This window comes from Mus caroli, unplaced genomic scaffold (genome assembly GCF_978045245.1).
Source record: "Mus caroli unplaced genomic scaffold, Mus_caroli_1 scaffold_13, whole genome shotgun sequence".
NCBI lineage: Eukaryota > Metazoa > Chordata > Mammalia > Rodentia > Muridae > Mus > Mus caroli.
In genome coordinates, this window is record NW_028227268.1 from 92,088,733 (window position 1) to 92,633,503 (window position 544,771).

Here is a 544,771-nt window from a genome sequence, read left to right on the forward strand (position 1 = left end):
CACATTAGCACAGGGGAAACTTTTCCTAAACAGAACACCAATGGCTCATAGTCTAAGATCAACAATTGACTAATGGGACCTCATAAAATATATATATATATATATATATATATATATATATATATAGTTTAAAAAGTGTTTTCTATCAGTTTTTTTTTGCTCATCCACATGTGTTTTTAAGAGGTCTTTTTTCACAATATGTATTGTTTTTTATGTTGAAAGTGCATTTATTAATCTCTACAATTTATGTAGCTTAGTTTTCCTAATAGGAGACTTTGTTAGTTTCCCTTGCCTTGGCATGTTTATTTTAATGAAGGCACTATGAGTTCCCTATTTCCTACAAGTTCTCCATTATCACATAGATATACTTACTATTTGGTCTAACCTCTCCAACAGACAAAAAAATGCCCACATGTGTATAGGGAAGTTAGGTCTTTTTCTGGTAAGAGTTAGGATTAGTGCTCAGGTTAGGGATGATTTTAGTATTAGGGTTAGGGGTAGCATAAGGGTAAAGATTAGGTTTAGGCTTAGGGTTAGTGTTAGTCTTAGGGTTAGGCTTAGGGTTAAGGTAAGGATAAGGTAAGGTGTCTTAGAGATTTGCTGCTATGAACAGACAACATGACCAAAGCAACTCTTATAAGGACAGCATTTAATTGGAACTGAGTTACAGTTTCAGAGGTTCAGTCCATTATCATCAAGGCAAGAGCATCTTAACATTGTGGAGTCTCTAAGTCAAATACAGCTCCACAACTTCCTTTTCCAAGATCTAGGGGGAAAGACAGCATATTTAACAAATGCTGCTGGCTTAAGTGGTGAATGTAGAAGAATGCAAATTGACCCGTTTTCATCATCTTGTACAAAGCTCAAATCCAAGTGGATCAAAGACCTCCAAATAAAACCAGATAGACTGAATTTATTAGAAAAGAAATTGGGGAAAAGCCTTGAACACATTGGCACAGGGGAAAACTTGAATAAAACACCAATGGCTCAGGCTCTCAGATCAACTATTGACAAATGGGATCTCTTAAAATTGAAAAGCTTCTGTAAGGCAAAGGACACTGTTAATAGGACAAAGCAGAAACCTACAGAATGAGAAAAGATCTTTACCAACACTGTATGCAATAGAGGGCTGATATCCAATATATACAACATACTCAAGAAGTTAGACTTCAGAGAACTACTAAAAAGTGGGGTATAGAGCTAAATGAAGAATTCTCAACTGAGGAAACTCCAATGACTGAGAAGCACCTAAAGAAATGTTCAACATCTTTAGTCATCAGAGAAATGCAAATCAAAACAACCCTGAGATTCTACCTCACACCAGTCTGAATAGCTAAGATCAAAAGCTCAGGTAACAGCAGATACTGACAAGGATGTGGAGAAAGAGGAACACTCCTCCATTGCTGGTGGGATTTCAAGCTGGTACAACCACTCTGGAAATCCATAATACTACACAAGGACTTAGCTATACAGCTCCTGGGTATACTGAAAAGATGCTCCAACATATAACAAGGACGCATGCTCCACTATGCTCATAGCAGCCTTATTTATAATAGCCAGAAGCTGGAAACAACCCAGATGTCTCTCAACAGAGGAATGGATACAAAAAATGTACATTTACAAAATGGAATACTACGCAGCTATTAAAACCAATGAATTTCTGAAATTCACGGGCAATGGATGGGACTAGAAAATATCATCGTACGTGACATAATATAGTCACAAAGAACACATACTCTATGTACTCACTGATAAGTGGATATTAGGAAAGAAGCTCAGAATACCCATGATGCAACTTACAGACCGTATGAAGCTCAAGAAGAAGGAAAACCAAAATGTGGATGCTTCAGTCCTACTTAGAAGGGGGACCAAAGTAATCATGGCAGGTACAGAGTGGTGGGGACTTGGGAGGAAGAGAGGAGGGGGAGAGGAAAAGGGGGGGGGCAGGATAAGGTGTGGGAGGATATGAGAGGGATGTAAAGAGGGTCAGGAAATTCAACAGAGATGTGTAGCAATGAGGACAGGGAACTGGGCATGGCCAACAGAATGTCTCAGATGCCAGGAAAGCAAGAGTATTCCAGGACCCAAGGGGATGACATTAGCTGAAATACCCAACAAAGGGGAGAAAGAATAATTGCTAAGGGATGGGGCCACCCACCATTCTTAAAATTTTACTCAGAATTTCTCCTGTCTAAAGGAAATAGAGGGACAAAGAGTAAAACAGAGATTGAAGGAAAGGCCATCCAGAGACTGCTCCACTTGAGGATGCATCCTATATGAAACCACTAAACCCAGTTACTACTGTTGATGCCAAGAAGTGCTTGCTGACAGAAGTCTCATATGGATATTTCCTAAGAGGATCTGCCAGATCCTTGCAGGTACATGTGTGGATGCTTGCACCCAACCATCTGAATGAGCATAGGGACCCCAATGGAGCAGTTAGGAGAAGAACTGAAGGAGCTGAAGGGGTTTGCAACCCCATAGGAAGAACAACAATATCAACCAAGACTCCCCAGAGCTTTCAGGGACTAAACTACCAACCAAACAATACACATGGAGGGATCCATGGCTCCAGCTACATATGTAGCAGAAGATGGCCTTATGTGGCATCAATGGGAGGGGAGGCCCTTGGTCCTGTGAAGGCTTGATGCCCCAACATAGGGGGATGCTAGTGTAATAACACCAGAGTTGGTGGGTGGATGGAGAAGCACCTGCATACAGGCAGGGGGGAGGGAAAACCAGGGAATAACACTGGAAATGTAAATAAATAAAATAAACAATACAAAATTAAAAAAAAAAAAACTGTTCCACCAGTTGGCCACTTTTTCTTTTTATCTAAGGAGAGAAGATCATCTGGTTCTTTTTTTGGTTTTCTTTAGTCTCTGATTAAATTATAAGGGTGTTGACCAGGTATCCCTCTCTTAATCAACGGAATCAATTGTACCAATGAGTGTTAGAGTAAGACAGGCCAGTTTTAATTTTTATAGTCATTATTTTCTTATTACAATAAAAAGTAGTCAAAAAGTAGATCTTCTCTCTCTCTCTCTCTCTCTCTCTCTCTCTCTCTCTCTCTCTCTCTCTCTCTCTCTCTTTCTCTTCTCTCTCTTTGGTGGGTTTTTTTTTTCCATTTTTTTAATATCCGAAGAGAAGACTAAAAGATTTGGCTAGGTTTTCTTTGTTTCATTTCACCTTTTCTTTTGATTTTGCCTTTGATAAACATAAGGAGGTTGATCACTCCCTCCAGTCTTCCTTGTTTTTGAGGGGCCATTATGGGCCTTTATTAGCCTTCTGTGATCTCCTTTTCCTCCCTACTTTATCTGTCTGTCTATTTGTTTCTATATGTCTGTCTATTGATCTATCTATCTATCCATCTATCTATCATCTATCTGCATTTTAGTATTTTTATTATATAACCCTAGGTCTCTCGGTTGATTTTACTTAATTCTCCTATGAGGGTTATGCTGTGAATCACATACAATTTTTTATTTTGATTATTATAATAAAAGGAGATTGACAAGCATCGTTTTTTATTGTTGTTGTTGGTGGTGGTGATGGTGGTAATGGTGGTGGTGGTGGATGTTGCTGCAGTGACAGCTGTCAGGAGCCATAATGGGACAAGCTAATAACTGGCATGTGATCATCCTGAAATGGCCTGTTTCAGATTATTATAGAATCTGGAACAGGTGATCTCTTATTAAGCAAGGCTGTAAAGGATTCATTTTAGGAAAGATCCCTGCTATTAATATGCTTTTCCTGTTATTATTAAACATATATAATAATCGCTAAGTAATAGCACACCCCTTTGAAGCAGATCTCGGCAGATCCACGAAGATGTACTGTCTTGTAGTGATTCTATATAGACAAATAGATGACTTAAATTTTAATAATGATCCTATAAGAATTCCTAAAATTATATCTGTGGTTATTAAGCTCCTTTATAGACTTTTTTTTTTTTTTGGTTTTTTTTTGAGACAGGGTTTCTCTGTGTAGCCCTGGCTGTCCTGGCACTCACTTTGTAGACCAGGCTGGCCTTGAACTCAGAAATCTGCCTGCCTCTGCCTCCCGAGTGCTGGGATTAAAGGCGTGCGCCACCACGCCCGGCTCCTTTATAGACTTTTATAGACTGCTATTAGGTTCTTTTCTGGTAGTCAAAACTGCAATGAGGACTCTGCCAGTCTCGGAAGTGTTACCAGTTAATTTCTCTTAGATAGTAAACAGACTTTCTCCTACTCAGAGCACATTCCAAGAGGTTGTAAAACAATTAACCAAAGGTCATAAAAAGGGGAGTAACATATATTATAGATGCTAGGACAGAAGATAAAATATTGACTGGGATAATCTATACAAAACTTCACTTATAACTTAGTTATGGTCTTCCGGTCAGAAAAGCACCGGGGCAGCTGGGGCGCAGGGTCAGCTGACACTCGCCAGCTACCCACAACACCCGCCACAGGATCTTAAGACTTCTGGTGAGTGGAGCACAGCTTCTGCTCCAATCCAATTGCGCGCGGGACCTGAGACTGCATTAGTTAGGGAAGCAGAAACCGGCCTGAGTAGGGCCACAGGCCACTTCCGGCCGGATCAGCGCCGGGGTTGCTGGAGCGCAGGGTTGCCTGACACCCGCCAGCTACCCACGACCCCCGCCGCAGGATTTTGAGACTGCTGGTGAGTGGAACACAGCTTCTGCTCCAATCTTTAAACAGTGACAACGATAACAACTAACCCCAGAGATTACCAGATGGCGAAAGGTAAACATAATAATCTTACTAACAGAAACCAAGACCACTCACCATCATCAGAACCCAGCACCCCCACTTCGCCCAGTCCAGGGCACCCCAAAACACCGGAAAAGCTAGACACAGATCTAAAAGCATATCTCCTGATGATGGTAGAGGACTTCAAGAAGGACTTTAATAACACACTTAAAGAATACAGGAGAACACTGCTAAACAGGTAGAAGACATTAAAGAGGAAGCACAAAAATCCCTTAAAGAATTGCAGGAGAACACTGCTAAAGAGTTACAAATCCTTAAAGAAAAACAGGATAACATAATCAAACAGGGAGAAGTCCTTACAGAAAAACAGGAAAACACATCCAAACAGATGATGGAAATGAACAAAACCATACTAGACCTAAAAAGGGAAGTAGACACAATAAAGAAAACCCAAAATGAGGCAACACTGGAGATAGAAACCCTAGGAAAGAAATCTGGAACCATAGATACCAGCATCAGCAACAGAATACAAGAGATGGAAGAGAGAATCTCAGGTGCAGAAGATTCCATAGAGAACATCGGCACAACAATCAAGGAAAATGTAAAATGCAAAAAGATCCTAACTCAAAACATCCAAGAAATACAGGACACAATGAGAAGACCAAACCTACGGATAATAGGAGTGGATGAGAATGAAGATTTTCAACTCAAAGGACCAGCAAACGTCTTCAACAAAATTATAGAAGAAAACTTCCCAAATCTAAAGAAAGAGATGCCCATGAACATACAAGAAGCCTACAGAACTCCAAATAGACTGGACCAGAAAAGAAATACCTCCCGACACATAATAATCAGAACAACAAATGCTCTAAATAAAGATAGAATACTAAAAGCAGTAAGAGAAAAAGGCCAAGTAACATATAAAGGCAAGCCTATCAGAATTACACCAGATTTTTCACCAGAGACTATGAAAGCCAGAAGATCCTGGACGGATGTTATACAGACACTAAAAGAACACAAATTCCAGCCCAGGCTACTATACCCAGCCAAACTCTCAATTAACATAGATGGAGAAACCAAAGTATTCCACGACAAAAACAAATTCACACATTATCTCTCCACGAATCCAGCCCTTCAAAGGATAATAACAGAAAAAAAACAATACAAGGACAGGAACCACGCCCTAGAAACAACAAGAAGGTAATCCCTCAACAAACCTAAAAGAAGACAGCCACAAGAACAAAATGCCAACTTTAACAACAAAAATAACAGGAAACAACAATTACTTTTCCTTAATATCTCTTAATATCAATGGAGTCAACTCCCCGATAAAAAGATATAGACTAACAAACTGGCTACACAAACAAGACCCAACATTTTGCTGCTTACAGGAAACTCATCTCAGAGAAAAGGATAGACACTACCTCAGAATGAAAGGCTGGAAAACAATTTTCCAAGCAAATGGCATGAAGAAACAAGCTGGAGTAGCCATTCTAATATCTGATAAGATTGACTTCCAACCCAAAGTCATTAAAAAAGACAGGGAGGGACACTTCATACTCATCAAAGGTAAAATCCTCCAAGAGGAACTATCAATCCTGAATATCTATGCTCCAAATACAAAGGCAGCCACATTCATTAAAGAAACTTTAGTAAATCTCAAAGCACACATTGCACCTCATACAATAATAGTGGGAGACTTCAACACACCACTTTCACCAATGGACAGATCATGGAAACAGAAACTAAACAGGGACACAGAGAAACTAAGAGAAATTATGAATCAAATGGATCTGGCAGATATCTACAGAACATTCTATCCTAAAACAAAAGGATATACCTTCTTCTCAGCACCTCATGGTACCTTCTCCAAAATTGACCACATAATTGGTCACAAAACAGGCCTCAACAGTTACAAAAATATTGAAATTGTCCCATGCATCCTATCAGATCACCATGGACTAAGGCTGATCTTCAATAACAATATAAATAATAGAAAGCCAACCTTCACGTGGAAACTGAACAACACTCTTCTCAATGATACCTTGGTCAAGGAAGGAATAAAGAAAGAAATTAAGGACTTTTTAGAGTTCAATGAAAATTAAGCCACAACATACCCAAACTTATGGGACGCAATGAAAGCATTTCTAAGAGGAAAACTCATAGCTCTGAGTGCCTCCAAAAGGAAACTAGAGAGAGCACACATTAGCAGCTTGACAACACACCTAAAAGCACTAGAACAAAAGGAAGCAAATTCACCCAAGAGGAGTAGAAGGCAGGAAATAATCAAACTCAGGGGTGAAATCAACCAAGTAGAAACAAGAAAAACTATTCAAAGAATCAACCAATCAAGGAGCTGGTTCTTTGAGAAAATCAACTAGATAGATAAACCCTTAGCCAGACTCACTAGAGGGCACAGGGAAAGCATCCTAATTAACAAAATCAGAAATGAAAAAGGAGACATAACAACAGATCCTGAAGACATCCAAAACACCATCAGATCCTTCTACCAAAGGCTATACTCAACAAAACTGGAGAACCTGGATGAAATGGAGAAGTTCCTAGACAGATACCAGGTACCAAAGTTGAATCAAGATCAGGTCAATGATCTAAACAGCCCTATATCCCCCAAAGAAGTAGAAGCAGTCATTAATAGTCTCCCAACTAAAAAAAGCCCAGGACCAGATGGGTTTAGTGCAGAGTTCTATCAGACCTTCAAAGAAGATCTAATCCCAGTTCTTCACAAACTATTCCACAAAATAGAAACAGAAGGTACTCTACCCAACTCATTCTATGAAGCCACAATTACTCTGATACCTAAACCACAAAAAGACCCAACAAAGATAGAAAACTTCAGACCAATATCCCTTATGAATATTGATGCAAAAATCCTCAATAAAGTTCTTGCTAACCGAATCCAAGAACACATCAAAACAATCATCCAACCTGACCAAGTAGGTTTCATCCCAGGGATGCAGGGATGGTTCAATATACGGAAATCCATCAACGTAATCCAGTATATAAACAAACTCAAAGACAAAAACCACATGGTCATCTCGTTAGATGCGGAAAAAGCATTTGACAAGATCCAACACCCATTCATGATAAAAGTCTTGGAAAGATCAGGAATTCAAGGCCCATACCTAAACATGATAAAAGCAATCTACAGCAAACCAGTAGCCAACATCAAAGTAAATGGTGAGAAGCTTGAAGCAATCCCTCTAAAATCAGGGACTAGACAAGGCTGTCCACTTTCTCCATACCTATTCAACATTGTACTGGAAGTCCTAGCCAGAGCAATTCGACAACAAAAGGAGATCAAGGGGATACAAATTGGAAAAGATGAAGTCAAAATATCACTTTTTGCAGATGATATGATAGTATATATAAGTGACCCTAAAAATTCCACCAGAGAACTCCTAAGCCTGATAAACAGCTTCGGTGAAGTAGCTGGATATAAAATTAACTCAAACAAATCAATGGCCTTTCTCTACACAAAGAATAAACAGGCTGAGAAAGAAATTAGGGAAACAACACCCTTCTCAATAGTCACAAATAATATAAAATATCTTGGCGTGAATCTAACTAAGGAAGTGAAAGATCTGTATAATAAAAACTTCAAGTCTCTGAAGAAAGAAATTATAGAAGATCTCAGAAGATGGAAAGATCTCCCATGCTCATGGATTGGCAGGATCAACATTGTAAAAATGGCTATCTTGCCAAAAGCAATCTACAGATTCAATGCAATCCCCATCAAAATTCCAAATCAATTCTTCAACGAATTAGAAAGAGCAATCTGCAAATTCATCTGGAATAACAAAAAACCTAGGATAGCAAAAACTCGTCTCAAGGATAAAAGAACCTCTGGTGGAATCACCATGCTGGACCTAAAGCTCTACTACAGAGCAATTGTGATAAAAACTGCATGGTACTGGTATAGTGACAGACAAATAGACCAATGGAATAGAATTGAAGACCCAGAAATGAACCCACACACCTATGGTCACTTGATCTTCGACAAGGGAGCTAAAAACATCCAGTGGAAGAAAGACAGCATTTTCAACAAATGGTGCTGGCACAACTGGTTGTTAACATGTAGAATAATGCGAATCGATCCATTCCTATCTCCTTGTACTAAGGTCAAGTCTAAGTGGATCAAGGAACTTCACATAAAACCAGAGACACTGAAATTTATAGAGGAGAAAGTGGGGAAAAGCCTTGAAGATATGGGCACAGGGGAAAAATTCCTGAATAGAACAGTAATGGCTTGTGCTGTAAGATCGAGAATTGACAAGTGGGACCTCATGAAACTACAAAGCTTCTGCAAGGCTAAAGACACCATCAATAAGACAAAAAAACCACCAACAGATTGGGAAAGGATCTTCACCTATCCTAAATCAGATAAGGGACTAATATCCAATATATATAAAGAACTCAAGAAGGTGGACTCCAGAAAATCAAATAACCCCATTAAAAATGGGGCTCAGAGCTAAACAAAGAATTCTCACCTGAGGAATACCAAATGGCTGAGAAGCACCTGAAAAAATGTTCAACATCCTTAATCATCAGGGAAATGCAAATCAAAACAACCCTGAGATTCCACCTCACACCAGTCAGAATGGCTAAGATCAAAAATTCAGGTGACAGCAGATGCTGGCGAGGATGTGGAGAAAGAGGAACACTCCTCCATTGTTGGTGGGATTGCAAGCTTGTACAACCACTCTGGAAATCAGTCTGGCGGTTCCTCAGAAAATTGGACATAGTACTACCGGAGGATCCAGCAATACCTCTCCTGGGCATATATCCAGAAGATGTCCCAACCGGTAAAAAGGACACATGCTCCACTATGTTCATAGCAGCCCTATTTATAATAGCCAGAAGCTGGAAAGAACCCAGATGTCCCTCAACAGAGGAATGGATACAGAAATTATGGTACATTTACACAATGGAGTACTACTCAGCTATTAAAAAGAATGAATTTATGAAATTCCTAGCCAAATGGATGGACCTGGAGGGCATCATCTTGAGTGAAGTAACACAATCACAAAAGAACTCACACAATATGTATTCACTGATAAGTAGATATTAGCCCAAAACTTAAGATACCCAAGATATAAGATACAATTTGCTAAAGGCATGAAACTCAAGAAGAATGAAGACCAAAGTGTGGACACTGTGCACCTTCTTAGAATTGGGAACAAAACACCCAGGGAAGGAGTTACAGAGACAAAGTTCGTAGCTGTGATGAAAGGATGGACCATTTAGAGACTGCCGTATCCAGGGATCCATCCCATAATCAGCTTCTAAACGCTGACACCATTGCATACACTAGCAAGATTTTGCTGAAAGGACCCAAATATAGCTGTCTCTTATGAGACGATGCCGGGGCCTAGCAAACACAGGAGTGGATGTTCACAGTCAGCTATTGGATGTATCACAGGGCTCCCAATGGAGAAGCTAGAGAAAGTACCCAAGGAGCTAAAGGGATTTGCAACCCTATTGTTGGAACAACATGATGTACTAACCAGAACCCCGGAGCTCTTGTCTCTAGCTGCATATGTATGGAAAGATGGCCTAGTCGGCCATCAATGGAAAGAGAGTCCCATTGGACTTGCAAACTTTATATGCCCCAATATAGGGGAATGCCAGGGCCAAAAGAATGGGAATGGGTGGGTAGGGAAGTGGGGGGCGCTATGGGGGACTTTTGGGATAGCATTGGAAATGTAATTGAGGAAAATATGTAATAAAAATATTAAAAATCAAAAAAAAAGTTATGGTTTTAAACCTTTGGTGAACATGTGGAGCTGAGACAGGTGATGGGTGTTTAGCTAGATAACTCCTAATGGATATGCATGTAAACATTCTCTGCTGTAAATGTTTATTTAAATTTATGATTTGGTTTTGTGTGTGAACTTTTGATGAACTTTTTAATATGTGATCATGTATTCTGAAAGATGTTTAAGGGCTGAGGACCAAGAGAGGGGTTAGAACTGAGGGGTTGGAACTGAGAGGAACAGAGATGAGAAGAACTGAGATGAGGAGACATTTTTAAGATAGAACACTTTTTAGATTGGAAGGAGAATGTAGAGTGGAATAACTTAGAAACTATAAGTAACATAAAATACTAAGAGACCAATGTGCAGAATGCAGAGAGAAAGAGGAAAAAAGAAGATGATGCAGAGAACACAAGGAGCAGGCATGCATCTCCTTACTATGGAATAGAACAGGTCCCATGGTAAGGACAAGACAGGTTTAGTCTTATTAGAAGAAACAAAGCTTTTTTCTTACAAACATGGGTTTAATTCATTTAGCATTAAAAGGGTCGAAGCCTTTCTCTGTATAATAAAGTTTGAAGCTCATTTTTCATCCAGAATGAGTGAGTTCTTTCTGCACCAGTGCTTGGTCTTTTGCTCCATATGCATATGTAAGTATGGATGTGTGTGTACATATGTATTTGTAAGAATGTATATATAGGAGTGTGTAAGTATGTAATTGTGAGAATGCATGCAAGCTGGACCCAACTGGGTTTGAATGGAAATGTATAAATGAATAAATGAGCATGTGTGAGTCTGTATATGAACTTATGTGACATGCATATTCACTTATGTAAAAGTTTTTCTTTCTGTGAATGTTATTTTCTTCTCCTGCTTCAATAAAAGTTTACTGCTCCAAACTTCCCCCTAGCCAGACAAGCAAGAGGCATCTAGGCAATAGGGAAAAGTCTCTAGCAATTAATCCTTTACTTAATCTTCTGCTGTTTCAGGATGAGGTGCTAGGTGCCAGAGACTGTAGTCTCTGGCCTCAGAGGAACACAGAAGGCAAGTCAGCTACAATAGCACAGAAGCTTACACTTAGGTAAGAAAACTTTTTATTACACAGCAACCCTAAGTTTCTCGTAAGACAAAGTCTTACCCTCTGCCTATGCTCTTCCCCCTCTACAGCCTCAAAAAAGAACCAACAAGAAAGAAGAAACTCCCCACCAGGGCTGGGGGACAGCCTGCTTTTTTCCTTTATCTCTTCTATGAAAAGAAAGAAAATATTTGGCTATGTCTATGGTTCTTCCAGCTTTCCTGTCTTGTTTGTTTATATTTAATCCTCCGGTGATGGTAGCCCTGTGAATAACAGGTGGGCACACACACATTCACCACACCACCCCCAGGAGTGGGGGGGGGGGGCAATCATGGAGAAGGAGGCAGTCGTTAGAAAGCATTGGCTTAGCTATGTGAGGATGGTGATAGTGAACCAGAGATTTTGAATGTCAAGCTGTTATGTTCCTTAAAACTTATAACTGTTCTAACAAAGCAGTATTGAGTTTATTTTCTCCATCTATTTCTTTTCAGTCCAGAGGTCATGCTGACCTAGAAAGTGGAGATCTGATTGCTGAGATTAAAGGCTTGCGCTGCCAAAAAAAAAGGCTTGCGCTGCCATAATTATCTGGAAAAAAGTGAGGCTCCAGAGGCTGTGGCCTAATGAAATGAACATTGGGACTGGGTGACTGTGGACTCTGAGATGACTGACTCTGCATGTTTTCTACATTTATTTCTCTTCTTCCAGCCAGGGATGAGACTTAGGCTCAAAGATTTGTGGAATGTTAGCCTGCTTTGATATACCCAAGTTAAGAGACATTTTTTGCTTTTGGTTTTTGCTGCATGCTGGCTTGCTTGATGTGGTTTCCGTTTCTATCTGTGCTGGCTTCCCAACCTGCCCTGAGGAATCAAAGTCTTTTTGATAAAGAATTGGAATACATACCAGCACAACTGGGCTGACTACCCTCCTTCCCAAGGGACAGATCAATTCCAAAGAAGATGGTCCTTCCTCTTGACCCACAGGTAGTATCCTAAGTACAGTGCAGCCCATTTTCCCTATTGTACTGCATACTCAATAAAATGAAGTAAATAAATGAATGAATTTTCTAGTTATATATTTGTTCAAGCTAGCTAAATTCTCCCTCAACCCCTAGACCCTCCCCACTCACTCAGCTACATCTTCCTGTATGTATGAGGGGGCTTGCATGTCTGTTAGTCTGTGAAGTATTTGAGAAAGTCTGGTGGCCATAGAGGCCATGAGAAGGGTATCAGTTGCCCTGGGACTGGAAGAGCAGCCAGTGCTCTTAAATTCTGAGCTACATCTTTTCAGATGCCAGTTTTCTTTAGGAAATCAGTCATAATTTTAGTGTGAATGTTTTACAATTCACTGTCCTTTGTGATTGTTGTATTGTGACCCACACACCCTTCACGCTGCTCCAACTCAGGATATTCCTGCCTGGCAGCAAATTACTGAACAAAACAATGCACTTATACCTAGATCTCCGGAAATGATAAAGGAATTTATTATAGAAAGTACACTCTACTCACACAGTCTCACCCAGCCTTCTGCCAGCTCAGCAATTTCAGTGATAAAACCCGGACAACATTTATATGGTTTTAATATGAAATATTCAGGTAAATAAAGATTTTACAGAAATCAAGCATCTTAAAGTTGTAGGCATATTTATCCCCTCCTTTTAATTTTATTTTGATACCAACCAACACTTTGGTTTCAATGAAGCACACACACCCTGAAGGACTAATAAATTTGTAAGTCTTAGATACTATCTTAGTCAAGGTTTCTATTCCTGCACAAACATCATGACCAAGAAGCAAGTTGGGGAGGAAAGGGTTTATTCAGCTTATACTTCCACATTGCTGTTCATCATCAAGGAAGTCAGGACTGGAACTCAAGCAGGTCAGGAAGCAGGAAGCAGGAGCTGATGCAGAGGCCATGGAGGGATGTTTCTAACTGGCTTGCTTCCCCTGGCTTGATCAGCCTGCTCTCTTATAGAACCAAGACTACCAGCCCAGAGATGGCACCACCCACAAGGGGACCTCCCCCCTTGATCACTAATTGAGAAAATGCTTTGCAGCTGTATCTCATGGAGGCATTTCCCCAACTGAAGCTCCTTTCTCTGTGAGAACTCCAGCCTATGTCAAGTTGACACAAAACTAGCCAGTATACATACAGAGTTTATCTGACACTTAAAGGACTGAATGTCAACTGTGTTCTGGGAGCAAATATATGTACACACACACACACACACACACACTGGTAAGACTACATAGTATTGATGATGGCTTCACACAAGCAAATAGGTCGCTCCCCTTTTGTTACCCTCAATAGTCCAGCTAGGGCACACTACCTAGCTATCAGGGAGTGGTTAGATATGTAGAAAAGGAACACGTCCAGTCAGTAAAGTGTTGCTGATGTTTTATTGGGGGGGGATTAATAATACAAATTGTATTTTTCCATATATTATATTATAAAACAAGTCCTTATTTTGATTCTCATTTTATTTCAAGATTAGTAAAGCCTGCTTACAAGCCACCATACATAAATTGGACTTACATCCCTAACATCTAAAGAATAGTAAGCACAGAAAACAACAAAAAATACAAAAGAAAGGGCAAAGAACTCAGAGGGTGATGCATTGATCACTTTGGGTCATTTTTTCCTTGTTTTACCTTGACTCTGAATTCTAACAAAAAGAGAACATCATGGAAAAGAAAATGAAACAAACAAACCACTTTGGAGTTCTGGTGTTGCTATCAAGTCTGATTTTTAAGAGACAGAGGTGTCATGATAATCACGGTGCTCAGTGGAAGTCTCTGTTATACGGTTAGTGCCATTATGCTTTACCTTACAGAAAGTTAATCACGGCCAGTGGCCAACCACACAGTTAGTGAAGAAATTGAAATGTAACCCACAATTCTCTCTCTTTATCTCTCTCAGACATGAATAACATTTGAAATTAAACTACCTGTTCAATGAAAGAAAGTCAGGTGTGGTGCTGCATGTCTTTAATCACATCACACCTGCTCTGAGCTGGAGGCATTCCTGATCTAGGTACTGATCTCGATGGCTATTTGTGCTCAACTAAAGAAATGAAGAGAAAGATAAGTAGATATAAGTAACTTCAAATTAAGGAAACAAATGAAGAAAAAAACAAAGGCAGTACTGGGTGGCCCAGTTTAAAGAGGAGGGCCAGAAACTAGCCTACAATTGCCTCTCAGTTAAACAGACAGTCATGTTGCCAACATCTGCACAGCCAGCCTTCTTCCTTTTGTCTTCCCAAGAGTCAAACAGGCATCAGATGCAGTCAGGGCAAAATTGGGCACCTCATGGAGGCCTGGACCCTTGGAGCAAAGCAAACAGGTAGATAGTCTAGAGGTGTGTAAGAAGGATCTGGGATGTCCCTGGTGGTGGGAGTATATACATTTTTCTCCCCTTATAGACCCTTTGTTCCTGGCTTGGGGAGATCCATGTGCAGGGGAGCAGTAAGTAAGAAGAAGAAGAAAGACCCTAAAATGATTCTGAGAGCTCAGAAGTGTCAGGCAAATAGCTTAGAGCCTATGAGACAGTATACTGCTCTAGTGGTCAGGGCTCTGGTTTCTCTGCTCACCACCCAGTGTCATCTTGGTTTCCTGTACTCTCAAGACAGGAGGATCAAGCATCTGGAATGGAAGGGGTGGGGGAGAGAACATGAGAGAGAAATAGACAGAAACAGACAGAAACAGGAAGACAGACAGCAAAATGAGATGCTAATTAAATGCATGAACCAGTGTTGCCCCAGGCCATAAGGCAGGAGACCAGAGAGCAACAGTGACTAATCCCAAGACATGTATTGAAACTGAAAAAGTAAGACCTAGCCCACCTGGTGCTACTAGGTAGTTTGCAAATATAATCATCTGGTAGGCAAGTACACAATTTCATCACAAATTCACACATCAAGTATCTCACAGAAGCAGCCATCTGTCAAGACCATTCCAAATAAGTTCTGTCATTTAGAAAACAAGCTCAGATTTTCATTTGTAGGAAGCTGAATACTGTATTCCCTATCATACTGTTGCCCAAACTTCAGGTTTACCTCTCCTCTGAGACGCATTAACAAACAAGAGGATACACAAAGGGACACAGCTGCAAGGTGCAGCTTCCTACAACTCAAGATCTTAAAAGGATAAGATGACCTTGACAGTACAGACCCAAGACTGACTCCATGGTATAGGAAACAATGTATACATAATGTCTCAAGAATTCTTCAGTGATGAAGATCAGGAGATTTCACAGGTTATTTCTCGTACTGGTCACCAGCTGAAGTTCTGTAGTTTTTCCATTCCCTTCTTCACGTGATTATGGTTAAGAAGAACAGCAAAAGATGATGGCTGTCTACAACATCGGTAGGTATAAGAACACAAGAGAGATCCCATAATTAGAAGACATACAGACTGGAGAGAGCACCATGACTTCCAAAGAGCAGATAGCATGCATGGCACCCATTGACACACCGAAGAATTTTGTCCAGGACTGAGATGCTTGCTCTGAGGATCTTACCTCCAATCTCTGTGGGGGAAATGGAGGTACAAGCAGCCAGGTGTTTCCTCTGCTTCCATACTTGTGCTTCAAGTGACCACAGAAAATGCCATTTTTTGGCTTATCCTCAGACACCTCCTGCCCATGGTTTCTAAAGCCAGGAGAAAAATGGCACAGTTCACATGGTCTTCAGGTGCTGTGAAGATGCCCATGTCTCCTTCCTTGTCACTCTAAGCCTAGGACTAAATTAAAATTTCATTCTGGGGGAAACACGATCAATTCAACACACACACACACACACACACACACACACACACACACACAACACCACTGAGTTTGCAACAAGGATCCAGTTTCTGTCTTCATCCAGTGCTTCTGACAGGTGTTTGGCTGCACTAGAGAAATGTCCCCCACCTATAGCAGTATCCAATTAATGCTACTCAATTTAATCCCAGGGTGGCAGAGCATTTTCCTCTATACCTGTCTCAATGTTCAGGGTTTCCAAACTAAAGACACATACACACAGCTTTTATGTTTATATGTACCTTATACAGCTCAATAATTGGGCTACTTCCTAACCTCCATATGGCTAGTCTACATCCCTCCAATATTCCCAAGTTATTACTTACTAAAATCTATATTCCATCTTAGCTGCCCTAGATCCAGGTGAGTGGTCCTCTCAGGGCCTCTCTTCCCAGACTCCTTCATGGAGGTTATGCTCACTGTCCTGCACCTACTCAGGAATGGCATCTTCCTTCCTCTTCTTCTGTCATGGCAGATCTCTTTCTACCTTCTCTTCATTCTTTGGCCCCTTCTCTGGAAATTCTTAAAGGGACTCTGTCTCCCAGCCCAGCAATTAGCTGCTAGCAACATTATTTACAAACCAAAACCAACTAGGGGCAAGGTTTGTTAAGTGTCTTACATATGGACTTGATGAATCTCCTGCAATTTGGGGGATCCAAATAAATATCAACAAAGCAGAATTAGAGAAAACCCACAACAGTCACCCACAACAGCTTAATCATTAGCCTACGTACCCCTCTATGGGTACAGCATGAATGCTTGTGAGTTCCTGTCTGTGCTAATAACCAGAAGACTGTTCCTTTTAGTATAGACATGTACTGATAGTTTAAACACATTAGGCTTTAAAGGCTTCTTTGTAAAAAGAAAACAAGAACATTTCCTACAAAACACACCATGTACTAAATGCAATAGGTAAGTTCTTAATCGTATGTGATTTTCTTTAGTCTGCAACACGATGTCATTGCTTAACTGTACTTCCATATGCGCATTTCACAGAAGACTGTACAATACCTTATAGCTGGAAGAAAAGCACTGTAAAAAAGATATTACACAAAACACAGTACAAGGTGAATGCATGAATGCGTATGCTTTCATCTATGTGCTAATAACCAGAAGAAGTTTGTTGTTTTTTTTTTTTTGGGGGGGGGGGGAGTCACATGTACTGTTAGTTTAAACACATTGAGTAATAAAGGTGTCTTTGTAAGAACATAAGAACTATTCTCACAACAGATGTCACATTCGTAACACATTAAGAAACTTCTTATTTGTAATTAATTTATCTTAGGACAGGGCACTGTACAACATTACTTTGTGGGAAATGTGTATTTGCACACAGTACAGTGCAATGCATTATAGCTGAGAACAGTACTTTAACATAGACTGCACAAATCACCATACAACCTCAATGTTTGCATGCTCCTAACGCAGAAAGTCACTTCTTATTGGTGAGTGGACAGGGCATGTACTACATTACTTTCACGAATATTCACACACCCATTTCACACAATACAATGCAATGCATTTTAGGTGAAAGAACAGGATTTTAACATAGATGCTACACAAAACACCTTACAACATGAATGCCTACATGTTCCTCTCTGTGCTAATAACCAGAAGAGTGTTTCTTTTAGTGTTCACATGCAATTGAAACACATTAGGTGGTGAAGGTGTGTTTTTACAAAGAAAACAAGAACTCTTCTCACAATAGGCATCACCTTTGTAACTTCTTATTCGTAATTGATTTCCCTTAGGACAGGACACGGTACAACATTACTTTCATGTATATTCACATGATGAGCACAAGGACAAGCAGAATGAAACTCCATAACAGCAGAAAGTCCTTAAGACACAGTTGTATGCATCATGTGTCTCTCTAAGGCACACTCATCATGGTTGTGCTAACCAGTGGGCGATACTCCATGAGTTCTAAAGCTCTTTACTATTCCTCTCACATGGCTCTTAACAGAAGATAGCCTCAGAACTCCTGAACTTGGAATGGTGGATAGTTGTAAGCCCGTGTAAGTAACTGCAAGATCAGCAGGTGCTCTTAACTGTTGAGCATTCTCTCCTGCCCTGGGTTGCTTATTTATGATCAATACTTACATTGCTAATATTCTCATCTGTCCATTTGTAACTGTTTAAACACGTAAGATCTCATTAATCTTACAGTTTAAACTGGTGTACTTCAGGTTTCTGCAAGATCAATACAGAACTAGAGTGAATATATAATTCCTTGTAGGAACTTCTGTAAAGACCTCCGAGTTCTATCTTGTTTGTTTGTCTGATTTTTGCAAAGGAGTTGGGGTCTTTTTTAAAATATTTATTTATTTACATCCCAACCATTACCTCTCTCCCAGCTGCCCCCCACCAGAGACCCTTCTCTCACTTCCCCTCCCTTTCTCTTCTGAGAGTTAGGGCCTCACCTGGGTATGTCCCTACCCCAGCTCATCTTAGACTAGACTCCACTAGACTAGGCACATCCTCTCCCACAAAGTAGCCCTGCTGGAGAAAGGAGAGCCTCTGCTTCACTTCTTGGGGGTACCACATGGAAACTGAGCTGCACATGTGCTATATATGTTCTGGGGGGAGGGGGGGTTCTTTGGTTGGTGGCTCAGTCTCTGTGAGTTCCCTCAGGTCCAGGTTAGGTGACTATGTTGGTCCTCTTGTGGGGTTCCTATCCCCATTCGGAGCCTTCAATCCTTCCCCCAACTCTTCCATAAGATTCTCCTACCACCATCCAATGTTTGACTGTGGGTATCTGGGTCTGTTTCAGTCAGCTGTTGGCTAGAGCAGTTATCCTAGGCTCCTGTCTGCAAGCAAAACAGAGTATCATTAATAAGGTCAGGGATTGGTGTTTGCCCATGGGATCAGTTTCAAGTTAGGCTGGTTATTGGTTAGTCATTCCTTCAGTATCTGCTCCATTTTTGTCCCTGCATTTTTTTTTAGACAGGACACATTTTCCGTCAAAAGTTTTGGAGGTGGGTTGGTGTCCTTATCCCTCAGGGGTCCTGCCTGGCTACAGGAGGTGGCCTCTTCACATTCCTTGTCCCATTGCTATGTATTTCAGCTAAGGTCACCTGAATTGGTTCCTGGGATCCTCCCTAATCTCAGGTCTCTAGGACTTCCTAAAGATTCTCCCAACCCTACCACCCCCTGCAGCTGCAGATTTCTATTCATTCTCCTAGCCCTGGGTCTCCTAGCTCTGGGTCTCCTTCTCATCTATAAGCATACCTGATCCTGAACACCATTCCCTCCTCCTCCCCTCTCCCATCCACTTCCCTCCCTTCCTCTGCCTCCTATGACTATTTTGTTCCCCCTTCTAAGTGAGATTCAAGCATTCTCACTTCGGCCCTCCTTGTTTAACCTGTGGAGTGTATCTTGGGTATCCTGTTTCCACTTATCAGTGATTATATACCATGCATGTCCTTTTGGATCTAGTTTACCTCACTCAGGATGATATTTTCTAGTTCCATCCATTTGTTTGCAGAATTCATGATGTCCTCATTTTTAATAGCTGAGTAGTATTCCATTGTGAAAAATAAACCACATTTTCTGTATCCATTCTTTGGCTGAGGAACATATAGGTTGTTTCCAGTTTCTGGCTATTGTGAATAAAACTGCTATGAGCATAATCTTTGTGGTATGGTGGAGCTTCTTTTGGGTATATACCCAGGATGGGTATAGCTGAGTCTTCAGGTAGAATTATTTCCAGTTTTCTGAGAAATTGCCAGATTGATTTCAAGAGTGGTTGTGCATTTGCAATCCCACCAGGAATGGAGGATTGTTCTCCTTGCTCCACATTCTTGCCAGCATGTGCTGCCACTTGAGTTTTTTATGTGAGCCATTCTGATGGGTGTAAGGTGGAATCTCAAGGTTGTTTTGATTTGCCTTTCCCTGATGACTATGGATGTTGAGCATATCTTTAATGGTTCTTGGCCATTTGAGATTCCTTTGTTGAGAATTCTGTTTAGCTCTGTACCCAATTTTTTAATTGGGTTATTTGGTTTGTTGGTGTTTAACTTTTTTAGTTCTTTCTAACTTTTAGATATATTTTCTATATTATTGAACCTCTTTCAAATGTATGGTTAGTGAAGATCTTTTCCCAATCTGTAAGCTTCCATTTTGTCCTACTGACAGTGTTCGTTGCCTTATAGAAACTTTCAGTTTCATGAGGTCCCATTATCCTAGAACCTAAGCCACTGGTGTTCTCTTTAAGAATTTGTCTCCTCTACCAAGGTATTCAAGACTATTTCCCTCTTTCTTTTCTATGAGATTTAGTGTATCTAGTTTTATGTTGAGGTCCTTGATCCACTTGGACTTGAGTTTTCTGCAGGGTGGTAAATATGGACCTGCCATGGACCACCCCAGTTGGGTATGGGGGTCCTTGGAATGAGGGTCCTTGAAGCTAGGTGGGTAAGGATTTGGTGATGACAAACAGAAACAAACACAGAGGCACTTTAAATCTGAGTGTATTTTGCAGCTCTCAAGCAGGGGATTTAATACATTAAAAAACCAAACAGTACATCTCTTAGAAACTATATCCAGTGAGACAATCACAAATACCAACAAAATTCATTTGGCACAGTAAAGCACAAAAATCATCCAAGCATCACAATTCTGAAACTATGTATTCAGTGAATCACAAACAGAACAGGTAACATCATTATAAATCATCAAAAATATAACAATTCTAAAAGAATGTATTCAATGGGGGCCATTGTCCAAAGCTAGTGGCAGATTTCCAGGAGCAGGTTAATACATCTTTAATGTCAGTGTTCTTAACCACTGAACTAACTTTCCAGCCTCATGGTCAATTATTATTTAACATCTATTGCCTGATATTTTATAATCTTCAATGTATAAATTTAAACTATTTTAATTCTTTCTAATTAAGGCTTTCTTTACCATATACCAAAATCCACCTTCGATGACACACGTATAGCCATATGAAATTTTATTGTTGGAAAAGTTTTTATCATAATAGTTTTGTAAATGATTTAGAAAGCAAAGTGTTGGTTTCCCTGGGGATAAAGTCATGTAAGTGGCCCCCTTTCTAGGGATGGTTTCTTACCCAGTATTCTCACTTAAGATCTTGGCCTAGTGTACTGGCTAGTTTTGTGTCAACTTGACACAGCTGGAGTTATCACAGAGAAAGGCACTTCAGTTGAGTAAATGCCTCTGTGAGATCCAACTGTAAGGCATTTTCTCAATTAGTGATCAAGGGGGAAAGGCCCCTTGTGGGTGGGACCATCTCTGGGCAGGTAATCTTGGTTCTATAAGAGAGGAGGCTGAGCAAGCCAGGGGAAGCAAGCCAGTAAGGAACATCCCTCCATGGCCTCTGCATCAGCTCCTGCTTCCTGACCTGCTTGAGTTCCAGTCCTGACTTCCTTGGTGATAAACAGCAGTATGGAAGTGTAAGCCGAATAAACCCTTTCCTCCCCAACTTGTTTCTTGGCCATGATGTTTGTGCAGGAATAGAAACCCTGACTAAGACAACCTAGGCTACCAGGAACATGTAAATAAAAGGAATAAGAGAAAATAAAAAAGATAGATTGCCATGAGTACTACGGCTCAATATTTTTTTCCGGAGAAGAGTTCTACAACCAGTTTCAGGAGGCCTCCCACTTTTGAGATCAATCGCCTCAGTCTGTGGAACTTGTCACACAGATCCTAGTGGAGCTGGTGTGGCATGGACATATTTGCATTCTTCTACATGCAGATATCTAGTTAGACCAGCACCATTTGTTGAAGATGCTCTCCCTTTTCCATTATATGGTTTGGCTTTTTTTTTTTTTTTTTTTTTTTTTTTGGTCAAAAGTCAAGTATTCATATGTGTATGGATTTATTTCTAGGTCTTCAATTTTATTTCATTGATTAATCTACTTGTTTCAGTACCAATATCATGCAGTTTTTATGACTATTGCTCCATAGTACAGCTTGAAGTCAAGGATGGTGATTTTCTCAGACATTCTTTTATTGTTTAGGATTGTTTTAGCTGTTTTTTATTTTTCCATAGAGAATTGCTCTTTCAAGGTTGATAAAACCTTCCAAATTCTGTTGGGATTTTGATGGGTATTGCATTCAATCTATTGCTTTTGGTGAGATGGCCATTTTCACTACCATCCATGAACATGGGAGAAATAGAACTCTTTCCATTTTCTGCTATCTTTTTCAATTTTTTCCTCAGGAACTTGAAGTTCTTGTCATACAGATCTTTCACTTGCTTGGTTAGTGTTACACCAAGATATTTTATATTATTTGTGGCTGTTGTGAATGGTGTTGTTTCTCTAATTTCTTTCTCTGCGCCTTTATCATTTTTATAAATGAAGGCTACTGATTTCTTTGAGTTAATTTTGTTGCCAGCCACTTTGCTAAAGGTGTTTATCTGTTGTAGGGGTTCCCAGGTAGAATTTTGGCAGTCATTTATGTATACTATCATATTATCCATGAATAGTGATACCTTGACTTATTCCTTTCCAATTTGTATCCTCTTGATCTCCTTTTGTTGTCTTATTGCTCTAGTTAGAACTTCAAGTAATATATTGAATAGAGAGGGAGAGAATGGGTAGCCTTGTGTTGTCCTTGATTTTAGTGGGATTGCTTCAAGTTTCTTTCCATTTAATTTGATGTTGGCTATTGGCTTTCTGTATATTGTTTTTATTATGTTTAGGTATGTGTCTTGCATCCCTTATCTCTCCAAGACTTTTAACATGAAGGGGTGCTATATTTTGTCAAAGGCTTTTTCAGCATCTAATGAAATGATTATGTGATTTTCTTCCTTTTCAGTTTGTTTATATGGTGGATTACATTGATGGATTTCCATATATTGAACCATCTCTGCATCCCTGGGATGAAGCCTACTTGAGCATGGTGAATGATGTTTTCAATGTGTCCCTAGGTTAACTTGTGAGAATTTTATTGAGTGTTTTTGCATCAATGTTCATAAGTAAAATTTATCTGAAATTCTCTTACTCTGTTGAGTCTTTGTGTAGTTTAGGCATTAGAGTCACTGTGGCTTTACAGAATGAATTTGGCAACAGTTCTTCTGTTTCTATTTTGTAGAATAAATAGTTTGAGTATTGGTATTAGCTCAATTTTGGTTGGGAGGGTTTTAGTGACTGCATCTATTTTTCTTAGGTGTTATGGGACTGTTTATATAGTTTACCTGTCTTGATTTAACTTTAGTACATGGTATCTGTCTAGAAAATCATCCATTTCATTTATATTTTCCAGTTTTGTGGAGTACAGAGTTTTGAAGTATGACCTAATGGTTTTTTTAATTTCTTAAGTTTCTGTTGTGATACCTCCTTTTTCACTTCTGACTTCATTAATTTGGATACTATCTCTGTGCCTTTTAGTTAGTTTAGCTAAGGGTTTGTCTATTTTGTTGATTTTTTCTCAAAGAATCAGCTCTTGATTTTGCTGATTCTTTGTATAGTTTTCTTTGTTTCTAATTGATTTTTAACCTGGGTTTTATTTTTTCCTGCTGTATACCCCTCTTGGGCTTGTTCACTTCCTAGTATGAGATTTCTCCAATTTCTTTATGAAGGAACTTAAAGGTATGAATTTTTCCTCTTAGTACTGCTTTCAGCATGTCCAATAAGTTTTGGTATGTTGTGCCTTCATTTTCATTGAATTCTATAGTCTTTAATTTTTTTATTTATTTCTTGCCTGACCAAGTAATCATTGAGTGGATAGTTATTCATTTTCTATGACTATGTGGGCTTTCTGTTGTTTCTGTTGTTGTTGAAGTCCAGCCTTAATCCACGGTGATCTGATAGAATGCATGAAGTTATTTCAATCTTCTTGTATCTGTTGAGGCTTGATTATATGGTCAATTTTAGAGAGGGTTCTGTGAGGTGCTGAGAAGAAGTCATATTCCTTTGTTTTTGGATGAAGGATTCTGTAGATATCTGTTAAATACATGTGGTTCATAACTTAATTCTTTCTCTGTTTAGTTTCTGTTTTGATGGCCTGCCCACTGGTGAAAGTGGGGTGTTGAAGTCCTCCACTATTATTGTGTTGGTTTAATGTATGATTTGAGCTTTAGTAATGTTTCTTTTACAAATGTGGGTGCCCTTGCATTTGTGGCATAGATGTTCAGAACTGAGATATCATCTTGGTGGACTTTTACTTTCATGAGTATGAAGTGTCCATCCTCATTTCTTTTGATAATTTTTAGTTGAAAGTCTATTTTTATTAGATATTAGAATAGGTATTCCACTTGTTTCTTGGGTCTGTTTGCTCAGAAAACAGTTTTCCAGCCTGTTATACTGAGGTAGTGTCCAACTTTGTTGTTGAGGTAGTATCCAACTTTGTTGTTGAAAAAAAACATGGTTTTTTGCATGTGGCAGAATGATGGACCCTGTCTATGTATCCAGTCTGTTAGCCTGTGTCTTTTTATTGAGGAATTGAGTACATTAATGTTGAGATATCAATAACCAATGCTTGTTAGTTACTATTATTTTGCTATTGGAGGTGGTATGTGTGTTTGTGTGTGATTCTCTTCTTTTGGTTTTTCTGTGAGATGATTAATCTCTTGTGTTTTCTTGGGTGTAGTTACCCACTTTGTGTTGGTGTTCTCCATCTTGTACCTTCTGTAGAGCTGGATTAGTAGAAAGATATTGACTAAATTTGGTTTTATCAGGGAATATCTTGGTTTCTCCATCTATGGAGATTGAAAGTTTTGCTGGTTATAGTAGGCTGGGCTGGCATCTGTGGTCTCTCAGGGACTGCAAGACATCTGTCTAGGATCTCCTGGCTTTTAGAGTATTTGTTGAGAAGTCAGGTGTAATTCTGATAGGTTTGCCTTTAGCTTTTTTCCCTCCAGTTTTTAATATTCTTTCTTTGCTCTGTACATTAACTGTTTTGATTATTATGTAGTCAAAAGATTTTCTTTGGTGTTCTGTAAGTTTCTTTTTAGGTTAGGCATTTCTTTAGGTTAAGGAAATTTTCTTCTATGATTGTGTTGAAGATGTTTTCTGGCCTTCTGAATGAGGGAATTCTCACCCTCTTCTATTCCTATTATTCTTAAGTTTGCTCTTTTCATAGTCCCAGATTTCCTAGATGTTTTGAGTTAGGAACGTTTCACATTTGACATTTTCTTTAATTTCTTCTATGGTATCATGTATGCATGAGATTCTCTCTTTCATCTCTTGTATTCTGTTGGTGATGCTTGCATCTGTCATTCCTGTACTCTTTCCTAGGTTTTCCATCTCCAGAATTGCCTCTGTTTGCATTTTGTTTATTTCTATTTTCATTTTAGGTCTTGGACCATTTTATTCAAATCTGTTGCCTGTTTGATTATATTTTCTTGTATTTCTTTAATGGGTTTATTTGTTTCCACTTTAAGTGCTTCTACCTGTTTGATTATGTTTTCCCATATTAATTTAAGAGAATTATTTTCTTTAAAAGCCTCTATCATCTTCATGAGATGGGGTTTAAGATCATAGTCTTGCTCTTCAGATGTGTTAGGATATCCAGGGCTTGCTGTAGGATCAGAGCTGGGTTCTGATGGTGCCATATTACATTGGCTTCTCTTGATTATGTTCTTGTTCTTGCCTTTAGCATAAGTGTTTTCACTGATGTTGGCTGGCCTGGTTATCTGGGTTGGAGCAGGCCTCCTGGGAGGTAGATGGAGCCATGTGTCCAGGGTCTGAGCAAGCCTACTGGGAGGCAGGCAGAGCCATAGGGTGGGGTGCAGTGCAGTGCACCAATCCTCACTGCTGGTGTAGGTGCAGACCAGAAGCAGGATGGAGCTCCCATAGAGTAAGGCAGAGCCCGTGACTAGTGAGCTTGCTAGGGTTCCAGCAGGTGGTAGTGGGGGGATGTTCCATGTGTGTGTCTCAGGTTAGAGGCAGGTTAGTCACAGTGCCCCAATCCATGACTGTCAAGTCAGGTTTTAATATATGTACTGACTGTCCTGAAATTCATTGCACAGACCAATACACCCAGATTACCCATCATTTTTTTTTTGTAATCAGTAATTGTTCCTACAATTTCCCTGATGTGTGCTTAGTACTGTTGATCTGTTTGTTTGTCTCTCTCTTTATGTCTATTAGTTGGCATTTCTTTTGCAAGAGCAAATACATGACAGAGGTGACCCTCATTTAGTTTTCTTCTAAAATGACTTGGTTTACATAAAAATTCTGCTTAGGAAATAAGTGGAGACTACATCAGAATTAAATGACAATATTGTCAATGAAGTATACACTTATTGTGTTGTCATTATCGTGCTTTCTCTTCTACACATGCATGGGATGTTTTAGAATGCAATGGCCTGAGTATGTGCATGTGAACTTCACTCAGGAAGAGTGAGCTTTGCTGGATCCTTCACAGAAGAGTATCAACAAGTATGTGATTTTGGAGACCTACAGGAACCTCAATGCAGTATGTAAGACTGAATTTTCTTTCACTTTTTAAAATAATGGAACAACTGTTGCTTAGTTATTGATGCTTTTCTGTAATTTCAACTGAGATTGAGGAAGAATTAGGTGAATAACTCAATCATGTTTACTAAAGATAGTAACTTAAATTTACCTAATTTTCAATAATATATCATACATCTTCTGGTACTATATTTTCGGCTACAATTGGGAAGACCATAATATTGAAGAACATTGTCAAAGTCCCAGAAGACGTGGAAGGTAATTTTCATGTGCAAGTTGACATGAATATGCCTCTGAAGAAATTTTAATGTTTTCTGGAAGTTTAAAAGTAAAGCAACAGTGTAAAAAGTAATGTTTTAAGTCTATCAGTGATAACTAAGTTTCACAAAACCTGGTATCTCAATGTCAGGTATCTGATTTGTGTTTGCAAGGAATTCTTTTATGAAAGAAACAGTGCATTAACAGATATAACCATTTGTATCATAGTCCCATTAAAGCTATGCTGAAGAACTGCCAGTCTGTTTAGTCTCATACTACTCAGATTGCAAAAGGTTAGTCGCACTGGCTAGGTGATAACTATATGTCCAAAATCTTATATAGCTAAGTAATCCATAGTAAAGCTAGGGTTACTCATATACTTGTAGTAACACTGCTAAGTTTATGAGAATGTTGTTGTGAGCTGGGCAGTGGTGGCTCACACCTTTAATCCCAGCACTTGGGAGGCAGAGGCAGGCAGATTTCTGAGTTCAAGGCCACCCTGGTCTACAGAGTGAGTTCCAGGACAGCCAGAGCTATACAGAGAAACCCTGTCTCAAAAAAAAAAAAAAAAAAAAAAAAAAAAAAAAAAAAAAAAAAAACTAAAAGAAAAGAAAAGAAAAAAAGGAATGTTGTTGTGGAGAAACCTTAATCCTGATATCACATGTCTGTGAGGAACATAGTCTGAATGCAATGGTTTCCCATTTGCTATTTTATTTGTTACTCTTTTATTAAATAGATAACATAAGTTCACAATGGATTCAAGCCATGTGAGCATAGGGATATTGAAAGAAGCAAAGTACCCCCTCTCTCTCCCAGAACAGTTAGAAAATACATAGTAGTCCCCACTTTTAGTAGACTTTCTGAATATGATACAAATTTACAATTGGTTGGTTTTCCAACTTCATTGAGAGTACATCCATAAAGTCACATTGCAGAAAATCCCTGTGAGTACTAGAAATGTGGAAATTCTTCTGTTTGTCCTTGTCCATTTTCCAAATGTAGTATGATTCATATTAAAGGAAAATTTATTAATGCAACCAGTGTGGTAAAGCTCTGAGTTTTTCCTGCTTTCTTCAAATATGTGAAAACTTCATAGAAAAAGGATGCTATAAATGTGAGCCATGTAATAAATGCTTTTACCATCACAGATATCTTCAAACACACATACACACACAAAACAAACAAACAGAAAAAAAATCAAAATTTAGGGGAAATCATGAATGTAAACAAAGTAATAAAACATTAAGATCTGATTGCTCTTTACCATTAAACCAAATTGTAAAACTCATACAGATAAAAAGATTTATCAGTGTAACAAATGTGATAAAGCTTTCACTTGTGCCAATTATCTTTGCAGGTATGAAATAAATCTTACTGGAAAGAAAAATCTCTGAATATACTTCATGATGTAAAGCCTTTGCATATATATCACAGTCACCTTCAAAGGAATAAAAAATTCATACTGGAGAGAAACCCTATGAATGTAACCAATATGATAAAGCTTTTTTCATATTACAACAGTCTCCAAGTACATAAGAGAACACATACTGGAGAGAAGCCTTATGAATGTCACCAATGTGGTAAAGCATTTGTATGTTACAGCCATCTCCAAATACATAAAAGAATGCATACTGGAGAGAAACCCTACAAATGTAATCAATGTGATAACGCCTTCTCATATCACAATAGTCTCCAAATGCATAAGAGGACACATACATACTGAAGAGAAACCTTATGGATGTAATCAATGCGGTTATCTTAGTTAGGGTTTACTGCTGGGAACAGGCACCATGACCAAGGCAAGTCTTAAAAAGACAACACTGCAGCTGGCTTACATGTTCAGAAGTTCAGTCTATCACATCAAGGCAGGAACATGATAGCATCCATGCAGGCATGGTGCAGGAGGAACTGAGAGTTCTATATCTTAATCTGAAGACTGTTAACAGAGTACTGACTTCCAGGCAGCTAGGACAGGAGTCTCAAAACCCACACCCACAGTGTCACACCTACTCCAACAAGGCTACACCTTCTAACAGTGCCACTCCCTGGGCCGAGCATATACAAACCATCACATTCCATTCCCTGGCCCCCATAGGCTTGTTCAAACATATGAGTCTATGGAGGCCATAGATAAACATAGCATAATGCAAAATATATTTAGTCGAACTTCAAACATTCCTATAGCAGTCTCAACAATGTTAAATGTTCAAGGTAAGACAAGAAAGCAGCTGTGCAAACTCCAAACTCTGCATTTCCATAGCTGATATCAAAGCAATCTTCAGATCTCCAACTCCTTTTTCATCTTTGTTGATCTGCAACAAACTTCTTTCTCCTTTTTCCACTCCCTCTTAGAAGCTTTCCACAGCAGATATCCCACAGATCTGACATCTTTTATATCATTAACTCTCCAAGGCACTTTCAACTTCACAGCTTGTTCCAATATCTAGAATCTACACATAATCTTCCAAGCTCTTCCAAAGGTTTGGCATCACTTTTCCAGTTCTGCCCTCTGTAGAGTTGATCCACTAAGCTCAGGTTGATCCACTGCTGTTGCTGTTCTTGGTGATCATTCCCATGGTACTGGCATCTCCAATATATTGGGGTCTGGCCGGGCAGTGGTGGTGCATGCCTTTAATCCCAGCACTTGGGAGGCAGAGGCAGGCAGATTTCTGAGTTTGAGGACAGCCTGGTCTACAGAGTGAGATCCAGGACAGGAAGGGCTATACAGAGAAACTCTGTCTCCAAAAAAAACCAATAAATAAATAAATATTACATATTTTCCTCAATTACATTTCCAATGCTATCCCAAAAGTCCCCCATAGCGCCCCCCACTTCCCTACCCACCCATTCCCATTCTTTTGGCCCTGGCATTCCCCTATATTGGGGCATATAAAGTTTGCAAGTCCAATGGGCCTCTCTTTCCATTGATGGCCGACTAGGCCATCTTTCGATACATATGCAGCTAGAGACAAGAGCTCCGGGGTACTGGTTAGTTCATCATGTTGTTCCAACTATAGGGTTGCAGATCCCTTTAGCTCCTTGGGTACTTTCTCTAGCTTCTCCATTGGGAGCCCTGTGATACATCCGATAGCTGACTGTGAGCATCCACTCCTGTGTTTGCTAGGCCCCTGCATAGTCTCACAAGAGACAGCTATATTTGGGTCCTTTCAGCAAAATCTTGCTAGTGTATGCAATGGTGTCTGCGTTTAGAAGCTGATTATGGGATGGATCCCTGGATACGGCAGTCTCTAAATGGTCCATCCTTTCATCACAGCTATGAACTTTGTCTCTGTAACTCCTTCCCTGGGTGTTTTGTTCCCAATTCTAAGAAGGGGCACAGTGTCCACACTTTGGTCTTCATTCTTCTTGAGTTTCATGCGTTTAGCAAATTGTATCTTATATCTTGGGTATCCTAAGTTTTGGGCTAATATCCACTTATCAGTGAATACATATTGTGTGAGTTCTTTGTGATTGTGTTACTTCACTCAAGATGATATGCCCTCCAGGTCCATCCATTTGGCTAGGAATTTCATAAATTCATTCTTTTTAATAGCTGAGTAGTACTCCATTGTGTAAATGTACCATAATTTCTGTATCCATTCCTCTGTTGAGGGACATCTGGGTTCTTTCCAGCTTCTGGCTATTATAAATAGGGCTGCTATGAACATAGTGGAGCATGTGTCCTTCTTACCGGTTGGGACATCTTCTGGATATATGCCCAGGAGAGGTATTGCTGGATCCTCCGGTAGTACTATGTCCAATTTTCTGAGGAACCGCCAGACTGATTTCCAGAGTGGTTGTACAAGCTTGCAATCCCACCAACAATGGAGGAGTGTTCCTCTTTCTCCACATCCTCGCCAGCATCTGCTGTCACCTGAATTTTTGATCTTAGCCATTCTGACTGGTGTGAGGTGGAATCTCAGGGTTGTTTTGATTTGCATTTCCCTGATGATTAAGGATGTTGAACATTTTTTCAGGTGCTTCTCTGCCATTCGGTATTCTTCAGGTGAGAATTCTTTGTTCAGTTCTGAGCCCCATTTTTTTAATGGGGTTATTTGACTTTCTGGAGTCCACCTTCTTGAGTTCTTTATATATATTGGATATTAGTCCCTTATCTGATTTAGGATAGGTAAAGATCCTTTCCCAATCTGTTGGTGGTTTTTTTGTCTTATTGATGGTGTCTTTTGCCTTGCAGAAGCTTTGCAGTTTCGTGAGGTCCCACTTGTCAATTCTCGATCTTACAGCACAAGCCATTGCTGTTCTATTCAAGAATTTTTCCCCTGTGCCCATATCTTCAAGGCTTTTCCCCATTTTCTCCTCTATAAGTTTCAGTGTCTCTGGTTTTATGTGAAGTTCCTTGATCCACTTAGACTTGACCTTAGTACAAGGAGATAGGAATGGATCGATTCGCATTCTTCTACATGTTAACAACCAGTTGTGCCAGCACCATTTGTTGAAAATGCTGTCTTTCTTCCACTGGATGTTTTTAGCTCCCTTGTCGAAGATCAAGTGACCGTAGGTGTGTGGGTTCATTTCTGGGTCTTCAATTCTATTCCATTGGTCTATTTGTCTGTCACTATACCAGTACCACGCAGTTTTTATCACAATTGCTCTGTAGTAAAGCTTTAGGTCCGGCATGGTGATTCCACCAGAGGTTCTTTTATCCTTGAGAAGAGTTTTTGCTATCCTAGGTTTATTAAAAATTAAAAAAAACAATAATAACAATAGTTATAAAGGAAGTCAAAGCGGAAAAAAATAAATAAATATTAAAATTAAAATTAAAAAAAATTCACTGGGGTTTTCTGCTGCAACTAGGCTTCACCAATAGCCTCTCAAAGTCTCTCTTCATGGTGCCAAGCCTCAACTCCTTTTTATAACCCTTCAGTCATAGACCATCAAGAGCAACTGAGGCTACACCTTCACCAATGGTCTCTCACATTGCCAAGTCTCAGCTGCTCTTCATCACCCTCATGCCTTCAAAACCAATACCACTTGGATGACTCTTACATATTACTAAGAACAGCTGCAGCATGAGGAAGAACCTTGGCTATCTGTGGAACACAGCTTCTTTGTGCTCTCAGAAAACACTTCTGAGATTTCACCAGAATGATATTGAAACACTGCTACATTCTTAGCTCCAGCTAACCATCATCAATTGTCCCAGTAACCCCTTCTATTTTTCACTCTAAAGCCAGAGCTACATGGCCAAAGCTGATGAATTCTGCTGCTTTCTAGGGCTGGAATATGCCCCACCCCCTTATTCCATTACAAGCTTTCTGTGTTCCCGACTCCCTCTCTGCCTAAGCTTGGCTATCCTGGAACTTGCTCTCCAGATTGACTTTGAACTCAGAGATCTGCATGGCTCTGTCTCCTGTAATGCTGTGATTAAAGGCATTTACCACCATGCCTGAATTTAAGCTTTTCTTCACCTAGAACCTGCTTTGTCCCAAGCTGGCCTTGAATTTAGAGATCTGTTTGGCTTTGTCTCCCAGGATTAAAGGTGTATACCACCATGCCTGGATCTAAACTTAGCTGGGTAGGATCTTGCTTCCAAATCCCTTAATCTGTTATCTCCTAGAACATAGGGTTCAGTTCCATTTCACTTCTGTGTGCTTCTTTAATACTTGAGCCACATATTTTATATTTTTCTTTCTAAGCTTGCTACACTTGTTCAGAACACTCTTCATGATACTTAGCCAGAGAACAAAGTCTTTGCTGGGCTTTTTTGAGACTTCATTTGTCAATGCAATTAATATAAATCTCTCTCCCTTAGACTCAGGTAGACTCTTCAGACAAGGGCAAAAGGCAGCCACATTCTTCACCAAAATGCCACAAAAACAGTCTCATTCTGAAATTCTTCTCTACTGAAACATCTTGGGCCAGGTCTGCACAGGTCAAACCATACTCAGCGACAAAGTCTTTCATAATCCTACTAGGATAGCCCATTAAGCCCAACTTAAAGCATTCCACTGCTTTCCAAAGTCCCAAAATCTACATTCCTCTCAACAAAAGCATGGTCAGGCCGATTACAACAATACCCCACTCCCAGTACCAACTTCTGTATTAGTCAGGGTTCTCTAGAGTCACAGAACATATGAGTAGTCTCTATATAGTAAAGGAATTTGTTGATGATTTACAGTCTGCAGTCCAACTCCCAACAATGGTCAGCAGCAGCTGTGAATGGAAGTCCAAGAATCTAGCAGTTGCTCAGTCCCACACAGCAAGCAGGCAAAGGAGAGAGAGTCTTTCTTCTTCCAATGTCCTTATGTAGGTCCCCAGCAATAGACACAGTCCCCATAAGTGAAGTTATTCAGAGACCACCGCTGTTTCCAGAGAGTGGTTAGAACCACAAGGGACCTCACAGGTGGCCACAACTCACCAGTTTCCCACCCCAGGGAGGACCCTACACACCAGCTCCCCATGCCCAGCTGGCCCTGTTCTTCCCAAATGTGGACAGTGACTGTGTGCTAACCACTTCCCGATTTCAGAGCTTGCCTGAACTTCCCTCACATCACCTACCATCAGTGTTCAGGGGATCTCTTGCAGTACCATTCAAACCTACGCATCCACAGGACTGAACCTGCAACATGGCACCCAGAAGAACACCCTGCCTACTCTGACTGTCAGGTCTGCTTGGAGGCCTTGACTAGACAGTGAGTCTTGAGTGACAGGAGCAACTCCCTTAAGAATAGAAAAAGCACAGCATATTGGCTCCAGGCCCAGGCTTCCAGTCCAGGTCCAGACCTTTTCCATATCTGCAGAGATCTGCATTTCCATACTACTTATGCCTATCCTCCAAATAGCCTGCCCACCTGTCTTCCCACCCAGTCCTGGGGGAACCCACTACTCAAGCTTCCTCTGCCTGTACCTCCTATGTGTATGCAGTGACCCTATGCTCACTATGTCTCAAAGACTGCCTGAGCTCTCCTCACAACATCCAGCAGCAGCACTTAGAGCACACAAGGAACCATCCAAGCCTGCTCAGTGACTAAGCTGAACTTGCAGCATTGCAACAGGAAAATCTAGCCTCCTCCTCTGACTAGGAGCTCAGCCTGGAGACTCTGATCTGCCAATGAGCCTTGAGTGCCTCGAGCACCTCCCTTAGGGTTAGAGTGTGCTGAAGGGACACACCGTAGTGTTTCCTGGCTCATACTTCCAGTCCAGAGCCAGACCCTTTCTATATATACAGAAGTTTGCATTTCAGTAGCTCTTGTGACAGTCCTCCAATAGTCTATCCATCTGTCTTTCTACCCAGCCCCAGGGAGGACTCACCACTTGCTTCTACTGCTCAGTCACCTGTTCCTGCCCTTTGAGGGAAGTGGCCCTGTGTTCACCAGGTGGGGACTTCAGATATTGCCTGAGCTCCCCTCACAGCACTCAATAGACACTTCTTCTTCCTCTTGGAATCAAGGTAGACAGCTTGCATAGTCCATTACTCAAGTTGTAATTAATGTGTTATTAATCTGTACCACAGAAGAAGGGTGCTCAGAATATTAACTATTACACAGGGTTTTTAGAAAACAGGAGTTTTATTTTGTGCCTTCATGCTGGGTTCAGGTAAACTGTAGCTACTTCTCACCTGGTAGGTATGAGACAAGCGTAGGAGAAAAGTGGGAAACAGATGACAAACACTGTGGAGCACTACTGTTAGTGCACATCTTCCTCAGTGGAAAGGTGGGAAAACAAAAACCGAATGTACACACACAGCTATATTATTAAAGATTCTCTTGATAAGCATAACTGATAGAATGAATGTTGCATATTGAAAGTGAATTTATTAGAATGTCTCACAGTCTAACAATGGCTGTCTACCAATGGGGAGTTGAAGAATCCAGTGTGGTTCAGTCCGTGTGGCTGGATGTCTCAGTTAGTCTTCAGTATATACCAGAGTTTCAAAGAAGTAGGCTCTTTAATGCTGGGGGGGGGGGGAGGGGGGAAGAAAAGAAAGAACTTGCTAGCCAAGGTAAGTAAGTAGAAAAAGAGAATGAGCTGCCATCTTCCATGTCCTTTATATATGTAGGCTGCCACCAGAAGCTTTGGCCTAGAGTAAAGGTGGATCTTAACACCTCAAAAACTCCAGATCAAAGAAGGGTTTCCACAGTTCAAAAGCTATAGTTAAGAAAAATCTCCCTTGGGCTGGTGAGATGGCTCTTCCGAAGGTCCAGAGTTCTAATCCCAGCAACCACATGGTGGCTCACAACCATCTGTAACAAGATCTGGCGCCCTCTTCTGGAGTGTCTGAAGACAGCTACAGTGTACTTACATATAATAAATAAATAAATCTAAAAAAAAAAAAGAAAAATCTCCCACAGTACCCAAACTCTTTCAGTTTTAGTTAACTCCATATGTAGTCCGTTACTACCAGGAATAGCCATCATGTAAAACAAGACAGAAGAACTGGATTCCCGCCTGTGGCTGGCAAGGAGAGCATAAGAGTCATTTCCAAGGCAATGATTGCCTTCAAGAAAGGAAGCACTGGTATTTTACTGAGGGAGTCTGGATACGTTCACCGCTAGGTTTTCCTACTCCTACACCTGCTAAGTTAGTCATTGTTGGACTGGTTGAACCACAGCCGGTGAAATATCCTAATAAATCCACTTTCTACAGACGTAGATTCATCCCACCAGGTCTGTTCATCTAGAGAACCTTTACTATTACAGCTCTGTGTATGAATGTGTGTTTACCTTCCGACTGAGGAAGGTGTGCTGGCTAACAACAGTGCTCCACAGGGTTTGTCATCTGGTTCCTGTTTGTCCTCCAGTGTTCTCACACCTACCAGCTGCAGTTTACCTAAGCCCAGCATGAAGGACTCAATCAGAGTGAAATTAGAGTATTTGTGGGTTTATTGGGGGGCAGCTCTCTAATGGATTCACTGATCCCCAGGAGGTCAGAGAAGTCATTATGGGATGGGAGAATAAGGGGCAGAGGTGGGGAGAAAGAGCGAGCAAGGCAAGCAGGAAGAGAAAAAATGCAGGAGTTGGGGAGTGATTGAGAGGGAAAGTGGAGAGAGAAGGGGGATGAGAAAGAGAGAAGAGGGGGAGAAAGAGAGGGGAGGGGGGAGGGAGAGAGAGCGAGACAGAGAAACAGAGAGACAAAGAGTACAAAATGTCTGGATTATGTAGGGAGAGCTTCTGGGAAGGGAAAGCCTGGCCCCTGGGCTGGAAAGTTCAAGGTACAAGGTGGGGTCTGCCAACCTTGCCCTGTAACAGGTGGGGACTGAGGAGTGCTGGGAGAACCTGGAGGCCCCGCTGTAACCTTCCCAGCCTTAAGCAGACTAAGCAGATTCGCCAAGACAGGCCTTATCAACCTGGACAGAGACATCTGTCTTGGCTGCAGCTGCAGGTTCCCATGGAAACTTAGCTGTTTTGGCTGCCTGCACTGACCTTGCTCTACAACACACTCCAGCTGAAGAAGGGGATGGATGGGTTTTGTGCTTTTTCCCTTTATAAATGCAACGCTTATTATTAAACTTTGAGCCTTGATCAGAACCTTTGTCTTGGCTTCATTCTTCTCTCACCTCCCTACCTTTTCATTCCCAGTCACCCTTTCAGGTAAACCCAGGTCGCCTGTGGCTGCTGGACAGCTCCACCCAGCCAGCTTTGGTGTGTTAAATATAAGCATGTCACCGCTGGTCCCTGGTCTGAATCCCAACAGCAATGAAACAAAACTATTGTTTCCCAAAATCTCTCTTTAATTGTTAATATCTTAGGCACCCTTCCACTTGTGGGACAGATTGATAACTCCACTGCAAATTGAGTAATGGGCTTTGCAAGCTACCTACCTTGATTTGAGGAGGAAGAAGGCAAACAGCCTGAGTGAGAGAAGCTCAGGCTGAAGTCAGGACGTGGTGAGGACAGGGTCGCTGCCCACGTAAGGGAGGAGCAAGCAGCGGAGCAGTGGTAGGTGAAGTGGTTGGGTCCTCCTTGGGGCTGGTCGGGGAGACAGATGGGTAGGCTATTAGAGGACAGGCACAAGTACTACAGAAATGCAAATCCCTGTAGATCTGGAAAAGGGTCGTCCCTGGACTTGAAGCTTGGGCTGAGAACCTCTACACTGCATACCTTAAGCACACTCTAAGGGAGGTGTTCAAATCACTCAAGACTTACTGGCCAATCAGAGCCTTTAGGCGGACCTGCTAGTCAGAAAGGAAGGCGAGTTTTTCCGGGTGCCTTGGCGGGGATTTTGGTTAGTAAAAGATCAGGCTTGAATGGTTCTGTGTGCTGTGCTCTCTGCCCTGCCACTGGATGCTGTGGATCGTGCTCAGGCAAGCTCCGAAGTTGGGACTTGGTGAGCACAGGGTTACTGCTAATAACAGGGAGAAGCAGGGATCTGAGCAGCAGGAGCTGGAGTGGTGGATCTTTTCCGGACTGAGTGGGAATCGGCGGTCACCTGTGAGGTCCCCTGAGATCCTAGCCACTCTCGGGACCCAGTTGTAGCCTCTGAATAACGTCACTGTGGGAACTGCATCTGTGCAGAGCATTTGGGTTTTGTGTAGAAAGATCCTTGGCATGATTTCAAACTCAGAGAGTCCTAGTTTTTACAAGTTCTGTCCTTAGCATTTGCCATTAAGTTGTACAATCCATTTGGAGTTAATTTTGTGGAGGTTGCTAAAGGCATCTCATTCTGGGTAGCAATCCAATATCAAGCTGTGATGTAAAAGAGCAGAACTGATGATTTAAAGGATTTACTAAAGCTTAGGAAATAGTAAGGCACTCCAAGTAGAATTTATCTGAGGAAGGACTGCTTGTAAAACACCCCACGGATAAGTAATATTCTAACCAGGGCAGTTAAAGATTAGGAAGCTAGGATACACATGTTAAATCACCAGGATTGTCCAGAAGTATGGCTCCAAACCATAACAAAGGAAACAAACTTGATTTACAACCAGCCACTAGACCCATCTCTGTATCAAAGAGCAGGCCTCTAACTGAAAGATCCTGAGAGAGAGTGAAAAATTATTTAAGCCCCTATGTGGAGAGCTGTGCGTGCCACGAGCAATCTCCATTATAAGATGGTGCTGGCCTCCGCTGTGCCTAACAAGCCTTGTACGCAGGTGCAAGAGTGAACTCACTCCTAGTCACTGCCCATTCTCGGGGCATAATAGTGGGGTGATGGGCGAGCAACAAATCAGGAGCTGACATGCCATATCAGGTGCTGAAACGCCATGGCTCAGGGCTATATAAGCGACTCCATTTTCTGGGGTCGGGGCCTTCCCTCCTGAAGAAGCAATAAAGCTTTTGCCACAGAAGATTCCGGTTGTCCCGAGTGTGTTCTTGCCTGCAGGGACAAAAGCTCGGGATACACCTAGACTTGAGTCCAAAATAGACCTCATTAATGACAGGGAGTAAAAGTTTAGCTTGCCCCATTGTAGAAGGATGTACTAACCACAAAGTAGAAGTTTAACTTGCCCCATTGTTTCAGGAAATGTTCGTACAGAATACTCTAACCATTCCTTGAACCCATTATGCTTGCCAAATGCTATAGCCCAATGCCAGGTGTTTGCGGTTTCTGCCTTTATAAACCCCTTACCCCTTGAGCTCGGGGTTGACTCATCTACCCCTGCGTGGGATACGAGTCAACCCCAGTGCACTGGTCTTTCCCGAATAAACCTCTTGCTGTTTGCATCAAGATTGGTCTTTTGTGAGTTCTTGGGCATCGCAGCAACCTGAGACTTGAGTGAGTGCCCCCCCTCCCCACTTCGGGGATCTTTCACTAACAAGTTGCTCAGTGGGGCATTACAGGATCACAACCAACAGTACGGCCTTGTGTGCCATAAAGGTTCAGTTTTCTTCTTGAGAAAAGCATAGTTCTGCCACAAGGGCAAGATGACACCTAGCAACAACCATGTGAAGAGGTAAAAAACAGAACAGAACAAAACAACAACAACAACAACAAAACCACTTGTATTGAGTGCTGAGTTTCCCTGAGGTACCCATGTATAGAGAATGATATAGCTCCTTCTGAAACCCAAGAACAGGCTTGGCAGAGCCAGTAACAGCCTGGGGCCTAGGCCTTGGGAGCTTTCCCTGAGCCCCTGGGTATAGAGATAAAACAGAGCTCCTTTTCTAAAGCCAGGAATGTGTTTGGGAGAGCTGGTAATGGTCTGGGTTCAGAGCCGTGGGGAGGGGTTGCTTCAGATTCTGAGAACACGTCTCTTCCTACTATATGGGGCTGTGGTTAAGAGTTCCAAGGCCACTAGAGGCTTAGTAAGAAATTTTTTGAGATACACTGAGTTCTCCTTGTGTAGCACTGTTTGATAGACTTCTCCTGAGTGTGTAGCATTGTATGATGCTTCTGCTGACTTCATAGATGTCTCCCATCTCCTTCCTTTTCCCTCATGTAAATCTTATACAAGATGGTATTCATAAGAAGCTTACTTAGCATAAGGAATAGCTTGTGTAATACCTCCCCACCCTAGCTTTTGTTTGTTTGTTTGTTTGTTTGTTTGTTTGTTTGTTTGTTTTTCAAGACACGGTTTCTCTGTGTAGGCCTGGCTGTCCTGGAACTCACTCTGTAGACCTGGCTGGCCTTGAACTCAGAAATCTGCCTGCCTCTGCCTCCCAAGTGCTGGAATTAAAGGTGTGTGCCACCACTGTCTGGCCCCACTTTAGCTTTTATACTTTCTACCTTCCCCTTTTCCGATATTTTCCATCATCTGGGACCTCCCACTTAGGACACTGTCACTAACCTTCTGTACTTAAGAATTGATCCTGGGAATATGTTTGCTGTGTAAATTTCCCATCTGTCTAAGTGGCTAGACTTGCAGTCTCCAGTCTGTATTTAAATTGTTCAAAACTTAACCTGGAACCTGAACCCAAAAGAGACTTAAGGGTGGCAGCATACGTAGAATGCAAAACCCATCCTAGTCTGGCTCCTCTTTTAACATTAACCAGTGCAGCTGGTCTTTGCTACTTTATGGTTTCTTCTATCTCTATGTGTTCTACAATTCTCTTTTCAAAGGTTTAATGAAAATAACAATTTAAATGTCTAGCCAAAAGCCCTTATAATTTTTGGTACTATAATTGTGTTAATTACTTTTTACTACTATTTCATGTAAAAATTTCCCCTTTTCATGATTTCTTAAAAAAAAATTTCCAAATAACAGTAAATCAGCACAATGCTTTCTTTAATGCATTATTTATGTAGTATATTAACAATCCTATGGCATATGTATGTCTAATCCCAACACTTGAAAGGAAGAGACAGGCAAATCTTATTTCCAGGACAGCCTGGTCTACACAGACAGTTCCAGTCCAGCTATGGCTGCACAGAAAGCCCCTGTCTCAAAAAACATTTTTTTTTTCTAGTTCGCTGCTTAGTTTTTAATATTATATGTACTTGATTGACATTTAAGTTGTACATTTTTATTGTGTCAAGTATATTCCTTTTTATTCTTAGAAAGTATCTGTCACAATATTAAAAATCCATATAACCTATGTTATAGTTTATACTCTTTGTTTTTAACATTTTGATTCATTTAGAAACCATTGGATTATAAAACGTGACTTTACTGTTTGTTGTCTCTTATTTTCCTATGGTTTCCCAACACAGTATAAAACCAAGCCAGCCTTCTTGTCTTGTCTGTGCAAATCTTCTCTTGGATCTTACTGGTATTGGAAGATGACTGTCATCTCACATCTGTGAGTCCACTTGAAAGAAAATAAAAACTTGAGACCTGTGATTCATGTAATGTATGTCAAATAGCCCAAAGAGTTGTTTGTGAGCTTTGAAACCTGGGGCTGAGAACATAGCAGAACAGGCCAGGGCATGACGGGGCAGGCCCGTTGTTAAGACATTCCTGAGGCTGCTTGGCCATAAAGATAAAGAGAATGACATGCCAGACTGGCCTGGGGCCTCCCTATCTCCTGCCTTTCTGACCTAAGTTAAAAGTTAAACAGGCTGCTGATGTTTAAATGGACCAATCATGTGAAACCGCGCCAATTCCTTCCCCAGTCCCAGCCCCTTTTCTATAAAAACCCGTAGGTTCCAAGCCTCATGGTTGAAACCACTGTCTCCTGCACGTGATACGTTTTGACCCGGAGCTCCGCCATTAAACTACCTCGTGTTTTTACATCAAGGCGTTCTGTTCTGTTTGTGATTCTTGGGTGCACGCTGAATCAGGAATTGAGTGGGGGTTTCCCCACTAGGTTCTTTCACACTGTTCTCAGGATGCCATTGCAGAGCTTCTGAAGACCATTGTTCTCTGGAGTCACAAAACTTACAGAATGAATCTATATATAGGAAGGGAATTTATTAGATGGCTTACTGTGGTCCAGCTAATCCAACAATGGCTGGAAAGTCCTGGAATCCTCCTTGGAAGGAGGCTCAAATACCATTGAAAGAATGGACTTGCTAGCAAGGTGAGTACAAGCAGGCCAGGGCAAAAGCAAAAACTCCTCCTTCCAGGACCATTTATAGGCTTCCAGCAGAAACTGTGGCCCAGATTAGCTTAGATGTGAATTAAAGGTATGTCTACCCACCTCAAGATCCAGATTAAAGGTATGCCTCTCTCTTCCCAACTGAAAGGGTAAAGGCTTGTTTTCCTACCTCAAAAATCTGAAGATTACATGTAGTCAACTGACAGCCAAGAATAGCCTTGGCTATTAATTAACACACACACACACACACACACACACACACACACACACACAAAGCCAGTGTGCTAGATAAACCAAAACTATATCCTGCTAGCACTACTTCCTTCCTTAAAATCTGTTCTTTCCAGCCCTTATGCCAATGATGGGTTTTGTTTTGTTTTGTGTTTGCCTTTTTGTTATTGTTTAAACCAGGGATGCTTAAACTTTTTCCATTTGTGACTCCATTTTCTCTAAAAAAATTTACATAACTGGGTAAAACTGATAAAGTCATAAATTTGTTTTGAAATAAGTTTTGAGTATAATTTTACCATTAAATTCAGATAAAAAATCACATTTACATACTAATGAGATAGAGGTACCACTGCTTGTGTGTGCGTGCGTGCATGTGTGTGTGTTTGAATACAGGGTCTCAGGTAGCCTAGGCTGATCTTAAACTTGCTTATAACTGAGGCTGTCCTGGAACTACTGCTTCTGCCTGCCAAGCATTGGAGTACAGGCATGAGACATCACAGCCAGCTCTTTTTTATTTTTACACAAAGAATTTAATATTGACTGAATATTTGATACTGTAAAGTGTAAAACATCTCTGGCTTTTTTCAGAGTTGGTCAGCATTTGATTTTATAAGTGTCAGTGTTTAGAATCACTCTACATAAATGCATTATATGAAATGCCAAAAGTTTGTTTGGGGCCATTTTAGGAACTATGGAAACTCTGTCCTAATCATCTAAGGTTAGAAATCTTTTGACAATATTTTTCTTATAAAACAAGTCAGCAACATAAACAGTGATTCATAAAATTAAACATTAAAACAATACAATCTAAAAATCCAAAGATAAGTTTGATATTAATGTACTGGAGAAGGTAGGAAAATAATAAATATTTGTTTTCTGTAGTTAATTCATATTTCTATGAGAACATAAAATTGTACAATAGAAACATTGTTTAATATACAATAATATGATTGCCTGAGGCATTTTAAAGCCTATATCTTGTGTTGCATAGGTTAACATAATGGACTGTGCAAAATGAATGTGTGTTTAGAACCAAGGCTGCAGAAATGTCATTTCAGAAATGTCTCTAAACTGATTTTATGTTATATATATATATATATATATATATATATATATATACACACACACATAGTGATAGATAGATAGATAGATAGATAGATAGATAGATAGATAGATAGATAGATGTGCCATATATGGTATATTTGACTAGCTATTAACCTCAGGTAAAGAATGAAGTATTCATGAATAATTAGGAATAATTAGGAATTGAGAAATGCTAAGAAGAGGAAATGAAACAAAAAAATCTAGAAACAGTGTATAAAAATTAGCAGTAGAATGAACCCCAGACCTTCATGAAGCATCTACTATTTCCTCCTCAGTTATCGCAAATCTTCCCTTAAAATGAGTACACATCTATCTATGCCTTTCTGTGCTTGCCAGTGTCTCAGTGTATATGTGTGTGTGTGTGTGGGGGGTGTCTCTGTGTGTGTGTCTGTGTGCAAGTGCTTGTCTGGGTCCTACTTCATCCCAGACACTGCTCCAATGCCTCCTGCTCTGAAAGGTCAAAGCATCCATCCCCTCCATCCACCCCATCAGCTCCTGCTCATAACTATGTTTTCACACCACCACCTGCCACTGCCTGACATCACACTCTCTCCATTTATTTATACTCCTGTTAGCTATTTCCCCAGTTTAGCCTAACCATAGTTTAGTGTCTGTTAGGAGGTTCATGAAAACACACACTGAATATTCATGATTGCTCTTTCAGAAGAAAGTAGTGTTGCCCTGTTAGTAGCCTTTGAGTTGGCTTCCAAGAGGTTACCTCAGTGAGTAGCAGAGCTGCAAGGGATTCTGTTTAGTAAGGACAGAACACTCTCCAGCTTTTTCTGTTATGCAAAAGGAAACCCAAAGGAGCTACAGCTCAGATGGCTGCTTTAAAGGATGCCCAGGGGCTTTGCTGTCCCCAAGCAGCAGGCCTTGCCTGAAGCAGCCATAAAAGTCTTCAGAGCCAAGGCACACACACAAATAAAACAAAATGCCACACTCAGCAGGGGCCCCTGAGTCTGGCAAGCTGTGCTGTGCCAGGAATATGCTTTGGCTTTACCAAGTTACAACTTCATCTGAAAAATTGCAAGGTAGCTAGAACCAGTGCATCTCTGTGGCCCTGTCAAGGCTGGGTATTGTTCACCTGCTGGGGTGGGGAGCAGCCACCGAGAGGGGTTCTTCTTTCTAATTTCTTCTTGAGGCAGTGGAAGGGGAAGAGTGTTGGTGGGGGTAAGACTTTGTCTTAGGAGATATTTAGGGTTGCTGTATAATAAAAAGTTTACTTATCTAAATTCTAAGTTACTATGCTATTGTAGCTGACCTGCCTTCTGTGATCCTCTGAGGCCAGAAACTGCAGTCTCTGGCACTTAGCACCTCATCCTAAAACAGCAGGAGATTAAGTAAAGGATTAATTGCTAGAGCCTTTTGCCTATTGTCCAGACACCTCTTTGTGTCAGAGACCATCCCGTGAGAAAGTGATCCCCTCTCAAATCTCTTTAACAAATCAAATGGCCTTGTGCTAAGAGCTGGTTGCCACCCCCTTTCCTCCCTATTCCCTTCCTAACACCTAAGGCTGTAAAGTTGAATAATGGTCCCCTCTTCCTTATCTCTTCCTGAGTTCCCATGACATCCAAGGACATGAGTTACGCCTGAGCCCAGCCTGACACCCAAGGCTGTCAAGGAGGATCTATGTTCCAGAGATAAGATGCAGAGTGCCCGCAAGTTTGGCGCCTGACCTCAGCCCCCATGTCAGCAGATGCCCACTTCTTTGTTCTTTGTATAATTCTCCCTTGACCCCTCCCATATTCTCCTCGATGTATGCTTTAAAAAGAAGGCACCTCAGCATAATAAACGAGACCTTGATAGGTACAATCTACTTGGTCTCCACCTCTCTTTCTTTTCCTCCCATTTCCTTCCAGGTTCACGGTCCCCCTAGCACCCACGAATAACTGAATCCCGCGGGACGGGATATCTTTGCTTGTTGGGCTAGGGGGAAGTTTGTAGCAAAAATCTTCTATTGAACCAGGAGAAGAGAATAACACTGGCAGAAGGAAAAACTTTTACATAAGTGAATATGCATAATCTCACATAAATGCATATACAGATTCATGCATACTCATTTATTCATTTACACATTTCCATTCAAACACAGTTGGGCCCAACTTCCATGCATTCTCACAACTACATAGTTACACAGACACACACACACACACGCATACATGCTCACAATTACATACTTACACACACATCTATACTGGCATGCCTATGGAGCAAAAGACCAAGCACTGGTGCAGAAGAACTCACTCATTCTGGATGAAAAATGAGCTCCAATCTTTATTGCATAGGGAGAAAAAAGCCTTCCATCCTTTTAATGCTAACTGAATTAAATCCATGTTTGTAAGAAAAATGCTTTGTTCCTTTTAATAAGTCTAAGCCTGCCTTGTCCTTACCATGGGGCCTGTTCTGTCCCGTGGTAAGGAGAAGCTTGCTTGTTCCTTCTGCTCTCTGCAGCATCTTTTTCCCTCTTTCCCTCTACATTCTGCACATTGCTTTCTTAGTGTTTTGTGTTTCCACGTTATTCCACTCTGCATTCTCCTTGTAATCTTGTTCTCTTCTGCTCTGAAGTCACAACAATGTTCTTACTCTCAATGCCTTTTCTTCCAAAGCTGTGTCTATACTTCTAAGTTCTTCTTGAGTTTAGTTGCCTATAAAGTGTTCTGTCTAAAAACTTCTCCTCAGCTCAGTTCCCTCTCACAGCTCATTTCCTCTCATTTCCGTTCCTCTCACCACAGTTCTGATTCTTCTCTTTGTCCTCAGCACTTCAACATCTTTCAGAATACATGATCACATTACAAAGTTACTCATAAGTTCACACAAAAAATCAAATCATAAATTGAAATAGACATTTACAACAGGGGATGTTTACATGCATATCCATAGGATTAATTATCTAGGTAAACATTCATCACCTGTCTCAGGTCCACAGGTTCACTGAAGGTTTAAAACCATAACTAAGTTATAAGTGAAGTTTTGTATAGATAAACCCAGACAATATTTTATCTTCTGTCCTAGCACCTATAATAAATCCTTAGTTCCCTTTTTATGACCTTTGGTTCGTTGTTTTATGCCTCTTGGAATGTGCTCTGAGCAGGAGAAAGTCTGGTTATTATCTAAGAGCAATTAACTGGTGACACTTGGGAGACTGGCAGAGTTCTCATTGAAGTCATGACTATCAAAAAAGGACCTAATAGCAATCCCATAATGAGTTGATATAATTTTAGGAATTCTTATATGATCACCATAGAGACTTACGTCATTTATTTATCTATATAGCATCACTATAAGACAGTATATCTTCATGGACCTGCAGAGATCCACACCAAAGGGGTGTGCTATTACTTAGTGATTATTATATGTGTTTAATAATAACAGGAAAAGCATATTAATAGCAGGAATCTTTTCTAAAGTGAATCCCTTACAGCCTTGTTTAATAAGGGTGCACCTGTCGCAGATTACATAATAATCTGAAGCAGGCCATTTCAGGATGATCACCTGCTAGTTATTAGCTTGTCCCATTATGGCTCCTGACACCCAGACAAGCTGAGAATTGAGGCTACTTACCCAATTGTGCTGGAAGATGTTATCAGTGGGCGCTTTAAGGGAGGGAAGGAAAAGGCCCTGGAACTCAGACATTTTTGAAACTCTTACTCTTCCATGCCCTGGTCATGATGCAAAAGGTCTGAAAAATAATTTGATCTCCTTTGAGACTTGCCAAGGTTTATAATGCAGATTCCTATGCTGAGGACCCATAGTGAGACCACATGCTAAAGTTTCAAAGAAAGCAGGGTGCAGGTTGGAATAGGGCCCAGGACTGGAGCCCTGGACTGGTGCAGGAGTCTGTCCGCCCTACCGGAGGGCGCTCCCTTTCTGGCCATTCATGTAGAATAGCAGCTGTGGGGGCTCCATGACACTAAGGAGGTCCCTAGCAGCACCAGTCCTTGGAGAGACTAAATTGCCTGAGGCCACAGGGATGGGGCTTGCCTGTGCCTCTAGATCTCCACCCTCCCAGAAAGTTCTGCAAGAGCCAATGCTGCTGAGATCCTAAAGGGAAAACCATCCTGACACTATGGAGAGTGTCAGTGCGGGAGACACACTGAAATCTTTGGTTTGGGGCATCACATCCATGGGACAGAGAAGTAGCTCTGCAGACAGCCTCAGGAAGTCCTGAGTCATTGCTCTAAGTATCCTGTGCCAATGCTTGTTTGTTGGATGTGGTTTCCAGAATCCTATCCATTTGTTTATGGGGATGGCAGTCTGGCTGTACTGCTGAGTCACTTCCCAAGAGTCCTGTCCCCTTAACTTTACTCTTTGGCTTTCATTACATTTTAGAATCCGCTTTATAAAACCTGGCAAGTCTCAAATGAGACCAAATTAGTTTTCAGATCTCAATTCACTTAGTATATCTGCCTAGATTATTTTATTCATGCAAAACAACATCCGCAGTCCCATACTCCTCCCTGCCTCCCCAATTACACAGGGTTTCTCTGGGTAATAACCCTGGCTGTCTTGTAACTCTCTTTGTAGACCAGGCTGGTCTTGAACCTGCCTCTGCCTCCTGAGTGCTGGGGTTAAAGGTATGTACCACTATACAACATTTTTATTGTGGAAACTTCCCAAGTTTGTATATAAAGAAGAATAAACCACATTTCAGCAATTCCAGGAGTGGTTAACAGTAAGTCTCTCTTGGCTTCCTGAGTATCATAAGCACATTTCAGATGTAGTGTTTTACCCCTAAATGCATCAGTAGACAGAAAACATGTGCATGCATACAATCTTTTCTTTCTTCTCCCCCTCCCCTCCCCCCACTCTGTGTGTGTGTGTGTGTGTGTGTGTGTGTGTGTGTGTGTGTGTGTGTGTGTGTGTAAGCATCACTACATAGCTATGGCAAGTTTGAAATTTACTGGCTTTGAATTGTCAGCTTCTATTAGCTTCTGCCTCCTCCTGAGTGCTGGAATCAAAGGTGTGTGTGAGCTTCCAGACCTGTCAAATATTTTCTTTTTTTGAAAAATACTTTTTGTTTGACAATGGTTCAGAGGTTAAGAGCTTCCAGAACCCAGGACTAGAATAAACCTGTTTTCTTTATAAAGTATCCAGTTTTGGACATTCTGCTCCAGCAATAGTGAATAGATTAAGAGCCAGAATCCTTTTATTCACCTGATGCCAATAATCTGGATTCTAAAATCTTAAAATCTCAGTGGCTCAGAACATTTGTTTCTAACAGGTTTAATTCCTAACATTCATGGTCTTCCACAACTCCAGTTCCAGGGAATCTGATTTCCTTCTTCTAATGACCCCAGGTATACACACTCACACACACACACATACACACATGCCTATACATATATATATATATATATATATATATATATATGTATATATATATATATACATATGTATACATATATATACACATACATATGTACACATACATATACATGCATTTACATGTACTTACACATATGTGCAGAGATATACACAAGCATACAGACACACAAACATGCAAAACACTCAAACACATAAAATAAGTATTAAAAAAATTAAGCTATTTTCTTTATTGTGTCCATAAATCTATTTAAGAACAGTATTACAGTACCAGTAAAACTGGTGGACATTTAAGATGTCTTTACAAGTCTTTTTACCCATGTAGCACATGCTGCTGAAGATGCAAATGGAACATTCTTGCAGTGGGCAACTGTGGTAACAAATGTAAGTGGCTGGATTAATTACAACCTAGATATATCTGGGAAACCTCTGAGGGGGGCACTGCTCAGTCTTTGCCAATAACTCAGGGCTTTCAAGACCTAGACTTGAGATTTCTAAAGAGACATGCAAGGGATGAGTCTTGTGCAAAGACAGGCTGTGGCCTCTGACAGAGATGCCCAACTGTAAACGTGAGCATTAGGCAGATTCTGGGAGTGCTGAAGCTAGCTGGCAACTACAACCAAGTGGCACTGTTGGGCAAAATGCAGTTACTAAGGTGAAACCCACAGAAAGCGTAAGCAGTAAGAGGAGGCCCTTTCTTTCTCTGTACTTCTCTCCTCTAGTGTCCTCTAGACAGTAGTTCAGCTAGCAAGGAACAGAAATTTTCAGTCTTGGTATCATACAGGCAAGTGTCAAGTGACTGTTGAGGCAATGGCTGCCAGGCATTAAAAAGTGGGCTTTAGCCAGATGTGCTGGCTCACATTTGTAATTCCATCTTCTGGAAGCCAAGATAGGGATATTATGTGTTTGAAGTCTGCTGAATTCAAATCACCCTAGGTACACGGTGATAGCCTCTTTCAAAGCAAAAGGCTAAAACACCACAAGGTTTCAGGATTGATAGCTATTTTCTTATCAGTGCACTGACAAATATCCCTAGACCATTGTGTGTGTGTGTGTGTGTGTGTGTGTGTGTGTGTGTGTGTGCTCACACACGCTCATGCTCTTAGTGTTACTCAGACTCCCACCCATACTTCTCTACTCTGCCTTAAGGCCAGGATTTTGCAAATCATCTTTCTCTCTTGGCCAGGCCCCTTTAATCTTCATCAATGCAGGGTCTTAGAAGTACAGAAGGAAATGAGGAAAATGTGCCATATTGTTCTGGGCACAGAGCCACCACCCTGGCACCACCGGACTCCAGCAGCAACTGTTAGCTCCAGAGTAGCAGTGTCCTCACATCCCTTCATGGACACCAGCAACAAGAGAGGCCTGAGGTTCACCCTTTTTAATTCCATCTTTTCACTTCCTGGAGAATGCAAAGCAGCATTTGACAAAGTCCAATTGACCAACTGACTTTTCAAAAACCACTCAAATAATAATAGTTTATGCTGCAATGCGATTATAGTACAGGTTTTCTGGACATAAAAACCACCATCCTTTTCAGGAGAGGCATTCTCATAGAACTAAGAAACGAGATACAGATGCTGTTTCCAGCACTAACAAACATTTTCAGGAAACAGATATGACTAAGATAAGAAAAGTCAGGAAAGCCTGAAGAATTGTAATCAAGGAAAATAAAACTCCCCCCAGCTTCACCTGCTTTGACTTCCTATGGCTTAGCTGTAGATGAAGCTGCCTGGTGTTTTAAAATTATGTCTTTTCTTATTTCTCCCAGTTCTCCAGGAAAAGATATTTTTGTTAATGGCTAACTGCAGGCTAACTTCTTAGGAAAAGGATCGCAAACTCACTAAGCAGTAACTTTTCTCTAGATTTAAAGAGTCCAAGTTATCCGGTCTTCAGTCTTGTCAAACTGAGGGCCAACCATTTGACATTCTTGTGAATTACAGGTGAAATGGTTAACTTGCAGTGAAAAGTGTTTATGTGTAATCATTCGGATATGAATGCTCCCCATGGGCATGTCTTCAATATTTGGTTTCCCCAGCTGGTGGCCCTATTTTGGCAGGTAGGCCTAGCTGGACAAAGTGGGTCACAGGACCCTAATCTGCCTGCTTCCTTTTCCAGATGAACTAACTTTCTCTGCCATGTGTCCCAGCACTCATACCCATCTGCCTGGCAGGGACAAGCCACCACAGATCAATACTCTTTCCACTTTTTTTTTTTCATTTTCTTTTTTTTTTTTTTTAAAGATTTATTTATTTATTCTATGTAAGTACACTGTAGCTGTCTTCAGACATACCAGAAGAGGGAGTCAGATCTTGTTATGGATGGTTGTGAGCCACCATGTGGTTGCTGGGATTTGAACTCTGGACCTTTGGAAGAGCAGTCGGGTGCTCTTACCTGCTGAGCCATCTCACCAGCCCTTTTTTTTCATTTTCAAAGAAAAAAAATTTAATCTGCAAAATGAAAAGATAAAACTCATTGGTAACATTAATTACATATACTTTTTTAAAAGTAGGTATTTTCTTCATTTACATTTCCAATGCTATCCCAAAAGTCCCCCATAGCCTCCCCCTGAATCCCCTACACACCCACTCCCACTTCTTGGCCCTGGCATTCCCCTGTACTGAGGCAGATAAAGTTTGTAAGACCAATGGGCCTCTCTTTCCACTGATGGCCAACTAGGCCATCTTCTGCTACATATGCAGCTAGAGACACGAGCTCCGGGGTACTGGTTAGTTCATATTGTTGTTCCACCTATAGAGCTGCAGACCCCTTTAGCTCCTTGGGTACTTTCTCTAGCTCCTCCATTGGGGGCCCTATGTTCCATCCAATAGCTGACTGTGAGCATCCACTTCTGTGTTTGCTAGGCCCTGTCATAGCCTCACAAGAAACAGCTATATCTGGGTTCTTTCAGCAAAATCTTGCTAGTGTATGCAATGGTGTCAGCGTTTGGAGGCTGATTATGGGATGGATCCCCGGGTATGGCAGTCTCTAGATGGTCCATCCTTTTGTCTCAGCTCTACTCTTTCCACTTTTAAGGTGTTCTACAGGTATTTGGCTATTAATGGTGAAAAAGAAAACATTTCTTTTGTTTAAAGAATATAGGGACTGGCCTAAGAGATGAAACTTAACTGCTTTATTCAGATCTTCTGGCAAAGAGAAAACATAATCAGGATGAAGACTGTCCAGAATATAAGACTCCCCCTGCCTCCTCTGCTCCCATCCCTTCCTTTCCACCCTGCCTTCTTGCCCCTCCTATAAAGTTGAGTTCCCAAAGAGGATCTTTGTCTTAGGAGATGAATGCTTTTGTTCTATCACTTTCCAAAGTTTCTGACCTTGAGCAAACTTCTTTCTCACCAACTCATGGCATTTGAACAAAGAACTTCTATTAGTCATAGAATCACAAATATAGGGTCAGGGTCAGATAGCTTGGCTCAAGAAGTATGACTAGAAAATACTGTTATAAGCCATAACACGTGAAGACCCAGAAATGAACCCACACACCTATGGTCACTTGATCTTCGACAAGGGAGCTAAAACCATCCAGTGGAAGAAAGATACCATTTTCAACAAATGGTGCTGGCACAACTGGTTGTTATTATGTAGAAGAATGCGAATTGATCCATTCCTATCTCCTTGTACTAAGGTCAAATCTAAGTGGATCAAGGAACTCCACATAAAACCAGAGATACTGAAACTTATAGAGGAGAAAGTGGGGAAAAGCCTCAAAGATGTGGGCACAGGGGAAAAATTCCTGAATAGAACAGCAATGGCTTGTGCTGTAAGATCGAGAATTGACAAATGGGACCTCATGAAACTGCAAAGCTTCTGCAAGGCAAAAGACACCGTCAATAAGACAAAAAGGCCACCAACAGATTGGGAAAGGATCTTTACCTTTACCTAAATCAGATAGGGGACTAATATCCAGTATATATAAAGAACTCAAGAGGGTGGACTCCAGAAAATCAAATAACCCCATTAAGAAATGGGCTCAGAGCTAAACAAAGAATTCTCACCTGAGGAATACCAAATGGTTGAGAAGCACCTGAAAAAATGTTCAACATCCTTAATCATCAGAGAAATGCAAATCAAAACAACCCTGAGATTCCAGTCAGAATGGCTAAGATAAAAAATTCAGGTGACAGCAGATGCTGGCGAGGATGTGGAGAAAGAGGAACACTCCTCCATTGTTGGTGGAATTGCAAGCTTGTACAACCACTCTGGAAATCAGTCTGGCGGTTCCTCAGAAAATTGGAAATAGTACTACCAGAGGATCCCGCAATACCTTTCCTGGGCATATATCCAGAAGATGTTCCAACCGGTAAGAAGGACACATGCTCCACTATGTTCATAGCAGCCTTATTTATAATAGCCAGAAGCTGGAAAGAACCCAGATGCCCCTCAACAGAGGAATGGATACAAAAAATGTGGTACATTTACACAATGGAGTACTACTCAGCTATTAAAAGGAATGAATTTATGAAATTCCTAGGCAAATGATTGGACCTGGAGGGCATCATCCTGAGTGAGATAACACAATCACAAAAGAACTCAAATGATATGTACTCACTGATAAGTGGATATTAGCCCAGAAACTTAGTATTCCCGAGATATAAGATACAATTTGCAAAACACATGAAACTGAAGAAGAACAAAGACCAAAGTGTGGACACTTTGCCCCTTCTTAGAATTGGAAACAATCACCCATGGAAGGAGTTACAGAGACAAAGTTTGGAGCTGAGACAAAAGGATGGACCATTTAGAGACTGCCATATCCAGGGATCCATCCCATAATTAGCCTCCAAACAATGACACCATTGCATACACTAGCAAACGTTTGCTGAAAGGTCCCTGATATAGCTGTCTCTTGTGAGACTAGGCTGGGGCTAGCAAACACATAAGTGGATGCTCACAGTCAGCTATTGGATGGATCACAGGGCCCCCAATGGAGGAGCTAGAGAAAGTATCCAAGGAGCTAAAGAGATCTGCAACCCTGTAGGTGCAACAACATTATGAACTAACCAGTACCCCAGAGCTCTTGACTCTAGCTGCATATGTATCAAAAGATGGCCTAGTCAGCCATCACTGGAAAGAGAGGCCCATTGGACATGCAAACTTTATATGCCCCAGTACAGGGGAACGCCAGGGCCAATAAGTGGGAATGGGTGGGTAGGGAAGTGGGGGGGAGGGTATGGGGGACTTTTGGGATAGCATTGGAAATGTATTTGAGGAAAATATGTAATAAAAAATTATTAAAAAAATAAGCCATAACACAGTTTATTAACATACAAATTCAGTAATCTTCATATATGCAAATTACGAGAACTGAAGAGAAAGCCTTGCTTGTGTCAACCCCACAGAAGGACATTATGCCTAATTAAAATTTATTAAAAGATTTGTAAAACCTATGAGAAAAACACTGACATTCTAAAGAGAATTAGTCATAAAATGATATATAAGTGAATAGAAGACAGGAAACTCAACAATTGACACACATGGAAACAACACTAAAACCTTCAAATTAGTAAACAGATATGAGCTCTTAAGTCACTAAATCACAAGAAATAGTAAAATATTCAGGTATACTTCACACCATGCAATAAACTCTGTATTAGTCTGAAATTTAAATGTAGGGCTCACAAAGATGCCTCAATGGACAAAATGCAAAGCAGATGATTTGAGTTCCATTCTGGAATTGTCATGAGGAAAGGAGATAGCAGACCCTCCACATGTTCTGTAGTATGTAGGCGTGCATGCACACAATTTAAACATTTTTAAAAAGTGAAACCAAGGGTACTTTTATAACCTGGAAACTTTGTGGTGTGTGTGTGTGTGTGTGTGTGTGATCAAACTCTACCAATAGTAAAAAAAAAAAAAAAAAAAAAAAAAAAGGACTGGCTATAAAATATGAAGTAATTTTCATGGGAGAAAGAAACAAAGGAAAATCTCTAAAGGGTAGGGGAAAAAAGGAACAAAAAAATATACTGTCATAGGAACCAGGGCATCAGAAGTTCTTAAACAGTGTTTCTGGAGCGGCAACCCTCCCACAGTGTAAATGCTCCTTTAATAAGGCCTCCAACCTCCATTGCACAGGCAGTGTGGTGTGTTCCTGTGTTTTAGCAGTAAAGATGGAATCCTCAATGTTAGGAAGAATTCTGTGTCTTGTTCTCCTGCAATAAACAGGTCTCAAACCTGTCATCTTAGGACATCTCAAGGACTACTTCAAGTGCTCACGAACAGATTAGTGGGTCTATCCCTTTATTAGCCAGAAGTTATCTCAGAAAGTGTTTATACCTCCATCAGCTAAAGTTTGCCTAACTGTGAGACTATGACAAACTATGTAGTGGGCTCAGACACAAGGAGGACTATCACTACTACTACTAAAGTAATAATAATAATAAAATAATAATAATAAATGAAAATAAGATAGACAGATCAGTTCATGGTCTTACAGAGAACCCAAGTTCAGTTCCTAGCAACCATGCAGATGGCTCATAACCTCTTATAACTCCAGCGCTAGAGGACTCAATGCATTCTTCTGGACTCGTCAGGCTCCTCCACTTACCTTACCTATCTGGGAGTGAGAGCTCAGTGGTTAAGAGCATTTGCTGCTCTTCTAGTCAACCTGAGTTTGATTCCAACCACTCACACTGGCCTGTAACTCAAGCTCCTCCTCTTACGTACACAGGCAGTATCCCCTCTACACCCAAGGCATTCATTCACATAGACATGTGTATATTTATGTATATATATATATATGTATATATACACACACATATGCATGTTTATGTGAATATATATGTATATATATAATCACACAATCAATATATATATACACACCACACTAAACACACACACATACATATATGTATATATATTCATACATACATATATATGTATATTTAAATAATATATATTAAATAATGATGATGATAATAATAATACTATTTAAATGTGTAGAAAGCTAGGGTATTAGCTACTTTTCTGGTTTCAGGGACAAATATCTCATGAAAAGAAATCTAAGGGAGTAAGTTTACAGTTTGAAGGGATAAAATCCATCATGGTGAAGGTATGGCAGTAGGAATGTGAGGTGACCAATCACATTTCACCAGGTTAGAAATCAACATTGGTGACCAGCTGTCTTCTGTTTACTTCTTTTATGGCCCCAGTCTGTGGGACAGTGCTGTTCTCCCACATTCATTAATCTGGAAAGCTACTCTCAACATGCCTAGAGTGTATCTCCTATGTGACCCTAAATTCTGTAGAGATGCTATTAACCAAGACAGCTACCTCTGCCCCAGTCATCCCCATCACCTTGTAACTGAGAGAGGCTGCTGTCTAACAAAGTGTTTCTAACACGGGCAGAACGGAGAGAACAAGACCAGGCTCAGACAGGGGATGATTTTTCAAATCCTCTATGATCTTCATGCAACTGAATGGCTCAAAGGCAAAAGACAAGACAGTCTGAAATACAAGGTAACCAAAGCAGAGCTATCTATTGATACATTTTCCTTGGCTCTAAGAATAGTTGCAGGCTGGAGACAAGGCTCAGCGGTTAGGAGCACTGACTGCTCTTCCAGAGGTCCTAAGTTCAAATCCCAGCAACCACATGGTGGCTCTCAACCATCTGTAATGGGATCTGATGCCCTCTTCTGGTGTGTTTGAACACACCTACAGTGTACTCATATACATTAAATGAATAAATAAATAAATCTTTTAAAAAAAAAGAATAGTTGCTTGGTTAAATGATTTTTATAGAAATTTAAATCAACAAGTTAAGTGATGACCAATTTTTAAAAAAAAGTTTATTATCTAAAATAATAAAAATATAATGATAATAATAATAAATTAATAATAATAATGATAATGATAAGGCCAAAAAAACCAAAAACAAAACAGAACACTTCTTCATGTACAAACTCAAACAACTGACTTCATCTTCTCATCTTCCTGCAAAACAGAAGAAACAGCAAAACTAGCAATAATAATCCTAAGCTAATTTTTTCCCATGCAAAGAAAATTTCTAGTAATGAGTTTCCTTAGACACAGCTTTGTCATGTGGGTGAGGCCTGAGCATCCGAGCTTTTCTCTACACTATTCAGGACCCACTATTGCATATCTAGTACTTGGTTTATCTACAGCAAGCATATTTATCTCAGTGAAGTCACACTGTGTGTGCTTTTCTGGGACTCACTGTTTTCCTTCACCATCATAGGCATCCTTAAGCCTCTCCTTCATAGGCACTCACTGCATACTCTAGATGCTGCTGTAGCTGTTTCTGCTGGAACCACAAGTATCGCACGTGGGCCGAGGGTTGTTTTGTGTTTTCTGTGAACTAGCTACTCGTTGCCCTCAGAACTCCTGTGGGAAATGCATGAGCCGGAGATGAAGGTGTTCTTACAACAAAAGAAAAACTATAATTTATGGGTTTCTTATATTCCATTCTCAACTCAAGTCTTTATACTTTCCCGATATTACAGATTCCAGCTGAAATCTGAATAAAGGCTTGGTTTTAATTACACATTCTAGAATATTTGTTTTGTCTCCCAAGTTCAGGACTACAGTTATTTCCAGGGGCTGAAGTCAGTAGGAACTTATTTTTAGGTTATGGCTCTATTGAGAGAGTAGCTTAACTTTATTGAAAGGATCTGCACTAAACTTCATTCCATCCAAGCCCTAGGCTATCCATTCTGACCCTTGACTGAGAATGTTAAGTCAAGCTTCCCTAACTAGACAAGCACCTCAGGCAAGCTTACCTTTTTGGGTTCCTGTTCACTTCTCTCTGGGCTGAGCCCCTTTTTACATTCATATTAGTCAAGAAGTATATTAAGTTTACTTTGTTTTTTAGTATTTCATCAGGCATTCTTATTTCTCAGTAAGAGGACTGTTTCAGTCTCCTAGTACCCAGTGCTACAGGTGGCACTGGACCTCTTCTCTACACTGTGCGTGCATGCATATGCACACGTGTAGGAGGTTATAGTTTTTGGTTGAAATGTATACACATAGTCCCAAAATGAAAAGGCAGAAAGGCTAGCTGGGAAGCAGGGTCCCTTCTCTGCTGGAACACATCTCCAGAGTCAATGACAGTACCATTTTGAGTAACTGAACTTGAGAAAAAAAAATGTTAAACAAAAAACACAATACACTTTTAGTACAAATTATGAATGATGACAACCCAGCTGTCATGTTGGAAACAGAATACTTCAGGAGTGTCTATTTTAAGCAGAGTTCCCACACCTGAGGGCTGGAATACAGGAATTATAGGAATTTTTAAAAGGTATTTTCAAAAACCTTTATCTTTTAAGTTGCAAAGCACTGAATATGAAAAGAAGACAATTTAATAGTAAAATCCATAATCTGTAATGAATATATAGTCATGTTTTTACTTTAAATCACAGAGCTATTATCTTTCTGAAATAAATACTAGATAGAACTCATATGAGCACTCAGCAACACACAGATTTCACTGCAGCACAGTTAGGATAAGAAAGACCAGGCACGGAAAAATAAGAGATGAAGATAGAGTGAACCTAGGGATAGTACCACCAGAACTGCCAATGCAACAGTGCCCAGATAGCATTTCTCACCCACCACTAGCACAAATTAAAAGTATGGCAATACTCTGTGTTTTGGGGTATGTGTGCTCCACCACAGTGTGGATGGGGATGGCATCACTACAATGAAGAGAAGCAATAATGCCTGGAACTCAGTGGATTATGAAACCAACTAATCCACAGCAGAAATAATTATATATAAACCCAGTTGGTAAAATGGTTTTAACATGAATATGGGATAATAATTCTGAAATTATATAATACAATTAAACAAACAGGTAATTATTATTTTCAGATAATGAGAACTAGGCTTCTTACTGACTGAGAAATTACATATTAAGCAAAGGGCAATGTTAAACGAACCCTTCATTATTCGATTAATGTAAATTAAGGTAAACAGTCATAGGAGTGATTTTATGGCAATTAAGAAAATTTAAATAGATTAGTCATTAAAGGACAATAAGAATTTATTGATAGTTTTGTGAACTAGAGCCTCATGCATATAGGGCAAACTACACCTTGATAATCCCAGTCCTGCCTAACCCTAATGTGGTAAACCTTGTTAAGAAATGTGTGTGTGTGTGTGTGTGTGTGTGTGTGTAGAGTAGAGGTGTGTTCAGTTGATTCTCTTTCAGATAGGGTCTCTCACTGAATGGAACTTTCAGATCTGACTAGACTGACTGACCAGCGAGCTCCAGGGACGCCGCTGTCTCTCCCTGCCCAGTGCTGGTGTGCCTGACTTTTACATGACTTATGGGTCTGCACTCAGGGCCTCATGCTTGTTCAACTGTTTAACTGATGAAGCTATCTCTCCAGCATCAGAAAAATCTTGTTCTTTATTTATCAATGAAATCACTCAGAGATATGCTTTAAAAGTACAACATCTGAATCAAATAGAGCACAATGCTGGTAATTATACAACCTGAGGAGTGGGTAAATGGGGAGAGGGCTAGAAGTCTTTCTTCACTACATTTTATATATATATATATAATGCAGTTTGTTGGGAGCTGACTCTTAGCAGAAAGCAGCTATCATCTCTACAGCCATCTTGGGCTACTGACTTACAGGTGGCACTTTTCCACCCTGATGAGAGACTTATTTTCCTAGCATGATGTTTTTTGCAAGAAGCCCACCACAGCTGAACACACTCTGAAAACATGTTTTTCTCCTACACATCCTGGACTTATGGTTGAGTGTCTCCAGCTGCACTCCCCAGCATGTGCATATATACCCGTAGTTGCCTTCCAATAAACAAGACTTGAGACTTGATCAGATAGCCTGTCCTGTCTCCATTCTTTGAGATTCTTGCCCCTTAGTCCCCACTCTCTCCCTCTTCAAGACCCCGTTAACTGATCCGCGGACTGGGTCAGCAGTTAAAAAAAATTGTTTTTTTTAAATTGTTAGTCTTTAGAACCAAAGGAAATATAGAGCACACTGACATCTAGGGAGCAACACAGGAAATAATTGTATGTGATAGGTATAGTATGATAGGTTGGCAAATTATATTCAACAAATTAAAAAAATATAGCTACCAATTAAAGTTTTTAAAATGACAGTAGTAAGATAGAAATTAAATGAAACTAAATTAATTTAAAACTAGAGGAAAAAAGCAGAAAAGGGTTCATTTTGATTTAATCTCTATCAGGTTCACACTGTGTAGCAGATTCATCTGAGTCAGTGATATTCAGGAGTGTTCAAATACTAATCCAGGCAAAATGTTCCTCAAAAGCACATTAACAACGCTGCAACACTTGCCTTTTAAGGCTTGGCTCTGTCAGGTTGAGAGGGGAACACTGTCCTTTCCTTCTCATCAGGTGTGAAGGCTGCCCTCCTGACTCATTCTCAGGGTTAGCAGTGTTATTCAAAAGAACTGGCATCCACCAAGACCAGGGACATTCTGCTACCTAAAAAGAATATTTTCACAAATATTTGTACAAGCATATGGAAATAAGTATGGGACCAGCCGCCAAAGGATGGCTCCACTCAGAATGGGCTGGGCCCTTCCACATCAATCACTAATCTGGAAAATGCTTTACAGAATTTGCCTATAAGAGGCGTTTCTCAACAGAAAGTCCTTCACCGCAATTGACTCTACCTTGTGTCAGGCTGGCATTAAACTATCTAGGACACCAATAAAAAGGCCCACCTTTTTGCATGGCCTAAGATGGGTGAGCTCTGGGAGGCCGGGTCCCAGAATACTTTATCCCAGGATTGCTTATTGCTACTGATATGCCTCTCCTGTCACTATTACATCACCTAAGGATCCCTGGACATTAGTCCACCCAGTTGAGCAGATTTCCTGAAGATTAACATAAAGATGAACTTTCATGAATTAATACTGTTCAGATGAATTATCTTATATAATTACTGACTGATTCAAATAATTTTAGGAAGAAAGTTTTAAGAAATGGTTTAGTTGTTTTGCTAGAAAGATATAGTAAAATTAGAATCAAGAATAGAATGTGCCCACTCCTCATAAAATAGTAGTAAACCCTGCACTATAAGGAATACAATGAGCTTTCATGATTACACTAAAAAGAGAAATAGGCCTGGGACAAATTTGTGTTCAAGGAAAAGCATTCATTCTAGGTCAGATCTAAGGATGAAGCCACAGGTGAGCACTATGATAAAGTGAAACTTTTGAACTTACAAGCTTACAGAATGAACACTGATTTGAATTTAATATCAACAGCCTTTTGTAACTCCCCTTTTGTGTATCATTTTAACCAAGAGGTAATTTTCTAAGAATTTTTGTCTATAAAAAGGCCAGAGAATAGAAATAAGGTGATGGCTTGGGGGACTCTGCCCCATCCATCCATCCATCCATTCAAAAGTATGTGTATGGCAGTTGGGGCTCAGCTCCATCCATCAAATGAACGTGTGTGTGTGTGTGTGTGTGTGTGTGTGTGTGTGTGTGTTTGTCTGTGTGTAGGCATGCATGAATACTTGTGGAATAGATGAAACAGGTGGTCAGACCCAAGCAGAATGTGTGTGTATGAATGTGTATATATGAATGTGTATACATCTGTGCATATTTGCCTGGGTAAAGGATTTTAATTCTTTTCCTTTCTTTGTAACATTTTATCTATGAAATAATTCTTTCTTACACAGAGAACATTTTGTATAAAAGCTATAAAAAGCTGTAAGTAGTTTAAAAATAAGGTGGTGTAGCCATTTCCAGCTTCATCTGGTGTGTGTGTTGTCTGTGTAAGTGACTTCTTTCTTTCCTTTTCTTTTCTCTCTGGTTCAATAAGAGTTAATGAGCCCTAAACCTCTTCCCTGGACAATGAGAGGCTCCTGGCTGGCTTGCCAGAGAAAGGAACACTAGCAATTAATCCTTTACTTAATTTCTGCTGCTCAATAGCATGTGCTATTCACAAGCAATCAGCATTTATATTTAAGCACAAATAATAAGAAAGCAGTGCTCTTTAAAGCACAACTAATAAGAAAGCTAGAGTGTAAGCGACCAGAGCTTATTAAAGCAAAACTAATAAGATTATGGGGCCAGAGGTCATTCAGTTGTTTAGCCTTCATCCAACTCTCTGTTCCACCCCAGAACTCTTCCTCTAAGGCTGGGACAGACCTCTGGCAAGTGTCTGTGCACTTTAAGTTATTTAAAATGTCAGTGTTTAAAAAATTATTTTAAAAAATGTGTCATGTATCATCTAGGCTTTTCTCAAGGAATGGCCTTTTGGTGTACTGATAGCATCAGCTTGGGAGTCTGTCATTTGTTGAAAAAACAACAAAGTCTCTTTCCCCAAGAAAGGTGACCTGAGAGGACTGCACTACTACATTTTGTAGTTGCATTAGTAAGAATAAATTACTATGTACAGTAGATCAAACACAACCCTGCAAGAAGAAATGGGACTGCTAGAGACATTTCTCTAGGATAAAAGAAAAGTGGCAGGAAGCTCTAAGAGAAGCAAAGAGCCTTTGAAGGAATCTTGGAGAAGGTGGTTATGAGCAGCATGCCCCGGCTAGGGAGAAATAAAGAATTCAATCCTTTATTCCAACTCTAAGGCATTGCAATTTAGGTAGTATTCTAATTTATACTAACTACCATAGTGTGATAGGTTGGAAATGACACAGATCTGTAGAAACATAGCCATTTTATTAGTATATGTTAAGCTTACATCACTGTGTTTCATAGTAATTTTTGTTCATATCAAAAATGACAATGTACATTGTATTAGTCAGGGTTCTCTTGAGTCACAGAACTTATGGATAGTCACTATATAGTAAGGGAATTTGTTGTGATGACTTTAGTCTTTAGTCCAGCTCCCCAACATGGTTAGCTGTGAATGGGAAGTCAAAGAATCTAGTAGTTGCTCAGTCCCACAAGGCTAGTTGCTTCAGATGGTCTGTAGAAGTAGCTCCCAACAGATGTGCTGACAAGTAAATGCAAACAGGTGAAGAAGAGCGAATCTTCCTTCTTCCAATGTCTATATGTATGTCTTCAGCAGAAGGTATGACCCAGATAAAGGTATGCACCACCACACCTGGATCTGGGACTTATTTTGTCTCAGGCTGACATTGAACTCAGAAATCTCCTTGCCAAGATTGAGGTCCAGAAACTTGTGTCTTCCAGCCTCAAGATCTGGATCAAAGGTGAGCTCTACAATTCTGGATTGCAGTTCATTCCAGATATAGTCAAGTGATTACATACACTAATAATAATTGCCTAGCTACTACCTCTCTTGCCTTCCTCCACACATAGGTCCTTCTACTTCTATGCCTTTCTGTTGAAATATAAATTAGACATAGAGGAGAAAAATGCAATATTTGTATTTCTGAGTCTGACTTATTTTATTTAACATGATCTCAATTTGGCCCCATTTTCCTGAAAAGATCTGTCACGATTTCACTCTCTTTATGGCTGGATAAACTTCCATTATGTATATGAAGCATAGTTTCTCTATCTATTCATCTGTTGAGCATCTAGGCTGGCTCCACTTCCTAACTATTGTGAACAGTGTAGCAATAAACACAGACATGCAAAAATCTTTGTGGTGTCTGATTTAGCCTTCTGGGTATATAATAAATCCAGGGGTGTTATAGCTATAGTACAGTTACATGGTAGTTTCTTTGGGGTATATTCCATGCTAATGTCCATAAGGCCCAAATAATTTACATTTGGTGATTTGCATTTAATGCTTTGTTACTAGGAGAGGTTGGGCTGTGAAGGTTTTAGGTTTTTGACAATTTACATGTAGTACCCTCATAGGCAGTGTACAAAACAGTCTATGAGATGTCCCATAGAAACAGAGTAAAGCTGTATGGTATCCAGCTAGGGGATGCTGCCCTCCTCAATTTGTAATCCCCATACTTTACCTTCTGAACAAGGAAAGTTCCGACTCTGACAGGAAAGAGGGATTGTATTGGAGTGTTAACTAAGAGGGCTATTTACAGAAGTGTGAGCTGGATGACAGCAAGGGAGCAAGGAAGAAACCACAGGCCAAGGACAAGAGGAAGCTATTTTGCACAGTAACTTAAAGCAGGGCAGAAACTGATTTTCATAATCATCTTGGTTGGACAATTTCACAAGCACAAGCTAGAGAGATTTTCATACATGCCCATTAGTGGACATTATCCTAAAAATGAAAACCTTGATTTGATAAACTGGTCAAATGATAGATGTGAGCATCCCCTAGTAGGAAGTTGTACCTTCCCTAAATAGGATGCCTCCCCAAGATTGAAAGGGGGAATACCAAAAGTTATACCTATGGATAGTCTGAAAAAGTGTAACATAAAAACAAAAAGACTAGGCCTTTTGGCCCAGGCTTGAGAATGTGACCTTTGTGACTCAATGCTCCAAGGCATGCTAATCATAAAACAGATAGCAACATTCCTCCACCCACTCTCTTCCTGGGTTCAGGGATTGTTTGTTCAAAAAAGGTCACCCTGACCATTGCTGGAACCCACTATGCAAATGTGCTATTGTTAGAGGCTCTTAGAAACTGTCTTGAGAAATAACCACACAATTATCAGGTATTTTTCCTTGTGACTTTGCACTTCCTCGAGACTCTTAACTGGTAATTTTGGTATTTTCCAACAACACCCTCCCCACCCCCTTGAGTTGTGGTTTCTTCCTTTAAATACCCTCTTTCCCAGCTACTCGGGGTCCACACGGTCAGAAGACAAATGGAGGAGTGACATACCAGAATCAGAGGAGCCTACAGAAGAACCTGAGTACCACCTGTTGATGGTCCAGAGAAGAAGAGGCTATCAACATAAGAGATGGGTAGCAGAGATAGTTGGCACCCAATGGACAGGAAGTGAGGGCTGCAGAAGCTCAGAGAAGAGAAGTGGGACCAAGGTAGATGTGGAAGACAACCTGAGCAATGTAGGTGTTCCCTGAAAAGCTGCCTGAGACCCTTACCATGACTAGCTTAGAAACAGAAAAGCCCTAAGCTGTGTGTGTGTGTGTGTGTGTGTGTGTGTGGTGTGCTGTCTTTCTTGGTCTCTCCTAAGATGTAAACAATCTCTTTGTCCTGTATCCAGTCTGTATATGTCACCCACCCATGTGTTGCTCTATCACTGTCTCTGTCACAAATCTACTGTCACTGCAGCTCTGTGTTCAGATAACCCTTCTATAGAAGCCCATTGCTGCCACAGTGCTTGTGTTTTCTGTATACTTTTATCTTACTATGGAGTGACAAAGCCATCTCACATCATCACAGTAAGAATAGTGCATGTAATATTTTAAGGGAAAAACAGCCAGTTTATATTACCTTTACTGTAGAATACAGTTAAACATTGCTGTTAACCTGTTATTTTGTTTAATTTATAGGCTAAAGTTTATCATCAACATTCATGTACAGAAAAACAGCATGAATGAGGCTTGGTGATACTCCACTGGAGTTTCATCATACACTTCCCATGGATAAGGGATAACTAGTACTACTGAAGGACAGAGTACAGTACAAAAATACGTTTTGAACACACTCTCCAGACTTAATATGTTTGTGCACAAACACAGTCCAAAAGGAGAACATAGACGCCATTATTTAATCAAAGCCTCCTTGGTAAATGTGTTTTCCATATATGTACAATTTTCAGCCAACTAAAGCTTAAGTATCAAAATATTTTTAGTTAAAGCTGTTTCATATGGGAATGTTTCTACAATATAAAGCATGGATCACAAGTCCTGGCACATAAAGTTCAATAAGTGTTAGTAATTTTTTATGTTAATTAAGTGTATTATGTAAGTGCCTGCCTTAGGAATCAGAATAAACAGTATAATTACTCCTCTCAATGGTCCAAGATCATCGTAAATATTAATTACTTAATGAGGCTATGAGCACAAGGACATCTTGGAAGTTACCAGGAATTCTGGAGTTGTTGGCTCCTGCACAAAACAGCTCCTTGTGAGGGGTGGCTAATGGTGGGATTGGCAGTCAGCTAACTACTACTCGCTCCATCAAGCTGTCAGTTCTTATGGCTGTCAATGTGCCTGCATTGGATATTTCTTACCTATGCCCTTCCCCCAGCCCTGAGGGGGCTAATCAGACCTTAATTGTTTGCCACAGTTGGTGCCGCTGACTTGGGTGGAGTCTTCTGACCTAGGTGGAATTCTCCTGCCTTGCCCACCTGCAGTGTCCCGCAGAAGCAGACTGCCCACTGAAATGTTGAGTTTGTTTTGCAACAGAATCCAGCTGAAACAAAGCAACAGCACCCAGCCAAAACAAAGGATGGATCTTTGGGTTTTTCCTCTATATATTTGCTAAGCTGAAAATTAAACTTTGAGCCTTGATCAGAGATCCTTTGTCTTGGCTTCATTCTTCTTTCGACCACCTGTCCTATTTCATTCCCAGCCTCCTTTTCAGGTATGCCCAGTTCTTTGTGGCCACTGGATGGCTACACTCACCTCACAGTTTCCGACCACTAAGCATCTTTCAGGTGAGACACTGAGCCAATCAAATATTGGAGATACATACAAACAAGGACGGATCTATTTAACCTACCTCAATTTATTTCCTATTTGTTCCAAAACCCTGAAGTCTCCAGAGTGAAGTCTCTGGGTCTATCCAGGTGCAATGCTGCATATCTATAATAACAGCAATCAAGAGGCTGAGGCAGGAGGATTGCAAGCTTGAGGCCAGCCTGAGCTATATGGTGATATTCTGTCTTAATAATAATAATAATAATAATAATAATAATAATAATAAAGGAACAGGTAAGAGGCCCACTTGCCCTCAGTTTGGATCCCAGGAAAACCTAACTAAGAAGGTCCCCAAAATCAAATGGGTAGTATCTTAATTGGGGATTTCTACTGTCATGAAGAGAAGCCATGGCCATAACAACTTATAAAAGAAAACATTTAGTTAGGGATGGCTTACAGTTCATAGGTTTAACTCATTATCATCATGGTGGGAAGCATGGTGGCATGCAGGCAGACATGGTGCTGGAGAGGTAGCTGAGAGTTCTACATCTGGATTAGCAGGCCTCAAGAAGAGAAAGGGAGCAATTAGGCCTGGCTTGAGCATCTGAAATCTCAAAACCCACCCCACAGTGACAAACTTCCTCCAAAAAGGCCACACCTTCTAATAGTGCCACTCCTTATGGGCCTGTGAGGGCCATTTTCATCCAGACTGTCACAAGTAGGAAGAAACTGCACAGTTTTAAAATATGTATGTGATTGTTAGTCACTGTCTAGGTAAGGGTTTGGAGAGAGGCATGGCGTGGAGGATAATGTGAAGACTGAAGGCTTCTGGGTAGGAATGACTTCCAAGAGTAGAAATACTTTCTTAAGTAGTTTGCTCAAATGTTCACATGTCTCTTCCTTTGTCCTTATCCTTTAGAATTCAGAGTCGATATTTAATCAAGATTCTAGAGAAATTAAAGCCCCCATGCTGCCATGTTGGACTTGTGGTAGATTCTTGCCTAGCCTAGCTTTTTCTCTTATTCTTTCAGCCACATCCTTTAATCACATCTTCTGAAAAAAGACTTATGCATTTGATTCTTCAGATACCACACGGGCGCAGGCAGGAAGGAGGAAGGGCCATGGTGACTGCCAGTAGAGAACAGGCCCATTATTGATGGTAGTAGTGGTGTAGGGTCTGGTCATTTCTGTTCCTCCTGGGGGTGCTATTTTAAAGAAAACTCTTCTTCATGACTGAAGGAGATTTTCACACTTAAGACATAGACCAGCAGCCAGTGTATCAGTGACATGTCATGGTGTCACTCTACACAGAGGTTTAGGGGAAGTAGCAGATTGTGGATATGGTTGAGACTGTTGGTGGGTAGTAGGTGTGAGAATCAGTCTTTTGTTTCCACCAGGATCTCTATTTCTATTTTTCTTCCACAGTACTGAATGACTCATTCCCACTGTTTCATTTTCTCTTTGTTAAAGTTTATGTTTTTCATGTTGAACATGTCTAATTGGGTGCAGCATTTCTAGAGAAGTCTATTTTCTAGTGTCACCTTGTGTCCAGGACACCTTAAGTAGAACACAAGTGGAAGAGAGTGCTGAACATAACCCTTGGTGGCTTCTACTGAACTGATTTCATATAATGATATAATGATTAAAGACTAATTCTGAGAACGGTGCTACCCTGTGTACAGTAAATTTCCTTTAAACAAATGTTTAAGTGTGATGCTTATTTTATTAGAACAATTTTATAATAGTTTTAGAAAATAATTTCAATTTGATAGTTATATTATATATTATATACAAATACATTTTAAAATAAAAGATTAAAAATAAAAATTAAATTTAAAAATGTTTTCATGGTCTTTAATTTTAAAGGAAAAATTATTTCCGGGTGAATCTTTGAAGCACTCCCAATGTGATCATTACTCTAGCTGAAGGACAGGATGTGGAAACTTGCTCAGCTACATGTATTTGAAATGACTGTCCTCCCACACAAAAGGGAATATTCTGATCTGTAGTTTAGGTGCTAATTAAAGCATCTAGGAAACACACCATCTTCTTCAAATAGCCATAGAGCCTTTTGCCTTCTCAAATAAATTTCATCTACCTTCTTAGGAAGGGGAGACAAGAATTCTTCTCCCTTTTTTTGGCAAGGGTTTTGTATTTATATTCTTAATACAATTTCCCAGTATCACTATGTTGTGTCCGGCCAGCAGATCACAGCCTGGGTTCTAGCCTGGAAAGGCATTTTGGAAACCTGGAAGAGAAGAGGGGCTAGGCGGCGAGAGAAAGAAATGTAGCTAAGACAGCATTCTGATCAAAGCTCCATTTTACTTTTTCAGACACTCAGTTATAAAGGAAGGGGGAGGGAACCCGATTTCCCACCAAACAATCTTGGGATCCAGTAGCAGGATGAACACGTGTGTGGCTCCAAGCAGCAAAGCGACAGGGTCCAGCAGTAGGCGTGGCAGGAAACTCCACCCTTGAGCAAGCAGGTTCCAGGCTGGGGAAAGGGAGACCACATCACTATATCCATAATTTAGTTAATGTACTTAAATTTAATTTTCTGATAATGAACAAATTTATAGTAGATCAAGATGAGTGAGTAGATGGAAGAAATAGGCATTGCACTTGACAACAGTTTTCAAAAGCAGACTTTACTAACTGTGAATATGTGCATCTGAAAGCTGTTCTCTTAATTTGCTGATACAAAATTAATTGCTGAGCACACTCCAGAGAAATAATACTTTTTAATTTAATGTTTGCAAGTGAAATTTCATGAAATATCAAATTGAAAAGATGGTTTTCCTGTATAAGGTGTTTCCTGTGAGTTAGATGGTCAAGAAGTGATACGGAGCAGCCACAATAATGTAGTTGAGTAACTACACTCAATGCTTGTGAAATTGTGTAATAATAGCATAGAACCTAGACAATTCCTCCTTACACTGTAAATCAGCTTAGATGTTTTACAATATTTAATATAATGTTACATCTAAAAAGAAAACCACATTGAATTATTAGGAAATTGTGATCTCTGCATTACCATTAAAGACCAGAATTCATTACCTGTTCATCAGACAACATTGCCAAGGAGAAATGATGCAAGACCTCAGAGACCAATCACAGTTCATGCTTTCCATAATGTAGAAAAACACAGGAGGGAAATTTTTAAGGAAAACCCACAGGACTTTTCTTTCCCTGCCCATCACTAATATACACACAACGGCACTCTGGTCATTGTGTGTTCTTCCTATGAACCGTCCAAATTCTGAAGACGCTTTGAATTAAACATTTCAAAAACTAATAGTCATATAACAGCGATCCTTCTGCAACTGCTGCAATGTGGCAATAGCAGATCCCATGTTCTGATGCTCTCTGGACATGGAGGATGATCTAGAAAGACTGCCATGTGAATCTTAAAGAGACTCACCTCTACCCTACCCAATATATGTCTGTGTTTAAATAAACACTAGGGTTTAAATAAAATAAACACTATCAGAAACTAGAGGGGAACACCTTGGAACCCTCTCTTATCTCTCATAACACAATGGGGTTGGTTCTCTTTGGCCAAGGATCATTAAATGTGTTAGAGCATCTCCTGGAGTCCTTGTCTGGCTTGAGAAAGCCTTTATGTGCTTTAAGCTCTAGTCCCTCTTGGTCATTTTTGGTGCCTCTTACTGTCTAAGTGAAACAGAGTGCTTTAGAAGTAATGACTAGGCTTACTCCTTATCCCTATAGTAATGGGCTTCCAGGAGCTAACAGAAGTGGAGGGATGGCTGTACTCTCTAAGTCTACTCTTCAATATTGTCATTACCTTAGCAATTTCCCAAAGATTAGACAGTTCATTTGTAGCTCAGGGATCCATATCCATGGATTTCCTTTTTGAAAAACTGGGGCATTATATACACACCTATAATCTCAGCCTTCAAGAGGTAGAGATAGGAGGATTTTCAATTCAAGACTACCCTGGGCTACATGTGAGGTTCTATCTTAATACATCACTGTCCTCATGGGAAAAAAAATAAATGGGAAGGAAAAGGAGATGTAGAAAGACAGATGAGAAAAAAATGGAATGAGAGAGGAAGAGAATGAAGAAGAGACTATTTAAAAGATGTTATTTCTGTACCAAACATGCAGTTGTTTATCTGCTTGTCATGATTTCCTATAATTCAATGTGTTTTGTTAGAATCAACACTGTATTGAATATTGTAAAACATCTATGTTGATTTACAATATAAGGAGGATGTGTCTATGGTCTATGCTATTACTACACAATTTTACATAGAAGACCTGGCCATCCCTAGATGTGATGTTGATGAGGGGGCCTGGAACAAAATTCCCATGTATACAGAGAACTGACTGTATGATGACTGTTAACTATACCTTACCGAAATTGCCAAGGTAATAATCAGAATCTAGGGAAAGATTCATTAATACAGATGAGTCTGGCCCATGACTGGTCAGTGTGATGGTGGTGGCATAGAGTCAAACAGTGATCACCAAGAGCCATCTTGTCTCTTAACTAGTCTTTTCTATAACAAGAGTTATCTAGAGGAAAAAGAAGGCAAAACCCAGAGATAATACCCTTCGTTGCTTTCTGCTTTTTAACATCTTTCTGAAGGTATCTTTTGGGAGGCCATCTACAGGAGGTATATTAAATAGCATCTAACATAAACCTGACGAATCTCTCCCATTCTGTGAACAGCAAGTACCCCTTCTGTTCAGAAACACTGTAACCCTGAACTTTAAAAGAAAAAAAAAAACCTGCAGTAAAACTTTGCCATTGGTAAGCCACTGAGCTGATGTTCAGCATGGCAGGGTAGAATATGATAGGGGTGAATGGAATTTCCCCTGTGCCCTCTGAAGATTTGCCGGAATAAAATGTCTAAGGTAAAATAAATGGGAGAAAATTGTGTAAATGCATTATTGTCCTTAAGTACAGCCCAACATGATTCAGAAGCTTTTGAGTCCCACTCTTTCTAGGGGAAGTGAAATACAGGAAATGTCAGAAAACAGCATGCTGGGTTTTTCTCTTGTTGTTGTTGAACTTTTTTGTTTTTTGTTTTGTTCTGTTTTGTTTTCTTTTTTTAAGTGAATTTTTTAATTAGGTATTTTCTTCATTTATATTTCCAATGCTATCCCAAAAGTCCCCCACACAATCCCCCATCCACTCCCCGACCCACCCACTCCCACTTCTTGGCCCTGGCGTTCCCCTGTACTGAGGCAGATAAAGTTTGCACGACCAATGGGCCTCTCTTTCCACTGATGGCCGACTAGGCCATCTTCTGATACATATGCAGCTAGAGACACGAGCTCCGGGGGGGGGGGGGTGTACTGATTAGTTCATATTGTTGTTCCACCTATAGAGTTGCAGATTGCCCCAGCTCCTTGGGTACTTTCTCTAGCTCCTCCATTGGGGGCCCTATGATCCTATTCAATAGCTTACTGTGAGCATCCACTTCTGTGTTTGCTAGGCCCCGGCATACTCTCACAAGAAACAGCTATATCAGGGTCCTTTCAGCAAAATCTTGCTACTATATGCAAAGGTGTCAGCGTTTGGAAGGTGATTATGGGATGGATCCCCGGATAGGGTAGTTTCTACATGATCCATCCTTTCGTCTCAGCTCCAAACTTTGTCTCTGTAACTCCTTCCGTGGCCCAATTTTAACAAGGGCCAAAGTGTCCACACTTTGGTCTTCGTTATTCTCGAGTTTCATGAGTATCGAAAATTGTATCTTATATCTTGGGTATTCTAAGTTTCTGGGCTAATATCCACTTATCAGTGAGTACATATCCTGTGAGTTCTTTTGGGATTGGGTTACCTCACTCAGGATGATACCCTCAAGGTCCATCCACTTGCCTAGGAATTTCATAAATTCATTCTTTTTAATAACTGAGTAGTACTCCATTGTGTAAATGTACCACAATTTCTGTATCCATTCCTCTGTTGAGGGGCATCTGGGTTCTTTCTAGCTTCTGGCTGTTATAAATAAGGCTGCTATGAACATAGTGGAGCATATGTCCTTACCGGTTGGAACATCTGGATCAGGAGAGGTATTGCGGGATCCTCCGGTAGTACTATATCCAGTTTTCTGAGAAACCGCCAGACTGATTTCCAGAGTGGTTGTACAAGCTAGCAATCCCACCAATAATGGAGGAGTGTTCCTCTTTCTCCACATCCTCGCCAGCATCTGCTGTCACTTGAATTTTTCATCTTACCTATTCTGACTGGTATGAAGTGGAATCTCAGGGTTGCTTTGATTTGCATTTCCCTGATGATTAAGGATGCTGGACATTTTTTCAGGTGCTTCTCAGCCATTTGGTATTCCTCAGGTGAGAATTCTTTGTTTAGCTCTGAGCCCCATTTTTTAATGGGGTTGTTTGATTTTCTGGAGTCTACCTTCTTGAGTTCTTTATATATATTGGATATTAGTTCCTTATCTGATTTAGGATAGGTAAAGATCCTTTCCTAATCTGTTGGTGGTCTTTTTGTCTTATTGACAGTATCTTTTGCCTTACAGAAGCTGTGCAATTTTATGAGGTCCCATTTGTCGATTCTTGATCTTACAGCACAAGCCATGCTATTCTATTCAGGAAATTTTCCCCTGTGCCCATATCTTCGAGGATTTCCCCCACTTTCTACTCTATGAATTTCAGTGTCTCTGGTTTTACACAGAGTTCCTTAATCCACTTAGATTTGACCTTAGTACAAGGAGATAGGAATGGATCGATTCGCATTCTTCTACATGATAACCACCAGTTGTGCCAGCACCATTTGTTGAAAATGCTGTCTTTTTTCCACTGGATGGTTTTAGCTCCCTTGTCAAAGATCAAGTGACCATAGGTGTGTGGGTTCATTTCTGGGTCTTCAGTTCTATTCAATTGATCTACCTGTCTGTCCTTGTACCAGTACGATGTAGTTTTTTTTTTTGTTTTTTGTTTTTTGTTTTTTTTATCACAATTGCTCTGTAGTAAAGCTTTAGGTCAGGCATGGTGATTCCACCAGAGGTTCTTTTATTGTTGAGAGGAGTTTTTGCTATCCTAGGTTTTTTGATATTCCAGATGAATTTGCAAATTTTCCTTTCTAACACAGTGAAGAATTGAGTTGGAATTTTGATGGGGAGTGCATTGAATCTGTAGATTGCTTTCGGGAAGATAGCCATTTTGACTACAATAATCCTGCCAATCCATGAGCATGGGAGATCTTTCCATCTTCTGAGATCTTCTTTAATTTCTTTCTTCAGAGACTTGAAGTTCTTATCATACTGATCTTTCACTTCCTTAGTTAGAGTCATGCAAAGGTATTTTATATTATTTGTGACTATTGAGAAGGGTGTTGTTTCCCTAATTCTTTCTCTGTTTGTCCTTTGTGTAGAGAAAGGTCATTGACTTGTTTGAGTTAATTTTATATCCAGCTACTTCACCGAAGCTGTTTATCAGGTTTAGGAGTTCTCTGGTGGAATTTTTAAGGTCACTTATATATACTATCATATCATCTGCAAAAAGTGATATTTTGACTTCTTCCTTTCCAATTTGTATCCCCTTGATCTCCTTTTGTTGTCGAATTGCTCTGGCTAGGACTTCAAGTACTATGTTGAATAGGTAGGGAGAAAGTGGTCAGCCTTGTCTAGTCCCTGATTTTAGTGGGATTGCTTCCAGCTTCTCACCATTTAGTTTGATGTTGGCTACTGGTTTGCTGTAGATTGCTTTTATCATGTTTAGATATGGGCCTTGAATTACTGATCTTTCCATGATTTTATCATGAATGGGTGTTGGATTTTGTCAAATGCTTTCTCTGCATCTAACGAGATGATCATGTGGTTTTTGTCTTTGAGTTTGTTTATATAATGGATTATGTTGATGGATTTCCATATATTAAACCATCACTGCATCCCTGGAATGAAACCTACTTGGTCAGTATGGATGATTTTTTTTTATTTGTTCTAGGATTCGGTTAGCGAGAATTTTATTGAGTATTTTTGCACCGATATTGGTTTGAAGTTCTCTATCTTTGTTGAGTCTTTCTGTGGTTAAGTATCAGAGTTATTGTGGCTTCATGGAATGAATTGGGTAGAGTACCTTCTGCTTCTATTTTGTGGAAGAGTTTGTGAAGAACTGGAATTAGATCTTTGAAGGTCTGGTAGAACTCTGCACTAAACCCATCTGGTCCTGGGCATTTTTTGGTTGGGAGACTATTAATGACTGCTTCTATTTCTTTAGGGGATATAGGACTGTTTAGATCATTAACCTGATCCCGATTTAACTTTGGTAACTGGCATCTGTCTAGAAATTTGTCCATTTTAATACAGGTTTTCCAGTTTTGTTGAGTACAGCCTGTTGTAGAAGGATCTGATGGTGTTTTGGATTTCTTCAGGATCTGTTGTTATCTCTCCCCTTTCAGTTCTGATTTTGTTAATTAGATTTCTGTCCCTGTGCCTCTAGTGAGTCTGGCTTAGGGTTTATCTACCTTGTTGATTTTCTCAAAGAATCAGCTCCTCATTTAGTTGATTCTTTGAATAGTTCTTCTTGTTTCCACTTGGTTAATTTCACCCCTGAGTTTGATTGTATCCTGCAGTCTACTCTTCTTGGGTGAATTTGCTTCCTTTTGTTCTAGAGCTTTTAGGTGTATTGTCAAGCTGCTAGTGTGTGCTCTCTCTAGTTTCTTTTTGGAGGCACTCAGAGCTATGAGTTTTCCTCTTAGAAATGCTTTCATTGTGTCTCATAAGTTTGGGTATGCTGTGGCTTCATTTTCATTAAACTCTAAAAAGTCCTTAATTCCTTTCTTTATTCCTTCCTTGATCAAGGTATCATTGAGAAGAGTGTTGTTCAGTTTCCACGTGAATGTTGGCTTTCTATTATTTATATTGTTATTGAAGATCAGCCTTAGTCCATGGTGATCTGATAGGATACATGGGACAATTTCAATATTTTTGTTTCTGTTGAGACCTGTTTTGTGACCAATTATATGGACAATTTTGGAGAAGGTACCATGAGGTGTTGAGAAGAAGATATATTCTTTTGTTTTAGGATAAAATGTTCTGTAGATATCTGTTAGATCCATTTGTTTCATTACTTCTGTTACTTTCACTGTGTCCCTGTTTAATTTCTGTTTCCATGATCTGTCCATTGATGAAAGTGGTTTGTTTTCGTCTCCCACTATTATTGTGTGAGCTGCAATGTGTGCTTTGAGATTTACTAAAGTTTCTTTAATGAATGTGGCTGCCCTTGCATTTGGAGCATATTCAGAATTGAGAGGTCCTCTTGGAAGATTTTACCTTTGAGGAGTATGAAGTATCTCTCCTTGTCTTTTTTGATAAGTTTGGGTTGGAAGTCGATTTTATTCAATATTAGAATGGCTACTCCATCTTGTTTCTTCAGACCATTTGCTTGGAAAGTTGTTTTCAAGCCTTTCACTCTGAGGTAGTGTCTGCCTTTTTCCCTGAGTTGGGTTTCCTGTAAGCAGCAAAATGTTGGGTCCTGTCTGTGTGGCCAGTCTGTTAGTCTATGTCTTTTTATTGGGGAGTTGAGTCCATTGACATTAAAAGATATTAAGGAAAAATAATTGTTGCTTCCTATTATTTTTGTTGTTAAAGTTGGCATTCTGTTCTTGTGGCTGTCTTTTAGGTTTGTTGAAGGATTACTTTCTTGCTTTTTCTAGGACGTGGTTTCTGTCCTTGTATTGCTTTTTTTTGTTTGTTTGTTTTTTCTCCTTTTTCTGTTATTATCCTTTGAAGGGCTGGATTCGTGAAACGATAATGTGTGAATTTGGTTTTGTCGTGGAATACTTTGGTTTCTCCATCTATGGTAATTGAAAGTTTGGCTGGGTATAGCAGCCTGGGCTTGCATTTATATAACAGCTGTCCAGGATCTTCTGGCTTTCATAGTCTCTGGTGAAAGATCTGGTGTAATTCTGATAGGCCTGCCTTTATATGTTACTTGACCTTTTTTCCTTACTGCTTTTAATATTCTATCTTTATTTAGTGCATTTGTTGTTCTGATTATTATGTGTCAGGAGGAATTTTTTTCTGGTCCAGCCTATTTGGAGTTCTGTAGGCTTCTTGTATGTTTATGAGCATCTCTTTCTTTAAGTTTGGGAAGTTTTCTTCTATAATTTTGTTGAAGATATTTGCTGGCCCTTTAAGTTGAAAATCTTCATTCTCATCTACTCCTATTAACTGTAGGTGTGGTCTTCTCATTGTGTCCTGGATTTCCTGGATGTTTTGAGTTAGGATCTTTTTGCATTTTGCATTTTCTTTGATTGTTGTGCTGATTTTCTCTATGGAATCTTCTGCACCTGAGATTTTCTCTTCCATCTCTTGTATTCTGTTGCTGATGTTCACACCTATGGTTCCAGATTTCTTTTCTAGGGTTTCTATCTCCAGCATTGCCTCACTTTGTGTTTTCTTTATTGTGTCTACTTCTTTTTAGGTCTAGTATGGTTTTGTTCATTTCCATCACCTTTTTGGATGTGTTTTCCTGTTTTTCTTTAAGAACTTCTACCTGTTTGGTTGTGTTTTCCAGTTTTTCTTTAAGGACTTGTAACTCTTTAGCAGTGTTCTCCTGTATTTCTTTAAGTGAGTTATTAAAGTCCTTCTTGATGTCCTCTACTATCATTATGAGATATGCTTTTAAATCCGGGTCTAGCTTTTCGGGTGGGTTGGGTTGCCCAGGACTGGGCGAGTTGGGAGTGCTGCATTCTGATGATGGGGAGTGGTCTTGGTTTCTGTTAATAAGATTCTTGCATTTGCCTTTCGCCATCTGGTAATCTCTGGAGTTAGTTGTTATAGTTGTCTCTGGTTAGAGCTTGTTCCTCTCGTGATTCTGTTAGCCTCTATCAGCAGACCTGGGAGACTAGTTCTCTCCTCTGAGTTTCAGTGGTCAGAGCACTCTCTGCAGGCAAGCTCTCCTCTTACAGGGAAGGTGCACAGATATCTGGCGTTCAGACCTCCCTCCTGACCAAAGATGAAGGCCCAAAACAGGACCTGTCCCAGAAGCCTTGTTGTTTTGGCCTGTCACAGAAGCTGTTAGCTTCTGTAGTCCACACTCTCACCTGTGCAGACTACTTTCGGCGGAGTCCTGGAACCAAGATGTCTCCCTCTGATGCTGAGGCAAAGCCCTCCCGGCCGGGCGGACACCTATCCTCTGGCTGTGAAGGTGCCCGGATGTCTGGAGCCCGAAAAGCGGGCTGCCTCAGAAGCTCTGTGGCTCCTGCCTGCCCCAGAAGCTGTTAGCTTTTGTAGTCCATACTCTTACCTGTGCAGACTACTTTTGACGGAGTCCTAGAACCGATATATTTTATTTAAAATGTATAAAAATACATTTTACAGGGGAAAAATTCCTGAATAGAACAGCAATGGATTGTGATGTAAGATCGAGAATCGATAAATGGGACCTCATAAAGTTGCAAAGCTTCTGCAAGGCAAAAGACACCATCAATAAGACAAAAAGACCACCAACAGATTGGGAAAGGATCTTTACCTATCCTAAATCAGATAGGGAACTAATATCCAATATATATAAAGAACTCAAGAAGGTGGACTCCAGAAAATCAAATAACCCCATTAAAAAATGGGGCTCAGAGCTAAACAAAGAATTCTCACCTGAGGAATACCAAATGGCTGAGAAGCACCTGAAAAAAATGACCAGCATCCTTAATCATCAGGGAAATGCAAATCAAAACAACCCTGAGATTCCATCTCACACCAGTCAGAATGGCTAAGATCAAAAATTCAGGTGACAGCAGATGCTGGCGAGGATGTGGAGAAAGAGGAACACTCCTCCATTATTGGTGGGATTGCTAGCTTGTACAACCACTCTGGAAGTCAGTCTGGCAGTTCCTCAGAAAATTGGACATAGTACTACTGGAGGAATCCGCAATACCTCTCCTGGGCATATATCCAGAAGATGTTCCAACCGGTAAGAAGGACACAAGCTCCATTATGTTCATAGCAGCCTTATTTATAATAGCCAGAAGCTGGAAAGAACACAGATGCCCCTCAACAGAGGAATGGATACAGAAAATGTGATACATTTACACAATGGAGTGCTACTCAGCTATTAAAAAGAATGTATTTATGAAATTCCTAGGCAAATGGATGGACCTTGAGGGCATTATCCTGAGTGAGGTAACCCAATCACAAAGGAACTCACACAATATGTACTCACTGATAAGTGGATATTAGCCCAGAAACTTAGGATACCCAAGATATAAGATACAATTTGCTAAACGCATGAAACTCAAGAAGAACGAAGACCAAAGTGTGCACACTTTGCCCCTTGTTAGAATTGGGAACAAAACACCCATGGAAGGAGTTACAGAGACAAAGTTTGGAGCTGTGACGAAAGGATGGACCATCTAGAGACTGCCATACCCGGCGATCCATCCTATAATCATCTTCCAAACGCTGACACCATTGCATACACTAGCAAGATTTTGCTGAAAGGACCCAGATATAGCTGTCTCTTGTGAGACTATGCTGGGGCCTAGCAAACACAGAAGTGGATTCTCACAGTCAGCTATTGGATGGAACACAGGGCCCCCAATGGAGGAGCTAGAGAAAGTACCCAAGGAGCTAAAGGGATCTGCAATCCTACAGGTGGAACAACAATATGAACTAACCAGTACCCCCCCCCACCCCCTGCCAGCTCATGTCTCTAGCTGCATATGAATCAGAAGATGGCCTAGTCGGCCATCAGTGGAAAGAGAATCCTATTAGTCGTGCAAACTTTATATGCCTCAGTACAGGGAATGACAGGGCCAAGAAGTGGGAGCGGGTTGGTGGGGGAGTGGGTGGGGGAGCATGTGGGGGACTTTTGGGATAACATTGGAAATGTAAATGTAATAAATACCCAATAAAAAAATTTAAAAAAAAAGAAAAAAAATACATTTTAAGTAAAAAAGTGACATCTTTTAAATCTACCTTTTCTATAATTACGATGTAGAAGGTAAATTTGCAAGTCTCCATCTGCCTCAGTGGGTAGATTTGCAGTCTCCTGGTCCTATTTAAACTGTCCCTGGAGCCTGAATCTAAAAGAAACGTAAGGATGACAGCATATGTGGAATGCAACACCTGTTCTTAGGTGGCTCCTCTTTCAGCATTAAGCAGAACTGAATGCATATGATCTGCTAAGGACCAGTCTCAGCTAGCTTCCTGAGAGAAGGGGTGTCTGGGATCAGCAAAAGCAAACAACTTGAAGTCAAATAATGAGTCTAAGCTGGCAGCCTGGGTTCTGTTCGAGATGGTTCTTTGTAGATAGCTCTTGGCTCTATAGTCTGCTAGAGATTGTGCTCTCTCGCTCTCTCTCTCTCTCTCTCTCTCTCTCTCTCTCTCTCTCTCTGTGTGTGTGTGTGTGTTCGGCTGCTCTGCTCTAGACATCTTTTTCTTGCTATTGTAAAAACAAACAAACAAACAAACAAACAAAAGCCTTTCTGATTGAGACAGCTACCTTTCTGCTCAAGACAGGTCTCCTGTTGAGACAGTGCTCTCTCTATTAATAAAAATTCTAAAAGCTCTCTTGATAGCTCATAGGCTTTCTGACCAAAGTCAGAAAATCTGCTCTAAAAAAATTATTAGATCTTCCAAAAAAAGTCAGAAATCCTGTTAAAAAAATTCTAAAAGCAACTTTTGGGTTTTCCGATTAAAATCAGAAAGCTAGAAAAAAATTCTAAAAGTGCGGTTTTGAATCTTCAGATAGCCTTCTCTAGATCACTGCTAAAAACCCATTCTAAAAGAGCTGTGTTAACTCTCTAAGTAATCATGAGATTTCTGGAAAAAAAAATCTAAATGAGATTTGTTTGCTTTCCATTAATTTTCTGAATGAAATCAGAAATCCTGTTAGAAAAATTTCTGGAAGAGCTGTGCTCACTTTCCAGAGATATCCAGACACCTCAGCAGGAAATTATAAGCAAGAATTACAATCACTCTCTGCTAGCTCACCTCATGGATATCAAAAGCCCAGGTTTTAATTTGCATGTCAGTTAAGTTATTTATTCCAGGTTCCCTCTTGACATTCCATGGTCTTAGCACCTTGATTCTTAGGAAGAAATAGCAAGCAAAAGCAGAGACAAGAAAATAGCTGGGTTAAGGTTTGCGGGTTAGTGATAGGGTTATGACTGTTAGGGTTAGGGTTAGGGTTAGGGATACAATTAGGGTTAGAGGGTTAGAGTTAGGGGGTTAGGGTTGGGGGAAAAGAGAAAGAAAGAAAGAAAGAAAGAAAGAAAGAAAGAAAGAAAGAAAGAAAGAAAGAAAGAAAGAAAGAAAGAAAGAAAGAAAGGAAGGAAGGAAGGAAGGAAGGAAGAAAGAAAGAAAGAAAGAAAAAAGAAAGAAAGAAAGAAAGAAAGAAAGAAAGAAAGAAAGAAAGAAAGAAAGAAAGAAAGAAAAAAAGAAAGAAAGAAAGAAAGAAAGAAAGAAAGAAAGAGAGAAAAAGGATCCATGAACTTGAGTTTGAAAATGGGGGGAGGTTGATTGGGATGAAAAGGAGGGATGAAAGTGATATAAATACAGTATTCACATATAAAATTCTCAAAACAATTTAATACCAAAAAAAGCAAGGTGAAAAGTCTCAAAGTAAATAAACTGGAGTGTAAGGAGTGCTATTACCACACACATTAATGAAATTCAGAAAAATTGTTAGGTCTAACCTTAAAAATTATATATTCTAATGAATTGAAACTCTAAAATAAAATACATAGCTTTCTAGATGTATATGACCTGCTAAAAGTAAATCATGAAGATATAAAAAAAAGAGCAGCTTTATAGAAAGCAATAAAAGTGAATCAGTAATCAAATACCTACCAATTAAAAAATTTATTTCACCTTTAATGAAATACTAACAAAAATGCTTCTCAAACTATTCTATTAAAAAGCAAAGGAAGGGTGCATTACCAAACTCTTTATGGAGGTAGTATTAGCCTGATACTAAAACCAGATAAAAAAAACAAAATAAAAAACTACTGACCAGTCTCCAATATATATGCAAATTTTCTTTAAAAATACTTGCAAACTCGATTCAATAATATATCCAAAAATCACTCACTATGATCAATATGGTTTATTCCAGAGATGTAGTGCTGGTTCAATATGCCAATCAATAAATTTTATAAATTTCAGAAATGATCTCTTATTTTTGATAGAATAGAAATCAGATGACAGCTTGATAGACCTGAAAGGCTTTTGACAAAACCAACAGCAATCATGTCAAACATTCCAAAGAAACTTGGAATATAAGAAACATATCTCACCATAAAAATATATATGCCTATTGCTGACATTATATTAAATGGCGAAAATAAGGGTTCCTACTTTTCTGACTCTTATTCAAGATGGTACTGAAAAAATCTTAGCTAGGACAATATAAAGCAAATAAAAGGAATATAATAGGAAATGGAAGAAGTCAAAATATCTCTATTTGCAGATAATATAACTCTAGATAACAAAGACTGTAAAGACTCCTCCAGAAAACCTAAATACATTCTCATGGGATGACCATACTTCCAAAATCAATCTACAGATTCAATTCAGCACCAAGAGAAGAAATTAAGGGGGTTGGGGAATACTGTCAAAATCCATTACATCCATGCATGAAAACACTATAATAAATCCCATTATTCTGTAGAATAAATATTTATTAAAACATTTTTGAAAACTTTACTATAGATTCAAGCTGTTTTTTGAAACACACAGACACACACACATGTAACCTCCTTCCAGCCTAGCCAGGCTGGTTCAGATCATCGGCTACTGAGGTGGAGCCACCTGCTGTGCTGCTTCTCCTCACTCTCCTTTGATGTTACACTGCCTGCTACCTGCCTGAGGTGAACCGGTTCTCCAAGATCTTCAGAGTTAGCTGGGAACTGTGATTTTCGAGGTGCTGCTAAAAGGTACTCTAACAACTTCACAAGGAACTTGGCATGACTGGGGATGGGCTTCCCTCTTTATAAAGTACAGATTATCATTGAACATTTGAGTCTTGATCAGAATACGGTCTTGACTCCATTTCTCTCTCTTCCCGCCTAGATTCCCTCTTTTCTTTCAGTTCCAAGATGCCTCCCAGGCTCAAACCCAGACATGAGAGCTGCAGGCCGGACCCAACACACACACACACACACACACACACACACACACACCCCAAAGCTCCAAAACACCAGTCAGGCATATGATTTTCTGCCAGTAATCCCAGCTCTGGTGAGGTGGAGACAGCTGGATACACTCTGAATGGAGACAGAAGACATTTTTAGGATAAAAGCTGAAGGAATCAAGTTACTCTCCGAAAGGTAAGTATCACTTTCTCTTTTATTTGTAGTTTCGAGCTTTTTTATATAGATACATAAAATCATGTTTGTGTATGTAACATGATGTAGGAACAAAACTACTGAGGAGCACAAGGCGACTAACAGGAAGAAAAAGAGAGAAGTAGAGTGTAAGAGTTTGTGCTGGAAGTACAGTATATGCTTGTCCAAATGCCATAAGGATTTGAGTATTTTATTGTCTTAACAGTAAGTAACAGTTTGTAAGAAACACAAAACTTAAACCTCACATTACTAACTGATGTATATATTTATGAGAATGCTAGCGTTGGGAACTGATCTCTTGGCTCCTTTCATTTGATCTAACAACTCAATAACGTTTGAAATATCCTCTCTTTTCAACTGTTCAGTTCAAACCCATTGACAGCTGAACTTTCATGATTTCATTATGTTAGATAAAGAGTGTAAATTAGTACCTTATAATGACTTCAGATAAATTTTTATTGTCTACACAGTAAAGCAGTGAAGAAGATATACAAACCATTTGATGATAAAAGGGGCATAAGCAGATATCTTCGAGGTCTTGGTAATGGCAATTCCCACCTGCTCTGTTTCATCAGTTCGTGCTGAGCAGTAAAAATCAGCCAAGACATAAAGAAATCACACCAGTATTCATTAGTTGTACCAATTTAAGTTACTTTATAAACCCAGATGCCATGACTCACATCTGTAATCCCAGCTTGCAGGGAATGTAGGTGGACTACAATGAGTTCCAGGCCAACCAGAGCTATAGAGTTCCAGAGCAGCGTCAGCTACAGTAAGACCATTTCAAAACAGTCCCCGCCCCCTTAAGAAAAAGCCATCACAAATGCACATATACTGGAGTGGTGCACAAAACATGCAGTTGCGTGGTAACCCTGGACAGAGACCACATGGCTAGAGAACGTCCATCAGGTATTACCTACAATTCCATATTCTTTATATAAATAGGAGGCTGTTTTTTTTTTTTTTTTTTTTTTTTTTCCTTTCTTCAGGTAACCTTAGACAAAGAATTAGCAGACACAGTTTTTTTTTTGTTGTTTTTTTTTTTGTTTGTTTTTTTTTCTTTTCTTTCTCTCATTCTTACTGATTCAGAAGTCTATAAGCACTTGACTTGACTTTAGCTTGGCTGAAGTTTTCACTGCAATGATTAAAAAAAAAGAATGGATCAAGAAAAAAATGTGAAATTGGTTAATTTTAACTATACATATTTTTAAGTTCCTTAACCCTCTGCATAGATTGAAACCATAAAAACCTCAAAGACAAACTAATGGACCTAGAGGGGAGGACAAGTTACATCTTCCTTTCTTTCTTCTGTATAGGGGGGTCAGTGTATTTATGTATGTATGTATGTATGTATGTATGTATGTATGTATGTATGCATGTATGTATGCACGTGTGTGTGTGTAAAGATTCTCTCTTACAGACACAGACACACATTTTTTTTTTTTTTGAGGACTCACCCATATCCTAGGCTAGCCTCTAACTGGCTATGTACTTGAGCATAGCCTCGAATTTATGATCCTCCTGCCTTCACCTTTAATTTTTTTTAATATCCTATATTTTCTTTTCAAATCAAATACTTAAATATCATTACCCTTATTTCCAGGAGAATTTGTTAAAAGATTAGCATAGTAACCAGTTAATAAAAGTTCTTCAATTAACAAATTATTCACCAAAGCAACTCCACAATATCATTTAAAATCTACACACAACTTATTCAAAGTAATTCTTCATTAAAAATATAAACATATGCTGACCTCATTGTGATGTTAATTCAGTTGAGGCTGTACCCATATGTTATAGAAAAAAAAAAAGCACACACAGTTCCATCTAATTAAAACGGCAGGATTTCATTGGACAAAATAATTGTTTATTTGCTGCAAGGCATTATGCACCAACAATCATTTGTCATTTAATAAAGGAGTAAAAATGATAAATAGATTAAAAACAAAAACCCAGCAATTGGACCTTGAAGGTGAGAACAAAAGAGAGAAAACAAAACAAAAAACAAAACAAAAAAACAAACCTATAAAGTCAGAGTTACTAAGTTTTCCTTGTGGTTGTTTGTTTTGTTTGTTTGTTTAGAAATTTCTTTTTAAAAGGCAAGGAAAATGGAAATAGCGTGGTTATAAAATTATTATGTTAGTGTGTGCAAGTTGTCAAATATGACCATATTTAACGAAGAAACACTGCCTCCTCCCAAAGGGAATGTGTTCCCGAGATGCCTGAGGCCCCCATCGGCTCTCATCAGAATGCAGGAATTTTCAAATAACTGCCTCAAGTCCCATGAAGACCTAGTAATGGACCTCCTGGTATCAGTTTTACCCACATGTAACTCCTGACACAATTACACGTGCCTGGAAAAACAGGTATACACATCCACCCACTGAAGAGATAAGCCAATGTGTTTAACTTTCTTGGTTTCTCCAGTACTTATCTATGAGTACTAACGCCCTCTACAGTCACCCTCCTGTACACAACATGGCTGGCCAGGTGTCACAGCTCACTATCAGTGCTCAGCATCATCAGAATCCAAGAGAATCTCATACTATGTATTGCTACTTTAGGAGAAGATCAAGCTTCAAAGTGCAGTTTCTATGTGATGCTGGTCACCTTTCTACTACTATAAAGTCAAAAACTCATCAGCCAGGGGCTATCTGTATTGACTTTCAGGGTTTCAAAAATAAAACCACAATAATAACTTATGGGAAATCAGGGTGTTATAATACATTTGGACATGAACAAAATACATTAAAAGATAAACTCTTTTTTAAAGCACTCTATATACACTTGGCCATAAGCAAAAACAAAACCCGACACAGAGTTTGAAAAATAAAAGTCACATTATTTTAAAAATAAAAATGTAAAAGTTTGGAATATCTTTATTAACTAGAACTATCAGAATTTCTGCCTAGTTTTCAATACCTAACTTTATATCCTCACCAAACAAGACTTGAATGTAAAGATGAGCTTGTCTTCCCAATCAGTTATCAGTAAGACATTATGCTTCTTTCAAGGGCTTATCAAAATCCGCCCAGCTGATCTACCCAGTCACAGGTTGCTGGCAAGAGATGAAGGCTTGCCTCCTTTAGAAACCAGCCTGTGCTGTCTATATTGACAGCAACACTCTAGTACCTTCTTCTTAAGGCTAGTTTCTAATTCCCTAAATAACTGATTTGATCATGTTTGATTTTTCTTGACTTGAGATTTAAATAAAACAGTTGTAAAAATTCACAAGGCAGTTGTATTCTGAGGTCCATATTTCATCCATGATCTGAAAATACATCCAGACATTAAGAAAAACATTATATTGATGTGATATAATTGACTATTGGTGACTAACAGGAACAAAGCTGCTCTCTTATTCTGGAGCTGAATGACGCCTGGCTATTATATTTAGCATTAAATTAATAAAGTGTGCATTCTTTCCCTATAGATAGTGCTGTATGAATGTCCTTTTCAGGTTTCTTTATTAATATTCTAAGTGCAGTAAAATACTTCTAAAGATGACATAAAATAGTTTATGCTGTGTATGACTTTTGAGTTTAGATGTGTTCTTGTCTTTGCAAACTAAAAATGAGGTATCTTTTGTCAAAAGTATAAAGAAAGAATGAACCTAGGGGGTGAGAGATCAACAATATGACTGACTTTTTATGTTTTTCTTTTTTTTTTTTTTTTTTAAAAAAAGGTACTCCTGATTTTACATGTGAAAATGCAAGAGTATCAACACCTCACAAAAATGTTTGAATTAAGGAATGAGAACAGATTATAACACGGAGGAAAGTTTCCTCTTAATAAACATTGAAGATATTCATCCCTAAGTAAAATAATAACTGATACATAATTCAAAAGGACGGATGTTATAAATTCTTCTGGGGAAGTTTATGGATTCTATCCTTAGATTCTAGCACAGGCGAACATGAATCCTAAGTAGAAAGAAGTCACATCCAGCACAACATGAAAATTACAGTTTATTAGCAGAATCAAGTAAAAAATGGTCAGATAAACAAATAATACACAACAAAGTGCACTAGAAATAAAACTGAGTAAGGCAAGATGAATAAGGTTCACAATATTGGAAAAGAGACAAACTGGGAAAAACAGCTGTAAACATGGACATTTGATATTATCACCAAATCCAAACAATCACACAAGCCATCTTTTATGACTAAACAGAATTAAAGGACCTGTGTCAGGTGGTCTTGTTGGTTTCTCCATCCTGATTAGCTGCTGGTTCTAGAATCTCATTCATTCTTAAAACCTCTTCATAGAGCAAATAGTTCTGCAGACTTCTGGGAAGTGGCAACTGATGGATGAAAATGTCAGAATGAAGGTGCTCTGCTTTTAGACTGGCCCGAATTTCCAAACGACAAAGATGGGTTAGGCTTGGAACAGAGGCTGGAGAAACAAACAAACATAATTTTCACTAACAGTGGACTGAATAAATGGTTGGGAAAGAAATAGCTCTTATTGTGAAAGCATGATGACCTGAGTTTGAACTTCAGAAACCATGGAAAAGCCACAGTGGCAGCCAGCACCTCTCACCCAAACAAAAACAGGAGCATCAGTGTAGCTTGCTGGCTACCAATCTACCTCCAGATCCAGTGAGAGACCCTGTATTAAGGCAAGTGATGTACTAACATCCTCCTGTGGCCCCCAACATGTACACACTATCATGAATACTTACAAAACATACACATACACACAAGCAATACATTAAGATAAGTATCCAACCCATGTCTATACAATAAAAGAGAAACACTATGTTGCTTAGTCTCGTTTTGAAAGAAGACTACTGGGTCAGCATGACTACATGAGACGCGTATGTACTTTTTCCACTTGGTTGATCTCACTTCAATTGGTCACAAACTCAAGACAGCATCCAGAGCCAGAAAAAAGTAAGTCTTTAAATTTTAATAATCTAACAACAAGCTAACACTTAAGAAAACCCTAAATAGAAATTGCTATTTCCCTCTTAGTCTGTTTTACTACCAAAGGTTCTGAACGTAACACATCAAACCAAGGGATGTGCAGCCTGACCATTTCCTCTTTGCATCTATGACATAAAATAAAGTTTCAAGGTCTGTGAAGATGGCTCAGAAGTTAATAACATTAGCTGTTCTTCCAAAGGACCCAGGCTCAAATTGTAGCACCTACATGGTGGTTCACAACTGCCTATAATTCCAGTTTCAGGGGATCCAATGCCCTCTTCTGACTTCAATAGGCACCAAGCATGCATGTGGTACACAGAAATACATGCATAAAAAAATCCAGAAAATTAAAAAAAATACTTTTTTTAAGAAAGAAATTTCAAAATCGGCACAGAAACAGAACATTCACTGAGTGTTCTCTATGCTACACACCCACCACATATTCTAGTTTTGTATTATTTATTCCAGGCTACACATACATATACGATTTTTGTTTGTTTCTTTGGGCTTCCTAAAGTTATGTTGTACCACTGATCTGCCCCAGACTCTGGGATTTATTATCATACTTTAATAATATGGGAAAATGGAGGTTTAAAAAGAAATTTCAGGTGCACCATTCCTGCCAGGGGAGAGCTTGTCTCCAGGGAAGGCTCTGACTCTGGGACTCACGGGAGATTGCCATTTTCTCTCCGGTGACAAGCTAAGGCCGGACTAGCCAGGAGCACACAGGCCTAAGAAGCAGAAGAGGAGATGGCTCAGGGTCATTCCTTCTTCCATCTGTACCCAGGAGGTAGGGTTTTTCCACAGTCCTCTGTGCACTGGTCTTGCCAGGAGAGAGCTGGTCTCCCAGGATTGCTGACACAGGCTTACAGACCCACAGGAGGAACAAGCTCCAGCCAGAGACAGCAAGAACATTTAACACCAGAGATTACTAGATGGCAAAAGGCAAACACAAGAATCTTACAAACAGAAACCAAGACTACTTGGCATCATCAGAACCCAGTACTCCCACCACAGCAAGTGCTGGATACCCCAACACACAGGAAAAGCAAGATTCAGATCTAAAATGACTTCTCATGATGATGGTAGAGGACTTTAAGGAGGACATAAATAACTCCCTTAAAGAATTACAGGAGAACACGGGTAAACAGCTAGAAGCTTTAAAGAGGAAATTCAAAAATCCCTTGAAGAATTACAGGAAAAAATATCCAAACAGATGAAGGAATTGAACAAAACCATTCAGGATCTAAAAATGGAACTAGAAACACTAAAGAAATCACAAAGGGAGACAATCTAGGATAGAAAACCTAGGAAAGAAGTCAGGAGCCATAGATGCAAGCATCACCAACAGAATACAAGAGGTCGAAGAAAGAATCTCAGGTACAGATGATACCATAGAAAACATTGACAGAACAATCAAAGAAAATGCAAAAAGATCCTAATCCAAAACATCCAGGAAATCCAGGACACAATAAAAAGACAAAACCAAAGGATAACAGGTATAGAAGAGAGTGAAGATTTCCAACTTAAATGACCAGTAAATATCTTAAAATTATCGAGGAAAACTTCCCTAACCTAAATAAAGGCATGCCCACGAACATTCAAGAAGCCTATAGAACTCCAAATAGTTTGGACCAGAAAAGAAATTCCCACCATCACATAGTAATCAAACACCAAATGTACAAAACAAAGAAAGAATATTAAAAGCAGTAAAAGAAACAAGCTGTAGTAGTAATTCTAATATCAAATAAAATCGACTTTCAACGTAAAGGTATCAAAAAAGGTAAGGAAGGACACTTAATACTCATCAAAGGTAAAATCTACCAAGATGAACTCTCAATTCTGAATCTATGCTCCAAATGCAAGGGAATCCACATTCATGAAAGCTTTGCTAGAGCTCAAAGCACACATTGCACCTCACACAATAATAGTGGAAGACTTCAACACTCCACTCTCAGCAATGGACAGATCATGAAACTGAACAGAGACACAGTGAAACTAACAAAAGTTTGAAACAAATGGATTTAACAGATATCTATAGAACATTTTATCCTAAAACAAAAGGATATACCTTCTTCTCAGCACTTCATGGTACCTTCTCCAAATTTGACTATACAGTTGGTCACAAAACAGGCCTTAACAGATACAAGAAGATTCAAACAATCCCATGTACCCTATCAGAACATCATGGACTAAGGCTGATCTTCAATAACAATATAAACAATAGAAAGCACACATACATGTGGAAGCTGAAGAACACAAGCTGAAGAACACTCTACTCAATGATAACTTGGTCAAGAAAGAAATGAAGAAAGAAATTAAAGACTTTTTAGAGTTTAATAAAAATGAAGCCACAGCATACACAAACTTATGGGGCACAATGAAAGCAGTGCTAAGAGGAAAACTCATAGCTCTGAGTGCCTCCAAAAGAAACTGGAGAGAGCGTACACTAGCAGCTTGACAGCACAACTCAAAGCTCAAGAAAAAAAAAAAAAGAAGCAAATATACCCAAGAGGAGTAGAAGGCAGGAAATAATCAAACTCAGGACTGAAATCAACCAAGTAGAAACTAAAAGAACTACACAAAGAATCAACCAAACCAGGAGCTGGTTCTTTGAGAAAATCAACAAGATAGATAAACCCTTAGCCAGACTAACTAGAGGGCACAGAGACAGTATCCAAATCAACAAAATCAGAAATGAAAAGGGAGACATAACAACAGAATCTGAGGAAACCCAAAAAATTATCAGATACTACTACAAAAGCCTATACTCAACAAAACTGGAAAATCTGACTGAAATGGACAATTTTCTAGACAGATTCTAGGTACCAAAGTTAAATCAGGATTAGATAAATAATCGAAACAGTCCCAAACCCCCTAAAGAAATAGAAGGAGTCATAAATAGTCTCCCAACCAAAAAAAAAAAAAAAACCTCCAGGACCAGATGGGTTTAGTGCAGAATTCTGTAAGACCTTCAAAGAACACCTAATACCAATACTCTTCAAACTATTCCACAACATAGAAACAGAAGAACCACTACCCAATTCGTTCTATGAAGCACAATTACTCTGACACCTAAACCACACAAAGACCCAACAAAGAAAGAGAACTTCAGACCCATTTGCCTTATGAATATCAATGCAAAAATACTCAATAAAGCTCTCGCAAACTGAATTTAACACATCAAAACAATCATCCATCATGATCATCTAGGTTTCATCCCAGGGATGCAGGGATGGTTCAATATATGGAGATCCATCAATGTAATCCACTATATAAGCAAACACAAAGACAAAACCGCATGATCATCTCATTAGATGCTGAGAAAGCATTTGACAAAATCAAACACCCCTTCATGATAAAAGTCTTGGAAAGATCAGTAATTCAAGGCTCATACCGAAACATAGTAAAAGCAGTATAAACAAACGAGTAGCCAACATCAAACTAAATGGAGAGAAACTTGAAGCAAACCCACTAAAATCAGGGACTAGACAAGGCTGCCCACTCTCTCCCTACCTATTCCATATAGCACTTGAAGTCCTAGCCAGAGCAACTAGACAACATAAGGAGATCAATTGGATACAAATTGGAAAGGAAGAAGTCAAAATATCATTATTTGCAGATGATATGCTAGTATGATAGTATACTTAAGTTACCAAAAAAATTCCAGCAGAGAACTCCTAATCCTGATGAACAACTTCAGCAAAGTAGCTGGATATAAAATTAACTCAAACAAATCAGTGGTCTTCTTCTACACAAAGGATAAACAGGCTGAGAAAGAAATTAGGGAAAGAACACCTTTTACCATAGTCACAAATAATATAAAATATCTTGGTGTGACTCTAACTAAGCAAGGGAAAGCTCTGTATGACAAGAACATAAAGTCTCTGAAGAAAGAAATCAAAGATCTCAGAAGATGGAAAGATCTCCTATGATCATGGATTGGTAGGATTGATATAATAAAAATGGCCATCTTGCCAAAAGCAACCTACAGATTCAATGCAATCCCCATCAAAATACCAACTCAATTCTTCATAGACTTAGAAAGAGCAATTTCTAAATTAATCTCGAAAGGCAAAAACCCAGAATATCGAAAACCATTGTCAACAATAAAAGAACTTCTGGGGGACTCACCATCCCTGACCTCAAGCTGTATTACAGAGCAATAGTGATAAAAACTATATGGTATTGGTACAGTGACAGGCAGGTATGGAATAGAATTGAAGACCCAAAAATAAACCCACACACCTATGGTCACTTGATCTTTGACACAGGAGCTAAAACCATCCAGTGGAAAAGAAGACAGCATTTTCAACAAATGGTGCTGGTTCAACTGGTGGTTAGCATGTAGAATAATGCAAATCGATTCATTCTGATCTCCTTGTACAAAGCTTAAGTCCAAATGGATCCAGGACCTCCACATAAAACCAGATACACTAAAACTAATAGAAAAGAAAGTGGGAAAGAGACTCGAGCACATAGGCACAGGGGAAATTTTCCTGAATAGAACACAAATAGCTTATGCTCTAAGACCAAGAATTGATAAATGGGACTTCATAAGATTGCAAAGCTCCTGTAAGGCAAAGGGCATTGTCAATAGGACAAAAAGGCAACCAACATATTGGGAAAAGATTTTTACCAACCCCACCCACATCCTATGGAGGGATAATATCTAATATATATAAAGAACTCTAGAAGTTAGACTCCAGAAAATCAAATAACCCTATTGAAAATGGGGTACAGAGTTAAACAAAGAATTCTCAACCAAGGAATATCGAATGACTGAGAAGCACCCAAAGAAATGTTCAACATCCTTAATCATCAGAGAAATGCAAATCATAACAACCCTGAGATTCCACCTCACACCGTCAGAATGGCTAAGATCAAAAATTCAGGTGACAGCAGATGCTGGCGAGGATCTGGACAAAGAGGAACATTCATCCATTGCTGGTGGGATTGCAAGCTGGTACAACCACTCTGGAAATCTGTTTGTCAGTTCCTCAGCAAATTGGACATAGTACTACTTGAGGACCCAGCTATTCCCTCCTGGGCATACACCCAGAAAACGATCCAACATGTAATAAGTACACATGCTCCATTATGTTCATAGCAGCCTTATTTATAATATCCAGGAGCTGGAAAGAACCCAGATGTCCTTCAACAGAGGAATGGATACAGAAAATGTGGTGCATTTACACAATGCAGCACTACTCAGCTATTAAAAATGATGAATTCATGAAGTTCTTAGGGAAATGGATGGAACTAGAAAATATTACCCAGATTGAGGTAACCCAATCACAAAAGAATACACAAGGTACATACTCACTGATAAGTAGGTATTAGGCCAGAAGTTCGGAATACCAAAGCTACAATGAACAGACAACCTGAAGCTCAAGAAGAAGGAAGACCACAGTGTGGATACTTCAGTCCTTCTTAGAACGGAGAACAAAATACCCATTGGAGGAAATACAGAGATAAAGTTTAGGGCAGAAACTGAAGGGAAGGCCATCCAGTGACTGTCCCACCTGGGGTTCCTTCCCCTATAAAGTTACCAAACTTAGACATTATTATGGATGCCAACAATCACTTACTGACAGGAGCCTGATATGGCTGTCTCCTGAGAGACTCTGCCAGTGCCTGACAAATACAGAAGTGGATGCTCACAGCCATCCAATGGACTGAGCATAGGGTCCCCAATGGAGGAGCTAAAGAAAGAACCCAATGAGCTGAAGGGGTTTATAGCCTCAGTACTCCCAGAGCTCTCAGGAACTAAACCACCAGCCAAAGGGTACACATGGAGGGACCCATGTCTCCAGGCACATATGTAGCAGAGTATGGCATAGTGGGACATCAATGAGAGGAAAGGCCCTTGATCTTGTGAAGTGTAGGGAAGTGGGAGTGTGTGGGTTAGTGAGCAAGGGGAGGAGGGTTGGGATAGGAGGTTTTTCAGAAGGGAAATGAGGAAAGGGGATATAATTTGCAATCTAAATAAAGGAAACATCTAATTTTTTAAAACAACGAAGTTTCAGTAACATTTCAAACATCACAAAACCATCTAAACTGCAGAGCCATTCAGATCCATTTGATCCCAACACCTCTAAGCATTGATGAGTATCTGCTGTAGCCACAGGAGGATGCAAATTCTCAAATAATCCATGTACATGTAACTGAGAAACACCAGATGACAGCAGCATCGATTTCTAAGATGAGAGTGCTAACTGAAGAAGATAATGTCCACAAAAAACAAAACAGCTAATGCTTTTATGTGACTCGATTTTTTGTTAGTAGAGAAATCTTGAAATCCATGACAAAGGAGCTAGGGCAGGGCATCAACTCAAGTACCAAGGAGAGCATATCTGAGGACAACTAATATTGTTTTCTACACCCCCAGCTCAACGGGGTTAAAGCAAGCTCATTTCCTAACATTCCAAATGCACCATATCAAAACAACTCAAGTTATCTCCATATCTTATGTTTTAGTTTCTGTTTAGTTTACGAAGAGTTTTAAAAACAACTGTCATTAGGAAAAAGTGAGAACAAAAGAACGGAGAGTAATCTGAAGCACAGTAGATTAATGATGTGAGTATAAACAGTGGTAAAGACTCAGATGAATACTACCAATGCATGAAGGTTATACAAAGAGCCAAAGAAATACCACTGAATACAATCTTGAAACTTGGTTTGAGGATAGTGTGTTTGTAGAATTGTGGAAATTATACTGAAAGTATATGACATACATGTGACTTTGTAAGAACTGGTATCCATAAGTATAATGTAACATCTAGATAAGAATAGTGAGGGTTTTGAAAACAAAATTAAAGTTTAAATGCTTTTGCTTATCTAACAATATTTATCATTTAGCATATGGAACATATGATTGATAATACTGGGCAAAACTAGTTATCTAACACTGTTGAAGATGTAATGAAAAGAAAACACCTAAAGTCAATAACTAACTGGAATTAATTACATTGTCAATATATTTGGTATTAAAAAATCTATAGGAAATAAATTGAAATAAAACACTATGTCATCTCAAATACATGATTTTGTTTTCCTTCCTTCCTTAAGTGTATTTTTTCTATTCAGACAATCTACCTTTTATATAATGATTATTTTACATAACTGTATAATATGTAACATTAGGTAAGTAAATAAATATGTATGGGTGTTTGAGTGTGTGTGTTTATGTGTGTATGCACGTGGAAGTCACCATTTGGATCTAGCTAACAACAGTTATATTGCTGCAATGTGGTAGGCAAATCATTTAAGCCTCTCTTAACAAATGTAGACTAGTCAAATTTATTTTAATAACAAGTGGATGTGCATAAACATGTTTAGATATGCTGTGAAGACAGGGCTCTAATGTTATAATCTGATAAGGCTGTTGACACTTAAAGAAACTTTAAAGCAGGAGTTTATTTGGGTTACTTGTAGGAATTTGGGTGCTCAAAGGCAGCTAAATTCCCTGGAAGTTTTTTGATCAAATTACACATCTATACCAGTGCAGTTTTATTGGAGTTAATGATTCACCCTTTATGTAACTTTTATGAGGGGAGGGAGGGGACTTGGGAGGAGTTACTGAAGGGTAGTGAGCCCTGTGAGCCTTAGGAACTTCTCCTTCCCTCTAGGAGGGGATGGTAATAGACCCAGTTTCATGACAGTCACACATGGGTGATCACAGCTGCTCTAATTAAAGAAGGTAATTTTCACATCAACACTGAAGGGAACAAAGACACAAGAATATAGTCCATGATGCAAATCCAAGAGAAAATATTCCATGATAACATCACTAACTTTTCTTCATCAGCTCAAAACTGCAATTGTTTTACATTCCAATTTCCTTTCCATTTCTTCTTTTAACAAGATACTCAGCAAATTAGTCAGGGCAGGATACAGGCATTCTGGTGATGTGGATGGCAAAGCCTGCCTAAGAGTAAATTGGAATTCATACAGTAGGAAGCCAGAATGTTGATGGTTGAGGTTCATCTTTACAGAGAATGTAGCAATATTAGTGATGAGAGATCTCTTACATAAAACAACTTGAACAACTAAACGGTTATAATCAGAGCAGTAGGAACCACATTTATGTTGAAGAAATGGGCTCCACTATAAAAAAGGGCTAGGATGAGTTTCATAGTTTAGGCTAAATTGATACATATTTGTATGAACTTATAACTTTGAATATTATCAGTTCTGTTTTGACATATGCCTTATTTAAAAACTATTATGTTGTAAAAAATTGAGAGTTATGGAAGAACAAAGCTAGAATGTAAAACTTAAATATCTCAACAGGTTCAATAAGGACACACACACACACACACACATCTTAGATAGGTACCTAAGAAACATATAGTATAGTTTACACATTAAATAGATTACAGATTGAAGAGTTAGCAAACATGGGTATTTACCTTGAAAAGGACCTAAAGTTTTCTTGTATAAATACGCATCAATAGAACTACAACTTTGGTGTTATTTTGAGGTGGGACTCACACCTCATCAATGGGAGGAGAGGCCCTTGGTCCTGTGAAGGCTCTATGCGCCAGTGTAGGGGAATGCTAGGGCCAGAAATGGGAGTGGGTGGGTTGGGGAGTAGGGGGAAGAGGGAGGCAATAGGGGCAGGGGGTTTTCAGAGGGGAAACCAGGAAAGAGGATAACAATCAAAATGTAAATAAAGAAAATATCTAATAAAAAAATGAAAAAAAAACCCAAATTTTTTTCAGTTAAATTAAATTAAAATTTGTTGTATGTGCTAGTTTAATTACACAATGCCCATCTGGCACAATAAGTTGTTTTGCTTTTGTTTTTGTTTTTGTTTTCCAACAGGGTCTCATTATGACGTGGAACTCATTACATAGTCCAGGTAGGCCTCAAATTCCCAAACCCACTATATTATGCACAGAATAATATCACCAAGCTATAAACCCTACAACTTAAAACACTGCTTGCCTGCAGGATATACGGGTACAATAGTGTTGGTGTTATTTTTTTGTGTTGTTGATTGTTTTGATTTTCACCTTTTGAATTTTTGGAGAGAAAGGAAGAAGTTATGAAGGAGGAAAGAGAATGAATCTGAAGTTGAGTACATAGAGGGATGGAAACATCTGGAAAGAAATCAAGAAGAAAAACATGATCAAAATATATTACATGAAAATCTTTAGATAAACAGGGGAAAAAAACCTCCTATATGATGCTGAGGACTGGCCATTATTTATTACCTGTATACCCTCCAAAAGATTCCAGAGACTGGAATACAGTATTTTTATTAAAACACACACACACACACACAGACACACACACACACAGAGACACACACAGACACACAGACACACAGACACACAGACACACACACACACACAGCTTGTCTTCATGTTCAAGAACTCAGCTATTTGGGTTTTGTAGGTTATTTTGTGGTACTGGCAATTCAAGCTAGGACTGTAAACATGGCAGTTAACAGCACTGTCACTGATACCCACGAGCTCCTTCCCCCCTTCCCTCCATTTTTGAGACAGGGTTTTCATAACCAAACCTTGATGCCTTAGCTACTGTGATAGGCAATGCATTATAGGCATTCATAATGTATTCTTGCTGGAGCTATTTTAGGTTTAACTGAAATTTGATCTCCTTGATGGAAAATCCCATAGAAAATTACCTAACTCTATTCTAGAAACTCAAAGCCAATGCTTGACTGTAGAGCAGTGAGCTGTGCACAGACAGCCTGGTCCCCAGTCCAGCACAAGCCTGGAACCCTGGTTACCCTAAGGGACAGCAGGTGTTTGGCCATGCCTCCTATGCCCCTACAGCTACAGTCTCCCACAGCCAAGTCCCCACCCCCATCCACCCCCCACAGAGAGTTATGTGGCCTTCAGTCAAGTAGACAATGCCCCAAGCTCCTGGTATTCTGTCTGAACTCCACCCCCATAATTACCTGACAACAGACAGGTATTCTTCTCCCCACAGTTACCTGGCAACAGCAAGGATGACCCAGCACCCTATAAAAGGAGTTGCTTGCCCCCTCCTCTCCCTCTCTCTCTCTCTCCCTCTCATGTTCTCTCTCTTACCTATCTTACTCTCACCTCTCACCCTCCTTCTCTGAACCCTCCTTCCCCCCCACCCCCCCTCCACGTGGCCTCCGTTGGCCTCTGCTTCTCTACTTTCTCCCTCTCGCTGTCTTTCTACAATGAATGCCTTAAAACCATGGACTGCCTCTTCTCATCCAGATCCACAGTGCTGGAGCAGGTTTCCCTCTACAGAACTGCCAGTCTAACCTCCCGCCAGAAGGCCTCCAGCCACAGCTTCTGCCAACCCAAGCCACTGACTGAGCAAGCCAGACTCTCTCCCTTCGGCCCCGGGCCAGAGTCCACCGAGGGTCCCCACTCTGTTCTCAGCTCTTACGTGACATCCAGCAGGTCTGCGGTCCATGCAGCCCAGGGACCCCAGAGCCAGCTTTTCTGCGGTACCCAGCGGCTTCTGTGGTATCCCTACTCTGGATACCACACCCACAGATCAGGGTCCTGCGGCTTCCTCACCCACAGATCAGGGTCCTGCAGCTTCCCACAGCCCAATGCCTGCCTGGAGGTGCCATTGGGTGCATGTAGTCAAACTCCCAGCGTCCCCCTCGCCCAGTGGCCCAAGACTGGGCCGGACATGGGACACCATTTTTGACTTGACTGCTCAGAACCCCCACACACAGCTAATAGCTTCTAGTAAACTGCTAGGAAATACCAGGATTTGTGTTTGCTATAAAAGCCTCTTGGTCTAAATGCTGGGGAGGTCGAGAATACCTGAGTGTAGTCCCAGCTGGCTAGAATGAAGACTTTCAGTTGACTATCAACTGTCTCTAATTGATAATCTCTGGTAAGCTCCCCAAAGTACTTTGGAGACCCTAGCAAGATCCCTAGACTAGACTCAGACAATTAGAGGCTTCAGAATCCCCAGGAGCAGGCAAGAGTGCACTAGCTAGAGAGTACACACCCCGACATGATCAGGGTCCCAAGAAAATCCTCTCTAATGGATTCTTGCCAAACGTTCCAGGGGCACCCAAAAGATTAATCAAATGTCATCTGGTCTAAACACCCCTGGAGGTAGGTTTGGTCTGTAAGAGGTTCTATCTGGTTAAGACACAAGAAGAGAGGTTGGACACAATGTAGATCCTGTGTCTAAGGATCTTTGTGAGACATCACTAGATTCCCCTAGTCGGTTCAGGTGTATGAATGTGTGGAAACCACCCGAGGTTTTTACTATGTGTCTCTCTGAATGAATGTGTCACTTTCTGTGCCTTTCTGTGAGTTCTGCTGGTTGGAGAAAATCTTGGACGTGTGGAGTGAGCTGTCCTGGAGTATTCAATTCAATAACTCATTGCCCCCAAGCCAGTGCTCATTTCCCTCAGGCTCATGGGCCACAACAGGTAATGTACTTCCAGAGGCTATGATTAGAGAAAACGTGAAAGAAAGGGAAAAAAAGGAGTTAGATGAAACAATTGGTATTAGTTTCCAACTACCTGGTCCTCATGGCCAACTAACTTATTATAAGCATCGTTATTACTGTTGAGGCTTACTCTGATCTAGCTAATGCTGGGACCCTGTATCCTCAACTGCATGACGAACTAAGGTACTGGCCAACTATGATTTGTTAGAACAGAATGAGTCACTGATTTGCCTCATGCCCACAGAAACATAGGGGAACATGACAGTGCAAGAGAGTGCAGAGGTTCCTCCATCTTGTGTTCTTGCTGTTGTTATTTCAGGCTTAACTGGAATTTGATGTACTTGATGGAGAATCCACGGAAAATTACCCAACTCTATTCTAGAAACCAAAGCTAACTTAGCTTCAGTGAAGTTGCTTGTTTGTGCAAACATCCCCCTGCAGCTACTGTGCAAGATACCAGGATGTGATTTTGTCCTTTAAAAGTCCTTTGGTCTAAAAGCTTTGGGATATGCTTAGGTCTGGAATACCTGAGTGTAGTGCAAGTCAGTTGTAATAAAGACTTTCAAATGGCTATAAACTATGTCTGAATAGTCATCTCTAGTGTGATGACCTGAAAGCTGGGATTTGAGACATGTCCAGCTCAAATATTTCTTTTCCTTTCCTTTTCTCCTTCCTTCCCTTCCTTCCTTCCTTCCTTCCTTCCTTCCTTCCTTCCTTCCTTCCTTCCTTCCTTCCTTTCCTCCTCCTCCTCCTCCTCCTCCTCCTCCTCCTCCTCCTCCTCCTCCTCCTCCTCCTTCTTCTTCTTCTCTCTCTCTGTCTCTCTCTCTTTTTTGAGACAGGGTTTCTCTGTGTAGCCCTGGCTATCCTCAAACTTTCTCTGTAGTCCAGGCTGGTCTCAAACTCAGAGATCCACCTACATCTGCCTCCTGAGTGCTGGGATTTAAAGGTATTATGCCACCATATCCCAGCATATATTTCTTTTTCATGCATAAAATTAACAATGTTTGTTTTTACCTCATTATAAAGTAACATGAGAACTCTTATATAGGTAATATCTTATTTGTTGATTTTAAAACTATCTCACTATGTAGACACAGGCTAGCCTCGCTATAAAGTTCAAGTTAGCCTTGACATTGTGATTTTCTTGTCTCAGCTATCTGAATGGAGAGATTCCAGGTATAAACCAGTGTAACTGGCCTTGGAATTGTATATATTACCACATAGATAACAATCAAAACCTGTGTGCAAACAGAGGCAAAATCTATACACACCCACATGGCAGCCCACATCAGCTGTCTATAACTCCATGATCTGACACCCCCACACAGACAGATATACAGACAAAACACAAAAGCACATAAAATAAAAATAAATAATCCGGGGCCTAGCAAACACAGAAGTGGATGCTCACAGTCAGCTATTGGATGGATCACAGGGCCCCCAATGGAGGAGCTAGAGAAAGTACCCAAGGAGCTAAAGGGATCTGCAACCCTATAGGTGGAACAACATTATGAACTAACCAGTACCCCAGAGCTCTTGACTCTAGCTGCATATGTATCAAAAGATGGCCTAGTCGGCCATCACTGGAAAGAGAGGCCTATTGGACTTGCAAACTTTATATGCCACAGTACAGGGGAACCCCAGAGCCAAAAAGTGGGAGTGGGTGGGTAGGGGGTGGGGGGACTTTTGGGATAGCATTGGAAATGTAAATGAGGAAAATACCTAATAAAAATATTAAAAAAAATAAAGTTTAAATAAAAAAGATAGAAAGGTGTGGTAGGACAGGCTTTAAAACGAAGCAAAACAAAACAAAAATACACATCACTGAAACACGACCACTGTCAATGAAATGAATAGCAAACAGCTAAACAGCTTTAAGTCATTCTCTTGGAAAATAATATTCTCCAAAGCTCTCAGACCTAAGGAACTAGAAAACAGAAAGAACACAAGAATTTGTAAGTAAAATGGCATGTTCAATTATGGATACATCATAATGTAAGTTATGAAATAGTAATATCCAAATGGCTACTAGATATATAGAGCTGGAACCAAGAAAAGAGGTTGTAGCTAGAGAAAAGAACAAGAAGCACAAGCTACTAGGAAATATCTGATACACAGCACATCCAATTTGTGACCTCAAAGGGGTCATGACCCACAGGTTGAGAATCACTAATCTAGACACCTGCCATGTGCTATGGCCTTAATGTATTGCAATAATTTTCCCATTTGGCATATGTGCCCTTTTGGTTTTCTGTTCTCAAATTCAATCTCCCACATTCTATCTATTCTGAATAAATATATATCTGTTTTCTGATTATGCAAATACATAATCAGAAAAGTATCTGCAAATACTTTGAGAATTACATACAAGAGAACTTTTCACATTATCATTAAAGAAACTCTAAACTGGAGTGCCTGGAGACTCCAAATAGAAAACTTCTCCAACAGAAACTTTCCTCACAGTCTGAGCATGGCTAAGTTCAAGAGCACTTAAGATTGAGAAAATTAACTAAAATGTAATTTTTAAAGAAATTACAAAACATTTCTACATAGGTATAGATAGATTGATTTGTTAAAAACCTATTCAAACTGCTTTTGGAAAAGTTTCACATTACATAAAAATAGACACAAAACAAAAATTTTCTCAACTTAAAACTCATAATCTCCTAACATATAATAAAAATTAAATAAATCAGAGCAAATATATAAGAATACTTTGGATATAGTATATTTAAACTAGGTTTCTTACATAAAATAAAATTTATCCTGTTAACAAGAAATATAGGCATGGGGGAGGGAAAAAGAGACTGAATGAATGGCCAACTTTGAGATCCATCCCATGGGCAAGCACCAGTCTCCAACACTATTAATGGCACTCTATTATGCTTGCAGAACATGTCCTCTGAGAGGCTCCACCCAGCAGCTGACTCAGACAGACACAGACACCAAACACAGTCAAACAGTGGTTGGAGCCTGGGATCTCTTATGGAAGACTAGAAGGAAGGATTGAGGGCCCGGAAGGAAATAGAAACTCCACAGGAAGACCAACAGAATCAAGTAACCTAGAGCCTTGGGGCTCTGAGAGACTAAACCATCAACCAAAAAACATACATGGACTGAACTTAAGCCTCCCCACTAATATAAGGCAGATGTGTAGCTAGACTTTCATGTGGGGTCTGAACAACTGGAATGGGGCTATCCCAAAAGCTGTTGCCTGTATGTGGGATATGTTCTTATAGTTGGGCTGCCTTGTGTGGCCTCAGTGGGAGAGGAAGGACCTAGTCTTGCAGACTTGAAGTACAAGGGTTGCGGGTGGACACCCAGGCCCCCCCACCCAAAGGAGAAGGGAGGGCTATGGGGAAAGAATTGTGGGATGGGTAATGGAGAGGGAGGCAATGAGTGGGATGTAAAGTGAATAAAAAAATTAAATTAAAAATAACTCACTGAGTATTTCTTAATTTTTTGCCTAATAAAATTTTAATAAGTAAAGTTTGAAAGATCTGTTTTACAATAGTCATTTAAATATCAATCACCAGGTAACATATACTTGTAACCTCAACACACAAGAAGTAAAGGCAGGAGTACCAAGAGTTTTAGGCTAGCCTGGACTACAAGAAAGACCACCAACAACAAGATAATCAATTCACAGAATTTTCACCCAGTTCACTGGGTATATAAACAGGTTAATATATTATCAGTAGAGACAGGTACACATAAAATAAGTTAACATTTCCTTTCAGAGATGATAACTTTACAGACAGAACATGAATCTATAAAAATTTCTAAAGAAATATTAAGTTTAATATTCTTTTGAATATAAACTAAGTATTTTCCTTATGTATCTTTACAACAGCAAAAGATTCTTACTGAGTAAAAATAGTCAATTGCTGCTCTCTGTAAGATCTGTACGCTAAACTTATGAACAGATATAATTCAGAGGAAAATACTACCCTTTCCCCCATGCTTTCCAAATATGAGGAAATCCAGATTATGCCTAATTTACTGTGCCCTCCCCCCAGCCTTGAGCAGGCTGCTCAGACCTTGTTTGCCACAGTTGCCAGCTCAGCGAGTAGAGTCTTCTGACCTAGGTAAAGTCTTTTGTCTGACACATATGCAGCTTCATGCAAGAAGCTACCTGCTGAGCAGCTGAGCTTGTTTTCCTGATAAAGCAAACAGGAGATCCTGGCATAGTGGGGGATGGGTTCCCCCCTTTAAATATCAGACTCTAAAATTAAAGTTGGGCCTTGATCAGAGAGCTTTGTCTTGGCTTGTTACTTCTCTTGCTGCCTTTTCCATCCAACCCCATCTTTCCTTTCAGGAAAACTCAGTAACCCGTGGCTGCCAGTGGCTACAATTTACTATGTTCTCTAAAAAAATCCACAAAAATTCCAACATAACTAGAGAAGCAAGAGAAGAAAGAGAAGCAGTGTGTTTAAAGCTGTGCCTTCTTACCCAAATGTTGTTGAAGAGCCCAAGAGGAGTTTGCACGAACAGAGAGCATCTTTTCAACAGCTGAAGGAAGTCTCTTCCAATTAGAAAATTCCAAAGTAAAGATAAGGATGTCATCACTGACTGAATCAACCCTGTGTGAACAACATATTAACAGGCCATCAGAAAACAAATGTGTGTGTGTGTGTGTGTGTGTGTTTGCTTCTAGTACTAACCACATACATATAAGTAAATACCACACTCTTATTTTTAAAGAACTTAATGATGAAAGGAAAACCACAGCAAAACCACGCAGTATTCAAACAACTAAGGCAACCTCACTAGACTCCTGGAAGGGGAATGATGCTGTGTGCAGTAACCCAAGGGGCCTCGAGAGCAATTTCCACATTCCTGAAAAACAGGCACTTTCTTTTTCCATTGGAAGAAGATCCAGTGTCTTGGCTGAACTTGCCATTACCTTCTCACAACTGAGCTGTTTTGCCAAATGTAGTCTGGCTATCCCTATAGACACAGGATGATCTAGAAAGGATAAAGCTCAAATATTTCCACTCATCCCAAAGCTGAGTATAAAAAGGGCCATCTCTTCCACCACCATTAGCCTTCACCTCCTTAACTATTCCTAGAAGTTAAGCAGCTGTTCTAAGAGCCTTCCTCATTATAGACTCAGCCATAAAGAGTGATCTAACATTACATTCAGCATTAAGAACAAAAAATATGAGGTCCACACTAATATATATTCCTCTCTCTCTTTTTTTCAAAACAACACAGGATTCCCTATCAATCCAACTAAAAGAGGCTTCCCCAAATGTTAGAAATGGAATCTAGTGAAAAATTTAAAAAATGGCTGAAATGCCTAAATTCTTTAAGCCCCTAGCTCTCTTATATAATGCGTAACCTAACTATTTCTTCAGAATTTATAAAAATATATAAAGTATAATAAACACACTTTTTTTTTTGTTGTTTTTTTTTTGAGACAAGGTTTCCCTGTATAGTCCTGGCTGTCCTGGAACTCACTCTGTAGACCAGGCTGGCCTCGAACTCAGAAATCCGCCTGCCTCTGCCTCCCAAGTGCTGGGATTAAAGGCGTGCGCCACCACCGCCCGGCAACACACTTTTAAAGTATATAATGTGTATACATATATTACTAGAATATGAAAACTTCAGTATTATATTTTCCAGGAGATCTCACATCATTATACACATGAAATACAGTCAGTACTTTAAGAAAACTTAAAATCCTAGCAAATTACCCATCCAAGTTCAACTACACAGCCTCACGTTGTTTGAAAAACAAACAAACAAACAAACAAATGAACAAACAAACAGAACAACTATATAACTGTGGTGTCAGACCCCAGACAAATGGCTAAGGTGTTTACTTAACAGACACTGCCCATCAGCCTCTTTCAGCATTGTCAGTACCCATTAAGGAGACATCCTGTTTGGCAGATCCCACCACCTACCATAAACTCTCCAGGCCAGAGTAACAGGGCTGGGCTTCTTCCCTAGCTTCTCTCCCATACATAACCTAGCCATATGACAGTCAAGAGACTGTCCCTGGTTCCCCTCTCTTCCTCTCCACCCCCCGCCCCCTCTCCTCACATGTTTCTGTTCAGTGTGAAGGTCATGTTCACTCTGGAATCACCCAGATGCTTTGTCTGTGCTCTCTCTTCTATCTATAATAAAAACTTCAACTCCTTAAAACAGTTATGTCTTTTTTAAAAAAAATTTCTTTATCTCATTCAATTAATATAAAACAGTTTCTTTTTATGTTCAGTTTCTGCAGACATTCCAAGAGAACTACTGAAGAAAGGAAAGAAACAGAAAGGGCAGTTTAGTTGTTGGTTCCTCAGAGATAGGCATCACTAGGGTTCAGGAAAGGAGAACAGACTGTCCGAACTGTCTATAGCTATTTGAGGTGGTTAGTCAAATCTAAAGCACAGTCAGGAGATGACTCCTAGACAGTGAAAGGTTATCTTTTGCTAGCTAGCCCTAGAGAAGAGCTAATCATGAAATTCACTAAGACATTAGCATCACCTTACATAACTGTGTTAATTACTAGATATAACTGGCACTTGAAAGTATACTATAGCACAATAGAATGCATATAGAGAGGCAGAACTGTTATGACAGACATATGCAAGTTTCTAAATTAGAGATGTCTCATTGTACTGTCAGTAATCTTCCTGTTTCATTCAATTACCTTAAAAATAGTTTTACACAAATTAATATAGAAGAATAGAGAGTGGACACTGAGCATTTGATAGGCAGCTATAAATGTTTAAATCATCTGTTGAGAGAGTACAATCAGGGGTTCAGTATGTTATTAGGAAAGTGGAAGGAAAGTAGATTCCACAGAAATAAAAATCAACTTTAAAGGTAGGGAGATCTTGCTCAGAGATGCTCAGCATGTGAAAATGCTTGCTGCTGAGCCTGATGACCTCAGTTCAATTCCTGAAACTGACTGTTGCAAGGCTAACATATTTCACTCAGGGTCTGTAAAGTAACACATTCTCTATTAGACTGAAGGCTTTGGTTCTATTTTTTTCATTTGACTAATCAAACCTGTTGTTCACATACCATACTACAGGTACCTATCTGAGATAACAACTTTTGCTAAATCTGGAAGTGTGTAGAAACAATCTTGTCACCACAGAATCCCGACTCAACATTCATATACTCTCTTATAAAGGGCTGACATGATAAACAACCAGAACTAAGTAAGCTCTATCCTCAGAAACCCTGAAAGCTACACTTTCCTGATCACTTGCATGCAGACACTTCTTACAGAACTCTGTGCTTTAATATCCTCTTCACTGTTTTCAGCCCCCAACTCTTTCAAACCAGCACAGCTACAATGGTCAATACTCTCACACAATGCAAATATGGTGGTCAACACACACACACACACACACACACACACACACACACAGATCCTAGACCAGACATCTCAAGAACTGATTAGAAAGATTTCTTACCAAGAGCTGCTGCACAGCAGAATCAAAGGGTCAAATCCAGCAAGCAGGAGGTGTGGCAACCATGCCTTGTATTTTGTTTGTGCTTTAACTGCATAACTTATGAATTCAGATGTATGATTCCAAGGTACCATCAGGGAACCTTTCTTCAAAAAAGAGCAAAACATTGAAAACTTCTCATACTTGAGGCAGTATGCCAAGTGAAGTTCATTTAACTGGGCTCCATACTTCAAAAGAATATTCACAATTCCAGAAAACTCACAGCTTCACCAAAAAATAAAAATAAAAAAGAAAGAAACAAAATGAGAAACAAGGAAAAAAGAAAGACAAAGAAGTTTAAAAGACTGCATTACAACAAATACTTTTATTAACAAATTTTTAATAGTAGTAACAACTGGAAATGAAAATGGTACTTGGTGTAACCAATGGCTTTTGCATGCAATAAGTTTGGATAGAGTAATGATAAAGAAAACTTTTTGTTTCAATCGCTCTGCATTGTTTGTGCTTTCAACGCTAAGATTTTTAAAATATCTTTCACACAGAAACCCTTTTTCAAGCTATAATGTTTTCTACAATTAAGAATTTCTGCTATATATTTTTTTAAAGAGCTAATGAAGAACATGGTAAGTCCCTGAAGATTAATTCATTCTACAATGCTCCATGTTATGTATCCTTAGCCAATTTCCACTCTTTTATATTCAGCAAATAGGTAGGAAGGTAGGTACAGATATCACACTTATCACACAGGAAAGTTTTTCTTTTCTTTTCTTTCTTTCTTTTTTTTTTTTTTTTTTTTTTTTTTTTTTTTGAGACATGGTTTCTCTGTATAGCCCTGGCTGTCCTGGAACTCATTCTGTAGACCAGGCTGGCCTCGAACTCAGAAATCCATCTGCCTCTGCCTCCCAAATGCTGGGATTAAAGGCGTCCGCCATCACCGCCCGGCCAGGAAAGTTTTTCTAATGAACAAATTTTAACTTAAAACTCTGTGTTATAAAGTTAATCTTAATTTTAAGCACTTCTGTGAAATAAACATTTACCATTTTAGCCTATTAAATTAATTGCTTAAAAACAGATCATCAAATATGGATAGTGTCTTAGTCAGTGTTTCTATTCCTGCACAAACATTATGACCAAGAAGCAAACTGGGGAGAAAAGGGTTTATTCAGTTTACATTTCCACATTGCTGTTCATCACTAAAGGAAGTCAGAACTGGAACTCAAGCCGGTCAGAAAAACAGTAGCTGATGCAGAGGCCATGGAGGGATGTTCTTTACTGGCTTGCTTCCCCTGGCTTGCTCAGCCTGCTTTCTTATAGAACCCAAGACTACCAGCCCAGAGATGGTCCCACCCTCAAGGGGCCCTCCCCTTGATCACTAATTGAGGAAATGCCTTACAGCTGGATCTCATAACAGCACTTCCCCAACTGAAGCTCCTATCTCTGTGATAACTCCAGCCTGTGTCAAGTTGACACACAAAACCAGCCAGTGCAGATAGTTACATGGAAAAAAAAGTGTAATTCCCATTTGAAAAAGTCACAGGAGACCAGGGCACCTCCCAGTTTCCAGTGTGCCAGACTGGAACAGAGATCCTGCTCTAGACCCAATCCCTCAAAGCATACACCCCCACTGCAGTTCGATCTGCAACCCATCTCCCCTGCACCAGCAATTCAGACACATGGAGCTTCTTAAACTCTGCCCAGAGACACAGCATACCAAGATCCCTTCGACCCAAGAAAGCAGATTTCCTCCCAGGTGGATACCAGGGCACCTTCCAGCTCCTACCTGTGCTACCAAGAAGATACCTGATACCACACAGCACATACAACAGTGGCAGCTCGACACCACAGCTCGTATTCCCAGGCTCACAGCTTCACAGGAAGGACAGGCTCCAGTCAAAGACAGGGAGGTGATAAAACCAGAGATAACCAGATGGCAAGAGACAAGCATAAGAACATAAGCAACAGAAACCAATTTGACTTGGCAACTTCAGAACCCAGTTCTCCCACCACAGCAAGTCCTGGATATCCCAACACACCTATAAAGCAAGATTTAGATCTAAACTCTCATTTCATGAAGATGAAAGAGGACTTTAAGAAGGACATAAATAACTCTCTTAAAGAAATACAGGAGAACACAAGTAAACAATTAGAAGCCCTTCAAGAGGAAACACATAAGTCCCTTAAAGAAGTACAGGAGAACACAGTCAAAGGTGAAGGAATTGAATGAAACTGTCCAGGATCTAAAAATGGAAATAGAACCATTAAAGAAAACTCAAAAGGAGACAGGCCTAGAGATGGAAAACCTAGGAAAGAGAACGGGAGTCACAGATGAAAGCATCACCAACAGAATACAAGAGATAGAAGAGAGAATCTCAGAAGCAGAAGATACAATAGAAGACAGACACAACAGTCAAGGGAAATACAAAACCCAAAAAGCTCCTAACTCAAAACATTCAAGAAATCCAGGACACAATCAAAAGACCTAACCTGAGAATAATAGGTATAGAAGAGAGTGAAGATTCCCAACTCAAAGAGCCGTAAACATCTTCAACAAAATTATTGAAGAAAACTTTCCTAATGTAAAGAAAGAAATGACCACAAACATACAAGAAGTCTACAGAACACTAAACAGATGAGACCAGAAAAGAAATTCCTCTTGTCACATAATAATTAAAACATCAAATGCACAGAACAAAGAAAGTATATTGAAAGCAGTAAGGGGAAAAAGGTCAAGTAACATATAAAGACAGACCTTTCAGAATTACACCAGATTTCTCAAAAGAGACTCTGGAAGGCAGAAGATCCTGTATAGATGTCATACAGACCCTAAAAGAACAAAAATGAAAGTCCAAGCTGTTATACCCAACAAAAATCACATTTACCATAGATGGAGAAACCAAAGTTTTCCAAGACAAAACCAAATTTAAATAGTATCTTTCCACATATCCAGCCCTACAGAGGATAACTGAAGGAAAAGTCCTCCAACACATGGAGGGAAACAACACCCAAGAAAAAGCAATAAATTAATCTTTTCACAACAAACCCAAAAGAAGAGAAAGACACAAATGTAATTCCAACCTTAACAACAAAAATAACAGGAAGCAATGATCATTGGTCCCTAATCTCTCTCAACATCAATGAACTCAATTCCCCAATAAAAAGACATAGGCTAACAGACTGGATATATAAACAGGAGCCAACATTTTTCTGCATACAGGAAACACATCTGAGAGTCAAAGATAGACATTACCTCACAGTAAAAGGATGGAAAAATTTTTTTCCAAGCAAATGGCCCCAAGAAACAAGCTGAAGTAGCCATCCTAATATCCAACAAAATAGACTTTCAACCAAAAGTTATCAAAAAAGATGAGGAAGGACACTACATATTCATCAAAGGAAAAATCCATCAGGATGAACTCTCAGTTCTGGAAGCCAATGCCTCAAATTCAAGGGCACCCACATTTGTAAAGGAAACACTACTAAAGCTCGAAACCAACACTAAACCTCATACAATAATAGTAGGAGATTTCAACATCCCATTCTCACCAATGAAACTAAATCAGAAACTAAAGGAAACAGAAACCAAATAGAGACACAGGGAAACTAAACGAAGTAATGATACAAATGAATTTAACAGATATCTACAGAACATTTCACCCTAAAACAAGAGTATACATTCTTCTCAGCACCTCATGGTACCTTCTCCAAAACTGACCATACACTTGGACACAAAACAAACCTTAACAGATAGAAGAACATTGAATTAATCCCATGTATTCTATTGGGCCACCACGAATTAAAGCTGGTCTTCAATAGCAACAAAAATGACAGAAAGCCCACATACACATCAAAGCCAAACAACTATCTACTCAATGATAATCCTTGCAAACTGAATCTAAGAACACATCCAGAAGATCATCACATGTGATCAAGTAGGCTTCATCCCTGGGATGCAGGGATGATTCAATATATGGAAATCCATTCTTATAATCCAGTATATAAACAAACTCAAAGAAAAAAAAAACAACACATGATCCACTAACTCATTAGATGTGGAAAAAGCCTTAGACAAAATACAACACCAATTCATGTTAAAAGTATTGGAGAGCCTGGAGGGCTCAGCCAGAGGAGGTAAGGGAGCCATATTGGGTCCTAGATCCCTCAGAGACTAGTCTGTGCAGGTGAGAGTGTGGGCTACAGAAGCGACACAGTTTCTGGGACAGGCAGAAGCAACACAGCTTCTGGGACAGACCCGTTTCCGGCTCCAGACATCCGGGCATTTTCCCCGCCAGAGGAGAGATGTCTGGCCGGGAGGGCTCTAACCACCAGAACACGTGAGAGAGCCACCCTGTGTCCCCTGTCCCTTGGAGACCAGTCTGTACAGGTGAGTGTGCAGACTGCAGAGGCAACACATCTTCTGGGATAGGCCCTGTTTCCAGCCTTCATCTTCAGCCAGAAGGCAGGTCTGAATGCCAGATATCTGTGCACTTTCCCTGCAAGAGGAGAGCTTGCCTGCAGAGAGTACTCTGACCACTAAGACTCAGGAAAGAGCTAGACTCCCAGATCAGCTGACAGAGGCTAACAGGATCACAGGAGGAACAAGCTCCAACCAGAGACAACTATAACAACTAACTTCAGAGATTACCAGACGGCGAAAGGCAAATGTAAGAATCTTACTAACAGAAATCAAGACCACTCACCATCATCAGAACCAGCACTCCCACCTCAGTCAGTCCTGGACACCCCGACACACCCAAAAAGCAAGACTCGGATTTAAAATCATATCTCATGATGCTGGTAGAGGACATCAAGAAGGGCTTTAATAACTCACTTAAAGAAATACAGAACACTGCTAAAGAGGTAGAAGTCCTTAAGAAATATAGGAAAACACAACCAAACAGGTGATGAAATTGAACAAAACCATCCAAGACCTAAAAAGGGAAGTAGAAACAATAAAGAAAACCCAAAGTGAGACAACGCTGGAGATAGAAACTCTAGAAAAGAAATCTGGAACCACACGAGCATCAGCAACAGAATACAAGAGATGGAAGAGAAAATCTCAGGTGCAGAAGATACCACAGAGAACATGGGCACAACAATCAAGGAAAATGCAAAATGCAAAAAGATCCTAATTCAAAGCATCCAGGAAATCCAGGACACAATGAGAAGAGCAAACCTACAGATAATAGGAGTAGATCAGAATGAAGATTTTCAACTTAAAGAGCCAGCAAATATCTTCAACAAAATTATAGAAGAAAACTTCCCAAGCCTAAAGAAAGAGATGCCTGTGAACATACAAGAAGCCTACAGAACTCCAAATAGGCTGGACCAGAAAAGAAATTCCTCCCGACACATAATAATCAGAACAACAAATGCACTAAATAAAGATAGAATATTAAAAGCAGTAAGGGAAAGAGATCAAGTAACATATAAAGGCAGGCCTATTAGAATTACACCAGACTTCTCACCAGAGATTATGAAAGCCAGAAGATCCTGGACAGATGGTATATAGACCCTAAGAGAACACAAATGCCAGCCCAAGACTCTATACCCAGCAAAACTCTCAATTACCATAGATGGAGAAACCAAAGTATTCCATGATAAAACCAAATTCACACAGTATCTTTCCACGAATCCAGCTCTTCAAAGGATAATAAAGGGAAAACACTAACACAAGGACCAAAAAACTACACCCTAGAAAAAGCAAGAAAGTAATTGTTCAACACACCTAAAAGAAGACAGCCACAAGAACAGAATCCCAACTTTAACAACAAAAATAATAGGAAGCAACAATTACTTTTCTCTAATTTCTCTTAACATCAATGGACTCAACTCCCCAATAAAAAGACATAGACTAATAGACTGGCTACACAAATAGGACCCTACATTTTGTTGCTTACAGGAAACCCACCTCAGGGAAAAGGATAGACACTACCTCAGAGTGAAAGGCTGGAAAACAATTTTCCAAGCAAATGGTCCAAAGAAACAAGCTGGTGTAGCCATTCTAATATCGAATAAAATTTACTTCCAACCCAAAGTTATCAAAAAAGACAAGGAGGGGCATTTCATACTCTGCAAAGGTAAAAATCTACCAAGCTGACCTCTCAATTCTGAATATCTATGCTCCAAATACAAGGGCACCCACATTCATTAAAGAAACTTTAGTAAAGCTCAAAGCACACATTGCACCTCACACAATAATAGTGGGAGATTTCAACACCCCACTCTCACCAATGGAGAGATCCTGGAAACCGAAACTAAACAGAGATACATGGACACTAACAGAAGTTATTAAACAAATGGATTTAATAGATATCTACAGAACATTTTATCCTAAAACAAAAGGATATACCTTCTTCTCAGCACTACATGGTACCTCCTCCAAAATTGACCAAAAAATTGGTCACAAAACAGGCCTCCACAGATACAAAAATATTGAAATTGTCCCATGCATCCTATCTGATCACCACGGACTAAGGCTGATCTTCAATAACAACATAAATAATAGAAAGCTAACATTCATGTGGAAACTGAACAACACTCTACTCAATGATTCCTTGGTCAAGGATGAAATAAAGAAATTAAAGACTTTTTAGGGTTTAATGAAAATTAAGCCACAACATACCCAAACTTATGGGACACAATGAAGGCAGTCCTAAGAGGAAAACTCATAGCCCTGAGTGCCTCCAAATAGAAACTAGAGAGCACACACTAGCAGCCTGACAGCACACCTAGAAGTTCTAGAACAAAAGGAAGAAAATATACCCAAAAGGAGTAGACAGCAGGAAATAATCAAAGTCAGGTCTGAAATCAACGCAGTGGAAACAAAAAGAACTATTCAAAGAATCAACCAAACCAGGAGCTGGTTCTTTGAGAAAATCAACAAGATAGATAAACCCTTAGCCAGACTAACTAGAGGACACAGGGACAGTATCCTAATTAACAAAATCAAAAATGAAAACGGAGACATAATAACAAAACCCGAGGAAGCCCAAAACATCATCAGATCCTACTACAAAAGGCTATACTCGACAAAACTAGAAAAACCTGGATGAAATGGAAAACTTCCTAGACAGATACCAGGTACCAAAGTTAAATCAGGATCAGATTAACAATCTAAACAGTCCCATTTCCCCTAAAGAAATAGAAACAGTCATCAATAGTCTCCCATCCAAAAACAAAAAAACAAAAAACCAAAAAAATTCCAGGACCAGATGGGTTTAGTGCACAGTTCTATCAGACCTTCAAAGAAAACCTAATTCCAACTGTCCTCAAAATAAATGGACAGAAACTCGAAGCAATCCCACTAAAATCAGAGACTAGACAAGGCTGCCCACTTTCTCCCTACCTATTCAATATAGTACTTGAAGTTCTAGCCAGAGCAATTCGACAACAAAAGGACATCAAGGGAATACAATTTGAAAGGAAGAAGTCAAAATATCACTTTTTGCAGATGATATGATAGTATATATAAGTGACCCCAAAAATTGCACCTGAGAACTCCTAAACCCGATAAACAGTTTCAGTGCAGTAGCTGGATATAAAATTAACTGAAACAAATCAATGGCCTTTCTTTACACAAAGGATAAATGGACTGAGAAAGAAATTAGGGAAACAACACCCTTCACAATAGTAACAAATAATATAAAATACCTTAGTGTGACTCTAACTAAGGAAGTGAAAGATCTGCATGATAAGAACTTGAAGTCTCTGAAGAAAGAAATTGAAGAAGATCTCAGAAGATGGAAAGATCTCCTATGCTCATGGATTGGCAAGATTAATATAGTAAATATGGCTATCCTGCCGAAAGCAATCTACAGATTCAATGCAATCCCCATCAAAATTCCAACTCAATTCTTCACTGAGACAGAAAAGGCAATTTGCAAATTCATCTGGAATAATAAAAAAACCTAGGATAGGAAAAACTGTTCTCAACAATAAAAGAACCTCTGGTAGAATCACCATGCCTGACATTAAGCTGTACTACAGAACAATTGTGATAAAAACTGCATCGTACTGGTACAGTGACAGACAGGTAGATTAATGGAATAGAATCAAAGACCCAGAAATGAATCCACACACCTATGGTCACTTGATCTTTGACAAGGGAGCTAAAACCATCCAGTGTGAAAAAGACAGCATTTTCAATACAATTGAGTACTATGCAGTGATTAAAAATGGTGACTTCATGGAATTTGCAGGCAAATGGATGGAAGTAGGAAACATCATCCTGAGTGAGGTAACACAGACACAAAAGAACACACATAGTGTATGCTCACTAATAAGTGGATATTAGCTCAAAAGCTCAGTGCCCATGATACAACCCACAGAGCATATGGAAGATGGAAGGAAGACTAGGGTATGGATGCATCAGTCCTGCTTGCATTCAGAGGGGAACAGGACAATTGTGAGAGATGGAATGAGAGGGGGACAAGGGAGGGAGAAAGGAGGAGAAAATAAGGGTGGCAGTATCAGAATCTGGAGGAGATGTGAGAGAGATACACAGGGTCTGGAAAGTGAATAAAAATAGGTACCAGGAGGGATGAAGAACTTGGGACAGCCACTGGAGTGTCCCAGACACCAGAGAAATGTGAGGCTCCGAGGACCCAGTGGGATTGACTTTAGCTGTAATGCACAGAGAAGGAGGAGCTAGAACCTGTGGAGACCACCTCTTTAGAATGGCAAGGCCCCTGATCAAGGGATGGAGCCACCCACCCATCAAAGGTTTGTTTTGTTTTGTTTTGTTTTGTTTTCCCAGAAATGTTCCTGTCCAAAGAAAGAAGGGGGAAGGGTGGGGGGAGGAATAAAAACTGAAGGGCCAACTGAGGATGGCCCCACCTGAGGATACATCATGTCTGCAGACACCAAATCCAACACTGTTGCCATCCATGGTCAAGAGGTGCTTGCTGAGAAGAACCTAGTAAGGCATTTCCTGGGGAGATATGGTCATCAACTGACTAATGCAGAGGTGGATGCTTGGGGCCAACCATCTGGCTGAACTCGGGGAACCTGGTGGGGGAGCTGGCAGAAGGACTGGACAGTGATTGCAGCCCCATTGGAAGAAAAACATAGGCTGGCCTGATCACCCAGTTTTCCCAGAGACTAGACCACCAACCAAAGAATGTACCTAAAGGGATCTTTGGCTCCAGATACATATGTAGCAGAGGATAGCCTTGTCTGATAGCAATGAGAGGGGTTGCCCTTGGTCCAGAAGAAGTTTGATACCCCAGCGTAGGGGGATGCTGGAATGGTGGGGCAGGAAAGTGTGGGTTGGTGGCAGAGCACTCTCATACAGGCAAAAGGGAGCAGGGAGGGCAGATATGAGATGGGAGGGTGGCAGAGAGGTAATGGGAAGTGAGGTATCATGGGATGGGGGAATTGGTGGAGGGGGTAATCAGGAAGCATTTGAGATGTGAACAAATAAATGTATAGCATTTGAGATGTGAACAAATGGAATAATTAATAACAATTTAAAAAATAAAAAATTCAATATGTATTATACATTATAGTATAAGTGGTAAGTCAAAGTCAGATGAGGTTCTTGTGAGATCCTATTTCAATCAAAGGAAACAAATAAAAATTATATTCACTTTAAAAGAAAAAAGAAAAAGAAAATGAAAAAGTCACTGGACAGTTAGGTAGGGCTGTAAGTTAGAGAGCGCAACCCAAGGAACCAAGTTGTGCAACTCTAAGTGAATTACATTACTTTTCTAGTACTTCATAACTATTTATGAAAACAAATAAATAAGTGAGATACTGTATATGTGTTAAATACATTCCTTTAGGTAAATATATTTATAGACATTTAAATATGTTTATGTAAATAAATGTAAAGTGTACATATTAAAATTTTCAGATTTCTTATTTACTAATATGATCTTTGAAACTTTGTTCAAAAGATAAAATTCAAAATAAATTATAAACCCCTTGTGGAAATATATTATTAACAGTATTATCTGTAGCAGAGATTAGAAAGAAACACTCAACAACAAAGAATCAGGTAAATAAGCATTACATAGTACAGTCGTCAAAACTTCAACTTTGACAGTTACATGCTCATATTTTAGCCCTGTTCATTAATGTCTATGTTCACTTTGCACACAACTGAGAGAGGGAGTTACAAAGGAAAACAAATCCCTTTGAAATTGGCATTACGTGGGCTGCACCAAGCCCAGCAAGTAGCTGCTGAAATGATACAAGTGACTTGTGTGCTACAAACAGAGGCAAAACTGGAGACATGAAGGAAGTTGCTATTCCTGCTCCTTGAGAAATGGTGGATTATACTGTCCATCAGTCGAGCCAGTAACAAATGCAAGTGCCAGTAGGGCTATGCCTCTTCCTTTGAGGTAACTGACTACTGTGTCAGTCACTGTGATTCCCAGAACTGCATCCTAGCCCACAAAGAAGAGCAGGACCTGCAGAGAGGAACCCCAAACCAACTCAACATGTCCTGCTTTGTTTACTTATTATGGTGGTGATTTAACAATGAAACTGGACAACTATATGTTAAATTACAGTTTTTCTATGCCATGAATAACTTTGGCCAGGGATTTATTTCCTTTGGAATCTTAGCTTTGGACAAACTTTTTTTTTTTTGTTTGTTTGTTTGTATTTTCAAAGTATAGCCCTGGCTGTCCTGGAACTCACTTTGTAGACCAGGCTGGCCTCAAACTCAGAAATCCACCTGCCTCTGCCTCCAGAGTGCTGGGATTAAAGGCATGCGCCACCACGCCTAGCTTTGGACAAACTTTTAACTAGCCTTGAAAAGAAAATGTTATTACTGATACGGGGGTCCACAGCCCTGCAATAGCATAGGTCTGATGTGTTGATTTCCTTGGCCCATGTTACCACCAAAGGCCTGAGGCTATGTTGATATTAAGGGGTTGAGAGAACTGGCCCTGGTCCTCACCTAGGCAGCCTTGGAGAGCTGCCCCCACCTCCACCTCTTGCTACAGCTCTTAGGACAGTGGGCCCCACATCTTGCCTGTGTAGCACAGTAGAGCTGGCTCTGGTAGAGAGGGATACTGGTGAGCCAGTGGGTAGACCAACTCAGCTACCACACCATCATCTTATGAATTGCTGGAGTACATGAAGGGGTCAGTCCTGCAGATCCAAATCTACAGAGTCTTCAAGACACAGGGCACAACAGGATATCTGAGAGGATAGCATCAGCAAGAGAATATAAGTAATTGAAGAAAGAATCTCAGGCATAGAAGATATGATAGAAGAAATTGATACATCAATCAAAGTAAATGCCAAATAAAACAAGTTTCTAACATAAAACATTCAAGAAATTTGGGAAACTATAAAAAGACCAAACATAAGAATGATAGGAATAGAAGAAGATTCCCAGCTCAGAGGGCAAGAAAACATCTTAAAGGTGGCCTAGTAGGCCATCATTGGGAAGAGAGGCCCCTTGGTCTTGCAAACTTTGTATGTCCCAGTACAGGGGAACGCCAGGGCCAAGAAGTGGGAGTGAGTGGGTAGGGGAGCAGGGCAGGGGGAAGGTATAGGGGACTTTGGGGATAGCATTTGAAATGTAAATAAAGAAAATATCGAAGAAAAAAAAACTGAAGAGAAAAAGAAGAAAACATCTTAAACAGAGTCATAGAAGAAAATTCCATAACCTAAAGAAAGAGAAGCCTACAAACATAGGTTTGCAAAAACAACAAATAGATCAGACCAGAAAAGAAAATCCTTCTGTCAAATAATAATAATAATAAAATATCAAAAGATATAAGGGAAAAAAAGCCAAGTAACATATAAAGGTGAACCTATCAGAATTACACCTAACTTCTCATATATATAAATGATAATGGGCTTAGAAAGAGGTCATGGAAACAATACCCTACACAATAGCCACAAATAATATAAAATATCTTGGTGTTACTATAATGAGGCAAGTGAAAGATCTGTATGACCAGACTTCAAGTCTCTTGAGAAAAATTGAAGATATCAAAAGGTGGGGAGATCTCAGATGCTCATAGATTGACAGAACTAACACAGTAAATATGGCCATCATGCCAAAAGCAATCTATATATTCAATTAAATTCCTATCAAATTTCCAACACAATTCTTTATATACATTGAAAAAAATCTCAACTGCATATAGAAAAACAAATATCTAGGATAGCTGAAGCAATCCTGTACAACAAAAGGACATATGGAGGTTTCACCATCCCTGATTTCAAGCTGAACTACAGAGCAATAGTAATAAAAACTGCATGGTATTGATATAGAAACAGACAGGATCGACAGTGGAATATAATCAAAGACCCAGAAATAAGCCCATATACTTATGGACACTTGATTTTTGACAAAGTCAAAACCATCTTCAACAAATGGTACTAGTCTAGTTGGATTTCTGTATGTAGAAGAATGCAAATAAATCCAGATTTATCACCCTGTACAAACCTCAATTTCAAGTAGATCGAAGACCTCAACATAAAACCAGATACACTAAATCCAACAGAAGAAAAAACTGGAGAATAATACTGATACCATTGGTATCGGAGACAACTTCCTAACAGAACACCAACAGATTAACACTAAGATCAACAATTAACAAGTGGCACCTCATGAAACTGAACATCAGTAAAGCAATGGATACTGTAAATAGGACAAAATGGCAGCTTATATAATGGGGAAAAATCTGCACCAATCTACACCTGAGAGGACTAATATCCAAAATATACAAAAAACTCACAGGACTAGTATCCAAAATATACAAAGAACTCAAGAAGTTAGACACCAACAAACCAAATAACCAAATTAAAAATGGGGTACAGAGTGGAAGACTGACTTCCAGGCAGATAGGACAAGGGTATTAAGGCCACACCCACAGTGATACATCTACTGCAGCAAGGCCACACCTCCTACTAGTGCCACTCCCTGGCCCAAGTATATTCAAACCATCACACAGATATAAAATTAACTCAAATAAGTCAATAGCCTTCCTTTATACAAATGATAAACAGGCTTTGAAAGAAACTGGGGAAACAATACCATTCATAATAGTCACAAGTAATATAAAATATGGTTGGATAACTCTAACCAAGCAAATGAAAAATCTCTATGACAATGACTTCAAGTCTCCCAAGAAAGAACTCAAAGAAGACCTCAGAACATGGAAAGCTCTTGAATGCTCATGGATTGGTAGAATTAACACAGAAAAAAAAATGGCCATGCTATCAAAAGCAATCTACAGATTCAATGCAATCCCCAGAAAAATTCCAACATAATTCTTCAAAGACAAGGAAAGAGCAATTTTCAATTTCATATGGAAAAACAAAAACCCAGGCTAGCCAAAAAAATTCTCAATCAAAAAAAAATTTCTGGAGGAATAACCATCCCTGACCTCAAGCCATACTACAGAGCAATAATGATAAAAAAAACAACATGGTATTGTTACAGAGACAGACAGGTCAATCAGTGGCATAGAATTAAAGACCCAAAAATAAAACCACACACTTACATATGCTTGATCTTTGAGAAAGAAGCCAAAGATATACAATGGAAAAAAAAGAAAACATCTTCAATAAATGGTGCTAGACTAACTTGCAGTTGCTATGTAGAAAAATGAAAATAGATCCATATTTGTCACCTTGCATAAAGCTCAAGTCCAAGTAGATCAAGGACCTCAACATAAAATCAGATACACTGAATCTAACAGAAGATAAAGTGGAAAAGAGTCTTGAACTTACTGGCACTGGGGGAAATTTCCTAAACAGAACTCCAATGGCTCAGGCTCAAAGATCAACAATTGATAAATAGGACCTCATAAATCTGGAAAGCTCTGTAAAGCAAAGGACATAGGCAGTAGGACAAATCAGCAACCTACAGATTGTGAAAAAAACTTCACTAATCCCACATCTGGTTGAGGGCTAATATCCAAAATATATAAAGAACTAAAGAAGCTAATATCAGAAAAACAAAACAAACAAAACAAAACAAAAAAACCCAAATAACCCAATCAAAAAATGGGGGACAGAACTAAACAGAGAATTTACAACAAAGGAATCTCGAATGGCCAAGAAGCAGTTGAAGAAATGTTCAAAGTCTTTAGTGATCAGGGAAATATAAATCATAACAACCCTAAGTTCTACCTTAGACTAATCAGAATGGCTAAGATCAAAAACTCAGGTGATAGCACATGTTGGCGAGAATGTGGAGAAAGAGGAACACTCCTCCATTGCTTGTGGGATTGCAAACTGGTACAACCACTTTGGAAACCAATCTGGAGGTTCGTGAGAAAATTGGACATAGATCTACCTGAAGATCCAGCTATACCAGTCTTGGGAATATACCCCAAAGATGCCCCACCATGCCACAGGAACACTATGTTCATAACAGCCTTATTTGTGATAGCCAGAAGCTGGAAACAACCCAGATGTCCCATGGCAGATGAATGGATACAGAAAATGTGGTTCATTTACATAATGGAATACTACTACTCAGCTATTAAGAACGAGGACATCCTGACTTTTGCAGGCAAATGGATGGAACTAGAAAATATGCTGAGCAAGGTAACTCAGACCCAAAATGACATGCATGGTATATACTCACTAATAAGTGGATATTAGCCAAAAAGAAAAAAAAAAGTACAGAATTTCCCAGATACAGTCCACAGAATTCCAAAAGGTCAACAAGCTGAAGGGCCCAAGTGAGGACACCCCAGTCCCATTTGGGAGAGATAAAAAAGCAATCACAAGTGGGGAGGAAAGGAGAGACCTGGGAGGGAAAGTGGATGGGGAAGATGGGAACCTGATATGGTATTGGGTGTGAGAAAAGGACTGAAGTCCTGAGAGCTAACAGAAAGAATGGAAACAGGCAACCTCAGGAAATAGGAGGTTGGGGGGACCCTCTAGAATGCACCAGAGACCTGGGAGGTGAGAGCCTCTCAGGAGTCGGAGGGAAGGACATTAGATGAAATACCACACAGTAGGGAGAGAGAACTTATAGAGCCCACCTCCAGCAGGAAGACAGGACATCAAGTGAGGGGGGTTGCCATCCCACAGTCACCTCTGACCCATAACTGTTCCTGTATGAAAGAATTACTGGGATGGAAATGGAGAGGAACCTGATGAAAAGAAAGTCCAGAGACAGGTCCAAAGTGGGATCCAGCTCAAGGGAAGGTCCCACGGCCTGACACTATCACTGAAGCTATGGAGCGCTCACAAAAAGTGACCTAGCATGACTGCCCTCTGAAAGACCCAACAGGCAGCTGAAAGAGTCAGATGCAGATATTTGCACTGGACAGAAGCAGCCGACCCCTGTTTTTTAATTAGAGAAAGCTGAAAGTAGCTGAGAAGAGCAACCCTGTAGGAGGACCAGCAGTCTCAATTAATCTGGACCCCCGAGATCTTTCAAACACTGGACCACCAAGCAGGCAGCATACATCAGCTGATATGAGGCCCCAAACACACATATAGTAGAGGACTGCTGGGTCTATGTTCAATCAGAGATGATGCACCTAACCCTCAAGAGACTGGAGGCCTCAGGGAGTTTAGAGGTCAGGTGGGGTGTGGGTGCAGTAGGGACATCCACGTGTAGTCAGGGGGTGGGGAAGAGGTATGGGATGTGGAACAGTCAGACGGTGGACGGGGGAGTAGGAATAAAATATGGAGTGTAAAAAAGTAAATTAAGGGCTGGTGAGATGGCTCAGTGGGTAAGAGCACCCGACTGCTCTTCCGAAGGTCCGAAGTTCAAATCCCAGCAACCACATGGTGGCTCACAACCACCTGTAATGAGATCTGATGCCCTCTTCTGGTGTGTCTGAAGACAGCTATAGTGTACTTACATATAATAAATAAATAAATCTTTAAAAAAAAAAGTAAATTAAATGTTTGAGCCATCCCTTTAAACAAACCAAAGTCGATTTCATGCAGAGTATGAAAATTAATATTTGACTTTTAAAATATAATTATTAAGAACTACATTAGGAAATGCTACATATCAAATATGTTAAATACAATAATATCTGAAAACCACAGTTTGTTCTAAGGCTTTTAAACTTAAAAAAGGCGGAAGGGTGAGTTAAAGGTAAATAACCTGAAGCAGTCAGTACCTTACTTGATGAAGTTTCATTTCTGATTCTTGGATCATTTTAAAGACATTAGAGTAGGCTTGCATTTACACTAATACATTTAAAGTATTCACTAATACATTAAAGTATTTAAAGTATAAAATGTAAAGTGTAATCCAGGTCCAAAAGGAAAAGACAAACCATCTGGCATTACCAACCTCACTTCTGCTAAACTGAACAACAGACACTGCAGCAGACCTCTTCTAAGTTAGCAACTTAGTACTAACAGAGATACCGAGTTTCCACTCTGAAGAAAAGTTACTTGGGAATTAAAAACAAGTAAAATGTAACAAATGTACATACTCCTTTTGGAAAGCCATGCATAGAGGGGAACTGAATCCAAATACCAAGCACATTTGTGCATCTGGGCTATAGCCATTCTGCAGTAACATTTCCAGGCACTCTTCCCGTCCTCCAAACACTGCAGAATAAACAGGGCTCACTTTGTCTGGTCCCGTGTCACAAGCCCGGTTAGTACGTGGTATTAACAAGTCCAAGGTCCTTCAAATACACAAATGGAAGAATATTTAATATTCCAGGTGCATGTAACATCATTCCCATACATATTTTAAGAATCATCCACTGACTGGGACGATTTAAAGATATCTTTGTCTTTCCTACACTTTCTAACTCCAGTAAATGTCTACATGCTTCATAGCTACTACAAAATATTACCCGTACTATTGCTTAGTGCAAAGTTTAAATAGACCTGAAAATGAATTGAGTAATATATAGTACCTGTTCTCCTCATTAACTGTTATTTGCCTTACCACATGACCTATGCCAATTTTATGTTTGGTATTTCAGGACCTAATAAATTATTTAAAATTTTAGTACAATAAATATAAACTAGTTGAGAAAATGAGGGGCTAGGGCTATTGCCCAGAGGTAGAGTGTTTGTATATTATGCTGGAGGGCCCGGGTTCAATTCCCAGCACTGGGGATTGTATAATGGACAGATGTGCTGACATATCCCTATAAGTTAGCAGTCAGAGACTGAAGCAGAAGAGTCATGACTTCAAGGCCTACCACAGCTGAATAACAAATTCCAGAAGCCAGGGCTCCTCAGCAAGGCTCTGTTTCACATACAAACAAATTATAACAGAAAATAAAATGAAGTATTTTTTCTTAAATATTAATCATTTGGTTTCCCATTCGTACGAATTTTTAAATATGGCAAGTGACATGAAATAAGAAATTACAATTTAATCAGAAGAAACTATAACTTATAGTAAAATATTACAATCTCAGAAAAAATATAATCATTAATATCTGAGGTACATTTATAAAGAAGCAACTGCTAGACAGATGGTTAAAATATAGTTCTTATATTGTCTGTAACCTTGTCTCAGCAATTAGCTGCAGAGAAGACTATTCAGCTCTGAAGACAAAACTATAAGGACTAAGCAGCCAGAAAATTCCCCTCCTTTCTAGGACTGTTTCTCTTGGCTGATTTTCCTTCCATAAAACAGACCTAAAATAACACTGAAGAAGAACTGAAATCATAGAAGTAGGCTACAGATGAAATCAGTGCAACAGAATTCTCGAAATTGAACATAAGACCAAATTCCTATGAGAGTTTTGGTTATTAATTTAAAACTGAGTACAACTGTTTAAAGATTTGTTTATCAACAATTAGAAGAAATGGACTTAATTTTTTTGTAAAGGACACAAATTGAGTGAAAAGGGGGTATGAGCTAGGAAAAGGTTAGAAAGGGTGAAAGTGTTCAAAACATGGGATAAAAGTCTTAAAGAATAATAAATTTTAAAAAGCATTTAGAGGAAATACCAAATATTGAAAACAAGTATTTTATTAAAACTAAGAATCTGTTTGACAACTTGTAAATAAACATGTCTGAGTTTTAGAGATGGGCTAGAAAAGTGCAGTGCCCCAAGGCAAACATGCTTACCTTTGAGAATATGCTGCCTAGTGACAAAATAGTCAGCTTGTTGGCTTTGTTTACCTACTGTCTAAACATAATGATCATTTTATTATTTTTAATTAAACATTAATGGTATGTATTGGAAACACTATTGTAGAATTATAACCCTAAAGACTGCAAACATGATTCTGAAACCTGTCCATACTGACTTATGAGACTGAACCTTATTCTTATTACTATAACCAGGTTACTAACTCTAAAATTCCCCTACTCACCAATACTTTCTCCAAAATACACTAATAATTTCCTAGGGACTTCTAGCAAAGAAAGAGTAACAGAAGCATGGAAAAATACCAGACTAGACATGAGATTAGATAAAAAGTTTAGTCACAGGGTTTAAGATAGGAAGACTTCATTCCAAAGAGATCACATACTCTTTTTGCAAATACGGAGATAATGCAAATTCGTGAATAAGGCCATCAGATTGCTAGTTAAAGATGTTTGAAATAAAACTAGCAAGAAAGGGAAAGAACAGCCATCAGTTAAAGAAATCCCTTTGTTCCGATATCTATACTGCCTACATACAGTCATTCTTCCTTAGAGTGAGAAAATCAAAGATGTAGAGGACCAGACCAAAAAAAAAAGAAAAAAAAAGTATGGGGAAGATGAGGAGTAAATTTAAGCATCCCAAAAACTGGTTTCAGAAAGGAATGACCAAGCATTTTACCCAGAGGTAAAGAGTCTGACTCATATCTATTCCTTATTAGCTTTTAATTCCAAGACCATTTTTATTCCATTTTGAGCACTTACTCTGTATGGCCCATTTGTGCAGCAGCATGAATAGGTAATTGCCAATTGTCTTCATTACAATAAAGGTCAGGATCTGCCCCACTGGACAGCAAAAGTTCCACACATTTTTTATGACCCTCTTGTGCAGCAATAAACAAAGGAGTAGCTTTATCCAAGGCTTGGCAATTGACATTTGCACCTAACACAAAATAAAATACTTAACCAATAATGAACATAGATGTTTTTAAAAAGAAGAAAGAAAGCTGAAAACATAAATTTCAAGCTGCCATAAAATGTTTTCATAGTACAAACACTTTCACCCTTACTGGATGCTATTGAAAAATATACTTATTTTACTAACCTGTTGAAAATCATTTTAATAGTTTTTGTTCTGTATTAGTAAGAACATAAAGAGTATTTTAGAATTCACTGGTACATGCCTTTAATCCCAGCACTTGGGAGGCAGAGGCAGGTGGATTTCTGAGTTTGAGGCCAGCCTGGTCTACAGAGTGAGTTCCAGGACAGCCAGGGTTACACAGAGAAACCCTGTCTTGAAAAACCAAAACCAAAACCAAAAAAAAAAAAAATTCTCCTATTCAATGAAAGCTACTTATTCCTCTCCCTGGCCAAACAAGCACTGTGGGTTCCAAGTACAAATATTTTTTAAAGATGTATTTTATATGTATTTATGAGTTATGTGTGTATGTGCACACATATCTGTGCACATGAATTCTAGTATCCATGAAGTGGGCATCAGATTCCCTTAGAGCTGGAGTCCATAAGTAGTGAGCCTATCTAACATGGGTGCTAGATCTGAACTCCATCTTTCTGCAAGAATTCTTAGCCACTAAGACACCTCTCAAGCCCCAAAGTATATTTTAGAAGAAAAGGATGTAGTGACCTATAATTCCAGTCCTTGGAAGTCTGAGAAAAGAATATCACAAGTTTGAGGCTAACCTGTTTAAAAAAAAAAAAATGGAAAAAATACAATGGAAAATCATTGATGGTAATTCCCAACAAAGTATAAGTTGTGAGACTTGTGTGTTTTATTGATGTATTATTGGGACTTATGACTTTATTGATGTTGACAGAACCTAGTAGGGAAACCCCCACTCTATTCCCGATTCGGCATGCACCCAAAAAAAAAAAATCACGAAGGACCATCTTGATGTAATTACACGAGGTAGTTTAATGACAGAGCTCCGGACCGACATGCATCCCACACAGGAGATAACGGATGTTGGCCACGAGGCTTGAAAGCTAGGGGTTTTTATGGGGTAAGGGGCTCAGGGGTGTGGAATTCAGCATAGCGACACACTATTGGCTTATTCAAACATCAGCAGAAAAATTACATGTACGTGCAGGGTGTCAGAGTTCTGTGAGTTGTTGACTCAGTTCAGATAGCCCTGTTATGTCTTCACATTCCTCTTTATCTTTAAGGTTAAGCTGTTCCTAGGAATGTTTTAACTACGGGACATACCCAGGTTTGTTTTTCTTTTTTCTCAGCCCCAGGCAGCCTCTAGGCTCACAAACAACCAGCAATTTCTGAGTATTTTATATGATTTACAGGTTTTGAAATTTCATCTTTCTTTCAATGTCACTAACTAATTTTAGACTAAGATTTATGAGGAAAACATTACCAATAAATGACTGATATACATGGGATCTACTATTAAAAACCATATTAATTAGTCTTACAGTTACACTTCTTCTGTCATGAGTATTGCATAGTAAAGGCAACAATAAATAGGAATGATATGTTTTAATGGAGCTGAATGATTTTAAAATAAAAACTGTTATTTTACTACTACTATAAACAATTTGAAAAGGTAGCCAGGCAGAGTAAAGCAGTTCTCTGTGAGTTTGAGACCAGCCTGGCCAACAGAGTGAGTTCCAGAATAGCCAAAACTATATACTGAGATCCTATTTCCACAAACAAAACCAAACAAAAAGATTTAAAAAGGCTGATAATGGCCTTAATTGTTGAGAAACTTTTGAAATTGTTAAAAAAAATAGCATATTTCCCTAAGCACCTCACCAGCAAATAACATTATTAGATATGTTAAGTCTCACACTATCACATGATTGTGTCAATTTTTAAATTTCTCAAATATATCTCATTAGAAAAAACACCATCAAAAATCGGGAAGACTGACTATCTTTTATTCAGTACATCTTGAACAAGATACACAAAGTAAATTAAAGACTGTGTGGAACCTTTCTGAATTATAAAAATGCTAGGCAACTAGAATCTTCTTGACTTGGGTGCCTCATCTTGCTGTCAGCTTCAGAGAGAAAAATACAATCAATGAGAAAAGCTAAAGTTAACAGTAGGGCCTGCTTAAAAAAAAAAAAAAGCCAAACTTCTAGTTTGATTGACAACTTCAAAGTATCAGAAATAATAAGGAACCGGTTCTTCTAAGACTACAACTGAAACATTTTAAAAGTAAGACACTGAAGGTAAAGCCATTTTACATGATTACATTAGAAACAGACCTTCATACCCCCTAAATAATGATATTTTAAAAGTTTAGAGAAGAAAAAAAAGTGAAAAAAGAAATACGGGAATCACTATGCCCAGATTGTGCTAGCACTTAACACCCATACAGTGGGTGTCTTAACATAAAAAGAATAATTTTAGGAAGTTATTTGGGAGTCCTCATGTTTAAAGTACAGTGTCATAATTTCTCAGATACCTTCTTCTTGAACATCATGAAGGTTCATTCTTTTTCACTTTCTACCTTGACTTAAATACGTAGAGATTTGGGGGGGGGGGTTGGTTTGGTTTGGCTTTTTGTTGTTGTTTGGTTGTTAGGCTAGTTTGGTTTTTGTATTTTTGTTTTTTGGCTTTGGTTTTAGGATTTTTTTCCTTTGTTTGTTTTTGTTTTTTGAGACTCTCTATGAAGTCCTGGCTGTCCTGAAATCCACTATGTAGACCACTCAGCAAATCTGTTGGAATGTGTCTCCCTCTAAGGATCCCTGATTTCCTAGCTCTGTCAGAGCACACACCCTAAGACTTTAAAAGCCCTTCTTTGATGAACCCTTCAGGTCAGACAATGTTATAAAAAAAGACATAGTCACACAATCTTTCTGGGAAATGCTACATCTGTAATCATAGTCACAAGGACACTTTTACCTGGTAACATACTGCCATCAACTATGTACACTTTTAGTTGCTACTTATATCAATTTCATCACCTGATTCAAGAATCATTCTTCTCTAAGAACACAGTTAAAAAGCATGATAGCACAAAGGTTATCCTTCTTACCAGATGAAATAAGTATGCTCATGTTCTCTAACTTCCCATACTGAGCAGCCACAAACAGAGGTGTGATTCCAAAGTCATCTTGGCATTCTCTGTCTGCTCCTTGTTTAAGAAGCAATTTTATAGTCTCAGCATTTCCCTAAAACACAGACACATATTTTTAAGTGAGTAAAAACTCTTTCTCATTGAGTTTTACTTTTCTTATTTTCTCAGTAAAGAAAAACTTCAAAAAAATGTAATGTCCTGTTACTTTAGATGAAAACTATATGACATCAAATTACTCTATACTTCTACATAACCTATTAAATGTAAACAAATTAAATACTGGCTTTTAGCAATTATAATCATTAGTCCTGCAAAGTCAGTTTGCTAACTCAAGCAGAAGGGGCTATCATATTCTCTAAACATATACTTACAATAAAATATACCATTTCACCTTGTCAGTTTGTATCCCACATATTCTGATAGTTACTTATATAATCCCTATAATCCAAAGTTGCTCCAGCCACTATAACAGCTGACTTATTTAGAATAATCATTAGCATTTAGCCTGCCTTTTTTATACTGCACTTGCCATTATAAATCAGATAAAACAGAAGGCAAAAAACTGTATAGAAAAGGGTAAGAAATACAATTTACACAGAAATGAAATAATAAATTCAGAGACTACCTGGAAAGAAGCCTGGTGCAAGGAATTCCATCCACTCATAGAATGGGATCCATTGACATTTGCTCCATGTTGAAGCAACAGCTTTAATACATCTATCCGTCCACTTTCAACAGCTGCAATACAGTAGTCAGAGAAATTACTGTCACCAAAAAGATGTTTGTAAAGCTGGACACTTCCATGATGTTCTCATCATTTTATATACCTTGTAATGCACATTATTATAATAATGCTATGATTATTCCTAAACATTTATCAACTATCTTAATCCAGTTTCACTTATATATGTATAGGCCTCCATGTGCATGAAATTTTTTTCCAAATGAAACATGAAAAGAGATTGATGAAAAAAGAGCAAGAACCAAATATTTATTCTGTCTGATAAAGGTGAAAATGTAGCTCTAGATTTTTATAAATGCAGCTGAGTGTGCAACAAGGTATACAGTCCAGAAGAACTAATCTGGAAAAGCAGTTTCAATAAAGGACAGAAAGGGTTGCTATCATTACTATCTTATCACAATAGATAAGAATAATTATTGTTAAGACCTTATAGCTAGTTCCCAACTAGAAACTTCACCTCTATTGACTAATATTCATGGCAATAGAAGGTACTCAGTGTACAAAGAGAGGAGAAAGATAATCAAAAATATGACTCAGCCACAAACCCTGCTGTTACCTACAACAGTAACCTGCCTGGAAGATATACTGGTGCAATAGTGACACAATGTTACTGCAGCAATCAACCACTTTTTAAATGGATTCCATCCCACCTCATGAGATGGAACCCATACCTGACACTGCTGAGGTGACCAAGAATCTGAGACTAGATAAGTACAGGTCTAGGGAAAGTCTAATACTCATCCTGCAAAAGGAGTGTAGCAATAAGATGACTCCATAGATCAGTGCCTTAGTCAACCCGTATCAGAGAAAATTCTTCTTGCTCTAGATAAGAATTAACACAGAAACTCAAACTGGACAATATGCAGAGTGAGAGACATTTGGAGCACTGAGTCCTAAATAGGATGTTTTCATCAAAGCCTTCCCACCAGAGTTCAGGAACCTATATGGAAGAAGAGGTGGGAAGATTCTAAGAGTCAGAGGTTATAGATGACTCCAAGGAAATAGCATCTTCTTGAAGTGGAAACTTAAGGGTTCTTTGGAAAGTCAGAGTGTTTTCCTGAAGTAGACACAAGTGTAAGTATGTTTTGCTAAAGCAGACATGTGAAGGAATGTTCTGCTGAAGGGGACACAGGTGAAAGGATGTTTCACTAAGGCAGGATGCTAAAAGGACACACAATGAAGGATTCTTCACTAATGACACACATGTATTGGTTCCCCTTACAGTGCATAGTTGAGCTCCATTTTGTCATGACTCTATAGAGAGAAAGGCACCAAAAAACTTCTGGTGGTGTGCTGGCAGCTACTTGCCATTTCTGCAGACTCAAGTCAATTGGCAGAGTGATTGACATCAGCTGATATAGACTCATGTGGAGTTTCGTTAAGACAGATTCAAATGCTGAGTCAAGACCTGTGGAGGACACATGATGTTTGGAGGGAGTACAAATAGGACTCAACAAACTGTGAGAGGGGCTTGCTTGTAGAGCTAGCTCTGCAACACTTCTTGATCTGTTGTCTTCAATGATTTTCACTTGGGGAGAGAACTTCTCCTGGTGTTCCCACTGGTCCTAATCATTTCTGCTGACTCATGTTGAGGCCTAGAAGTTCCTAGTAGATCTTACTATTACTGCTGCTATCCCGATACGACGAAACTGGACTGCTGGTATATCCATGAAGTGTAATTTTTACTATGACATAAGTTTTTAATTTATATAGCAGAATTCTATTTACAGGAACCAACTTCATAAATAGTGATCCTTATTATGATTTATTGAAATAAATCATTAACCTGAGATCCTTATCAGGAAAATATGTACATACCCTAGAATTATCTTTAATTCCAAAGACTCCTGCTGGTGAAGGAGCATAATTTCTCTTTTAGTCAAAAGAGCAAGTAATAATCATATATAGTGGAACTGACTGCAATGATAACCATGAAGAAAGAAGGATAATTGCATAATTATGTAATCATCCAGTTTGACATTCACAGTCACGCTATACAGCAGCTCTAATATCACTCATTAACTGCTGTTAATCTGTAAACTGCTTCTCATAAGTCCACACAAGGAGACATTTTTTTCCAAGATATAAAACAACTTTATCTCTAAGCATTATCTTTAGCTGAAATTTTTCTCGAGTCAAGACTTCAATGATGAAGTAGTGTGCTGGCTACATCCTGGCACAAGTTTGTTTCATGGACAGTCTGACACTCTGCATAGCAGTTACTGATCAATGGCATCAAAGTAGAACTGTGTCGGAAGAAGAATATCAAAAGAAACTTGTCCAGTTCAAGTCATTTCTAACATAAATTAGACTACCTGTCTTAATTACTTTCTATTTCTATTAAGAGACACTGATTGTCTTAGTTAGGGGTTCTATTGCTGTAATGAATACAATGACAAAAAAGCAAGTTGGTTGGGAGAAAAGGGTTTATCTGGCTTACATTACCATAATGCTGTTCCAAGGAAGTCAGGAAAGAAATTCAAACAGGGCAGGATCCTGGAGGCAGGATGCAGAAGCCATGGAGAAATGAGGCTTACTGGCTTGCTCAGCCTGTTTTCTTATAAAACCCTGGGCTATGATCCCAGGGATAGCACCACCCACCTAGCTAGGCCCTCCGGCACTGATCACTGATTGACAAAAAGTCTTACAATTGGATCTCATAGAGGCATTTCCTCAATGAGGGCTCCTTCTCTGATGACTCTACCTTAGGTCAAGTCCACACATTAAATTAGCTAGTACAATCATAAGATAACTCATAAAAGAATGTTTATTGGAACTTATGGTTCAGAGAGTTAGCATCTGTGATAATCATGACAGGGAGCTTGACAGCAGCACGGAGCTAGAGCAGTAGCTAAGAGCATACATTGTAAATTAAAAGTTGGATGCAGAGAGCGCTAACTTGAAACATATAGGCCCAGTGCCTCCTCCAAGGCTATTCCTCCCAATCCTTTTCAGACTGTCCCACCAACTAGGGACCACACATTTAAATATATGAGCCTATGGGGGTCAGCCTCAATCAAGCTACTACACTCTATTCCCAGACCACAAAATGCTTGTGGCCATATCATAACACAAAATATATTTAGTTTTACTTCAAAAGTCTCTATGGTCTTTTACAGCCTCAATACAGTTTAAAATTCCAAAGCCTTTTCTGAGATTCAAGGCACTCTTCATGTAACCTCTTGTAAAAAACAACGTTACTACTTCCAACATACAATGGCACAGAATACATACTGTCATTCCCAAAGGGAGGAATGGGAGCACAGTGAGGAAATACTGGAACTCAGCAGGGGGAACTCCAAACCCTGTATCTCCATGTCTGATGTAAAAGGGCTTAGATAGATCTGCCCTTCCAGTTTGCTGACTCTCACATACTTCTCTCTCTTGGGCTGGTTCTACTCCCTTTCTGTAGCTTGCCTTGGCAGATATCCCACAGCTCCAACACTTGGGGTCTCCAACATAGTAGGGCTTCACTTTCAGAGATTTACTGGACCTTTTGAGTCCATCAAGAAGGGACTACCCTGCTACATGTATAACCACAGCAGATTCTTTTTTTTTTTTAATTAGGTATATTCCTCGTTTACATTTTCAATGCTATCCCAAAAGTCCCCCATACTCACCCCCACAATCCCCTACACACCCACTCCCCCTTTTTGGCCCTGGAGTTCCCCTGTACTGGGACATATAAAGTTTGCAAGTCCATTGGGCCTCTCTTTGCAGTGATGGCCGACTAGGCCAACTTTTGATACATATGCAGCTAGAGACAAGAGCTCCGGGGTACTGGTTAGTTCATATTGTTGTTTCACCTATAGGGCTGCAGTTCCCTTCAGCTCCTTGGGTACTTTCTCTAGCTCCTCCATTGGGGGCCGTGTGATCCATCCAATAGCTGACTGTGAGCATCCACTTCTGTGTTTGCTAGGCCCTGGCATAGTCTCACAAGAGACAGCTATATCTGGGTCCTTTCAGCAAAATCTTGCTCGTGTATGCAATGGTGTCAGCGTTTGGAAGCTGATTATGGGATGGATCCCTGCATATGGCGATCACTAGATGGTCCATCCTTTTGTCACAGTTCCAAATTTTGTCTCTGTAACTCCTTCCATGGGTGTTTTGTTCCCATTTCTAAGAAGGGGCAAAGTGTCCACACTTTGGTCTTCGTTCTTCTTGAATTTCATGTGTTTAGCAAATTGTATCTTATATCTTGGGTATCCTAAGTTTCTGGGCTAATATCCACTTATCAGTGAGTACATATTGTGTGAGTTCCTTTGTGATTGGGTTACCTCACTCGGGATGATGCCCTCCAGGTCCATCCATTTGCCTAGGAATTTCTTTTTTTTTTTAATTTTTAATATTTTTATTACATATTTTCCTCAATTACATTTCCAATGCTATCCCAAAAGTCCCCCATAGCACCCCCCACTTCCCTACCCACCCATTCCCATTCTTTTGGCCCTGGCATTCCCCTATATTGGGGCATATAAAGTTTGCAAGTCCAATGGGCCTCTCTTTCCATTGATGGCCGACTAGGTCATCTTTCGATACATATGCAGCTAGAGACAAGAGCTCCGGGGTTCTGGTTAGTACATCATGTTGTTCCAACAATAGGGTTGCAGATCCCTTTAGCTCCTTGGGTACTTTCTCTAGCTTCTCCATTGGGAGCCCTGTGATACATCCAATAGCTGACTGTGAACATCCACTCCTGTGTTTGCTAGGCCCTGGCATCGTCTCACAAGAGACAGCTATATTTGGGTCCTTTCAGCAAAATCTTGCTAGTGTATGCAATGGTGTCAGCGTTTAGAAGCTGATTATGGGATGGATCCCTGGATACGGCAGTCTCTAAATGGTCCATCCTTTCATCACAGCTACGAACTTTGTCTCTGTAACTCCTTCCCTGGGTGTTTTGTTCCCAATTCTAAGAAGGTGCACAGTGTCCACACTTTGGTCTTCATTCTTCTTGAGTTTCATGCGTTTAGCAAATTGTATCTTATATCTTGGGTATCCTAAGTTTTGGGCTAATATCCACTTATCAGTGAATACATATTGTGTGAGTTCTTTTGTGATTGTGTTACTTCACTCAAGATGATGCCCTCCAGGTCCATCCCTTTGGCTAGGAATTTCATAAATTCATTCTTTTTAATAGCTGAGTAGTACTCCATTGTGTAAATGTACCATAATTTCTGTATCCATTCCTCTGTTGAGGGACATCTGGGTTCTTTCCAGCTTCTGGCTATTATAAATAGGGCTGCTATGAACATAGTGGAGCATGTGTCCTTTTTACCGGTTGGGACATCTTCTGGATATATGCCCAGGAGAGGTATTGCTGGATCCTCCGGTAGTACTATGTCCAATTTTCTGAGGAACCGCCAGACTGATTTCCAGAGTGGTTGTACAAGCTTGCAATCCCACCAACAATGGAGGAGTGTTCCTCTTTCTCCACATCCTCACCAGCATCTGCTGTCACCTGAATTTTTGATCTTAGCCATTCTGACTGGAGTGAAGTGGAATCTCAGGGTTGTTTTGATTTGCATTTCCCTGATGATTAAGGATGTTGAACATTTTTTCAGGTGCTTCTCAGCCATTCGGAATTCCTCAGGTGAGAATTCTTTGTTCAGCTCTGAGCCCCATTTTTTAATGGGGTTATTTGATTTTCCCACAGCAGATTCTTAAACCTCAGAGGAAAATTCTACAATCTCTTTACTCCTTCATTGCTCTAATGCTAGAAACACATGGCCAAAGCTGCTAAGTTCTGTTGCTTACTAGAGGTGGAATCTGGCCCTCCCTTGAATTATACTTGTATAAGCTTTGGTTTGTTGTTGCTCTTTGGGAAAAGATAATTCCTTAAGTCTTTTCATTTCACAAATTGAAGAATTAGCTGGCCACTCCCTGTATTCAATTCTCCCTATCTCTTTCAGCACAAACAAAGGTTTTGATATTAAATTTCCTGGTGGTTTTTCTCCTCAAATTTTACATTTTTTTATTTCTTTCTGGCCTATGTGCTCTTTTTAATTGTAGATAAATATGAGAATGATCACTAATAACCAAGTAAAAGCACCAATATTAAGCTGTCTTGAAATCTTTTCTGACAATGAAACTAGTTCAAAAGACATCAATTTCGCCTTAGGCTCAGTCATAGGAAAGGTCAATAAACAGCCACATTAGTGCTAAATTATCACAAGAATGGTGTCTAGCCCAGCTGCTAATATTGTTTTCTCATATAACCTCTTGAGACAGGCCTCCACAGTCCATATTGGTCTCAGTGCTACTATTTTCCAAGGTCTTAATAAGATGGTATACTAAGCATTCAAACATTTTCCTAGTCCAAAGTCCAAAAGTCTTCCACATTCTGCCAAATAATAACTTGGCTGGGGATGTCAGAGCAATATGTTACCACCTGGTACTACCAATTTCTTTCTTAGTTACTTTTATATTGCTGTGAAGATACTCTATTTGGTTACCTTACAGTGTGCAACTTAAAAAAAAGTGAATTGGGGCTTACAATTCCAGACAGAGTCAATGATCATCATAACAGGGAACATAGCATCAGGCAGGCAGGCATAGCACTACATCAGTAAGATTTTAGATTCTTATTCAAAGTTGTAGGCAGAAAGATACCTTTATTAGGATGGAAGGAGTCTTGAAATCTCAAAGTCCAGTGACATATCTCCTCCAACAAAGTCATACCTTATAATCTGTCCCAAAAGTTCAGTCAACTTAGGGGCAAACATTCAAATATGAACATATTCATAGCACCCATTTAATGTAAACCAAATACTAAACTCAAGAATGAATAAAGAATGCAACTATTGTAAAACAAATAAATGCAATGATCAAGAATACTATGCAATAAACCACACAAAGACCCAACAAAGAGAACTTCAGACCAATTTCCCTTATGAATATCAATGTGAAAATAATCAATAAAATTCGTGAAAACCGTATCCAAGAACACATCAAAACAATCATCCATTATGATCAAGTAGGCTTCATCCCAGGGATGCAGGAATGGTTTAATTAATATATGGAAATCCATCAATGTAATCCACTATATAAACAAACTCAAAGACAAAAACCACATGATCATCTCATTAGATGATGAGAAAGCATTTGAAAAAACCCAACACCCATTCATAATAAAAGTCTTGGAAAAATCAGGAATTCAAGGCCCATACCTAAACATAATAAAAGCAATATACAGCAAACCAGTAGCCAACATCAAACTAAATAAATGGACAGAAACTTTTCTCAACTGAGGAATACTGAATGGCTGAGAAGCACCTGAAAAAATGTTCAATATCCTTAATCATCAGAGAAATGCAAATCAAAACAACCCTGAGATTCTATCTCACACCAATCAGAATGGCTAAGATCAAAAATTCAGGTGACCGCAGATGCTGGCAAGGATGTGGAGAAAGAGGAACACTCCTCCATTGCTGGTGGGATTGCAAGCTGGTACAACCACTCTGGAAATCAGTTTAGCGGTTCTTCAGAAAATTGGACAGTACTACCAGAAGATCCAGCAGTACCTCTCCTGGGCATACACCCAGAAGATGCTCCAACTTGTAATAAGGACACATGCTCCACTATGTTCATAATAGCCAGAAGCTGGAAAGAATGTCCCTCAACAGAAGAATGGATACGGAAAATGTGGTACATTTACACAGTGGAGTACTACTCGGCTATTAAAAACAATGAATTTATGAAATTCTTAGGCAAATGGATATATCTGGAGGATATCATCCTGAGTGAGGTAACCCAATCACAAAAGAACACACATGATATGCACTCACTGATAAGTGGGTATTAGCCCAGAAAAATACCCAAGATACAATTTGTAAAACACATGAAACTGAAGAAGAAGGAAGGTCAAAGTGTGGATACTTTGTTCCTTCTTAAGATGGGGAACAAAATACCCATGGAAGGAGTTACAGAGACAAAGTTCTGAGCAGAGACTGAAGGAAGGACCATCCACAGACTACCCCACTTGGGGATCCACCACATAAACAACCACCAAACCCAGTCACTAGGCAGATGCCAGCAAGAACCTGCTGACAAGAGCCTGATACAGCTTTCTCCTGTGAGGCTCTGCCAATGCCTGGCAAATACAGAAGTGGATGCTCACAGTCATCCATTGGACAGTACACAAGGTCCCCAATGAAGGAGCCAGAGAAAGTATCCAGGGAGCAGAAGGGGTCTGAAGCCCCATAGAAGGAACATCAATATGAACTAACCTGTACCCTCAGAGATCCTTGGAACTGTACCACCAATCAAAGAAAACACATGGTTGGAACTTGTGGTTCTAGCTATATATGTAGCAGAGGATGACCTAGTCGGTCATAAATGGGAGGAGAGGTCCTTGGTCCTGTGAAGGCTCTATGCCCAGTATAGGGGAATGCCAGGACCAGGAATGGGAGTGGGTGGGTTGGGGAGCGGGGGGGGGGGGGGAGACGGACAGGGGATTTTCTGAGGGGAAACTAGGAAAGGGGATAACATTTGAAATGTAAATAAAGAAAATATCTAATAATAATAAAAAAAAGAATACTATGCAGAGTGGTTCACTCCTTTGGCCAGAACTGGGGAGACAGAGGCAAGAGAATCACTGAATTTGAGGCCAACCTGGTCTACAGAGAGAGTTTTATGACAGCCAGGGCTACACAGAGAAACCCTGTCTAAAAAAAAAAAAAAAAAAAAGGTAGTTTTTCAGTTAATAAGGGTTCACAGAAGTACAATGTAAATACTTCCATTTACTCTTCTTAACTATCATTTAAAAGCATTTAATTCAAAAATCAGAAATGAAAATATAAACAAAATACATAGTGTTAAATTTTTTTAACACCAGATTAAAAAATACTTGAGAAAGAGCATCTAAAGGATAATGATCAATCCTGGCTATTCAATTAGGGACAGAGCAAAGTTACTCTTATCTCTAGCCCTCCTTCTCTCTCTCCCTTCCCCCATCTCTCCACGTGGCCATGGCCCGCCTCTCTCTCTTTCTACCTTCTCTCTTTCTCCCTGCCTTTCTACAATAAAGCTCTAAAACCATAGATGGTCTCTGCTCATCAAGACGGGCTGTGCTTGAACAATGGGATAGGCTTTCCCCTAACCTTAGCAGAGTCTAACCTCCCGCCAGAAGGCCTTCCTGCACTCCAGCCACTGACCGGACCAAGGACTCTCGCCCAAGTGGGAACCACACAGTGCCCCCTCTCCCCCTGCCCTCTCCTCCCTTCAGTCCCATGACTGACCAAGCCGCCCCAGGGGGGGCCCATTCTGTTCTCAGCTCTTCTGCAGTGTCCAGTGGTGTCTGGGATGCCTGAGGCTGAGGACCTGTTACCTAGGACTGCACCTTGTCCACCACCTGCTGATCTGGGGTCTGTGGCTACCCACAGCCAGACGCCCACCAGGGGTCATGTGGAAAGTATGCGGCAGTCCTTCCCTGTCCACCTGACCAGAACACGGGAACTCTGGCAGGATGCAGGTTTTCTCCCACTCCCTTTATTCCCCCAGGCTCCTTGTCCCAAAAGGGAGGAAGGGAGGCAAGGAGGGAGGGAGGCAAGTAAAGTCACCTGTATTAAAACATTGACAAGTTCTGTCCAAGAAAGGCAATTCCATTCCATACAGTATCAAAGGTCTGGCTCTCTACACTTGGCCTTGTGTTCAGTCATAATCATATTCAACAAATCACAGATGCTGAATTTTCCAGTCAACCACCTTGGATGATTCCGTAACTCTATATGCTGCCCCACAACCTACTTGATCGGGATTTATCCTTACTGGCTTCTAGCAACAGACCCAGTAGTAACTGGGAATTCATAACAAGTCCTACAACATCCAAGAAAGGATAACATCTTTGAAAATGGAACAAGAGACCCTAAACAGCATTCCTGAAAACACAAAGATGTAAAATGCCATAAGAGACTGAAAAGTGGCTCAGAACTACAGGAGGCTCAGGAGAAATGACACATAAAGGGTAGCAGGTAATGCTGGCCCCATTGTGTGTTCAGAATCACAGGAACCCAAAGAGACAACACATGAATGTTAACAACTAATACTTAGCCAAATGGCCTTTTTTTCTATTATTATAAAGAGCACTGACAATCAAAGGAGATGGTGATATACACCTTTAATCCCAACACTTGGGAAGTAGAGGAGGGTGGATCTCTGAGCTTGAGGCTAGCCTGGTTCAGAGAAGTTCCAAAACAGCCAAGTCTATATAGGGAAATCTGGTCTCAAAAAAAAAAAAAAAAAAAAAAAAAAGAAAAAGTAATAAAAAACACTGACAATCGACTTTAACAACTGAAAAAGAGATATGAAAATTAAATAATAGCACTTGGTGATGGAGAAATGGCTCAGTGGTTAAGTAAGAACACTGTCTGTTTTTCTCAGCACCCTATGGCAGCTCATAACCATCTGTAACATCAGCTCTAACGCCCTCTTCTGAACTCCACAGGTGCCAGGCATGCACATGGTATATATATGTGTGTGTGTGTGTATAAAGGCAAAACACCTATAAACATAAAATCATAATTTTTTAAAAGTAGAAGATACAAATCATAGTTCTTTATCAACACTAACTTCCTAATTTTTATCATCATATGGAATTACCTAAATAGGGGAATTGTCATTGCTTTTAAGAAGTTCACACTAAAGAACTGAAATACCCAGGGTCAATCATTATCTCTACAACTTAATCTCAAAAGGATTTAGAAAAATAATAATACAGAAAAATACAAAGAAAAAATAAAATGCTCAAACAAAGTAGTAAAACAGCAAATCTGAGTGAAAAATATGAGAATTACTTGTATCAGAATTATTTCCATAATCTAATTAGGAAAATAGCACAAATAATTATATGAGAAACTACTATCACTGGTTATTTAAAAATACAAATTAAAACTACAATGAGACACGATTAAACCCCCACAAAGAATCACCTAACTGAAAGTTATAGATACCAAGTATTGAGGATATAAAGCTACTGGAAATCTAAAATACTAATCAAAGGAGTGGAAAAGGGCACAGCAGCTTATACAATTCTCCAGAATATTTTCAAGAGGTTAGCATATACTCAGCACAGCTAGAAATGAAAACATAATCACACAAAACTGAATGCAAATATTCATGCCCGATTTATATATTTACCAAACACTAAAGGCAATCCAAATGGGTAAAGAATGGTATATCTATAAAATGAAATACAGTACTATCCATTGTAAATGTCACTTTTATTTTCTCAGATGAAGTGATAAGAGTCATACCCAAGCTGTGCAAATACACAGCTTAGGCTGAAACCAGAGCATTTCCTTCTCTGTTCTAACTATCCCTAGGCCTAGGCCTAGAAGCTTCAAGCCTCTGCACAATCTAATCTTTTTAAACTGACTGGCTCAATCTAGCTTTTCTTGGTTTCTCAGAGTATGAGGCTCTGCTTGGTCTCAAGCTAACTCTGGACTCATGCTAACTCTGGCTCGTTCCGTCTTCACCTGTGTCTAGCTTGTTCTATCTGCAACTTGTCCCTGTAAAATTGTCCTGGTAAAACTGCCATACACACACATAATACCAACACCTCTCCCCCTTCCTCACTTACTCCTTCCCTCCCTCTTGCCTTCTCACACTATCTCTGCTCTTAAGTATCCTCTCTTCCCTGTCTGTTCTCCTTAGAGTTAAGTATATCCTATCTGTGACTCATTTTGTCAAAATTTCCTGATTCATCACTTTGTCTGCTCCTCAATCAGACATTATTAGGGATTAAAGGGGTGTGTGTCTACATTCCAGTTGTATCACAGAGACTGGAAGTTCTTCTCATATGTGATCCCTTGCCTGGGTAGCCATATTGTTGGATTAAAATTCCTCTATATCCACCAATAAAAAGAGATAGAGCATCAATATACAACAATATAATGTTGTATACAACATTATATACAACAACAATATAGATGAATTCTAAAAGCATTATGCTATTTTGTTTTGTTTTGTTTTAAAAGAGTAATCTCATATATTGTTCCACATATCCATGACATTCTGTGAAAAGTTAACTACAGATAACAGATTAAAATTAAAACTGGAACAAAGACTGGTAAGGTAGCCACATACCTCTAACCCTAACACTTGGGAGGCAGACACAGGATGATCACCTTTAGTTCAAGGCCACATCATGAACTATATAGGGAGACCCTGTCACAGAACAAATACAAAAATCAGGAAGATGGAATTTGTAGGTGGCGACTTGATGTTGTAGCCTCATTGACTCTCAAGTCTTAGAAAGTGGAGCTGAGGGGACGGCTCAGCAGCTAAGAGTGCTTGCTACAAGTGTTAGACCCTAAGTTCAAATTTTAAGCACCTACATAAAACCACAGGCATGGCTGTGCACCAGTGACCTTAGGGGTATGGTAGCAGAGACACAGAATGACTAAGGTTCACTAAGATAAATCTGTGTCAAATAAATAATGTAAAAAATGATAGAGTAGGATGGCTTATGAATTCCTCTCTATATATGCACAGGCTCTTACATGCAGGTATAAGACACATGCAGGCAGACACATACACACACACACACACACACACACACACATCCCTTTAAACTGAACTTTACCATACATGAAATTTTTAAATAAATATTTTATATTCACAGAAAAGTATTTCTACAGATATTTTATTCTCATGTGAATAACAAAATCTAGATAGACAGAATACTTTCATTTTATAAATGAAGCAGCAGGCATACAGTAAATGAGTGATCATACAAATTATATGTGGTAGGACCAAAACTGGAGAATAGATATACTAATTCTACTTCAAAGGCATCCTATGAATTTCCTCGTGTCTCAGTCAATCTTATGGGGAAAATATGTCCCTAAAATCTAAAGAGAACCATATATAAGACAGAATAAAAAGTAAAAATATTGTTATTGGAATATGACAACTTAGGATTTGGTTATGATCCTTAAGGAATTAAAAGTTCCTCACTGTAGAAATCTGACTTGTGATCCACAGGCAACAAATAATGATTCCTTCCATGGAACCTTAATCTTTTAATACTAAGACAAGACCTTAGCAGATAACCTTGCAATGACTGCTCCAATAAAACATCATTGGTCTTCAGCACTGCCCTGGACAACAGGACAGTTTAGTGCACAATGGGTTTTGCAGCTTTAAATAAACATTTTCAAGTCCCAAATACTACTGCCATTGGAAGGTAGAAAAACAAGAGAAAAATCTTTAAAATTAGCTTTTCAGTTTCAAAAATCAAAGGAAGAAGAAACATCCTGTAACAGTTTCTCTAACAAAAACATTTTAAAAGTACTGAAAGAAGAAAATTACTGACCACCAGAACTTCTCACCCCAGAGTACATTCTGAACTCTCACACCAGAGTCAGACCCCCTCTCAAATGAAAACTGTTCCGGGGACATTTCTGAGATAAGGGTTTCCTGGAACGAACCCAGTCCTACCCCTCCCAACTAAGGACTGTGCCAGGGACATCTTTGAGATAAGGGTGTGAGTAAAAACCTCAGTTCTAATGAATCAAGTACATGACCAAAGTGTGGGACGCGGTTGCAAAAGCACTTTGGAAAAACCCTTGTTTGAATCACTTAGTGACGTAAAACCTGTATTTTCCCTGCCCTGCTCCCCCCTTACCTCCTACCTATAAAAGCTGGTGAAAAGTTTGGGCTAATCGCCGGATCTCCTCTGCACCCACCTTGCAGGCTGCATGAGGTCCGGCCCCAGATATCTGGTATATATGTGCTTTTTGTTTGTTTTGTCTGCTTTCTTGTTGTTGCTGAATTAAATCTTACTCTATACATCTTAAGTACCGGTCTCAGTGTCTTCTTGGGTGCGCGGCTGACCCGAGGCTTGAGTAAGTGCCTCCCTTTGGGAGTTTTGGAGTCTTTCATTTGGTGCATTGGCCGGGAATCAGCGCGACTACCCAGAAGTCCTGGACCCACTCAGAAGTAAGATTTACTGTTCTGCTTTGGTCTAGTGTCTGTGTTCTGTTTACTGTGGGCCTGGGAGAGGCCATCTGAATCTGTATCTGGTGCGATCGCTGTTTTGGGTTTGCGTGACGCTCTGTGCTCAGTACGAGCACCAGAGACCGTGCTCCGGGACTGTGGGCCTGGGAGAGGCCATCTGACTGGAGACCAAGCAGGTCTCAATAGAGAGCACGGGGTGGGTAGAGATAGACGTATCTGGTGCCCACCGTCCGATCGCCCTGGGGGACGCCCCAGGAAGACAAGGGGAGGGTCAAGGACGCTTGACGGACCCCTCTGAAGGCCGAGAGACCATCACTTAGGTGGAAGGTCTAAGCTGGCCGGCCTTGGAAAGGCCATCTGAATCTGTGAGTTGCCTGTGGGCGACGGGAAGTCGCCGCTGTTTTTGGTTTCTTTTGTCTAAGTCTTGTGTCTGCTTTTGTCGTGTCTGCTATTATTCTAGAAATGGGACAATCTGCTGGGTGTGTAAGTGTGGAACTGCTGCATTTGTGTATTCTGAGATTGTGGGTTTATTCTGGCAGTGGCTGTGAGAGGACGACTGTCTATGGCCTCACAGTCTGCACCCCAAAGAAGTGTTCCAAGGGAGACCCTGGAAGGAGTGCCCAGGGTACAGAACAGTCAAAAAGACCTGGCTGTTGCCTGGCAGAGTGAAAGAGAGAGAGAGTTCTCTCTGCCAGGGCGGGGGTGGATGTGGAGTTCCGCCCCCGTCAGAAAAAGGGAGTCAATGTGGAATCCGACCCCGTCAGAAAATAGTGTTTGGCTGGTTGTGTTTGTGTCACGTGACAAGACTGTGTGTGTGTGTGTGTGTGTGTGTGTGTTAACCCTTTGTCGACTGTAGACTTGGACTGACGTCAGGACAGAATTTGTCAGCAATAGTTTTAAAAAAGGAAAAAAAGGGAAAAAAACTCAGTGCTGGTGAGTCCCAGACTGCTCAAAAGAGCTCTGAGATTGCAGAGCTGGGCTAAGAATTTCCGGCTTTGGCAGCGCGGGTAGGGCTTTGATAGCAGCAGTGGTGCTGAGGTTCTGAGTTCTGCAGACACAGCAGCAACGGAGGCTGTCTGTGCCTTGCGAGTGAGTTGTAAAATGCTGATAGTGAGTGCAGCGGCCTGCCGGCCCCCGCCTGCCAGTCCCGGAGTGGCCGTGAAGCCTGCCACAGCTGGGGAGGGGCCGACTACAGCGTCCCTCTTTTGGCCCCCCCCCCCCCAGAGTCTACCCGCACTCCCCTGTGCCTGCCTGGCTGCCTGCGCGCCTCCCTCACCAAGGTCAGTGCAGGGAGCACGGGGGTGTCTCCCGGGTGCATGCCCACACTCCTTTGTGCTCACCCCCTCGCTGCCGCTGCCACCAAGGGCTCAAGCCGTGTGGAAAGACAGTGCAGAGAGCACCAGGCACCGCCCTGAGCTGCTGGCAGTGAGTGAGAGAGACATCCACTCACTTGGGGCTTCTTCTGTCCAAGGTAAGGAGCACCTATGGGTCTAACTGCCAGGCTCTGATGAGGTCTCGTCTCTGTGGGACTGAAAGTGTCCCATCAATCTGACCTAGGTAATAGGTAATAAAAAGTTACAAAAGTTAAGAGAAAGATAGAGGTCTGCAAAGAAAAATTGAGAGCAAAAGCTTCAGCAGACTCAAAAGAAATAGGTTAACAGTAAAAAGAGGTAGACTATGAAAAAAGTTAAGTGACAGAATATAGATGTAATAATTAGATAACATTCAAAGGAAAGAGAACAAAAAGATATATTTATAGATAGAGAGGGAGACAGTTATGTGATCTAGTGAAAGAGGCAGAGAAAGTGTGTGTGAGAGAGAGAGAGGCGGAAGGCAGAAGAAAGAAAAAATAGGAGCAAAGAGAGATAAATGACAAAGACTAGAACCTAGCAAAGTGACACTTGCTAATAATACTAGCACTTAGAGATGATCTGTAAGAAATAGGGAGCCAGAAAATTTTCAAAAAATGATAAGAGAAATGAAATGCTGGTCACAAAAGTCAGGGAGACTAGAAAACTTAGTACCCGGCAACAAAAGCAAGCTTTTGGCTGAAGATCAAAGTGTTTACTGTTATCTGTTAAAGAAAAAGAGCACTGGGTGAGAGACTGTCCTAACAAGAAAAAAAGAGGAGCCCCCCCTCATGACCAAACCCTTCACCTGTTTGTGGCTGAAAGTAAAGAAAAAGCAGAAGGGGTGCTAACACAGAAGCTGAGTCCTTAAAAGAGACCGGTGGCCTACCTGTTAAAAGCAGCTAAAAAGAGACTGTGTTTCATATTCCTCCACTGACGAGTGCAAAGCAAGTTTAAAAGGTTCCTGGACACTGCGGGCCTTTGCAAACTGTGGATTCCAGGTTTTGCTGAATTAAAAAGATAAACAGCCCTTCGTATAAAAAATAAAAAGAACAACCTTGGATGGCCTTAGATGCTATTGAGACTGCCCTAATGTTGTCCCTAACTTTGGGACTCCTAGATGTGACTGAGAACAAAAGTATTGCCAAAGAGGTTCTTACTCAGAGATTGGGACCCTGAAAAAGACCGGTGGCATACTTGTGAAAATTAGACCTGGTGACTGTAAGATGACCTGCTTGTCTGCACATAGTAGCTTCTGGTCAAGGACGCAGATAAAAGTGTGGTTCAGCCCCCTGACCGATGGCTGACTAATGCTCTGGAAAACATGAACTCCTGGCACTAACCCAAGCCCTGCGGTTGGCTAAAGGCAGAGACCGAGGTGCCGAGACGACGAAAAGCGGTGGCTCACCGAGGCCAGAAAAAAGACTGTGATGCTGATCCCAACCCCCACCACCCCGCGCCAAGTACGTGAGTTTCTGGGGACGGCGGGCTTTTGCAGAAAGAAAAAGCCCCATTCACCTGGACTGAGGAACACCAAAAAGCCTTTGACAGCATAAAGGCAGCCCTGCTTGTTAAAGACGCTGACAAGCTTACTCTGGGTCAGCATGTGACTATACCCACTACCAGAGTTTACTGCTCCTTGGCAGATGACTCCACTCCTGTACATCAATGTGCTGATGTCCTGGCTGAGGAAACTGGAACAAGAAGAGATCTGACTGATCAGCCTTGGCCAGGTGTGCCTGCCTGGTACACAGATGGCAGCAGCTTTGTCACAGGAGCAACAGTAGTAGATGAAAAGCAGCTCATATCCATGGGGCCATCTACCAACAGAGGGGGCTACTTACCTCGGCAAGTAAAGATCAGATCAGCCTTGGCCTGAGAGTTTGAGCTGGTACACGGACAGCAGTAGCCTCATGATTGAAGGTAAAAAAATTTTTCCAAGGTTCAGAGTGCCAAAAGCAATAGTGTCAGATAATAGCCCTGCTTTGTTGCCCAGGTAAGTCAGGGTGTGGCCAAGCATTTAGAGGTCAAATAAAAATTACATTGTGTGTATAGACCTCAGAGCTCAGGATAGATAAAAATTAGTTTAAAACTCTATGACAGACCTTGACAAAATTAATCGTGGAGACTGGCATGGACTTGGTGTTCCTTCCCTATGCCCTATTTCTTGATTCAGTTTTACTCTGTTTAAGATCTTTTATGAAACTCCTATGCCCATCATAGTCTCAAATGATGTGTTTAAACCTATGATGTTGTTATAATAATGATCTGTATGCTAAGTTAAAAGGCTTGCAGGTGGTCTGGTCACAACTGGGAAAAATTGGACTGAGTACGCGGACGACATTGCTCCAGGGATCCCAACAGCTGAGACAGTGAACGAGCTGGGTATCCCAAGGACATCTCACCAGTTCCAGCCAGAGATCTGATCTACGTGCACCTGCATCATGCCCAGACCCTCAAGCCTCGCTAAAAGGGCCCCTGCCTAGTTTTGTTTGCTAATGCTTCTTGTTCTGTTTTTGTTCCCATGTTAAAATAGAGTCTTTCATTTGGTGCATTATGCAGTATCTGAAATTCTAAGATTAGAATTATTTACTAAAAGAAGGGGGGAATGAAAGAAGAAAATTACTGACCACCAGAACTTCTCACCCCAGAGTACATTCTGAACTCTCACACCAGAGTCAGACCCCCTCTCAAATGAAAACTGTTCCGGGGACATTTCTGAGATAAGGGTTTCCTGGAACGAACCCAGTCCTACCCCTCCCAACTAAGGACTGTGCCAGGGACATCTTTGAGATAAGGGTGTGAGTAAAAACCTCAGTTCTAATGAATCAAGTACATGACCAAAGTGTGGGACGCGGTTGCAAAAGCACTTTGGAAAAACCCTTGTTTGAATCACTTAGTGACGTAAAACCTGTATTTTCCCTGCCCTGCTCCCCCCTTACCTCCTACCTATAAAAGCTGGTGAAAAGTTTGGGCTAATCGCCGGATCTCCTCTGCACCCACCTTGCAGGCTGCATGAGGTCCGGCCCCAGATATCTGGTATATATGTGCTTTTTGTTTGTTTTGTCTGCTTTCTTGTTGTTGCTGAATTAAATCTTACTCTATACATCTTAAGTACCGGTCTCAGTGTCTTCTTGGGTGCGCGGCTGACCCGAGGCTTGAGTAAGTGCCTCCCTTTGGGAGTTTTGGAGTCTTTCAGTACATCTGTACCAAAAATAGTATACATCACCTAAAAACAATGGTGTGGTTTCTTCTAAAGTGGTTTCATTAGGATCAGCTCCAGCTTCCAAAAGAATCTGTGTGATTTTCCAATGTCCTTGACTCACAGCAAGATGCAATGCACAGAAGCCCTCAAAAGTCTTTGCCTTAATGTAGTTTTCAGATGAATCTGTTGAGGAAGGGAAACCCATTAGCCAAAAGATTATCAGTCCTACTTCTTGGGCATGAAAAACAAAGACTATATGTGAAGTTGAATGAAACAGGAAAGTACCAGTGAGTCAAGGGACAGCTGTATAAGGAAGGACTCCAGTGTGAACAGCCCTTTGGTATTCTTGCTACAGAAACTATGCTCAAGTACTGTTACCACTCTAGAGGCCATGGGACCAAGGAGAAAGAGGCTGATAAATAAGGAGGACTAGAGTCTCATGCAATACCAACTTCATTCATAGCATCAGAAAATCAGACGTCTTATGAAGAGCCACGTTAGTGTACAATTACAAGACAAGCCACACATGGCAAAACTTACTTTCCCATAGGGGCAATAAACAGTTGTAATAAATAATCTTAAGTAAATTCACTCCTATCCATTAAACCTGGGAAGAGCAAGGAACATAATTCCATGTTCTAAAGAAACTGACATCACAGGACTCTTGTCTTGTTTCCTTGGAGTTTTCTCACTACCACTCAGAACTCTCACACAACTTCAGGTTTTACAACTCTTACTAGCTGTGGAGCAGACGAGGGGAGTGGCAAGAGCTGAAAGGTAAGATTTAATATAGATACACTGTCAAAGATTTGCTTAAGGAAGACCTAGTGAAATATTAATGAATGTGATTTTATTTCCAAATTTATTTACAATTTTCAATGAGGAAAATCTCTAGTATTACTTCCTTCTATTCAGTTTTTAATACTTTTTTATTCAAGTTCACATGTGCACATGTATAAAGAAAAGGGAGTGAATACAGATTTGTTAACATCGTTCAGCAGCCAAATGTCAACCTCAAATATTGTTCTCAGGATCACCATTTATTTTCTCTGAGAAAGGAAATTCACAAAAGGGAGCTCATCTGTAAGGTGCAAATCACAGCATAGCCTGCTTTATGCTCCATTCTCAGGAGGAATCTTGACTGTAAGATTAAAGTGTTCTCAATTTAATAGCTCATAAAACAAACTGAGAGGTTACAATGCACCATCCCCTATCAAACAGAAGATTCAGTGGTGGGAAGAATTTGAAACAGACCTTGTTTGATCCTAAAATCTATGTGGGAGCCTAGCTTTGTCCCTATGTGAACCCCAAATAAAAATTTAAATCTTTATTCTGCTAGTAATGGGGGTTTTTATCTGCTGAATATGATAGCTGTCTTTTCTCTGTCAAGGGAAGGATGGAGCAGGAGATAGATGATAGAAGTTGGCTTTTAGTTGAGGATATGGTCGCTGCCATTGTGTCTCAGGTACATTCTCAGTTGCCACCCCCGCTGCTGCTGCTCTCTTCTTCTTGCTGCTGCTTCTTCTTCTTCTTCTTCTTCTTCTTCTTCTTCTTCTTCTTCTTCTTCTTCTTCTTCTTCTTCTTCTTCTTCTTCTTCTTCTTCTTCTCCTCCTCCTCCTCTTCCTCTTCCTCTTCCTCTTCCTCCTCCTCCTCCTCCTCCTCTTCCTCTTCTTCCTCTTCCTCCTCCTCTTCCTCCTCCTCCTCTTCTTCTTCTTCTTCCTCTTCCTCTTCTTCTTCCTCTTTTCTTCTTCTTCCTCTTCCTCTTCCTCTTCCTCTTCCCCTTCCTCTTCCCCCTCTCTTCCTCCTCCCCCTCCCCCTCCTCCTTCCTCATGCTCCTCATGGGTCTTGCCTCAGAACTCAAGCCCAGGAATCTTCGTCTTCTTCCAATCCCAGGCTATAGGCATCTTTATTAACCAATCAGGGATAACTTGGGTATAACAAGGTTTACATAACATTATTTGGTGTACGTGAGGATCTCCTCATCGGGGCAACGCAATCTCATGAGCCAGAAGTTAGCATTTGAATACATAGTTATACCAGACCAACCTCCTACATTTCCCTCTTTTTGTCTAAATAAAAAGGCTCTTTCTCTTACAATAATGAACAACATACAGCAGGAACAATTGTAACATAATTATGAAATCTATGTATAATATTTATATTCACAAAAGTCCAGTCTACTTATATTTGACAACATAGAAGAAAGTATTCTATTATCTATCCTATCTTGGTTAGTTTAGAGTTCTATACATAAATCATTTTCTCATTATAATCTTAAGTATTTAAATCCTCTTTTATAACTTACAACTACATCCTTAAAACACCATTTATAATTCCTCTCCAACCTTCATTAAAACCTCTTCTAGAGCCCTCTAACCTTTATTTGTCTTCCTTAAAATAACTTCTTAAGACTCCAAAATATTTTCTTAGACCTTTTATAATTAAAGTTTAATTTTGAGACTATCACTATCTGGTTTCAATCAGAGACCTGAGAAGGAATAAATATTACCTGAGTAAGTAGAAAATACAAACAAGCAGCTTCCAAGGCTATAGAAAAGGCAGAGAAATGGCTGCCTGAACAGTTCTCCAGAATTGTCTCTAACACTGGTGCATCCATCTTTAGCCTTCTGGCCTAGTGCATCTGACAGACATTTTTGTGAAGCAGGAAATACGAAAGATTTGCTTACCCTGTCTTGGCAGAGTTCAGCAGTAGACTTTGACTGTGTTTTTTTTTTTTTTTTTTTTTTTTTTTGCCCATTTTGGACAGCATTCTGTCTGCAGAGGGAATAAGGCATTTTTCTCTGCCCAGTGGCAGCTTGTGACATTAGAAACCATCTCCTAATTCTTCAATAATCATGTTTTGTTTGTTTCTCCAAAGTCAAATAGGGTGCTGCTAGGAGCTGACATATTTCAATGTCTACTCATGGTATATCTGAACAAGCAAATGTTGCTTGTTTCTAGATATTTATTATCTGTTCAACCATGTGATACTCTAGACTAGTATCTGACATGACCATGAATTTGACTGTCTGACGACTATTAACTTGTATTTTTTAACCATCCCTAACAGTTTACAATAGCAGCTGTCAAAAGGACTAGGACTACTCCTCATATTTTTAAACAAGTTGCACAGGCATAATAGCTACACAACTGTTGAAACATACATAAGTTATGATATACCAAAATCAACCTTAAACATTGTATCAAAATCCAAAGATTTATACCAATGAAAACCTTACACCTGTATCAATATACAATAATCCATATTAATGTAAACAAAAATGACATTATTTGAGAATAGTAATAGCTAAGTTGAAGAGTAGATTAAATAATCTACCCTTTTATACTATTCTTCCTATATGATATCTCTATACCCGTGTTTTCTTCTCAACTTTTTATCTACGAAAAACGTTAGAGAAAAGGAAAGAAAGAAAAAGAGAGAATCCCTGGGTCTAAGCTACCTATTGAATCCTCCCTTCCCAAGACCATAACTATTTTGTAACCATTCTTTTAAATGACAATATATCCATAACTCATAAAATGACCAAAACTATCCACCCCAAACTAAGGGATTCAGACGATGGTCTTTTTGAAATTGCTTCCTGCTGATTTGGAGCATAATATTTCTTTTTGGGGGCCCAAGAAAATTGGAAAAATCTTTAAGTCTTAAGAAAGCCAGCTGCAACATTTCTTTTCTACTCTCTGAGTGCTATGAAAGTTTAGATATTTGTAAAGTCTTAGATGGATCAGTCTGTCAGGCTAGACAAGGTCGGATGGTGGAACAAGTATGTCAGAATCTCACCATCCTCCAGGATGAATCTTAATAGATCCTGTTCCAGCTTATTGGTATTTGGTCCTTTTGTTCTGAAAATATATAAGCTATTAAATGTAACATGCATTTTTGTAATAACAATGTAGGGAATGTAAAATGCACATAGATCATATAAAGATCAAATTTTTGTTCTTTGAACAGGTGAAAGACATCTTTCTTGAGCTAGTAACCAAAACTGCAATATAAAATTTTATCTATGCTATATGAAAGGATGGCATGATGAGTCTTGAGGACTATGTAGCCAACAAAATTCATTGGCTATGTAGAGCTGCAGTTCCTCCTGGACGCATATACACATCCCACTCAGTTTCAGAGTAGTTTCAATAGAGTGTTGGTATTACACATTACCTGTTTAGACCTTTTGATTTTTCTTTTCCTCCTGTCTGTAGTAATGATCTTCTAGAGGTATCCCTCTATCAAAACTGATCCTTAATAGTTTGGATTTGATCCCCAAAGCCTTTTCCCCCTTTTCTGTTGACACAAACATAAAGCCTCTCTCTCAACATAATATACCTTTATCCAGAAGTTTAAAGTATAACTGATCCAATCTGGCAGCCCCTTTCATGCAGGTCTGTTCCATTTTGACTTTTTTCAAGAATATATACAATATCACTATAATCATTGAACATATAATCATGTTTATTCTGACAAATCAAAACAAGACTGTACAAAGTCCAAATAGCCTTCTCTACAGTAATACATATTTGTGGGTCTGCATTTTCACTTGGCTGCTGGGGTGTTCAAACCCCACAAATGTGCAGCTCCCGGAGGCAAAATGCAGAGTGTTAGGCTGTGCTTTTTCCTAGCCATTGGGGTGCCAACATGCCACTCAGGGAAGGCAAAAAACAGTCTAAGATAGGGGTTCCAACCCATATTTCTCCAGCTGAGAAACAGCAGGGGCTGTGATGGATGAGGTAGTTCTCAAACTCCTGGGCACCCAGACACCACTGAGAACCTCATGGAGTTGAGAACAGTGGTTTCCATCCTCCAGTGTACCCCCACTGGGAAGCTCGAGGAGTTGGGAATGGAGTCTGCAGGACAGGGCAGAATCCGGTTTAGCACCAAGTGAGTGCCAAGAGGCATAGGCATGACTCTTGTATGAGGAGGGCCTCCCCCATGGTGGTCCTTGATGAAAGAGACAGTACTTGCTTGTCCCAACTTTTTTATTCATGGTAGATGAAGATGCATACATCTTACTCAGTGTGGACCAGAGATTAAATACCTTTTGTAGGAAGGAATGCCCATGAAGGAAAGCTCATTGGTTAAACACTTGAGGCCTATCTAGACACCTCATTAGCATGGAGAAGTCCAAGTGCTATGCTACATGACTGGTTGTCATGGTTCTCTTAGTATGGTATTATGCACCACCTGGTTGGGACCTAGTTTGAACTCCTGCCATTCTCAATTATGAGACTTATTGGGGTTCTGAACTTTCTACTACCTTACCAGTCCTTCTATATGGTAGCACAGTCCACTGCCCCACATATATTTATTATTTATTGAGACAGGGATTTTCTGTGTATCCCAGGCTATCTTGAATTTGCTCTGTAGATCAGTCCAGCATGATTCACAAGGAACATATCTGTCTCTGTCTTTGTTTCCTTTAGCAAATCTTACCAGCAAGTGCCACCACAACCAGCTCAAGCATATTTTTAAGTATACTATACCTGCTTAGATGTCTGAGTTCTGTATTTTGTGCTAGGCTGAGCTGTCATTAGTTCTACTATAGGAGCCCCACATCTTAATGAAACTGGTTGGCAGTTCAGAGCAGCATGACACCCTATTTCATGAGCTCTTAACTATGGAAAGTACACAGCTTGCATGTTCATGTCCAAGCCTTTAAAGAAGAATTCTGATCCTGGTTGTCAACCCTCAGCTCTAGAAGGCATGAAGAGAGCTCCATGACCTCGGCAGCCTCTGCTAGTCCTGTGTTTCCTTGGCTCAGGGGCTAAGTGTGCCAGCTCTGGGTAAAAACATAGCAAGGCTTGGATTACAGTCAGCCAGGGGTACAGCTGTACGCTAATTTGACCTCTGACCCTCTTGAAACCACTCATGCCAAACTAGCAAGTATTTTGACACTATCTGGAACATTGCAAGGCTTGGGGGAAAAAAAAACATTTCAAAGAAAATGTTGCCCATCTCCCATCCTCCACCCAGTGCCATTGTGGCTTCTATCTTAAAGGAACAAGATGCCTTTTACCTAGGATATATAAAATTTTAACTTGGATTATAAGTAATTTCTTGCCCCACATTAGGCACCAATTTGTTGTAGTTATTATTATTATGAGGGTTTGCTTCACCTCCTTGTTGCCTTATCTATTTATTAGGAGTTTCTAGCCAACTTAGACCATATAATTCCTAAACAAAAGACACAAAAACTGTTAGATTTATAATAAGCTTAAAAGAATTAGAGCGGCAGCCAGCCCCACAACAACCAGAGGCAGCTCCACTCCCAGGTGCTCCAATGTGCCCAGGATCAGAGGATCAGAGCTGAAGAGGACACAACATCTGTATCCCAACACTGGGAGTAACTGGGACTGGCAGGACCCAGGCATGCAGGAACTCCCCAGACCAGTGGCATGGGTTCCTCCCGATCTGTCTGGGCTGGCACCCTGAGTAGACCTTGGTTGCTAACTCTGCAGCCAGCTCCATAACACCCAGAGGCAGCTCTACTCCCAGGTGCTCCAATGCTCCCAGGATCAGAGGATCACAGGATCACAGGAGCTCGGACATACCCAGGATCTTAGGATTGCAGGATCCCAGAGTCATCTTGACTTGGAAGAGTTCTGCCACAACCAGGATTACAGGGAGGACAGGCTCTAGTCAGACATACCCAGGGCAAGTAGCACTAGAGATAACCAGATAGCAAGAGGCAAGTGTAAAAACATAAGCAACAGAAACCAAGGTTACTTGGCATTATCAGAACCCAATCCTCCCACCAATTCTCCCACCATTGCAAGTCCTAGATACCCCAACACACTGGAAAAGCAAGATTCAGATCTACAATCACTTCTCATGTTGATGATAGAGGACATTCAGAAGGACATAAATAACTCCCTTAAAGAAATACAGGAGAACACAGGTAAACAGGTAGAAGCCCTTAAAGAGGAAACACAAAAATCCCTTAAAGAGTTACAGGAAAACACAATCAAACAGGCTAAGGAAATGAACAAATCCATCCAGGATCTAAAAATAGAAATAGAAACAATAAAGAAATCACAAAGGGAAACAACCCTGGAGTTAGAAAACCTAGGAAAGAGACCAGGAGTCATAGATGCAAGCTCACCAACAGAATACAAGAGATAGAAGAGAGAATCTGAGGTGCAGAAGATACCATAGAAAACATTTACACAACAGTAAAAGAAAATGCAAAAAGCAAAAAGCTGCTAACCCAAAACATCCAGGAAATCCAAGACACAATGAGAAGAGAAAACCTAAGGGTAATAGGTATAGAAGAGAGAGAAATTCCCAATTTAAAGAGCCAGTAATATCTTCAACAAAATTATAGAAGAAAACTTCCCCAACCTAAAAAAAGAGATGCTCATGAGCATACAAGAAGCCTACAGAACTCCCAATAGATGGGGCCAGAAAAGAAATTCCTCCTGTCACATAATAATCAAAACACTGAATGCACTAAACAAAGAAAGAATTTTAAAAGCAGTAAGGGAAAAAGGTCAAGTAACATAAAGGCAGACCTATCAGAATTACACCAGATTTCTCATCAGAGACTATGCAAGCTAAAAGATCCTGGGCAGATGTCATACAGACCCTAAGAGAACACAAATGCCAGTCCAGGCTACTATACCCAGCAAAACTCTCAATCACTATAGATGGAGAAAACAAGATATTCCATAACAAAACCAAATTTACACAATATCTTTCCACAAATCCAGCCCTACAAAGGATAGTAGATGGAAAACACCAACACAAAGAGTGAAACTACACCCTAGAAGAAGCAAGAAAGTAATCTTTCAATAAGCCTACACAAACTTAATTCCACCTCTCACAAGAAAATCAGCAGGAAGTAACAATCACTTTTCCTTAATGTCTCTTAATATGAAAATTAATATTACCAACATATCCAAATTGATTGAGATTCAAAAATATGAGGAATTAGAAGTTTGTTGGCTGTCATCCAGCCATATGTCTAATTTGGTTAATTGGAGAAATAGGTTCAATACTATACAATGCATATACACTTTCTGCTTATTTATACATGAACCTCTCCTCTAGTCCATCCATCATCCATCAGAGGTATTGGAAAAGAAGTTATTTGGACGTGGGGGAAGTAGATCTGTTTATAAATATTTCTTAGGGGGTATTTCAATCTTCTTCCTTGTCAGGCTATCAGCAGTTCAATCCAGTAGCAAACACCACGCATGAATCAACAGCTGCAGTCCAGTCCACTTGGCAAACACTACACACAAACCATCAGCTACAATCTAGTCCACTCAATAGACACAATACATAAATTAGCAAGGGCAGTTCAATACAAAAGATATTGTAAGGCTCCCCAACCAGTCAAGTCCACAGAAGTGAGAAGAAGCCACACAGGAACCTCACAAGAAGTTCTTTGGCAAGTTTCTCTCTATGAAGTCACCATAAACAGAGCTCAGCAATGCAATGTAAGCCAAACCAATTCATGTGTGTCATCAGCAAAGACTAATGAGGTGGAACAAGGCAAACCCTCTACCTCGAACTGTCTGTGGGATCATATTAATATTCCTTCGAAACATTATGTATCCTTTCACCTGTTTGCTATAGGAAAGCATTCCTTCATGTGTCTGCTTAAGCAAAACATCCTTTCACCTGTGTACCCCAAACTGATTTTTCAAAGAAATGAGAAGTTTCCATTTCACAGTCCAGACATTGGCACAAAACCATTTAAAAGTACTAAGTTAACAAACAGAAATGACTATAATTATGCACATATACACATATGAGTTATAATCCATCATTTCATTTTCTAATTCCAGAAATGGCTTAAAACCAATTACACACCAGTGGTATTCAGATCTTGGTTTAGAATATCATTCTCCAATAGAAGAAACCAAGTCTCATAAAAATAGCTGATTCCAGCACTGGATCTAAGAATATATAAAATGAACCTGAAGCATATTTATAGAGTCACAAAGTTAAAAAAAAAACTCAGAAAAGAAAAAATCAAGTATTTTGAAAGGACAATGAAGCCTATCTAGCCAAGAGTTTTTAAGACAATAATAATAATATTGTACAAAGCAATAACCCAAAGTACAAAACCAATATCCCTGAGTCCCTATATATACAAATGGATGAATGAATAAATGAATGAATGATGAGAAGGAAGAGATAAATCACCCAAACAACAATAGCAAGAAAAATTCCAGGGATGGAGATTTAATTAAGTTGTTAGAGCACTGGCCTAGCATGTATAAGGTCCAAGTTTCAATCCCCAGCACTAGGGAGGGAAGAAATAATAATTTATGTAGAGATTCATCCCATAAAACTAAAGATTTATTACCACCCCTTAAGTATAAACCACTGGTACAATTTGAATGCACACACATTATACTAAAGGAAACAAGACTTCTGACATGGGGCTAGGGATACAGTTCAGTAAAAGAACACCATCTGACTAGTGTGTGGTCCTGGGATTTGGTCCCTAGCATAAAACAAACAAACAAAAAAACCTCTGATGTACAAATCTATGTATCTATGATGTAAGGAAAAAGGAAAAAAAAAAAAGGCTTATGTATGTGTATGGAGGTCAGAGAACAATTTGAAGGAATCAGTTCTCTCCTTTCATTATGTGGGTACCTGAGATAAAATTCAGAACAAAAGGCTTGGTGGCACCTGCCTAATCCACTGAGCTATCTAATCACCTCTTCCCCTTTACTTCTTAGCATTCTCAAAGTAGGAAATTCAAATGACTGAGAAACACAAAGGAATGTTCATCAGGGAAATGTAAATAAAAACTACTTTGAGATTCCACCTTACACCCATCAGAATAGGTAATATTAATAAAACAAGTGACACCTCATGTTGGGGACCATGTGCAGTAAAGGATTTCCATGTAGAGTATCATGGATTTCTGGTTGGAGTACAAACTTGTACAGCCACTATGAAAATCAGTTTAGTGGTTCCTCAGTAAGATGGGAATCAATCTACCTCAAGATTCAGCAATACCACTCTTTAGTCATACACCAAAGGACATTTCATCCTATCACAAAAACACTTGCTCAACCATGTTCTATTCATAATAGCCAGAAATTGGAAACAATCTAGATGTTCCCCAACAGAAGAATAGATGAAGAAAATGTGGTATATTTACACAATGGAGTATTATTCAGCCATTTTTTTAAAAATGAAATCATGAAATTTTCAAGTAAATGATGGAACTAGAAAAATAATTCTGAGTGAGGCATCTCAAACTTAGAAAGAGAAACATGGTATGTATTTGCTTGTATAGGGACATCAGCTGTTAAATCAACGATAAGCAAGCTACAATCCAAGAACCACAAAGGTGACTTACAGGGACTAGGGGGAACAGATCTTGTCAGAAAAGGTAAATAGAATATATAGATATGGATGGGTACGAGGGTTGGAATAAGAAGATAAAATGTGAAGGAGGAGGGGTATATTAATCAGGGAACTAATTCTAGAGTCACAGAACATATGAAATGTCTTTCTATATTAAGGGAATTTATTATGATGAGTTACAGTCTGTAGTCCAACTCCCCAACAATGGTCAGCTGTGAATGGAAAGTCCAAGAATCTAGTAGTTGCTCAGTTCCACAAGGCTATTTGATTGATCTGATCAAGTCTGTAAAAGTAGGTTCCACCAGACGTGCTGGCAAGTAAATGAAAGCAAGCAAAAAAAAAAAAAAAAAAAAAAAGTGAATCTTCTTTATGTAGGTTTCCAGCAGAAGCTGTGGCCCAGATTAAAGGTGTATACCACGATGCCTGGATCTGGGACTTGCTTTGTCCCAGGCTGACCTTGAACTCAAAGATCTCCTTGCCTTAGTCTCCTGGGATTAAAGGCATGTACTACCTTGCCTAGACCTAAGCTTTTCATGGCCACTATGCCTCAAGATCTATATCCCAAGATCCAGGTCAGAAACATGTGTCTTCCATCTTCAAGAACAGGATCACAGGTGAGCCCTCCAATTCTGGATTGTAGTTCATTCCAGATATAGTCAAGTTGACAACCAGAAATAAACATTACAATCCACCCTTTGTCAATTTGATACAAATAATATCTCACGTCCACATGAAACAATAACTAGCTCATGAATATGCCTAACATGATATAACTATTCCTCAGACAATCAAAAAAGAATTTGTAAATTTACAAATTTACAAATCCCTTGGGAACACTCCTTTACTATCTCAACTTAAATGCAGATTGATGTTAAAGATATTGGAGGGAAACACAAATAGCTATACAAATGTGTTCTTAACAAAATAAAACAGAAACATTCATATTAATTTATAATCTTCATTTCTGTAACTGGTCACATAGCCTTAGACAGTATTTATAACTACCTTCCTCTACTATGCATTCTGTATTTCCTCCACCCTCTGTAAGCACCTAGGCAGATTTTGGCTCTTTTCCTGGAGGAGTGATCCATACCTTCATTCCTGATGGGTCTGTGTCCTTTGTCATCCTACTTGGATTAGGCTGTTATAGTTTCCCATTGACTTTAATGTGATATGGTAGTACTAAGAGACGCCCTAAGGGATCTCCTGCACTCCAGACATAATCTTTCTTACCTCGCTGTAGAGAGGCAATCCAATTTACCCATGGTAATCTGGATCTATCACCCCTCCTAACGCTGTTACTGCTTTCTTAGCCTGTTGGTTTAAGGACATTAAAAGCCCAAAATGACCAGGGGGATTTCTGAGCTTCCAGTTCAATGGAATGTTTGTTGTGGCTCCTAGTAAGAGAACTGCCCCCCTCTGGAACCAAAACTTCTAGGTCACCAGAATCTAGGGTTGTGGGGACAGGAAGCAAAAAATTTTCTAGAGGGTAACTAGGAGTGATAGTGAATGGAACTATTCCCTTTTCCAACCCTTGATTCCTGGACCATGTATCCTGGAAGAAACTGTACCATATATTGGATGCTGATTTGAAGCATATACTGCCTTCTGAATACCTCTACTCCAGCCCTCCATGCTGCTGTCACCTAATTGTCACTATAATGGTCTTCAAAAGGCCATTCCAACTTTCTATTAGACCAGCTGCTTCAGGATGGTGGGGAACATAGTAAGACCAGTGGATTCCATGATTGTGGGCCCACTGTCACACTTCTCTGACTGTGAAATGAGTTCTTTGGTCAGAAACAATACTATGTGGAATTCCATAACAATAGATAAAGCATTCTGTGAGTCCACAGATGGTGGTTTTGGCAGAAGCATTACATGCAGGAAAGGTAAATCCATAACCAGAATAAGTATCTACTCCAGTAAGAACAAATGTCCTTTCCATGGAGGAAGTGGTCCACTGTAGTCAAACTGCCACCAGGTTGCTGGCTGGTCACCTCAAGGAATGGTGCCATACCTGGGGCTCAGTGTTGGTCTCTGCTGTTGGCAGATTTGGCATTCAGCAGCAGCTGTAGTCAGGTAAGCTTTGGTGAGTGGAAGTTCATGTTGTTGAGCCCAAGCATAACTTCCATCTTGGCCACTATGGCCACTTAGTTCATGTGCCCATTGAGCAATGGCAGGGATGCTTGGGGAAAGAGGTTGACTGTCCACAGAACGAGTCATCTTATCCACTTGATTATTCAACTCTTCCTCAGCTGGTCATCTTTTGGTGAGCATTTACACGGGACACAAATATTGTCACATCCTTTGCCGACTTGGAGAGATCTATCCACATACTTCTTCGCCAGATGTCTTTCTCACCAATTTTCCAACCATGATCTTTCAAAGTCCCTGACCATCCATCCAATCCATTGGCTATAGCCTATGAGTCAGTGAACAATCATACATCTGGCCATTTCTTCTTCCAAACAAACTGTAATACCATGTGTAATGCCAGAAGTTCTGCCCACTGTGAAGATTTTCCTTCACCTGTATATTTCATGTTGTCTCAGAAAGGGGTTGTAATGCTGCAGCTGTCCACTTCTAGATGGTGCCTGCATAATGTGCAGAATCGTCAGTAAACCAGGACCCAGTCTTCTCTTCTTCAGTCAGCTGATCATAGTGAACACCCCATGAGGCTATAGGTGCATGCTTGGCAGCAGATGGCATTGTGACAGGAGTAGAAACCATAGGCATTTGAGCAACTTCTTCATGTAACTTGCTTGTGCCTTCAGGACCTGCTCTGGCCCAATCACATATATATCACTTCAATTTGATAATAGACTGCTGCTGTACACATCCTACTTTATGACTTGGAGGGTCTGATAACAACCATCTCATGATGGGCAGGCAGTTCAGGTTGCATGGTAACTATTGCCAAATGTTCAGTTTCCATTAAGGCCCAGAGCTGTTTTTCAAAGAGAATAGTTGTCTGCAGATGATGATAGAGCTTTATTCCCAAATCCCAAAGGTCTCTTCTGTTATTCACCTACAGAGGCCTGCCAGAGGCTCCAAACAGCAACCCTACCTGCCACTGACATCTCAAGTACCATCAAGTCTGTTGGATGATATGGTCAGAGTGGTAGAGCAGCCTGGACAGCAGCCTAGATTTGTTGAAGAGCCTTCTCCTGTTCCAGGTCCCTCAAAGCTAGCAGCTTTCTGAGTCACTTGGTAAATGGGCCTGAGTAACACGCCCAAGAGAAGAATGTGCTATCTCCAGAATCCAAATAGACCACTAAATGTTGTGCTTCTTTCTTGGTGGTGGAAGGGGCCACCTTAGAAAGAATATCTCTGCATGCCCCACACCACTGGACTCCTAAGAATTTCACTGAGGTAGACAGTCCTTGAATTTTGGATAGATTTATTTCCCATCCTCTGATATGAATATGTGTTACCAATTAGTCCAAAGTGGTTGCAACTTCCTGCTCACTTGGTCCAATCAGCATAATATCATCAATATAGTGCACTAATGAATAATTTTGTAGGAGTGACAGATGAACAAGATCCCTTCTAACTAAGTTATGACACAGGGCAGAAGAGTTAATATATCCTTGAGGCAAAACTGTAAAGGTATACTGCTGGCCTTGCCAACTGAAAGGAAAATTGCTTCTGGTGGTCCTTATAGACAGACACTGAGAAGAAGGCATTTGCTAGATCAACAGCTGCATACCAAGTACCAGGAGATGTGTTAATTTGCTCGAGTAACAAAACTACATCTGGTATAGCAGCTGAAATCAGAGTAACTACCTGATTTAGTTTTTGATAGTCAACTGTCATTCTCCACTGCACTGGCCAGATAGGTGAGTTAAAGGGAGATGTGGTGGAAACCACCACCCCTGCATCTTTCAAGTCCTTTGTGGTGGCAGTAACGTCTGCAATTTCTCCAGGAATACAATACTGTTTTTGATTCACTATTTTCTTTGGCAGAGGCAACTCTAAAGGCTTCCATTTAGCCTTTCCAACTACAATAGCCCTCACTCTACAGGTCAGGGAACCAATGTGAGAATTCTGCCAACTTGTAAGTATATCTATCCCAAGGATACATTCTAGAACTGGGGAAATGACCATAGAATGTGTTCGGGGACTTAATGGACCTACTGTGAGTCGGACATCACTCAAACTCCATTAATCACCTGCCCTCCATAAGCACCTACTTTAACTGGAGGGCCAGAATGTTTCTTGGGATCTTCTGAGATCAGTGTCCCTTCTGAACCATCCAATAGACCCCAGAAAGTCTGATTATTTCCTTCTCCCTGGTGTACAGTTACCCTTGTTACCCTCTGGGGAAGAACTGGAGAAAGGCTAACAGCAAAACTTTTAGATGTCTTATCAAGATCCTTCCTCAGGTGACCCTGGCCACCCCTTCATTCAAGGGGTCTTGGGTCTGCAAACTGGCTCAAAGCTGGAAACTGATTGACTGGCCGAGATTGCCTTTTGCCACTATCTAATGTAGACTTTCTTTCATTTGTTTGAGAATTTTCCTGCTTATACAGGTCAAACAGATATGCAATAGGCTTCCTATCTATTTCACGCCTGAAAACAGACTTGGAGGGTATCTTGAGACTGTATCTAAAAGTAAAGATGAATCAAAGTACTTTTATAGACATTATTATATTTAAGGTGTGTCTTGATGGCACACCTGGACAGATTACGATATTCACCTGGTCAGCTTCTGGGACAAACATTACTGAGGCTCTGACACCCTCACTTTCAACAGTGTTTACCTACTTAATGGATATATCACAAAATACAAACCCAGTAGTCTTTATGTTCAATATGCTTTATGCATACAGAATCTTACTTATATAAAACTAAACTGGCTCTCATTGCAGTCATGAACAAAGTGTCTCTGCTGTAGAGGGTACAGTTTCTATGAACTCTGTGTGCAAATCACTAATGCTGCAGAAAGTTATGAGGAAATATCATCCTGAATATGAACATTTGAAGTACTCACTGGCAAATGCACAGAGTGAACAGCAGAAAGAGTAACTAGTACGCCCTTAGAAAGGGCTCTTGTAGACTTGGACTGGAGACTACCAAATACACTAGGTCCTGTGCTAGGACCTTCAAACTTGATATTTACTCAAGAAACTGGATGAAAAAGATGAAGAAGCTGACAGTGACATTCCTAACACTGATCACAAAGTTACAAAGGAAAGCCATGAAGAACCAACATTTCAGAATTTCACAAGGATCAATGGCACAAAACTAAAAGAGAAACAACTGGATAGCTTCCATTTCCTTTGGGAAATCTCACTTGTTCTAGAAATCTGAAATCCTGTATCTCTATACAAAGAAACTCCTCAATGTGATTCTAGTTTTCTTCTGCACAGTAGCTTCTCTTGTGAGAGCAATCAAAAATGAAGTCAGAGTTAGAAGATGTGGAGCTGGTAGGCAAATTCCAAGGCTCTGCCTTGTGTGTATGCAAGGAAGGATGCTCACTGCTCTGGAACCTGATCACTGTGCAGCCTAAGTTGTGTCACTTGAGCTCACTTCCTGTGAATAGAAAAAAAACTTATCATCCTAATAATGAATTTGGATCTCTACTAAGCTGGACTCATAGACCCAGCTACCCTAGCATTGTGTACTTCAATCCAAACCTTACATTATTGACTGTCCTTTTAGCAGAAGGAAAGGGCGAAACAAGCCTGCACAAAGTTGCCCTTGCAACCAGTTAGTGTCACTGTGTGATGTTCCCTGTACTAACTTGCTAGAATATTATAAAGAATTCTGTTTGGACAGTGAATTGAATAAAGGTTCTAATGAAAAACAAAACAGAAAACAAAAACACTAGTTTAGGAAGGTAACATTCAGAGTTAGAAGATTTGGAATTAGAAGAGTTAGGCTACAATCCAGGCTTTTCCAGTTATAATTTGGATTACACTTTAGGCAGGATACTTAAATTCTCTATGGCTCAGATTCAATAACTATGAAATAATAGATGGCCTAATCTTCAGTGGGTCTCAATGGAATTATGAGTATAATTTGAATTTTAAGAAACAATAAATACAGGTAGATATACAATCACTTTGCTAGCTATGTACTAAAAAGTTGCTATAAATTTAGTAAAGTCACCAAAGTATCATTCTAAGGTTTTCAGTGAGCTGGCTGACTGGTTAAAAACACTAGACACGTAAGCCTGATCACCTGAGTTCTATCCTAGGAACCCATGAAAAGGTGGAAATAGAGAAACAACTCCACAAAGTTGTCTACTGCCATGCATGCACCATTGTACACTCACCCTCTCAAACATATATCATGCATACACATGTCAACACATCAATATACAAACAGATTCAACAATAACTTAAGAAAGGGTTCAGCCAGGCAGAAGGCTTCCATAAACCTTGTGAGTTCTTGATTACACCTGAGAGCTGGGACCATGTGAGCTGGACTTGCATCAGCCACCTGTGCAGGCGTGACAAGAGTAGAGCCAAACACTCCAATAACACCATGCCCTATATCTGCTGACACAAAGTATAGTTTCACTTTTGAATAATAGGTTATCTCATTACTAATTACAGTGATAGGTAGCAAACTGTTATTTTGAGTTTTACTGACCACTACGAGGAAAACCAAAACTGCATAGTTCATGGTAGAAGACAGATTAAAAATTAAGAACAGAACCACATCTCAGTAAATTGAGCTAAGTTTGGTGAGGCCAGATCTCAAAAGAGTGGATCATAAGTGTCAGAAAAGCCTGTGTCAAGCAGATTACATTATCAAGCTTTATCAATGCAAAACACAGACCTTACATCAATGGGAAAAAGATATTTTGAGCCAAATATGAATTACCATGGTCTGGAAACATGGATTAAGGTTACTTTGTTCAAGTATGGAAACAGTCATATGATCTTTTATATTCACAGACCAAATGCTGCATATCATACATGAAGATATTTTCCAAATACATTGGGAAAATATCAGGTATTTGGATTGCAGAAAGACAGAAAATGCTCACTAAAAGTTTTATATGTTAACTGATGACATTCTTAACTATGGGTTGCTGGAAGCTAATAGTCTATTTCATTAGTAGACTCCAAAACTTTTACTCAATAGCTAAAAGGATGTTAGCCCAGATACAGATGTGTGTGTGTTTGGGGGGTGGGGGGCGTTGATAAATGTATAGTATTTTAAAAAACTAAGATAATCCTAGATAAATTTGTCTCTCTATCTGCAACATTCCAGCATGCTACAATCACAATGTTTAAGCAGTCCATCAACCTCACAGAATCAATAATCTTATCAAGAAACTACTTCCACATAGAAACATGTTACAGAGTACAATTTAAATCCATATCCCTGGGCCTCAGCCACCCATATTCAATGGGCTATCTTGACACTGAAACAAAGCTCAGTTAAGTAAAAGTGTTTGCTACACTAGCATGAGGATCAAGTTTGGAATGCCAGCCCTGGTGTCTCCCTGTCCACCATAGCATGAGCTCTAAAACTCACTGGCCAAATAGCCTAGCCCAATCAATAAGCTCCAAGTTCATTGACAGACTTTGCCTTAAAATCTAAGGTGCAGAGTCTGAAGAGATAGCTTTAACCTTCAACAGGTCAACTTTGCTGACCTGTCAGTGTGCTTTAACTTCACTGAGTTTTGGTCTTCTCAATCAAAACAAAATATGTTTTAAGTTTTAATACTGTTCTTAAGAGATCCACTACACAAAAATGTCTCTAATCTGTAAGCTCCAAATAAGACAGATTATTTAAAAATGATGTCAGTCAATGACCACACACACACACACACACACACACACACACACACACACGTAGTTCTTTTGTGAAGGCTAAAGTTATATTTTGAATTTTAAATACTATGCTTAAGAAATCTATAAAACCAAAATGCTTCTAATCTGCAAGCCCCAAGGACAGAAAACGTCCTGAAATGTAGGGAGCCGTTGTTCGTGTAAGATAACAAGTCACATATTTTCACTTCTGTAAATAAGGTTGGCTGCCCCAGTTGTACAGGATGTACTTGGTCACATGCAGGCAGGAGGTACTTAGACAAGAAGTACATGAGAATGTATGCTAGCCCACATGGGACAAAGGCAGGAGGTATGTGGCCTTGTGGGTTTTGCCCTTATAAGCATCTGACTAACATAATTCACAGCCTTTGTCTGGGTCTCTCCTGGATATAGACCTGGCCAGTGTCCATGGTCCTGTCCAGTATTTAATAAAGCTTGCTTCAAACCTGGCTCCAAAAAATGTGGTAGTGGACTTATTTTTACCTGATGAGATAATGAGATGTAACATGATCTGTAAGAGCAGATTAATTATATAAATCAAGCATCTGACACATAAAACAGATCACAGTGCTCAACCTTCATCCCCCTTTCTGCAATGCAGACCTTTTTTACTCAGTAAAATACTAGTTACACTTCACAAGCTGTCCTTGGAGGAAGAAGCTAGCCAGGTTGACAGCACTGCTGACTCCTTTGGTGCAAATAGTGCTGCTAAGTATAGGTCAATCTTTGAGCATTCAGTATGCAAAGTTGTGAAAATATGTTCAATACCACATGAGCTTTATTTTCTCAAAAGTGAAATAATCCTGCTTAATGTTTTTTTTTTTTTTTTATGTATTCATTATCTATCTTTCCTCAGGACATTATAAGCACTATAAAGAGAGGTACTCTGGTCCATGCTGTACTGCAAATATAAAGTCCAAGTAATTAGAAAATTTCTCAAAGATAAAGATACTAAGAAGTGTGTTGCTTTTGTTTTGTTTTTAAAGCTTAGGGCTAGAGAGATGGCTCAGTGGATAAGAGAACTTGCTGTCCATGAAGAGAAGCCAGGTTTCATTCCCACCGTCAATCAACACAATGGCTTATAACTCTCTGTGTCTCTATTTCCATGGGATACAACGTTCTCTTCTGACCACCGAGAGCACCAGGCGTGCACATGGTATGCATACATATATGTAAGCTAAGAACTCATATACATAAATGCAAATTTTAACTTTTAAAAAGATTAATCCAAATAAAACACAGTACCACTGTCCCTGTTGTTTATTTCCTTTTCCATGCCAAAAGAGGGAGAGGGAAGGAGAAGGAATATATATCATGAGTAATTTCCAAATACAGTTAAAACAGCAGGCTACTCTGACATATCACCTAGAATGATTTATAAAAATAAACAAAGAGGCTCGGCATGGTGGTGCATGTCTTTAATCCTAGCACTCAGATGAAACAGGCAAGCAAATCTCTGAGTTCCAGACTACCCAGAGCTACAGTAAAATTCTGTCTCTAAATAAATAAATAAATAAATAGGCCAGTGAGATACCTTAGTGGGTAAGGATCCTAGCTGCTGAGCCTGATAAGCTAAATCTAATCCCCAGAACCTACATGATGAAAGGGGAGAACTGGCTCCCTCCCTCTGAACTCCATAGGCATATGATAGTATATGCTTGCCTCATACACACAAATTAAATAACTGTAATAAATAAACGTGAAATAAGTAAAGTACAAATACGTCCAGAAAGAATAAAGGGTAATATTTATATATGTCTAGATGGAATACCATCCAAGGCAGAAATCTTAGCATCCTTAATAGGAGAGGTACTTATTTTAGGATTACCGAAAACAAATCACTTATTACCATCTTCCTATTTTCCTATTTTAGTTTATACATACAGCCTCCCATACCTTACATTTACTTTACCTGTATGAATTAGCATCTGTAAACATTCTACAGCATTGTGATAAGCTGCTTCATGAATTGGCATCCATCCCCTGTTATCAGCGACATCCACACTTCGGCCTTTTTTGAGCAATTTCCTTAGAATTTTAACATTGCCTTCTCTGGCAGCAAGTCCAACAGTAGAACACGTGTCTGAGTAAGCCTCTGTAAAATCCATCCTTTTGATCAGTCTATAAAACAAGGCAGAAAGGCAATGCCACAGTCAGTAAAATAACACTGAACTAGATATCAATCCACCACAGTGGACCTGTCTTGTATTTCTCACATGAGAAAATTAGAAAAACTCTTAGGTTTCACAGCCTCTGATACAGTATAACTGGTATGTCTCTGACATCAGTTCCTAGCAATTTTATTTAAAATATCAAGGGAGTTTTTACTGTTCTATCTTTTTCCCTCTGAAAATGTCTGTCAGTTCTTTCCAGCAGGCTACACATTGACATCACACCAAAGCACAAAGTCTACTGCTACGAGCAGACCACCACTTGTGAATCCCATCTTACTACTCTTTGTAGGAAACAACTAAATCCCAAAAAGTCTTTTAAAATAAAAAGGAAGGGTGGAATGGTGTTGAAGGAAAACAAGGATAACAAGGGATGTTTTCCTACTATTGTTAGTCCTTTCCAGAAGAGGATAAACACTCAGGAGTTCCATCCTTGAAAATGTCTCACTGAATGAAATCAGCAAAGCCAACAGACAGCAACCTTCATATGTAAGTATCAGTGTGTCATCATAATCACCTCCCTTCAGAGCTCATTTCATGTTCTCTAACAATCAAAGCCCAACACAGATCTCAGTATAAGACTCGCAAACTAGTCACATATGTTGGGCTGAGATTCAGGCTTCTTGGGGAATCCTGATGTCCCAAGGAGTAAACTTCTCAGTCCTAGTTCCATCCTAGTTTTCCTAATGTCCTCTGGGGGAGGAGGGTTGTCAGAAAATGCCAGCATATCTAGCCCAATACTGATAAAAAATTTTCTAGATCCATATTCTAAGCAATCTATTAAAAAAAGTTTTAAGGAAAGACATTAAAAGTAAGCATAAAATAGATTCAATAGTAAATTTAAACTTTAATAAATTTAAACATACATGGTCACCTTTAAAATGAAACTTAAAACTGTAAATATAGAAGTTCATTTTATAGCAAGCAAATTTCTTATGTCAGCTATGAATAAATTAATCTCATCAGGTCAAATGCTCCTTTAGATTAGGTGAAGATATTTATTACCAAACACACATTAAATTTTTCAATTAACAGTTATTTTTTAAGCACCAGTTATGTGACCAGCAACGAGGACTATACAATCACACAGATACTATGTCAAGTTGTTTACAGCCTCATAGGAAGGATAAATATAGTGATCCAACACAGTAAATGTACATTATGATATAAAGTAAAATGAAAATCATATAAATTAAAGAAGAATCTAATTCTACTTGGTGAGGGATGTGAGTTGTCCCATACATAACAAGGAACATTTCAAATGACACAATAGGAAGAAGAGCATTCTGAAACAAAAGGAAATTCATAAACAAAAAGGAGGTGAGTAAGCAAGGCACAATGAGTAAGCAAAACAGCTCACTTTGGAAGAAGGATCAGATAAACAAACAGCAGTAGCAAAATAAGACTATAGAGAGAAGCCGGGCATGGTGGCCTTTAATCCCAGCACTCGGGAGGCAGAGGCAGGCGGATTTCTGAGTTCGAGGCCAGCCTGGTCTACAAAGTGAGTGCCAGGACAGCCAGGGCTACACAGAGAAACTCTGTCTCAAAAAACCGAAAAAAAAAAAAAAAAAAAAAAAGACTATAGAGAGAGCTTAAGGCCATACTGAAGGATACTGAAATGCTACCCTATGCTGAACCTTGCTAGCTTCTTCCCAAAATAATTATATGTATAAAAGAAAACAAATATCATACTGATAATGTATTAAGTGTGTTTGTTTAACAAAGGAAAATATATTTCTATCCTGAAGACACACATAAAGGTACAACTATAAAAATATTTGAAGAACACCACTTGGGCAAAATATGTAGATATGATTATTTTTCCTACTGGCTTCTCTCTTGGTTACAAATAACATTAGCGGATTCAAACAATATATAATACCCTGAAAAAATAAGAGAACTTAGTAATATCTCTGGCTTTGTAAAAGGAAATCAAGTCCAGAAAAAAATATGCTGTAAGAACAGCGGCATTCCTTTCCATCTCTAACACTGACTAGTCAACATAAGCTGTTTGTAAGATATCACCTTTTATAACACCTACCTATTCTCTAGTGACTCCAGAACAATTTTAAGATAATTAAGGAAATTTGGATATGATAGATATTTGATAATACAATTTAAATAATTTTCTTATATTTTAAAAGATATGTGTAAAAGTATTTAGAAAAGTATTTAATATTAAAAAGTTATAACACATGCACCTTACTCCAAATGCATTAACTGTTGGTAAATATTCCTAACAAGTTTATGATGGAAGGTATATGAACAGTAGCTACAGTTTCATAATTTACCTATGTATCTTAATTTTTCCAAATGAGGAAAATATTTAAGAAAAATGACAGCAGCTTCTGGTCTGCACCAGTACCGGGCCAACTTGGGCCCGAACTTGGCGGGCAATACCATGGTCTCCAGAGGACTCTCCACCCCACAGGTGCCCTACCATGCCAAGGATCTTAGGATCACTGGTGAGTGGAACACAACATCTGTTTGAACAGAACCAGGGGTGCCTGGGGCCAGCTAGAGCACAGACACAGGAATCCAGCTCAACGACTGGCTCAGGTTCCTTCCAGTTGGCACCGGTCTACCTTGGTTAAGAACTCAGCAGACAGCCCCACAGTCCCCAGAGGAGGTACCACTTTCAGGCACTCTAACATGCCCAGGATCTTGGAATCCCAGGATCCCAGGAGCTTGGTCATACCAGGATCTCAGAGTCTCAAAGGAAGCTTGACTGACAAGAACTCTGGCATACCCAGAATCTCAGCATCACATGACCCCAGAATCACAGAATCACAAAGAAAGCTGGACTCTGAGAAGTTCTAACTCAACTGGGATTACAGGAAAGACAGGCTCCAATCAGATATATTGAAGGAAGGGAGCACTTGAGATAATCAGACGGCGGGAGGCAAGCATAAGAACAGAAGCAACAGAAAGCAAGGTTACTTGGCATCATCAGAACCCAACTCTCCCACCATAGCAAATCCGGGATACACCATCACACCAGAAAAGCAAGATATGGATCTAAAGTCATTTCTCATGATGATGATGGAGGACTATAAGAAGGAGATAAATAACTCCTTTAAAGAAATACAAGAGAACACAAAGAAACAGGTGAAAGAATTGAACAAAACCATCCAGGATCTAAAAATGGAAGTAGAAACAATAAAGAAATCACAAAGGGAGACAACTCTGAAAATAGAAAACCCAGGAAAGAAGTCAGGAGCCATAAATGCAAGCATAACAAACAGAATACAAGAGATAGAAGAGAGAATCTGAGGTGCAGAAGATACCATAAAAACATTGACACAACAAAAAAGAAAATACGAAATGAAAAAATATACTAACCCAAACATCCAGGAAACCCAGGACATAATGAGAAGACCAAACTAAGGATAATAGGTATAGAAGGGGCCAGTAAATATCTTCAACAAAATTATAGAGGAAAACTTCCCCAACCTAAAGAAAGAGATGCCCATGAACATACAAGAAGCCTACAGAACTCCAAATAGTTTGGACCAGAAAAGAAATTCCTCCCATCACATAATAATCAAAACACCAAATGTACTCAACAAAGATAGAATAAGGTCAAGTAACATATAAAGGCAGACCCATCATAATTACACCTGACTTCTCCCCAGAGACTATGAAAGCCAGAAGATCCTGGGCAGAAGTCATATGAAACATAAGAGAGCACAAATGCCAGCCCAGACTACTATACCCAGCAAAACTCTCAATTACCATAGACAGAGATACCAAGGTATTCCACGACCAAACCCAATTTACACAATATCTTTCCACAAATCCAGCCCTTCAAAGGATAATAAAGCGAAAATTCCAACACAAAGAGGGAAACTACGCTCTACAAAAAGCAAGAAAGCAATTTTTCAACAAACCTAAAAGAAGATTGCCACATGAACAAAATTTCAACTCTAGCAATAAAAATAACAGGAAGCAACAACGTCTTTTCCTTAATATCTCTTAATATCAATGACTCAATTTCCCAATAAAAAGACATTGAATAACAGACTGGTTACATATACAGGGCCCAACATTTTCCTGTATACAAGACAAAGACAAAGACAGAAACTACCTCAGAGTAAAAGGCTAGAAAACAATTTTCCAAGCAAATGGCAGCAAGAAACAAGCTACAGTAGCCATTTGATTATCAAATAAAATCGACTTTCAATCTAAAGATATCAAAAAAGATAAGGAGGGACACTTCATACTCATCAAAAGTAAAATCTACCAACATGAACTCTCAATTCTGAACATCTATGCTCCAAATGCAAGGTCATCCACATTCATTAAAGAAATTTTAATAGAGCTCAAAACACACATTGCACCACACACAATAATAGTGGGAGACTTCAACAACACTCTCTCATCAATGAACAGATCCTGGAAACAGAAACTAAACAGAGCCAGGTGTGGTGGCACACGCCTTTAATCTCAGCACTCGGGAGGCAGAGGTAGGCGGATTTCTGAGTTCGAGGCCAGCCTGGTCTAAAAAGTGAGTTCCAGGACAGCCAGGGCTATACAGAGAAACCCTGTCCAGGGGAAAAAAAAAAAAAACCAACACTAAAATATTAAATAAAACTAGGAAAAAAAAAAAGAAACTAAACAGAGACACAGTGAAGGAAACAGAAGTTATGAGACAAATGGATTTAACTGATATCTATAGAACGTTTTATCCTAAAAGGATATACCTTCTTCTGAGCACCACATGGTATTTTGTCCAAATTGAACACAAAAATTGTCACAAAACAGGCCTCAACAGATACAAAATTATTGAAATAATCCCATGCAGCCTATCAGATCACCACAGACTAAGGCTCATCTTCAATAACAACATAAATGATAGAAAACCCACATACACATGAAAGCTGAACAACACTCTACTCAATGATAACTCAGTCAAGAAAGGAAGAAAGAAAGAAATTAAAGACTTTTTAGAGTTTAATGAAAATGAAGCCAGAACATATCCAAACTTATGAGACACAATGAAAGCAGTCTTAGAGGTGAACTCATACCTATGAGTGCCTCCAAAAGGAAACTGGAGAGAGCATACACTAGCAGCTTGACAGCACACCTGAAAGCTCTATAACAAAAGGAAGCAAATTTACCCAAGAGGAGTAGACAGCAGGAAATAATCAAACTCAGGGCTGAAATCAACCAAGTAGAAACAAAAACAACTCTATAAAGAATCAACCACACCAGGAGCTAGTTCTTTGAGAAAATCAACATGATAGGTAAACCCTTAGCCCTACTAACTGGAGGGCACAGGGACAGGATGCTAATTAACAAAATCAGAAATGAAAAGAGAGACATAACAACAGAATCTGAGAAAATCCAAAAAATTATCAGATCCTACTACAAAAGCCTATACTCAACAAAACTGGAAAACCTGGACGAAATGCACAATTTTCTAGACAGATAACAGGTATCAAAGTTAAATCAGGATCAAATTAACGAGTTCAAGGCCAGCCTGGTCTACAAAGTGAGTTCCAGGACAGCCAGGGCTAAACAGAGAAACCCTGTCTCGAAAAACCAAAAACATCAACAACAACAACAACCAGATGATCATCTAATTAGATGCTGAGAAAGCACTTTACAAAATCCAACACCCATTCATGATAAAAGTCTTGGAAAGATCAGGAATTCAAGGCCCATACCTAAACATAATAAAAGCAATATACAGCAAACCAGTAGCCAACAACAAAGGAAATGGAGAAAGACTTAAATTAAAGCAATCCCACTAAAATCATGGAGTAGACAAGGCTGCCCACTGTCTCCCTACCTATTTAATATCGTACTTGAAGTCCTAGCCAGAGCAATTAGACAACAAAAGAAGATCAAAGGAATACAAATTGGAGAGGAAGAAGTCAAAATATCACTCTTTGCAGATGATATGTAGTATATATAAGTGACCACAAAAATTCCACCAGAGAACTCCTAAACCTGATAAATAACTCAGCAAAGTAGCTGGATATAAAATTAACTGAAACAAATCAGTGGCCTTTCTCTACACAAAGGGTAAACAGGGTGAAAAAGAAATTAGGGAAAAAAATATTTCACAATTGTCACAAATAATATAAAATACTTTGCTGTGACTCTTATCTAAGCAAGTGAAAGTTCTGTATGATAAGAACTTCAAGTCTCTGAAGAAAGAAATTGAAGAAGATCTCAGAAGATGGAAAGATCTCCCATGCTCATGGACTGGTAGGATTAATATAGTAAAAATGGCTATCTTGCTGAAAGGTATCTACCTATTCAATGCAATCCCCATTAAAATTTCAATTCAATTTTTCATCTGGAATAACAAAAAACCCAGGATAGGAAAAACTATTCTCAACAATAAAAGAACTTCTGGTGGAATCACCATCCCTGAACTCCAGCTGTTCTAAAGAGCAATTGTCATAAAAACTGCATAGTACTGGTACAAAGACAGACAAGTAGATCAGTGGAATAGAACTGAATACACAGAAGTGAACTCACACACCTATGGTCATTTGATCTTTGACAAAGGAGCTAAAACAATCCAGAAGAAAAAAGACAGCATCTTCAACAAATGGTGCTGGCTCAACTGATAGTCAGCATGTAGAAGAATGTAAATTGATCCATTCTTATCTCCTTGTACAAAGCTCAAGTCTAAATGGATCAAGGAACTCCACATAAAACCAGAGACACTGAAACTTATAGAGGATACAGTAGGGAAGAGCCTTGAAGATATGGGCACAGGGGAAAAATTCCTGAAGAGAACACCAATGGCTTGTGCTGTAAGATCAACAATCAACAAAGGGGACCTTATAAAATTGCAAAGCTTCTGTAAGGCAAAGGACACTGTCAATAAGACAAAAAGGCAACCAACAGATTGGGAAAAGATCTTACCAATTCTAAATCTGATAGAGGGCTAATATCCAATATATACAAAGAACTCAAGAAGTTAAGACTCCAGAAAACCAAATAATCCTATTTTAAAATGGGGTACAGAGTTAAACAAAGAATTCTCACCTGAGGAATACCAAATGAGATCCCATCTCACAACAGTCAGAATTGCTAAGATCAAAAACTCAGGTGACAGTAGATGCTGGTTAGGATTTGGAGAAAGAGGAACACTCCTCCATTGCTGGTGGGATTGCAAGCTTGTACAACCACTCTGGAAATCAGTTTGGTGGTTCCTCAGAAAATTGACATAATACCACCTGAGGACCCAGCTATACCACTCCTGGGCATATACCCAGAAGATGTTCCAACTTTTAATAAGGACAGATCCTCCACTATGTTCATAGCCTTATTTATAATAGCCAGAAGCTGGAAAGAACCCAGATGTCCCTCAACAGAGGAATGGATACAGAATGTGGTACTACTCAGCTATTAAAAACAATGAATTTATGAAATTCTTAGACAAATAGGTGGATCTGAAGGATATCATCCTAAGTGAGGTAACCCAATCACAATAGAACACATATGATATGCACTCTCTGATAAATGGATATTAGCCCAGAAGCTCAGAATAACCAAGATACAATTTGCAAAACACATGAAACTCAAGAAGAAGGAAGACAAAAGTGTGGACACTTCAATCCTTCTTAGACGGGGAAACAAAATTCCAATGGAAGGAGTTACAGAGACAAGTTTCAGAGTACAGACTGAAGGCATGACCATCCAGAAACTGCCCTACCTGGGGATCCACCCCATAAACAACCACCAAACACAGATGCTATTGCAGATGCCAACAAGAGCTTGCTGAAAGAAGACTGATATAGCAGTGTCCTGAGAGGCTCTGCCAGTGACTGACTAATACAGAAGTGGATGCTCACAGCCATCCATTAGATGGAGCACAGTGTCCCCAATGAAGGAGCTAGAAAAAGTACCCAAGGAGCTGAAGGGGTTTGCAGCCCCTTGGGAGGAACAACAATATGAACTAACCAGTAACCCCAGACCTCTTGGGACTAAACCACCAATCAAAGAAAACACACGGAGAGACTCATGGCTCTAGCTGCATATGTAGCAGAGGATGGCCTAGTTGGCCATCAGTGGGAGGAGAGGGCCTTGGTCCTGTGAAGGATCTATGCCCCAGTATAGGGGAATGCCTGGACCAGGAAGAGGGAGTGGGTGGGTTGGGGAGCAGGGGAAGAGGGGAGAGGATAGGGGATTTTCAGAGGGGAAACTAGGAAAGGGGCTAAGTATTGAAATGTAAATAAAGAAAATATCTAATAGAAAAAAAAGAAAGAAAAATGACAGCAAAGAGTTTAACAGAAATAATTATGCCAAGCATTGTGAAACCACAACTTATTTTATGGGGCCTCATGCCCTCTTCTGGGCATGAGAGAGAGCAATGGTGGTGTACTCATATGCATAAAATAAATAAATAAATCTAATATATACGTTTTTTTTTTCATTCTCTGAAGTTAGCATTCTTCTCTAGTATTGCTGAAGATCAAAAACAGAAATCATCATAAATGGGCAATCAAATCGCCCAACATTTCTAGTCTTATACCTCCATAAAGAATCAGAATGGTTGAAGTGAGAAATAGCACTAACTCAACAGATGGTAGTATTTCTTGGAATGTTTGACCTCTTGGAGAGATGCATCAAACAAGTTTCTCCCCAGAAAAATGCAAATCCAAGCCAAATTTTCTACAATTTATGTAGTTACTGCTTCAACACTTTCAAAAGTCTGTATTTGAGTTCACTGTTTGGAACCTTTATCTAGAGTGTGTATTTTAAAAATCCCTATAACTTAAGAGGATTTTTTTGCTTCCTTACTATTTATATCACTATAGCAACATTTAGGACATCAGCTTGCTTTTCAGTGGGGTGCCAATCAAAGACAAAAAACAAAACTCTGGTCTTTTGGGGGGGTGAGGAGTGTGTATATATCACTTAATTTTCAATTTTTGAGAAATTCAAATACATAATATATTATAATCTTAAGAATACAAAGAACTCGGCCCAAAGGAAGACTAAGAAAATATGTTTCCCAATAGTCACCAGTGGTTCTACATATTTTCCCACTAGTGTTTTTATCTAAAATTTAAGATGTCCTGTCATAGTTCTGCAAGAATAGAACTGTCTGATGGGGAGGCAATGAAAATACTTAAGAGTTAAGAAGGAAATCCAGGAAAAATAATACATTTTAAACTAAATATAAGAATTCTCCTCAACCATCCAAATTAAGTGTTCAGTAAAGAATATTCATTATCCTCAAAGTTTCGTATTAAACAAAACAGCAGCCATTCATCTGAGAAAATGATTCTATATACAGCATTGTAAAAACCACTGGTGAAGTATATGTATGGGAGAGCGCACCTGCTCTTCTCTGAGCCACAGAGATTAAGAATGAACAAGGCAGTTCTTTGAAGTTTAAATAAGTGGTAGGTTTCAAAAGTGGGAAGAATGGCTGAGGTGCCTATAACATCATAATAAGACACTGACCGCAAAGTTCTTCCTGCATCCTTCAGTTCTGATCTATTTCAGGACCCTCCTGCTGGCATACTCCACCCCCTACTCTAAACTTTTCCATCCCTAGGCTGGGCTGACCTTCTACCAGCAGCCCTTTCCTATATAATCCAACCAAATCCCCTTTGGGCCTCCAGGCTGCGGCACCTGGTTCCTCTCTCTCTCATCTTTCTTCCCCTCCCTCTTCTCACATGGCACAGCTCAGTTTGGTCCTGTCCACTGTGAACTGTTCCAGATGTCTCTGACTGTATTAAAAAACTCTCTCCTTCATCATGCCTAGGCAGTCCCGTTCTTCCTCCCCGCCACCCACCATCTGATAGACAACTTCCATTAGAATCCAGTTGCTTTTTCACACACATAAAACTACTGTTGTAAAATTTTTGCTTCTATTTGAAAAGCAAAGGACAAAGGATTTGGTCATAGAGATATTATACTTCCGGGATCTGCCACTCTGGCTGCTGTTTCATGTGGGCAGCTAGCCAATTTTCAAAGCACAACAAAATGACTACGTGCTAATTGTGGTGCCCTAAAAGACAGGAGTCCTGCGTTTTCTCCTCTTTCAATTCTCACTAGAAAAAAAGGTGGGAGGGGTGCTGCTCTAACTCGAGAGTCATAAATCTCTAAAGAATTGTGGGTAATGTAGTCCCCTGCCTCCCATTCCCTACCCCCACCCCTCCCGCACCATAGAAGCTCTGAAAACCCAGTGTGCTTTGCGCCGCACAGCAGGCGAAGCCAGCGCGCCTGGCACTGCCCCAGCAGCCGGTTACTCCCCTCGGTAGCAGTCTCGTTCTGAAGTCCGAGTGCCGGTCAGGGTCCAGAAAGATGTGGGTGTTTGGTTATGGGTCCCTCATCTGGAAGGTGGACTTCCCCTACCAGGACAAGCTGGTTGGTTACATCACAAACTACAGTCGGCGCTTCTGGCAAGGTAGCACGGACCACCGCGGGGTCCCAGGCAAGGTAAGGAGCCAGCGCCTCATGCCCACCTACCCAGCAGAACACTGGAACAGGATAAAGCTCTCAACTTCATTGGCCACCTGCCCTTGCCTCTCTCCAGAAGTGGACATCCTTAGGCCGCTTCAGAAGCCTAATGTAATTAGTTTCTAAAGCAGAAGGCATGGGCACAGGGAGCTCGCCCAAGGCTGAAGTGGCCAGGACCAGCACCCTTGTCTTGGCAATCTTTGCCACCCCACAAAATAAATAAAGTTGAATTTTCATGTCACCACATGGTCAATGTGTAAATTCGTTGATATGTCTATATTATGCCAGGTTTTTACTGGTCTGAATTTATATGTGCCTGTAAATTTCCAATTTATGTTTCCAATGTTTTAGTTTTAAAATGCCTAAGATCATGAAAGAACTAGTTTCCAGTCATTCCAATTTTTATGTCCATGGTGATTTTTTGATTGAGAGGTATAAGCAAAGTTATGTGAGGTTTGCAGTTCGTTCTGAGTAATGAAGTGAAAATCTCCATTATTTGAATGTTCCTTCTCCATAGTTCTCTTGAATTATTAATGTAAATACAAATCATTTGATCTGTTTTTCAGTCTGGTCATATAAAGCATTCAGCTCTCTAGGGGTTCAGAGTGTTAGAAGCAGCTCACTATTTGCCTTGGCTGCAAAAAAAATCTGTGGAAAAAAAAAGTTAAACAAGTATGAAGTAACTAGTAACTTGTTTGGTTAATATCTAACCTTTGGTTTTGAATGTTCGTGTGTTCTCCAACATACTCTTAAAATTAGCCTAGTCTGCTGGTACAAAATTGTAATCCAAAAGAATATCACAAGTTCAATACCAGCCTGGACCTCAAGCTCAGAAACAAGTTTGGGAATATTAGCTTAGTAGTAGAGTTCTTACCTAGTGCATGTAAGGCACTGAGTTCAATTCCCAGCACCATTTTAAAAAAATACTCTAAAGCTTAATATTCTGAAATACTGGAAACCAAGTATCAGAGGAGATTTTAGGAAAGGGAAAGATCACAGTTTGTACCTGCTCAAAAGATACAGGCTTTAAATCAGGAAGAGCATCTGAGGTAGAACCATTCTAACTACAGTTTGTCAATTTAGAATTAAGGTAGACTTTCCTGGCCTAGTGGAACCCAAACAGAGGGCCAATGTTTATTTACATCAACAGAAACACCATAACCAAAGAATTACCAAGACTACTATAAAACAATATTTAAAATATTAAAGAATTAAAATAAATAAACTAGGTTTTCATTTTAATAACCAAACATTAAGCAGGCAGGTATGTGGTTATGACTGCATATTTTACAACATAGGCTCAATCAGAGGATATCTTTGTTACATAGCACATTAAGATATGTGTACTGTCACGCAGACTGCTGGTAAAAAAAAAAAAAAAGTCCATGGTTTGTTTTCAGATTTTGTTGTTGTGATGGTTTTGTTTTGTGGTGGTGCTGTTTGTATATATCATTTTTAAAAAGTAGGGCCAGAGACCCCAGCATAACCGTACATGCCTTTAATGCCAGCACTTGGGAGGCAGAGGCATGTGGATCTCTGAGTTGAGGCCAGAGCTACATAGTTAAGACCCTGTCTTTGGGAAGATGGGATCAATGGTTCTTTAAAAGGAAAAGATAACTTTTTTAAATTACATTTTTAATAAGGCCAGAGATGTAGCTCACCAAGTAAAGGACAAAACTGACTCCTACAAGGTACCCTCTGACCTCAACACACAAGCCATGGCACAGGTGTGTACATAGAAAGTAAATAAATGTTAAAAAAAAAAAGTAATAAGAGATCTATCAAAGCCAATGTTTCTTTGTGCTTCAGCTTACTAAGACTTAAAGGGAGCTGTATTGGCTAATAGTTTTACACCTTTCATTTCAAAACAACAATGAGGAAAACATAGAAAATTAACAGAACTATTTAGCACTAAATATATTCCTTTTTTTTCCCCCTTGGTTTTTCAAGGCAGGGTTTCTCTGTGTAGCCCTGGCTGTCCTGGAACTCACTTTGTAGACCAGGCTGGCCTCAAACTCAGAAATCGGCCTGCCTCTGCCTCCCATGTGCTGGAATTAAAGGCGTGCACCACCACTGCCCAGCACTAAATATATTTCAAATACAGTATTCTGTTAAAGAACTAGACAAAACATCCTAACTTGACTTCACATTTGTCTAAATGTAACTATCTGGACAAAAATATAAAAGAATATTCCAGAACAATTCAGTAACTTGGAATGACTCAGATAATTCTTAGGATATAAACTGTATTTTTACAAAAGTATGTACCCACTAAGTTAGTTATAAGAATGGCAGCTATACAGATGTAAGGCTTGTTTCATATAGTGTAGTAGAGAGAATTGTTTGCTTGAATTTCTTCATTAAACTTTAATTTCTTCCTAGGTTTCTGTTTATTTTTAGAGACAGTCTCACTATGTACTTCTGGCTGGCATGGAAGTCACTTTGAAGATCAAGCTAACCTCAAACTCAGAGATCCAACTTTCTCTGTCTCCCAGAACACAGGGAATAAAGGCCTGTGCCACCATACCTAGCTTCTACATTTACTTAAGTACATCTGTATCACAAAAATGACTGTTTTTCAACAAAGGAACGATTTGACTTAAGAGAATTTTCTCCAAAATTATAACTGTAAAAAAGGAAGTGTGTCTTATTTTGTTTTGTTTGCTATAGGGTCTTGTATAGCCCAAGCAGTTTTGAAACTTGCTATATAGCGAACATGACCATGAGTTCCTGATTCTCCTTTCTGCACCTCCCACGTACTCTAGATAAAAGTGAATGTTGTCACACACACCTGGCAAAAGAATCATTTTAATTTGAAAAATCAGGAATACTTACTAAATCCTTAACTTTCCTAGATTAAAAGCATTCCCTGTCATCCAATAAAAACACCAATCATAGCCAGGCATGGTGGCGCATGTCTTTAATCCCAGCACTCAGGAGGCAGAGGCAGGCGGATTTCTGAGTTCGAGGCCAGCCTGGTCTACAAAGTGAGTTCCAGGAGAGCCAGGGCTACACAGAGAAACCCTGTCTTGAAAAAATTACAAAACAAAACAAAACAAAAAACCCCCACCAATCATAACTTGTTAATAAAACAACTCCCAATCCTATTCATTTTGAAGACCTCTTCTTAGCCACAGATGCTGATGCACACTTGTAATCATTGAATTGAGGAGGCTGAGGCAAGAGGATTGCCACTTTGTGGCTAGCCTTGGCTACACAGCAAGACACTGTTTTATCTCAAAAATGAGGAAGGAAAAGAAAGTGACAACATGTAGCTCACCTAATGTTAACCCTACTACCACACAAACTGGGGTGTGAGAAAACCTCACTGCTATACTCAGGGGGTAGAGGTGGTGCATCAGAAGTTAGTTCTAAGTCATCCTTAGCTATACTATGAGTAGCTGGCAAGCCTGGGCTACCCAAGACTCTATCTTTAAAAACGAAATAAATAAACTAAGAAAAGAACCCTTTCTTCAGTTTCATTGCTCCCTTATTAAAAAAAAATTAGAAACATGTACTGTCTTTCAAAAATGTTCATAGATGTGACAGTAAGAGTTATATAAAGGAGACTTTTTAAGAGTTTTGAGCGTTTATTTTATATTAATATTTATTAGCACATTTATAATAATTTCATATTTCATACACACAGGCATGCACCTTGATCACAGTGCCCCCATTACCTTTTCTCCTCTTGTCTTTTCCCACTCCTGCTTACCCCTGCCCTCTTGTTCAAACTGAACTTTTCATTGGTGTTGCTTAGGAGGAGCGTGAGTGAGGGTTTACTGCAGAGGCATGCAACTTTTAAGTACATTCATCACTGAAGTAGACTCTGTCCCAGAAACCATTGGAGCATTCATGAGCCCCTCCCTACTTGGTCAATAGATGCTCGTGGGGACATAAGCCACCCTTCTACATGACAGAATATTGATGTGCCCAGTTATGGGCAAGCCTGGGGCAAGTAATTAGAGCTGATGTGGAGTGTAGAGACCACTTTATGCCTAGAAGAAGAGTTCCATAATATTTCATCCCTTTCTTTGATTATACTTTGTCTCTGGTTCCTCCTTTTTTTGTGATGTCCCTTAAGCTCTAGGTAGTTAGTGGTACAGGCCAAAAAAATAGTCATTTTTCCACTCAGAATCATCAGTCTCAGCAGTAACTTCCACTCACTGCACAAAGAAACTTTTGGAACCAAAGCTGACAACAGTAGTTACCTATGAGTACAGACATAAATGTTTAGAAGGTACTTTGAGAGGCACAAAATATCCATTTAGTAAGCTAATCATAAATATTTCCCCACTATTGCCTCTGTCCATGTCTCTCACAGGCTCTCACCTAGGTTTAAAGTTCCAGGCATGAATTGCATCCTGAGGAGTGGTCCTCAAATCGAAGTAGAAAGTAGTTCATTGTCCCCATAACAGCCACTATCACTGCAGTGGGCTCATTTTGATTGGGAGGTCAGTAGTGTTGCATGTAGGGTCCAAAACTGAGCAAAACTTTCCTTTTTTTAAGATATTTTCTTTATTTACATTTCAAATGTTATCCCCTTTCCTAGTTTCCCCTCTGAAAATCCCCTATCCCCTCCCCCCTCCCCAAAGAAGACATTTAAGTAAGTCAATATCTTGTGGAGAAAGGTAGGAAGGAATGGGGTTCCCAGTTTAGCAAAGCACCTTTAGTTGTATTCTATAGAATAGCACAACCTTGAAAGATTTAAAACCAGAAAGCTATTCTTGGCTCTCATTGGACTAGTAGGAAGCAAAATCAGAAGCAGACAGAGAAATCTCTAAGGAGACAATAGACTGATAAAAAAGAATTAACTGGGTGAAGAGATGCCTCTGAGGCTCATACTGTTCTTGAAGAGCACCCAAGTTCAGTTCTCAACACTTAGCAATAGGCAGCAAGCACACACCTGTAACTCCAGCTCCCAGAGGGATCTCCTGCCCTCTTCTGGCCTCACATGCACATGCCCCCAACACACATAGTTTTTAAAATATTTACTTATTTATGGGGGGAGAGGAGTGTACATACACATACTTTTAAAAGACAAAACTATCAAGAATTGGATCAGCTGGGCAGGGGGGAAATGAGCTGAAATATAAAATGTGTTACCCTCACTGCAGGTATTTTTTACTCTGCACTCTTATTTCTTCCTCCTTCTATTTTAACCACTATACATTTTACCAATCTCATATTCCCAAAATACTTCTTAAGATAGCAATCACCTGCTACACATGTGCTACAGGTTTTAATTTCTAATTTCACTCACATTTTAATGGCTTCTTGTTTCCATTGTTCTAATAACTTCAAGTTAGTGTTTTCACAAGTCTGCCTTTTTTTTTTAGCCCAAGGTCCAAGATAGGAAAGTATCTATTTGTACTATTAACTGCACCACCACTCCCTCAACTCTGCCTTCTCACTTTACAAACCTGACTCTGTGCAATCTCCAGTCATCTTTCTGAATTGTCTCTCTTACATGGGGGAACTCTCTACTACAAACAGTAGTCTCTGGAGGCTGAGACAAAGTTTACTAGGAATTCAAGACAAGCCTATATACATAGTGAGTTCACGACCAACCCAGGCTACACACTGAAAACTATCTGAAAAGAACAATTGATTAATTAATTAATTAGAATATAATTAATTAAAATGCACTTAGGCTACTATAGTCCTGCCAGGTAATCTATCTTGTATGAGAACAGTTTAAGGAAACAAACAAACAAACAAACAAACAACCCCAGTTCTAAGCAAGGCTTGGTGGGCATGCTTATAAGCCCAGCACTTCAGAGGTAAAAGCAGGAGAAGCAAGAGTTCAAACCAAGCCTTAGCTGCATAGCAAGTTTGTGGCCACTCTAGGCTACACGAGACTTTCTCTCAAAAAATAGTAAAGAGATGACAGACAGATAGATAGATACAATGATCAATCTAGTATAAGCCTCTAAATAAGTCAATGAAACTTATTTATGAGGGCATAAAAACAACTACCTTGAAGCACCCTATGGCATAAATACTAAAGTAAAGTACCTCATAACTACAGGTAAAAATCACTCATTCATTCATACCTGAGATCTAAGTATAGCCTAGTAGTGGTTCTGAAAGCATGAGCCTAAGAGCTTCACTAAGCCAGCTAGCATGCTATTATAAATACTTATTATAAGGGTCCAGACCTACAGAATCAGATCTGTTAGATGTGCAATGCTTTAACCTACTCCCTTAGACAAATGTAGTAGAGCTTTATTCTATGACAAGTTGCTAATGTTTAGTTATTTAATGAACTTTAATTTAGAAAACAAAACAAAACAAAACAAAACACTTTTTTCTACCTTTTTCAAAACAGCCTGGAAGAGTTGTGACCCTTGTTGAAGATCCTGGGGTATGATATACTTTTTTTTTTTTTACATAGTTCTAATTAAATAAAATGTTAGCTCTGTATTTTAATAATCAGTGAAATTTTGTTAGTCATCACAGAAAATTTGAATTAAACAAAGTCTGGAACTCTTTTCTAGATTGGTTTGGGGGTTGTTGTTTTTTTTATTCTCTCTATATATATTATATCCAGACCAGTTCCTCTCCTCCTTTCCTTGCACATCCTCCCTCCCCCAGTCCACCTCTCTTCTATCACCCTTCAGAAAAGGACAGGCCTCCCAAGGACATCAACCAAACAGGGCACATCAGGTTGCATGCAGTAAGACTAGGCATCTTCCCTAAGCAGGACAAGACAACCCAGTAGGAGAAAAGGGGTCCTAAAAGCAGGCAAAGGAGTCAGAGACAGCCCTGCTGGTACTGTTAGGAAGTCTAAGCCACCCAGTTATAACAGATAAAACATGAGGTTGACCTAGGTTTTAGGGTTTGTTTGGTTGTTCAGGTTTGGTGGTTTGGGGATTTCAGGACAGGGGTTCTCTGTATGGTCCTGACTGTCCTGGATTAAAAGCATGCACCATCACCACCCACTGCCCGGTTCTTTTCTGTACCAATGGGAAAGTTACAATCAGAACTCAAAAAGCAACAAAACACAACCAAATCATATGTAATCTCCCTTTCACAGCTTTCTAAGTGAGTCTGATGACTGAGAATTTTGTGATCCTCTTTAGCAGTAATGGGGACAGGCTCCACGTATCCAGATTATGACTAAGAATCAAAAGCACTCTAGAAATTTGCCTGGAATCAGGTATTTTTCAGTAAAAACAAAAATGTCTAACTGATTTTATAAACAGCACTTGTAATTCTGAAACGAGTCTGAAGCACTCAAAACTTGGTGGACAGTACCCAGTTTCTTTCAAGTTGGAGAAAAAATTATACAAAACAAAACTCAAGCAGCACCACTACTGCCACCTGCCTATAATCAGTAAGCTACAGCAGAAGAATGAAAAGTTCAAGGCTGGCCTTGTTCAAAATGCTAGTCCTTATCTGAAAATTTAAAAAAAAAAAAAGGTAAACATTAGTACCATTAATTACAGTCTTGATTGCAAAATGCTTTCAACAGTTTATAGTGGAAAAGCCATCTAAAAGTACTTTATCCTCAAACCAATGACTGGAACTCCTAGTGAGCAAATGGCACCTTTCTTCCACAGAATTTAATGATCAGTGAACACTTTTTATTAATTTAAAAATAATACCTAATATAAACTTTTGATGGAAGGGACTTGCTGTGCTTGATACAAATCAATTACTTATTCAAAATAAAGCATTTTATTTACTTATTTAAAAATACCATTTTAGAGGCCCCCAACAAACATACAGTAGAGGGAGGACTGCTGGATCTGGGTTTATTCAGAGATGATGTATCTAACGCTCAAGAGACTGGAGGCCCCAGGGAGTTTAGAGGTCAGGTGGGGTAGGGCATGGGGATATCCATGTGGAGACAGGGGATGGGGAGGAGGTATGGGATGTGGAACAGTCAGAGGGTGGATGGGTAGACTCATAAAATATGGAGTGTAAAAAGAAATCAATCAATCAATCAATCAATCAAAAAGCAGCATTTTAAAAGCTGTTTTTCTTAATCTCCCACTTTGAGGCACATTAAAACAAAACTTCATTGACTTCTAAGACTATTAGATATCTTAGGTCATTAGACTATTAGATATCTTAGGTCATAAATTATCTTCACCTACTTTGATAGCCTTATAAATACAAAACAGTATATTCTTTTCATTTTTCAACAGGGCAGTGTATGGGGTGTTGCTTACAAACTACCAGTAGGAAAAGAAGAGGAAGTAAAAACATACCTTGACTTCAGAGAGAAAGGAGGCTACAGAACTACGACAGTCATTTTTTATCCAAAAGATTCCACAACAAAACCATTCAGTGTTTTGCTCTACATTGGAACATGTGATAATCCTAACTATCTTGGCCCTGCACCTCTGGAAGATATTGCTGAACAAATTTTTAATGCAGCTGGTCCAAGTGGAAGAAATACAGAATATCTTTTTGAACTTGCAGATTCTGTTAGGAAACTTGTGCCAGAAGATGCAGACGAGCATCTCTTCTCGTTGGAAAAATTAGTAAAGGAACGCTTAGAAGGAAAATAGAACCTGATTTGCATACAGAGTCACCAACTCACCCAAAGAGGCAAGAGTTTTAGTCTTCAGAAAATAACATCAGTACAGAACATCAGTATGTTTTAGACATTCTTACTTGAAGATCTTACTATTTAATATTGTAATTGGAATATCATCTAAATTTACGATTTATTTGCAAGTGTCCTGAAACATATCTAAAAGATTTTCATAATGGGAAAGAGTCCACATTGTACAAGTGATTTCCTGATTATATTACATTTCAACATTTGTTCATTAGAAATACAGGTCTCAATTAACTTCCTGTTTCTATTAGAATAACCATGGTTTGTTGTACATAAGTTTAAAATAATGTTATTAGAAATATAGAAGAGGTAAGGTTACAGCACTGATTGTTAATATCCTTGTTATTTGGAATTAAATGAACCTAAAATTTAGACCAAAAGAAATTGTACTTTTCTTTTAATATAAATGATCCCTTTGGGATTATAATATGCTTTCTATTACTTTGGGGTAAAAAGGTATTTTATAACCAAGGAAAACTACATAGAGCTATCCATATATCAATCCACTAATGATAATCATATTTACTTTTTATTTATCTCATAATGAAACTTTAAAATAAAAGATAGTTTTTCTGGTGGAAACATAATAAAAATTGTGTTTAAAACAGATTTTACAATTATAATTTATCTAAGTAGTGTCATTTCTGATTATAGTCCTTATTTTCCTTATTTATATATTGTCACATAAATAAAAGCATCAACTATGTGGCTACATAATCAGGAAGCTAATTCTCAAATTATTTAACTTCATAAAATTATCCTTGATTTGTTTCTTTTTTCTCTTAAATTGGTTATTTATTTATTTTACATCCCCATTGCAGCTTCCCTCCCCTCTCCTTCCAGCCCTTCCCTCTCACCTCTCCTCCCCCTGCTCCTCATACAAAGAAGAGGCTTCCCATGTAAGTCTCCTGGCCTTGGCATATCAAGTGGCAGTTAGATTAGGCACATCTTCTATTGTGGATAGACTAGGCAGCCTAATTAGGGGGAAGGAATCCAAAGGCATGCAATGTAGTCAAAGGCCTGCTCCCTCTTTTGGAGTCCCACATGAAGAACCAGTTGCACAACTGTTACAAATGTGCAGAGGGCCTAGGTCAGTCCCCGACATGCTCTCTGGTTGGCAGTTCAATCTCTATGAGCCCCTATTGTGCCAAGGTTAATTGATTTTGTAGGTTTTCCTGTGATGTCTGACACCTTTTGCTCCTTCAATACTTCCACTCCTTCCACAGGATTTCCCAAGCTCTACTTAATGTTTGTCTGTGGCTCTCTGCATCAGTTTCCATTAGTCGCTAGATAAAACTTCTCTGATGACAGTTATGCTAGGCTCATATCTGCAAGTATAGTAGAATACCAAAAACAGTCTCAGGAGTGGGTGTCCCCTCATGTCATGGGTCTCAAGGTGAGCTAGACATTGGTTGGTCATTCCCTCAAATTCTGTCCCATCTTTTACCCCTGGACATCTTGTTGGCAGGAAAAATTGAGGATCTGAGGTTTTGTGGTTGGGTTGGTGTTCCAGTCCTTCCATTAGAGTCTTGCCTGGTTACAAGAGATGACTGGTTCAGAATCCATATGCCCCATTGCTAAGAGTCACCCTAATAGATTCCTGAGAGTTTCGCTTGTCCTATCTCATGAGAGATGCTTCCCTCCCAGTCCAGTTCTCTCTCCCAGTACTCTCTCCCTCTGACCTCTCCCAAATTTGTCTCTCTTGTTCTCATTCCCCATCCTCTCTCCCACCTAGTCCCATCCCATATACCCCAGATTTCTAGTCTATTTCTCTTCTCAGTGAGATTCAAGCATCCCTGCTTAGGTCCTCTTGTAAGTGAGTACAGACCATGTTTGTTATTCTGGATCTGGCTTACCTCACTCAGGATGACCTTTTCTAAATTCATCCATTTGCCTGCAAATTTCATTGTTTTTAATAGCTGGGTAATACTCCATTGTATAAATGTGCCACATTTTCTTTATCCATTCTTCAGTTGAGGGACGTCTAGGTTTGTTTCCAATTTCTGGCTACTATGAATAAAGCTGTTTTGAATATAGATAAGCAAGTGTATGGGGGGGGGTGGAGCTTCTTTTAAGTATATGTCCAGGAATGGTATATGAAGTAGAAACTTGAGGGTTCTTTGTAAAGTCAGTTGGGTGGTGTTTTGCTGGGGCAAACACATGACAGAACAATGCATTCCAGTGGACACAAGTGTAAAAGGCTAAGGAAACGTGTGAAGGAACATTGCACTAAAGCAGACACAGGAGAGATGCTCTGCTAAAGCAAGCACATGAAAGGAAACGTGATGAAGGATTCTTTGCTAACAGCATGCATTTATTGGCCCTCCTTACATTGTATAGTTGAGCTGCATTTGTCAGAACTCCATAGAGAGAAACACACCCAAAAAAAAAAAAAAATCTGGTGGTGTACTACAGATTCTTGCCATTTCCACAGACTCAAGCTGATTGGATGCACATGCTGAGACAAGATATGTAGAGGACACCTGATGTTTAGAAGGGTATAAATAGGACTTTGTGGAGTGAGAGACAGAGCTTGGCTTGCTGGTACAGTTAGCTGTGCAATGCTTGTGGGTCTCACATCTTCGCTGATTTTCGCTTCTCTGAAAAAGGCATAGTCAAGAACTTCTAGTGTCACCTTTTGGTGCCTCCTGCTGTCTCTGCTAGGTTGTGTCACCACTAGCTGCTGATTCCTGTTAGCTATTCCGATTCTGCAGACAGAACTGTTGATATTTCTGTGAGGTGTTTGTGAGTGGATCAAGCTGTCATTGCTTGCTAACCTGTGAACTGAACTGCTGATTTCCAGACAACACATACAAGAGTTGCTCCAAAGAACCTTTCTAAACATGTCCACTTCCCCCATATCCTTTCTTTTCCACTACCTCTGCTGGGTGGTGGACTACAAGGGAAGTTAAAAAGCATTTAAGAACCATCATTAAAAATAAGGTTTGAAAAATAAAGTTACAGGTATAGCTAAGTTTTGAGGTAATTCCATTCCCAATTTTCCGAGAAACTATCAAATTGATTTCCAAAATGGTTTATACTCCTACCAGCACTGAAGAAGTGTTCCCCTTGCTCCACATTCTCAAGAGCAGGTGTTGAAAATTTTGTTTAGATCTTTATCCCATTTTTTAATTGGGTTATTTGGTTTCTTGATGTCTAGTTTCTTGAGTTCTTTATGTATTCTTGGAAGTCAGCCCTGTCAGGTGTGGAGTTAGTGAAAATAATTTCCCATCTGCAGGCTGCTATATTGTCCTTTGACAGTGTCCTTTGGCTTACAGAAGCTTTTCAGTTTCATGAGGTCCCATTTATTAATTGCTACTCTAAGTGCCTGAGATGTTGGGGTTCTGTTCAGGAAGTTGTCTCCTCCTGTGCCAATGAATTCAAGGCTATCCCCCACTTTCTATTCTATCAGGTTTAGTATATATGGCTTTATGTTGAGGTCTTTGATCCATTTGAATTTGAGTTTTGCTCAGGGTGTTAGATTATGGATCTATTTACCTTCTTCTTCATGCAGACATCCTGTTAGACCAGCACCATTTGTTAAAGATGCTTTCTTTTTTTTTTTCTATGGTTTGGTTTTGGCTTCTTTGTCAAAAATCAAGTGTCCATAAATGTGTGGCTTTTCTTCTGGGTCTTCAATTTGATTCCATTGATAAAACCCATCAATTTTTATGCTAATACTATGCAGTTTTTATTACTATTGCTCCTTAGTACAGCTTGAAATCAGGGATGGTGATACCTCCAGAAGTTCTTTTATTGTACAGGATTGTTTTAGTTATCTTGGGTTTAGTCTCCTACTGTTCATGTGTGGAGTTCAACGTGTGACTTAGTCTTAGTGTTTCTTTTACAAATGTGGGTGTCCTTTCATTTGGGGCACAGATATTCTGAATTTGAGTCATTAATATTGTTGGATTTTTTCCTTTGATTAGTATGAAGTGTATCTTTCTCCACCTCTTTTATTAATTTTGGTCGGGAGTATACTTTACTAGATATTAGAGTGGCTACTTCAGCTTGCTTCTTGGGACCTTTTGCTTGAAAAACCTTTCTGCTGCCCTTTACTCTGAGGTATGTTTGATGTTGAGTTATGTTTCTTGTATTCACCAGAATGGTGGATCCTGCTTTCTCATCCATTTTGATAGTCTGTGTCTTTATATTGGGGAATTGAGTCCACTGATATTGAGCAATATTAAAGACCAATGATTGTTAATTCCTGTTATTTTTATGTTGGTGGTGGTAGTATATAGGGGAAGGTACATGCAAGTAAGTGTACACTTCCTTTCTTTTTGTTTTCTGGTATGAAATTATTTATTTCCTGTGGGGGTTTTTGCTGGGTGTAGTAACCTCCTTGGGTTAGAGTTTCCTTCTAGTATAATATGTAGGGCTGAATTTGTGGGTAGATATTCTTTAAATTTGGTTTTGTTATGGAATAACTTGTTTTCTATGGTGATTGAAAGTATATATCTAAGTATAGTAGTGTGGGTTGACATCTATGGTCTCTTAGAGACTGTAAAACATCTGCCCAGGCCCTTTGGGCTTTAGAGTCTCTGTTGAAAGTTGGGTATAATTCTAATAGACCTTTATATGTTACTTGGCCTATTTTCCTTGCAGCTTTTAATATCCTTTCTTTGTTCTGTACATTGAGTATTTTGATTATTATATGATGGTAGGATTTTCTTTTTGGTCCAATCTATTGTTCTGTAAACTTCTAACTTCTATAAACTTCTATGTTCTGTAAACTTCTTTATGGCCATCTCTTTAGGTTAGGGAAGTTTTGTTCCAAAATGCTTCTACCCTTTTATTGCTAAATGTATTAAAACCAAGATAGTAAAAAGCTTTCTCCTCTCTAGTAAGACTAAGCCTGCCTTGCTGTTAAGAAAAAGACCTGGCTCTCCTATGGCTAGGAAAAGCCTGCCTGCTCGTTCTGCTCTCTCTACAGTTTCTTCTTTGTCCCTCGTTCTCTCTGCATTCTGTTGTACCGCTCTCTTAAGGTCTAAGTTCCCTTTTAATTTTCTAAGTTATTCTACTCTGTTGTCCTTCTTCCTCCTAATCTTGCTCTTTACTCCAGCTCTGATGTAATAATGCCATGCAATGGAATCATTCTTGGGGTTTGGATGGTTGGTTGGTTAGTTGGTTTCGTACCTTTCTTAGGGGAGTACATCACGTGCTTTCTTCAAGTATCCTTTTTTTTTTTTTTTTACAAAATTTCAATAAAAGTTCAAACATAAATTCAAATCATAAATTGAATAAGAAGTTTACACAATAGAATACTATACAACTATTAAAAACAAGGACATCATGAATTTTTCAGGCAAATGGATTGCACTAGGAAAGATCATCTTGAATGACCTAACCCAGACAGACACAAAAGGACATGCATGATATGTAACTCACTCATGAATGAATATTAAATATGAATTAACCAGTACCCCTAGAGCTCATATCTCTAGCTGCATTTGTAGCAGAAGATGGCCTAGTCACATCACAGGGAAGGGAGGCCCCTTGGTATTGCAAACTTTATATGCAGGGTCAAGAAGCGGGAGTGTGCGGGTAGGGGAGCAGGGTGGAGAGAGGGTATAGGGAACTTTCGGGATAGCATTTGAAATGTATATAAAGAAAATATCAAATAAATAAATAAATAAATGGATATTAGCCATAAAGAACAGAATACCCATGATACACCCCCACAGACCCAAAGAAATTAAAATAGGCCCAAGCAAGGACTCTTGAATCACACTAAGAAGGAGATAGGAGGCAGAGGGAGGAAGGGAATTGGCGGGGTGGGGGTTGGGGGAGGGAGGTGGGGAATAGGGAGGCAGGATCAAGTGTGGGCAGAGACAGGAAGGAGATTCAGTGGGCTAGAAGAATGAATGGAAATCTGCAGCTACCTGGGGTGGTGGGGAGGGGAGAATCATTAGGAAGTCCCAGAGATCTAGGAAGTCCCAGAGATCTGGATCGAGAAAGCTCCCAGGAATCAATGCTGAATAGCTTAGCTAAGATGCCTAAGTAGGGACATGGAACCTGAAGAGGCTACCTTGTAGCCAGGCAGGACTCCCAGTAGAAGGATAGGGATGCCAACCCACCCACAAAACTTTCTACCCAAAATTTGTCCTGTCTAAAAGAAATGCAGGAATAGAGCAGAGACCAAAGGAAAGGCCAACCAATAACAGGTCCAACTTGAAACCCATCCCATGGGCAATCTGCAATCTCTGATATTATTAATGATTTTCTCTTATGCTGACAGACAGGAGACTAGCATAACTGTCTTCTGGGAGTCTCAGCTCAGAAGTGGACTGAAACAGAAGCAGATACCCACAACCAAACATCAGATGAAGGTCAGTAACACTTATAGAAGAGCTGGGAGAAGGATTGAAGGCCTAGAAGCAGATGGGAATCCCACAGGAAGATCAACAGAGCCAACAAACCAGTGCCCCAGGGAGCTCTCAGAATCTGAGCCACCAACCAAAGAACATACATGGAATGGAACAAGAACTCTCTGACACATATGTAGCAGACAGGAAGCTCAGTCTTCATGGCTGCCCTGTCTGGCCTTAGTGCGAGAGGGAAAGCTCCAACTCATGGAGGATTGCTATACCCAAGAAAACACAAGAAACCCAAAAGAAGAGAATCACACACCGTGTCCAACACAAAATAACAGGAACTAACAATCATGAACCATTATGTCACTCAACATCAATGGACTCAGTTCTCCAATAAAAAGACATAGGCTAACAGACTGGATATGTAAACAGGATCCATCATTCTATTGCATACAAGAAACACATCTCAGTAACAAAGACAGACACTCAGAGAAACAAGGTGGACAAAAGTTTTCCAAGAAAACAGTTCCAGGAAACAAGCTGGAGTAGTCATTCTAATATCAAATAAAATAAACTTTCTACCAAAAGTAATCAAAAGAGATGGGGAAGGACACTTCATGCTCATCATAGGAAAAATCCACCAAGATAAAAGTCTCAATTGTAAACATCTATGCCCCAAAAGGCAAGGGCAACCACATTCATAAGAGAAACTTTACTAAAGCTCATAACACACATTGAACCTCACACAATAACAGTGGGAGACTGTTCACCAATAGACAGGCCATTGAAACTGAAACTAAATAGAGACAAAGTAAAACCAATAGAAGTTATTAACCAAATGGGATTTAACAGATATCTACAGAACATTTCACCCCAAAACAAAAGTGCCTTAGTCAATGTGCTGTAAAAAGATACCATGACTAAGGCAACTCTTATAAAAAGGTTGAACTGGGGCTGCCTTACAGGTCCAGAAGTTCAGTCCATTATCACTATCATGGCAGTGTCCAGGTAGGCATGGTGCAGGAAGAGCTGAGAGTACTACATCTTCATGTGAAGGTAGCTAGGAGAACACTGGCTTTCATCCAGCTAGGATGAGGGTCTTAAAGGCCACACTCACAGTGACTCACCTACTCCAACAAGGCCACACATTCCAAATAGTCCCACTCCCTGAGCCAAGCATATACAAGCCATCACAAAAAAGAACATACCTTCTCAGTACTTCATGGAAACTTCTCCTAAACTGACCATATAACTGGACACAAAGCAAGCCTCAATATACAAGAAGATTGAAATAATACCTTGCATTCTATCAGATTACCACAGACTAAGGCTGGACTTCAATAACAACAAAAACACAGAAAGCCCACATACTTGTGGAAATTGAACAATTCTCTACTCAATGATAACTTGGTCTGGAAAGAAGTAAAGAAAAAATTAAAGTCTTTGTAGAATTCAATGAAAATGAAGGTACAGCATACCCAAATTTATGGGACACAATGAAAGCACCGTTGAAAAATTCATAGCACTAAGTGCCTTCCTAAAGAAAATTGGAGAAATCCTATACTAACAACTTAATAGCACACCTGAAAGCTCTAAGAAAGAAAGAAAGAAACAAAGAAAGAAACAAAGAAGAAAAGAAAGAAAGAGGCAAACACACCCAAGAGAAGTAGATGGCAAAAAAAAAAAAAAAAAAAAAAAAAAGAGTAAAAAAAGCCGGGCGTGGTGGCGCACGCCTTTAATCCCAGCACTCGGGAGGCAGAGGCAGGCGGATTTCTGAGTTCGAGGCCAGCCTGGTCTACAAAGTGAGTTCCAGGACAGCCCGGGCTATACAGAGAAACCCTGTCTCGAAAAACCAAAAAAAAAAAAAAAAAGAGAAGTAGATGGCAGGAAATAGCCAAACTCAGGACTGAAATGAATCAACTAGAAACAAAGAGAACAATACAAAAAAAAAAAAAAAAATCAGCAAAATCAAGAGCTGGTTCTTTGAGAAAATCAACACGATACATAAACCCTTAGCAAACTTAACTAAAAAGTACATAGACAGTATACAAATTAACAAAATCAGAAATGAAAAGGGAAAGATAACAACAGAAAGTAAGAAAAATTCAAAAGCATCTTCAAATCTTACTGCAAAGGAGTATACTCGACAAAACTAGAAAATCCAGAAAAAAATGGATGATTTTCTACACAGATATCACATATCAAAGTAAAATCAAGATCAGGTAAACTTCCCCAGAACCCCTAAGGAAATTGAAGCAGTCAATAAAAACATCCCATCCAAAAAAAGCCCAGGGCCAGATGGTTTTAGTGCAAAATTCTACCAGACATTCAAAGAAGAAATAATACCAACACTCCTAAAACTACTCCACAAAATCGAAAGAGAAGGAGCACTACCTAATTCATTCTATGAGGTCACAGTTACTCTGATACCTAAACCACACAAACACCTAACAAGGAAGGAGAACTTCAGACCAATTGTGCTTATGAACATTAATTCAAGAATACTCAATAAAATTTTCACTAACCAAATCCAAGAACACATTAAAATCATCATTCACCATGGTCAAGTATGCATCATCCAAGGGATACAGGAATGACTCAGTATATGAAAATCCATCAATGTAATTTAATATATAAACACACTCACTCAAAAGATTCACATGTTCATCTCACTATATGCTGAAAAGGCCTCTGACAAAATTCTACATCCCTTTGTATTAAAAGTCTTGGAGGTACCAGGAATTCATGGCACATACCTAAACAAAAGCAACATACAGCAAACCAATAGCCAAGATCAAATTAAGTAGAGAGAAACTTGAAACAAACCCACTAAAATGAGGGATAAGACAAGGCTGCACACTCTCACCTTATCCAATATAGTACTTGAAGTTCTACCTAGAGCAATAAAATGACTAAAGGAGATCAAAGGGACACAAACTAGAAAGGAAGATGTCAGGGCATCACTATTTGCAGATGATAAGATAGTATACATAAGCGACCCCAAAAATTCTACCAGAGAATTACTACAGCTGATTAACAACTTCAGCAAAGTGGCTGTATATAAAAGTAACTCAAACAAATCAGCAGCTTTCCTTTACACAAATGATAAATGGGCTGACAAAGAAATTAGGGAAACTACACCATTCGAAATAACCACAAATAATATATAAAATATCTTAGTGTACCTCCAACCAAGCAAGTAAAAAAGCTGTATGGCAAGAACTTCAAGCCCCTCCACGAAAAAAAAAAAAAAAGACCTCAAAAGATGGAAAGATCTCCCATGCTCATGAATCAGTAGGAGTAACATAGTGAAAAGGCAATCAACAGAGTCAATGCAATTCACAACAAAATCCCAACACAATTCTTCACAGACATGGAAAAGAGCAATTCTCAACTTCATATGGAAAAACACAAACCCAAGATAGCCAAAACAACTTTGAACAATAAAAAACTTCTGAGGGAATCACCATCCTGACCTCAAGCTGTACTACAGAGCAATAGTGATAAAATCACATGGTATTCATACAGAGACAGTACAAACAGTGGAATAGAATCAAAGATCAAGAAATAAAACCACACAACTACAGATAATTCATCTCTGACAAAGAGCCTAAAACATACAGTGGAAAAAGAAAGTATCTTCAACAAATGGTGTTAGTCTAACAGATGGTCTGCATGTAGAAGAATGCAAATTGATCCATATTTATCACAATGGGTCAAGAACCTCAACATAAAGCCAGATGCACTGAATCTAATAGAAGGGAAAGTGGGAAAGAGCCTCAAACACATTGGCACATGGAAAAACTTCCTGAACAGAACACAAATGGCTCAGGTTTTAAGAACAACAATTGAGAAATGGGATCTCTAGAAACTGAAAACCTTCTGTAATCAATAGGACAAAATGGCAACCTACAGATTATGAAAAGATCGTCACTAACCCTACATCTGATAAAAGGCTAATATCCAAAATATATAACAAACTCAAGAAGTTAGTGTGAGGAGCAGGTGTGGTAGCAGTCCCAAGATGGCACCCAGGACTGCAGCTAAGTCTTATATGACTTGCACCTGACTTCATCATACACCTGAAAATAAGCCACGACCATCGTGAGAGCCGCGCAGGTGCACCATGATGCTGGCGGTGTAAACTAGTCCATATTTGGTGGAGACATGCCCCTGCCACTCTGATTGGCTGAAGCTGCGTGCCTGGTGAGGTGATGTGGCCTGCTGTGAGTGGATGAGGACTGAGAGTATATAAGAGTGAGAGGCCTGGGGTTCGAGGGAGAAAGATAGAGGGAGAGAAAAGATGAAGCAAGAGAGATGAAGATTGAAGCTTGCTGAATAAACTGCTGTTAGAAGAACTGGTGATCTTGTCGTTCTTGCTGGTCGAGAGCGGACGCCACAAGTTAGACTCCAAAAAAACTGAATAACCCAATTTAAAATGGGGTACAGAGCTAAAACAAAAATTCTCAACCAAGGAATCTCTAATGGCTCAGAAGCACTTAAAGAGATGTTCAAAGTCCTTAGTCATCAGGGAAATGCAAATCAAAAAGACCTCTTTATGAGAAATTTAAAATTTATTCTCAGGAAACTCTGGAAATTCATGTGTAAAATCCCAGCACTGGCCTACCTCTTAATCTTAATCTAATCAATTTTATAATAGCCTTATTACATACACACCTACAACAATGCCTCCCAACAGGCTGTTAGATGAATAAATGTACAACTTACTGTCACTGGACTCATTAAGAGCTGCTTCATTACAGCTAATTCCCTTTACAGAGAAATGAAATCTGCAAAACAAATGGGATTTTATCTAGACCCAAGAAACAGAAAGTTAAATGAAATTTTAGGTTATTTGTTCTTATACCATTCTGGCGAGGTGAAGTCTAGGAAAGACAAAATAAAGTAATATGACTTTTGGTGTGTATGTGTGTGGGGGGGTCCCAAAATAATTCCTAGGCTACAACATGGGATAAATACAGATTCAGGACAATCCTCTACATATTTACATCCAAAATCCTCGTTAGCCATATGTTTTGAATGACAAATATATGTCCCCCACGGGCCTTCATTGCTTAGTAGTTTGTCCCAGCTAGTAGTTCTTTGGGGGCTGGGAGTTTTTTGGGGGTGGGGGCAGAGGGGCATTGAGAAGCTTTGGAGAAGAAACACAGCTGGTGAGAAGTAGAGGTGGTGCCTGAGGGTAACAGTTATACTGGCCTCTCTGTCCTTCAAATAAGCTGTCTTAGTTACAGTTTCATTGCTGTGAAGAGATACCATGACTAAGGCAACTCTTATAAAGAAAAGCATTTCATTGGGTCTGGTTTACAGTTTCAGAGGTTCAGTCCATTATCACCATGGAGGGAAGGATGGCAGCATGCAGGCAGACATGGTGCTGGAGGAAGAACTTAGAACTTTACATCTTAATCTGAAGGTAGCCAGGAACTTCATTCCACAGACAGCCAGGAGGAGGCTCTCTGATCCACACTGGGTAGAGCTTAAGCATTAGGAGCCCTCAAAGCCCACCCTTACAGTGCCTCACTTTCCAACAAGGCCACACCTCCTAATAGTACCACTTCCCATAGGCCAAGTATATTCAAACCACCATGCAGGCCAACCTCATTCCTGCCTCAGGCTTCTGCCTGGACATTTCTATGTAGTTCTCCTCTTTTCACCATTCCAGGCAAACAGAAGTGCCACTTCCCCCCAGGCACCTACCTACTTAGGTAGGAGTCTACCTGCTTAGGTATGTGACCACTTACGAAACGCCATACACACCATTGGCATTCTCTTTCACATAAACCTAGTTGCTTTGCAGCATTTAGTAATTATTTTACTTACATTTCTCCTTACTTGAACCACTGACAGCATATTCAATCACTATGATCTCAGAGTCTGAAGCATGGACAACTATGTAACATCTTAAACACCAACTATTCAATTACACCTCTAAGTTTTCCTCTTTTTTTCTGGTCATTCAAACATTTAATCCATTTGGTCACCTCTCTTTGCTTTGTATGCTTGAAAAACAGACACACCCTCAAATGATTTCAATGCAAAGTCTACCACCTCAAAGAGTTCTGACCTCCCCAAGCATGTGAGAGGCTTGGGATTATAAATCGAAGGCCAAGGAAATGGAAAGATGGCTCAAATGTTAAAACTATTAGCTGGCTTTTCAGAGGAACCAAGTTTGATCCCAGACATGAAGGCTAACAATCCTCTGTAACTCCAGTTCCAAAGGATCCAATACCCTCTTTTGTCCTCTATGGGCACTGCACCCATGTGGTACACAGACACACATGGAGGCAAAATATCCATATACGTAAGTAAAATAAAGATCTTTAATGCAAGGACAGCCAAGCTACATACAGTTTCAGGCCAAAGAAGTACTGACATATTTTCAAAAAGGTCTGACCCTTCTTTAAAATTATGCTATGTTCTCTGAACCAACTCTCTATTCCTCAATAGTCCCAATCTCCTGTTGCTGATTCTACCTCACCTTTTCCTCTGACCACACCAAAAGGCACTAATGGACCATCAAAAATTGAACACACTCTCCCTACTGTCTAATGAAATCCAGTTCTAGTGTCACCTCCCCTGGGACACCTTTTCTGTCCAAGTCTGGAGTTCTTCAGTTCCTTCTTTTTAACTTCATCACATCTATTTACTATAAAATCTACAGAACATTATTCATAAGAATTAGACTTCTTAATGCAGTGGAAGTATTTTTTAAATTTTTTATTAGGTACTTTATTTAGATTTCAAATATTGTTCCCTTTCCTAGTTTCCCCTCCGAAAATTCCCTATCCCCTCCACCCCTCCCCGTTTTTGCCAACCCACCCACTCCCATTTCCTGGCCCTGGCATTACCCTATACTGGGGCATAGAACTTTCACAGGACCAAGGGTCTCTCCTCCCATTGATGACCAACTAGGTCATTCTCTGCTACATATGCAGCTAGAGCCATGAGCCCTGCCATGTGTTTTCTTTGATTGGTGATTTAGTCCCAGGGAGCTACTTAGGTACTTTCTCAAGCTCCTTCATTGGGGACACTATGCTTCATCCAATAGATGGCTGTGAGCATTCACTTCTGAATTTGTCGAGCACTGGCAGAACCTCTCAGGAGACAGCTTTATCAGGCTCCTGTTAGCTAGCTCTTGTTGATATCTGCAATAATGTCTGGGTTTGGTGGTGGTTTATGGGATGGATCCCCAGGTGGGGTAGTCTCTAGATGGTCATTCCATCAGTCCCTGCTCTGAACTTTGTCCCTATAACTCCTTCCATGGGTATTTTACTCCCCCTTCTAAGAAGGTGTATTAGTCAGGGTTCTCTAGAGTCACATAACTTATGGGTAGTCTCTATATAGTAAAGAAAATTGGTGATTGGTTTGCAGTCCAACTCCCAACAATGGTCAATGGTCAGCAGCAGTTGTGAATGGTTGGGAGACTATTAATGACTGTTTCTTTTCTTTTTTTCTTTTCTTTTCTTTTTTTTTTTTAGAGGATATGTGACTTTTTATATCATTAATCTGATCCTAATTAAATTTTGGTACCTGGTATCTGTCTAGAAAATTGTCCATTTCGTCCAGGTTTTCCAGTTGTGTTGAGTATAGGCTTTTGTAGTAGGATCTGATAATTTTTTGGATTGCCTCATATTCTGTTGTTATGTCTCCCTTTTCATTTCTGATTTTGTTAATTAGGATACTGTCCCTATGCCCTCTAGTTAGTCTGGCTAATGATTTATCTATCTTGCTGATTTTCTCAAAAAAAAAAAAAAACAAAAAACAAACAAACAAAAAAAAAACAAAACAGCTCCTGGTTTGGTTGATTCTTTGTATAGCTGTTTTTTTGTTTGTTTGTTTGTTTCTACTTGGTTGATTTCAGCCCTGAGTTTGATTATTTCCCGTGGTCTACTCCTTTGGGAGAATCTGCTTCCTTTTGTTCTAGAGCTGTCAGGTGTGCTGTTAAGCTGCTAGTGTGTGCTCTCTCCAGTTTCTTTTTGTCGACACTCAAAGCTATGAGTTTCCTCGTAGGAATGCATTCATTGTGTCCCATAAGTTTGGGTATGTTGTGGCTTCATTTTCATTAAACTCTAATAAGTCTTTAATTTCTTTATTTCTTCCTTGACCAAGTTATCATTGAGTAGAGTGTTGTTCAGCTTCCACATCAATGTTGGCTTTCTATTATTTATATTGTTATTAAAGATCAGCCTTAGTGATCTGATAGGAAGCATGTGATTCTTTCAATCTTCTTCTATCTGGTGAGGTCTGTTTTGTGACTGTTTATATGGTCAATTTCAGAGAATGTTCCATGAGGTGCTGAGAAGAAGGCCTATCCTTTTGTTTTAGGACAAAATGTTCTATAGATATCTGTTAAATCCATTTGTTTCATAACTTCTGTTAGTTTCACTGTGTCTTTGCTTAGTTTCTGTTTCCATGATCTGTCCATTGATGAGAGTGGGGTGTTAAAGTCTCCCACTATTACTGTGTGCAGTGCAATGTGTGCTTTGAACTTTACTAAAGTTTCTTTAATGAATGTGGATGCCCTTGCATTTGGAGCGTAGATATTCAGAATTGAGAGTTCATCTTGGAAGATTTTACCTTCGATGAGTATGAAGTGCCCATCCTTGTCTTTTTTGATAACTTTGGGTTGGAAGTCTATTTTATTTGTATTAGAATGGCTATTCTAGCTTGTTTCTTCGGACCATTTACTTGGAAAATTGTTTTCCAGCCTTTTACTTTGAGGTAGTGTCTCTCTTTGTCCCTGAGGTGGGTTTTTTGTATGCAGTAAAATTTGGGTTCCTGTTTTTGTAGCCAGTCTGTTAGTCTATGTCTTTTTATTGGGGAATTGAGTCCATTACTATTAAGAGATATTAAGGAAAATTCATTGTTGCTTCCTGTTATTTTTGTTGTTAGTGTTGGGATTCGGTTCATGTGGCTGTCTTCTTTTAGGTTTCTTGCCTTTTCTAGGTTGTAGTTTCCCTCCTTGTGTTGGAATTTTCCCTTTATTATCCTTAGAAGAGCTGGATTTGTGGAAAGATAGTGTGCAAACTTGGTTTAGTCATGGAATACTTTGGTTTCTCCATCTACAGTAATTGAGTTTTGCTGGGTATAGTAGCCAGGGCTGGCATTTGTGTTCTGTTTGGGTCTGTATACATCTGTCCAGGATCTTCTGGCTTTCATAGTCTCTGGGGAGAAGCCTGGTGTAATTCTAATAGGTCTGCCTTTATATGTTACTTGACCTTTTTCCCTTACTGCTTTTAATATTCTATCTTTGTTGAGTACATTGGTGTTTTGATTATTATGTGTCAGGAGAGATTTCTTTTCTGGTCCAAACTATTTGGAGTTCTGTAGGCTTCTTGTATGTTCATGGGCATCTTTTTCTTTATGTTAGGGAGGTTTTCCTCTATAATTTTGTTGAAGATATTTACTGGCCCTTTAAGTTGAAAATCTTAATTCTCATCTATACGTATTATCCTTTGATCTTTTCATTGTGTCCTGGATTTCCTGGATTTTTTGATTTAAGAACTCTTTGCATTTTGCATTTTCGTTGATTGTTGTGTCCATGTTTTCTATGGAATCTTCTGCACCTGAGATTCTCTCTTCCATCTCTTGTACTCTGTTGTTGATGCTTGCATCTATGGCTCCTGATTTCTTTCCTAGGATTTCTATCTCCAGAGTTGTCTCTCTTTGTAATTTCTTTATTGTTTCTAGGTCCATTTTATATCCTGGATGGTTTTGTTCAATTCCTTCACCTGTTTGCATGTGTGTTCCTGTAATTCTTTAAGGGATTTTTGTGTTCCCTCTTTGAGGGCTTCTACCTGTTTACCTGTGTTCTCCTGTATTTCTTTAAGGGAGTTATTTATGTCTTTCTTAAAGTCCTCCATCATCATCATGAAAAGTGACTTTAGATCCATATCTTGCTTTTCTGGTGTGATGGTGTATACATGACTTGCTATGATGGGAGAGCTGGGTTCTGATGATGCTAAGTAACCTTGGTTTGTTGTTTCTGTTCTTATGCTTGTCTCACACCATCTGATTATCTCCTGTGCTCCCTGCCCTGCATATATCTGATTGGAGCCTGTCCTCTCTGTAATCCTGTCTGAGTCAGAAATCCTCAGAGTCCAGGTTTCTCTGTGATTCTGAGATTCTGGGTGTCTCAGAGTTCTTGGCATTCAAGCTTCCTCTGAGACCCTGAGATCCTCACGTGACCAAGCTCCTTAGGATACCGGGATCCTAAGATCCTGGGTGTGTTAGAGCCCCTGGAAGTGGTACCTCCTGTGGGGGGCATGGAGCTGTCCACTGAGTTTGAAACCAAGGTAGACCAGTGCCGACTAGAAGGAACCTGAGCCACTGGTCGGGCAAGGTTCCTATGTCCCTGCTCCTGCTGGGCCCAGGCACTCCTGGTGGTGTTGGAACAGATGTTGTGTTTTACTGACCAGTGATCCTAAGATCCTGGGCGTGCTAGGGCACCTGGAGAGTGGAGAGTCCTCAGGGGACCGTGGGACTGTCTGCCGAGTTCGAGCCCAAGGTAGCCGCAGTAGAAGTATTTATAGTCATATTATGATTAGCAGAAACTAAATAATAAATGTTAGGTATTATTCTATCTAGTTAGAAATTTTCATGAGACTATAATGATGATGATGATGTGTTTTGTGTTGTGCATATCTATGCTTGTGTCAGATCTCAAAATGGAGTTACAGATGGCTGGAGCCTGCCTCCTTCTGAGTGCTGGGACCACCAGTCCTCTAGAAGAGCAGCCAATACTCTTAGTAACTGTACCATTTCTCTAGCCCCTAGTTCATAATTATTCACTTGTAGAAAATGAGATACAAATGACAGGAGCCCATTTACTCTCTAGCTTACCAATCCCAATGCCTGACACACATTAAACATTATGAAGAGCTAATGCAATGAACAAAACATCAGTTCTAGAACAATATTGTTTTCTTTAATAGTGTGAGTCTTTACCTTAAAGAAAACTTACAGAGTTGAAAAACAGACTGCTCTTCCTGCTTTTTGATTTGGTTCAAATTTGAGTGTGGGGACATGACAGCCAGCCTTTATCTAGTGGCACTATGTTTTTGCCCACTGAAAAATGAACGGCTCTATCTCAGTCATTAGAGTGCTCAGACCTGAGTAATAATTTACAAGTCCTCTGTGATGACTGAAGAAACGTAACATGGAGCCAGGCTTCCCTTAAGGGCCAATGAGTTTTTGCTCTGGAATGCCTGGGAGATCCTAATGGATAGATAAGAATCAGACAATGGGGCTATAAAGCATTAAAGGCTGCTTGCCTTTTGTAAAACTCACTATCGCTTTGGGAAAGGGATAAAATTGTCTTTTTATTACTGTATAATGAGAAAGTAAGAAACAACTTAGAGAAGTGAGACAATTTTCCTGATCAGATGTAGACTCCATGGATATCAGTAATCCACACCTTTCGGATGTCCCCCTTAAAACCCCACCTTAATTCACCTTTTGCATGGTGGGCTGTATTTGCTCTATGGCTCCCTTCCTTCTGCAAACAGTAAGAGTAAGTTAGTTTAATCTAAATTTAAATTGAGTCTAAGTCTCTTCTCCCAGTGGATTTGAACACCACAACATGGGCAGTCCTTACCAAATGTTCTATGGCAAACACTGTAAAATTAGTACACAGGAGATGAAAAAAATGGGGACACTGTTTTGTTTTGTTTTGTTTTTTCAAGAAGGGGACAAAAACCAAAACTTTCTGTCTATATTCAGTCTGCTGTAACTTGATTCATAACTTCACATTCACCTGGCTCTGGCCTTGACGTAAACTTTCCGGACTTAAGTAAAATAACAACAGCCCAACACTTGAGTCAAGGGAGGGAAAACCTCTCCTGTAGTAAAAATGCAGGACTGTAAGAGCCTAGCCACCCAACAAATCTATGCCAAAGTAGAAGGACGTGGCAGGTGTCACTGGGGTGTCCCCAAACACACAGTATCTGAGACAGACGTGACAACAGTCGCCATCAAAAGAAACTAAGAGAAGCTTCTGGAGAGAAGATGGAGAGTGCAAATAGCAAAAGACTGGAGGGTAGGCAGCTCAGTCGGAACTGTAACTTCTACTTAGACTCTCCACAGCATGGTTCTCTACTTGCTTTCGGAGAGCCGGCCGCCGCCCACTCACCCACAACCCCCGAGAGTCCCTTGCGGCTGGACTGAGCGCGCGGGCCAGGACTCACCTGGCCGGGCCGCTTCGTCCAAGGGCCGTCTCCAGACCCGTTCAACCGGCGTCAGTCCCGGGCCTCTGCGTTTGAGTCCAACCGCTAGGATGCTAAGGCAGCAACGCAATGCAACGCGACCCAAGCGCGGGCTTCCGTAGGCCACCGACCCAACAACCCCGGATGTTGATGTGCTGCCTGCCCCGGAAGCGGTGGCCCCAAGCCCTTGTAAGGCGGAGGCGGTTTTGCCCAGCCGTCTGCAAGGAGACGTGGCGGCGGCGGTTGGGTCCCCTGCACTAAGGACGCTTTGTAGTCCCCCCTCTTCTTCCTCCTCCTCCTCCTCTTCCTCCTCCCCCTCCTCCTCCCCTCCTCCCCCTCCTCCTCCCTTCTCCTCCTGTTCTCCCGTAGAGGAGGTTGTGACGGTGGCTGGAGGACGCGGCAATGGAGGAAGGAGACGGCGGCTTGCGGAGCCTGGTCCCCGGAGGGCCACTGTTGCTGGTTCTGTACGGTCTCCTGGAGGCGTCCGGCGGCGGCCGAGCGCTGCCCCAGCTCAGCGACGACATCCCCTTCCGAGTCAACTGGCCTGGTACCGAGTTCTCTCTGGTCAGTGCCCTAAACGAGCCGCAGCCTTCTCCCCTCTTTCCGGCACGAAGCATTCGGGCCAGCCCTCAATTCCTTAGCTTTTTCTTCCAGAACCTTTTTTTCCCCAAGCATTTATCGACCCCAAGCCTACGTGTGTTCGTTCATTCATTAATTCGTTTAGCACACTAAGGGGATATGTCCTCCATACTAACTAGGAGATCAGCGGTCACTTCATCTCCCTCCTTTAAATCTCCTTACGTTAGATCTGGCTTCTCTACAGCCCCACTCTGTGGAGGAAGTTTTAGAATCAACTAGCACATCACCCTACCCGCACAACCGTCCAACAGACAGGAGTCCCATCTCTATTCATTCTTCCTCTCCAACACACACTTAAAAACGACGTATACAGCTTCTGAGAATCTTTTCCCTTAAGGCATTTGAGAGGGCTGTTTGGTTTGGAAGATATTAGTGACCTTATATGCGGAATACTACTGGCCATGCAGAATAGACTAGAGGCTTGAATGTATTACCACTATTATTTAGGACTCTAGAACATGAGATTAAAAAGGATTTTATGATCGTTAATTAATGTGTATTGTGTAAAAAGGCAAGAATGAAAGAGCCAGTGGCTGTGAGGCTCCCAACGTGAGAACTGGGAACTGTACTCACCCCTCTGAGAAGAGTAATAATGTGTTTTAATTTCTGTGGCATCTCTCCAGTCCTAGAATACGAGATTTTGGTGTATAATCTGACAAGAATGGAAATTCAGTTTTGAATGATTGTAGTGCTGAAATGTCTATCCATGTGTTAACTACTACAGACAAATTCACCACACACCTAGATCTGGATTCCATTTCCAGCTCCGCCAAAAAAGTAAACAAGTGTAAACTAGAACTTAAACAGATCCACCTGCCACGGCTTCCTGAGGGCTGGGCTTAAAGGTGTGTGCCACAATGTATAGCCTCAATATACGTATTAATTAGCATTTAAACTTCAATCTATTGCCTTACTAGTTTTCTTTTACACCCCAAACTTTATCTTTTCTGTTAGATTGGACAACAGTATACAGTTTTTTATTTCCACCTTATCATTTAAAGATGTTTACACTATTTTGCCTACATCTGAAAATGTGCTTTAACAATCTTCAGTAGAACTGGTAAATTTACTTGAGGAACCTTTGTTCTAACTAGCACTGAATGTATTCAGGGTAAAGCACTTTAACTGAAAAGAATAATGTATGCTTTTTATTCTGTTTCTAGCCTACAACTGGAGTTTTGTATAAAGAAGATAATTACATCATCATGACAACTGCTCATAAAGAAAAATACAAATGTATACTTCCACTTGTGACAAGTGGGGATGAGGTATGTTTTTATACACATATTGCTGATCTCTCTCACTAAAGATGCATTTTACAACCTTATGATCATATACTTAAAATAAGTAGCAAGAGTCTCAACAGCCTTGTAGCAAAAAATATTAACCTCTTCTTACTGTTTTCTTTGATTTGGGAATTTATTTTAGAAAAATTAGCAACCAGGCAAGTGTGATGTTCACACCTGTAGTCTCAACACTAAGAGGTGCAGGCAGGAGAATGACCATGAATTTAAGGCCAGGCTGGACACATTGTGAGACCTCGTCTAAAATTACAAAAGGAAGAGCGGAATTAGTTATTAATGTTTTGAATAAAAAGCTAACTCTTTGCTTGTTTTCCTTTATAGAAATGGTGTTTGTAGAACACAATATAGCTTTTAATGTAAGCATAGTGCTTTCATAAAGAATTTTCTATGATAAATAATTCTCCAGGTTCCTTATACTTTCTCACTACCTTAGCTCATGCCCTTTTCTTCCTCCTAAAACAACCTAACTCCTCTTAGCCATCCTCAGGGCAATGACTTCTTTCCCGATGAGGCAGGAGAAGCAACATAGTAAGGTGTAAAAGACAACAGCCTAGAGCCAGGAGCTGTGCATCCCTGGACCAATTAGAAACTCAGTTCCTCTACCCAATGAATTAATTAAGCCAATTTACATTTTCATGGTCTGCAAAGTAGAAATATTAGACTCAGGGCTTTTCTTAAGTTTTTTCATATTTGAAGTCTGTCCAAGGCAGCTATTCCATGCTGTTTTAAACTCCCTTAAAACAAAATCTACCCACATAGCCACATATGTGGCTCAAGCCTGAAGTATAAAAATATGAAGAGGGGTTGGGGATTTAGCTCAGTGGTAGAGCGCTTGCCTAGCAAGCGCAAGGCCCTGGGTTCGGTCCTCAGCTCTGAAAAAAAAAAAGAAAAAAAAAATATGAAGAAAACTGAAAAGCACCATTCCACAATAGAACCATTCTGAGACTTTAATAGCTAGAATTTGGGGGGAATATGGGTGATTAAAAATTCTGAAATAAATCTACAAGGATTGTCAGAAAACTGATACTTACGAACCTTTTTTAAAAGAGAATGGAGTGCTATAGACGGTTTTCCTGTGGCTTCATACTTCAATTCATTTAAAATAAGTAACATCCCATACGTTCTTGTTCAAGTTGTTGGCTCTTTTTCTCTTTTATTTCCAAGCATTTGTGATTTAACCATTGAATTAATACCCAACCAGCAGAGTTGGATGAAGTTCTAGGAAAACTGTATATTAAGCTTATTTTTTTCTAGGAAGAAGAAAAGGATTACAAAGGCCCCAATCCAAGAGAGCTTTTGGAACCACTATTTAAACAAAGCAGTTGTTCCTACAGAGTAAGTATTTTATGTGCATTTGAAAGTAAGTCTTTGGGGGCTGGTGAGATGGCTCAGTGGGTAAGAGCAGTCGGTAAGAGCACCCGACTGCTCTTCCAAAGGTCCGAAGTTCAAATCCCAGCAACCACATGGTGGCTCACAACCACCCGTAATGAGATCTGATGCCCTCTTCTGGTGTGTCTGAAGACAGCTACAGTGTATTTACATATAATAAATAAATAAATAAATCTTAAAAAAAAAAAAAAAAGTAAGTCTTTAGCAGCCAGTAGATGCTTAAAATGACTTTTCTTCCTTTATTAGGGTATGACACCCTTTAAGTTGGGCACAAATCTTATTGCTTAATAGTATGTTGTTCATTTAAATTCTTATATAGTACACCAATATCAAAGTATCGGTTACTGAACTACTTTGAATGTTTTGGGGTTCAAAGGAAAGCTTTCTTGAATTTCTTGAATAGAATTATAAAATGCTAATCGCTATTTATAAGCTATGTAGAAAATTAGCCCGATAGTTATTACAGACCTAAATAAGCTCTAGCTCTATTTTACAGAGCCTATTAGTAGAAACCACATATACCTCACAAGTTTTATATTTTGTGTGGAATAATTTTGTGTCACTTCATAAAAATTTATTCCAGCTGCTTAAAATTTTAGGTAAAATTCGGTTGACTTATATGGCTTTTGTGTGTTTAAAAACATATCTGTCTTTTTAGATTGAATCTTACTGGACTTATGAGGTCTGTCATGGGAAACATATTCGACAGTACCATGAAGAAAAAGAAACTGGCCAAGTATGTTGTTCTTTAAACATAAATCATAAAATGAGAAATTTCATAATGATACTGATAATTTTTTAAGTTGTAACAAATGAAATATGTTTGTAATATACTGTATTTTTTTAATGTAGAAAGTAAATATTCATGAATACTACCTTGGGAATATGTTGGCTAAGAATCTTCTGTATGAAAAAGGTTAGTCTCTACAATGGTGATGTACTACTGGGTTTTGGTTTAACATTTGAGTCCAGGCATGGTGGGACATGACTGTAATGCTAGCATTTGGAGAGTAGAAGCAGTAGGAAAAGGAATTCAAGGCCATTTGCTTTACCGAGCAAGGCCTATATGCTCAGAGAAAGAAAGAAAAGAAGAAATCGTTTTGGATATTGTGTGACTTTCTCTAAACTTTCTTATTATTACAGTTTTATTTAAGGCATGTGCCAGTGCACGCATAGAGGAGTTAGAGGAAAAGTTGTGGAAATCAGTTCTCTCCACCATGTCATTCCTGGGAACCAAACTCAGATTTTCATAGAGAGCCATTTTGCGAACACTAACTTTAGAGGGTGTATAAACACCACATATGAGGCCCTGGCCCCAATACCCAACAACCCACCCCAAAGCAAAAATCTTGTAGTGTTTGCACCTTCTTTAAAAATAAGTTTAATGTTTCAAAACTGATTTTAAAACACAGTTATTTTTATTGTATAGATGTGATTGTTCATGCTGTATGATTACCTTTTTCTTGCATTGTTTCCATAGAACGAGAAGCAAAAGAAAATGAAAAGTCAAATGAGGCAAGTGATGTGTTAAGTTTTCACACTTCATTGTTAGGTATGACCTTAGTGACAAAAGCTACATATATATTCCTTATATAATACCACATGGAAGTAGGACAGATAAATTTCACAAATTTATGATATCTGGGTTGTCTATGGAAAAATACATCACCAACTGGGCATGATGGCTCACACATTTAATTCCAGCATTCAGGAAGCAGAGGTGAGCAAATTTCTGTGAGCCCAGGCCATCTTGTGACCATCTTGAGACCCTGTCTCAAACAATAAATAAATTATGTTATAGTCCTACTATTTACTTTTTAAGTAATACGTAAGCAGTCATCCCAGCTTCTTGGAAGACTGAGGCAGGAGGGTCACAAGTTCAAGGACTTCCTATACTGTTTACCTTCCACATAGCAGAAGGAGAGAGCCAACTCCTGAGGGTTGTCCCCGACCTCACATACACAGAGAGCTGCGTGTGCACATATATGCCAATACAGAAATGTGATGTCAAAGCAAGGAAAAGCGAAACTATAACCCAGAAATAGAACAGTGTCTAGCATATGTGACACCCTAAACTCAATCTCCACTTAAAGGAAAATATCACTTATGTGTCTGTAAAGGATTCTAAGATACCAGTTTATCATTTCAGTGCAAGATGCTGTTGCTTTCTATGTAGCATTGGAAACAGTGGTAATAAGAGCATTTTTTAATTGCTTCCTCCTCATCTCTTATGACTAGCAGATAAACTGCACATGTAAATAGCAAGCTACCCACCTACACAGGCTATAAAAATAGAGGCTAAGAATAGGGACTGTCTTTTACCTCTGCCCAGTGCAAAGCTGCTATGCATATGCATATTGTAGGTACTTCATATATGTCCATCAAATGATGGCTCAGAGGAGTATTATGTAAAAGGGCAATTTGTGTAGTTAAAAGGATGTTGCTTGCTTTCTTGCTTGCTTGCTTTTTTCTTCCTTCCTTCCTTTTTTTTTTCTTTTACTGTCAGCCCTACTTGGAAATCAGCCGTGAAACTCGTAGACTATAAAGTAGAAACAATGCTCACTACAAGTTGAATGAAGAGAGAGCTAAGCAGCCCAGTAAAGTACATTTTCTCATTAGCTTAGTTTGTGTCTTCAGAACTATTGAGAATAACTCAGATTAATCATGTGTTTGTACTCTTCACTTAAATGTACATTGACTTAATATTTTAATTTTAGTTTGTTCTATATATTATACTATCCCTAAATACATATTTGCTCAACTAAGAACTTAAGAATCAGAACATTAGGGTTGACTTAAAAGAAAGTACAGAAATTTTCCTCTTCTGTTTTCAAAGAAAATGTAATTTTTTTTTAAATAAATGTTTTCCCCATCCTCAAACACACGTCAAATTTCTAATAAAAGGTCTGTCTTATACTTTCTTTAAGATTCCCACTAAAAACATTGAAGGTCAGATGACACCCTACTATCCTGTTGGAATGGGAAATGGTACACCTTGTAGTCTGAAACAAAATCGACCCAGATCAAGTACTGTGATGTACATATGCCATCCTGAATCTAAGCATGAAATCCTTTCAGTAGCTGAAGTTACAACTTGTGAATATGAAGTTGTCATTTTGACACCACTCTTGTGCAGTCATCCTAAATACAAGTAAGATGTTCATTCAATATTCTAAACATACAATACACATGTGCTTTAAAGCATTCATATTTAGCCTTAATTTTTTTCCCTACTGAATAGGTTCAGAGCCTCTCCTGTGAATGACATATTCTGTCAATCACTGCCGGGCTCTCCATTTAAACCCCTCACACTAAGACAGTTGGAGCAGCAGGAAGAGATACTGAGAGTGCCATTCAGGAGAAATAAAGAGGTATGGGAGTTAACTAATTATACTTCCTCAGTGTTTCATTTTCCATGTTTTAGAACCTGTACCATGAATGTGTTAAGTATTTCTGTAGCATTATAGTGGCAATTTATTTTATTAAATTCAAATGTTGAATTCTAATTATTTGAATAATATCAACTCTTTATCTTATACTTTTCAGAATTTTTTATCATTTTTTTAAATTAATTTACTTACTTTACATCCCTGCCACTGTTTGCCTTCCCTTCTCTCCTCCCAGTCCTTCCCTCCCACCTCCCTCTAACCCCCATCCACTTCTCCTCCCTTTCTTTTCAGAAAAGGGGAAACCTCCCATGGAGATCAACCAGCCTTCACATATCAAATTGCAGTAAAACTAGGCTCATCTTCTATTGAGGTTAGACAAAGCAGCTCAGTAGGGGGAAAGAGTCCCACAGGCAGGCAACAGAGTGGGAGACAGCCCCTGCTTCCACTGTTAGGAGTCCTACATGAAGGCCACACTGCACAACAGTTACATATGTACATAGGGCCTAGGTTGGTCCAATGCATGCTCCTTAGTTGACAGTTCAGTTCCTGTGGACCACTTTGAGCCCAGGTTAGTTGATTTTGTAGAGTTCCTTGTGTTCTAGACACTTCTGGCTCCTAGAATCCTTCCTCCCCCTCTTCCACATGATTTCCTAAGCATTACCTAATGTTTGACTGGATCTCTGCCTCTGTTTCCATAAATTGCTGGGTGAAGCCTCTCTGGTGATGGTTTGCTAGGCTCCTGTCTGCAGGGTTTCCATTCCTGTGAAGAGACACCATGACTAAGGCAACTCTTATAAAGGACAACATTTAATTGAGGCGGCTTAAAGGTTCAGAGGTTCAGTCCATTATCATCAAGACAGCATGGTGCTGGATGAGGTGAGAATTCTACAATTTCATCCAGTGGAAACTAGGAGCAGACTGACTTTCAGGCAACTAGGAGGAAGGTCTATCAAAATCCATCCCTACAGTAACACACTTCCTCCAACAAGGTCACACCTAATAGTGTCACTCCTTGGGCCAAGACTATTCAAACCACCACATCAGAGATAGCAGAATATTACTAACTGTATCTATCAGGGGTGGGCTCTCTCATAGGTCTCAAGCTAAACCAATCATTGGCCATTCCTGCTCCATCTTTACCCTTGCACATCTTCTAGGCAAGACAAATTATAGATCAGAGATTTTGTGGCTAGGTTGTTGTCCCAATCCCTCCATTGGAAGTTTTGCCTGGTTATGGAGATGGTCAGAGGAGGTGGCTGATTCAGGATCCATATCCCCCACTGAAAGAAGTCTTACCTAGGGTCATCCTCATAGATACCTGGGAGTTTCCATTGCTTTAGGTTTCTAGTTGATCCCAGAGATAACCCTCACCCTGTTCCAGTTGTCTCTCCCTGTCCTAATTCCCTCCATCCTCCCCCTACCACATTCATCCTGTTTCCATCCCCACACCCACTCCTACCCAGTCCCCTCACTTACCTCCACACCCACGCCCTGCCTGTCCACTCAGGATGTCTATTCTTTTTCCCCTTCTCAGTGAGATTCAAGCATTCCTCCTTGAGCCTTCCTTGTTACTTAACTTTATTAAGTTTCTAGACTGTAGCATGGAAATCCTTAGCTTTACAGATAATATCTACTTATAAGTAAGTATATGTTTGTATTTCTGGGTCTGAGTTACCTCACTCAGGATGATCTTTTCTAGTTCCATCCATTTGCCTGCAAGTTTCACGATGCCATTGTTTTTAATAGCTAATACTCCACTGTGTAAGTGTACCACATTTTACTTATTTGTTTGTTTATTTACTTATGTCCATTCTTCAGTTGAAGGACATATAGGTTGTTTCTAGTTTCTGGCTTCTACGATAAAGCTGCTTTGAACATAGTTGAGCAAGTGTCCTTATGGCATGGTAGAGTTTCCTTTGGGTATATGCCCAGGAGTAATATAGCTGAATCTTGAGGTAGATCCATTCCCAGTTTTCTGAGAAACTGCTAAATTGATTAAGTGAATATAAATTAGAAAGGAAGAAGTCAAAGTATTGCTGTTCAAAGATGATATGATAGTATACATAAGTGACCCCAAAAAATTCTACCAGGGAACTCCTACAACTGATGAACAAAATGATACAAAATTAACTCAAAAAGTAAGTAGCTCTCCTATATACAAAAGATAAACAGGCTAAGAAAGAGATTAAGGAAACAACACCCTTCACAGTAGCCACAAATAATATAAAATATCTTGATGCAAGATATTTTACAAGTGAAAGACCTATATAACAAGAACTTCAACTCTTTAAAGAAAGAAATTGAAGAAGATCTCAGAAGATGTAAAGATCTCCCATGCTCATGGATCAGTAGGATTAACATAGTAAAAATGGCCATCTTACCAAATGCAAGCTACAGATTCGATGCAATTCTCATCGAAATCCAAACAAAATTCTGTATAGACAATGAAGGAGCAATTCTCAACTTCATATGCAAAAACAAAAAACCTAGGATAGCTAAAACAATCCTTCTGGAGGAATCACCACCCCAGATTTCAAGCTGTACTACAGAGCAATAGTAATAAAAATCCCACGTGGTATTGGCATAAAACAGAAAGGTTGTTCAATGGAATCATACTGTAGACCCAGAAGTAAATCACACACCTGTGCACACTTGATTTTTGAAAAAGAAGCCAAAATTATACAGTGGAAAAAGAAAGCATCTTCAAGAAATGATGCTGGTCTAACTGTATGTCTGCATGTAGAAGAGTGAGGAATAGCCTTAAATACATTGGCATAGGAAACAACTTCCTGAAAAGAACACCAATAAATAGATCAAACTGTAAGTTCAACAATTAATAAATGGGACCTCATGTAACTGAAACTACTGCAAGACAAAGAACACAGTAAGAAAAATGGCAGCCTATAAAATGGGAAAATATCATCACCATCCCCACATCCAATAGAGGGCTGGCATCCAAAATATATACAGAACATAAGAAACGAGACACTAAGAAGCCACATAGCCCAACAAAAGGTGGCATACAGATCTAAACAGAATTCTCAACAGAGGAATCTCAAATGGCCAAGAAGCACTTAAAGAAATATTCAACATCCTCAACCATCACAGAAATGTAATTCAAAACAACTAATATTCTGTCTTAAGCCTGTCACAGTGGCTAAGATCTAAAGCTCAAGAGGCAACAAATGCTGGTAAGAATGTGGAACAAGGGGAACACTTGTCTATTGCTGAGGGAGTGCCAACTTGTACAGAACTTTTTTTAACAGTCACAATTACATAATTTATAAGAATTTTATTTAAACTATGTGTGTGCGTGTGTATGTATGTGTGTGTGTATGTCATGTGTTTACCTGGTACCATGGAGGCTAAAATAAGCATCACCCTGAAGTTCCACTCTCTAGAACTTGAAACCCTGATTTTGGGATAGCATTTGAAATATAAGTGAAGAAAATACCTAGTTTAACAAATTAAATAAATAAATAAATAAATAAATAAATAAATAAATAAATAAATAAAGGCATCAGATCTTATAGAATAAAATTTGATTCTGAAATCAAAACAAAACAAAACAAAAAAAACCAGAGAGTTAAAAGCTATCATGTGAGTTCTGGAAACCAAACCCAGGTCTCTGAAAAAGTAGCAAGTGATTTTTCATTGCAGACCTCTCTCCAGTTCCATCCATAAATTCCTATTAAGTGTTTTACTCGTTCCTGCAACTAAGCTTTTTTTAAAAAGACAACAGCCCTAACTCCACCTCCTACATTTTACACTTCTGTCTGTCACCCTCCTTTAACCTCATCTGTGAACTTCTTCCCTCTTCCTCCCTTGTTGGGCATACAGTTTCAGTTATATCCCATTCTTTGGGTTTTTTGGTTTGGTTTGGTTTGGTTTGATTTGGTTTTTGCTTTTTCAAAACCTGTATTTTCTCTACTGCTTGTTTGCTTGCTTGCTTGCTTGCTTTCTTTCTTTCTTTCTTTCTTTCTTTCTTTCTTTCTTTCTTTCTTTCTTTCTTTCATTATTTCTTTCTTAATTTTGAGACAAGGATTCTTGATAGCCTTGCCTGTCCTGGAACTCACTACGTAATCAGTCTGGCCTCAAACTCAGAGATCCAGCTGCCTCTGCCTCCCAAGTGCTGGGATTAAAGCCATGTACCGCTATGCCTGGTTTTCCCCCATTGTTTTTAAAGTACTGTGCTTAAAACAGGCATAGTTCCTGGACAGTCTTTTTCCATGCAATGTACAAATCAATTCTCTATCCAACTGACAAAAAATAAACTTAAATGTTGTTTGATTTGTTTATTTTATTTTTTAAGTCAGGGTCTCATTTTGTTTCCTTGAGTAGCCTGAGGCTAACAATCCTGACCATGTTGGCCTCAAATTTAAAAGTCCATATCCCTCTGCCATGCCTGCTTCTCAGTCATTTCTTACCTAGCTTCATTTATCTCTAAGGATTCACTAGGGGCTATCATTGTTCTCTCCTAAATGCTTTTCAAATCTGTCTTGTCGGTAGTACCAAAGTTTATTATTTCCTAGGACCAAAATTCCAGACTTTTTATAAATCTGTGTTCTATTCCATACATCTGATTATACGTTGAATCTTTTAGTGAGTAACATGATCTGCTTTTTAGGGTGAAGTCTCTCTTAGCAAGTACAAGCCACTCTGTAAAGTTGGTTTTCATCGTCATCTTTGTCTTCAATCACCATTCCGTATACACTAGCTGGAATTTTGTTTTCAGGTTTGGAAGTTTTATTTGTTTTTGTTACTGTTTTGAGAATTATCTTGTGTGACCCAGGATGGCCTTAAATTCACTATATAGTGAAGATAGCCTTCCTTCCCCCGCCCAAGCACTAGAATTGTAAGTGTTCACCAGCTTCTCAGCCATTTTGAATGACATAAAGTATACTGAAAGGTTCATGCTCGCCATGGCTTTCCTACCTTTGAATGTACTATATTTCTTTTTGTGTTGTATTGTGGCCTCCCTTCCTTTCACTCCATAATTGTTACTTATATTTGAAGACATAATTCCAATGCCCTTATTTTGGAGCCAGGATCATTATCCTAGAAAGAGAATTGTTTCTCTTCTGTGGTCTTGTATTTTATTCAGTCTTTTATTATAACACACAGCAAAAACAAAGTGGTTATTTCATATATAGTTATTATATTACACTGAAACACAAAAAACAACTAGGCTTTCTTTACTCTGGGGTCTGTAGTGGCCTGTATAATGCTTGGAGGAATGCTATGGGTACTTAAAGATAGTTTAACCTCTCTGGAAAGTTTATTGTCTCTCTTCTTAATACTTTTTAAAATTGTTTTATGTGTATTGGTGTTTTGTCTACATGTGTGTCTGTACACTTTTTGCTCACAGTGGCCAGAACAGGGCATTGGTCTCTTAGAACTAGAGTACTAAGACAGATCCAAACCACCATGTTGGTCTTTGGAATTGAACCGAAGTGTTCTGGGAAAACAGCCAGTACTCTTAACTGTTGAGTCATCTCTCCAATATCTAAATACTTGATTTTTTTTTTTAAAATGTGTGTATACCATGTGTATGGGATGAGTCCAGAAAAGGATGTGAGATACCCTGGAGCTGGAGTTAGTGGGTAGTTCAGAGCCACCTTATATGGGTGTTGGGAACTAAACTTGGGTCCTATAGAAAAGAAACCTCTTAAGGGTCATCTCTTAAGCCCCTCCTTTGAATACCTTTCATAAAAGTATCATGGGGTTCATTATGGATGAGATGACCAGAAAATATGTCAGTCTGAAAGAAGGAAAAAGTAATCTCAACATTAATTCTGGTTGATTTTGAGTGTTATGTTAAAAGATTATAGCTGGAATTCTCTTTGGTCTTCCCCTTAATTCTCCTATGTACTAACAGGAACTTTAAAATGATCTTAGCAGTTAAGAGCACTGACTGCTCTTCCAGAGGTCCTGAGTTCAATTCCCAGCAACAATATGGTGGCTCACAATCATCTGTAATGGGATCTGATGCACTCTTCTAGTGTGTGTCTGAAGATAGCTTTAGTGTACTCATATAAATAAAAAATAAATAAATATTTTTAAAAAGTTATCTTAGTCAAAATGCTTTGCAAATTAAGAGTAATAGTGCTATAACCCTAGCATTCAAGAGGCTGAGGCTGGTGAACCATGAATTCTCACCCAGCCTAAGCTACATAGTGGGATGCTGTCTAAAAACAGCAGGGCTAGCCAGTGAGGTAGCTCAGTGGGTAAAGGTAATTGCTGCCAAGTCTGATGATCTAAGTCTGATTCCCAAAACTTATGTGGTAGAAGGAGAGAATGAACTCTTGTAAGTTACCTTCTGACCTCCGCATATATGTACACATACTAAATAAAAAGTTTAATAAATAATAAAAATGTGTATATGAAAACAGGCTTGTTAACGCTTGAGAGATGGCTCAGCAATTAAGAGCACTTCCTTTTCTTCCAGAGTTCACTTCCAGCACCACATCAAGTGGCTCACAACTACCTATAAGTCCAGCTCCAGGGGGTCCAGATCCTTAAGATGGCCTCTACAGGCTCCTCCTACATGCTATAACCAGATACACGCAGACATAAATTTATTTATTTATTTTTATATTTTATATATATAAAAGCAAGCCAACCCTAGTGATAAGGTTGTATAATACGGCACTTGGAACGCTATGGCTAGAGGATCAGAAGTCATCCTTGACTACTTAGCAGATTTGAGGCCAGCCTTAGATACTGTCTCAAAGAAACAAAATAATGGTGAAAATAAAAGAAAGGGAAGAGACAGTTGCCTTAAAATAGTGGTTCTCAACTGTACTAATGTTCTGACCCTTTAACACAGTTCCTCGTGTTGTGTCATGTGGTGACCCCCAATCATAAAATTATTTCATTGCTACTTAATAACTAATTTTGCTACTGTTTTGAATTATAATGTAAACATCTGATATGCAGGGTATCTAATATGCAACACTACCACCCCGACCCTCAAAGGGGTAGAGACTCCCAAGTTGAAAACTGCTGCCTTAAAATGTATATTTGTAAAATATCCAAGAAAAGAAAAAAGAAAAAAAAATAGACTTGTTGATAAGTCAGATTTACTGATTGAGACTGCATGTGATATCCAGTTGGTATGAAACCTGGGCCTGTGCATGCTGGGCAAGTGATCAGCCACAGACCCCATTCCCACTCCTGGAAGTATGAACTGCATCTAAAAGATATCTCACTGATTCTGTCATGTTTGGAAAAAATAATAAATACAGTAAATATATATCATATAAAGTTAAAAAATGTATATTGGCATGTTGTTTAAATTTCAGCACCCATTTTCTTCCCCTTTCACAAACATACAAATATCTGTTAGAATTTTGTTGATCTTCTACCCATGGGAGTATATTGATAGGGAGATTAATAGACTATTGAGTCTACTTATGGATTTTTCCAAACTCTACCACAAAAATTGTTGTAACAAGTGTTGAGACATCTATAATCTCAGCACATAGGATGGTAAGATCAAGAATTGAAAGTCACTCTCAGCTATGAAGCAAGTTTGAAATCTTAGCCTGATTTTCATGAAGTCCTATCTTAGATAAGAACAGAAGCTATCATCCTTTTTATTTTTTATGTGTACTTTGTTTGCATATATGTATGTGCACCACAAGTATACCAGGTGCTCCTGAAGGTCAGAAGAGAGTGTTGAATCCCCTGAAAGTGGAGTTAACAAACAATTAGGAGCCATCATGTGGGTGATAGAAATTGAGCCCAGGTTCTTTGGTAGAGTAGCCAGTGCTCTTAGCAACTGAGCAATCTATTCAGCACATATTATTCTGGTTTTGCTTGTTTGTTTTAGATTTTTGTTTTGTTTTGTTTTTCTGGTATTTCAGGTTCTGACTATCTTGGAACTTACTCTGTAGACCAGGCTGGCCTCAAACTCACAGAAATATGCCTGCCTCTGCCTCCCGAGTGCTAAGATAAAGGCATGTGCCACCACACCCAGATGGTTTGTTTTTACTTGAGTAATTTACCCTAAAAATAACAGTAACTACCCTATCAAAGGAAGCAGTAAAGTCATGCTTGCATTTTCACAGGTTTCATGCTGCAGCTCTGTTGTTTTCTTCATTAACTTTGATATGGTCTTGTGTAGTTTAGGTTATTAGTTTAATGTATTAGACCTAAACCTCTTAGGACTTAGGACTGTCTCCTTTACATTTAATGTTTACCTTTAAGACAGTATCAAGAGATAGTTTGTTAATAGGCTTTGAGTGTGAATAGCATTATATAATAACATTTTATGAGCCTTATTTTTTTCTCTTTTGTTTGTGTCCCCCCCACCCCACCCCCAGGAATGGCTTTATTTTCTTCTTCCTTCCTCAGTTTCACAGAGCTGAGCCAACGCCCCCATAGCTCTCATAGCCCAAACTGGCCTCATAGTCTAATGAACCAAGCGGCCAAGGATGTCCTTGAGTTCCTAAACCTCCTACCTCTGCTTCCCAGGTACTAGAAAACTAGAAGCATGCACCACCACACCTGACTAGCATCCACTAAAAACAGCAACCAAAAGCACATTTGTTGTTTTGACTATATGAGAAAGAATAGTCATTGATTTCTAAGAGAATAACCATTCAAGGACTCCTATAAGCTGAAATAGATTTAAAAGAGCCACACTCTATTACATGACAACTACCATATCAACTGAAAAGGAGACAGCATATCCACTGTAAGTTAGTAAGAAATTCTTTACTTCTCAAGTTCAAGGGTTGATCATGAGTTTTCTCTTGTTAAAGTCTTCATATTTCAATTCTTCATCAAAGTCCTTTCCATCCCTTCCTTTACAAGTCTGTAGTTGTAATACCCTTATTACTTTAGATCTACTTGAGGAAATTTCAGGTCCCTCCAGAGCAACAACCAGTTCAGCTACGTTTAAGTAATCACAACTGATGATACTATTCACTCCCGCCAATTCCTTTCCCCCTACTTGTTAACCTAGCTTTACCCTTAAGGGCTTCTACAAAACTGAATGTAAGGATGCAAAGCTCAATAAGTCCCAAAGTACTTTACTTTACAAAAGGAAGACGAAAATGCATACAATGGAAATGTTCCCTATATGTGCCAGAGGATTATCATACCTGGTACTTGGAGGTAAAACTAACATTTTTCTAGACTTTTTACTATTGTCACAGAGTTCCCCTTTATTAAAACATTAAAATTAAGTGGGGAAAAAACTTTTCTAGATTTCTGTTTGGTTTTAAAATAATAACAAGCTATAACTGGAAAACATGTGATAGAACTCATAAACATGTCTGTCTGCTTAATTTTAGGAAGATTTGCCATCTGCTAAGGAAGAGAGATTTCCAGCTATCCACAAACCTATTGCTGTTGGCTCTCAGCCAGTACTCACTGTTGGAACAACCCACATTTCCAAGCTGACAGATGACCAGCTCATAAAGGAGTTCCTAAGTGGCTCTTACTGCTTTCATGGGGTAAGAAAGTGAAACTGTAATTTAAATGATCTTACAACCTTACATGTTGCAGTTACCTTACCCATGTCCATTAAGAGCACTGAACAAAAGTGCCCGTAGAGAAATCACAGGATTGTGCCATCACCAATGGACATTTCCTGTGTAGTCACCTGCCCCCTCCCATACATCTCTACAGCCTCATCCACACCCATGAATTATATTCTCTCTACTCATAAAAGTTTGACATTTCCTATGGCAGTCTTGTATGATTTTGGTTGATGGTTAAAATGAGCATCAGTGATTTATTTCTCACTTTTTGGTTATGCAACAATCTAGAGTTCAAATGAGCTACGTTTAAAAGGTAACATTTGCTCTGACTCTTAATACCAGTGTAAATACACTCAAAGGTATTTTGTTTTGTTTTGTTTTTAGACAGGGACTCACATATAGCCCTGGCTATCCTAAAACTCACTGTATACACCAGGCTGTCATGTTTTGGTTTTGTCATTTTAATTTTAAACCACACTATTGATTTTATAACTCATAAAAAGTATATATATTTCCCACTATCATGTGGCATTGTTACATTAGTCTCCCTTCTCTCTGTATAACTTCATCTATTTCTTTCCTTTAGGGTGTTGGTTGGTGGAAATATGAATTCTGCTATGGCAAACATGTACATCAATATCACGAGGTATAGAGTAACAACAATCCAGGTCGATTATTTGTTTTGTTGTACTGGAGCTCAAACCCAGTTTAGCATGTGTACTGATCTTTTGAGGACCCAAGTTTGATTTCCAGCACCTACATGAGGCAACTCACAACTGCCTGTTAACTCCAGCTCTAGGGAATCCAGTGCTTCCTATACCTCTACAGTTACCTGTACTCAAGTATACAACATACACGTAGACACATTATTAAAAATAAATAAATTTTTTAAATCTCCCATGGAAAAAAAGAAGGCTTCAATCCTACTTTTAACTGTGAAGTGATTTTTAATATGGTAATACTAGCCAGAGTATTCCCAGTTTTTAGAAACTGGAAAACTTAGTATTAACTGATTTCAGTCACCTTGAAAGAACATTGCTTGTTAACTATCTGTGTTCTTAAACTACCCTGAGCCTAGTAGATTAATAGGCTATTGGGGCTGTTCTAATTTAGAGTTATTCTGATAATTCATCCTTACGAAATGAATAAATAGTAGGATAGTACATTGATTACAGAATTAATCAAACTTGGTAAATGTACCACCTTTCTTAGTTAGAAGAAAGTACTATTTCATCTTCTGTTTGGTTTTTGTTGTTGTTGTTTTGTTGTTGTTGTTGTTTTTGTTGGGTTTTTTGGTTTGTTTGCTTGTTTTTTTGTTTTCTTTGCTTTTTGTTTTGTTTTGTTTTTGAGATAAAGTCTCTAACCCCAAACTACCTAAAACCTCCCTCTTTAGCTAGAAAAGACTTTAAACATCTGATCCTCCTGCCTCTACCTACTTAGTACTAGGATTACACGCATGGCCTAATATACCCCCCTTTAAACTGGTGCTAAGTGTCCAGCTCAGTTATTTCTACATGCTGGGCAAGCACTCTCTGAGCTGAGCCCCATCCCCAATCCCCTAGGAAAGTATTTTAATGAGCATTTTAGATCGTTACATTAGTGCTCTTTCTCAGAGTTTTGTTGTTATTACCTGGGTTGGGTTGGGTTAGGTTGAAAGTTTTAATTTTTTTTTATTGTTTTGGGTTTGTTTAGGGGCTTTGGTTTGGGTTTTCAGGAGTTTTTTTTGTTTGTTTGTTTGGTTGGTTGGTTAGTTGGTTGGTTAGTTAGTTGAGACTGGGTCTTAATAACTCAGAATGTCTTGATTACTCAACCCCCAGAAGTATTGGGGTGAAAAGTATGCACACTGAAAAAAAAAATGCCTTCCAGAAAGTTAATACAACTAATTTAATGACTCTTTCCCTTATACTTAACATATACTTAACCATATAATTTACCAAATATAATTTGTCCTAGGTCATGCAACCTATAATGTTCTGATAGATCTACTAGGTTATTAGTATTAGAATGTAATATTCTAATACCATATAGATATATATAGAATAGAATATATGGAATTAGTATATATATTAAAAAGTAATATGCCAGGTACTAAGTGCTTTAAATATTAACTCATTTAATCCTCAAAACACTTTTCAGATGTCAGTCCTGTTAACCCAAGTTTCAGGAACAGAAACAAGAGTTTTACATAGGCAATAAATAGTAAGACTGGAATTCAAACCCACACAGTCTTGCTCCCTATGGAGCTTCCTAGACACTTTGTTTTCTGATCCCTGTCTGGAAAGTAACAAGTCTACTTGCTGGGGGGAGAAGAAATGTATTAGCTCTCTTTTCCTTTGGGCAGCAAAGTCTAGGGAAGTGACTCCATGTTTCACTTGCTGCTTAACAAGTTTTCTGTACTATTACTCAGAAGTATATCATTGCCTAGCATGATTATCTGGCATAAAATATGGAGAACAACAAGGAATAAGGAGAGACTGACAACTGAGCATATACAAAAAATGGTAATTGTAATTTTAAAATTTAGTATTTTTCTATATACTAGGACAAAGATAATGGAAAAACTTCTGTAGTTGTGGGGACATGGAACCAAGAAGAGCATGTTGAGTGGGCTAAGAAAAATACTGCTAGAGCGTATCATCTTCAAGACGATGGCACCCAGTCAGTCAGGTAAAGACTACTTGCCTTTGTTATGGAAGATTTGGGGGAAGGATTGCAGGGCCAAAGGGGAACTGCACAGGAAAACCAACAGCGTCAACTAACCTGGACCCTTGGGGCTCTCAAGAGACTGAATAACAACCAAAGAGCATACACAGGCTGGACCTATAGCCTCCACACATGTGCAGATTGGTCTTCTTGTGGGTCCCCCAACAACTGGAATAGAAACTATCCATAAAGCTATTGCCTCTCCGTGGAATATGTTCCCCTAACTAGGCTGCTTTGTCTGGCCTCAGTGGTAGAGGATACACCTAGCCCTGTAGAGACTTGATGTGCCAAGGTGGGAAGGATACACAGAAGAGGGCTTCTACCTTCTCAGAAGAGAAGGGGAGAAAGACGGGGAAAGGGACTGTGTGAGCTGGGGGATCAGGAGGATGGGCAGCAATTAGGATATAAAGTGTATAAAAACTATGCAAAAAATAATAATAATAAGGCTCAATATTTTTTGAGGACTCATTTTTAAAATTTATTTATTCTTCCATATATTACATCCTGACAGCCACAGTTTCCCCTTCCTCCGCTCCTCCTAGCTCCCCCAACTCCCCACCCCACCAGGAGGACCTCCTATCAAGGATGTCAACTAAACATGGCATGTCAAGTTGCAATAAGACTGGGCACCTCCCTTATATTAAGGCCAGATGACGCAACCTAGTAGGAGGACAAGGGTCCCAAAAGTAGGCAAATGCATCAGAAACAGAACCCATTCCCACTTTTAGGAGTCTCACAAAAAAAAAAACAAGCTACACATCTCTAACTTGTATGCAGAGGACCTAGGTTAGACCAAAGCATGCTCCTTGATTGTAGGTTCACTCTCAGGCCCTGAGATCAGGTTTGTTGATTCTGTGGGTTTTCTTGTTACCTCAGGATTCCCTGAGCTCTGCCTAATGTTTGGGTGTGGGTCTCTCTATCTCTTCCCATCAATTGCTGGATAAAATCTCCTGACAATTGGATTAGGCATCAGTCAATGAGTATAGCATCATTTCAGTGACTTTTTTTCCAGTCTTGTTTGGTTCTATCCTGGGTCTCTGGGTCTTCTAGGCAGTATAGGCTCTATCTCATGGCATGGGTCTTAAGCTGGACCAGTCATTGGCTAGCCACTCCCACAAGACCTCTGCCAGAACCTGCCAGAACAATTTGTAGGTCAAAGGTTTTGTGCCTATGTTGGTGTCCCAGTCCCACCACTAGAAGCCTTGCCTGATTAAAGGATATGGCTTGTTCAAGCTTCCTATCCCCCATTACTAGAAGTCTTAGATAGAGTCACCCTAATAGATTCCTAGAAGTTTTCATTGCATTAGGTTTCTACCTTGCCCCCAAACTGCTTCCCAGTTCCAATTGTCTCTCCCAGTACTCTCTCCCTCCATCCTCTCCCCACCTGATCCCTCCTGTTCCTACCCTCAGACCACCTGCAACATCTATCCTGTTCCCAGGGGCATCCATGAATCTCCCATCCTTGTTACTTAACCCCTCTGGGTCTGTGGATTGTAGCACAATTATCCTCTACAATTAATATCCATTTATAAGTGAATACATACCGTGTTTGTCTTTCTGGGTTACCTCACTCAAGATGATCTTTTCTAGTTCCAACTATTTACCTGCAAATTTCAGATGTCATTGTTTCTTTTTTATTGGATAGTTTATTTTATTGGATAGTTCAGATGTCATTGTTTTTAACAGCTTAATAACACTCCACTGTGAAAGTATAGCATATTTATCCATTCTTTGGTTGAGAAACATCTGGGTTGTCTCTAGTGTCTGGCTATTATGAATAAAGCTGCTATGAAATAGTTGACCACATGTCTTTGTGGTAGGATAAAGTGTCTTTTGGGTATATGCCCAGGAGTGGATCTTGAGGTAGATCACTCCCGATTTTCTGAGAAACTGCAATATGGATTTCTATAGTGGCTGTACAAGTTTGCACTCCCACCAGCAGTGGAGGAGTGTTCCCCTTGCCAGCATGTACTGTCATTAGTGTTTTTGATGGTAACCATTCTGACTGGTGTAAGATGGAATCTCAGAGTTGTTTTGATTTGCATTTCCCTGATGGCTAAGGATGTTGAACATTTCTTTAAAGGTCTTCCTCTATTGAGAATTCTCTGCTTAGATCTGTACCCCATTTTTAAATGAGTTATTTGGTTTGATAGTGTCTAATTTCTTAAGTTCTTTATATATATTTGGATATAAATTAACTTTGTCAGACGTAGAGTTGGTGAAAATCTTTTCCCATTCTATAGGCTGCTGTTTTGACCTATTGACAGGATTTTTTTTTTAACCTTACAGAAGTTTTTCGTTTTCATGAGATCCCACTTATTAATTATTGATCTTAGTGCTTGTACTATTAGTGTTCTATTCAGGAAGTTGTCTTCTGGACTGATTCAGTCAAGGCTATTCCCTATTTTCTTTTGTATCAGGTTCAGTGTATCTGGTTTTAGGTGAAGGTATTTAATCCACTTGGGCTTGAAAAACCCAAAATATTGACAGATTAAAATGTTAACTATGCAGAGTAGGACATGATACTGCATGCCATTAATTCCAGCATTTAGGAGGCCAAACAGTCAGATTTCTGAGTTTGAGGCCAGCCTGGTCTACTTAGTGAGCAGCTAGGGTTATGTAGAGAGACCCTGTCTTTACAAAAAAAAAAAAAAAAGCTAAATTTAAACACGGGTAAAATTTTAGGTCAGTGCTATTTAGGGAACAGCCTTTAGATTCCTTTCCTTTGCAGAAAGAAGCAACCCAGTGTCAAGAACACAGTCATCAACTCCACATGGTGATGCATGTCTTTATTATAAACCAGGGCTATAGAGAAACCTTGTCTTAAAAAAATAAAACAGTCATAGAGATAGGCTGCCTAGGTTCAAACGCTGGCTCTTCTGTAGTAGGGCCTTAGGAAAATAAAATGATCTGTAAGCCTCCTGTATCTACTAGTATATTCTATAAGGTAATGAGGACATTGAAATAAAATAACCTAGCCTAGCCATAACATGCAGTAAACTACCTGCTGCCTTTAATAGTGATGGTGATCTAAGACTGGCAGCGATGTTCATGACAATGACTCTATTCTTTTGTTTGGTTTTGTTGTTCTGTTTTTTTCTCTTTAAGATTTATTTATTTTTATTGTGTGTGTTTGAGTGTTTGCCTGAATATGTGTGTGTGTGTGTGTGTGTGTGTGTGTGTGTGTGTGTGCGCGCGCGCGCGCACCTATTGCCCACAACAACTAATAGAGGGTGTTGGATTCCTTAGAAGTGGAGTTACAGACAATTGTAAGCTGCTACATGGATACTGGAAATTATACCCAGGTCTTCTGAGAGAGCAGTGAATGTTCTTAACCACTGAGCCATCTCAGTTTTATTCCTTTGTAGAGTGAGGGAGATTTAACCCTTCATCCATGCTACATAAGTGCTCTAATACTAAGCTAACTCCCCACTTCCAACAGTTTGATTTGGTTAGAACTGGGGCTGACATTTGTGTTTGTAGTTTTTAACTTGTTAAATATACTTTGTCGTTTCCTCTTGTTACTTAGTGTTAGTCAGGCAGTGCTCACTTGTCTTTTGTGCTACGTAGGTATATTTACTGTACCAGAAGTAAGGTAATCTCACTTCTCAAGAGTGACAGCTTCCGCTTTTCTTATAATCACATACCCAGTGAATTTAAAACATTAATTCTTGTTCCTTCTCAAATGATACTTTTTGTTTCTTCCTGCAACAGAAAGTATTGAGAAATTATTTTTAAAAAATATGCTGACTTTTCAGGCTGACCAAAGTCTAAGTTAGGAAAATAAAAATATTTAAATGTTCAATGTGCCAGACAAATTATTTTGCAGGAAGTTGATGCTTCCTGCAAAAATAGTGTTTATGGCTTCATGTGCTCAACATTGAAGCATAGCAGGGTATGACTAGAAAACGTAAAACTTTTCTTTAGATATTGCTCATTGTGAGAGTTATATTTTGGCAGAGTCTTTAATATATTTTTTGATTTTTTTTTGATTTTTTTTTTTTTGTACCACATACAGAAAGTGTGTAATGGGATCACCTTGATGGAAAACAGAAAGGAAGAATTGTTTCACCAAACAATATGCTAGCTGGGCAAGTGGGTATCTTTAAAACAGTAACTTTTCTTACTTTGTTTTGATTGATTGGTTGGTTGATTGGTTGGTTGGTTCGTTGGGATAGGCCTCAAGCTCACAGAAATCCTAAGGGCTGCTATTAGAAGTATTTGAGTTACCATACCAAGCTCAAAAAACTTTGAATCTGACCTGTAAGAAAGATAATACAAAGTTTCTCTAATTTGTATTTTCCTTATAGACTCTTGACTCTGTGATGTAACCTTCTCACCTATCCATTACAGCTATTCTAACTAATTAAACTGTAATAAAGCTTGTATGTTTCTCCAATTCAGGATGGTGTCACATTTTTATGGAAATGGGGATATTTGTGATATAACTGACAAACCCAGACAAGTGACTGTAAAACTAAAGTAAGTTGAGTCCTTCTCTTTTACCTACTTTTTATTGACAAAAGTTTTGCATAAGATATAATAACTAAATAAATTTTTATATTGTATTTTAAATTAAAATAACTAAATAGTTATTAAATTATTAAATTTAAGTTAAGTTATGCTGGGTCCACTTAAAGTTTTTATAGATTAATAGGATAACAAAAATACCTGCTTTTTATGACATAGGCAGTACCTTAAAGCACTCTGTATTTTAGGTGTAAAGAATCAGATTCTCCTCATGCTGTTACTGTGTACATGCTAGAGCCTCACTCGTGCCAGTATATTCTTGGGGTAAGTAAAATTAAAATAATCAAGAGTTCATTTAGGGGCTACGTGGCAGGATACTTACCTTGAGTGTGGGAGGTCCAAGATTCAGTCCCAATACCACCAAATGAAAAGAATTAAATGTTGGACATATTTGAATTTTTTGTGTTAAATCAATAAAGGGCATTCTTTATGTCTAGCATGCTAGAAGCCCTGGGTTTAATTCTTATCACCACAGAAAGCCAACCAGATATGGGAGTGCACCTGTAATCCCAGAGCTTAAGAGGTAGAGGCAAAAGAATAAGTTGTTCAAGATCAAAGCCAGCCTGGCATATATGAGATCCTGTCTCAAAGCACAGATCTTAAATGCTGAGTTCGATTATTTAACAATTTTAAATAGCATTGTAAATATCATCCAAAATAAGGTTTGCCACAACAGGAAGTTGTCTCATACCCCTGATCAGGTAGGTATCCAAAAGATGCCTCTTTTTAGTTCCTCATAAAATAGATTAGGTTTGCTTTATTTGGAATGCCACATGAATGGAGTTCCATTGTGTGTCTGGATTCTCATACTCAGTGATGTTGAATACATCAGTACTTTGTTCTCTTTGCATTGCCAAATCCTATTCTTTTGTGTAAGAATACTCTTCTACAGATGGACATTTAATTCATTTTTCATTTTTTTTGGTTATGATGAATAAGGCCTCTCTGTTTTCATTCCTTATGGTTATATATCTGTGGGTGGAATTTCTAAGGCATGAGTAAAAATGCCTTCTACCAAATGACTCACCAAAATACTACTGTTATTTAATCTCCTACCACCAGTACATGAGAGTGCATTCCCTCTGTCTCCTCACTAGCTTTCTTTTTCAGTCTTTCTTGTTAGTCATTTTAGTGGGTTTAGTTTACATTCCTCGTACAATTAATGATACTGAATACCTTTTCATGTCATTTTGGTATTTATTTATATTTGTGAAATTTTACATCTAGCCAGGCTTTACTAAACAAAAGATTATACTGTTACATCTTAAAATGGTTAGGAAGACTTTATTCAGTAGTATTTTCATTAGTACCAAGACTACAGGGAGGACATTTGATTGAAATACATTGTTTATGTATATGAAATTCCGGAAGGATGGATGGATACATAGATAGATAGATAGATAGATAGATAGATAGATAGATAGATAGATAGATAGATAGATAGATTGGCAGGTAGATAGGTAGATAGATAAAATAAGAAACAGGTAAGGCTCAACTCTGAATACAGAAGAGACAGGAGCTCAGAATCAATAGCCACTAGGCTGCATAGAAGATTTAATAAACAGAAAACCACAAAGAACAGTCTGGATCTAGGCTTCTTACTAAAGCCAGCCAGAGTAATCAGATATTGAGTGTGGCAGTTCTCTCTCTTGCTATAAGTGGCCTAGTCAGGCTAGAGACGTGGACAAAGATATAATTTGAGAGAGGCTCAAGGGAGCCTGACTACTGGTTCAAGAATAGAGTTTGTGTCAGTCTCTTACTCGAGTATTTTTGCTGTTGATACTTACTTCCGATTGCTTGATTCTAGAAGGTGAAAAATATTCTAGATATAAAATCTTTGTATTGTACACACCTTTTACATACTCTGGCTTCCTCTTGTTCATTGTCTTCTGATAAAACTATATTATATTGACTTTTTTTTTCTTTTTTCTTTTATGGTTACTGTATTTTGTGTTCCAAGAACTTTTTGTTGCCTCAGTCATGGACACACCCTATTAACATTTTCTTCTAGAGACTCTATAATACTGACTGACTTGTTTTAAGTGTGCCTTTTTCTGTTTTTATTCTCTTAGAACTGTACATAGCTTCTAGGACTTATAAATTCATGCACATTTAAAAAAAAATTGCCATTATATTCTCAAAGATTTCTTTTGCCCTACTCATTTTTCCCTGTTTTTGAAATTACTTAAATATACATAAGTGAAACTGTCTCAGAATCTCAAAAACTTCCTTTTATTTCCACCCCACCCCTGTCCCATCCCATGATTAAAGGCAAGTCATTTCTGTTAACCTTCACCAGCTTCACTAATTACTTCATTTGCCATGTCCAGTACATCTGTGATACACTTTTCATCTCTTAATATTTCCATTGGATTTTTATTATTTCTTTTCCTCTAGTTAAATTCTCTTTGGGCACATGTTCTCTACTGTTTCCCCTGATATGTTTGGTTTTTTCTTTTGTTGTTTTGTTTTTTCACAATTATTATAACAAATAATTTATCCTTTAAGTTAGTGTTTCCTTTGCCTTATAAATGGAACTGATGGTTTTGCCATAGTGTTTTCCTGCTTCAGTGACGTAACTCTGGTTGCAAACTTCTATCTTCCTGTTCTTTCTGTCTCCTTTTCCATAGTTACTGAGAAATAAAAATATTTTCAGCTATAATGCCTTTATATGGGTGACTAAACTTGTTTTTCAGAAAGCTTTATTATTTATGTTAGGCATCATGAAAATTGGCACTCAGGATTGCCAAAAGAGAAGTTCAAGGCTAGTCAGGGAGGAATACATAGCATGACACAATCTCAAAAGAAAAAATGGAAGGAGGCTGGGGAGAGAGAGAAAAGAGCCTCATCTGTAGGGAAAAATGTTGGGAGGTTTATCCAAATCAGGACCTTACATATTTAGCAAATATATTCTTTGAGAAGATACTGAGGAAATGTTCACCTTACCAACTTTCTAATATTATTATTCTTCAGGTTGAATCTCCAGTAATCTGTAAAATTCTAGATACAGCTGATGAAAATGGACTTCTTTCTCTCCCCAATTAAAAGATATTAAAGTTGGAAGAAAGAAAGATGATTGAAAATCATCACTTTCTCCTGAGCACATCTCATTGTAGAGTCTCACCATTGGACCTTGTCTGTAGTATCACAAAAAAGGACTGGCAACCACACTGTGAAATTCACGTGTATATAAGAGACTACAGATAAACTTGTAAGGCAGATCCTTGTCTCACTTCATTCATTTTGCTCTTGTATGAACTGATTGCGTTTGGCTTTGCTTGGGTAATGTAATTTCAAAACAAATCTGATCCAAGCAGTTTAGTCCAGCTTATCAAATGTCATATTCCTTGTACTTGTTAAAGTATTTTAAATAATATACTTACTGAATAAATTACAGCATATATGACAAGCTAATGAAGTAAAGATAATTTAGAAAGAAGTTTCTAGAAGATTGTGTAAAATGAGGGGCCACATAAAATGTATAAAATTCTAGTGCCTGAAATCCTTTCATCAAATGTTTCTGTGACAGTTGCTCTCTGTCAAGCACTAAACTAGAAGTGGAAATAGAGGAGAGCCTCACAGATAACCTGAGATCACTCAAGAAACGGTTTTGTTTTTTTTTTTTTTTTTTAAATGAGAGGTTGCTCTTTTTCTTGAACTTTTATGATTCTTACCATGAATGAGTTTACTACAGAGTACATGTCTAGTGCAGGCAATTCGTGACTCATCTCTACATTAGAATGGTTCATTCTAAAATTCACTGTGCTGGCTCTCGTATGTGCCTGCTGTATAGTATAAATCTTAGTTCTGAACAGCTTTACAGCACAATATTTATTTTAAAGAGAATAAAATGTTATTAAGCAGTCTTTTCATGTAATTAGTGGCAGATTATTCGGTTACTTTATTTTCTCCTTTATCCTTTTTGTATATATTTTATACATATGTATCTGAACAAGGACAAAAAAGTGGCCATAGGGACTGAGAGAATACTTTAGAGGCAGAGCATGTTTGAGGCCCTCAGTTCAGTCTCCCACAACAAAAATAAAGAGTTGGATATTGGGGTTCATGCTTTTGTTCTCAGCACTAAGATGCGGGGGGATCAGAAAGTTCAAAGATAGCCTGGTCTACACCAAGGATAGCCAGTTCTGCACCAACCAGGTCAACAAAGTGAAAGCCTATCTTAAAAAGTCAAAATAAAAGGTGGCCCAGATACTCCTGAAAACCAGTATTTCTGATAAAAGCTATGTTAAGAAAGGGTTTATGACCAGGCCTAATGGCATATACTTGTAATGCCAGCACTTGAGAAGTAGATACTAGAAGAATCAGATGTTCAAAGTCTGCTACATAGTGAGTTTGAAGCCAGACTGGGCTGCAGGAGACCTTGTCTTAGAAATTAATTAATTAGCTAATAATTAATTAATATGTGAACTTTTTTATTCTACACCAACTACATTCATCACTTTTGGGTATCCTACAATTGACTTAATTAATTCAATGCCTTTATTGCTGGGGTGGGGAGTTTAGTGGTAAAGCAGTCTAGGACAGTGGTTTACAACCTGTGGGCCCCTTAGGGGTTAAATGACTTTTTCATGGGGGAGGGGTGTCACCTAAGTCCATCAGAAAACGTATTTACATTATGATTCATAACAGTAGCAAAACTACAGTTATGAAGTAGCAACAAAAAGTTTTATGGTTGAGGGTCACCACAACATGAGGAGCTGTATTTAGGGATCACAGCAGTAAGGTAAGTCTAGGAGGTAAAAGAATTTATGGCTGGAGACTGGAGATGCAGCTCATTGGTAGACTGCTTAGCAAACTCAAGATCCTGGATTCCATTCCCAGCACAGCACAAGAAATGAATAAAAGAAAAAAGTAAATGGCTCAACACAGTGGCTTAACCCCAGAACTTGGAAAACAGAGAAGTATTGCCATGAATTTGAGACCAATCTGATTTGCCATACACTGTGAATTCTAGGCTAATCTAGAAAGAGTGACTGAGATGAGACACTTTCTTTAAAAAAAAAAAAAAATGCAAGCTGGGCATACCTTTTATGCCCACTTGAGAAAGCAGAGGCAGGTAGGGTTACTGTGAGTTTGAGGCCAGCCTGGTCTACATACTAAGTTCCAGGTAAGGACCAACTTAAGTTGTTTGTAGATTTTAGTAAGAAGCAATACGTAGTAAAGGCAGGGACTTTAAGTTCAAACCTAGGTCTACACTATAATAACATTAGGTTATTATGAATGAGATTGAGGGTGAGAAATCAATTATTCCTACATAGCATAGAATGCCCTATATAACAAAAAATATGTAAACTTTCTTATTCTACACCAACTACATTCAGCACCTTTGGGTACCCTATAATTGATTTTAGTTCCCATGCTTACCTACTTGGATATGTCACAGGTAAAAGGATTCAACCTTACAAATTTGCCCCACATCGGATGTCAGCTACAAATATTACAAGTACCACGTTCTAATTTTATATACGTGTATGTGCGTGTGTGTGTGTGTAAGCATGCCTATTTGCCTATATGTGCACCACATACAGTTACAGGCCGTTGGGAGCTACCCAAAGTGGGTGCTGGGAACTAAACTCAGGTCCTCTGAAAGATGAGCAAGTGTTTTTAAACACCGAACCATCTATGAAGTCCCTGGATTCTAATACCTTTTACCAGACAGCTATAAATCAGTCTCCAGACCTACTACTTTTTCTCAAAAGTTTGCTAGAATGGCTCACAGAACTCTGGTAAATACTTAGTTTAATAGTTATAAAGGAGAGAAGCACTAATAAAGTCAAATTAAAGAGGTAAATAAGGCGAGGAGGTTGGGATAGAGTTCAGTTTCTATACTCTATACTTCCTCCGTCTAGTAATATGGACACTCTTCAGATCTCAAGAATTCAAAAGTTTATATGGAGTGTGAAACCCACCCATCCCTAACACACACACACACACACACACACACACACACACACACGGGGGGGGGGGGGGGGGTAGGAGAGGGAGAGGTGTCACTGGATGGGATTGAAGTTCCAGCCTTGCAATCATTTGGTCCTTCTGGTAAATGGCCTCATTTGGAGACTGTCTAGGGGTTGTGATTTTTCAGCATAGATGTTGAAAGCAAGCTATATTTTGTTACTTTTGGTTTTTCAGGCTGTGCCTCAACTCTGAGACTCCATTTTACAAGCAGCATTTGAGTAGAAACAAAGACAGAAGGGTGACTCTGTACTTTGCAAACAACACAGTCCATCTGGCATCACTGACAAGGCACAACTGATAAAGTAAAAACACTATAATTTTGTCAAATTAATATCACACACAACTATGTATGTTAAAATTGTATCAAGAAATTCAGCAAGAACTTACTGAACTTCCTAAACGAAGAGGTGTGGCAACCTAATTTGGACCCAGTTAGAGGAGGACACCTTTAATAGTCCTGGGAGTGACAGTTCCATCTGCTTACCTGGAAACTAAAGCACTTGTGAATTTATTGCTATCCAATTAATTCTGACTTGTAGGAAGTTAAGGATGAGGGCTAGTCTAGGTATGCCCATATCCCTTCTAGATTATGTTTTCTTACCTAGTCCATGAAGACTCCTGTGGTTTCTAAATGTTTAGCTTCTGACTTGATAAGCAGCTGAATTACTAAGGTAGTAGGATGATTCAGCTATAACAAACCTAATGTGCTTTGAGAAGACGTTCTCCAAGTACAGTTTCTGTTAAGTTAGGTGCTTGCTATTCCATACCTACCAAACTGGCTTGGTTCGAACAGAGTTTTAAGAACCTGTGTTTCAAATGAACTTTGATTCAGTTTTTGGTACCAACTGATTTGATCTGATTTTGATACCAACTAATTCTCAGTGTTTTAAATACACATACACACTAAGTAAAGTCAAATATTAATAAATTCTCCAGTGAGTCAGTGGTTGAGAATCACTGACTTAGGAGCTTCACTTCCAGTGATTTAACATATGCCAAACCCTCCAAATCAGAGTATCAGAAATTAACAGCTGGTCTTCAGAAGGCTTTGCATGTAAATTTTCTGTGAATGTTTTTGGCTTTACCTGCAATTCTAGACACCGCTGGGCTTGTAGACTATCTCTAACCCAAGAACAAACTGCCTCAAAACTGAATAGAAACCTGTATGCCGCCCTGGGACCTCTCCTTTTCAGTCTCTGATACCTGTAGTACCAGTACAGGAGCAGGAGGATGGCAAGTTCAATGCCAGCCTTAGCTACAGAATGACACCTTTTCTCAAACAAAACAGAATCATAGCTCCAAACAGAAATACTAGAGATAACACAGTAGGAGCTGGAGAGATAGCTCAGCAGTGAAGAGCATTCATTGTTCTACCGAGGACACAGGTTCCATTTCCAGCGTCCACATGATGGCTCACAGCTGTTCATAATGCCAGTCAGGAAGTCCTTCAGCTTCTGTGAGGCACTTCATGTATGCTGTACAAAACACCCACACACATATATTTGCATTTTTTATTTTACATTTTATCTTGTGTGTGTGAATCTTATGTGTTTTACTTGTATGCATGTTTAACATGTGCCTGCATGATGCCTGCAGAAGTCAGAAGAAGTCATCAAATCCCCTAGAACTGGAGTTAAGAAGGGTTTTATGAGCTGCCATGTGGGTGATAGGAAATGAACTCAAATCCTCTGAAAGTGTTTTTAACTGCTGAGCCACGGTGTCTTAGTTAGGGTTTCCATTGTTGCTACAAAACACTGTGACCAAAAAGCAAATTGTGGAGGAGAAGATTTATTTGGCTCCGACGTCCACATTGCTGTCCTCCACGAAAGAAGTCAGCATAGGAACTCAAACAGGACAGGATCGTGGAAGTAAGAGTGATGCAGAGGCCATGGAGGGATGCTGCTTATTGGCTTGCTTCACATGGCTTCCTCAGCCTGCTTTCTTATGGAACACAGGAACACCATCCCAGAGCTGGCACCATGTAGTGGGTTTGGCCTGACATTGCTTATTGTCTAATGTTAATTTCGGTCCCCAGATCTCCTTACACGAGTGTCTGCACATAGCTTCTGGAAACCACTCCAGTTGATTCTGATTGGTAACTAAAAATGCCATCAGCCAATAGCTGGGCTGACAGAGGTTGGTTTTTGGAATTTTGTGGGCTTGGGACTGGGAGAGAGGAGGAAGAGAGACCCACCATGAAGGGAGAGTGTAGAGGAGAAAAGAAACGCCATACCTGAAAAGAGTGCAGGACAGAGAGGCATGCCCACCATGTGAAAAGGCCAGGAGAGTGAGGCCCAGAGCACAGCCCAGTCGGGCAGCCCTCTGGGCCCAGGGCAGCCTACATAGAGTATAGAGTTTAGTAAGTAATAACTCAGAATTATTGGCAGGAGGTAGATTAACCACATGGAGGTTAGACAGTGGCCCAACTATTGTGCTGCTTAAAGCATATCAAATTATAAAGGCTCTGTGTGTGCCTTTCATTCAGGAACATAAACCATTTATGCACGTAGTAAAACCCGACGCTGGAATTTATTATATTATTCCAACAGTACCACCCACCATGGGCTGGGTCCTCCCTCATTGATCACTAATTAAGAAAATGTCTTACAACTGAATCTCAGAGATATTTCTTCAATTGAAGCTCCTTTCTCTCTGATGACTCTAACTTGTGTCAAGTTGATACAAAACTAGACAGTACAACTGACTCCTTATCAACTTAACTATTAACATCACTATTGTGGTTTGAATAGATATGGCTCATGTATTTGAATGGTTGTCCCATAGGGAGTGACATTATTAGAATCTATACCTTGTTGGAGTAGGTGTAGCCTTTTTGGAGGAAGTGTCACTGTGGATGTGAATCTTTGAGGCCTCATATATGCTAAAGCCCTCAGTGTGGCATACAGTCTCTTCTGTGTTTGGATTAAAATAGATAAAAGTCAGCTCCTCTAACACCATATCTGCCCGCTTCCCCCACCCCACCCCCATGGTGATGATGGACTGAACAAACCTCTGAAACTGTAAATCAGCCCCAATTAAATGTTTTCCTTCTAAGAGTTCTCTTGGTCATGGTATCTCTTCATGGTAAACCCTAAATAAAACAATAATATTAAGCGACAACCCTTCCTTTTTCATTCATCCTCAAGATCTCACATTAAAAACATAAATAACTTTTAAAATCCCACAGTCTTTATGAATTCAAATGCATTAAAATTTCAGTCCCTTTAAAATAGCCCATCTCTTTCAAAATACAAAGTCCTTTAAAATTCAGTCTTTCCCCTGAGATTCCACCTCACACCAGTCAGAATAGCTAAGATCAAAAACTCAGTGATAACAGATGCTGGTGAGGATGTGGAAAAAGAGGAACACTCCTCCATTGCTGGTGGGATTGCAAGCTGGTACAACCACTCTGGAAATCAGTCTGGCAGTTCCCTCAGAAAATTGGGCATAGTACTACCTCAGGACCTAGCTATACCACTCTTGGACGTATTCCCAAAAGATGCTCCAACATGTAATAAGGACACATGCTCCACTATGTTCATAGCTGCCTTATTTATAATAGCCAGGAGTTAAAAACAACCCAGATATCCCTCAACAGAGGAATGGATACAGAAAATGTGGTACATTTACACAATGGAGTACTACTCAGCCATTAAAAACAATGACTTCATGAAATTTGACAGTAAATGGATGGAACTAGAAAATATTCTGGGTGAGGTATCACAGTCACAAAAGAACATATTCTGGGTGAGGTATCACAGTCACAAAAGAACACATATGGTATGTACTCACTGATAAGTGGATATTACAGAGCTTATGAACAACTTACAAACCATATGAAGCTCAAGAAGAAGGAAGACCAAAGTGTAGATGCTTCAGTACTACTTAGAAGGAGAGAAAAATAATCATGGGAGGTAGATGGTGGGAGGGACTTGGGAGGAAGAAAGGAGGGAAAGGGGAAAGGGGGGCAGGATCAGGTGTTGGAGGAGACAGGGGAGATGTACTGAGGGTCAGAAAATTGAACAGAGGTGTGTAGCAATGGGGGATGGGGAACTGGGGGTAGCCAACAGAAAGTCCCAGATGTCAATGGGGATGACTTTAGCTGAAATAGCCAACAAAGGGAAGAGAGAACCTGTAGAGACCATATCCAGATGTTAGGCATAGCCCCCAGTTGAGGGATGAGTCCACCCACCCTTCTCAAAATTTTATCCCAGAATTGCTCCAAAGAGTGGAGCAGAGACTGAAAGAAAGGCCATTTAGAGACTCCCCCACCTGAGGATCTATCCCATATGCAGCCACCAAACTCAGTCATTATTATTGATGCCAAGAAGTGCTTGCTGACAGGAACTTGATATAGCTGTCTCCTGAGAAGCTTTGCCAGAGCCTTACTCATACAGATTCGGATGCTTGCAGCCAACCATCAGACTGAGTACAGGGACCTCAATGGAAGACTTAGGGGAAGGACTGAAGGAGCTGAAGAACAACAATATCAGTACCAACCAACCAGACCCCTCAGAGCTCCCAGTAACTAAATCACCAACCAAAGAATATACATGGAGGGACTCATGGCTATAGCTGCATGTGTAGCAGCCTTATCATCATTGGGAAGGGAGGCCCTTGGTCCTGTGAAGGCTTGATGCCCCAGCTTAGGGCAGTGAGGTGGGAGTGGTTGCATATGTGGGGGAGCACCCTCATAGAAGCAGGGGGGAGGAGCATAGGATAGGGGGTTTTTAGAGGGGATACTGGGAAAGGGAATAACATTTGAAATGTAAATAAATAAAATAACCAGTAAAAACTTTAATAAAATAAAATTCAGTCTTTCAATTGTGGACTCCAGTGAAATCAAAAATCAAATGCTTTCTTTTTGTTTGTTTTTATTTGGTTGGTTGGTTGGTTGGTTGGTTTGGTTTGGTTTGTTATCTTTGAAGATAAGGTTTCTCTGTGTAGCCTTGACAGTCCTAAAAACTCTGTAGACCAGGTTAGCCTCAAAGTCACTAAGATCTACCTTCCTCTGCCTCGAGGGTACAGGGATTAAAGACATGAGAAACCACTGCCTGGCCTCAAATTCTCAAGTGAGGGTGACAAGGGCCAGTAATTGCAGTCTTGGGCTGTCCATGTCACAAGGCTCGCAACCTCCTGAAACTTCTACTTCAGGGATCCAATTCTCTCTTTGGCCTTAGTACTCACCTGCATTCACATATACATACCCATACACTGATATGTACAGACATATAATTGAAAATACAATAAGTCTTCTAAGAAAATATATTTCAGAGAAGAATATGACAGTGGCTACTGTCACCTACGGGGTCCCGGCACTGCTATGAGGAGCCTGAGAGATCCACAGAGGCCTCCGGGGGAGACAAGGCTGCAGCAGCTGAGTCTGCAGAGCAAGCAGTGTCTTCAGAACAAAGGAAAAAGGCAGTCTGAGACCGGAACAGTGTGAACAGTTGAGAGAAGCAGAACTAGAGACACAGCAGAGGCCACAGATAGGGGAACTTAGGTGAGGTTAAAAAAAACAGCACGTCATAAGTAGAACCTATCCTCCAACTCTTTTCACCATCAGACTCATCTTGCCCTATCACCTCCTGCTGGTGCTGCTCACCTTGCTTGGGGCAAGGGTGGGATGGGAAATGTGAGCTCTGGCCTGGGCACAGCCCAAGAACTGAAAACAAGATACAAAATGACCATGCATGGGATACCAACAGTAAAGCTTGCACCGAGGGTAGGGTGGTGTACAGCAGCCTAGAGCTCTGAAAGATTCTGCCCCCAGACATGATGCCCAACCCTATGATCACCCTGGCTCTGAGCAACAATAAGATATCCAACCAAGAGAAGAAAGTTCATTTTCTGGATTAAGACTTCCCTGAAGATTTATAGAGTCCATGCTGCCACCAAAGACCATGTTGTCTGTGGTCTTTGCTTCCTCCAGAGTTCATGATCCACATTGCCTGAGGCTGCTTTGAGGTAGAAGCTGCTTTTGCAGTAATATCAGTGACTGCAGATTCATAACTGAGAATGAGGGACATTGAAGGTTTCTGTGACAACCCCCAAATCCCCACCAAAATAAAGAAAAAATAAATAGAAACAGCCCAGACAGTAAGCTATTAAAGACAATCCTTTAAAACTGTGATAAAGATGCTGAAGTGTAGCTCTTCACAGTTGATGGCTTCTGGTGGGGAAGGATTGGGTTTCTGTAAGGTTCTGGCCACTGGGAGTTTGACCATGTTCTAATTGAGTATATGGGCAACACAAATTGGATTTGGTGGGGGTTTTTTTTTTCCTCCTTTCCTTTTTCTAGGGCGGAGGGGGAGAAAGATGGAAGGATGGACCTGGGAGGAATGAGAGGCAAGTGTGCATTGTATGCAATTCCAAAATAATTAATAAAAATATTATGTTGGAGAAAAAGAAAACATTTCTCCTCACAGGAACATAATCTTTCATAAATTACATAATCAAAACACTAATACTAGTATTTCAGTGAACCTATTGTATGAAATTCTCATTGTGCCTTAGATCTTCAGTCCTGTAGAATGATATTTTTAAATCAATAAATTGCACTAATAAATGGTGAAAAATAACTAAAGGTTTAATCTATAACCTCCTTATAAATTGAATGTTTGGTGTCCTATCAAAATATTAAGAAAAACAAAGAACCTTCTCTATGAAAAGGAGACACATTATTTTTAAATTTGTATTACATTTGTGTGTGTAGTCACGTGTGTGTGTGTGTGTGTAGTCACGTGTGTGTGTGTGTGTGTTTGTGTGTGTGTGTGTGTGTGTGTGCTTTTTTTGTGCACATGTGTAAAATATGTATGTATGCTGTAATGGCTATTCCTGGTGTCAACTTGACTATATCTGGAATGAACTACAATCCATAATTGAGGGGGCTCACTTGTGATCCAGATCTTGAGGCAGGAAGACACAAGTTTCTGACCTGGATCTTAGCATAGAGATCTTGAGGCATAGAAAAGCTTAGGCCCGGCCAAGGTAGTACTTGCCTTTAATTCCAGGAGACTAAGGCAAGGAGATCTCAGAGTTCAAGGTCAGTTTGGGACAAAACAAGTCCCAGATCTAGGTGTAGTGGTACACACCTTTAATCTGGACCACACCTTCTGCTGGAGACCTGCATAAGGACTCTTCTTCAAGTGCTGGCATTTACCAGCACATCTGTTGGAATCTACTTCTACAGAAGACAAGCTGAAACAACCAGCCTTATGAGACTGAGCAACTACTAGATTCTTGGACTTCCCATTCACAGCTGACCAATGTTGGGATAGTTGGACTACAGACTGTAAGTCATCACAACAAATTTCCTTACTATATAGAAACATTCCATCTGTTCTGTGACTCTAGAAAACCCTGATACTAATACATATGCCATGGTACTTGTGTGGAGGGCAACTCAAAGGAGTAGAACCACCATGTGTGTTCCAGGAATCAAACTCAGGTCATCAGGCTTGGCAACCACTTCTATTTACGGATTCATCTTCGTAACCAACATATACTATTTAAAGGAATCTTGGAGTCAGCATAGAACACACCAAGGCATCAAATTCTCAGCACAAAGATTTATCCCAGATGGAACAATTGTGGCAGGAGCTAGATCAGACAAAGACAGCAGCAGGTGTCTCTGCAGGAATGGTTTTTAAGCAGAAGAGGGAAGTTGGTGCTATGGTATATTGGTAAGTCGTGATTGGACATATAAGTCAGAGTAGCCAATAATTAATTTTGATGGCTGAACTTTGATGGTGAGCCTCAAGGATGAGTTAGCCACAAGGAAGTGGCCAAATAAGACCTGGGTGTCTAGTTTTAGGAATATAATCTAACAGTTCAGCATGAGAGAAGGAAAGAGAAAATTTAAGACCTACCAGTGACATGTTTGCCACGCTCAGGCCTGTTAGAGAGTCCTTTACTATTCTAAAGGACTTTTAAAAAGGACTAAAATTTCAGATTTGATTACAGGGGCTTTCTCGAGAAACCTCCCAGAATACAAGGAACAAATAATTTTATTGATTTGGAAAAAAAATCACAGCAGCCAAGATTGTTCTCAGCCTGTAAAGGAAGGACTCAGTGAGACACTTCTGCCATGTACTATGCTACAAAACTTAAGGACATGGCCAGGCACAGTGGCACTCAGGAAGCAGAGGCAGGCCAACCAGGGCTGCACAGCCAGACCTTGACTCAAAGTAGGCAGGAACACTGGAGAAATAGCTCAGCAGTTACTATTATGGGGTATTCACCAGAGTAGAATGTAAATGAGGACTTTTCCACCCACACCCAGTTCCCAGAGGCTTATTTATTTATGAATAAATGCATAGACAATAAGCTAGACAGGTTCACTGACTAATTCTCAACTTATTATCTTATTGATTTTAACCTGATTTCAGCCACTTGGCTATTTCCTTCTCAGTTTCATATGTCAGATCTCCTCAGAGTCCCGATGGTGAATCTTCCACCTCTGACTATCTTCCAGAGTTCCAGTTTCTCTACCAGAACTCCCATCTACTTCTTCCTGCCTTTTGCTAATAGGCCATTAGATTTTTATTACAGGCAATGCTCCCACACAGTACACAAGAGATTATCCCTATCCAAGACTGCTAGGATACGGGTTTAGGCCAATAGAAAGTATTTTCCAGCTGGCCACTCTTCTGGGTGTTTGGGATCCTAGTGTAGTCCTGAGCCTTTCTCAGTGTGAGATTTTTAAGCACAAAAACCATGTCCTGGATTGACATTCTTCAGTTAACAAGAACAGTTAGTCAGAAGTAGAAGTACTGAATTCAAAAAGCAAGGCTATTTTGATCCCCCTTCTAAGAAGGACCAAAGTATCTGCACTGTGGTCTTCCTTCTTCTTGAGCTTCATGTGGCCTGTGAATTGTATCTTGGATATTCTGAATTTCTGGGCTAATATCCACTTATCAGTGAGTGCATACCATGTGTGCTCTTTTGTGGTTGGGTTACCTCAGGATATTTTCTAGTTCCATCCATTTGCCTAAGAGCTTCATTAATTCATCATGTTTAATAGCTGAGTAGTATTCCATTGTGTAAATGTACCACATTTTTTGTATCCATTCCTCTGTTGAAGGACATCTGGGTTCTTTTCAGCTTCTGGCTGTTATAAATAAGGCTACTATGAACATAGTGGAGCATGTGTCCTTATTACATACATGTTGGAGCATCTTCTGAGTATATGCCCAGGAGTGGTAGAAGGAGGATCAAAATGCCCAAGGGAGGAGATACAGAGACAAAATTTGGAGCAGAAACTGAAGGAAAGGACATTCAGTTACTGTCCCACCTGGGGATCCATTCCATATACAGTTACCAAACTCAGACACTTGTGTGGATGCCATTAAGTGCTTGCTGACAGGAGCCTGATACAGCTGCCTCCTGAGAAGCTCTGCCAGTGCCTAATAAATACAAAAGTAGAGGCTCACAGCCATCCATTGGATGGCCTAAGCACAGGGTCCCCAATGAAGGAGATAGAGAAAGTATCCAAGGAGCTGATACTATGCAGCCCCATAGGAGGAACAACAATATGAACCAACCAGTACCCCCAGAGCTCCCAGGGACTAAATCACCAACCAAAAAAACACAAGGAGGGATTCAAGGCTTCAGCTGCATATGTAGCAGAGGATGGCCTTGTGGGACATCAATGAGAGGAGAGGTCCTTGGCCTTGTGAAGGCTCGATGCCCCAGTATAGGGGAATGCCAGGACAAAGAAGTGGAAGTGGGTGGGTTAGTGAGCAGGTGGGGGAATGTAATGGGGGGATTCAGAGGAGAAATGAGGAAAAGGAATAAAATTTGAAATGTAAGTAAAGAAAATATCTAATAAAAAATGGAAAAAAGAGGAAAAAAGAATTCAAAAAACAAGGTTAGTCCATTTAAAGACTTTCCCATAAATTTAGTCTTTGATGGATTAGGCCTTTGTTTTAGTTTTGGCAGGTGCTGCTGTCTACATAGTGGTATTTTCCTAAACAGAAGGATATTGTCTCTGAAAACAGAATGGTTGTTATTGGGCAAACAAGGTTTCTCTGTTCACCAGAAAAGCAGATCTCCTAAATCAGGTTCCTATCTCTCAGAAACCACTCTTAATTTTCCAGGAACTCCCTTCACCTTCCCTCAAAAGTCAACTACCTCAGGCAAGGATACCAGTCTGTCATGTATTAGCTCAGAACCCCACCCTGCCAGGTGTCATAAAAATTCTTGCTTTTACACCATTTTGCTCCTTTCTGCCCACTCCTCTGGGGCCTTGGCAGTTTGATTCCTAGTACATCTTTCTGATTACCAAGTAGTGTCTCTGTACCATCACTCATACCAAACTGATGCTTCCAGCAGTGTATTTTCAAAGTATTTTGGTTTATAACTTTCTTTGTTCTGTTACCATAAAAATTCTGTGATGCAATCACTATACTGGAACATGAAATTTGGGCTAGCCCAAATGAGTGCTCCTAGCCCATTGTCTCTTACATGTGGTATTTGAGTAAACTATCTCTATTCCCTTTAAGGCAAGAGCTTTATTTTTGTGTGGACAATTCTTTATTAAAATCTTTAATTCAGGAGTTGACAAGATGCCCCAATGGTTATAAGCACCTACAACTCTTAGAAAGGGCCTGGGTTTGGACCCAAGCACCCACATCAGGCAGCTCACAACACTTGAACTCCAGTTCCACAAGTTCTGACATCCTCTTTTGGCCTCCACAAGCCAAAAAGACAGGGACATCTTAGGGTCATGACAAGGAAAGAAGCCCTCTTCCAGAAATCTGACTTAATCCTCTTGGCAGAAGAGAAGTGAGAATTAAAGCACAATTAACTGTGTTACTGAGTATTCTCTAGAAAGCAGTATGTATATTATATAAAGAGAATTTACCAGACATGATACAGGTTGAATAGTCAACAATAACTGCCTTTTACATTAGAGGTTGAGGATGTAGTAACTACTCAGTCCATCAGGATGAATGTATCACAATCACAATTGCAATCTAGCACTGAAGGCCTGGAAGATTCTGAAAAACTATTAAAAGCTGTGTTCCATTTGCAGAGAATGGCAGTAGCAGAAGCATTAGCAACAATAGAATAGTTGAACTCACTAATAGGACAGATGAACTTGCCACAAATATACAAAGGCAAGAAGGCAGAAAGCAAAAATCCTTCCCACCTTCTGATATCTGCACTTGCCTTGATTTCCACTACAGCTAATACAATCAAGAAAATCTCTCACAGATATTTCCAAAGGCTTGACTCTTAAGGTGATTCCATATCCAGTCAAGTAGACAACTAAAATTAATTATCAGAAGATTCCCTGCCTTTGCCAACTTGATACCCAATTATATTTCCTTATATCATGTTTAATTTCAAGTGAAAATAACAAGGTCATAATCCTGCCTAACTTGATGTAACTCAGCCACTTCCATTAATCTACCCCAACCTCCTCTAGAATAGGTGGCAAAATCCCTGGAGGAATGCTTAGTCTTTTCATGTCTCATAATTTAAATGTGGACATAGAAACTTGCAGTTGTTGGGGTTCAGGAATCACCACACAAACCACTCAGACACTAATCTCAGTTAAGCAGGACTGATTTATTGAACACACACACCAAGACTTATAGAGCAAGGCCTGTAGCTCAAACTCAGGAGCAGAAAGCTATGACCATAAACACTGTTCAGGATCAATTTATATAGAGGAAAAATCATAATGAGCTCATAAGCAGATGCTGTAGGGTGGTTGGCATTTTTTTCAATTTCTTTAGTAGTTTAGATGTAACAGTTCAAGCTGACCTCTATCTTGCTTAGTCCTGAGAAAAAGCTATTGCTGGGGAGTTTCCAATGATAATAATAATAATAACAACAGTAAGCCTCAGAACATAACAGTGTATATGGTCAGCTTAACCCTGCTCTGAGTTAAATTATTTTCCTGTCAATGACTCACAGATATGGATCAAAGTGGCTACAGCTATGCTGGGGCAGGCCTGAACACAGTACTTAACTACAGAGGCTATCTTTAATGATGCCATATTGCATGATAAGAAATCAGAAAGTGTGGATACTTTGTTCCTTCTTAGAATGGAGAACAAAATACCCATGGAAGGAGTTACAGAGACAAAGTTTGGAGCTAAGACGAAAGGATGGACCATCCAGAGACTACCCCACCTGGGGATCCATCCCATAATCAGCACCAAACCCAGACACTATTGCATATGTCAGCAAGATTTTGCTGAAAGGACCCTGACATAGCTCTGTCTTGTGAGTCTATGCCAATGCCTGGCAAATACAGAAGTGGATGTTCATAGTCATCTATTGGATGGAACACAGGGCCCCTAATGAAGGAGCTAGAGAAAGTACCCAAGGAGCTAAAGGGGTCTGCAACCCTATAGGTGGAACAACAATATGAACAAACCAGTACCCCCAGAGCTGTGTCTCTAGTTGCATATGTAACAGAGGATGGCCTAATCGGCCATCAATGGGAGGAGAGGCCCTTGGTATTGTGAAGATCATATGCCCCAGAACAGGGGAATGCCAGAGCCAGAAAGCAGGAGTGGGTGGGTGGGGGAGCAGGGCGGGGGAAGGTTATAGGGGGCTTTGGTGATAGCATTTAAAATGTAAATGAAGAAAATGTCTAATAAAAAAATCTGCTTAAGCTTTGTGTTGTATAGATGAACATTCTTAACAAATTAGAGCAAAAATACATATAGCATTTCAGTCCTCATGTAAAGTGTCATGTGCCTTCCTACATGTCAACCTTATGAAGATGATAAAGACCTTTAAGAAGAAAATGAATAAATCCCTTAAAGAAATGCAGAAAAATACAAACTGGTAAAGGGAATGAATAAAACTGTTCAAGACATGAAAATGAAAATAGAAGCAATAAAGACAGCAGAAATGGAGGGAATTCTGAATACAAAAAAAAAATTAGGTTGGAGAACAGAGACTACAGACTCAAGCAACACCAACAGAATACAAGAAATGGAAGAAAGAATCTCAGGCATAGAAGATATGATAGAAAAACATTGACACATCAGTTAAAGAAAATGTTAGCCAGGCGGTAGTGGCACACGTCTTTAATCCCAGCACTTGGGAGGCAGAGGCAGGCAGATTTCTGAGTTTGAGGCCAGCCTGGTCTACAGAGTGAGTTCCAGGACAGCCAGGGCTACACAGAGAAACCCTGTCTCAAAATACAAAAACAAAAACAAAATGTTAAATATAAAATGTTCCTGAAATAAAACATCCAAAATAATCCAGGATACTATGTAAACAACAAACCAAAGAATAACGGTAATTAAAAAAAGAAGACTCCCAGCTCAAAGACCCACAAAATATTTTCAACAAAATCACAGAAGAAAATTTCCCTAGAAAGAAATGCCTATAAACATACAAGAAGCTTACAGAACACCAAATAGATTGGACCAGAAGAGAAAATTCCTGACACTTAATAGTCAAAGCACTAAATTTACAGAACAAAAAAAAAAAGAATATTAAAAGCTGCAAAAGAAAAAAGCCAACTAGCATTTATAGGCAGACCTATTAGAACTATACCCAACTTTTCAACATAGACTCTAAATGTCAGAGAGCCGGGGAAGATGACTTGCAGACTCTAAGAGACAACAGATTATCAGCCCAGACTACTATACCTAGCAAGACTTTTTTTTCCTTAATTATAATACCCACCACTTTGTATTGGTTTTTTTTATTAGATATTTTCTTTTTTTTTTTGATTTTTAATATTTTTATTACATATTTTCCTCAATTACATTTCCAATGCTATCCCAAAAGTCCCCCATAGCGCCCCCCACTTCCCTACCCACCCATTCCCATTCTTTTGGCCCTGGCATTCCCCTATATTGGGGCATATAAAGTTTGCAAGTCCAATGGGCCTCTCTTTCCATTGATGGCCGACTAGGCCATCTTTCGATACATATGCAGCTAGAGACAAGAGCTCCGGGGTTCTGGTTAGTACATCATGTTGTTCCAACAATAGGGTTGCAGATCCCTTTAGCTCCTTGGGTACTTTCTCTAGCTTCTCCATTGGGAGCCCTGTGATACATCCAATAGCTGACTGTGAACATCCACTCCTGCGTTTGCTAGGCCCCGGCATCGTCTCACAAGAGACAGCTATATTTGGGTCCTTTCAGCAAAATCTTGCTAGTGTATGCAATGGTGTCAGCGTTTAGAAGCTGATTATGGGATGGATCCCTGGATACGGCAGTCTCTAAATGGTCCATCCTTTCATCACAGCTACGAACTTTGTCTCTGTAACTCCTTCCCTGGGTGTTTTGTTCCCAATTCTAAGAAGGTGCACAGTGTCCACACTTTGGTCTTCATTCTTCTTGAGTTTCATGCGTTTATCAAATTGTATCTTATATCTTGGGTATCCTAAGTTTTGGGCTAATATCCACTTATCAGTGAATACATATTGTGTGAGTTCTTTTGTGATTGTGTCACTTCACTCAAGATGATGCCCTCCAGGTCCATCCCTTTGGCTAGATATTTCATAAATTCATTCTTTTTAATAGCTGAGTAGTACTCCATTGTGTAAATGTACCATAATTTCTGTATCCATTCCTCTGTTGAGGGACATCTGGGTTCTTTCCAGCTTCTGGCTATTATAAATAGGGCTGCTATGAACATAGTGGAGCATGTGTCCTTTTTACCGGTTGGGACATCTTCTGGATATATGCCCAGGAGAGGTATTGCTGGATCCTCTGGTAGTACTATATCCAATTTTCTGAGGAACCGCCAGACTGATTTCCAGAGTGGTTGTATAAGCTTGCAATCCCACCAACAATGGAGGAGTGTTCCTCTTTCTCCACATCCTCGCCAGCATCTGCTGTCACCTGAATTTTTGATCTTAGCCATTCTGACTGGTGTGAGGTGGAATCTCAGGGTTGTTTTGATTTGCATTTCCCTGATGATTAAGGATGTTGAACATTTTTTCAGGTGTTTCTCTGCCATTCGGTATTCCTCAGGTGAGAATTCTTTGTTCAGTTCTGAGCCCCATTTTTTAATGGGGTTATTTGACTTTCTGGAGTCCACCTTCTTGAGTTCTTTATATATATTGGATATTAGTCCCTTATCTGATTTAGGATAGGTGAAGATCCTTTCCCAATCTGTTGGTGGTTTTTTTGTCTTATTGATGGTGTCTTTAGCCTTGCAGAAGCTTTGTAGTTTCATGAGGTCCCACTTGTCAATTCTCGATCTTACAGCACAAGCCATTACTGTTCTATTCAGGAATTTTTCCCCTGTGCCCATATCTTCAAGGCTTTTCCCCACTTTCTCCTCTATAAGTTTCAGTGTCTCTGGTTTTATGTGAAGTTCCTTGATCCACTTAGACTTGACCTTAGTACAAGGAGATAGGAATGGATCGATTCACATTCTTCTACATGTTAACAACCAGTTGTGCCAGCACCATTTGTTGAAAATGCTGTCTTTCTTCCACTGGATGTTTTTAGCTCCCTTGTCGAAGATCAAGTGACCGTAGGTGTGTGGGTTCATTTCTGGGTCTTCAATTCTATTCCATTGGTCTATTTGTCTGTCACTATACCAGTACCATTCGGTTTTTATCACAATTGCTCTGTAGTAGAGCTTTAGGTCCGGCATGGTGATTCCACCAGAGGTTCTTTTATCCTTGAGAAGAGTTTTTGCTATCCTAGGTTTTTTGTTATTCCAGATGAATTTGCAGATTGCACTTTCTAATTCGTTGAAGAATTGAGTTGGAATTTTGATGGGGATTGCATTGAATCTGTAGATTGCTTTTGGCAAGATAGCCATTTTTACAATGTTGATCCTGCCAATCCATGAGCATGGGAGATCTTTCCATCTTCTGAGATCTTCTATAATTTCTTTCTTCAGAGACTTGAAGTTTTTATTATACAGATCTTTCACTTCCTTAGTTAGAGTCACACCAAGATATTTTATATTATTTGTGACTATTGAGAAGGGTGTTGTTTCCCTAATTTCTTTCTCAGCCTGTTTATTCTTTGTGTAGAGAAAGGCCATTGATTTGTTTGAGTTAATTTTATATCCAGCTACTTCACCGAAGCTGTTTATCAGGCTTAGGAGTTCTCTGGTGGAATTTTTAGGGTCACTTATATATACTATCATATCATCTGCAAAGAGTGATATTTTGACTTCATGTTTTCCAATTTGTATCCCTTTGATCTCCTTTTGTTGTCGAATTGCTCTGGCTAGGACTTCAAGTACAATGTTGAATAGGTATGGAGAAAGTGGACAGCCTTGTCTAGTCCCTGATATTAGAGGGATTGCTTCAAGCTTCTCACCATTTACTTTGATGTTGGCTACTGGTTTGCTGTAGATTGCTTTTATCATGTTTAGGTATGGGCCTTGAATTCCTGATCTTTCCAAGACTTTTATCATGAATGGGTGTTGGATCTTGTCAAATGCTTTTTCCGCATCTAACGAGATGACCATGTGGTTTTTGTCTTTGAGTTTGTTTATATACTGGATTACGTTGATGGATTTCCGTATATTGAACCATCCCTGCATCCCTGGGATGAAACCTACTTGGTCAGGATGGATGATTGTTTTGATGTGTTCTTGGATTCGGTTAGCAAGAACTTTATTGAGGATTTTTGCATCAATATTCATAAGGGATATTGGTCTGAAGTTTTCTATCTTTGTTGGGTCTTTTTGTGGTTTAGGTATCAGAGTAATTGTGGCTTCATAGAATGAGTTGGGTAGAGTACCTTCTGTTTCTATTTTGTGGAATAGTTTGTGAAGAACTGGGATTAGATCTTCTTTGAAGGTCTGATAGAACTCTGCACTAAACCCATCTGGTCCTGGGCTTTTTTTAGTTGGGAGACTATTAATGACTGCTTCTATTTCTTTGGGGGATATAGGGCTGTTTAGATCATTAACCTGATCTTGATTCAACTTTGGTACCTGGTATCTGTCTAGGAACTTCTCCATTTCATCCAGGTTCTCCAGTTTTGTTGAGTATAGCCTTTGGTAGAAGGATCTGATGGTGTTTTGGATGTCTTCAGGATCTGTTGTTATGTCTCCTTTTTCATTTCTGATTTTGTTAATTAGGATGCTTTCCCTGTGCCCTCTAGTGAGTCTGGCTAAGGGTTTATCTATCTTGTTGATTTTCTCAAAGAACCAGCTCCTTGATTGGTTGATTCTTTGAATAGTTTTTCTTGTTTCCACTTGGTTGATTTCACCCCTGAGTTTGATTATTTCCTGCCGTCTACTCCTCTTGGGTGAATTTGCTTCCTTTTGTTCTAGTGCTTTTAGGTGTGTTGTCAAGCTGCTAATGTGTGCTCTCTCTAGTTTCCTTTTGGAGGCACTCAGAGCTATGAGTTTTCCTCTTAGAAATGCTTTCATTGCGTCCCATAAGTTTGGGTATGTTGTGGCTTCATTTTCATTGAACTCTAAAAAGTCCTTAATTTCTTTCTTTATTCCTTCCTTGACCAAGGTATCATTGAGAAGAGTGTTGTTCAGTTTCCACGTGAAGGTTGGCTTTCTATTATTTATTTTGTTATTGAAGATCAGCCTTAGTCCATGGTGATCTGATAGGATGCATGGGACAATTTCAATATTTTTATATCTGTTGAGGCCTGCTTTGTGACCAATTATGTGGTCAATTTTGGAGAAGGTACCATGAGGTGCTGAGAAGAAGGTATATCCTTTTGTTTTAGGATAAAATGTTCTGTAGATGTCTGCCAGATCCATTTGATTCATAATTTCTGTTAGTTTCACTGTGTCCCTGTTTAGTTTCTGTTTCCATGATCTGTCCATTGGTGAAAGTGGTGTGTTGAAGTCTCCCACTATTATTGTATGAGGTGCAATGTGTGCTTTGAGATTTACTAAAGTTTCTTTAATGAATGTGGCTGCCTTTGTATTTGGAGCATAGATATTCAGGATTGATAGTTCCTCTTGGAGGATTTTACCTTTGATGAGTATGAAGTGTCCCTCTCTGTCTTTTTTAATGACTTTGGGTTGGAAGTCAATCTTATCAGATATTAGAATGGCTACTCCAGCTTGTTTCTTCATGCCATTTGCTTGGAAAATTGTTTTCCAGCCTTTCATTCTGAGGTAGTGTCTATCCTTTTCTCTGAGATGAGTTTCCTGTAAGCAGCAAAATGTTGGGTCTTGTTTGTGTAGCCAGTTTGTTAGTCTATGTCTTTTTATCGGGGAGTTGAGTCCATTGATATTAAGAGATATTAAGGAAAAGTAATTGTTGTTTCCTGTTATTATTGTTGTTAAAGTTGGCATTTTGTTCTTGTGGCTGTCTTCTTTTAGGTTTGTTGAGGGATTACCGTCTTGTTGTTTCTAGGGCGTGGTTCCTGTCCTTGTATTGGTTTTTTTCTGTTATTATCCTTTGAAGGGCTGGATTCGTGGAGAGATAATGTGTGAATTTGGTTTTGTCGTGGAATACTTTGGTTTCTCCATCTATGTTAATTGAGAGTTTGGCTGGGTATAGTAGCCTGGGCTGGAATTTGTGTTCTTTTAGTGTCTGTATAACATCCATCCAGGATCTTCTGGCTTTCATAGTCTCTGGTGAAAAATCTGGTGTAATTCTGATAGGCTTGCCTTTATATGTTACTTGGCCTTTTTCTCTTACTGCTTTTAGTATTCTATCTTTATTTAGAGCATTTGTTGTTCTGATTATAATGTGTCGGGAGGTATTTCTTTTCTGGTCCAGTCTATTTGGAGTTCTGTAGGCTTCTTGTATGTTCATGGGCATCTCTTTCTTTAGATTTGGGAAGTTTTCTTCTATAATTTTGTTGAAGATGTTTGCTGGTCCTTTGAGTTGAAAATCTTCATTCTCATCCACTCCTATTATCCGTAGGTTTGGTCTTCTCATTGCGTCCTGTATTTCTTGGATGTTTTGAGTTAGGATCTTTTTGCATTTTACATTTTCCTTGATTGTTGTGCCGATGTTCTCTATGGAATCTTCTGCACCTGAGATTCTCTCTTCCATCTCTTGTATTCTGTTGCTGATGCTCGTATCTATGGTTCCAGATTTCTTTCCTAGGGTTTCTATCTCCAGCGTTGCCTCATTTTGGGTTTTCTTTATTGTGTCTACTTCCCTTTTTAGGTCTAGTATGGTTTTGTTCATTTCCATCATCTGTTTGGATGTGTTTTCCTGTTTTTCTGTAAGGACTTCTACCTGTTTGATTATGTTATCCTGTTTTTCTTTAAGGATTTGTAACTCTTTAGCTGTGTTCTCCTGCAATTCTTTAAGGGATTTTTGTGCTTCCTCTTTATTGTCTTCTGCCTGTTTAGCAGTGTTCTCCTGCATTTCTTTAAGTGTGTTATTAAAGTCCTTCTTGAAGTCCTCTATCATCATCAGGAGATATGCTTTTAAATCCGTGTCTAGCTTTTCCGGTGTGTTGGGGTGCCCTGGACTGGGCGAAGTGGGGGTGCTGGGTTCTGATGATGGTGAGTGGTCGTGGTTTCTGTTAGTAAGATTATTACGTTTACCTTTCGCCATCTGGTAATCTCTGGGGTTAGTTGTTATCGTTGTCACTGTTTAAAGATTGGAGCAGAAGCTGTGTTCCACTCACCAGCAGTCCCAAAATCCTGTGGGGGGGGTCGTGGGTAGCTGGCGGGTGTCAGGCAACCCTGCGCTCCCGCTACCCCGGCGCTGATCCGGCCGGATGAGGCCTGTGGCCCTACTCAGGCCGGTTTCTGCTTCCCTAACTAATGCAGTCTCAGGTCCCGCGCAATTGGATTGGAGCAGAAGCTGTGCTCCACTCACCAGAAGTCTTAAGATCCTGTGGCGGGTGTTGTGGGTAGCTGGCGAGTGTCAGTCGACCCTGCGCCCAGCTGCCCCGGTGCTTTTCTGACCGGAAGAGCTAGATATTTTCTTTATTTACATTTCAAATGCTATCCCGAAAGTTCCTTATACCTCTCCCTGCCCTGCTCTCCTACCCACCCACTCCCACTTCTTGGCGCTGGTGTTCCCCCTGTACTGGGATATATAAAGTTTGCAAGACCTAGGGGCCTCTCTTCCCATTGATGGCCAACTAGGCCATCTTCTGCTACATATGCAACTAGAGACAGGAGCTCTGGGGGGTACTGGTTAGTTCATATTGTTGTTCCACCTATAGGGTTGCAGACCCCTTCAGCTCCCTGGGTACTTTCTCTAGCTCCTTCATTAGGGGCCCTGTGTTCCATCCAATAGATAACTGTGAGCATCCACTTCTGTATTTGCCAGGCATTGGCATAGCCTCTCACAAGAGACAGCTATATTAGGGTCCTTTTAGCAAAATCTTGCTGACATATGCAATAGTGTCTGGGTTTGGTGGCTGATTATGGGATGGATCCCCAGGTGGGGTAGTCTCTGGATGGTCCATCCTTTCATCTTAGCTCCAAACTTTGTCTCTGTAACTCCTTCCATGGGTATTTTGTTCCCTATTCTAAGGAGGAATGAAGTATCCACATGTTGGTCTTCCTTCTTCTTGATTTTCTTGTGTTTTGCAAATTATATCTTGGGTATTCTAAGTTTCTAGGCTAATATCTACTTAGCAGTGAGTGCATATCTAGTGACTTCTTTTGTGATTGGGTTACCTCACTAAAGATGATATCCTCTATATCCATCCATTTGCCCAAGAATTGTACAACCACTCTGGAAGTCAGTCTGGCAGTTCCTCAGAAAATTGGACATAGTACTACCAGAAGATTCAGCAATACCTCTCCTGGGCATATACCCAGAAGATGTTCCAACTGGTAATAAGGACACATGTTCATAGCAGCCTTATATATAATAGCCAGAAGCTGAAAAGAGCCCAGATGTCCCCCAACAGAGGAATGGATACAGAAAATGTGGTACATTTACATAATGGAGTACTACTCAGCTATTAAAAACAATGAATTTATGAAATTCTTGGGCAAATGGATGCATTTGGAGGATATCATCCGTAGCAAGACTTTTAATCATCATAGATGGAAAAAAGATATTCCATGAAAACAAATTTAAACAATATATATCCACAATATCTATCCCTACAGGAGATGCTAGAAGGAAAACTCCAACCCAAAGAGACTAACTACACCCAAGAAAACTCAGGAAATAAAAAATTTCATACCAACAAAATCAAAAGAAGAGAAATACATACAACAATCATTGGTCATTAATATCTTTCAATATCAATGGACAACATGTAATGAGATATAAATTCCTCGCTATCTAGCCCTAAGACATCAGCTTTTTTTCTGCTCCAGCAGGAGAGTCCTGGAAGAATACCACTTTCATGGGATCTATTATTTCAATGGTTTGTTTTAGTTAGGGTTCTATTGCTGTAATGAAACACCATAACCAAAACCACTTGGGGAGGAAAGAACTTATTTGGCTTATATGTCATATCATTGTTTATCATTGAAGGCAGTCAAGACTGGAACTCACACAGAGCAGGAACGTAGAGGCAGGAGTTGATGTAGAGGCCTTGGATGGTGCTGCTTACTGGCTTGCTTCATATGGCTTGTTCAGCTTGCTTTCTTATAGAACCCACAACCACCAGACTAGGCTTAACACTACCCACAATTGTCTGGGACCTCTCCCATCAATCACTAAATAAAAAAATGCCCTATAGGCTTGCCTGCAGCCTGATAACATGGAGGGGTTTTCTTAATTGACATTCTGCCCTTCTAGATGACTATATATAATATAATTTCAATATATATAGTTGAAGCCTGCCCCCTAGCATTGATGTGGCTGTTTTGTTCCATGCCTGCCAGATATTTAATATTGTTGCTATGTAATGTACCTACCAAACATTGACACAGAAAAATAACTTGATCATGTTGATCACATATCCTGTTAAGTTCTGTATGAGGTTTTTTAATCTTAAGAAATTCTGCAAAGCTTTCTATAGGACCCGTCAAATTAACGGTCATTATGAACTGCTATGTCTAAAATGGCTTAAATCAGAGCCAATCACCAGACAGCACTTTCTGTACCTACTTATGAGCTCACTAAGGTTTTTGTAGTTTTAGCCCTTATAGACACAGAAAGATATGTTCATGGTTATAGCTCAATCCTCCGAATTCTGAGCTATGACCCTGATTGTTCAGTTTCAGGTTATGTGTTCACTAAGCCATCACTATCTGACTCAGATTGGTGTTTGTGTAGTTTGTGGGGCAACTCCTGGACCCCAACACACACACATATTTCAAACCACACACATTCTCATTCAAATCACCATGTTCCACTCCTTGGCCCCATAGCCTAGTAGCTATATTATAATGTAAAAATGCATTCAGTCCAACTTCACAAGTTCCCATAGTTTCAACAGTGTCAACACTGTTTCAAAAATCTAGTCTCTTGTGAAGTAAGAGTAGATCACATGTTCCCAACATACAATGGTACAGAACGTGCATTTCCAGTCTGAAAGGCAGGAAGAGGGAGCATAGTAAGGAAATATTGGACCAAAGCAAGACCTAAAACCAGCAGAGCAAACTCCAAATTGTTCATTTCCATGTCTGTTGTCAAAGTACTCTTTAGATCTCAAATTCCTTTCAGTTTTGTTGACTACAACACACTTCTCTCTCTTGGGCTGGTTCCATATCTGGTTTGCAGCTTTTCTTAGCAAGCATCCCAGGACTCTGGCACCTCCAACATCTTGGGGCTTCTTCAGGAATCCAGGCTTCCCCTTCCTTTACCTGTGCACGGACCCACTGACACACATTTGGCCTCATCAGCATTTTTTTTTTTTTTTTTGCCACAGAGGAAGACTCCATAACTCCTTTTTTGTGTCCTTGACTCAAAGTCCAGAACAATATATCAGAAGCTCCCAAGTTGTGCTGCTTGCTTGGGCTGGAGCATGGCCCCTCCTTCCAGTACATTTTCATCAGCTGCTGTTGTTGATAGTTTTTCTCACTAGTTAAGTTTTCTTTAATTGCTTTTCACAAATTGGAAGCTTAACTGGGTAGAGTCTTGGCCTTAGAGCACCACTTCCATTATTCTATTTATCATCAGGCTTTTCTTTAAACTTTTTATCTCCTTGAGCACTGGACTTAAATCCATTACACTTCCTGGTGCCCCTTTTCTCCTCAAACTGTACATTTTGTATTTTCCTTTCTCAGCTTGCTCCTTTTCATTATAGATCTACATAAGAGTGACCAGTAATAACCAAACATCACAGAGTCAATACTACATTGTCTTGAAATTTCCTCTGCAAATGCCATTAATCTTTTAAAACTCTTCAATTTAGTTTCTAGCTGATTTTTTTTAAAACAAGGGCAGAAAGCAGCCACATTTATTTGATAAGTATCACAAGAACAATCTCTGTGCCATTTACTAAAATTCTTTTCCTCTGAAACCTATGGAGCTGGGACAAGATAATCTACATTGCTCTCAGCACCTCTGTCTTTCATGCTCCTACTAGTATAGTCCATTTGCCCACTTAAGAGTTCAACAATACCCTGTTTCCTGGTACCAACTTTTCACTTACTCATTGTTCTTTTGCTGTGAAGAGACACCATGACCACAGCAACTCTTATAAAATAAAGCATCTAACTGGGGCTTAATTACAATTTCAGAGATTTAGTTCATTATCATCATGGCAGCATGGTGGCATGTAGGAAGACATGGTGCTGGAGAGGTAGCTGACAGTTCTACATCCAGAACTGCAGGTAGCAGGAAAAATGCAACAGTAGGCCTGGCTTGCACTTTTGACATCTTCCTATCTCATATTGTCTAGTGGTTTCCTACCCAGCAATAACAGTAATAACTTCCTCCTACAAGGGCATAACTACCCCAACAAGACCACACCTCTTAATCCTTCTCAAGTAGTGCCACTCCCTGATGACTGAGCATTCAAACTTATAACCTATTGGGATCCATTCTTATTTAAACCACCACACCATATATGGGCTGATATCAGTTTTAGTCTTCATTTGTTGATTTCTTCTGTCTTGTTTTGTTGAAACCAGCTGTCTCTGAACTCACTATGAGGCTTTTGTCAGGCCTCTTGCCTCAGTCTACTAAGTGCTAAAAATACAAGCATACACTGCCATGCCCAGTTTCATTCAGTTATTGATTATTTGAGTAATTTATTCAAAAGCTGTTTACTGCCTGGTATAATAGCTTGTGGGGCAAGCGAAACCATGCCACCAGACAAAAACTGGAGAGGTTGAGCAGTTTCAGAAGTCAGTATTTCTCGTATCTGAGAAGAGTAAGTGTTTCATCTAATTCCAACCCAGTTTCTGTCCTGGGACACTAGAACACAACACCCCACATGAGGATCATGACCACTAGTCACATAACACAGAGTTCTTCATGCCAATGAGGAATCTAAATGAGCCTGCCTGAGGGTTTATCCAATAAGCTTCCTTTCCTGAACATTCCTACCTGTAAAAGGTATTTTAATCTCTGGTTCACCCTGAGTCAGTCATATGTACTTATTTTCCATGATGAACAATGAGTAGTTTCACTCATCAAGAACCATCATGGGGGGAAGCCTTCATCATACAGAGCCATGCCACCTAAGTCTCCCACAGAAGGCCCCTCTACCCTCCAGCCACAGACAATCACCCCTGAGCTAAGCCAGACTTACCCCTCACAGTAGCCCTGAGGTTGTTGCCCATGGGCCCTTATTCCAAACTCCATGCAGTTCCCAGTGGCAACTGGACCCCTGGGAGCTTGGGAACCCCTTCCTCTTTGATCTCAGCCTGAGCCATTTCTCACCTGAGCTGGTGCCCCCTTCTTAGGCTGTGTTCTGTCACCCCTTCACCCCAATGCTGGAGAGGATGGAATGTAGCCTAGCACCCTCCTATTTCATCTCCCTGAACAGCATTCACACACCCCAGCAGAATGTGGAACCAAAATAGGTCATATCTGTAATCCCTGAACTCAGAAAGCCAACAAAGGAAGATTGTCACATGTTTGAGGCAAATCTGGGCTACACAATGAGTTCAAAGTTACTGTGAAGTCCAGTTTGAGACCATATCTTAAAACAAAGAAGGACAGGTTCATTAAGGCCAAGGGTTCACAGGTGTGAAGAATGTTCCTAATAGAGCTTTATGTTATGGAAAGACCATTGTAATAATTAATAATAATAATAATAGTAAAAGCAAATAATTACATATAACTATGTGAAATGAACTGTGTTCTCCAAAATGCAGTTATACCCTTATATACAATGTTTTTTATATTTGGAGATAGAATTTTTTCATTATTTAATTTATTTATTCACCTTACATCCTGGTAACAGTGTTCTCTCCCTCCTCTCCTCCCAGTCTCACCCTCACAAATTTCCTCCTCCATTACTCCCTCCCCTTCTCTGAGAAGAAGAGGAAGTCTCTCATGGGTACCCACCTGTCCTGAGAGATCAATTTACAGCAGGACTAAGTGCATCCTCTTTCACTGAGGAAGAACCAATCAGTTCAGTGAGTGGAAAGGGATCCAATGGCAGGCAACAGAATCAGAGATAGCCCCACTCCAATTGTTAGGTGACCTATATGAAGACCAAACTGCACATCTGCTACAAATGTGTAGGGAGCCTAGGCAAGCCCCTGCATGCTCTTAGGTTGGTGGTTCAGTCTCTGTGAGTCCCCATAGGCCCAGGTTAACTGACTGTTTAGGTCTTCTTCTGCTATCCTTGATACCTCCAGCTCAATCCTATCCCACTACTCTTCCACACAACTCCCCAAACTCCCCCTGATATCTGGCTATGGGTTTTCCATCAGCCGCTGAATGAAGCCTCTTGGGACACAGTTATGGTAGGCTTTTGTCTGCAAGCATAGCAGAGTTTCAGTAATAGTGTCAGGGGTTGGCTCTCATGGATGAGTCTCAAGTTGGGCCAGTCATTGGTTGGCTGTTCCCTCAATCTCTGTTCCATCTTTATCCCCGTGCATCTTGTAAGCAGGACAAAATTTGGGTCCAAGGTTTTGTGAGTATACTAACACACACACACACACACACACATACACACACACTGGAAGTCCTACCTGGCTACAGGAGATGACCACTTCATATCCCCCAATGTAATTAGGTTAGACTTGGTTATAAGGATGGGGACCTCATTATGGTACTAGGGCTCTTATAAGAAGAGTTATAAGGAGACAGCCTGCAGAGGTGAGCAGCATGTGTGGTACTCTGACTACCATTGTATATAACTCTGACCTTGTTGTTGAGTCTGCAGGACCCCAAGAACATCCTCCCCATGAAAACCTTTGGGGGCCCCAAACTAAGCAGCTTGGAACCCTGCCCAGGCACCTATCCTAGTTGGATCTGCCCACCATTCCAGCTGGGTCTGACTGAGACACATCCTGCAGAGTAGTGTCCATCCATGACACAGCCATCAGAGTGGGGTCTGGCTGAGGCACAGCCAACAGAGAAGGGTATCCTGACCTTGATTGCCCATTGCAGGCCCCACATTTCTGAGGATTCTGCTGCCATCAGCATCTCCAGCCAACACCAGGGAAAACCAAATGCCTAAAGGACAACTTAAAAACACAATCAACCCAGGGCACTATGGCACAACCAGGGCCCAACTATTCTGCTACAACAAACCCTGGGTATCCTAATGACACTGAAGCACAAGAGGAGGATCTTAAAGCCACTCTTTAAAAATAGAAGCCTTTAAAGAGGACATGAATAAAATCCCTTAAGGAAATGTAGGAAAATACATTCAAACAGGTAGAGACTTTAAAAGAGGAAGGAAATAAATATAAAGAAATACAGGTAAATATGATCAAACAGGTGAAAGATATGAAGAAAACTGTCCACGATCTGAAAAGGAAATGGAAGCAATAAAGAAAACACAAACTGGAGCAATCCTGGCAATGGAGAACCTAGGAAAGAGAACAGGAACTAAAGACATAAGCACCACCAACAGAATACAGGAAATAGAAGAGAAAATCTTGGATATAGAAAATAAGATAGAAAAAATCAATATATCAGTCAAAGAAAATGCAAAATCTAAAAATTTCATGACACAAACATCCAGGAAATGTGGAATGCTATGAAAAGACTAAAGCTAAGAATAATAGGAATAGAGGGAGGAAGAGGAGGAGGAGAAGGAGGAGGAGGAAGAAAAGGAGGTAGAGGAGGAGGAGGAGGATTCCCAGCTCAAAGGCCCAGAAAACATCAACAAAATCATAGAAGATTCCCTAACCTAAAGAAAAAGATGCCTATAAAGGTACTACAAGTTTAAAGAACACCAAACAGATTGGACAAGAAAAGAAAATCCATAAGCTGTGTTGATCTGTGCCTTGCCTGTCTGTCCCCTCCGATTGTGCCTAACAATGACTACCCAACAGATTGTTCTCCAGGGCATGGGACCCTAGGGTTTCCACCTTATGGGCAGCAAGGACTTTGAGCATCCTCTTGCCATTTCCCAGGTCACTGCTAGAAGCAAGGATGCTATAGCTAATTAATGTATTGGAGATTTAATCACAGCCATCGATGGGGAAGATACCAGCAGTATGACACACTTGGAAGCTCAGAACAAAATTAAGGGCTGCGCAGACAACTTGATGCTCACAGTATCCACATCTGAATAGGAAATTTGGTCTCCTCTAGTGACCGAGGAGAATCATTATCCCACAAGATGAATTTAGCGTTAGCATTCCAAGAAGTCCTGCACATAGGAAGTGCCCACAAGTGAAGTGTCATGCCACTTACTGCCTCACCTGCTTCTGGCACCTGGGTCATCACAAACCAGTACAACAACCTAATGGCCTCTACTCATCTGAAAACATCTCTAACTTCAACAATGCTGTGGAGTTGAAGACCTCAGACAGTGGGGAGGAGGAGAAAAGCAGACCAGATCCTTTTTTTCATCCTCCCAGCAGCTTTATCATTGACGACAAAGAATCCAAAGTTTACAAGATGCTTCAGGAGAAGCAAGAGTTAAACGAGCCCCCCAAACAGTCCACATCTTTCCTGTTTCTGCAGGAGATCCTCGATTCAAATGGGAAAGGGGATCCCAACAAACCATCAGGATTTAGAAGTGTTAAAGCTCCAGTCACCGAAGTGGATGCATCCATTAGAAGTACTCAGAAGCTGCCCATCTGTGACAAATATGAAACTGGCATTGTGGGAGTGTTGTGAAGCTGAGGGACCATCATTGGCACCCTGAATGTTATGTGTGCACCGACTGTGGCATCAACCTGAAACAGAAGGGCCATTTCTCTGTAGAGGATCAGATTTACTGTGAAAAGCATTCTCAGGAGTGAGTCACACCACCTGAGGGCTATGATGTGGTCAAAGTGTTCCCCCAAGTGATTGAGAGGACCTGCCCTGTCTGCTGCCCTCCAGCTAACTTGCTACACCTGGTTCTCAGAATGTTCTGACTCTCTCCTCCCTGATAGTCCTGCTTAGTAAACATTGAGTTTCGCTCTTGCTGACTGACTCCCACTGGAAGTGTAACACCTGATTTTATGGTACTGGGAGATGTTTTTGTCCCTGTTCACTCACCCCCACCACATTGCACCTTCTTCACCCAGAGTCTTCTCTGCTGCAAATGGACATTGGTCACATTGTAACTAAGCCAAATGTAGTATCTCTGATGTTACTTTGTTTTACTTAATAAATGTAGACTTTAAAGGAAAGAAAGAAAGGAAGAGAGGGAGGGAGGGAGGGAGGGAGGGAGGGAGGGAGGGAGGGAGGGAGGGAGGGAAAGCAAAGCCTCAGGTGACATAATCAAAACACTAAATATGCAGAACAAAGAAAGAATTCTAAAAGCATCCAAGGGAAAGGCTAAGTAATATATAAAGGCAGACCTATCAGAATTAAACCTGATTTTTTATCCGAGAATCTAAAAACTAGAAGTACATGAGCAGAGGTCTTCCAGACCCCAAGAGACCACAGATACAGCACAGACTAATATATACAGAAAAATTTTCAATCATCATAGATGGAGAAACCAAGATATTCTGACAAAATCAAACAATACCTCTCCACTAAGATAGCTCTACAGAGGATGCTAGAAGGAACACTTCAGCCCAATGAGGCTAACTATAATCAGACAAGTACAAGAAACAACTAATTTTGCACCATTAAAACCAATAGAAGAGAAACACACACACACAAAACCATCATAACATCAAAATAACAGGAAGTAACAATCACTGGTCATTAATATCTTTCAATATCAATGGACTCAATTCCCCAGTAAAAAGACACAGGCTAAGAGAATGGATGCATAAACAGAAGCCATCATTCAGCTGTATATAAGAAACACATCTCAACAACAAAGGCAGTCATTATCTCAGTATAAAGGGCTGGAAAAATGTTTTCCAAGCAAATGGACTCAAGAAACAAGCTGGAAAGCCAGGCAGTGGGGGCACATTCCTTTAATCCCAGCTCTTGGAAGGCAGAGGCAGGCAGATTTCTGAGTTTGAGGCCACCCTGGTCTACAGAGTGAGTTCCAGGACAGCCAGGGCTACACAGAGGAGAAACCCTGTCTCGAAAAACCAAAAAAAAAAAAAAAAAAAAAAAGAAAGAAAAAAGAAAGAAAGAAAGAAAGAAAGAAAGAAAGAAAGATGCTGGAGTAGCCATTCTGATATCTAATAAAATAGACCTTCAGTCAAAAGTAATGAAAAGAGACAGGGAAGGATACTTCACACTCATCAAAGGAAAAATCCACCAAGAGGACATCTCAATTCTGAACATCTATACCCCAACTGCAAGGGGAACCACATTTGTAAAATAAACATTACTAAAGCATAAATCACATACAGAACCCCACACATTAATAGTGGGACACTTCATCATCCCACAATCACCAATGGACAGGTTATTGAGATAGAAACCAAACAGGAATAATGAAACTAACAGGGGTTGTAAATCAAATGGAACTAACACATACCTATAGGACATTTCACTCAAACATAAAAGAATATGCCTTCTTCTCAAAGCCAACCTCACAGATTCAAGAAGTTTGAAAGAATTTTATGCATCATATCAGATCACCATGGAGTAAAGCTGAACTTCAATAACAACAGAAACAATAGAAAGCCTACAAATTCATGGAAACTGAACAACTCTCTATTTGTTGATTTCTGGGTCAGAGAAGAAATAACGAAATTAAAGAGTTTCTAGAACTCAATGAAAATGAGGGCCCAATATACCCAAATTTATGGGTCAGTATGAAAGCAGTGCTAAGAGGAAAGTCCATAGCACTAAATGCCCTCATAAAGAAATTGGAGAGATCTCATACTAATGAATTAAAAGTACATCTGAAAGCTCCATGTAAAAAGAAACAAATACACCCAGGGAGAGTAGATGGCAGGAAATAATCAAACTCAGGGCTGAAATCAATCAATTAGACCAAAAGAGAACCCTTTCTAACACTATTAACAATACTCTGTTAAACTTGCAGATAGGAGACTAGCATGGCTGTTCTTCAACAGGTTCTACCCAGCAGCTGATTCAGATAGATGCAGACAATGAAAGCTGAACAGTGGATAGAGCTTGGAGACTCTTATGGTCGAATAAGAGGAAGGATCATGGGCCCCAAAGGGGATAGGAACTCTACAGGAAGACAAACAGAGTCAAGTAACCTGAACCCTTGGAGCTCTCAGAGACTGAACCACTAAACAAAGAACATACATGGGCTGGACCTAAGACTCCCTACACATGTAAACAGATATGCATCTTGGTCTTCATGTGGGTCTGGAACAAATGGAGCAGAGACTATCCCAAAGGCTTTGCTTCTATGTGAGATATGTTCTTCTAACTGAGCTGCCTTGTCTGGCCTCAGTGGGAGAGGATACACCTAGCCTTTCAGAGACTTGAAGTGTCAGGGTAGGGGACTCCGTGGGGTAAGGATTGTGGGAGTTAATGACCAGGAGGAGAGCAGTTAGTAGGACCTAAAGTGAATAAGTAAATAAGTGAGTAAATAAATAAATAAATAAATAAGAAACAAAGAGAACAACACAAAGAATAAAAAAAAAAAGCAGAAATGAAAAGAGGAGACACAACAAGACACTGAGGAAATCCAAAGAATCATTAGGTCTTACTTCAAAAGCCTTTACTCCACAAAATTGGAAAATCTAAATGAAATAGATTATTTTCTAGACAGATAAAAATTACCAAAACTAAACCAAGATTAGGTAAACTATCTGAATAGTCCTACAAACCCTAAGGAAATAGAAGCAACTGTTAAAAGTCTCCTAACTAATAAAAGCCCAGGGCCAGATGGTTTTACTGCAGAATTCTACTAGACTTTAAAATAAGAGCTAATATCAACACTCCTCAAACTATTCCACAAAATAGAAACAGAAGGAGCACTGCCAAACTCATTCTATGAGATCACAGTCACCCTGGTACCTAAACCACACAAAGATTCAACAAAGAAAGAGAATTTCAGACCAATTTCCCTTACGAATGTTGATGCAAAAATATTCAATAAAATATTTGCAAATTAAATCCAAGAATATATCAAAAACATCATCTACCCTGACCAAGTAGACCTCATCCCAGGGTTGCAGGGGTGGTTGAATATATGAAAATCCATCAACAAAATCCACCATATAAGTAAACTGAAAGAAAAAAAAAAACATGACCATATCATTAGATGCCAAAAAAGTATCTGACACAATCTGACACCCCTTCATGCTAAAAGTCTTGGAGAGAGAAGAGATGCAAGGGGCATACCTAAACACAACAAAGGCGATAAATGGCAAGCCAATGTCAAATTAAATGGAGAGAAGGCTGCCACTCTCCCCATATCTCTTCAATATAGTACTTGAAGTTCGTTCTACCTAGAACAATGAAACAACAAAAGTCAATCAAATGGATACAAATTGGAAAGGAAGATGAACACTTTCATCAAAGTGGCTGGATACTAAATTAACTCAAATCAGTAGCCCTCCTCTACACAAGCAATAAACAGGCTGAGAAAGAAGTTGAGGGAACAGTATCCTTCACAATAGCCACAAATAACACACACACACAAACCAAAAAAAAAAAAAAACCAACAACAACAACAAAAAAAAAACAAACTTGTTGTAATGCTAACCAAGCAAGTGAAAGACCTGTATGACAAGAACTTCAAGTCTCTGAAGAAAGAAATTAAGGAAACTATCAGAAGGTGGAAAGATTTCCCTTGCTCATAGATCAGTAGGATTAACAGTGAAAATGGCCATTTTACCAAACGCAATCTACAGATTCAATGTCATTCTCTTCAAAATTACAACACAATTCTTCACAGATCTTGAAAGAACAATTCTCAACTTCATATGGAAAAACAAAACATTCAGGATAGATAAAACAATTTTGAACAATAAAAGAACTTCTGGAGGTATCACTATCCCTGACTTCAAGCTGCACTGCAGAGCAATAGTAATAAAAACTGCATGGTATTGGCACAGAAACAGGTGGACAAGTGAAATCAAATCGAAGACCCAGAAACAAACCCATACACCAATAAACACTTGATTTTTTTTTTTTTTTACAAAGAAGCCAAAACCATGCAATGCAGAATGGAGAGCATCTACAAATGGTGCTGGACTAGCTAGATGTCTGCATATAGAAGAACGTAAATAGATCCATATTTATAACCCTGTCCAAAACTCAAGTCCAAATGGATCAAAGACCTTAACATAAAACAAGACACATTTAATCTAATAGAACTGAAAGTGGGGAATAGCCTTGAACTCATCAGTACAGGAGACAACTTTCTGAACAGAACACCAATGGCTGAGGTGTTATAATTAAGAATTAATAAATGGGACTTCATGAAAAGCTTTTGTAAGTCTAAGGACACCATCATCAGGACAAAATTACAGCTTAGAGATTGGGAAAAGATCTCCACTAACCCTATCTCTGACAGAGGGCTAATATCCAAAATACATACCTAATTCAAGAAGCTAGACAATGGCAATCCAAATAACCCAATTAAAAATGGGATGCAGAGCTAAACAGAGCATTCTCAACAGAGGAATCTCGAATGGCCTAGAAGCACATGAAAAAATGTTCAACATTCTTAGTCATCGGGGAAATGCAAATCAAAATGACCCTGAGACCTTAGCCTCAGAATGACTAAGATCAAAGACTCATAGGACAGCACATGCTGGCAAGGATGTGGAGCAAGGGGAACACTCCTCCACTGCTGGAGTATAAGTGCACACATGTACAACCACTTTGGAAATCAATTTGGGGTTTTCTTAGAAGACTGGAAATATCCACTCCCCGGCATATACCCAAAAGATGCTCCACCATCCCTCAAGGACACCTGCTCAGCTATGTTCATACTAGCTTTATTTGTAATATTCAGAAACTGGAAGCAACCCAGATGTCCCTCAACCAAAGAATGGGTACAGAAAATGGAACAGCATTGAGCTATTAAAATCAAGAACATCATGAAATTTTCAGGTAAATGGATGGAACTGAAAAATATCATCCTGAGTGAGGTAACACAGACCCAAAAGGACATGTGTGTTATGTACTCACTTATGAGTGGATATTAGTCACAAAGTACAGAATAACCATGCTATAATCAACAAACCCAAAGAAGCCAAATAACAAGGAGGGTACAAGGGAGGATGTTTAAATCATTCTCAGAAGGAAAAACAAAATAGATATTGGAGATTGACAGAAGGAAGGATCTGTGTGGAAGAGGGGATGGGGAGGGGAGGTGGGGAATCATATGTAGGGAGAGGTGGGGGGGAGAGAAGAGAAGTCGACTAGGGAGACAACCTCTAGGACATGCCAGAGATGTGAGATGGGGAGAAGCCCCAGAGGATTTAAGGGGGCAACTCTACCTCAGATTTCTAACATTGGGGCATATATATCCTGAAGTGGCCTCTTCCTGAAGCCAGGAAGGACTCCCAGTAGAAGGATCAGAACAGTAACCTACCCACAAGCCTTCAATCCAAAACATGTCCTGCCTACAAGATGTGCAGGGACAAGAATAGAGCAGAGACTGAGAATGGCCAACCAATGACTGCCCCAAATTGAAACCCATCCTGTGGGCAAGACCAATCACTGACATTATTAATGATACTCTGTTATGTTTGCATACAGGAACTTAGCATAACTATCCTCTGAGAGCCATTGGCCCCACCCAACAGCCAATGGAAAGAGGAGATGCAGAGACTCACACCCAAACATCAGATGAAATTCCGGAAGTCTTATAGAAGAAGTTGGGAGAAAGATTAAAGGACCTGAAAAGGAAAGGGATTCCATGGGAATACCAACAGAATCAACTAACCTGGACCCTTGGGGGCTCACAGAAACTGAATCACCAACCAAAGAGTGAGTGTGGGCTGGACCTAGGGCCACTGCGCAGATGTAACAGATGAGCAGCATGATCTTTATTCAGGTCCCCAAAGAACTGGAGCAGGCCTGTCTGCCTGCCTGTGGATTCCGCATCACTAAATGGACAGGCAGACTTGTCTGGCCACAGTGGGAGAGGATGTGGCTAGTCCCTCAGCAACTTGATGTGAGGGGAGGTTGACATTCAGAAAGGGGCTTCCTCTTCTCAAAGGAGGAAGGGGAAATGGGGTAAGGACTTGTGGGAGGGGGTGATATTGGGTAGTAAAGGGAATAAAATAAATAAATTTAATAAAAAAAGGGAAGAGTTATCAGAATTCTAGGTGCCTCTCTCTTCACCATGTGAAGCCTTAGCAAAAAGGCAATCATGTAAAAACTAAAAGTGTGAGTTCAGATACCACCAGCCTTTGACCAAAAGAGGACATCCTAGCCAGGTGGTGGTGGTACGTGTCTTTAATCCCAGCACTCGGCGGACAGAAGCAGGAGGACTGCTTTGAGTTCACAACCAGCCTGCCTACAGAGCAACTTTTAGGACAGCCAGGGCTATACACAGAAAAACCCCGTCAAAAACAAACAAACAAACAAACTACCTAAGTACCAACGTAGCTTGATTCAGCAGGAATATCCAGAATGCCTTTGACATTTTCTAATCTCTTGGCATCCTCACATCTTCCTTTCTATAAGGTTATCCTCATATTTCTTTATTTTTCATATATATAAACCAAAGTCTGGAAATGCCATGTCACACTCCAGGTAACCAGGCTCTACACAGAAATGGCTGACAAGAACACAGCTAGTCCCCTGATGCCACCCAAGGTTTGAAGGTAGTCTGACTATTGTCACATTTGATGGGTCATGAATTAACCATGACCTACCTCCCTATTCACAGAAAGAGCGACTCCTATCCTGTAGCTAGCCCTTAGCTAGCCTTGTCTGTTTATGGTGCAGTCTCTTCATGGTTTGAAGGCTTTAAGAGATGACAACCCACTTTGTCTTAAGAGGTTGAAATTGTATTTCAGATCATCCTCTCACAGGTGGACTCCTGTTATTAATAGCATTAATAAACTTTACAAAATTGCACATTTTTATCTGTTTTTCTGTGTATGCAAGTTCAGGTGTATGTGCAGAGTATAACAGGTGTGGACTTCAGAGAACAAACTGCAGGAGTGAGTTTTCTTCTTCCAACATGGGTCCAGGGGGGTGAATTTATATCATAGGCTTGGCAGGAAGTGAGTTTTCTGCTGAGTCATCTGGATGGCCCATTAATAAACTTTTCACCTGAAGGACAATTTAACTTAGAACCTCTTCCTCTCAAATCTCCTTTCCTCTCCCTCTCTAAATCCTAACCATACTTAGGATTTAACTCTATAAACTCTATAACCAGAGTTGTAGAGCGAAAGACCAGGCCCAGGGAATCATAAAGGCCTCAGTTTAGGCACCCACTGTCATACACCTATTAACCATGAGCAATAGAGAAAGGCAGCAGACGACAGTGCACATGTGGAAGAGGAGTAGGGAAAGTGATGCATGTCTGCCTAAATTGTCACATCTCCTTTGCTAAAGCAAACTGCCCTAAGCAGGCAGTTCCCTGTATTGCAGGGAAAACAAAAGATAGGAGAGGAGGACAGAAATTATCTACATTGGCTACCCTTTCAGGCAGATATAATTACCTCGTGGGAACCAGACTGATCTCAAGCCACCTTACAGTAGCCGTGACATAGTGACTAACCCAGTGACACCTTGACCAGAACTACTTAATTTTACAGACTTCTTTACCCCGTCCCACAGTTCATCCTCTAGACTTCAAGTTTGTTGAACATGGTGACACAAGCCTGTAATCCTGGAAATTAGAAAGATGCTGCATATCCAAGATCAGCCTGAGCTACAGAGTGAGTTCCTGGTCAGCATGGGACTAAATTGAGACCCACCCTTAAGCAAACCTCTCCCTACTCAGTGGACCCACAATCTGTTCTTCTTCCCAATGTAATGTGTATTATCCTCATGTCCACTTTCTGCTTGTTTTCTTCTTCTCCTTCAATTTCTTCTTCTCCGCCTCCTCCTTTTCTTCTCCTTCTTTTCTCCTTGTTAACCTTTCTTGTCTCTAATAGGTGTATTAGACTGGAGGGGAAACCTAGCCTTTCAGACTAGCTAGGCTATTAGGTATACAAATGAGAAGTTATGAAGTACCTGCCACAAAGTATAGAAGCAATCAATCTCTATAATAGAACCCATGGTTTTGTTGTTGTTGTTGTTTATTTATCTTCTTTATGAAGGTATTTTTGCCCTCCTTATTTTTCTTGCTTCTTTTATAAAGTATGGTTTTGGGGGGTGGATTTTATAACTTAACTCTTAGGTCCTGGTATATAAATTAGGCTTTGAACTAATCAAGTAACAAACATCACTGAGAATACTGCTTGAGACATCATCCCTCAAGAAAGTGAGCATGTCGCCGGGCGTGGTGGCGCACGCCTTTAATCCCAGCACTCGGGAGGCAGAGGCAGGCGGATTTCTGAGTTCGAGGCCAGCCTGGTCTACAAAGTGAGTTCCAGGATAGCCAGGGCTATACAGAGAAACCCTGTCTCGAAAAACCAAAAAAAAAAAAAAAAAGAAAGAAAGTGAGCATGTGTGTGTGTGTGTGTGTGTGTGTTTCACTGGACATCAAATCTATAACCCTGCACATGCTAATCAGGGGCTGTACTACTGTGCTAATTCCCAGCCCTAGAAAATACATCTAAAAGTGAGAGATTGTATTATCTCAAAGGGAAGATGATATGGTAGTACTCTGTTATTTAAAAGTATAGCTCAAAGTACGCATACAAATGTGAGCAACCAAGAAGGTGGTATTTCTGTGGACAGTAAATTAGAAGTCACAGTCCACTCTGAAATTCCTTTTAGCATACATTTTTAGTGTTACTATATCCTCTAACTTCCTCTGAAGGAAGGGTTAGAAGATGCAATTTGGGGTCTGGAGAGAGGGTTCAACCATTAAAGCCTAGGCTCCCAACCTAAACATCAAGAGGATGCAATTTGTGTTCCACTAATGAAATACAGGTTCTAGATTTTTCTGCAGCAGTGTTTTTGTGTTAGTCACTTGCTGTGTAGATGTCAAGAGGGTTTGTTGTGTAAGCAACAGTAGTAGCAACGTGAAGACCCAGCTGAATATTGGTTAACTTGCCAATATCTAAAATCACCAAGGTAAGAAACCTATGAGCAGGTCTGTGTGAGTGTTTCTAGATGGAGCTGAGGTGGAAAGACCTACCCTAAATATGGGCATCATGATTCCATCAGTTGGATTCTACATTGTATGAAGAGGAGAAAAGTAACAAAAGCAGGATGCTTGTTCTGCAGTCATTCTTATACAAACAGCCCTGACTACAGGTGATTTTGTAGATATCTACTCTTACTACACTTTCTCCTGTTAAATGAACCTTGATTAATAAACTAAAAGCTCTCAAAAAAGATGATTGATAAACTAAAAGTTCTCAAAAAAAAAACCTCTATATTTTTTCATTTTAAAGAAGTTAAGCTAAACTTGGTAGTGAATATCTATGTCACAGATAAATCAGGAGGCCAAGGTAGAAGGATCAGATCAAGGTATGGAGTAAGTTCAAGGCCAGCCTTGAACCAGTTCAAAAAATGAAAAGGGGAAGATAAAGTCACTTGTTTTCAAGTATGACAACCGAAGTTTGATCCCTGAGACCCATACTGTGAAAGGAGAGACAACTTCTGAGGTTGTGCTCAGACCTCTACAAATACTTTGTAGCAGGTACACACACACACACACACACACACACACACACACACACACACACAGAGAGAGAGAGAGACAGAGAGAGAGAGAGAGCTGATATAGGTCTGTGGTAGCATTTGTCCAGCATGCATGAAGACCTAGGTTTAAGTATCCCATTGAGAAACAGTCCAGTAAATAAGATTGGTGGTTTATTATTCTTATTTTGACCATACATGTTTCGAAATGTGGGCAAACATGTTATTTTATTTCTCAAAGAAAGGTAACTTTTCCTATCTAAGGCTGAACATATTCGTTGTGTAAAAGAGACCACTACACAGATGAGTGAGGGAGTATAAGTGGCAGAGCACTGTCTAGCATGTGCAAGATTTTGGGTTCAATCCACAGTGCCACTGAGAGAAATGGAGAGGTTGGGGAAGGGAGAGGGACACCATGACCATGGTAACTCCTCTAAAGAAAAGCATTTAGTTGAGGCTACCTTTAAGGTTCAAAGGTTTAGTCCCTTGTCATCAGGTGGGAAGCATGGTGGCACATAGGCAGACATGGTGCTAGAGAAAAAGCTGAGAGTTCTACATCCAGCTCCTCAGGCCACAGGAAGAGACAGTATGCTACTAGACCTGGCTTGAGCTTCTGAAATCTCCAAGCCCACCGCCAGGGACACAATTCCTCCAACAAGGCCACACCCACACCAATAAGATCACAGGTCCTAATAGTGCCACTCCCTATGAGCCTATGGGGGCCATTTTTATTCAAACTACCACATCATTCCATCAGTCCCAGCACTTGGCAGGTTGAGATAAAATTTCTATGTGTGAGGCCTGCCTATGTGAAAGACTGGACAAGACACCATATTGAAACTTGATTTTTCAGCACAGTGTGCTAGCATACCCCTGTAATCTCAGTGATGAGAAAGCAGCAGCAGAGTGAGTTTGAAACTAGCCCACACTATATAGAAAAACCCTGTCTCAAAAACAAACAAAATAAAACAAAACAACTACAAAAAAACCCAACCCCTCAAAATTGGGATTTTCAAAATTTTTATTTTCCAAACTTATTTTTAAAGTACATTAAAACATCAGAAATAAAAATTTGGCTCAAGGGTTAACATAAGGACACTTATTATAAAATGTTTTAGAGACACATACTTTGCATACAGTAAGCATCAAGAGAAAAAATTAATGTTTTCTACACATTAATCATACTCAATTAAATTCTCATTATTTTAAGATAAGATTTTTAGCCCTTATGAAGATAAAAGTTATATATGTCTATCTATATCAATATTGTGAGTATACTGTTATTGACAGACATATATAGGTTATGAAGAAACAAGTTACATCTCTACATACAGATGGGAGGGGAGCCAAGAATCTAGCCCACTATGTATTTCATGAAAATCAAATCAATAATTTCTTTGATGAAAACAAAGAAACCAAATGCTTTCTATGTATATGCTTTGTCTTCTTTATGTTATAATTTTTATTTATCAAAGATGGGCCCCATGTTGGTCAAATAGTTTCAACTCACTGGTCACACAAGCTAATATTAAAATACTTATAGGTAGTAATTCTCCCTCAAAGAGATGCATACCAGCCAGGCGTGGTGGCACCCACCTTTAATCTCAGCACTTGGGAGGCAGAGACAGACGAATTTCTGAGTTCAAGGCCAGCCTGGTCTACCGAGTGAGTTCCTGGACAGCCAGGGCTACACAGAGAAACTCTGTCTCAAAAAACAAAAATGAAAACAAAAAACCAAAAGAGATGCATACCTTTTTATGATGGATACTTTCAAATATTTTAAAGATTTAATTTTATTTTATATGTATGCGTGTTTTGCCTGTATACATGTCTATGTATCATTGTATATCATGGTGGGTTACGTGAGAATTGAACCTGGGTCCTTTGGAAGAACAAGTGCTCTTAACCTCTTAGACATCTTCCAAGACCCAGAGATGTATACTTTTAAAGTGTAAATAACCTTGTTATTGAATACAAACTTATTTGCTTTACTGGACTAAATACTAGGTTTGCAATTAAGACAAAGTTTAATGGTAATTTGCCAAAATTCTTTAAATAATTTTGGAAGAGGATCTCAAATGTCTTAATTCTTTTTTTAAAAAGAGCTCTGTACTTTATCTGTCTCATGGGAGTATTAGTGAGAACCATGTTGTGTTGAATCTATAAAAACACCATTGAAATAGGTAAGAGTGACTTCCAAAAAGAGTATCCAGCTACCAAAATAAAGGAGAATGGATAGGCTATTAAACTTTATAGCAAGAATAAAGAAAGGAAGAGAAAAGAGGAAGAGAAGGGGGAAAGTAGGCAGGCCAGATCTAAAAGGTGAATTTGAAAATCTTGTCCTCATACTTAAATCTCTGAAACAGACCTGACTGGGGTGCATTAGAAGGCATTGTGGCTACAGGAGGCTAGGCCAGTTCTGTCTAAGGAGCTACTCCACCTCTCAGCATCTTCCATGATCCTGGAGACTGGAAGAGCCTGGGAGAGGGTACTCTGAACTGAGCACCTTCTGTTCCTTGAACCTCAAGAATAGGAAATAATAGTTGGGTACAATAGTTTGTAAAGATATCCTAAGTCTCATAGTGTTTCAGAATTCTAGTAAGTTCACATTCTAACTGTATGACAAAGATGTTTTTATATTAGGAGCTAGAGTACCTAATAAATTAGTTTCAAGAGTAAGAATAATATGGTTGCTCATTTCTAGTTTAAGGTCAATGAGAAAATATAAAACAATTAGTTTTGGGAGTCAGGAAGTAGTTCAGTGGTAAATTGGTTGTATAATATGCATGACCCTGGGTCCAAGATCCAGCCCTATAAAAAAAGAATGAGAAAAAAAACCCAAAACCTAAAAACCTCAATCCGAAAATATCAATAGATCTATTAATATTTCAGAAATTATTTTCCATAGCAATATTTAAATAAAAATGTTATTTCTGATTATCTGTGTGAATGCTGTCTGGTGATTAGCTACTAAACTGTCTTCATAAACAAGGAAAGCCCAAGCCAAACCTCCCAATTGCATCTCTAGGAAGCTAGTGTTGAATGCATGATTAAAATGTACCCTGTCTTCCACAAACAAACTGCTGAGGCTGACACATCATGTCTGTTCTCTCAGAATGGTGCCCCCTACTGTAGTTCAATCCTCTACTAGTATAGGATTTTGGAATAAACAAGGTTCTTCTGAAACAGTAATTAACTTGTAACTACCAAAAAACTTTGTGAAGCTAGCAACTCAACTCACATAGAACCATGCTGTACAGTAAAAGTGACAAGAACCATAGCTCTGTATTATTAGGCTACTGTCTTATAAAGGCAATGCCTAACAATGGGTGAGAATTTTAATGAGGCCAAAGGTGCAGGTAACACACTTCTATTTTTTGCTTTAATAGTAAGTTTTTTATTTAAATCACTTGCCACCAAAAAAAGTACACTGTTTGCTGTTTCAGTACTTCAAAAACACAAATTCCATATTTTTATAAAAATAACATTTCAGAAAGATCATTTTTTTCAAACACATTTTAAAAAATGTAGCCAAATTATAGCAGTTGACAGAAACAGATGCAGAGTACCACAGAGAAACATTAGACTGAGCTTGGGAAGTCTTGTGGATGAGTTGGAGGAAGGATTGAGGAACCTGGAGGGAAGAGGTACTCCTTCAGAATACCAACAGAGGCAACCAACCTGACCCTCGCAGGCTCCCAGAGACTCAACCACCAACTAAAGAGCACATATGAGCTGGACCTAGGCCCACCAGCACATTTGTAACAGCTTGGTCTTCATGTGGATCCCCCAACAAATAGAGCGGTGGCTGTCCCTGACTGTTTCCTGTCTGTGAATCCTGCTCCCCTAATCGGGCTGCCATGTCTGGCCTTAGTGGCAGAGGATATACCTAGTCCTGCAGTGACTTGAGGTGCCAGGGTGGGTTGGTTCCCCAGGAGGAACCTCCCCCTTTTCAGAAATGAAGGGTAGGAGGAATTGGGAGAAGGGCCATGTGAAGGGGTACTGGGAGGAGAGGTGGGGCTTCAATCAGGATGTAAAGTGAGTAAATAAATAAATGGAAAGGAAGAAAATGTAGCCAAAAATACATATCTAAAGTCCCATAATACTGACTTAAAAGGTCATCAGTAGGATAGATCTTAGCATCTTCTTAGCAGTTTAATATAAAGTATTGGGACATAGATTAGAGTAGAAGTTGAAATAAATTTTTACATCAAATCTTAAAATGTCAAGAAACCATGAAGCCAACCCAGATACTAATACTTTAAACAAAAGAAAATCTAATTGTCAAGTCTTCAGTTGACTCCGGGTTTTGCTTTGCAAACCCTTTTAAAGGCTTGCTTAGTTAGAAGAGAAAACCGTTCCCTCCAGATTCGCTGGCCATGTTAAACAGAGGGGATAGGAATTTGTTTTGCTGACGTGCTGTCATATTCCTGCATCAAATCATTGGTGGTGTAATAGTGCATGGCGATGTAGGAACTGGCAAACCCAAAAGAGTTCACTGGCGGCAAGTCTGCCGGCCCGCTCTCCTGCTGGGAAGGGCTGCTGTTATAGATGCTATAGTAAGGTTCAATCCTAGTGTTGATGGGTGTAGAACTGCTTTGACCACAGGGTTGATGTCCAGCAGAAACTTTGGGACTTGCTACACTTTCCTTTGAATGACTTGGGCCACAAGCCTGGTCCACAAACTTTTTCTGTGGTTTTGGAGACAGCATGTAGGCAGAGTTTGTCTCATGATGAGAAGATTTGTTTCTATTGATTTCAAGGTTCCCTTTTCCCATGGCCCGAAGTCGAGTTTTCTGTTTGCAGCAGAGAAAGCCCAGGCCAGTGTATCTCAGGCACCAGAGCACTTTCCTTCTCAGCCCAGCACTGTTCCGAGAATATATAAAAGGATTTAATCCTGACTTGAAAAATATCAGAGTAAATCCAAACAGTTCAAACTGGTAAAGGATAAAACTGCCATTGTCAGACAGAACCATTTGCACCAGGGAAATCCCAAGAGGAAGACAGCACACCAGGACTGACAACACGATGACCACACAGGTGACCACGGCTTTGGAATCCTTGGCAGTAGAGAAGTTGATGGCTGATACCAGCTGGAGTCGACTGGCTGAGGGGATTGGCATCTGGTTGATATTCTTAGTGTATCCATGAGTTTGACTGTGCTGCAGTTTGTTATAATTCTGGTTCCTATACAGAGCTGGCATGGTACACTGGATGGGATCTCCATTTCCCTTCACAGAGGCCCCCATGAATGGCTGTGGTCTGGAAGCATCAACTGTGATCACTGGGGGGCACTTTTTTACTTGAGCATTTTTCCGAAGGGTTTGAGCAATCATAATATAAGAGACAGACACCACAGCAACACAGAAGGTAAAGTCAACAACATACAGAGACAGAATGGCTTTCCCTTCCCCATCCATAAGACTGGACATGGGGAGACACAGGTGGGACTTATTGGTTCTCAGTGTAGCCAAGGTGGCAAGTGTAAAGCTGGTCGCCCAGAGAAGAAGGGTAAGGAGCAAGATGCAGGAAAAGGAGGCTGTACAATTAGGCTGCTTCCCCATCACCATCCGGAGCCGGTGCAGAGCAATCACAGCTACCATCTTGAGGGACATGATGATGAAGCCTGAGCTGGTAAGGTGGAAGGTGAAGCAGAAACTATCTGGGATGCTACTGGCTGAGTTGAAGAACAGCACGAAGGTGAACATGGGGGCTGTGACCCCACAAATAAACAGATCACAGAAAGACAGGTTCAAGATCATGAAATCAAAGTTGGTTCTGAACTTCCTGAAGGATGGGTCAAAGAAAGACAAGAAGACAATAAAATTTCCATAAGAGCCTAGACAGAAGATGATGGCAAGCAGAAAAGTGCAGGTCACCAAGGTGGCTGTGTGGATAAAATCTCGAAGACCTTCCTGGAGAGAAGTGCTATTTCCCCCCTGCAAGGGAGGCATGTATAGCAAGGTGGCATTGGGAACATTCTGAAGCGGGGCACTTGTGTTCATCTTCAGAGAGAGGTGTCTCTTTCTTGTGTTCTCAAAAAAAAAAAAAATCAGCAGGAAAAGAGTCAGGATCTCAGCTCACAGACGACGAGCATGTGCCAAAGAAGATAAGCCTGCACACACACAAACACACACACACACACATAAAAAAAAGTACACCCAGAGACAGAAATGGATTAGTGAGCTAGCAATTGCATTCTCTTTTACAAAATTCAAATTTTCCATTTATATTGCTTTGAAAACCATGTTATAAGGTCTAATACAGAAAAGGCATTGAAACCAGGCAATGGAGACACACAGGAATATGACCTCTCCATTGGAAGCTGACTGTCTCTTCCTGGAAGTAGTTACATCTGTGTGACTGCAGAGACTAAAGCCAGGGACAGGGGGAAGAAGCTGAGCAATGGTGAAGGGGGCTTTGGTGTGGAGAAGACAGCTGGGTGAAAGGTGAGGGGCAGGGAGAAGAATGAGCACCTTGGGAAATGGAGACTAGGTCTCTGCAATAGAAGGCAGGCAAGCAGCACAATGTGCTTGAAATTTAAACAGGAGGGTATTGATACATAATATGGCCCTTTAGCTCAGAAATCACTGACAAATCCAATTTTTCTCCAGAGAGGAATCTTTATTTCTCAGCATTTACTTCTTTTACTAGTTTGAGAGTTAAGTTCTTGACCAGTTGAAAATCTCCTTTGGAAAAGAAAGGAAATTCATGAAGGACTACATTTGAAAGAAGAAATCAAGTAACAAAAGGTGTCTGAGATTATATTTGTAATTTCTGAGGTGCAAAGCAACACTTTGCTGTATGAAGAGATACACAATGGTATCTGCACCTGTCTAGCTTAAAAAATATTTTTGTGTTTGTTACCTCTCTATTCCTCTCTCTCTCTCTCTCTCTCTCTCTCTCTCTCTCTCTCTCTCTCTCTCTCTCTCCCTCTCCCTCTCTCTCTCTCTCTCTCTCTCTCTCTCTCTCTCTCTCTCTCTCTCTCTCTCACACACACACACACACACACACTCCACTATGTGGGTTAGGGACATGGCTTAGTGGTTAAAAGCATGTATTGCTCTTCCTCACCACCAAATTAGAGTACATATTCTGCATTTTTCATGAAGCTTAACTACATGTGTGTGTTGTTCTAGCTGCTGAATGTACATAAGAAACACCTGGCACCTTAAAAGACTAAACTTTCTGCTCTTTCTTTCTATCTATAGTCATTTTTCTTTCATATGCAAGGACATTTAATATATAGTCACACAAATCTTCACTGTTCCCAGCCCCAAAGATGTGTATGGTTTGCCATCTGTCCTCTCCCAAAGAAGAAAGCACAATAGATAACATTTAGTGTTCTGCTCTTAACAACTGGAAAACATCTGCTTTTATGTAACATTGCAGGGACAACCAACAACACTCAGAAGGTCCAGAGCCTATGCGCAGAATATTTACGCCCCACCTGGAGCTGGATCTCAGTGGCCTCCAGGTGCCAACCTTCTAGCTGTTGGATCAGGGGGTGCAGACTGGATCCAGTCAATAAATGATTACTGTGGCTCCAAACAACTACTATGGTCTATCTAGAACAGAAGTCTCTCAGCACTTAAACACAAGTACAGACTTGGCAGTGAGAATCAGTCAGATCAGTTCTGGGAGAGCCATGTGACCACCGTGTCCCTCATTAAGACAGAATCAGCCTTGGCTGCTGTTGCATTGCCTGTGGACTGCAGAACACACACTATGGTGATTTTCTTCACTGCAATGTGACATTCACTTTTCTGTAAAATACAGTTTTCAAACTAAGTTTTATGAGAGATAAAAGTATAAATTCAGAACATTTGCCTATCAATGATTAGAGTTAAGTAATAATGGAGAGCTCTTACTATTTCTAGTTTAAGACTGCATGCCTCATGTATCAGAAGATGGCCTAGTCGGCCATCATTGGAAAGAGAGGCCCATTGGTTTTGCAAACTTTATATGCCTCAGTACAGGAGAAGGCCAGGGCCAAGAAGTGGGAGTGGGTGGGTAGGGGAGTGGGGGGAGGGCATGGGGAACTTTTGGGATAGCATTGGAAATGTAAATGAAGAAAATACCTAATTAAAAAAAAGAAAGGAAAAAAATATTATAAGCTAAAAAAAAAAAAAAAAGACTACATGCCTCTTTGAGAACCCTTTTGATATTGTTACAGTGCAAAAAGACAACATTTTACTGTTGGCTAAAAAAAAAAAAATGTTTCTTGGAGTTAATTTATGAAAAGGGAAAAAGACAAAGCAGAGTAGCAGGAATTTGGTCCAGGGAAATGATAACAGCCTGGAACCAAGGTGCTTAGACAAATAAAGTAGGGGATAATGAAATGGAACCGTGGAAGTTACAAGACCCAAGCTCTAGATGTAAAAGATGAGATGATTAGGCACCAACAGTAATCATGGAAAAGAAAGAAAGGAGAGAGAGAGGGAAGTGTGTGTATGAGGGGGGAATTGAGTCTGGAGTGTGTGGCACAGGCTGTAATCCCAGCTACTCAGGACACTGAGGCAGGAGGATTGTAAGTTCAAAGCCAGCCTGGGCAACTTTGTATGAACCTGTTACAAAAGAAAAAGCAAAAGAAAGGCTCGGTGTTATAGCTAGCAGTAATTTACTTTTCTGGCACACACGAGGTCTTGGGTTCAATCCCCGGGTTGGGAAGATGATATGCAAAGTTGAATAATCAATATATTTTTAATTTAAAAGTATAGAAATGCACATTAGGAAATAAGAGCAATAAACCTCTCAGAACTATTGTTAGTATCTAGAGAATATTTATGATGTACTGGGCTTTGTTCTCAGGGCTTTATACTACCATATCTCCCCCCAAAGCTTCTCCATTCCCACACAAATGCACACATACTTACATGGTCACACTCAAGAGAGAAATACTTAGATCAAACTAAATTACAACAGCTCTCATTTATTGCCTGGCTGTTACATGCTATGATCTCACATTTAAACCTTATATAAGCTATCAAACTTTACTTCACCATCAAAACAATCCTATGAATTATTAAATTGCTGTTCCCAGTAAAAGTTCCTGGAACACAAAACTTCAAAACCAATAAAGGAACTGGAAAAAAATTCAACCCAGAGTTCCATACTAATTCTTGGGATTTTAAGAGAAAATTAAAAACAAAAATAAAGATGTAAGTCAGACATGGAGGCACACACCTTTAACCCCAACATTTGGGAAGCATAGGCAGGCAGATCTCCATAAATTCAAGGCCAGCCTGATCTGCAAAGTGAGTTCCAGGACAGACAGGGCTGTGACACAGAGAAACCCTGTCTTAGAAAAGAAATAAACAAACAAACACAACTACAAAAAAGAAATTGTGTGTGTGTCCCCATCCTTTAGAGCAAAGTCAGTGGTTAACTATTCTTAAACATTAAATGTTATTTCCAATGCATACCTACATGTTACCTTTTATTTCTGGGGTTATAGATAGGTCCTGGAAGATGTAAAAAGTCATATCATAATATTTTAAATTACAATCTAGCCTTAAACATGTTTGCATTGTATTAATTTATTTGGCGAGTGTATACTATACTGTTAAACTGTGTTTTGTAGTTCTATGTCAACTTGACACAGGCTAGGGTCATTTCAGAGGAAGGAGCCTCAACTGAGATAATGCCCCCTCCCAGACTGGCCTGTGGGCAAGTACATTTTCTTGATTGATGAATGATAGGAGATGGCCCAGCTCTCTATGCATGACTCTACTCCTGGGTCAGTGGTTCTGAGTACTATAAGAAAACAGATGAGCAAACAATAAAAAGCAAGACAGTTAGAAGCAGTCCTCCATGGCATCTGCATCAGTTCCTACCTTGAATTCCTGCCCTGATTTTCTTGTATGGTGTGCTGTAAGATGAAATAAACCTTTTCTCCCCAAGTGGTTTTGGCCACAGTGTTTTATTTTAGCAATAGTAACCCTAAGACAGGCAGACATTTGGAGTTCTGAGGATAATTTGTAGAAGTTGGCTTTCTGCTTCCATCATGTAAGTCCTTGGCATTGGTGGCAAATGCCTTTTCTGTGGAGCCATCTCACCAGCTCAGAATGCTGGGTTTAAGTATATTTATTAGCCATGATAAGATAGAATGAGCAGAGTATAATGACACATATCTGGGGAAGCTGAGCCAAGAGGATCAAGATTACAAAACCAGGCAGGACTAGTCTGGACTACATACACAGAGTGAGACTTTTTCAAAATGCATCAATATACATCTGATTACAGTTGTGGAAGGATGTTGAGGTAACTGGAAGCAAGAGCGACGAACTCCTAACAAATTGCTTAGTGTCAACTCTTAGTAAAATATGGATGTGGCCTTTAATCTCAGTGTTCATGAGGCAGAAGGAGGCAGATTTCTGAGTTGGAGGCCAGCCTGATCTACACAGCAAGCTCCAGGCCAGCTAAGGCTACATAGTGACAAATAAACAAACGAAAAAATATGGGAAAAGCTGGATGTGATAGCACAAACCTGTAATATCAGTCTCTCAAGAGCATAAAGCAGTACCACCTACTTGAAAGCCAGCCTGAGGGGAGGAGGGGGGAGGACGATGGGTCTCTAATACTGTGCTGTTTGTTTGTTTTATTCCCATTCTAAATGTTGATGGACTGAGAGCTGAAGGGGAAGACCAACAGAATCAACTAACCCGGATCTCTAGGAGCTCCCAGAGATTATTAATTTTTGAAGCAAACGTTAGGACACTTATAAGTTAACTCATGACCTTGATTATTTCATTGTATTCCAACCCCAAATAAATGCCGAATTTCTTCATGGAAGGCTTTTTTTTTTTTTTTTTTTTTTTTTTTTTTTTTTTTTTTTTTTTTTGAGCGCAGCCCTCACACAGAACTAAGTTCTGTCCCATTCCCACTAATTTGAATGGATCTAGAAAAGCACAGGGAGGCTAAATAACTTGCCCAAGGTCAGTGAGATCTTTCTAATCACCTGAACTATCCATTGAGGCTAATAGCTGATGGGGTGGGGAAGATCTGGGTCTCTGGTGGAGGGATAAGGAGTCTGTGGAGCACTGCGTACTATCGTACTATCGACTAAAGGAGTAGGAGATTGCAGGTTTATCCCCAACTGTGATTGGTAGTGGGTAGGGGGCTCCCTAGAATTGGAGGAAACACAGGCCTAGGTTACTCCAGGGATGCTTGGACTCAGCCTGGATGCAGGCAGTGGGTTGTGGTCTGTGTAGAGCTTACAGCAGGCTGCACAGGAACACAGGTGCGCAACCTACCAGGCCAGGCCAAGCTCAGCCTTCTCCCCGCTCCCGCTCGCCTCACAACCCTGGTGTGATCCTCCCGGTCTGGGCTTGCGGCCTCTCACCTACCAGCTGGCCTCAGCGCCGCCCTTCCTCCTCCATGTCGCAGTAGTGACCCTATCTGTGCCCGGTGGCCTGGAAGCTGCCGGGCTAGAGTCATCATCGCCATCGCTGCCGCCTCCGCGCATCCCGGGAGCCTAGGCGAGCCGGGCGCGCGGCGCAGTCACCGAACCCGGGGCGCGGCCCCTCCCTCTGACCGTGGCCGCCCCGCCCGCTCCGCACCCTCCCTGCCTGCCCGCCTCATCCTAGTGGGAGTGCGCTCCGACATGCCAGGGCTGCCTGTGAAGTGGCCACTGACCACTGATACACAGCAAGGAAAACATGAAAGCCGGAGATGCCAGGCAGGAGGAGACAGCTGAGAGTGCCTGCGGAGAGCCTTCAAGCTGGTCTCCTTGGCTTTCTAACTAGGCTGTCACTTCCAGTTTAATAAAGTCATTATGACAAATTGAATCGAACCAACTTCAACACACATATGTGTCTTAGGTAATAGTAAGTACGTGGTTGATGCAAAGTTAAAAAAAACCTAACAGGTACTATTAAATACCGTGTTGAGTGTAAAAATCTTGAGAAGCAATAGTGTAATTCAGCTAGTCCTATTTTAAACACCAGTATAAAACATTAGAGCAGTAGCTTTTCATCTCCTAAAGTCAATATGTCTAAAACAACAAACCCACTTTAGCTTTAATTTTAGTCAAGGTCACTATATAAGAAACATTCCTAAGTATGTTGTTATGGGCAAACATACCCCATTAACTCCTTCAGGATTTTAACCTGGTTAATTATCGTCTTCTACTTTTCTAATCTCATCTAATACTTAAGAAATAGAGAATGCTATTCAAATGTCCCCCCCCCCTTTTTTTTTTGTTAGAAATCAAAGACTTTGATTCCATCCAGGTGAAATATTTCGTGGTACCATTGCCACTACAACCCCCTTCCGTTTTCTGTTAAGTTTCCTTTATACTTAATATAATTAAGTATAAAATATAATAATAAGCTGGGCGTGGTGGTGGCGCACGCCTTTAATCCCAGCACTGGGGAGGCAGAGGCAGGTGGATTGCTGAGTTCAAGGCCAGCTTGGTCTACAGAGTGAGTTCCAGGACAGCCAGGGCTACACAGAGAAACCCTGTCTCGAAAAACCAAACCAAACCAAACCAATATATATATGCATATATATATATATGTATATATATGTAATACAATTCTATTAATTTTCCCATTTTTTACTAAGAAACATGCTGAAGGGATTTGTGAAATCAGAACTATGTTTAGAAAAAAAAATACTCAAGAAAAACCCCCAACTAATTTACACATAAATCATGTTCTACTCCCCAGCCACTTGGCAATATACAGGTTCTAAGATATGTTGTTGGTAAAGGTAACACTGGGCCCTAGAAACGTTTGAAGAAAAAAAAAAAAAACACGAATTAGCAGTTAAGAGTGGAAATTCTGACCCAAATTATATGTCTCTCCAAATAGATTAAATACTGTCTGTATAATTTCCATTTGGACATAAACGATAACAAAATGTTCAGGCTGAATTGCTAGTAGCCATTAGTAGTACATACACCGGAGAGAAACCAACCTCATACTGAGAAAGACAAAAGCTCCACCAATGTTTGTGGGGTTATAAGGCAACACAAAATAATAACATGCACAAAATATGGCAGCAAGCCTAATATACTCGATAAAAACAGTGGCATACCAATAATACAAAAAGCAAAATCTGTAAAAGTTAATCACGGCTAACAATATGCTAGCACGTGAATAGGCAATGAAACCAGCTTTCCAGCACAATCTTATGGCATACAAAATAATGAGCATTTTGGGAAAGTGCGTATCAAGGCCAATAAAATGTCCACATTCACTGGGCATGATGGCAAACAACCATCATTAGGAGTTCCTGGCTTAAATATTCCTTGGATGCTCCAATATAAGAAAAGCTTTCAAGTGTGAATTCCATGCCCTGCCTTCGTACTGGGGTTGAACTCATGGATGCTACTGTGCTATGCAAGGCCTCAACTGCTAGGCTACACCAGTCCCTCACCTCAGTCACATTAATAGTAAGGAAAATGTCCTTCTAAATATGATTTACAAAGGCTTCAAAGTCTATTCAGAAACTGAAGATTAGAGCTTATAAATTTGTTTTCTCCTTTCCTTACTCAGCAAAGCTCACAGGAACCTATGCTCGTTGCAGTCCGGCCAACGATAGCTGTCTAATATTGTCTATCTCTCTGCTCCTGACCAGCTTATCTTTTTGTTTGCTTTGTTGGTTTTTTTTTTGTTTTGTCTTGTTTTTTTTCGAGACAGGGTTTCTCTGTGTACCTTGGCTGTCCTGGAACTCACTCTGTAGACCAGGCTGGCCTAGAACTCAGAAATTCACCTGTCTCTGCCTCCCGAGTGCTGGGATTAAAGGCATGGGCCACCATGCCCAGTCCTGACCAGCTTATTTTAACTGTATGGTTGACACAGCTCTTGCTCCTTTTTAATATACCACATATTCTAAGAGCTTTCAAACTTGGGACCACTTGTAGAATTAATGACAGAACATTTAATTTCAAAAAACACAGTATAATCTTGGGAAAATGTCAAGCTAATAAACACACTTGATATTAGAGTTACCCAGGGAACACACTGGGTACTCAGACTAAGGGACTCTGCTTTTAGGTGTAAGAGTAGAATATAGATCTTGTTTTCATCAGGGGTTCTCAATCACTGATAGACTGAATCAATAAGGATCTTTTTGAAATTTTAGAATCTTACTCTGTAGCCTTCTGGTTCAGGATCCAGAATGGTTTTGATTACTGGTATGTGTCACCCTGTCACTTCCTGAGTGAGGTAATCCAATCACAAAAGAACTCACATGATATGTACTCACTGATAAGTGGATATTTGCCCAGAAACTTAGAATACACAAGATACAAGATACAATTTGCAAAACACATGAAACTCAAGAAGAACGAAGACCAAAGTGTGGACACTTTGCCCCTTCTTAGAATTGGGAACAAAACACCCATGGAAGGAGTTACAGAGACAAAGTTTGGAGCTGAGACGAAAGAATGGACCATCTAGAGACTGCCATACCCAGGGATCCATCCCATAATCAGCCTCCAAACGCTGACACCATTGCATACACTAGCAAGTGTTTGCTGAAAGGACCCAGATATAGCTGTCTCTTGTGAGGCTATGCCTGGGCCTAGCAAACACAGAAGTGGATGCTCACAGTTAGCGATTGGATGGATCACAGGGTCCCCAATGGAGGAGCTAGAGAAAGTACCCAAGGAGCTAAAGGGGTCTGCAACCCTATAGGTGGAACAACAATATAAACTAATCAGTACGCCCAGAGCTCTTGTCTCTAGCTGCATATGTATCAAAAGATGGCCTAGTCAGCCATCATTGGAAAGAGAGGCCCATTGGACTTGCAAACTTTATGTGCCTCAGTACAGGGGAATGCCAGGGCCAAGAAGTGGGAGTGGGTGGGTAGGGGAGTGGGTGGGGAGGGTATGGGGTACTTTTGGGATAGCATTGGAAATGTAAATGAAGAAAATACCTAATTAAAAAAAAAGAAAAAAAAAGATCCTACATCTCCGGGAGACAAACGTTTTAAGGATAAGGTCTGATGGGAACTACCAAATAAAATTTAAAACTTAAAAAAAAAAAGGAACTATGAAATCTGATAGCATTTCTTTTGTATTTAGCTTTAGCCTCTGAAAAATAAAGTAATTAAATAGATTAACTAATTAATTAAAAATACATAAATACAGTAAAAGAAGGAAAAAAAAAGATGTTGGTGAAGCTGAATCCCATCCAGATAATCTTAATTAAGGACCACATTGACTACCTATTACTTTATTTATAAGCTCCCACTTAAGAATCACTGTTAAAGTATTGTTTTATGTAGTTTAGTTAGAAATAGCTGGAGTATTGTTCCCTTGGGAGTTCTTTCTCAATTCTCCCTAACAAAACTAATGAAAGAAAGAAAGAAAGCAAGAAAAGGAAAAAAAAAAAAGAAAAAGAAAAGCTGAGGTGGGCAGTACAGTCTTACTCCTCAAGCAGTGGCCTTGAGAAACCAGTTATGGGGTTTGTGCTACCAAACCTTATTCCCCTTCTGAGACAAAGGCTTCTCTGTGTAGTCCTGGCTGTCCTAGTACTCACTCTGTAGACTAGGCTAGCCTCCAACTCAGAGATCGATCTGCCTCTGCCTCCTGCATGCTGGAACTAGTGGTGTGCACCACCATTTGCCTCCTTGTTTTGTTTTTACAGAACTTTGTGTGATGACAGAGAAGTTCTACTGTACCATTAAATGTAATAAGCACTAATCATACATGGCTAATAACCACTTAAAGCATGCCTAGTGAGCCTGGCTACTGCACTCAACAGAGCAGAATTAGATAATTCATTCTGGCCACAATTCATTATAAGTGGGAAGAAAGTCACAGATCTAAACCTAAGAAGTCAAAAAGAACCCACAAAAGTTGCTCCCAACTGAACTGTCTTCTCTTCAGATAAAAGTCAGGTATTAAAAACAGTCCATTTTATTAGGTTTTTAAAACTAGTTACACAATTGAATTGACTATTAGGCACTATTCTGTACAGGGATTATGCCTGGGTATGGTGACACTTCAGTACTGTAACAAGCCCACTACTGTGTGTGTATATTGAGACACTCAGCATATAGATACTAAAATATATACTGTAGTATTCCTTTAAGGACGATTGTAAAGAGTGTGTTACAAGATGACATTTATCAACTTGTGAATTATTCCAACTAGAAGATACCTATAAAGATACTCTATAAAGTTGTGATAGGCAAACATGTTATCATTTAAAAATGCACACAAAAAAGGTACATAAAAATCCAGATATTCTAATAAATAAATTAAAAAAAACCCAAAACCTATGTTTCAGCTTTTGTAACAGGAGAAGATAAAGAATATAACTTAAAAACACACACCAAAAAAACAAGTCACACAATGGTCTGTGTTAAGGGTTACATCTGTACAAAATTTTGTCAGTTTTATCTCTACAGTTTATTATACAATCTTTTACATCTACATAACATACTAAACAAGTCAAATATCAAGACATTAATATTAATGATTCTGTAGGCAGGCATACAGGTAGAGGGGAGAGAGGGGGAGAGGGAAAGAGAGTGAAAAGGGGGGGGGAGAGGGAGACAGAAAGGGAGAAGAAGAGGGAGAGAGATCAAAAACTGCAATCTTCCACTCATTTGAAGTGTAATGTATTTCAAGGTGGGGTGTAAAACAATATTTGTAAGGACTATAGTGTAAAAAACAATCAGCCATGGTGTTTATTGATGTTCTTTTTTATTTTTAAAATCACACATTGTATACACATACAAATCAGTCTAAAATTTATTCACCAAACCCCCAGTTTTTCAGCAATTGGTTCTTACTCAGCACCAAAAACTCCAGTCTGTGGAGATACAGACATCTGCAGTGTGGTTGAGCATGTCAGGTTCTAGGTTAACTCTGAGACTTTGCCCCCTTTGATCCTTTTCTCTTCATGGCTCTCTAGACACAAGGCTGTCAAAACTTCAGATTCATGACCCATGGCCCTACTACTGCTAAACTCAACAGCCTTTGGGGAAGAACTCAAAATAATGTGAGATGAATGAAATGAGAGAACCTACATAATTGATGAGCATTCTCCATTCCAAGGACATTGTTGTTTTTAACAACTTTCGAGACTGTTTGGTCATAATACCATGATAGTACTAGGCTACTTCTAGTCTGAGACTTTGTGACTTTGTCATATGTCTCAAAAGAAAAAGTGATCAGTACTTTGGGAACACTTCAGAACAAGTTAGGAAATCAAATGGCAGCTGAGAACCTGTGAGTGCAGACTAAGGAGGCCAAACACAGAAGCCACCAAAATGATGAAAGCTCAACAGAAGCTGAGTTGTGAAACTTGCAGAGTCACCACGGATGATACCTGAGGATCTGGAGTTTTTGATGAAATGAGCCCAGAATGAGGACTAGTCATCTGCATTAAGAAAAATAAAATAAAAAATTATGTCAGATTAACAAAACACTCAGTTCTAAAATCCTACCACACAGATTTTGTTTATTCTCCTTACCTTTGTCTATACAAAGACTTTCTGGCCCTCTGTTTTTACAGAAATGTAATAGCACTTAGGAATTTAGATGAGTCGTACATGGTAGGGAATGCCTTTAACACTAGCACTTGAGAAAGGGGAGGGGTGGAGGCAGAAAGAGCTCTGAGGCCATCTGTTCAACATAGTGATTTCTAGGCTACCCAGGGCTACATAGAGATAAAAACTCTATCTGAAAATTAACAAAACAAAACCCAAATAAACAAATGAACAAAAGAATCCAGATGATGAGATAGAGAGATGGCTTAGCAGTTAAGATATCTGTTATACATAAGACATATGTATCTGTTCCCAGCAGCCACACGGAGGCTTACAACTATCTACAACTCAGTTCCCTCTTCTGGCCGCCAAAGGCATGGCATGCTCATGTGCATATACACACATACAAGTCGAAGATTCATACACATTTAAAAAAATCCAGATGAAGTGTTCTCATGATTGTAGAAACCAGAGTTCCTAGTACAACCCCAAATGTCCCACTAAGGAAGCAAATTGGCCTATGAATTCTTTTCTTTCACCTGACTATCCCAGGCTACTAATGCAAGTTACTTATTTTCTAACTGTCCCAATGCAGTCACATAAATTGCCTCCCTAACAATGGAAACAAAATCATGAAAAATTCTATAGTAGTTATTTCCACTGACCACAGACAAAGCTGTATTTACAATAAACCCAACAAAATCCTCTGAGGGTACAGGCACAGGCTATCATGTTTGTTTACCTCAGCACTGGAAATTGAATTAGGGTCTCATCTTTACTAAATTTGGGCTCTTCCTCTAAACTATCTACCCCCTACCTCAAAAGTCATGTTTAAAAGCATTCCAGTTTGTTTCTTCAAGATATAAGATACAATTTGCTAAACGCATGAAACTCAAGAAGAATGAAGACCAAAGTGTGGACACTGTGCACCTTCTTAGAATTGGGAACAAAACACCCAGGGAAGGAGTTACAGAGACAAAGTTCGTAACTGTGATGAAAGGATGGACCATTTAGAGACTGCTGTATCCAGGGATCCATCCCATAATCAGCTTCTAAACGCTGACACCATTGCATACACTAGCAAGATTTTGCTGAAAGGACCCAAATATAGCTGTCTCTTGTGAGACGATGCCGGGGCCTAGCAAACACAGGAGTGGATGTTCACAGTCAGCTATTGGATGTATCACAGGGCTCCCAATGGAGAAGCTAGAGAAAGTACCCAAGGAGCTAAAGGGATCTGCAACCCTATTGTTGGAACAACATGATGTACTAACCAGAACCCCGGAGCTCTTGTCTCTAGCTGCATATGTATCGAAAGATGACCTAGTCGGCCATCAATGGAAAGAGAGGCCCATTGGACTTGCAAACTTTATATGCCCCAATATAGGGGAATGCCAGGGCCAAAAGAGTGGGAATGGGTGGGTAGGGAAGTGGGGGGCGCTATGGGGGACTTTTGGGATAGCATTGGAAATGTAATTGAGGAAAATATGTAATAAAAATATTAAAAATTAAAAAAAAATAAAAATAATAAAAAAATATTAAAACAAAAAAAAAATAAAATCTTGTTCTTTCACTTTATTTTACTTGCAACCCACTGCTCTGTAATGTCCAGGAAGCCCATAATTGGGAGACAATTCACTCTCTATTCCCCAAAGGCCTTTTCAGCACAAGAGGTGCTCTAGAACTTACAGGATCCTGAAACCATTCTCTTTCCCTTCCAATGAGTCCTTGGATGCTCTTTTTATAAGTTTCTTGTAACTGTGGGTGACCATCAAATGCAGAACTTTTGCCAAAGTAGGGTAATGCAAATGTAATGGTCATATGCTTTTTGGTGCTACCATCATAGACATGGGCTTTTGTGAAATAAGTTTAGGTTAGGAAAGTGACCCAAGCATAATGTCTCCAGGAGAAAAGGCAGCAGAAAAACAAAGGCTGGGACAATAAAGGATTGAGGCTCTAAGTAAGGAAAAAACATGATCTGAAGAGAAAGACTCCAGGGGATGTGTGACTTGTTTACATATGGGAGATGGCACCTAAAAAAAAAAAAAATAAAAAAAATAAAAGCATTCCAGTGTGGTGATACACAGCTGTAATCCTAGTGTTCATGAGACTAAGGTAGGGGAATCATCTCAAATGCATGGCTAGCCTGGTCTACATAGCTATCCCTGCCTCCAAAAGTCAAAACAAAGAACTCTATTCACTTTATCTAAGCACTTACATCTAAAATGTTAGCAAACCTTAAAATCTTGTAGGTATTATTTCCTTGGCTACTGGTAGGATGACACACGCTGGGAAAGACCCATGTAACTCACCCCTCTATGCATAATAGCATGGTGACACAAGGAGGTCAGTGAGGACAAGCAGCTGGTCATCAGTGAACTGCTGCTTGTGTTCTTGCCAGTTGTCATGATGTGTCCTTCGGAAATTGGATAAGGTCTTCTTTACAGTCATCTGTAATTGACCCATATACATTTTAACCTCTAACAACCAGAGTTACATGTGGGTTATCTTCAGTTACACTAGTATCCACCTAGACCTCAGCTCTCACAGTGTTAGAAAACCAAGTCAATTTTCTGTCACTAAACCACGAATATTCTATAAAATTACTAGTTTAATTTCAGGACAAACAACTGCAATATATTGTCACATTGCTAGACCAGTTCAATATATATTTCCATACATCTACAAAGGTGACCTGTTTTGCTTAAGAGCTTGGGTGCTTACTACTAGATAATACAACCACCATTTCTACTTTAATATTAGCTTTCAGTGAGATGAGAGACTTTCCAGATACAAAATAATAATAGTAGCAAGAAACCTAACTTTCTAGCTAATGCTGTAAGTACTCTTTATGCTGGGTTTGAAAGAATAGAAGCTACAGAATTTTATTTTGTTGTACATGAGAGAAATGTCTCTGGTTTTAATAACTATAGAGTAAACTTGACCATATCAGAGGTGGTAGCTTTTTAAAAAACATTATGTATTTTTTTTTTTCAAATTTAGGTTTTTTGAGACAGGGTTTCTCTGTATTGCCCTAGCTGTCTTCGAACTCAAGAGACTCATCTGCTTTTGTCTCCTGAGTGCTGGGATTAAAAGTACACAGGAACGCCAGGTGTGCTGGCGCATGCCTTTAATCCCAGCACTCGGGAGGCAGAGGCAGGCGAATTTCTGAGTTCAAGGCCAAGCCTGGTCTACAAAGTGAGTTCCAGGACAGCCAGGGCTATATGGAGAAACCCTGTATCGAAAACAAAAACAACAACCAAAAAAAGTACACAGGAAAGTATTTATGAAGTGATACAAGTAAATTATCAGGGAATAATTACATGCTTTGGAATGTACATTACTTTGGTAAATTGTCATGTGCTGTTTGAGCTCACTAAGAAGCTGGAGTGGAACTGTCCACAAGCATTTAAAGGTTGTGTTCCCCTAAGGTCCTTTGTCTCGGAATGGTTTAACTTTAACTCTATGGCAGGAAGGAGAGAATGGCAAATCAGCTCAAGAGTAAACCCATGTCTGAGGACACCTGGAAGGAAAATGATCTCCAGCAGAGGCTGCTACTCTTTGTCCAATGATGTAAAAGTACCAGCAGTAGGAATACTGAAAAGTAGCCATGGGAAGTTCAGCTCAACCGTGAATTCTAGCTACTTGCCCAGTTAACATTATGCTGTTACAAGCACCTGATTTGACAGTGTTATCCCTATCTGCTATTTGTTCTTTTACTTGGAAGCCTCACCAGAGGGCATACTCTACTCTGCCGGAGATTCATTCTCCTTATTGGGAACTCCGGCTGGCTGCCTTAAAGGGGCTTCACCAGTGGATTTCTGCTAGATATGCTTAGCCTCCAATTTGATGGTATTTGTTGTCTGTCTATCTGATATGTGCCTATTACTTGCTATTTATCCTTTTACTTTGGCTTGTTGTGTACTTAAACTCACTCATACAAAACTGAAGATATGGCTATTAGAGCTCGTTCTCGGGACCATATAGAACATACCTCAATAGGCTGAGGATCATTCAAATGTGCACTGAGGTTCATAAGGAGCTGGGGCATCCAGGTAGGAACATCATAAGGGCTAGAAAGAACACATGCACCAAGTCCAAGCACACCAGCATGACGTTTGACCAACTCTGCAACAAAAATAACAATATATCATTTACAGTGAAATAAATTTTCATTCAGGCTAGATGTACTTTTAATGTGCATATTTCCCCATTTAATATAAATTTACAAGTGCATAATAATAGCATGATTTCTGTGGCTGAACTAGAAACTGTGCAAATTCTGAAGACATTCTGTAGCTGACTCTCGGTGACTGTGTAATTGTTTCTAGCCAGGAACAAGTCATTGTTAAAACCAATACAGATAAAATTTTCTTGATCAGCTCATTCATATTCTAAGTATAATTCCTGATCCTGAGACAATTTAACAGATTAGGTATTATTTTCTCTATGCGACTGTCCCCTTACAAAATGCATGACACACCATCATGCATGACAAATGCATTTCTTGAAACAGAACTGCAACACATGTCTACCTTATGTGGGTCTGTTCCTTCCTCAGTAGAGTAAGTCCAAGTGTTGTCAAATGCCCACATTCCCTGTTTCCTTTCTTGCTCTGCCCCTCATCCCTTCTAGTGGGGCTGGGAAGGATCAAACACAGGGTCTCACATGAGCTAAGCAACATCCTCACTATATTTGCTACACGTAAGCCTCAGTTTCCATCTCTATTTTGGTAGTAATTGGGATTGAGCTCAGGGCATGATGCATACGAGCCAAAACCCTACTATACTGAGCCACATTTCTAGCTCCTCTCAGAGTTTCTTAACTAAAGCATGATGTACATTCTTTTGTAAATATATTCTAGGTATGTCCATGAACAGAAGAAGTAAGAAAATGAGATTTTGGAGTACTAAAAATTATAAATAATGCCATTTGGTATAATAAAGACTTAAAATACTTTATTATCAAAGAAAACTAGAATGGTGTTGGACTTTGGTATTAATTGGTACTAATATTTAATATATAAATACTACTTGCTATTAAGTAATTATGATATAACTATGGCTTTAAAGTTCTAAATAACTTCATATTCTAGGCACTTTGTATTCAACAAATTTTATACTTAGTAAGTTTTCTACATCATTTTTCTATCTCTGGGGTTATAGTTAGATGTTCATCTGATGTCCCACTTAAATTTCTCTTTAAACATAACAAGTCACACCTTTCAGCAGCTGATTTATGCTCAATTCCTTTAGAAGCTCCTATAATAACTTTTCATTGTTTTATCAAGTGAATGGTAAATAAAGTCTACACTGGATTCAGACTTTAGACAATGGATCACACATGTACTGGTGGTCCTTAGTGATATCAGGCACTTTTCTGTACTGATAGTACATAGTTGTGTGCACAAAAAGAAATTTACTTGGTAACAGATTTCTTTGTAGTGATCTCCCTCAAAGAGCCACACACAACTGTTCAATATTCCCTTCTCTAGACAGAAGCAAGGGGCCCTCTAGTTCCCTAAAACCTTTTCTTGTGTGTGCATCTATTTATGTTGCATACATGTATAGAAGCAGAAGTCAATCTCAGATGTTGTTCCTCAGGAGCCTTTCATCACTTTTTGAATATATATTCAATTTTAATAGTTTCACTTCATGTTTATGTATATATGTATGTACACATGCATGTAAGTACCCCGAGAGGGCAGACAGGAGTGTTGAATTCTGTGGAGAATAGCTAGCTAGCTCTGGATGTGGATGTTAGAAACCACAGTATAGCACACTTAACCACCAAGACATCTCTACAGCCCTGTACTCGTTTTTTTGAGTCAAGGTCTTTCACTAGGATCTAGAGATCTGTCTATCTCTACTGCTCCAGTGCAGCAATTATGGGCCATCATACTTGGCTTTTAATATAGGTGCTGGGAGTCAAATTCATGGCCTAAGGTTTGTAGGGCAAGCACTTTACTAAATGGGCTATATTCCCAGCCCATCCCCAGTTTTCGTTAAAAAATTTAGTGTCTCTGTGTGTGTGTGTATGTGTGTATTCGAGCTTATGTGTGCATATTTGCACATGTACGCACTTGAGTCCATGGTATGCAATTGGAGGTCAGAGGAAACCTGTAGGGTAGGTCTTGCCGTTCATCACAGATCCAGAAATCAAACTCAAGTTCCAAACATAACAGCGGTGTCTTTACCAAATACTGCTGGCTGCATTTTTTCCTTTAGTGCATTAATACATAAATTGTAAATTCCGAAAACAGTTTAATCCTATTCTAGATATTTTAATCCAATTTTGGATCTGCTTTTGCACACTTATTTATTTGGGTGTGTGTGTGTGTATGTAAGAACTGCCTTATTAAAAAGTAACATTTGCAGTAGTAGACAGGTTTCTTTGTACATACAATTTTAGCCTTTAATTTCAGAGCCTGTCTTCTTCATTCAAACTCCTAACAAATAGGGACAACTATTCTTAGCATCTAGTAAAAGACCAGAGCACAAACAAGTACTTCAAATGTTTAAGCAAGCTGCTTATTTCTTCAAAGGAATGGAAATATTTAACATTACCTGCAGAAGGAATGGTATCTCCCACAGACCCAGGGTCTCGTTTTCTTTTCTTGGGTAGTTTTGTTTTGCAAAGTTGCTCAAAATGAATCTGCATAGCACTGTCCATGGTAAGGAAGTTACACTGTAACAGACCACTTAAGGTGGTAGCAGCCATTTCTCGAACCTGGAGGAATAATGACTTCTATTAGAACTGAGATCCTAAGTCTGAGGTGATCAAGGATCCCAGAGAGGTATGGAAAGCTGAGTGGGGACCTTCCCTAGAAATGTATGTAAAATTTACTTTTCCTTTCTTTTTCATGACAAATATATCACCAGATTCCCCAGGCATCTGTGGCCTCAAAGTAGATAAAGCTATATAAGGATTATAGAAGTATAACTACTATAGAGAAAATAAAATTCCTCCACAAATTAACACATAAACAAAATAATTTGAAAAAATGTTAAAAATATCAACAAACACACCAACATTTCACTCTGTATTCCTGGGGAGGTTTCTTGTACTGTCATTTGGTTGCCCTGTTTTTTATAAATATATTGTGGTCCTGGAACTGAATTAAGGGCTTCTTATAAGCTAATCAAATACTCTACCACCGTGCCTTCCTTTTATCTTTGAATTCTGAAATAAGGTCTCACTAAATTGCCCAAGCTAGCCTTGTAGTACTTGAGATTAAATCCAGGACCCTGCCTACCTATGTCAGGACAGCATTCTACCAACGAGTTTCATCCTTAAGCCCTTTTGTTCTTTAGTTACGAAGGATTTTCTTAAGTTGCCCCTCCTGGTTCAGTGTGAGCTTAGTGTGGCTCTGGCTGTCTAGGAACTTTCAATCCCCTTTCCTCAGCCTTCAGAGTAACTGGGATTACAGGTGGGCACCACCATAGCTAGACAAAATATTCTTACTTCACTGAACTTTTGATGAATTTCTGACTGATTTAGGATAACCTAATTTGAAAGATTCAGCAATTCTATGAATATCAACTTCTGTGCAAAGGGAAATGCTAACAATATACTATGATACAGAATTGGAATGTGGGTACTAGTCATACTGGCCAGCAGCAACACAAGCTTTGTTTTGTGGATAAAGAGAAGACATATTAAAAGCAAGCAAGCATGTCTTGTCATTAGCTTGCATTTCTCTGGTCATCATTTGTAGTTTGTATTGCCTTTATGTGACTACAACTAGTCTAAAAAGGCTTGATGATTTTTATATGTCACAGCATGGTTTTCTATTAAGTTTCTAATATTCTTGTAGAGAAATTCATCTATTTTGATGTCCTCTGAAGGTTTAAAAAGTCACCTCTTCTTTAAGTTTAAATTAATAGTCAAATCTGTATGTCAGCTTCTCTAACTTCCTTAACTACTACAAGGTGTGACCTAACTCTATATTATTACATTGTGTTCTAAGAAGCTGCCCACTCACACTCACTCTCACACACTCACACACACTCACACACACACACACACTCACACACACACACTCTCACACACACACTCACACACACACACACACTCACACACACACACACACACTCACACACACACACACACACACTCACACACACACACACATCCATTGCCTCTATAACCTGTACTGTTCTACTTACTGAACTTTATCTTAGGAAAAAGATGGCTGTAAGTACTGCAAGGAACATCAGGTCTAGAAACCAGTCTCTGGCAAGGTAAACAACATTCTGCTTTCTCCAGCTCTTTACCACACCCATCTCACCTTCCTTCTGTTCTCTGAGATAAGGTCTTACTATGTAGTCAAGACTGGCCTTTGATTCATGTTCCACCTGGCTAGCTTCCCAAGAGCTAGGATTCCATATATGTACCACTACACCCATTTCAATTACATTTTTTAAAGTTTCAAGGAGTTATTTCTCACTCCACTATTCTCACCCATCTCAAGGGATACAATGCATTTTTACTACAAATCTTGCCTGCCTACTCCCACCAGCCATACTTATCTACCCTCCTTTCTCAGTCTGCCAAATCCACCCTTGACCCCATATAGACCCATTGTACTGGGTGGTTTTGTGTGTCAACTTGATATAAGCTAGCATTATCACAGAGAAAGGAGCTTCAGGTGAGGAAATGTCTCCATGAGATCCAGCTGCAAGACATTTTCTCAATTGGTGAACAAGAAGGGAGGGGCCCCTTGTGGGTGGGACCATCCCTGGGCTGGTAGTCTCGAGTTCTGTAAGAAAACAAGCTGAGCAAGCCAGGGGAAGCAAGCCAGTAAGTAACATCCTTCCATGGCCTCTGCATCAGCGCCTGCTTCCTGACCTGCTTGAGTTCCAATCCCAACTTCCTTTGGTGATAAACAATGTAAAAGTGTAAACTGAATAAGCCCTTTCTTCCCCAACTTGCTTTTTAGTCATGATGTTTGAGCAGGAATAAAAACCCTGACTAAGGGCCGGGTGGTGGTGGTGCACGCCAGCACTTGGGAGGCAGAGTCAGGCAGATTTCTAAGTTTGAGGCCAGCCTGGTCTACAAAGTGAGTTCTAGGACAGCCAGGGCTATACAGAGAAACCCTGTCTCAAAAACAAACAAACAAACAAACAAACAAACCAAAACAAAACCTGACTAAGACACCCATCTTAGTAAAAACTAAGAACAATGAAAGCTCAGCAGACTGAGCTTTGGGAACGCAACACGGTATTCTGTGTGTGTGTGTGTGTGTGTGTAGACGTGCATTTATGTTCTAAAAGAGCATAGCAAAACTCTCTTCTGAGGCTTGAAACCAGGCCATTCATACTCATGTAACCATCTGCACAGTAACTCCAGAGTCCAAAGAGGCTAATCCAAGCAATACATTTAACTCTGTATTAGAGATTGCCCCAAACACTCATTTCTTGTCTCTAGATGAGATTTAAGATACAAAACTAATGCAAATATGAAATCCATACACAAGCTGGACCTAGTGGGATTTTTTTGTTTTGTTTTTTGTTTTTGTTTTTTTTTTTTTTGGTTTTTCAAGACAGGGTTTCTCTGTGTAGCCCTGGCTGTCCTGGAACTCACTTTGTAGACCAGGCTGGCCTTGAACTCAGAAATCCACCTGTCTCTGCCTCCCAAGTGCTGGTAAAGGTGTGTATCACCACCACCCAGCCCTAATGGGGTTTTTGCCTGTTTGTTTTTTCTCCTTTTTGTGTGTGTAAGGCAGGGTTTCATATAGCCCAAGATGGCCAACATGTTGCCACTACCTACTGCTGAGATTACAAGTACATGCTACCATCCTGTTTCTTCATTCTTAGCTCAACACATTTGAATCTAACTAAAATAGGACAGTTTAAATAAATGCCATGGTCTATTTATTACATGTTCTAAAACTTACTCTGTGTGTGTGTGTGTGTGTGTGTGTGTGTGTGTGTGTGTGTGTGGCTAGTGGATAAGGTCAGGTCTCTGGCTCCCTCACTCCTTTGTGAGTCTCTTACTGAACCTGGGAGTAGGCTGGTGACCATCAAATCCAAGTGAACTTCCTGACTCTACCCTATTATGTGGGTGCTAGGGATCTGAACTCAGGCCGTCATGCTTGCTCAGTAAATGGACTTGTTCCACTGAGTTACAGCCCTAAGTGGTTATGTTTATTTATGAGCTATGGGGGAGAATATCACCATGTTCTAATAAATGTTCTTGAATATAGTAAGTTTAGTTAAAAACAAAATATTTCTGTATGTGAGTATTGCAGTCAGTTCTTTCCTAGATGTGGGTTTCAGAATTAAGCTCAGGGTGTCAGGCTTGTCAGTAAGTTCCTTTATTTGCTAAGCCACCTCCCAGACCATGACAATTTTCTTTGAGATAGGGTCTCAATATGTAGCCTTGAACTTACAGAAATTTGATTGTTTGCAAAGCAAAGTGGTGGGATTAAAGGCATACACTACCAGGCCCAGCTCTATGATAGCAAATTTTTATCACACAGTATTGTTATAGATTGGATGTTACATCTAAAGTCTATGTGTTAGAGGCTTATTCTTCAGCTTGGTGCTGCTACCTGGAAGGGGTAGAGCTGAAGAGGCTGAACACATGCTCTCAGGGGACAGTGGAGAAAGTCTCTTTTCTACTTTTTTGGACAGAAGATGAGTGGCTTTGCTCCACCACATCCTATCATGTTATACTGCTTTACCATACGCCTGCAAGCAACCAGGTCAATCTGTTAGGACTGAACCCTCTAAAATTAAATTTGAAATACATAAACCTTTGTCTTGCTGCAGTACTATCTTCAGATATTGTTATAGTCAAAGAAAGCTGATTAATACTCTGAAACTGGGGCTTGGAAATGTTATTTCTGAATTTCCACTTTTCCATGTTTATTCCTTTCGTTTCTAAGAAGTACAAGAAATGTAAGTATTTTCACTGAATGTGTTTTTAGCAGTCTCTCAGTACCCTTAGGTCTGGATAATATTTGTTTTCTGAACACAAGAAAAGCTGGCCAGGCTTATTAGGGAAGAGGAGAAACCGCCATCCCACTTTCCTATAGAGAAATCTGTTTTCAGTACTTAGAAACAGATTCATAAACACAGAAAGTTCTCTACTACAAATGAGTTTTAAAGTCTGTAAAGTAAGTAATATTTTTATAAAAGTTTGTATATTTCCTTTTCCCAAGGTCATTTATAGTCTAAGGCTGTACCATACTAAATGTGCCTAATCTCACCTGCCAAGGTCAAGTGTATCTTTTTATTTATTTATTGCAGCTTGCTTTTCTTATATTGGGCGAATTGAGTTAAAAGATTATCTTTTGGTACAAAAGATAGCTAAAACCTCTAGTAGAGGTAAGGGTAGTGGTCACATTTTAAGTTTACTGGATAATACTGCATTATGCTCTTTAGTATGCCTTCAGGTACATTTCAACTAGTCCCTTAAGAATCTTCACTCTTACATTCTGCTGTCTTAAGTGTGGGAAAGTACTCTATAGGCTACCAAAGGAGAAACACCAACCCAATCAAAAAACCTTTGGTACAATCTGTCCTACCTGCAGGATATGGCAGGGCAATGGTAGCACAAAACATGTGGGTGTAAAAAAACCAATTTCTGCTTTGACTTAAGGCCCACTCTATGAGATGGAAGCCATACTCAACACTGTTTGGGTGACTAAGAACCAGACTAGCTAACTCAGAGACCTAGGGTAAAACCAAACACTCTTGGTTAAAACAAACAAACAGCAAAATGACTCCTAATGATATTCTGCTATAATCATAGATACTCATTACGAAGTTACACTCATTACTAAGCAATGCACTGGCATCCTAAGTTTTCACCAGAGAAGCTTCCTCCAACAGCAGATACATCCAAAGATGTAGAGACCCACAGCCAGCCAGTACTGAGAGAGAGAGAGAGAGAGAGAGAGAGAGAGAGAGAGAGAGAGAGAAAGAGAGAGAGAGAGAGAGAGAGGAGGGGAAGGGAAGGGAGGGAGGAAAGGAGATGGGGGAAAAAGGTGGGAGAGAAGAGACAGGCCTTATAGCACACAGCTCTAAATGGGATGTCTTCATCAAATCCCTCCCTTCAGAACTCAGAAAATTCCACTGAAGAGGAGGTGGGAAGAGTGTAAGAGTCAGAAGAGATGAAGGACCTTTAGAGAAAAGACCTCCAAATCAACTAAGCAAGGCTCCTAAGAACTCACAGAGACTGAAGCAGCAAGCACCAAGTATACAAGAGTCACCACCAGGTCCTATGCATTAATATTACAGCTATTAGCTCAGTATTTTTATGTAACTCTTGAGTGTGTGAACAGCTGGGTCTGATTCTTGTGCCTGCTCTTGGGACTCTTTTTCTTCTGTTGGTTTTCCTTGTCCAGACTTGATGTGATGGCTTTTGTTTTGTCTTATTATGTTTGGTTGTTATCTCTTAGCAGCCTGTTCTTTCCTAATGGGACAGAATGGGAGTGGATCCAGAGGGGAAAAGAAGTGAGGAGGAAATGGGAAGAGTAGAGGGAAGGGAAACCATAATGAGTATGAGAAAATAATCTATTTTCAATTAAAAGGGAAAAAGGAAGAAAAAGAATACTTACAACTTCCCATTTTATAGGCAACCCTCCCCCCCTGAGGTTTATAAGTGATGTGCTAAGCAGCTGTGAGAAGACACATCAAGAACACATCCAATAGTTTTTATCTACATTACAGCAAATTATGACTATTCACACAGATAAGTATACTAAAATAAAATTAAAGACTATTTAAATAAAACACATCTCATGAACTGTACTCTGTAGTCAAGGCTGGGCTTGAACTTATGGAAATGCTCCTGCGTCAACCTCATAATCATACATTTTTAAAGGTAACTGAATTTCCATTTGTTCTAACTTAAATTTTACCTCTAACTGTTCATCCTCCAAAAGGCATATAATCAGCCATCTGATGTCTTTAACTGCATCTTCATTGTTTAGGAAAATAAAGAGGTTATAAAATACCATGGTCTGGAGGTAGGTCAGCACTGTATATCTTGCATGCCAAGAACTGCTTCTTGCTGTCTGTGAATGAGAAATGAGTATATATGATAGAACTGACAAGTAAATGAGATGACAATGACATTACATACAAGCAATACGATATTTGAACTTGACTCTACTTTCACAGGTATAGCTGAAATAAGCTTTATCTTCTACTTCCTTCTAAGCAACAAGAAGCCTCGTCAAGTTCATCAGAATGCCTCAGTGTTCTGTAGTGGGAAGGAAAAATACTGGTAAAATCCAAAATATTCTCTTGGGAGAGACAACTGAATCCTCGAAGTATCATACATTATTTTACTTCCCATAATAGTAGGGAGGGCATGAACAACAAAAAAGAATATGAACTATTAATGTCAAGTATGGATTCCATCCCATGGAGCAGGACTTAAATAAACAATGGTTGGTTCCTCCCATCGCATCTGTGTCACTACTGCCTCAGTGTATCTCGCAGGCAGGTCCCTGGGATAGGTCTCAGGGTTTGTAGTGGGTGGTATGGATGATGACTTCCTCCTCTGGGAGAATGCAGAGTACCTTCCAAGTACAATCAACATTGGTCAGTAGGGTTAAAAAACGGTCAGATTCTAGTTTCTAGTTAAAAAACGGACCTATTTCTCCATGTTTGCTGGCAGAAGTGGGGTCTTCAGCAAGAGTACTTTCACACCAGATTGTGGAGATGGGCCAATAGTTTTGGCAATAGCTTATCATGACTTAGGGGGAGGTGTCTATAAATCCTTTTGGCCAACAACTTAGTAAGTTCTAACTCATTCCTGGCACTGAAGGTTTTAACTGATTGCACATCTAGCTGGGGGATTGTCTCCTTCATCATATATGGTGACTCCATTTAAATACTTACATATGTGCAAATATTTTAGAAAGCTTCTACAATGATAGGTTTTCATATGGCTTTTCAAAAGGACTTTAGTTGTCTCTTCCCACAGTCCCTTTTTTACCTGACCCCCACACCCCCTCCCAATTTAATCCTCCTAGTCTGGCTTCCCTTTTATCTCTTTATAGTACCACATCCTATTTGCTTTTCCTTGCCTAGTCCCTTACCTAACCTGAAGAATAGACAAGACAGGCATAGGCCCTAAGGGAAAACCTACTATTACTCTGTTAAAGGAACAAGAATAAAATGAATCCTAATGTTAAAGCTATATCCATGGATCAGTGCATTGCTCAGTTCTCATCAGAGAAGCTTCTCCTTGCAGTGGATCACAGACCCACCACTGGACAATGTGCAGAAAGTGAGCGATTTTGGAGCACCTAGTCCTAAATGAGACTTTTTTTTTTTTTTAAATCAAGCTCCTATCCCCAGTACTCAGGGATTTGTACAGAAGAGGTGGGAAGATTTTAAGAGAGATAGTAAATGGTTCCAAGGAAATGGAATCTTCCAGACCCAATAGGACTGATGCATGTATGAATTCAGAAAGAATGTTGTGACAGCATGCACAGGTCGTGCAGGTGTTCAAACCAGACAAAGTCCCAACATGGAAAAGGGGAGGTGGGCACATAGACTCACCCCTAACCAAGATGCTATCAATAGTTGATGCCTACCGGGAAAAAGAAAATCAGTTTTCCCTAATAGAGTGTCAGGAGTAATTGACCAACACAAAATGGAACCCTTCTTTTTTTTTGGGGGGGGGGATAGGCTTTTGTTTCAATTTTAGTTTGGTATATCTTGTGCTTGTTATAATTTTTGGTTTTTGTTTTGTGGGAGGGAGGGATGTGAAATTAGGTAGAGAAGATAAGGGACGAGTTGGGGGAGAGGAATGAAAACAACAACAACAACAACAACAAAAGTATATAAAATTTACAATAAATGGTTAGCTCAGAGCCTGGACACACACATACATAGGCAAAAAAAAAAAAAAAAAAAAAAAAAGAGGTCATAAATTTAAAAGAGAGTAAGGAGGGTTGTTATATGGTCAATTTACTGGGATAAAAGGGAAGAGAAAAACAGTGTAATTATAATTTCAAAAATGAAAAAAAAATTTAAAATTCTAGTTAGCCTTAGTATTTATTTAACACAGGGTAGAATAAAAAAAAAATTAAGGGAAGAGACAACACTCTTTTAAATACAATGGCAGTCTAGGCAGTGATCTGTAAGACAACTGGAACTATATTTATTGCTTTACTGCCTGTCATTGAATATGTAAGGTACTTCAAAAATATTTGAAGAGTGGGAAAGAGAAAGGAAAGGAGGGAGAAAAAGAGAAGACAGCAAATGAACAGGAAGGACATAAGGACAGGAAGTAGAAAAGTGAACGATTAAAGGGACTCCTTGAGATCAAGTGAAAGAAGTTCCAACTTCTTGAGGAAACTGATCGGTGGAAAGATTAAAGAGTCTCCAGAAGTCATACAAGTAAGTAAAATACAAGTTAATAATGCTTTGAATTCAGGTCTGTCTGCCTCCAACCCAAGATCTGCAAAATCAGCTGAAGAGCAATTATGTACAAAAGGAGATGCCAATACAGTATGTACAGATACACAATTATTGCCCATCTACTGATAGCCCTTACAGAACGAATTCTCAGCCCCCCTCCCAACCAGGAAGAAGTATTCTTCTTCATCTAATTCCTAAAGGAATACTGGTAGGTCTCATAGATTCTCTAGTCACTATAACTGCTTGTTTGTCTCTCACTTGGGAACAAGGTAGAAATAAGAAGCTGTGGTCAATCATTGTTTTCCAACAAATTCTATGCAACAATTGAATAAAAATAGAATGACTAAACACCATGCCCCTAAAATATCATTTTCTATTGTTGGGAAATATTTTTCAGTGAAAACTGAAAGAACAGCCCTACTTTTTCTGTAGTGTGCATGACTGGCTCTGCTGTGTGACCGTATTGCAATGCAGTCCCAGTACCTGAACCACTGTAAGTATCTGTCACAGACAAGGAAGGAAAATGGCAAAAAGAGAACGTCAGCTCCTTTCTTCATCAACACCTGGTATTAATACATTTTAACACTTATTTCTCTTGAACTTGCTCAAATTCAAAGAAGTTTGTTGCAGGATATTATCATACTCTGAACCCTGAGATTGCGCTGTTTCCTGGAAAAACCTGTTCCTAGTTGCATACACCTTTAATACATCTGGCCGGAATACAGAAACACACCTTTAATTTCAAACAATGAAGAAAAAGTTAGTATGTAGAAGGAAGCTTCTTTTTTTGGGGGGTAAGTGATGTTTAACTGAGTGGCAGACAAAGTGACAAAACAGAGAAAGATTTGACAGAATAGAATATGTCCAACTCTGGAGAGAAGAGAGGAAAGAGAAGTGACAAAAGAGATAGGAGCTCAAAGAGGTAGCTTTACTGGAACAGTTTGTGCAGAGAGAGGTTGAAGAGAGAGAACAAACTAGACACAGATGAAGACAGATTGAGAAAGAAAATGAGAAGGAGCCAGAAGATTAGAACAGACTGCCCAACTTAGTATGAGGCCAAGCACAGAAATTCAGGAGAATCGGAGAGAAGCCAGATTGAATCAGTCAGGTTGGAGAAGAGTTTTAAGTCAAAACAGCTGAGTTGAACCAGCCAGCCAGTGACCAGAAAGAATTAGGAAGGCATGAACTTATTGAGCATTAAGTCTCAGAGGCTGAAAACATTCTAGGCTTAGATTTCACAGAGGCTAGAAGCTTCTACGACTAGACCTAAGTTAGCAGACAGAGGCAGTAAGCATCTGAAATGACAATTGTATCAGGTGAATACAAGTTACTTTTATAGAATTTGGCAGCTGAACCAGGTATAAATAAAGGGCTGGTTTTTGTTTTTTGTTTTGGTTGTTGTTGTTTTTCAATCAACATATCTATTAAAAAAAACTTGAACAAAATTCAGAGGCCTGGTACAATATCACACGTTTGATACCACATGTTTGATCCTAGCACTTGGGAGGCAGAAGCAGGTGGATGTTTGTGAGTTACAGGCCAGCCTGCTCTATCTGGTGAATTCTGGGCCAGTTAGGGCTACATACTGACTCTATCTCAAAAGAAAAAAAAAAACAGGCACAAAAATCAGGTGTTGTATATCTACAGTTCGTTGTGAAATACTGAGAGTGTCAAAGCAAGGCTAGACAGAAGATGTAAACACTGTAGCCATGTATTTACCTGGCTTAGCACCTGAAGTATCAAAGGCACTTGTTGAGGGTAGAGCAACCCCTGAGACATTAGTGACAAACAGAGCTTTGCATCTCTTTTCAGTTCATCATAACTATTGTCATTTTCCACTGGAGCGATCTATAAAACAAAACAAAACTAAATGGTTACCACATACTACATCCTACATGACAGAAATCCCAGCACCTAGGAGGCCAGCCTGGGTTACAGTTAATCTGAGACCAATCACGACTAAAGAGACGTAAAACAAAATCACATTTTTACTTGTAACAACTTATATGGGAAATTGCAAATATATACATAAAAATACAATGAACACCGTATAATTCAATCACTTCTTAAACAATGATATACTCATGGATAATCTTGTTTTATTTTTGCTTCCTGCTGTCCCTATCAACTAAAATATATAATCTAGAATGATATCACCATACATGAAACATTGTTACACTCACAATAAAAAATACTTGACAGTAGCTAGTTCTAAACCCTAGTACTCAGGTCTCTGTGAGTCTGAAGCCTGGTCTACTTAGTGAGTTCCAGGCCAACCATCGATATATGATGAAACTCTGCCTCAAAAAAAAAAAAAAAAAAACCCACAAAAACTCTATAGTGCATAAGCTTCCCCCTCAGCAGCATTGGCACATTGTCATAGCAGATATTCTGGGCTTACCCAATATCCTAACAATCATATGATGCTGTGTTTCTAAATCTCTGAAAATTCCTTGCTGTCCGATTTTTAACATTTGGAGAAAGAAACTTAGGTCTCCTTTAGTAATTTCCTGACTCGTGGTCTCTCCTGATTCTATCTACTTGATAGTGTAGTTTGGTTGCAGGAAGTCCCGTACTCTGGCCAGTGAATCTAGGTTTCATTTTACTAACATGTAATATTGAACACAACATAAGAATTGTTATGTGTTTTTTGTCCACTGTATTTTTTCTTATGCAACAGTCCGCCATAAAGGAGAAATCTACAGAGTGGTACTACTATAGCTCATGATCTTCACTGCTATCCAGAACATTTTATATATGAAAGTTTTTTGCTTGTTTAGAATATTGAGTTCCTATACTTCAATGGTGAACAATTATTTTCTTAAATAATTAAAGGGTACTTTTATTATTATAAACCCATTAATTTGATGACTTTGTATTAATGTAGCACTCTTTAAAGTGATATTCGTTAATTAAACTCAAATTGGTGCCTGGATTTCAGATATGATAAGCCACAATGAGCTCATTTATCTTAGATGTTTCTTTTTTCTCCAAGAAGCCCTGGTTTTCATAGGAACTGTTACTGAGAAACTGAAGTCAGGGTACAATGAATACTGTTACCACTCTGTGAGGACTTCTTCCTAAGTCTTTTAGGTTGAGAAAGCTGGGAAATAAACACATTCTTTAAAGATAGAAAAAGCTTATACTGATATTTTCTGTTTAGATTTATAATTGTTTGATTGACAAGAGTAGGTGTGCATGTATTTATGCAGGCTGTGGAGGTCAGAGGACAAATTTTTTACAGGAGTTAATTCTCTCCTCCACCATTTGAGTTTTGAACTCAGGTCATTAGGCTGGGTGCTGAGCCATCTCATCAGCCCCATCTTTAAATCTCTAATGGCAAAATTTAAAAGAGGGGCTGAATATATGGCTCAGTGGTTACGAGCACTTGCTGCTCTTGCAGAATAGCCAGGTTTGATTCCTAGCATCCACAATGCAGTTATTTGTAACTCCAGTTCCAGGGCATTCAACAATCCTACTTACTTTGTGGGCACAAGTCATGCACACATATATGCAGACAAAAATATATATATATATATTTTAGGCAGACAATGGTGGTACACATATACCTTTAATCCCAGCACTCAACAGGCAGAATTAGGTAGATCTCTGTGAGTTCAAGGCCAGCCTGGTCAACAGTGTGAGTTCTGTGACAGCCAGGGCCACACACACAAAAAGCCCATCTTGGCGGATGGGGTGGGAGAAGTGTGTGAACAGGTGTTAATTAGGAGACTTTCATAGACAGGGATAGAGAGATGGCTCCAGAGGTCCTGAGTTCAATTTCCAGCAACCACATATGGCTCACAGTGATCCATAATGGGATCCAATGCCTTCTTCTGGTATGTCTGAGGACAGCTACAGTGTACAAAATAAATAAATCTTAAAAAAAAACTGTCATGGTAATTAAACTGTTCTAGTTTTGTTGCAGTACATATAACATGAATCTGTACAGGTGATACAATGACACAGAATTATGTAGTATGTACACAGATCAATGTCAGGTTCCTAATTTTGATACTATACTACAGTTGTGGAATACCTTTAGTGTTAGAGGAAATGAAGTGAAAAGTACCATAAAATTTATTGATTTACTTTGTAACTTCCTGTGAATCCTTAATTAATAATAATTAAGTATCCTTAATGTTTTGAGAATAAAAATGAAAAAAATCATAAAAATCAGGTGATTTGATTTTTCCCTAACATGTAAAAGATAAAGATAGTTTAATGCATATAAATACGTGCACATCAATGCCAATTCCTGCTACTGCAGACACACCAATTTCCTTTTTGAGCATCATCCTCTTGCATTCTGGAGGGCTGTCAATCAAGAGATCCTAGGTTCAAGAGACGCAAAGGATCAGTGCTTACTTGGTGTATTATAACCTTAGATTTGGGCATGCAGATCTTGAAAAGACCCCAGGGAGCAATGCCCTGGAGTAGAATCCTATTCTTTTCTGTAATCCTGAACCTTGGAGTTATGGCTCCTACTCATCTCTTCAAGTTTTTCCTTTGTGTGTGTCTTAGTCAGGGTTTCTATTCCTGCACAAACATCATGACCAAGAAGCAAGTTGGGGAGGAAAGGGTTTATTCGGCTTACACTTCCATACTGCTGTTCATCACCAAAGGAAGTCAGGACTGGAACTCAAGCAGGTCAGAAAGCAGGAGCCGATGCAGAGGCCATGGAGGGATGTTCTTTACTGGCTTGCCTCCCCTGGCTTGCTCAGCCTACTCTTATAGAACCCAAGACTACCAGCCCAGGGATGGTCCCACCCACAAGGGGCCTTTCCCCCTTGATCACTAATTGAGAAAATGCCTTACAGTTGGATCTCATGGAGGCATTTCCTCAACTGAAGCTCCTTTCTCTGTGATAACTCCAGCTGTGTCAAGTTGACACAAAAATAGCCAGTATAGTGTGTAAACCACCTGGATATTTTCTGGTAATATTAATTTACTACCTTACCAATCAGTAGATTTCTAATACTTGAACTTAAAGAACCTTAATCAAATGGAAGACTAGGCTGGAGAGGTAGAAGGTGGCTAAGAGCACTAGTGGCTCTCCTAGAGTACCTGGCTTGGGTTCCCATCGCCCAGACAGCAAGCAACCCACAACCGCCTGTAGCTCCAATCCCAAGGGATCTTACACCCTCTTCTGAACTTTAAATGCATCAAGCATGCATACAAAATATTCATACACATACACACTTCTTACAAATTAAAAAATGAAAGAATCTCCATGTTCCAGTACCAGGACTATTGATTGCTGTAAGAGTGGGTTTAAAAAATATACCAGAATAGAAAAAGTATGCTAATTTTTGAGACAGGAATTCACTCTGTAGCCCACGCTGGCTTTGAAATATATCCTCCCCCCAATCTCTCAAATGCTGGGGATTCAAGGCATGTGCCAACATACCTAACCTTAAGAATGTCTTGATTTTGATGGGTATGAAACTGCTTTATATGGTTTCACTTTATGTTAAATTTGTGTGTCAGAGGATAATAACTTACAGATATGTATTCTCTTCTTCCATTACATGGGTTCTAAGAATTAATTTCAGGCTTTTAAGTTTGACAGCAGGTACCACTGAGCCATTGCGATAGCTCTAGGGTGAACCTTTTAAATAAAAGTGTTAATGTACCATATCTGGTAATTTATTAAAAAACAAACACAACATGCAAGTGTAAAATACATGTTATATAGAAGATGTTGATGAATGAAAAAGAACACAGTGAGAGGGCAAATGATTAAACCACATATTGACCATTTTTAGTGTTCTCCACATGCCTGACACATTCACTAAACACTTTGCACAGGCAGGCTTTTTCACTTGGTTTAGAATCCAATAGATTAGCATACTATTTTTTTTAATCTGAACTCCTGGTCTTTGCTAATAGCAATGTGAGGAGCTTGGTCTGCAAAACTTTTGTGTGGTGGCTCATGCCAGTAATCTCAACATTTAGGAGTGGGAGACAGGAGGTTCAGCAGTTCAAGGTCACTTTCTGCTACACAGCAAGTCTGAAACAAGCCTGGGCTACATAGGATTCTGTATTTAAAAAAAGAGAAGAAAAAGACCTTTTATATATCTGTTGTACTCTCACATTGTGGTGGTTTGAATGGAAATGTCCCACCTAGACTCATATATTTAAATACCTGGTTCTCAGGGAGTGGTACTACTTAGGTTAGGTGGTGTGGTCTTGTTGGAGTAGGTATGGGCTTATGGAGGAAACATTACTAGGGGTAGGTTTTGAGGTCTCAGAAGCCCAAGCCAGGCCCAGCGGTTCTCTCTCCTTTCTGCAGATCCAGAAGTAAAACTCTTAGCTATCATGTCTGCCTGTATGCTGCCATGCTCCCTACCATGAGGATAATGGAATAAACTTCTGAAACTATAAACAAACCCTAATGTTTTCTTTTATAAGAGCTGCCATGATCATGGTGTCTCTTCGCAGCAATATATCATTCATTAAAATAATTGTTTTATATATATGTATATATAAAAGTTAACAGTAATTAAATATTATATGCAAATCTGCAACATATTTTCAATGTTAACTACTATCACTGAAGAATTTTCTGTGACAATTTATCTTCAGATGAAATCAAAATTCAACTAGTGCATAAAAATATGGAAAATATCTTTCCCTATCTTGAATAATATGGATTGCTTTAAGAGTGGATTAGGAAAACATCAGGATAAAAAATATGCAAACTTTTAGATTTTGAGGCAGGAACTCACTCTGTAGGTCCAACACATCAACCACTGAATGATGGTTAGAGGGAACATATTTTTTTTACTTCAACTTACAGTCTTACCTTAAAGAACAAAGGCAGAAGCTGAAGTTGCTCTTTGACTGCTGTAGAAAAAGATCTTCCTGCACTTGCCATAAGCCATTTCAATACTATATGGAAATAAACACACAGAATCAGCCAAGATATACAATTAGGGAGCATGAAGAATGATGCAATTCTAATGTCCCCAACAGTTACAGTATCTCAAGTCAGACTGATGCATTAGCAGCTTAATAAAACCCATGGTAATCAAGTAATTGAGGGTACTAGGGAAGAAAAAAAAATCTACGAATTATAATAGCCTGCCAAGAACTTTTAATATATTTCAAACTAGCCAAGAATTCTGAGGTAGCTAAAATAATGACCAAGTAGCTTATAATTAAAAAAAAAAAAATTAGCTACTAAAAGATACTGAGTAGCCAGAATATCTTGAAAACTCTAAGACTCACACTTGGTGATTTTAAAAACTTACTACAAATCCAAAGAAATCAACAGTACAGCACTGACATGAAGGCATGACCACAAACTAATAGAGCACAACAAAATGCAGAAATAAATCCTCACAACGTGTGCTGATCAGGAGCACCAAGCAATGCAATAAAAAACAGTTTTCAACAAGCAGTGCTGGGAAAAGTCATTGTCCACATTCTAAGCAATTACACTCGATTCTGACGTTACAGTCATTTTCAAAGTAACTGAAGGTAGACTAAGGACCTAAAGATGAGCCCAAAGTGTATTTTAGAAAGATTTATAAAAAAAAAACAAAAACCAAAAACCAAAAACCCCAAGTCAGCCAAACACAACAGCAAATCTGGCACTAAGGAGGCAGAGGGCAAGCCCAACAGAGAAAGATCCTATGGGGGGCAGCGGGTTGGGGAATACCAAACCAAACCAAAGAAACAATAATAACAAAACCAACATTTGGAAGGTAGGGTAGGGGAAGGAATAGTGAACAAGAGAGAACATATATTCATGGCAGAAAATATTTATAAGTTATTTACTTAATAATGCAATAATAGCAAGAACATATAAACAACTATAACTCAAAATCAACAAAATACATGATTTTTAAAAATGGAGAAAAAACAGATATGATGGCACATTAAGAGACAGAGGCTGAGGATCTCTGAGTGCAAAACCATACATGGTTCCAAGATAGCCAGAACCACATACAGAAACACTGACTCAAAGGGGGTAAAAATCTTTCTCCAAAGAAAGTAGACAAATGACCGATTAAGCACATAAAAAGATGGTAAACATCATTTGTCATCAGGTAAACACAAGACAAATTACAACTTTTCAAACCCATTAGGATAAGTGAGGAAAAGGAGGAAGACCCTATACAGAAAACAAAAAGTATAGAGTAGACAAGGATAGAGGATAGCATTTCATAGCAAGACTGTAAAACAGGTGGCCACTGAGAACAACAATACTTGAGCACACCCCAGGAGTAAGCATAGGAGTCTACTCTTAGGTATATACACAGAAACTGAAAGCAGAACCCTAATAGATACTTAGTATATTAGTGGTTAACTCAGGCATAGTAGTAAACCCAGCACTTCAGAGGCAGAGGCTGATTGATAAAATTAGCCTGATCTATATAAGCAAAGTTCCAAGATAGTCAGAGCTACATAGTGAGACCCTGTCTAAAACACAACACTAAATTAATGATTAGAGTGGCATTTTTCAAAATAGAAAAAAGGTGGTAAAATTTCAAATGTCAACCAACAGATGGATAAAGAAAGAAAATGCAGTAAAAATGAATTTCTTATTTATGGTTCAACATGTGGTGCTTTGAATAGAATGGCCCCGATTAGTCCACTGGGAGCACTATTAGGAGCTGTGGCCACTAGAGGAAGGGTAGGCTTTGAGGTTTCAGCAGCTCAAGTCAGACCTAGTGGCTTGCTCTCTTCCTGCTGCTTCCAGGATACAGATGTAGAACTCTCCTCTTCCAGCATCATATCTGCCTGCATGCTGCCATGCTTCCCGCCATAATGATAATGGACTAAACATCTGAATCTGTAAACCATCCCCAGTTAAATGTTTTCTTTTATAAGAGTAGCCGTAGTCAGTAAAAGCTCTAACTAAAACAATAGATTAATCATAAAATACTTTGTCAAGTGAAATATGCCAGAGATAAAAGAACTAATATGATCCGATTTGACTGAGAACTACCTAGAACAAATTTTAGAAACATAAGTAACAGGATGGCTATTAGGAGTGAGGCACAGGGAAGGGAACACAAAGAGTTACTGTGAAATGAGTGCAGACTTTCAGCTTCCCATGAAGAGAATTCTGGACATAGGTGATTGTGGACTTACAGCCTTTAAACTGAACACTCAAAAACAGTAAAAATTGCCTGGTGTGGTGATGCATGCTTTTAATCCTAACAAATAATAGCAAGAACATATAAACAACTACAAATGAAAATCAGCAAAATATGATTTTAAAAAATGGAGAAAAATGTAAGCATGGTAGTACACTTGAGAGGTAGAGGCAGAGGAAGGTGTATCTTTGGGAGTTCAAGGCCAGCCTAGCCTACACAGTGAGTTCCACGACACACAGTTACCTGGTGAGACAGTATCTCAAAACCCAAACAAACAAACAAACAAATAAAGCAAGCCCAAACAAACTAACAGAAAAGATTAAAATTAGAAAACACACATTGTTTTATCATAAGAAGAAGTACGTGTGTTGGGAAAACCATTCAAATGAACTAAAAAGAGCTCTCTGTTTTCAAGTGAATTTCTGCCAATTTTAACAACTCACTGGTTTTTAAGAGTTTAATGCCCTGAGTTCGTTCATCTTCTTCACCAATGCCATTTTCTTCCATAACATGGTTCTGAATTTCTTCATCCACATCTGTGAGTGGTTTCAGTTTTTCTAGGACTCGAGCAGTAAACTCAGGGATACAAGGAGATGTTGTTGGAGCAGTATTTGGCAAAGAAACATCTATCATAAATATGTAGGTCAGCACACTGTTAAATAAAACACAGAAGAGTAGGGAGTTTGACATGAAAATTAAAACTGAGGTTCAAAAGTTACAGCTCAGCCAAACTTTTCAAAAGATAATTCCCAGGGAGGGTCTCTGATCGCTCCCAGTGTAAGATATGCCATACAATTTTGAGGGGCAACCCTGTAGTATGATGGCTGCTCATTGGTGGCTTCTGAGTACAGTGATCCTAATTCATATTCGATGTCTTGTTTTTCAAAACATAATAATGATCAAAACATGAGGAAGACAACTGCACACTCACTGGGATCATGACCAGTAAGTATGTACTGTTAGTATTAAAACTTAGCTACAAAGACTCAAGACATAAAACCAAGAGGAAGAACAACACATACCTTCCTATTCTTTCTCTGACATTTTTGTAAACCTGGGTGAGTTTTGGTTCCAAGTACTTCAGAAGTCTGTGCAATAGTTCAGGGACTCTCCACTCTTGCTGGGCAAGGCCACCTTGTAGCACATACAGTCGGCTACAATGAAAGGACAGAGACGTTGTATTACACACTGCTTTTCTATGCTGAAAGTATAAACAATGCCTGTAATACATTTCAATCTTTTCCTGCTTTCTCTTGGATCACCACGAGCAGCATCTTCTCACTAAGTACACCATCAACAATTCACAACAGTAACATCTGCAAGATTGCCATCCACATCCCTTTTTCGATTTTTTTATATTTTTTACCTACTTCTTATATTTACTACATTCAAAATGTTTAAATATATTTTTAGTGGTACTATATTTACTACTATTAAGTTTTGTAAAAGAATATCCATTGACCTTTCTTTTAAACATTTATTATGTGTGTATATGAAGTAGGGTTGGGGGCACATACATGCTATAGCATGAGGGTGGAGGTCAGAAAACATGCCTGTGTCAGACTATGTCTCCTTTTAGCATTTGGTCACCATGTGGGTTCTAAGAACTGCACTCAAGTTGTTAGGCTTACAGGCAAAAATCTATATTGCTAAGCACCTGACCTAATGTTTTGAGAATAATAATTTAAGTGTTCTCACTAATGAACATACCTTTATAATAATTTTTAAAAAATATTTGTTTATTATATTTATATGAGTACAATGTAGCTGTTTTTAGACATAACAGAAGACGGGCACCATCTGGTTGCTGGGAATTGAACTCAGGACCTTTGGATATCTATCTCCAGTCCCACTTTATTGTAAACTTTTTTTTTTTTTTTTTTTTGGTTCTTTTGAGACAGGGTTTCTCTGTATAGCCCTGTTGGCTGTCCTAGACCTTTGCACTTTCTAGACCAGGCTGGCCTCGAACTCAGAAATCCGCCTGCCTCTGATTCCCAAGTGCTGGGATTAAAGGCGTGTGCCACCACTGCCCAGCCACTTTATTATAATTTTTAATAGCTCCTGCTTTTCTCCACCTTCACAAAGTCTGCTAAGTAAACTCTATTTTATATCTGTCTTGTTTCTGTGGTGATACAGTATACGACCACTAAACTATATTCCGGCCCCTCTTCTCTGTGTTTTGGTAAAAGAAAATATGAAAAATAAGATTATGACAAAGAAGTTATTATATTCCCTCAAAAGCTGTGACAGCTCAGAAGGCTGGGTGACTTATGTTGGAGCTGGTACACTGCTTACAAAATGAAAACACCACAGCTGTTAAAAGAAATTCATCATTTAATTTAGCACTTGGACAATCCATTTCCTGTCTTTCTTTTGCTTTGGTTTCGTTTCAGTACTTGCTCATGCTAGTTAATCCTGGTTGGCCTGGAATTTGGTATATAGCCCAGGCTGGCCTGAAACTCATGATTCTCTCTAACCCCCCTATTGCAGGAATTACTGGTGTGTACCACCATGCCTAGTAACTCATTTCCATTTATTCATTAGGTAACATAAAATCTTTAATGTTAACCATACAGGTTTTCTTTTTACTTACCATGCATCTACAAAGGACCCCCCTTCACCACTCAATGGTGACTCCAAGAGCAGCTCAAAAAGCCAGTGCAGCTTCCGGGGATCTCTGCTTTCCTGTGTTGAAGATATAAAGTAATAAATTAGGCAAAAGACTAATTCTGTATCTCAATCAGACCCAGTTATATTACAAGTAAGTATGCAAAAGGCAAGCCAAAATAAAACTGAGTCAAATACAAATTTAATTATCATTACTTGTATTAAAAGGGAGAAAAGTGCTAGCAAAATGGACAACTTAAAAGCACACGATCAATGGGCACACTTGGTATTAACATTGTATAACTATAACATGGTTTTTACTATGTGTAAACATTTCCTAAATTTTCTGAATGAGAAGCAGAGCTACACTCAAAGGCTTCCAGGAAGGCTGGAAAGCACCATCTTCAATTATGTACCCCCCACGCCCCCAGAAAGAGGCATGAGCAAACTAAACTGTCAAGATCAAAGGGGGCACAGGATGTGACACATTTTGAAAGCAGAAAACGTGCTTACACAGGACGTGGCTATACAGGTTCCCCAGTCATTGTATGTCTCCACTGTCATGTTGGACAGTGCTGTTCTCAGCAGCGGGCACAGGAGCTCCCAAAGCTTCTCCACCTTCCAAAGTCAAGCACAGGAACGTTAGTGGTCTACAGCATTCTGAAGACAGCCTCCTAGAAATGCTCACACACACACAGCACAGGACTTCACAGACCACCCAAGTGAGGGATCTCACGACGTTACAGTTCATATCATACAGCATATACAAAGTATACATAATACAATCTCTTTCTCAGAATATCATTCAAAAAGGAGGGAAAACTTTGTATGGCTCCTTATAAAATATATCCTACACAGAAAAGTTCTTTTTAAAATCAAAAAACAAAAAACTAAAGCTATCACACTGGGCAAAAGGGAAAGTTTAAATTTTCCATGCACATTCATGTCACTATTGAACCTTAGTTGGAAGCACTGGTCTTCTGATATGAAACAGGAATTCACTTTAGGCAAGATCTTCAGTTCAAGTTATGATAATCAAGGACTGAACATATTTGTGGTTTCAAAACTGCAATAAGTATGCAAATCACCCTGTGATCTTGAAAAGACAGACGTTGATTAATCTCAAGGGGAAACTGGACAATCCTTTTCTAACAAATTCATACTTAATAACCACACTTCATAGCCATGTACTTTGGTTTAAAAGGACAAATAGGAAGGTAGTATTTGGGCTAAAAAGTATCAGAGAAAGATTTTTTTTTTAAATGTGTTTTCGTAAAGAGCTAATTCAATAGCAGCTCCACTAACAGGAACGACAAGGATGTGTGTGATGTGTAGAAACTTCCATTTTCAGAGAAACATGTTTTCTGTGTTTTGTTTTTCTTAAGATTCTTATTTATTTTAAAGCTGGGTGTGGTATCTTTAATCTTAGCACTCAGGAAGCAGAGTCCAGCAGATCGATCTCTGTGAGTTTGAACCCAGCTTGGTGTACCAGATCATCAAGAGCTACATAGTAAGACCTTGTCTGAAAACAAACATAACAACAACAAAAAGATTTTGTTTATTTTTTAATACTATGTATAGGTACATGGAATTACATTGCATACAGATCCCAGAATAGGGCACTGGCTCCCCTGGAGCAGGCAGATGTGAGCTGCCCAATGTGGGTGCTGGCTGGATACTGAACTGGGTGCTTCAACAGTATACACTCTAACTACTAAGAGCCATCTTTCCAGGGTTGTTTTGGCTTTGTTTTGTTGTTGTTGGTTTTTTTGTTTGAATTTAACCCTGATTGATGTATCTTGACTCCTTTCCATGAACTGGATGTTACCTATAGACCATGAAAAACTATTGTTGCTGTTGAGGCCTGCTCCTTTTAACATAGCAGTAGCCATTTTGTACTCAGTCTCCATTTTGCTCATAAAGTAAAATTAAGTTCAGGTTCTCAGACTCTACTTCCCAGAAGGAATTAATTATTCATAGCTGACACTAAAGAGTGTATTATTATTATTATTATTATTATTTTGGTTTTTTGAGACAGGGTTTCTCTGTGTAGCCCTGGCTGTCCTGGAACTCACTCTGTAGACCAGGCTGGCCTCAAACTCAGAAATCCGCCTGCCTCTGCCTCCTGAGTGCTGGGATTAAAGGCGTGCACCACCATGCCTGGCTAAGAGTATATTATTAATAAGCCAAAAAGTTATGGCTGAATCACTTGTACCCTGTTATCCCAATGTTCTGAAACTCACCTGTTCACCATCTGTCCACCACCCTTCTTCCTCACTCAGGAGCAATAAGCTTAAAGGTTAGCTGATAATACTTTGTCTAGTTAGTCAAAAATGTTGTACCACTTCACTGCTTGCCTTTGAACTTTAAAACCTGGCTTTTCCTATAAAAAGCCTGCCCTGGTACCAGAATGGTGCCACAATTAAGTTTTTAATTCTTGTGGTCCTGGACGTTCAATATTATGGTATCCATTCAATAAACTATTCTTGGTTAACTGAGACTGGTGTACATATGGTTTGTGTGGCAATTCCCAGACAGTTTTCATTTCTTTTTTCCTTAAAAAGAAGAAGAAGAAGAAGAAGAAGAAGAAGAAGAAGAAGAAGAAGAAGAAGAAGAAGAAGAAGAAGAAGAAGAAGAAGGAGAGGAAGAAGAAGAAGAAGAGGAGGAGGAGGAGGAGGAGGAAGAGGAAGAGGAGGAGGAGGAGGAAGAGGAGGAGGAGGAAGAGAAGGAGGAGGAGGAGGAGGAGGAGGAAGAGGAGGAGGAGGAAGAGAAGGAGGAGGAGGAGGAGGAGGAGTATTTCCTGTATCCCTGGCTAACCTCAAACTTGCTATGTAAAAGAGGATGACTTTCAACTTCTGGTCTTCTTGCTCTTCACCTGCAGAATGCTGGGAATTTAAGCCCAGGTCCCTAAGTATTAAGACCTAACAGAGGGCTTTGTACATGCTAAATAAACAGTCTACGAACCACGCACCATATCACGAAGCTCCATTTTTGGCACATTGCATGGAGTTGAACCTGTCATATTTCAAGAAGCAATATCAAATGTGATGTGGACTGCTACCTCTTCTACCTTTTCTTCAAACAAGGACTCACCTAGCCCAGGCTGGCCCTGCCACTGCTTTCCGAGTCCTGGAATGACTTATGTGACCTGAATAAATGACCAACAAAACCCAAAACAAGCAAACAAAACCCTCTAATTATTGATCACATCACCTTCTCAAACGTCCAATGCTTAGAACCTCTGATTAAACCAGCTATAATTTCTGCAACACATCTCTGGGTACTTTCATGAGAATCTGCAACCAAACGTTCTAAATGGGGCTTCAGAACAGGCAGAAAAGCATCATCAAAATTTCTAAATATACCCTATAAAAAGAAAGAAAAGGTTAATTCAGTATTATCTTTTTAAAAAAGATTTATTTATTTTATATATGGGTAACTGTTTACCCATATATAAAGAGGCCATCAGATTCCATTACAGATGGCTGTGAGGCATCATGCAGTCGCTGGGAACTGAACTCAGGACCTCTGGAAGAGAAGTCAGTACTCTTAACCACTGACCCATCTCGCCAGCCCCCATTATTGTATTTATAGTATTTAAGGTTGTAATTTATTCTCTCCACTAGAATTTAACTTCTTTAACAATGTCAGTTACAATAGTAAGAATATTGCAAATTGGTATTAAAATACACGTTTTTGTTTCTGGTGCTTAATACCATCAATAATTTAAAAGGTTACCTCAAACAAAAAGTAAGCCATGGCAATATGAACTATGTAATTTCAGTACCACTTTAGATTAAGGCAGACAATAGGTAAATCCAAATTTACTTATAAGCCCATAAACTGGTAATCACTAAATTTTATGAAAAGGTTATTTCAAGCATAATTACCTTAAATAGGCAGAAACGCCGGGGACTAAACTTATCTCTTCCTTTTCTGTCTTCTAAAGATAGAAATGTGATTAACTGCTCAACAAACTTAGGATCAGAAAAACGATCATATATAATCTGTTCTGCCTATAAAGATGGAAAAAAAAAAAAAGAACAATGTTCAAGGTTTAAAACCTACTTAAGAGCACAAGACTTATAGTGATAGTTTTGTTCTGGAGAATTTTCAATATCCATAGAAACTATAGTACTTTCTAGAATAAAAATAATAAATGAAATTAGATGCAAAACTAAAATGCAACTCTAAAAATATTTACGTTTTTACCTTTTCTTTCCCAGATTTGGATGTCATTTTTCACAATATGAATTAAAACCAAAAAATGTTCTGTTTGGTATTATGGACTAACACTTTTGAGCCAGCTGTGTGCAATGTATAAAAACCTTCTAAGTATAAACCAAATTCTACCAAACCATTTCCATCTTTGTATAACACCAACCTTTTAAGAAAGATTGTTGAACATCTGGAAATTTAAACATCAACTTGAAATACACTTAGTTCCTCCCATTAATTAATTGATTAATTCAATTTAAGTCAAAGCCCTCTCTTCTCCAAGGCCCCCACCCCTTTCTGGGTACCAACCCACCCTGGAACATCAAGTCACTGAAGGACTGGGCACATCGTCTCCCACTGAGGCTGGAAAAGGCAGCCCAGTTAGGGGAAGAGGATTCACAGGTAGGCAACAGAGTCAGAGAGACAGCCCCTGCTCCAGTTGTTGGGGGACCTGCAGGAAGACTGAGCTGCACATCTGCTACATATTTGCAGGTCTAGCCAGTATACGCTTTTTGGTTGGTGATTTAGCCTCTGGGAGCCCCCAAGGGTCCAGATTAGCTGACTCTTGGGTCTTTTTATAGAGTCCCAATCCAACTTGGCTTTTTAAAGTGAATTAACTTGCACAATGATAATGAAGTATATTCGATGAAGAAATTTTTGTTTCATTTTTGTGGTTTTGCTTTTTTCCTTTCCTTCCTTTTGTTTAGTTGATTATGGACAGTCTTGTTCTACAGTCCAGACTGGTCTTGAATTAATACCAGTCCTCCCTTAAAAGCCTTGAGTGCAGAAGTTACACTCACTCATTCTCTACCATACCCAACTTAAGTAAAATATTTGTCTTTAAAATCTAGATTATCTGCCCTGGGGAGATGGCTCAGTGGTAAGAATGGCAGTGTTCTTCCTGAAGGCCTGAGTTTGTTCCCATTACCCAATGCAAAGGGGAACCAATACTAATACCTCTTGCCCCCCACCTACACCCAGGTGCAGACACCTATACACAGATACACATAATTAAAAACAATAAAAATAAACCTTAAAAAAAATAACACCTATTTCCCAAGAAGCCATGATTTATACACAGTGGAAACCTAAATTGGTCATGTTTGCTCAAGAGTCTTGTATCATCCAGAACTAACACAAGCGGCCAGCAGTACTGTATAGAGCAGTACTCAGTGGGATGTTGAATTCAGTAGTAACTTAAGGGCAACCTTGGAAATGTTAATGTGGTGTCAATTAGCACCCGAGTGATGGAACAGTAGTAACATTTAAAAAAGGACTTGATTAAGATAGAGCTAAATCAGCAGTCAAGATCCAATTAAAACCACAATGGAATGAATGCTTACCTCTATCATATCCTCCCTGCTTCTGCCAAGTTTAGGCTGCTCTTCCACACCAGCGTAAACAACCATATTCCTACACAGTAAGAGTTTTATTTATAACGTGAACAGAAGAAAATGATACAGCTTCAATGGTAAATGTTAGGTATTTTTAATAACTTCTGATAAGAATGAAGTATAGGGATATGAGTAGATTATAATAGTCTCCTGCTATAAAGTCTACAGATCTCCATGTTTTGGTAACAAATTACAGGACTCAACAGTGAGAGAAAAGTGCTCTGGTTTAGACAAGTACGTTAAAAGTGTGTTAATACATAGGGACACAATTTAGAGCAGCTGTCAATAGCCTCCCAAGCCATATAGCATGGCATTAACAAAAACTCAGAATTGTAGTGTAACTACTGGGAAGAAACGAAGCACAGATTTCACACGAACACAAAATAGAAAGAAAGAAGGAAAGGCCTTTAGAAGTGACTGAACCTAGGAATTGGATCTAACAAAATAAAGTTCACCCAAAAAGAAAAAAAATGTTTAATGATAAGGTGGGAGGTGAACCGTGACTTACTTTGGCCAGTTGTAGTATCCCCAGTGAGTTTTTTCAACAAAGCAACTTGACTCCCATTCTTTTTTTGTTCTTGGTATATTTTTACTATCATAATGCAACCAATGGTTATCAGGTCTATCACCAGCAAGAATTTTGGTAGGTTTAGGACATCCACCTAAAGAAAAGGTATTCAGATTTAATAATTTGAAAACAGTAACTCAGTAGCTGTTCTAGACTTTCAATACACAATCCTACTACTTTGTTTTTTAAGGCAGTGTCATTTTATAGCCCTTGCTGGCCTAGAATTCAAAGATCCACCTGCCTCTGTTCCCAAGTATTGGGATGAAAGACATGCACCACCATGCTCTGACTATAACTCCCTTAAAAATGTTTGCATAAATCATATATACATATATATAAATATATATATATACACACACACACATACATATATATGTATGTATGTATGTATTTGTGTGTATGTGTGTATATGTGCATGTGCCTGAGGTTAGTTACAGGCACCCCCTTGGAGCTAGCTCACAAACAGTTGTGCACTGCTTGATGAGGGTGCTGGAAATAGAACTTGGAAAAATAAAACATGTTTATAAATACTGAGCTATCTCTCTAGCTCTACCTGCAACACTTAAGAAGAAATCACATTAATATTGTCTTTAAAAAAGACCACATATTATTGTCTAAATGGCTCACTAGGTAAAGTTACCTGTTAACAAGCCCAGCAGGCTGAGTTCAACCCCCTGACCCCTATGGTTAAGAGAAAAAGCTGACTCCCACTGTTGTACTTTAACTTCTACATAAATGTGATGGCATATGTGTATGTGCACCCACATACACAAATACAAAACAAAACAAAACAAAAAAACCAAAAGGCATGAGTAAGGTCCTGGACCTCAGCCCTGAGAAAAGGTCAGGTGGGCAGGGGCAGAGTCTCAGGAGGGGCATGGGATTTTATGTTGACCTGTTGAGGGAAAGATGGATTTGGGACTGATAACTGCTAGGAGAATATGATGTACTAAATTAAAAGGGTTTGTTAAAACATTTGGTTCTGAATTAATTTCAAGCTTACAAAGCTCAGGGATTTTTTTTTTTTTTTACACATTATTCTTCGCTTACAGTCCTCATATTTTTACACATTACCCTCTGTATATTTTAACATATTCTTTCTCCCTACACACACACTTATTAGAATTGTTTTATGAGAGTTGCTCTCATAATGTCTCTACACTCCACAGTACAGAATACAAAAGTAATACTGTTCTTTTATATATCAAAATACAGTTCTCAAAAACATTTTTTTAAATTAACACTGATTCTGTGTCATTAATTTTATCAACACACCTTACTAAAATTTTAGTTATTTATCCTCATGCATATCCTTTATCTCAAAGAATAACTCTTAAGAGACATTTTTCTGTGGACTATTCTAATCTACAATTAAAATATTACACTCTCAGGACATTGGTGCATGCCTTTAATCTCGGCTCTTGGGAGACAGAGGAAGGTGGATGGATCTCTTGAGTTTGAGCCATCCTGGTCTACAGAGTAAGTTCCAGGACAGACAGGGCTATACAGAGAAACCCTGTCTCAAAAAACCAAAATAACAATATATACATACATACATACATAAAAACAAAGGGGGGAAAATCCTGAGTACACAGTAAGAAAAGTAGAAGATCTTTTCTAATCTTCCTGATCAGAAAGAAATACTCAATGGATTATGTTAACACAGCTCAAGCTGACTTTCGAATTCTGGACCTTTCTACCTGTGCTACCACTCCTGACCTCTGTGAATACTCAAAGAAATGTTCTAAGTGTTACTTAAAAGCACTGTTATTTACTTGAGGTATTACTTACTGATTTCATAAGGGTTGATAGTCAGCTTTTTGTGAGTTCTCTTTAGCTGCTTGAGAATACCAGCAACAGCTGAGATAGCCATCTACAAACAGGTTAACACACATATATCACATTTTGGAAAAAAACTCTCTTACAACATTCTGTACCACAGTAGAAACTGATTCTATTTCTTCAAAAAGACCTCCTCCCAAAAGGAGCCCACATTCATTCTTGGTAGGAGTGTAAAGTCATGCAGACTCTAAGGAAATCAGTGCAGCAGTTTCTCAAAGATTAGGTCCCCCCCAGGACTCTGCAGTCTATCACAATGATTCCTGTACATCTACGTTCAATCGTGCATTACTGACAACAGCAAAGAAAGGGAATCAGCCTCATGTCCATCAACAGACAGATAATAAAAATGTGCTATGCATGTAAGTGAAATTTTACTCAACCATAAATGGAAAAATGACATTTACAAATGGATATGAAAACAGTATTAAGAAAAGTACCCCAGACTTAGAAAGATAACCAACACAAGCTGTCTTTTATACAGATCCCAGCTTCCAATTTATATACAAGTTATTTATGTACAGTGAGTGTGAGTACATAAGTCATGATGCTGGAAAGGGGACATGAGAGGGGGAAAGGCTGTAAGGAAATGGAAAAAATGGGGTGGCAAAACAGAAGATTTGAAAGTGGAAAGGGGAATACCAGGTAAAAGGTTATTGGAGAAATTAACCAAGAAAGTACGCATGAAAAGTTTCGGCTCTCTGAGATGGCTCAGCAAGCACAAGCACTTGCTGCACAAGCTCAATGACCTGAGTTCAGTCTGATCCTCCAACCATCAGTGGAAACAATCCCAAGGATTGTCCTGTGACCTCCAAACGTATGTGCAGTGATGTGCGTGTGTGTGTGTGTGTGTGTGTGAGAGAGAGAGAGAGAGAGAGAGAGAGAGATTAAAGAGTTAAATAACTAGAGAAACATACTGTCTACCTGTTGGCACTGATGGGAAGAACATAAACATTCAACGAAGAGTGTACTGGCATCTCCACCTTTGAATCTCTGCTGAAAGAACTTGCCCTTCCTTTGTTAGGTCAACAGTAGCTCATTCCATTTGTGTTGGTCTCTGGGCCTTTTATTGGTTTTCTTTCAGAAGTGGACAAAGCCAGAATCCTTCTTCAAGCTCATTTGTAACACTTTTAGAACAAAGCCAAAAAACTGAACCCTAAGGTTTGCCCCTCTGCTTACAAAATGGATTTTTTTGAATTTTTAAAAGTCAAACTTTCCTATTAGTCTGTAAGTAATAGCTACAGCATTAAATGTATAAAATGCTTGATTATGCCTCCCAATATTTGTTGAACAAATTCTTATTGCTTCTGAGCAAACAGAAGGAGATGCCAAATCATTCCTTTCAAGATATTGATTAGGATATATGCTCTCTATGGAGAATTTAAAGAGGTGGCTGAAGTAAATATTCTCAAACCCAACACAATAACCAAAATAAATAAAGTATGTACCTTTCGAACAACAATTGCATCATGGTTGAGATTTTCAACAAAAAAACGTATGGCACGAAGAGGCAACACTCTGTCATCCCTTAGGAGTAGAGACAGAAGCCCGATTCCTATATGCTCAAATTTCCAAGGCCTGGTGGTTGGGAGAATGAGAGAAGGTGCTTACAAATCAGATTTCTCTTAAAACTCACTTAAAGCAAGAATCTGTTTTGAAACTTTTTCTTTGCTTTGTATTCTCCTGAGAACTGGAATCACAGGTGTGTGAAACCCTGCACAACTCTATGTATGACATAATTTTACGTTTCTCAAGAGCTAAGACAGGCCTATTGAAGCAAACTGCCCCTATAATTACCCACGCCCCATCCCAATCTTCTAACACACAAATTATTCCATTACTATAGTCATTCCTTTTCCCATGCACAGGAGCACTAGAGCAGTTAAGACAAATGTTTTGATGGTTATAAAACATGTTTTAAAGGAAAAAAAAAATTATACTTACAGATTTCTTTGCTCCACACCATCTAGTAAAGTATTTACCAAACATTCATAGTTCCTTTAAAAAAATTTCAGATAAAATATGATCTTACTATACTATTAAGACAAACATCACATAATATAAATTCACTCTCCTCTTACATCTCACCATTTGACCAGACTAAAAGGAAAAAAGAACACAAACTACCAAGTGTTGCTTTTCTCTCTCTCTCTCTTTTTTTACTGGCTATTTTACTTATTTACATTTCATATGCTATCCCCTTTTTCAATTTCCCCCTGCCCAGAAGCCCCCATCCCCCTCCATCTGCTTCTTTGTATGAGTGCGTGCCCTCACCCACTCACCCACTCCCATCTCCCTGACCTCTCACTCTCCTATATTGGGGAATCAAGCCTACACAGATGGAAAAACCAAGATATTCCATGACAAAAACAAATTTACACAGTATCTTTCCACAAATACAGCCCAACAAAGGATAATAGATGAAAAACTCCAATACAAGGAGGGAAACTATACCCTACAAAAAGCAAGAAAATAATCTTCTTTCAATAAACCCAAAAGAAGATAGGCACACAAACATAATTCTACCTCTAATAACAAAAGTAACAGGAAGCAGCAATCACTTTTCCTTAACATATTCCCCAATAAGACATAGACTAACGGACTGGATACATAAACAGGACCCAGCTTTTTGCTGCATACAGTAAACACACCTCAAGAACAAAGACAGACACTGCCTCAAAATAAAAGGCTGGGAACCAATTTTCCAAGCAAACAAACTGAAGTAGCTATTCTAATATCGAATAAAATCAACTTTCAACCAAAAGTTACCAAAAAAGGAAGGATACTTCATATTCATTAATGGAAAAATCTACCAAGATGAACTCTCAATTCTGAGCATCTATGCCCCAAATGCAAGGGCACCCACATTCATAAAAGAAACTTTAGTAAAGCTCAAAGCACACATTGCACCTCACACAATAATAGTGGGAGACTTCAACACCCCACTCTCAGCAATGGACAGATCATGGAAACAGAAAGTAAACAGAGACACAGTGAAACTTACAGAAGTTATGGACCAAACGGATTTAACAGATATCTATAGAACATGTCATCTTTTCTCTTAATATTCTTAGGGTTTTTTTTTGTTTGTTTTTGTTTTTGAGATAAGGTCTTACACTACAGGCTAACCTTGAATGTCTGCTCCTCCTGCCTCCACACAAAAAGTACCAGCATGAAAAGTATGCCCAGCAAACTATTTCTGAGTGTTCCAAAGTAAACATTAAAACTGTAATAAAAAAGTTAGTAGTATACTCTGTCTGTATAGTAAGCTGCTATCAGAAATCAACTAAACCAGCTATGGGAATTCAGTGTTTACAAAGATACTTTAGAAAACAAGCTTGGGAGTTGTAGCTAGCTCCCATATTCATAAGTGATTCATTGGGATACTGAGGCAGGAAGAGCTCTTAAGCTCATGAGTTAAGAACAGACTGGGCAATATTCTGATAAAAAATAAGGCATTTTCAGAAACAGTAGGTAGACATAATCATGTATTAGTTACATGGTAAACCCAAAACTGAGTTAGGAAGGCTATCACTTTGTTTCCATGGACTTGCTCTGGTTCCCCAAATTAAAAAAAAAAAAAAAAAAAAAGCTTATTAATATCCTAATACCAAATTTTATCAAAAAGAGATTACTTAAAAGCTACAAAGGAATGTATTGAACTTGAATTTAGGACTTAATAATAAAGTGTAAAAATTATATGTATACAATAAAAAGGAATTCATAGTGAAAAAGATACAGCAATAACTGTTTTACCTATTTTTCTTTCAGCTCTCTTCCTAAAAGTGAAAATTCAGGCCCTTTACAACAATCATCTCCCAACTTTCTGCATTTTCCCAGAAATCAATGTGTAAGTGGTAAGTTACATTTACATTGTAGAGCTAGAAAAAAATGTATTAACTGTAATATTTTGTCTTAGCAGAAAGTTTATCAGTTACCTTAGGGCATCAGCATTCTTATCCTGTTGACGCTTCTGTCCTTCTTTAATCTTTTCTGGGCTAAGTAGTGTCTGGCTAATGGAAGGATTCTTTGATTGTTGAAGTAATTCTGCTATTGTAGCACATGACTTTGGAATCTTATTAAAAAGGAAAAAGTAGAGTCATGACACATAATACAATGTATACTATTTAATGAAAAGGAGGGGGAGAACTTGCTGTCAAGCCTGAAGGACCATATCTACATGGGTAGATGGAGAAAAGTGATTCCTACAATATGTCCTTTGATCTCTATACATGCCATGGTATGTGCAAACATGGGAATGTGTATATATATATATATATATATATATATATATATATATATATATATATATATATATACACACACACACACACGCGCGCGCAATAAGTCAACAAATGTAATGGTTATGCTTTCGGTTCAGGAAGTGCACTCACATCATCAGGTTTGGTGATAAGCACCTCCCCCTTGTGCTATTTTGCCCGACAGATTAATGATTTGGAAATTGCATTTCAAGTTACTATTATTATTAATTTTTAAAGAAAAATATAATCTACCTGGATATGGTGATACATGCCTATAGTCAGAGCACTCAGGAGACGAAGGCAGGAAGATCAAGAACCCAAAGCCAGCCTGGGCTACAGAAGACCATACATGGGTAAAGTAGGGGGGAAGCAGTCCTAATATAAGGACAGTTTCCAAGAGCAAGGGATGAATTTATAGCCATAGCTATAATTCTGGTCAATGGGATGAAAAACATAGCCAACCTGAGGAAAGAAAGAACTCAACTACCCTCACCTTTCTGTCCATTCTGATGCGCTGAGGAAGTCTGAGTGAGCGGATTTAGCATCTCACACACTCAAGAACCGTAGCTCATGCATGCAATCTCAGCATATAGAAGGCTAAGGCAGGTGGATTGCTACAAGTCTGAAGCTAGCATGGACTACAGAATTAGTCACTGACTTTCCAAAAACTGCTTAAATGATGTCCTATCTCTTATTTGAGAACCAGTGGCATTTCTTTCTCATCCATCTAAAAACTTTTAATATTCTGCATGGTAAGTTATGAATCTAGCTAGTGGTAAATCTTCTGTGATTTGGCTAGTATAGCTAACCTCCTACAATACAATCAACTCTTTAAAAAACCTGCCATGAATGGGCATGATGGATCATGTCTGTACTCCCATCATTCAAGAAGCAGAGTGAGTTTGAGACCAGCCTGGTAAACAAAGAAAGTTCTAGACCAACCAGAGAGAAGGGAAAGTGAGTGGAGGTAAGGGAGAATAATGCAATGTTGGCATCTATGGGACAATGGTAAATGCAGTAATGTTAATTATAGTAGCCTCTTGGTAGAAATGACCTGACTCATCCCCAGACACATTCCAACTTGGTGTCAGACCATTATCTATAACAGTGATCACTAATACCTTCTAAAAATTATAATAACAAGCCAAACTATCAGTACAGAAAAAAGGAAAGACATGGAAAACAAAAGACAGAATTTCCACTAAAGTATGAATGAACAAATAAATGGTTTGCTTACTGTAAAATCCAAGCCAATTGTTTCATATTGTCTATGAATCTTTTCAGCAAGGTCATCAAATAGTCTCACTATTGATGGCTTTTCCAGTGACATTGCTTGGCTAAGCCCTGAAGAAACAAGTGCTGGCCAGGTCTGCACAATACAGTCCCAATCATGAAGGTTTGCCAGGCACACACCACTGTGATTTCCAAGTAGACAATATAAGGCGCCCTATAAGAACAAATACATTTACAAGGAAAGAGTCATGGTTTGAGTTCAACATGGTTCTTAAATTTTTACAGTGATTACTTATATACTTACAGCTAATTTGTAAATAGGTTCACATATTTTATGTGCTATTTTTAAAACCAGGAACTTGAGGTATAAGCAAGTGGCACCCATTAATGTTTTCCTCAGTCATTTAATAGAGGGTTTCTTTAAGAATGACTATGAGGTCAATGTTAAAAGGTAGGCAATTTTGTAAAACCACAAACTCCACTCTTACTTTTCTTAGACATGACAATGGCCTTAAAATGCACCGCTGAATATTTTTAGTGAAATTTTTGTTTGTTTGTTTTTGGTTTTTTTTTTTGTTTTGTTTTGTTTTGTTTTGAGACAGGGTTTCTCTGTATAGCCCTGGCTGTCCTGGAACTCACTCTGTAGACCAGGCTGGCCTCGAACTCAGAGATCCACCTGCCTCTGACTCCCAAGTGCTGGGATTAAAGGCGTGCGCCACCACTGCCTGGCAAGTGAAATATTTTTATTTCAACTAAATTTTGAAAGGATTTATCAAATACCAGCTAAGGCCAAGTTGCTAAGTATGTTACTAAGTATATAAAAGCTTGGTTACTCAGGAAGAGGGTGGACATGAAGAGATACATTGTATACATGTGTGAAATTATCAAACAACAAATACAAAATCCAGCTACTTAACTGTAAATTCTTACTGACAAAGTCTAATTTAGATAATTCTGATGAAGTGGATACATTTTCTATTAGTATCAAAACATTTTTCAAAATTTCCAGAACACTCAAGTCTAAACAGATCCCAAGTCAGACTATTACTACTATATAGCCCAGTCTCCTTCAAGTTCTACTTATAGCCACTGTTAGCCTTAACCTCTCTACTGTTGTTCAGATAAGCCATTCTTTACAAGATTGACCAACATATAATCAAATGACCTTCCAGAAAGAAGATCCAGCACTGGGGTAGGAAGTCAGCCACCCGAAATGAAGGAAGAAAGGACAGAGTCCCTTGGCGTAAGTCTCAACTCCTCATCTCCAACACCATGATTGAAGAAGATGTACAAACTACATATAAGAATGGCTTGTTTTAATAAAACTTTACAATAAAAATAAGTAACTAAGCCTGGCTTACAGCCCACTTTCATCTTACAAACTAACTTCAAGGACCATGCTTAGTGCTCATCTTAATCCCCTCAGAAAGTTGGCACTAATGAGTATCTTTTTTTTTTCCTGAAGGGTCCCTTTTTTGCCTTCTGTCTGTTCCTCTCTTTTAATGGTATTTCAATCAGTTTTGTTGTTTGACCTCTAATCTTTTTCATTTTGTTTTGGGATGGGATCTCACCACGTTGCCCAGGCTTACCTGAACTCTTGGGTACGAGGATCTCCCACCTCCCTTATATACCCTCGTACTATTCAGGAGTGTAGAAATGTATATGCCCATGCGTTAATCCCCTCATGTTTAGCCATCAAGCACTTACTCTTACCTATTCTTAATATCTCTCAATCTATTTACTTATGAAGATTCATTTACATGTCACCTCTGAAAGCTCTCAACTTTCTTTTTCTACTTTTATCTGTTGCTCAGAATAACCTTATTTCTTCCTGTTTCTGGTCTTCCTTTCACATTGGTTAGGCTACTTAAACTTAGCTATTTTCCACAGGGGCCTCCACCCTGTATTTTCTCCATAACACTAACCATGATAAAATGTTCTAATACTGTCAACTTACCCACATTTTAAGAGATATGATAAGCAAATATAACAAAATATTTTAACTGAAGACCTTCAATGACAGGGTGTTTACAGCAAAAGTTAAAACAGAAACTATACCTTGAACTGCTGCTGTGTGACATCCTTTCTATCAGGCCGTAAGAACTCCAAAACCAAGGGGATAATATCTCTGCAACAGAAGTTATATGCCCCCAAAGCAGCAAAAAATGTTTGCTGAGCTTTGTTTCTGACCTGGGGAAAATTGACGAGGATTTAAAAGATGTCTAATAAAGTATAAAAACAAAGTGATGATAAATAACAGAAAGCACACACTCTGAAAATAAAGGAATAATTATTAAAAAGGAAATATCATGTATTTTGTTGTGATGAGAGGAAAGTTGAATGGCACTTTAAGTGACTGTTGGTAAGGCGATCAAGTGTAATATGCCCCCACACAGGAAATTATCAAGTTAGAAGGAACTGGTATATACAAATCTTGTAATTTCTCTGTTCTATGTGCTAGGACATAATCTTTTGATCCTATACTATATAAAGAGATAGAGTACATGTTATACGCTAGCAACTCTCTGAAACCTGAGGATTACACACAGAAGGGATTATATAGCCATTCCAGATTAGCCTTCAAAAATTCATACAATTAAATGGGCGCACCATTCTACTAGCACAATCTCTAAAATTGAAAACATAGAGAAACAATTTAAGCTGGACATGGTGGTACATATACCACTAATCCCAGCACTGTTCAAGGCCAGTCTGGCTAAATAGCAAGACCCTGTTGGAAGAAAACACAGGGATCTAAAAAGAGAAATAATTAGCTACACATAGAGGTTCGTGAGGTCCGCTGATCTACAAAGAGAGTTCTAGAACAGCTAGGGCTACAAAGAAAAACCCTGACTCAGAAAATGGAGAGTAGCTGGAGAAATTACACTGCAAACATAAATGGTCTTGCACACTAAGGCAAGATTTCAATCTATTTGAAATTTGAAAGGTATTTCTAATGTCACTGGGGTGGGAGTTCTAGATTTTAGTTTTGGTTCTCTTATTTCCTTTCTGAGGCACCCTATCTGAGGGATTACTTAAGCTATAATGTTAAAAACAAGGATATTTAGATTGTATATAACAAGATAAAAATATGGGAGAGTGTAGAACCTCACCTGACTGTATGAGCTCGTTGATAATCGAAGAAGATCTCTGATCATATCTTGATGGACTTTTTTGTACTCACAACCCTCAACAGTTAGTGTTCGCAACTTTAAAAAGAAATAATATAAATCAAGTCTTGAAGTATTTACTAAAAGTCCATTTAATTGTGAAAACATCACAGTAATTATTCCTTAGAATGGAGCATCGAGAGGCGACTATTAAGATACTTGCCTCATGCTGCAGCATCACTCTGTCAATTAGTAATGCTCTGATATGTTGCTTTTTTCCATGGAGCTGGAAAACAAATAGCAAACACCTCAATGATTTTACTAAGTGACTTCAACAGTGGATTCCTGAATCCTCTATGAATATTACCTCAAAACAAAGGGTAGAGCCAGACATGGTGGCATATACCTTTAATCTCAGAGGTAGGTGGATCCCTTTGAATTCCAGGCCACCCAGAGTTACACAGATTGACCATGTCTTAAAACAAAAACAACCAACCAACCAACCAACCAAAACCAATAACAACAACAAAAGAGCCAACCCAGACCATGAAAGTGGACACAGGGCAGAAAAAGTGACTGAAGAAGAAAACCAACTGCCACAAGCCTGACAACCAGAGTTCAATTCCTGGAACCTACACTCAAAGTAGAGAACTGGCTCTAGCAAGCTGTCCTCTGAACTCCACTCTCACAGATACATGCCTTCACATACAATTAAATAAATACAATATAAAATTATTTGTAATTGTTATCCTTTATCACATCAGTTATCAAAGCCCTCCAATTTTATCTTTTGTTCAGACTCTTCTATCTGCATCTTAAAAGCCTTGATTCAGGCTTTTTTCCACCTAGATTCTAAATGTGACAGAACATTCTAATAGTCAGTGAATACACTTTCCTATGTTCAAATCAAATCCATCCGAGCTTTCAGTTAGATATGGTGGCTCATGTTTACGATGCATATTCCTTTTAATGGCTCTCCACTGCCATTATAAAACCAAAGGACTTTTTACAACCAAACTTCTGACCTAATTTACCTTCTAGCATTCTTCCACAGACTGCCATAGCTCCAACTCCTGTTCACATATTCTTCCTATCTCCAGCAACCAGCACAGATAGTATATAGGCATCTAGAGACTCAGTTTGATCACCATCTACTAGAGAAATGTTCAGAACCGCTTTGGGGTATTAGTTCTCCCAAGTGTCTAAAGCCACTTATACTGATTCTCATATTGGATCACAAAACCAACAAAAGAAATGCTTTTCCTCAGTCACACAAAGTTCATGCCTGTGGGCAATGTTCCTTGTTCTTTTTGTTTTTTTTTTAATTTCCTCACATTTTTATAAGATAGTCTGGATGCTACTAAGCAAATCCCTACATGGATACATAAATGATCATGAGTAACAGATCTTATCACTCAATAAATTATTTTAAATTTAGAGCCTCACACATGCTCGACAGGCACTCTAGAAGTTAGCGATAGTTCTAAGAAATAGGATCCACTTGATATGTTTCCTACTTATAATCGACATATAATATTCTTTTTAAAAATATTTTTTAAAAGTCATATATTTTATTATTATGTAGCAAGAATTCTATAGCAAAAAGGAAGAGGAGGAAGAGATGAATTTCATACAATATTCTTAAAGCTACTACTTATAGGGCAAACTTTCTCTATAAACAATAATCCTCAAATCAGAACTATTATACATTTTTTTCAAAAGTAGTAACTCAGAATTTCAGGTGAAAATACTGACCCGATTTTCCATTGATTTCTTTACTAAGTTAAAGCTTTTCCATCGAGAGTCAAATTCATGTTTATGAGATCCTTGGAATTGCAGAAGGTCTCCAATGATCTGTGTTAGAGAATTTTAACATTTATTCAGAAGTCACCAACCAAGCCAAAGCACATTAACAATTATGGAGCTGTGGAGCCACTTTTACCTTTATGATGAGAAACAGTGATTTGGTATCATCTTCTGAATTATCAAGTATGTGGCCTAAAATAGAAGAAAAAAAGTTTAGCTAAAATCTTAAATTATTATATAAACCCCAATCTGCTGTTTAGAGGGGGCTGGGAGGTGGTGTGTTATTCACCCTATTTCAATGAAAAAAAAAAAAAAAAAGTTTTTTGCACCCTGCCCCAGGGTACAACTTTAAACTGTAGGAACACAGGGAAGCTATAGGCATCTATACTTACTAAGAAGTCTCCTTATGACACGAGCAATTGTTTCTCGGTAGTTTTCTCTGCATAGGTCTATTTAAATAAAAATAATAAGAGAAGGCATTTTAGATGTGGAAAATTCCTGATTTTGTTTTTAACAACAGCTTATCTGAAAACCCTTCTGAAAAGGAAAAGAGGAGGACAGATGGCTTTGCCTTTAACACAGATAAATTAATGGCTGAGTATGACACAGACTAACACTCAAAAGCTCCATGTTTAAAGTTTAAGCGGAGCACCAACGCACACACCTGTAACTTCAACCTCTCAGAGGTACACAGAGAATGGCAGATGGTTAGAGGCTACAAAGCAAGACCCTGTCTCCAATCACTCCATAAATGAATAGACAGACACATCTGAGCAGGGGATTCACACCTGTAATCTCAGCACTTGGGAAGAAGAGGAAGGAGGATTAGGAGCTGAGGCAGGATGAGCCACAAGAGATGGGTCTCAAACAACCAAAATGAAGTAATTATTTATGAAATATTTTGTCAAGAAGGTGGGGAAGAGATGGCTCAGGGGTTAAAAGTACTTGCTACTCTTAGATAGGATGGCAGTTAAGTTCTCAGCACCCATATGGCAGGCATTTCATGACCAGTTCCAGGGGATCTGACACCTTCTTCTGACCTCCACAGGAATGTGGTACATGTACATACATATATGCAGAATATACTCTTACATGTAAAATAAAAAAATAAATAAATACACACTTTTTAAAAGTAGGGGATGGGAGAGAGAGAAAAATACTATTGGGTGATCCAAACCCAACAGTTATACCTTAGAGACTAATGTATGTAACTAATTCTATTATTAACCCATCAGTAAGATAGTTTACTGTCTCTTTCTATTAAAGTTATAGTCTGAATGTTAAATTAGTATAAAAAACCACAGTTGGTGGGTGGGAGTGCTGGAAATTAGCCCAGAGCCTCAGGCATGGTAAGTGTATGTTTTATCGCTGAGCAATATCCCAAGTTGTTTCACAAAATACTAATATCAAATTGAAGAGTTGATAGGAGAAAACTGGTCTATCCCCCTCATATCTCCAGGTATGATCCCCAGCACCATATCAAAAATTTTAATTGAATTAAAACTCACTAGACAAACAGCTACAAAAATCACCAGAACATAAGGGTTGCAATATTCTCAGTCACTTTAATGTATCATCCTAAAACAATATAATATGGCTGGTGAGATGGCTTAGCTGGTAAAGGTATTTCTGTTGCCTGATAGCCTGAATTTGAGCCCCAGAACCAACACAGTAGAAAGAGAATCCACTCCAGCAAGTTGTCCCTCTGACCATGGAATGTACCTGTACATACACAAATAAATAACTGCACTTTTAATTAAAAAATAATTTAAAAAACGTAAGACGAACGTTATATAGCAAAGCTTAAATCTGAACACAGAAAGCAATGAAATTTATGGATCCAATTTCTATGATTTACTGTCAAATTATTATTCTTTATATAACAATTTCTAAAGCCAGAGGCAGAGACAAGAAGATCTCTATAAGCATGAGGCTAGCCTTGGTGCTATAGAGAGATTCTGTCTCAGAAACAAACATGAACATTTAGTTTCTTCAGAGAGAAAGAAAATGGTTGTTGTATAGTGAGTATGTTGTGTAGTGAGTATATACTACAAAGAATCTAAGATCTATTCCATTCTAATCCTTACAAAAAAGCTACACAGAAACCTCTACAGAACTACTTCAGTTAGTATTCACATACCATGTTCCAGTCCGGTATACAATTTTGTTTCCTCTAAGGAGACCATACTTGGTACCCTGTATAAAAACAAGAGAGTTTGCATTTATTAATAATATCAATACAAATGGCAAAAGGAAAAAAAAATCTCATTGTTATAATGTTTAAATTAAAACAAAGATAATGCCCTGTAACAAATTTCTACTCTCTAATACTTCAATTTCTTATATTTCTGAAGATTAATGCTGCTGTATCAGTAAGAACATATTAACTGACTTAAAGAAAATGTTAATTTAGTACCTCAAGAGGAAAAAAAATCATCTCTCAATAGACATTATATCAATAACTGAATATTCAAGTGGAAAAGCTTAAATTCATTGATTAGCATTTATACATCTGCAAAAAGAAAACTCAGCTTTATAATTATATAATAATACTTTAAAACTCAGTCAACTTTTATTGCTGAAGTAACTAAGACAGCATTCATGGCTCTCTAAATAATTATTATTCTTTCTCTTTAATCCAGCAAAATGGACCTTTCCTAACACAGTAGTAAAATGTGGTTTCTAAGTGGGTGTTTAGAAATGCTTAATCTTAACTAAAGATCAGCCACAAACAAGCCAGGCATGGTGGTCTGTAATCCCAGCACTCTGAAGGCCGAGACATAAAGATCGGCGTGAGTTCAAGGCCAGGTTGCAGCTACAAAGTGAGCTTCAGGCAAGCCTGGACTAAAATAAAAAGTAAAACTCTTGAAGACACCAAAAATCTGCCCAAAAGAAACATGTCAGTACAAGCAGATCCAGCTAAGTTGAATGGATGGCTGAGGGTTACCTTTAGATCTCTGAGAACCCATTTTATGGGAGAATAAGAATTTATGCATCTGAATTTATATATATGTTTACCTCAATGTTCACAATTTCAAAATATAAGACTTGGCTCAAGCTGCTCTAATATGAAGAGATGATATTACATCTAAGATGTAGAACGTAGGTAACAAAGTGCAAAGGAAGGACAGAATGAACAAATTCAACATAAGGCAATGTAATAAAACACAAAAACTGTTACAATCTAATACTATAAGCTTGCAACATGTATAATGGGGAAGGAGACACCACTTTTAAACCAACATACTCAAGGGTACCCCCAAAAGCATCTAAGCTCAAAGCATTATATCTTCTGACTTACAAACCCTAGCCCACAGACAGCTAATGACTTCAGAGTACTAAAGTGTTGGTTCCTCAGCTATGCTGTTGACCATAACTCAGATCCTAGGACAGCAAATCTCAAAACCAAACCTACAAAATATAAACAAGGAAATGAATCTTTTTCACTAATGTATTTTAAGATTCCTTAACATTTTATAGCATAAAATGCTACTTTGCTTTTATGAGATAAGTAGGTTTTCTTTCTATAGTTTCAACCTATGGCAAAGAGTGAGAATCTCAGCATTTTGTTTACTTTTTATTTTTTATGATCAAAAATAAATATGTATCCAAAAATTCAATTCAGAAAAGCATAAGAAAGCCTTACCAATGAGCTTCAAGTCTCTAGTGCACTAAATAGAAAAGAACAATGACAAAGTACGTGGGAGCCGTCACCACCTTCTTGGTGGAACATGAGAAAGGGTTTGTCATTCCTGGTGTATGAGAACTGAAACCTTCACTGAGGATACAAAAATACTAGTTGTCTCAAGTAAAACTATAACTCTACTCAATTCATACTCAGTACCCCGTACATAATACTAAATATTCAATCAGTCACACTATCTAAATAAGATTAAAAAATAATTTCTATAGTTAGTTATTTTCCATAAGTCTTACTGTATCAAAAAACTATCAAAGGTGTATAGAGTCAATAAAATTCTTGCTGCACCAGGCTATGAGGTTAGACCCCAGTACCCAAGTAAAAAGCTCAACGTACACAGTGCTGGGGAGAAGCTAAAGAAGAACCTTGGGGGTTTACTAGCCAGCCATTCTAGACAAAGCAGCAAGCCCAGATATGGGAAAAACCCTATCTCAAAAACTAAGGTGGAGAATGATGGAGGAAGACGTCCAACAGCAGCCTCTGACCTCCACATATGTACCCCCACACAGACACACGTAACACATATACTACACAAACACTATCACTTAATAGTCTATAGTGTGTCAACTCTGAATTGCTTTTCCATCATTTATCCTAATTAAACAAAAATACCCTGCATTATTTCATGGTCTGTTTGGCTAATATCAAATGGAAAAAAAGAAATCTACATTTTAAAGATTTTAAAGTACTGAAACAAAAATATTTTATTCTTTCCTACTTTTGGAACAAAAATTAAAATACAACTGCCATATCATTCATATAAAAGGTACTTACATTTAAACTTTAATTTTATTACCAAGAATTCCCTTTATAGTCACTTATCTAAGAATCAACTTTAATTTGACCTCTTTCTACCTATCACAAATTAACTCTAATTGGTTTGACTTATTTAACAGCAATTGTTTCTGAATGAGCATATACACTATATGTGGCAGTACATGTCTATATACTTGAGGCCAGCCTGTATTACATAGAGAAAACAAAGAGCAATAGCCGCAAACTACAATTTAAGTTCTATATTCCCTTGGTTCAGTCCATTCTGCTCACTCATTCATTAATTCATTCATCTTAGCAGCTATTATTTGTCTTGAAAACTAAACACAATTCTGAAAAACAATTCAAATATAACACACTATAAGCAGTTCTACATGTTAATAATAATGGAATAAAATCAGTTACACTCTTCTTAGACCAGGCCACCCACTTGATAACAAAACATCTTAAACTACCACATTATCTGTCCCATTAGATAGCAATTGCCTTACACTTAGGTAAGATTAGAAAAAATATCACTGGTGGCAAATAGAGGATGCTAAAAAAATGAAGAAATGACAAAAACATAAAGGCAAAAATGTAAGTCAGATGTGTACAAAGACTGGATCAATTGTCACCAAACAGGCACAAACAATATTATACATAAGTCTTCTACCTTGCTTTCCCAAGAACCCTTCCCCATCCTGAATAAAATAAATAAAGAGATTTGCAATCAAGTCACTGGCAGGTGTGTCTCCCGTAATGTACAAGTGTTTCACAAGAGACAGTTGGCCATCTCTGTGTACCCAGCTCTCTGCATCGATACAGATGAAACTAACACAACTGAAGAGCTACCATGGGAACAGAGGACTGGTAAGAGGAACTTTATACACTGGAGATTTAAAAGTAAGTATGAGAATAGATTTTCATGTCCGACACACAAAGCTTTTAAAAATCAATGAAAACAATCAGAAGGTGAAATAAGGAGAAAACAGGGTTACTCACCGTGGAGTAGTAACTGTTTCCTTTCCTGTGTGCAGCTTCCCCAGCAGTGCTGGGTAGTTTCCTGGAGGTGCCAAGAGAGGTTAGCTAGCCCTGCCCCTCATTGTATATGCAACACAACCTTTCACACATTAATGAAATGGTCTCAAGCTTAGTCGGTAAGAATTTTTGAGTGGACAGTTAGTAAAAGCTGAGATCCCAAAGAATGATTTGACGATGATGATCAGAGGAAAGGTGAACAAAGTAAAAGGAGTATTTGGGGATGAAAATGGTGACTCCTCTACCTTGAGTAACCCTGTTTTTTAGATGTTAGTTTCTGCAACATGTAATATCTGGTTAGACCTAAAAGATTATAACAGAAAGTGGACTGAGAAAGGAGAAACCTGAGGATTTCTGGATTAAAGGCAATGTCCAAAGTTCCTGTGTAACAGTGGAAAGACATAATCCAATTTTCACGTCTATATAGGTAGAGCTGCACCTCCTAACTACTGTAGCAGCAGTGTCTCTCTTAAAGTCCCGGGCAAAGAAGGGAGAAATTCCATTCTAAGATTCATTCAGCAATGTATGACATCAAGCATAGATAACTGCTAAAACTTCAAACTTTTTTAAGTTGTATTAAGCTGAAAACTTTTTTAGCCTTAATTACCCCTCAAGGGCCTTATGCATACACTTTGACACTCAAAAGTTTATGGTAATTACAGGTATTTAGTGATTCCCACCCCAACACACATTGCTCCATCATTTACTTTTAAACTTTGGATTTAGCTTTTTGTATTTGTCTGTCACTCACTGTATAGCATAGGAAAAAAAAAAGTTTTACATTTAGTAGCCATTTCCCTAATAGTGAAACTAAGATCATCACATAAACTCCATTAGAAACAAAACTACTTAGAAGTAAAATGGGCTTCTGTTTTTCATCACAGTTTTCCAGAGGACAAATATGATATCACCAACAAATACAGAAACCAGACCTGATTTGATACTAAGTCACTTGACTTTAAATGTAACAGACCACGATACATTTTTCTACACAAAACTTAGATGAAGAATTTAAATATACATTGAAAAATATTTTTTGAGTTGCTAATAGTTCCCCAAATTGATGTGGTATTTTAACCCCTGTGGCTTTACACTAACACACTCACCACTATAATGCACCCTATTCTCTCCATCCGTGGGTTTCCCTCCATTGCCTCCAGACTCTAAGAATCTACCCTCAGTGTTCTTTTCCTCTCAGCTTTAATCTGCTGACAGTCTCTGTGAACTCTACACATTCTTCACACTTGGGGGGTCACAGGATGAGCCACTGATTTAATTTTTTTCTTTCAACTCAATTCAGACAGATGATTTTAACAACAATTTTACTGTAGGAGAATAAGCATTTTAGAAGTTTTAAAGGCTATTTTATTAGTTTCAGATTCATTCACTTCTGCAATAAAAGTGAAAATAGTACACACAGGAAATAAAAGCACAAAGTTGTACTCCACAGTTTTGGATAAAGACAATACAAATTATTGCTGGAAATATTTCATTAATTACTTAAAAGCCAATGAAAAGGTTTTGTTTGTTTTCTTTTGTTTTTTGTTTTTTTTAATTCCCACTTAATAGATGAGAGCACTGGCTGCATTTCTAGAGGACCTGGGTTTGATTCCCAGCACCCACATACATGATGGCTCAACGTTATATGGAGTCTATAACTCCAGTTCCAGGGAGATCTGTTGCCCACATGTATAAAATAATGTAATAAAGTAAAAAATTTAAGTCCCAGTTTAGCAATTTAAATCAAAGAGATGATGACTTGTTTTTAACTAAACAACATAGTTATTATTCTGCATAGAACCTGTGTTTTAACATGTAAATTGTTCTTTGATTTTAAAAACTATTTATGCTTAATGTGTTCTGTATGACTTCATTATATTTTGTATTAAATTATTATCCAAAAGTGAAGGTTTCTGCCTCCTCCTACCTTCATTGTTCTTTCTGAGACAAAGTCTCAATATGGCCAATCTCAAATTTTCCAACTTTCTACCTCAGCTTCCTACAATTACAAACATGAGGTGCTGAGTCTGGTTAAATTTTAAAAATCTAAAGCATAAAACTCTTCAGTCTAAATTATATTTCTAGTGAAAAACCTCATAAGTAGAAGTCTGTGTGATTCTTAGAGCTTAAATAATGCTGTATGTATGATATTATATGGCATTTATTAATATACTAATTTTTTTAGGAAAAGGCATCTCATATAAAAATCTAATTGGCGTTCTAAAAAACAAGTACAGAAATTTTTCTTGAGGGGGAAAAAGGTTGTAATGAAATCTTGCTACACAGCCCAGAATGGCCTCAAACTTGCAATTCCCTACCTCAGCCACTCCAATGCATATGTAAGCCACTGAATCTGGTTTATAAGGGAACTTCTGTCACAATGAACGTTTACTTCAGAAGAGAAGAGCTTGGTGGCTACACCTGTAATCCCAATATGCTGGAAGCTTAAGGTAGAAGCCAGTCTGTGTTTCAGGCTTAGCCAAGTGTACAGAGGGACCTTAGTCTCAAACAAACAAACAAACCAACCAATCAACCAAATAGAAAATGCCAGAAAGAAAGATGAAAACTTGCCACAATTCACTACAAGAGTAGACATGGCAGAGCTACACACCAAGATAAACTGCAAGGCAAGCACAGGAGTCTCCTCAACTGGTCGTTTACCACTGCATCCCAACCATCATAAGACAACATGTTTGAGCTCTCAAGACAAATTAATACATTAATCGGCCACAATACTTTCTTGTCAACACTTTCTGTAGAACTCTGTTGACACACCCAATTTGGTAAGCATGAAACAGCGCTTTGTGTGCTAGACAAGGATTGTTTTTACAATATGACACAGGGTTAAAATCATTGGAGAGAAAAGGTTCAAAGGGCTCTCATCTTTAAATATATTTCAAAATTAATCTTTCTTAACAAAAATGAACATTGGCAAAATTGTTCTTGTATCCAACTATAAGATAGACGAGTGAAAAAAAATCTAATTTTTTTCAAAGACTCACCAAGTTCTTAAACAAGCTTAAAACAGATTTTGCCTCCTAAAATTACACTACTATTTCTAAACTTAACACTCTGTCATGATAAATATTTCTAGGGTGAAATAATAGGCAATGTGTTTTGGAAAGTATAACTCCAAATGACCATACAAATTGGTCATGTCCCCATACACTTTTCCAGTAAAGCTTTTTATGGTTCTATTAAAAGACAAAAAGCAAAAAACAGCAAATAATTTCTCCAATCCCAATTTTTAAGGATAGATATCTACTCATTTTTTATGTGATCTTCATTAGCTTTCTCAGCAATAAAATAGATGCTGGGAGAAATTTCACAGTAACCCAGCCGCTAACTCCTCAGGCTAAGCAGTGCTCACTTCACGGACCCTCCACTTTGCACAGCCCAGATGGCAGCACCAGTAATGGGTTAAATATTCTACATGATGTACCAAAACATAACACTGAAGAAAATATTAGTAAAACCACTCTTCTATAGGACTTGTTTTTGGCTGCAGGATCCTAACTCAATGATGACTGCTGGCAAAATAGGGTTTGTTTTGTTTGTTTGCTTGCTTGCTTTTTAAAAAGAAGTGTATTAATCTTAAATTAATACTTCCTAACTGTTGTTTTAAAATGTACTAACCTGTAAATATATTTTATCTTGCAACCATATGAAAAATCTGGATAAAAACCTTTAACAATCTCACAGACCTAAATTATACCTTAGGTATTTTGTTGGTTTTTTTTGCCCTAAAAACTACAAATATGAAAGATTAAATAATTCAGAAACAATATCAAGAACAAAGCAGTAGCCCATGAAGTAAGTAAACTTAAAATACACTCAAATGTCAAAAGAATAAAAACATGTAGGTTTTTGTTGTTGTTGTTGTTGTACTGTTTTGTTTTTACTTACAAGTTAGTAACTGGCTCTCCTTTCAATGGAGGTAGAAGGTTCCCTGAACCAATCAAGCAGCTGTGTACTATAGTCAGACTCTGTAGAATATCATCTCTAGACAATACAAAAAATATAGTCATTTTTAGAAAATACCTAATGCATTTTATCAAATTTATCACTTACTGTTAGAACACAAACATATTTATTGTTAATACTAGGCCTACTTATACTCAGTCAGGCTGTAAAGAAATAATCACAAATAATACCTAAGTGCACTCTGAGAAGGACAGTTTAGTTTAATTAACCAAACACAAAGACCTCTACTACTAACAAAACGTAACAAAAGAAAACATGTCTACCTTATCTCAACTCTTAAACTTGGAATAGGAGAAAAAAAAAAAAAAGAAAAAAGAAAAAGGGGTAAGAAAAAAAAAAAAATCTAGCTACAAATGTGCTTCCAAAGAGCAGTTTAGAGCTTAAGCACTTCGGAGGTCTGAGGAATGTCAACTATTCAGTATGGTGGCAGAGGTCAATAAACTGGAACTGGTGTTCCAGAAAGCTGACTCTGATTTGGATTACCTTCAATATAGGCTGGAATATGAAATCAAGACTAATCACCCTCATTCAGGAGGACAGAAAAATGCAGCTGCAATTTTAAAGGAATTATCAGCAATAAGGTCTCAATATCAAGCTTTATGTGCACGCTTTAAGGCAGTTTCTGTTGAGCAAAAAGAGACTAAGAGCTGCATTTGTGCTATTTTGAACAAGACAATGACCATGATACAAGACCTACAAAAGCAAATAAACCTGGAGCTTACTCTACTGACTGAAGAAGAGGAAGCTGTGACAGAGCAATTAAGTCTCACATGCCAGACTTCTAAAACAGAATGTGAAAAAAGGAACTCTGACGGAGGGAAGATCAGTTCCAGAGATTCAGCAAGATGTCTAGAGGCTGGGGGCTCATGAGGAAGTCTGACATTTTCCTTGACTGAGAGGATCATGATGCATTTCATATGAGGAAATTGTAAGGAGGGTAGATATCATAAGACTGGAATGGGAATAAAGAAACATAAATACTGATAACAAAAAAAGCAGTCTAGCATATTGTATAAGTCAGTGTTAGTCAATGAAACTTCTTCCTCCAAATCTTACCTATGTCTATTAAAATTTTCTGGCATTTGATAAGCACTAAATTTCTTATTATTATTTCTGGAACTTTCAAAAATTTAAACTATAAAGGCCCAATGGATTAAAAATAACTATTTCTTGCTAAATGTCTATGGGAAATAAAGAAAATCTCAGTTAAATAACCTCAAAGTCAACAATGAGAACTACTAAAAAGAATGGATTTCTATGTTCAGTAGAGAGATAAAGTATTTCCTTTGAAAGGAATATACCTTAACTATACTTTCCAATACAAGCAAGTAGAAAAGTGTTTCTGCCAAAAAACTGGGAGGGTAATATAGGGTCAGTTTTTCTATTTAAGATGTTTAGGGAAGCAGAGAATTCCTGGTCTATATGTTGAGAAACTGTCTCAAGATAAAACAAAAACAGAAAAATAAAATATACACAAACAATACAAAAACCCTAAAATGTTTAGATGGGGCAGAATTTTTAGCACAATGTCTGTCTAGCATGCCTGGGTTTGATCCTCAGCCTTGCATGACCTAGGCATGACGGGACATGAATCAGAAGTTCAGGGTCTTCAAAAACCCAAACTAAACCACACACCCAAAACAACAGTTGAAACATTCATGAATCTTGTTACATATTGTTCAATATTTTTCTCAGTACATTTAATGCACATTTTAAAAACAAACATTGATTATGTTTATGTATCATGGGGCTACAGATGGCTCAAAGCTTAAGAGTACTTTTCTCTTGCAGAGGACCTAGGCTCAGTTCCCAGAAACCACAAGGTGGCTCACAACCACCAAGTCCATGTTCCAAGGAATCCAAAGCCTTCTGTGATTTCTGCAGCCTGTAGGCATGCACATGGTATAAATATGCAGGGGAAGCACTCATACACATAAAATCAAATAAACCTTCAAAAGAAGATTTAAAAAAAAGAAAATACATACATCAGATAACAAAGGTTGGGGCAGGCACTGAGGTTTGACAAATAATAATAGAAGAAAACTAACCTAGACATTTCAAGTTCTCCATCTCCACAACACTGGAGTTTGATAAGCTCAGGCTGAAGAAAGGAGTCTAACAAATAGAAGGCAAAAGAGACTTCTTCTGAAGAAGGAACATGCCACTGGATCCCCAGATTCCACAAATCTCCAGGCTTACCCCAGTCCTAGAAAAAGAGAAGCTTTTCATTAAGTTGTTAAGTTGGAGAAAAACATGTATAGGCCAACCTAGGCTACATAGCAGGAAGGAAGGGAAGAGTTTTAGCTCCATGACAAGTTAAAAAGCACAAGGATACTACTACATTCCAGTAATAGCTTTAAACAATGTACTTTAAAACAAAGAACTGGGGCTGGAGAGATGGCTCATCAGTTAAGAGCACTGAATGCTTTCCCAGGGCATAGGGGTTTAGATTCCATCACCCATGTAGTGGCTCAAAATCCTCTAACTCCAGCTTCAGATCCAATGCCCTTTTCTAGCCTATGTGGGTACCAGGCATATATATGCTTCAGGCACACTTAATAAATAAACAACAACAACAAAAATTTTTTTTAAAGACTGGACATTTCTCTACACAGCAAGGAAAAACATCTCTGATTAACTTAAGAACCCAATATAGTCTTTAATTCTAAATGGCTGAAAATGCTTGCCTTAATAGGGAAGTATTCAGAAGGCGGCTTGTTAAAGCCACCTGGAACACTGCAGTACTCTGTAGGGTAGATTAGTGTGGTAGACCGAAGAAGATGATGCAGAAGGTTGCAAGACAGCGTGTAGCCCTGCTTACAGGTCAGGTGTAAGGTTCGATGGAGGATCTTTACAAGCTGCTCCCTATACAGGAGTAACTTCTTCCCATCTACACGAGTAATCTGAAAAGACAGGGAAAAGTACTTGAAGGCATTTGGTTTGAATATAGAATTAATAACCAATTCAAGGTTCATTCATACTTGACACTACAGTAGCTTAAAAACAATGTTTCTGTAAATGGCTCTAACTCATTTTAAAATCATTTTAGAAGTGTCATTTTTAACTATACTTTAGTAATTATTTTTTTTAAATCAAAACACATTTTCTAACTTTATGCTTTCATATGCCAAAGTAACATCCCTTTCAAAAGAATCAATATTTCTTTAAAGGAACAAAATATATGTATTTAAATTTCTAAACTATCTCAAAAAGAAAACTCAAGTTTGAGTGGTAATCAAATTTTGACTGCAAAAGATTTCTCAAGAGTTGGGCATGGTGGTGCACACCTTCAGCTTCAGCACTCTAGAGGCAAAGTCAGGCACATCTTGGTGAGCTGGAGACCAACCCGGGCCACAAAGTGACAATCATCCCCCATCAAAAAACAAAACAAAATAAAATTTAAAAATTCCAAATATAATAAACTCCCAAATGATAAGTTATTCATCTTTAACAGAAAAGTGGACTCAGAACATTTCTATCTTATTTGACAATGACAGACTTTTAAATATTTCATCTTCCTGAAGCTAAAGCTTGGTGGTGTGTACCTGTAAACTCAGGAGGGCAAGAAAGAAAGATTACCATGGGTTCCTACATATTGGAAATATGATACCTTGTCTCATCAAAACAACAGCAACAATATTAAATCCCCAATGTCTTACTTTTCATATGTAAATATCAGTCTGACCAAAAAAACAAAACAAAACAAAACAAAACAAAAAAACAAACCAAAGACTAAACTCTAGAAGCAGCGAGTGCTTTCTTCCAATGCTTCTCATACCTCAGACAGAAGCTGAAGGTTCCACAGCAACTCCTTGTCTAGCTCTTCTTCATTCAGCACATCATCATCTACAATGGAAAAGTAGCATCACAGAAGAATCATGAGTCCCATGGATATAGTACATGAAAATATTTCTATTTTATATTTCTAATAGTTCAGAAAATCTTTCAGGGAGACTTAAGTCTTCATAAAAGTGAAATCACTTCAGAAAGACGTGAAAAACTATTTTTAAGAAAGTCACAGGCTGTGATGGCACAAGCTTTTAATCCAAGCTCTTAGGAGGCAGAGACAAGCAGATCTCTGAGTTCAAGGTCAGTCTGGTCTACAAGGCTAGTAGTTATAGAACAGTCAGGGGCTTCACAGAAAAATCCAAAGGGAAAAAAAGAGAGAGAAGAGGGGAAGGGAGGGGAGGGGAGGGAGGGGAGGAGAGGGGAAAGAGGGAGGGAGAGAAACAAAGGAAAAAAGGAAGGAAAGAGACAGACAGATGGACGGACGGGCAGAAAAAAAATAAAAGAAAGATCAACAAACTAACCAAGACTTCTGCCAACTGGCATCTCACAAAAAGACTGACATTTTCAAAGTAGCTCCTGATAGCTGTTTCATGAAAATATTAATTCAATATGGCATGACTTCAAAGTTACTTACTAACCTGGATGATATATTATGTGTGCATGTGGAAGGGGGTACACCTTTAATGCTAGTACTTCAGAGGCATAGGCAGGTGGCTCTAGTGAGTTCCAGGATAGCCAAGGGTACATGGAGACCCTCTCTCAAAAAATAAACAAACAAACAAAATGTAAATGCTATACAGACTAAAGGATCTATTGATATTATCAGTGTTCTAAGAACAAAGAAAAATTTATTTGAAAATTACATAGGTTTTACTTCTCGTGACTTACTCATTGTAAGCTGAGTTATAACAGCATAGCAGTGGGGAACAAACAGCTTCAGGGATTCTTCTGGGCAACACTGAAAATGCATTATTATTAATAAGGTGTCGTTTATTTAAAGTAAATACTTAACAGTCATAACATATGAAGTAGCACTATAGCACTGCAAGAGCAGTGTGTTTTAATAACAAGTACTTATGAAATACCCATACACCCATAACCCAGAGAGGTTGGAGGAAGAAAGAATATTTGAGGCTAACCTGGGCAAAAGCAAGACACAGTATCTAAACAAAAATCAAAATACAACAAAACTTACCTTTACAGCAGCTCGGCACATGTCTGCCACCATGCGACCTGCAACTCTTGTTTCAAATATATGTGAAACAGAAAAGTTAAAGACCTTCTGAAGGGCCACCTGTTGATACAGAAAAAAAATGAAAACACTCAATCATTGTAATTCTTTAGAATTCTAACAGTAACTAAGAAGTAAAAATTTAACCACTGATTACATTCAGGTCTAAAACAGTTTCTATGGATGATAACTTAAAAATACTTGAGGGGACTGACAAGACAGGTGAGCAGGTAACTGTCACCTTTAGTTTAAGTCTCAAAACTTGCATTGTAGAAAGAGAAAACAGGCTGTCAAATGTAGTCTACACATGCACAGTGGCACACACACCCATACAGACAGAAGCGAGGGAGAGAGGGAGGAGGTAAGGGAGGAAAAGTTAAAAACAAAACCATTTGGAAAGCAGTAGCTGATTTGAAATAGAAATGCTATCTACCATTACAGTAAATGGAAGCCAAATGCAATTTAATCACCTCCAATAATTAATATAATAGAACAGAAGTTTTTTGGATATCTATTTCTTAAAATTTGTCATTCTGACAAGTATCAGCTATAAATTGTTGTATCTATTTAAAGAACTGAAACATGTCTAGTGTGGATGCTTACATCTATAATCCCAGTGAGTGGAGGTGAGACAAGAGGACCACTGCATATTGAGAGCATCCTGTGATACATAGCAAGTTCCTGGCCAGCCTGGATATAAATCCAAGACCTTGTCACAAAACCAAACCAACCCAAAAACCAAAAGAGACTTGAAGTAGTCTACTTAATTTTACAACGTCACAAAATCTTAATCTACGTGAAGGAATGGATTAACAAATACCAAAAGTTAGAAACAAGGCTTGTCTACTAAGAGATGGGTTATCTTCACTTCTTTAGATTCTTTATAGTCTTTCTTTTTTTGTTGCTGGGTTTTTGTGTTTTGGTTTGTTGTTTGTTTGTTTGCTTGCTTGCTTGTTTGACACAGTCCCATGCAGCCTGGTTGGCTTGAGGATAACCCTGAACTCATGTATTTCTTGCTAGGATAAGAGCCAGTATTAGCAGCTCTGCCTTTAGTCCTAGCACTGGAGAGGCAGAAGCAGGCAAGTTGTTAAGTTCTAGGGCAGCCTGGTCTACACAGTGAGCTCCAGGACAGTCAGAGCTACATAGTGAGACCAGGTCTCAAAAATAAAACAAATGCTGGGACAACAGGTGTATATTACTCTACCTGACTATGCTCATATATTCTTAGTAACTATTACACATGGGTGTAGTATAGCTGAGTTTTTATCATGATGAACATATTAAGTGTTGATTAATCTTAAAGGAATGAAGGAAACCAATAGAAACAGTAATTTTAAAGACCATACACCTAGAAGAATGAGAGGCTTTCAGATGAATGGATATTTATGCCTTAGAAGGACGTCTCTTCAAATTCATCATAAAATTATCCCACCAAGAAGTTAATTTTTAATATGTGATACAAATTTTTCTAAAACTTCTCTCAATTAAATTACAAATTTTAAAAATATGGCCAGTATCAGGCAAGGTGCTAACTCCCCTATAAAGTGAGTACTTGAACGGGAGGTGGGCATTCTCCTTGAGCACTCTTCTGTTTATAGACATTGAGAACATACTGCAATCATTAACACTGACCCCAAAGTCAACAATAACTCACACCTGTTCAAGCTTACTTAATGCAATTCTTGAGCTGCCACAAGATTTAAAAGGCAATTCTCGTATGCTTAGAAACATTAGAACTCATGCATTACACTTCAGTTTTAAATTACAAAGTCACCAAAGAAAAGCATGAAAATGCAAAATATTCATCACTAAGTAAGTCACTTTAAAGAACATTGTGTCTATACATAATCTGTAGAAAAGGGATACGTGACAATTAATAGACTCTTTTTACCCCTTTACACATACAATGATTTCTGCAAATATTATCTGCAGACACATTTCAATGAGGATGAACAACGTTTTATTAAACCTTCAGTTGAACATAAAGGATAACTGGCTGATACTCATTGCAAAAACATCAATTAAATAAAAATATTGGAGTTACATTTTGTAGTCGTGCTCTCTTACCATAAATATGTCTTTGGAACATTGTGTGAGGATTGTACTAAATGTAGAAGACAAGCCTAATTCAACCAAACTCTCCAAATGAGTCATTTTCTCTGTTTCTGTCTCTTCCCTTGTTTGCTCCAATGTGCTACTTTCTATTAGTCCAAAGCATCTGAACAATCCAAACAAAGCAAAGTTTAGGAACAAAATAACTAGTGACAGGTAAACCTCTATTCTTATTACTACTCAAAGACACATCTATTCAAGTTTTTCATAACTCATAAATAGACTTCACAGTACCAACTTTAGCTTTGGGTAAAATCTAAATAAAAGGTTATAGCACTGAAAGAAACCAGTGTCAAGGTAACATGCAAAAAGTGAGAAAAGATAGAACTGAGTTATCAACTTACCTGTCCATAAATTGTAACACAAAATCCTCAAATTCAGCTGTTGCCGAACAAAGTTCTTTTTCAATCTATAACATTGTAATATGGAGGAAAAAGTTACAAATATGCTTAATTTCTCCCTCTGAAGTAATGAAATTCAATTATGACCTAACAAGCAAGTCGATGCATGTTTCTTTGCATTGGATACTGTCATAAACACCATAACCACATATATCAAGTCAGAGCTATTTCACTACTTTATTTGAACCAAGGCAACCGACTTTATTTTCAACTCCAGGTTTCAAAATGCTTCTAGAGCTGTAAAGGACAGCACTGTACTACTTCATAGCCAAATAATGCAAGTAACACAAGCATACAAAAAAGCAAACATGTTACAACCTCAAAAACACTGCTTTCACAAAAGACAGTTGGAATAGACTGGTGCTACTGGTATAGAGGACAGCAGAAAAAGTACCATTAAATATTGCACAATGGAAGGACAACCTTCCTTGACAAAGACTTGGTTCAAAGGTTATCACTGTTGAGACACTATGTAAATCTAGGGCTTACAGCATTCAGTTTGAAACTTTTAAGAATTAAGCTTCTTCACCCTCCCATATTTACTTGGCATGTTTTGTGTAGCTACAGGCTCTAACTTTAGTTTCAGTAGTATTCAACCTCTGTGTATGTGCACATGCATTTGACATACATGTGGAGGTCAGAGGACAACTTTATAGAGTCACTTCTTTCCTTTCATCTTTACATGGATTCTGGGGATCTATTTCACATCACTAAGCTTGCTCAGTAAGTACCTTTTCTGGATGAGGTATCTCATTGGTCCCAGTACACAGTTTGTGTCTGTAATTTCTAAGATTATTGGACATTTCTGACTTGTAGTAAGAGAAGAGATTTAAATGGTTTCCTTTTGGTAAAACTTCACTTATTCTATGCTTCTTAACAGTTCCATAAGAACCACAGAAATTAAGAAACCCTCTGTATTAAATGCCACTGCTCCTGGAAAAGGTTATTTAGGCAGACAATGACGGATGGGAAAAGTGGCAGTACCGCCTATGTGGGACAAACCTTGCAAACAATGACAACAAACTGAAATACACCAGCAGCTATTTGGAAAAAGGCCTGTGCTTCCTGTACTTCCTAGGCTGTGTGCTACAGCTATCTCACCGTCAAAGATGCCATGGCTTCTAGTCCTACAGGTGACTCCAGTCACAGAACAACTGTAGTTTTTATAAAACAAAGTGACTTATTTGTGATGGGGACTGACCCTAGATCCTCATGCATAATAGACAAACACTGTACCACCTTTTATAATGTTTATTATTCAATTTTTGAGCCATGATAAGTGATACAGGTTTGCCTTGAACTAACTCATGACCCTTCTATCTCAGCTCTCTAGGCACTGTGATTGCCAGTGTATACACTACAGCAGCTTCCCTGTCCTTTAGTAACTGTACTTTCTGGAACCTATCTGAAACTGTGTTTTATCTTGTTTTTAAAAAGAATTAAATGTTAATGTGCATATAAGGATATATCACATTTCAGTTAAGCCTTTTATAGCCAGAAAGCATCCTTACTTCTGTGAGGTCATTTCTTTCTTGCAGTACAGATGAACAGTCTACTAAAGGCACCAGAGTAGAAAATGTTCCTATAAATTGGAATGTGATCTATGGGAAGAGACAAAGGATTTTCAACATCAATTATGTAACTGTACTTCAACATAAGTTATGTTAAAAGCTAAGTACAAATATTCAAAGGTTCTTAAGGGAAATTCCATAGTGGTCTTTCTGGATACTTTTCATTTAGAATTATCATTTTTGTCTATTTGGGGGGGAGGGGGAGGCAAAACTTACTCACACAAACCTGAAATTCATTATGCAGCCAAGTATGAACTCAAAATCATAGTGGCCTTCCTAGCTCAGTCCCCCAGTTGCTGTGATCACAGGAGTTAGCCACTACTCCTGACTCTAAAATTAAACATTTAGGGTTCCTAATAATTAGCTAAATGTTCCTTTAATAACTGTTATAGTAAAATTTATTCCCATTATATATTAAGCCTAAACACATAGTTCTCCAATCTTCTGTCACTAAAAGTTTACTTTTCCATCCACCTGAAAATATAACATGACAGGGAAATGCTAACCTGTCAGAGAACAGGAAAAAAGAAGAAAGAAGAAGGAAGAAGGAGGAAGGAGGAGGAAGAAGAGAGAAGGAGGAGGAGGAAGAGGAGGAGGAAGAAGACGAGGAGGAGGAGGAGGAGGAGGAAGAAGGAGGAAAAGAAGAAGAAGACACCAAAGCAGTGAAGTCAGGGAAAAAATGTGTAGAAGTAAAAGCTGGAATTTTATATGCTGTAATTTTTCCATTGTTATTCACAGGGGAAGATTTTGTTATACAGAGACACAGTCTCACTATGTAGTCCAAGCTAGTTTCAAACTTTACTCAGTCTCCCAAGTGCTTGGACTATGGGTGTCTGCCACTCTGCCCAGCTTCTGTAACCTATAACTTTTTACCACTCTTCCTTGGTCACCCATATAAAGAAAAGAGCAAGAGAATCATCCTGAAACGTTTACTATGTCTAAGAAAACCTGCAACTACATAATGAGTTTTAAAACATGAACAATAAACATATGCAGATCAAGGAAAACTACAAAGGAAGGTATTACATAAATCAATTGTGCACAAACCTCAATTTAACTATTTCCAAAAGTAACACCATAATCTAAAGGTATCTAACGAAAAAGAAAAGTATTTAACAACAATAACAGCTACAAAACAAAATCATCAATATGCTTACCATGCACTTACTAAAGTCGTTTGGATCTACCCCAGGCAATGCTCTCATCAACAGAGGTAGCATGTGTGTTGGCCCTTCAGGAAACCATTTGCTGCCTGATACCAAACTTCGGGCTACTCCAATTACACAATTTAAAGTAGCTGTGAGCTGGTGAGGTTCTGTTAATGTCTCTAAAGCAGGGTATGTTCTATAGTTTAAAACAGAGTACAGTTTCAATGTTAAATATACTAAGTTCATAAGCTGCATTTTGACCTGCAGAACTACAGATAGCAGAATACTGAGTGGAAATTTTGTACTAACATGAACAGATTTATACACACAAAGGAACAATACAGTTACAATCGCACCCCTATCTCATCTTGTCTCCATACAAACTCCAGTGAAAAAAAGCATAAACTTATAGGCTTTCACTGTTTCAGCCAACTTAATCCACAGCATACTGAACTAAGGAAGACAAGGTACAAATATTCTACTCAGTCCTGTTACAAACAAATATCTTTTAGTCCTTTCTTTTTGGAGATAGGGTCTCCTGTAGCGCAGGCTAAGGATGACCTTGAGTTTGATACTCTTTCATCATCTTGACTAAAAGTACTAAAATTACAAGCTTGTACCACAATTTCTGCCATGTCAAGTTTTATATGCACAGCTTTGGACACGCCAACAAACGACTCTACCAACTCAGCCACATCTCCCCACCTTATTTTTTCTGAGACTGGGTCTCATTGAAACTTGAGGTCACTGATTGGCTACAATGGCCAGCCAGCAAGTCCCAAGGATCTTCCTGTCCTTACCTTTCCAAAGCTGCACTTACAAGCACCTAGCTTTTAAAGTGGACACCTAGGATCTTTACACAGAACTTCAATTATTTCCCTCTGCAATCTACTTAGAAATATGTAAGCACTGATTTACACAGAAAGGCAAATAATGACAGTAGTGTCATTTAATTCTTTTAGATTTAATTACTTTTTGTGTACAGGTGTTTTGTTCAAACATTATGCTTGTACAGCACATGTGTGCCTGGTACCCACGGTGCTAGAAGAGCATTAAATCCCCAGGACTTGGAGTTACAAAACTGAGCTTACCTTTCAAGCACAGGAGGTATTACTAACTCAGGTCTCATTAGTGCAAGGTTCTGCAGAGCCTGGGCTGCTTCTAGACTACCAGTTTTACTAAACATAGCCAAGAGGACAGGCTGAATAATGCATTGTACAAAGTCTGTAACATCTTCATCAGTAAGCTTATGGCTTTCAGGCACAGGAGTTAACCAGGAGGGCTTCTTGAATCTTTCACGATGTAATCTCCTAACAACATTGTTTGGCAACCGCTGAAGAAGTTTCATTAACTTGTTCTGGGAACACAGAAACAATAGGTTCTACTCAGGTTCAACTTTCCTACATAGATCTTTACAGTTCCTCTCAAGTAAGAAAAAAAGAAAAAGAAACACTCTGAATACAAAGAACTCTATGCTCTTACTACACAAACAGCATGCTATACAAACTAGCGAAGAGTAATTTCTAAATTCAAGGATTTAAATTGTTTCGTTTTCCTTTAGACAGAGTCACACTATGTAGCATAGCCTGGTTCCTCGATCTTCCTGCCACAGTCTCGTGGGTGCTAAGACTACAGTCATGTGCTTTCCTGCCTTGCCTTAAATTCATGTTTCAAAACAGTTTCTAGTCAGGCATGGTAACACACACTGAGAGTGTTCAGGAGGCAAAGACACAGGGATTTCTGGTAATTTGAGGCCAACCTGGTGTGCATAGTAGGTTCTGAGCTAGCCAGGGATACACAGTGAGATCCTGTCTTAAAAGAGAAGGGGAGTGAAAGAAAGTACATTGCTACCAAATAAAAATTCCAATATTTCCTTTTTTAAAAGATAACTTAATCAGTCAATTAAAAGACAAAACAAAACTAAAATAGCGACAAGATAAAACTGAAGTGATGTGGCTATGCTTTTGTGGCATTATTTATTATTTTGTCAGTAATAGCCATGTGGCGTTATGTTAGTGTGTATGTATATATGTGTATGTGTGTACGTACGTATGTATGTATGTACAAATGTCAAACACACAGATTTGATCTAACCACTTACACATAGCCAGAGCTTACATGACAGATAAGAAATATGACAGTTCTAAGATAAACAAGAACTAAATTATATCCTTATTTCTTCAAACAGAAACTGAGCATACCTACCAGCCAACGCCCATTATTTGAAGGATGGTAAAAAGATGTGATGCTGTTAAACAAACCAGCTAAATGTTTTTGTACTAATTTACTTGGTCCACCCTGTCCAGACACACCGCAAAAAAAGGAGAGAGAAAGAGAGAGAAAGAGAAACGTTAATATTGATATTACACTGCATATGAACTATCAATAAGTCAGATCCTAGATGTAAAGGTCTAATGTGGATTCCCTTTATTGTGACAGTTGTAGCTGAAAACCACAGTCAAAACCTAACTCCCTAGGACTCTTTGCACAAATCAGTTTAAAAACATTCCAACATTCCAATAAACACAAAATTAATTTACTTAATTCTGAATAAAACTGAGAAGGTATCATCTTTCAACTTAGGGAAACAGTAGACTTTATTGTTCTTGTAAAAAAAAAAGAATACTATAATTTAACATAAAGACTGTAATCTTGGTATAATCAAGAATAGTAACAGGGCTGGTGAAATGACTCATGAGTAAAAACAATGGTCTCAAGTCTGACAGTGTTTGACCCAGGACCCACGCGGTAGAAGGGGAGAACAGACTCCCTTGTGCTGTTCTCTGACAATCCCATGGGTAGAGTGGCTCCTAAGTACAAGCACACAATTTAAAAAAAAAAAAGATGACAACATAAGCCATACAAAGCACTTCTTAAAATGAATCATTAAGTTGCTCATTGTATGAAACAAAGATTTACATAACATACTCAACACACATTTTATGATGCACATTTTTAATTCAAAAAATATATTTTATTAATCTATTATTAAAACAATGGGGGAAAAAGATAAAAAGAAGAAAATTAGCATCCATCTAAAGGGCTATAACAGGGGCTCATACCCTCCAGTTTGGCTAAAAATGGTCTTTTAACAACAGCAAGGAAGAGAAAATGTCAAATTATATTAGAAAAGGGTATACTGGCTCATACTTAAAATCCCAGGCAGGGGCAAGAAAAATCCCTGCAAGTTAAAAGGTCAGGCTGCTTTACATACTATACACTAAGTCCTAGGTTAATCAAGGCTATATGACTAGACCCTGTCTTAACCTTCCTCTCAATCTCAAGAGAGAGAGAGAGAGAGAGAGAGAAAGCCTGTTTTTATTAATGGGCCTTCCCACTCAAATAAATGAAGCCTATGTCTATGTTTCTCAATACAGAAACCAAAAGAGACCAAACTACAAGAAACCAAAATGATTCCACAACAACTCAATATCACAATTTTCAAACTTCTGATAGAATAATTAGCATAACTGTTTTCTTTTTTAATTATACTTCCAAATTACATAAAGAAGTGGCTAGCCGGGCGTGGTAGCACTTGCCTTTAATCCCAGCACTCTGGAGGTAGAGGCAGGCGGATTTCTGAGTTCTAGGCCAGCCTGGTCTACAGAATGAATTCCAGAACAGCCAGGGCTACACAGAGAAACACTGTCTCGAAAAAACAAACAAATAAAAAACAAACAAATAAAAAACAAACAAACAAAAAAAGAAGTGGCTAATATGCATTATGTATTGAATACAAGAGAAAACTAAAGTTCTATGTAACAGTACGAGTTTCAACTCTCACTGTAATGCTGTATGAACATTCTGTCTTTTCCACAAAAACATTATCAAATATAGACTAACAATTCAAAGAGGTAAAAATATTAAAAATAAATGCTATAATTTTAATATAAACCTGCTCTAATAGTATATTTATATTTCAAAAGTGACACTGAAAACCATATGGAAATTAACAAGTAATGGATTATTACAGATCTTAGATATGGATGCACAACATCAGAAAACAGCTGAAATTTGTCACACATAATAAGGTCCTAGCTCCAATCCCCAGAAAAAAATGTTGGTAAGAGAAGGGAAGATAGTGGATAGGAGGGAAGGACAGGGAGGGACAGGGACAGAGGGGAGGAGGAAAGAAACGAAGGAGAGAGGTAAAGTGAGGAAAGGGGAAAGGCATAGAAAGTAAAAAAAGAGAAGAAAGAAAACTATTTAATAATCAAGTGACAAACCAAGCTATTAACATGGGCTTGGATCAAAAGGTTAAAGAAAACTTAGGTGTATTTTATGAAACACATAATTAACTACAAACCATCATTGCGGTGATCCATATTACTGCATGTCCTATATCATAAGCATTTGTTAGAAATCTTGGGACTAAAACTTGACTGCTTCCCACTGGGAGGTTCAGGCTTCTCAGAATTCTTGTAAATATCTTTTAAGGCAAAACAAAATAAATATAGGAATAAAAAGGTTCATAAGTATCACAATAAGTCCTTAAATAGCTAAGTGAATGTTAGGTATAGTCTTAAATAAACCTTCATTCCCCGCTGCCATGCAATTCTAAGCAAAATGATCAGCATGGAGTGATTTGCTTTATTCTTTAGAAAGTAGATAAACAGATTTATTATATGGTGCTCTGAGGTCAGAGGCAACAGCTATGAAACAGCTGAGTCCATGTACTCAAACAATGAGATATTTATAGTTAAACATAAAGGGAAAACTGAAGCTTGCACAGTTAAGCGTGAGCCTTTCCCTCCTTTCACTTTCTGAGTATACACATTATTTTCCTGTGTTCTCATTTTTGTGCCATGATGCTGGACAGCAGCAGCTCTAACAGAAGCAGCTGGCAGCCCGCTCACCTTTTAAACCTTAACGCTGACGTGAAGTCCTCCCTGAGTATTTGTATGTCAGGCAGCATGGAATAACTGTATTTTGTTTATTTTTTTTTGGGGGGGGGGGATGTTTCTCTGTATAGCCCTGGCTGTCCTGAACTCACTCTGTAGACCAGGCTGGCCTCGAACTCAGAAATCCGCCTGCCTCTGCCTCCCGAGTGCTGGGATTAAAGGCGTGCGCCACCACGCCCGGCTCTGTATTTTAATGTAATTAAGTTTATACTTTAAAGCTATCACTACTGATAGGGTCCCAAATGAGGGGAAGGGCTGTTTCTGTTCCCTAGTTTTTAAAAGCTAACTACAGTGGAAAAGAACAAAAGCAAAGACAACAAGGACCTTTCTGTTGGTTACTAGTGCTGTGCTAATGCCAATTTCCACCTCCTGCAAGGCCTTCCAAGAGATTTCTTTCTTTTTTTCTTTTCTTTAAAGATTTATCTATTTATTTTGTTGTGAGTACTGTAGCTGTACAGATGGTTGTGAGCCTTCATGTGGTTGTTGGGAATTGAATTTTAGGACCTCTGCTCTCTCCAGTCGGCCCCGCTCAAGTCCCTGCTTGCTCCGGCCCAAAGATTTATTTATTATTATACATAAGTACACTGTAGCTGACTTCAGACGCACCAGAAGAGGGAGTCAGAAAAAGAGGTGGTTGTGAGTCACCATGTGGTTGCTGGTATTTGAACTCAGGACCTTCAGAAGAGCAGTCAGTGCTCTTACCTGCTGAGCTATCTCACCAACTCTCCAAGAAATTTCCAATACAACTGAATAATACACCTCTGGAGATATTGTAGCTTTAATTACTAAGAGGTAGGGGAGCGGGTAACACTCTAGAATGCAATCAAATCTAATACAGAAAACTCTTTGGAAGGAATGAACTCATGATAGTCCTAATGATTTACTGACTACTTTCTAAATTATTTACTCTCAAAATTATACTTCATGTTCTTCAATGCAAGACATGTATAACATTTGACATTAGAGTTAAAAAAAATCCCCTTTACCAAATATTATTAGTTATCAGGACTATGATACACACAAATGTTCTAATTACCTTCGGTACATATGGATCCCAATCTATGTATCCTATATTATCTGTAGCCAATCGAGCAAAGAGATTTACTAATTGCTGAAAGTAAACAAAAACAAAATAATGTTAAGCTGATGTTGTTATTTTAAAATGTTAATTATAATCCTTATTCTGTTGTTTGTTTTCTTGAGGTGATTCTTACTATGTGCCAGAATGGTCCCTGAACTTATTATAGATACTCTTGCCTCAGCCTCCCAAGTGTTGGAATTACACGTGTGTGCAATCACACCCAGCTTCTCATTTGTCCCTTTCAGCAATCATTAGAACAATGGATATAGTTCGTGACTTTTAAAACTTCAAAATTTAAGATCGGGTTCATGCCATCCATTTAAAATCAATTGTAACCAAAATACTCCTCAAAGGGGGAAAAAAAATCAGAAAGCATTATGCACAGTGAAAGTTGAAGAAATATTTATATCTCTCTATCAAATGTCCAATAGCACCTATAATGAATACAACTAAAACAAACAGCAATCATGTACTTTATAATGCATGCTTGTCTACTTGTTTGAAAATAGTAAGATGAAAGAAATTAACTGGACCTGGAGAGATGGCTACATGGCTAGGAGCCCACAATGTGCTTACAGAGGACCCAAACTCAACTATCGCCCACATCCATCAAAAAGCCCCAGTGCTGTTCTACCTGTGACAAGGGCTATGCTTATCATCAAAGCTTCAAGTCCAGTTCAGTCACCAGCCTAAGTCTTCCTCCAGTTCTTTTATGCTTCCTGATGTTTCTGAAACCATCATGATGTTCCTACAGATTGAGCCAGAACTGCTACACACATGTAGCCACCAGGAAGTTGCCCCTAGGTGGGGGTGTTTGAGAGATCACCATTTCCAGGGCTCAAGATAAGTACTTTGTGGTGCTGAAAAAGCCAGGCTTTACCCAGAGCCTGGTGCCAAATCAAAAGGACATGGTCTTTGGTGGTTGGGCAGAGGTAGAAACAGGCACCTGACACCTGCACCCCACCCTCAATACACTAAGCACTGAGAAAACAAAACACTACACAGCGATAACTCCAATTCTAGAGGATGTGATACCTCTGGCATCCTCAGGCACCAGTACCCACCCAACTGCCCACCGACAGACAGACCCACAGGTGTGCGCACATGTGCATGCATACACACTTATAAAAATCTTTTTAAAAAAGGAATTAACTGTAATGTTACTATTAGAAATTCTAAAAACCAGGAGTTAGTTATCAAATGATCTATATATTTAGTTATCAAATGATCTATATATTTAGTTATCAAATGATCTATATATTTATCTCCAAATTTAAAATTAAAGAAGGGGGAAAAAATAGAATACTTACCCCCTCCCACTGTGGGAGATTTTGCACTGAAACCCAAAGGCCAATTAATTCATCAAACCAAAGTCTGAAGAAGAAAAATGTTGTTATGAATAGCAAGTGATTACAGAAAGTGGTTCAAAGCCAGGCAGTTTTTGTACTTCTAAATCTATTATTCTTACTGATAACTACACAACCTAGAAGAAATAATACTAAAAGTTCAAACTTACTGGAACAAAGGATTACTTTTTGTTTGAGTGTTCCCTTTCTTACTTGTGCTATTAAATGTAATCTCATTTACTGTTCTTAATTGTTACATATTGTCCACTCTTAACAACTGTAACAACTTTCTCCCTTATATCCTTTGCCTTTCTCCTTTTCTGACATTTTCCATTATGGTTGTTCTATTCTTTTCTCTTCTGATATCTTAAAACCATCATTTCACTGGGCTTGTCATATAAGCATTACTTTCTTTACAATCATATGCTCAGCTCTTTTAGCTTTCACACTTGAACTATAATAAAAAGAATCAATGAGCTGCCCATTTTTAGCTTCTTGCTAGTTATTGGTATTGCTGTATTTCTTGCTGTATCCTAGAGTATGTCAAATATGCACACTTACTTAAAACCTTTATGATGCAGTTCTGGAGGAAGGGAGGTAGGAAGAAATATTTCAAAGTAACCAATGGCCTTTTGCATGGTTACATCAAAAGGACACATTAAAGGCCGCCATTCTTCTAACATTTCTGCTGTTGCATCTGCCGGAAAGTATCTGATAAAAAAAGAAAAGGTTTCCATGTATCTGACTATTGAATTAAAGACCCTACATTAATTATATATGATTGACAAGCGTGAAAAAAAAAAAAGACTAGAGAATTAGCACCACTTTCCCAGTATACATAGGACCTGGGTTTGTTCCCCAACAGCAAAAGAAAATGAACGTCATTAGAGAAGGGAATATATTTCGTAAGATATCACACTAGAAATGTCAAAGTTTCCATAATAAAAACATACTTTTACAAAGATACAATAAATAACCTCCCATACACACTTGGAAGACAGTAAACTTTCTTTTATCTAGCAGACATTCAGAAGACGCTTTGAAGTTGAGAAAACACTGTTACTTAAGTTGCCTACAAAGTTCAGCAACTGGAAAATTCTTAATAAAACTCAAGTCCATGTAGAGGATAAATAATCAGTAAAAATAAGAAGCATCGGCCCAGGAATTTCCGGGATGGGTCCCTCACAGGACCACAGGTACTTCTTTATAAACGAGGTAAACGAGAAGACCTGTTCTAAGGCTCTGATATTCTACAATTCTGAAAAAAAGGCCAAGAGCATCCCTGTGGTTTAGAAAACTTACACACACACACACAATGAAGGTAAATTATTAAAAGAAGCCACATGTAAAAACTGCTAATCTGAAAAGGTTTAAAGCTGGGGGTTTGCATACCTATAATCCTAGCACTGTGAGGTGGAGGCAGGAGTTCAAAGCCAACATGGCAACTTGAGACCCTGTTTCAACTTCTCAATCAATCAATATGACGTATAAAGTACTGTATCTGAGAATCCTGTATTTGTCCTAGAGGAATCAACTTATAGGCTTGACCTATATATCATATTATTAACCTATCATACTTTTTAAAACTTTTGTTAGCTTAAAAGCATACTTTATTAATTTATATGAAAAATAAAATTGCATTGCTAATAACACTTCTATTAAGTTTACCACACATTTTTTTGGTCAGGTACTAATGTAGCAAATTGCAAATTAGAACAGAAATACCACCAGTGAATTATGTTCTACCTTCAAGACCTTATATATCTAATTCCCTTTCCCAGTATTTTTGAGTCAGTTCTTAGCAAAGTAATACCAATGAAAACCTCCACCCTTTACCTTCTACACATGTACCCTGGTGCAGATAGGCCCTCCCCAACACACACATGCACAGTCACTCACACATACAGACATTATTAATGAATTAACTTTTTAAAAAATTAATTTATATTGAAGTAAAAATTCAGTTAAGAACTGAGAACACAGTTGGGCTCAATGCCTAGCACTACAATATCAGAAACTACTTATACAATTAATTTCATCTTCAAAGTACACTAAAGATGGGGGAAGGCTACAGGTAAAACAAGAGGCTTTATAAATTGAGTGCTACTTACGGTCGGCAGCTTTTCACCAGTGTTTTGAGAACATTTTCTATAGAACTAGAGGAGAAAAAAGCCAGTTGATAAATTACATTGGTGTATTTAAAGAACACAGTTAATTCTATAACCTGTACCTCAAAGATAAACACACAGGTTCATATTATCTGTCTATATGTAATTCCTAAATCTTCTCTGCTACATACAGAATTACAAGAATTATCTATCTAGACTTCCTAGTCTGCCTTTTTCCTCTACCCTCATTTTGTTCTTTGTATCTGTGTATGACAAAACACTATACCAGAAAAAAGATAAACCCCTTTCAATCTTTACAAAGTAGATAAAAATGCCATATTAAACACATACAAAGTAAGCCCAATGGCTGAAAACTCTAAAGAATAATTTTTATTATAGTGCTTTTGCATCAAAATATGAACTGTGATATAATGAAATATGGTATGATAAACACAAATAGAAACACAAAAACGTTCAAAATTCAAGTGAAGGACAGGGTTGTTAAGGTTTCAGAAATTTTATCATTAAACCTTTTAAAATTCTTCAAGTCCAGAGGTCTGTACAATTCTCTGAAAGCTTAAGAACTAAACTATAAGAAAATTCCAAGGAACAAACTCAGACAAGCACCTAATAGAAAGAAACTGCAGCCTCATTACTAACTACTTTAGTCATCATCTTCACACTTGGGGCGAGGGTCAGCAAGTAACTCGGGTGATTTTCACACACAAAAATACCAAACAATTAAGAAACATAGTATATTGGGCATAAACTTTTCTCTACATCTGAAGCTTCCTGAATCCCATGGCTGTACTTATTAGTCAGGATACCTAATGTGCTTCTAATAGAGTTATTCAAATCTGCAGGGACAGTTAAATTATTTCTGTGTGCTTACAATACCCAATAAACACTTTTTATCACGGGAACAAATAGCACAGCTCTTGGATCTTCTTTCAGTTTGAATTGAAGAGCCAATTAGTAACAAATTATAGAATCAACATGTAGAAAGCCATCTGGCTAATTTAAGTTCAGACTTTAAAGATAAATTCTGAAACATGAACTGTCTTTCTAAGAAAAGAAAAGACCCCTTGACTTCCTAATGTCTGTGTTCACATTAACTTTCTATTTTACTGGTTTGGTAGCAACTGATTTCAGATTTAGATGTTGCAGAAATCCTGCTCTTTCTCCTACATAACTGCACTACACAAAGAAAGAAACCTTTCTAACATTAGAAACTGTTCCAAAAAGTAAGTCATTAAAGACTGCATAGCTAAGTGTTGCGTTCCTTCTAAATGTAAGCACAGGAAGTGAATGATAACACTCCTGTAACCTGTTACCAAGTCAAGGGTTTACAGTGAGAGCTCATTCATATAAAAATCATTTCCAACCCATCTTCCACATAAGGCCTGTACCATGGAATTTATGCTCTTTATTCAGAAAAGGGTACAATCTCTCTAACCTGTGATATCTGTATAGTGACCTTTTGTGATTCTTGTAATCTCTCAAGATGAAGGGAACAATGTTTCTGTTTAAAAATAAAATAAAAGGTTAAGGCTAGATGCTAATAATTTTTAGAGGGAGTGAATAATCACTACTTAAGTTCCAATTGTTGGAAATTTATAATACTAAACTGGTAACTCAAGCTGCTCATGTTTTAAAAGTGATCTACAGAGTGATTAAGCTTTAGATGGAGTTTCTCACACCCCATTTTCTCTTAGAAATGGTAGTTCATTTACAAAAGGCAGCCATGGAGTACACAATGCTTCAGTTTGAACCTAAGAGTCAGACAAATCTGAATCTGAAAATCAAGTCCATTGTTCCTAAGAATATAGTATTACAGCTTAGTATTTTTTATCATGGCAAATACCTACCCTCTCATAAAGCTATTTTAAAATTAACTGAGATAATATGTTGAAAGCTGTTGGGTAGCTCAGAATTATTTATTAGGCATCACAGCAAATATTAACAACTATTAATTCATACTTTGCAAAAAGCATTGTACGTGCAACTTCACAGAAACAAAAACTTGTGCACCTTTTATTGTTACAGCAATTTTCCTGCCTATTAATCATGAATTTATGATTCAGGAAATAATACCCAGATGAGAAATTTCTTTTCATCACGTTACTATTCTGTACAAAAGTGAATTCTTAAGCTCTTGTTCCAGTTTGAGCCTCATGTGAATTTTTCTCTACACTTCAATTTCCTCATGATGGCACTAATGTTCTCTGATTGTTCCAAGACAGGACAAGAGAGTCAACCATTTCTGTTTCCAGTTACTAAAAAGTGAATTTCAAAGTCATGGAGGCTGTAACCTGACTCTCCTAGTTCTTTATAACTATCAAGATAAGATTAGCTTTTCTTTTATTTTAAAAAAAAAATTTAAAGAATCATTTATTTATTTTATGTCTATGAATGTTTTGTCTGCATGTATATGTACATCACTACATGCCTGGTGACTATGGAAGTCAAAAGTTGGAGTTACATACAGATGGTTGTGAGTCACCATTGTAGGTACTAGGAATCAAATCCATGTCCTGTGGAAAAAGAGGCAGTGCTCTTAAACACTGAGTCATGCCCAAGATTTACTTGTAACCTCCCTCCAAACATATGACATATTCAAAATAAAAATAATCCCAGAAATATTCATAGATTCAACTGAACTAAAATTTCTGTCAGTCTAGACTAACTCTATTAACATATGAGTTGGAAAACAACAATAATGGTACATTCCTTCTTTCCCTGCCTTAAACTCCTAATTAAATAGTATTCTTTTTCCCCCTAACAAAGTACCAATTTCTTCATGTATTAAGTCAGTTTTACCTTCTTTCTAAATCTAAACAAACTCATCTTTAGTCAATCAAACCTTTTTCCTTACCCATCTTTCAAACTCTAACAGCGTTCTGTTAAATGTCACTTTTTATATCCATTAAGATTACTTTATCAATTACACATAAGAGAGACCATCACCATCATGGAGGCAATGTTAGCACTAATTTTTCATGAAAATTAAAGCACTTTTTAAAAATAAATGTTACTGTAATCACCCTTCCTCGCATGTAAATTTAGCATGATTACTTGAACAATCTGAACTATTCTAATTATGTATGTCCCAGGCAGGGGACGGGATACCCAAGGAGGCCTGAAGAGGACAGCAGATGCCCTAGAGCTGGAGTTTTAGCTGGTGCTAAAAGCCTAACTTGGATCCTCTGAAGAAACATATTCTTTTAATTGCTGAGCCCTCTCTCCTCAAAATGTTCCTCAAATACTGTTTTAGAAATTATTGCAAGTCAGTGCTTACTGATGAAATAACTGGTGAAAATGACTTACTGACAGTTCATTGGGGGAATGACTTTCTTCATTTTATTAACTATTAAATTTTGGGTCCAGATCATTAATGAGTAACAAGAAACCCCAGAGTAGAATATGTTATTTCCATGTTGTAAACGGGTAAAGGTAAGAATAAAAGACTTATGTGATCATAAATTGCCCTTTGTAAACCAAGTGTAGTGACCCATGCAAATTCCAGCCCTAGGGAAGCAGTGGCAGAGGAACTGTGAGTTTGAGGACACTGGGCTATATATAGCAAGACCTGTAGTAGGAGGGGTTGATTCCCTAGTTGGTTCTTGGTTGTGTCAATAAAGGAGGGAGAAGTCAATTGCTGAGTGAAGGAAAAAAAGGGTGGGATTTCCAGGTCGTAGAAGGAAGAGAAGGGACACAGAGAAAAAGGATTCAGACCAAGCTTTGGAGCAAGGCGGAAGCTACAGACATGTAGGTCTTGGAGCCCCTAGAGTTTGCAGTCTCTGCCTACACAATGAGTAGGGGCCAAGGAAGATGGAGGGAGCTAGTTTTTAAAAACCGGCCAGCTGGCCCTTGCTGGAGCTGAGTGAGACCAGTGGTGACTGATCACAGGGCCTAGCCTGGAGAGTGGCAGGCAGAGCTCCTGGAAAGGCGGACGTTTGATTTTTTAAAAATTGCACCCAAAAAGACCTGTCTCAAAAAAACAAAAACAAGACAACAAAAGCAAATGACACTTTGTTGAATCAATAGAGGAAGCCAGGCTAAGGTAGGTATCAGTGGTACAACACTTACTTAGCAAGTCAAGTCCCTGGGCTCAATTGCTAACAACCACAAATGGTAATGGGATAGAGATACACAGGTAATCAAAAACTAAGTACCAAACCAGGTATAGTGGCAGGACTGCTGGGAGCTGGAGGCCAGCCTAGGCTGCACAGCAAGGCCCTAGTCCCTCCCCCTCAAAAAAAAAAAAAAAAAAAAGTAAAGAAAGGAAAACAATTTTTTCCTACACGCATATACACTATAAAAAATAGTATGGATGGTAGCCTTAAAATATATAGAGGAAAAACACTTAAAAAGGAAAAATACTTAAAATGTGCTTTTACAAGAACATTAAGTTGTGACAAGACATGGATAGGAAGCAGGAGTCAGAAATAGAATTTTGTATTTTGTATTAAATTAAAAACTCTACTAGGTCAGGTGAGGTGGTGCATTCCTTTGTCCCAGTACCCAGGAGAGAGAGGCAGACAGTTGTCTGAGTTCAAAGCCAGCCTGGTCTGCATAGTGAGTTCTAGAACAGACAGGACAACATGGAGGCCTTGTTTAAAAACAAACAAAAAACCTAAAAACTTCTTTCAATTACCAACAATCTCAGTACTTGAAGTCCGAGACGGAAGGGAAGAGAAGGAAGAGAGAGAAAATGTTTTGATTATCTTTGCTCTAAACAGAACCAAGTTTTAAGGTAGAATGAAATACATGGCACTCTAAGCAGTGGTTTCCTTAAGAACAAAATACACCAGGCACACAGAATTGAAGAGCTGAAAGACAAACACTTAACAAATGAAGCACTTCTGATTTTAAAAAGCCATCTAAAAATAGTACGAGAACAGGCTGTCAAATGACAAAGCTGTTTCAAATATGTCAAAATGCATCTAAGAAAGAACTATGGGAAGCAAAATATCACATCTAAGAGAGCAAGTCATAAAATGGCTCCTTATAAGTTAAAGGATGTTAAGAAATAAAATGTTGGTAAGACCCAACAACCTTATTCTTGACTATGAAAGCTTGCAACGTCACCATGCCAAAACAATGTTAAGCAGAAGCAGTAACTATCCAAACAGTCCCATTTTCAGAAATTCAGCAGAACAATGAAGTGCTGGGAAGAACAACGGTCCTAGGACTACTGCAAGCTCTGCTGTGTGACTCACTGGTTTCTCTACCATTTCTGCTTAAGAGCCAATAACAGTAGTCTTCAATTCAAGGGAAGCAGAAGCGAGTTAGGCCAAGAAATAAATGAGTATTTCAAAACTGAATTTATAAATTTAATATTATTTGTTTATTTGTTTAGGACACAGATGTCTCCCCAGTGCTGAGATAAAAGCTGTGTAATGTACACCCAGCTTTTCAAAACTGAATTTCTTGAAGAGAAACAAAGTAACAATCAATGGTATACTTTACAATGTAGTCCCTGAAAAAGACAGGTACACAATACTATGTGTCAATCACTGTAGGTTAGTGGATCCATAGACTTTCTGAGAGCACCAATTTTAGTCTGAAGCATATATGAAGAAAAAGCCTAGTACAGATAGGAATATGTAAAACAAAACAAAACACCTTATAAATATCCACAAAATACTTCATATACTTTACTTCAGAGCCCTGGGAACACGGAAGGGTGTATTAAGTGAAAAGACCTGACACAGGGAAAAAGCTTATGTCCTAGAAAGATCTGTTCTTACAGAATCAAAAAATAGGGAAAAAAGGCATGATTAATCAAAGCAAAAGACTAGTGGGATGGTGGCATATGCCTTCAATTCTGGGGAAGCAGAGACAGGTGAAATACTGTGAGTCTTTGAGACACATAGGGAAAACAGGATGGGCTGGAAGGTAGATATAGTTGGGTTTATCTGTGTGTAAGTGTTGGCGGGGCAGAATATTTGAGCCTAGTGTTTCACACATGCTAAGCATGTGCTCACCAGAACAAGCCCCAATCTCACAGGGTATTTTTAATGATATTTTTAAAAAAATTATTTTTATTAGTTTTAAATTATGTGCATGTGTGAGTGTAGGGATGGGCACATGCAGGGATGGGCTGGTGCCTATGGAGGGCAGGCACATCCAATCTCCCTGGAGACGGAGTGACAGTAGGTCACTGTGAGTGGTCCAAAAGGATGCTGGGAACTGGGGAACCAAATTTAGGTTCTCTGCAAAGAGCAAAATGCTGAGCCATTTCTCTAGTACACCACAGGGCTCTTTCAAAGAATAATGATTGAGGAGAACCTGAACAACCTCAGTGGCCAAAAGCTAGGTTCATAAAATATCTTATAACTTGTGAACTATCCCAAAATAACAACAACAACAACAACAAATGTACGAAGCTAGGTATGGTGACACACTTCTATAATCCCAGCACTAAGAATCATGTTTAAAGCAACTGGTTTCTTTTTTACTCTGAATATCTAGTGGAACATCTGAAAGTCTTAAAAATGTGTTGTTTTTAAAGACAGGTTTTTGCTTTGTGTCCCTGGACAGCTTTCTACATACTATATAACCAAGCTGACCTCAAACTCATGGCGAACCTCTTGCTTCAGCCTCTTGATGCTAGAGTTAGATGCATGAACGATCTCACTCACATTATTACAACCACATCATTAAACTGGCAGTCGGTAGAGATTCAGAATCATGCCAGGCTGAGGGTGCAGTTTAGTTGATACAAGCACCTGACCAGCAGGCACAAGGCCCTAGGTTCAGTCTCCAGCAATTCTCACACACCCTGGTACACAAGCTTCATGTTGCTGTCATTCTTCTACAACATGGCTTGAAACACAGCAACACAGAACAGCACTAGAGAATGGGGGCAAAAGATCTAGAGTTCAAGGCTAGTCTTGGTTCTGGAGTGAAACTGAAACCTTATCTCGAAAACACATTAGACAAGGATGATGTTTTTTCTTTTTTTCTTTCTTTTCTTTTTCCTTTCTTTTCTTTTTTGCTATTGTTGAGACAGGGTCTCTAGGTAACTTTGGCTTCCTAGAACTCATGTAAACCAGACTGGCCTTGATCTAACAGAGATCTGCCTACCACACCTAGCTATGTATATTATTCTTTGAGCACCGAATTCCAGATCTCATTTTTACTGATACTCTTCCCAGAAGTCTACTGTACACATTCCCTGTGGCTTTACATTATTTCCTCTCACTAGTCACTCTTTTGCCTCTATGTAATACATCTGTTATGGTATTCTTTATCCTAAGCCCTAATATGTATTTCAATATGTGCTTCCTTTTCTTATGTCTTTATTTCTTTATTTGTATTTTGTTTTGTTTTTTTGAGCTAGATTCTCAATATACAGTTCAACTTTCCTGAAACTATGTTGACCAGGCTAGTCTCTAACTCACAGAGATCCACCTGCCTCAGCCTCCTGAGTGCTGGGATCAAGAGTGTGCATCATCATCCTTGGTTTTATATATTTATTTTATTTTATGAGTGTTAGGTCTGCAGTACATGTGTGCATAGTGCCCAAAGAGGCCAGAAGAGGGTCATATTCCCCAGAGGCAGTTATAAAACATTGTGAACTGCCATGTGGAATCAAATTCAAGTCTTCTGTAGGAGCAGTCAGAGATCTTAACTACCTTGCCGTCTTTCCTGTCCTTATATTTGTTTGCATAAAATGTTTGACCTTTTCTTTTTACAATCCAAACAAATGTATGTTAAATAGGTCTGGTTTTGTTTTGTTTTGTTTTGTTGGGTTTTTGTTGGGATTTCTCTGTGTAGTCTTGGCTATCCTGATCTAACTTTGTAGATTTACAGAGACCCACCTGCCTCTGCCTCCAGAATACTGAGATTAAAGGTGTGTAGCACCATGCCTAGCTTAAGGTAATTTTGTTTTAATGACATCTGCATGTTTGAAACTGTTTTATAATAATTCTCTTTTAAAGTTGAAGTGGTACTTATATATTAATGATTTTAAGGTTACTATTCTTGTGGATGTGTGCATGATGTGGGAGTAGGATATGCACCGTGAGCGCATGAAGAGGTCACAGACGCTCTGTGGAGTCAGTTCAATTGTTCCAGACATTAGACCTTCGGAACAAGCACCTTTCCCTGTGGCGCCAAGGGGCCGGCCCAAGAGTCCTGTTTGTATTTATTTATTTTTGTCACTGAGTATAGAGAATGAATCTGGATGGTATTTAGTGCTAGAAATTGAGCCGGGGGCCTTGCAAATGCTAAGCACACTTTCAATAAGAAATTTTACTCTCATCCTTTTTTGGTTTGGTTTGCTTGCTCTCTTAAACTTTTCTGTACCCTTCCCTTAGTTGTCCAGGTACTGCATTAGTCACCGTATACTTGTTTTTTCTGTGTCAATTTTGTTTTGTTTTACAGGATTTTTTTTTATGTGCACTGGTGTTTTACCTGCATATATGTCTGTGTGAGGGTGTCAAATTCCCTGGAGCTGGAGCTTTTGTCAGCTGCCATGTGGGTGCTTGGAGTTGAACTCAGGTCCTCTGGAAGAGCAGACAGTGCTCTTAACCACTGAGCCATCCTCCCAGCCCTTATCAAGAATTCTTTAAAAGTCTATTTGTACATAGTACCATTCCGTTTCATATGAATTTCAGTTCGCCCATTGTTGGAAGTTTTCCTAATTGTAAGATAAGAAACCTCAAGGACAACATGGTTCATAACTACATATACCACTTGCCCAAAATCCAACTAAGGGCTAAGTTCACAACTGCCTGTAGTCATTTCTCACTGTTCCATTTATATAATTTCATTCTTCACCACTAAATCTATAATCTAAAAAGCTTTAAAAAATCTGCCATTTGCAGTCACATGCAAGAAGTTCAGACTGTTGACCTAGGCCTTAGATTCGAGGCAATATCAACATGTCTATGAAAATGAAAGAAATCACACCAGTGTTTAAAATTTTGACTTATGAAAGAGAAAAGTTAATACAGACACATAAACAATGTTCTTCAGGAAATCAGTAAATAAGTGATCTCACTAGGGGTTGTAACTGAAAACAGTTAATAAAACCTAAAGAACAAGTGGAGTATTTATGCCAACAATCCCAGTACTTGGATGCAGAGGCAACTGGATTATAAGGCCAAGGCTAGTCTGGGCTACCAAGAATCTGAAGCTTGGCTACCTAACAAGAGCTTGCCTTTAAGAATTAACTTTTAAGCCAGATGGTGGTGCTGCACACCTCTGATCAGAGCACCTGACAGGCAGAGGCAGGCAGATCTCTGTGAGTAGAATATAGCCCAATCTACAGAAGTAGCTCCAGGATAGCCAAGGCTACATGAAGAAACCCTGTCTTAAAAAAGCAAAAAACAAACAATTTTTAATTTCTAAAAAGTAAACTTTAATTACATATCTTAAGCCAAATTTGCAAAGAGCATGGATACTAAAACATTGTAGGAAAAGTAATCACAGTAGACAAGACCATGTCCAGATGATACTTAGCCTGCGATGACTGCCTAGCAGCACAGACTGACAAATGATCATGTTATACTTTGCACATTTAAAATAAATACAAAAGTTTTCAACATTAGGTCTTCAATAATCATGATGTACATGCAAGGAACCAATAATCAGCAAGACAGCCATAGTTCTAAATGTTACTAGGAAATGACAAAAAGCAAGGACTGGCATTTGACTAGTTTCTATCCTAAGTGTAGTTAGTTAGTAACCCTGATACTTTGTCCCGGCATGTGAAACACAGCACTTGGAAGATGAGCAGAGGACCACTCATGCATGCTTGTTCTGTATGGGGGTGGAACGACCCACCATTCCTCTACGTGTATAGAGTGCCCTGGGAAAGACGGAAGGCCCTTACTTAAAACATTTATTTTACTTAATGAATTAAAGTACATAAAATGCCAGTTTGGGGTGTGGGAATTGGTTTGTGGAATGACAGCTCAGTGATTAAGAGCATTTGCATCTCTTACAGATGACTCAGGTTCAATTTCTAGAACCCACATGGTGGCTTACAACCACCTGCAGCTGCTCCAATTCCAAGACTCAATGCATTCTGCTGGCCTCCAAAGTCGGCTAAACACATGTAGTGCACATGAACTCACACAATCACACACAAATGAAAATAAGTAACTTTTTAAGAAGAAAAAAAGAATGGCAGATAACCACTGCATCTAATAACAAAAGAATAACTGAAGTATGGTGAGGATGACTGTTGAGATGTCTCAGTGAAAAAGCTTTGAAAAGAAAATACAGAGTCAAATAGCTTCAAAAGGGTAAAAGTCAAAGTCAAGTTACATAGAAATGAGCACATTAAAATATGAATTTGCACTGGGCACAGTAGTATCACTAGGGAGACAAAGGTAGGTGAATCTTGGTGAGTTTAAGGACAACCTGGTCTACATGCATAGTGGGTTCCAGAACAGCCAGTGTTATGGCAAGAGAGCTTGTCTCAGACAATAAATAAATAAATAATAAACAAACAAAACAAGGGCAAAGCATTTGCTTACTTAACCCATTATTTCCCCATTGTATTCACTCTCCTAAAGCACAGGGGCCAGGCCTCAAAGAAGTACTTTAATACTTACTTAGGAAATGAATTTAATCTCAGGTGCTCTGTCTTGGAATATAATATTCTTTCTACCAAGTCATAAAGTGGTCTCCAAGGTAACTCTAAATCATCTCTTGAAAGAAGTTCCTTTTTTCTAATTAAAAAAAGAAAAGAAATATATGCAATCATTTATACAGATGCACGGTTACTGCGTATATTACACAAAGAGGACAGGTAATCACAGTGTGGGTGTTTTGCCTGTCACTGGTAGAATGAGCAGTAAGGAAAAAGTTGTGCTCCTCAACACCAAGCAGCGCCTATTAAAAAAAGCATTTAAACTTGTGCCACCATGACTGGAGAGGAATTTCATACTTTTACATTTTTTTGAGGATTTATTTCTGTGTGTGAGAGTTTTGCCTGTGTGTGTATGTATATACACAATATGCACACCTGGTACTCTCAACAATCGAAGAAGGGAAGGGATATCCTAGAAATGGAATTATGGATAACTGTGATCTGGCATGTGGATTCTGGGTCCTTTGCTAGAGCCGTAAATGCTATCTCTCTGGCGCCCAAGTTTCCTGTTTTGGTACACCACATGTGTAGTTTCTACCCTTTGCTGGGTACAAGAATAGTTTATACCCCATGGAGCAAACAATAAGCATATATAAAAACCTAACCACCTATAGTTGAACATGTACAACTAAAAGCTTCACAGAGAAAATAAATTTTTAAATCAAAACATACAGTTAAACTTTGGGAAACTATTCTCAAAACTGATTCTCATTCACTAACACTTAAAAAAAACAAAATCTCTCCAGGAATAACAGAAAATAGACTTACTTTAACAAGTTGATCAAGAGACGAGCAAATCCCTGCATCATGCTGATTTCTAGTTTTGGAATTGATACCAGTTCATACAATAACTTAATAAAAAGAACATGATCTTCTTTGCTAAATTTTCTCCCATAAAGTCGGATATAACTGCAAAAGGAAAACAAAGCTGTTAAAAATTCATCTATTCAATCGTGTTCCTTATTATGTTGTCCATACTAACTAAGTTGATGTTCCATGATATAATAAATGGGAAAACACACACACACACACACAAATGATAAAATCCATCCATTGTGCTCAGCCTATTTAAAAAAAAAATCAAATAAATAAGTGTAAAAATTTATAAAGGAAATCCTGTAATGTGTTATAACATGGACAACCTGACAGACATGGTAGTGCTTATCTACAATACCAGCACTCGGGAAGTGATAATGGAGGATCAGGAGTTCAAGGCCAGTTTGGATTACATGAGACCCTTCAAAAAAGAACTCCTGAGTGTGAAATGTCAAGAAAGTAAATTTATAATGTACGGATTTAAAAGAAAAAAGAAAAGCCTATCATGAATGTGACGGACCTTAACTTCTAAATACTACTAAGTATTTTATATTTATACAAAATAATTATTCTGTACTTTAATCAACATATTATAGAGCATTTAATAATAAAGCCAAATTAGAACACTGTTGTCTTATCAGATCACATCCCCAGCATTGGAAGTAATTTTAAGGCCTGACACATTCTACCACTTTGGCTGCCAGCACAGGATATATTCTTATATATGAACACATGAAGGTACAATTTTAATACGTTATTAAACAAACACCAGTTTTAAATCCTCGTTCATAAAACTTTTCAGGACAGGAATTATCATATAAAAATCCATCCTAGTCCAAAATATCCTGGAGACGTGTTGTTGCCTCCTTCATTGGTTAATACCAGGTTGCATGCAGTGAGAATTTTGGAAAAACACAACAATATTCTAAGAATATGTTTTCATTTGGGGGCTGCAATAAACTGGCCGTAGCAGCTGACTATGTCTTATGCACTAGAGGCATGGTTTGGCCGGCTGCAGATAGCTTCTGTGATTATGTAATATTTGGAATTCTGGGAAGTTTTCAGAGGCAATAGAAAGGCTTGGGCCCAGAAACGTGGGGTTGGTGGTAGTTGTTGTTTGTTAGTTGTCAGGGAAAAAAGAACCACCACAAAATGGCTAAATCAGGCTATAACATGTGGTCACCTTTAACCAAGATGGTGGTGAAGTCACATGACATTCATCCTCTCCAACCTTAGCCAAATGGCTGCCACCATCCTGATAGGGGGATAACACTAAGATGGCAGCAAACCACAGGTTGCTTATATCAAAAGATGGAATCACAGCACATGATTCCTTTAAGATTACCTATGCATATCAATCCCATGCTATCCCATGCTGTGGTTTTTTAATTAACTTTTTCACAGATTCTTTTCTTTTTTAAAGCTGTTCTGCTTTTCTCCCTTTTCCCTTTTACAGAATCGGGTAGCTTGACTGACACAGGAGATAGTGAAAATTTTAATAAAATATGCTTGGGTCTAGAGAAGGGAGAACCATAGTCCAACTCTAGAGCCAGAACCATGCCAGAGAGTAATGTCTTACTTCTTGCCTTGAACAGCTCATGGCCATTTTCTAAGAACCCTAGAATAGACCTGGCCAGCGTTCATCATCCTGGCTAGTATTTAATTAAAACTTGCTTGAAATTTAGATCAAAATTGAGATAGTGGTCTGATTCTCACCTGGTAAGATTAACACAACCTATCTCTGCCCTAGTGCCAGGATTAAAGGTGTGAAACACCACATCCAGCCAAGGGGTTCCTTCCTTGATATATTTAAGGAATAAGAACTAATTCAAAATTTATTTCCAACAAATTACTAGATATGTAAAGTCCTAAACCACGTTGAGGATCAGAGAGAGAGAAGACAAGGCAGTGGTGACCCACACCTTTAATCTCAGCACTTGAGAGGCAGAGGCAGACAGATTTCCAAGTTCAAGACCAGCCTGGTCTACAGAATGATTGTCATGACAGCCAACAAGGCACTGAGAAGTGCTGAGAGAGAGAGAGAGAGAGAGAGAGAGAGAGAGAGAGAGAGAGAGAGAGAGAGAGAGAGAGAGAGAATGAATTATTACTCCCAAGGTCTAAAATAGAATTAAACTTATGCCTACTTCTCAAATTTTCTAACTTCCAGAAAGACCAAAAAATTCTTAATCTATTCAGAACATTTCCTTCTGGCCAAGCTGGTTTACATAGTGAGTTCCAGAACAGCCAAGAAAACATAGTGAGACCCTGTCTCAAAAAAGAAAAATAAATAAATAAATAATGAATGAATGAATGAGAATATCTCTTTTTATTTTCTTAAGCTATCTTCAATGTATTTGGCTTTTCTTTGTCATTTCCAGGTATAATACCATTGTACCCCCTACCTTTGTACAGTCAGAATGTATGGTAGAGGGGAAAGAGGAAATGGGGCCTCAGATTTCTTCTTTTGACTCTGCCTGTGAATGTTTCCTAATCATATAGTCCGGTCAAGCAAGTGGATACATGACAATAATGTATAAAGACTCTACAATTAGGCACAGTGACACACATAAGGAAAAGCCCAAGTTCTAGGTTTGTTGGACTTTGTTTCAACAAGAAAAAGTGTTAGACTTGAAAAGCCAACAACATGCTAAACAAGTTTCCAGCTTCCTGAAGCCTCTTTCTCTTACTATAATCGTAGAGAATGAAACCTACAGTCATCTACATGTTACTAAAAATGAAAGCATATTATCTTAAAAAAAAAAGGGGGGGAGGATGCTAGGCCTTGTGGCACACAGCTTTGATTCCAGCAGGCAGAGGCAAGCAGATCTCTTTGAGTTCAAGGCCAGCCTGGTCTACAAAGTGAGTCCTGGACATCCAGGGCTACATGGAGAAACTCTATCTTGAAAAACTAAAAGAATAAATCATCACTTATGTATACTAGAGATAAAAGAGGAATTCAAAATATCCCCCACTTTTGGTGACAGCTTCAGACCCTGCCAGGACTCGGGTGCCCAAGGCCCTTTACATTTGTGTTCCCTGCATTCGAATGCATAAGAACTGGAAGAACATGTTCCAATAGACTGGTAATACTGCTCTGCAGCCCACTGCATTTACAGCAGCAGACATACAATAGAAACATGAAATTCAAGTTTAATACTACATCTGAGACAGGCAGGTTTCTTGGGATTGCTGGCAGTTACACTTGCCTTCTGTTCCAGAGCAGTCAAAGACCCAATCTAAAGGAAACAATCAAAAAGTACACGGAGCTGGAACTCATACCACTAATAATATAGTGTCATTAAAAACTAAAAGTGCAACGTAATACTTGGAATACATATCTGACAAAGAATGAATATTCAAATTCAAAGTGTGGTCACTTTGCCCCTTCTTAGAATTGGGAACAAAACACCCATGGAAGGTGTTACAGAGACAAAGTTTGGAGCTGAGATGAAAGGATGGACAGAGCCGCACCCGGGGATCCATCCCATAATCAGCCTCCAAACGCAGACACCATTGCATACTCCAGCAAGATTTTGCTGAAAGGACCCAGATATAGCTGTCTCTTGTGAGGCTATGCCAGTGCCTGGCAAAAACAGAAGTGGATGCTCACAGTCAGCTATTGGATGGATCACAGGGCCCCCAATGGAGGAGCTAGAGAAAGTACCCAAGGAGCTAAAGGGATCTGCAACCCTATAGGTGGAACAACAGTATGAACTAACCAGTACCCGGGAGCTCTTGACTCTAGCTGCATATGTATCAGAAGATGGCCTCATTGGCCATCATTGGAAAGAGAGGCCCCTTGGTCTTGCAAACTTTATATGCCTCAGTACAGGGGAACACCAGGGCCAAGAAGTGGGAGTGGATGGGTAGGGGAGGGGGAAAGGGGAGGGGGGAGGGGAGGGGGGACTTTTGGCATAGCATTGGAAATGTAAAATAAGAAAATACCTAATAAAAAATGAAAAAAAAATTAAAAGTCCAACTTAATACTTGGAATACATATCTGACAAAGAATGAATATTCAAATTCCTCTCTCTCTCTCTCTCTCTCTCTCTCTCACACACACCCACACACACACACACACACACACACACACACACACACTCACACACACACACCCTGCAAACTGTTAAGACAAAGACAACTTTTAAAAGTTCAAAGGGCAGGTACCTGTTGGGGATTGGTCCTAATGCTTTGATTTAATTGGGAATCTGCTTGTCCAAACGCTGAAGGTCCCTGTTCCAAATTGGTTTTTGATCGATCAATAAAGATGCTAGCGGCTAATGGCTGGGCAGAGGGAGATGGAGTGGAACCCTTAGATTTGCTCAGGCCAAGACTCGGAAGAGGGGAGGAGAGAAAGAATCTCCTTGATTCTTAGGGTGACAGATCAGATTTAGAGCTGTGGAAGGAAAATCATCCAAAATGTAGGTGAGAAGGAATGTGGCCCCCAAAGGGGGCAGCAAAATGTAGGGGGCCGCCCAGAAGGCACAGGGCAACAAAGGTAGATCGTGGATTTTCAGAGTGTTGAGTTAGGAGTACTGGAGGAAAATCTATGGTAGTCAGGTGGAGGATTAGAACTGCCTGGCCTTTGAGTTAGCCAGGGCATTTCAAAAATAATCTAATGAGTGTGTCTTTCATTCACAGATCCAAAGAGTTCCTGGGCACCCTCGTGCGACCAGCCAGGAGCACAAAGCAATGTAGCTAAACTCATCACTACATGTACCTTTCAAAAGAGCTCATTCAGATGACTACCAAGCAGATATTTGACATCGTTATTCTCAGTAAGATAGTAAGCATCATTATTAAGCAGTAAAAGCACATTAAAACACCCCAACCTCTACTCTGAACTCTCCAACCCAGGGGCTGGGCTGCCATTCACCCAGAGGCTCTTCCCAATATAAATCAGACATTTTGGTTTCCTGCTCCTTTTTGTACCTTTGACCTCCTAACTGCTATATTTGGTTGCACTCCCCATCTCTCCATATGGTTCAGGGTCATGACTATCCTGGACTCTCCCAGATATGCCTGCCTCTCACTAGGTCTTCCTTATATCTACAATAAACTTTTCTCCTCCACCATACCTAGGAACAGTATTCCTTTTTATTTTATCCCTTTCCTTTTTATTTTCATTCATGAGCTACAGAAGACCTTGTCCAAATTACGAAGAACCACCAAACAGCCAAGAATGCCTATTATGATTTCATTTTAAAGAATAAGTGATGTTAATCTATGGTATCAAAAGTGATATGATAGGGAATTAGTTGGTGGAGGTCTTGCATAGCATACTTGAGGCTTGGGTTCCACCGCAGCATGAGATAAAACTGGATTACAGCACTCACCAAAAATCCAGCACCTGGAGGTGGAGGCCAGAAGAATAGAAATCCAATGCCATCCTGATCTATATCAGGCTAGCCTGGTCCACATGAAACCATCCCAAATCTCAAAAGCTAAAATAAAATAAACTGAGCAGCAAAAAAAGACATAGATAAAATGAGAAAAGAAACACATAGTAGCAGCCGGGCGTGGTGGCACACGCCTTTAATCCCAGCACTCGGGAGGCAGAGGCAGGCGGATTTCTGAGTTCGAGGCCAGCCTGGTCTACAAAGCGAGCTCCAGGACAGCCAGAGCTATAAAGAGAAACCCTGTCTCGAAAAACAAAAACAAAAACAAAAACAAACAAACAAAAAAAGAAACACATAGTATAGGTTAATCTTTAGGGAAGAAATATAGTGAAAGGATCTCTGCAGCAGAATCATGGAACTGTTTACAATGTTTATTTTTAAGAAGCATTTTAGATTTAAGTTTGTCAAAAATACTGGGACTACTAAATTGTAATAAACCCTGTTGGGGCTGGAGAAATGACTCACCAGTCAAAGTAATTTGTCAGCGTACCTGAGTTTGGTAACTTGCATCTATGTCAGCAGCTCACAACTGCCTCTAACTCTGGCCCCAAGGGAGTCCTGTGCCCTCTCTGTAAGCATCTGTGTGCATGTGCACACATGCATGCATAGCCAACATAAACATACTTAATTCAAAATAAATCTTAAAAAAAAAACAAGAAATTGGATTCTAAAAATGGAAGTAAAGACTAGCAACCATCATTTTAAATTCAACTTAAACTTTCACATTAAGTTTTCAGTAAGACTACAAATAAATGATATCTCAAAATACTTAAAAATCTTAGTAATTATTATTAAACTTTTGAATAGACCATTCCTTAACCAATCCAGAACATACAAATGACAAACCATCATGTTTCATCCTCCCACAGTAAAAATGACAAGACAACACAAAAGTATTTCCAGCTTTTTCCCCCTCACATCTTCACAGTATGTCACCAAATACTTTTAGATTTTTAATCTCAGAAAAACCTGGTACACCAAGAACAGTAATTAGTTAATAAAACAACATGATGTCATCAAATGTTTTTATTACAAGGAATTTTAAAGTTAATATATATATTTACTAATATATATATATTTACTGGTGATACAGATATATATATCACTAGTAAAATAAAACCACGAATCAGAGAAGCTAGAGCCCAGAGAGGCTTCCAATTCATTAAGAAGCCAATGATGAGGTTGCACTTCTGATCCTCCTGCCTCCAATGCCAGAATTAGACAAGTTCACCACGACCAGTTTTTAGGTGCCATCAAGCAATTCACCAATCAAACTATATCCCCAAACCCAATTACTAGACTATAAAGTTCTAATTATTGTCACCAATAAAGCAACATTGAACACATTCTGACTCCAAGGACTCCTCTAAATCATATTATTCCCTGATTTGCTACTGAAAATGTCCTGGCTTACAGTTTATATTATCATTAAACCATTAATTTAATTTGAAGGGGGAGGGGCAATGTTATTTCAAAACAGTAAAACTATTTATAACTGGGCCAGCAAGATGGGTCATGAAGACAATCCTCTGGGACCCAAATAGAAGAAGGGAAAAATTCTCTTACAAGTTGTCTTCTGATTTGCCCCAACCCCCAACGACCCCCCCACCCCTGCTGCCAGACACACACACACACACACACACACACACACACACACACTGACCTTTTGTTTTTTATATCTGAAATCTTATCAGGTGATAGTTTTCATCTGTAATTCCAGCAATTCAGAGGTTAGGGCAGAAGAACTGTCATGCATTTGAGTTCTACTTGACTGCATAGTGACTTCTGAGCCCAGTCTGGGATCAAATTAAGACTGTCTCAAAAAACAAACAAATCTATCAATAGCTCCTAAATAAGAGACCTGGCATGGTGGCACAAGCTTATAAATTCAGCAGTGCTAGCACTTGGAAAGATGAGACAGGAGCATTTGAGATCACAGCTAGTCTGAGCTACATAGCAAGAATGGAAACCTCTTCTGAAAAAAAAAAAAAAAAAAGCCTTCAAACTAACAATAAAATTGGGTCAAATTAAACAAACTGGTTCTAAAAGACAGCTTCCAATATACTACTCAGCAAAATTGGCCTTAATGCTACTATTCTTTTCTAGTTATTTCTCTCTTGAACTATGGATAAAGGAAATATCTTCTTCCAACTAGCCAAGGATGAGTGCTGGGATTGTAGACATGTACTGTGATGGCCTGTTTTATTTTGCTCTGGAGCAAGAACTAAAATTTTTGTGCATTCTAAGCAAGCACTCTAAAAAAATTTACAGGAAACAATTTCTTGAATGTTTTATTAAATGTTATTTATGTGCTAGAAATGCACCAGGCAATGGAAACTTAAGAATAAATAACAAACAGCCTTGAGGCATACTGCATCAAAAGTTAACCATTTCAGTTTGATGCTCCTGAGTATAAATTTAATATTTATATGGCTCATTTACTCATTCACTTCTATTTCCCCACATTAAAATCCCCCAAATTAAAAGACATTTTCTGAAATCTGCTTTACTGAATTAAATTCTACCTTAAGACTTACAGTCAAGAAGCCTTCTTTCTTTTGCACAGACATATAGCTAATAATAAAAGGATATCTGTGGTCTTCGGGAAATTTGGCTGTCACAAAGTTTCTGTAACTAGCTAGACATGTTGCTATACACCTATAATCTTAGCCCTTAGGAGGCTGAGGCAGTTTCTGTGACTTCAAACCCAGCCTGGATTACATCAGGAGATCCTACCCACAAAATAAAATAAAGCAAGTTTGGGCTGAGGAGATGGTTTAGTGGCTAAGAATGCCTGCTAAGCAACCTCAAGGACCTGAGTTCAAATCTCTAGCACCCACATTAAAACAAAACAAAACACACACAACACAACAAAACAAAACAAAAATAGGGCATGACCAAATATTAAGTTACCACTGAAGAGTGAGGGGCACAGTTAAAGGAGGACAACTGCAGAATCCCTGGGGCTTTCTGTCTGCCAGCCTAGCTCCAGATTCAGTGAGAAACTTTTTAAGAAAAGAAGGCAGAAAGTAATAGAGTATGCAGACACCCTCCCCTGGCCTCTGTGTCACACACACACACACACACACACACACACTTTTATGTGCGCTAAGCTTGGCAGCCCCTGACTATTATATTACCCTGTTAATAGAAAGAGGTGGAGACAGAAATCTTGGGAACTCACTGATTAGACAGTCTAGGTGAGCTCAAGATGCATTTAGAAAATAAAGTGGACAAACAACAGAGGAAGACGGGTGGTGGTGGCGCACGCCTTTAATCCCAGCACTTGGGAGGCAGAGGCAGGCAGATTTCTGAGTTCGAGGCCAGCCTGGTCTACAAAGTGAGTTCCAGAACAGCCAGGGCTATACAAAGAAACCCTGTGTCAAAAAAAACTAAAAAAAAAAAAAAAAGAAAAGAAAAGAAAAGAGAGATACCAGAATCAATCTACAACCTTCACATTATTTCTTGTATTCTTGTAGCTCAATCAGTAATTGCTGACTCTATGAGCTGAGAACAAAACAAAACAACAAACAAACAACATGCCATGCCAGTAGCAAAAAAGCTGTGAACTTGGGACTGATTAGTGCCCTGACGGTTATCACTGTCTACAGGATTCCAAGACAGCACTTGCCTCATCACAGAAAACAACATGCTGGTGCTGAAGTTCCAGAAAGATCTGAGGCTCCCTCACCACTAAGAGGAGACAACAGACACTGTAGGCTGATGTGCACAGCAGCATCACAGAAGTCCTTAGCCCCAGAGCCAAACCTTACAGCCCATGTTTGCTTGTTTGGTGAGTTCCTAATTAACATAATTCCCCAATTCAATAGCCCAGGCTAGCCTTCAAGTTTCTATACAGCCCAACTTATTCTCAAACTACCTAAACCATCATACTCAGAGAACTTCTTTCTACTTAATTTCTTTCTCTTTTTCTCTTTCTTCCTTTAGAAATATGGTTTCTCTGTGCAGCTCTGACTGTCCTCCCATAGACCAGGCTGACTTTGAACTCAAAGATACTCTCTCTTTGCTTCCCAAGTGCTGAGATTAAAGGTGTGTGCCACCAGGCCTAATTTCTTTCTTTTTTTCTTTTACCTGTTTAATCGATTCTTTGGGTGTTTCACCTCATGCTCCCTACTCAGTCCCACTCACCTTCCTGTCCTCTTATAACCACATTTCTCCCTTGCAACCGCCCCACCAAAATAAAACACGCACACAACTACAACAAAAACAAAGCATGGAAAACATATCATGTATGTCACAGTGTGTCCCACAATATATTCCTCTGTCCTCACATCTTCACTTGCAAAGTTTATTGTAATGAGTCATTGGTCTGGTTTGAGACTGTGGCTTCTGTGATGCCCTCAATACTGGATCCTGATCAAGACTCCTCTCAGTTATCCAATTATTACCCTGTGCCACAAAGATTCTGCCCTTTCCACATCTCAACCATTCGCAGATGATAAAAGATTTTTGGGTGGGCCAATTCAGAATACTGGATGTGGGCCTGGGTGGTAGCTGAGCTAGTCAAGACTGCTAGCTTTCCCTTATCTGCACCACCACAACAAATACTCTAACACTGCTCTGGCTAGGTCACCCAATGTGGACATCGGCAGGAAGCAGGGACAGCTCTCCTGTTCTCATGCCAGGTCACCTGCATCCACACTTCCAGAGCCAGCCCCACTGGGCTACCTAGTCAAGGAACAGGGCCTACTCTCCCAAGTGATGAAGCCTATGAGGGGGCTGAATCAGCTCTCCCATGCTCACACCCTCGGGACTGGCTCACTTTTGTCCCCTCCATAAAAGCCAGATCTACTGTGCTGCCCAGTAGAAGTATAGGGCCCACTCTCCTGTGTGTTATAGCCAATGAGGGGCCAGAACTACCTCTCTCAATCTCATGACCCTCCGGGTCAGCTCTCCCATCTGCACGGGTTCAGGGGGCACCCCCCACACACACACTCACACACAGCACCTCACAGCAGAGGAGTGTCGTGACTAATTTCCTAAGTGGGTATAGAAAGTCCCACATACAGGCCAGCCCAGTATCACAATATTTTTATTTAAAATGAGTTTATAGATCCCAGAGTCGCTAAGATTCCTTTTAGCTCCAAAGTTCAATGCTGCTAAAAAGTTGGAGGTTGGGAGGACATTTATTCAACATCAAAAGACACAAGTTGGGAGAGGGGGAGAGGATAGAAGGGGATTCAGAAGAGGACATGGGATCCCTTGGAACGGGAGTTATGGATGGTGATCCATCTGATGGGGGTGATGGGAACCACACTCAACCACTGAACCACTTCTTCAGTCCCTTGTTTCACTGTCTGGATATTTTGTTGTTGTTGTTGTTGTTGTTGTTTTCTTTTGTGGGATCTTTATTGTTATTTTTTGAGACAGGGTCTTATTGTACAGTCTTGGCTGACCTAGAACTCAGGTAGACCAGACTAGCTTCAAACTCATAAAAATCTACTTGCCTCTGACCTTCAAGAGCTAGGCTTTAATGCCAACACATCTGTCTCTTATTTTATTTATTTATTTATTTATTTATTTATTTATTTATAGATATGATCTCAATGTTAGCCTAGCCTGTGCTCAAACAAACCTCCAACCAGAGCAGCCAAGATAGGCAACAATACCAGGAGAAACCCCATAGGAACTTGGTTCAGATTCTAGGTTTACCAAATAACTGGTAGATCTAATTAAGTTTAAGTCAAATTTAAATAAAGGATTAACTTCTGTCTGTAAAGAGACACCATGACTAAGCAACTCTTATAAAGGACAATATTTAATTGGAGCTGGCTTACTGGTTCTGATCAGTCCATTATCTTCATACCAGGAGGCATGGCACTATGCAGGAAGACATGGCGCTTGAAGAGCTGAGAGTTCTACATCTTGTGCCAAAGGCAAACAGAAGATTGACTCTTCCACACTGGGCAGAGTTTCAAAGCCCACCCCCACAGTGACACACTTCTTCCAACAAGGACATACCTCCTAACAGTACCACTCCCTATGGGCCAAACATACTCAAACCACAACTTCCGAATTCACTGGGAGGTGATAAGCAATGAACACTAAACTGAGTCATATGAAACAGATTTCTGAAGCAGGGCCTCCATAGGCCCGTAAACCTGAGACCTGAAGAAGGACTTCAAGTTTAAGGCTAGACAGAACAACAGAATAAGTACAAAGAAATTCTGGCAGTTCAGTGAGATGCTGGCTCAAAATACAAGTAAAATGGAGTCTGGAGAGAGAGCTCAGTGGTTAAGAGCACTAGCTGTTCTTGCAAAAGACTCAGGTTCAATTCCCAGCACCCACATGGTAATTCACAGCTGCCAATAACTACAGTTCTAAGAGATCTGACACTTTTTGTGGTTATTAGGAACTCATTCATACAGGTAAACACTCACACACATAAAATAAATCTTTTTAGAAAGTTTAAGGAAGGCTGGGGAGGGACACTTGCCTAACTAACATGCATGAGGCTCTAGGTTTAAACCCACAGAGGGAAAATAAAGAAGATAAGTGGACTAGCAAAGGAGCATAGTGGGGTCCACCTGTAATCTTAGCATAGGGAGACAAACCAAAAGGATCAAGAATTCAAGAACTGCTTCTACTATGCAGGCCAGTGGGAGTTTCCAGAGATCCTATCTAAAAAAGAGCTTTAGCCTGAGTACATAGCAAGTTCAAGGACAGTCTGAGATATACACACACACACACACACACATATATATATATATATATATATATATATAGATAGATAGATAGAGAGAGAGAGAGAGAGAGAGAGAGAAAGACCCTGTCTTAAACAGCACTACCACCACCAAAAACCCATTTGCTGCCACCAAATGTATTATAATCCAGTATACATCTATATAAAATTAAAAGTCATGAACAGTCCATCTTTAGTTACTAATAAACGTTTCTTAATGATTATTTTCTCATTTTTTATCCTATTATATGGAAATTAGATGATGCAATGAATGTAAATGAAAGTTCCAACTAGCCCCCATTTTTACAAAAAGTGGGCCAGGGAGATAGCTCAGTACATAAAGGGGCTGGGATACCAAGCCTGGTGGGCTAGCTGAGTTTGCTCTCTGAAGCTCACAAGGAGGAGCTGAAAACAGACCTTTTGACCTCCAACCCAGTCTGGGGGTGGGGGGCACTGTCATCTGAACACACACAAGGGGGTGGAGGATAGTGAAAGTAAAAAAATAAAAAAGATTACTTTTAAGTAAAAGGCCTTAAAATAGTTCTTGGGTTGAAGGTATGGATTAATAATAGAGCCAAAGGCACACAAAACCCTCAGGAGGTTGAGGCAAGAGGATGGCTGTTAAACAGAGAGTTCCTATTCAGCTGAGGGATAAAACCTTTTGATTATGTATCAAAAAAAGTACCTACCCAGCTTCTTTCACAAGGTAACTTTTCCCTGCTTACATAAACTAGGAACTCCATCTGCTACATGCTAACAACAAGTTGTCATTCTGTTTGCTGACACCTCTGCAAGTATTCGATTTGCCTTCAGAACACAAACTATACCAAGCTCTTTCAGAGGTTTGAAAGTGTAACTCTGATACTTGCCTACCATGTTCAAGGTTAGGCCCCATTTACTCACTGCAAAAGTAAATCAATCCATTCACTCTTTAAGAATCTTCCAAATAGGGCTAGAGAGGTGACTCAGAAGTTAAGCCACTGGCTACTTTTTCAGAAGACCAGGGTTCAATTCCCAGAACCACATGACAGCTCACAAATGTCTGTAACTCCAGTTTCAGGGCATCTGACATCCTCATAAAGACAAACATGTAGGAAAATCACCAATACAGATAAAATAAAAATAAATTATTTTTTAAAAAAGAATCTTCCAAAAAACATCAAGTTCATTCAAGTGGAGAAATAAGAAAAATATGTACCTATATTTATGTTTTTTAAATGTATTGCTGTAGAAAACCTCTACATTTCATTGTTGACAAAACAAAACAAAACAAAACAAAAACCACTAAACACCTATTGAAACCAGCCCAGATTGCTAACATATTCATTCCTTTGAATGGTCAACAAGGGAAGACCATGAAACATTTATGACAAATCTTGTTTACAGTAGAATACTAGTCTCACACCCATTTCACAGCAGTAAAGGTAATAGGTTTTTTCCTTAGAAAGAAAATTCCTTTGTTGCCTTCTAGTCCATTGCCACATGAAATGCAGCAGCCATCCACAAGTGACACAAAGGACAGTGAACTCCTGTTTTCCCATCTGTCCTACCACGAAACCCTGAAATCTCTATGAAACTGTAAGACAAAATAAATCTTTCCTCCCTTAAAGGATTTTTAAAAAATATGTAGCTTATATTTTTATATATCTTATATGTTTTAAAACAATTTAGTATTCAACATTAGATATAGGATTCTTAGTTATGGATAGCAGTAAATGATCATTAATGATATTTTAGCATATAAAAGGATATGCATATAAAAGTTGGACAAATTTTTATGTATTATTTGATTCTCAAAATACTCATTAATATGCTTGATGTATAAAATGCATTTAAATAACAAAAATTTAAGAAAGAAAAACAAACAAAAGAAGAGTCACTACAAATGAATCCCACTTAACAGAAAGCTGACAAATAGAAAAATGGTTTCTGAAGATGAGTTTATTGGAAAGCACTTCTCAATGTTCATTCATTCATTTATTTATTCACAGTTGGGTAGTGTGCCTCACACTCTGTAAGACTGTGGGAGGAAGACCACTACTCAGAATGTACTTCAGGGTGGACATACTTGTGTAGTTTGTGAGACCCGGAGTCTCAGAACTAGCACTCGTGTGTGTGTGTGTGTGTGTGTGTGTGTGTGTGTGTGTGTGTGTGTTGGGGTGGGGTACAGGGTGTGGGGACATGGACCACAACTAGGTGTGCATTTCAGATACAATGGTATTCTACAATCATGCAGCAAAAACAGATAGTATGCCTGTCGCAAGAGGTATTCAGGCTTCAGGCCATCTAATCCCACTGTTTATGGTTTACTGACTGCCTTTCTTGATGCCTCAATACAGGAGTTAATTATATATATTTAAAAGGCTTCATTTAGAAATCATATTTCTCACCAATTTTTTTGGTAGAGCTACTCCTTTGCTGGTGTGTCCTGAACAACAGCAACAACAACAATAAACGGGACACTAAGAGAAACAGCATGTTGGAGCATCCAAAAGGCAGAAATCTTTCACTGATATGTCTCACAAATCAAAAACACTTCTCAATCCTTTAAAAGAACCAAAAAAAAAAAAAAAGTATTAGAAAAAGATTAATGCTACTTCTACTATATTGTTTTAACCTATCTGTCTCAGTGTTTTCATTTTTAAAACAGAAGTAATTCCATGCTATACTTATTGCCCCTGAACTGAGTCTAATTTCTAAAAGGATAAAAGATGCTGTATGAAAAATCATTAATAAACCCTTTTTAGACTGGTGAGTTATTTCCTACCCAGCCTGATCACCTGACTTCAAGCCCTAAAATCCATCTGGTAAATCTTTATTTGTCTGACTTATTCGAGCATGTATGGCACAAGTGCACATGTAGCAAGACACACATCCGCCTTTTAAAAGTGCTCTGTCCATGAGGCTCCATTATAGTAAACCTTAGACAAAGCAATGGAGATCTAAGAGGGGGAACTCAGAAGTAAAATCAATCACAAATTTTCCAACTCACTATGGGTTAATAATTGCTGGTAAGTGGTGTTCATTATGTTATTGTCCTCTTCTATATGTTCGATATTTTCCATAATAAAAATATCAGAGTCAACAAGATGGATCCTCAGGCAAAAGCCATTTGGCAACAACCCTAAAGGCCTGACTTTGATCCCAGGAAGCCGAGCAGGAGAGAGCTGTTCCTTAGAGCTGTCCTCTGACTGCCCCTGCACATTAATAATAATAATAGTAATAATAACAATAGCAAGGATAATAATAGAGTAAAAAATATTGAAAATGTACAAGGCAAAAAGTTTTGCATTTTAAAAAATGAGAACCAAAAATGAGGTTCTGGCACAAAGAACCAATTATCAAGTCAAAGGTAAACTTGCTATTTCTGAATGATTAACTGCTGGCTGGCATTTGGGAGGTTAAGGCAGGGGTCAGGAGTTAAGAGCAGCAAGTTTGGAACAGGTCTGGGGCTACTAGAGATCCTGTCTCAAAAACAAAAGCCAGCCAGCCATGGTGTCTCATGCTGGTAATTCCATCATCGGGAAGAGCAAAGGGTAGGGCCATCCTATGGATAGTTCCAGGCCAGCCGAGCCTACCTAAAACCTTACTGGGAGGGAGAGGGTGTCATAACTCCTTTTTAAATATTTAATAAATAGCAAAATAGTATAATATCAGAGCAAAAACAGTTCCCAGGAAACACTCTCATTTCATTTACAAGCAAACAAAAGGACATGATTAAATAAGTTTCTCACATCTTCAGAACTGGTGAGGAAAACATGAAATCTACTACATTTCTTCTAGAACATAGCAAACATGATCACGTCAGGATTATATAGATGTTAAGCAAAACACTAGGCTTTTAAAAATGGGGAGGGTGAGCACAACTATAAACAAACATGTCACCTTAATACGTCTTGCAGAAGAAAAACACACACCCAAGATCACAGCATGCCCTATCAAATTCAAAATGTCACATGACAATGCAATCTCAAGAATTAGTTTCCAGTATTTAACCACTATTCCAAAATTAAAGTCTACATGACAGCACTTGTTACATAAAACAGGAGTCACCACCATTAAGCCATCTAAACAGCAAATCTGCTCTACACATCAAGCATGGTAACTCCATTATATTTCTTGGTAATATGTTTACTTTAGCCAAAACAGCAACAAAGCCTAGTGCTAATTTACCAAACTCATTAACCAGAAATTGGAAAATAAACATTTAACTATGCTTATAAATCCAAGCTGGATGTCTTCACAAATTGACATATACATACACATATTATACACCAAAGAAAAGTTGCATATATTCCCTGAAAACAATATTCCTTGGCAAGTCTATCAAAGTGACTAACAAACTTTATTTTTACTGTGCTCTAGTTACACAAACACCTAAGGAGAACACACAAAGTAACTCAATTTTAATCCTTTAAAAAGAGGGTTTTCTTTGATTACATTGATCTCCATGCTTATGGATCCTTAATACCATAAACTTCTTTATAATCCAGTGAACAGAGCTGTTAATCGTGACACTTTATGGTCACTCTAAGAAAGACAAATTAAGTGCTTTCGTTTTGCATCTTTTAAGTAAAAGAGCTATTTTCACTCAGTTGAAGAGTACAAAAAAACTTGTCAGAAGTCTCCCCAGTAATTAGCACATAAAAATTATCCCGAAGAGAGATACAGCCCACTATTGTATTATAAAACCCTGAGTCATCACCCAGCTCACTCAGCAGATTCTGGTGAACACAAATGACATGTCCTGTGCAATCACTTATCCGTAACCATATGCATAAACATAGTCTTACCAAATTATATGTAGCGTACCAAACAAAACAGCCAAAATCTTATATAATAAGTTCTGCCAAAGTAAAGGTGCGCATAGAGCAAATGACCTACCTCTCCAAACTTTTTGCTCCATCATTACTTTTCCCCAGCTCTAATTTTAATGACACTATAATTTGCGGCTAGTGCGTACGGAAAACAAAAGAACTCCTAAAGTTGGTGTTAACGTTAACATTTATTTATCTAACCAACTCAAAACCACACAGTCTGGCCAACAAAGCCCGGGATCAACCTAACAGCGCTCTTCACTATTTGCCTTAGAATCAGCGAAGTCTTGACCGAGGAAATGTCACAACAGGAACATACACTTTTCCTAGAATTCTAAGACAACATTCTCAACGTCTACTCAATCCGAGAATGCGCTGACTGTCCATTTGAAACGAATCGTTTCAATTAAATCCAGGAAGCCAGAACAGCAACCCAGACCCCCAAGAAACATAGTAACACAGAAAAACACAACACACACACACACACACAACCTCTTACTGTCCCTACTTCCTACGGTAAGAAGTGTAAAGGCGTGGATCGACGAGGTAGGCAAAACAAAAAACAGAAGCAAGGACGGGAGTCGCTTCCCCAAAGACCGAATCTCTCTATCCCGCAGCTCCACGCGCAGAACCCCAGGGAGAACCAATGGGAGCCGCTCGTCCTTATGCCCGGCTACGCCTGTGGCTCCCCAGAGCCTGGCACGTCAAGAGAAAGGACCAGAACGCTGATCGTGAGAGGCGACCGACAGGACCCAGAAGTCCCACAGAAAGCAACGAGGAGACTGGGTCTCCCCGGGCTCGGCCGCGCCCCTGGAATCCTGCACCAGGTCAGCGCCGTCTGGACAGAACAGAGTTGAGCAGCAGCAGCGCAGACAAAAGAGCCCGGCCCGCCGACGGCTTCAGCCCACTTACGTGGAGAGTTTCCGCGTCCAGAAGAGGCCCCCGGGCCACAGCTCTTGGAGCTGCACAGCCCGGCCCAGGTTGCTCTTGATCTGCGCCAGCTGCACGTCGGACTCGGCGTCCAGCCGCTCGGCATAGGGCAGAAGCTTGTTGTACACGATCTCCTTCTGCGGGACGAAGGCCCGCGGGCCCAGTACCGGCCGCCCGCCAGGCTCGGGGGGCTCCCCGCCGCCCGCCCGCTCCGGAGCCTCCATTAGCCCGGGGCCGCCCCCGGCCCGACCCCCGGCCCCCGCCCCGCTGCGGGCTCAGCCTCGTCCGCGTCGCCTCGCCCTCGGCCCGACCGCTGGGCCCCCCTCCCGCCCCGGCTGCCCGGCGCGCTGCTGGACCCCGCGCGGCACCCGGTTCGTTGGCGGTGGCAGCGGCTGCTCGGCCCGGACCACTCCGGCTCTTCTGGTGACGCCGCAGCCGCAGCGCCGGGAGGTTCCGGACCGGCCTCAAGTCACTTCCGGGGCGGGGCCACGAAGGCGGGGAAACCTGGCTGCTTTCTCGCAGTCAGCGGAGTTTGGTGTCAGCGGCTGGGGTTGCTGCGCGAGGCTGCCCGGGAGAAACAAGAGACCCTACGCCGCTCCAGCAGGATCCAGAGGCACGGAATCCGACTACCTCTCCACGCTCAGTATCCTCTCTTCTGGGCCAATTTACGGAAGAGCAGCTTGTATCCCAGCTGGGGGCGGGAGTGTGGACAGAGAAGCAGTATGAGCACAAAGAGTTCTAGGCCAACCTCTGCTTCCTACTGGCAACAGGAGACACTATCATGGTGGCGCACGCCTTTAATCCCAGCAATTGGGAGGCAGAAGCAGGCGGATTTCTGAGTTCGAGGCCAGCCTGGTCTACAAAGTGAGTTCCAGGACAGCCAGGGCTATACAGAGTAACCCTGTCTCGAAAAACAAAACAAAACAAAACAAAAAGTGTATGGAAGAATCTGTATACACAATAGTACCCTGTGTTCCTCTGTCCTTTTACCCCCCACCTTTCTGATATTTCCCCGTCCACCCTCCAAAAAAGTTACTCAACAAATATACTTTGTGTGTCATCTTCTCATTTAAGGTCCCTATAGAAAGTTTAAGAACGCCTAGTTCTGCCCTTAAGGACGTAGAGGCCTGCTGAGCAACAAACTAATAAATTACAAGATAATGCATTGGTAAATACTGGATAAGTACCGAGATACCTGGGAATTCTAAATGAAGGCATATCACTTCCATAGAAGTTATTTTTAAATTAATCTGTAAGGTTGATGGCAATGTTATTTCAATAAAGAAAGGAGGAAGAAATATTTATCAGCTGACAGAAAAGACTGAGGCTGCATGCTTGTTTTCTGATAACTCAAGATTCAGGCTAGTTAAAGATTTCTTGCCAGAAGGGAGTGAATAGATTTATTGAGACTAAGAAGTAAATGCTGGAGAATTGAGATTGATCTTAAAACTAACAAGAAATTTCTAAGAGAGGACATTGCAACATGCCCCTGTCATTCCAGCATTTTGAAACTCACGAGAAGGAGGGTTGTAGTTTAAAGCCAACATGAGCTAAACAAAAAACAAAACAAAACTAACTAACTAACTGAAAAAACAGAAAAGGATTACCAGCTGGTCTATGAGTTCCACTAGTGGTAGCCCTCTTTCCTAAGCTGAGTTCCATCCCTAGATCTTCAAGAAAATATTTTACAAAAAGAGTCACCATCTCAAAAGAGAATGTCTAAAAAACAATAAGCCTAAGGGCAGCATAATAAAATTTACTTTTGTTTCTTTTAGTTTTCTTGTTTTTTGTTTTGTTTTTTTGGGTTTTTTTGTTTGTTTGTTTTTTGGTTTTTTTGTTTTTTTTGTTTTTTTTTTTGAGACTGGATTTTACACTGTAGCCATGGCTATTGTGAAACTGCTATGGGTTAAGACCTGTGTCTAGCTGTCTAGCTAGACCCATTTTGTGCTGTTACTAGTATTATAAGGAAACTTTCTCGTGCCCGAGTTGATTGGATATTCTGTGTTTTGGTGTTCTTGGAAACCAACCACAATATAAGTCAGTTAGAACTGCTTTGTATAGTTAGCAGCAATAACCTTCAACCGGAACCAACCACCAGACAGCACTTCTTGCACCTGTGTATGACCTTTTATGGTTTTTGCTTTTATAAGCTGCCCCTGGAATAGACCCCAACATAAAAGAGAGGCCTACTCCAATAAAAGAATCTATTTGGAATAAGACTTCCATTTTGAGTAGAGATTGAGTAAAGTTTAACTTCCCAAGACTGCCCAGGGAACTGACATCCTACTTGGCAGAAAGAGACATGCACATAGGTAACTAGCATCCTGGTTGGCAAGTTAAGACATGAATGTTAAAGTTAAGCAAGGCAAGTCCCCTATCACAGCTGAATACCTCAACCAATAGGAGCTGGATAAATGGACAACAAAATATGTTGCCAAGGAAATCCCCTATCCCTAAATACTGATTGGTAAAATAACTTGGCACAGATGTTCGTGGATTTAAAAGCTTAAAAGCTCTGTAGGTGGGTGGGTGGATGGGTAGGAGAACACCCTCATAGAAGCAGGGGGAAGGAAGATGGGATAAGGGGTTTCCAGAGGGGAAACCTGGAAAGGAGATAACATTTGAAATTTAAAAAAATAAAATATCCAATTAAAAAAAATAACAAAGGGGGGAGAAAGAAAGAAAGGAAGAGAGAGAGAGAAATAGAGAGAGAGAGAGAGAGAGAGAGAGAGAGAGAGAGAGAAACTCTGTAGGATCTTGGCTCATGGTTGCAGCCAGCTTCTGAGTCTGGTCTATGACCCTGATCAATCATTCCTGGGTTGAAGGATCAATAAACTATGCCTGTCTGACTAAAATCTGTATTTGTGTAGTTTGTAAGGTGACTAGTGGACTATAATACTATGTAAACCAAACTGGCCTTGAACCTTGGGCAACCCTACAATTTCTGGTATGTACCACAGGTAACAAAATTTCACTTTAAAATGTTTTATATTACATTTGTTTCTTTCTATGTGCTCATGCTGTGAATGACTTACAGGGACTGATTATTTGTAGTTGGTCTAATGTTGTTTGTATTTCTATGTTAACTTGGGCCCCCTAAAACTGTTTGCGCCAAAGACAAGTTAGTCTGTAGGTAAAACACTGAGGGACCCTGCCCCGAGCTAATTCTGATTGGTAAATAAAGATGCCAGCAACCAATAACTGGGGAGAAGAGATGTAGGTGGGGTTTAGGTTTTCTGGGCTTGGGACCAGGAGGAAAAAGAAGGAGGAGAAGCAGAAAGGAGCCTCCATGGAATAAGAAGCATATACAGGAGGGAGAAGGAGAGCCACAATGGAATCACTGAGCCATAAAAAACATGGCCACATGGGCTGGCCAGTTGGAGTTAGGAGCAACCCAGACAGAAACAGACATTAGTAAGAAGTAAATAGGAGTTATCAATAGAAAAGTGGATTCTAACAGCATGGAGGGTAGGCAGTTGTCCAGCCATTGTGATGTCTAAGGCATATTTTAAAATATAAGGCTGTGAGTGTCTTTCATCAGGGAACTTAAATGGTCTAAGTCAGGGAAAAAAAAAAAACTCATGCCAGGATATATATATATGATCAGAATTTTCAACTGAGAAATATCAAGAAGCACCTAAGAAAATGTCCAACATCCTTAGTCATCAGGGAAATGCAAATCAAAACAACCATGAGATTCCACCTTACACCAGTCAGAATGGCTAAGATCAAAAACACAGATGACAGCAGATGCTGGCCAGGATGTGGAGAAAGAGGGACACTTCTCCATTGTTGATGAGATTGCCAGCTGGTACAACCACTCTGGAAATCAGTCTGGCGGTTCTTCAGAAAACTGGACATAGTACTACCGGAAGAACCAGCAATTCCTCTCCTGGGCATATACCCAGAAGATGATCCAACTTGTAATAAGGACACATGCTCCACTATGTTCATAGCAGCCTTATTTATAATAGCCAGAAGCTGGAAAGAACCCAGATGTCCCTCAACAGAGGAATGGATACAGAAAATGTGGTACATTTACACAATGGAGTACTACTCAGCAATTAGAAACAATGAATTCATTAAATTCTTAGGCAAATGGATGCATCCTGAGTGAGGTAACCCAATCAGAAAAGACCACACATGGTATGCACTCACTGATAAGCAGATATTAGTCCAGAAACTTAGAATATCCAAGATACAATTTGCAAAACACATGAAACTCAAGAAGAAGGAAGACCAAAATGTGGATACTTCATTCCTTCTTAGAATGGGGAACAAAATACCCATGGAAGGAGTTACAGAGACAAAGTTCAGAGCTAAGACAGAAGGAAAGACCATCCAGAGACTGCCCCACCTCGGAATCCATCCCATATACAATCACCAAACCCAGACACTACTGCATATGCCAGAAAGATTTTGCTTACAGGACCCTGGCATAGCTCTCTCTTGTGAGTCTATGCCAATGCCTGGCAAATACAGAAGTGGATGTTCACAGTCATCTATTGGTTGAAACACAGGGCCCCTAATGAAGGAACTAGAGTAAGTCCTCAAGGAGCTAAAGGGGTCTGCAACCCTATAGGAGGAACAACAATATGAACTAACCAGTACTGCCCAGGGCTGTGTCTCTAGTTGCATATGTAGCAGAGGATGGCCTAGTCAGCTATCAATGGGAGGAGAGACCCTTGGTATTGCGAAGATCATATGCCCCAGTACAGGGAAATGCCAGGGCCAGGAAGCAGGAGTGGGTGGGTTGGGGAGCAGGGCAGGGGGAGGGTATAAGGGGCTTTGGGGATAGAATTTGAAGTGTAAATGAAGAAAATATCTAATTATATATATATATATATATAAATTATAAATAATTATTAATAAATTTATAATTAAAAAATTATAAATAATTATATAATTAAAAATTATATATAATTATATATAATTATATATATATATAAATATCTAATTATATATATATATATATATATATGAACAAATATGGAGATATTAGTGTAGAGCAGAGACTGAAGGAAAGGTTATCCAGAGACTGGCCCACCTGGGCATTCATCCCATATACAGTTACCAAACCGAGACACTATTGCAGATGCCAACAAGAGCTTGCTGACAGGAGCCTAATATAGCTGTCTCTTGAGAGGCTCTGGCAGTGACTGACAAATACAGAAGTGGATGTTCACAGTCGTGCATTGGGCGGAGCACAGGGCTCCCAATGAAGGAGCTAGAGAAAGTATCCAAGGAGCTAAAGGGGTTTGCAGTCCCATAGGAGGAACAACAATATGAACTAGCCAGTACCCCCCAGAGCTCCCTGACACTAAACCAGCAATTAAAGAAAACACATGGTGGGACTCATGGCTCTAGCTGCATATGTAGTAGAGGATGACCTAATCTGTCATCAGTGGGAGTAGAGGCCCTTAGTCTTGCGAAGGTTCTATGCCCCAGTATAGGGGAATGCCAGGAGCAGAAAATGGGAGTGGGTGGGTTGGTGAGCAGGGGGAGGGGTAGAGGATAGGGGGAGGATGTTTTTGGAGGGGAAACCAGGAAAGAAGATTACATTTGAAATGTAAATAAGAAAAATATTAATTAAAAAGAAGAAAAAAGAAAAATAATGAGCATTATAAAAGTTGTTTGATATAAAACAGCCATCAATTGAACAGTCTTATGTAGATGCTTGTCTACAGCAATACTGAAAATATATACATTTTTCTCAATATAAGTTTTAAATAACTACAACTATATCTCATCTCTTATTTAAACCTATCCTCATACCAGAACCTCAGACTTGGACTAGTTACAGGCCTTGGGGTTTTAGCCTGTGCACTAGCAAGCCAGACTTAGTCATCATCAGTAAACCAATTAAAAGATCCAAAATACTAATGAAAAACAGAAAAAAAGGAAATATATTCCATGTAGCTACAATGGGAAAAGAGACAAGAGGTTACATGTTTTCCACTTGAGAAGTACTATAGCACAGACAAGTTGTAAATATTGGGCATGGAGACATAGCTTGACAATTACAGTGCTTGTTGCATAATCATGATAACGAGAGTTTGGATCTGAACACCCACATAACAAGCTGGGCATCTTGTATATACCTGTAATCCCAGCTTCAAGGAGTTGTTAGGATTTTCTGACTTCCAGTGAACCCTGCTCCCCCAGGTTCAGTGAGAGACACTGCCTCAAAGGAATAGATAGGTGCAGTGATACAGGAGGACACTCAGGAGTTTCTTCTGGCCTCCACGTGTATGCACAATTGTCAATACTCACACACACACACACACACACACACACACACACACGTGGGCATACATAAACACATAGGTTTTGTTTGTTTGATTGTTTGTTTACATTTATGTGCACACGTTGGTAAGCACTCCATGTGGAGGTCAGCAGGCATTTGTGGAAGTCCGTTTTGTCTTTCCCACCATGTGGGTCACAGAGATCATGTTTGGTAGCAAGTGCCTTTACTCAGTAAGTCATCTTACCAGCTAATAATTTTTGTTCATTTCTTTTTCAACTCAAGGTTTTTCTGTATAGTCCCAAATATTCTGGAACTCACTCTGTAGACCAGGTTGGCCTCAAACTCACAGAGATCTTTCTGCCTCTGCCTCTTGAGTGTGTCACAGTTGCTTGGGAATAAATCATTTTAAAAAGAATAGTATTGAACCACTGTGTTATTACTGCTGTATAACCTGACTCAACTTATCAAGGTCTTATTTTTGTCATTATCCCACCCCCTTTTTAAAGACACTTTCTCGCTTACTTCAGGATGGCCATAGGCTGGCCTTGAATTTCTGATCCTCTTGTCTCTGTTTCCCCCAAACTGCTGAGATTTCAGACATATACTACCACAAAAGGCCCTCATCCTATTCTTGCATAACTGGCACTGTTAAGTAGTGACAAAAATTGAATTAGGTTTAAAGATATTCCCTATTGGTTCTGATTTGACAAGAATTTAGCAGCCTTTTCTACATTCATTCTACATCAGTCAAGAAGGTAGGGTGTTTTGGGGCATATGACCCATACCTTTAATCCTAGCATTCCACAGGTAGAGGCAGAAAGATTTCTGTGAGTTTGAGGCCAGTGTGGACTGCATACTCCTGGGCCAGCAGGACCTATAGAGTGAGATCCTGTCTTAAAAAGACACAAACAGCAATAAGAAGGTAGGTCTAAAAATGAGGCAGACTAAAGTCTTGTGCACTAGCCAAGTTTATTCAGAGCATTAGACAGTTTATACCTTGAAGGTTAAGAGGAATCACAACATGGGCTGGTGAGATGGCTCAGTGGGTAAGAGCACCCGACTGCTCTTCCGAAGGTCCAGAGTTCAAATCCCAGCAACCACATGGTGGCTCACAACCATCTGTAATGAGATCTGACTCCATCTTCTGGTGTGTCTGAAGATAGCTACAGTGTACTTACATATAATAAATAAATAAACCTTTTAAAAAAAAAAGAGGAATCACAACAACAAGCCACATATGGCAAAACCATGATTTTTTTTCTCATAGGGCACATGAGTAACAACAGGTGAACTAAACTCACTCCTATCCACTACACCTCAGAGGAACATGAAAACACATTTCAAGAACAATTCTGTTTTTAAGAAATTGAGGTCACAGACTTTTGTCTTGACTTCTTAGAGTTTTCTCACAAGCACTCAGAATTCTTAATTACTCCATTCTTGGACTGTGTTCTGACAGTAGGTGCTTTGTTGTTTCCTTGTGTGTATGATACTGAGGACTGAGTGAGGTAAAGTGCTCCACCACCCAGCTACTGGTCTATATCTCCAGACCTTTTTACTGTCTATAAAGCAGCCTTATCAAGTTGACCAGGCTGAACTTGGTAGCCCAGGTAGATTTTCTTTCTTTTTCCTTACTCTCTTACACATATGCTGTGTATATGTATGTCATAGTATTCATGTAGAAGTGAGAAAACAGCTTTTGGGGAGTTGGTTCCATCCTTTTACCTTTACATGGATTCCAGGGATCCAACTTAGGTTTCCAAACTTGCATAGGTAAGACATTTATGCACACAAAATATTAGGTTCAATTGATACATTTTCAAACAAAATGTATGTTACTATTTTACCTCTTTTCAATACCTTTGCCCTTCTCGGACTCATCCCCCTTTCTGCTTTCAAGTCATATGTACTCTATTGCCTTTCTCTGCCTCTGCAAACCCTTTTTTCTCTATGTCATGACTTCCTTCCTAGTTTGTGACATAAAACAATACTCATAGCCGTGCATGAATATATGAACACACACATACACAAGTACACACACACATGAAAAGCTAGGCCCTACTTGTGAATAGGAACATGTAGTATTTGACTGTGGGGAGCCATTCCGAACTCCCTCGCCAGCCGGACAGAAATCTACTCCAGGCTGTAAACAAGCCCATGTTTGGTGGATGGCACGCCCCTAGTCCCTGATTGGCTGAGCAAGCCTGCCTGGTGAGGTGATGTGACCTGTGGTGATTGGTGGGGGCATGGTTGTGGCTGGAGTGGAGAAAAACACTTGTAACCAGAGAGGCTGGGGGATTTGAAGAAAGAAGCTGCCTGAGTAAAACTGCTTTAAGAAGAACCGGTGGTTGCGTTTTGCTTGCTGATCAAGTTGGATGCGACAAGTGGTGCCGAAGAAACCTGGGACCTGATTCCCCCACAGAAGAGGTTCAGAACTTTCTGCAGTCAGGGTCTGTCAACAGGATGAGTACGGTAAGTAACTCACTATCCCAGGATTGGGATTAGGCTCTCAGTAAAGAGACAACAAGGCTCTCGGTAAAGAGACAATAAGGCTCTCTGGCTCTGGAGACGAGAAAGTGAAAGTGAGAGAGAAAGTGAAAGTAAGAGGGTAGTGAAGGTAAGAGGATAATAGGGACAGTCTATGGGTTACTTTCTTTTTCTAGCCATTTGAGTAATTTTTCTGAGCCCTTTTTGTTACTGTGGCGACTGTGTGGGGCGTGAAAGACTAGGTATGGGGTCGTCACAGTCACACCCAATTTTTTCAGTGCTCAATGAGCTGCTAAGAGCGAAGGATGCAAAAAATTTTTCTTACTGCCTTTTGGTTTAAGGACTGGCCAAAAGGATGGCCGATTCAGGAGTCAGAACAAATATTACAAGGCCTAGACTATGCAAAGAGTCCAGACGTAAGTGCCAGGATGCTCCCTTGGAAAGATAAGGAAGGGCATGATGGGATGTTTAAGCCATATGTGCTTGAGCTGCCCATTACCTTATGGGGCAGGGATTTGTTGAAGGATCTACAATTAAAACTTACTAATGAATATTCTGATGCCTCCCAGAAGATGATGAAAGATATGGGATGGCACCCATCCTTCGGGTTGGGAAAAGGGTTGCAAGGAAGTAAGTCCCCGATTCTCCCAATTAAAAGAAAGCCTCGGGAAGGAATGGGTTTTTCCTAGGGGCCGTTGGGGGATGCATTCCCATAACCTGGAAAACTGAGGAGCCAGTGTAGGTGCCTCAGTGGCCATTATCCTCAGAAAAATTACAAGCTGCTAAGGAATTAGTTGAAGAACTTTTAGTTCATATTCAACCTTCTGTATCTCCATGGAATACCCCAATTTTTGTTATCAGAAAGAAATCTGGCAAATGGAGGTTATTACATGATCTGCGAGCTATTAATGCACAGATGCAGGTGATGGGCTCCATTCAGAGGGGTCTGCCTCTCTTATCTGCCCTGCCAGAATATCTAATATCTAATAGTAATTGATATTAAAGATTGTTTCTTTTCCATTCCCTTGGATTTGAAAGATAGTGCTAGATTTGCTTTTACTTTGCCCTCCTGTAATCATGAAGAGCCTGATCAAAGATTTGAGTGGGTGATGTTGCCTCAAGGAATGGCTAATAGTCCTACCATGTGCCAGCTTTATGTAGGAAAAGCATTGGAACCGATTAGAAAAGAATATCCCAAACTTCGCTGTGTTCATTACATGGATGACATCCTCCTTGCAGTAAAGGATCAAAAGTATTTGCAGGAAGCCTATGGAAAGATGGTGGAGAGTTTGAGGCAATGGGGTTTGCATATTGCACCAGAGAAAGTGCAACAAGATAAAATAGTGTCCTATTTAGGAGCAAGGATTTCCCCTATGGCCGTTTGGCCTCAAAAGATACAGTTGAGGGTTGATTCCTTGCATACTTTAAATGATTTTCAGAAATTGTTAGGCGATATCAATTGGATTCAGCCCTATTTGAAGATCCCAAATGTTAAATTAAAACCTCTGTTTCAAAATTTTGAAGGAGACTCAGAGTTAAGTTCCAAAAGGGAATTAACATCTGAGGCTAGAAAAGGCCCTTACCCTAGTGGAAGAAGAATTGATTAAAGCCCAGCTTCAGCGTTGTAGAAAAGGGTTACCCATCATTTTGATAATATTATCTACTGAGATGCAACCCACAGGATTATTGTGGCAAGAAGGCCCATTGTTATGGATCCATTCCAAAATATCCGCTGGGAGGACATTAGATCATTACCCTACAATAGTGGCTTCTTTAGCCTTGTTGGGAATTCAGCATTGTTTACAATTTTTTGGTATAAAACCCAGCTCTATTGTAATCCCTTATGATGGGTATCAGCAAAAGGTCCTAACAGCAAATATTGATGACTGGGCTATTTTAGCCTGTATTAATGAGGGCCCATTTGATAATCATTATCCCAAACATCCGTTAATGACCTTTTTTAAGGAACATCCAGTCATTTTTCCTCAAGTGGTGAGGAAAACACCCATTAAGGATGTAGTTAACGTGTTTACTGATGGATCAAAAACCGGATGTGGAGTATATATGGTAGAGGGGAAAGATCCTGTGGTCAGGAAGTATTATTCCTGTACTCCGCAGATGGTGGAATTACAAATAGTTATTGAGGTCATTAAGGATTGTGATTTTCCTTTTAATCTAATTTCAGATTCACAATATGTAGTTAATTTAGTTTTATCCCTAGAAGTGGCAGGCCAAATAAAAGCTCGTAGTACCATCCAAGCCTTGGCCTTACAATTACAGAAGTTGCTGTGGGAAAGACGCCAACCATTATATATTGGACATGTCCATGCCCATAGTGGGCTTCCAGGACCCTTAAGTAGGGGAAATGATATTATGGATAATTGTACTCATATAGAGTTCATATTTTTAGCATCCCCTATAGAGTTAACCTCACAATTTCATTCTAATTTCATGTTAATGCTAAAACCTGCAGAGAAAATTTGGAATCTCTAGAGCACAAGCTCGGGATGTAGTCACTACCTGTGGACGTTGCCTTGAGTTTCAACACCGGCCTTCTTATGGAGTGAATCCTAGAGGATTGCTTCCTCTACAGGTGTGGCAGATGGATGTGACACATTTTTAAGAATTTGGCAAATTGAAATACATTCATGTATCCATTGACACATGTTCAGGAATAGTTTATGCATCTCCCATGGCAGGGGAAAAGGCCTACCATGTTATACAGCATTGTTTGGAGGCCTGGGCAGCTTGGGGTAAGCCCCAACAACTTAAAACAGACAATGGCCCTGCATATACTTCCAAAACCCTGGTGTCTTTTTGTCAACAGATGGAAATACAAGTTAAACATGGCCTGCCATATAATCCTCAAGGCTAAGGAATCATTGAACGAGCACATAGAACCTTAAAAGAATTATTAATAAAACAAAAGGAGGGAATAGGCTATGGCCATACCCCAAAGATAAGAATCTCATTAGCTCTTTTTACCTTAAATTTTTTGCAGTTGGATAAGGAAGGTCGCTCTGCTGCTGAACAACATGCTAATACCAGCCCCAGTAAACTGGGGTATGCTAAATGGAAGGATGTGCTTACAAGATCATGGAATGGTCCGGATCCAGTGTTAGCCTAGGGGAGAGGGTCTGTTTGCATGTATCCACAGAATCACGCAGAGCCAGTGTGGGTTCCAGAGCGGCGAGTGCAACACTGTCAAAATGAAGAAGCTGATCTTGCTGGTGATGAGCATGTGTCTGCCCCTGATGGGTGCGGAACCCAAATGGGGGATACTGTCGGTGTTAAGAAATTGGACTGCAAATTTTGATGGCAAGATGAATGAGCTTCGCTCGGCGATTGTCATCGTGAATTCTACCTGAGTGGATCCTGGCTTGGCATTGGGAAAGAATGGACTGGGATAGGTGCCCTCGCTGTGGCCCTTGTTTTGGCATGCATGTTGTGTGTATGGTGTATGTGTCGGTTGCGGAATGCCCAGGTCCACACTGCTGCCATGGTGGTGCAAGCTCTTGCCACAGTGGAAGCAGGGCAGTCACCTCAGATTTGGCTTGCTGCCATGAAGAATGAACAATGAAGCCATCGCTCCATAGGGTTGTAAGGCACTGCACAGAGGTTAGTCTGGAAGCTGTTTGACAATCTCTGGGAGGTATGTCTGATTGCATGAGGGTTGAGTGTCCTAGTTTCCTTCCCCCAGGAAAAACGGCACGGGAGCAGGTCAGGGTTGCTCTGGATAAAAACCTGTGAGCCTAAGAGTCAATCCTGTACATGGCCCCTATTTCTGCACACTGGGGATCAGACCTCTATCTTCACCCACGGAGCTTGTTCAAAAAAATATAAAAGGGGGAATTGTGGGGAGCCATTCCGGACTCCCTGGCCAGCTGGACAGAAATCTACTCTAGGCTGTAAACAAGCCCATGTTTGGTGGATGGCACGCCCCTAGTCCCTGATTGGCTGAGCAAGCCTGCCTGGTGAGGTGATATGTCCTGTGGTGATTGGTGGGGGCATGGTTGTGGCTGGAGTGGAGAAAAACACTTGTAACCAGAGAGGCTGGGGGATTTGAAGAAAGAAGCTGCCCAAGTAAAACTGCTTTAAGAAGAACCGGTGGTTGCATTTTGCTTGCTGGTCGAGTTGGACGTGACATTTGACTAAGTCTAAATCTATAGTGTTTGTCTTAAAAATATTATCCAGATCCATCCATTTTCAAAATTTCTAAATTTCACAAATTTATTTGTCTTTATGGTCAAATAAAATCCCATCCATCCATATGTATGTCATATAAAAGATGGTATATATGTACCACACTTTGTTATCCATTCATCTGTTAATAGATATCTAGGCTAATTTCATTTCCTTGAAATTGTGAATATAGCAGCAATAAATGTGTACATGCAAATATCTTTGTGATAGTCACTTTAATATATGGCCAAAAGTGATATAGATGGGTTATATGTTAGTTTTCTAGCTGGATATTTCTAGTCATTTCTCATCTCAAGTCATCATTCACAAAACCAGTCTAGGCCAGTGTCTTAGTTAGGGTTTTACTGCTGTGAATAGACACCATGACCAAGGCAAGTCTTATAAAAAACAACATTTACTTGGGGCTAGCTTACAGGTTCAGAGGTTCAGTCCATTATCATCAAGGTGGGAGCATGGCAGCATCCAGGTTGTCATGGTGCAGGCAGAGCTGAGAGTTCTACATCTTCATCCAAAAGCTGCTAGTGGAAGACTGACTTCCAGGCAACTAGGTTGAGGATCTTATGCCCACACCCACAGTGACACACCTACTCCAACCAGGTCACACCTATTCCAACAAGGCCACACCTCCAAATGGTGCCACTCCCTGATCCAAGAATATACAAACCATCACAGCCAGATCTCCTATTTTACTTAACTTTCCTTTTTTACTTTACTTAACTTCTATTTACTTAACATCCATTATCCTACTTTAGAATATTTAACAGGTTATAACAACAGCAACAAAAAGAGATGTTTCGAAGTCCCTTCCAGTCGGTGCCAGCACCAGGTCGGGCACGGAGTCAGTGGACACCCACAAGGTCCCCAGAGGACTCTCCACAGGATCATAGAACCTCTGGTGAGTGGAACACAACTTCTGTTCCAATCCAATTGTGCGGGACTTGGGACCTGAAACAGCATTAATTAGGGAAGCAGAAAACCCGTCCTGACCAGGATCACAAGTCCCTTCCAGTCGGCACCAGCACCAGGTCCCATTGGGCAATGAGTCAGCGGACACCCCCAAGGTCCCTAGAGGAGTCTCCAAGCGATCTTAAGACCTCTGGTGAGTGGAACACAACTTCTGCCAGGAGGCAGGTTCAAACGCCAGATACCTGGGCACCTTCCCTGCAAGAGGAGAGCTTGCCTGCAGAGAGTGCTCTGACCACTGAAACTCAGGAGAGAGCTAGTCTCCCATGTCTGCTGATAGAGGCTAACATAATCACCAGAGGAACAAGTTCTAACCAGAGACAACTATAAGACTAACTCCAGAGATTACCAGATGGCGAAAGGCAAACATAAGAATCTTACTAACAGAAACCAAGACCACTCACCATCATCAGAACCCAGCACTCCCACCTCACCCAGCCCTGGGCACTCCAACACACCTGAAAAGCTAGACCCGAATTTAAAAGCATATCTCATGATGATGGTAGAGGACATCAAGAAGGACTTTAATAATAATGGTACTGGTATGGCAACAGACAAGTAGACCAATGGAATAGAATTGAAGACCCAGAAATCAACCCACACACCTATGGTCACTTGATCTTTGACAAGGGAGCTAAACCATCCAGTGGAAAAAAGACAGCATTTTCAACAAATGGTGCTGGCACAACTGGTGGTTATCATGTAGAAGAATGTGAATTGATCCATTCCTATCTCCTTATACTAAGGACAAATCTAAGTGGATCAAGGAACTCCACATAAAACCAGAGACAGTGGAACTTATAGAGGAGAAAGTGGGGAAAAGCCTCAAAGATATGGGCACAGGGGGAAATTTTCTGAATAGAACAGCAATGGCTTGTGTTGTAAGATCGAGAGTTGACAAATGGGACCTCATAAAATTGCAAAGCTTCTGTAAGGCAAAAGATACCGTCAATAAGACAAAAAGACCACCAACAGATTGGGAAAGGATCTTTACCTATCCTAAATCAGATAGGAGACTAATATCCAAAATATATAAAGAACTCAAGAGGGTGGACTCCAGAAAATCAAATAAACCCATTAAAACATGGTGCTCAGAGTTAAACAAAGAATTCTCACCTGAGGAATACCGAATGGCTGAGAAGTACCTGAAAAAATGTTCAGCATCCTTAATCATCAGGGAAATGCAAATCAAAACAACCCTGAGATTCCACCTCACACCAGTCAGAATGGCTAAGATCAAAAATTCAGGTGACAGCAGATGCTGGCGAGGATGTGGAGAAAGAGGAACACTCCTCCATTGTTGGTGGGATTGCAAGCTTGTACAACCACTCTGGAAATCAGTCTGGTGGACATATTACTAATGGAGGATCCAGCAATACCTCTCCTGGGCATATATCCAGAAGATGTCCCAACCAGTAAGAAGGACACATGCTCCATTATGTTCATAGCAGCCTTATTTATAACAGCCAGAATCTGGAAAGACCCCAGATGCCCCTCAAGAGACGAATGGATACAGAAAATGTGGTACATTTACACAATGGAGTACTATTCAGCTATTAAAAAGAATGAATTTATGAAATTTCTAGGCAAATGGATGGACCTGGAGGGCATCATCCTGAGTGACGTAACCCAATCACAAAAGAACTCACATAATATGTACTCACTGATAAGTGGATATTAGCCCAGAAACTTAGAATACCCAAGATATAAGATACAATTTGCAAAACACATGAAACTGAAGAAGAACGAAGACCAAAGTGTGGACACTTTGCCCCTTCTTAGAATTGGGAACAAAACACCCATGGAAGGAGTTACAGAGACAATTTTGGAGCTGAGATGAAAGGATGGACCATCTAGAGACTGTCATATCTGGGAATCCATCCCATAATCAGCCTCCAAATGCTGACACCATTGCATATACTAGCAAGATTTTGCTGAAAGGACCCTGATATAGCTGTCTCTTGTGAGGCTATACTGGGCCCTAGCAAACACAGAAGTGGATGCTCACAGTCAGCTATTGGATGGATCACAGAGCCCCCCAATGGAGGAGCTAGAGAAAGTACCCAAGGAGCTAAAGGGATCTGCAACCCTATAGGTGGAACAACAATATGAACTAACTAGTACCCCCAGAGCTCGTGTCTCTAGCTGCATATGTATCAGAAGATGGCCTAGTTGGTCATCAGTGGAAAGAGAGGCCCATTGGTCATGCAAACTTTATATGCCTTAGTACAGGGGAACGCCAGGGCCAAGAAGTGGGAGTGGGTGGGTAGGGGAGCGGGGGGGAGTTTATGGGGTACTTTTGGGATAGCATTGGAAATGTAAATGAACAAAATACCTAATGAAAAAATTAAAAATAAAAAAAAAGAAATGCTTCATTTCTGCCTGTCCCACTAGTCAGTGAAATCCATAAATCAACAACCATACAGAAATTTTATATATATATATATATATATATATACACATATATACATATGTATATATATATGCACATGTGTATGTATATATATAATATTTACATACAGTATATAATATATAGATATACTTTTTTTATATGTATAAAATTTTAAAAGGGCTGGAGATGTGACTCAGTGGTTAATTTTCTTCTAAAAGACTTGAGTTCAAATCTTAGCACCTACAATAGTCTTCCCCCAAACCTCCTATAACTCCAGTTCCAAAATATATGATTCCATCATATCCTCTGAGATCACATGTACATATGTAGTGAACATAAACGCATGCAGGTGCACACACATAATTTTTAAAAAATATATTATATGGTAAATTCTAATATATTTGGATTTCTAGCATACAGATATATTTATATTTTATTCATAACATATGTGAGGGGTTTTTCGTTTTCTTGAAATTTAGGGGTAAAACCAAGTTCTCTGTTAATATTAAAATGGACAGAAACAGAAACTCCATGGTAAAATAATCACTTGACCAGGTGGTGGTTGTGCAACCTTTTAATCCCAGCACTTGAAAGGCAGAGGCAGGCAGAGCTCCGAGTTCAAGGCCAGCCTGATCTACAGAGTAAGTTCTGGGACAGCAAGGACTACACAAAGAAACCCAGTCTTTAGAAACAAAAACAAGAATAATAAATAATAATCACTCAAAAGATTAGTTTGTCAGGCCTGGGCATGGTAGTGCCCCCAATCCCTCAGGAGGTAGAAGCAGAGACAGGAGATTTCTCTATCTCTGTATCAGGCCAGTCTGGTCTACATAGTCAGCCATGATCACCTAGTTAGATCCTATGTAAGAGTGAGGTGGGGGAATAATTCAACAGAAGCCTAAGTACAGAGCTAGAAGTGCTCATAAGAATGTTAATCCCTGTGTGTGTGTGTGTGTGTGTGTGTGTGTGTGTGTGTGTGTGTGTGTGTGTGCTGGAGAGATGGCTCAGCTGGTAAGGGGACCTGAGTTCAATTTCCAGTATGCAATTTAAATACCTCACAACTGCCTGTAACTTCAGCTTTAAAAAGATCTGACTTTGTTTTTTGGCCTTCAAGGCATCAGGCATGCACATAGCACACATAAATATACACAGGCATTCACATGTGCACACATAAGATATCTATTCTTTTAAAGCTTTATTTTTAATTACATATTAAGCATTATGTGTTTTTATGCATGTTTGAATGCGGATATGAATGCTGTGCTCAAGGAGATGACAGAAAGGTGTTGGAGTTCCTGGAATAGGAATTCCAGGCAGGTTTGAGCCACCTGGTATGAATGCTGGGACTGAACTTGAGACCTCTGCAAGAGAAGGTGCTCTCAGTTGCTAAGCCATCTCTCCAGTCCTAGAAGTGAATTGTTGAGGACAAATAATGTGCCATTCACTTGAAGATCTCAAACCTGGCAGTCAGAAAACAAATGTGTGTTGAATTAATGAATATATAATTCATGTTATAACATTAGGATTTTGATATGTTTCCCTGTAACAAATCAGTAATTTTCAGTAGAGATTTTGCTTAGTACAAAGAACCAGATTGCAAACAGTAGTATTTTGATTATCATTTGTGATTGTATAAGAGTCTCTTTAGATATTAAAATTGTTCATGTAGACAATACCATCATTTGCCTATGATCAAAGCCTGTTCTATTTATATATGAGTGAACTGGATAGGTTAAAAAAAAGTGTATCATTTCTTTGTACATTAGTTGTTACCTCTTCACTGACCACCATTAAAAATCATTACATCTCAGTCAGCTATCCCTACAAACTTCCATTGTCCAGCCACCTGCCCACCCATCTTCATCAGACCTCCTGATCTGGAACCATACAAGTTAGATTCTCTTCCTACACCCATTCCCCCATCTGTCAAGTCGTCTGGGAGCATGTCCAGCTGGTGCGATTGGCATGATGTCCCCCCGACCTCCATTCTCTGGCCACCTCTCTGCCTGTCTTTCCTCCAACCCCTGCCTCGAGTCCTTTTGCTGCTGTGTCACTACAGGCACACCCAACTGCTAAAAAACTTGCACAGTACCCTAAGTTTCATTGTCCAGCCCAAGGATATCCACCAGAGGCATGCAAAACACCAAATCATCAAGGTTAGGTCTCCTCCCAAATACCAGCTACAACAGAAATAGCTAGAGACAACCAGATAGCTAAAGGCCAGTTTAAGGACACAAACAACAAAAACCAGGGCAATGTGACACCTTCAAAGCACAGCTATCCTACTACTGCAAGCCCTGGAAATTCTATCACAGAGAAGCACAAGCAAATGACCTTAAATCCAATCTTATAAAGATGATAGAGGCCTTTAAAGAGGAAATGAATAAATCCCTTAAAGAAATACAGGGAAATAAAATTAAACAAGTGAAAGAAAGAAATAAAACTGTTCATGACATGAAAATGGAAATAGAAGGTATACAGAAAATACAAACTGAGGGAATCCTGGAGATGGAAAACTCAGAGAACAAAAAAGGAACAACAGATGCAAGCATCACCAATAGAATACAAAAGAAAAAAGAAAGAATCTCATAGGTAGAAGATACAATAGAAGAAACTGACACATCAGTCAAAGGTTAAATCTGAAAAATTCCTGACACAAAATATCCAGAGAATCTGGAATACCATGAAAAGACCTAACCTAAAAATAATAGGAATAGGAAAAATTTGAAGAAATGCACCTCTGAGGACCAGAAAATATTTTCAACAAAATCATAGAATAACATGTTCCCAACCTAAAGAAAGAGATGCCCACAAACCTACAAAAGCTTATAGAACACCAATTAGACTTTATCAGAAAAAAAAATCCTTCTACCACACAATACTAAAACATAATACAAAACACTAAATCCACATAACAAAGAATATTAAAAGCTGCAAGGGAAAAAGGCCAGGTGACATATAAAGGCAGACCTATTAGAATTATAGCCAACTTCTAAACAGAGATTCTAAAAGCTAGAAGGAGAGACATCTTACATTCTTTAAAAAACCACAGAGGCCAATCTAGACTATTATATCCAGCAAAACTCTCAATCACCATAGATGGAGAAAGCAAGATATTTCAAGACAAAACTAAATTTAAACAGTATCTATCCACAAATCCACCCCTACAGAAAATACTAGAAGGAAAACTTCAACCTAAGGAGGATAACTACACCCAAAAAACCAGAGGAAATAAATAATTCTACATGAGAAAACCAAAACAAAATAACACACACACAAACACACACACATGCTAGTAAAACCAATAACAGAAATTAGAAATCACTGGTCATTAATATCTTTCAACATCAATATACTCATTCTCCCAATAAAAAGACACAGATGAACAGAATGGATGTGTAAACAGGATCCATTATTCTGCTACATACCAGAAACACACCTCAGCAATAAAGACAAACATTACCTCAGAGTAGAGGTCTGGAAAAAAAGTTTTTCAAGCAAACGGACCCAAGAAGCAAGCTAGAGTTGCCATTCTAATATCTAATAAAATAGACTTTCAACCAAAAGTAATCAAAAGAGATGAGGAAAGACATTTCATAGTCACCAAAGGAGAAATCTACCAAGATAGCACCTCTGTTGAAGTTAGGCCTGGTTCTATCTCCCAGCCTCATGCTACCAGAGATGAGCTTCAGATTCAAAATATATTTACAAATATCTTGGCCATATAACTAGGCCAAGGTATTAGATCATATTAGGTCATATGATCACTAGATCATTATGTTCTGATTAGATCATAACTAAAGATATCCCATTCATTCAAGCCTACATTCTGCTACATAGCTCATTCTGCTACTGTGCTCAGGGGCCATGGGTCCTTCTTGACTCATCTGTGAATCTCTGGCCTGGCTCTCTGCCAGAATCCTTTCTCCTTTCAGATATCCCAACTCCCATTTCCTGCCTAAGCCACAAGCCATTGGCTTTTTAATTGACCGGTGATATGAAGATACTCTCTTTACAATTCCTCTTGTTAGCCTAATAAAAGGCTCTTTTTCTTTAAAAAATAAATTATATACAATTATAATAATTATGAAACAACTATGAAAACTATTAAGTAAGAGTTACATTCATAATGTCTAGTCAATTGATTTTTGACAATTTAGATAAAGTATTCTACCATCTTTCCTATCTGGTGAGTTCAGAGCTATATGTCTAAATCATTTTCTATCCTAACTTTTATTATTAGCTTAAAAATAACTTCTTAGATGTAAAACATCTCCCTAAATGTTAAACAACTTAAATTTAATTGTGAGACTATAATTATCTAATTTTCAACCCCATTAGAGACTGGAGAAGGAATAAATAGTACCTGAATATGCAGGAGGTACAGAAACATAGCTTTCAAAATTATAGAAATGACAGAGACACCTGACTGCCTAGACAGACTCTAATATTGACTCTATAATATTGGATGATCCATCATCAGCCTTCTGGTTCAGTATATCTGATGGGCTTTTTGTGAAGCAGGAATTATGAAGGACTTGTTTACCCTGTCTTGGCAGACCTTGACAGCTGACTTTCCTGCATCCATTTTTTCTGTAGTTAAACCATAGGCATTTTCTTTGCTTAATAACTAACTTGCCACAATTGAAGCAACTTCATACAGAGGTTATTAATACTCATCATCTTATTTGAAAGGGAATGGGGGATACTATCAGAAATAGACCTGTGTCATATTTAAAAGATCCTTTAATAATGAAATAATCTTAAATGACATTTTCTGTGGATCTCTGAGGTTTTCAAAGACCAAATATCTATCTATAGTATACCTGAATTATCAAACATTGTTTATTCTTAGCTATTTACTATCTGAATAACCTTGAAAATATTCTATTGTAATTAACTAAACTACTATCTAGTATGACCATGAGTTTGACTATTTGACTATTAATTTGTATTTCTTTGTGCCCTTCCCCCAGCCCTGAGCTGGCTAATCAGACCTTAATTTTTTTTGCCACAGTCAGTTTTCTGCCTACTTGGCTGGAGTCTTCAGAGTTAGGTGGAAGTCTCTTGCCTTGCCCACCTGCAATTTCCTGCAGAAGGAGACTGCCCGCTGAGCTGCTGAGCTTGTTTTGCAATAGAATCCAGCTGAAACAAAGAACAGAACCCAGCAAAAACAGAGGATGGGTCTTTGGGGGTTTCCCCTATATATTCGCAGAGCTGAAAATTAAACCTTGAGACTTGATCAGAGAACTTTTGTCATGGCTTCATTCTTATCTCACTTGCCCATCCTATTTCATTCCCAGCCTCCCTTTCAGGTATACCCAGTTCTCCATGGCTGCTGGATGGCTACAGGTAGCTCCCAAATGAGGGGCTTGAAAGGGGGGGGGACAACTGAGGAACACTGTCTTGGTGAAGCTCCACAGAAAACGGAAGAATTTATGGTATCCTGCACAGTAAGCAACAAACAGCATCAATGTTAGCACTAGCCATGCATTTCATCTTTTGCAGACTGTTGTTGTAGGTGCAAAAGGATACAGGCTAAGTTGGGACAGCATCAATCCAATGCTGATGCCACTTAGGAGGTAACGGTGCAATGTGGACTGGAGAATTCTAAACAGGCATTTTTCAGCAGCCTCCAAGAGCTGCTTCAGGTGAGGGGGGAGGGTTTGAAGAACAACTGTTAGAAAACGTTTAGATCAGATAGATTCATGCTTCCCATTGCTTCAAGAAGAAAGAACTTTGGATAAGAAAACCTGGGGAAAAAATTGGAGAAGCTCTGAGAACCACCCAGGCAGATTCTATCACCCTCTGCCTCTGGGCACTTATAATAGATGCTATTGATGAAGAAACCTCACAGGCATTAGTTAATGCCCAGGGAGAGCTTGGAGAACTTCAGGAAGAATGCCTGTCAGAGAAGGCTTTCCCAGAAAAAAGGCTCTCTTGACCCTAAATTAGAAAAGTACAGAGACACTAATGATGAGCTAGCTTCGGAGGGAGAAGCTCATTTAGAAAAAGAGGCTGCCAAATATTATGATGGGATTGGCTTCCTTGCACACCTTCTGCTCCACCTAGGGCCTTTACTGAAGGAGATGCTGCAGATGGATATGCAAGTACATAAACTAGAGTTGGAAATTAAGCTGCAGAAATTGACTAATGAGCTACAGGATCTAACAAAGGTATCAAGTGCAGGAAAGAGCAGGGATTTGGAGATACAATAATCAATACTAGAAAGATCAGTGAATCAAGCTCTAGGGAAAGGGCAGGATACATCTGACATGCTAGTTTTCCCTGTAGTTGAGATAATTGACCAGCAGTCAGACAATAGCAGACTTTGGAGTTCAAGGATGATAAAAGAATTAAAAATATCTGTGGCACAGTGTGGACCTACAGCTCCCTTTATACAAGCTTTGTTCGACACTGTGACAGAGATAAATTTAACCCTCCAAGATTGGAAGACTCTTTGTAAGGCTACTTTGTCAGGATGAGATTACTCACTTTTGGAGTTGTAAATGGTATGAAGCTATTAAGAGAACTGCCACGGGGCTGGTGAGATGGCTCAGTGGGTAAGAGCACCCAACTGCTCTTCCAAAGGTCCAGAGTTCAAATCCCAGCAACCACATGGTGGCTCACAACCATCCGTAACAAGATCTGGCGCCCTCTTCTGGAGTGTCTGAAGACAGCTACAGTGTACTTACATATAATAAATAAATAAATCTTTAAAAAAAAAATAGAGAACTGCCACATTGAGTGCTCAGGCAGGTAACACAGATTGGGATATTAGCATGCTTCTAGGAGAGTGTCAATATGAAGGCAATGCTAATCATATTGGACTACCTGTAGGAGTATACTCACAAATTACAATGGTTGCCTGCCACGCTTGGAATCAATTACTGACTAAAGGGGATCTCAGTGGAAATCTATCTGGTATCAAACAAGCTCCTGATGAACTGTTTCAGGAATTTGGTGATAGGCTTTTAAAAGCAGCTAGTAGAATTTTTAGAGACCCTCAAGCAGGAATTCCTTTTGCTACACAATTGGCTTATGAGGATGCTATTGTAGTGTACTGTGCAGCTATTTGGCCATACAAAGCACTAGACAGAGTTATCTGGATATATTCATCTTTGTGCAGAAATTGGACCCTCATACAATCAGGGTCTGGCTATAGCTGCTGCCTTACAAGGGACCACTGTGCAAACAATGCTTTCACAGAAACAAGAGAATACAGTATGTTTAAAAAAAAAAAAAAAAAAAAAAAAAGATTGTCCCAGGAACAGAGGCATGAGTGGACAATCAGACCATGCCCCAGAAATTTGTCCTCAATACAAGAAGGCTAATCATTGGGCCAGGGAATGTAGATCTAAAACAGATATTCCCGTGTCGGGAAATGAGCAGAGGGGCTAGCCTCAGGCCTCAAGACATCCACAGCAAGCAGCTTATGGGGCCACGAAGCTGCTGCCAAGACAGAGAAATCCATGTCTGAACTTACCAGACAACCACAGGAAGTACAGGATTGGACCTTAGTTCCACCACTCATGCAATATTGACCCCAGAAAATAGGAGTTCAAACCCCGCCTACAGGAGTTTTTGGACCTGAGAATTTCTTTTAGGCTGAAGCAGCATTATTATAAAAAGACTACAGATTTTCCAGGTGTTATAGATGATTATGAGGGCGAAATTAAAATTATGGCTACTTTCTCTCATAACATTATAACTGTACCTGCTAACAAAAGAACCACTCAACTTACCTTAGTTCCCTTGTATCTACTACCTTCCATATTTGTTCAGAGTGAGAAAGAACAGAGTGGCTTTGGTTCCTCTGATGTGTACTGGGTTCAATCTATTACTAGTAAGAGACCTAACCTTAAATTAATAATTGAAGGAAAAAGCTTTGAAGGGTTATTAGATACTGGGGCTGGTGTAACAATTTTTAGAGGACAAGATTGGCCTTTATCTTATATGCTCATCCACCTTCAAGGGATTGGTTATGCCAATAACCCAAGACAAAGTTCTAAACTTCTAGCCTGGAGAGATGAGGAGGGCAATTCAGGACAAATTCAACCTTATGTCAGGCCAAATTTGCCTATTACTCTCTGGGAAAGAGATCTCTTGTCACAGATGGGTCTTATAATGTGTAGTCCTAATGAGGCAGTAACTAAGCAGATGCTATGTCAAGGATTTTTGCCTGGTCAAGGGCTAGGAAAGGAAGGACAAGGCATTAAGACAATTGGAAGATCTAAGCCCCACTCTAACACTAGAGTTTTGGGGTATTTTTCCATAATGGCCACTATCTTGCCTGTATCCCATGCTGATAAAATTCAATGGCTTAATAATATTCCTGTGTGGGTTGATCAGTGGCCTTATCTAATGAAAAAATAGAAGGTGCCTCTTTGCTTGTGCAGGAGCAACTAGAGGCAGGGCATCTAAGACAATCTCAATCACCATGGAATATTCCAATATTTGTTATCAAGAAAAAATCTGGTAAATGGAGATTGCTACAAGATCTAAGAAAGGTCAATGAAACCATGGTACCTATGGGAGCTATACAACCTGGACTTCCATCTCTGGTAGCCATTCCTAAAGGATATTATAAAATAGCAGTAGGTTTGAAGATTGTTTCTTTACGATTCCTTTGCATCCCCAGGATTGTGAAAGATTTGCTTTCAGTGTTCCTTCTATTAATTTTAAGGAACCCATGAAAAGATATCAATGGGCAATTCTTCCTCAGGTCATGGTTAATAGTCCTACCTTATACCAAAAGTTTGTGGCACAAGCCATTCAGCCTATAAGCCTATAAGCCATTCAGCAATGGCCAATGATATACATTATACATTACACAGATGATATCCTGTTAGGAGGAAAAGATCCTCAGGACTTGCTTTTATGTTATAGAGGTTTACAACAGGCATTAGCTGATAAAGGACTACAAATAGCATCAGAAAAGGTATAAACCCAGGATCCTTATAATTATTAAAGCTTTAAACTTACAGATCAAGCTGTTTATCCCCAGAAGATAATCATCTGCAGGGACTGTTTAAAAACTTTAAATGATTTTCAAAAACTGTTAGGTAATTATCAATCGGCTTTGCCACTATTTAATGCTTACTACAGGAGAATTGAAACCCTGATATTATTAAAGGGAGTCCTGATCCTACCTCCCCTAGATCTTTAACTTCAGAAGGATAGCTGGCCTTGTAACAAGCAGAAAGAACTATTGAGAAACCATTTGTTACTTATATAGATTATTCTTTGCCTTTACGTCTGTTGATTTCTAATATGACTCATACACCTACAGGATTTTTGTGGCAAAAGGCTCCTCTTGTGTGGATACATTCAAGGATATCTCCTAAATGTAATATCCTGCCATATTATGAGGCAGTAGCCCATATGACTATACTTGGAAGGATGCATGCACTGATTTATTTTGGCAAAGAAGCAGACATCATTATACATCCTTTTAATGTAGATCAAAATACTTGGCTGAAGCTGCATGGTATGGATTGGTTCCTTGCTCAAATAGGATCTAAAGAACTATAGATAATCATTACCCTCAAATAGGTTGATAAAATTTTAAATGTACATAAGGTTATATTTTCTAATGTGACATCTTTACAGCTTCTGCATAATGGGTTTTTGATTTTTACTGACGACTCCTCTAAAGGATGAGCTGGATATCTTATAATCAACAGGTAGTCATAGAGACTCCTGGGCTCTCTGCTCAGCTAGCAGAACTGACAGTGGTACTGAATGTTTTTAAAGCTGTAAATGATACTTTTAATCTTTTTTACTGCTAGTCTATATGTGGCCCAGTCTGTTCCTCTGTTGGAAACTTGTGGTACATTTAATTTCAATACACCAGCAGGATCTCTGTTTTCTCAACTACAAAATACCAGTCTTACCACACACCACCCCACCAAATCAGTTTTATATCAGTCATATCCGAGCTCATTCTGGTCATCCTGGACCTTTAGCTGCAGGCAACGATGGCATTGACAGAGCTTTAACAGGAGATGACTTAGATTCAGATCCTGTTGCATTGGCTAGACGTGATCATAATAAATTTCATCTTTCTAGTCACACCTTAAGGCTCTGACATAAGATCACTAAGAAGCAGGCTTGAATGATTGAAAAACAATGCCCTAACTGCCTTACATTATCTCCAGTTCCTCATTTAGGGGCTTATGCCCAATCATATTTGGCAAATGGATGTAAGTCATTATGCAGAATTTGGGAAATTGAAATATACACATGTCTGTATTGACAATTGTTCTGGATTCTTTTTTGCTTCTCCATATACTGGAGAAGCCTCTAGAAATGTAATTGATCATTGTTTACAAGCCTTTAATGCTATGGGATTACCTAAAGTCGTTAAGACAGATAATAGGCCAGCTGATACTGGAAACAACTTTACATCCTTTTGTATAGAATTTGGTATCGAACACAAAACTGGAATATTTTTTATAACCCAATGAGACAAGGAATTGTTTAGCGTGTGTATTACACTCTGAAAAATTGGCTTTTTAAAAAACAAAACTTCTCCACTCTTACCAGAGAAGTAAGTGATTTCTATCAATTCTCAAAGTCACCTCCCATACACCTGGTGGCCAGACTTTGTGTCTGATCTTTGATAACTAGCAGCTGAATTGAATACCTGGGACATTTCTGCAGACAACTTTAATCTTGTTGCTTTTAACCTTTGACTTTTTTATCTTAAGCAGATTGGTTGCCTTTACACAGTATCACCTTCAGCAAGCTCAGTTATTCACCATGGCAGTTACTCATACCTATGAAGAAATGCACTGAGCGCATATTCATATGCCCTTTATGGCTTTGGTCTGAATGGGAAAAATGTGTGCTTTTGAAGGCTGGTGATCAGAGATGGCCAACTGGCATTCTTGAGCTCCTGTCGACCTAAGACAGAGACAAGTGCCAAACAAACATCAACAAGCTTCACTTGTTCTACTAGACCGGTAAGAAGGTGTAATATAGACCCAGACCTAAGCAGTCACGGCCGCCTAGCCTCCATATTTCCTAGGTGGGATCATAGAGTACAAGTAAATCTTGTGCCCCCTTTCCACTCATCTTTCAAAAAATAAAAAAAGGGTAATTGTGCTCTTCCCCCAGCCCTGAGAAGGCTAATCAGACCCAGTTTTCCATGGCCACTGGACAGCTACATTCCTTAACCATCCCTAAAAGCTTGTAACTTGTGTTTTTATCATCCCTAACAGTTTGTAGTAGCAGCTTTTAAGAGGACTGGACCTTTATATTGTATCTTTAAGAACTGTGGCATGCGCACCGAGTCCCCCCCCCCCCCCCCTCACCCGTACCAGCCACCCTCTCAAGTTGCTCCCCCGGTGTGCTCTGTGGGCACCGGAGGCTGAGCAAGGGCGACGCTCCAAGGATCTGGGTGCGGGTGGCCGCCCCGGGCGAGGAGGGGCCATCACTGACAGGAGAACGAGCGCTGAGCAGTGGCTCGCACAGACCGGAGATGGAAGCGCCCCGGGAGGAGGCTCCTGGCTGGCGGACAGCGCGGGCGGCAGTCGCTGAAGACCTGTCCAGACTCCGCGCGCTAAGGGGCCGCGAGGCTCGCTCCAGCGGTCCAATTCGGGCTCACCTCTGTCCGTCCTCGTAGTCGGGCGTCAGCAGTTTATGCGGCCCGCACGCCACCGCCCTCCCCCACCCTCCCCTCCGCCAGCCCCGGGAGGCCGCTGCCTGGCGCGGGGACACGGCCGCGAGGCGCTGCCCGGTGAGGAGCAGCTCGCGGAGCGTGAGGGTGGCGCGGCCTGGGCCCGGGGTGCAGGGGCGCAGACCCGCCGTGCCCGTCCCCCGCCGATTGCCCGGGCCAGCCGCTGCGGGAGGGGCCGAGCGCCCGGGTCGCCGAGAAGTCGCCGTCGCCATTCGCACCAGTTGCCTGCGCGGCCATCTCGGTCAGCCTCGGAGAACGTGGACGGCTTCACCTGATCGGTGCGCAAGTCGTAGAGGCAGAAGCGCTCTCAAGGCTTGTCGCAGTTCCACAGCCAGGGCAGCCAGGCTGAGCTGCACCCCTCTGCCCCAGCTCAAAGATACCACTTCAAATGAACAGCAAGAGCTTTTCTGCCAGAAGCTACAACAATGCTGTCTACTGTTTGATTTCATGGACTCTGTTTCAGACTTGAAGAGCAAAGAAATTAAAAGAGCAACACTGAATGAACTGGTTGAGTATGTTTCAACTAATCGTGGTGTAATTGTTGAATTAGCGTATTCTGATACAGTAAAAATGATCAGTGCTAACATCTTCTGGACACGTCCTTCAAGTGATAATCCAGATTTTGACCCGGAAGAGGATTATTCTGCCTGTTGAATATGAACAGTTGAAAAATATTAACATCACATTATACAAACAAACAAACATCTTCCATTCAAATTTTGAAGCCTAGAATTTAACAAGGATAAAACTATAAAATTTGAATCTTGTAAAAACTGCTAACTTGTAAACTTTGAAAGATAACTTAAGATGTGCACACCAGTCACATTACAAATAATCAAATTCTTTAATGTGTTCAGAACTATGGTTGTACTCATGCTAAGTACAAATACAATTCATTTGCAGAAACAACGCTTGGTAGAAGAGGCCAATTTATATCTACCTTTATATAGACTTCTGTATATGTTGTCAACTAAAAACAAGTAAATAATGGCCCTCAAACACCTCAGAGATCGGAGGAATATAGCATTTAAAAGGTTTAATAAACAAAGCTTTAAATAAACAAATGGCAGAACTTAGCAGCATCCCCAAGATCGTATCCAACTGTGGAAATGCTAACCACTGGGAAAGGAACTGGCCCTATGTCTCAAGTACTACCAGGACCTTGCACAAAATGTGGACAAGTATTAATCCTGAGATTCACAAGAGAAAAACCAGTTCCATGACTTTGAGCCAAATTTGAAGCAAGCATTAATTACTGACCAGGATGGACTCTGGTTAGGTCTACTCTCTGGGACTCCCAGCAAGTGGTGATGAGGCATGTCCTGTAGAGTCTTTTCCTTCTGACCTAGCATTTCAGTTTGTCAGGGGACAAGGAATGATGTGTTCCCTTCTGTAACTATTTCTAGTATATCATTGTCAGTGCCCAGGAAAGCTGAAAAGATAGGCAAAGGCTAGGGAATGGGCCAAACATCTGGCGAGCTGATCCAGCTGAAGAGAAAGTGTAGAGAGCTCTTGAGGCCTCTTCAGGAATTTGGCAAGAATATTTACATTGGACTAGGGCATGGCTAAAAATTACTACAGCTAAAGAATATATTCTTTGTGTCTTGATCATTTTGGTAAGTCCCTGAATATAGTAATCATTGGACCTTTGTTTATGCCTTGGTTTTTCCTTGACTATTTTGCTTTTGACCTAGAACTGACCCTACTCTTTGCATGTACCTAGAATAGCATAAAGCAGACTGAAAAAAAAAATCAGCCTTAGCACTTGCTGGGTCTTGAGATGATGTTGTCTAATTATCTCTCTCTCTCTCTCTCTTTCTTTAATCCTCCATCCCTCACTGTTTACTGACTGAGCTGGCTTGGTCAGATGGTGCCTTCCATGTTGGGGCTGGAGTATAAGGGGTACAGTGAAGAACATTGCAGGGAAAGAAAGTGAGTGCAAAGGAAAAGTTGGGCCAGCAGTGAGTAAACCCTGTAAAAATGGGACAGGGTAATGGTAGAATGCTTTTTGTATATGTGGTTAGAGGTATGCTAAAATCTAGGGAAGCGAAAATAGTTCTCATAGATGCCTTTAGTCTTTAGACCCTGGTTAGAGATAGTTTAGACCCTTGACATGAGAGGGAGAATGGGTTTCAGAAAAGCAATCCTCACCGGTGTCTGGGGATGGTTTGGTGAAAGAGAAGAAAAATGAACGTAAGCTGTTCCAGAGCTCTCCTAGGGTTAGGAGGAGGTCAGGAGACATCCCGCTTCCTCTCTGGTTCCCAGACGGGTAATGCCTAGTTCTGGTTCTGGGTCCCTTTGGTGGGACATCTAGTTCTCTTCCTCTTGGTCTATTGTCTGTCCTTAGTGCATCACTCTGTCCATGTCTGTCAGTTTAAGCCTGTGGTTTTGTTTCATTGCTTGACTGTTGCTCTGTGTTTCATATTCAAAAGAAAAAAAAATGGTTAAAACTTTATCTGCTGGTTGTTCACCCCTTGATCTAGTTTTTAACTCATTTCAAGGATTTTGTGTGCGTGTTGTTAAAAAAAAAAGACACTCTGAATTGGCACAACAAAAACTGGTTAAGTTGACCTGCACCTGTAGCTAGGAGTCTATTGTAAAAGCTGCTCTTAAAGGGACCAGCAGCTTCTCAGCTTCTTTGGTCAGGAAGCTGATGGCTGTTTCTCCTACAAAAATCTCTGTGACTGTGATTATTGGGTTCAGCTGGTGACAAGGTGCTCCTCCCTTGATATTACTGATAGAAAAAGGTAAGAAAATTTTGTCTGTGTAGTCTAAATAAGTAAATGTGTGTAGCCACTTCATGTTTGTTCCTGACTGGTCTTAAATGTATAAATATGTCACTGACTTACAAGTTATTGGGTATGGTTAAAACTTTGTAACAGTGGTAACAGAAAGTTGGCTTAGAACTGGTAACTCAGGGTTGGAGTCTTTCTGGACAACAACACGTGGCATGACCAACCCAGGGAAACAGGTCCCTAAATGTATCTCTAAATTGGGATAATATTTTATGTAATTCTTGTCTTAGAAGCCAGACTAATAGAAGATAGGATTTGAAACAATGTTCCTTTAATGAGCTTTAAAAGCTGCACCATCATGCATTCATATATAAGAACTGGCAGCCAAACTCTGTAACATGAAAATAATGCACTTGGTATTGATTTTAGAGAGACTGGATTGTTTACACAGTTAAAAATCGGTTTTGCTTTCTAAAATTATGGTTATGCTCTGATACTGCAAAAGAAACTTTTAAGAAAAAAAAATATATATAACAGGCAGAAACAAACATGCAGTGGCCACATTCATATATCCAAAACAGACTGAAAAAATGGTCCATACCTTCTGCAATGTTGCAATTCAGGAAGGGGAGGTCCAGTTCTCCACAGTCACAATGGTGCTGTAGCAGGGCCCTAGGTTTTTCAAAGCTTCCCACTGGCCTCAAGCCTTGAATTCTATGCTCAACACATACTGTCACTGAGTCCCATAACCTCTCGAAGAACAGTAGCAAATCAATGGCAAAGCAATGCAGACAGCGGCTTATCAGTCTTGTCGTTCATATATCCAGATACCCCAAGCCAGAAAAACAGGTAAAGCAATAAGAAACAGAGTAAAAACTAGAATGGAAAACATAGAACCAAACAACAGAAAATATGAGACAGCAACATTTAACAACTGCAGCCCTCTGCTTTACTAGTCCACCAGTCTGATCAAGAGAAAAATTTTTATAGCTTTCTTGTAAAACCAACCAGAGGCTGGGGCTCTCTGAGTTCTTGGTTCTGAGATCCATTCTGAGTCCTTCTAAACCCTAGGCTTGGCTCCCAGTGTCAGGAATTCCCCGAGCTCTGTTGTGTAACTTAGGCATTGGAATCCTGTTGACAGGCACCATGGGGTCCTCTGGGGCTCAAAGCAGGTCAGAAAAGAAAAGCTCTTGTTGCCCTGATAATTAAGGTCAAACCTACCATTGTCTGGATAGCCCTCTGGACTTGGTACAAGTCCCTTTACCATCATGGCTCCTTAATCTCTGACCTTGTCTAGGGTGTTCAAACACCACACACACACACACACACACACACACACACACACACACACACACACACCTCTACCTGTGGAATGGCACATAGCTATGGTTAGATTACAGGTTCAGCTTCCTTTCTCCTGATAGGAACCTGTTAGCACCTGAAATGCTTCTCCATGCTAATGAGACATCTTGGTACCTTACACCCAATTACCTTTGCCTATCCATACTCCTACCCCCCACCCCCACACACACACCCTCCCACAAAATTATAAAACCCTTGAGTCACCTCGAGGAAACTGGATCTGTCTCCCCACAGCTGGTCCCAGTGTGTCATCATTACCATATGTACTCACAGGGTTTCTAAACCGCCCCTATCCATTGTCTCCGCTCCATTTACCCTCAAGGACTAATATTGGCCAATGAGTCACAGCTGGCGGCTCTGGATGAACTCCAATTAACCAAAAATAACCAGTAGGCTCTCTCCTGTAAAAAAAAATTTAAGAAGTTTGCTCCCCAGGATAAAAGACACACAATCCAGGTATTCTACTTACAAGCTGTAAGCCTAGATTGGAGGCTGGAGAGATGACTCAGAGGTTAAGAGCACTGACTGCTCTTCCGGAGGTCCTGAGCTCAATTCCTGGCAACCACATGGTGGCTCACAACCATCTGTAATAGGATCCAATGTGTCTGAAGAGTGAACAACAGTGTATTCAGATACATGAAATAAATAAATAAATCTTAAAAAAAAAAAAAAGCCGGGCGTGGTGGCACACACCTTTAATCCCAGCACTTGGGAGGCAGAGACAGGTAGATTTCTGAGTTCGAGGCCAGCCTGGTCTATTAAGTGAGTTCCAGGACAGCCAGGGCTACACAGAGAAACCCTGTCTTGAAAAACAAAACAACAACAACAACAACAACAAAAACCCAAGCCTAGATTGGGCAGGTTTTGAAGCTACATCCCAGTCATATGCTCCTTGTTACTTACTGTTTCTCCTAACCGTGTGCTCATGCTTCATCTTCTCTCGTGGCTGTTTCCTCCCTGTTTTGTCCTCCCTCCTTTCTTTCCTCTTTGTACCTGCAACTCCCAGCCAGGTAACTGAAAATCTGCCCACCTCTATTTACTGCTCAATCAAAGGCTTTAGCCTTTTACTGGCCAAGGTTACATAGCATCACATGTGTACTTGAGGATCTTCTCATCAGGGGACAAGCAGATCTGGGGGTGGGGGTGGGGGGCAGTATTAGCATTTCAATACATAGCAGTACCAGACCAACTCCCTACAGACAATTCTCTTTGTCCTGAACAGGGTGCATAGACCTTGTCAGATCCTCCCCATTCCCAGATCTGGATACGCCATAACCAGAATCCAGAAAGTAGGCAGAAAAATGTCTTAGAAAGCTTACAATGACTTCCAAAAGAAGGTCTTTATAAAAAAAAATGCTTGCTATCACCTTTTTAGAGCATGGCTGTTCAGTATGGTAATGGTGGAGTCCCCAGTGCCAAAGAGAAGAGACCGGCTTCAGAATTTGCGTTGAAATGGTCTTTCTTACCTCCCTATGGTGGGTGCTCCAAATGTTCCTCCTGAGATTCTCAAGAGAAAAAAATTCCCACATTTTGAACCAAATTTGAAGCAAGCTTAATTAATCACTGACCAGGATGGACTCTGGACAGGTCTATTCTCCATGACTCCCAGCGAGTGGTGATGAGACATGTGCTGTAGCGGCTTTTTAAGGACAAAACCATAGGGCTACAATATTTCCTATGTGACGCTGTTATTTTCCAAGAACAACAATTCCCAGCAGTCCATGAAGTTACCTGGCCTTTGGGTAGGTGGAGCTTACAGATGAACTTTGCCTCTTACACAAGCAGGGCGCTGGACGACTGGCTCTCTTTGCCTTGCTGAAGTAGGCCAGCCTCTCAAGTTCATCCTATATAGGAAAGTCTCGCAGATCTTCTGGGTGTGGCATCAGAAGGCCAGTACTGCCCTATGTGTTAGCCAAAGATGTAATGCTGTCCTGTGTGATGTTTGAAGACTGATCCTACCCTAGGGATTCTGCCCCAACTAAAATATTGAAACCATCAAACTCACCATAGAGGAGCCTAGGGTGACTGTCTAGGTATGAAACTATCATTTTAATTGATACAGAGGCCATCTGTATTATATTTCCTGCTCAAATTTATCCTTTTCAGATTTCTAAAGCTGTTGATGACCAATTGAAGCTTTATCAGCTTAACATAAGCAAACACCCAACTTTGTACCAAATCTGAAACTGCCAATACATTTGTAAAAAGCAGGCCTTGCTTTTTCCAAAGCTACTGGGGCTCCTGCTTTAAAAACAAAACAAACAAATACAAAGCAAAACAAAACCAAAGAACCTGGCAAACTCCACACTAAAAGAGATAAACTCACAAAACAAGTTTCAATGTAAATTTCTATTTAAAAAACAACAACAACAACAACAACTTGATTTCTAATGACTGCTGTCAGTAATTAACTACCTATCCAGTAAATGACTGGATGACAATAAAGGATTAAAGATTATGAGAGTTTAGGGACATGATTTAGGGCATATAAATGCAAGTTATAAGGATATAGAAAAATGATTTGGTGTGTATGAAAGTTATAAAGATCTAAAAACAGTAATTTACCACATGTATATCAGTTATAAAGGCCAATGGACATAAAAACTTAAATAATTTTTAAAGCTCTGAGAAAATGGTTTAAGGTAAGTTATAAAAGTCTGAAAAAATAATTTATGATATATAAAATTAAAAATATTTTAGATCTTTCCCTTTTGCTATGCTAGTATTTTAAGACTTCAAATGTTCCAACTTTGAACATATTAATCAACACAGTTCTGATAGTCTATTAATTTAGTCCTGGTAAATTTAAATTTTTCTTTGGTTATTTTCTAAATATAAACTTAAGTGTACTTTTCATTGTGCTAAAAAAAAAAAAAACCTATTTCCTTTTAACCAAAACCCATATTTTGCTACGGCTCAAAGGTGTGAATCTACTGTGCTGTTTGTAGACATGTGTTAATTGCTTTTTCTACAATGAGGATTTCAAAATAGATTACAAATAATGGTCATTGCTAATATATCTAAAATTTCTATCTCATTTTGTAAATTAAAAAAACTATATTGTATTCCAGACTTTGGCTACTTTGTTGGCTCTTCTTTCTTCCACCCTTCTCCATCCATTTTCTTCCATCTTTTCAACCCCTAACACTAAATAGGAGAGAAAAAAGATAGAGGGGAAAGGGAAAGTCTTTATTGTTAGAATACTTCCTGTTGATTAGGGGCACTGGACGCCTTGAGTTCAGTTTTTTCTTTGCTATCAGGATATCTAATTTCTTCTTGTGGTTTCTTTGTGTATGACTACTCAACAAACCACCAGGGATGCAAACAACCAACAACCCACTCCACCTCTCTGGACACTAGCATTTACATACCATTTGAAAAGTTCCCAGAATTCCAGACATCACACAATCACAGAAACTATCTGTAACTGGCAAAATTACACCTCTCCTAGAGCAAGAGGAAAATCATAGTCCACTGCCTGACTAATCTAAAAACAGCCCTATTTCCCACACCTGGGATTAAAATGAAAACATACCTTTTTTTTTTTTTTCAGGGCAGGGTTTTCTGTGTAGTTCTGACTGTCCTGGAACTCACTCTCTAAACCAGGCTGGCCTTGAACTCAGAAATCTGCCTGCCTCTGCTTCCCGAGTGCTGGGATTAAAGGTATGTACCACCACTGCCCGGCTTATTCTTATATTTCTGTTTTTAAACAGGAACTAAAATTCTCAGTACATAAGTTTCTCTGAACTTCTCTGAACTTGGATCCACTTGTCACAAGTCATATGCCAGTTAAGCTTCCCTACCTACTGTCCATTCCTGAGAGTCATCGCTCTCTTTCCCCCCACCAGTCCTGAGACTTCTTCCCAACAGGGCCACTGGCCTAGAAGTTTCAAGTCTATACTCAAAATACAATTTTTCTCCTAAGCCACTTAACTTTATCTTCTGTTCCAAGTCTATATCTGTTTTAGCAAATTTCCAATCAACTGAAGACTAGAAACTGCTCCAAACATACCAGTTTTGGGTCGTCTTTTGGAATCAAGCAGCCCTGGACTTAAGAAAGAGAAAGGAAAAAGAAAGAGAGAAAGAAAGAAAGAGAGAGAGAGAGAAAGAAAGAAAGAAAGAAAGGGAGCTGATATAAACTAGATGGTTCTGATAGAATTCCTACCAGCTTCAGCCCCCACTTTGGACCAGCATTACAAGACTGCAAAACTACTTGGCCTTCACTAGCCTCAGGTGCCAACAAAACCTAGATGTCAAACCAGATGTACCCTGCCCCCTGCCAGCCATTGACTGGAATTCCAGCCTTTGCAGGCTCCCAAATGTGCTAATTTCGGGTGAAAAGCAGTTCCAAAAGAGAGTACATCACCCTGTATCATTACCAAATGGCTGGAATGTCAGGCCAAAGTTCCCTTCTACCAGAAAGCAGAAGCAGGTGGGTCTCTGTGAGTTAACACCAGTGTGGTCTACTGAGAGAGTTCCAGAACAGAGAACCATGTTTTGAAAAAGCAAGCCAAACCACCAAATAGAAGGAGGGGGAGGAGGAGGAGGAGGAGGAGGAGGGGGGGGAGGAGGAGGAGGAGGAGGAGGGGGAGGAGGAGGGGGGGAGGAGGAGGAGGGGGAGGAGGAGGAGGGGAGAGGAGGAGGAGGAGGAGGAGTTGTTGGTCTTCCCACTTCAAATGTTTTAAAGAAAAAAAATCCCTCACAGGTGTGCCCAATCATTAAGGTTTAGTTAATTCCAGGTGTAGTCAAGTTGAGAACCAAAAATAGCCATCACCGATGGCGACTTTTAATTTTTTGAGATAGACTTGATTGTTTTGAAAAATGTCACTGGATTTTTTTTTTTTTTTTAGATTTATTTTTTGTTAATGAGTGTGTGTGGTTCTCCTCAGACACACCAGAGGAGGGTATTAGATCCTATGACAGATGGTTGTAAGCCATAATGTGGTTGCTGAGAATTGAACTCAGGACCTCAGGAAGAAGAGACAGTGCTCTTAACCACTAACCTGTCTCTCCAGCCTGGTAATTTGCTTTTTTGAAAATGGCATATAAATAGTCAGATCACATGTTCCAATCTCAGTTTATTCAGAGCATTTATTTAGCATAGACAACGATTTTATTAGGTTGCTCATAACTCAACAGAATCTTAAACACCAAAGTGAGATTTTGTGCTAGCTAGTATGTCAACTTGACATAAGCTAGAGTCATCTGAAATGAGAGGGAACCATGATTTACAAATTGCGTCCTGCTGCAATCCTATCAGGTATTTTCTTAGTGATTGATGGGATGTTATTGTCTGACCCACCAGAATAGCTGTAGCTGTTTTGTTCATGCCTGCCAGCTATTTCATATTGTTGCTGTAACATGCCTGCCAGTCATTGACACAGAGAAGTGACCTGGCCCACATATGCTGACTACATATCCTGTTTTGTTCTGTATGTTCTCAATGTCCTGTATGAGGTTTGCTAATCTTAAGGAATTCCACAAAGCTTTAGATAGGACCCATCAAATCAAAGGTCAATATGAATATCTAAGATGGCTTGAGTCAAAGCTGACTACTGGGCAGCCCTTCCTGCACCTATATATGAGTTTGTTTTGTTTTTTGTTTTTGTTTGACACCTAAGAATGCTACTATTATGCCAAAAAGTTAGGATTATGATACTTATGCTCTGTTCTCTCAATGTTCTGAAATTCCCCTGTTCACTACACTCCACCACCTGCCCAGGTACCTTACTTAGGACCAATCATCCTAAAGGTTAGCTGATAATACTTTGCCTAGCAAGCCAACTGCTCCACTCCTTGTTGTTTAAACTTTTGAACCTGGTTTTTCCAATAAAAAGCCTACACTGAGTGCAGTCATTTTTGCAGTCCTGAATCTTCATTATGGTATGTGTTCAATAAAATAACCTTGCTTAACTGAGATCAGTTGTTGTTTGGTTTGAGTGGTGATTCCTGAATCCCAACATAGAGGAGAGCACAGCCTATTGTGGGCTGTTGGTTTGGGGTTCTATAATAAGTTATGAAGCAAGTTATGAGGAGTAAACCAGTAAGAGAACCCTCCTTGACTTGCAAATCAGAACGAGCCTCCAGATTCTTGCCCTGGTTTCCCTCAATGGAAAATATCTTTGTTGTGGATGGCTCTGTGCTGCTTGTATTTTTATGTTAATTCGGCTCTCCCAGGAGGGGTTTCTGGAATGAGGAATGAGTCATGTACTCAGGTTGCTTCTTGTGAACCAATCCCCTAATGAATAATGGAGCCAATCACTGGGTAAGTAGGCAGGACTTCTGTGTTGGACAGAGGAAGAGAGGAAGCAGGAGAGAGCTAGGCCCTTTGGAATGGGGACAGCATATGAGTAAGATGTAGCTGCTAGAGTTTCCTGGTATCATGGAGGATCTGCAGGGATTCGCCACCAGAGGAATCAGATTTTAATAAGGCTTACAAGATTAGGTTTTAGTTGTTGCAACCAGAGATTGAGTTACCCTTGTTTCTGAACTAAGTTTGTGTTGTGTTTTCCTTTGTGCAGTGGCTCATCATGGGTTCAAGAGAGAAAGGCAAAGCGTGGGTTTGCCAGATGTGCACCACAAAGGCTGTGGGGGACTTGAAGTACAGGGTTGGCATGGTAGTGACCCACCAGTTGAAGCCTAGTGAGCAGGGTAGAGAGATTGTGGAGTTCTGAGTCAGAATCAACAATTTGGCCATTGCCTGCCAGTGTATAACCAGCCAGACCCCTGGGGCAGAGGCACAAGTGCAGGAACGTCCCAATTTGTTTTTGTTTTTTTAATATTTCCTGCAACAGACACTGACTTGGGATACATAAGCCAAATAAATCCTATCTTACCCAGGTGTTTTATCACAGCACTAGTACCCCAATTAAGGCCCAGCACTGGTGTGATGGTTTATATAAGCGCAGCCCAGTGAGTGGCACTATTAGAAGGTGTGGCCTTGTTGGAGTAGGTGCGTCACTGTGGGTGTGGGTTTTAAGATACTTATCCTAGTTTCTTGGAAGACAGTATTCTGCTAGCAACCTTCAGATGAAGGTGTAGAACTCTCAGCTCCTCCTATATCATGCCTGTCTGGATGCTGCCTGGATAATAATGGACTGAGCCTCTGAACCTGTAAGCCAGCCCTAATTAAATGCTGTCCTTATAAGAGTTGCCTTGGTCATAGTGTCTGTTTGCATCAGTAAAACCCTAACTAAGACAACTAGTACCATTGTTGAAACACACATCCGTCTGTGCCTGGACGACCTTCAGTGAAACCCTAACATAGAAGTTGATATTAAGGACTTGGGTATTGCTGTGATAGTCCTGACTATGCTTTTGTTTGGACAAATGTGGATTTAGGGACTTTGGATTTGAAAAGGCATGGAATATTTTAAATGGGGCTTAATGGGCTATCCTACTAGGAAAATGGATGACTTTGTTGCTGAGAGTGATTTGAACTGTTTAGAAACAGCCCAAGAGGTTTTTTGTGGTATTTTGGTGAAGAATGTGGCTGCTTTCTGCCCTTGTCTGAAGAGTCTACCTGAGGCTAAGGTAAAAATATTTATATTAATTATATTGACAAAGAAAGTCTCAAAATAGCCTGGAATAAATTCTGTCATCTGGTTACTAAACTTCACTTTTATAAAGAGTATTTTAATGAAAAGAAGCAAGCTGTGAAATAAAAATATAAAATTTATAGTTTAAGTATTAAACAAACACCAGGAAGTAGAATGGATCTAAATCCCAAGTTCTAGGAGAAAACCGATTAAGGGAGTGGGACTTTGGGGCAAAATCCAACCCAGCTAAGTTTAGACCCAGGCATGGTGCCACACACCTTTAATACCAGGAGATAAATCCAAGCAGATCTCTGAATTCAGGGCCAGCCTGGGACAGAGCAAGTTCCAGGTAAAGAAAAGTTTAAGTTCAAGTGTGGAGGTAGACACCTTTAATCCCAGGACACAGGCATGGAGATCTCTGAGTTCAAGTCAATCTACAGAGCAAGATCCAGGACAGCCAAGTTTAGGCAGTGAAGGAGTTGGGAAACAGAAAACTAGTGATAATGTAAAAGCCATGTTCCAGCTCCTGCAAGCAGCAGAACTTAGCAGCTTTGGCCATGTGGCTCTGGGATTAGAATGAAAAATAGAAGGAAAATTGATGCTGGTTAGCTATAGCTAAGAAATTAGTGATGATTAAGAAGAGACTATTAGAGGGTCACAAGTCCCTTCCAGCCGGCACCAGCACCGGGTCACCTTGGGCACGGAGTCGGTGGACACCCTCAAGGTCCCCTAGAGGACTCTCCACACTATCTTAGGACCACTGGTGAGTGGAACACAACTTCTGTTCCATTCCAATCACGCGGGACCTGGGACAGCATTAGGGAAGCAGGAAACCCGGCCTGACCAGGGTCACAAGTCCCTTCTGGTCGGCATCACCACTGGGTCACCTGAGCACAGAGTCAGTAGACACCCCCAAGGTCCCTAGAGGACAGCTTCTGAGACAGACCCTGTTTTGGGCTCAGGACATCCGGGCACCTTCCCTGCCAGAGGAGAGGTGTCCGCCCTACCCGCGAGGGCTTTACCAGAGCACCTGGGGGAGCCATCTTGGTTCCCGGATCCCTCCGAGACTAGTCTGTGCAGGTGAAAGTGTGGACTACAGAAGTTAACAGCTTCTGTGACAGGCCAAAGTAACACAGCTTCTGGGACAGGTCCTGTTTTGGGCCTTCATCTTCTGCCAGGAGGGAGGTCTGAACGCCAGATATCTGTGCACCTTCCCTGGAAAAGGAGAGCTTGCCTGCAGAGAGTGCTCTGACCACTGAAAGTTAGAGGAGAGAGCTAGTCTCCCAGGTCTGCTGATAGAATCACAAGAGGAATAAGCTCTAACCAGAGTCAACTATAACAACTAACTCCAGAGATTACCAGATGGCAAAAGGCAAACCTAAGAATCTTACTAACAGAAACCAAGACCACTCACCATCATCAGAAATCAACACTCCTACCTTGCCCAGTCCCAGGCACCCCAACAAAACTGAAAAGCTAGACCCAGATTTAAAAGCATATCTCATGATGATGGTAGAGGACATCAAGAAGGACTTTAATAACTCACTTAAAGAAATACAGGAGAACACTGCTAAACAGGTAGAAGACCTTAAAAAAAACAAACAAACAGGAAAACACAACCAAACAGGTAGAAGTCCTTAAAGAAAAACAGGAAAAAAAATCCAAACAGGTGATGGAAATGAACAAAACCATACTAGAACTAAAAATGGAAGTAGACACAATAAAGAAAACCCAAAGTGAGGCAACGCTGGAGATAGAAAACCTTGGAAAGAAATCTGGAACCATATATGCGAGCATCAGCAACAGAATACAGGAGATGAAAGAGAGAATCTCAGGTGCAGAATATTCCATAGAGAACATCGGCACAATAATCAAAGAAAATGCAAAATGCAAAAAGATTACAACTCAAAACATCCAGGAAATCCAGGACAAAATGAGAAGACCAAACCTACGGAAAATAGGAAGATGAGAATGAAAAATTTCAACTTAAAGGACCAGCAAATATCTTCAACAAAATTATAGAAGAAAACTTCCCAAATCTAAAGAAAGAGATGCCCATGAACATACAAGAAGCCTATAGAACTCCAAATAGACTGGACCAGAAAAGAAATTCCTCCTGACACATAATAATCAGAACAACAAATGCACTAAATAAAGATAGAATATTAAAAGCAGTAAGGGAAAAAGGTCAAGGAACATATAAAGGCAGGCCTATCAGAATTACACCAAACTTTTCACCAGAGACTATGAAAGCCAGAAGATCCTGGAGAGATGTTATACAGACACTAAGAGAACACAAATGCCAACCCAGGCTACTATACCCAGCCAAACTCTCAATTACCATAGATGGAGAAACCAAAGTATTGACGACAAAACCAAATTCACACATTATCTTTCCACAAATCCAGCCCTTCAAAGGATAATAACAGAAAAAAACCAATACAAGGACGGAAACCACGACCTAGAAAAAGCAAGAAAGTAATCCTTCAACAAACCGAAAAGAAGACAGGCACAAGAACAGAATGCCAACTCTAACAACAAAAATAATAGGAAGCAACAATTACTTTTCCTTAATATCAATGGAATCAATTCCCCAATAAAAAGACATAGACTAAAGACTGGCTACACAAACAGGACCCAACATTTTGCTGCTTACAGGAAACCCATCACAGGGAAAAAGACAGACACTACCTCAGAGTGAAAGGCTGGAAAACAAATTTGCAAGCAAATGGTCTGAGGAAACAAGCTGGAGTAGCCATCAAATAAATAAAATAATATCAAATAAAATCGACTCCCAACAGAAAGTTATCAAAAAAGACAAGGAGGGACACTTCATACTCATCAAAGGTAAAATCCTCCAAGAGGAACTCTCAATTCTGAATATCTATGCTCCAAATGCAAGGGCAGCCACATTCATTAAAGACACTTTAGTAAAGCTCAAAGCACACATTGCACTTCACACGATAATAGTAGGAGACTTCAAAACACCACTTTCATCAATGGACAGATCGTGGAAACAGAAACTAAACAGGGACACAGTGAAACTAACAGAAGTTATGAAAAAAATGGACTTAACATATATCTACAGAACAGTTTATCCTAAAACAAAAGGATCATCTTCTCAGAACCTTTGGAACCTTCTCCAAAATTGGCCATATAATTGGTCACAAAACAGGTCTCAACAGATAAAAAAATATTGAAATTGTCCCATGCATCCTATCAGATCACCATGGACTAAGGCTGATCTTCAATAACAAAATATATAATAGAAAGCCAACATTCATGTGGAAACAGAACAACACTCTTCTCAATGATACCATTTTCAAGGAAGGAATAAAGAAAGAAATTAAAGACTTTTTAGAGTTTAATGAAAATTAAGCCACAACATACCCAAACTTATGGGACACAATGAAAGCATTTCTAAGAGGAAAACACATAGCTCGGGGTGTCTCCAAAAAGAAACTAGAGAGAGCACACACAATTAGCTTGACAACACACCTAAAAGCTCTAGAACAAAAGGAACCAAATTCACCCAAGAGGAGTAGAGGGCAGGAAATAATCAAACTCAGGGGCGAAATCAACCAAGTGGAAACAAGAAGAACTATTCAAAGAATCAACCAAATGAAGAGCTGGTTCTTTGAGAAAATCAACAAGATAGATAAACCCTTAGCCAGACTCACTAGAGGGTACAGGGACAGCATCCTAATTAACAAAATCAGAAATGAAAAGGGAGACATAACAACAGATCCTGAAGAAATCCAAAGCACCATCAGATCCTTCTACAACAGACTATACTCAACAAAACTGAAAAACCTGGATGAAATGGACGAATTTCTAGACAGATATAAGGTACTAAAGTTAAATCAGGATCTGTTTAATGATCTAAACAGTCCCATATCTCCTAAAGAAATAGAAGCAGTCATTAATAGTCTCCAAAACAAAACAGCCCAGGATCAAATGGGTTTAGTGCAGAGTTCTATCAGACCTTCAAAGAAGATCTAATTCCAGTTCTTCACAAACTATTCCACAAAATAGAAGCAGAAGGTACTCTACCCAATTCATTCTATGAACCCACAATTACTCTGATACCTAAACCAGAGAAAGACCCAACAAAGATAGAGAAGTTCAAACCAATTTCCCTTATGAATATTGATGCAAAAATCCTCAATAAAATTCTCGCTAACCGAATTCAAGAACATATCAAAACAATCATCCATCCTGACCAAGTAGGTTTCATTCCAGGGATGCAGGGATGGTTTAATATACGGAGATCCATCAACGTAATATGGTATATAAACAAAATCAAAGACAAAAACCACATGATCATCTCGTTAGACGCTGAGAAAGCATTTGACACAATCCAACACCCACTCATGATAAAAGTCTTGGAAAGATCAGGAATTCAAGGCCCATAATTAAACATGATAAAAGCAATCTACAGCAAACAAGTAGCCAACGTCAAAGTAAATATCGAGAAGCTGGAAGCATTCCCACTAAAATCAGGGAATAGACAAGGCTGCCCACTTTCTCCCTACCTATTCAACATTGTACTTGAAGTCCTAGCAAGAGCAATTCGACAACAAAAGGAGATCAATGGGATACAAATTGGAAAGGAAGAAGTCAAAATATCACTTTTTTCAGATCATATGATTGTATATATAAGTGACCCCTAAAAATTCCACCAGAGAACTCCTAAACCTGATAAACAGCTTAAATGAAGTAGCTGGATATAAAATTAACTCAAACAAGTCAATGGCCTTTCTCTACACAAAGGATAAACAGGCTGAGAAAGAAATTAGGGAAACAACACCCTTTTTAGTAGTCACAAATAATATGAAATACCTTGGCGTGACTCTAATTAAGGAAGTGAAAGATCAGTATGATAAGAACTTCAAGTCTCTGAAGAAAGAAATTAAAGAAGATCTCAGAAGATGGAAAGATCTCCCATGCTCATGATTTGGCAGGATCTATATAGTAAAAATGGCTATTTTGCCAAAGCAATCTACAGATTCAAAGCAACCCCCATCAAAATTCCAACTCAATTCTTCAAGGAATTAGAAAGGGCAATCTGCAAATTCATCTGGAATAACAAAAAAACCTAGGATAGCAAAAACTCTTCTCAAGGATAAAAGAACCTCTGGTGGAATCACCATGCCTGACCTAAAGCTGTACTACAGAGCAATTGTGATAAAACCTGCATGGTACTGGTATAGCAACAGACACGTAGACCAATGGAATAGAATTGAAGACCCAGAAATCAACCCACACACCTATGGTCACTTGATCTTTGACAAGGGAGCTAAAACCATCCAGTGGAAAAAAGACAGCATTTTCAACAAATGGTGCTGGCACAACTGGCAGTTAACATGTAGAAGAATGCGAATTGATCCATTCCTATCTCCTTGTGCTATGGACAAATCTAAGTGGATCAAGGAACTCCACATAAAACCAGAGACAGTGGAACTTATAGAGGAGAAAATGGGGAAAAGCCTTGAAGATATGGGCACAGGGGGAAAATTCCTGAATAGAACAGCAGTGGATTGTGCTGTAAGATCGAGAATTGACAAATGGGACCTCATGAAATTGCAAAGCTTCTGTAAGGCAAAAGATACCGTCAATAAGACAAAAAGGCCACTAACAGATTGGGAAAGGATCTTTACCTATCCTAAATCAGATAAGGGACTAATATCCAATATATATAAAGAACTCAAGAAGGTGGACTCCAGAAAATCAAATAACCCCATTACAAAGTGGGGTGCAGAGCTAAACAAAGAATTCTCACCTGAGGAATACCGAATCGCTGAGAAGCACCTGAAAAAATGTTCAACATCCTTAATCATCAGGGAAATGCAAATCAAAACAACCCTGAGATTCCACCTCACACCAATCAGAATGGCTAAGATCAAAAATTCAGGTGACAGCAGATGTTGGGGAGGATGTGGAGAAAGAGGAACACTCTTCCATTGTTGGTGGGATTGCAAGATTTTACAACCTCTCTGAAAATCAGTCTGGAGGTTCCTCAGAAAATTGGACATAGTACTACCGGAGGATCCTGCAATACCTCTCCTGGGCATATATCCAGAAGATGTTCCTACCGGTAAGAAGGATAAATGCTCTACTATGTTCATAGTAGCCTTATTTATAATAGCCAGAATCTGAAAAGAACCCCGATGCCCTTCAACAGGCGAATGGATACAGAAAATGTGGTACATTTACACAATGGAGTACTACTCAGCTATGAAAAAGAATGAATGTATGCAATTCCTAGGCAAATGGATGGACCTGGAGGGCATCATCCTGAGTGAGGTAACCCAATCACAAAAGAACTCACATGATATGTACTCACTAATAAGTGGATATTAGCCCAGATACTTAGATTACCCAAGATATAAGATACAATTTGTGAAACAGATGCAACTCAAGAAGAACGAAGACCAAAGTGTCGATCGACACTTTGCCCCTTCTTAGAATTGGGTACAAAACACCCATGGAAGGAGTTACAGGGAAAAAGTTTGGAGCTGAGATGAAAGGATGGACCATCTAGAGACTGCCATACTCAGGGATCCATCCCATAATCTGCCTCCAAACGCTGACACCATTGTATAAACTAGCAAGATTTTCTGAAAGGACCCTTATATAGCTGTCTCTTGTGAGACTATGCTGGGGCCTAGCAAACACAGAAGTAGATGCTCACAGTCAGCTATTGGATGGATCATAGGACCTCCAATGGAGGAGCTAGAGAAAGTACCCAAGGAGCTAAAGGGATCTGCAACCCTATAGTTGGAACAACCATATGAACTAACCATTACCCCCTGGAGCTCGTGTCTCTAGCTGCATATGTATCAGAAGATGGCCTAGTTGGCCATCAGTAGAAAGAGAGGCCCATTGGTCATGCAAATTTTATATGCCTCAGTATAGGGGAACACCAGGGCCAAGAAGTGGGAGTGGGTGGTAGTGAGGGGAGTGGGGGGGTATGGGGGTCTTTTGGGATAGCACTGGAAATGTAAATGAAGTATATACCTAATAAAAAAATTAAAATAAATAAATAAATAAAAAGAGACTAGTAGTCTGGCAGTGGTGGCACATGCCTTTAATCCCAGCACTTGGGAGTCAGAGGCAAGCAGATCTCTGAGTTCGAGGCCAGCCTGGTCTACAGAGTGAGTTCCAGGACAGCCCCGGGCTACACACAGAAACCCTGTCTTGAAAACAAAACAAAAAAAACAACAAAACAACAACAACAACAACAAAAAAAAGAGGAACTAGTATCACTGAGTTGTAATTTCTTGAGAAGTATTTTCTGAGAGCACAAAGAAGCCATGTTCCAGACATAACCAAGGTTGTACCTCCTGCTGCAGCTGTACTTGGCAATGTGTAAGAGTCATCCATGTGGTACTGGTTTTGAAGATATGAAGGGGTCATGAAGAGTGGCTGAGGCTTGGCATAGTGAGAGGTCATGGAAGACCATTGGTGAAGGTGCAGCTTCAGTTGCAGTTGACAGCCCAGGACTGCAGGGGTCATGCAAAGGATTTGAGGCTTGGCACCATGAACAGAGCCTATGAGAGGCTATTAGTGAAGCCTAGTTACAGTGGAAGACAGTGTATTAGAGATGCCAGTATCGTGGGGTGACTATCAAGAACAGCAGCAGCAGTGGAGTGGATCAACCTCAGCTTAGAGTACTACAAAGAGCAGAGCTGGAGAAGTGACACCAGCCCTTTGGAGAAACCCAGAAGATCATGTGTGGATCCCAGACACTGAAACAAGAAGCTGTAACATTGAAGTTGCTATGGAGACCCTAAGATGTTCAAGATGCCAGAGCTGTGGGCTATCTGCTGAGGAAAGCTACTAACAGGGTGTGGAACCAGCCCAGAGGAAAAAAGTTTGTTGCAGTCAACAAAGATAAAAAAGGAGTTGGAGCTGTGAAGATTGCTTTGACTTCAGCCATGGAGATGCAGAGTTTGGAGTTTGCCCAACTGGTTTCCTGTCTTGCTTTAGGGATTACAGTTAAGTGATTGGATGAATCTCAGAAAAGATTTTGAACTTTGGATTTTTAACATTGTTGAAACCGCTATAGATTATGGGGACTTTGGAAGTTGGGCTAAATATATTTTGCATTATGCTATGTTTAGGTATGACCCCCATAGACTCATGTGTTTGAAAAAGTTTATGGGGGCCAGGGATTGAAATTTGATGGTTTGTATATGCTTGGCCCAGGGAGTGGCACTATTAAAAGGTGTGGCCCTGTTAGAGTAGGTGTGTCACTGTGGCTGTGGGCTTTCAGACACTCATCCTAGCTTCCTGGAAGCCAGTATTTTGCTAGCAGCCTTCAGATAAAGGTGTAGAACTCTCAGCTCCTAGGGTACTATGTCTGCCTGGATGCTGCCATGTTCCTTCCATAATGATAATGGACTGAGCCTCTGAACCTGTAAGCCAGTCCCAATTAAATGTTCTTCTTCTTCTTCTTCTTCTTCTTCTTTGTTTTTTTTTTTTTTTTCAAAAGGAGCTCTGGCAAAGTTTTATTAAAGGAAAACTTTCTTGTGTACTTCTCACCAGTCTGTTCTGGCATGCTTCTAATAATATCAGAATCACCTGGGTCAATGATAGCCAGTGTGCATACTCTGTAGTATTTTCCACACGCTGTGTCCAGTTCAATATTATTGCCACTGTAGTGATGGACCCCAGTTTTAGCCAACATGGCATAGTACTCTATTTCAGATTTCCTCAAAGCTGGACAGTTGTTGGCAAGGATAACCAACTTCGCTTTGCCTTGTCCGATCATCTTCAGAGTCTGTTTGTAGCCCAGCACGTACTTCCCACTTTTCATAACAAGTTGGAGCCTAGAGTTGATCGACTCCAGAGACTTTTTCGTATTCTTTGCGGCCACCATCTTCCTGCCTTAGGTGCGGGACAACCAACACCAAGATGGCCGGGGAGCGAGAAAGGCTAACTGTTCTTCTTAGAAGACTTGTCTTGGTCATAGTGTCTGTTTACATCATTAAAACCCTAACTAAGCCAACTAGTACCATTGTTGAAACAAACATCTGTCTGTTCCTGCACAACCTTCCTTTAAAACAGATTCCAAATAAAATGTCTGCATGACTCCAAAACCAGTTTCATAAATAAATTGGGAACTATTTTAAAATCAGAGTTCAAAAGTTGTTTCAGAGTCTTATAATTTTACAACTGGGAGGTTACTGGAGTTAAACGCATAATCCTAAATTTAACCATTCGAGAATCTCTTAATAAACACTAAGAACAGACTGTTCCATGAAGACAGCCACATTGAAAATGCTCAGACAATATAAATACTCAGCCTTGTGCCAGTGAATAATGTAAAATATAAAAATGTGACCTCTCCAGAAATTCCTATCCCTTTACCCTAGCGTATTTCTGAACTTTCTTCTGGTCACATTTTCCTATTCTGAATGTGTTCAGTTGCAAGAATAACACATCTCATATGTGCTGTTCTTCCCCACTCACCAGCTCTGAACATCTTGTCACATTTCCTCCTTCCCACATCTTTCCCTTCCTTCCTCTGTCACTTTCTTTCCTTGGCTCACACAAGAACATCATTACATCTGCCCTAACAGTGTTTAGGACATAGTATCTCAAAAGGTGGTCCTTAATATTTTAAATTGAAGGAATTTGAGATAATGGCAGGTTTCAGGTTCAGGTTCAGGCTCTGGTCGTATTCAGAAGCTAGCTATAAAATCCTTATGAGAGATCTGTTCATGTTATACCCACAGGAGAGGAGTGTGCTTGATTCTGGAGACGGAAGAAGTCATCCAATATAAATCACAATGAATAGTCCTGCAAAGTACCCTTCTCACCTCTCTTTCTGCTCTTAGTTTATATGATGTTTGTTTTGTCAGACTTTCCCAAAGTTTTTTGTTTTGTTTTGTTTTGTTTTTGCCAAGAATCAGTCTCAGTTAGGTCCCTGTTGGTGAATACAAACCACTCCAAGTCAAATTGTGGGTTCAAGCTGGCAGTCTATGTTCTGCTCAAGATAGCTTCCTAGACAGCTCTCTATAGGTAGCTCTGCTGTAGTCTGCTGGAGACAGCTTTTCATTCTCCCCATCCACCACCCCCCCCCCACGCATTCTGCTCACTCCAAATAGCTTTTTCTTGCTATTCTAAAAAGGTTGAGATAGCTAGCCTTTTGCTGGAAATAGCTCTCTCTGGTTGAGACAGCTCAACATTGTAGCTAAATGAGCGGAGCTACAAAAAGGAGGTGAAGGACCATGAACATCATAAAGGCAAAGGGCGGGACTGAATCCAAATGGATGGATAGGTGGACAAGTGCATAGCACTCCTGAACAAACAAATAATTTCCTGAGCAGACAAATAGCAATCAAGTAGCCCCTACCAATAGTAAAGACTGAGCTAGGCCTTTAGGATAGCTGGGAGTTGCCTGTTGAATATCCACACTGTGGTCAGGTAACAGGTTGGTAGCAGCCATAGTCATTTAAGTACTAAGTATGCTCATTTGTGTGGGTCCAGATGAAAGTGCTAGGGCCTTCAGTAATCTTGTATGTTTGGTAAGTTCTTGGGCCTGTGGTTTGTTTTTGTTGTTGTTGTTATGATTTTAATATGCTCAGATTGTCACATGGTCTAAATTTCCTTGGATAAATTTAGAGGCTGATACCTTTCCTGCTTATAGGAATAAATTATTTATCAACATGAAACTTATGGGTGGCACTGGACACATAGAGCTTTGTGCCTACTAAAGTGAAGAGTCAGTCTGTCTCTGTGTTTGAGTTAAAAATGGAGTTCAAGCTGGATGTAAAATGGAATCCCTCAAGACAGACCATAGCTTGTTTATATACCATTTTACATAAAATGGAATGACTCAGAATAGTACATATAGTCTGATCTAAAGACAATCCTTCTGCATTAGCTTTCCAAATTCTGGGATTGCACCTAGTCCTTTGACAAAAGATACATCCTTCATTCAGCTTTTTGTTTTCCTTGAAATGGCCTTATCAGCTGTGGAGGGACAGGACACAGCTTTATGTTTTCACTCTCACTAGTATGAAGTGTTTGATTAGTTTTTCAGAAACCTTGACTAGTGAAAGAGTCCACGATTTGTCCATTTATCTAAGAATTTCATAAATTCATTGTTTTTAATAGCTGAGTAGTACTCCATTATATAAACATACCACATTTTCTATATCCATTCCTCTGTTGAAAGATATCTGGGTTCTTTCCAGCTTCTGACTATTATAAATAAGGCTGCTATGAACATAATGGTGTATGTGTCCTTATTATAAGTTGGAGCATCTTCTGGGTATATGCCCAGGAGTGGTATTGCTGGATCTTCTGCTAGTATTATGTCCAATTTTCTAAGGAACTGCCAAACTGATTTCCAGAGTGGTTATACCAGCATACAATCCCACCAGCAATGGAGGAGTGTTCCTGAAAGGGAAACTAGGAAAGGGGATAACAAAAAAAAAAACAAAAAAACACATGAATCTATTAAATGCTGCATACCTGCTTTGGTTACTAGTATTAAGTGCACAATAGTCACATAATTGGTTCATAAAAAAAGTCACTAGCCAGACAGCATACACTAGCTGGTCCAAGGCCCCTGAGACATGTACAATAGAGGACTGGCTAGTCTAGCCTCAATGGGAGAAGATGCTTCTAATCCTGGAGTGACTTGAGGCCCCAGGGAAGGTAGAGATCTGGTGTGTAAGGGAGAGCACCCTCTTGGAGAAATAGAGAGGAGGAATCAGATAAGGAACATTGGGAGGTGGCCTGGGAGGGGGCAAAGGATGGAATGTAAATTAATAAAATGATGATGATGATAATAATAATAATAAAAATAGAGTCCACGACTCGAAGAACAATACCCTGGACTCAAAGAGTATGCAAAAGCAAAGAGTATTTTATTCTGTAGAAGTCCAACATGCAGGAATCTACCATTTACCTAGATGGAGATGCCCAGGTGAGCTCACAGGACCAATTTCAAGCACATTAGAGGAATTCTGGGAGTAGGAAGGTGACCTTTATCTTAATTGGGCTTGATTCCTAGGAATTTGGGATTGGCAAGGGCTCTCTGGGCATTCCAGAAACATTGCTAGGGATTGGGGAGTTGAAAATTGTTGACGACTCATTGCCCGTGCCTCAGGCCAAGTGGCAAGGCAGCGTCTGATGGTAGAGCAGTTTCTCATTGGCTGCTCCAGACCTGGGATTCTTCCAGTACTTGTCCAGTTCTGGGAAACAGAGATCTAAGCCTAGTTTCCTGAACTGCCAGTTTGAAGCCTGTCATGGAGTCAGCCTGTCTCAGTCCTCTCACTAGGGCTAAACTAGGATTCATAACTTTGACAGAGGGGAGATTTTTCAGAACTAAAAATACGAAACAGAGTTAAAAATAGAAGGAACAGCACTCAAGCAAAGAGTAAAAGAAGATAAGAGCATGGGTACGGGCTTCTCGAATATGGAAGAAGACCAAGGAGAAAAGGCACTTGGAAAGAATTAGACATACTCATGTATGGTGATGGCCTCTTCAAAGGAGAGCCAAGATGTCACTTTGGTATCTCTCCATGGGTTGCTAAGCAACCTTCCCTTTTCTCTTTTTGACAGTGAAATTATAGGGTGAATCTAGGAGTACCTTGTATGAAACTGTAATTTGATAAAGTAAAACCAGGAGCCACTATTATTTTACAAGTGATTTCTGGTAAGATTTCTACAAACTTGCAGTGGTTTTTTTTCTTTTTTTTAAATTTTTAATATTTTTATTACATATTTTCCTCAATTACATTTCCAATGCTATCCCAAAAGTCCCCCATAGCGCCCCCCACTTCCCTACCCACCCATTCCCATTCTTTTGGCCCTGGCATTCCCCTATATTGGGGCATATAAAGTTTGCAAGTCCAATGGGCCTCTCTTTCCATTGATGGCCGACTAGGTCATCTTTCGATACATATGCAGCTAGAGACAAGAGCTCCGGGGTTCTGGTTAGTACATCATGTTGTTCCAACAATAGGGTTGCAGATCCCTTTAGCTCCTTGGGTACTTTCTCTAGCTTCTCCATTGGGAGCCCTGTGATACATCCAATAGCTGACTGTGAACATCCACTTCTGTGTTTGCTAGGCCCCGGCATCGTCTCACAAGAGACAGCTATATTTGGGTCCTTTCAGCAAAATCTTGCTAGTGTATGCAATGGTGTCAGCGTTTAGAAGCTGATTATGGGACGGATCCCTGGATACAGCAGTCTCTAAATGGTCCATCCTTTCATCACAGCTAAGAACTTTGTCTCTGTAACTCCTTCCCTGGGTGTTTTGTTCCCAATTCTAAGAAGGTGCACAGTGTCCACACTTTGGTCTTCATTCTTCTTGAGTTTCATGAGTTTAGCAAATTGTATCTTATATCTTGGGTATCCTAAGTTTTGGGCTAATATCCACTTATCAGTGAATACATATTGTGTGAGTTCTTTTGTGATTGTGTTACTTCACTCAAGATGATGCCCTCCAGGTCCATCCATTTGGCTAAGAATTTCATAAATTCATTCTTTTTAATAGCTGAGTAGTACTCCATTGTGTAAATGTACCATAATTTCTGTATCCATTCCTCTGTTGAGGGACATCTGGGTTCTTTCCAGCTTCTGGCTATTATGAATAGGGCTGCTATGAACATAGTGGAGCATGTGTCCTTTTTACCGGTTGGGACATCTTCTGGATATATGCCCAGGAGAGGTATTGCTGGATCCTCCGGTAGTACTATGTCCAATTTTCTGAGGAACCACCACACTGATTTCCAGAGTGGTTGTACAAGCTTGCAATCCCACCAACAATGGAGGAGTGTTCCTCTTTCTCCACATCCTCGCCAGCATCTGCTGTCACCTGAATTTTTGATCTTAACCATTCTGACTGGTGTGAGGTGGAATCTCAGGGTTGTTTTGATTTGCATTTCCCTGATGATTAAGGATGTTGAACATTTTTTCAGGTGCTTCTCTGCCATTCTGTATTCCTCAGGTGAGAATTCTTTGTTCAGTTCTGAGCCCCATTTTTTAATGGGGTTATTTGACTTTCTGGAGTCCACCTTCTTGAGTTCTTTATATATATTGGATATTAGTCCCTTATCTGATTTAGGATAGGTGAAGATCCTTTCCCAATCTGTTGGTGGTTTTTTTGTCTTATTGATGGTGTCTTTAGCCTTGCAGAAGCTTTGTAGTTTCATGAGGTCCCACTTGTCAATTCTCGATCTTACAGCACAAGCCATTACTGTTCTATTCAGGAATTTTTCCCCTGTGCCCATATCTTCAAGGCTTTTCCCCACTTTCTCCTCTATAAGTTTCAGTGTCTCTGGTTTTATGTGAAGTTCCTTGATCCACTTAGACTTGACCTTAGTACAAGGAGATAGGAATGGATCGATTCGCATTCTTCCACATGTTAACAACCAGTTGTGCCAGCACCATTTGTTGAAAATGCTGTCTTTCTTCCACTGGATGTTTTTAGCTCCCTTGTCGAAGATCAAGTGACCGTAGGTGTGTGGGTTCATTTCTGGGTCTTCAATTCTATTTCATTGGTCTATTTGTCTGTCACTATACCAGTACCACGCCGTTTTTATCACAATTGCTCTGTAGTAGAGCTTTAGGTCCGGCATGGTGATTCCACCAGAGGTTCTTTTATCCTTGAGAAGAGTTTTTGCTATCCTAGGTTTTTTGTTATTCCAGATGAATTTGCAGATTGCACTTTCTAATTCGTTGAAGAATTGATTTGGAATTTTGATGGGGATTGCATTGAATCTGTAGATTGCTTTTGGCAAGATAGCCATTTTTACAATGTTGATCCTGCCAATCCATGAGCATGGGAGATCTTTCCATCTTCTGAGATCTTCTATAATTTCTTTCTTCAGAGACTTGAAGTTTTTATTATACAGATCTTTCACTTCCTTAGTTAGAGTAACGCCAAGATATTTTATATTATTTGTGACTATTGAGAAGGGTGTTGTTTCCCTAATTTCTTTCTCAGCCTGTTTATTCTTTGTGTAGAGAAAGGCCATTGATTTGTTTGAGTTAATTTTATATCCAGCTACTTCACCGAAGCTATTTATCAGGCTTAGGAGTTCTCTGGTGGAATTTTTAGGGTCACTTATATATACTATCATATCATCTGCAAAGAGTGATATTTTGACTTCATCTTTTCCAATTTGTATCCCTTTGATCTCCTTTTGTTGTCGAATTGCTCTGGCTAGGACTTCAAGTACAATGTTGAATAGGTATGGAGAAAGTAGACAGCCTTGTCTAGTCCCTGATTTTAGAGGGATTGCTTCAAGCTTCTCACCATTTACTTTGATGTTGGCTACTGGTTTGCTGTAGATTGCTTTTATCATGTTTAGGTATGGGCCTTGAATTCCTGATCTTTCCAAGACTTTTATCATGAATGGGTGTTGGATCTTGTCAAATGCTTTTTCTGCATCTAACGAGATGACCATGTGGTTTTTGTCTTTGAGTTTGTTTATATACTGGATTACGTTGATGGATTTCCGTATATTGAACCATCCCTGCATCCCTGGGATGAAACCTACTTGGTCAGGATGGATGATTGTTTTGATGTGTTCTTGGATTCGGTTAGCAAGAACTTTATTGAGGATTTTTGCATCAATATTCATAAGGGATATTGGTCTGAAGTTTTCTATCTTTGTTGGGTCTTTTTGTGGTTTAGGTATCAGAGTAATTGTGGCTTCATAGAATGAGTTGGGTAGAGTACCTTCTGTTTCTATTTTGTGGAATAGTTTGTGAAGAACTGGGATTAGATCTTCTTTGAAGGTCTGATAGAACTCTGCACTAAACCCATCTGGTCCTGGGCATTTTTTAGTTGGGAGACTATTAATGACTGCTTCTATTTCTTTGGGGGATATAGGGCTGTTTAGATCATTAACCTGATCTTTTTTTTTTTTTTGGTTTTATGAGACAGGGTTTCTCTGTATAGCCCTGGCTGTACTGGAGCTCACTTTGTAGACCAGGCTGGCCTCGAACTCAGAAATCCGCCTGCCTCTGCCTCCCGAGTGCTGGGATTAAAGGCGTGCGCCACCACGCCCGGCTCATTAACCTGATCTTGATTCAACTTTGGTACCTGGTATCTGTCTAGGAACTTCTCCATTTCATCCAGGTTCTCCAGTTTTGTTGAGTATAGCCTTTGGTAGAAGGATCTGATGGTGTTTTGGATGTCTTCAGGATCTGTTGTTATGTCTCCTTTTTCATTTCTGATTTTGTTAATTAAGATGCTTTCCCTGTGCCCTCTAGTGAGTCTGGCTAAGGGTTTATCTATCTTGTTGATTTTCTCAAAGAACCAGCTCCTTGATTGGTTGATTCTTTGAATAATTTTTCTTGTTTCCACTTGGTTGATTTCGCCCCTGAGTTTGATTATTTCCTGCCGTCTACTCCTCTTGGATGAATTTGCTTCCTTTTGTTCTAGTGCTTTTAGGTATGTTGTCAAGCTGCTAATGTGTGCTCTCTCTAGTTTCCTTTTGGAGGCACTCAGAGCTATGAGTTTTCCTCTTAGAAATGCTTTCATTGCATCCCATAAGTTTGGGTATGTTGTGGCTTCATTTTCATTGAACTCTAAAAAGTCCTTAATTTCTTTCTTTATTCCTTCCTTGACCAAGGTATCATTGAGAAGAGTGTTGTTCAGTTTCCACGTGAAGGTTGGCTTTCTATTATTTATTTTGTTATTGAAGATCAGCCTTAGTCCATGGTGATCTGATAGGATGCATGGGACAATTTCAATATTTTTATATCTGTTGAGGCCTGTTTTGTGACCAATTATGTGGTCAATTTTGGAGAAGGTACCATGAGGTGCTGAGAAGAAGGTATATCCTTTTGTTTTAGGATAGAATGTTCTGTAGATATCTGCCAGATCCATTTGATTCATAATTTCTCTTAGTTTCTCTGTGTCCCTGTTTAGTTTCTGTTTCCATGATCTGTCCATTGGTGAAAGTGGTGTGTTGAAGTCTCCCACTATTATTGTATGAGGTGCAATGTGTGCTTTGAGATTTACTAAAGTTTCTTTAATGAATGTGGCTGCCTTTGTATTTGGAGCATAGATATTCAGGATTGATAGTTCCTCTTGGAGGATTTTACCTTTGATGAGTATGAAGTGTCCCTCCCTGTCTTTTTTAATGACTTTGGGTTGGAAGTCAATCTTATCAGATATTAGAATGGCTACTCCAGCTTGTTTCTTCATACCATTTGCTTGGAAAATTGTTTTCCAGCCTTTCATTCTGAGGTAGTGTCTATCTTTTTCTCTGAGATGAGTTTCCTGTAAGCAGCAAAATGTTGGGTCTTGTTTGTGTAGCCAGTTTGTTAGTCTATGTCTTTTTATCGGGGAGTTGAGTCCATTGATATTAAGAGATATTAAGGAAAAGTAATTGTTGTTTCCTGTTATTTTTGTTGTTAAAGTTGGCATTCTGTTCTTGTGGCTGTCTTCTTTTAGGTTTGTTGAGGGATTACCTTCTTGTTGTTTCTAGGGCGTGGTTCCTGTCCTTGTATTGGTTTTTTTCTGTTATTATCCTTTGAAGGGCTGGATTCGTGGAGAGATAATGTGTGAATTTGGTTTTGTCGTGGAATACTTTGGTTTCTCCATCTATGTTAATTGAGAGTTTGACTGGATATAGTAGCCTGGGCTGGAATTTGTGTTCTTTTAGTGTCTGTATAACATCTGTCCAGGATCTTCTGGCTTTCATAGTCTCTGGTGAAAAATCTGGTGTAATTCTGATAGGCTTGCCTTTATATGTTACTTGGCCTTTTTCTCTTACTGCTTTTAGTATTCTATCTTTATTTAGAGCATTTGTTGTTCTGATTATTATGTGTCGAGAGGTATTTCTTTTCTGGTCCAGTCTATTTGGAGTTCTGTAGGCTTCTTGTATGTTCATGGGCATCTCTTTCTTTAGATGTGGGAAGTTTTCTTCTATAATTTTGTTGAAGATGTTTGCTGGTCCTTTGAGTTGAAAATCTTCATTCTTATCCACTCCTATTATCCGTAGGTTTGGTCTTCTCATTGTGTCCTGTATTTCTTGGATGTTTTGAGTTAGGATCTTTTTGCATTTTACATTTTCCTTGATTGTTGTGCCGATGTTCTCTATGGAATCTTCTGCACCTGAGATTCTCTCTTCCATCTCTTGTATTCTGTTGCTGATGCTGGTATCTATGGTTCCAGATTTCTTTCCTAGGGTTTCTATCTCCAGTGTTGCCTCATTTTGGGTTTTCTTTATTGTGTCTACTTCCCTTTTTAGGTCTAGTATGGTTTTGTTCATTTCCATCATCTGTTTGGATGTGTTTTCCTGTTTTTCTGTAAGGACTTCTACCTGTTTGATTAGGTTATCCTGTTTTTCTTTAAGGATTTGTAACTCTTTAGCAGTGTTCTCCTGCAATTCTTTAAGGGATTTTTGCGCTTCCTCTTTATTGTCTTCTACCTGTTTACCAGTGTTCCTTTGTATTTCTTTAAGTGTGTTATTAAAGTCCTTCTTGAAGTCCTCTACCATCATCAGGAGATATGCTTTTATATCCGTGTCTAGCTTTTCCGGTGTGTTGGGGTGCCCTGGACTGGGCGAAGTGGGAGTGCTGGGTTCTGATGCTGGTGAGTGGTCTTGGTTTCTGTTAGTAAGATTATTAGGTTTACCTTTCGCCATCTGGTAATCTCTGGGGTTAGTTGTTGTCGTTGTCACTGTTTAAAGATTGGAGCAGAAGCTGTGTTCCACTCACCAGCAGTCTCAAAATCCTGTGGCGGGGGTCGTGGGTAGCTGGCAGTACCCCGGTGCTGGTCCAGCCGGAAGAGGCCTGTGGTCCTACTCAGGCCGGTCTTTTGCTTCCCTAACTAATGCAGTCTCAGGTTCCGCGCGCAATTGGATTGGAGCAGAAGCTGTGTTCCACTCTCCAGAAGTCTTAAGATCCTGTGGCGGGTGTTGTGGGTAGCTGGCAAGTGTCAGGCGACCCTGCGCTCTAGCTACCCCGGTGCTGATCTGGCCGGATGAGGCCCGTGGTCCTACTCAGGCCGGTTTTTTGCTTCCCTAACTAATGCAGTCTCAGGTCCCGTGCACAATTGGATTGGAGCAGAAGCTGTGTTCCACTCACCAGAAGTCTTAAGATCCTGTGGCGGGTGTTGTGGGTAGCTGGTGAGTTTCAGCCGACCCTGCGCCCTCGCTACCCCGGTGCTTTTCTGACCGGAAGAGGCTTGTGGCCTTATGTAGGCCGGATTTCTCTCTCCCCAACCAGAGCAGTCTCAGGTCCCGCGTGATTGGACTGGAGCAGAAGCTGTGTTCCACTCACCAGCAGTCTCAAAATCCTGTGGCGGGGGTCGTGGGTAGCTGGCGGGTGTCAGCCGACCCTGCGCTCTAGCTACCCCGGTGCTGATCCGGATGGATGAGGCCTGTGGCCCTACTCTGGCCGGTTTCTGCTTCCCTAACTAATGCAGTCTCAGGTCCCGCGCGCAATTGGATTGGACGCAGTGGTTTTTATTGTTATATTTTTACTATGGTTAAAAAAAAACAAGACCATCTTAATCTATGTAGAGAGTTCTAGGACAGCCTAGATAGACCTTCTGTCTTGTGTGTGTGTATATGTGTATGCTTAGCTAGAGATGTGGAGTCCCATTTATTTTGTAACATGTCCCTCAAGTGTGATTTATTTTTCTTGTGACCTCATTACAGGTTGTGTGCTTAGGAGAAGAAAATTCAGAGGTAATGTCCTACTTTTAATCCAGGGGTGTATTTTACTTACATGACTTACAGCTGTCATTTTCTTTGGTGAGATAATACTTCTACAGTTTTTACTGTTTATTATTTTCAAAACATGTCTTAGTATTCTTATACATTTTCAAAATTATATGCTTATAAAAAATTAACAATTATCGCCTTGTAAAAAGCTCAAGCCTAAATGGATCAAGAAACTCCACATAAAACCAGAGACACTGAAACTTATAGAGGAGAAAGTGGGGGAAAGCCTCAAAGATATGGGCATAGGGGAAGAATTGCTGGACAGAACAGCAATGGTTTGTGCTGTAAGATCAAGAATGGAAAAATGGAGCTGGGCGTGGTGGTGCACACCTTTAATCCCAGTACTCGGGAGGCAGAGGCAGGCGGATTTCTGAGTTCAAGGCCAGTCTGTTCTACAAAATGAGTTCCAGGACAGCCAGGGCTACACAGAGAAACCCTGTCTGGAAAAACAAAAAACAAACAACAACAACAACAAAAAAAAAAAGAATGGAAAAATGGGACACCATAAAATTGCAAATAGTGATATTTTGACTTCTTCCTTTCCAATTTGTGTCCCCTTGATCTCCTTTTCTTGTCTAGTTGTTCTGGCAATTAGACTTCAAGTTTTACATTGACTAGGTAGGGAGAAAGTGGGCAGCCTTGTCTAGTCCCTGATTTTAGTGAGATTGCTTCAAGTCTTCATTTAGTTTGATGTTGGCTACTGGTTTGTTGTATATTGCTGAGTTTATATTTGTTCAGTATAGGCTTTTGTAGTAGGATCTGATGATGTTTTGGATTTCCTCAGATTCTGTTGTTATGGCTCCCTTTTCATTTCTGATTTTGTTAATTAGGATACTGCCCTATACCCTCTAGTTAGTCTGGCAAAGGTTTATCTGTCTTGTTGATTTTCTCAAAGAGCCAGCTCCTGGTTTGGTTGATTCTTTGTATACTTCTTTTTGTTTCCACTTGGTTGATTTCAGCCCCAAGTTTGATTATTTCCTGCCATCTACTCCTCTTGGGTGAATTTGCTTCCTTTTGTTCCAGAGCTTTTAGATGTGCTGTCAAGCTGCTAGTGTATGCTCTGTTCAGTTTCTTTTTGGTGGTACTCAGAGCTATGAGTTTTCTTCTTAGGAATGCTTTCATTGTTTCCCATAAGTTTGGGTATGTTGTGGCTTCATTTTCATTAAACTCTAAAAAGTCTTTAATTTCTTTCTTCATTTCTTCCTTGATCAAGTTATCATTGAGTAGAGTGTTGTTCAGCTTCCATGCAAATGTTGGCTTTCTATTATTTATGATGTTATTGAAGATCTGCCTTAGTCCATGGTGATCTGTTAGGATGCATGGGATAATTTCAATATTTTTGTATCTGTTGAGGGCTGTTTTGTATGTTGTCAATTTTGGAGAACATGCCATGAGGTGTTTAGAAGAAGGTATATCCTTTTGTTTTAGGATAAAATGTTTTGTAGATATCTGTTAAATCCATTTGTTTCATAACTTCTGTTAGTTTCAATGTGTCTCTGTTTAGTTTCTGTTTCCAGGATCTGTCCATTGATGAGAGTGGAGTGTTGAAATCTCCCACTATTATTGTGTGCAGTGCAATGTGTGCTTTGAGCTTTACTAAAGTTTCTTTAATGAATGTGGATGCCCTTGCATTGGAGCATAGATGTTGAGAATTGAGAGTTCATCTTGGAAGATTTTACCATGAGTATGAAGTGCCCCTCCTTGTCTTTTTTGATAACTTTGGGTTGGAAGTTGATTTTATTTGATATTAGAATGGCTACTCTAGCTTGTTTCTTCGGACCGTTTGCTTGGAAAATTGTTTTCCAACCTTGTTCTCAGAGGTAGTGTCTGTCTTTGTTCTTGAGGTGGGTTTCCTGTATGCAGCAAAATGTTGAGTCCTGTTTATATAGCCAGTCTGTTAGTCTATGACTTTTTATTGGGGAATTGATTCCATTGATATTAAGGGATATTAAGGAAAAGTAATTGTTGCTTCCTGATATTTTTATTGTTAAGTTGGGATTCTGTTCATGTAGCTATCTTCTTTTAAGGTTGCTGAAGGATTGCTTTCTTGCTTTTTCTAGGGCAAAATTTCCCTCTTTGTGTTGGAGTTTTCCATTTATTATACTTTGAAGGGCTGGATTCGTGGAAAGATATTGTGTGAATTTGGTCTAAATAACATCTGTCCAGGATCTTCTGGCTTTCATAGTCTCTGGTGAGAAGTCTTGTGTAATTCTAATACGTCTGCCTTTATATGTTACTTGACCTTTCTCCCTTACTGCTTTTAATATTCTATCTTTATTTAGTGCATTTGTTGTTCTGATTATTATGTGTTGGGAGGAATTTCTTTTTTGATCCTGTCTATTGGGAGTTCTGAAGGCTTCTTATATGTTCATGGGCATCTCTTTCTTTAGGTATGGGAAGTTTTCTTCTATAATTTTGTTGAAGATATTTACTGGCCCTTTAAGTTGAAAATCTTTTTTTTTAAATATTTTTATTAGGTATTTTCCTCATTTACATTTCCAATGCTATCCCAAAAGTCCCCCCATACCCTTCCCCCCACTCCCTTACCCTCCCACTTTTTGGCCCTGGCGTTCCCCTGTACTGGGGCATATAAAGTTTGCAAGTTCAATGGGTCTCTCTTTCCAGTGATGGCCGACTAGGCCATCTTTTGATACATATGCAGCTAGAGTCAAGAGCTCTGGGGGGTACTGGTTAGTTCATAATGTTGTTCCACCTATAGGGTTGCAGATCCCTTTAGCTCCTTGGGTACTTTCTCTAGCTCCTCCATTGGGGGCCCTGTGATCCATCCAATAGCTGACTGTGAGCATCCACTTTGGTGTTTGCTAGGCCCCGGCATAGTCTCACAAGAGACAGCTATATCTGGGTCCTTTCAGCAAAATCTTGTTAGTGTATGCAATGGTGTCAGCGTTTGGAAGCTGATTATGGGATGGATCCCCGGATATGGCAGTCTCTAAGGTTGAAAATCTTCATTCTCATCTATACCTATTATCCTTAGGTTTGGTCTTCTCATTGTGTCCTGGATTTCCTGGATGTTTTGAGTTAGGTTCTTTTTGCATTTTGCATTTTTCTTTGATTGTTGTGCCGATGTTCTCTATGGAATCTTCTGCACCTGAGATTCTCTCTTCCATCTCTTGCATTCTGTTGCTGATACTTGTATCTATGGTTCATGATTTCTTTCCTAGATTTTCCATTTCCAGAGTTGTCTCCCTTTGGGTTTTCTTTATTGTTTCTACTTCCACTTTTAGGTTTTGGATGTTTTTTTTTTTCAATTCCTTCAACTGTTTCGTTGTGTTTTCCTGTAATTCTTTAAGGGATTTTTGTGTTTTCTCTTTATGACTTCTACCTCTTTAGCAGTGTTTTTCTGTAATTCTTTAAGGGATGTTTGTGCTTCCTCTTTAAGGACTTCTACCTTTTTAGCAGTGTTCTCCTGTATTTCTTTAAGTGAGTTTTTAATGTTCTTAAAATCCTCTACCAGCATCATTAGATATGATTTTAAATCCAAATCTTGCTTTTCAGATATGTTGGGGTACTCAGTACTAGCTATTGTGGGAGTGCTGTGTACTGTTGCTCCTGAATGGTCTTGGTTTCTGTTAGTAAGATTCTTATATTTGACCTTGCCATCTGGTAATCTCTGTTGTTAGATCCTCTAGCTGTCTCTGGCTGGAGCTTGTTCCTTCTCTGAATCTGTAGCCTCTGTCAGCACTCCTGGTAGACCAGCTCTCTTCTGAGTCTCGGGGTTCAGAGCACTTCCTGGAGGCAAACTTTCCCCTGCACAGAGGACTGAGGATCAGCTCCACCCCCTGGCTGAGGATGAAGGCCAGAAAGGACCCTGTCCAAGAAGTTCTGTTGCTTCTGTGGCCCTCTTACTCTCCTGCATGGACCCGCCTCTGAGGGAAACTCCTGATAGAAAAATCTAGTGCTTTGTTTCATTTTGATTTTTTTTGAAACACGGTGTCTTCCTAGATCAGGATGACCTGGAATTCATTGTGTAGCACAGTCTGGCTCACAAAATCATGTTAACTTTCTTATATTGGGCAGACACACACACACACACACACACACACACGCCAACACACACACCAAACTAAGATTACAGGCTTAAGCCATCCTGCCCAGCAAGTGAATACGCTCTCTCTGACATCTGCTGCCACAATGTTCTACCTTACCTTGGGTGTAAATAAGATAGAGTAATATGGCCACAAGTAAATCATTAGAGCCATGAGCCAAAATATGTAAATAATTCTTTATTTCATTAAGTTGTTTGCTTGGCTATTTTGTCATGGATATGAAGGAACCAACACAAAAAATTGGTACAGAAGGTGGGCTTGGAATTGGGAGGAAAATCCCTGAAAAGTTAGTGTGTGAACCATTTAAGATGGAAACCTAGGCTGCAATGGAAAACTGAGCAACATAAAGATTCCAGAGATGTGTAATGTCTTCTGAGAAGATTCACAAACATCAAGCTGATCCAGTTCAGGAGGAAGGCTGTGGGATGGGGCTTATATGCTACCATGTGCTAGAGATACCAGACATAAAACTCAAGCTTTCTAGTTGGCCTTGCTGAGCCTTGGTCATGTTTTGATATCATAAAATCTTTGCTTTTTTCCCCCTATTGCTTCTTTTGTGAATATATTTACTCAGTTGTTGATTAGCTATATTTAACTTATTTTTCAATTTTATAGTCTCACAGCTAAGAGTTTGTCTTGAATCTCAAAAGAGTTTGAATTTTGACTTTGGAGATATTTTGGAATTGTTGAGATTTTGGGGACTGTTGAGATAGACTGTGTTTTTCCTTGTGAGAATGCCGTGGTGTTGGAGGGGTCAGGAGTGGAGAATTATAGTCTAAATTTAAAACGCCCCTTGAGGGCTTATGTCCTAAAAGCCCCTTTGCCAATGGATCAATTTTTGCAAAGTAACTGGATCCTGAGAATTATAACCTCACCAGTAGGTTATCCTCTGATGGATTCATCTGTAGATACCACTATTGAGAGATGGTGGCAACTAGGGGATCAGGCCCAGTTGGTGAAAGGAAGGTATTAGTACATGCCTTTGACGGAATCATTATAACAGGCCCCATACCTTAACACAACTGATTTGTAATGGAAGTACCATTCAGGTCATAAAACTCAGCAATAGACAGCACTACCTGTCAAAATGAAAACAAAGACCTAATCCATTATAGTCTACAGTTTTGGGAGTCTCTAAATATACTAACCTTGTTTTCTGGCTTGTATAGTTCCATTTCTGGCTAAATGTTCTTGTTAACTGAAGTATGTCAACCCAGGATATATTTTTGTTTGTTTGTTTGTTTGGTTGGTTGGTTGTTGTTGCCCCTTCCCACCTTTAAAAGCTCACCTTGAGAAAGGCATGAGGCTATACTGGTATCCTAAAAACTCATTAAAGTTGACAACCAGCTAATAAAGTGTTTCTATTGCTTAAACCTGTGTCTGAGAATTCGTCTCTGGTGGATACCCCACAACATCTTGTCCTGGCCTCGTCTACTGTTTCCCATCTGCTGTCAGGTGAGTCAACTTTTCCCATATTCTCTGCCTCTCCATGCATGGGCTGAGAAACAGTGGATCCAAGTGACCATGAACTGAAAATAAAACTAACCATTCCTCCTTTAAATAGTTTCTGTCCTATGTTTCGTCACTCTGACAAAGAATAACACTCCAGAACAAATAATCACTCACATAAAAGGAAATATGTTTATCCATACATACAAATTACATACAAATAACAAGTTCTCATTATGTAGCGTGGACTGGTCTTGAACTTGGTAGATATACAGGCTGCCTTGAATTCATAATCCTGCCACTGTCCCCTTAGGATTATAGGTATGTGCTACCATGCCCAGCTGTCCCTATATACTTTTTAATGTAGAAAAAAGGCTTTAGTATAGATTTTTAGTGAAGCTAGGTAGATTAGTCAGGATTCTCTAGAGTCAAAAAACTACAGGAACTCTCTCTGTATTCTCTCTCTCTCTCTCTCTCTCTCTCTCTCTCTCTCTCTCTCTCTCTCTCTCTCACTCTCAAAGGGAATTTATTAGAATTACAGTCTACAGTCCAGCTGATCCAACAATGGCTAGCTGGGAAGGGAAAGTCCAAAGATAAAGTAGTTACACAGTCCACAAGGCTGGATGTCTCAGTTGGTCTTCTATATACTCTGAAATTCTGAAGAAGTAGGCTCCAATGCCAGTGAAGGGATGGACTTGCCAGCAAGGTGAGGACAAACTGGTAAAGAGGAAAACCTTTCTTTCATGTCATTATATAGGCTTCCAACAGAAGGTGTGATCTAGATTAAAGGTCATTTTGACTCAAGATCCAGATCAAAAGCCTGCATCTTCCTGCCTCAAGATCTGGATCAAATTTGTGTTGTCTTCCTGCCTCAAGATCCGGATCAGAGGTGTGCTTTCCTACTTCAAAGTTCCTGACCAAATGTGGATTTACCCACTTCAAACCAAGCAGAAAATAGTTCACAGGTGTCCTCTCTATTTCTGGATTATAATTCATTCCAGAAATGATCAAGTTGACAACTAAAAGTAGCCTCCACACTGGGCATAGTGGCATATACTGGTAATCTTAGCATTTGGAAGGTGGAGGCAGAAGGATCAGAAGTTTTATTAAATACTGAATTCAAGGTCAGTCTGGGCTACATAATACTCTACCCTCAAAAAAAAGTTTTATGACTATTAGGGTTGAATTTTTCCCTCAGAGAAGTAATTATTATGAGTTCACATTTCTAGTAATGTGACCACTTTTTTTCAGGCACTATAGTTCATATATATATATATTTTTTTTTTTTTTGGTTTTTCGAGACAGGGTTTCTCTGTATAGCCCTGGCTGTCCTGGAACTCACTTTGTAGACCAGGCTGGCCTCGAACTCAGAAATCCACCTGCCTCTGCCTCCCGAGTGCTGGGATTAAAGGCGTGCGCCACCACGCCTGGCCTATAGTTCATATTTTTAATCTAAGCATTTGATTAGACATTGAAAGGATAAGAATTTGAGGGCAGCTTGGGATACACTGAAAGACCGTGTCTCAAAGAACAAAAGAAACAAAAAGCCCATGATTTAATTAACTATATTTTATTTATCCGTGATTACAAGGGAAATAACAGGCTGTATCTCCAGCCTTCTGCTTACTTTTGGGGGGCATAGTCTTTTGACATTGCTCAGGCCAGTTTCTCAAGTAGCTGGAATTCTATGATTTAAGGCAGGCCTAAGTAAAACACACTTTTCTTTATCTTCCCCACTGGAGATCACACTGAGGGTCTCATGAATTCTAAGTAACTGCTTTATCACTGAGCATTATCATCCAGGTCAAACACATGCTATCCATTAATTAACAAACTAAGTTAATGAAGTATATGACAAAATGAGACTCCAGTTTTAAAAAAGGTTTTAGGTAGGATTTATTAGGTCAGATTGGTCTCAAACCCATGTATTCAAGAGTATGAAACTGAGGTGGGAGTCTAAAGAGATGGTTTAGAGGTTTAGAGCACTGACTGCTCTTCCAGAGGTCCTGAGTTCAATTCCCAGCAAGCACACGGTGGCTCACAACCATCTATAATGGGATCTGATGCTCTTTTCTGGTGTGTCTGAAGACAGCTAGAGAATATTCATATACATAAAATGAATAAATAAATCTAAAAAGAAAAAAGAAATATCCTTTCAAAAAGAAAATAAAGAGTATGAAACTTCTACATCAGCCTCAGAATACTATGTGGCATTACAAATGCGCACCGCAATGCCCAGCTTAGGGATATGGGGGTGAGGGACTAGGATTTGAATCTAAGCCCTTGGAGCATGTTAGATAAAGCTCTCTACTACTGAACAACACTGCCAGACCTCAGAAAGTTCTTTAAACAAATGAAATTTAATGTAACTCATTAAATTAGACCACAGTCAGTGGTTATCCTAGAAGATTGGAAGTATGAATGACATTTAATAACCTGAAATTTCTTTGGGGAATATTGGGTGGCTTAGAGCACAGCAAGTTCTTTTCACCAAGTGGGTCATGTGAGTTGAGATAAACATTTTCTCAGAGTGTAAAAATTTTCAAAAGTTTCTCTCCTACACAGTGAAATAGATACAATTTAATATTCAGTATTACCAACACCTTTCCTACATAGTAAGGGAATTAAAGCTAGCAGCAGGAAAAATACGCTGGTTTTATTGGGACAGCTTGGGATCCTCACTTCCTGGAAGGTGGGAGGACAGATTTATTCTTACCTCTGAGTCTCCTGATTCAAGCATTTCTCTGAGTCCCTCTGCCTGGTATGTCCTTCTTGTTGGCCTACTAAGCCCCTCCTAATTCCCCAAGGTTACTGAAACACTAGCTTCTCTAAGTGCACCTCTTTCTTCCTGAGGAAACCATCCTCTCTGCTACCAAAGGACACTCTGTACTTTCTTGCAGGTACATTTTATTAATCTTTTCACTATATGGAACTTCTTGGGGGCACAGACTTTTAAAAATCACAAAAGCTAGAGATCTATTAAACCAACAAGCCACTCTTCTTACAAAATTACAGTTGATGAATTGATGGGGAAGGCCATGGCAACGGGTCAGGTAGTGGGACTCTGGCACCTGAGAAGACTCTGCTAAGGGGAATTTGGGATACCTCAGCTCCTGCCTGGATGTAAGTATTTTATTTACTTAAATATGTTAGTAAGTGATGAATAGTGTTCCAGGTATTAGACAAATATTCAATCATTTAACACTCAGAAAAGTTCTGTGGGGAATACTATCACATTTATGTATCTATTATGTATTTATGCTTGAGACAGTGTCTTAATAAATAGCCCAGGTTGGTCTCAGACTCAAAATCCTTCCATGTCAGTCTTCTGATTCTTAGAATTTAGAGCACACCTCACCATGTCAAAACTTACTCCTTAAATTATTTAACTTAAATTTGGTTTTAATTTGTTTTTCTTTCTTTAGGACAGGGTCTCACATAACTGTCTCAAATGCAGTGTGTAGCTGAGGATTGCATTGAACTTTTAATCCTTCTGCATTTTTCTTTGAGTGCTAAGGATATAGGCATGTAACCCTGTTAATTTATGTGTTGTTGGAAATCAAACTCAGGGCTTCATCCATGTTGGGCAGTAATTCTAACAACTGAGCTACCATTCCAACCTCTTAGGCACCAGTTTTATAGATAAGGAATCTACAGAACAGAGTAGTCCTAAGTTTTGTTTTTGTTTTTCGAGGCAGGGTTTCTCTGTAGCCCTGGCTGTCCTAGAACTCACTCTGTAGACCAGGCTGGCCTAGAAGTCAGAGATCCGCCTGCCTCTGCCTCCCAAGTGCTGGGATTAAAGGCGTGTACCACCACTGCTTGGCAGTAGTCCTAAGTTTTTTGTTTGTTTGTTTGTTTGTTTTTGTTTATTTGTTTTGTTTTTTGAGACAGGGTTTCTCTGTGTAGCAATGTTTCACATATAATATGTGTTTATTCATTTAATGAATACATTTTTATTGTCTTGGGCAGGGTCACATGTAGCCCAGGATCGTATTGAAATTTGATCTTCTTGAATGCTTATCCTGAGGCTGAGGTTTACAGGTACACTGACTTGCCTTCATCCAGTAAATATTTATTGGATGCTTTATATGTGTACATACTCTTCTAGGTTCCTCAATTGAGCAGTGGAGTAAACTGAAAAACCCATCCTATTGTGGTTGTTAAATCGTGCCCCAAAGATGAAAGAAATGGAGAAGTGTGTGAGAAAACCAGAATAGGGGAGAAAGAAGGAAAAAGAAAGAAGTGGTGTTAAAGAAATACTTGTGGGACCAAAGAGATATCTCGGAGAGAACTACAAGGGACAGTATCCCTCTTAAGGCCTTGGGACCTGGTCTAATGAACTGCTGTTCTAACACAGGGCCATCATCTAATAAAGTGAGTATTTCAAATTATTAGAGGAGACAAGGGAGATAAGGGTCTTGGTTTTGTGATATAAGTTAATTTAAGTGTGCCTGTGCTATGATTTGGGTATGAAATGTCTCTTCAAAAGGCTCTTTAAAAGTCTCCACGGGCAAGTTATTGAGAGGTGATTGGATCATAATGACTGATGAAATTAACTAATTAATCCACTGATTGGGAGGTGGGACTCCATTGAAAGGAGCAGGTGCTTGAGGGCTATGTCTTGTACAGGGTGAGCAGCTTGTGTGTTCCTGCCATGAAGAGTCTGCATGAGGGACCAAAGCAATGGAACCAGCCCACTCTGGAATGAAACCCCAACCTTGACCTCTTGGACAAGCTTTTGATTCCAGCATTTGGGAATAGGTGAGAGGGGAATCAGAAGGTCAAGAACATTCTTATACACAATCTTATGTAAGAAGTTTGGAGCCAAGCTGGGCTATGCAGGACTCAGTATAGTATTAAATGAATACATATTTACACAAATGTATTTTCCCATTTGGAGTGAATTTTTCCTCCTTGCCCACTGATTCAAATCTACATTATAACTGTCTTCTTCATCATTATTATTTGGATCTCATGGCACTAGGAATTGAACCCAGGGTCTTGCATGTGCTATGTACCCAGCCCTAACTTCATTAGTTTTTGGATTATTGTTACTTTTTTTTTTTTGAGACATAGTCTCACTATCCAATACAGGCTAGACTCAAACTTATGATTCTTTTTGCTTCAGTTTCCCATGCACTAGGATACCCTTAATTCTTAGTGGCCTGCAGAGGAAATGATCACCCATGTCTTAGTCAGGGTTTCTATTCCTGCACAAACATCCTGACCAAGAAGCAAGTTGGGGAGAAAAGGGTTTATTCTGCTTACATACACTTCCATGTTGCTGTTCATCACTAAAGGAAGTCAGGACTGGAACTCAAGCAGGTCAGGAAGCAGGAGCTGATGCAGAGCCATGGAGGGATGTTCCTTACTGGCTTGCTCAGTTTGCTTTCTTATAGAACCACGACTACCAGCCCAGAGATGGTACCACCCACAAAGGCCCTCCCCACTTTATCACTAATTGAGAAAATGCCCCCACAGCTGTATCTCATGGAGGCACTTCCCCAACTGAAGCTCCTTTCTCTGTGTTAACTCCAGCCTGTGTCAAGTTGACACACACAACCAGCCAGTACAACCCAGGAGCAGGTTTGCTGTTACTCTACTAGTATTGTTCTTTGATGAGAACAACTTAAAAGGGACAAATGTTCTATCATAAATAATAGTTCAGGGATCTTGCTGTTTAAGTTTTCACCTAGAGTATTTAGAATTCTTGTCTTCAAATGTTAGCTCATTGTGGCAATGAAGCAGATTGAACTCTGATAAATGCTGACAAAATTTTCACAAACAAATAATTTTTCACTTCTTTTATAATTTTACTTTTGCCTGGTGAATGATATTGAGCAAATCATAACTGGGGTGGTATGATGTCTATTCTCGGTTGTCAACTTAACTTCATCTGGAATTAACACAAACTCCAAAACAGAGGGACACACCTGTGAGAGAGTTTTACTTAATTTGAAGTGGGAAGATCTATTTCTAATACAGATCTATAAGGTAGGAATACACACCTTTAATCCAGATCTTTTGTTCTTGTTGAAGATGTATTCAGTTCCCAGCACTCATATAGTGGCTCACAATCACTCTAACTCTAGTTTTAGAGAATCTGAAACCGTCATCTGTACTTCATCGCACCAGACACACACACCATACACATAAAGGCATGCAGGCAAAACACCCATACACATTAAATAAACATAAAAATATTTTTAAAAGGAGCCCCTTTAAAAGGCTGAAGCAGGAAGATTATAATGAGTTTAAGTGAGCTCAGTCTTGGTTACATAATGAACACACACACACCCACACACACATACACACAAATACACAAGCACATAATAAACAACAAAATAACCAGGGCTGGAACTATAGCCTAGTTGGCAAGAATCCTTGCGTAGTATGCAGAAAACTCAGGGTTGGATCCCCAGCATTGCATAAGAGCATGGTCGTGCACCCCTGTAATCCCAGCACTTGGGAGATAAAGTGTTGCTGGTGTTTCCAGGTTCTTGGCCTCTTGTTTAAAGCTCACAGAAATTTGCAAAAGTAGAAAGTCTATTTTATTTAAAGTATTTAAAATATACTAATAGAAAATACCAGAAATCACTACAAGAGAGCAGTAGGCTGCAAAATTGTAGGTACCTAAGAATCCTGATGGTTTAGGACTTCCTTTTATAGGGTTTCAGGAAAAGGAGAAGTTTGGTTACTAAGGTGCTTAATGAAGGTGGTTCTTTGCTTTGATTGATAGATTCAGTTATATAATAGTTTTCTTCTATTGCTTATGTCTCTTTTTAAAATGCATGATTATACTCATATGTGTAGGCCAGCTTAGCTAAGATGATAAATAGATAGATGGTTCTTTCTAAGAGCTTTCATATTATATTTTTTTGCTTTATTAGTCATGTACTTAGAACCAGTTCAGGCTGGATCAGCACTCCTTTTTCTATACCTAGACATAACTGAGAATATGTTTGAATTTAAGCTGTACAAGTTTGATGGATGTTAGGATTGTTCAGAGAGGGGTTTGCATTCAGTTCAATGTGCAGATGGTGCCTTAAGTTGCAGGATGCATTGTTGGGAGAGGTATGTATGTGCATGTTACGTGCAGATAAACAAATTGGGCTACCAAATGCATCATCAGAACAGAAGGGTATGCATAACCCAAATCAAGTAGAGTCCCAGGTTACTAAACTATTCCCTATGCTTGCCAAAGCCATCTTCAGTTGCAGAAAGTTTGAAGCCATTTGACATACTTGAGACTCTGTCTCAAAGGAAATAAATACCAGGACCAGTGGCTGGGGTTTGTTCTGGTGGCCCACGCCAGCCCCATGACACCTTGGGTGCAAACTCGGCAGATAGTCCCAAGGTCCCCGGAGGTCTCTCCACGCCGCAGGTGCCCTGGCACACCCAGGATCTTGGGATCACTTGTGAGTGGAACGCAACATCTGTTCCAAAACAACCCAGAGGGGCTTTGGCTAGCAGGATCAGGGACACAGGAAACCCACACAACCAGGGGCTGGTGTTCCTTCCATTTGGCACCAGTCCCATACCACCTTGGGCATGAACTCAGCAGGCAGTCCTATGATCCCCAGAGGACTCTTCATGTCCCAGGCGTCCTAACACACCCAGGACCTTAGAATTACTGAGGAGAGTCGGCCTCCAGAGAAGGCTCTGACCCTGGGACTTAGGTGAGAGCACAATCTCTTATTCTGGGTCTCTCAGAGACCAGTTCTCACAGGAGAGAGCATGGGTCACAGAAGCAACAGAGCTTTTTGGGCATGGTCCCTTTGGGTCTTCATCTTCAGCCAAGAGATGGATCTGAGCTCCAGACTTCTGTGGACCTTCCCTGCAAGAGGAGAGCTTGCCTGCAGAGAGTATTCTGACCACTGGGACTCAGGAGAGAGTTGGACTCCCATGAGTGCTGACAGAGGCTAACAGAATCACAGGAGGAACAAGCTCTAGCCAGAGACAGCTAGAATATCTAACACCACAGATTACCAGAGGGCAAATGTAAGAATCTTACTAACAGAAACCAAGACTATTCTGCATCATCAGAACCCATTACTTTCACCAGAGCTAGTCCTGGATACCCCAACACATCCAAAATCAAGATTTGGATTTAAAATCATATTTCATAATGCTGGTAGAGGATTTTAAGAAGGGCATTCATAAGTCACTTAAAGAAATACAGGAGAACACTGCTAAACAGGTGGAAGTCTTTCAGAGGAAGCACAAAAATCCCTTAAAGAATTATAGGAAAACACAACCAAAAAAGTGAGGGAATTGAACAAAACCATCCAAGATCTAAAAATGGAAGTAGAAACAATAAAGAAAACCCAAAGGGAGACAACTCTGGAGACAGAATTCCTAGGAAATAAATCAGGAACCATAGATGTGAGCATCAGCAATAGAATACAAGAGATGGAAGAGAGAATCTCAGGTGCAGAAGATTCCATTTAAAAACATGGACACAACAATCAAAGAAAATGCTAAATGCAAAAAGATCCTAATTCAAAACATCCAGGAAATCTAAGACACAATTAAAAGACCAAAACTAAAGGTAATAGGTATAGATGAGAATGAAGATTTTCAACTTAAAGGGCCAGTAAATATCTTCAACAAAATTATAGAAGAAAACTTCCCTACCCTAAAGAAAGAGATGCCCATGAACATACACGAAGCCTATAGAACTTCCAATAGACAGGACCAGAAAAGAAATTCCTCCCAACACATAATAATCAGAACAACAAATGCACTAAATAAAGATAGAATATTAAAAGCAGTAAGGGAGAAAGGTCACGTAACATATAAAGGCTGACCTATTAGAATTACACCAGACTTCTCAACAGAGACTATGAAAGCCAGAAGATCCTGGACAGATGTTATATAGATGCTAAGAGAACACAAATGCCAGCCCAGGCTACTATACCCAGCAAAACCCTCAATTACCATAGATGGAGAAACCAAAGTATTCCATGACAAAACCAAATTCACACAATATCTTTCCACAAATTCAGCCCAACAAAGGATAATAAAGGGAAAACATCAACAGAAGGACAGAAATTATGCCCTATAAAAAGCAAGAAAGTAATCCTTCAACAAAAAAGAAGACAGATGCAAGAACATAATCCCAACTTTAACAACAAAACTAACAGGAAGCAGCAATTACTTTCCCTTAATATCTCTTAATATCAATGGACTCAATTCTCCAATAAAAGACATAGACTAACAGACTGGCTACATAAACAGGACCAAACATTTTGCTGCATACAGGAACCCTACCACAGGGACAAAGACAGACACTACCTCAGAGTAAAGGGCTGGAAAAGAATTTTCCAAGCAAATAGTCTGAAGAAACAAGCTGGAGTGGCCATTCTAATATCGAATAAAATCGACAACCAACCCAAAGTTATCAAAAAAGACAAGAAGAGGCACTTCATACTCATCAATGGTAAAATCTTCCAAGATGAACTCTCAATTCTCAACATCTATGCTCCAATGCAAGGGCATCCACATTCATTAAGGAAACTCTAGTAAAGCTCAAAACACACATTGCACTGCACACAATAATAGTGGGAGACTTCAATGCCCCACTCTCATCAATGGACAGATCCTGGAAACAGAAACTAAACAGAGGCACATTGAAACTAACAGAAGTTATGAAACAAATGGATTTAACAGATATCTACAGAACATTTTATCCTAAAACAAAAGGATATACCTTCTCAGCACCTCATGGTACCTTCTCCAAAACTGACCATATAATTGGTCCCAAAACAGGCCTCAACAGATACAAAAATATTGAAATTATCCCACGCATCCTATCAGATCAACACGGACTAAGGCAGATCTTCAATAACATCACAAATAATAGAAAGCCATGATTTACATGGAAGCTGAACAACACTCTACTCAATGATAACTTGATCAAGGAAGAAATAAAGAAAGAGATTAAAGACTCTTTAGAGTTTAATGAAAATGAAGCCACAACATACCCAAACTTATGGGACACAATGAAAGCATTCCTAAGTGGAAAACTCATAGCTCTAAGTACCACCAAAAAGAAACTAGAGAGAGCATTCACTAGGAGCTTGACAGCACACCTAAAATCCCTAGAACATAAGGACACAAAATCACCCAAGAGGAGTAGATGGCAGTAAATATTCAAACTTAGGACTGAAATCAAGGACGTGGAAACAAAAAGAACTATACGAAGAATCAACCAAACCAGGAGCTGGTTCTTTGAGAAAATCAAAAAGATAGATAAACCCGTAGACAGACTAACTAGAAGGCCTAGGGACAATATCGCAATTAACAAAATCAGAAATGTAAAAGAAGACATAACAACAGAATCTGAGGAAATCCAAAACATCATCAGATCCTACTACAAAAGGCTATACTCAACAAAACTGGGAAACCTGGATAAAATGGACAATTTCCTAGACAGATAGCAGGTACCAAATTTAAATCAGGATCAGATTAACAATCTAAACAGGCCCATTTCCCCTAAAGAAATAGAAGCAGTCATTAACAGTCTCTCAACTAAAAAAAGTCCAGGACCAGGTGGGTTTAGTGCAGAGTTCTATCAGACCTTCAAAGAAGACCTAATTCCAATTCTTTTCAATTTTTCAACAAAATAGAAACAGAAAGTACTCTACCCAATTCATTCTATGAAGCCACAATTACCCTGATAGCAAAACCACATAAAGACCCAACAAAAAAAGACAACTTCAGACCAGTTTTCGTTATGAATATAGATGCAAAAATACTCAATAAAATTCTCGCAAACTGAATCCAAGAACATATCAAAATGATCATCCATCATGATCAAGTAGGCTTCATCCCAGGGATGCAAGATATTTTTTTATTACTTGTGACTATTTCTTTTTAATATACAGAAATACATCAATGTAATTCATTATATAAAGAAACTCAAGACAAAAATCACATGATCATCTTGTTAGATGCTGAGAAATAATTTGACAAAATTCAACACCCATTCATGATAAAAGTCTTGGAAAGATCAGGAATTCAAGGCCCATACCTAAACATAATAAAAGCAATATACAGCAAACCAGTAGCCTACATCAAACTCAATGAAGAGAAACTTGAAGCAATCCCACTAAAGTCAGGGACTAGAAAAGGCTGCCCACTTCCTCCCTACCTATTCAATATAGTAATTGAAATCGTAGGCATGACAATTAGACAACAAAAGGAGATTATGGGCATACTAATTGGAAATGAAGAAGTCAATATATCACTATTTGCAGATGATATGGTAGTATATATAAGTGACCCTAAAAACTCCACCAGAGAACTCCTACAGCTGATAACAATTTAAGTAAAGTGACTGAATATAAAATTAACTAAAACAAATCAGTAGCCTTTCTCTACTTAAAGGATAAACAGGATGAGAAAGAAATAGTCACAAGTAATAAAAAATATCTTGGGGTGACTCTAGCTAATCAAGTGAAAGATCTGTATGATAAGAAATTCAAGTCTCTGAAGAAAGAAATCAAAGATCTTAGAAGATGGAAAAATCTCTCATGCTCATGGATTGGCAGGATTAATATAGTAAAAATGGCTATCCTGCCGAAAGCAATCTACAAATTCAATGCAATCCCCATCAAAATTCCAAATCAAATAATCACCGAATTAGAAATAGCAATTTGCAAATTCATCTGGAATAACAAAAAATCTAGGATAGCAAAAACTCTTCTCAAGGATAAAAGAACCTCTGGTGGAATCACCATGCCTGACCTCAGACTGTACTACAGAGCAATTGTGATAAAAACTGCATGGTACTGGTACAGTAACAGGTAGACCAATGGAATAGAATTGAAGACCCAGAAATGAACCCACACACATATGGTCACTTGATGTTTGACAAAGGAGCTAAAACCATCCAGTGGAAAAAAGACAGCATTTTCAACAAATGGTGCTGACACAAGTGGCAGTTATCATATAGAAGAATGGGAACTGATCCATTCTTATCTCCTTGTCCTAAGGTCAAATCTAAGTGGATCAAGAAACTCCACATAAAACCAGAGAAACTGAAACATATAGTGAAGAAAGTGGGGAAGAGCCTCGAAGGTATGGGCACAGGGGAAAAAATTCATGAACAGAACAGCAATGGCTTGTGCTGTAAGATCAAGAATTGACAAATGGGACCTCATAAAACTGCAAAGCTTCTGTAAGGCAAAAGACTCTATCAATAAGACAAAAAGGCCACCAACAAATTGGGAAAGGATCTTTACCAATCCTAAATCAGACAGGGGACTAATATCCAATATATACAAGGAACTCAAGAATCTGGACTCCAGAAAAATCAAATAACCCTATTAAAAAATGGGTACAGAGCTAAACAAATAATTCTCAACTGAGGAATACTGAATGGCTGAGAAGCACCTGAAAAAATTGTTTAACATCCTTAATCATCAGGGAAATGCAAATCAAAACAACCCTGAGATTCCACCTCACATCAGTCAGAATGGCTAAGATAAAAAATTCAGGTGACAGTATATGCTGGTGAGGATGTGGTGAAAGAGGGACACTCCTCTATTGCTGGTGGGATTGCAAGCTGGTACAACCAGTGGGATATCTTCCTCAGAAAACTGGATATAGTATTACTGGAGGATCCAGCAATACCTCTCCTGGGCATATACTCAGAAGATATTCCAACTTGTAATAAGGACACATGCTCCACTATGTTCATAGCAGCCTTATTTATAATAGCCAGAAGCTGGAAAGAACCCAGATGTCCCTCAACAGAAGAATGGACAAAGAAAATGTGGTGCATTTACACAATGTAGTACTACTCTGCTATTAAAAACAATAAATTTATGAAATTCTTGGACAAATAGATGTATCTGGAGGATATCATTCTGAGTGAGGTAATCCAGTCACAAAAGAACACACATGATATGCACTCACTGATAAGCGGATATTAGCCCAGAAATTTAGAATACCCAAGATACGATTTGCAAAACACATGAAACTCAAGGAGAAGGAAGACCAAAATTTGGATACTTTGTTCCTCCTTAGAATGGGGAACAAAATACCCATAGAAGGAGTTACAGAGACAAAGTTTGGGTCTGAGATGGAAGGAAGGACCATCCATAGACTGCCCCACCCGGGGATGCATCACATAATCAGCCACCAAACCCAGACACTATTGCCTATGCCAGCAAGATTTTGCTGACAGGACCCTAATATAGCTGTCTCTTCTGAGGCTATGCCAGTGCCAGGCAAATACAGATGTACATGCTTACAGTCATCTATTGGATGGATCACAGGGCACCCAACGAAGGAGCTAGAGAAAGTACCCAAGGAGCTGAAGGGGTCTGCATCCCTATAGGGGGAACAACAATATGAGCTAACCAGTACCCCCAGAACTCATGTCTCTAGATGCATATGTAGCAGAAGATAGCCTAGTTGGCCATCATTGGGTGGAGAGGCCCTTGGTCTTGTGAAGATTATATGCCCAGTACAGGAAAATGCCAGGGCCAGGAAGTAGGAGTGTGTGTGTTGGGGAGCAGGATGGGGGGAAGGTGTAAGGGACTTTTGGTATAGCATTTAAAGTGTAAATGAAGAAAATATCTAATTAAAAAAAGAGAAAGAAATCCCAAACTCAAGCAAACAAAAGAGGTATGGCAATGGGGTGATTCTTACTCCTTTAAGGTTCATTATCTTACTTAAGTTTTGTATTCAGCAAGTAGAAAGAAAGGCAGATAATATTACCTGTCTTTGGTCTAGGGAAACATATTTATTAGAGACTTTATTTTAGCTAATCTTATACTGGAGGCCAGAGAGAACCAAGAAACAGAGCATAAGATCAGTAGCTAATCTTTCTATGGAGCCTACTAACAGCATCTTTACCTTTCTAAAAAATATAGCAGAAAATTAATGTTTCTCTTCCTCACCCCATCATCACTCCATGCACGTTATTACCACTCCCTTACCAAAGTGACCTTCTATGTGGTAGTGAAAGAAGAGTGGGTGTGATTGTATGTGCTATTTTAAAACTAGTGACCTAAAAATAGACGGGTACAAACAGAAAATACATGCCTGCTGAGAGCAGGCTTGCCAAGTCCTAAACTAAGCCAAGAAGACTGCAAGTGTATCTTGTCCTAACACTGGTTAAAATGGCCCAACAAAGAATCAAAAGGAACCCAGTGTTTAGGAGCCACTTTTCAGACCTGCGGTCATCAGCAGGACTTGTGAGCCTTTTGAGGATGTTGTGTAGGATTGCTGAGTGTATTTTTGGTTATCACAGTGATTGAGTGAATGTGAACTGGCATTTGGTGGCTGAAGACCAGGACTGGCATGTTGGGAGTGACCCTGTTTGAATGTTAACTGCCTTGTAAGCCATAAATGCTTACTTACAGAGTCTTGACCTTAGTGGAAAAGTACTAGCTTAGTTGAGATCTCTGTGGGAAAAGTTGAGGCCTCTGATGCTAAGTACTACCCCCAGCTAAGAACAAATAGCTATAGATCTTGTGGACAGGTACCTAGCAAGCCTCTTTGTTCTGTTCCTCCTGCTGAACCTTTTACCTAGCCAATATCCTGCTTTTGGGAACAGGCGTATTCCCCCAGAAACAAAGCGAATCTGCATCATTCCTCTCCTCATATCCTGCTTCTACTGGGTATAAAACCTCCCTGGGAAAAATAAAATTTGTCAGTTTGACCAGACTTGACTTGCTGTCTGTTCTTTGTGTTTCTTGTCCCTCATTCTCTCTACAGGTGGTTCCTCAGACCCTGTCCAGCAAGTCAGGACACTGACAGATAAGTGGAACAGTACACAGAACAAAGCTTCCCTTCCTGAGTTCCAAATGCCCTGCAGTGCACTTATATTGAAGAAAGTCTTTAAATATTTAAACATAAACCTCAATTCTAGTCTTTCTTTCTCTTTCTTTCTTTCTTTCTTTCTTTCTTTCTTTCTTTCTTTCTTTCTTTCTTTCTTTCTTTCTCTTTCTTTCTTTCCTTCCTTCCTTCTTTCTTGTTTGTTTGTTTGTTTGTTTTTGTTTGTTTTTTCAAGACAGGGTTTCTCTGTGTAGCTCTGGCTGTCCTGGAACTCACTCTGTAGACCAGGCTAGCCTCAAACTCAGAAATCCGCTTGCCTCTGCCTCCCAAGTGCTGGGATTAAAGGCGTGGGCCACCACAGCCTGGCCAAATTCTAGTTTTTCTTCTCCTTTATATTACACAGAGGGTATTATGTTATTTTTTCCTGTGTACAAATAGATCATATTATATAATCATTTAATTCCAGGATGGTGAAGGGTATTTATTTTAAAACTTTATTTAAAAACTGGGTCTGATAGGATTGAGAAATACTATCCTGGATATGTGCATGTATATAGGTATCCAGTCCATAAAAAATGTGCAGGTCCTGTATAACTTCATCCAATCTTAACCATATGAGGTATAGTGCCATAATTTCATAAATGCAGTTGTCTACATTTAAAACTGAATGTGTGAAGAGTCTCAGCTCAGTGCTGGCTGTGATTCCTTCTTAACTCATAGCGGAAGTGAACTAAAAATAGGAACTACCAAGATGCTTATGGAAAACAAGAAACCCCTGGGGGGGGTGCTTTCACATGGAAAAATATGTTTTGGAGAAAGGAAAAGGGAAGAGGAACCTGGGTTAGGTATCAGGTTAGGCAGGAAGCTGATCAAAACACAGTTCTGTTTGCACTGCAGAACTTCACTACCACAGATGTTCACACAGAACCTGTTCTTGTCTCCAGAATGTAAACTTACAATTACTCTCCGTACTTCACAGCCTGCCTTTGTTCTCAGAATATGTGTTGGATGGTAAAAGGTTTACCTTAGGATATGGCATTGCTCAAGTTCAGCCTTTCTACGCCCTGCAGGTCAAGTGAAAGCTTGGGAAGATTTCCAAAAGAAAATGCAGAAAAGCCAGAGATTCCTTAATCAAAGGCCTACAACTCTAAGGATCTGAGGTGTTTTCTCATCTTCAGGGTAAAGCAGATTAAGTAGTCCCAGGAAGGAGCAGTGTACAGCAGATGCTTCAACTGCATTGGGAAAATGGCTGAAGTTCATTGTTGATGATTTTCTAAGACAGGGTTTCTTTCTTTCTGCAGCTTAAGCTAGCCTCCAACATAAAACAACCCCTTTGCCTCAGCTTCCTCAGTGATGGTGTTGCAGTTGTGGATCATCAAGCCAGGCTTGTTCTTTGTTTTAAAAAGAAAGCAGGCTAAGGGCAGAGAAGACTTGATATTTTGACTTTATTTAAAATTGTGGAACTATTCAGATACAGAGTACAATAGCAAAGTGTTTCACTTGGTAATTAATTCCTAGGATTAGCTGAAATGTATGTGTTTGTTTCTAGGCTGGAGCTACACAGGACACATAAGTAGAATTATGGCTTGAACAAACTAGTGAACTAGTTTGAAACATGAGGATAAGGTCCTGGTAACAGGAATCAAATTGGTATCAACACAAAATAAAAAACTCATAAGAAAATACTTTGTTTTGAGTCAAACACAAATGAGCGTATCCTAAGAACGCACAAATCCATGTTGGCCTGAACAATACTGTTTCTCAACAGGAGTTACAGAAAGTTTTGTATAATTATAGAAGTAAGCTGGAGTTAGCCATTCTGACTGGTGTGAGGTGGAATCTCAGAGTTGTTTTAATTTGCATTTTCCTGATTTGAACATTTCTTTCTCTCTCTCTCTCTCTCTCTCTCTCTCTCTCTCTCTCTCTCTCTCTCTCTTTCTTTCTTTCTTTCTTTCTTTCAGATATTTTCTTTATTTACATTTCAAATGTTATCCCGTTTCCTGGTTTCCCAACCAAAAACTTCCTCACCCATCCCCTCCCCCCTCCCCCTGCTCATCAACCCACCCACTCCCTCTTCCTGGCCCTAGCATTCCTCTATACTGGGGCATAGAACTTTCACAGGACCAAGGGTCTCTGCTCCCATTGATGACCAACTAGGCCAACCTTTGCTACATATGCAGCTGGAGCCCTGAGTCCCACCATGTGTACTCTTTGATTGATGGTTTAGCCCTTGGGGGGTACTGGCTAGTTCATATTGTTGTTCCTCCTATGGGGCTGCAAACCCCTTCAACTCCTTGTGTTCTTTCTCTATTTCCTTCGTTGGGGACACTGTGCTCAGTCCAGTGGATGGCTGTGAGCATTCACTTCTGTATTTTTCAGGCACTGGCAGAGCCTTTGAGGAGACAGCTATATCAGGCTCCTGTCAGCAAGCACTTGTTGACATTCACAATAGTGTCTGGGTTTGGTGATTGTATATGGGATGGATCCCCAGGTGGGGTAGTCTATGGATGATCATTCCTTCAGTCTCTGCTCCACACTTTGCCTCTGTAACTCCTTCCATGGATATTTTGTTCCTCCTAAGAAGGATCGAAGTATCCACACGTTGGTCTTTCTTCTTGAGTTTCATGTGGTTTGTGAATTGTATCTTGGGTATTCTGAGCTTCTGGGAGAAAGTGGGGCAGAGCCTCAAACATACAAGCATAAAGGCACAGGGGAACAATTCCTGAACAGAACAGCAATGGCTTGTACTGTAAGATCAAGAATTGACAAATGGGACCTCATAAAATTACAAAGCTTCTGTAAGGCAAAGAACACTGTCAATAAGACAAAAAGGCAACCAACAGATTGGGAAAAGATCTTTACCAATCCTATATCCAATAGAGAGCTAACATCTAATATATACAAAGAACTCAAGAAGTTAGACTCCAGAGAAACAAATAACCCTATTAAAAAATGGGGTACAGAGCTGAAGAAAGAATTCCCAGGTGAGGAATACAGCTGATGTTGGCAAGGATGGGGAGAAAGAGGAACACTCCTCCATTGTTGGTGGGATTGCAAGCTGGTACAACCACTCTGGATATCAGTCTGGAGGTTCCTCGGAAAATTGGACATAGTATCACCCGAGGACCCAACTATACCACTCTTGGGCATATATCCAAAAGATTCTCCAACATATAACAAGGACATATGCTCCACTATGTTCATAGCAGCCTTATTTATAATAGCTAGAAGTTCAAAGAACTCAGATGTCCTTCAACAGAGGAATGGATACCAAAAATGTGGTACATTTACACAATGGAGTACTGGTCAGTTATTAAAAACAATGAATTCATGAAATTCTTAGGCAAATGTATGGAACTAGAAAATATCTTCTTGAATGAGGTAACCCAATCACAAAAAACACACATGGTATGCACTCACTGATAAGTGATTATTAGCCCAAAATCTCAGAATACCCAAGATACAATTCACAGACTACATGAAGCTCATGAAGAAGGAAAACCAAAGTGTGGGTGCTTCAGTCCTTCTTAGAAAGGAGAACAAAATACTCATGGGAGCAAATATGGAGACAAAGTGTAGAGCAGAGACTGAAGCAAAGGCCATCTGTCACACCTCGGGATTCATCCCATATATAGTCACCTAACTTCAACACTACTGTTGATGCCAAAAAGTGCATGGTGCAAGGAGCCTGATCTGACTGCTTCCTGAGAGGCCCTGCCAGAGCCTTACAAATACAGAGGCTGATGCTCAAAGTCAACCACTGGACTGTGTACCGCAGTCCCCAAAGGAGGAATTATAGAAAGGACTGAAGGAGCTGAAGGGGTTTGCAACCTCATAGGAGAACAACAATATCAACCAACCAGACCCCCCAGAGCTTCCAGAGACTACGCCACCAACCAAGAAGTACACATGGCTCCAGCTGCACATGTAGCAGAGGATGACCTTGTCAGGCACCAATGGGAGAAGAGGTCCTTGGTCCTATGAAGGCTCAATATATATATATATGTGTGTGTGTGTGTGTGTGTGTGTGTGTGTGTGTGTGTGTGTGGTGTGTATACAGGACACAGGTTTTTTTTTTTTTTTTTGCAGAAAGTATTTTTATTATGTTAAAACGTTGCGCAATGAGCAGCAATTGTTTATGTGGAGGGTTCAGAAGACCACGATGACTATTTGCCTAGTTCAAGATCACAGCCTCGATTATGCACATTCCTTCTAGTCATTTCTGAAGTCTACGACGTGGTTAGCTTGTAAATCCTGTCTGTTTCTAGCCAATCACAGGAAAGAGTGCAGGATGGACAGTGTTCTCTTCAGAATTTACATCTTTAGAACAGTTCGAATGCTGTTTCCCGAGTGCATCAGATCAAAGGCTTGGTTAATTTGGTCGAGGGACAGATTGCCGGTCACAAATTCGTCAACTTTTATCTTTTTGGACATATATTCAGACACCAGCTTTGGGACACTCTCCACACTCTTCCATCCTCCAAAGGCAGTGCCTTTCCATGTGCGTCCTGTCACCAGCTGGAATGGACGAGTGGAGATTTCTTCCCCTGAAGCAGCTACTCCAACCACCACACTGACACCCCAGCCTTTGTGGGCTGCCTCAAGGGCTGATCTCATGACCTTCACATTGCCAATGCACTCAAAGGAGTAATCCACGCCTCCATCTGTCATCTCAATGAGGACTTCCTGGATGGATTTACTGAAGTCTTGGGGGCTAATACATTCAGAGGCTCCAAATTCTTTGGCCTTTGCGAATTTATCTTTATTGATGTCGATACCAATGATCCGGGATGCACCAGCCACCTTACAGCCCATGATCACCGCCAGTCCAACTCCTCCCAGGCCAAAGACGGCACAGGTAGAACCAGGCTCCACCTTGGCAGTGTTCACAGCAGCCCCGTAGCCAGTTGAAATACCACAGCCGAGAAGGCAGACTTTATCCAAAGGGGCCGAAGGATCGATTTTAGCAACAGAGATGTCAGCCACAACTGTGTACTCGGAAAATGTGCTAGTTCCCATGAAGTGAAAAACAGACTTTCCTTTGCAGGTAAATCTGCTAGTCCCATCTGGCATTAATCCCTTCCCCTGAGTGACTCTTATTTTCTGGCAAAGGTTTGTTTTAGGATTCAGACAAAACTTGCATTCTCCACACTGTGGGATGTAGAGTGGGATGACAGTGTCACCTGCCTTCAGCTTAGTGACCCCTTCACCAACGCTTTCCACAATTCCAGCACCTTCGTGTCCCAAGATCACTGGGAAACACCCCTCGGGGTCAGCTCCACTCAGGGTATAGGCATCGGTGTGGCAAACAGCAGTGGCAAGGATCTTAATTCGAACTTCATGAGCCTTTGGAGGGGCCACTTCTATCTCCTCTATGGAGAGAGGTTTTCCCGCCTCCCAGGCGACTGCAGCCTTACACCTGATCACCTGGTTCGCCATGGCCGCAAGTTCTGGATCGAGCGCTAAGGTTCACGAGTGTAGCGGAACCCGGGTGTGGGCCGGACCGTGCGTGAGGGCAGGACACAGGTTTTTGTTTTTGTTTTTTTTTTTAAAGTAAGCTGAAGGAGGCCAGAATGCAATTGGTAGCATGCTTGCCTAACATGTATGAGGCTGTGTTCAAAGCAAACAAACAAAAGTTAATTGGGGAAGATATATAGGTGAGGAAGTTTCCTCTTTGAGAGTCAGCTGTTGTCTTAAACAAGGGAAGAAAATCTTTTTTGTTTTATCCTTTTTTGAGACACTCTCACTATATATTTCTGGCTGTCCTGGAACTCACTACATAGACAAACCTGGCCTTGAACTCACAGAACTTTGCATCTCTGGTAGATAATCTTTTATAAGACTTTTAAAAATAGAACTTGGATTCTATTATTTTTCTCAGCTTTGGGGTTGGCACAGGCCAAAGCTCTATGAGATTTAAATGGTAAAGTGTTTAGTAATCACAAAATTCTATTTCAGATGCAGAAGTTGCTATCACATGGCTAATAAAAGGGACTAAAGAACCCAGACAGGTAATGTGCTCCTGTATTGCTGGTACATGGGTTGGTGATACAAGAGAATGGAGATTAGAGACTATTCTGGACTATATACCAAAGGTCAATGGGCATGAAGAAGGCAAAGACACCCCAAAATAACTTTGACTTCATTTCTTTTTTTTTTTAAGATTTATTTATTTATTATAAGTACACTGTAGCTGTCCTCAGACACTCCAGAAGATGGCGCCAGATCTCATTCTCAGACACTCCAAAAGAGGGTGCCAGATCTCATTATGGATGGTTGTGAGCCACCATGTGTTTTCTGGGATTTGAACTCCAGACTATCAGAAGAGCAGTCAGTGCTCTTAACCGCTGAGCTATCTCGCCAGCCCTGACTTCACTTCTTAAATATTTTATTTTACTATATATGTATGTGTGAATGGCTGAGTATGTATGTATGTACCTCATGCAGACAAGAGCCTGTAGAGATTAGAAGAGGGGTTGAAATTGGAATTAAACTCATCATGTGGGTGCTGGGAACCAATGTCAGGGTCTCTCAAGACCATTAAATGTTCTTAATCACTGAGCCATTTCTCCAGCTCCAACTTTGACATCTTCACTTTCAACATTCCAGTCTTGAGCCTCCAATTAGTCTGCAAGCTCTTGAGCCTCCAATTAGTCTGCAATATATATATACTTGTGGCCTCTTAGGAGAACTTGATTCAGTTAACACTGCTTAGAAAATATGTAACATATAACTGTACTGAGAAAGGCCTCCATATCCTCTGCTTTAGTGTTTTGCTGTTGCTTTCTTGGTGTTATTAATCTGTATTGCGGTGTTGGGGATCCAACTCACATTATGCAAACTAGGTAAGAATTCTACAGATAATCCACATACTCCAGCCTTGAAATCATTAATAATTTTTTGAACAAGAGGTCTTGGGCTTTTGCATTGCACTGGATCCTTCAATTATGTAACCAGTCCTGGTGTAGGGAATGACCCTGAGTCTTTGAGACCATATTCTAATCCAAATTCCATTATTAGGCAGTTGTATTATCTTGGGAAATTTATTTCAACTGCCTTTATCTGTAAAATAAGAGCCATAATCAGACATAAACAAACTCTGTAGCAGTTTAGGTATTATTAGTCTTGTCATTAGTGACAATAGATGTATTTGCAAATGTGCCATAGCAGTCCTAGAGTAGACCTGTTCTTGAAATTCATTTTTGCTAACATATTTCTTATCTGGATGTGTAGATTGACATCATCATCATCATCATCCTGTGGTAGGACAGGATAATTTTCCTAGTTGCAGTCTTCACTGACACATTTTGTGCCAGAATCGAAGGAGAGTAGGTGTAATTTCAAATCTGATTCATCACCAAACACTCCCTACATAGAATACTTCTTATAGATTTAAAAGAGCTGACCTGTAATCAAAATAGTGGAGACATTATTTTAGAATGTAAAAATATGCCCATATAAAAGCATTTTGCTATTAAAATTCATCTGCTGTGAGACCCAGTCATTTTTTTTGCCATGTAATTATTGAACACAATATTTGTAACCAAAGAAAGTACAAATCAAAAAATATTGCTAGACCTATTTTGCTAAGAGTGCATCCTAATTATTACCTTGCTGTGAATAAAATGATGGTGTTTGGGCTAAGTTAGGAATGAAATGTGAAGGGGAGGCAAAGTAGGATAATTTTCTTCCATTTTTACTGTTAGCTCCTTGCTTATTACTATAATTAAAAGCTGTCTTGGGAGGTACTTGTCCTTTTAAACTATTTCTGAAGTTGAGAACAAGTTTTTCAAATGTAAAATGAATATTTAAAAAACTGTTCTCAACAGCTCACACTGATTTTTGCAGAGGACAGAGTGTGGTCCTAGCACCCACATCAGGTGATTCACAATTTCCTGTAATTCCAACTCCAAAGGATCTGACATCCTCTTCTGTTTTCCTGAGGCCTATGCACTCAGATGCACACACACACACACACACACACACACACACACACACACACACCATAATTAAGGGGGAAAAAGAAATCATTTAAAAATGAGTATGTTGGCATTTATTTTTTTCCCTTGGGTTTCCCGCACACCTCCTCTCCCCGCCCCCTCCCCCCTCCACCAAACACACACACCCAATATCCCAGGCCTAGGAAGGCTGAGGCAGAAGATTGTTGTGAGTTTCAGCCAACCTGGGTTACATAGTAAGATGCTATCTCCATTTGTGGTGGTTTGAATATGCTCGGTCCACGGGGTGGCACTATTAAGAAGTGTGGCCTTGTTGTGTATCACTGTGGGGTTGGGCAAAGAGATGAATATGTAGAACTCTCAGTTTTCCCAGTGCCATGCCTGCCTGGACGCTGCTATGCTTCCTGCCATGATGATAATGGATTGAACCTTAGAACCAGTAAGCCAGCCCTAATTAAATGCTGTCTTTTATAAGAGTTGCCTTGGTCTTGGTGTGTCTTCACAGCAATGAAAATCCTAAGACACCATTTAAAAAATAGAAATACAGTATTGTTCTAGGTTTTGTTGTTATTATTATTGTTGTTGTTGCTGCTGCTATTTCCTCTTGACCAAAAGGAACTTAGGAAGAAAGGGTTTATTTGACTTGTATCTTCAGGACACAATCTATCACGGAGTGAAGTCAGAACAAGAGCTCACGTCTAGAGTTTCAAACAGAAACCATGGAGGAATGTTGCCTGCTGGCTTGCTCTCTGTTTCACTAGCTTTTTGTTTGTTTGTTCCTTAAATACTCTAGGACAACTTGCTTGAAGAATGGTGCCACCCATAATGGGTCATGCCCTCGTACATCACTTAGTAAGACAAGCCCACAAATCAATCTTACCTAGGCGATTTCTTAATTTAGGCTTCTCTCAGGTGTCTTTAGACTGTGTCAAGTTGACAATTAAGGCTAACCAGGAAATGTATGTTTAAGATATCATGACTGTTAGTAGAAACAGCTTGACTATAATATTATAGTAAGAAAGCCCTCCCATAGAGTTGAGTCACAGTTCTGGAAGAAAACTCTTCAGTGGTTTTAAAAGCAAAGGTGCTCTGTGTTGTATAATGTGAGTCCAAGCCTGTTTTCCTGGGAAGATCAAAGTGATTGTCAAGGCTCCAAGTGTTCTAACGTTGGTGGGCTGAGGATATAGCTCAGTGATATAGTACAGGCCTCCTAAGCTCAAGGTTCCAAGTTGTATTGCCTAGTAACACACACACACACATACACATGCACACGCACTAAGTGAGTAAATTCATTTATTAATTAAAGTTCACCTTGAGCTTTACACATCACATTTTTTTCAAGCCCAGTTCATAACTGGAACAATTTTTTGTTTTGAATAAACTAAGGTCACAAGACTCCTGACTTGTTTTCTTGGAGTGTTCTCATAGTCACTCAGAGCAGAATTCTCTTTATATAATTCCATTCCTGGACTATGTTCCCATATTTCCCCCTGACCCATGCCCACCTTGTTTTTGTTTTTTGTTTTTGTTGTTTCTTGTTTTTTTTTAAACACAGGATATTCAGAGTGGTTTTGATTTGAGATGTTGTAGATAAATCTAATTTGACATTTATGAAATACTCCATCAGCAAGCAAATTATAAACACAATGAATAATAGAACAGTGAAGGTGTTGTGTGTAATACTCTGCCACTGAGAATAGGGATCCAAAGTACATGCAGCACTATTGGTTATGTTATAAAATTTATCAGAAAAATATAGAGAATAACTTGAAAATAGACCCATATGATCAGTAGTTTTGGTATCTTGTAGAATGTAAGCATATATTTGCCTTTAGTAGGAATACAAATGTTATAATAACCCATGTAAATAGAAAGTGATTTAAATACCAAGGAAAAATCAAGCATGGTCCCTTCTCCAGATGAGTGAGTCTATTGTTGTCCCAAGGTCAAGTTATAAGCACAGTCATCAAAAAGATAAAAGCAGCAGGATCCAGCCAATCTACAAGTTGAAGCAGAGGAGTATGAGGAACATAAGATCAGTACATGTCCTCAGAGGCACTCACCAAAGATGCACAGGTCAAAGCACCTAGCATCACCAGGAGACTTTCAGGTGAAGTCAGGTTCCACGTATTTCATAGACTAATTATCCCTTGGTGCATAGGGCATTAACTTTGCATCAGGTGGGCAGATTTGACTTCTGATGATAAAATCAATGTCTCCTTTTGCCTTCTGTGACTTCCACCATCTCCTCATCCTGTACCATTGTCTTGGATGGCGCGGCGCCAGAGGAGCCACTGAGGAGTCCATGATGTTTCAGTGGTTTCATGTGTGATGAGAGACACATACAGCTTCCCAGTTTTCTTCATCCACCCAGGCTTCCAAGTCTCAAATTGTTTAAACCACACAGATCTGTCTAAAGGCAGTTCAGAAAGTTCTGTAGAGAAATGTTTTTGAGCTCTCAGACATCATATATCACCCTGAGGCAAATTAGTAGATAAAGAAAGGTGAAATTCCTTGGTATTTTCCCTTTTAAATTTTTTTAAAATAACTTGTTTTAATAATCTATGTGGTTTGTCAATTTTACCCTGGTCTTGAAGATTATAGGGAATGCCTGTAACATGATTAATATTCCATTTCTTTACAGAAGTTCTTAAATTTTTACTATTATAGACTGGTCCATTTTCAGTTTTTATCAAAGTAGGCACTCCTGTAACAGCAAAAGTTTGTATAAGGGGTGAGAATACTGTGGAAGCATTCTCTGAGGATTGAGGTACAGACCAAAGCAATTTAGAACGTATGTATCTATGCAAACATGCAGGTATGACATTCAAGGCACAAAGTGAGTAACATCTCGTTGCCATAATTCATTAGTAGTTTGCCTCTGGGTAGTTTTACTCTAGCTATATGACTATGACCGTGTAAGGGAGCACAAATAGGACACTCCTGCACAACTTTTCTTGCTTGTCTAGGTGGGATGTCGTATTGTACATGAAGTCTGTTAGTGTGTGTGTGTGTGTGTGTGTGTTCCTGTTCTGGAGAAGCAAAAATAGGGCAGCTTGCTTATTTCCTTCTGCAATAAAACTAGAAAGGTTAGAGTGTACACAAATATTTGGAATGAACAAAGGATACATGTGGGCCTAAATCAGATGTTATAGTTCCTGTAGTAATGGGAGCATACCAAGATGTGAAGAGGAAATTAAAGCAGTTCCTGTTGCTGGAATAATCCTACAACATAAGCAGAATCAAAAACAATATTTAAGGGTTTATGAATTAACTATAATAGGTGATTTAAAACAGCCAGTTCCATTTGTTGGACTGAGGAAAAAGAAGCATTATTAGGCCGGGCGGTGGTGGCGCACACCTTTAATCCCAGCACTCGGGAGGCAGAGGCAGGCAGATTTCTGAGTTCGAGGCCAGCCTTGTCTACAAAGTGAGTTCCAGGACACCCAGGGCTACACAGAGAAACCCTGTCTCAAAAAAACAAAACAAACAAACAAACAAAACAAAACAAAAAAAGAAAAAGAAAAAAAGAAAGAAAGAAAAAAGAAACATTACTAGATTGGTGACTATGTGGCTGGACCTTAAATCCCTCCTATACCCTTAGATGAACCGCCAATTAAATAAGTATCTGCTTGTGGAATGGGAGAAAGCTGAACTATTTTTGTAATCACAAATTGAGTTTGTATGAGAAAAATCCCATAGTTTATCATCTGGATACTTATTTCTTATATTTCTGTAGCAATTTGCAAATGAAACGCTTGCTCATTCAATCTCTAGTGTCAAATAACAATAATGTTTACAATAATGATGATAAAGAGGCACAACTTACGATATATTTCTGATTCTATTATTTTTTTATTGCTATTGTTGTTATGAATGTTCACTTGAGAGTAGCTGAAGCACCGGAAAGATAGTGGAGGAAGGGGAAAGAAAAAAGATCCCTTTGGTTCCAGAAAATCTCCTGAAAAAGAGGAAGGCTTATCAAGCCCTCAAAGCCACTCAGGCAAAGCAGGCACTTTTGGCAAAGAGAGAGAGAGAGAAAAGGGAAACAATTCAGGTTTAGACGACTAGAATCTTTCGTACACGATTCCTGGCGGCAGCAACGTGACAAGGTATGTGTCCAGGGACTAGAGGTGAAGCCTCGTGCTTTTGGAGGTGCCTGATAAACATTCCTTGGCCTTCGTTATACATATGGAAAGGATTGAAGGAGTGAGTTTATTGGTAAAGAGCACCATCATGAAAGAAATTGCCTGAAGAGATTGTTCAGTGGCGTCTTTGTCAAGGTCACCCCTCAGAGTGTAAGAATGCTGCGCACCGTGGAGCCTTATGTGACCTGGGGATTTCCAAATCTGAAGTCTGTCCCGGAACTCATCTTGAAACGTTGACAAGCAAAGATTAAGGATAATACAGTCCCTCTGACGGACAGCACAGTGATCGAGGAGCACCTGGGGAGATTTGCTGTCATTGCCTGGAAGACCTCATCCATGAAATTGCCTTCCCTGGGAAGCATTTCCAGGAGGTCTCTTCCTTCCTGTGCCCTTTCCACCTCTCTGTGGCCTGCCATGCTACCAAGAACAGAGTGGGCTTCTTCAAGGAGATGGACTTACCTGGCTACCGGGGAGAATGGATCAATCAGCTCATTCGGCAGCTCAACTAGAGCAGGAGCAGGTTTTCCAAAAGCACCCATTGGAAGTGGTTTTTGTTGTTTAAAATGTTCAAGTATCTTCAGAGAAGATGATTTTCTGCCTTCAGAAACTGAAGGAAGGGGCCTGGAGAACGTCAGTAAGGTGTGAGCATCGGAGACACTTAACACAGCCCATTCCATGGAAAGGGGCGATTACCCTCATTGGCTGCCTGTCTCTGAAACCAATGCAAGCTGTGGAGGAAAGAATTACCCTGCTCATCCTGCCTTCCATCTTGGTGTTTAATGTTGGGTGGGCAACAAGCCCAAACCTCCCTCCCGCCCCTCCAAGACTCTTAGAGCAGTGGGCCAGCGCACTTGAACATGGACCAAGAGGGTCCTGGTTTTACTTTTTATTTTTGTCAGGGTAGGTGGCCTTGTGTTTGCTTACTTCAAGGCAGACCCCCTGTTAGCCCTGGCTGACCTTACACTCCACAGCAGTCCTGCCTCCTCCTCCTAGGTGCTGGGATTATAGGTGTACAAGCCTGGCGGCTTGTTCCTCAGAAAAGGCAGTTAGAAAGGTGACCATGTTTGGTCTTGTGGTGTCAGGCCATGTTGTAATTGCACTGTCTGCTTTGGAACCTCTCAGGCTTGCTGTCCCTGGGTCAGTGTAACAGCATTTGTGCCCTGACCTGCAGTGGCAGTCCTTCCCTGTAGCTCAGGGTTTAGGATGGGGAATCCCTGTGCTAGAAAAACATACATGCACACATCTATACAGTGTGCTTAGAACTCCATGACAGTGACACATACCATCTTAGCACCTGGAAGTGTTTGTGAGGACAGCCTGCTTTTTTATGCACATTGGTCTGTTAAGCTAGTCGCATTCTGTGCTACGGGAGGGGACTGAAGTTTAACCACTTGTTTTCTATTAAGAACTAGTGTTTGGCTGAGCCTGGTGGTGTATACCTTTGGTCACAGCACTTGGGGGGCAGAGGCAAGCAGATCTCTTGAGTCCAAGGCCAGGTAAGCCTGCTCTACAGAGTTCAGGGATACCCAGGGCTACACATACAGAAAATGTTAAATACAAACAAAAAGCCGGGCAGTGTTGGTACACACCTTTAGTCCCTGCACTTGGGAGGCAGAGGCAGGCAGATTTCTGAGTTCGGGGCCAGCCTGGTCTACAAAGTGAGTTCCAGGACAGCCAGGTCTATACAGAGAAACCCTGTCTTGAAAAACAAAAACAAAAACAAAAAACAAAACAAAACAAAAAATGTCCAACATTGAGTTGAGTTGGCTCATAAGTTTGAGACTAGCTTGAACTACAAGGTGAGACATTGTTTCAAAACAAAGCAAAACAACAACAAAACAAGCAAACAAACAAACACCTAAATTATATCCCCAGCCCAAATTGGAACCTTGTGATCTTCAATTGAAAGTTATTGCTCCTGTGTTTATAATGGTATGCATTGCCTAAGATGACATGGTATGGATTTTCTAGAATAGTCTTTTGTTTCTTTTTAACATTTATTTATTTTGCATGTTAATGGCACATCATGTGTTTGGAGGTGAGAGGACATGCTTGGAGTACAGCTGTGCATTCCTGCTCCCTGTATCTAGGATAATCACATGTCTATTTGTTTCCACAGTATTTACTAATTTGGAAAATAATGACTATCTTGTGTATTGTGCCTGAAAATGTTTTAATTGTCAGTTGTCTCTAGTTCTCTGATACGTTACCTATGAAGGAGCAGTGTATGACAGAAACCCTTCCTTAGACTGGAAAATTAATTCCATTTGCAAAAATCAAATGTGTGTAGCTATTATTTAAACACACATCAAATAGTCTTCTAGTGTGTTGTGACCAAGTATATGTCTTGGCAGGAAAGGAATATGAATTTTTATTTAAGTGGCAAACTAGACTATGTAGGTTGATGTCAGCCCAACTTTTGGATTTCCTGGTGATGAATTTTTCTCTTGTAGAGAAATGACTAGGATTGCGGGATGGCTCAGTGACTTAGAACATTTGATGTTCTTCCGGAAGAACTGAGTTTGATTCCTATGGACTATGTCAGGTATCTCACAATCACCTGTAATTCCATCGTTAGGGAGAGCCAAGATCTCTGACCTCTGAGGGCACGCGCACACACACAGAGTTAAAAATAATAAAATTAAATATATTTATTTTATTTTTAAATATTCAAGTTTGAAAATGTTTATTGAATCTGTACTTGACTAACTCAAGTCTAGGTTCCTTGATCACTATCACATAAGCACCAATGGACTGGGCTGTTCAGCCCACCAGAAAAGAACATGTTATTAGATACATTCTAAATGTGTTTGTGTTAATAGGGTCTGAATTTACAGACTGTGACACCCATTTGTTAACACAATACATACACCATTGATAGGACATTGAATACTTGGCAGTTTATAGAGTGAAATGTGGAAATTGTTCAAATGCGAAATCAAAGCAGAGAAGGCATTGAAGGGCATAACAAGGCCACAGGACTTGATGGGGATTGTGTAACAACTGGCCACAACAGAGGAGAGCCAGGAGAACTACTGGTTTGGCTATCAGGTAGCAAACAGACGTAGTATAGTCAATGAGGAAAATAAACAACCATGTGGAAAACCAACTTGTCTAGCTTCTACTTCATGCTTTGGGATATTCACTTATACACGGATGAAATAGGAAACAATGTTCCCTTTTTGAGGAGCTCCTGAGAAATCCACATGTTAGTCCCTGGGAAGATCAGCACCAACAGAGCAGTGGTCTGCCATTCTCGGCATCCTCAGCAATGTCAGGTCTCTAAGGGAACTTCATTCTAAATGTAGCATTAAAGTCAGATTCATGATGAAAGCTGAATTGCAAAGGATATCTGACGTCTTAGTTAGGGTTTTACTGTTATGAGCAGAGGCCCTGACCAAGGCAGCTCGTATAAGAACAGCATTTAATTGGGTCTGGCTTACAGTAGTTCTGTCCATCATCAAGGCAGCATCCAGGCAGGCATGGTACAGAAGGAGCTGAGAGTTCTACATTTTCATCTAAAGGCTGCTAGCAGAATATTGGCTTCTAGGAAGCTAGGATGAGGGTCTTAAAGCCCATACCCACAGTGACACACCTACTCCAACAAGGCCACACCTTCTAATCATGCTACTCCTGGGGCCAAGCAAATACAAACCATCACATCTGGATTCATTCTCACTGGTGTTTATAGTGAGAGAATTTGTTAAAATGTTTTGCATTTGCAAGTAATCATATTGAACTTATTTTAAAAATTATTTTTCAAACTTCTCACTAATTTACACTGATTTTCTTTTCATTTTCTCCATTGCCATTTATTAGATAGAATTTTAAACATTAAAAATATTTTTTAAGTATAATACATTCAAATAATTATTACCCTAACCTTGCTTTTAAGTTTAATTTATCTATCCTTTATTCTGTATTTTTAGATCATAATATTAGTTCAGTAATGGTTTGTTAAAACTCCTTTACATATTTTACATAAGGTTTTTGGGTTCAATACCTAGTACTAAGTATGTGTGTGTGTGTGTGTGTGTGTGTAGTCATTGGCCTAATGGAGTCTGTGGTGGTTTGGATAAAAATGGCCCCATAGGCCCATAAAAAGTGGGACTATTAGGAGGTGTGGCCTTGCTGAAGGTAGTGTGTCACTGGGGTGGGGGTGGGGGAGCAGGGTGGGGTGGGGTGGGGGGAGGGCTTTGAGATTTCAGAAGCTCAAGCCAGGCACAATGACTCTCTCTCTCTCTCTCTCTCTCTCTCTCTCTCTCTCTCTCTCTCTCTCTCTCACCCTTCTCCCACTGCCTGTGAATCCAGATGTAGAAATCTCACCTACCTCTCCAGTACTATGTCTGCAAGAATTCTGCCATGCTCCCACTATGGTAAGGGACTCTGAACTGTAAGCAAGCCTCAATTAAATGTTTTCTTTTACCAGAGGTGCCATGGTCATGGTGCCTCTTTAGCAATAAAACTCTAAGACAGAGCCATAGCTCATAACTATAAGAACAATCTACACAGCTGCCAGAGTGACACTCGTTGGCATGAGTTCTTTTGGACTCAAAGCCTTGATAATGCTCAGGGGCTTATGAGACTCACAATACTTTGACTCTGACCTCTCACATCAGGCACCTCTGTTCAGCTTCTGTCCGACTCCTAAGGTGACATTGGATATGAGTATTTTTAGATGCTGACACCAGATAAATGTATATAAAAAATAAGTCTGGTTCTACTTTCAATTCCTGTTCAGGATAACAGCATATTTTTCATATGAATATGTTCTGTACCATATGGTGCTGTGCCTATTTGAAGCCTTTATATAGAATAAAGGCAAAGAGTCTTAGATTAAAATATTTTTTGTGCTTTGTGGCTTAAAATTTCTAAGCATTACAGGGCTTAAATTAGCTTTCTACATGTATGTCATAGAATGGGCTATTAATAACTAAAACATGCATGTCATAGAATGAGCTATTAATAACTTAACTAAAAAAAGGTAACTGAGTAAGAACAGCCTTAGGCAAAATGAGATCAAGTCAGTTGTTGTGGATAGCCCTGGGGCTAATTATATTTGATGTTAATTCCCTTCTCCTGTGAGTGGTTGCAAACAAGGAATGAGTCAGCAATTTGGTGATTCCCTGTAAACCTGCTTCCCACCTTAATTTGTAAAATAAAGGAGAGCAGATAAAAAGGAAGGTGGAGTAGAAGGTGGGAGGGAGAAGAAGAAGAAGGAGAAAATGGAAGAGGAAGAGGACTCAGAGGAGGAGGAGGAAGGAGAAAAGCGGAGCAGAAGCATATGGCCTGCAAAAACTACAAGTTCTAAGTGGTCTCCTAGATGTGGAAGATGGTAGTGTAGCTGTAGATCTGCCCAGTCTAGGCGAGCAGCATGTAGTCATGTTAACTGTTGTGTTTTCATTGCCGGGGCATATTTGGGAGGAGATTTACCGCAACAGTCGGTAGCATTTAAGTTTAATATGGGTAAAATCTGAGAGGTCTTGAAATCAGAGGCTCTTTTCATGGGTAGGCAAAGAAGGCACACTGGGAAACAACATGGCTAACAAAGAATCAGGGAACATTTCCCCTAAAAAGTGGTTTAAAAATTAGATTTGGGGGAATATTTGAGACAGAGTTTCTCTGAATAACTCTTGGTAACACAGAATTCACTATGCAGCTTGGGCTGGCATGCACATGTTGCTATTCTCCTGCCTCTGCTTCTGAGTGCTAAGATTACGTATTTGCCATTATGCTTGCTAAGGATTAATTTCTCTTTTAAAGACTAGGTTACACTGTATGGCTCTGGCTAGGTTGACCTGTGTCATTTCACCCAGCAAGAATTTGACCTCTTAAGTATAATGTTCCACATTGTACACACCTTCATGAGCTCAAGATATAGCAATTGAAGTCCCTTTTATGTATTCATATACATATGTAGTGTATGCATATGTTCTTATGTGAGTGTGCACACATACTCAGACACCAGAAGTGGATGTCTGATGCCTTCCACAGTCATTTCTCCAACACTATTTTTTTCAAACACTCTTCTCTCATGAAGCCTTGTACTTCCTGATTTGGCTAAACTAGTTAGTCATGATCTCCAATCCTACCATCTAAACTGATATTCTCATGCCTGCATGGCAATCATTTTACCAACTGATAGAACAGCCCCAATAGAATACCATCTCCATAGCCCCATTTTATTTTCTGATACAAAGTCTCCTGTTTTCTAGGGTGGCCTTGAATTTAATACGTAGCTGAAGATGACTTCTAGTCTCTCTGACTCCATCTTTGAGTGATAGGATTATGGTCATGTGTCACTAATTTGATGTATATGGCACTGAAAACTGAACCCAGGGTATCCTCCATGCTAGGCAAGGATTCTACCAAAGTTAGCTACATCTCTAGCCTGATTAAGGTTCTTCTACATACCAGATATGATGCAGGTTCCTAGAGAAATAAGAATAAAGAAATGATATATGAATGCTTGACCTCAAGGAGCTTACTTTTACAGTCTAGAGGGGAAGGAAGACTAATTTTTTTTTTTTTTTTTTCGAGACAGGGTTTCTCTGTATAGCCCTGGCTGTCCTGGAACTCAGTTTGTAGACCAGGCTGGCTTAGAACTCAGAAATCTGCCTGCCTCTGCCTCTCAAGTGCTGGGATTAAAGGCGTGCGCCACCACACCTGGCTCTAAGACTAATTTTTAATCACTTTCAGCTGTAAAGGTATAAGTAGAAACTAGTACTGTTAAAGAGAAAGATCATTCTGTTGCTGGAATAAATTACCCTTACCAATAGCAACTTAGAGGAAGGAAGGATTTATTCATCTAGTAAGTCCCCCTCACAGATCATCACTGTGGAAAGCTACAGCAGGAACTTAAAGGTGTGGCTGCCTGCTTTTCCACACAGTATTATCTCTAACCAAAGAACTTACTTGAGTCAAGAAGTACAGCAGAAGTCATGGAGGATGTTGCTGGCTAACTGGCTCTAGGATAGATTTATGAATTTTTTTAGTCAGCTAGCTTTTTATATACTCAGAACCACCTGCCCAAGAAATAGTGTTACCCTCAGTGTGCTAGGCCCAATTACATTAATTTATTATCCAAGACAATCCCTTCTAGACATGCCCACAGACCAATATTATTTAGGCAAGGCCTCAGTTGAGGTTCTAGGCTCTGTCAAGTTAAAACTAACCAGGACAGAGATCTACTGTAAAATAAAGAACATGGGCTTTTTTTTCTTAGCCCCTTCAGATTCACCTTGCATATTTCTTGACCTTCCCCTGTTCCTGTAGCTTTGGGCTGAGTTTGACTAAAGAGCTATTCACCAGGAGGAGAGGAGAGGGGAGGCAAAAAGGAACCAGGATCCTTCTTTCTTTCTGACCAAGAATTCCATTGATTTCTTTTCTTTGCTGAAGAGCACAATTCTTTGAGCTCCAGGAGCATGTTCTTATTCCTCCTATGTCAGGATGCTCCATTAAGGATGCTTGGTGCTCACTTTAATGAATAAATATTTCCTCATTGAACTCACCCATGCCAGTGCCATCCTTTTCTGGCAGCCCTCTGATGTTGGCCTAGACTGGAAGTGGTTAGGCTGCTGGTGGTAAAAGGAATATTTTCAGCAGAGGAAAGAGACTTTCATTTAGGAAAGTGTTTGAAGAAAGGGCAGTTGGAATGGAGAAATGGAGAATGAAACAGAGGAAGAAGCTGACTACCTATCATAGGTCACAGGATAAGGTAAACCATCACCCAATTTCTGTGTGTGTCTTCCTTTTGGGAAAAGGTGCTGCTCAGCATTTGAAACACCTCCTATGTTTAGGAAACCCCTCACTTTGAGTCTTGGTTAAAGGTCAACTGTTCTCTTATTGTAGCTGTCCAGTGGGAAAATGGTGAGGTGTGGGCACCTGGCCTGGCCTTGGTCAACCCAGTCTTCCTGACTAATGTTTATGCCTCAGGCCAGAAGCACCCAGTAAGAAGCTTGTTTCTTCTTGGTGGGTGTGTCAGTGGCTCCAGCAAAGGTTTCTAGGATGTTGGCATGGTTGGTATCCATTCCCACAGCCAGGCTCCAGACATTCTTTTATACAGTTTTGAATGGGCTAGAGTCACTTCTTTCATATTGGCAATTTCTTTTCTTTCTTTCTGTCTGTCTGTCTTTCTTTCTTTCTTTCTTTCTTTCTTTCTTTCTTTTCTATTTAAGTGTGTTAAGTGAGTATGTATGTTCACTTCTTCTGTTATGTGGCTCTGTGGAATTATGGCTATCAGGTTATCAGCAACTGACTTTCAGGCTGGACCATCTCACTGGTCCTAGGACACCTCTTTTTTATTCCATATATTATTTTGCTGTTTAAATCATCTAGAATAACTTCTATTGTTGGTAACTAAGAACTCACTATGGTAACCGGGAATATTCTCCTTTTTTTTTTTCCAATTTTTTTATTAGATGTTTTCTTCATTTACATTTCAAATGCTATTCCGAAAGTCCCTTATAACCTTCCCCCACCCTGCTCCCCTACCCACCCACTCCCACTTCTTGGCACTGGCATTCCCCTGTACTGGGGCATATAAAGTTTGCAAGAACAAAGGGGCCTCTCTTCCCAATGATGGCCAAGTAAACCATCTTCTGCTACATATGCAGCTAGAGACACAAGCTCAGGGGGTACTGGTTAGTTCATATTGTTGTTTCTCCTATGGGGTTGCAGACCCCTTCTGCTCCATGGGTCCATTCTCTAGCTCCTCCATTGGGGGCCCTGTGTTCCATCCAATAGATGACAATGAGCATCCACTTCTGTGTTTGCCAGACACTGGCATAGCCTCACAAGAGACAGCTATATCAGGGTCATGCCAGCAAAATCTTGCTGGCATATGCAATAGTATCTGTGTTTGGTGGCTGATTATGGGATGGATGGCAGGGGGGGCGGAGAGGGGTGGGGAAGTCTCTGGATGGTCCATCCTTTCATCTCAGCTCCAAACTTTGTCTCTGTAACTCCTTCCATGGGTATTTTGTTCCCCATTCTAAGGAGGAATGAAGTACCCATGCATTGGTCTTCCTTTTTCTTGATTTTCTTGTGTTTTGTAAATTGTATCTTGGGTATTCTAAGTTTCTGGGTTAATATCCAATTATCAGTGAGAGTGCATATCATGTGAGCTCTTTTGTAATTTGGTTATCTCACTCAGGATGATATCCTCCAGATCCATCCATTTGCCTAAGAATTTCATAAATTCTTTGTTTTTAATAGATTAATCCTGCCAATCCATGAGCATGGGAGATCTTTCCATCTTCTGAGATCTTCTTTGATTTCTTTCTTCAGAGACTTGAAGTTCTTATCATACATATCTTTCACTTTCTTAGTTAGAGTTATACCAAGGTATTTTATATTATTTGTGACTATTGAGAAGGGTGTTGTTTCCCTAATTTCTTTCTCAGCCTGTTTATTCTTTGTGTAGAGAAAGGCCACTGATATGTTTGAGTTAATTTTATATTCAGCTACTTCACTGAAGCTGTTTATCAGGTTTAGGAGTTCTCTGGTGGAGTTTTTAGGGTCACTTATATATACTATCATATCATCTGCAAATAGTGATATTTTGACTTCTTCCTTTCCAATTTGTATCCCGTTGATCGATCTCCTTTTGTTGTCGAATTGCTCTGGCTAGGACTTCAAGTACTATATTGAATAGGTAGGGAGAAAGTGGGCAGCCTTGTCTAGTCCCTGATTTTAGTGGGATTGCTTCCAGCTTCTCTCCATTTAGTTTGATGTTGGCTACTGGTTTCCTGTAGATTATTGGTTTTATTATGTTTAGGTATGGGCCTTGAATTCCTGATCTTTCCAAGACTATTATCATGAATGGGTGTTTGGACTTTGTCAAATGCTTTCTCAGCATCTAACGAGATGATCATGTGATTTTTGTCTTTGAGTTTGTTTATATAGTGGATTACGTTGATGGATCTCCGTATATTAAACCATCCCTGCAACCCTGGGATGAAGCCTACTTGGTCATGATGGATGATTGTTTTGATGTGTTCTTAGATTCATTTTGCAAGGATTTTATTGAGTATTTTTGCATCAATATTCTTAAGGGAAATTGGTCTGAAATTCTCTTTCCTTGTTGAGTCTTTGTGTGGTTTAGGTATCAGAGTATTTGTGGCTTCATAGAATGAATTGGTTAGAGTACCTTCTGTTTCTATTTTGTGGAATAGTTTGAGGAGAATTGGAATCATGTCTTCTTTGAAGGTCTGATAGAACTCTGCACTAAACCCATCTGGTCCCGGGCTTTTTTTTGGTTGGGAGACTATTAATGACTGCTTCTGTTTCTTTAGGGGATATGGGATTGTTTAGGTCAATAATCTGACCCTGATTTAATTTTGGTACCTGGTATCTGTCTAGAAATTTGTCCATTTCATCCATGTTTTCCAGTTTTGTTGAGTATAGTCTTTTGTAGAAGGATCTGATGATGTTTTGGATTTCCTCAGGTTCAGTTGTTATGTCTCCCTTAGAGCCTTCTTATGTGATTAAACTTTACTATATACAGCATAGACAACAGTAAAGATTTTGGAGATATTTATGTGTTTGTGTATACACATATATGTACATACACCTACATACACACATATGAATATATATTATACATATACATATATATGAATTATATTATTAACTTACTGTTGGCAATAAAGAAGGCCAGATGGCTCCTCCCCATGATGCTTGTGGCCCTATAAGCAGACCCCTGTCCCCATCAAAACAGGCATTTGAACTATGATAGTAATTTTCATATCTGTTCAAATTTCACATTTTTATTATGAAATAATGTGAAATCTTTGTATATTTTCAGTACAAGGAGTTGATAAAAGTTGTCCTAGGTCAAAGATATAATCAGGAATAAAATTAGAATTTATTTCTACCTTGCCTTCTACATTTCCTTCTTTAGAACACCTTTGTTTAACACCATTTATAGGAAAAATGTAACTTAAGTGTCCGTGGTTAAATTTAGCAGACAATAAGCAAAGATGAGACTGAGGGAATATATTTAAGGGAAAAGCCTGCTGAGCATCAACTGTTATACACTAGGAGATAAATGGGTTCTACGCACATTCCTAGAGCTCTCACAAACAAGCCACCATTCAAGGGATAAGCAGAAGTAACCTTCTGAAAAATTTTCTAGGTATTTTAACTTTGAATTTATATCTGGAAGTGGTTTAGTTTTTCTTCCCAGGTCTGATCTCAAGTAGACACATGATCCAGTTGATCCAATGAGCCTTTTCCCTTTCAAAAAATTAAGAGTTAAGAATAAAGAAAGTCAGTGTAGACAAGCATTATTTGAAGATAGCCATTGCTTTCCTCTTTTTAGGACAGAAAAGTGACAATTGTTCTGCAGAAAGATAAGTATAGACTGAGTCCAAATAGAATTTCTCAGGTTCTCACAACTTCTCAGTCTTATTCTTAGGCTTCTTCTAGAGGCTACTTGAAGTTCTTAACTTCAGTAATATAAGATGGTTCTTTGTCCTGACCTGCAGGGATAATCAGCGGGGACCTAGGGCAAGGGAGAGAGAGAGTGGGAGGGACAAGAAACAGGAAGAATGAGAGCAAGACAATTAGGCTGATCAAGTGCTGAAAAACTTTATTCTGGGATGGCAATATAAGAAAGAGGAGGCTTCAAGGGAGTGGGGAAGAGTCCCAGGGCTCTCCAAAGGTCAGGTGGCAGTCTTCAGTTCTTGGAACCAATGGTCACAGTGTCCTCTCTATCCACAAATATTCTTTCTGTTATGACCACAAATGTTTTCTCAGGGCTATTTATGTAAACTAGAAAATTTCCACAAGGCCATGGCTCCCGGCATCTCCTCCATTTTAATTATTTTCACTAAGGCCCTAAGGAACTGGGGTGATCAATAGTCATCTCATTCTTGGATGAGTATGCATTAACCAGTGGGGGTGGGGAAAAGCATTGACCTGATTCCTCCTGTTGGTAACATCGAGACCCATAGTCATGGATCATGGTATCTTTTGGGGAGGGGAGGCAGAGGCTTAGAAAAATCCTTAGGATAAGGCTGAAAAATACCAACCTCCTTGCAAACCAGGTTTGTCTCATGGGAGATTCAGAGACGGTCTGTGTGAAACTTTCCCCTGTGGTGCTTGTCCTTGCAGCCCACGCTGGTGCCCATGCTGGATTCATTCAGGTCTGAATCCTATGCAGCTCCTGAAGGAACATTATCAACCCCAGGTTCCACAAGGCCTCTATCAGCCAAATCAAGTCTATAATAATGAATTTGCAAAGATCTTGATGCCATGGAATCAATCGGCTGTTTTATAAAACCAGTAATTCTGTTAAAAATGAAAGTTACTAATAATAAAATGCTTATTAAAGGATCAAGTAGGGGCATCAAGAGTGTGAACATGGAGGACTTCCACCAATTATCAGAAGAGGCTGAAAACTGTTTTTTTCTGGAGCTCCAAATTAAGTTTATGTAACTGTTGGATTCAAGTTTCCACTATGCCTGACTCATTCAGAAAGGGACAGGTGCCATGTTTTCTTAGTGATCAGCAAATCAAGTGCTTGATTCTGTAAGGCATCTTGGGCAAGGGAAGTTAATTGTCTCTGTAAAGAAGCTAATGACTCAATGGAGGCTTCCACTGCCAACACAAATTGTTGGGCTAACTTTGCGGTGGTGAGAAGAGAATGGGTTAAATCTCCTCCAGCCAAACTGGCAGCCACATCAGAGGTTACCAAGGAGACACTGGCCACTACAGGGAAGAAAACAGCTCACTTTTTCAGTGGGAGTTAGCAAGGTCAACTGAGGAACTAGGGACACAGGAAGGCACAGCAATTCTTTATCTATGTTTTTGGAAAGAATTTTAATAAGGGCACCATTACACCAAAAAAAACCCCACAAGAAACAAAAAACAAAACAACTACAACAACAAAAAACAAACAAAACCCCCAAACAAACAAACAAAAAACAAACAAACAAAAACCCTTCAGAGGCAATCAGATCCTAACTAGGTGAGCTAGTTTGATTGCCCAAATTATCATTGGGACTAGTATAGCAGAATTTAAATTGCTGTTGTTCAGGGATCAAGAATAAGGATACTTCAAAAATTTGGGAAAAGGTCTTAGGACTGGCACCAGACATATTAAAAGGGATGGGATAAGGGACAGCTGTCAATGGAGGGCATCCTAATGCAGCACAAAGGAAGCAGTCTGAGACATTTCCTAATCCAGTAATATTGGTAAGTATCAGGCCCTCTCTTAAGAGAGAGAGCCAGGAAAAAGGGTGATTGTGTGAATAATGTGGAGAGCTGTGTATTCAGCTCCTTTTCTTTATTCTGTATATATTGCTATTCTAAGAAGCTCATAATTTTTTTCTTGCAAAACTAGGGCAGAAGCTCCGGTAGCTACATCTCCCACAAAAGCATATGGAGACATTAGTTCTAAATCTTTAGTAATTAGTTTCTTTATACATAGTGAAAGTTCCTCCAGCAGGCATATCCATCAACTTAGTATTGTTTACCACAACTTCTAGGCCTTCCCATACGGTTGGATGTAAAAAAAAAGGGTTGATCAGGGATGTAAGCCCAAAACAGCTTCTCTGTCATCATTATCAAGGCACTCCTCTACAAACTCATGATCAGCATCATTCTTTGTCCCAGCATCAGTATGTCTCATTAACCACTCTAGCAGCTAGCATGCTCCTTCAGCATCCTGCAGAAAAAAACACAAACATGCCCTCTTCCCCACACTCAGAGAGTTCCTTGGCATTGAAATTTTAAAATTTTTGTAGTGTACAAGGATGTGATTCTCCATTTTTTTTCAAAAGCCAATTCTTCAGAGTGCAATGCACATGTTCAAGAATTCCTTGTCCCATGGATTATTAGGAATTTCAGTTTTATGTTCAACTCCAAATTCCTTACAAAATTGTATAAAGTTGTTTCCAGTATAAGCAGGCCCATTATCTGTCTTGATGATTTTAGGCAATCCCATAAAAGCCTGTAAACAATGATCAATTACATTTCTAGAAGCTTCTCCTGTATGTAGAGAAGCAAAAATGCATCCTGAACAGGTGTCAATACAGACATGTATATATTTTAAAATTTCAAATTCTGAATAATGAGTTACATCCATTTGCCTGGGCATAAGGCCTCATGGATTAACCCCTAAACAAGGAACTGGAGACAATGTAAGACAGTCAGGACATTGTTTTACAATCATTCTAGCTTGCTCCTTAGCGATCTTATGTCAGAGCCTTAAGGTATGACTAGAGAGATGAAATTCATTATGATCACATTTAGCCAAAACAATAGGATCTGAAACTAAAGCTTCTCCTATTAAAACTCTGTCAATAATCACTGCCTGCAGCTAAAGGTCCAGGAAGATCAGAATGAGCTCTTATATGACCAATATAAAAAGGATTTTTTTTCAAGCAAGAATGGCATTTTGTGCCACACCACCTCCTGTAGGATCTGTGTGACAAGTTCCACAGACTGAGGCAATTGACCTCAAAAGGTCCTGTAGGTATATGAGTAGTATTAAAAATCATAAATGTAAAGGCAAATAATAATCTATATAAGTAACAAATTGTTTTTTAGTAGCTCTTTCTACTTGTTGTAAGGCTAACAATCCTTCTGAAGTTAAAACTTGAGGAGAGGTAAGATCAGGGTTGGTTCATGCCAAGTGTTGTTTACAATGATTCCAATCCTGAGTTACCAATTTTAAGCTGACTTTCTGTTACCAATGTTAAAAGCAAAAAGCTGGTGGCCCCTTTAAGAGCTGTTTGTGTATATAAAACTTGAGGAGAGGTAGGATCAGTAATCCCCTAAGAATATCAAATAAGGGTTTTATTTCTCCTCTAGTAAGCTTTAAATAAGAAAGAAGCCAAGTAATATTGGCTAAGAGCTTTTGAAAAATCATTTAAAGTTTCTAAGTTGTCCCTGCGAATAATTATTTTCAGCTTGATCTGTAAGTCTAAAACCTAAATAATTATAAGGATCTTGAGTTTGCACTTTTTCTGGAGTTATTTGTAATCCTTTATCAACTAATGCCTATTGTAAATTTCTATAACATAGAAGTCCTGAGGATCTTTCCCCACTAATAAGATATCATCCATGTAAAGTATAATATATATTATTGGCCATTTCTGTCTTATAGGCTCAATGGCTTGTGCCACAAATTTTTGACATAATGTAGGACTGTTAGCCATGCCTTGAGAAAGAACTATCCATTGATACCTTTTCATTGGCTCTTTAAAATTAATAGAAAGAACACTGAAAACAAATCTTTCACAATCCCGAGGATTCAAAGGGATAGTAAAGAAACAATCTTTCAAATCTACAACTATTCTATAATATCCTTTATGAATGTCTTCACTTGCTTGATTTTTTTTTCTTCATTACAATTATGGATGAGTTAAAATCTTGAGCTTGTGATTGAATTGTAAACTGCAGCTAATGGAACATTGGCAGTTTAACTATATTTTTAAGTTTCCTTTGCAATATTAGAGCATGCCCATAATTTTGAAAAAGAAAACTCAGTTTTAAATAACCCATTCTCTTTAAAAATCAATACCGTGAGCATTATTTTCACGTTACAAAGTTTGGCTGCCAGCTATTATATATGAATGCATGACAGTGCAGCTTTTAATACATCATTAAAGAGACATTGTTTTAAATCCTATCCTTTATACATCTAGTTTCTAGAATAAGAATTACACAAAATATTATCCCAATTTAGAAGTATCTTGAAAGATCTGTTTTCCTGGGTTGGTTCATGCCAAGTGTTGTTTACAATGATTCCAACCCTGAGTTACCAATTTTAAGCTTTCTGTTACCAATGTTAAAAGCAAAAAGCCATTGGCCCCTTTAAGAGCTGTTTGTGTATATAAAATCAGCTTCTATCAGGGATTTTCCAGCTGTGCTTGACTCCCAGCTACAGTGCAGTGTAACTTATCAGTTTCTGCTGTGCAAATTGGGACTGCCTTTTAAACAAGTTAAACTAAATCAAAGAATGGACAGCCAGCAGATAAAGTTTTAACCATTTTTTTTCACATGAAATGCAAACAACAAAACAAAAACAAACATAAATTGACAGACATATGGACAGATTGGTACACCAAGGACAGACAATAGAAAGAGAACTTGATGCCTCAAAGGGACCCAGATATCCTAACCAGAACTAAGAATATCTCCATAGGAGCCAGAAAGTAAGCAGAATGTCTCCCAATTTCCTCCTGTTCCTAGGAGAGCTCTGAAATAGGTTATATCTATTTTCCTTCTCTTTTGATAGAACATCCTGGACAGGGGACAACTCTATTTCTGAAATCTATTCTCCCCCCTCCCCTCCCCCCTCCCCTCTTCCCCCTCTCTCTGATGTTCAAAGTCTAACTCTTTCTCTCCTTCTTCTGGGAATTCTGCCAGAGAAGGGAGGGGAGGCAAAGTAGTAGCTACTCGCCAAGGCCCTGCTTTTCTAACTTCCCCTAATTCCTCCTCAACTTGTCTAATTCTTTTATTTATATATTTACCATTCCTACTTCTAGGAATTAAGGACAACATAAATGCACTTGAGCTAAGAATTTTTCTAACATCTGTTCTTTCTTTGTTGTTTGTTTTTTACTCTTTTTATTTTATTCTATTCTATTTTAAACCCTACTCCTCTTGCCTGGAGTACAACCTCTTGACTGTGAACAAATTTTCTTAAGCTGTGTTCCTCATGTCTTGAGGGATTCCTTGAGATCCCTTAAAAATAATTCATGTTTCCTTAATGCTTGTCCCATAGTTTGGCCACTCTTCTTACCTTTCTCAGATCAATCTCACAGTGCGGGTGACACTGCGGTGATCACTGTGGGGATCTTCACTCACTTCTTGACGAAGCGGTGATCCAGTGTGGCAAATGTTCTTTTGAAGAGTGGTCTCTCTCAGACCCCAGACCCAGAGGCCCCACGTTGGATGCCAGTTTGCCCCAACCTGCAGGAATAATCAGTGAGGACCTAGGGCAGCAGAGAGAGAGGGGGTGGGGGGAGGGACAAGAAACACAAAAAATGAGAGCAAGACTATTAGACTGATCAAGCTCTGAAAAACTTTATTTTGGGATGGCAATATAAGAAAGAGGAGGCTTTCAGGGAGGGGAAAGGAGCCCAGGGGCTCTCCAAATGTCAGGTGGCAGTCTTCAGTTCTTAGAACCAATGGTCACAGTGTCCTCTCTATCCACAAATATTCTTTCTGTTATGACCACGAATGCTTTCTCAGGATTGTTTATGTAAACTAGAAATTTTCCACAAGGCCATGACTCCCAGCACCTGTTTATCCTTGAAGTGTGCTATGCCAAGACCAGTGACAGCTTAATTTTAATCTTGGATTCAGTTTAGTTGTATTTGCCATTGCCAGCTTTTGACATGACTGATACTGGATGGTCAGTAGCATAGTTTCCCTAGGACAGTCAGTAGAGGAATGAGGTAGGACAGTTAGTAGAGAAGTCTGGTGGGGTGGAGAGTGTGGGTGGGGACATCCTCATGGAGATAGGGGGTCCAGGAGGAGGTATGGGATGTGGAACAGTTGGAGGGTGGGCCAGGATGGGAACAAAATCTGGAGTATAAATAAATAAATAAAAGATTTTTTAAAAGTGAGGTGCCCCCCCCCACACACACACACATAAACAAACCAGGAGATGGTGCAATTCCATACTGTCATATGGGCATGATTTGGCTGACCTTTGTCCCCCATTTTTCAGCTTTCCCAAGAGCTTTCACAAGCATCCCTCATTGTCCAAACAAATTAGTGTATGGTGCAAATAAGAGGAGTCACTAACTGCAATGCTACCATATTTAAAACACAGTGCAGCTAAGCAGGTGGTGGGTGTGGTATCAGACCGTTGCAGTTCTGATTCTAGCTTCATGGCTGATATAATTAAATTTAGCAAGCCTTGAGTGCTAAAAACACTGCTCACTTACAAAACTATTCTCAGAAGAATTTATAGAGAATTCATTTATAGGATTATCTAAAACTCAAAATATGATGTATTTTTGAAGGAAAAAGTACTTTTGGGATTCTGTTCTGCAACATTTCAGTCATAACTAACAAACAATAAGTCTTACAATTAGGATTTTAAAATCTAAATTAGAGTTAAACCACACAAGAATTTAAACCGAAGTCTAAACATTGATTACATTTAACAATAAATCCAATACAGCACTAAGTCTGCTATACTTGGCATTTCATATTGTGCTTTTAGAAGTGAAGATCTCTTGACACTTTTTAGCTTTTTTGTGTATCTTCAATCCCAGGATTATCTGTTTTATACTATTTTAAATTTGACAAAGTCTACACCATTAAGCGCTCTGAATTCCAGAGAGACTATTTAGTAAGCCTGGTTACTTTATAAGCTAGATTGCAACCTTAAAGTCTAAGTGAACAGAGGATGTATTCCAGCACACTTTAACAGCAATTATTGAGCTTCTGAGATGCCTCATCAGGTAAAGGCATCTCGATGACTAGCTTAATGACCTGAGGTCAGTGGCCAGAACTTATCTGGTAGAAAGAGAGAACTGACTCCTGAAAATTGTCACTTACTTCCACACATAAGCTGGGGCAAGAACAGGCATAGACACATAGAAACACATGCATACACACAACAAATAAATAATATGTATATGTAAAGTTTTTTTAAAAGTCATTCTTTTTTTTTTAATTTTTGATATTTTTATTACATATTTTCCTCAATTACATTTCCAATGCTATCCCAAAAGTCCCCCATAGCGCCCCCCACTTCCCTACCCACCCATTCCCATTCTTTTGGCCCTGGCATTCCCCTATATTGGGGCATATAAAGTTTGCAAGTCCAATGGGCCTCTCTTTCCATTGATGGCCGACTAGGCCATCTTTCGATACATATGCAGCTAGAGACAAGAGCTCCGGTGTTCTGGTTAGTACATCATGTTGTTCCAACAATAGGGTTGCAGATCCCTTTAGCTCCTTGGTTACTTTCTCTAGCTTCTCCATTGGGAGCCCTGTGATACATCCAATAGCTGACTGTGAACATCCACTCCTGTGTTTGCTAGGCCCCTGCATCGTCTCAAAAGAGACAGCTATATTTGGGTCCTTTCAGCAAAATCTTGCTAGTGTATGCAATGGTGTCAGCGTTTAGAAGCTGATTATGGGATGGATCCCTGGATACAGCAGTCTCTAAATGGTCCATCCTTTCATCACAGCTACGAACTTTGTCTCTGTAACTCCTTCCCTGGGTGTTTTGTTCCCAATTCTAAGAAGGTGCACAGTGTCCACACTTTGGTCTTCATTCTTCTTGAGTTTCATGCGTTTAGCAAATTGTATCTTATATCTTGGGTATCCTAAGTTTTGGGCTAATATCCACTTATCAGTGAATACATATTGTGTGAGTTCTTTTGTGATTGTGTTACTTCACTCAAGATGATGCCCTCCAGGTCCATCCATTTGGCTAGGAATTTCATAAATTCATTCTTTTTAATAGCTGAGTAGTACTCCATTGTGTAAATGTACCATAATTTCTGTATCCATTCCTCTGTTGAGGGACATCTGGGTTCTTTCCAGCTTCTGGCTATTATAAATAGGGCTGCTATGAACATAGTGGAGCATGTGTCCTTTTTACCGGTTGGGACATCTTCTGGATATATGCCCAGGAGAGGTATTGCTGGATCCTCCGGTAGTACTATGTCCAATTTTCTGAGGAACCGCCAGACTGATTTCCAGAGTGGTTGTACAAGCTTGCAATCCCACCAACAATGGAGAAGTGTTCCTCTTTCTCCAAATCCTTGCCAGCATCTGCTGTCACCTGAATTTTTGATCTTAGCCATTCTGACTGGTGTGAGGTGGAATCTCAGGGTTGTTTTGATTTGCATTTCCCTGATGATTAAGGATGTTGAACATTTTTTCAGGTGCTTCTCTGCCATTCGGTATTCCTCAGGTGAGAATTCTTTGTTCAGTTCTGAGCCCCATTTTTTAATGGGGTTATTTGACTTTCTGGAGTCCACCTTCTTGAGTTCTTTATATATATTGGATATTAGTCCCTTGTCTGATTTAGGATAGGTGAAGATCCTTTCCCAATCTGTTGGTGGTTTTTTTGTCTTATTGATGGTGTCTTTAGCCTTGCAGAAGCTTTGTAGTTTCATGAGGTCCCACTTGTCAATTCTCTTACAGCACAAGCCATTACTGTTCTATTCAGGAATTTTTCCCCTGTGCCCATATCTTCAAGGCTTTTCTCCACTTTCTCCTCTATAAGTTTCAGTGTCTCTGGTTTTATGTGAAGTTCCTTGATCCACTTAGACTTGACCTTAGTACAAGGAGATAGGAATGGATCGATTTGCATTCTTCTACATGTTAACAACCAGTTGTGCCAGCACCATTTGTTGAAAATGCTGTCTTTCTTCCACTGGATGTTTTTAGCTCCCTTGTCGAAGATCAAGTGACCGTAGGTGTGTGGGTTCATTTCTGGGTCTTCAATTCTATTCCATTGGTCTATTTGTCTGTCACTATACCAGTACCATGCAGTTTTTATCACAATTGCTCTGTAGTAGAGCTTTAGGTCCGGCATGGTGATTCCACCAGTGGTTCTTTTATCCTTGAGAAGAGTTTTTGCTATCCTAGGTTTTTTGTTATTCCAGATGAATTTGCAGATTGCACTTTCTAATTCGTTGAAGAATTGAGTTGGAATTTTGATGGGGATTGCATTGAATCTGTAGATTGCTTTTGGCAAGATAGCCATTTTTACAATGTTGATCCTGCCAATCCATGAGCATGGGAGATCTTTCCATCTTCTGAGATCTTCTATAATTTCTTTCTTCAGAGACTTGAAGTTTTTCTTATACAGATCTTTCACTTCCTTAGTTAGAGTCACGCCAAGATATTTTATATTATTTGTGACTATTGAGAAGGGTGTTGTTTCCCTAATTTCTTTCTCAGCCTGTTTATTCTTTGTGTAGAGAAAGGCCATTGATTTGTTTGAGTTAATTTTATATCCAGCTACTTCACCGAAGCTGTTTATCAGGCTTAGGAGTTCTCTGATGGAATTTTTAGGGTCACTTATATATACTATCATATCATCTGCAAAGAGTGATATTTTGACTTCATCTTTTCCAATTTGTATCCCTTTGATCTCCTTTTGTTGTCGAATTGCTCTGGCTAGGACTTCAAGTACAATGTTGAATAGGTATGGAGAAAGTGGACAGCCTTGTCTAGTCCCTGATTTTAGAGGGATTGCTTCAAGCTTCTCACCATTTACTTTGATGTTGGCTATTGGTTTGCTGTAGATTGTTTTTATCATGTTTAGGTATGGGCCTTGAATTCCTGATCTTTCCAAGACTTTTATCATGAATGGGTGTTGGATCTTGTGAAATGCTTTTTCCGCATCTAACGAGATGACCATGTGGTTTTTGTCTTTGAGTTTGTTTATATACTGGATTACGATGATGGATTTCCGTATATTGAACCATCCCTGCATCCCTGGGATGAAACCTACTTGGTCAGGATGGATGATTGTTTTGATGTGTTCTTGGAGTCGGTTAGCAAGAACTTTATTGAGGATTTTTGCATCAATATTCATAAGGGATATTGGTCTGAAGTTTTCTATCTTTGATGGGTCTTTTTGAGGTTTAGGTATCAGAGTAATTGTGGCTTCATAGAATGAGTTGGGTAAAGTACCTTCTGTTTCTATTTTGTGGAATAGTTTGTGAAGAACTGGGATTAGATCTTCTTTGAAGGTCTGATAGAACTCTACACTAAACCCATCTGGTCCTGGGCTTTTTTTAGTTGGGAGACTATTAATGACTGCTTCTATTTCTTTGGGGGATATAGGGCTGTTTAGATCATTAACCTGATCTTGATTCAACTTTGGTACCTGGTATCTGTTTAGGAACTTCTCCATTTCATCCAGGTTCTCCAGTTTTGTTGAGTATAGCCTTTGGTAGAAGGATCTGATGGTGTTTTGGATGTCTTCAGGATCTTTTGTTATGTCTCCTTTTTCATTTCAGATTTTGTTAATTAGGATGCTTTCCCTGTGCCCTCTAGTGAGTCTGGCTAAGGGTTTATCTATCTTGTTGATTTTCTCAAAGAACCAGCTCCTTGATTGGTTGATTCTTTGAATAGTTTTTCTTGTTTCCACTTGGTTGATTTTGCCCCTGAGTTTGATTATTTCCTGCCGTCTACTCCTCTTGGGTGAATTTGCTTCCTTTTGTTCTAGTCCTTTTAGGTATGTTGTCAAGCTGCTAATGTGTGCTCTCTCTAGTTTCCTTTTGGAGGCACTCAGACCTATGAGTTTTCCTCTTAGAAATGCTTTCATTGCGTCCCATAAGTTTGGGTATGTTGTGGCTTCATTTTCATTGAACTCTAAAAAGTCCTTAATTTCTTTCTTTATTCCTTCCTTGACCAAGGTATCATTGAGAAGAGTATTGTTCAGTTTCCACGTGAAGATTGGCTTTCTATTATTTATTTTGTTATTGAAGATCAGCCTTAGTCCATGGTGATCTGATAGGATGCATGGGACAATTTCAATATTTTTGTATCTGTTGAGGCCTGTTTTGTGACCAATTATGTGGTCAATTTTGGAGAAGGTACCATGAGGTGCTGAGAAGAAGGTATATCCTTTTGTTTTAGGATAGAATGTTCTGTAGATATCTGCCAGATCCATTTGATTCATAATTTCTCTTAGTTTCACTGTGTCCCTGTTTAGTTTCTGTTTCCATGATCTGTCCATTGGTGAAAGTGGTGTGTTGAAGTCTCCCACTATTATTGTATGAGGTGCAATGTGTGCTTTGAGATTTACTAAAGATTCTTTAATGAATGTGGCTGCCTTTGTATTTGGAGCATAGATATTCAGGATTGATAGTTCCTCTTGGAGGATTTTACCTTTGATGAGTATGAAGTGTCCCTCCCTGTCTTTTTTGATGACTTTGGGTTGGAAGTCAATCTTATCAGATATTAGAATGGCTACTCCAGCTTGTTTCTTCATACCATTTGCTTGGAAAATTGTTTTCCAGCCTTTCATTCTGAGGTAGTGTCTATCTTTTTCTCTGAGATGAGTTTCCTGTAAGCAGCAAAATGTTGGGTCTTGTTTGTGTAGCCAGTTTGTTAGTCTATGTCTTTTTATCGGGGAGTTGAGTCCATTGATATTAAGAGATATTAAGGAAAAGTAATTGTTGTTTCCTGTTATTTTTGTTGTTAAAGTTGGCATTCTGTTCTTGTGGCTGTCTTCTTTTAGGTTTGTTGAGGGATTACCTTCTTGTTGTATCTAGGGCGTGGTTCCTGTCCTTGTATTGGTTTTTTTCTGTTATTATCCTTTGAAGGGCTGGATTCGTGGAGAGATAATTCGTGAATTTGGTTTTGTCGTGGAATACTTTGGTTTCTCCATCTATGTTAATTGAGAGTTTGGCTGGGTATAGTAGCCTGGGCTGGAATTTGTGTTCTTTTAGTGTCTGTATAACATCCGTCCAGGATCTTCTGGCTCTCATAGTCTCTGGTGAAAAATCTGGTGTAATTCTGATAGGCTTGCCTTTATATGTTACTTGGCCTTTTTCTCTTACTGCTTTTAGTATTCTATCTTTATTTAGAGCATTTGTTGTTCTGATTATTATGTGTCGGGAGGTATTTCTTTTCTGGTCCAGTCTATTTGGAGTTCTGTAGGCTTCTTGTATGTTCATGGGCATCTCTTTCTTTAGATGTGGGAAGTTTTCTTCTATAATTTTGTTGAAGATGTTTGCTGGTCCTTTGAGTTGAAAATCTTCATTCTCATCCACTCCTATTATCCGTAGGTTTGGTCTTCTCATTGTGTCCTGTATTTCTTGGATGTTTTGAGTTAGGATCTTTTTGCATTTTACATTTTCCTTGATTGTTGTGCCGATGTTCTCTATGGAATCTTCTGCACCTGAGATTCTCTCTTCCATCTCTTGTATTCTGTTGCTGATGCTGGTATCTATGGTTCCAGATTTCTTTCCTAGGGTTTCTATCTCCAGTGTTGCCTCATTTTGGGTTTTCTTTATTGTGTCTACTTCCCTTTTTAGGTCTAGTATGGTTTTGTTCATTTCCCTCATCTGTTTGGATGTGTTTTCCTGTTTTTCATTAAGGACTTCTACCTGTTTGATTATGTTATCCTGTTTTTCTTTAAGGATTTGTAACTCTTTAGCAGTGTTCTCCTGCAATTCTTTAAGGGATTTTTGTGCTTCCTCTTTATTGTCTTCTACCTGTTTACCAGCGTTCCTTTGTATTTCTTTAAGTTTGTTATTAAAGTCCTTCTTGAAGTCCTCTATCATCATCAGGAGATATGCTTTTAGATCCGTGTCTAGCTTTTCCGGTGTGTTGGGGTGCCCTGGACTGGGCGAAGTGGGAGTGCTGGGTTCTGATGATGGTGAGTGATCTTGGTTTCTGTTAGTAAGATTATTACGTTTACCTTTACGCCATCTGGTTATCTCTGGGGTTAGTTGTTGTCGTTGTCACTGTTTAAAGATTGGAGCAGAAGCTGTGTTCCACTCACCAGCAGTCTCAAAATCCTGTGGCTGGCGTCGTGGGTAGCTGGCGGTACCCCGGTGCTGGTCCAGCCGGAAGAGGCCTGTGGTCCTACTCAGGCCGGTTTTCTGCTTCCCTAACTAATGCAGTCTCAGGTCCCGTGCGCAATTGGATTGGAGCAGAAGCTGTGTTCCACTCACCAGAAGTCTTAAGATCCTGTGGCGGGTGTTGTGGGTAGCTGGCGAGTGTCAGCCGACCCTGCGCCCTAGCTACCCAGGTGCTTTTCTGACCGGAAGAGGCTTGTGGCCCTATGTAGGCCGGATTTCTCTCTCCCCAACCAGAGCAGTCTCAGGTCCCGCGTGATTGGACTGGAGCAGAAGCTGTGTTCCACTCACCAGCAGTCTCAAAATCCTGTGGCGGGGGTCGTGGGTAGCTGGCGGGTGTCAGCCGACCCTGCGCTCTAGCTCCCCTGGTGCTGATCCGGCCGGATGAGGCCTGTGGCCCTACTCAGGCCGGTTTCTGCTTCCCTAACTAATGCAGTCTCAGGTCCCGCGCACAATTGGATTGGAGCAGAAGGTGTGTTCCACTCACCAGAAGTCTTAAGATCCTGTGGCGGGTGATGTGGGTAGCTGGCGAGTGTCTGCCGACCCTGCTCCCTAGCTTCCCAGGTGCTTTTCTGACCGGAAGAGGCTTGTGGCCCTATGTAGGCCGGATTTCTGCCTCCCCAACCAGAGCAGTCTCAGGTCCCGCGTGATTGGACTGGAGCAGAAGCTGTGTTCCACTCACCAGCAGTCTCAAAATCCTGTGGCGGGGGTCGTGTGTAGCTGGCGGGTGTCAGCTGACCCTGCGCTCTAGCTCCCCTGGTGCTGATCCGGCCGGATGAGGCCTGTGGCCCTACTCAGGCCGGTTTCTGCTTCCCTAACTAATGCAGTCTCAGGTCCCGTGCGCAATTGGATTGGAGCAGAAGCTGTGCTCCACTCACCAGAAGTCTTAAGATCCTGTGGCGGGTGTTGTGGGTAGCTGGCGAGTGTCTGCCGACCCTGCGCCCTAGCTTCCCAGGTGCTTTTCTGACTGGAAGAGCTAAAAGAAACCCAATATTTTTCATGATAATAACATGGAATGCATTCAGAAAGAAAGGAATTTTCTCAACCTAATTGGATGCCTCCATGAAAAGCCACAAAGAGCATAATACTTGATGGCCAAAGACTGAAAACTTGTTCCTGAGATCAGGATGAGACAAGGATCTTTGCTTTCTTCACTGTTACTGAAAATTATACAACATGCTCTAGTTAAACCATTATGCAAGAAGAAATGAAAGATCACACTGAGAAGGACGGCATAAAACAATCTGTATTTATAAACCACATAATCTTGTATGTAGAAAATCCAAAGGAATCAACCACTAAATCCCCCAAACACCTAAATAAATTCAATAAGATTCACACAAAATCAACATGCAAAAATAAATTTCTGTAAACTAGCAGTGAACAATCAAAAAGTGATTTAAAAAATCAATTCCCAGTTGAGCATGGTGACACTGAGGATTGTAGCTCACTAATTTGAGGCCAGTTTGGGCTGCATATCAAATTACTTAGCCTCCAGAAGAAAATCATTTCTACTTGGAGGTATAAACCCGGAAATAGAATGCTGTCTTAGCAGGTGTGTGGCCTTGGGTTCAGTCCTTAGCACTGAAAAAGAAGAGAAGGAAAACAGTTCCCTAACAGTAGATCTTCCTGGTTTTGGCTCTGGAAGGGCTAGGATTGATTGACTCTGGGACTTGCTTGTGTTCAGAACTACCAGATCTCCTAGGAGCTGGAGGTGGCTCTTTCCTTTTGTCACATGAGTCCTAGGGAACAAGGCTTGGTGAAAATCACTCTCACTCACCAAGCTAACTCCTCAGGTCACTCATCCCTTCTTGAGGAAGAAGAATAATAAAGAGCTTGAATGTTCTGATTTTGAGATTTATTACAAAGGTACATTAATCAGAATAGTGTGGCAATGGTAGAAGACCAGATATAGACCTATAAAATAGAACAGAGAATTCAGAAATAAATTATGTATAGTTTTTGACTTTTCAACAAAGGTTCCGAGACAACTGATTTGGAGAAATAATACTATTTTGAATGGATAGGATGGAACAATTAGATATCTACATGTAAAAAACTGAAGTTGAATTTCTACTCACTCTCTATATAAAAAATAACAAGCTGTGGTCACTGAGGTAGCTTAACCAGTAATGGCTTTTGACATCAAGCCTGACGATCTGAGTTCAATGTTTAGAACCCAAATGGGAAGGAGAGAGATAGACACACACACACACACACACACACACACACACACACAGAGAGAGAGAGAGAGAGAGAGAGAGAGAGAGAGAGAGAGAGAGCCATTTCTCTCACACAAATTATCCTCTAACACTCCATCCATGCAACACAGCATGTACTGAGTTCAAAGCCAGCCTGGGATACATGAGCTGCTGCCTCAAAACAAAGTATAACAACAAGCTAAGGACATAAGATTAGTCAAAGACCTATAAGAGCTGAGAGCTATAAAATTCTTAAAAAAAAAACCCATAAGATTTCCAAAGTATGATAACAAAAACACAAGTAAGAAAATAACAATAAATAAACTGGATTTCACCAAAATAAAGCAGTATATGTGCTGCAAAGAACATCAAGAAAGTAAAAAGAGTTCACAGAGAAGGAGAACTTTATAAATCTTAAACATAGGTGACTTTTAGTCATTAAAAATAATGGTCAGAACCATAATATTTCCCATTAGAGTGGCTGTAATAAAAATCATGGACAATAGTGAACTGATTTGGATATGAAAAAATAGAACTCATATTCTATTGGTGACAATGTAAAATGATGCAACTCCTTTATAAACAGGTTGGTGTTTCTTCAAGAAGTTCAGCAGAGCAATTTCAGTACCAGGAACATACCAATAAGGAATGAACACACATAGGCACACATACACACAGAGACACAAAGAAAGTAATACACAGATACAGACATATACAGACATACACAGATCAACACATATAGTTACACAAAGCAACACACACACACACACACACACACACACACTATTGTAGCACCAAAATAAAAGTATAGATCAGCAGTGATGGCACATGTCACCCAGGAGATTGAAGCAGAAAGACAGGAAACTCAAGGACCACCTGGGTACAAAAGTGAGATTCTGTCACAAACAAGCAAGCAAACAAACATAATCATATGTAACTATATTTCACATGGACTGAATTGTTTACAATGACATCACAAACAAGATTATGTGTGATTATATGTATGTATATATAACGTACACACACAAATATATACATTATGCTATAGGGTTATAATGGCTATAGTGTCATAAGGGAATAGGACTCTCTTAGCTCTGCTATAATCTCCTGTGACCCTTATTACACACGATCTTGGTATTTACTGAAATGTTAGCCAGTTTTTGACTGCAAGTAAACTGCAACTATGTTGGTACTCTAGGGAAACAGAACCAATATGTTGTTTTTAGATTCATTTTAAGGAATTAGATAACACATTTAAGGAGGCTGGAGAGTCCAAAATCTGGGCTGGCAGGCAGAACACCTAGAGATAGGCCAGTGTTGCAGATGAGGTCTGAAGGCAGTTAACTACAGAATTTAGACTTGCTTAGGAAAGTTTGGACTTCTTTTTCTTTGTTCAAATTACATTTACCTGGATTGGGGAAATGGCTCAGCAGATAAGAGTGTTTGCTGCTCTTTCAGAGGATGTTATTAATGCCCTTCTTAAAATCTTTCACTGCCATCATTAGATATGATTTTTAAATCCGAGTCTTGCTTTTTAGGTGTGTTGGGTTATCCAGGACTTGCTGTGGTGGGTGTACTGGGTTCTGATGATGCCCAGTGTTCTTGGTTTCTGTTAGTAAGATTCTTACATTTGCCTTTTGCCATCTGGTAATCTCTGGTGTTAATGTTCTAGCTGTCTCTGGCTGGAGCTTGTTCCTCCTATGATTCTGTTAGCCTCTGTCAGCACTCTTGGGATTCCAACTCTCACCTGAGTCCCAGTGGTCAGAGCACTCTCTGCAGGCAAGCTGTCCTCTTACAGGGCAGGTGCCCAGAAGTCTGGAGTTCTGATCCACCTCCTGAGTCCTGGGGTCAGAGCGCTCCCTGTAGGCCGACTCTCCTCTGGCAAGGAAGGTGCCCAGGGGTCTGGGTCTCAGTTCTGCCTCCTGGCTGAGGATGAAGACCCTAAGTGACCCTTTCCAAGAAGCTCTGTTGCTTCTGCCACCTACGTGCTCTCCTGCGTAGACTGGTTTCAGTGATCCCAAGATTCTGGGTGTGCTAGGGCCTGCCTTTTTGCTTTGACTCTGTTGCTGCTACCACAAGACCCTCTGGGTTTTTTGGAACTGATGTTGCATTCCACTCACCACTGATCTCAAGATCCTGGGTGTGCTCAAGTGCCTGAAGCATGGAGAGTCCTCTGGGGATCTTGGGGCCCTCAGCTGAGATGGCACCCAAGATGGCGCGGTGGTGGCACCAACCAGAACCAACCCCAGCCACTGGTTGGGCAGGTAGGTGTCCTTTGTCCCTGTTCCTGCTAGCACAAGACCCTCTGGGTTTTTTGGAACTGATGTTGTGTTCCACTTACCAGTGACCTCAAGGTCCCGGTTGTGCTAGGGTGCCTGCAGCGTGGAGAGTCCTCTGGGGATCTTGAGGCTCTCTGCTGAGATCACACCCAAGATGGTGTGGGGGCTGGCTTTAACATTTCGTATTAAGCATTCTATAGTGCTCAGAGTAAATATGTTCTATCTTAAAAATCAGACATTTGAAAACAAATTAAACTTTTTTCTTGTGTAATTAGCAATCATACATGTAGGATTGGAGAGGAGAGGAGAAGAACAGTGATTGGGGGAATGAGGGAATGATGCAGACTTTTGAAACCTCAAAGTCCACCCCAGTGATATATCTTCTCCAACAAGACTACATCTCCTAATCTTTCCCAACAGTTCACCTATTAGGACTAAGAATACAAAATATTTCATCCTATGAGGGCCATTATTATTCAATTCACCACAGATGATGTGCTCCATGATAGTCATTTCTGTAGTAATTCTAAATCTAAATTGTCTAAAGTTGACAATCAAGATTAAACACCACACTAGTAAAACATATGAATTTTAAAATAGAAATCAATTTTTAGTATTTCTATTTAGTGTCAGAATACTTAGCCGATACACGTGTTTAATCAAGTTTTAAGCTTGATTTTTCTGCATTTTCATAGCTTTTCATATTTTTTAAATTTGTTACTTTGCAGCCTAAATCTACTGCAAATTGATACTAACAAACTTATAGTAGTTGAGTTATGGGTCTTAAAGGCAAAACTCAAGTTCATAGGTAGGATGATGAGCCTAATGTGGTGGTTTGAATAGGAATGGCCCTCATGGGCTCCTTTATTTATTTGAATGCTTGGTCATTGGAAAATGATAGTACTCAGCAGGGGTTAGGAGATGTGGCCTTGGTGGAGTAGGTTTGTCAGTGATGATGGGCTTTGGGATTTTAAATGCTCAAGCCAGTCCCAGTTTCTCTTTCCTTCCTGCTACTAGAACTCCTAGCTCTTTCTCTAGCATCATATCTGTCTGTGTCCTGCAGATAATATACTAAACCTCTGAAACTGTAAGAACCCTTCAATTAAATGCTTCCCTTTATCAGAGTTGCTACAATCATGGTCTCTTCACAGCAACAGAACACTGACTAAGACACCTATAGAATAAAGAAAATTCCTGAGTGATCAAGAGACTTCAAGTTGCATTGTCATAAGAACAATTACCCATTTCTTCCCAGCAACAAAATCTGTTATTGTTAGAAGCATACATAAATGTTAGTATTTGTTAGCTTGCTCATAGTGTCTCTGCTAAAAGCTGTACATTAAGGATGTGATAAACTACAGCCATAGCAAGCCTTGTGAAGCTTGCATGTTGTCTGATTTTCCCACTCTGCTAGAACTTTCAAGACCACAGACCTCTTTCTATGTTAAATTTCATCTTATTGGTGACTTAGAAAGAGTCTAATTCCCACTTTTGATCTAGACTGTCAGACTGAGGCAAACCCCAGTGGGTTAGTACATTCAAGGTAAGTCAAGTCTTAGTTTATTGAGAACGGCCATTGTTGGAGTGATTGCTGATAAATAAAGTGATAGGAAAAAAATCTAAGAGAATAGAGAATCTAAGAGGGTAGAAAAAGCTCAAACATAAAGTATGGAGAACTCTGGACAAACATGTGACAAGAGGATGACCTTTTATCAAGAAGCTAATACCAGGCTTCATTATCCTAGAGTCCTGCTGGTGACTCTAGCCTGTGCCACTGCAAATGTCCAGTCTGGACATTATATCTTCATGGCTTCCTAGATGTTGGGAACACAAATACCTTTAAAATAGAACTTAAATTCTACCCTCTAGACAAAAAAAGCAGACCAGATGAACAAGGGTCCCCTGTTCTCAAAATACAAGAAAAGTTTACCTAGTTAGGCCCATCTTCCTAAGGATTTCATATAAATCTTAGTATGCAGTCTATCTCTTACAAATAAGGCAGAACTGATTTTTGTCTTGTGGCTCATTGAAAGTACAACAGTCATTATCACTGAAGAAAGAAGTCTAAGTGTTTTCAACCTAGGATTACTCACTGGGAAATGAATAGTCTGTGTGAGCCAGCCACATTTTGCTGAGGCCTTGCTGTGTTCATCCATATCTTGTCTTGCACTGCCCTCTTCCTGCTGTTCAGGAAAGGGCCTTGAAGACCGGATGCTTTAGGAATTTCCCCATTGGGGAAATGTCAACTCCAGAGTAGATTATGCTATAGAGATTAGGTCTGAGAGAAAATTGCAGAGTTTGATTCGCTCCTATTACATGGGTTCTGGAAGACCAAACTCAGGCGGTCAAGCTTGGGCACTCTCTGCAAATTCTTTTCTCTTTTCTCTTTTGAATCTTTTGATTAGGACATGTCACTCTCTTGAATTTATCTCCTTTAATTTTTCAATACTGGCCACCAAACCCAAGCCCTGGTATATCTCCAGTCCTTTCTTATTTTAAATGGCTCTAAGTATTTAGATTCTATTTCCAATTCTAGATCTTCTATTGTGTTTTGTACCTCATCATCACTGAAAGAACACATGGCCTCACAAGGTCCCATGCTGTATAGCTGCACTCAAGGCAGAGCCAGCGGCCCCAGAGTGAGTGAAAGTGATACGAACTCATGCCTGCCACCCAAGCCTGCAGTAGGGCAATGCCTCGGACCACACCCACAGCCCCAGATAACCAAGCCATAGTGTGTGTGTGTGTGTGTGTGTGTGTGTGTGTGCATGAGTGAAAAAAAAAAGCCATGAAGTAATTTGTGGTACGCTACAGTTGTTGTTGGCTGAATTTAGCTTAAAAACTGCAGTCTGGTACTGCAAAATCACTTAACTGAGCCCTTGATTGCAGTATATGTGCCTGTACTAGGGTCCCACCCTGATAGTTTTTCTCTTTGCTTAACAGAGGCAGGCAGATATCTAAATTCTTTTGCAATGTTAAAATAAATGTGCTTGCTATCTCCTAAGAATCAAGAAGCTGGGGCCCTGGGATACTGATTGGAATAATCAAAAGGGAACCTGAGGTAATGACTGAACTGATGTGTAAATAAAAACTGGGCTTTCAATCTGCAAGAGATGAGCTATCTAGAGAATTTTTAGAATAGCACAACAGAACTTCTTGGAGAACTCTATGAGCAGGCATTGAGCAGTCTGGAAAACTATCTCAAGCAAAACATAGACTGCCAGCTAGGACCTACAATCTGACTTTGAGTTGTTTGTTTCACTTCTCTTAAACACCCCTTCTCTCAGGACCTTTCTCCAAGCCAAGGCAGGTCCTTGACATTTGCCTGCATGTATGTCTGTGTAAGGGTGTCAGTCCTAGAATAAGAGCTGGGTATGGATCCCAGGTCTGCTGGAAGAGTAGCTGTAAGGAATGCGTGGCCCAGGAGCCACTTTTCCCAGTGCTTCAAAGTGGAGTGCTCTGGTCCCCGAACTGCTGCACTCACCACCACATGGTCCTCATGTAACCAAGCCTAGAGCCTGTGTGAGTGAATATGATAAGGTAGAAGCTCAACGAAGTAATGTGTGAATACCTTAGTTATGATTGGCTAAAATTAGTTTAATAACTTCCAGTCTGGCACGGCAACTTACTCATTCCTGGAGTCCAACAGAGATGTCAACTTACTTAGAGACGAATCCACCTGGTCGCCCGCTGCCAAAAGAGACAAGCCCACATCACTCAGACCCAGCTCCAGCAGAACCCATAAAGCAACAGAAGACTTCTCGAGCGCCTGCCATCAAACCAGGCTATGATATAGGGTAGACCGGAGGTTAGTGAAGCATGTGTGGATGTGTGTGTAAACAAGTGCAGCCCCATGTTGCCATTTACTTGTTTATTGCTACTTATGAATAAATAAGCTGTTATAACCTAACCTCCGAGTTTGAGACTTCCTTCTTGCCTCTGTCATCAATCCCAATTCACAACAGTTTTGCAACTGTAGCCAGCACTCTTAACCACTGGGAGCTCTCTTCAGCCCCTGAGGATTGATTTTTATTTTAGATGATGTATTTACATGAGTGTGGGTTTGTGTGTGTGGACATGGTGCTGTTACCTTGTAGGTCAGAAAAGAGTATTGGGTCCTCTAGACTGGAGTGACAGGCAGTGGTGAGTCACCTGACATGTGTACTAGGACCAGAACTTGGGTCCTCTGCAAGACAAATATGTTCTCTTAACCACTGAGCCATTTCTCCAGCCCCCAATTTTTCTTTCTTATACTTCTTCAACTGCACAGAATCATGTTGTGTTTTAACTTATTTTATTTTTATTATCCATGCCAGGAATGGTATCTATGACCATAAGCTTTGATGATATTATTTTTAAAATGTGTGTGTGTGTGTGTGTGTGTGTGTGTGTGTGTGTGTTTCCAGGGCATGCATGTAGAGGTTTGAGGATAACTTTCAAGAGTCAATTCTTGCCTTCTACATTTTTAAGTCAAAGTTTCTTTTATTTTTCCCTTTTCACTCTATATTCCAGGCTAGCTGGCCTTCAGGCTTCTGGATAAGTCTCCATCTTCCATATTGCCATAGGACTATTGGGATTATGGGTGAACAGCACCACATCTCGCTCTTTATATAGCTTTTGATCATTAAACTCAGGTCACTAGGTTTGCACGGCTAATGATTTTACTGCTCAGCCTCTGGTTGTAGTTTTCCATGTACATGTATCAAACTTCATTTTAAATTACATTGAATTGACCATTCCAAGCCTCAGCCCATTCATTGGAGACCTTGGGAATTTGGGGGAACAGTGATGGATGAAAAAGCACATCTGGTATTTTGAAAAACTAATAATCCTCTATTGGCTGAAAATGAGGCTAGAGGGAAGAAGAGGAAGGATTTCTTGAGCTCTGTTCGCCACAAGCCTAGGCAAAGATGAAGTCTGACCCTCCCTGCCCCTGCCTCTGCCCCACAGAGGAAAAAAGGGAGAGAAATTTGAACTTTATCGATAGACTCTTCAGAATTTTTCAGGACAAATGTCAACAACATATTATTGAGCTTGAGCTTTACATAACAAGCAAATGACACAGGATGAATGACTGGGACAGTAGAAACCAGCTTGAACATAGGGTTTATTGTCTTTTCTGTCTGAGTGCTGGCCCTGGGGCTGGTTTGATTCAAGCTCTCCATTGATATCAGAGAATGTGTGGGCTTTCCTCAAAGCACCAAGTATTCTCTTCTGAGGAGAGAAGTATTGGTTGCAGACAGGCCCATATCCTTGTTGCCAAAAAGATCTGCAGAAGAGGAAAATCCTATTCTTTGGCACGTCTATATAGATCAGAGGTCATTTGAATGCCATTGATAGAAACCTATTTTAGGCTACATTAAGTGAAATGAGTGAGCCTGTGAATCTGGTGATTTGTGTGGCTGAAAGTTTGTGGGTTCTTTTTAGAATAGTTAAACAGTGCCACCCAAATTAGCTTCTGCCTTTGTGTGGCTCTCCCTGGGTGTGGCTCTAATCTCAGGCAAGCTTTCTGGCTCTCTCGGCAAAGGGTTCTGGCAGCTCTGGTTCAAATGACTCAGCTCAAAGTCTTAAAGGGAGCATTGACTCCAGTGGTCCCAGCAAGGTCTGGAGAAGACAGTGCTTGGCCTGTGTTTATCCCTGAGCCAATCAATCATTGCACACAGGGACAAAATACTCTGGTTAGTTAGGAGTGCACCTGGTAACTCTCAACTAGTGTGACAAAGAGATTAGCCCTAGCAAACTCCCAAGGACCAGCAGAAAAGCAGAGTCTGTTAAAAAAAATAAGGAAAGTAAGAAAGTAATCACTGCACCACTAAAAAGAATAACCAATAGTGCCAACAACTGTCTATGACATGTTTACAGAATGAGAGGAAGACTGCCATCTTAAAAAAAAAAAAGAAGACAAGAAGGAACAATGCCTAGATGAGAGCAATAGATGGCCACTAAATCCTTGCATTAATTTGTATTATTTGCCCTAGCCATTTTAGGGACTCCTTAAAGAGTTACCTGCCCTGTTTTTTTTCTAAGAAGGCAGTAGTTAGGTGATTTACAAGATTTATAACACACCGATTTTATTAATCCTTTTCAGTTGGCATACTAGGCATGGTTTTCCCATCAGCTGCTTCATAACTGTGTTATGTTTCAGTAATATAATTTCAAATCTCACACAGACCCATGCTTTTATTCAGTCTGACATGAAGGAGTTTTATGAATCAGTTACTCTGATTTCACTTCTGTGGTCCAGTTTCCCCATTTGTAAAATGAGCTTTAACTGTTCCTCCTGTACTTTAAACGTGTTTATGAAGATGAAATAAGGTCAATTTATTTCAAAGTGTAGGCTTCAAGACAACACTTGGAGTGATGCTCTGAGTTCTTATTGTCAGAAGGTGTTTAGTGGTATCTCGTAGCAGATACCATGAGAAATCAATTTGCAGCTTAAAGTATTCTTTCTGTCAAATAGACAATAAAGAGCCCCTCCTCTCTTGCCCCAGTCAGCCAAGGCCAGCAGCAAGAAGAAAAGCCTGTGGCAGAGGACAGAACTCAGATGACATTTAAAGCCTGAAAGAGAGTCATAGGATACTAAGGCAAACAGATCAAAGTTCCAAGTTGAATCGTAAAGCAAGAGGCCAGCACTTAGCCGGGCGTGGTGGTGCACTCGGGAGACAGAGGCAGGCAGATTTCTGAGTTCGAGCCTGGTCTACAGAGTGAGTTCCAGGACAGCCAGGGCTATACAGAGAAACCCTGTCTCGTAAAACCAAACAAAACAAACAAAAAAAAAGAAGCAAAACAAAACAAAACAAAACAAACAAAAAAAAAGAGGCCAGCATTTACCTAAGTGTACCTTAAGGGATAGCATTTTTCTGTTAAAGATGTAGCCCTTTCAATGAACTTTGAGGAGCTGCAGAGATGGCTGTTGGTAAAAGTGCTAACACAACCAAGAACACCTGAGTTTAAATCTCAGCAGCCATGTAACAAAACAGACATAATCTCATATCCAGCACTATGGAGGGCAGGGCTAGGAGAATCACTGGGTCTTGCTGGCTGCCACTGTAGCTGAAAAGTGAGAGCTCCAGGTTCAGAGAGAAACCCTGCCTCAAAACCACAAAACCACAAGAGAGTGACAGGGAGAATACTTCATGCACCTTTGACATACACATACGTATATAACACCCTTGCATGCACATAAACATGCAAACTTTGAGCAGTTTCAAAGACTGATTAAGAACATTCTGGAAACAACTGACATAGTTTAGAAAGGGCATTTGCTTAAGAAATAGAAAGCCCTCATCCAGCCGGATCAGTGCCGGGGTAGCAGGAGCTCGCAGGGTTGCCTGACACCCGCCAGCTACCCACGACCCCCGCCGCAGGATTTTGGGACTGCTGGTGAGTGGAACACAGCTTCTGCTCCAATCCAATTGCGCGGGACCTGAGACTGCATTAGTTAGGGAAGCAGAAACCGGCCTGAGTAGGGCCACAGGCCTCATCCGGCCGGATCAGTGCCGGGGTAGCGGGAGCGCAGGGTTGCCTGACACCCGCCAGCTACCCACGACCCCCGCCGCAGGATTTTGGGACTGCTGGTGAGTGGAACACAGCTTCTGCTCCAATCCAATTGCGCGGGACCTGAGACTGCATTAGTTAGGGAAGCAGAAACCGGCCTGAGTAGGGCCACAGGCCTCATCCGGCCGGATCAGTGCCGGGGTAGCGGGAGCGCAGGGTTGCCTGACACCCGCCAGCTACCCACAACCCCCGCCGCAGGATTTTGGGACTGCTGGTGAGTGGAACACAGCTTCTGCTCCAATCCAATTGCGCGGGACCTGAGACTGCTCTGGTTGGGGAGAGAGAAATCCGGCCTACATAGGGCCACAACCCTCTTCCGGTCAGAAAAGCACCTGGGCAGCTGGGGCGCAGGGTCGGCTGACACTCACCAGCTACCCACAACACCCACCACAGGATCTTAAGACTTCTGGAGAGTGGAACACAGCTTCTGCTCCAATCCAATTGCACGCAGGACCAGAGACTGCATTAGTTAGGGAAGCAGAAAAACGGCCTGAGTAGGACCACAGGCCTCTTCCAGCTGGACCAGCACCGGGGTACCATCAGCTACCCACGACCCCCGCCGCAGGATTTAGAGACTGCTGGTGAGTGGAACACAGCTTCTGCTCCAATCTTTAAACAGTGACAACGATAACAACTAACCCCAGAGATTACCAGATGGCGAAAGGTAAACGTAATAATCTTACTAACAGAAACCAAGACCACCCACCATCATCAGAACCCAGCACCCCCACTTCGCCCAGTCCAGGGCACCCCAACACACCGGAAAAGTTAGACACGGATTTAAAAGCATATCTCCTGATGATGATAGAGGACTTCAAGAAGGACGTTAATAACACACTTAAAGAAATGCAGGAGAACACTGCTAAACAGGCAGAAGACAATAAAGAGGAAGCACAAAAATCCCTTAAAGAATTTCAGGAGAACACTGCTAAAGAGTTACAAATCCTTAAAGAAAAACACGATAACATAATCAAACAGGTAGAAGTCCTTACAGAAAAACAGGAAAACACATCCAAACAGATGATGGAAATGAACAAAACCATACTAGACCTAAAAAGGGAAGTAGACACAATAAAGAAAACCCAAAATGAGGCAACACTGGAGATAGAAATCCTAGGAAAGAAATCTGGAACCATAGATACGAGCATCAGCAACAGAATACAAGAGATGGAAGAGAGAATCTCAGGTGCAGAAGATTCCATAGAGAACATCGGCACAACAATCAAGGAAAATGTAAAATGCAAAAAGATCCTAACTCAAAACATCCAAGAAATACAGGACGCAATGAGAAGACCAAACCTACGGATAATAGGAGTGGATGAGAATGAAGATTTTCAACTCAAAGGACCAGCAAACATCTTCAACAAAATTATAGAAGAAAACTTCCCAAATTTAAAGAAAGAGATGCCCATGAACATACAAGAAGCCTACAGAACTCCAAATAGACTGGACCAGAAAAGAAATACCTCCCGACACATTATAATCAGAGCAACAAATGCTCTAAATAAAGATAGAATACTAAAAGCAGTAAGAGAAAAAGGCCAAGTAACATATAAAGGCAAGCCTATCAGAATTACACCAGATTTTTCACCAGAGACTATGAAAGCCAGAAGATCCTGGACGGATGTTATACAGACACTAAAAGAACACAAATTCCAGCCCAGCCTACTATACCCAGCCAAACTCTCAATTAACATAGATGGAGAAACCAAAGTATTCCACGACAAAACCAAATTCACACATTATCTCTCCACGAATCCAGCCCTTCAAAGGATAATAACAGAAAAAAACCAATACAAGGACAGGAACCACGCCCTAGAAACAACAAGAAGGTAATCCCTCAACAAACCTAAAAGAAGACAGCCACAAGAACAAAATGCCAACTTTAACAACAAAAATAACAGGAAACAACAATTACTTTTCCTTAATATCTCTTAATATCAATGGACTCAACTCCCCGATAAAAAGACATAGACTAACAAACTGGCTACACAAACAAGACCCAACATTTTGCTGCTTACAGGAAACTCATCTCAGAGAAAAGGATAGACACTACCTCAGAATGAAAGGCTGGAAAACAATTTTCCAAGCAAATGGCATGAAGAAACAAGCTGGAGTAGCCATTCTAATATCTGATAAGATTGACTTCCAACCCAAAGTCATTAAAAAAGACAGGGAGGGACACTTCATACTCATCAAAGGTAAAATCCTCCAAGAGGAACTATCAATCCTGAATATCTATGCTCCAAATACAAAGGCAGCCACATTCATTAAAGAAACTTTAGTAAAGCTCAAAGCACACATTGCACCTCATACAATAATAGTGGGAGACTTCAACACACCACTTTCACCAATGGACAGATCATGGAAACAGAAACTAAACAGGGACACAGTGAAACTAAGAGAAATTATGAATCAAATGGATCTGGCAGATATCTACAGAACATTCTATCCTAAAACAAAAGGATATACCTTCTTCTCAGCACCTCATGGTACCTTCTCCAAAATTGACCACATAATTGGTCACAAAGCAGGCCTCAACAGATATAAAAATATTGAAATTGTCCCATGCATCCTATCAGATCACCATGGACTAAGGCTGATCTTCAATAACAGAATAAATAATAGAAAGCCAACCTTCACGTGGAAACTGAACAACACTCTTCTCAATGATACCTTGGTCAAGGAAGGAATTAAGAAAGAAATTAAGGACTTTTTAGAGTTCAATGAAAATGAAGCCACAACATACCCAAACTTATGGGACGCAATGAAAGCATTTCTAAGAGGAAAACTCATAGCTCTGAGTGCCTCCAAAAGGAAACTAGAGAGAGCACACATTAGCAGCTTGACAACACACCTAAAAGCACTAGAACAAAAGGAAGCAAATTCACCCAAGAGGAGTAGACGGCAGGAAATAATCAAACTCAGGGGTGAAATCAACCAAGTGGAAACAAGAAAAACTATTCAAAGAATCAACCAATCAAGGAGCTGGTTCTTTGAGAAAATCAACAAGATAGATAAACCCTTAGCCAGACTCACTAGAGGGCACAGGGAAAGCATCCTAATTAACAAAATCAGAAATGAAAAAGGAGACATAACAACAGATCCTGAAGACATCCAAAACACCATCAGATCCTTCTACCAAAGGCTATACTCAACAAAACTGGAGAACCTGGATGAAATGGAGAAGTTCCTAGACAGATACCAGGTACCAAAGTTGAATCAAGATCAGGTTAATGATCTAAACAGCCCTATATCCCCCAAAGAAATAGAAGCAGTCATTAATAGTCTCCCAACTAAAAAAAGCCCAGGACCAGATGGGTTTAGTGCAGAGTTCTATCAGACCTTCAAAGAAGATCTAATCCCAGTTCTTCACAAACTATTCCACAAAATAGAAACAGAAGGTACTCTACCCAACTCATTCTATGAAGCCACAATTACTCTGATACCTAAACCACAAAAATACCCAACAAAGATAGAAAACTTCAGACCAATATCCCTTATGAATATTGATGCAAAAATCCTCAATAAAGTTCTTGCTAACCGAATCCAAGAACACATCAAAACAATCATCCATCCTGACCAAGTAGGTTTCATCCCAGGGATGCAGGGATGGTTCAATATACGGAAATCCATCAACGTAATCCAGTATATAAACAAACTCAAAGACAAAAACCACATGGTCATCTCCTTAGATGCGGAAAAAGCATTTGACAAGATCCAACACCCATTCATGATAAAAGTCTTGGAAAGATCAGGAATTCAAGGCCCATACCTAAACATGATAAAAGCAATCTACAGCAAACCAGTAGCCAACATCAAAGTAAATGGTGAGAAGCTTGAAGCAATCCCTCTAAAATCAGGGACTAGACAAGGCTGTCCACTTTCTCCATACCTATTCAACATTGTACTTGAAGTCCTAGCCAGAGCAATTCGACAACAAAAGGAGATCAAAGGGATACAAATTGGAAAAGATGAAGTCAAAATATCACTTTTTGCAGATGATATGATAGTATATATAAGTGACCCTAAAAATTCCACCAGAGAACTCCTAAGCCTGATAAACAGCTTCGGTGAAGTAGCTGGATATAAAATTAACTCAAACAAATCAATTGCCTTTCTCTACACAAAGAATAAACAGGCTGAGAAAGAAATTAGGGAAACAACACCCTTCTCAATAGTCACAAATAATATAAAATATCTTGGCGTGACTCTAACTAAGGAAGTGAAAGATCTGTATAAGAAAAACTTCAAGTCTCTGAAGAAAGAAATTATAGAAGATCTCAGAAGATGGAAAGATCTCCCATGCTCATGGATTGGCAGGATCAACATTGTAAAAATGGCTATCTTGCCAAAAGCAATCTACAGATTCAATGCAATCCCCATCAAAATTCCAACTCAATTCTTCAACGAATTAGAAAGTGCAATCTGCAAATTCATCTGGAATAACAAAAAACCTAGGATAGCAAAAACTCTTCTCAAGGATAAAAGAACCTCTGGTGGAATCACCATGCCGGACCTAAAGCTCTACTACAGAGCAATTGTGATAAAAACTGCATGGTACTGGTATAGTGACAGACAAATAGACCAATGGAATAGAATTGAAGACCCAGAAATGAACCCACACACCTATGGTCACTTGATCTTCGACAAGGGAGCTAAAAACATCCAGTGGAAGAAAGACAGCATTTTCAACAAATGGTGCTGGCACAACTGGTTGTTAACATGTAGAAGAATGCGAATCGATCCATTCCTATCTCCTTGTACTAAGGTCAAGTCTAAGTGGATCAAGGAACTTCACATAAAACCAGAGACACTGAAACTTATAGAGGAGAAAGTGGGGAAAAGCCTTGAAGATATGGGCACAGGGGAAAAATTCCTGAATAGAACAGTAATGGCTTGTGCTGTAAGATCGAGAATTGACAAGTGGGACCTCATGAAACTACAAAGCTTCTGCAAGGCTAAAGACACCATCAATAAGACAAAAAAACCACCAACAGATTGGGAAAGGATCTTCACCTATCCTAAATCAGATAAGGGACTAATATCCAATATATATAAAGAACTCAAGAAGGTGGACTCCAGAAAGTCAAATAACCCCATTAAAAAATGGGGCTCAGAACTGAACAAAGAATTCTCACCTGAGGAATACCGAATGGCAGAGAAGCACCTGAAAAAATGTTCAACATCCTTAATCATCAGGGAAATGCAAATCAAAACAACCCTGAGATTCCACCTCACACCAGTCAGAATGGCTAAGATCAAAAATTCAGGTGACAGCAGATGCTGGCGAGGATGTGGAGAAAGAGGAACACTCCTCCATTGTTGGTGGGATTGCAAGCTTGTACAACCACTCTGGAAATCAGTCTGGCGGTTCCTCAGAAAATTGGACATAGTACTACCGGAGGATCCAGCAATACCTCTCCTGGGCATATATCCAGAAGATGTCCCAACCGGTAAAAAGGACACATGCTCCACTATGTTCATAGCAGCCCTATTTATAATAGCCAGAAGCTGGAAAGAACCCAGATGTCCCTCAACAGAGGAATGGATACAGAAATTATGGTACATTTACACAATGGAGTACTACTCAGCTATTAAAAAGAATGAATTTATGAAATTCCTAGCCAAATGGATGGACCTGGAGGGCATCATCTTGAGTGAAGTAACACAATCACAAAAGAACTCACACAATATGTATTCATTGATAAGTGGATATTAGCCCAAAACTTAGGATACCCAAGATATAAGATACAATTTGATAAACGCATGAAACTCAAGAAGAATGAAGACCAAAGTGTGGACACTGTGCCCCTTCTTAGAATTGGGAACAAAACACCCAGGGAAGGAGTTACAGAGACAAAGTTCGTAGCTGTGATGAAAGGATGGACCATTTAGAGACTGCTGTATCCAGGGATCCGTCCCATAATCAGCTTCTAAACGCTGACACCATTGCATACACTAGCAAGATTTTGCTGAAAGGACCCAAATATAGCTGTCTCTTGTGAGATGATGCCGGGGCCCAGCAAACACAGGAGTGGATGTTCACAGTCAGCTATTGGATGTATCACAGGGCTCCCAATGGAGAAGCTAGAGAAAGTACCCAAGGAGCTAAAGGGATCTGCAACCCTATTGTTGGAACAACATAATGTACTAACCAGAACCCTGGAGCTCTTGTCTCTAGCTGCATATGTATCGAAAGATGGCCTAGTCGGCCATCAATGGAAAGAGAGGCCCATTGGACTTGCAAACTTTATATGCCCCAATATAGGGGAATGCCAGGGCCAAAAGAATGGGAATGGGTGGGTAGGGAAGTGGGGGGCGCTATGGGGGACTTTTGGGATAGTATTGGAAATGTAATTGAGGAAAATATGTAATAAAAAAAAAAAAAAAAAAAAGAAATAGAAAGCCCTAGATTTAATTCCCTACACTGAGACCTAACAAAACAAGAATATTTTTTGCATGTGGAATTAGGATTCTAACGTAAGATACAGCATCATATAGTCTATTATGGATATGTTCAGCAGGCTTTGAGAATGGAATCAAGCTGGAATAAGATAAAAAATGATCCATTATTTTTTAATGAGCAAAGAATTCATAAATTCCTTCATAAATTCCCAGCACCTAAATGGTGGTTCACAACCTTCCTCCAATCCCAGGGCACATGATACCTTCATCTGACCTCCGTGGACACAAAGCACACATGTGGTACATATTCATACATACAGGCAAAGTACTCATATGCATAAAAAACTTTTTAAAAAGACAGTTAAAGGTATTATGTATAGATATTTTGAAATATTCACTATTCACTTTTAAAAATCTATTTTATTATTAATGAATGAAAGAATCTGGGACTGAATGGCAAACCGGGTGGCTGATTATCTTACAGTCATTGATTTTATCTTATCTTAGTTGGAGTGGATGATACTTTGTGAGACTCACACTGAAGGGAGACAGAGAGATGGCTCAGTGGTTAAGAACACTTGCTGCTCTTGCAAAGAACCTAGGTTCAGTTTCCAACATCCTCATGGTGGCTCACAACCACCTGTAACCCCATTTCCAAGGGATCCAAGAACCTTCAGCCTCGTGGGTTTCTGTATGTATATGGTGCACAGAAAAGGAGAGGCATACATACACACACACACACACACACACACCAATACATAAAACATTACTTAAAAGAAATCCACTGAAAAAGAGAAAGTATCACAGAAAAATCAATTACATTAGGTTCAATAATTCTCACCCCCTGCTATTTTGAGGGGTTTGTACTTTTAAAATGTTTTCTTATACCTTGGAAATTGTCAATTTTGGCACTGAATGCCTTTACGCACAGATTCATCTCCTCTCTCTCTCTCTCTCTCTCTCTCTCTCTCTCTCTGAGATTTATTTAATTTTGTGTTATAGGTATTAGTATTTTCCTTTGTGTATGTATGTACATTGTGTGTGTGTGTGTGTGTGTGTGTGTGTGTGGTCTCCCCTCCCCCAGCCTAAAACCTGCTTGCTTAGGGGTGGAGCTTTCTGCTCAATCGTTTTGTCACGCCTACTGCTAGAACCTGCCACTTTGCTGTTTGGAGCCATACACGTGGTCACTCTGCTACTGGACCCCGAGATTATTTGGCGAGAATCGGGCCCCCTTCCCCTGCTTCATAACTGCGTGTGAAACAGTAAAATTGAGCTTTGATCAGAATCTGCCTGTCTTAGCTACATTTCTTTCTCTTCTTGCCTAGCCCCTCTTCTCTTCCAGATTTCCAAAATGCCTTTCCAGTCTAGAACCCAGGCTGTCATCTGTTGGCCAGACACAACATGTGTGTGTGTGTGTTTGGTGCCCAAGGAGGCATTGAGGGATCCAGATTCCCTGGATGTGGGGAGTTGTGAGCTGCCATCAGGGTGCTGGGAACAAAATCTAGGTCCTCTGCAAGAGGAGGAAGAGTTTTTCTGCCACTGTTTGTGTTTTTTGAGGTTGATATCTGGCACAATCCATCATTAGTTAAGTTAGCATTTTTGAATTTAAGAAGAAACTCTTCAAATTGTCATCATGTGTAGTAAGGTAAAAAGAGTTGTTTGAGCATTGCATAAAAATGAAGTCTAGTCAACTCTTGGAGGATACTTGCAAAGACATATCAAATGGAAACATGATAGAATATGTAAATAGTATTTTTCAATTCTATATCGTTTATCAGTCTGCTTTCCAGTACCTACATTAGATAGTTCACAGCTTTCTGTAATTCCCAATTTCAGGGGTAACTGATGCCTCTTACCCTCATGGGTACCCACATATATGGACACTTAGATTTACTTACTCACAAGTACACACACACACACACACACATACACACACACACACATACACACACATACACACACACACACACACACACACACACACAATTTATAAATAAGGCTGAAGAGATAGCTCAGTAGTTAAGAGCAGTTTGTTCCTTTTCCAGAGAACACAATTTAGTTTCCGGCAACCAACTTAGGTAGCACACTACTGCCTATAACCTAAGTTCCAGGGGATACAATGCCCTCTCCTGAGCTTGTTAGGAAATCCTGAGGAAGGGGTGTTTGGGAACAGTGGAAGAAATGACCTGGAATCAATGATGGGGTGCAAGCTGGCAGCTCTGTAGTCTGCTCCAGATAGCTCCCTCTTGCAGTTTGCTCAAAATAGCTCTCTGCTTAAGATAGAACACTGATCAAGACGGTATTATGCTCAAGATAGTTCTCTGATCATTGATGAGGATGATCAGATATGGACCCAACCAGTGTAGGTTAAAGGCCTATGGGCAAGGCCTATTGGGTTTCAAATAAACCCAATCTCTTGGCAATATACTTCGGACAATAGGATCAGTGGATGGCCAAGGGAAGTCATGATTATCATGTTCCTAGAGAAGGTATCTTGAGAGGTGGAGAAAGATAAATAGTCACAGAATAGGGAAGTAAATTTCTTTTTCTTTTTCTTTGTTTTTTGTTTTATTTTGTTTGTTTTTAGATTGTGAAAATCTTTTTTAAAAATTATTTTAAACAATTTTTTACTAGATATTTTCTTCATTTACATTTCAAATGCTATCCCAAAAGTCCACTATACTCTCCCCCAGCCCTGCTCCATAGCCACTCCCCCTTCTGGGACCTGGCATTCGCCTGTACTAGGGCATATAATCTTTGCAAGACAAAGGGCCTCTCCTCCCAATGATGGCCAACTAGGCCATCTTCTGCTATACATGCTTCTAGAGACACAAGCTCAGGGGGTTACTGGTTAGTTCATATTGTTGTTCCTCCTATAGGGTTGCAGATCCCTTCAGCTCCTTGGGTCCTTTCTCTAGCTCCTCTATTGGGGGCCCTGTGTTCCATCCAAAAGCTGACTTTAAGCATCCACTTCTGTATTTGCCAGACACTGGCATAGCCTCACAAGAGACAGCTATATCAGGGTCCTGTCAGCAAAATCCTGCTGGCATATGCAATAGTGGCTGCATTTGGTGGCTGATTATGGGATGGATACACAGGTGGGGAAGTCTCTGGATGGTCCTTCTCTCTCAGCTCCAAACTTTGTCTCTGTAACTCCTTCCATGGGTATTTTGTTCCCCATTCTAAGGAAGAATGAAGTATCCACACTTTGGTCTTTCTTCTTCTTGAGTTTCATATGTTTTGCAAATTGTATCTTGGATATTCTAAGATTCTGAGCTAATATCTGCTTATCAGTTAGTGCATATCATGTGAGTTCTTTTGTGATTGGGCTACCTCACTCAGGATGATATCCTCCAGATCCATCCATTTGCCTAAGAATTTCATGAATTCATTGTTTTTAATAGCTGAGTACTACTCCATTGTGTTAATGTACCACATTTTCTGTATCCATTCCTCTGTTAAGAGGCATCTGGGTTCTTTCCAGCTTCTGGCTAGTATATATAAGGCTGCTATGAACATACATGTGTCCTGCTATGAATGCATGTGTCCTAGTTACAAGTTGGAACATCTTCTGGGTATATGCCCAGGAGAGGTATTGCTGGATCCTCTGGTAGTACTATGCCAAATTTTCTGAGGAACCATCAGACTGATTTCCAGAGTGGTTGTACAAGCTTGCAAACCCACCAGCAATGGAGGAGCAAGCCTCTTTCTCCACATCCTCACCAGCATCTGCTGTCACCTGAATTTTTGATCTTAGCTAATCTGACTAGTGTGAGGTGGAATCTCAGGGTTGTTTTGATTTGCATTTCCCTGATGATTAAGGATGTTGAACATATTTTCAGATACTTCTCAGCCATTCGGTATTTCTCAGTTGAGAATTCTTTGTTTAGCTCTGTACCCCAATTTTAATGAGGTTATTTGATTTTCTGGAGTCCACCTTCATGAGTTCTTTGTATAACTTGGATATTAGTCCCCTATCAGATTTGGGATTAGTAAAGATCCTTTCCCATTCTGTTGGTGGCCTTTTTTTTTGTCTTATTTACAGTGTCTTTTGCCTTACAGAAGCTTTGCAATTTTATGAGGTCCTATTTGTTGATTCTTGATCTTTTTTTTTTTTTTCCATATTTTCCTCAATTACATTTCCAATGCTATCCCAAAAGTCCCCCATACCGCCCCCCACTTCCCTACCCTCCCATTCCCATTCTTTTGGCCCTGGCATTCCCCTATATTGGGGCATATAAAGTTTGCAAGTCCAATGGGCCTCTCTTTCCAGTGATGGCCGACTAGGCCATCTTTCGATACATATGCAGCTAGAGACAAGAGCTTCGGGGTACTGGTTAGTTCATCATGTTGTTCCAACTATAGGGTTGCAGATCCCTTTAGCTCCTTGGGTACTTTCTCTAGCTTCTCCATTGGGAGCCCTGTGATCCATCCAATAGCTGACTGTGAGCATCCACTTCTGTGTTTGCTAGGCCCCTGCATAGTCTCACAAGAGACAGCTATCTTTGGGTCCTTTCAGCAAAATCTTGCTAGTGTATGCAATGGTGACAGCGTTTAAAGCTGATTATGGGATGGATCCCTGGATACGGCAGTCTCTAGATGGTCCATCCTTTCATCACAGCTCCAAACTTTGTCTCTGTAACTCCTTCCATGGGTGTTTTGTTCCCAATTCTAAGAAGGGGCACAGTGTCCACATTTTGGTCTTCATTCTTCTTGAGTTTCATGCACTTAACAAATTGTATCTTATATCTTGGGTATCCTAAGTTTTGGGCTAATATCCACTTATCAGTGAATACATATTGTGTGAGTTCCTTTGTGATTTTGTTACCTCACTCAAGATGATGCCCTCCAGGTCCATCCATTTGGCTAGGAATTTCATAAATTCATTCTTTTTAATAGCTGAGTAGTACTCCATTGTGTAAATGTACCATAATTTCTGTATCCATTCCTCTGTTGAGGGACATCTGGGTTCTTTCCAGCTTCTGGCTATTATAAATAGGGCTGCTATGAACATAGTGGAGCATGTGTCCTTTTTACCGGTTGGGACATCTTCTGGATATATGCCCAGAAGAGGTATTGCTGGATCCTCCGGTAGTACTATGTCCAATTTTCTGAGGAAACGCAGGACTGATTTCCAGAGTGGTTGTACAAGCTTGCAATCCCACCAACAATGGAGGAGTGTTCCTCTTTCTCCACATCCCCGCCAGCATCTGCTGTCACCTGAATTTTTGATCTTAGCCATTCTGACTGGTGTGAGGTGGAATCTCAGGGTTGTTTTGATTTGCATTTCCCTGATGATTAAGGATGTTGAACATTTTTTCAAGTGCTTCTCTGCCATTTTGTATTCTTCAGGTGAGAATTCTTTGTTCAATTCTGAGCCCCATTTTTTAATGGGGTTATTTGACTATCTGGAGTCCACCTTCTTGAGTTCCTTATATATATTGGATATTAGACCCTTATCTGATTTAGGATAGGTAAAGATCCTTTCCCAATCTGTTGGTGGTTTTTTTGTCTTATTGATGGTGTCTTTTGCCTTGCAGAAGCTTTGCAGTTTCATGAGGTCCCACTTGTCAATTCTCGATCTTACAGCACAAGCCATTGCTGTTCTATTCAAGAATTTTTCCCCTGTGCCCATATCTTCAAGGCTTTTCCCCACTTTCTCCCCTATAAGTTTCAGTGTCTCTGGTTTTATGTGAAGTTCCTTGATCCACTTAGACTTGACCTTAGTACAAGGAGATAGGAATGGATCAATTCACATTCTTCTACATGATAACAACCAGTTGTGCCAGCACCATTTGTTGAAAATGCTGTCTTTCTTCCACTGGATGGTTTTAGCTCCCTTGTCGAAGATCAAGTGACCATAGGTGTGTGGGTTCATTTCTGGGTCTTCAATTCTATTCCATTGGTCTATTTGTCTGTCACTATACCAGTACCATGCAGTTTTTATCACAATTGCTCTGTAGTAAAGCTTTAGGTCTGGCATGGTGATTCCACCAGAGGTTCTTTTATCCTTGAGAAGAGTTTTTGCTATCCTAGGTTTTTTGTTATTCCAGATGAATTTGCAGATTGCACTTTCTAATTCGTTGAAGAATTGAGTTGGAATTTTGATGGGGATTGCATTGAATCTGTAGATTGCTTTTGGCAAGATAGCCATTTTTAAAATGTTGATCCTGCCAATCCATGAGCATGGAAGATCTTTCCATCTTCTGAGATCTTCTAGAATTTCTTTCTTCAGAGACTTGAAGTTCTTATTATACAGATCTTTCACTTCCTTAGTTAGAGTCACGCCAAGATATTTTATATTATTTGTGACTATTGAGAAGGGTGTTGTTTCCCTAATTTCTTTCTCAGCCTGTTTATTCTTTGTGTAGAGAAAGGCAATTGATTTGTTTGAGTTAATTTTATATCCAGTTACTTCACCGAAGCTGTTTATCAGGTTTAGGAGTTCTCTGGTAGAATTTTTAGGGTCACTTATATATACTATCATATCATCTGCAAAAAGGTTGGCTTTCTATTATTTATTTTGTTATTGAAGATCAGCCTTAGTCCATGGTGATCTGATAGGATGCATGGGACAATTTCAATATTTTTGTATCTGTTGTATCCCTTTGATCTCCTTTTGTTGTCGAATTGCTCTGGCTAGGACTTCAAGTACTATGTTGAATAGGTATGGAGAAAGTGGACAGCCTTGTCTAGTCCCTGATTTTAGAGGGATTGCTTCAAGCTTCTCACCATTTACTTTGATGTTGGCTACTGGTTTGCTGTAGATTGCTTTTATCATGTTTAGGTATGGGCCTTGAATTCCTGATCTTTCCAAGACTTTTATCATGAATGGGTGTTGGATTTTGTCAAATGCTTTTTCTGCATCTAACGAGATGACCATGTGGTTTTTGTCTTTGAGTTTGTTTATATACTGGATTACGTTGATGGATTTCCGTATATTGAACCATCCCTGCATCCCTGGGATGAAACCTACTTGGTCAGGATGGATGATTGTTTTGATGTGTTCTTGGATTCGGTTAGCAAGAACTTTATTGAGGATTTTTGCATCAATATTCATAAGGGATATTGGTCTGAAGTTTTCTATCTTTGTTGGGTATTTTTGTGGTTTAGGTATCAGAGTAATTGTGGCTTCATAGAATGAGTTGGGTAGAGTACCTTCTGTTTCTATTTTGTGGAATAGTTTGTGAAGAACTGGGATTAGATCTTCTTTGAAGGTCTGATAGAACTCTGCACTAAACCCATCTGGTCCTGGGCTTTTTTTGGTTGGGAGACTATTAATGACTGCTTCTATTTCTTTGGGGGATATAGGGCTGTTTAGATCATTAACCTGATCTTGGTTCAACTTTGGTACCTGGTGTCTGTCTAGAAACTTGTCCATTTCATCCAGGTTCTCCAGTTTTGTTGAGTATAGCCTTTGGTAGAAGGATCTGATGGTGTTTTGGATGTCTTCAGGATCTTTTGTTATGTCTCCTTTTTCATTTCTGATTTTGTTAATTAGAATGCTTTCCTTGTGCCCTCTAGTGAGTCTGGCTAAGGGTTTATCTATCTTGTTGATTTTCTCAAAGAACCAGCTCCTTGATTGGTTGATTCTTTGAATAGTTCTTTTTGTTTCCACTTGATTGATTTCGCCCCTGAGTTTGATTATTTCCTGCCGTCTACTCCTCTTGGGTGAATTTGCTTCCTTTTGTTCTAGTGCTTTTAGGTGTGTTGTCAAGCTGCTAATGTGTGCTCTCTCTAGTTTCTTTTTGGAGGCACTCAGAGCTATGAGTTTTCCTCTTAGAAATGCTTTCATTGCGTCCCATAAGTTTGGGTATGTTGTGGCTTCATTTTCATTGAACTCTAAAAAGTCCTTGATTTCTTTCTTTATTCCTTCCTTGACCAAGCTATCATTGAGAAGAGTGTTGTTCAGTTTCCACGTGAAGGTTGGCTTTCTATTATTTATTTTGTTATTGAAGATCAGCCTTAGTCCATGGTGATCTGATAGGATGCATGGGACAATTTCAATATTTTTGTATCTGTTGAGTCCTGTTTTGTGCCCAATTACGTGGTCAATTTTGGAGAAGGTACCATGAGGTGCTGAGAAGAAGGTGTATCCTTTTGTTTTAGGGTAAAATGTTCTGTAGATATCTGCCAGATCCATTTGATCCATAACTTCTGTTAGTTTCACTGTGTCCCTGTTTAGTTTCTGTTTCCATGATCTGTCCATTGGTGAAAGTGATGTGTTGAAGTCTCCCACTATTATTGTATGAGGTGCAATGTGTGCTTTGAGATTTACTAAAGTTTCTTTAATGAATGAGGCTGCCTTTGTATTTGGAGCATAGATATTCAGGATTGATAGTTCCTCTTGGAGGATTTTACCTTTGATGAGTATGAAGTGCCCCTCCCTGTCTTTTTTGATGACTTTGGGTTGGAAGTCAATCTTATCAGATATTAGAATGGCTACTCCAGCTTGTTTCTTCATACCATTTGCTTGGAAAATTGTTTTCCAGCCTTTCATTCTGAGGTAGTGTCTATCTTTTTCTCTGAGATGAGTTTCCTGCAAGCAGCAAAATGTTGGGTCTTGTTTGTGTAGCCAGTTTGTTAGTCTATGTCTTTTTATTGGGGAGTTGAGTCCATTGATATTAAGAGATATTAAGGAAAAGTAATTGTTGTTTCCTGTTATTTTTGTTGTTAAAGTTGGCATTCTGTTCTTGTGGCTGTCTTCTTTTAGGTTTGTTGAGGGATTACCTTCTTGTTGTTTCTAGGGCGTGGTTCCCGTTCTTGTATTGGTTTTTTTTCTGTTATTATCCTTTGAAGGGCTGGGTTCGTGGAGAGATAATGTGTGAATTTGGTTTTGTCGTGGAATACTTTGGTTTCTCCATCTATGTTAATTGAGAGTTTGGCTGGGTATAATAGCCTGGGCTGGAATTTGTGATCTTTTAGTGTCTGTATAACATCTGTCCAGGATCTTCTGGCTTTCATAGTATCTGGTGAAAAATCTGGTGTAATTCTGATAGGCTTGCCTTTATATGTTACTTGGCCTTTTTCTCTTACTGCTTTTAGTATTCTATCTTTATTTAGAGCATTTGTTGTTCTGATTATTATGTGTCAGGAGGTATTTCTTTTCTGGTCCAGCCTATTTGGAGTTCTGTAGGCTTCTTGTATGTTCATGGGCATCTCTTTCTTTAGATTTGGGAAGTTTTCTTCTATAATTTTGTTGAAGATGTTTGCTGGTCCTTTGAGTTGAAAATCTTCATTCTCATCCACTCCTATTATCCGTAGGTTTGGTCTTCTCATTGTGTCCTGTATTTCCTGGATGTTTTGAGTTAGGATCTTTTTGCATTTTCCATTTTCCTTGATTGTTGTGCCGATGTTCTCTATGGAATCTTCTGCAATTGAGATTCTCTCTTCCATCTCTTGTATTCTGTTGCTGATGCTTGCATCTATGGTTCCAGATTTCTTTCCTAGGGTTTCTATCTCCAGTGTTGCCTCATTTTGGGTTTTCTTTATTGTGTCTACTTCCCTTTTTAGGTCTAGTATGGTTTTGTTCATTTCCATCATCTGATTGGATGTGTTTTCCTGCTTCTCTTTAAGGACTTCTACCAGTTTGGTTGTGTTTTCCTGTTTTTCTTTAAGGACTTGTAACTCTTTAGCCATGTTCTCCTGTAGTTCTTTAAAGTCCTTCTTGATGTCCTCTACCATCATCATGAGATATGCTTTTAAATCCAGGTCTAGCTTTTCAGGTGTGTTGGGGTGCCCTGGACTGGGGGAAGTGGGAGTGCTGGGTCCTGATGATGGTGAGTGGTCTTGGTTTCTGTTAGTAGGATTCTTACGTTTACCTCTCGCCATCTGGTAATCTCTGGAGTTGTTATAGTTGTCTCTGTTCAGAGGTTGTTCTTCTGGTGATTCTGAGTATCGTCTGTCAGCAGACCTGGGAGACAGGCTCTCTCCTCTGAGTTTCAGTGGTTAGAGCACTCCCTGCTGACAAGCTTTCCTCTTAAAGGGAAGGTGTACAGATATCTGGCGTTTGGACCTCCTCCTGGCCGAAGAAGAAGGCGGAAAACAGGACCTTTCCCAGATGCTGTGTTGCTTTGGCAGGTCACAGAAGCTGTAGGCTTCTGTGGTGCACTCTCTCAGCTGTGCAGACTAACTTCCTAAGTTCAGTGGAGTCCTGGATCCAAGATGTGCTCCCTGCTCCTGAGGCAGAGGGCTCCTGTGCAGGGCAGATCACTGTCCTCCGGTTGGGAGGGTGCCGGATGTCTGTGGCCCCAAAAGGGTGCTGCCTCAGCGGCTCTGTGGCTCCCGCCTGTCCCAGAAGCTGTCTGCCTCTGTGGTCCTCACTCTCACCTGTACAGACTAAGTTCAGCGGAGTCCCGGAGCCAAGATGGCGCTCCCTGCAGGGCAGATCACTGTCCTCCGGCTGGGAGGGTCTGATTCTTGATCTTACAGCACAAGCCATTGCTGTTCTGTTCAGGAATTTTTCTCCTGTACCCATATCTCTGAGGTTCTTCCTCACTTTCTCCTCTATAGGTTTTAGTGTTTCTGTTTTTATGTGGAGTTCCTTGATCCACTTAGACTTTAGCTTTGTAACAAGGAGATAAGAATGGATCAATTCCCATTCTTCTACATGATAACCACCAGTTGTGCCAGCACCACATTTGTTGGAAATGCAGTCTTTTTTCCACTGGATGGTTTTAACTCCCTTGTCAAAGATCAAGTGACCATAGGTGTGTGGGTTCATTTCGGGGTCTTCAATTTTATTCCATTGATCTACTTGTCTGTCACTATACCAGTACCATGCAGTTTTTATCACAAGTACTCTGTAGTACAGCTTGAGGTCAGGAATGTTGAGTCCACCAGAGGTTCTTTAATTGTTGAGAATAGATTTTGCTATCCTAGGTTTTCTTTTTTTTTTAAATTCCAGATGAATTTGAAAATTGCCCTTTCTAACTCAGTGAAGAATTGAGTTGGAATTTTGATGGGGATTGCATTGAATCTGTAGATTGCTTTAGGCAGGATAGCCATTTTGACTATATTAATCCTGCCAATCCATGAGCATGGGAGTTCGTTCCATCTTCTGAGAAGTTCTTCCATTCCTTTCTTCAGAGACTTGAAGTTCTTACAATACAGATCTTTCACTTTCTTAGTTAGAGTTTTACCAAGGTCTTTTATATTATTTGTGACTATTGTGAAGGGTCTTATTTCCCTAATTTCTTTCTCGGCCTGTTATGTAGAGAAAGGCCAATGATTTGTTTGAGTTAATTTTATATCCAACTACTACACTGAAGCTATTTATCAGGTTTAGGAGTTCTCTGGTGGAATTTTTAGGGTCACTTATATATACTATCATATCATCTGCAAATAGTGATATTTTGACTTCTTCCTTTCCAATTTGTATCCCCTTGACCTCCTTTTGTTGTCTAATTGCTCTGGCTAATACTTTAAGTACTATATTGAATAGGTAGGGAGAAAGTGGGAAGCCTTGTCTAGTCCCTGATTTTAGTGGGATTGCTTCGAGCTTCTCTCCATTTAGTTTGATGTTGGCTACTGGTTTGCTGTAGATTGCTTTTATTATGTTTAGGTATGTGCCTTGAATTCCTGATCTTTCCCAGACTTTTATCATGAAGAGTTGTTGGATTTTGTCAAATGCTTTCTCAGCATCTAAGGAGATGATCATGTGGTTTTTGTCTTTGAGTTATTTTATATAATGAATTACGTTGATAGATTTCCATATATTAAACAATCCCTGCATCCCTGGGATGAAACCTAGTTGGTCATGGTGGATGATTGTTTTGAAATGTTCTTGGATTTGGTTAGCGAGAATTTTATTGAGTATTTTTGCATCAATATTCATAAGGGAAATTAGTCTGAAGTTCTCTTTATTTGTTGGGTCTTTATGTGGTTTAGGCATCAGAGTAACTGTGGCTTCATAGAATGAATTGGGTAGAGTATCTCTTGTTTCTATTTTGTGGAATAGTTTGAGGAGAACTGTAATTAGGTCTTCTTTGAAGGTCTGATAGAATTCTGCACTAAACCCATCTTGTCCTGGGCTTTTTTTTTTTTTTTTTTGTTAGGAGACTATTAATGATTGCTTCTATTTCTTTAGGGGATATGGGACTGTTTAGGTCATTAATCTGATCCTGATTTAACTTTGGTACCTGGTATCTGTCTAGAAATTTGTCCATTTCATCCAGGTTTTTCAGTTTTGTTGAGTATAGCCCTTTGTAGTAGGATCTGATGTTGTTTTGGATTTCCTCAGGTTCTGTTGTTATGTCTCCCTTTTCATTTCTGATTTTGTTAATTAGGATACTGTCCCTGTGCCCTCTAGTGAGTCTGGCTAAGGGTTTATTTATCTTGTTGATTTTCTCAAAGAACCAGCTCCTGGTTTGGTTGATTCTTTGTATAGTTCTTTTTGTTTCTACTTGGTTGATTTCAGCCCTAAGTTTGATTATTTCCTGCCATCTACTCCTCTAGGGTGAATTTGCTTTCTTGTGTTCTGGAGCTTTTAGGTGTGCTGTCAGGCTGTTAGTTTATGCTCTCTCTAGGTTTTTTTTTTGTTTTTTGTTTTTTTGTTTTTTTTTGTTTTTGGTACTCAGAGCTATGAGTTTTCTTCTTAGGAGTACTTTCATTGTGTCTCATAAATTTGAATATGTTGTGGTTTAATTTTCATTAAACTCTAAAAACTTTTAAATTTCCTTCTTTATTCCTTCCTTGACCAAGTTATCATTGAGTAGAGTGTTGTTCAGTTTCTATGTGAATGTTGGCTTTGTATTATTTATGCTGTTATTGAAGATCAGCCTTTTTCGTGGTGATCTGATAGGATGCATGGGATAATTTCAATATTTTTGTATCTGTTAAGGCCAGTTCTGTGACCTATTATATGGTCAATTTTGGAGGAGGTACCAGGAGGTGCTGAGAAGAAGGTATATCCTTTTGTTTTAGAATAAAATGTTCTGTAGATATCTGTTAGATCCATTTGTTTCATAACTTCTGTTAGTTTCAATGTGTCTCTGTTTAGTTTCTGTTTCCAAGGTCTGTCCATTGATGAGAGTGGGATGTTGAAGTCTCCCACTATTATTGTGTGCGGTGTAATGTGTGCTTTGAGCTTTACTAGAGTTTCCTTAATGAGTGTGGATGCCCTTGCATTGGAGCATAGATGTTCAGAATTGAGAGTTAATTTTGGAAGATTTTACGTTTGATGAGTATGAAGTGCCCCTCCTTGTCTTTTTTTGATAACTTTGGGTTGGAAGTCGATTTTCTTCAATATTAACATGTCTACTCCAGCTTGTTTCTTTGGACCATTTGCTTGGAAAATTGTTTTCCAGCCATTTACTCTGAGGTAATGTCTGTCTTTGTCCTTGAGGTGGGTTTCCTGTATGCAGCAAATTGTTGGGTCCTGTTTACATAGCCAGTCTTTTAGCCTATGTTTTTTTATTTGAGAATTGAGTTCATTGATATTATGAGATATTAAGGGAAAGTAATTCTTGCTTCCTGTTATTTTTGCTGTTAGAGTTGGGATTCTGTTCTTGGGGCCGTTTTCTTTTTTGTTTGTTGAAGTATTACTTTCTTGCTTTTTCTAGGGCATAATTTCCATCTTTGTATTGGAGTTTTCCCTTTATTTTTCTTTGAAAGGCTGGATTCGTGGATAGATACTGTGTGAATTTGGTTTTGCAATGGAATACTTTGGTTTCTCCATGTATTGTAATTGAGAGTTTTGCTTGGTATAATAGCCTGTGCTGGCATTTGTGTTCTCTTAGGGTCTGTATAACATCTGTCCAGGATCTTCTGGCTTTCATCGTCTCTGGTGAGAAGTCTGGTGTAATTCAAATAGGTCTGCCTTTGTATATTACTTGACCTTTTTTCCTTTACTGCTTTTAATATTCTTTCTTTCTTTAGTGCATTTGTTGTTCTGATTATTATGTGTCAGGAGAAATTTCTTTTCTGGTCCCATCTATTGGGAGTTCTGTAGGCTTCTTGTATGTCATGGGCATCTCTTTGTTTAGGTTAGGGAAGTTTTCTTCTATAATTTTGTTGAAGATATTTACTGGCCCTTTAAGTTGAAAATCTTAATTGTCATCTATACCTATTATCCGTAGGTTTGGTCTTCTCATTGTATCATGGATTTCCTGGATGTTTTGAGTTAGGATCTCTTTGCATTTTGCATTTTCTTTGATTGTTGTGTCCATGTTTTCTATGGAATCTTCTGCACCTGAGATTTTCTCTTCCATCTCTTTTATTCTGTTGCTGATCTATGCTTCCTGATTTCTTTCCTAGGATTTCTATCTCCAGAGTTGTCTCTCTTTTGGTTTTCTTTATTGTTTCTAGTTCCATTTTTAGATCTTGGACGATTTTGTTCAATTCTATCACCTGTTTGGTGGTTGTGTTTTCCTGTAATTCTTTAAGGGATTTTTGTGTTTCCTCTTTAAGGAATTCTACCTGTTAAGCAGTGTTTTCCTGTAATTCTTCAAGGACTTCTATGTGTTTAGCAGTGTTTTCCTGTATTTCTTTAAGTGAGTTATTAATGCCCTTCTTAAAATCCTCTACCAGCATCATGATATATGATTTTAAATCTGAGTCTTGCTTTTCAGGTCTGTTGGGGTATCCAGGACTTGCTGTGGTGTGTGTACTGGGTTCTGATGATGCCCAGGGTTCTTGGTTTCTGTTAGTAAGATTCTTACATTTGCCTTTCACCATCTGATAATCTCTGGTGTTAATGTTCTAGCTGTCTCTGGCTGGAACTTGTTCCTCCTGTGATTCTGTTAGCCTCTGTCAGCGCTCCTGGGAGTCCAACTCTCTCCTCAGCCCAGTGGTCAGAGCACTCTCTGCAGGCAAGCTGTCCTCTTACAGGGCAGGTGCCCAGAAGTCTGGAGCTCAGATCCTCCTTCTGAGTTCCAGGGTCAGAGTCCTCCCTGGAGTCCAACTCTTTCTGTAGGGGAAGGTTCTGGGGTGTGTCTGTATGTGTCTGGGTCTCAGCTCTGCCTCCTGGCTGAGAATGAATTCCCAATGGGTCCCTGTCCAAGAAGTTCTCTTGCTTCAGCCGCCCAGGTGCTCCCCTGTGTAAACCTGTCTCAGTGATCCCAAGATCCTGGGTGTGCTAGGGCCTGTGGAGTTCGTACCCAAGATGACACTGGGCTGGAGCCACTGGAAGGGATCACAGCTGCTGGTTGGGTGGGTTTCCTTTGTCCCTGTTCCTGCTGGCACAAGACCCTTGGGGTTTTGGGTTTTTTTTTTTTTTTTTTTTTTTGGGAACAGATGTTGCGTTCCACTCACCAGCGATCTCAAGATCCTGGGGCTTCTAGGGTGCCTGCAGTGTGGAGAGTCCTCTGGGGACCTTGGCACCCTCCACTGAGTTTGCTCCCAAGATGGTGTGGGGGAGGTAAATTTCTTAGAAGAAATGGATGGCTGTACATTAACTCAGAATGGCTAAGAAAGGAGAGGCTGGGGTATGGTCTAAATGAGAGTGAGAGCATAAGGTAAAAGTTGAGTTCAAGGAAAGGAATGTTCAGAGACAGTTTTAATTAATGAGACTTAATAACTCCACTAGCTCTTACTACCTTTCTAGAGGACTGGGATTAATAGGGAATATAGAGGTACCATTCTACCCCTAGGCTCTAATGATTCTAAGTGCAGGGCCGGGCCATTATATGGTTGCATAGATGTAGGAATTCCAAATATGGGTAAATTATCATTCATGATATGGGAACAAACCATTTCTACAGTTTCAGCTGCAGCAGGGAAAGCATCTATCCTCCTGAGAAAGTGTCCACCATAGTAAGACACATATTTATGTGTGTTGTTTGGAGGCATGTATAAAGACTTTAAGTGCCAAAACCCCCATGGAAAACTGCCCCTAAATTGGTGTGGGTTAAAGTAGGGAGGGAGTCACAATCCCCCTTGTGGGGCAGTTGGGGTGCAAGTGGAACATTACTTTCTCCCTCTCCCTCTCCCTCTCCCTCTCCCTCTCCCTCTCCCTCTCCCTCTCCCTCTCCCTCTCCCTCTCCCTCTCCCTCTCCCTCTCCCTCTCCCTCTCCCTCTCCCTCTCCCTCTCCCTCTCCCTCTCCCTCTCCCTCTCCCTCTCCCTCTCCCTCTCCCTCTCCCTCTCCCTCTCCCTCTCCCTCTCCCTCTCCCTCTCCCTCTCCCTCTTGAGTGCTAGTATTAAAGGCAGGCAGCAAAATTGCTTAGCTTGGAGTAGATCTCAACAGTAGAATGATGGACACCACTGAGAGGGAGAGGCAATGTCTCATACTTTTGTGTCATTGAGGGAACCTGGTAGGGGGTAGAGTGGTGCATTAATGTTAGTCAGTGAATATCAGGGCTCCTCAGACATTAGGAGTAGATGAAAAACTTGAGAGGGAGTTGGTTGAAAAGAAAAGGAAATGTGTAGCTTTATTATGATATCTTTGCCCAATAATGGGGTTGAGCAACGAGGTATGATGGAGAAGGAGTTGTCTATTAGGTGGTCCCAGAGGGATCAGAGGAGGGGCCCCATAGTGCTTGGATGATGGGGCTGACTGTGAACATTCATCATGATTGATGATCTGAGGAGGATAAGTTTC

The 544,771-nt window shown here is 39.6% G+C and overlaps 7 protein-coding genes and 5 pseudogenes across 15 annotated transcripts; 7 read left to right on the top strand and 5 right to left on the bottom strand.

Moving 5' to 3' along the window:
* Window positions 1–83,134: 83,134 nt before the first annotated feature.
* On the bottom strand, window positions 83,135–283,515 carry Asb3 (ankyrin repeat and SOCS box containing 3). 5 transcript variants are annotated; one of them, XM_085829040.1, is made up of 10 exons: window positions 283,439–283,515; window positions 166,913–167,121; window positions 146,881–147,039; window positions 128,230–128,342; window positions 127,563–127,698; window positions 124,315–124,492; window positions 121,925–122,122; window positions 105,543–105,803; window positions 102,568–102,698; window positions 83,135–86,152 (listed from the first exon to the last, which is right to left on the bottom strand). In XM_085829040.1, the coding sequence occupies exons 2-10, from the start codon at window positions 167,106–167,108 to the stop codon at window positions 85,947–85,949; spliced, it is 1,578 nt and encodes a 525-aa protein (XP_085685166.1). In that variant the 5' UTR covers window positions 167,109–167,121; window positions 283,439–283,515; the 3' UTR covers window positions 83,135–85,946. The 5 variants fall into 5 exon arrangements, with proteins under 5 accessions (XP_085685166.1, XP_085685165.1, XP_085685167.1 ...); XM_085829039.1 differs by lacking the exon at window positions 283,439–283,515 and adding an exon at window positions 204,704–204,851; XM_085829041.1 differs by lacking the exon at window positions 283,439–283,515 and adding an exon at window positions 167,557–167,618.
* LOC110304210 (GPN-loop GTPase 1 pseudogene) lies at window positions 161,831–162,515 on the top strand (annotated as a pseudogene).
* Chac2 (ChaC glutathione specific gamma-glutamylcyclotransferase 2) lies at window positions 177,311–187,065 on the top strand. 2 transcript variants are annotated; one of them, XM_021176496.3, is made up of 3 exons: window positions 177,311–177,587; window positions 183,940–183,975; window positions 185,765–186,972. In XM_021176496.3, exons 1-3 carry the CDS (start codon window positions 177,453–177,455, stop codon window positions 186,128–186,130), a joined length of 537 nt encoding a protein of 178 aa, XP_021032155.1. In that variant the 5' UTR covers window positions 177,311–177,452; the 3' UTR covers window positions 186,131–186,972. The 2 variants fall into 2 exon arrangements, with proteins under 2 accessions (XP_021032155.1, XP_085685164.1); XM_085829038.1 differs by lacking the exon at window positions 183,940–183,975 and having other exon boundaries at window positions 177,324–177,587; window positions 185,765–187,065.
* Erlec1 (endoplasmic reticulum lectin 1) lies at window positions 204,887–269,405 on the top strand. Of its 3 annotated transcripts, none has more exons than XM_085829044.1 (14): window positions 204,887–205,285; window positions 206,524–206,628; window positions 207,919–207,999; window positions 208,712–208,789; window positions 208,906–208,969; window positions 209,534–209,568; window positions 210,981–211,204; window positions 211,295–211,424; window positions 220,745–220,906; window positions 221,520–221,579; window positions 223,476–223,600; window positions 228,041–228,118; window positions 228,355–228,430; window positions 268,077–269,405. In XM_085829044.1, exons 1-14 carry the CDS (start codon window positions 205,124–205,126, stop codon window positions 268,098–268,100), a joined length of 1,404 nt encoding a protein of 467 aa, XP_085685170.1. In that variant the 5' UTR covers window positions 204,887–205,123; the 3' UTR covers window positions 268,101–269,405. The 3 variants fall into 3 exon arrangements, with proteins under 3 accessions (XP_085685170.1, XP_029338907.1, XP_021032154.1); XM_029483047.2 differs by lacking the exon at window positions 268,077–269,405 and adding an exon at window positions 234,320–237,201; XM_021176495.3 differs by lacking the exon at window positions 268,077–269,405 and adding an exon at window positions 231,140–232,032.
* On the top strand, window positions 260,056–262,596 carry LOC110304207 (PDZ and LIM domain protein 1 pseudogene; annotated as a pseudogene).
* Window positions 273,175–283,509, bottom strand: Gpr75 (G protein-coupled receptor 75). Its single transcript, XM_021178376.2, has 2 exons — window positions 283,439–283,509; window positions 273,175–278,205 (listed from the first exon to the last, which is right to left on the bottom strand). The coding sequence occupies exon 2, from the start codon at window positions 278,093–278,095 to the stop codon at window positions 276,473–276,475; it is 1,623 nt and encodes a 540-aa protein (XP_021034035.1). The 5' UTR covers window positions 278,096–278,205; window positions 283,439–283,509; the 3' UTR covers window positions 273,175–276,472.
* Window positions 283,516–288,731: 5,216 nt separating the features above from the next.
* On the bottom strand, window positions 288,732–393,766 carry Psme4 (proteasome activator subunit 4). 2 transcript variants are annotated; one of them, XM_029483959.2, is made up of 48 exons: window positions 393,503–393,766; window positions 375,624–375,764; window positions 374,818–374,934; window positions 365,700–365,765; window positions 364,247–364,291; window positions 362,697–362,846; window positions 362,100–362,163; window positions 360,745–360,819; window positions 359,114–359,236; window positions 357,013–357,105; window positions 355,899–356,164; window positions 354,817–355,003; window positions 353,600–353,689; window positions 352,032–352,096; window positions 351,643–351,793; window positions 349,540–349,638; window positions 349,233–349,302; window positions 348,334–348,401; window positions 347,243–347,458; window positions 346,604–346,761; window positions 344,478–344,573; window positions 337,218–337,273; window positions 335,470–335,526; window positions 335,214–335,269; window positions 335,027–335,125; window positions 333,495–333,557; window positions 333,275–333,370; window positions 332,220–332,351; window positions 330,166–330,375; window positions 328,605–328,741; window positions 326,611–326,664; window positions 326,115–326,244; window positions 324,619–324,700; window positions 322,768–322,921; window positions 322,209–322,278; window positions 320,538–320,663; window positions 319,861–320,013; window positions 317,161–317,265; window positions 316,634–316,725; window positions 315,063–315,194; window positions 314,484–314,692; window positions 311,739–311,824; window positions 306,650–306,778; window positions 302,413–302,568; window positions 296,108–296,270; window positions 293,536–293,669; window positions 291,854–291,992; window positions 288,732–289,432 (listed from the first exon to the last, which is right to left on the bottom strand). In XM_029483959.2, exons 1-47 carry the CDS (start codon window positions 393,742–393,744, stop codon window positions 291,858–291,860), a joined length of 5,598 nt encoding a protein of 1,865 aa, XP_029339819.1. In that variant the 5' UTR covers window positions 393,745–393,766; the 3' UTR covers window positions 288,732–289,432; window positions 291,854–291,857. The 2 variants fall into 2 exon arrangements, with proteins under 2 accessions (XP_029339819.1, XP_021034067.1); XM_021178408.3 differs by lacking the exon at window positions 365,700–365,765.
* LOC110306167 (SKA complex subunit 2 pseudogene) lies at window positions 344,976–345,340 on the top strand (annotated as a pseudogene).
* Window positions 393,767–415,679: 21,913 nt separating the features above from the next.
* Window positions 415,680–423,145, top strand: LOC115032323 (uncharacterized). Its single transcript, XM_029483232.2, has 2 exons — window positions 415,680–415,988; window positions 421,442–423,145. Exons 1-2 carry the CDS (start codon window positions 415,680–415,682, stop codon window positions 422,147–422,149), a joined length of 1,017 nt encoding a protein of 338 aa, XP_029339092.2. The 3' UTR covers window positions 422,150–423,145.
* Window positions 423,146–441,567: 18,422 nt separating this feature from the next.
* Window positions 441,568–442,034, bottom strand: LOC110304202 (large ribosomal subunit protein eL30 pseudogene; annotated as a pseudogene).
* Window positions 442,035–477,220: 35,186 nt separating this feature from the next.
* LOC147001569 (alcohol dehydrogenase class-3) lies at window positions 477,221–478,661 on the bottom strand. Its single transcript, XM_085829045.1, has one exon. It carries the CDS (start codon window positions 478,589–478,591, stop codon window positions 477,467–477,469), a length of 1,125 nt encoding a protein of 374 aa, XP_085685171.1. The 5' UTR covers window positions 478,592–478,661; the 3' UTR covers window positions 477,221–477,466.
* LOC110304200 (large ribosomal subunit protein uL30-like 1 pseudogene) lies at window positions 478,590–485,767 on the top strand (annotated as a pseudogene).
* The last annotated feature ends 59,004 nt before the right edge of the window (window positions 485,768–544,771 follow it).

What these genes read in the sequence shown, in the direction of transcription:
- Asb3 (XM_085829040.1), bottom strand. Translation starts at nt 167,108, where the DNA reads ATGGATTTTACAGAGGCTTACTCAGACACGTGTTCTACTGTTGGACTT. An exon ending in AACCACACCATTGTTTTTAG is followed by an intron (nt 128,343 to 146,880) that starts GTGATGTATACT and finishes ACTGTATTGCAG; the next exon opens with CTGTTGAAAGTGGACGGATA. An exon ending in TGCACCAGGCTTCTTTCCAG is followed by an intron (nt 127,699 to 128,229) that starts GTAGTCTCTGAA and finishes TCTGTGTTTTAG; the next exon opens with GGAAATGCTGAGACTATAAA.
- Chac2 (XM_021176496.3), top strand. Translation starts at nt 177,453, where the DNA reads ATGTGGGTGTTTGGTTATGGGTCCCTCATCTGGAAGGTGGACTTCCCC. An exon ending in ACCGCGGGGTCCCAGGCAAG is followed by an intron (nt 177,588 to 183,939) that starts GTAAGGAGCCAG and finishes TTTTCAAAACAG; the next exon opens with CCTGGAAGAGTTGTGACCCT. An exon ending in CCCTTGTTGAAGATCCTGGG is followed by an intron (nt 183,976 to 185,764) that starts GTATGATATACT and finishes ATTTTTCAACAG; the next exon opens with GGCAGTGTATGGGGTGTTGC.
- Erlec1 (XM_021176495.3), top strand. Translation starts at nt 205,124, where the DNA reads ATGGAGGAAGGAGACGGCGGCTTGCGGAGCCTGGTCCCCGGAGGGCCA. An exon ending in GCTCTTACTGCTTTCATGGG is followed by an intron (nt 220,907 to 221,519) that starts GTAAGAAAGTGA and finishes TCTTTCCTTTAG; the next exon opens with GGTGTTGGTTGGTGGAAATA. An exon ending in GATGGCACCCAGTCAGTCAG is followed by an intron (nt 223,601 to 228,040) that starts GTAAAGACTACT and finishes TCTCCAATTCAG; the next exon opens with GATGGTGTCACATTTTTATG.
- Gpr75 (XM_021178376.2), bottom strand. Translation starts at nt 278,095, where the DNA reads ATGAACACAAGTGCCCCGCTTCAGAATGTTCCCAATGCCACCTTGCTA.
- Psme4 (XM_029483959.2), bottom strand. Translation starts at nt 393,744, where the DNA reads ATGGAGGCTCCGGAGCGGGCGGGCGGCGGGGAGCCCCCCGAGCCTGGC. An exon ending in CAAATAATGGGCGTTGGCTG is followed by an intron (nt 356,165 to 357,012) that starts GTAGGTATGCTC and finishes CTGTGTTCCCAG; the next exon opens with AACAAGTTAATGAAACTTCT. An exon ending in ATGCAATTGTTGTTCGAAAG is followed by an intron (nt 324,701 to 326,114) that starts GTACATACTTTA and finishes ACCTGTTTGTAG; the next exon opens with ATGGCTATCTCAGCTGTTGC.
- LOC115032323 (XM_029483232.2), top strand. Translation starts at nt 415,680, where the DNA reads ATGCCCAGGGAGAGCTTGGAGAACTTCAGGAAGAATGCCTGTCAGAGA. An exon ending in AGCTACAGGATCTAACAAAG is followed by an intron (nt 415,989 to 421,441) that starts GTATCAAGTGCA and finishes CCGTCCTCGTAG; the next exon opens with TCGGGCGTCAGCAGTTTATG.
- LOC147001569 (XM_085829045.1), bottom strand. Translation starts at nt 478,591, where the DNA reads ATGGCGAACCAGGTGATCAGGTGTAAGGCTGCAGTCGCCTGGGAGGCG.